General features: G+C 40.3%; 8 protein-coding genes, 5 non-coding genes and 1 pseudogene across 19 annotated transcripts in view; 8 read left to right on the top strand and 6 right to left on the bottom strand.

The window, feature by feature from the left end:
* The window catches only part of plce1 (phospholipase C, epsilon 1), a 106,459-nt gene extending 63,358 nt beyond the window's left edge, over positions 1 to 43,101 (bottom strand). Inside the window, exons 1-5 of the mRNA XM_058621642.1 lie at positions 42,944 to 43,101; positions 29,344 to 29,514; positions 27,194 to 27,845; positions 25,177 to 25,569; positions 24,867 to 25,076 (exon numbers count right to left, since the gene is read on the bottom strand). Coding sequence (XP_058477625.1) covers positions 24,867 to 25,076; positions 25,177 to 25,569; positions 27,194 to 27,832 — 1,242 coding nt within the window. The 5' untranslated portion in view covers positions 27,833 to 27,845; positions 29,344 to 29,514; positions 42,944 to 43,101. The remainder of the gene's footprint in view (positions 1 to 24,866; positions 25,077 to 25,176; positions 25,570 to 27,193; positions 27,846 to 29,343; positions 29,515 to 42,943) is intronic.
* Positions 43,102 to 49,472: 6,371 nt separating this feature from the next.
* Positions 49,473 to 57,614, bottom strand: slc35g1 (solute carrier family 35 member G1). Its single transcript, XM_058620326.1, has 5 exons — positions 57,120 to 57,614; positions 54,146 to 54,326; positions 52,664 to 52,798; positions 51,295 to 51,491; positions 49,473 to 50,916 (listed from the first exon to the last, which is right to left on the bottom strand). The coding sequence occupies exons 1-5, from the start codon at positions 57,442 to 57,444 to the stop codon at positions 50,504 to 50,506; spliced, it is 1,251 nt and encodes a 416-aa protein (XP_058476309.1). The 5' UTR covers positions 57,445 to 57,614; the 3' UTR covers positions 49,473 to 50,503.
* A 1,625-nt stretch (positions 57,615 to 59,239) lies between these two features.
* On the bottom strand, positions 59,240 to 73,595 carry lgi1b (leucine-rich, glioma inactivated 1b). Its single transcript, XM_058620325.1, has 10 exons — positions 72,480 to 73,595; positions 72,317 to 72,388; positions 70,217 to 70,288; positions 69,873 to 69,944; positions 66,318 to 66,389; positions 64,796 to 64,965; positions 64,403 to 64,567; positions 63,677 to 63,897; positions 62,767 to 63,013; positions 59,240 to 61,360 (listed from the first exon to the last, which is right to left on the bottom strand). Exons 1-10 carry the CDS (start codon positions 72,674 to 72,676, stop codon positions 61,011 to 61,013), a joined length of 1,638 nt encoding a protein of 545 aa, XP_058476308.1. The 5' UTR covers positions 72,677 to 73,595; the 3' UTR covers positions 59,240 to 61,010.
* Positions 73,596 to 74,953: 1,358 nt separating this feature from the next.
* Positions 74,954 to 96,161, top strand: fra10ac1 (FRA10A associated CGG repeat 1). The gene is made up of 14 exons (XM_058620327.1): positions 74,954 to 75,086; positions 76,460 to 76,539; positions 77,202 to 77,294; positions 77,405 to 77,450; positions 77,565 to 77,641; positions 78,171 to 78,254; positions 78,364 to 78,448; positions 80,527 to 80,572; positions 90,398 to 90,511; positions 91,893 to 91,935; positions 93,483 to 93,622; positions 93,718 to 93,768; positions 95,183 to 95,267; positions 96,007 to 96,161. Exons 1-14 carry the CDS (start codon positions 75,069 to 75,071, stop codon positions 96,047 to 96,049), a joined length of 1,005 nt encoding a protein of 334 aa, XP_058476310.1. The 5' UTR covers positions 74,954 to 75,068; the 3' UTR covers positions 96,050 to 96,161.
* A 5,536-nt stretch (positions 96,162 to 101,697) lies between these two features.
* pde6c (phosphodiesterase 6C, cGMP-specific, cone, alpha prime) lies at positions 101,698 to 119,127 on the bottom strand. Its single transcript, XM_058620886.1, has 22 exons — positions 118,481 to 119,127; positions 116,399 to 116,551; positions 114,951 to 115,040; positions 113,923 to 114,063; positions 113,763 to 113,837; positions 113,562 to 113,626; positions 112,485 to 112,551; positions 111,650 to 111,697; positions 111,114 to 111,263; positions 110,283 to 110,426; positions 109,910 to 109,975; positions 109,551 to 109,706; positions 108,545 to 108,652; positions 107,774 to 107,883; positions 107,591 to 107,678; positions 107,058 to 107,158; positions 106,863 to 106,970; positions 106,685 to 106,748; positions 106,389 to 106,463; positions 106,210 to 106,293; positions 104,424 to 104,577; positions 101,698 to 104,339 (listed from the first exon to the last, which is right to left on the bottom strand). The coding sequence occupies exons 1-22, from the start codon at positions 118,946 to 118,948 to the stop codon at positions 104,305 to 104,307; spliced, it is 2,550 nt and encodes an 849-aa protein (XP_058476869.1). The 5' UTR covers positions 118,949 to 119,127; the 3' UTR covers positions 101,698 to 104,304.
* A 5,107-nt stretch (positions 119,128 to 124,234) lies between these two features.
* On the top strand, positions 124,235 to 128,267 carry rbp4 (retinol binding protein 4, plasma). The gene is made up of 6 exons (XM_058620888.1): positions 124,235 to 124,343; positions 124,664 to 124,766; positions 124,864 to 125,000; positions 125,454 to 125,560; positions 126,817 to 127,032; positions 127,787 to 128,267. The coding sequence occupies exons 2-6, from the start codon at positions 124,665 to 124,667 to the stop codon at positions 127,852 to 127,854; spliced, it is 630 nt and encodes a 209-aa protein (XP_058476871.1). The 5' UTR covers positions 124,235 to 124,343; position 124,664; the 3' UTR covers positions 127,855 to 128,267.
* A 4,421-nt stretch (positions 128,268 to 132,688) lies between these two features.
* Positions 132,689 to 145,996, bottom strand: cep55l (centrosomal protein 55 like). Of its 6 annotated transcripts, none has more exons than XM_058621969.1 (11): positions 145,955 to 145,996; positions 143,778 to 144,010; positions 143,578 to 143,685; positions 141,838 to 141,993; positions 138,949 to 139,005; positions 138,496 to 138,640; positions 136,606 to 136,733; positions 136,123 to 136,316; positions 135,616 to 135,712; positions 134,830 to 134,955; positions 132,689 to 134,738 (listed from the first exon to the last, which is right to left on the bottom strand). In XM_058621969.1, exons 2-11 carry the CDS (start codon positions 143,976 to 143,978, stop codon positions 134,538 to 134,540), a joined length of 1,413 nt encoding a protein of 470 aa, XP_058477952.1. In that variant the 5' UTR covers positions 143,979 to 144,010; positions 145,955 to 145,996; the 3' UTR covers positions 132,689 to 134,537. The 6 variants fall into 6 exon arrangements, with proteins under 6 accessions (XP_058477952.1, XP_058477951.1, XP_058477949.1 ...); XM_058621968.1 differs by having other exon boundaries at positions 143,778 to 144,045; positions 145,955 to 145,973; XM_058621966.1 differs by lacking the exon at positions 145,955 to 145,996 and adding an exon at positions 145,454 to 145,557 and having other exon boundaries at positions 143,778 to 144,045.
* A 41,378-nt stretch (positions 145,997 to 187,374) lies between these two features.
* trnar-ccu (transfer RNA arginine (anticodon CCU)) lies at positions 187,375 to 187,447 on the top strand. Its single transcript has one exon. It is a non-coding gene; the product is annotated as a tRNA-Arg (tRNA).
* A 570-nt stretch (positions 187,448 to 188,017) lies between these two features.
* Positions 188,018 to 188,090, top strand: trnar-ccu (transfer RNA arginine (anticodon CCU)). The gene has a single exon. It is a non-coding gene; the product is annotated as a tRNA-Arg (tRNA).
* Positions 188,091 to 188,718: 628 nt separating this feature from the next.
* On the top strand, positions 188,719 to 188,791 carry trnar-ccu (transfer RNA arginine (anticodon CCU)). The gene has a single exon. It is a non-coding gene; the product is annotated as a tRNA-Arg (tRNA).
* A 747-nt stretch (positions 188,792 to 189,538) lies between these two features.
* On the top strand, positions 189,539 to 189,611 carry trnar-ccu (transfer RNA arginine (anticodon CCU)). The gene has a single exon. It is a non-coding gene; the product is annotated as a tRNA-Arg (tRNA).
* Positions 189,612 to 190,674: 1,063 nt separating this feature from the next.
* On the top strand, positions 190,675 to 190,747 carry trnar-ccu (transfer RNA arginine (anticodon CCU)). Its single transcript has one exon. It is a non-coding gene; the product is annotated as a tRNA-Arg (tRNA).
* A 15,503-nt stretch (positions 190,748 to 206,250) lies between these two features.
* On the bottom strand, positions 206,251 to 465,837 carry nrg3b (neuregulin 3b). 2 transcript variants are annotated; one of them, XM_058621792.1, is made up of 9 exons: positions 464,512 to 465,837; positions 347,700 to 347,835; positions 266,823 to 266,896; positions 252,720 to 252,746; positions 245,922 to 246,024; positions 241,330 to 241,456; positions 229,537 to 229,646; positions 216,213 to 216,365; positions 206,251 to 207,489 (listed from the first exon to the last, which is right to left on the bottom strand). In XM_058621792.1, exons 1-9 carry the CDS (start codon positions 465,356 to 465,358, stop codon positions 206,757 to 206,759), a joined length of 2,310 nt encoding a protein of 769 aa, XP_058477775.1. In that variant the 5' UTR covers positions 465,359 to 465,837; the 3' UTR covers positions 206,251 to 206,756. The 2 variants fall into 2 exon arrangements, with proteins under 2 accessions (XP_058477775.1, XP_058477777.1); XM_058621794.1 differs by having other exon boundaries at positions 347,700 to 347,832.
* A 14,597-nt stretch (positions 465,838 to 480,434) lies between these two features.
* On the top strand, positions 480,435 to 480,937 carry LOC131448852 (cytosolic non-specific dipeptidase-like; annotated as a pseudogene).
* Positions 480,938 to 576,716: the final 95,779 nt, after the last annotated feature.

Genomic DNA, 576,716 nt, shown 5'->3' with positions numbered 1-576,716 from the left:
TTTAAGGGGCATTTTGTGTTCTTCATTGAGACAGTTAGACATGATGATGTCTTTTCATACGTTGATTATTGCGTTACCTTTGTATAGTGATATTATCATTGTAATAGGCTGTTGTAAATGGACAGTAGGCAGGATTTATCTTTTTAATAATCTATTAATGCGTTGATTATTTTCTCCATTTATCCAGGTCCGCAAAATGTCATCAAAAATGTTGATCGTGTTTACCAAACCTGCAAATGATGATGAGTTTGTCCACAAACTAAAATTATTCAGTTTTATTAATTTCTTTGTTATATGGAGCAAAGAAAACAGAAAATAGTCACATTTAAGAGGCTTGTTTTAATTATTGAAAAAAACACTCATACCGATTAATCGATTATCAAAATAGTCGACAATTAATTTAGTAAACAATTCATAATTGAGTAATCTGTGCAGCCTTAATTCCATTATAACCTTTCCATCAAAACTGCTCTGCAAATCACTAAATTGGACAATATCTGCTCCAGAACCAGCAACAACTTCCTACACTGCAAAGAAATATGGGAAAAATAAAGGTGGACATGCAACAAGTGCAACACAAATTTTCAGAGATGGAGGTGGTCATCTGATGAGAGGATGCAGTGGCTAGCATTGTGGCCTCACAGCAGGAAGGTCAACAGTTCAGATCCTGGTTTGACTGGGGGCCTTTCTGCGTGGAGTTTGCATGTTTTCCCCCTTGTGTGCTGTTTTTTTTCCAGGTATTCCAACTTCCTCCAACAATCCAAAATCATGTAGATTAGGGATTAGTTTGATTGGACACTGAATTGATTGTAGCTGTGAATGTGTGAGTCAGTGGTTGTTTGTCTCTGTATGTTTGCTCTGTGATGGACTGGCTAACTGTCCAGGGTGGACCCTATGTCAGCTGGGATTGGCTCCAGCCCCCCCACGATCTTCATGTGGAGGATAAAGCAATAGAAAATGGATGGATTTATAACTTGCTGAATTATTCCGGGATTCAGTTTCTTGCACCAGTCGTAGTCACTCTTAATTGGGGAAAGCACTCAGAGAACACAAACCTCCACCAAGACAGCCCAGTTTCCAACAGCATTACACATATTCTCATATGGGATTAGAAATGAGGGATTAGATAATGCAGCAGTTCGCTGCCAAAGCCCCCTGGACATACTCTCCCACGACGCTGACGCTCAAAAAACAGAAATTTGTTTGGGCTGAAATCTACTTTTAGAAGCATCTTGGAGGGTTGTGGTTAGCTAAGGTTAATGGGGGGATGATGTTCAGAGAACACTGTTATTCTGGTTTGAACTTGCAGCTGAGGTCACTGGGTGAGACGTCCATTTTAAACCTTACGTCACACCAAACAGTTCAAGACATGTGCTTCACGTGACTGTAGTACTGGTCTATGAGAGTTTTAATACTAAGGTTCAAATGATCATATATAGTCTGTAGTTTGTGAAAATTACTTCAGATTACAGCAAATGTTCTAATAGATTACTGGAGTCATGTCTACCCCCTACAACACACTTACCAACATAAATATACACTACTTTTATCTTAAAGGTAATATTATGGCATACATGAATCAAAATCAAACTACAACTGATAATTATCTGTCGATTTCTTTTATTTATTTATTTTATTTTGTAAAATAAAAAGTGTCAGTGTTCCTCAAACAGCCCCAACATTGAGTCGGAATGACAATGATTCAATAATGATACTTAACATTGTCATAATGGTGTGAAAAGGATTTCGACAATATAAAAAGTGTTTACTAATTAATTTCAGACTGCACCTTTATAGCCCCAAATAAATAATATAAAATGTTCTCTTTTTTCTATAATTTGTAATTTGGCTCCAACGTAACAGTCTGGAGCTTTCTGTATATTAGGTGAAGCCTTCAAAATGAGGCCACTGGGAACCCTTAGCACAGAAAAAGGGAAAGATTAATAATATATACTCAAAACTGTACACGTACATAAATTAAAGAGTTGCTATTTATTTCTTCAGCCCATAAATTGTCTTTCCTATTCATCAGATATTTTTAAACAGAGAGGATTAGCAGGGGACATTAAAGGCCACTTGGATGTCACGCGTGAACTCCCAACAAAGCTTCACAACAAATCATGTCCAGCAGAGAATCACTAAAATAAGTTAGAATAACTACATACCCAGTGTCTCTGCAATCGTAATTGCATTTAATTTCTGAAGTAGTGTGTAAAGTACTAAAGTTCCCATGAGAGAGAGTTTCTGGAAATTTCCCGCCACTTTGCAAAACTACAAATGTTTAAAAATAAATAAATCCTGAGCAGAGTTCACTGAACAATGTTCTTTGCCACTATTTTCAAATGTATATAATGTGTGAAGAGGAGGAATTGCATTGCTTTACATGCACTTTAAAAATCTGGGTGTGAGACAGTTCTGTTGCTTTAATGTCATTTTTTTTATTTAATTGGAGCCGACAGAGCCCCATGCATGCGGGAAATGAAGAAAATGTGCACCCTGCCCACCCGCACTGACATGCACATTTAAATCAACTGCGCCAAGTCTATTTGAAAACTTGTTGAGAAGCCAGGTATGCTCAGCAGCTCTGCTATCTCTGCACCTGAATGGACCCTCTAACCCAGACGGACAGACATCTGAACATGCCGAAAAGGCCGCTTCATTGTTTTGCTTTGTTGCCTCCCCTGCAGTCAGTTTCACTATTCACATCACTACCCTCATTAATCCTGGTTTGCATCACAGAGAAACAGAGCAGCTCTCTGCGCAGTTGTTTACTGCGCTGACCTTTTTTTTTTTTACATCTTACGTCTCCACAAGGTAATGTTTGCTTTGCCTCAGTCTGAGCCTGGACTGTGTCACTGCTGTCTGAGCGAGCGCCGCGCTCACAGGATCATACGCGAAAAAAACAAAACAAAACCAACACATTGTGCATGTTTACGTCTGCTAACAAACAGATTCTACATCTAAACTTGCACGTTTTCATGGTGTGTGTGTGTGTGCGTGTGTGTTTACTGTGTGCACTGCCTGTACTTGTGTATTTTTAAGTGTGCAAAGTTTACTATGAATATGTGCAGGTGGTCCACATCCTTCTTGCTGAGACAAGAGGAGTCTGATGTCTGAACATTTGCAAAGCGCGGTGATGTCTTCGCAAAAATTCAAACAAGCAAGTACCTAGAGATCATTTAGAAGTGAACATGCACGTACGAATACGAGGAGATCGCAGAGCTTGACTCAATTTCGATTTGCGATTCTAAACTGATTCATGTTGCACACAATCAGGTTACTGTGCTTTTCTTCTTGTTCTTGGCAGCGAGGAGTAATGGTGGAAACAGATAGATACTCCAGTTATCTATAAGACTGATGAGCTAAATGCATTACACTGCCTGAACCAAAGTCCAGAGAAAATCAGCGATTTAGCTCCGAAGAATACAGGAATACAGCTGCTGGTCTAACTGCTGCCTTGTTTGGTAAAGTTTTTGTCACTTTAATTCATCTGAATGAAGGATTTTGAAACACTGAGGTCACAAAATAACAATATTTTTAGCTGAGTGATAAAGGCAACAGTGGATCAAGAGTTGCGGTGAGCCATGATGTGCGTGGGGACGAAGCGTGACTCATCATTCTACAGAATCTTCGGGATGTGTTGCAGAAACTCCCAGAAACCCAAATTCATGTGCGACACGAGGCTGAGCTTTCAGCGAATGAAGGTCAAAATCCAAGCACGGTGGGGTCAAACAAATGTTCTATACTGTGTGACTATTGGCTGAACATTGCACGTAATAATTCTATAAAGTGTGTTTTATTTAGCACAAATTTATTTCAAAGCTGTAACAAGATATCCACGGGTTATTCAATTAAGCTTATAATGCCACTTATGACCTGCTGCCTCTGGGCCCTGGGAAGGTAATCGTGTTAAGGAGGCCAATAGAGCACCTGACTCTCCAGATGTAATGTTATATCAATAACAAAGAAAAAAAATACTACACACTTGCGACAGGTGTATAATATTTGACTAGTCGAGAACTGGTCTAGTCTAGACCTGGAACATTACAAATAACTGTATAAATGCAATTACAATGGTATTTTTACTTGTTATATCAATAACTATGCAATGACTAATCCACAAGTGTCTAGTTTGTAGGGTTAGGCCAAAACAAATCCTCATATTAGTCTTAATATTTATATTAAATGAAAATTGAAAGCAAGGAGATGGGAATCAAGACAGAATGAAGAAGAGAAGGATGTCAGTAAAGGACAGGAGTAAAAAAAATTGAGGCGAGAAGAAAAGGGAAAAAAAGCCACAGAAAAAACAAAACAAATGGATGAAGAGAGACAAACAGTGAAGAGCAGGACAGAGAAAGAGGAGACTAGACTCATAATCCCATGTTGAATTTCACAAGTAGCCGTTTCACCAGAGATCTGTGCCGTGCCAACCCTCCTGAGCTGTGGTTCACACCTTTAACAAGCTGAGGGAATTTACTCTCTATGTTTGCATAACATCAGAGACAGAGAGAAAAAACTAATTGTTGTGTTAGTCTGACTAAAAACCCAACTTTTAACATACATATTAACATGTTAGTCCGACTGAAATTGTAATTGAATTGCTCAGTCGCTCTAACACAGTACGATAACGCGACTGAGAGCTGAATTACTGCTGCATATTATATAAAATCAGTCAGACTCAAACTGCACATGCTCCACAGTTCCCACCCCTTCTCTCTGACCCAGAAAATGTTTAGAAAGTCATTACAGAATAGAAGATAACGTCAAGTAAAATTGGATGAAATCACCACTTGGACTGATGATGAGACTGAATTTATGCTCTGTCATCTCAAAAGGTAGAAAGACATGGAATGGTGCAGGACATGCGATCAACTAGCAGTTAACTAAAACTGTCCGTAATGTAAACGGTCTGTATTTATTTAGCGCTTTTCTAGTCTTGATGTCCACTCTAAGCTGATTTACACCACAGTTTTGCCATTCATCCATTCACAGTCATACACTCACTAGGGATGGGACCATACAACGTTTTTGTCCGAAATAATCATTTTAGAACCTTTATGAACACATTTGTGCCGAGTCATTTCAAAGACATACTTCTCCAACTGTGTAAAAAATATTGTTCTCCCAAATAGAAGAAATAAACAGCCCAAACATGACTCAGCTAAAATGCTTTTGCTGGTTTTTATTTACAGTCTGTGCATAGTGAAGCATGCAATATATAGGATTTTTGGATTGTATTGGATTTTACATTTTTATATCCGATCCAGTGATTTTGACCAGTATAAGACCGATACCAACCGATAACACTTGTGTGCAAACACATTCATACAGCGCATCTATGTGCAGCGTGTTTCCCATCACTCATCTTTCATATCCACTCACACGTTGCCAACACAGCCATCAGGAGCAATGTGGCATCGGCATGTAGACTAGCGGTTCCCCCGGGAATCAAACTCAAACTTACCAATTGAAAGACGACTCACACTACCACTGAGCTGCCGTCGTAATAGGGCCACCGGAAAAACGCCTCATTCTAACGAGCTCACAGGGACCTGGAGGCACATATACATGTACACATATACAATTTGATAATAATAATAATTTAATAATTTAATAAATGACACAAGCCTGTCACCTCAAGCTGCGTAGTCCATTAGAAACGTCTCACCCACACTCCGTTTCTCCCTCTGCTCCTCAGTGCTACTGCTGTCCTGTGCATCATGCCACACCACCCCAGAATCCACCTAGAGGCTCCATGGAGGGTTTTAAGATGTTTCTTCATCACTGATACGTCAAAGTAACATATCTGCGAAGAACGATTAAGTCGCAGCCTGGACACCAAACATAACCATTTGTATGCTGACGCAATAAACAGTCTAACATTCAAACGTTGTCTAACTAAAATATAGATGTGAATAGTTAAAACGTTCCTTATATGTAAATATGTCTGGAGCTGAGTGGAGTCTGGAGCCCACACTCACACTTAATCCAATTCCCACAGTGCGAGAAAGGCCAGACAAAGTCATACAGCAGCACAGCGGCTGACAACACCGAGAGGCCCTCATGAAGTGGATTCCCAGTCATTGTATTGTATTTTTATTACAATCACGATTTCAGCCTCTCACGAATGTGATCATCTGCCGATGAAAACGTAGTTTCCCAGATGCAGTCAGAAGAGCAACAGTAAAAAGATGTACTTCAAAACAATAGAACACAGCCCTCAATTCCATAATCGCCACAACGTGAATAAGAGAAGTTTCAGTCAAATGAGGAGATGATGAAAGTAAAAAAATAAATGCACAGGGAAAAAAAACAGAGAAGACAGGGGATGTATGAGCTGCAGAGAAAGTCATAAAGAGAGGGAGAGAGAGAGAAATAAAGTAGGGTCAATGTGAGGGCCAAAACAACCTGGAACCCATTACCCACAGCACCCAGCGGGACCCCTCCACACCAACACTCCCCCCCATTTACAGTTCTCATGATGTCATTCTACAGTGAGCCCGCTGCACTCTGCATAAACATAACAGCGCCCAGAGCCGCTCAGACAGTAACAGATAAGCCTGCTGATGTGAAAGTTATGCACAACAACACGTAACCCTAGTGCACGCAGACGAATTCAGTGTGAAAAAGATGAGAAAGTGCCAAAAAAGTCTTGTGCCGTGAATGTCTTTTTTGCAGTGTGGTTACATGAAAACTGATGTTTGTGCTCATTTGTAAAACCACTGACTTCCTGCACCAAACCCCATAGAGAAAATCAGTGATTTTACATCACAGCAAACAGTAGTTGTCGACCCACTGCTGCCTCCAGCATTTCAGTTCAAATGTGTGATTTTGTGATTTTGGTGTTCAGGTTTTACCTGCGACACAACAGTACCAAAAGAGGAAGCACTAGCACCAGCAGCTCTTGTGTCCCTGTGAGCTAAATATGCTTATTTTCTGTATGGACTTTGGTGCAGGAGAGTGAGAGGTTTACAGACCTAAGTTTCCAGCTAGAAAAAAGGCTGTCTATCACTGAAACAAAGAGGCAAACATAAGCAATTACGAATTGGCAGCTTTGTTCACTTGATAAAATGAAGCATTCAAAAATAAATCTGCAGCTTTTCCTTTTATTTCCCTTGATTTTCTCTCCGTTCAATCACAGCAGAAAAGAGACTCTGTAGGAAAATCTTAGTCAAAACATAGCCTTTCCCAGCAACAGTGCGATAACACTAATTGTACAGATATGTGAAGTTTGTAAAAAGGTCATGAAACACTGATTGAATGAATGAATGAATGAATGAATGAATGAATGAATGAAAAGATGCTTAAAGCAGAAGGTGCAAAAACAACTCTTATTAAAACTGTTTACTTACTGCGGGACAGAAAAGACTTGTGTACCGGGGTAAAAATGAAGAAAAAAGCACAAAGCTCTAATCCCACTTAGTCTGTGTACACTTACAGAAGTGAGAGAGAAGAGCTTTAGCAGAGGAGAGCAAAGCGAGAGAGGAAGAGTGGGAGTGGTGTAAGTGTGTTTGAGAGAAAGAGAGAGAGAGAGATCTCTACATCAGTAAAAAAAAGTGAGCAGAAACGAGGAGAGAAAGAGATAAAGATGAGAGAGAGAGAAACAAGTTGAGAAGGTCACGTCTTCTGCAGAGGGTACCCCCGTATTAGGTGATGAGGCAGCAGGAAAAGGAGATGTTATCAGAGTAAACGCACAACGACGTGGGGGAGAATCTGGTATACAACAAGGTTGCAATCGATCCTTCTCCTCCACTGGGAGCCTGGTCAGTGTGTGCAAACAGTGTCTAAACACAACTCAAATACGGTCACTGCTGTCGTTTTTCATCAGGAACTATTACCCGGAACCTGGACGTCTTCCACTCTAATGAAGGCCCCGTTTGTCAAAGTCAACATGAGACACAACGGCCGTCTATTCTACCATGCTTAGCTCATTAGAATTAAAGGTGATACGTAAAATATGTACAAAAGCGTGCTTTAGCATTTAAAACAGTTACAGCAATCTTAATTCAAACTACTGCATGAGAACTGTTCAAGTAGGTTTTCACATTTTTCACAGAAATAAGACACTGCACTTATAACTGGTGTTTAACCCTTAAGAGTATCTTCAAAAAAACTTCCTAATTTGTTCCTAGCGGCAGAAAACGCCACCTTGCCAAAAAACTGCTGTAAAAATAGTATATGTTAATATTTGTTTCCACTTTAAATGAGTCAAACTTTTAAAGCTACTTCAGCCTGAAAAATACATATCAAATATTAATAATATTTTTTAAATTTTAACCCTTTAAAGGTTTGTTTTCACAACTCCCCTGTTTTTTTAGTGAAAAAAATACAAAAAAATCTACTATAATTACCATTTCCATAAAATACATTTCAAGGGAAATTTGATTATAATTACTTCTAGGCCTTGAGATGGGTCAATGATTGGCAGAAACATTTATTTTGAAGGACTGTTATTTTTTTTGCAGTGTCAGATTTTTCAAATAACTTCCTAATTTGTTCCTAGTGGCAGAAAATGATAATGAATATTCAATCAACAGACAAAATGGCTTAACAATCAAAAACAGAATGGCTGAAAAATGGCCTAGGAACTCTTAAGGGTTAACTGTGAACATGCACAAACACATACAGTACATATTAACTGGCTCACTGTCTGTTTTATTTCAATAAAGAATGAAACAAGTTCAAATTCAAACCTTAAAAAAACCTGTACAGTTAAAAAATATACAGCCTAGAAGCCCATCGCACAGTCCAAAGTGATTACGGTGAGGTGCAGCAGAGGGCGAAGTGAGGTCCCCCCAATTAATTTACTTAATATCAAGGTATAAATAGTTATTTCTGTCAGTGTTTGCTCTTTACAGATTAATTTTGCATCATAAATATGTTTTTATAGTGAAGTAAACAAGTTACATATTAAAACACAGACTTTTATTACAAAAATTCATCATGAATATCATTATTATGATTTTTTTTTTAAAAGAGACCCCTGTCTTAGATGCACTTTCAGAAAAATGAGACAGTGATATTATTTTGTTCTGGGCACATGGTGGATTAGTGGCGAGGCTTGTTGCCTCACAGCAGGATGGGCCTTTCTGTGTGAAGTCTGCAACAAGTGTGTGTATGCTGGTCCAAAAACATGCAGAATTTAACTGGACAATCTAAAAATAGCCACCTTTCACCCTATGTCAGCTGGGATTGGCTATGGCGACCCCTGCGCCCCTCATGTGGAGGGTAAAGCGGTTTTCTCAGAGCCAGGTTTACGTCTTAACCTAAAGTTTTGAGAGGACAATCACAACCAAAGCATCTAAAAGCAAGTGGCAGATTTAGATTCCTCATTACAGATGAAGAAAAGTAGAAAACATATGCAGTTAGCTTAGCTGTTAGCTTCACCAGAGTGAAACAGCTAAAGAGGCGTCACAGACGAGCAATACTTAGAGAAAGAGGTTGGCCTCCTCCTGAGTCTGTAATGAGGGCCCACATTCCTACATAATATTGCATTAATTACATTAATTGCACAAAATGTTTCCCTATGCCGTCTCCAAATAAGTATGAGTAATGACACAGCGTGATGTGGGTTTGTCGTGTTGTGTGATTGTGCGTATTTTTCAGCCTGCAGCATCAGCTTTAACATTCACAGTCCAGGCATGTTCAGCTACAGTAGTGACAAGTGCAATTCAGTGAATAACAGATGTATATTTCAGGAAGTGTACTGCCATCTAGTGGATATATAAATCACTAGAAAGAATACTGAAAAGCACTGCATCAGCAAAAAAAAAAAAATCAAACGTACAAACATTATAAAGTTGTTTTATCTGTTGAAATCTTACTCCAATAAATATGGGTTTTTTGCTCAGGTTGTTGATTTTAGGACAGTTTTCAGGTTGATGAAAGTGCAATAGGCATTAGTCAGATTAATAATGTACTAAATAAACAGATTATAATCCACTAAAGTGGAAAATAATCATCACAGTAAATGATAAAGAAGATAACTACTTATTGCCACAATCTATTAATCTCATTGTTTAAGCTTGATTCATTTTAAAAACAAATGTTTACTAATTTAAATGTTGGACAGTTGAGGCAACTGTTTAAAATATTTTGTCTTTTTCCAGTAATTACACTTTTAAATACTTAATCTTTTGTTGATTAAGTAATTGAAACTGTTCTCAAGCAGGTTGCATCATTAAAAAAAAGATTCAAACATGGGGAATTACAAAACCTGATATGATGAAACCTCCTCTTGCATACACACAAACTGATCTATGAAACATCATGACTCAGCAATCTTCAGCAGCCACTGGGGCTCACATACAAAAAACTATTGTAAAACTGTATTGTATTTTCTCCACTAGGTGGCACCACATCCCAACTTTTCATGTTACTGCCAACTTTACCAATTTAAATCACTTTCTTCCAGTTATTGTTGTAGACTGAATTGTTTTGTATGATGAAGCATCAAGTATCTTTAAAGTTCTTTAAAGCGTTTAAACTGAGAAGAGAAGTTGGACCCTTGTGTTTTAATGCTGCTACAGAATAATAAGTGTTTATTTTTGGCTAAATCCCTTCTGGTTGAGTCTAGGCTTTAGGAAAGGGAGACTATTTTTATACCAATTGTGTTAATCTCAACAATCACAACAGGCAAACACCCCCTTCATCCACCCACCGCCCACCATGATTTCTTCGTTTTCATTCAATCCATTTCACGTGGTTTTGGTGGTCAATTCCAATACAAATGCTCTTTCCTCAATAAAAGCTGACGGACTATTAGTGACCTTACATTGAATACCAAATTGTGATTACATCACTGGAGGAGCGCAGACACGGTGTGGTCACACCACACTGTTGTGGGCAGTGACGTGATATCACATGAGGGTGATGAAAAGTGGGAGAGGTCCAAAGAATTAAAAGTTGGAGTCGGTGACTATGAGAGGAAGTTCAGCTGAGTGTGTGTGTATGTGTACATGGTCCTTAAGGGATCACTTAAGTCCCTATTTTGTATCTGGATGAAACTGCCTTAGACTTGGGGTAGGCAACATTGTGGTGTTCCTGAACAACAATTCCATTTAAACCTGCCAGTAGCTATGTTTACATGTGCAAAATATGTTGAATCTGAAAAGATTTGTTCCAGTTGGAATTTAGTAAACGAACACTACCTGTGTCTGCTCATCCCCTCGTCCATTATCTGTCTCATTGTCCTCCTTTTCCGCATCTGTGACTTTCTTGTCTGTTGATTATTCTTTTTTGGAATGGGAAGTCATGATCAGATTGACTGTTTATATGAACACTGACCCTCTCGTTTGGAATTAAATTTGTATTCAGATAGAGAGAGAGAGAACTAGACTTCTGCACCTGCACTAAGCTCTGCTCCCAGCTTTGAAGAAATCTCCCTCATAATTGTAGACTGCAAAAAATTACCACATTATTGGAAAGCTGAATATGCCAGGATAGGTAGAAACTGCATATTCTGCAAAGCGACCTAAAAATAGTTAAAAGTCTAAAATCCGACCATCTTCTTCTTCTTTTGGCTTCTTTCTTTAGGGGTCACCACAGCGGACTATTTGCCTCTTCTGTTACACCAACTGTCCTCCTTCACAACATCAATTAACCTTCTCTGTGGTCTTCCCGGCAGCTCCATCTTAAACATCCTTTGTCCAAAATACTCTCCAAACTGTTCAAACTGAGCTGTGCCTGGAATATGCTAATTTCTAATCCTGTCCATCCTGGTCACTCCCAATGTAAATCTGAGCATCTTCAGCTCTGCCACCTCCTATCTCTGAGACAGTGCAACTGTCTGCAAGCCATACATCCTAGCAGGTCTCACTTCTCTTTCACTTTTGCAGCTGTCCTTCTGTCAAACATCAGCCCTGACACTCGTCTCCACCCACTCCACCTTGCCTGCACTCTCTTCTTCACCTCACTTGTGCACTGTCCATTGCTTTGGACGGTTGACACCAGGCATTTAAACTCATCCACTTTATCTGCCTCTGCTCGTTGCATGTCCACCGCACCAACTGTCTCACCGTCATGTCTTGCTCCTAGTAATCTACACTCCTCTTCTCTGACACGTCAGGTTGCGAGAGACCAAATGTTGGAACAGTTTTACAGTATGTCATAAAATGTGTTTTTATTGACTTTTTGCAAGAACGTCGCAATTGTATTACTTTTCTTCAAACCATGGGAAACATTACAAACCAGTCTAAATGTGACGATACACAAATTCTAAAGTGACGTCATTGATAAGTATTTGAGGACAGTGGTGGCGTAAGAGAAAACAAACAAAGTAGTGGGGATGTCGTGTAAATCACAGCTATGGGAACTGAAGAGTCTTCATCTGTGTTTATGTGGTGGGAGGGGTTCAGGACATAATGTTAGTATTTTACAAGCTGTAGGCAGAATTCAACAATTTCATCTATCAATCATGCCTTCTGGAGCTTTAATGCCACATAATAATGCATTTCTAAGGCAGGCATGAAAAATAAAATGACTCATACGTTATACACTGTGGGACACTGATTGGATGTTTGTGTTTATGCATTCAGTATTCACCCCGGGAGGTCAGGATTCTCCACTGTAAGTGTGTTGTTTGTGTGCCAAGTCCTGACCCAGAGCTCAACAACCTCTGCACTGGATCTCTGCCGCGACGCTCTCCCCGTTCCTAGGGAGACGCGCACGAGTTTTCCCACACTCTCACAGAGATGCAAGAGGCCCGAAGCGAAAACACACTTGCATGCAGTTCTGACACCTTCCTGTCACACAGCGCAAGCCAACAGATGGAATTTCTTTGTGCAGCAGCCACATGTGTTCATGTGCTTGTGTGCAGCACATTCAAGGCAACTAACCTAACGCAAAGGGAGCTAAGAATGTAGCCTAATTGTTTTTAAAGTGTTTTATAGTAATATATAAATTCAGACCATCTCATTTCATGCTACAGCGGCACAAGTAGCGCTTTGATTCACTCAAGCTTGTCATCTCTTTCTCTTACTCTCCGTCACTCACACACCAACACATAAACACTAGAGACTTGTTAAAGACATCGTTTTGTTCTCGCAAACAGACGTGACGTCATTGTGCATTTGAATACAGAGCCGTGATCCGATCATGCGTTTCTCACTGAGGACTCATCCAGGACACATTTTATACCAGGTATGTTAACGCCAGGTGAGAACGGGAACTTCATTCTTCTGTAGAAGCACACTCCTGACTCAACAAGAGTGTGTCAAAACACACATACTCACATGTGCGCACGCACACGCACACACACACTAATCTCCGTTTAATCCCCAACACCCTGTTGAGTTACAAAGTGGCCTGTTCGGCACATTCCTTTGTAGTGGCCTAACACACACGGAGAATATAAGAGTAATAGGCACTAGGTCAAATGAGTGTGACATGCGTGGTGGGCAAGCTTGTGCGTGTGTGGTTTTTCAAGTCTGGTTCAAAATCCAGAATTGAAACTGCTGATCAAAATTTTAAGCCTTTTGTTTACCCGACTGAATCTCTTACCCAAGGACACGTCATCAAAACTGATATTTAGTTTGTCCATTGTGAGCTATTGTAAAAACATGGTGCTCCAAAATGACAGCCTTACACACTGGACCTTTAATATACCTGGCCATGTGACAGCATTCATTTTATCTTACAATACTGCTTGCGATGATTCAACTTCCAGGCATGGCCGGCTGGAGCGTCACATACTCACCAGTTAAGAAATATGTTTGATATGGTTGGTATGTATTGTGTTGCACTGTTTTATCCTGAGTAAGCAAATAAATCACTCCATTCACTCGCAGGTACATTCTGTACAATCCGTACTACTATTGCTACTACTACGATGATGCAATTTAAAGTTTCAAGTTGCAGGAGGGATTGCAAGTTTGGTTTCAATGTCAAGGTTTCAACCGCAAGTTATTGAAAATACTCCCATTTCTGGGTCACAGGTTTATGTCCTGACCTCCTTTCATCAGATGAACACACACAGAGACTCTTGTTTCTTACATTCTTATCTCTCCATCTCTGAAACTCTCTGCCAATATTGACATGTGTTTTATGGCCTTTATTGTCCGACTCTTTCCTTTCTTTTCTTTAGGGGACCGCGTTTCTTCCTTCTTTTTGTTTTCTTTGCAGCATAGTAAGTTTTTGCTGGGGCTATAGTAAGTAAGTCATTCCACTGAAGGGCCCTGTGTGCAGTAGGGCCCCTGTGATTAGTCCACAGATATAACAATACTTGATTATAACATGTTGATGTGGAATTTTAGTATTCTGTTGTATTTTTGGATATTGTCATATTGTTATAACGTATCTGTGATAACCGTTCCTGGTTTAGTATATTGAATATATGCTAAAATAAACCTTAAATATTATATTCATTGACTAAACAATACATGTAATCGACAACATTTGTAAAAGTCACTATTTACAATTTTACCATATTTATAGGCTATATCGTTGTTTGCAACACATATAAATACCCTTGATTCAACATTAAAAAGCCAAAGAAATAAAGCAGGTATTACCTGAAAAGTGTATTTTATAATCATGTAATCCACATCATAAACCATAGTTTAATTTTAGTGTGTGTATTTACAGTGTATTGTCAACTTTTCATGAGTCCAGAGAAACAACCTGTGTGCAGCTTTATATCCACATACATCTCGTATAAATATGTACATAGGCTAAAAATATTGTGATAGCCAAATTGCACAGCCTCATGCAGGGGTCAATACTGCTTCCGTTGTCTACTGCTCGTGAAGAAAAATGTGTGAACGATGGCGCAACAGAGGGAGAGAAGAAGAAGCAAAAACCAAACTATTTAAAAGTATTTAGTATGAGAGCATTTCACCAAAGAGAAATTATAACAGTAGTTGGCAACTAAACTAATCAGTAGTTGCAGCAGTATTAACTGAATAATGGGAAAACACTTGCAAATCAAAGAAATTGTTGTTAGATTAGCACATAATTGTAAAAATAACTGTAAAATCAACCAGTTAAAAGATGATCATTTGCAACAGTTTGCAGATATAGTGGCAAATATACAGCAAACTGAGAGAGAATGACTTGTCTTTAAATAATTAATTAAAAAATACTAGGTTTATAATGACATCCATTTAGTTTAAAGCAGTTCTATTATTCCCAATATAACCTGTTTTTATTTAAATCTCCCCTCAGTTATAGTCTCATATAACTCATAAAGTGTTTGTGTGTGTGTACAGTAGTAGTTTTTATGTCCATGAGGTTCTGAGTGATGACCCTTCCACCATATTGAACCAGTACATTTACTGAAGCAATTACTTCAACAGGAAATCAATCCTACCTCAGCTCGTGACAACGTGTGGCATGTTTGCTGGATTTCTTTTTTTTTCATTTTAGGCGCTGCCACTAAGGCGCGTGCTATATTTGGTAATTTAGATGTGTTTGCAAGAGTTATCACCTGAGCCAACAAATAACTGGTCTTTGACTCATTTTACAGGCATGGATATTTAACTTGCAAAGTGCCACCGGGAACATTACATTCAAAAGAGCAAACAAGGATGAGTTTTACAAGTTTCCAGCCATCACAGGCCGTGCTGTGCTCAGTTTGGTTAATATTTGATGAACACACACATAACGTTGTCCATCAAACACCAGATTAATATAGTAGAACACTACCTGACATAAATTGACATAAACTGAAGCTAAGAGGATGGTACGAATCTTTTGTGACAGATGAAGAATAGAAGATTGACTTACTTTGATATTTCAGTTATCCAAAATAAATAATGGGCACAAATTGCCCCATGAGACACTGAAGACACAAAATTATACTGTCCAGAGGCAACTGTCACTGTCCATGTCCAAATTTCTACCGCTGTTATTGTGGCTAAAAAGCAATGAGCGGTGTAGCAAAGATGGCTGTTGTGAATCAAACAAAACAAGTGTATATTAAGTGCACCGCATCAATAAATAGCAACATTTGTCATAGAGTCCCCATGAACATGGCGCAATACCAGTGAAACAGAAAGTGACCCTATATGTTGTCACAACACATCAGCTCTTCACTCACTCACTGCTTGATTCATCTGTTGTGTATTTCCTGGATTCATTGACAAGTCTTTCGGTCCAGAAAATGTTCTGAAAAATGTCCATCAGAGTTTCCCAAACCTCTGAAATGATGAAGTTCTCAAATGTCTTGTTTTGTCAAAAAAACCAAATTATCGGATCTAGAAGAGATTCACATTTAGGAGGCTGAAAAATCACAGAACCTGTTTTAATTATTAAAAGAAACATTCAAACCGATTTAGTAGACTAATCGTTGCCGCCCTACTCTTAAAGGGCCACAGTTGCCATAGTTTCCATCTGAATGTAAGGTGACATCACATGCAGTTGTTGGCGGTGGTTTGTCATACTCTGATGTGGACTTGTTCCTCCTACGGTGTCATTTTTGCAGTCACTGCAACAGCCTTAGTCACTCAGTACATTTACATGCACAATTTAATTGAGCTAAGGCCATAGTCCAACTAAGACAGGCAATTGGACAACTTGCCAAGTCCGAGTATACATGCAGAGGAGAAAATCCATCTCTCTATAAGCTAGTGTGTATTGTATCGGTTTCCTGTTGATCTTTACGTCACAGAAAAACAACCAGCGAACGGCAAGATGGACAGTGAGATTGATCGTGCTGTGGTTCTGTATGTTTCAGACCTGCTGTACATGTGGTCTCTTTGTATGTCCAAAAGTGTCCGTAGCTTTCTTTCTAGCCGTTCCAAGTCCGATTCCAGTCCGAATAAGTGTATATATGCAGGAATTATGGGAATATGAATCACATTATTCAGTATGTTAGTCCCACTTAGACTAGCTTGGCTTCAGTTGAACTAAAATTATTGTCTTAATCCTACTAAAATCAGACATTTAACATGCATGTAAGTGCACGGACTGTCATTAAGAATCAGCAGTAGCAAGATGCTGGTACATAGGGGAGGTACAGTAGGTACTTTATTGCATATCCCTACACAGTGAACTTCTGTTTGGCGACAATCACTAACTTAATCGGATGCTGCTAGTTATAGTTGAAAATAGCATTACCATCAACTCACTGCCAGCAGCCTAGCTTCTGTTGTTTTGAACAAAGTTTGCATGACACATTATATCATTAAAGATTTCTACTGTCCGCTCAGTACAACCCTAACCCTGTCCTCCATTTTCACAGCAAAACAACGCAATACCTCTGTTAAACAGTACATAGTGATTACTTCAGATGATTTAATGTACTTCTAGGCGGGTTTGAATGCTGTTGACTTTGTTGCTTCAGTTATGGATATAAATCCATAAATTGAGACATCCTGTGTCCCAGTGGCCAAAAGAGAAACAACACATTGAACTTAAACTGGACCATAATAAACACAGATGGTGTTGATTCTCTGTCACCTTCACGCCGTGCAACTGGTTTAACATCGAAACAATGAACTTTAAGCCAAAAACAATATTGCGACAGGTTACATGGTTACGTTGTTCACTAAAACATGGAAAGCAATCTCACTCGGCACGGTATGAGTTTTTTTAAACTGAGAGGAGAAATGAAAAGGGGAATAGAAACCGATTAAATTGTTACATGTGTTATTATCACCAAAAGACCAAAGAAAAACATGAGAGAATGAATAAGACAAACGTGTGTGTCTGTAGGAGAGACAGAGTCATACTGTGAGTGACAAGAACTGATAACCTCCCTGCTTATCCACCCAGAGAGGAAATGATGCACACAGTCAGGACCGCTGCCACTGCTGCCGCTGCTGTTGTCATTGCGAGGCTAACCTGGCAGGGTCGTCTCATTTCTGGTAACCCGTTTGTTTTAATCGAGCCCCAACAAGACACATCCAAGACGGCAAAGTCATTAAAAGTGACAGAATCTGGCAGAGCAGAGAGATTATCTCCAATAACGACATATTTAGATGAAATGTGTGAGATAAAAATGAGAGGTTAGGGAAGATTGCAAAAGGCGCCTACGTGCTTCACTGCTCTGTGGAAACTTGGTGGCTTCCAAAACCATGTGGTCATGAAAACCTTGGAAACTAGATGTAGGGGAACACAAGATGGACATTTTGAATGGTTAACACTCCATCCATCCATCCAGTCTCCCATACACACACCCATCAATCCATCCATCACAGCAACAACATATCGAGAAAAACACTTAAATTCACACTGTGGTCAATTTAGTGTAATACAATATACTTTAACCACACAGCAACCAGTTCAGGTTTCTTGAAGTGTGCTTGTTTCAGGTACTGACACAAAAGCAGCACTTCCCCTGGCCTGGGAACCACCTTGAGACACAGAGGCTGCCAATGGGGACAGAAGAAAAAAACATTATGTTGCCTTTGAAGCAGCTCAACCACCAGGAGCTTCGTGTGATGCTGTTTTAGGTTTGTATTATTAAAATGACTCGTATGATAATATGTATTAATTATTTGATGAAAATGTTCTGTGAGGTTCTGTTTTGTATGTAATATGTGTGACAACCATGACATCTGGTAGCCAGGGTTTGGAAGAGGTCTTTAAGAACTGTAACTTCACTTTTGAGTGCTGCCTGAAATGATTGAGATCATCAGGGGATCTGGGATGTGGACGTCTGGGCCAACAAGGTACATACATATACACTATTATACAGAAGGTTTAACTCGCTCTGTTTATGATTATGAAATTCACTATTTTAATATAAATATGTGAAGGAAAATAGACTATGTAGCCTTTTTTTTACGGTATTTTAAGGTTCACATGTGTAATCAGTTTAGTCACTTCAGAAAAAGCTCACTTTAAAAAAAATTCTTAGGTCTGCAATATTTATCTACTGTTGCCTCATTTGGAAAGTTTGAGTCATTTGAACTCAGTCATGGAGTCACCACTGGATCAATGTATTTATAATGTAAAATGAATTATTTTCACTATGGAATTTGGTGCAGGAAGTTGGCGTTTCTTATGAAACTGTAAACTTGCCAAACCAGGGGAAAGGACTGTAAATTAGCTTAAGCTAGATGCTGTACATGGAAACAGTGAAGTTTTAGTGAGATAGTTAAACAAGGCTTATAAAAGTCAATAAATTAAGTGGCACAGAACTTAAGATGTTAAATGGCTAAAATCAGTTTTTCCCTCTCTCCTGTGCGGGCAGCCATGTTTTCAGCAAGAGCTAGCCTCCATGTCTCAGGTTCTCAGCACAGGGACAAACACACGGCACAGTCAGCACTGACTATGTGCCAAAACCTCAAACTACCACGCTTTGAAAAACATCTCAACTATCCCCAGCACATTAGAGAGAACAGAGGGATATTTTTATTTCGCTTCCTTTGCTCATTTATTCCTAGATTTGAAATTAAGCCAACTAATAAGATGAAATATTGAGGGGAAACAGGAAAGCACAGAGCATCCCTCCAGGGAAGAATGTATTCTCAGTAACAAGAGGATGATATATCTATTTACAAGCAGCCCCACTCCCACTCAGCTCAAACTACAAACTATTTCAATGTGCAAATACAAGTCTGTGCACGCGTGGGTGTGTGACACTGTGCACAGACACTTAGCGCAACACCACTTTGAGTTAAATGAAAGGACTCAGCAGGGCTCTAATTGGTAGAATCCACATAGACGAGCAATAAAAAGCTTCTGGTTACAAACAGTTGTATCTCTAATGCCAGGTGTGTGAGCGTATGAAACACATCTCTAGTCTGTGTTAAACCTTCTGATGCTGCAACAATGAGAAAGAAACAAAACGTTTGATTTTGATGTTTGCATTGATCGTATAAAGGAAGATTTACTTGTAAATGACCGTAAAGTCGACGTTTGAAGCTCTGGCCATACTCATTTCATTGACTATGGAGCCTAATAGACATTTCAGTCACTTAGGCTGCATTTACACAGGTCTTGATGCCCAATAATGACATGTAACCTATATCCATTTCTTTTTTCAAGACCTGCTTACATGAGATGTTTTTTTAAAAAGTGACCCATTTCTGCAATCTGCATTTACTCTGATTAACACTTGGGCTTGGCTACTGAACTGGAAATGGTTGTTGAAATCCTCGTCAAAGGCGTTAAGCAAAACTATGCAGGATTTTTACTCTAATTTAACAGCTTTCGGAGTCATTGCGATGGTTAAATGGCTTGTTGCAGGGAGACTGGGGGCGGAGAAGCAGACAAAACTGTTGTCAGAGGAAGCAAGGAAGAGGAAACGACTGTCTGACCAAGCAAGTGGTCACACATACACAAGAGTAAACATCGGACTGGATTTTTTCGAATGGCACAGAAGCATGCAAAATGATGGCGACCTGGCATTTTTGCTTTTGCACTTGTGAGTATCCTTTTTACACAACAGTGATGATAACGAGGTAGACAATGGATGGATGTATATAGTGGTGTCACAAAAACGTGTGCACCAAAAATGTAGGGAGGCCTCAGTAGAGGAAAAAGACGAAAAAGTGACCACACTTGCAAATTAAACTTAAAGAGCATGAAACCTCTGCATGAGTCCACTGGCTTGAGCCCTAGTTCTCCATTGCACGGGCTGAAAGAGAGTCATAGATCCATGTGTTTTTCATCATCTGTCTCCATATCATTTTTAACGCCATACAAGTCACATTAAGGGGCGAATATCGGCTCTGATTCTCTGGATAACGTAAAGCTTCAGTGTCAGACTGCAAAACCTCACACTCTTCTCCAATGTTTTCAATCGTGTTTGTTGTCTGCAACATGTAAATGTAAGTTTCCTCTCTCCATTCCCTCTCAAATCATCAGTGCCTGACCCCTGCCTGACCTCTCATCCCCATCAATCTTATGTTCACTTTTCTTCCATGGTAGACTTTCCTCTCTTTCCACTGTTAATATCTCATTTTTCCCCTCTTCCTCTACCAGCATGCCCCTCTCCCTCTCCCTCTCGCTCTCGCTCTCTCTGCCAGTGTGTTGCTCTGCTTCACTCCTCCCTCCTTCATATAATCCTGTGTTCTTTGGCTGGCTTCATTAGTTGTAGCAATAAACACAAGAGGCCACAGGATACCTCCAGAAAACTCCTCAGCACCATTACTGCAGAGTCAGGCTCACATGACACTTACTATAGGGCGTCTGGTGTGTACCATAAAATATTACTGTTTTGTGTGAGTGTATAACGGTTCAGTATACCTACAGTACAGCCTATAACCAAAGCCTCATCTACAACGTTAACCTAACCACAATTCAAATCATAGTTGTAAACCTGTTAACCAGTTGCTCAAAAATGAGGTTCTGCCTCATTAGGACCAGGTTTTGGTCCCCATGAGGATTACTAGTCCTAACAAGACCAGTATGCCAGAAGAGGTCCTAAAGTGGCAAAAAATATGCGTACACATAGGTTTGCACAGCTATCCTTATGAGAACACTGCATTGACTTCCATTCATTTGGACACACTAACCAAGGCCTTAACCATAACCGTAACCGAACCACAAGTCAAATTATAGTCCTGCTTCATTAGGGACCAGGTTTTGGTCTCCATGAGAACTACTGGTCCTGACAATGTTTATGTCAGAAAAGGTCCTAACAAGGTAACAAATACAAGAAACACACACAAACAGTCCATAAAGATGCAACAGTCATCTCACTGTATGTATTTGTGAACATTGTTTTGTGCGACCACTTTGCTTTCCTTTCCTTTGTGTACAACACTGACACACATCTCCAAAGAAAAAAAAATATTTGAACAAATGTGTAAAACTGCCTAAAATTCACTAAAAAAAGGAAATAATATAGTTTCAGAGATATATTGCTTCAGGTCATCTGTTGCATATGAAATGAAAGAAGATAGATATCCCAAAATGTGTGTATTTGTACTTCTCGTGATCCTGCAGGCTGCAATTTCATCATGACATCATGACTCGTGTTTGTGTCTGTGTGTTTGTAACAGGATGAATTCCCTTTTACTTCCTTTTTTACTTTTTCTTCACAATGACAAATCTCTGCTACACCTTCCCTTTTCCACCGCGGCTCTGAGTTCTCACCGTTCCTCTGGTGACCCCTCACAGGAGGAGCTCTGACGGTGTTTTGACAAGCGAAGTGCTGGCAGCTCCCTGGTTTTTTCAATAGGCTCATTATTAAAGCAGCTCTGCCTGGACTTAACTCGGCCCGTATTTCTCTGACCACAAAGGAATCATAAAAACATCTTGGCAGAGTCAGAAACCGCACTGCAGCGGCGTGTGCATGGGTACGAGCCTGTGTGTGTGTGTGTGTGTGCAAACCCTTCTTTATATGTGTGAAACCTTAGACAGTTAGGCTATGTTGGGGCAGAGAATGAGGCCCTTTAAAAACAAACTGTATCTATGCAAATGATGCAATATGCAAGGATATCTATACTAACTGTGCCATGTCAAAATAAAAGCATTGTTAATGCTGCAATAACTACAATAAAAAAAAAAATTTATAATGTATGTATTCCTGTAGACTGGAGTTGTAATTCCTTGCAAGAATTAACAACATTATTAACCTTATGGCCAAAAATGCCACGATGCAAAACATTCAAATCACATTTATCAAGATAAATGTCAGACATAGTCAAATTGATTATTGCTCCTGAGTCAAAGTTGAAGAGACTGGTTAATTCCGGTTTAATTTTCCTCCCGGACAGAAAGCAAACACTTCTAATTTCACACATCTGAGGTAAAATACTCATCGCAATTATAATTCAAATAGCTTAAAATTCTGTTTGCACATCTTAATATAAATCTAGGGCTTTCGCTAATAAAAGCTCAGCCGAAGCAATTTGAAACAATAAAACAAGCCAATCTCTTATTTAAAAAAGAAATAGCAATGCTCACATGTTGGAAACAATTCATTTTAATATTTCATTCTAGTGCTCATCCTTGCTTTAGAATATACAATATACAAAACTGTAGTGTAAGGCATCTTAGAGTGGTACCATAAACACTGAACTGAAGTTTGAAAATTAGATAACAAATTATATCTCTGTCCAAACCGTTCAGTCCTACCGAGGTGTTCCCCTTCTGTTGGTGCTGCACCATTAGATAGACGGTCATCAGCTCTCTTGATAACACTTTTGTTATGGTTTGAGTTTGGGACATGACAGTGGAACATTTTAGGGGGTAGGGATCGAGCTTGAATGAAAGTTTAAAAAAAAAGAAAAAAAACTTCTCTCTTTCTCACCGTCTCTCACTCCCTCCCTCCCTCACCCCAATTTCCATTGGCTGTCACATTAACACGAAAGCCAACTCTGCTCGGTCCATTTACAAAAGCACACATGCATGTTAAACGCGCGCACACACACACAGAGACACACACGTTTGCACAGCAATCATGGTGAGGACACTCCTCACCTCACATAGTACATTCCCTAACCCCTAACCGTAACCTTGACCATCACAACTAAATGCCTAACCTTAACCCAAACCTAATCCCAATTCTAACCCTAAAACCAGGTCTTAACCATCGAAAAGCCTTTTTTAAGGGGTGACAGAACTTGAGGACCAGCCAAAATGTCCTCACTCCCTATGTTTTAGTTTTTTGGTCCACATAAAAACACACACACACAAACAGGAGGCTCAGTCATGCAGTATGTCATTAAAAAGGACGACAGCAGCAGCAGCAGCAGCATTAACAGAGAATAAATCATTTTTCCACAGGAGGGGCCGAACCTGAACAAAAGAGCCTATGTGTGTTTGTGAGCCTTGTGAAGCGTGCGCACCTTCATATATTAACATATTCTTCGAGAAAATGATTCATCTGTCGAGCAGTGTTAAGACAGACCTAGTCATACAGTAAATTGCAGAGTATAATCTTTTCCCGTAGCAGTGCGGTTAACAAAAACCACATCAAAGTCACTCTGCCTTATCATGATTTGAAAGAATTCATCATCATTTCAAAGTGATTTCAGAAAAAGTAGGCTAAATGTTACTGATGTAAGGCCATTAACATTCCCACTGCACATTTTCCTGAGGAGTTAAAGGTCTCATTTGCCCATTTGGGTTTTTAGGGATGGCACAATACCACTTTTTTGTGTCAGACATTGCAAACTCAAGTATTTACTGATAATGATATCAGTCCGATACAGACATTTTAGACTGTTTAAATCAGGAATCTGTTAAAAGCAAATTTGTGCTCACCATTTCAAGTTAATTCAAATAGATAATACTCTATATACTACTCTATAACTATGTAGCAAATACTCTTCTCCTATAATAAGCAACATGACTCCACTAAAATGCTGTTACTGATTTTCATTTACATTTCCACAGTTTGTGCATCGTGAAGCATGCAATAAATATATATATAGGATTTTTTTTTGTATTGGATTTTACATTTTTCTCTGGATGATATCTGATCAAGTGATTTTGACCAGTATCGGACCGATACTGATACCGGGTATCATATCAGCTCATCCCAACAATAAAGCACATATGAGTGGACACTGTGTGATTGACAATTGCTCCCAATGTCCAATAGGTGGACGTGCAGTGAAAGAGCTCTCAAATTCACCATGTCTTCTCATTTAAAAGAAACAACATGGCAGTGACTAAAATCCAAACCTCGCGGCTTCAATATGGTAGTTCACACAGTAAGGTGTGATGTCATGGTGGGTTGAGATGAGAGACCACCCACAGATGTGTTTTGATCAATCAAATCTGAGGATGCAAACAGGAGGCATTTGCATTTGTCTTTACACCTGAACTCAGGACGTATTTTAAAGATATAGTACGTAACTGGTTTTCTAAAATAGGTTTTCATGGTATTTGTGACTCGCGTCACAAGTCTACAAAAGGCTGAAATGGCAAGTGTCATGGCAACTGATGCATCCAGAGGTAACAGATACGCCAACGAATGTGTTCAATCTAAACAAAATAATTACGGAGTGTAATTATTCTCTTACCTGTTCTGGCTTAACCCGAACAAAGCGCAGCATCCCCCTGCAGATTCTGAAGTCTTCTCCCATACCGCGCGTTAAAATTGGCCACATATCCTCCTTAGTAGGTTTCCATATCCTGCGGTAAATGACCTTCTCCCACACGTGTTCTGAAATGCATCCTGAAGGCAGCGTCCTGACAATCGCTCGGGTTCCAGTACACACCGATTTGGTCACCTTATGGAAATAAGGCAGTGTTCCAACAGGTCTGTTCGACATGACAATAAACAATGAAAAGCAACATAGACAGAATATCTTTTAAAAGACAAACTATTACCTTCTGATTGTTCCTGAAGAAGCGCCTCACCAGGACAGTGGAGCGCTCTTTGCGGTTCCTAACAAAATCTGTGTTGTCCAAGGGGCAGTCATCACTGCTGCTGTCCCCGCTGCTAAGCCTGGTCCCTCCTGAGTGTGACCTCCCACCATGACCCAAGGTGCTCGCCACGGTTTCAAGGGATTCCCGTCGTACGAAGAGTTTCTCCAGTGAACCCTTTTTAACCCTGGGCTTCCTGTTGAGCCTCTCCAAACTGGAGTAACCGTCTTTTTGATGGTGCCGGCTGAGGCGTCCGTTCTGGTGTTTGCGGTTGGTTTGGGGGGAACAACAGGGAGAGGACACCAAAGAGCTTGGTTCACTGGATGGACTGCACTGCGACAAGAGGCATGGTGACATCTAGAAGCAGAAAACATCTTTCTTTACAGACAAATTAGCAGTTTCTCAACCTGTATAATGGGGCAGTTTATACTCTTGGTCTACTGCTATGAAGGGGGCGGAATAAGAATCATGTTCATGCACCTTTTCCAAGGTCGAATTCAAGCACTTTCAAGGTTATTTTAATACTTTCCTGCACCTTCCAGCTGTGGTAAATTAATATGAATATATAAATACTCCAAAAAAATGAAAAAGGGAGGTCCAGGCCCAGGCAATTTATTCACTCCTCCATTTAATTAGCACATTATTTTTATTTATTTTTTCCAAGGGAACCTCCCAAAGGGAGTCGTCTGTCTATCTGTCTTTTTGTAAAAGACGTACAGTCAGTGTTTCAGGCATTTTCAAGCACTTTTCAGGCCTTGAAAAAACATTTAAATTCAAGCATTTTTAAGGATTTCAAGCACCCATAGGAACTCTGAAGAATGTGCTTAGGGAGAGGCATTCATGCGATTTTGTGGAATTTCAAAATAAAAGCATATGGATGGTCCAACTCATGTTTTGGGAAGCATTTCTTGCATAAGAAATTAGTGTCAATGTATATTGACTACAACAGTACAGACACCCACATTAAACTAAAATAAAACAATTGTACATACATACATGCTATTGTATAAATGCTTTTCTTTTGGGGAAATGTGACCAAATGAATGGTAGGTGGAATCCTGTGGGATTTAATCATTTTTTTTTAAGGGGAGGAAGACATGCAGGTCATGGCTGATTTATTTTTTCTGCATCCACAGAGCCACAGAGGTCAGCTATGGTCCATGGATTTGTCAGTTTGGGGGAAGAAAACAAGCAGTTAAGTCTGATTTATGAGGTCCGCTATCCCAAAAATATGTGACCAAGTGGAGTGTATATGTATCAATTGAGAATGCGCTTAGTAAGACAATATATAGGAATGGATCAAGTTTACTTGTGTGGAAGGCCAGATCAACAGGCACCCTCATTTTAGCGTAACTTGGAACCACGATATTCACAAACAACTCTCTATGGACACAGGACGTGGAAAGTATGAAGAAGCCAGCATATTCAAATGGCGGCCTGTGGACCACATGCGGCTAAAAAGCATCCCTTTAGTGGCCCAGCAAGTGGTCCCTCCAGAAACACAGATAAATAAAAAGAAAAAAATAGACCTTTCACTGTCCCTCAAAGATTCCTACATACATTCCTACAGTAGTACAGACCATGAATGCAGCACGCAGCGTAGCCAGATAGGTTTGATAGCATTGATAGCTCTTTTGTATTCTATATTCTTATTTTAAAGAGAAACAAATGCTGTTGCTAATATTGTGCACCTTTTTGATTTTATGCACTTTGCGAAGGGTTTGCGGAGGACAGAATGACCAAACTACCTTTGGTCATTATTGCTAGTTCCTCCGATTCTGTTCAGGTTGTTGATGTGACTTCTATGCATTTGCACTGGTTTTCAATTTGTCATCACCTGCTTCTTACTGGCCGAAAATGTTTGGCCCAGCTAAATTTCTCACATTGAGAATGTGGCCGTAACTGAATAATTGAATAATCCAACATGGTCTTGACAGAACAGCTTCATAAATAAATAAGTAGCACAGTTCTCCTTTATTACCTTTTGGAAAGCCTGCATGGACACAGGGAGGCTTCTGCGGCGGATGTGTCGCTGCTCTGGTCTTAAGGGCCTGGAGCTGAGCTGAGGACTTTGAACAGGGCTGGAGTGGGAGCTTGGACTGGGCGACGTGTTTGGACTCATGTCAAGGCTTGACACTGTGCAGGAGCAGCAAGTGCCGCCAGTTCTGTTTCTGCCAGCATCCCCACCTTCTCCAGTTGTGTCCAGCTGGCATTGAGACACCCCTGAACTTTTCCCAGGTATTGCAGCAACTGTGTTGGTTATTGATTCAATCCTCTTGCCGGCAGACAGCTCTGGATGAGGTTTCCTCTCAGTACGTAATAGTTCTAAGTTGCAAACCAAACAGACGCGTTCCTCGTCCAAAACTGTCCCTCTCCCACTGTCACTTGACAGCTTCCTGTGTAAGAGTGGGAAAGGGCTGCTCCTCTGTCCTGACCGCAACGACTGGTCAGAGTACCGTCGTACTTCCTGGTTTCCATTTGCATGTCTGGCATGTTTGCAGGGTCTGCTTCCATTGGATGGAGAAGATCTCTGAGGAAACACTACACTTCCCAAATGTGTCTGATTTTTCTCAGTGGTCATCGCGTCTCCCAGGAATCCCCCTTGTTCCGTTGCATCCATTGTTTTGCTGCAGCTTTGATAAAAACAAAAAACAAAAAAATGATTAGGATCATTAAGCAAGTTAAACTTTGACCTTTAACTACCCAAATATTTTCAGAGAAAGCTGCGGGAATCAGAATGAAAAAAAGAGTTTTATGGTAGTTATCAAAAAGAGATACGATGACTGCAGACACAACGTCTTCTCACGTTTATGATGCATCTACTCCACGTTTGGTGTAGAAGTACTGAAATTAATATTTTTCAATTATGTACTTTTGTTTTTAAGTTGAATTATATGATGAACTACACTATTATTATTATTTCCACAACCCCAAAGTCATATAAACTAGCTAAAACCTTAGTATATGCCTATTTTATAGTCAGCTAGTTATGTCAGACAGCAATATTATGTTATCTTTGCTCAATTGTGTGGTTTAATTGTGTCAAATAACATAATCACATTTGCATCAACATCCAGAAATGTAGTCAGACTGAGCAAATCAGCTAAGGTGTGTTGGAGGGGCACCTTTTTTTAAGCTTTGCTAAGGTGAAAAACCCTGAAATACAACATGTAACAATTCAAGGGTTGGGGTGTGGACACTGTGTGATTGACAACTGGCACCAATGTCCCTTAAGTACATGGCTGCAGGTGTAGGTGGACGTGCAGTGAAGGAGCTCTCAGGTTCACCACCACTCTTCAAAATATGGTTTCTTTTGGTTTAAAAGAAAAAAACACAGCACTGACCAAAACACAAAACTTGAGGCTTCAAAATAGCAATCCACAGAATAATGAGTGACATCATGGTGGGTTGCCATTTGAGATGAGAGACCACCCCCAGATTTGGTTTGAGTAACTGGATCGAACATGAGACATTTGTGTCACAGATGTGTTCACAGATAAATAAGTAAAAAGATAAAGTTATCTGGGAAGAAAAAGAAAACAGATCCTGGATTTATTTTCCCAGCCAACTTTATTTATTAATACTATCAGGATGTGAAGAATATTTCAACAAATAAAGGGTTTTAGGAACCAATTACAAGACCCAGGCTTTTATTGCCAGGTCTGAACGAGGTCTCAAATCCATAAGTCATATACATTGTACTTGGACTCTCTTAGTTGGTTTTACCCCAGAAGTGATTTCTTCTGCCTCAATTAGTGGCTTCAGAGCAGAGGAAAGAGGAAATTAAATTTGTGAAGGAAATTAGATTTACAGTCTTCAAAAGCTATACATAATGTATAAGGTAACAGCACCACAACTCAGTGTGTCCGGATGACTTATGCCAGTGAGTCCATGCTTAGAGTTATTGCACAAAGGCAGTACTTTTGCATTTACCCTCCTTGTGTGTTGCGTTTCTAACTTAAATGATGTGAAAAATACAGCCCAAAGCTGTTTCTAGACATCTGCACTGGGGGCAAATAAAAACCTCAGTTTCTTTCAGTGACCTTGTGAGTTGCTAAGACCGTACGTCCAGACACTGTGTGCTTTGTGTGTCCGTGTTGTGGAAACAGAAGCTTGTGCAGCTGTACAAACCTGCCGATAGAGAACCCACGGAGGTGACGGTGGAGGGCCGAGGAATTTCCTTGATAGCGCGTTCACAGTCGCGGCGTACAGTACATGGCCAGATGTGCCGATGTGTGTTCTAGTGTTTTGATCGCTCCCAACATGCATCTGCAGTAGAGCAGTGTAATCCACTCGCAGGGCCTGGGAGACAAAGAGAGAGAGAGAGAGAGAGAGAAAGAGAGAACACAGAAACACCACTCAGTAATTTTCCTTGTTTTCATGAGTCATTTTCAATTACAATTTTCATTCATTATAAAAGAAATGTTGGACTTTCCTGGCGAATCTTAAGAGGACAGACTGAGTTTTTGGCTAAATTGAGCAAATACGTTTTTAAATAAGCTCTCTCCTTTCACCACATCCGCCTTCTTTTCTATAGCCATTTCACGAAATCACCTCACACTGTGTGAGCCATTGTGACCGAAACAACTGAAACCACTAATTCGGATTTTAAGCAGTGAGTGGAGCAGCTAGATTAATTTCAAAGCCTACTAAACCCACAAACTTTTGCAGTGAATAATAATAAATCTGCATAAAGTTACATTTATCACATATTGCTGGTCAAGTAAAACTTTTAGTTTTCTTTTGGCTTTGCCATATATTTGATTTGGCAGATTCATATGCCAGATGCCCTTCCTGACGCAACCCTCCCATTTAACCAGGCGTGGGAGCGGCACTGGAGTACACTGGATGTGTCTTATAATTAACAACAGGGAATGGGTTCCTTGCCCACGGGTACACCCGGGGATTCAAACCAGCTACAAGCCTAATTCCCTTCTGTCTGACCATGGGCTGCCCCCTTCAAGGAAGAGAAATGAAAATGAAAATCTCACTTCAAAACTTGAGAGCCCTAATAAACTATTGTAGTAGTTTGAACAATATTTATCAATAACAGGTCTAGGGACCCCAAGGGTTCTATGAAGAGGTCCCAGACGGTTCCCAGAATAAAATACAACAACACTGAGCTAGCCAGAGCTAGCCTGAGGCATCAGCAAACTAAGCTGCTACTTGGGGCCCCCCTGGTAATCAGATGTGGGAGGACAAATAATTTATCATTTGAAAGAAATGGAGATATCTTTAGATACATTTATATATCTAAATAGTGTTAATCTTTTTTTTTTTTTTTCAATTCAAGTCCAGTAAAACCACACACAGTGTTCCACTTTGAACATGAAAGTGCAAATTAAAAGTAGGCCATGTGATTTTACTCATGACATTACATTACATGTCATTTAGCAGTCGCTTTTATCCAAAGTGATTTATAATAAATGCATCTCAACATTTTGGGTATAAACAAGAGAAGTAAGAAGTAGAAGTAAAAATGCAAAAAAACTAAAAAACAAGAGGGACACTGGTTGGAGTAAATAACACAGCTATAATATAGTTAATGCAATTTATTGAGGTACATTTCAGATGGTGGGAGGGCCCCCTCCAAATTAAGTTCATTTTAGGGTCCCATAAATGCTTGGGCCGGCCCTGGAGCTAGTTAAAATTCGGGCCATTGCTCTGAAAATGGCTGGCAGTTAAAAGAAAGTGTCTGGCATGATTTTGAATCCCTGTATGTCGAATGAACAGTAACGTAACATAGATTAACAACGTTAATGAAAACTCACCCCATAAGAAGATAAAAGGTTTGGGGTGGCCATGTCATTATCTCAGAAGTAACTACGGTGTCTGTTCACGCTGCTCAACGTGTCCAATTATTCTCATGTCATGCGCTCTCTCTGCCGCTAAATAATCCATCCGTTTGTACATAAACTCTGGAGAAAGTTTGCGACGATGAAGTCACCTAACTTTTATGCTAACGCGTTAGCATAACGCCCGCTAGCTTAAATGCTAACGCGTTAGCATAAAGTCCACTCGCATAGCAGAAGTGAGACTGGCGTCGGCGTGCTCAGAAACCTCCGTCTTCGTTAAGAAGTACAGCAACGATTTAGTTCTTCTGCTTTTTTTCCTTGTACAAGTTAATTCAACGGTAAACAAACACATCGAAACTCCTCGAATCACAGCGCAACAGAGAGGAGCGGCAGCATATTAAGTAGCCATGTGTTTCCTCTGTGACGAGCAGCTGATTGGCCGAAATGGTTTTAGAATCAGAATCAGAATACTTTATTGATCCCCGAGGGGAAATTCTTGTGTTACAGGCGCTACTTTTCAAAGAACATGAAACAAGGATATAAATATATAAGTATAAGAAAGAATGAACAAGTAAACATAGAGCTAAGTCAACTTAAACATATGTACTTTAATATAAAATGTCAACATAATACAATAAATACAGTAGAGATGTACACTCTATACAGTGCTGAATGTATGAGATGGTTGTAATTTTAGTTATTATACATAAGTTGGTTATTGCACATATAGTTCAAGTCACACAATACTGTGATTTGAAGCATGTAGTGGCTTCTTCGAAACTTCAACTTGCATAATTTTGAAAAAAACAATTACTTGTTTACTCAGTTTGAACTGGGCCGACTGGGTCACGTAAACTGTGCTTGTTGTAAAACAGGTTGCAGGGACCGATTTGCTGTTGTATGAGTGAGCTGTGTCAATTTAGGTCACTCTGCCTCACCATACAGAGAATCAACAATTCAGGGGACACAGGAGCTGCTGATCTGCTGATCTGCTGGTGCCTTTTTATGTTTGTCACTTAGTTAAAAACAAAACTAATTGTTTTAAATGCAGACGTCATGAACTATCACATTTGTCCTCTGAGGTAAAAAAGCTAATTTTCTCTATGGAGTTCGGTGGTGGAAATAAGTCAGCAAAGACATTCCTAAGATATCATTAAACTTAAACAGGCATCGGTTTTATTAGGTGTGGCTTTTGTTGAGTCAGGTTAAATCAGTTTAACCTAGTGTTCCCACTGGCAGCCATGTATTCTTGGCATATGGGCCGAGTACAGTGCAGTCAGCACTGACTTTATGTCAGTACCTCACACTTCAAACATGACAAACATCATCGATTCACATTAAACCAGCAGACATTAGTTGGATATCATTTCCTTCTTCTGTCATGACTCGACTTTTTACCATCATTGATTTTTGCAGTGCTGCAAAGTGCGTAAACACTGTCTGACTCCTTCACTTTCTCACAGAATTTGGATACAATAATTCATTCTGCAAGTGTGTGTGAGTGAATCTGATGAAAAAGAGTAAAAGTAATCATGAAAAGTGCGTTTTTCCAACCAGACTATAACACGCAGGCAAAGGAATCAAAGCTGAATGGGCCCAGACGAGTGATATAACCTGTTAAAGCCTTAAAAACATCCCATAACACGGACACTTGCCCACAACATGCAGACGTGCTAATTGTGTGGTTGTGGTTTTCTAATATTGGCGAGGCAGTGATGTATAAATCTGAAAAAAACAAGTGTCCAAAACCTCATCATTAGAGAGTGGCCACATCTATTAATGCTCTGTCAAAATAAATGGGCAACAGTTGCAATGTGGCACAGTACATGAGATGGAGGGAGGGAGAGAAGATAAGATTCATAACACATGTTTTCAGAGGTCAAATGTAAATTGCTGACTGTCGTCAACCAAAGTCCATACAAAAATTCAGTGATTTTAACTCACTAGGAAACAGGAGCTGCTGGTCCACTGCTGACTCCTTCAGTACATCTGTGTCACATAGGTAAATCTGAATGGAGCATTTCGAACACCAAAGTCACAAAATAACACATTTAAACTTGTTTATCTAAGGAGCAGTAGATCCACAACTCCTGTGTGCCGTGACGTGAAACCGCTGATTTTCTCTATGGGCTTTGGTGTAAGGAGAGTGAGTGTTTTACAAAGCGACAGAAACTTCAGTTTCCAGTAGGAAAAGTCTGTTTTACAGTGAGATGAAGTGGAGACCATATTCTTAAGCTGTAATAGACTTAAGAGGGAGTACATTTTATTAGGACAGCCTGTGTTTTATTAGAGCGATCCTGCTCAGCCAGCGCTGATTATGTGTCATTACCTCATAGAACCAAAGTATCTCTTTAGAGGTGCAAAACTGAGCACCAGCATGTCAGACCAAAACAAACACGATTGGGATCATGTTGCACGTTTGCAACACGGGCCATACAAACATGAAACGTGAAATCATCACTGTGGCGGCGAGCCCACCCAGAACAGGAAGAATCTCCTCTGCATGTGTCACAGTCAACTAACAGGTCGAACCAGATACATGAAAAGTTGGCAAGGAATTTTTAGCCACTTCATGTGACTGTATCTCTCACCAGTGCATTAACTCTTTACTTTTATAGCAGCAGATCCCAACGCTGTAAATGGACACTGGAAGGATACGCACAAATATCTATGGCATAATTACATACTCACTTGTCTGTGAACCTGCAGGTACATGCCTATGTTATTAAACTCCCTGAAATCAGATATCAAGTTTGGTATGTATAATGTGTTGTGTGTGTACAATGTGCCGTTGAGCTAAGGTGCAGTTAGGTCGGTGAGATTAACCAACAGCACTGACTGGTGAGTCACAGAAGAGCAACAAAGGTAGAGCCACAAAAGAGCAGTAAAAACGAAATGTGCACCAGAACTAATGAGATTGTAAGTGTGCAGAGCATGCATCGGTTTTCTCTGTTTGCGCTTCGCCTCGACGCATGCTGCGGTTGCAGATGTTGGCCCGCTGATGTCATCTGAGCGCACGACGAGTGCGTCGGGTTAATGAACCTGTCACAGGGGCAAGCATAACCAGCTGGCAAGAAGTGCGACTTGAAAACCCGACGCCATGTACAGCTGTGCTCGCTGTCTAATTTAAAAACACTGCATGTAGCAACGGGGTAACTTTTCCACACCATGCTGACTTGAAATAGAAGCATGTGGGCTTGAGGGGAAGATTCCATAGAGCTGTGCGGCGGCTGTTCATTTCGGGGGGTTTTAATCGTGACTATAATTAATGGCTACAATGTGCAGGGATAGCAAATAAAGGCCCAGTAGTCTTTAAAAAACAACCATGCTTAAAAACAGGTCAAAGTGGCCCCGGTTATCAGCTGACCTGTGACCCTGGCCGGGAAAACAAGCACCTCTTCCAGGCTAAATCTCAGCCGTGGGCCAAAAATCCAGACAGACATCGAAACACACACACACACACACACACACACACACACTCAGGAAACCAGGTCACACAGAGTGACAAGTGCATTGACCAAGAGCTCACTCAATCACTTCTACTTCACTTGTTGTATTGAATACAATATGTTTTACATGACACCAGACTGCTCTCCTTCAAAATACCTCAGGTGATACAGCAAAATAGTCTGATATAACACATATACTTACAATATAGTGGGTGTATGTCCCTTTTGAAAGTAATGGAAAACTAATATTCCATCGCTCCGTGGCTTGTTGTCAGCTGAGTGAGTGACACAGCTCTCCCTCTCTCTCTCTCTTCCTCTCTGAGTGATATGAGGGATGGGAATTGAAAGTTAAGCAACCGATCAGACAGTCGTCACACTGGCAGTTAAAACAAAAGACTGCTGTGGCACACATACCACATCACTCCATGAAATATTCATGACTTCATTTGGTCCAAAATGAGATAATTCTCATAACCTTAAAGGTGCAGTGTGTAACATTAGGCAGGGTTTACTTTAAGAAATTGAATAAATGACTCGAAAGTATGTTTGTATACATTTATATTTGCTTCAGGATTAAAATCACTTGGTTTTTGCTGCCTTGTTTCTATAGGAGTCTATCTATGTGGACAAACAAACCAAAACATGCATTTCATAGTTTGAAATGGAAGCTTTTAACACAAAGGGGTGTGATATCCTGTCTGGTATTCAAAGAAGTTCCATGAGGCAGTTGGGAAAGGAAGGAGCAAGAGATTTGTTCCATTGTAATTCCCACACATTTTTACACAAAAAGATAAAAGATTTTTAAAGATAAATTGATCATTTCTCAATAGTAAAGCCTAGGGGTGGGTGATATATTGCCGCCCTTCCTCGCGCAATACGAGAATCGATACAGCAGGACAAGTGTTGATATCTTAATTAATAAATGAAGGCGTAAACGGTCCCTGCCAGTTTCACTCGTGGGGCATCCTCACTGCAGCGTTGCTTCATCCACGTTCAATACATGCTTTTTGTTCTCTACGTTGGGAATCAATAGAGAAATCCTGCACTTAATCATTGTATCGTGATTTTATTGGTATCGTTGGACCATGTATCGCATATTGTATCGTGAGGTAACCCGTGATTCACAGCCCTCATAAACATTACATTAAATATCTTTCAATACTTTCTTGCCATGAGATGACACATTTAATCCCATATTGTGAGAGAAACAGGCAGCTAGCAGTTAGCTTAGCTTTAGCACTGAGACTGGAATTAAAGGGATATACCTAACCTATTTCTGACCAAAGAGAGATAAAAAATAGATTACAAGAAGGATCAACAGTTAGAGAGACAGATCAGTTCCAATCTTGTTGTGAAGTTGCCGGGTAACTGCAGAGACCTGAATTATGAGTGTGAGTTCAATATAGCATTAGCCCCGGGTAAACGTGGCTAGTTGTGTTTATCTACAGACCACAGATACATGAATGATTTGACAAATGTAAATTGCTTTCATTGTGTAAGCTCCTCAACATATGCTTTAATGAAAATATCGTGGACATCCTGCATTGTTCATTTTGAAATGTGTTTGCATGGTACAAGCTCCAAATGGTGCTTCTTTACAACTGTGAGTGAGCTACAAGTTAATTTAATGAGTCTGGATCTCAGGGACCGAGCATTTTTCTAACCTTTGTCCTGAATCAGTATTTATCCCATCAACAGGGGCTTTTCACTCTCACATAAAAGATCTTCATTAATAGGAGATTATTACACAACTCATCCAAGCGATGACTCATCGCCTGGCATGTCATTAGGTCCGACTTCACATGCAGTGCATCTGGGAGATAGGAAACAACTACATCTAACTTGTCTACAGTCACACCTTTGATGCTGCCGTAAACAAGATGGAAAAATGTTAGTAAATGTAAAATGTGGGCTGGACTTTTCCTGAACTGAAACACTACTTATCCTCCCAAGCCCCTGCAACACTCCACTAAATACTTCATGCTCAGATTCAGCACTGGAGCGTTAGCATTCCACCAGCACAATAAGCCAGAGACCAGGGAGGGCAGGAATCCCCTTTCTCTGTTGTGTAGGGTCGCGGAGACAAAAGGCATGCGGTGCCAGTACAATAGAGTGATGGTCCGAATGGTGTCGCCACCAAACTGCAAAGAAACAGACATGCAGTAATGCACAGACTGCAGGCAGGAGTACAGCTGTCGTCACAAATGCTTCTGTGACGGTTAGCATTGTCAACAAAGACACAAAAACTTAACAAGACATGGAGAAAAATAAAAATAAAGTCAAGAAACCAAACTCGCCTGAAGGTTAAAACAGGAAATAACACATAAGAAAATTAGGAATGCTATGATCAACACACTGGGTATTTTGTATTAGCCTTTAAGGGATATTTCAGGTTTTTCTAAGAGTCTTTTCTAACTATAAACATGTTAGAGTTTGTGTCACTTTGTAATCTGCTCACTCCCCGCACCAATGTCCATATAGAAAATCAGCAATTGTCCTTAAAGGAAACCCAAGCGTCCTCAGTTGCCTCCATTACTAAGTCAAATGTTTCATTTATTATGCGTTTGAAATTCTTCCTTCAGATTTACCTAAGTGACACAAACTTTGCAAACACTGCATCCTCCACAAAACTTAGATTCTCTTCATGGACTTTGATGTGAGAGAGTGAGCAATTTACAAACTTCAATTTCCATTCAGAAAAGTGGTGACCATATTATTTAGATATTATAAACTTAAGGAACCCGGTTTTAATAGGTGAGCCTTTTGTCAAGTGGTTCAAGCCTGTATTTGTTCTCACTGGCTATGTTATGTAAGAACAACAGTCACTTGTATGTACCTCACACTAAGCCTTAATGAGAATATGATCGTATAACTGAGGAAAATCAAAAAGCCATCTCCAAGATCCAGTAAGAGAAAATCATGTGAAATTCCCTTTAATTCCAACTTTGCACTTTTCTCACAAAGAACTACACCCGCCCTCTCTGTTTCACACAGGGGGTCAGCGAGGGAAAGACGCTTCATATGACTACAACACAATCACATTCCTCAAAGTGGTGGCAGATGAAAAGAAACTCAAATGTTTCTGTGCAGTACGAAGGCTTTGACAGACTTAGTGCTTTAAAATGTACAGACAAACTGAGAGAGATATTTTTTTGCATTAAAAATGAAATGATTGTCATGTCAGCAAAGTCTTCATCTGTCTATAATGACACCAAACCCTGGTACATAAACAATCTCCTATTATCTCCTACATAATTCCTTCTTAACAACCAACTTCAAACATTATTAAATCTATTTAAAATACACTTATATATATTATACCAAATACAGTTATACTGTTAGAGTGATAGTGCTGCCTGCACTGACTTTGTGTGAGAACCTCGTACAGCTACACCAGCGAGAACCAGATGCTCCCTCTGACAGAAGACATGGCTGCCAGTGGAGACACAAGTCCAAACTCCCCCACACCAAAGTGCATAGAGAAAAATCATCCGTTTTACATCACGGCACACATGACAGATTGATCCGCTGCTGCCTCCATCAGTAAGTTCAAATGTCTTATTTTGTCTTTCCATCAGATTCACTAACACAGCAGAAAACTACCCAAGAGGGCAACAATAGACCTTAGACACAGATTTCCTTTATGGTCTTTGGTGCAGGAGACAACATTTTGTTTCCACCTCGGAGAGACTCTAACGGTGAGCTGAAGCACACTTAAATAGGTTCAAGTAACTCTGACAACAATACTGAACTATCCCTTTAAGGACCGTTTATGTCAATGAAGGAAACTTTGCTCCTATTAGGAGAATTTAGGGCATGTTATGATTGTTATTTTGAGTTGGAACCAAAATGTATCACATGTCAATTTCTGGTGGGTCCCCATATAAGAAGTCCTTGTTATGGTTTTATTAGTCATGGTCACATAATGGGCCCAAATTGGCAACAGTTCCGTGATTAATACATGTGTTCAGCCTCATTTTAGTAAAGCCAGCCTTGACAGACACTGCTTTACAGTACAGCACTAGGTTTGCACACTGTGAAGCATTAAAGCTGCACTGTGTAACTTGTTGTTGATGTTATTATTCTCCCCCAGCTTTGTTTTTTTGAGCAGTAGAATTCACATTTCTCTGCATTTTCAGTCATAATCCAACCCGTTTGCAGCCATTTCGCTTACGTAATGTCTTGGCATAAAGTGAATTACTTCCTGTGTGCAGTGCAGGAATGACGCTGGGTGACACCAGAACTAAAAACTGCTTTACTAAGAAACACACAGAGAGGATTAATCAGGATTGTGTTTTGTGTAATTAAGTTACACACTATAGTTTTATTATGCTAACAAAAAGCATGTTAATATTAAGGCTGCCACTAACGACTATTTTGATAGTCAACTCGTCATCGATCAGTGATTAATGGGAAAATAAATCACACAATTAGAAGTTGTTTTTGACATGTGCTAGCTAATAATAAAGACAATTAAGACACTTTATTTGCTTTGGTTAATCCAGAGTGAAATGCTCCCATAACCAATGTTTACCTGCCGTCTCCTGCTGTTCACTGCATGTGCGGCTCCGAGCAGAGAAAGGTGATTACGTAACAATACGTGACAATTATCGACAATTCAATTCAACGGTGAATCACATTTTGGCCTTAGCATCAGCCTTTTATTTGTTAAAGGACCTTGCGTATCACAATGTTTCTATATGTTGAACAGACACGCATTTCATATTTTTTTTAAATCAGAATCAAACCAGGGACATAAACCAAACAAAAATAAAGAAGGAAACATCATTTCTGGGCACGGTAGAATTAGAAAAGGGAGGCTATCTGCAGTCTCACAATTAGATGTCACTAACTCTTACGCACTGGACCTTTAAAAGGACACATACTGGTGACTGCAGCAGAGTGTGAAAGCAGAATGAAATATAGGAAATGTTAAAGGAGTCTGAGTTTTCAGATTGTGTTTCATTCTGAACACTGAGTCCTTCTGTCAGTAATAAGCGAGGCGTTGGTTGCACTGCTGCAAACAGAATAGACCTTTCATGCGAAAGACCTGGGGAACATATGGCTTTGATTAGAGGGCAAGGCAGAGAGAGAGAAACACTAATGGAAACTGTACAGAGAGAGAGACGAGAGAGTGTGGAGGGGGCTCTATGTGTTAGTGTGTAACATAGGGGGGAGACGGCTGACTCAAGATGGGGTGACTGTATTCTCACAGTCCATGCATGTGTATGTGTATGTGCGTGTGTGTGTGTGTTAACAATGACAATGACTCAAAAGGAGGACACTGTTGAATATCGGGTATTGAGTGAAATGAATCACCGTGCGACGACACGAGAGCAGAAGAAGAAATAGAGTTTGATATAAAGGGGTTCACGCCTGTATAACGAGGTAGATCCATGTCCACATTAAACTCTGCATGTGGTGCCAAAACCTGTGTCCACTACAATACACATTTCACATGGAGTGTGCATCAATAAGGATTTAAGCTTATCGAAAAAAATGACATGTCTGTTGTTGGTGATGCATGAAAAAATGGTATTGGTGCAGACTCTGATGTACTGAACTGGATTTGAACAATGTGGCTGGTAATCTGAAGTAGGAGTGGGCTGTATACGATAATGATAATTAGGCTTTATCCTTTAAAAATGTGGTTTTAATTGTCTGCGTTACAACTCATTGATTGTTTCTAACAGATTATATCAATGGACACAATGTTTCATGAAAACAATTCTTGTTTTCTTTAAACTTTTGCGTTTAATTGAAAATTAAGACTTACAACTGAAATACAGTGAGGCAGTGTGCACGGTTAGCAGCAAGGAGTGCACGGCATTACACACACACACACACACACACACACGCACAGACTGGCAGCCAAGTACTGGCTATGAAATCAAGGCAGCGATAGTGTTATTTTAGACGTTCATCATGGCAGAGCTGGCGATAAAGAAGCAGAGAAAACTACCACCACGGCTTCTGTTCGCTGGCTGCATTGAAAACAAATGCACATGGCCAGGAGACGGGAAGGGGGGGGGAGAAAACAATAGACAATAAATGGATGGATGTTTACGGTGGTGACTTAAAAAATTTACTCCAAACCCGTAGGGAGAGCTCTGTAAAGGAAAAGGCAAAAAGCAACCAGACTTGCAAAGTTCCTCTTATATGTATGAAAAGTGACATTGAATGTGACTGGTAATCTGAATATTGCCTTAAAAGCAGCAATATCTTATCATGTTCTGCCTGTATATGCACCTGACTGGACAGTGTACAAGATCTGACACCACTCTCTCACCCTCACTCTCTACAAGGACACTGCATCCTCCTCCTCCTCCTGTGCTTATGCTCTTGAGCTCCATTTGTTTTGGTATCGTGCTGAAGCATCAGGACTCTGTTTAAGCATGTAAACATGACTTCTGTTTGTTTAGGAAAACACCGCACGGGGAGCTTTTAATTTCACAGGTGATATTGAGCAAGTGCAGCAGCGGTAGCGTGATAAGCAGGCGCCGCAGGTGAATACACTATTGATACATATTTACATAGAAAAATCTCAAAGGTCAGTATGACAGCAAGCAACAGCAAAGGCAGACTGTGTTATCTACTAAATGATGTCATATATATATATATATATATGTAATTTATATATAAATATATATAGGTTTGACATATTTGTGCCATTTCAAGCTATTTCAAAGACATAATTACGGTGGCCGCCAGGGGCAAACACACTGCAACGACAAAACAACAAAACACATGCAGGAGGAGAAACGAGCTGCATATTCACAAACGCTGCAGATTCCCAAAACACCTGCAAGTCCCAAAACACCCGCAAGTCCCAAACGCCAGCAAAGCCCCAAAACACCAGCAAGTCCCAAAACACCAGCAAGTCTTAAAACGCCAGCAAGTCCCAAAACGCCAGCAAGTCTCACAACATTTGCGTTTGCCCCTCTCGACCGACAGACAAAACACCAAATCACATGCAGGAGGAGAAACTAGCTGCATATTCACAAATGCTGCAGATTCCCAAAACACCTGCAAGTCCCAAAACGCCAGCAAGTCTCACAACATTTGCGTTTGCCCCTCTCGACCGACAGACAAAACACCAAATCACATGCAGGAGGAGAAACTAGCTGCATATTCACAAATGCTGCAGATTCCCAAAACACCTGCAAGTCCCAAAACGCCAGCAAGTCCCAAAACTCCGGCAAGTCCCAAACGCCAGCAAAGCCCCAAAACACCAGCATGTCCCAAAACACCAGCAAGTACCAAAACGCCAGCAAGTCCCAAAACACCAGCAAGTCCCAAAACGCCAGGAGGTACCAAAACGCCAGCAAGTCTCACAACATTTGTGTTTGCCCCTCTCGGCCGACAGAAATGACAATGGAGGCATACTCAAAAACGGAAGTGCTCGGGTCTGTGGGAGCGCTCGTTTTCGTGCAGCTATACGACCAGCCGCTACGATGCTCGGGGACAACTTAATTAAGGAATATGCAGTCGAATATGCAGCTGGTTTCTCCTCCTGCATGTGTTTTGGGTCGTTGCAGTGCCTTTGCCCCTGTCGGCCACCGTACATAATTCTCCAAATGTGCAACAAATATTCTTCTCCCATATAGCTGCTGATTTTTATTTTACATTTTTACAGTCTGTGAATCGTGAAACATGCGATACATATATATAGGATTTTTGGATTGTATCGCATTTGATCTGTCCAATATCTGGGTATCATTTATGTACTTTAAATGTTTAAAATAATATATTTAAACTGGAGCGTCATATCAGCTCAACCCTAATATACTGTACATCATTTTTATCATCAAAAATCGACTTAAACATTAGATCATTGTTCTGTTTTTTTTGTTTTTTTTTTTCATATGATATATAAGAATCCAGGAGTAATTGTGTACACATGTAAATAATTTAGGACTATTATTATTGTTGCTGTTGCTTTTATTGCAAATACAAAAATATTTAAGTAGAAAACATGGAACAAAAGTTGACTTGATGCTGAATCTCATCCCAATCACTAAAAGTGTAACTTTTTCCAATTAATTATCATATTACTTGGCGATTAAATGAGAAATACATCGCTAATTGATTAATTGATTCAGTAACTGTTGCAGCACGAATCAAATATTGTTCAGCTTGACAGTGTCATATTTAGACTTCCGTCTTAATTCGGAATATTGCTGCTGTGCATGTAAACACAGCCACTGTGTTTGTGTTTTTTGTGGTGCTGACAGAGGAAAGCAACAAAAAACACACACATGCAGAAACAACCAAGTCAACGGCTTCATCCCCATCATTATCTTATACAGCAGCAGTTAAGTAAAGACAGAATAAAGTAAGACGCGCTCTTTTCTTGCGATGTTTGAGTCACTGAAACTCATGCAGCTGCAGCAGCAGCGAGGTCACCGCAGAGAAGAGGCAGGTCCCTGAACTCAACACTGAGGTGACAGCTTTGAAGAAGTGGCGGTTAGTGTCTCACAAACTCACCCCACACACGAGGGCTCCAGGCCGGTTATCATCCGACAGACACGGAGTCGAGTTTGACACTCGTCCAGCGAACTTTTCCTCCACTGCGCTGACTCTCTGCGCGACTCTCATACACACTCTTCCACTTCCACACTCACTCACTCACTCAGTAACGTTGAGTTGATGCAGCTCTCGTGTTGTGGTGGGAAAACGCTCTTTCTGCGGTGATGCCTTCAGGTGCTGCTCGGAAAATACTGACTCAGCGTGTCAGCTCAAAGATGACCCTTTTTTTGTTTTGATTTGTTTTTAACAGATTTGCACGATTGTTTGTTTATTTTTATTTTATTGCTGATGGATGGATAGACTTGAACCCTAAATGTGTCTATCTAATCTAATCTAGATATATTAGTATAACCAATTTGTGTAATCTTAGTTATGATATAGGTACATTGTAAAAAAAGTGTTTATTAAAACAGGTTATTCTTTTTTGTTAATTCCTGCTGCATATTAAACTACGCAACACTGTTCTACAACAGAGAATCGTGTGTATACTACATCAATACTACTAAATGATTAAAAATGGCTATAGTCCCGGTGTGTAAGAATTAGTGACTGCAGAGTAAGGCTGCACAATATCAGGAAAACATGCTGTATACAGTATAATGTAATTAAATATTGAGATATACTACTTGACATGGGATAAATAAATGAATACTAAAGTATATTACGTTTACTGGGTCACAAAATATCTTCTGTTGCTTTGTTCAATTGTCTTCAAGCAGGTTTTTTTTTTGTTACCCCTGTTGATATTATTTTGTTTATTTTTTATTTATTATGGCCCACCCCATTTTTTTTAATCTAATCACTTGATTAGCTTATTCTTATAAAGGGTCCACTTGTATAAAATACCTGAATAAACCCTCCTAAATGTTATAAACTGGACCTTTAAAGATAATCAGTGTCCAATATTTGTATATACTGTTATATCATTATTTTTATTTTATTTTTAAAAAAAAACATTTTCTAGACCATTCAAAAAAGAAAGCAAAGGTCAGAAACAGAAAAGCGAAAATGTTAGCCCCTTGAAGCGTGTCTGTGTTGCAAGTCAAAACAAATCGATTGTATTTATATGTAAACAGTAAGACAGATTATTTGTTTTCGATTTATACAAGAGTTGTATAAATCAATACTGGTAGATACTGGAGAGGACACGTTTGACACTTTGGCACTTTGGCAGGAGTGGAACAGTGTTGTTCTGGAATGAAATGGCAATATGTCCTACTGCACTCAAACGCAGCACCAGTAGCTCACACTAAACTGTGGACAGGAGGACAATAACTGTGGCTCTGGGCTGTGTGTGTGTGTGTGTGTGTGTGTGTGTGTCACTACAATGGAATGTCTGGCAGCCATTCCTCACTATAGTGAGCCGTCAACCGTCTCTATACATTACCCTCCTCCAAACTATATTGATTTATTTTTTGGAGCCATGTAACAGACCTCATTATTAATGTGTGCAATGTTTTACAGACTTAATATGTCTGCGTATTGGGTTTGACTTCGGGGGCCCAAGTCATTTGGACTAATGGTTACATGCCATGAAGTCGTAATCTGCCAGATGTGCCTCACCTCCGCCCAATTAGCTGGATTTATTTAGTCCGAGTTCAGTCCTAATAGACTGTAAATAAATGGCAATTAAAGTTTTTTTTAAGGACAATAGAGAGTGGGTTGCAATTGTGCAGTTTGTTTGGTCTTTGAATGCACCACCACCACCACCACCCCCACCCCCCGGGGGGGGGAGGTCAAACACGTGCACGCGTGAGAGATACGGCCCCTCTGTCTTTTTTCTTTTTCCACCTCACAGCTCACGGCCGCATTCATTTCAACTCGGAAAGTGAGGGATTATTTTCCCATTCACTCTCACTCCCGCTGATGGGAAGTCTTATGCCATCCGACAGGAATGTGCAACTCTTCCAGTTTCTCCACCTCTCCTCCACCCAGGAGCAAGCAAACCTTTGGGAATCCCCAGCTCACTGATAAAAGAGAGGGCAGGAGGCCTCTCCGGGATTAGACACCGGGTCTAATAAAAGCTGGCTCACGTATCCACCCTGAAACTATCTCACAGTTGTAACGCTGGTTAAATATTAGCTGGAAGTTGTTTCAGTGTCACTTCAAATATTCACTGCACAATCTGTGATCTGCAAAATCACAACCAAGGGCCATACAAGCCTTTTTTTGAACTTGGAATAAATTGCTAGTAGAGAAAATCAGCAATTTTACATCAGAGGGTTCATGATCCACTGCTGCCTCCATCACTAAGATCAAATGTGTCATTTCTTTTGTGTTTCTTCATAAATATTTCATCTAGATTTACATAATGTGACACAAAGCTATCAACTGCAAGGACACAAAGGCACAAAATAATGTGGATCAACTTCCCCTGTGTGTGATTTTTGTCTAATGGTAAAATAAGGAAGCAAATGTAAAGATATAATGGATAGCACGTCACAATACCACAAACCAGGGGTCAACAAGTAAATTTGACCTAGGGTGACCACTGCCATAAACTGACCATTTAATTCTGATAGAATAACTTCATAATCACATTCAAATAGCTTCTTTTCCAGTTAAATTCTCAAAAGTCTCTTTTGCTATTACTGTTTTAATCTGTGGTCGACATCCAATTACGCTAAGTTATTATGAAATTGTAAAGGCATGACTTACTGTCACCTCAGCGGCATTTATTCACTTGTGCAAACTCATAGTTTATTCAGTTTTTTACTCCTCAGTGTTCCACAGTGCACCTTTAAAGCTAACACATTAGAGATAACATAGAACAACATGTGTTGGATTCTTGTAACACCTCAGTGTGTTCAGTGACACTGCTTCACATGGTTTGACTTCCGTGGAACCAACAGTCACCACCGCCGTCTCCCTTTGTCTTCAGCGTGACTTGGCACAAAAACAGGTGTTGTCCTGTTCAAATCAGGTGATGACGATGAATCATGAAACCACAGCTACGACTGAAACAAACTCATAGAACTCATGCCACAGTCAGGACGTTTAAAGTGACTAACATCAGGGTGTGAAATAAGAAATTAAAGAAACACACTGTGACTGAGGAGGGGACGGTTACTTGTCCCTGTTTTTGTTTTTGTGTGAACCCTGCCCTCTGCTGACAGGTAAGGTGCATTACATGCCCACATCTGTCTGTCTGTCTGTCTATTCGTCTATCTATCTATCTATCTATCTATCTGTCTATCTGTCTGTCTTGCTGTCTGTCTATTTGTCTGTCTATTTGTCTGTCTATTTGTCTGTCTATCTATCTATCTATCTATCTATCTATCTATATGTCTGTCTGTCTGTCTGTATGTCTGTCTATCTGTCTGTCTTGCTGTCTGTCTGTCTATCTGTCTGTCTATCTATCTGTCTGTCTTGCTGTCTGTCTGTCTATTCGTCTGTCTATCTATCTATCTGTCTGTCTGTCTTGCTGTCTGTCTATCTATCTATCTGTCTGTCTATTCGTCTGTCTATCTATCTATCTATCTGTCTATCTATCTGTCTGTCTGTCTGTCTGTCTGTCTGTCTATCTATCTGTCTGTCTTGCTGTCTGTCTGTCTATTCGTCTATCTATCTATCTATCTATCTGTCTGTCTTGCTGTTTGTCTGTCTATCTGTCTGTCTTGCTGTCTATCTGTGTGTCTATCTATCTATCTATCTTTCTGTCTGTCTTGCTGTCTGTCTGTCTATCTATCTATCTATCTATCTATCTATCTATCTATCTGCCTGCCTCATTAGAACCAGGTTTTGGTCTCCACGGCAACAAGGTCAGTTTTTATAAAAGGTCCTAAAGAGTTAACAAATACCGTTACACACACACACGCGCGCACACACACATGTAAATGGTGGCCCTTCATTTAATACTATACAGTACACGTAATAGGTTTTTAAGAGAAACCAATGGTTCATGCAGACTAAAACTGGGTGGCAGTTTAAAAGCCTCGTTAAAACGCGTGTATAACTCAGCTTTAGCCCTGAGTTATTGTTCTCTGCAACAAAGAGGGCTCTGTGTTCCAGTTCAGCTCTTATTTATTTATTTATTTATTTATTTTTTCCCTTTTTTTAATCACTTCACTTAGCTCAGTGCTCAACAGAGGAATTACGCTGCAACCAAGGGCCCGGCTCCAGAGGATCCAGAGCTGTGAGCGCCATCTGTGCACAGTTAGCTCGTCATGCCAGGTACCTGCCTTTGTTTTGCAAGATAGGGAGCGACAGGGCTGCACAATGCTACACACATGAATACTCTGTGTATGAATACACAATACACAATACACACAGCACTGTGCACTGTTTTAAAGTAAAGCCGGGAGTAAACAAAAGGCATAGCAGAGACAAATAACCAGGTAGGTATTATTCTTTCTGAGCCCTCCTGTCCACGGCTGCCTCAGGCAGTAGTTTGTAAAAAAAACCCAAAAAAAACACAATAAATAAAAAAACAAGCATTGTCATCCATTGAACCTTTACTGGAGCTGAGAGGGGGAAAGCCATTGGCTCTGAGACAATGATGTCAGGACAGAAACAGGTGCCACAGCAGTTTGGGTGAGTTGCACATGTTTTAGTAAACCAGTAAATTCAACGGACCTAAAAACTCTAGTTTCTTACTTTAAAATAATAGAAGAATTTATTCAACGCAGCTTTTTAGGATGTGTTTCAGTACTGCCCTTATCCATATGTGGCATGTATGTCTTTCAAAATCTAAAGAATTAAACACTAAATTATGAAAAGTTTCAGTAAATAAAAGATACTAGAAGACGCTAGTGATGTTCACATTAACTATTTATTTAAATCTTTAGTCGATATTAAATGACAAAAATAAAAAAGCATAAAAACAACACAGGCAACCATTTCTAAATTCAAATAGAATTTATTCTTGAATCATTATAAACTAAAGATTATATATGCAGAAATATAAACATCTTACAGAATATGTCGATGTAAAACGTTACAGTGATAGTAAAATAAATAGTATTTAATCATGCTTTATAAAATCCTAGAAAAACCCCCCCAGCATTTATTGAGTTCATACATACACACTGTATGTCCAGGGACTAAAGCTCATCTAGCCATTTGGTGGCAGTTTAAAGCTACCGGTATTCAAGTCAACTCAACTAAAACAAAGCAAATCAAAGAGGAAGAACGTGAAATTAGGCCGTGACCAGAGCAAAGCAGAGCAGAGACAGTGTTTAGTAAATGTCACAGTGTCACAGTGTCTAGATTTACGCTACTCTATGTCTCACTTTGACTCTGCTTAAGAATAAATCACATCCCAGTGTTCGGTGTCCAATGACCCAGATATGATGCGTTTAATGACACTTTATTATTCTCATTAAAACTCATAGTTGGGATCAGAATTTAACGAGCCGACACATTTTCATAATTAATAACTGTTAGTTGTGATGACTTTAATATCATAGCAGGGCTTACTTTACTACTTCTCGCATATTGTTTGAGATTCAATTCAAACCACTGCAAATGACATGGAAGTAAATCCGCTCTCCAGATCCATGAGAGCAGCACTTTTTTTTTTTGTCATGCACACGCTCACATATCACACTGTGCTGTGCTCTACAGCAGAGCTCCCCAAACTTCAGACGTCTGCGGCTCCCAAAAAACTTGCTCACATTTTTATATTTAGCAATAATGAAAAAAAAAAGAAATTGTGTCTGTTACAAATGAAGGACTATAAATAATCATAATCTTAAGAAGTGAGCAAAGTAATTATGTTAAATCCTGGCATATTTTTTTATTTATTTAGAATTCAGTCATTTGTTTTAATAGAATCCCTGTCTGAGGCCCACTTGCAATACCTCCAAGGGCCACTAGTGGGCTGTGGCAAACACTATATAGGAACACTATGTTCCCCTTCACAAATCTACATTTGAAATCCTGACATATGTCACTGTCAAAGAAAGTGCGAGAGAAAATCTTTCATTTGAATGTGTCATTTAAAAAACCTCACTTAAAAATTTGAATGTTTCTTTTCAGAAGTCTAATAAATATTCATAATATGCACAATGACACCTTTGAACTGGCCAGTGCAGACAAGCTGGAGTTTAAAGGTCCCAAATTAAGGCACTTCAAAAAGGTCATTTCACAAAATCAGTATACTTATGTGTATTCACTGTTAAGGTTAAATATTTAGGGGAATTATAAACAGGTTAGAAATCCCTGAGAGTATTCTATTGCAGTGCTTGTCAAGTGGCTTCCCGGGTCTCATCAGCAGTGCTCTTTTTTTCTTTTTTTAAATTGAAAAACCCATCAATGTTACTCCTGATACACCTGTCGTCCACACTACCCTGTCATTTTACAGCCCCCCAAAAAAGGAGGAGTTTAAGAGAAGCTTGTATTTTAGTGTAGACGGATGTCCTAGATGCCCACGTTCACAGACAATGTCGCCCCCGATGGACAACCAAGTAAATACAGGTTTTAAGCACTTCCACAACAGGCTCTGCTTTGTGTCCATTTAAAAAGAAAAACAAAAAAAAACATGGTCTTTGGTGCTTATGCTTTATATCTTATAATGGATGATTGATATTGTGTTGGACAGCATGAATGGTCCCAGTGCAGTGAAAAAAACTCTTTTTATTTTTCCTTCATAGTTTCCTTCAAAATTCTACTTTTAACTAGTTGTGTTGGCCACATTATTTGTGAAAGAGAATATCTGGAGTATCCAGGTCGTTAACTGCACATGACTCAGGGAGCAGGACACGGTCTGAGGCTGAAAAAGTGCTTCTACAGTTCCTCTGTCATCACTGCCTACTGGATTATTTGTCTACTTTTTCTGCTTTTAAAGCCATAGCTCCATTATTTTGTAAGTGTGGTTGTATGAGTTACAAAGTCACTGCTGACAGGAACGTGCGCATCCTCCAGCACCGAGAAACGGCTTTTTAGCCAGTTAATTAAAAACTCACCTAATAATAATCCATGCCATTTTAATTCTATGATATTTTAGAAGGTTTTCACTATTTTATCTATGCACTACACAGTTCTATACAACTCACTTGTCTGCACCAAAGTCCAAAAAGAAAATCAGTATTTTCATCTTACAGGGACACAAAACTAAAGCTGCAAGGCCACTGTTGATGTTTTAAGGTTAGTTGTTTTTGTTGCTGGAAAGCTACATAACAACAAAGATAAGGCTATCTAACAGAGAGATAATGTGCCAAACATATTCTTAAAGTATCATAGACTCAAAATGACCTAGATTATATTTGGTTAGTGTTTGGTCTGGAGTCTAAAATCAGTTTCTGATTCAGCCCCCGTGTTTCAAAGCTGGTTCCCGGCACAGGAGATGTGCACTGTGTGCTCTTTGTGGAGTCAGCACTGTGTCAGGACATCATACAACCACACTTAAAAAAACCTGACCCATTCCTTTAACTCCTCAAAGTTATAGCCGGTTCCTCCTCGGATTTGTGTGAAAATAACATGTAAAACACTGTATAAATCAGGAACATACTGTATGATAATGAAATAAAGAATAAATAGTTATACTAAATGATTATCCGCTGCTGCTGCTGCTCCAGTTCAGCTCTTGCGAGAGCTGATGTACCACTTCCGAACAGCGATGCCACTCGTGCTCGCCACCACGCACAGCGCCCCTCCGAGGCTCCACCATGTGGGCGCGCGGTTAAAGAAAATAAACTGGAAGAAGAAAGCCAGCACCACATCCACAGTCCTCATCAGGGACACAGCTCCAGCCTTCTCGATCTGCAGGGCCTTTGTCAGGAAGGTCTGGCCGGCGATGCCCAGCACGGCGATCAACATCAGCATCCAGCGATCACGGCCACATGAGGGGATTTTCCATTCCCCAAGGACGGATACGGCGATGAGGCACTCGATGAAGCCGATCACAGCATAGTACCAAACAGAGAGGTAGTAGTGGACACTTTTCCCCATTTTGCGAAGGACGACAAATGTAAAAGCAGCAGCGACGGCTCCTATGGATCCATAAAAAAAGAAAGAAAAAAAAGCAATGAATATACCAATTAAAAAATTAATATGAACAAATAAACTATAGGCTCCAAAATGTTATACACAACTATAGTGGTAATGAACAGATGGCGGCACATATAAAAGGCTGATTCTACAGTTACAAAGTGATTTACAAACAAACTTATAAGTTAATTCCATTTCTGCCAATAAACCCTCCTAATTTTCATATAGTGGTACTGGTAAGTGCTTAAAATTAAGGACTAACTTACCAGGAATTGCTTCAAAACCTCGTCTACATTCACCTTGTGTTGTGATATGTTTGGTCAAACAAACTTCAATCATTTTTAATGTTTAATGCATCAAACACCGATTCATTGTATCACCTGCAAATGCAGCAATAGTCCCCTTGATGTGGTTCCAGTAGTTGCCCTCAATGCCACGCAGATGGTCGCCAAAGAGGAACGGCGGCCGAGCGATGAGGATGACTCCGGTGATTGTGAAAACGGTGAAGACACAGTCCCAGATTGTGCATTTCTCCTTCAGGAATATCCAAGCCAGGAGCGACGTAAAGACTGGATTACTGAAGGGTCAGTGGACAGTGAAAAGACAGGGATTCGAAACTAGTGACAGGTGGGCCTATAGTTAGGATGTTAGCGATACCGATTCTGATACATATCTATACTCTTAATATTACTTCACTGGTTATTTAATGCATAAAGGAGAAGTTCTTATATGTAATGCTAACACTGTCTTAATTTAGTTGCTACTAGAAGTGTAAGAAAATATTGCAATATTTCATGGCATAAGGAAATATTTTTGAGAGTGGTTTTGTGTTGCATTTAAGTTCCTGGACCACTCAACCATATATTGTTTATGCATACAACATTTTTTTTCTCTAAGAATTTTTCTTATAATAGACTATATGGTCTTAATATATCGCCTTGGTTATTTTATCAAAGAAATACTGCAGTATACCGTATTGGGATATGTGTCGTTTCTTATCAACACACAGACCTAGGAGCTACATATTTAGCCATAGTTTCTCTCAAAACTTTAATGAACGGTGGGGGAGAGAAATCTTATAGTTGAAAAGTTATAAAGAATGACAAAGAGAAGTCGAAACAGTGTGGTTGTATAAGGTACTGTTAGAGCTAAGTGGCTAGCGCTAACTGAACTGTACACTATTTTAGTCACTCAAATAAAGTATTACCTAATCAGATCTACATCAGCTTAAGTGTAAGATGAGTTAAGAATAGGTTTGCCACTTTATCTCATATTTCACAGGTTTTGCTGTGTCACTTTTGGTGACTCACTCTTCCGTACCAAAGTCCACAGATAAAATCTACATCTTTAGCTCATGGGGACAGGAAGGCTGCTGGTTTACAGCTGCCTTCATTTGTACGTCTGTGTCACGTAGGTAGATCTGAATGGGAGACTTAAAATGCCAAAGTCACAAAATAAAACATTGAAACTTGCTTGGAGAGGTAGTAGAGGATCAACAACTCCTGTGTGCATGATGTAAAAATCACTGATTTTCTCTATGGACCTTGGTGCAGGAGATGTAGGTTTTACAAAGTGTCATAAACACCAGTTTCCTGTGTGAAAAGGGTGTCTAATGGTGGTGATAAAGTGGCAAAAATCGTCTTAAAATACCACAGACATTAGCAGGCGTTGATTTTATTAAGCACACGCGTCGCAGTCAAGTGTTCACTGTGTCAGTGCTCATCCACAATCAGTCCTACCAACTCTCACCTGAACATGATGACAGTGGCATCTGCCAGAGGCATCTGTTGAACAGCATAGTAGAGCAGGATCATGGCATTGGAACCAATGAAACCCCGAAGCACCAGATATATACGTTTATCTCTTGGACCAAGGAAACCTGTCCTGGAGGAGCAGAGACATGAGGATGGATGGATGGATGGATGGATGGATGGATGGATGGATGGATGTTAAACATAATAAACAGATTTTTAGAAAACAAAAAGTATGGAGACACAGTGTATCATCATGAGCTGGGTGATGACATGATGGCTGATGGATGGATACATTTGAGTTTAGATTGGGGGAGATGACAGTGATGATGTGCGAGGCTGGAACGAGAGGAGGAGCTCTGGTGTTGGTGGTGATAAAATAAAGAGGAATGTAGAGGACGAATGGATGAAACGGTGCATAAGTAGATGAATGAATAGGAGCACTGGTGGTTGTCCTTGGGAATTCATTTATTAATTTCAGATAAAGTAAGGGTCATAATGTCATTGTAGAAAGTTATTTTATCAGAATCTGTGAATTCAATTTTAGACTTTATCAGTGTTATTGTGTTGAGTTGAATTCAGTAGAGCATCTGGTTTAAGCACATTAAGTTTTTAGTATTTAACTTCACATGGGAACACACTTTTAAAGACTTCCCACAGCCCTTTTACTGACAATAACTTTGAGACTATGCACTTAATCTAATCACAACATAAGGCAATAAGTGCTGGTTTGAAATTCAAAATGTTTTAGTTTAGAGTAATTTCCTCTGCTAAAGAAGGTTTTGTTTGTAGATGTTTCCACTTGTTTCTTTGTTAAGAGGATCATGGAAAAACTATTAGACTTTTTGTTGAAACTTTTATTAAGGTATGAGATGAGGGCGAAAGAAGAAATAATAAAACTTTGGTGAGGATCCAGACAAAAGGGGTGGATCAATGAATTTTTAATATATTTTCTGTAATTTCTCACCAAACAATACATAGATCCCAAGTGAATATATGTATATATGGGTGTGCACAACAGCTACGTGGTGCAACTGGTTGAAGTATGACTGAAAATCTAAAGAATTGCCCACAAAGCGTTTTTTGAGAAGTGGTTTCTCTTGCTAATAATGAAAAATGGATGTTTAGCAGTTTAACAGGGTACAGGAAGTTAAGTACTGGTTAAAGTACTTTAGTTAATGTTTTTTTAGTGTAAATCTGTCATAACTATGTGTGTACTGTATATGTTATAAGTTGTGAATAAATGCTGTTCTTAGTGCAACAGGTTTGCCTTTTCATCAACCTGTCATTCTTCCGCAAGAGAGATCTGCATTGTTTCTGTTGCCTTAGCTACAAGGCTTCATTGAATTCATTGGGGACCTTTGGGCCATGGCGGAGCTACGCACTCTACTGAGTTCTAGTTATGTTGTATGTGTAAATCTTGGAATGTGTAAATAAACTGTCTAGCTGTGGCATGCATGTGTTTCTCCATCATGCTTACTTGTGGTAGATAAGTAGCGGCACGACAAAGAGCATCTGGAAGAAGCAGCGTATGGCACTTATTTCTATGGCGTGGAGTCCCTGGATGGTTTTCACCACAAGGGCAATGATAGAGAAGAAAACAGTGGACACAAAGGCATAAAACAGACCAAGACCTGGACATTTTTTTGGTTTCTCTGCATCTGTGCAAAAGAGAGAGGAGGAGAGAGTTGAAGACAAGAGGGGGGGATAATAATAACTTCTGTTAGTACAGTTACTGCAGGGTGAGAAAAATTGTTGACTCCATGAGGTCTAGCTAAAAGTTCAATTGCAAAAACTACAAACAAAGAAATCTGCAAAGGACACTGGTGTCATGTTTGCAATCCCTGCCTGTGGAACAATAAGCAAAGATTACATTTCAACATGAGGTCACCCAGGCATCCTTCTTTGAATTTGTTCACAATGTGTGGTCTGCTTACCACTCCACTCAGTGTTTGTCTTTTTCACCTTGTACCAAACCAAACAGCAGGATTGTCCTTTCCTCCTTACCTTCGTGTTGCTATAGCACTATTAAATTAGCTTGACTGTGCTGTTTTTGCATCACCTAGTAGAATCTACACCCACACTAAGAATATGTTTGCTTTTATTTCTGACTGGAAATTTTGTGTAAATTTATAAACCATTAATTCACTGACCCAAAGCCCATAGAAAAAATATGTGATTTTACATCACGCCACACAGGAGTTGTTGATTCACTGCTGCCTCCTTTAGTGAGTCAAAATGTATAATTTGTCATTTCCATGTTTGAAATCCTTCATTTATATTCACCAAGGTGACACACACTTGCCAAACAAGGCAGCAGTAGACCAACACCTCCTGTATACCCACAAGCAAAAATGTGGATTTTCTCTATGGACTTCTGTGTGGGAGAGTAAGCAGTTTACAAACACTGGCTTTGTGTCCGTGTCTTATACAACCACACTAACTAAAAACTAAACTGTCCCTTTAACACGAGACTATTACATTTTGAAGTAATCAAATAAAAGGTCTGCACATAACTGGAAAAACTGGAATAAAAAATTTCATGCAAAAATACCAATTACAAAAAGTTTATAAAACATAACAGGTATCCAGGAGCGATGAGACGGCATATTGTTGCCCTGTCATTATTTTACAACCCTTTTGTTACACCCGGGAATATTCAAATCAACAGTGTAGCCAGACAAATGTAAATATTGTTGACAGAGGACAAAATATGCCCTTTTTTTAAGTGCAACGTGCAAAAAAGCCTTCAGATATGGAGGCTCTGGGAACATAAATGTGCAGAGTCATCCATCCTCTTTCAGGATGATGCAAATGTTAAACCAGATTACAGTAGGTCACATTGGCTGCACATGTATCAGGCATTAAGACTGTGAACAACATGTCTTATACTGTGTTCATTATTACGGATCAAATATATAATATATACAATATAAATTACACAATAATTAAACAATAATATAACAAATAAATTAACTTTCATTGTGACATAAAGTACATTATAAAACGACATGATTTCTGCTGGCCTTAAAAAAGTAAAGCATGTATATATCAACCATGAATAACATGTTAGTGTTTTGTTCAGCTTTTACGCGCTAGAAGGCATATTATGGATATTACACAATTTATAGGCCTTAAGAGAAGTTAAAACAATAGGGCAATTGTGATGTAAGTTTTAAAAATTCTCAAGACTACTACTGTCTTTTCTTGTTATTACTGTGACTTGATCATGAAATGATGTGATTTTCACCTACCCAAAAGAAAAGGGTAAAATCTCCAAACAACAACCAAGAGTAACATCTTTATCTTATGTTGTTTATATCATATATTATATAATTTAATAACATCATCTATGATTCAAAGCATATCACATCTGCTAACCTTAATTCAATAAAGCGCAATGACCATACCTTATTTATGTTGATAAAATATATTTCATTATCAAATATTACATAATAAGACAGTGGAACCAACTTTTATTATTTATTTAAATTATGTCATTTGTGCCTTGTAAAACATATCAAAAATTCCAAACGAAATAGCACAAGTAACATGTTTCCTATAAAAGGTACATCAATACCACATAATTTAACTATGAAAGCAACTTTTATAGTGACTTGAAACATATTACGTCATATCATATCATTTTTTATTAGTTTTATTAGTTTTAAAAAGAATGGTTAAGTTAATGGTTTCCAAACTTACATTAATAGCTTGATAGGAAATGTCTTTGTAAAACGTCCAATTTAAGATCTAAATTCAATAACAAATACATGATTTACTATTGTATATTATGTACATTGTGAAATGTAGTAAATTATCATTCTTATTCTTAGAATAATAATAATAATAATAATAATGATGATAAACAAAATATCCATTACAAATAAATTACTTTAGTCGTGGAGGCAACGGTTTATGTGACTTAAAGAATGTCATAACGTCAGGAAATGTATAAAAATGAAAACAGCTAAAGTGAAATATTTCCATTAGAAATTATAACTTATATCAATAACCTACACGGCTAACCTTTGGTGTGACGTACATCGAGTTATAAAACAATTTTTGCTAGCATTGAAACGGTAAATTGTCCAAATTACGACCATACATTGCATGTATGTCATATATTATTACATGTTGAGTTAACTTTTACAATGTAAACGTCAAAACTTTTCGTAAGTTATTAAAATAACTTTTAAAAACCGTATAAATGACATTAACCGTAATAAACAGTTAATAGGTTAATTCCACACACGTGATACTGGCACCGTTATTGCTAATACGTCACGCTGTATAACGTGGTGCTACGCAGGAAGTCGCTGCCTCTCTTGTCCTCTCTGTTTATCACTGTATGTATCATATTTCTCTTATTTTCCTCACAAAATACATTACAAAAAACTCCAGTGACTGGTGTCAAAATGTTTATCAAACAACTTCAAAACTCAAAACTCTACCTTGCTCTGCGCTTGCTCCCCGAGATGTGTTCGCTCCCCTGACGCAAAACGCCGGCGGGCACAGCGGCGTTTTCTTCTTGCCACCTTCCAATGAATCTTCGCTTCCACTCGCTTCCTCCTTCCCCTCAGCATCACCACCCTCCTCGACGTCGTCACCGCGGCAGTTGCCCCGCAGGAGAACCCGCTCTGCGTCGCCGCACTCGTTGTCGTCGTGGTCGTCGTGCCCGTTGTTTCGCCCATGGTTGACAACTTTGTGAAACACCACCGTAATGTCGTCCTCTACGGATGGAGCCCGCTCGTCTGTGCTGGTGTTACAGTCGCCCATGGTAAGATGTGGCGGCTTGGCGGCAGCATGCCTCAGACAGTCAGAGTAGCTGTCCTCCTCCTTCTGTGCTGCCCGAGTGACCGAGAAGACAAGGTTAATGACTAACCTTAGTGCCAGGATACACTAAACCTCCCCCTGCTGCGGTGTCTACTTTAACCACAGGGGGGCAGGAGTGAACACAGTCCTCCCCTGCTGCTCCAGGAGCCTATTGTAGAAGAAAGAAGAGCAGATTCAAACCGACCAGATACAGGATAAATGTTTATGGGAGGGCTGTTATAAATTCCAAGGGACGCTTTTTTTTTAAATAGAATAAAATAATTACAGATATACTAATCATTTAAATCACAAGGTAGCTGTTTCAAAATTACATTTATTAAAGCTGCAGTGTGTGACCTTCTGTGTTTTTGTTGTTGATGATATTATTGTTCTGCCTCTAATAATGCAACATTATTTGTTTGCTGCATACTTTACTTGAAAAATGGGTTCTGTGAAGCAATACTATCAGACCTGACAGAGGGAGCGTTTGTGTATACACTTACAGTGCAGGGGAGGATGGCGTCAAGAAGTAATAATCCACTATTTGGCTATTTAGCGCTATTTAGTCCTCGTTTAGTAGTGCAATGTTACCGCCGTCTGTCTTAACTTCCTGTACACAGCAACTGCTTGTCAATTTAGTTTGCATACTGCTTATTATATTATTATATCAACTCCATAGAAGTGAAGTTTCAGATGTGTATTGCCAGTTTCATGGGATAAATAATGCTTCTTGTCCCCGCCCACCCCTGCTCTGCTGCTGTATAGACACAAACGCTCCCTCTGTCAGGTCTAATAGTATTATTTGTCAGAGCCAAAAAAAAGAAGGAACGAAGACAAAAACAATAATAACGTCAACAACAAGAAATACCAGTACAAATGATGCACTGCAGCTTGAACGGTTGAGGTTAAATGACAGTCACTCATTCTCGCTGATAAAATGAAACCACAGCCCAGTAAGCGCTGATTAATTATCAGTACCTCATGAAAAGACACTGAAAATGAAAAAAAAACTGAATTATCCCTTAAACAAGCTAGGATTGGTCAGAGGGATCAGTGTAGCGACAGTTTTCCTATAAAAGGTCGCTAAGAGGCTTAGGTGGGCTCCAGGCAGTTACGCGTCATTCAAATGAATCCAAGTCCAGTGATGTTTATTGTTTGACGATTTATTCTTGGTTGTATGATGATTTATTCTTGGTTATTTGACGATTTGACGGTAAACAGAAAATATAAATCAGGAACGCCACTAACCCCCTTTCTCTCTTACCCCCCGCCGATCCGAGTGCCCAGGTGTATAGATTAAACCACACCCATGTGTCAATCAAAAACGGAAGTGACATGACCAAAAAACAGTATGAGTGACCTTTCAAAATAAACAATAAACAAACAGACCAAATATGCATTTTGGCCCCTACAATCAGTGTGGGTACTTGTTCACAGCAGTGGATGTTTGACCACCAAAACCTTTACTCTCTATGTGAGGCCATAGTCCAAATATGTTTTTAAACTATTGTTGGGTTACCAGTGGATTACCTACACCACACACTGGATTTATGGATCTATTACAAATACTGATTTGAATTAAATGATGACACAGAGCTAAAGGATTGGTTGATTTCAACAGTAGAGAAAAAAAACTGCATATTATTTAAGAAGCAATCAGTAAGAACCAACACCAGATGTCAGTCAAAGGAGACAACTTAAGTACATGTCAAATGTACATGTTTTTTTTACTAGTTATTAACAATAAAATAACTCCATCTCAGATTGAGCAATTTACTATTTATTGCGTCTGTCAGTAAGATGACAAAGGAACAACTATATCATCCTCTACCCTAATGACACAAATACGACTTTACTGTTTTACACAAGTTGCCAGTTACACAGTGTTAGGAAGGTGAGCCTTGTTTTTATATACAAATACATCTACACTACATTCTACGTCTGTGAAAAATAAAACACCCACCGTGGTCCCCTCTACATATAAAAAGCGACATGATATACAGTACTTTACAAATACGTAAACAGTATATTTGGCAAAGAGTTGTCAGTGACGTTAATGACGTTATCCGTGTTCTGTTTTCTTTTGTGTCCCGAGCGCGAGGAGCGTGTGAAAGCACAGGTAGTGTAGGTGCAGCACAGTGGTCGGCTATTATTAGTGGTGGAGAGTAACGACAACAATGGTTTTGTCAGCGAGGGAGAAAAGGGGCAAGAGTGCAGTGAAAGCCAGAGGACACAGTGGGATGCTTCCAGCGAGGCATTCATCAGGAATAAACACCGTGAGAGTCTGTATTCGTGCTCACACTCTTGCTTTTTCTTTTTGAGAGGAGACAGATGTGAGCGTGATTTTATTCTCATAGTATTAGTAGAAGGATAGTTCAATTACTTTTCTTTTCTTTTTCTCAAAGTGTGGTTTTATGAAGTACTGGCATGAAATCAGCCTTGACTGAGCCGTGCGCACACTCTGTGCCGAGAACCAGCCTGCAGACACAGAGGATCGCACTAACAAAGAAAAACACACTTTAGCCACTCGACAAAAAGCCTCACGCGTATAATTTGGTAAGTTTGCTTCACTTAGATCATTCGAAAACAAAGGATTTCAACCACCGATGCCACAAAATAACACATTTCAACTTACTGATGGAGGAAGCAATTGAACAGCAACTCCTGTGTTCCCACACTCTAAAATTGTTGATTTCCTCTATGGCATTTGGTGTGGGAGAGTAAGTGGTTTTTCCATTTGGAAAAGGCTGTCTAACGGCGAAATGAAGCAATGAACGTATTCCTAGTATTCCAAGTATTCCAAGTATACTGTAGCTAAAACCTGTTTTTCCTTGCGGTTGGCGGCCATATGCGTCTGTGTTGGGTCTCGGTGTGTGTGTGCGTGTCTCACACAACCACACTTAAAAACGTGAACTTCTCCTTTACATAATGTAAGTAAAATAAGAACTCTACTGATTATTGCTTATTCTGAGTATGGCAGTTTTCAGATTTAGTCATGAGTTATGAGAAAATGCTGTTTACATGGCAGAGGAATTCTATGGGAATATAACATCACCGTCTCTTGTGTTCATAGCCTTTAATAGAGACAACTGCACGTCATTACCACCCGATGCATTTTGCCCCCTTTTCTCAAGAAATAATTTGTTCTATCATGGTCACCTACATTAACACATCCCTAAATCAAAGTTCTACAAGACAAATACAGATAAAGTGAACAACACTAACATATATCCTATGTAAAGGTGTACACCTACAAAGGGTGAAGAACAAACAGAGCTTGGAAAAAAAACTAGTTTCACTCTAAAAACAGTGAGTTCTAAAGCAAGTTTTCAAATGGAGAGTACGGCATTTTGTATAACAGACTGTATTCTACTGTCGTTTCAATGACGTCACAGAACCCAGAGACTGACATTTAATTTATCTGAGCATTAGTGGGGACTTCAGGTGGATTCGAGTTCAACAAAATCACAGGAGGAAACCCTTTAAAGTGGGAGTAAAGAATTTGCCCTGTGCCGATCCTGGGTTTCATTTTAATTACTCAAATCAATCATGAGGTGTTCATAAATCTGAGTTTTCCCCTTGAAGCTGGACGCGAGCAGGAACACGCGGTCATCGATGGAGACCAGCGCGAATGCCCGAGGTGCCTGGATATTCAGCTCCTGAACTGGGATAAACTGGCCCCTCTCTGACTCCCATTGGAAGACCTGTGTCAGCGAGTAATCGCTGCCCAAGATGGCATACTGCCATTTGCCGATGGAGACGGGCTGGAACACCATGGAGCCGCGAGAGGGAAACGTCTGGACCTCCTTGAACATGGCACCGTCCCAGCGCATCACCTTGGAGTCGCCGATGAATCTTGTTAAGCATATAAACAGCTCACCTTGGGAAAGGACAAAGATTTGAAATACTGAAGCTTACAGAAATAAAAGGCAGTTCATGCACAGCAAGAGCACCATAATTCATAGCATGCCTTTCACAGCAAAAATAGCTAAATGTTCATACATGAAAGATGAGCTGTCCCTAAAATACATTAAACTTTATACAGAGCCGATTTATGAGCAGGCTTTAAAGCAGCAGACAGTGACATTACTCCTTTAGAATGAATGTGACATGTTTAGCAATGAGCTAAAAAGTTGGAAACGCCCTTTAATTAAATGAAGAACCTTTAGTTAAAAGCAAGGGGCGATGTACACTGTTAATCCTGGGAAGTGCAGGGGCGCTGCAACAGGGTGGACAAAGCAGATAATTGGCCCTCAGGAACAGTTGATTATGGATACATCCTCACTTCTCCATTTTGTTCAGAACCCCATGAATTCTGCTCAGCATCCTCACTAGAGTGGCATATTTCCACCATAGCTCCATTTTCCTTGGAGCCCATAAGAAGCTGAACTCCCATTCTCCTTATTCCTTGTATAGCCGTTTATATCTGCTTTAACATCTTATTTTATTTTACATTTTATATCCTATTTTCTTAATGTATATGATGTTTTTGTCTTGTATCCTCTCTTTCTTTCATCTGTTTATCAGCTGTTACTCACACTGGTGTCCACTCATATGTGCTGTGCTTAACCTCTATTTTCCACTTAATAAGGCCATCATTTAGCAAAACTTTCACTTAAGAAGAGCTCAAACCATTAACTCCTCAGGAAAATGTGGAGTAATATATTCCTACTTCTGGGTTGTCTTCAGCCAGCAAACCAAAAGACTATGTCCACTACTTTTATACAGTCTATGTTTGAAAAACCTTTGAAAACAACAATGTAAAAGTAAAATAGCACTTATTCTAACATTCACTGTCTTAGTTTTTTAACACTGATGATTCTCGTTGATAGTATTTCATGAAACTAAGCAAACAACAGCAGAGGACAGAGGCTACTTCCTGTTTACGCCTGGGGTATATGTCAAATGGACATGTAGCACAGATGTAGTCTACATTAGAACATAGCATCAGCAATTTACACAGAACTTCCTTAACGTCAATAAAAGGCTATGAGCAAGAAACCTGAAGTAACTCTATGCAACTACTGGAGCTTCCTGCCAAAAATGTTGTGATTTTAGAGTGACAAAACAACCAAGAAGGCTAAGATAAAATGGTATAAAAAGGATAAAATAAAATATTAGAAATGAGATAATTAATAAACAAACTAATAAATGAGTTATCTTTTGGTGCTGCACTATTTCCCTTTTGCCTGGGCTCTGCAAAGTCTCTTTAAACGCCCCTGGTGACATGACCGATTTGAATCTCAGCATTAAAAAACAACAACCTCACACTACGCAAATACTCACTATTGATCCTAAAGTGTCTGACAGAGAAGACGTCCTCCATGTCCGGTATGTCGGTCCTGCGGTCGAACTGTTTCAGGCTCCTGTTCCACTGGTACACCACAGGCCTCTGGGAGCTGCTGGACAGGATCAGGTGGGCTTTGTTGGAAATCTCCAAATATTCTACATCTGTGTCCCGGTACCACGGGTGGAGTGACTGGTGGAAGTAGAAGCCGTTGCCGTTCCATTTGTACACGGTTGTGGAGCCGGCCTGCGACAGGGACACACATGGGAAATGTCACCAGAGATCAACTTTGACTCAAAACACAACTTTTTGCAGCTGTTAACAGACCTGTAAATACGTGTTTTGTTTCTGTGTGTATTTAGGTCTTTGTGTGAATGCGCCTGCATGTCCCTAAACATATGTTGGAGCATATGTGAACACTTGGCAATGCCATGGTAATCAGCAGGAGCAAGCGCAAAACAATGCTGTGCTGTGTAGAACACCAGGAGGAAAGACTGGTTGACGCAGTGGGAAGAGTGTTTAAAGGTCCATTATGGAACATTTAGGAGGGTTTATGGACAGAAATTGAATATAATACTCCGCTTTACAATTAAAACAGTCGTTTCCTCTTCGTCGCCTCCTCCAACGAAAATCCTGCATAGTTCTGCTTAAAAGCTTAATCTTGGAAATGGCTCCACCTACATAATAAAATACATAAACCAATAAAGTAGAAGAAGGAGGAAGTGAATTTCGGTTGTATACTGGCAATAAAGATCCTTTCTTTCCTTTCCTTGTATGAAAAGTCCACTGTAGTTTGCCCACTTCAAACCCATGCCCACTTAGTAACCCAAGTAAGCCAATCATGAAATTATGGGGCCCACGTGAACATACTGGCTGGGTTGTTCAGGTGCTTAGTAGAACATGGACAACCTTAGAGCTGTCGGCGATGACAAAGAACGACTCTCCGTCGACCGCGAAGGTCTCGACGTCGTTGGGCTTGCGGATCCTCAGGATGTCGATGTCCTGGATCTTGATGAACTTGTTGGCGGAGGCGTCGCGCTTGTAAATGTGCGAGCCGCCGAACAACTGGGCCACGATGATGAACAGGTGGTTGTCGATCGCCATGGGCTTGCAGACGACGGTCGAGGTGCCTGGGTGGACAAGAGGAACGAGGAGGATAAACAAAAACACAGTACTCGCAGACGGCTGTCGACAAGGATTAAGACAAAAGGAAACGGTGGGAACCTCAAACTTAATCAAAGCAAGGCATTGCTTTACAATAAACAATAAAATTGCTAAACAATAAGTACAGAGAGTAAGAAAGTCTGGATGACACAGTGAAGTCAGCGCTGACTATTTGTTATGAAGAGGATTAAGATAAAACTGTTTTACACAGAATTATTGTAATCAGATGCCCCTGGGGGCCCCCTCTCAGGTCAGGGCCCCAGGCATCTAGCAGCTTTGCTTACCCTGTTGCAATGCCCCTAGTCCTTGTTACATTTTCCTTTGTATCTTTAAAGAGCGTTTAGCTACACTGACACAATACAATGGATATATACATAACTCCTATCACCAGTCATGTCTTTCCCCTGTAAACAAACACACACACTGTAATATGAGACAGAAAATGATACTGACACTGCTTTTTTTCCTCACTTTCAATGGTGTCATAAGGTCTGAAGGTCATCTCAACATGATCCCATTCCAGGAAGCTGCATGTCCCAGCAAACGGTTGGGGGAAAACAACATACTGATCTTTACCAAAGGTGAAGGCCTCCACCGAAATGGACTCGAACTTCAGCGACTGATAGGAGACAAACTCTGAAAAGTACAACATTGACAGTGAATTCCCGTGAGTCATCCTTTCACACCGATGAATCCTTCCAAAAAAACTAGACCGAAGCATTCTGTACTTGTCAGCTTAAATCTCAGCTAGTCAAAACTGTGGATAAGGACAGGCGGGAGACACGGGAGGACAGGGTGAGGTGAGGACACAGAGCTATGGTCCATGTGTTTCCTTAAGGGCAGACGGGGGGAGAGAGGTGATACCTGTTGTGATGCAGTCAAAAGAGTCTGGCACCAGGTCATTCATCCTCCTCCCCTGGTGAATGGCTGGACCGCTGCAGTAGATCTCATCCAGGGTGGCATTGGTTTGGTGCATCCACTCTACCAGCCACTTGAGCTTGCAGTCACATATCAGGTTGTTGCCTCGCAGGTCCCTGCATGCATGCATGGATGAATGAAAGGTTGTTTCATGTCATTTATTATAAACGTTTGGATCATGTGGGTTTTGTTTTTTTTCTTTTAACAAAGGCTTTACACTGATCTGCCCTCAGTCTCTCTTTTATTTGGCTGCAGACTTGGTATCAAGCCAACAACAGAACAACAAGTCTCTTATCTTCTGATTACACTAGGTTTGAGTTGTTATAGACCTTGGATGATGAGTGTTTTGAATACACACACACACACACACACACACACACACACACACACATGCCTGTGGAGGTTTGTGCAGCTATTCTTTTGAGAACACTGCTTTGACCTGCATTCATTTGGACAGCCTAAACTATACCATAACCAGTTAATGTCTAACATTAACCTTAACCTAACCGCAATTCAAATCTTAGATCTTAACTTAACCTGTCCCTCGGAAATGAGGTTCTGCCTCATTAGGACCAGGTTTTGGCCTCCATGAGATTACTGACCCTGCCAAGGTCAGTGTTTACATCAGAAAAAGGTCAAAAAGAGTTACTAGGACACACACACACACACACCATCACAACTAAATGCCTAACTCTCAAACCAAGTCTTAATTCTAAAAAAGTCTGCTCAATTTAAGTCAAATTCATAACAAACTTCATGTTTGTAAAAGTATCATTGTCTTTGTGTGGCATGCACATCCCATCAAATACTTCATACCACTGCACACACTACACAAACATACTTCACATCATTACCCAAACACAAATGACCATTTCCAGGTGGTAAAAAACCAGGGTGTCGTCCGTCATAATCTTTAAATAGTGCAAAAAGTAGTGCTAATAAGAGGTCATGGTGTAGTGTACAACCATTCATGAGTCTGATTAATGTTTGCACACAGTTTAACATGGCTCGTTTACTTCTTTAGTTCAGGGATCAGGAAGTAAATGGGATTTTTTTTTTAATATTGGGCCAAAACGTCATATTTTCATCAGGCAAACAGAAACCCACGTAAGCATGTGTGTGCTGTACTGTACTGTACTTGTTTGCTAGAAAGGAAAATAACACTGTTAAAAAGGATTGCAAGGATTTCTGTTATTGGACCAGTGACAAGGAAAGATAAGTCCTGGCTGATAAGAACCAGCCAGGAATTGTAAGCCGGAATCTGCATCACCGTGTCCAAAGGTCAAGCGTTTCTTCCTTGTCCAGACTACAAATACAGCGCCAGACTTTTCAAAATGAAAGCAGGACCTTTAAGGTTCTTGGTTTGTGGGGCTCGACAATGCTGGGGCAGCACAATTCCTAACTATTAAAATAAAAAAAGCAGTAGTATGGATTTAGCCATGTAAGGATAAATAAAGACTGCACTCACACTTTGGTCAACGCTTCCATGCCTTTGAAGACATCCTTGGGCAGTGTCTCGAGATTGTTGTAAGCCAGACTCCTAGACAATGTAAAGGGAAAAAAATATATTAAAATAAAATATTATAAATAAATATATATTACTTGTTTGCCTTTTGATGGTTCAGTTTGGACTTTGGAGCAGAATATACAAACTCTTCCAGTCCAGTCACAATCAAATGTTTTTTTTGTAAACCAGAGGAAACCATATTTGGAAGAGAGGGGGTGGAATATTTTATAAATCAGGAGGAGGAGAGACATATGGTGCATTCACACCAGGTTTTCAAGTAGCATCAGTAAACAAAACCCAACACTACTTAGGGCCTGGGGCGAACAACATTCATAATATTCTTAATAATGTGGGAGCAATAGCTTGAATGAAGTGACACACACAGATTTTCAAACTCACTTCCTACAATAACTGTCCTCTCATTTCTGAGACAACGTTGTGGAAAATGTGCACTTTATTAGAACATGAGCAAAAAGTCACGCTTTCACAGAACTCGGACGCAGCGAAATTTACATCTACCTGCAACGGCGTGTTGACTTTTTCCTGCAAACATCGTCTTGCAAGACAATTTGCTGTATCCGATCACCATGATGTGCAAATCACAGAATTATGCCCACTCAGGAAAATACAGGTTTCTGATAGGATCTGTGGACACCGTCTTCTGTATGCCTCGTGACTACTGCTGTGATATCTAACAAGGGGTTTAAAAGGCTAATTAGCAGCGCATTAATTAAATAAGGGAGAGCAATTCAATCAAGTGGAGGGAGCAAGGAGGGAATATCACTTGTTTAATCATCTCATGTGAAGCAGTGGGATATTATCTCATTCCCTTAACACTGCTGTTTTTGCACCAACTTAAACATCTGCTACAGACGCATCCCCCCCCCCCATGAGATGCCTTTCACATTCAGGCAAGACTGAAGCAGAGAGAGAGAGAGAGAGAGATGTGCCTGCAATGACATATCAGCATGACTCACGCATGTTGCATTATTTATTTGTAAGTCGGTGCAGCAGGGAGAGGAAGGGGAAGCCATTTTTTGTTTGGAATTTGTGCATGAAGGCACTCTCCAGACAGATGGGGGAACAGAGCAGAGGAGACAGGATTAGAGTGTGACCCCCCCCCCCCCCCCCCCCCCAGTCTGAGCACTTTAATAATGCATTTACTGTGTGTGATACATTCAGGATCTCCTCTAATAATGCATTTATTCTGGTTTATGTTTTCTGCAGAACAGTTTGTTTTCCAAGCCAAAACAAGGAATGGTCTCCAAGGCGATAGGAAAAGGCATGCTATCCCTTCAGGTGGTTATAAGATATTTGGATTTAAACACTGATGTGGATTTAAGTTAAAGAGGGAAAAAGTGTCCCAGGACACGCTGTACCACATCACACAGCATTTTACAAAGTGGTGCTTATTTAGACACAGCAGCTCCTGCAGAGGAACACTTTAATCCCCAAGCTTACAAGTGACGAATAGGAAACACTAACTGCACAGTACAATAAAAGCAGAGACAGTCATTACAGTGTAGTGAGACACCGTCATAATGAGTTAGATAGTTAGTGGTGCGAAGGGGTTCTCGAAAGTGTCATGAGTCTTCAAGAGTTTCTTGAAGATAGAGGGAGACTCTGCTGTACATAGGTCACTCTATAGGCAAGGGGCAGTGACTTGAGTTTGACCTTTTAGGTGGTTCTGGACCCATTTCTAAGGGTTTTCACTGTACATGAAGGGAAGCCAGCCTGAAGTAGTAAAGGCGGAGTCAGGTGAGGCCTGATTTTTCAGATGTTCTAACAGTGTCAAGCATGACAGCCAGATTTCACGCAACCTTCATTGGGATGAAGGAAGAAGAGGCAATTTTGATGCTGAGGTTGTGAGAGAGGGAATACTTGGCTGGACAGACCAAGTCCATGGTCTTAGAGTGGTTATAGCAGAAGTAAGAGGAAGTAGAAAGTACACCGGAGATAGTTGAAGATAGTTGAAGTTTAAAGTATGGTATTATGAGATACTAAAACATAATCAGCATGCGTACCCTGAGAATATTTTTCACATTATCTTGTCATTAGGCAGCCTTTTCTGACTGGAATATGAAGTCTGTGTCTAAAGTCCATGGAGAAAATCAAGGATTGTACATCACAGCACACAGGTGTTGTTGATCCACTGCTGCCTCCATCATTGTGTTCAAATATCCGGTGTTAGAAACCTTTGATTTAGATTTACCTGATGACACCAACTTACCAAATGAGGCAGCAGTAGTCCAGCAGCTCCCATGTCCAAATGAGCTAAAAACGCTGTTTTTTTTCAGTCGGAAAAGGATATAATATTCTTAAAATATTGGCATTGATGTGAGTGTTTTGGTGAGTGTTAGTTGCTTTTAAATAAAAATAGTTTTTCTTGTAACCCCACTGGCTGCCATGTTTTCAGTGAAAGCGATCACCTCTTTCTTTATTAGGTTCTCGGCACAGGGGGCATGCACGGTGCAGTCAGTGCTCACTTCACACAACCACACTTCAGAAAACCTGATAAAAACTTTACCACCTCTTCACATATAGCTGTTTGATAACTGCTTAACTGGACCATTCATTTAATGCAGGAACAGTGAAATAAAGCAGATGTGGGGATATGGATTTTCTTTTTCATAGAAAATCCATATCTTGGTGTCCTCTGTGGAGGACAGCAAGCAAGTTGTCCTCTCTAATGCGTCTAACATCAATCTGATATTTTTGACCCCACGGTAATAATCTAATAACAGTTGTCTTGCCTGAAAATATCCTTAACCTCTCATATCGCTGCACTATTTTCTCTAGTTTGGCACAATATGCCCTAAACATGGAAGAGGCATGGCCAGATAACAGTCACTTGGTTTGAGCTTGTATTACAACTACATTTAGCCTTGACCTCAGGGGTCGAGCACATTCTCATGTTTAGTTTTGACACACTTTGCAGTGCAGGGAGAGCGTTCACTGAAATACTCAATAAAACCTTTTTCCTGTGTTCAGATTGTGTCAGAAGGACTTTTATTTTGAAATATGGCCACTTTTTGTACTGTCATTTTTACAGCTGACACCCACTCACCCATTCATTTAACTCATGCATTTACAAAAAAGCTATTTTATGGCAGTAAAAATCACAGACTTAGCAGGTTCTCTCTGTCATGAATATCTGATCTCTCCTCCACTAAGTCAAAACAACATCCAGGGACACCGTGATCCGCCTCTGAGCAACCTGATCCAGCTGACTCTGTCAGCCAGGAACCTTGTGGACACGACCACTGGCAGCGAGCACTTCTGCCTGCTTTGCACTGCAGACAATGACAAAGTCATCCAGCCAGTGAAGAGGACATCGGATGCACCGTTTATGTCAGAGTACCTTCAATATCCAATTACGTATTATCAGTATTTCCTCTTCAGAAATGATTTACGTGGCAAAATTTCAAAGGCACCTGCTGCAAAAGCACAAAGAACTGGTAACGAGTGAATGAAAGAGAGGAAGAATTATGGATATAGCAATAACAAAATACTTACAGATGTATCAGTGTTTTAAGGCCCCGGAAAGCGAATGGGGATATGGATGCAATTTTGTTGTTTTCAATAAATCTGTGGAGGAGAAGTATTTTATTAGTATTTTTGAACAGATAAGAGCTGATTAAAGCTGAAGTAGGCAACATTTTTCCGGTGTTCTTGATCAATAATTCCTTGATGACATGTCAGCATAACGTGAATCAAGTGATGTGAGAGAGACTAAGACTTCTGCACCTCCTCTGTCTACAGCCATGGGAAATTCTGAGATTTTAACCAATCACAGAACAGCACACACAGAGAGAGGGTCCGCTCTCATTGGCTGCTGTACGGAGCAGGTGAATACTTACAGATATTCAAGATGTGGTAAACCCAGAAAGGCATCCTCATCTATGAGGTCAAATGAGTTTGCTGTAAACAACCTGTGAGGAAAACAAACAAAAAATATATAGTTTGTGCTTTTAACATGGATATATAGTCATTTGCAGCGATTTCCATCTTTATTTATACCTTCTTTTTTTTACATACAATATGTCTCTTTACTTTTAATGGTATAAGCAATATCTATGGCACTTCAGTTGGTCTTAGGGGAGGGAGTCCTTTTCCATGACTTTCCATGAGGTTTGTGCATTTATATTTTTCCCCAGTCATTTCATTTGTTTGTGTTTTTGCACATTTGTCAAGGCATAAGGACAAACAGTGTCTCACCATGTGAAAACTGTAGTGCGTAAACTGAATGTTCAAACCATTGTCAAATCTGTTCACACGATGGTGTTTAGATCTTGTGTTGCCCGGCGTTATCCCCCTGCTGCACACAGGAAGTGGCTTGTTTTATGTCAACACAGATGAAGGCAATAGCAGCATTGTGCTAGTAAAGCAAAACGGCTACAATTACATTTATTTTTTTAGAATATGACGAAAAACAGAAAGAAGCGTCCTTGAAAGGTTTCAGAAGTGAACTCTGCTGTCATTCAGCAGTTGGATGGCGTCCTGTGATGCTGCTGTATACACACCAATGCTCCCTCAGTCAGGTCTGATAGTATTAGTGTTTCAGATGATGGACGCTGCTTGGACAATTTTTGTTATCATCATCATTATTATTATTATTATTATTATTATTATTATTATTATTATTATTATCATTATTATTATTATTTCTGTTTGTGAAGCCCAGAGGCAGAATAATAACATAAATAACGACAAGCAACACCAGAAGTTACGCACTGCTGCTTTTAAGGTACAGTGTGTCAAATTTAGAAACATATTTAGATGAAGTTGCATGTTGCAGCTTCCTTTACAATCCAAGTGTGTTGGAGAACATTTGCAGGTTTCCGTTAGTTAGCATCAAAACTTATTCATAGTGGGCTTTTTTCAAAACATGGTGGTTCAAATTGGTGGCCTCCATAGAGCTGACCCGCCTCCAGATATCCACTTCATATTAAGGACTCATTCTGGGATGAAATACAATAATTCATACAACCAGGTCATTGTATTATAAATGAATTATAAAATCACCTTAATTCTACCCACTGGACCTTTAAGCCTTAAGGCAATTTCTGACTATGGCCTACACAAATAAACTGATGCTCGGGCAAAACATTTAACAATGCATGCAGAAAATCAGTAATATGCAGTGGATTTTTATCTTTGTGGATATGATTTTATGATTTTATGATTTTATGAAGGCCTTGTTGATAATTTAAGTCAGCTTCTCTGTCCTAAACAGCACACACACACACACGCACACATACACAGCTCCCTGCTGTTAGTTACCATGTGGTCTATTGCATAATCCTGACACCATTACAGGGAATCTCCCTTTAAAGCAGCCTCTGAACAAGTCCACTGGGGGAGACCCTTCCTACAGCGCACTGAGTAAAAATATAAATAGACATCGATACACAAACATACAGTCCTAGTGGTTAAACTTGAAGTGCCAGAAGGGGGAGCCACTTTAAAATGTCCTGTGACACAAAGCTATTTGCAAAAATGTAAATCGCACTTATTTTTAGTCATTTTCAAAAATAGATACATACAATTACATTCCACACTGAAAAAAAAAACAACCTCTAAATATGTTGAAATTCGTGAATAATTCACTTCAGGGTCTTGCCCACATACAGTGTTTTATTTTGAAGTGCCACAAGGGGGAGCCTGTGTCTTTGTATTCTTTCCAGAGCGCTATTATAAATATTGATCTTATTTAAGATTCTTGTTTTTCAATTTAAAATATTCACATCATATAATTATCCTGTGTGAGCTGCATATAAACTTTTAGATTCTTACCAAAAATATCGGATTATTTCACTTTGCTTTAGAGTGATTTTAAGAGTTTAAAGCTGTTTTTGTTTTACAGTTTTTTACAAATAACATTGTTATTTTTGTTATCAGGGATGATTGATGACAGGACAGACAGACAGACAGACAAATAGATGGACAGACAGACTCACAGCAGTTGCAGGGCAGGCGTGTGAACAAAGCTCCCTCCGGTGATCTCACTGAATCCAGACTTGACAAAAGATCTGAAGGTGAAAGTAAAAATAAAAATGAGATATTTAATGTGCGTGGATTAAAAAATAAAATATATAATGGCTGAGCTGCAGGGGGACTTACAGTGAGACGACATCCGGGGGGAAAGTGTGTGGCGCGGATCGGACATTCTCACACAGAGCGTTATCTTTGGTGCAGATGCATCCAGTCGGACATCTGGGCTGCCTCACCCTCCGTCCCTCCGCTGCTGACACCAGGCTGACAGCGGCGACCCACACAAGGAGCATCCGTGCCCTCCATCCTCTCCCTGGGTGTCCCATCTCTCTTCTGTCCCGGCCGGAGGAGGACTGTCTCTCTCTGCCTGTCACTTATTACGCATGCAACTTCTTCTGGAACAAAAAAAAAAGAAGAAAAGAAAAGCAAACGCAGTCTTGCGCTGTTTCCTGCTGCTTTTGTTTAAGTCTCCTCGTTTATTCTTGTTTGTTTTTAATGATGGGAAGCGGCTGTTGTTTGCAGCCTGGTCTCTATGCGTCCTGCGTCTCAGTGGGAAGGCACCCGTCCAGCGGATTGGTTCTGCAGGGCGCAGGATTGCAAATGCGGGACAGACATGGCACACATGGGACCAGTCTGAGGTTGTTAATCATGTAAGAAGGGAATCATACTAACGCCCCATGTTCAATAATAGCTCCATAATAACAACAACAACAATAATAAACACCCGTTAAAATTGGTCTATGCCTGATTAGTCTGCTTCTTATTCAAAGAAGTTGTCTTGACTCAATGCTGGAGCCATGAAAGGAGGGGGGTAAAAAAAAAAAAAAAAAGACAAAAAAGCGTAAATTCCCGTGAGAGAGAAAGAGAAGGGGAAGAAAGAGAGAAAGCGAGAAGGGTGTCAGAGGGTGGGGGAGGCCCCAAGGTGCGCTTTTTTATCAGCGGTGCCAGACCATTATTTATGCGCGCTTCAGATCCGTGCGTGCCTAATGGAGAGCCGCCTATTCATGAGCTGTGTGCAAAATGCACCTGCCTCACTCAATTCAAACGCTGTGTCCCCCCCTTTTCATCCCTGCTCTGGCATAATAATGACCTGGACTGAGAGCAGAGGATGAGTGTGATCCGCCATGGCTTCAAAGTAAATGGATAAATACATACATACATAAACAAAACCAACGCTTTAATTACACTTGAACAACTGCACAATTACATAAATAGTGCAATGTTGGACCGAGAGACGATTTTTATTCAACAATTTAATGTTAAATGTAATCCTTTGTGCTCCACATAATAGATTTCTGATCATTCTGCCTATATTATATCATATCATGTTATTAGAAGAAGGAAATAATAAGAAGCTTCATATGTATTTATTTATTCATTTATGGACTAATTGACTTCATTAATAAAAGACAGAATAACAATATATATAACTACTTGCACCTGTACAGGCATACATCAACAACAAAAAAAAATCAATAGAAATAAAATAATTGATGTTAATAGCAACACAAATCAATATAGATTGAGTCAATCATGTGGATTTACTGCAGTCACCATTAGAAGAAGGAAAAAAAAGAATATTAATATGTATTTATTCATTTATGTTCTCATTAAAACAAGACAGAACAACAATAGATTAAAATACTTGCACATCAGAAAAATGAAACAAACAAATGATGAATAGAGTATATGATTTTAATAGCAATCTTACTGTAATAATCACCAATTTTAGTAGAATTTATTTATGGAATTATCATGTATCTTTTGTTTATATATTATTCCAGTGTTTTAATTATAAATTAAAATCTAATGAATGTGTTCCATACCATCATCGATTTAATTAAAATGAATTGTTTTATTTTAAATAATAATACTTGGATAAAACAACATCATGAAACAGTGAATTTTACCAATATTAGTTTTTCAAAAAAAATAAATGTTAAGCATAGCTTTTGTCTGCAACAGCCTCTCTGTCTTCAGCACCACATTGACTGCTTTGTGGAGTCTAGTGGGTTGTGGAAAAGTCAGGAAACACTGGACCTTTGTTTCCCACACTGAGGTGAACTCTGACCCCTGCGGCCTCCAACGAGAATGACCCAAACCACTCAATTATATGGAGACACACGGGGAAAGAAGCCCAATAAAACCCTCTTTATTTTCTGTCTATGATTCAAACACTTACATGTGTCCTAATGCATGTGCCGGCGGAAATGAACCATGATGATCCCATTTAATCTTAATCAGTGAGTGTAACTGGGTCATTTCCTGTCAAGTGTCTGATGTTATCTTTCTGATTCATTTTGCATTCATTTAACTGTATGTTATTCATTTTCAGTGGGTTTTTTATTAGCTTCACATCAAGTAACTATTAAAAAAATGGTGAGAGGATGTTATAGAACTATACTAAAGCCTACATATACCCACACAGACACATACATAACGAAGAAAGGCAGCATTTAGAAGCTCACAAACATGTACAACATTGACTTTTAATATGTCCAAGACAGTAAATTAGTCTGAAAACACACTCTGACTCATTTGGTTATATTTATTCCGAATTAAACTCAAGAGTTCCATCTTTTCTCAGCGTACTGTCCTAGAATCATCCACGGAGCTGGGCTATAACGTCATCGGGCCACGACGTACGTCATCATTAGGCGACGCCCAGTTTCATTTTGTAAACATTGGGGAGTCGCAGGAGAACGTGAAGGGAAAATCATGGATAATCTCGTGAAGGTGTGTTTTTACGGAATTGCTAAGACGTTTTTTTAATGCAAACAAGTGTCTCGAGTCATTATTAGTAGCCCGTTAGCACGAAACGATCGCTTAAAGATAAGGTTTAGCTCTGATAAATGTCTCTCTCGTCATTCTGGACGGAGTTTTTTTTCACAGTTTTAGCAGATTTAACCATATGTTGAATGACTAAATATGTGTTTATTGTGTGTCAAGTTAGTGCACAGAGGCAGACATCAAGATTCAACAACACAAAGTGGAATATTTAGATGTTTCACCCAAGAGAAAGCTGTTCTAGACAAAGAAAGAGGCATTTGTTTGCCTTACTTTGCCTTGCTTTATAAAAAAGGCATCAAGACAAAGAGAAGTAGCATTCAGAAAGAAATTAAGATAGTTAGATAAAGAATTTAGATGAGAAATAAAGAATAAAACTGATCCACTGATTCTATCTAAGGCTGTGGTAAATCAGTAAGTTTTCAGCATTCATTTAAAAATAATTCTCTGGTAGTTTGTTACAGATCCATGAAGCATAGAAAATGAACTCTGCCTTCTCATGCTTACGTCTCAACCTGAGAACAGCAGATCAGGAATGTGTCAGACATGTACAATAATAATACTAATGATAATCATCATCAATTTGATTTATAAGCACCTTTTAAAACACTCTGAGGATCTGAGGGAGTGGGAGGAGTAGGTTGGAGAGATAAGGAGGGGGCAAGGTTGTGGATGGCCTTGAAAACATATAGGAGGATTTTGAATTGGATTCTGAATTTAACCGGGTGCTTGTGAAGTTGTTGTAGGATAAGGGTTATATGGTGAAATCAGGGTTGAATTCTGGACCAGTTGGGGTTTATGGAGGGGGATTTGTGAGGGAGACTAGAAAGGAGAGAATTGCCGTAGAGGGAAATATGCAGACAAATATGAAAATAGACTACTACATAAAGTATGACAGTTTTCTCCTTAAATCCAGATTGAATTAAACATTTTTTGAGACAATAATCCAGGAGTCCTATTTCGAAAATCAGTGCGCATTGCATGTAAGTCAGTCTGACCTTTTTATCTATTATCTAAATTGAATGGGCCTGTGCTACATCTCTTTTTTTAAATTAAAAGCTCCATTTAGCTGCCCCTGCTAACAATACAATAAATAATATCAGGTCTTACTCCGTTTCTTTTACTCACTGAGCCAGCACTGTAAGAAAAGAAAATGAATGAACAGAGGTTCTCAAAACAGGACAAAGCACAAAAGTGAGCCTTTTTCCCCTCACACCTAATAATCATACAACTAACGTCACACTTTTTGAAATCTCTGTAAATGCATCACACCCGTTCGCGAATGATTCCACCTGCACAAATGAGTTCCTGCGTTTCCTCAGGTGCACGGCGGTGGTGGCTATGACTCTGACTTCAGCGATGATGACGCACAGGGTGAATCTTCAAACAGAGGCGTTAAAAGGTAACAATGAAAGACAAGAGCATGACACCAGCTCACAAATACATTTCAGTATTTCTCATCAAAACTCACAGGGTCGTTTCTGACTCTGATGACATTTATCAGAGCAGATGGAGAAAGTCATGGAATAATTGAGACTGAAGTGTGTACTTAAGTTCCCCCAGTCGCCTACGTTCAGACTGATGTGGGCAGACAGTCTTGTCATCGAACACAGTCACTGCCAGTCTACAGTAAAGATGTCAAATTAGCGTCACCTGATTCACAACTCACCTTTGTTATTGTCATTTCTGTAACACCTAGTGTTATTTTGAAAAGGTCAAGCAGACATTTCCAAATGTATGTTTGATAAATGTATCAATATAACTAGTTTCTCAGCAGTTACAATGTAAATCTAAAAAACAAGCTGCTGAAAGAGTCAGGATTAGGAGGAAACGTTTGTTTTGTGGGTGCCTCCTGGCATTTTTAGCCAAGCAGTCGGGCACTTACATTAAACTTTACCCTTTACCTCCTCAGGGGAGCCTGCAGAGCTTTCTGTCAATATTCTAATCATTCACTGCTGACATACTGTCTCACTTTGCCTCCATCAGTTTTGACATGAAACGCATAACTCTATGTGTCGGGAACGTGACTGATCTCACGTCTGTATTCATTTGTACTTTTGTTAGAAAAAGCGAGGAGGAAATCTTGCAGAAGCCGTTCCAGAAAGGTCGCCACTCCCAGGTGGCTCATCGGAGTTCACACTCAAATGAGCTGGACAGGTAATGTGAGGTGTTTGGTCTTTGTTATGTTTATGTCATATGTACAGATCACTGTTTTTTCTATGTCAATCTTTCAGATTATCATCCCAATTGTTTTTCCTGTTTTTCAGAGAGGAAGCTAAGAACAGGAGAGCCCACCTGATATCACTGAATGCTGTATCCTAACAAAGAGTGTATACATTATACATTATTAATAAGAAATCTGGATTCAAATCTATATCATTTGAACAATGTTAAAAAAAAAATTGACCTTAAAGCAGAGGACTCCAGTTTGAAAGACATAAGAAGTTTGTTGGCGACTACATTCTTTATTATGGCGGACAGATGGCCGACTTCAGACGCTCTGGGTAAGTGCTTTGTGTCACATTCAAGCTTGACGGTCATTGACTCCAACCAATTATCCACTTTAAGCCCCAGTGTGGAACCTCTATTGCCCCCTTGTGGATTTATGAGTAATTATCAAAACACTCTTGTCTCTTTTCTCTATGGTACTGTCGTACGTTAAAAAAGGATAAAAATGTGATTGTGAAGACTTCCTGAACAACCCAGTTTATTAATTTTAGCAGCAGAATCCACTTCTGAAGCTTTTTGTTTGCGCTTATTCATGTTTTCAGTACTGCTGTATGAAGCTGTTTTGCTTTACTCACGCTGTGTGCTGCGTCCCCTTCACCTGCTCTTTCGTGACGTGAAATGCCACAGAAACAAAAAAAAACTGCTCACAATGAAAATCATATATGAACTCATGGTCTGAATGTAACAGACATTTGTTTTTAAATTGCTTTAATAACAATTGATACTTGCTGTAGTTGTACTGATAAATCCATATATTCATCTGTGTATTTGTAAATCTTATTAAAACTTTTTTGTTTCCCTTAGTGCTAAAGACAAAACAGACTTTGACGTGCTGCGTGAGAATCACCGCTTCCTGTGGAGGGATGAGGATGAGGATGACATGACATGGTGAGTATTCACTCTCAGTCTTTTCAGATTTGCTTTTGTTTGTTTACCGTTATTATTAAAAATATGGCGTGTTACTTCATCTCATGTCTGGACTTTTTGTCTGTTTCAGGGAAAAAGAACTCGCCAAGAAGTATTATGACAAGCTGTTTAAAGAGTACTGCATCGCTGATCTCAGCAGGTACAAGGAAAATAAGGTAGGATGAATTCATGAATCGATTTCCTACTTTGGAAAGATAAAGTAGCAGAGGATGTAGTTGAAGGGAGACTGAAGGCCTGAGACTTGGAGGCTAGCTCTCACTGAAAACATGGGATACAAGGACAGACAAATTTCAGCTAATTAACATTAGGGTCATTTAAGAAAATCTATTCCTACTTAAGCCAACAAATTATTTGGAATATGTTCACCAATTATGTCTTGTGAGCCTTTTTTGACTGGAAGCTAAAGATTGTAATCTGCTTTCCCAACTGCACCAAATTCCACAGAAGAAAAATAACAATCTTTAGCTTGCACAATCAGTCTACTGCTGCCTTGTTTTGTAAGTCTGTCACTTTTTCAAACACAGAAGTCACAAAATAACATATTTGAACCTCCTGATGGTGGCAGCTGTGGATCATGATGTAAAATCGAAGTGACACAAACTGCAGCTTCCTGTTAGAAAAAAAAATGTCAAACATATTTTAAGGTGTTGTTGACTTAATCAGGAGTAGATTTTCTTGCTAATATCAGCTTCTCCTTGTGTCCCTGCTGGCAGCTTGTGTGTGCCTCTGTATCTCAAGGTTGCCCCAGTGAGACAGCGCATAACAATTAGCTTAGGTTGTCTGATCGTTAGTGAGCACATCAGTAAAAAATAAATAAATAAAAAGCCAGTTTAAAACAAGAAAATATATGATGTGGCTCTTATGCATGTGGGTGTATTAAGGGACTGGCGAGCTGTTTTTTTGGTAGCAGTTTCGAGACACTAATTAATTCCAGTAGCACACATAAAATGACGCTATCTGACAATGCAGTGTTTGCGTGATTAAGTAGACCCGTGTGGAGCAACGGACCTGCGGATACTTTACAGACACATATCACTGAAAACACACTGTAAATTCTTGTACCTGTTTTGCGACTGTTATTAATCCCCGCTATGAAAACAGAGCTGTTGCAGCGCCAGAGAGAGAAAGAGAGAGAGAGAGAGGGGGAAAAAAATAGATCAAGTGAATCATCAATTCTCATGAGCTGAAACCAACTTACAAAACGGGAGTGAGAGAAAATAAGAGTAAGCATAGACACCTCTGCCGTCCAGGACTGCCAGGACAACAGGACGATCAATTGTTTGCAGCGCGCTCCGAAACAACATTAATTGTCTCAGTGGTGGTGCCATAAATTGAGGTTAAAATTTCATAAATCCAACACTAATATCCTCCACCATCATATGTGTCAGCAGAGTGCTCTGTCTCTTGTCACCACAGGGCTGTTCTGTTGTGAATCCAAGGGTTAATCCGACAATAATGTTAAAACCCAAGGCAAGGGCGACGCGCTCTTGACTCCATAACTCCACTGTTTGGCTTAATGATGCTACACTGAAATATATATATTTGATGAAAGATCGTGTCGTATCTGAGGCTGTGATGTTGTCGTGCATGGCGCAACACAGCCAGTTTGACCCACAGTCACTAGAGGTCAAAAATAGTGTAAAATATAAGACGCACAATTCAAACCTTAACTCTCACACAGCCAGTTTGGTTCACTCAGTCCAGTTTTTTTTAAATAAACTATTCAAAGTCAAAGTAAAGACGAGGTTATGGATGTTAATCGTCAACTGAGCTGACAATCGATATATTGAGTGGAGGGTTTCCTGATTTTTCAGCTTATTAAATGTGACTGATTTCTGGTTTCTTAGCTCCCTGTAACAAAGAAATCATTAAAACTGAATACATTTGGTTTGTGGACAAAACAAGACATGTGAGAACATCATCATTTCCAGGTTTGGTAAACACAGATGAACAATTTTCACATTTTACAGACGAAACAAAGTAAATAATCGACAGATTAGTCCATTATGAAAGCAATCGTTAGTTGCAGCCCTAGATGTATTTCTTAAAGCTGCATTAGGCTAGAAAATCATTCTCTCTCAGATCTCTTAATTCACACTGTGCTGAAAGGTTCAAACGGAATAATTGACACCAAACAACGGCAAATCTGTTGTGTGTGTGTGTGTGTGTGGCTGTTTTATTGTCAGTGATTTCATGTAAGTAATGCGTGATTTATTTCTTTTTTACCCAACAGTTTGGATTTCGTTGGCGGACTGAGAATGAAGTTGTCTCTGGAAAAGGTATGAAATATTCCCATCATTGTGGTAATATCTCGGTTTGTGCATGTCTAAATGTTTTCACATTTTTAATGTTTTCTAGTCTGTAAGAATAAGTAACGCGTTTACCAAACCTGGAAATGATGGTTTTCTAGATTGTCTTGTTTTGTCCACAAACCCAAATGATTCAGTTTTAATGATTTCTTTGTCATATGGAGCAATGAAACCAGAAAATATTCACATTTAACAAGCTGAAAAATTAGAAAGCTTGTTTTAATTATTTAAAAACAAAACAAACAAACACTCAAACCAATTAATCAACAATGAAGGGGTGGGTCAAACTATTGATTTGGTGATATATTGTTGTCCTTCCTCGTGCAATGTGATAATCAATACGCCAGAGCGAGGCGCTCTAAAGTAAACAGTCCCTGTCAGTTTCACTCACCGCGCGTCACTACTTCATGTCTCCTCATGGTGGCGCTGCTCAAATGAATAGACTTTATGGACTTTGTTCTCTATGTTGTGAATAAATAGAGAAACCCTGCACTTTTACCTTTTGTTTTCTTCAGTTCGACAGATATTGTGATGTATCGCTTGATGATTGCTGTATGATATATCGATTATCACAGAATCGTTGTATTATGATATTATTGGTATCGTGGTCCATGTATCGTATCGTGAGGTACCTTGTGATTCCCACCCCGAATTAACTTACTAATCGATTAATAGTTGCACCACTGCTGTTGATACACGTAATAACTATCCATTATTTTCATCATCAGCTTTATGTTATTTAGTAACGCTTGATTCATTTATGTTGTTTGGTACATAAGATCTCTTACGGAAATCTAAATCTCAAAATGGCACTGTGCTCAGACGTGTTTTGCCATTAAATTAAAAATATTCATTTAACTGTCGTAGAGGAGCAAAGAAACAACCGCTTACTCACATTTGAGAAGCTGGAATTACAGCAGCTGTTTTTATTTATTTATTTATTTATTTATAAAATCAAAGTGATTAATTGTCAAATGAGTTGGCAGTCAATTCAGTAATTGATTACTTCTCGATTCATTGTTGCAGCTTCTGCTGCTCGCAGATGCTGCACAGCAGGTGAAAAGTGCCACAGAAAGATTTTGGGAAACGAAAAAAAAGGAATGAATTCACCAACAAGCTCACAAAACAGTTTCTCGCTTCATCCACTAGATGGCGACAGAGAAAAGGACAAATGACTTCAGTGCTGTTGCATAAATAGGCCTGGTCCACTTTGCTCTCTCTTATTGGCTTTTTGTCAGACAGCCCTTTCAGATATTTGACCTTTTCGCTGAATTCCCTGCATGTTTTCTCAATGACTTTGTCTCTCCAAACACCGGCAGGCTACACAAGCCATTCAGTAAACAATTCATCACGATTCACACAAATAGACACGTACCTAATTCATTTCGCTTCACCTGCACAAGTCTATCAGTCAGGGAAACAACCTCATTCCATCTTTGCACTCCTGATGGAGCCTTTTTCTTTAGACTCTGGCAGCGCTTTGACAAGTGCTGTTTATTATTTGCTCACAATTTGCACGACACCTCCTCGCTGTCCACCGCTCCTTCCCGTGACAGTGACATATATTCATAGGAAAGGCAATATAATAGCATCACAGAGTGTAAAGCTGCCTTCACACACAGAAACACACACTCTAACCTGAACCTAATTGTATCTATATAGCAAAAAACAACATGTTTTCACACTCAAACAACACTTTAAAAGTGTCAGAATTAGCCAGAACATTGTTGGTCAGTAAACGTTTCCTCACACGTACACACACCCACACATTTTAATTTTCAAATTTGCTCATGTCCACACCGACACGGCCTTACAAATGTACACAGCACGTCTGAGAAAACTGACTAAGCCAATATATTGTTCCAGATTAAGACTGGGTAATCCTGATCTCTTACTGTTCATCCCCTGTAGCAATACCCCACAGGAAGTGGGATTAGATGGGGTCAGAGGCACTTCGCCTGGGCCATCACATCTGTGATTTATGCACATTGATGATTCCCCAGAGAAATACCTCTTAAGCACCGTCAAAGCCCGGGACATTAAACACACCAGCCAATCAATACTAATCTAATTGTGGAAGGTGGGATCTCACCGTCCTCGTTCACAGCTAAGGAATCATCGAGAGGTTGTTTGTTTCAAGTTAAAGGCGGAGTAATTATCACAGACCCGGCGTGACGGAGTTTGATTTGATTCGAGGGCCGATGAAGACACACAAGTCAAGGTCTAAGAACCAAGAAGTTAGTCCAGATGACCCAACCCCACAAAGGGTTTAAACAGATTTGAATTTAAAAACTACTTTTAGGTGCATTGCACCTCCAGTCTGCCATGATCACCTTTTTTCTTTTCTCTTTTTTTTCTCCGTAAATCATCCTCTTAGCATCTCCTGCTCTCTGTGCACTTCAGGTCATGTTGGTATTAGTTGCTGACAACTCTTCACCCAATCAAGTGGATTACACAGCGCACTGACCTGCTTGATGTGGGATGTAGGAGTGTGTCGAGTGAGAATAATGTCGAAGCAAAGGGAAAGGTTTTACACAAGAGAAGAGTTTGTGCCATATTTCCCTAAGGGGCTCTCTGAAGGAATTTCTGAAGATGATGTTTTTCTTCAAACATTCATTCTCTCGAAAGATTTATGTGATTTCTTCCCGTAGTATATGAAGGGAAGAGGGCTCCCACGAATGTACCGTAAAGCACATTTTTACCTTCAATAACAGCTACAGAATGATTGTGACATGTAACTGGGAGAATGGAGCCTTTGCCTCTGTGTTTACGTTGTATAAGTGAGGTGAGAGGGTAGGAACACTGTAAGAAGTGCGTCATATGAAGCTTCGGTGTGTCTAATTCTGTGACTGCGATGTTTCCGGGAGCGACACAAGTTCTAAACGCCCGCTATAGTGAAAAACACAAGAGAGTTGCGTGGAGCTTCCGCAGCACTGTGCGAACTCATTTGATGGCGGCTTGAACGTCACTTGACGTTTATATTCCAAAGTGACATGGTACAGCTTTAATGATAGTCAGGGATTCAGAATGAAATGTCGATTTTCAGGAGTAAAGGACTTTTTTTGGAATCCGTATCCAGTCAATTTGAGTTTTCATGTCAGCGATGGGATGTTGTCTTTGAACGTGTTCTTTCTGTTCTTTGTCAGAGCTAAGGTTGTGGCTGTGTTCCAGAGCTACAGAGCTCAAGCATGTTGCAACATGGTTGCTTGTGCACCGTCAATTAGATTTTCCATTTCCTGTCACTAATTTTAGTAAACATAGTAGAAAAGCTAAAAAGAAGAGCTGCAGCAGCTATAACCTACTCAGCTCCATGGGGAAAGACGACTCGCTCTGCCACTGAGCTACTGTTGCCCTAAGTCTTTCTTACTGGAGCAGAAGAATTTTAAGCTCATGCATGTTTTCCAAGTCATGTTTTACTGTGTTTCCCTCCTTTTGTACATTGACCTTTTAGTCTTGCTGTCAGTCGCAGGTCTAAGGCCAAAGGTTGTCGAGGCCATGCTTATTTTGAGTGGGTTTGCTGTCAAAGTCAATGGACAATCAAAGGTCTTTTCTTTGATTTATATACACTTGCCAGCACACGCTCACTTGCACTTGCTGTGCAGGGATCAGGCTCGACTGACCTCTGATGCCTCTGTGTAAGGAGCACTGTTAGTCAGACTCTGTGACTTACATGTTCTGTGTTTTTGTTCCTTTTCTGGATTTCAGACTGTGACGGCATTTCCCCCCCCCACTTATTTCAACTTGCTCTTTCTTGACTACTTCACCCTTTCTTACTTTGCTCCATCATAAGACACATGTTTATATACAGCATCTATTCCACTAACCCATGAGCATTTCCCATTCCCACTCGGCAGTTTCCCCTAATGTTCTTTTTTTAAGCGCAAAAAAAAGGGACAATTTAAAGGTAAACCCTTCCATTTGCTTTAAGTACTTGCTTTAGCTCAGCCTGGTTTCCACCATTGGCAAGGATTGTACTCTGTATGGATTTCCTGTTGGGCTCTTTGATGTGTGTGGTTTCTACAAATAATAATGTACTACCTGAACTTCACAGAAATAAGTGACTGTATTTCAAGTAATGAGGCTACAGACTGAGGTCCATTATTGACACTGCTTGTCTTTTAAAGGGTCACACGGTCAGCTTAAGCAAATCAGGAGGAGAGAGGAAGACTATCAGGATCCAACATAAAGAGACAAACAACAATTCACAATCACATCCACGGTCAATTTAGAGTCTATAATTAACTTAACCCAATCTGCATGTCATTGGAATGTTGGAGGAACCTGGAGACGACCACACACACATACACAGTGAGAAAAGGCATCTCCACACAGAAGAGCCATGCATGTCTTGTGTAACTGCATTTTGGATCCATTGGCATTATTCTGGTTACAAGACGCAAACATTTTAAAATGTTCAACTTTCCAAGTGGCAGCACGGGCACCAGCCATTCAGATCACATTTATATGTGTTTAAAGTCAAACAGAATGGCGTCCAAACAGAGCTCTAAGACACGCCCATACTTCCTGTTGCCGGCATTTAGATTCATACTCTACCCAAAAGACGGAGACGGACGGAGCCTTTTCGTCCGTACGTTGCATTCATTTCATCAATGTCATCGCACACAGGCGCTTATGGTGACGGACGAAACATAGCAATACCACCGGAAACCGCGGGGGGCAGTATTGAGCCAGTAGTCAAATCAGTCTGGAAAACGACCAATAGGAGTCTATAGAGGTGTTTAAAACTGGCTGCCAGAGCTTGCCGGCTTATCTCTGCAGCCAGGAAACAGAGAGTGACTTCCAGGTGCTCGGCTTCACTCGCTGGCAAGCTGTGGGTCGAGGGGCACTGGCAACGCCAACGAGTAAAATTCCCCATTAATGGGACGACTTATCTGCGAAATCCGCTAGCGTTCCTGTAGATTTCAGATCAAGCACAATCATATAACCTCTTCAATGGTAACCATGTTTGTTGATGCCTTGCGACTTGGTGCTCGACACTGCCCTCTAGAGGAGGTAACGTCCATACCGATGTAAAAGATGCATGTAGGGTGGCAAGAGAGGTAGCGTTTGGGATGGACGGATGTAAAACAGATGGAAATGGAGTACAAATGGGCCTTTACTGGCATTAACCACTGTTATTGTGACTGCGATGCAAGAATAAAACACTGTTAGCTTTCCGCTTCATCTGCTTTGCTGCAGTGGTCAGTGTTGGTGAACTGTAGGTGCTTGTATGACAAATCAGCAGTCATATCATAAGATGCCCACAGACTTTTTCTCCAACAGAAATATCATGTAGAACCACCGTCTTAGTACCAAAAACAAGGATCTCATCACATTTCTTTCATGTTGGAAAGGGACAGTACAGACGTGCTCAGTGTGTAGCTGCCTATAGAAGTGACAGCTCATTAGCCTAGCGCCTGCAAAGATTTCAGAGTGTCCAGTCTAACAATAGAAGTGCAGATGTCTGTTTTATTAATACTCACAGTGTTCTACAGAGAGAGGGGGATGAAAATCAAGCCTTTGGATGCACACTGTATAAAACATAATCTCTGTGGCATGCAGTGCTGCTTTGTCTACTTAGCTAACGGGCTGCTGTGGGGGTAAACAAAAGTTGTAGAGTTAAAATGAGCGTTGAACTCGAGGTCAGCCGTCTGCACTGCTTGTCAATGTGAGATACAGACTTCAAAAGGCTAACTCTGATCCGGAGTCAGAGGTGGGACTGTGTGGTCATAGAGGCAGCCCTTTGGTTGCCTTTTACATTCCCCGTATTTGAAAAACTCTGCCTCGGGGCAGCGGGTGTTGATCCGTTTCCCACAGGCTCAGGATTTATTAAAGGTGGTCGACCTTTAGATCAGGCTGGAGGAGGGAGGAGAGGGCGGCGAGCACCGAGAGCTGGAAAACAGCGCCGAATTCACAGGCTCGGTAAATATCGCACATGATTGCAAGCTTTCTGAGAGACTTGAGTCAGTCTGTGTGGATTGAAGGAACCTCATTAGCCACTAGTCTCACACAGGACAGGCTACGATATCCCGTCTTCAACTCAACTTCAAATCCCTGGGAACATAGTCCGCTTCTTGGAAATGAGCACCGCACACAGCCACATTTTTATGTAACAAATTTCACTTGACACACTTTCCACTGATTTTTTTTTTAGTCCAGGCCTCTCCAAATGAAATGAAGAATTTAAGGCATAACATGCTGAGGTCCTCCCCACAAACGGAGAGGACCGCCTCTTTGAGGAGTTCTGGCTCCTGATTGGATAAAGTGTTGGCAGGCACTGGAAAGGTTTCTCCTAGATTTACTGTCTAAGCCCGAGAGACCCCATGTCACTGAGCTAACACTCTATACTCTGCTTCCCAAACACTGGAATGGGAGCCACAGGTTTTTTTTTTGGCCCCCCAAAAAAAATTTCCACTTAACACCAACCTTTTAGTTCAGATTGAGGTGTATATGTTAGGGTTAGGTTAAGGTTTATAAAATGAAGTTTACTTGGAACTCGCGATTGATGTTGTGATAGTTTGCCACCTTTAAAAAGTGGGTCCCACAGTTTGGGAAACACCGCCCTAGCTCAGTGATAGTTGTTGGAATACAGAGCTATTTTACATCAATTTTAAGTCAAGGACTTCATTGCAGCTTTGCCTTTACAAATTGTTAATTTCAAACAATTAAGTATAATTGTATAAAACAAAGTTAATCTATAAACTGCATTTTAAGGACACTTCTAAGTATATGTGAACTAAAGATTCCTTTAAATTTTGACAGAAATGTTGCACAGGGGTTGAAAGTTCATACATGTGCTACATTGCCTTAAAATAGAATAAACATTTGTCCTATAGGTATTTCAGAGGGTGCCATCTTGCTTGACCATATTTCTACAGCAGCCCTGGAAGGACAAACTGGCCAGAGCATGACTTGCACATTTTGAATGCAGATAAAGAAGCACAACATCCTTTCTTTTATGTGAAAGCCACCATAGTTCACACTGTGGAAAGGGAGGTATTTTGCATTCTCACCAGTAGATGTCACTACACACTGGACAACACGTGACATTGTCAGTCTTCCTTAAAGAACTATCCCGTTCAACAAATGAGTAAAAGTAAAGTGCGTAACCAGTTTAGTCAAATCAGTTTCCTAAGCTTCTCCAGTTTGACTACTTTTCTTTAAAAAAAACGACGTTGTTTCATAATAGTGTATCCTCTGTGACCTTTTAAGTGTGACTAGTGAAAGGGCACTGGTAATGCGGGTCACCGGCCTTAGACTTCATCCATTGAATGTTAATCACGCAGCCATCTGTTGGCTGGTGACATTAGTAACCATTGACGCAGGAGGACAAGAGTTCCCTGTCTCTAACAGGTTTACTCAGCTAACGGGGTGTCAAGCTTTGTCCATGCTGCACATGGGACTCACCTGATGTGTGAGGATATCCAACAGTGGTGAGATTCCCCCCCGCACACTGAAGACTTGTACTAGCTTGTGTATGAGAGGTATGCCCTCTGTGGCCCCGTTTTCACCACCACTGCCTAGAAAGTGTTAATTGTCTTTCATGTAGGAGAGTGTGGTGCCCAAAGGGCAAAAAAAAAGATGAGAAATAAGCAAAGAATTGTTTCCCCGGCCTTGATTATATTTGATTTTTGACATTTATTTCATCACAGACGTTGCCTAGTAACGCATTCCCATTGACTGCGCTCTGCCGGTGTTGCCGTCATGAGTAGCTGGAGGGTCAGACACATTCACACTCTGTGTTGTAACCTTCAGATAGATCACATTCATTTACATTTAACACTGACTCTGTGGCAGTAAAGGGACTCTGTACCCTTTTCAAGGGCATTCAGATTCACGCAGGCAAAGCACAAGCCTTTATTTCCTTTCATTACAGATAAAAGCTGGTGTGTGTAGATAAAGTGGATGTATTTGATTGACTTTTTTTATTTGAGTGAGTGAGTGTTTGTGATGTTGATACCAACAACATCACAAACGCTTGACCAACAGGACAGGATTCTCAGCTCAGTGTCATGCTGGCTTGTCATTGTCACCAAGGATTTCAAGGCATATGCTGGCATTTTCAATTGGCCTGAACTAATCATGCTCCAGGGTTGTTGGGAATGTTTCAGTGTTTGGTAGCAGCATTGTAAAAAATGCATTAAAATAAAAAGAAAGAAATCTTTTTTGAAGTTCTCAGAAGAATACTTTGCACGTCTATTTTCATGAGGCAGGTGTGAAGGAATGAGGGGAATCAACGTAACAAAGAAAAACCCTGAACACAGTTCAACACGTAATGAATTATGTATTTACAACCTTTCAGTGCTTGACCTTCATAAGGCAAATGTTTTGTGACAATGACAAGTCTCACATACCAGAGTCCATGGATAATTTCAGCATTTTTAGCTGGTCTTGGGACACGGGAGCTGCTGCTTGACTTCTGCCTTTTAGGGAAGTTTGTGTCACTTGGATTGAACTCAAATGAAGAATTAAGAACACAGAGGTCACACAATGACTCACTTTAACTTACTGATGGAGGCATCAGTGGATCGACAACGTGGTGACAACATGATGTGAAAGCGACATTGTTAGTTAAAGGATCTTAAGTCTTAAGTTTAAAAGTGAATGAAACAATCTTAAAATCAATCCTAAATGTGACTGTCCTCAATTTAGAGAAGCAAATATGTGATGCCGGAAAAAATCTGTTAGGTCAAGAGTAGAATCATTCAGGTAAGCAGGTCTAGACTTTAAAATTCATAGAAAAAAAATCCCAGCTGTGTCAGGCCTGGTGCAGAAAAATCAATAATAAATACAGCTCAGTGTTGTACATCTAGCAGCACCTGCATGCTAAGTTAAAGTAGGTATTCCCTTATTTCACCACAAATAAACCACACAAACCGTGGCCAGCTGACGTCATAGGATTTTAATCTAACGCGGCACGTGAAGGGAAAGTCTGCCCTCTTGCCCCAAGTGGCTTAGAGCCATTACAGCCAGCATCACCGCACCTGAATATTTTCCTCATCTCGATCTCAAACAGGTGAGGGCAGGCGTCCCATCTGACGCACTCGCTCCCTCTGTTACGATCTGGAGGAACCCCCGAGACCAGATCAATTCCACTTTAAGCTCCTCTAGGGATAATAGGCAGGCTGTGCAATGGCTGGAGGGAAGCCTGAGGAAATGAGGCGAGGTGAGGAGAGGGAGATGAGAAGGAGTAGTGGGATAAGATGGAATTTGGCGGGGAGAGCAGTGGGGCTTGGAGGTTGCATGTCAGTCTGTATTTCCATCCTGAAATAAACATTTTCCCCCTTTTTACTTGTATTCTGTTGTATGTTTTTTTTTTTCATTCATTCTTTTTATTTATAACCCCAGAATAATTGTACATTTACTGTCAGAGCTCTGTGGCCCTTTCAATTTAGACTTCATACGTTTATATAAGTGATTGTATTATTCATTTGAAGATTTAGAATTCCTTTAAAAATATACAACGCTGTAATACATTTGATTGCACTGATTAAAAAGACTTACCTACTTGTGCCGCATCTGTTACCACAAGGTGGCAGTGGCATGCATTTAGTTAATGGACTCCCATGTATTTTTGCCAAGGTGGTGACATTTACAAGGTTCTTTGAATGCACCTCATTGAAAGCTGTGAAACCTGCATTGCTTTTGCCAGCTCTCATGTGCTAGGGTTTAGGATATTCTAATATTCTCAACAAGGTTTTTTGCTAGAAATCCCCATCTCTTGTTTGTATGTGTATAATCCATGCTCTTGCATAATCCATGTGTATATAATCCGCGCTCTTGTCGTCTTTGCAGGTCAGTTCCAGTGTGGAAACAAACGCTGTGAGAAGCAGGAAGGCCTGAAAAGCTGGGAGGTGAATTTTGCCTACGTGGAATGCAGCGAGAAGAGGAATGCGCTCGTCAAACTCAGTAAGCTACATTAAAAATCATTAAAAATAATAAGTAACCAGAGAACACACTCAGAGATGTCAAACCTGCACAACAGCAACACCAAAATCAAATTCCTCCTCGGGCCATAACCTGCATCCCCAGAAAATGACATTAAAATCCATGTTGTACTTTTTGAGTTATGCTGCTCACAGTGAGACAAACAAACAGACAAACGTGTCCAAAAACATAACATCCTTGGTAGATGTGTGTGTGTGTGTGTGTGTGTGTGGTTAAGGCCTGCTGGGGTTTCCTGTCTAAGACCCAGCTCATAATAATCCTCCTTCAGGTATCATAGTGCAGAAAATCCTGTTAGCATAATTAGCATAATTAGAAGACCCACCAGTCATAGTCAACTCAGCCAAGCATGAAATGATGAGCTCTTTCTGCACAATCACCAGCTCAACAGGTCACGTCTCCTCATTAACAAAAGTCATGTTTCCCAGCTTGTACTTATTCTTAATCTAGTGTTTTCGGAGTAATGAAATGTGGCCTGGCTAACCCCCGGAGTGTGAACATTTGTCTGATATCATGAATGTGCAGGATCCTTTCCAGTGTGGAGGAATCTGTGACAACTGGTGAGACTGCAGAGTGTGAGCAGAGCTTTTTAATTTAATTTAATTTAATTTAATTTAATTTAATTTAATTTAATTTAATTTAATATTTCTTCAAAATGCACGTCCTTTCGGTCTGCAGTAAAAAACATGTCGGCACAAGATGGCGGTACTTATGCAGCAAGGCCCTTGCCCAAAGTACATATGAAAGGCTTTTTCTTTGGCTTCAACAAGTTAAAGTTTCCAGACGTCTGAATTTTCCCTCACTTTCCGTCCAGTCTGATAGTTTTGTAGAAAGTTCAGTTGACTATGTTGAAAACCCCCAATGCTGCTGGATGGACAGAAACTAAGACCTTTGTAAACAATGACAAAGTTACCTGCATTTCCTTATTGGCTGGTTTCTGGTTAGTAGTATTTTCTAAAAACTAAGCAAACAACGTCAGAGGAGAGAAGCAGCTTACTGTTGTCTCCGGCACGCACATGCCCAGTGTACCCAGGGTTTCCAGGCACATAAGTTTGGATGCAAATTTCTTCAAATACCGAGCCGAAACACTAATCTGGACGCAAAATCTAAAATGCTGTTTTCAAATAAAGAAAAGCTTGACAATCACGAATCCTAGAGCCAATCCCATCTGACAACTGTTCACCAGTGTATCACAGGAACAACATACAGAAAAACACTGATATTCACACCTATGTTCATCGTCACTGTGATCAGTAACACAAGTGCTTTTCCTGGCAAATAATATTAATAATAACCTAACCAAAATCCAGCTGTTGCTGATGCCTCCATGTTGCTTCTCTTCCAGGACTCTGCCCTGAATGCTCTTTCAAACTCAACTATCATCACAAGTAAGCCAACCCCTCTTCTTTCTTTTTTTTTTACCCATAATGCATTACTGAATTTAGGATGAAGCTCCCCCTCCGCACCACCAACATAAGTGATTGTAAAGATTGATTGAAGGTGTGCACTCATCTGCTGAAAGTAGAGCAGGTCTCTGTGGACACTCGCTACACATTTAGCAGCAGCGGGGAATTTGGAATTCACGCCTCGTGAGTCACATCTCGTCATGAATATCGTGATTTCCAAGGCTTTTCAGGTTGTCTGTCTGTTTGTTATCGGGAAAACCTTGAGGAAGCTGCCTTGAGATTTTATGCAGACATTTCACTCATATATGAATTTATTACATTTCAGAATTCAAATATCAACGTCATTGTAACCACACAGAGCAAGATTGAATAATAATCTTCTCCATAGTGTTTATAACATATATAATTATTCTTATTTAAATATTACGTTTTTGAAGTGTTTACTATATGAGGTACTGATATCACTGATATAAATGTGTTTTCTTCTTTATCTCACTGTTAGACAGACTCCGCTGACAGGAACATTAATTGTAACACGGCACCAAAGTCCATAGAGAAAATAGACAATTTTACATCACAGCACACAACAGTTGTTGAGCCACCGGTGCCTCCAGCGCCGTAAGATCAAATGTGTTAATTTGTCATTTCAGTTTTAGAATTGTTTTGTTCACATTTACCCCAGTGACAAAAACTTGGCAAAGGAGCCATCAGTAGACCAAGTGCTCCCGTTTCCCCTTGAGCTTTAAACACTGATTTTCTCTCTGGACTTTGGTGCTGGAGAATTAGTGGGTGACAAAGGGAAGTTTCTAGTCATAAAATGCTGTGTAATGAAGAGATAAAGCAGAGTTTAAACTAACATATTGTAGAAGCACTGGTAGATAGTCAGGAGGAGTGGACTGTACGCCTGATCTATCGTCCTTAAATGCACAGATCCTGTATCCTTTAAACCAGGGCTGTCAAACCCAATAACAGAGGGGGGCCAAAGTGAAAATCTGTGTCCAAGTCGAGGGCCAGATGAGGTCAAATAACAAAAACTTCCAAACTAATAATTTTCCATTGTCCATTTCCATCTGTTTTGCCTGATTTCCTCCGCTGTATTTCAGTAGAGCAGCAGTAACAGTCCTGTAGTCACATGTATCTTAGCCAATAATTTGCTGTACTCAATCATTTTTACTCGATATGAAGCTAAAAGAGAGGAAGCCAAATACAAATGAGGGCCTGAGCCCCCTTATAACCTCCCTCTGGTTCCGGCCCTGTGTTTTCAAAGTCCACATTGAATTTGTTTATTTATTTAACTGGTGAGGTAACTTGATAAGTGTGGTACTAATCAGTCAGTCAGAAAAATAAGCTGGAAAGACATAACGAATGACCTCGCGGGCCGAATACAATTGGCCACAATGTGGCTCACGGGCCTTGAGTAAATGCTTAAGGCAGCTTTTGTTCACTCACACACACACACACACACACACACCTCTGCATGATAAGTGGCACCGCTCAGCAGTCTGGTCTACTTGTTAACTATTTTGTAGGAGGAAGGAGGTGAAAGCCAAGAAAAAGACTAAAAGGTTACTGGAGGAGAACCAGGAGCCACCACAGAAGAAGAGGAAGACGAGTGGGAAGAAGAGATCGTCCTCACATTCCAAGAAGCATAAAGACAAGAGGCACAGAGGTGAGACTTTAACCCATCAATTGAAAATATTCAACATTATCATTATTATCATGATTGTCTTTGTTTAACTCCATTTTGTCTCTCTTTATGCACAGATCGCTCCACCTCCTCCAGCAGCTCAGAGGAGTCGCTGAACTCGGACAAAGGCAACAATTATCAGACACACACACACACACACACACATATATATATATATCAGGTCCCTCCCCCATGTTTAAGTACACAGATTACACATTTTATGATTTGACTCCCATGGGGCTCAGGTTCATTAAAACTGATCTTTCATCCATTATAATTCTTTGTTTTTTTGCCCTTCACTGTGAGCAGCATGGATATATGACTGAGTAGAGAGTGTGGCAAAAATTCACGTTTTCCTACTCAGAAAGTCCTCCCAAACCTCGACATAGGATTCCAAGATGGCTGTCACTCGTACAGACACCGCTGCTGTCTTATTTGTTTCACAGTAAATCAGTCGATCGCATAATGCTGTTCAATTTATATCCGAGGACGTATTGCTGCACTGTCTGTGCGCGCAAAATCCCATATAGAGCGTCGTTATTGACGGGTATTGCTAACAACGGCTATTGGGGATACGCTTGCGTCCAGGAATGCAATCATCTGGGAGGTGATGAGGTGACTCCCAGTTCCGACTCCCGCTGTAAATGGCATTAACGCAGCATTAACCTTTAGGGCTGGCAAAGCTAACCCATATTTAAACGAGTGAAATCCTACTGACTCACGATTTCTGGGCCCCCACGTCATTATGTATGTAATGACGCTTTTCAATTATACAGTTGTAGCTCGGCTCCACTCTACTCGTTATATTTGCTTTTCCATTAAAAGATAGTACCGGGTACTACCTGGTGCTTTTTGTTTTTAGAGCCAATACTAAAATGTGACATCAACAGACTGCTGGCCACTGATCGGTCAGAGAGTGTCCTCACTGGAAGAGTCATGAGTGCGATGTTCCACACAGGAATCAAACTGAACAATGCCGAACTGTAGATCAGTTAAAAAGACTTAAAAATCCTGAAAACATGCGTTAATCTCCAACACGTAGCAAGGATTTTAGCGTGTATTTATCGACAGCACTGCTGAGAGCCGGCAATCGTAAGCCGAATCACAACCCATTCAGTTGTATTTCAGTCTGCTTTGCCCGTCACTAGTTTGTGTGTCAGTGTTGTGTGCCGTACTATGACGACCCCACGTACGTTGAGGAGGTACTGTGAAAATTGACGTGATACCAAAGTCAAGTAGAGCTGAGTAATGCTAGAACTGTATCATGAAAAAGCGCCATCCAAAGTCTCTGTATTCTCTTGAAAGGCCACCAGGGGGCCACGTCGACAGTTTGTTTGCATTCTCACTTGATCGATCACATTGCTAAACTTTATTCTGAGGACTTTATAATCACTAATCAATAACTCATTTGAGGTCTTCTTCGATACAACATTTTGTAAATTATGGACAGCTAGCACTGTCCAGGTGTAAGTGTGTAAGGTTTATTGTGTGTTTTCCCTTCCTGGTAGTGTAAACTAAAGCTCTCTGCGACTTTCCTGCTAGACTCTGAAGCTGAGGATAAACCAGAGGACCAATCGGACGCTGAACACTGGCGAGGACCCGCCCCCGCAGTTGAGGAAAAGTCAAGGTGAGGTTAACACCTAATATTCATATTAAGACCCCTAACCCCTAAAGAACGAATGAACGAATGAATACAATATCTGTGTTAAATGCAGATATCAAATAAAAATCTGAATTCTTTAATCTCACAATCCTGACTGTTAACTTAGAATTCTGACTTTCATGACTTTAAGCTCTGTTTCACTGTTTCAATTTTAATTTTAATCTCAGACTTTTTTTTCCCTCATAATTCACTTTTTTTTAATTATTTATTTACTTTAATCTCCGAATTCTGACTTTATTTGGAGAATTCAGGCCGTTTCAAACTAAAATGTTTACATGTGGCCCTAATCCAGTTCTCTTGGTAGTATGAAAGCTACGTGGTTTACTGAAACTGCACTGGTCAGTGAAGGCATACAACTGCTGGGTGGTAACTGTAGTTTGTAACAGTTGCAAGTAAAACTATGTGAACCCTTTGGAATGACCTGGATTTCTGCACGTGATCTTCATCTAAGTCACAACAACAGACACTTTGTAAATGTAATACAATTGTGTTAAATTTGCAAGCTTTCAGCACAAAGTTTCTTGTTTTACTTTGTTTTCTTGATTTTTTTGCATTCAAAGTCGGTGCACCATGTTGTTATTTGCAGCCTGAGTAGAGTGTATGAAATAAAAACACAGAGTGCCAACACTGAGTCAGCAGTGTGCCTGACATTTTTGTGATTCTCCCTCTTTCTCTCTCTCTCTATGTGTGTGTGTGTGTTTAGGGAGGAGGAGTTTGACGAGTACTTCGAAGACATGTTCCTCTGACTCCACCGGCATCAGCTGCAAACCCTGCCGCGACTGCATTTCCTCCCACACTCTGCTCTGTTCTGTCTTGTGTACGAGTTGTTGTTCTTTGTCTGCATACACAGAAATAAACACCATGTTTATAAACCCTCAGTCTCTTATAATCGTCGCATGCATAAGAAGAACAGAAATATATACTGGAATGTCCCTGTAGGTACTGCTGCTGTTCCGCTGAATACCTTATTATTTACAATACACATTGTGTCATATACAGTAGCTTATACACAGCCTGGAAGGATGGGTGCTTTTTAACCTCCATCATTTTCATAGCAGTTGGTTTTAGACGAGCAGTCTGTCACTTTATCTGCACTGTCAACTTACTGTACCAGGCTGTAATAGTGCATCTTTAAAGGCTCGATAATAGCCTGCAAAGTAGCAACTGTTTATTGTCCTCGCGGGGCGGCTTGTTGTACAGGCAGTCGAGCATAAATTAGACCCAACAAATACAAACGCAAACATGAACACGACAATACACTAAGTCAAAAGGCTAATGGCAGCAGGGCTACATTACTTTTATGACTAACATACTTGGCACCAACTGCGTTCTTCGTGTGCCGAGAACCAGCCTGAAACATGACGACTTGCTCTCACTTAAAAAAAAAAGTCTACGATATTCAAAGAATATTTTAGACAGTGTTTTTTTTTTTTTTTACTGTAAAGTAAAGGCTGTGTTGGGCAGCTCTTAGTCATTGGAAAGGGAACATGGCTTCATCCAAAGGGTTACCGCAGGGGTGTCCAAACTCTTTTTTTTTTTTAAAGACGGCCAGATTTCATAATGTGAAGATTCTTTCTGGAGTCAGATATAATAAAAAAATACGAGATGAGTGCATATATCTGTCCATCATGGCTGGGTTGCAAACCCAGGACTCTGGTTTCAAAGCTCAACTGAGCTATGATGATGACAGAAGACTTTTGGGGGTGATTTCCTATCCCAGTCCATCCCTGGCCATAAATAATACATTATAACCAAGGCTGCCTCGGTTACTGGTTCGATTCCCTGCCAGGTCAAGGACTGGGCTACCCCTGAGCAAGGTACCCAGTCCCTATAGCTCGTTGTTACTTGGACACTCCAAACCCAGCCACAGGGGGGGCCAGTGTGCTCCTTGTGCTGGTCTCAAGCCCAGATAAATGGGTAGAGGGTTGCATCAGGAACACACATACAGTGTGACAATATGAGCAAGAAACTGCAAACCGAATTGCCCTGCGGGGATAAATAAAGTTGTTGAATTGAATTGAATTGAAGAAAACCTACATATATTGGAGGTGGGCCTCCAGCAATAGACATCAAATGTGTTGTTTTGTGAATTCATTGTTTGAAAATCTGTTTGGGTTTACCTAAGTGACATAAACCTACCAAATGAGGCTGCAGCGTCAGTGGACCCTATATGAGCTGCACAGTTCTGTTAGGAGTGATGCAAGGGTGGGGAAATGAATGTAATTCAGTTCAGAGGGATGTAAATGTGTTTGTGTGTGTCTTGGGGGTGAAAAGTTCTTTAGCTCTGGCAAAAAAAAAATGGACTTATCTGTTATTTGTGTCATCCAACTCCGAGAGCTCAGCGACTGAATCCAAATAGATCCCTGCTCCAGGGATCAGCTCATTGCTCCAGAGTTTTGTTTCCACGCGGAACAATATTTCAGGCTGCCACAAGTTGGCGATTTAGTTGATTAAAAAAAGAAAAAGAAAAAAAACATAATCAAATTTTAGATTATTTCCTCATTTTGCTATCCTCACTTCCCACAACATATCTTTCATTCCTCCTTTAAGCTTCCTTTGTTAGTTTCCCTCCTTTCGGCTCACCTGTGTGACTTATCACACAATTTATCAGCCTCCTTTCTGATATATATCTATATATATCTATATATATATATAGATATATATATCAGTGGCGAACCGTGAGCACTACAGCTGGGCCTTCACCTCAGCCATCATTGCCGAGAAAATAAATCATTGCGGAAAAAAGCAACAGTATGATGACAGGGATGTAAACAAATAGACCATAACATCAATAACATTCCCCGAAATAAGATACATTCTCAACATTAACTTCATAAAACTGGAGACCTTTTAGGCCACATAGTTGAAATTAAATAAACATACTCAGTGCAAACATAGCCTAAATCTGGAAATATAAAATGAGGTCACTCTGTGACGCTGCTGACACCGACACCGAGGCTCATTTCATCACCATGGACAGCGCTATGAAATCACTGCGCACAGCAAACCATACACACATTGATAAATAAATTCATGAGCATCCTCAAACTTCAATACAATTTCAAATGCACAAGCTGGTAATACAAAGACCATTTTTTAAGATACAATGAAGTGCGGGGATCCCACCTCGGCCGGCGCGTGTCCGCCGCGCGGCTCAGTCCACCTGCGGCCGGGGAGATGACCCATGAGGGGATCCTTCCGCACATTCTCAGTTTTTAGTAATTGTATGTGTTATTTTTGCTTTTCCCTAATAGGAGTGTCAGAGCCACTCAACACACTGTAATGCAGTGCATATTGTAATGAAATGTCAAACGGATGAAGTACCAAGCACTTTTCAAACCACACTTAAGCTATGGTTATCGTCCCCGGCACTTTTATAAACAAAGTGACGCCCTTGGTGTGGCTTACAACATAGTCCTACCTTACATGAAAACGAAATCCATTCGTCGGTCTCTCCTTGGGAAGTGGGCGATGGCAGCGTTGTAAAGTTTGTCCTTTGACTTGAGCTCCAAAAGAAGTCCTTTCTCTATGGACATCAGTACCAAAGCTCCCAGGCGATCCTGTCCAGTACTGTTTCTGGCCTGCTTCTTGACTCGCTTCAGAGCCCAGTAAGACCGCTCCACGGGGCAGGTGCCTGCGGAAGTCAACGTGCAGCCAGTAGTTTTTACTGTGCAGCTTCCGGTACGCTGTGCGCACGTCTCCAACTAATAAGAATTTAAGCTCTTGAAATGCCTTTTACACTTTCATAACCTTTTCTTTTAATTCGAGTTCTGGAGTTGGACTTTTATTTTTTATTACTTCAAGTTTTTCTGGGAAAGGCCGCCTTGACAAAGGCGATGCTATCAAGCTAGCCACAACGCCGCTCTGTCAACCTCGCACAGTACTCTGGGGGGCGTGGTCTGCAGTGAGACCTGCGCTGTTCGGACTTAAAATCAAACCGTGATTGGTCAATTTGCCCATCACTCTCCGAACAAAAACACAGAGTTTAACCTTCTCCGGGATTCGAGAAGTCCTAACCAATTAATGAGCCAGCTAACCGGGCCTAATAGAGACGGACGATTCTGATTGGATAACATGTTTCAGGACAGTAACCCTTTCATTGCTGATGGGAACTTGACAGTAAACTTAACTTTAGAACATAGATGAGAGAAAATGTATTGTATTAAATTAAATGACATAGATTTTATACATGTATTATTTAATAAATAATACATATAATTAATGTTGGGCCATCTTCCTTCTTGTTACAGATGATTTTCTCAGGGAACAAAGCACAGTGTCAGGAAACAGTAAGACAATGTAGTGATCATCATGTTAAGATTAATTTTAGATTTAAGATTATGTGAATTTTATTAGATGAGCCATTTGATTTCAGATAGCCACTTCACAAATGACTAAATTTTATTAAATAAAAATAATGAGTGATGAGGTAATTACCAAAATAGTTGGCACATGATTTAGCAATTCATTACATCTTTTTTGTCTTATTTATAAACCAGTCATTTTAACTAATCTAATATTAATATTAGTTAACTTGTCCCCTTCATGACCTAAGAGCAGAGTGAAGCGCTGCCTCATGTACAGTGTTAAAAGAGATTAGCGGACATTAACGGTCTTAATTAACGGATACTGAGAGCGACGTAAACTAGTGGCTTGTTAAATGGTGTGGAAAAAGCAGTGTGAGTGAGAGTGGATACAATTTGGCCCCCGGGCTACACCTGTACGTGTACACGAGCATGTATCGATCAGCATTTGTTTTCCTGATTAAAAAAAACCACACGTCTGTGCTGCACATGGGAGCCAATTTGGGGCCAATATCTTGAAAAATAATATAGTGAACATCACATGTGATACATTTTTCAAATGTAAAACTCGACTTGTGTGGATTTTTTTTCACACTTGATGGCTCTGGGGCTTCATTTTATTGAATAAATATATACACATCCTTGACCAGTCCTGGGGTTCACTATATTATTTTCCAAGATATTGGCCCCAAACTAAATTTGACAAAAATGGCATAGTTTAGTATGTCGTCCAAAATGAGACAAAAATTGAGACTAATTTTAATCAAACAGTGCATTTTATGTTACAAAAGTTAGTTAAAAAAAGGTGTGAAGTGACCATTGGTCCCTGAACATCTTCACCTTATCAAATCTGGCCCTCCGGTCTAAAAGCTTCAAGTTTTAAAGTTAAATTCACCCAAAATCGGCAGCAAGTTTTCTAGTTTTCTACAACAATTCATTCTACTGCTTGTATTAGTGGCATTATAATACCATCAAAGTATTACAACCGTCTTTAGAACTATCCTCTCCTCTGCTAAATTATAGCTTTAACTTTTGACATTTTAAAGCAGGCCTCAGTAAGGAGACGTGAGTCTGCACCGAAGGGTCATGCTGGTGCAAGGTGTCCCACAAAGTGATTGATTATAGGGTTGGTTATCTGTTTTTTTTCCATCGTGTCAGTGGTCGCCCTCAGAAGCTCCACGCACTCAAATACACACAGTATTTTATGATGCTTTCATTCAGTCTATGTTTAAAATAACTATTTGTCTGGTCAAATAGTTGGTCTGTAAATATAAACTGTATATACAGTACACACATAGAAGTTATCGTATACATTTCTCTTATGTGATATTATTTATTCATATTTTAGTTTTTAAATAATCAATTTGCCTAATAGTTAAATGTTGTCTTTATGTTCTAAAGTATAGTAATCATTTAAATATCTTTCAAAACGTATCTTTGCTTACATAATATTGTATATTATATGTATCTATCTCCTATTATATATATATTTTTTTAAACAATTTAATTTTTTTCCAGTGCACATTTATTCTTGAAATCCAATGCAACACATTAAACTGCATTTCATTTGTCCATATTCATAGAAACTGGCTTCTCTGGACCTACTAATGATAGTAAATCTATATATATGTTAAATTACTGCCAGAAAATGTAGTTGTCTCTTTGAAACTGGCCATATATGTGTATAATAGACGTTACAGAAATGTCAAATGAAAATAGTTTCAGACATTATATAATGCAATTTGCAAGTTTTGATTTAATTTGTTAAAACAATGACATAACAGTCTTCCATCTCACGTTTGGTGCGTGCAGAATGTGGACACGGGGCGTCGGACGGTGCCAGACAACACTATATCGGTGCAGGGATCAGAACCAATCCACTTATCCTCTTTCCCTGGAGGCTCATCCAGCTTTTCAAGCTTCCGAGATCCCTGCACGATATATGACTATATAGCAAGAGAGCACTTCAGCAGCTCAGCCTGAGGTGTCTTGGGTTCAATCTGCCCCAGGTTTACCTTCATATGGTGTGAATGACTGTTGCCTGTGTGTGTTATGTACTCTATAACATTATCCGACACTTTTATCTCGACTTACGCTCCATAAATTCCTTTATTTGCTTTTACAAGTTACATCTCATAACACATACATGCATACATACATACAGCAGAGGCCATTGCATACATCACATGATAGACTTCTATAGTCTGAGTGACAGCTGCAGGGCCGGCCCAAGCCTTTATGGGGACTTACGCTGAATTTGATTTGGGGGGGCCGCCCTCCCAACAACCAGTTTAATGACTTTGGTTTTTTTGAAACTTAGAACAAATAACTTAAGTTCAATGCTACTTAGATATCTAAATATAAATATATATATTTATTTAATACCTTAAAATGTTTGGGGTATCAGTTTGCTTATGCCTTGGGCCGGCCCTGCAAAGCACCATGTAAAAAGAAAATGGTTAACAAACTTGCTCGTCAACCACTTTCTTTTTCACCGTATATAGTGCTTTATTTTGCATACAAAGCAAGGGGCGATTTATTTTCCATCGCTCAACTCAAAACTAGGTGGATCCATCCATCTTAAAGTTGTGCAAGGTAAATGTTAAGCAGTTGATGTTCTCTCTCTGTCTGTCGACAGCTTTAGCTCCTGCAGCTGCCCCTGCTTCACCTCAAACAGCCAAAAAAGGTAGATTCCAGGCCCCAAAGCCATTCTGAGAGGATTAAGTGCCTTTGATTGATGGCCCCCTTGATTAGCGGAGATGACATTGTGTAACAGGAAGAGGAGAGCCAAAGCCCGCCTCTGACCCATCGCTAAAACTGTGTCAGAGAGGTTGAGGATGAGATTGCTGGGACTGGATCAGAGTTCAGTTCAGTTTTCTACGCGGAAATCTTTTCAAGGGGGATTCACACTGCGTGAACATCAAACGATGATTCATCTCACTGTTGCATAAAGAGGCAGCGTAGCTTAAACGATCAAACACTTGGTGATGCGATGGCTTCCTCTCCTTGAGTACAAGTCGCCTGCACGTTGGTATGATAAGGCTTTGGTAGCCTGCTCTACCTCCTCTGTTAGGAGGGTATTTAAAGTCTAAAGCTGTGTGGATCTCTTGTCAGCGCTGGCTGACAAAATAAATCCTATCAGATCTTCTTACTTCAGAGGTTCTTCAACTCTTCCCTGTTTGACAGCAACTAAGTGCGCTCGTCCAAGAAGCAAAAGGTTACAAATCGATTTAAAGCTTCAGTTATTACGCAATGTACATTTTACGACTGCTATGTCATCAACTATATACATTTGAAATCATTTGTTAATTCATGACTGCATTGTTGCACTTTTCTTATATTTTCCCAGGTAGTTGAACATAAAATAAGTAACACCGCTTGTAGTTGTTCATCAAAGCCGGCAATAAAGTTGCACAAGTTCAAAATCTGCTCTCGATGCCTGAATGTGATTTTTTATTTTTTTTACAGAACGCCAATTCTTTCCGCTATGAAGACAAGTACAAAATTCTCACACAATCAAAAAAATAAATTATGTATATGTATATATAGAAAGATTGCATATTAACATGAATAGTTCCTCCTATGACGGACCAGGGTGCCTTTGAGGTAAGAACATGTTAGCCCTTGTTTGGTGGAGTGTTAGCAAACCATTACCCTCTTTTTAGTGTTCAAGAAATGAATTTCAAATTATTATATTCTACTTAAAACAAAAAAAAAAAAAACAGAATACCAACTCCTTTTCTCTTTTCACTAAGTATAAAGTTCTGTGGTTAGTTCCACACCTCCCACAGCAGTAGCTAACTCTTGTTGTACAACCTATAGTAGGTACTGCCGTACAGTGTGCCAGTGGGAACCATCATTTGAGAGCTACTGTATTGCTTTGGCATGGATTTACCCCACATGCATGTACACGCAACATCCTATTTGGGAACATTCGATAACAGCTTTTCAAGGTTTTTCAACGTCAACGAGGAAAACGTGGCTGCCGGAGGGAAGACGAGGAAAAACAGCAACTTGTCTGAACCAAACCCCATCGAGAAAACCGGCATTTTTGAGCTTGAAGGGACACAGCAGCTGCTGTTCTCCTGCTGCCTCATTTGGTAAGTTTGTACCACTTAATTTAATCCAGACACTGGATTTCATACACAGAAGTCACAAAATAATAAAACATCTCCTGTGTGCCGTCATGTATAATTGCTAATTTTCTCTCTGGGCTTTGGTGCAAGAGGTTTGCAGAGTGACACAAACTTCAGTTTTCGGTCAGAAAATGTCGTCGTAACAGCAAAATGAAGTGACATCCCACTGGCAGCCATGTTTTCAGACTCAGGGAGGAACTCTACAGTATGTATTTAAGTCTAGAACAAAAGAGAGGAAAGAAGGTCCCAGCATTACTTCTTGGTGATTTTGACTCTCCTATAATTAAACCTTGCCTAATTCAGACTGGACTGCAGACCCAAACCTGACTAGGTGAGACTCCAGACTGAAATGGACCAGACCAGGTATCTTTGACCAGACTGGACTGTACCAGAGCAGACAGCACTTAACCACAGAGAACTAACACTGATGTTAATCAGACTAGACTGAGCTAGTCTAGCAAAGATCCAACTAGATAAACATCAGACCAGAATTTTAGGCTAGTGTAGCCTAGATGAGTCCTAACCAGACTGCATCAGTCCAGATCAAGCACTGCAAAGAATTTAGGAGATGGTGCAGGTCTTGGACTTTCCTCCGTCTGTCGGATAAACAATGCATGAATACGACATCACTCTCAACACTGGGTGACTATTAACATTTATTTCCATGTAGTGATTCTAACCTGGTTTGCTGGCTCCGTCCTCCACTTTCTTCTTCTCATCCTCGATGGCCTTCATCTTTGCGTCGTACACCTGAGCCAGCTCGTTCCAGTGTGCCCTGTTGTTGTTCAGACCGTCAAACATGGGCTGGATCTCCTTGTGGAACCTGGAGAACTCCTGGCAAATGTGAAGCAGATTTAGGTGCGCGTTTTTTTTACAGAAATTTACAGGCATGTGCGACACATGTTGACAGTTTTATGCGCGCAGTACTGATGTGTGTGTGTGTTCATGTCCACCATGCTGACATTCCTGCTGGGGCCGAGTCGAGTTCAACAGGTTCATCCCTACACATCATGTTATCTGAGACAACAACACCTCTATAAATCTTATAATGAGGCACTTTGGGAATGCCTGTGTCTTGTGTTTGACCCAGGCCTTCCTGTGTGGAGGTTGCATGTTCTGCCTGTGTCTTTTCTCTTTTTTCTGTACCACTGCCTCCTCCCACAGTCCAGGCACATGCAGATTGTCAAGTGGAGACTCAGACATGGTAGTAACTTCCATGCCCAGAGAAATCAGATCAAAAGCTAACAGCACAACACAATTACAACTAATACATCGCATTGAAATTCATTATGAAGTCTCTTTCACACTAAAATCAACGGAAAAAAGAGAGATATACTGGGCCAAAACCATTCAGGGCTAACAGCTATACTTATGGCCAGAGGATGAAAGGTTGATTCGCATAATTTGCATTGCTGCCAACAAAAAAAGCAGTTTCGCGCCACAGTTGATTGGAGCTGAAGCCAATAAAAACCTGCAAGCATTGCAGTCATTTGACCCAGGAGTGAACGCCAATAAAACACATTCCCACTGGTCAAAAACCCATTTAGACCTGGTATTTTGATCAACGGAATGGGAATATAAATGTATAAGGCCCTTATAAATACATAACGGCACTAACCCTAACCCAAGAGCCTTGAGAAGTAAAAAAAAACATGCTTTGGGTTCATTGCCTAAACAGACCAATTCCCATTCACTGAGAGCTGAATACTTGTGATTGGATCAGTGAGTGAATGGGGCAAGCACTGCCTGCTGCATGCACATGTACAGGGCACTCTCCTGCTGTGTTCATCATCTTAAAACAGCTTAAATTAAACTAGGCTCTGTGATAGGCTCGTGACCTGTCCAGATTGTACTTAATGCCAGTCGAGATTGGCTCCAGCTCTCACAACCCACACAGGATGGGCAGTACAGATACAGTGTAATGTGTACGCCCATATGGACAATTCTGCATGGTTTAATCTACAACTCTCTGACTTTCTGTCTCAACAAACCCTTATAGCAGACTCACCTGATCTGTCTCCATTGTAAAACCAGAGTTTAAATGAAGTGTTAGTGTCTTGAAACAATAAGTCTCACTTTAAACTAATGCCTCGGAGGAAGCTTAATGACTCAATGTTGTGGCTTTTTGTGTGGAGCTCTTGCCTCTTGAAAGTATTGAAATTGATTACATGGACCTGAATCCAAACACCTCGCGGGCAGAATCCGTTTTACGCGGTGCTTTTCTCCCTGTTGCCGAAAATTAGAATCCAATCGCAGTTGGGTGAAATTGCTACGCCCCTGGTGAGACTGCAGGTGTGCTTAAATTACAGCAGTTAGCGATGAACGGCTGCACCTCAGAAACAGAATTGCTAAATCCATGTCTCTTCTCTTATTCCCACCATCGAGCGCCCTCTTTATGTCATCGCCCACCTCGTCATGACAAAAACCTATCCTCACACATAGTATATGAAAAATAGTTGCAAATACCTTGTACACAAACGAGCACACAAAGTCAATGAAACCGCACTGCATCTTGGGTAGCTGCTCGGCACAGTTTCTGTCCATCATGGGCTGAGGAAAACGAGAGGAGGAGAAGTTTTTCAAGTGAAAAAAAACAACAACAGTGTTTTTCCACACAACACTAAGAGAAATGGTGTAATTCTTACAATGGGCTGTTGGTCCAAAACACTTCTCTCCAAATCGCCCTGCTCCCAGAATTCAGCAGCGACCATCAGAGCCACCTGAAGGCGGTCAGACAGACAGATGGACAAATAAAAATAAGACAGAGAATTGGTTTTGTAAGTGAAAAAAACAACAACTTATTCTCAAAGAATATAGTTTCATCTTTAATCGTCAATCTTCCCTTACTTATTGGGATGTATATTTAGCATTTACAGGTCTTTGTTTGCTTGTTCTGCTACAACAACTGTATTTATCTATACAGTTACGCCCGCTCACCCACCTTGCTCTGCACCTCCCAGGGTTTGGTGATGGCTGACAAGTCACAGCCGGTCATCATCATGGCCCTGGAGGTGTAAGACATTCAGACGGTGAGGAGGGAAGAGAAAATGCCCCCCGATGATCTGCAAGCACCCGCTGTTTCAAAAGGTATTTTAAAAACAAAACAGCCGTGTACATACATGACGATCTCCTTCCTGGTGGGGTTGTTGGAAATATAGGCGATGGCCTCCTTTTCATCTGGCATCGGCTCTGTAGCGTTCACAATGTTTTGGAACATGGTCCTCTTTCTGCACGAGGACACACAGATGTCAGTCAGAAGAAATACATGTATAACCCACCGAGCCAGTTTTTTTTTTTTTTAAAGAAAAACCTACTTGAAGTAAAGGGCCAGATCAGTGGCGATGATGCAGACGTCAAACAAGTGCTGCACGTTCTCAAACTGACGCTTCTGGAGGTTGCAGAAGATGTTCAGACTCTGCGGGAGACAAAGAGAACACGTCAAAATGTTTACCATGTCACACTACACATATAATTGTATAGTTGTGGGATCCCTGTGCAGTTCAGCATGTCCATATGAGCCCCATAAGGGCTTTATTCAAGCAGGTTGGTGCCCCCCCCCTCCTGTGTTTGCCCACATGAGCTTCCCATGTGGGAACTGCAAAATTTGCCCACACAAGCCCTCTTATCACACACTTAGGACCGATATTGTCAGCCCAAATATAGCTGGGGAAAAATATATAATTGCAATTTCTCTGACAGATATTACAATTGCAGTGTGACTTATGATACAGTTTTTATGTGAAGCTGCAATTTAGTCACTCACTGTTTAACAAGAAACTCATTTAAATCAATCAAAAATGGGAAATTATATAAATTGTGAACTCGGCATAAGCGAACTGTGTCGTACCTCCTCGCCCATGAGGGTCTTGCTGTACTCCAAGTGGTGCCTCTCCATGATGGAAGAGCCGTGGAGTTTGGCAAGAGGATGTGCACTTCTACAGAGGGAAAAGAGAGAAGCACGTGTCATGTCGGCTCACATATTTTGTTGAACACGCACGTGCAGAATAATTATTATTTTTTGTTGACTTGCTTGGTCTGGTAGAGGTTGTTGGTTCCTCTGTGGTCAATATCATGGCAGAAAGCAGCAGCCACCATGGCAAAGGCATCTAGATCAGAGTAGTACTTCCTCAGCTTCCCTGTCTGTAGGAGGAAAGAGACAAATAATGGATGATTCTTTGATGATTCCTTTAAAATCAACCCAGAAAAAAGACAGATACAGGGCATTGTAAATACTCATTTATAGGCGTGGTTCCTGAGGCCCAACCTCTTTATCTCACTGTTAGACAGCCTTTTCTGCAGTTTGTAAACATCTCTCACTCCTGCACAAGTCCTTTCAGAAAATGAACATTTTAAACTTGTAGGGGAACAGGAGCTGCTGGTCTGCTGCTGCTTTGTTTACTGCATTTGTGTCACTGAGATAAAGCAAAAATTATGTTTTTCAAACACCATAAAAATAACACATTTGAACTTACTGAGCAGGTGATCACCAACACATGTGTGCAGAGGTGTAAAATTGCTGATTTTCAAATTCAAAGTGACACAAACATCGGTTCCCAGTTAAATAAATATATTTTTATGATAGATTTAAGCAGGTGAACTTATTTTTAAATGACTAAAATTAGTTTTTCCTCTTATCCCCACTGGCAGCCACTTGAATTTGTGCCCATGTCGGTGGTTTACTTTCATGTCATAAGACACAGTAGCGATTATAGGTTAATAGGGTTGCTCTCTCAGTGAAATATAAGAGGCTACTGAGCATTTGTCAGTTCGTTCAGGCTCACAGCAGGTGTGAAGGTGTTACCTGGAGCAGGCAGAACATGGTGTGGCCAACGTTGAAGCCGTGCCTCCAGTTGTGGTAGGTGATGGCACGGTAACCCTTCCTCACTGTGTACATCCACCTCGTCAGTGTCTGCCAGGGAGAGAGAAGACAAGGTTGGGAAGAAGACAAGAAAATGATGTTATTTTTCAGACTTTCAGGTGAGCTGTGAACCCACTGTGAACAATTAAGTACCCTTTAGTCCACGGAAACCTACTCTTGCCCTCACGGCTGCGCCGCAGGGTTTCATGCAAATTAGCAGCTGCAGCAGGATAAGATTTGTGAGGCTAATTGTAGATTTTGCATTCTATATCTGCATGGCAGTTTGCTTTTAACCTCCCAAAATAATGAAAAGACAATACTCTAATACTACTTGAGTATTATACTAATGTATATATCTTAGAATACCCACATTTCATACAAGAAGTAAATCATTTTCACATGGATTATACGCTTATATAATAAAGCTTGTAATTTCAAGGGGTTTCATAGATACATGGGTAGTCACTTAATAGTCCCTTAGTGACACTATCGTCAGAATTTGTTCACCACTTTATCTCACCATTAGACATTCTTTTCTAGCTGGAAACGGACGTTTGTATCACTGCTCACTCTCCATCACCAAAGTCCATAAGGAAATCCAGTGCTGCGTCCATTCAAATGTTCAAATGTGTTATTTTGTGACCTTGGGGTTTGAAATCCTCCGTTCAGATTTACCCAAGTGACAGAAACCTAATAAGGCAGCGGTGATCTAAAACTGTTCAAATTCTCTATGAGATTTGGTGCTGGAGTGTAAGCGATTTAGAAACTGCATTTTCCAGTCTTAGATGGCTGTGTAACAGTGAGATAAAGCAGCAGGCATGATGTTGTTGAGATACTGTGGACTAATGCTGGCACGGAGTTTAATAGGTGATGGTTCTTGGTGAGAACACCGTACAGTTCCACCACACTTCATAAAAAAAAAAACTACGTCTTTAATAGCAAAACTCACCTCTGGGGGAACTTTAAACTTTTCAACGACTCCAAGCTCAAAGAACATGCGAATGCCAGCTTTGATGAGGCCAAACTCTGAAACGGGGAAGTCACTGAAGGAGAACTTGTACAGATCCTCTCCGTTGACGTCGTTAGCCGGTGGACAAGTTCCTCTCTGCATTAACACCACACACAAATCCACTATGAACACTTCAATACTCCAGATGACTACGCCATTACACAGTTTGTTAAGTGGATTAGATATTCTATTTCACAGTAGAATATATTAAAATATATTCCCAACATTGATATATTTGGTGCTTAAAAAAATAATTAATGGTGTGTTTTTCTTGCGTCTGTAAGTGAAACAAAACGTACCAACAGCTTGTACATATCTTTCGGGTCGCAGTCTTCGGGCTCTGCATCAAACTTTTCTTTGGTGTTCTGGTCATAAAAAGAAAGAGCTCGTTTGAAATGTCATTTTACACAGTTTACAGTTGAATTCTTCCATTTCCAGACACTATAGACAAGGTTTACAACCAGTAACCTAGTAAACTATCAGGTCACTATGTTAAATGTTTGCTCTCAAGTGGATCATTTCAGAGCTTCTATGAGCCGTTCCTGAATGCACCACCGCTCAAAAAGCTGCTTGCGCTCCATTAACCTTTTAAGACACGTGTGACTCCAGCATGAGTGTCCCTATTTGAGTAAATGTTGAGAGAAAAAGGAGGACGGGCAGCTGGATACTGACCAAAATGGACTGCAGCTCATCTTGTGTGCACCTGGTTTGGTACATGAGCATCTCTTGGGCGATGTCTTTCCTGTACTCCATGCGGTTCAGCCTGTCGTAGGTGTCGCAGTTTAACACGGACCAGCCCAGGAACTGTGTCAGGGCCTGGAATGAAGAGAGGAAATGACACAGTCTCAAACAGATTGAATATTTTCATACAGACGTTTTCGGGGCGGGACTTTTAACAACCCTAGCAAGTTTGGTTCAGATTGGACCAGGATTCGCGAAGTTGTGACAGTTTGTTCTTTTGTCGCAAAAATCCGACTTTGCACAGTTGCCATGGCAACACCGTTAAGCGATGTGCCATCATATTCAGCACGCACCATCGACCACATGTTCTGAGTGTTTTCACCAATTTTGAGTTTGATACGATAATCTCTGTAAAAGTTATTCTCGAGTTTATTCCCTTGGTTACCTCGATTTATTGAGAATGATAGTTATTCCATCATGGTTTAATGACAGTTAAAGCTGCGGTCAGTGGTTGGAATCTGGGTTAAATCGGTCCATATTTTGACAGCTATTACTGATTCGAAAGAGATGTAAAGGAACATTTTATCCAATCAGGAGCCAGAACTCCTAAATAAAGAGGTGGTGAATAAATGCCCCACCCCCTCAAAATGGGGAGATGGAGGAGGAGGGAGGGGCATGAAGCAACCATATAACTAACAATTGCATAAATTATCCAGGTCCAGGCATATATAGCACGCAACATGATGTCCATAATGGCTCGTATCGTCCAATTATGACTGGTAATAAAATATAACAGGGATGGAGAGACTGCGCGGCGCTGACCTCTGTAATCTGTTCGTCGTGTTCGTCAAACGGTCGGCCGTCTTTCCTGTTGAAGAACGTGGCGATGCCCACGATTTCTTCCTTCTTGTTGACAATCGGCAGCGACAAGACGTTCTTGATGACGAAACCCGTATCATCCACAGCCTCTTTCTAAGTACAAATGAAATAGTATAATATTTACAAAAAAAATAAAAAGGCATATAATGTATATTTTGCAACATAGTATAGGTCATTCATACTTTATGTAGAATCCATATTGTACATACAGAGGTGTATATAATTGGTATAATAACAATATTTCCATGTTAAGATACTATATAACATGATCTTACTGTATTAAATCCTTATTTACACACTTTTACCATTGTTATTACTGAGCTGGAAATTGCAAGATCATCTTCCCAAAATATTACCAACCTATGACAAAATTACGTTACGTCACTGTACTGTAATGTTAATTGTTACCATGGTTATTGGTTTTAATGTCACAGCTGATTGTGTGTGTGTGCTGACTGTGTATGGATGTCTGTCCTCACCTGGAAAGTGAAGAAGTCGTCCGCAGCCACATTCATCATGTTGCAAATCTGCAGTCACATGAAAAACAATTCAGTTTTTGCTCTTGTGATATTTGTGACTGTTTCTTACCAGTGTGAATAAACGTGTTTGTGTCTTATGACATGTTCAGGATAACCCTCACCCAGGATTTACTAAGAAGAGTTATACATCTGTGACCGCATGTTGCCCGATGACACGACACAAATGTATCATACGGCATTAACTAGTATGGTAACATATGGTAAAGAAGTCCTACATCGAGTATTGTTTGACTTTTAACCGTAGAAGTGTTGTGTCACAAAAAAAATTCCACGTTTACTAAAATATTGCTAACAATGGCTAATAATGGCTAGCCTGAGATAAGACACGTCCATGGTTTTTCTGACTTTGGGGGTGACGTCGCTCCCAGTTCCAAGTTCTGATATAAATGGAACAGTTGACATGGAGAATAATTTTATCTTCTGTCAGCTTTAAGAATTGTATATTTTTTAAGCTAATGGATGGTAGAAAGACTCTAGAATTTCTCCCAAAATGCTAACAATTAGCCACAAGCTAAACCATCTCATGCTAACAAACTTAAAGCAGGCATATAACCCCGCTAACGTAGCTAGTGCTTGTACTGGGACAAAGACAGTCGTCCTATAACTGGCTTGACTGTGCATGGAAACAAACGGTGTGTTTCACTTCATTTTTATGTGACTGCTTTCGCCGTCGATGTGTCCCTCTGTGAAAAATCCACTCCTCATTATTGTCACTCCTTTGTAATTCTGGTGACTGTGGTAATGAACTGCAGTGCAGCAGCTGTGAGGAACTTACAAATCCATTCTCTGCGACGTAGGAGGGCAGTCCACTGACTAGAGCCCAGTGATCTGCAGGTGGACCGCTGAAAGACAGAAACAGCTGGCATGAGCCGATGAATCCCTGACAAGAGTGTTAAAACAGCGCTGACAATTAGACTTAGACTAAATACCTCCATTTAGAAAGATCTAACAGCTGGATTTAAAGTTCTGTTTACCTGACTAAGAAAGATAATTAAAGGGAACAAACTTTTTATTGTCAATTTACCAGGAGCAGGTCTACAGGGGGCGCTGAGTCAGCCAGCCTCATAAGGAATAATACAATTGTTAGTTTCTTAAAGAAGTGGTGTTGACAGTGCTAAGCACACCCCCTGCACACAAGCCTGAGACACAGAGGCTTACTCTCTGCCAGCGGTCTAATAGCAAGATAAAGCATGTTTATCTTGCCCTTACACAGCCTTTTCTGACTGGATATTAATGTTTGTGAACCACTCACTCTCCTGCACCAAAGTCCACGAAGAAAATCATCATTTTTAGCCTAATGGTACATAGGAGCTGCTGGTCTACTGTTGCCTCATTTGGTATGTTTGTGGTACTAAGGTGAATCAGAACAAAGGATTTCAAACTCGGAAGTCACAAAATGACACTTGAACTAACAGATGGAAGCGACAGGGGTTCAGCGACTGTTCTGTGTCGTGGTGTAAAATTGTGGATTTTATCTATGTGCTTTGGTGCAGGAAGTGAATCGTTTACAAAGTGACACAAACCTCATTTTACAGTCATTAAAAGGCTGTATAATGGTGAGGTAAAGTACCAGATGTAAATGTAGATGTAGGTAGGTGCAGGTGAGCCATTTCTTAAGTAGCTAAAATCAGTTTTTCACCAAGTCTCATGCTGGTTCTCAGTGCAGGTGTGCACAGTGCTGCCATGCAACCTCATACAACCACATTTGAAAAAACTAACAAACAAAAAAAACATTATCTATCAGTTAGATCTGCTATAACTGTATATTAAATAATAGTTTCCATCACTGTCTTGAGACAATGACTGACTGAAACAGTACTTCTTAGTATGAAACACATATTCTGCTGCTTACGGTATGACTTTGATTTCTTCTTTTCCTTCCAGCAGGTAGTCAATGATCTTGTAAAAGTTGACTTCCTGTGTGAAAAAGAGAACGACTAATGGTCTTCCAACTTTACTAGACAGTAGAAAAGTTAAGGAGATTATTAAAAAAAACCAAAAACAAAAACAAACGCCACATGTGACATAAATGAGGAGGAACTGAATCAGTTACCCTGCCATCTGGTGTTTTAGGACCTTTATAGGGTTCAACGTCTCCCAATTTCACCGGCCATTCATCATAGAATTCCTGCAGGTAAAAGAAAGCAGAACAGACAGTTAAGGCTTGGAGTTATTAATATCTGCAAGCCATGAAAGTATCGTGCATGACCAACCTTTTCTTTGGTCATATCCAACAGGCCCACTGAGTATCGTTCACATAGTAGATATGTCCTGACAGTGTAGAGAGCTTTGTGGAACTGTCTCTCAATGTCTGTCAACTCCTCAAATACTTTACTGGCCGACCAGAGCAGCACCTGTGTGAGAAAACAAGCAGGACTGGATGGAGTTAAAGGTGCAGGGTGTAACATTTAAACTGAATATAAACTTGATTTGGCTTTTGTAGCCTTAGAATAAGCCTTTTATATCAGTAAAACATCTAAACATTTAAGTTTTTTCTGACATATATTGCAATTTGTGATTTAAAAAAAGTTTCAATGTGTACAAATAAGTGAGAATTAGTGACATCTAGGTCTTTACCTTATGTAGATACACTATATATGGCTAATTATATGGCTACAAAAAATGAATGATTTTCATTTTAAAGTAATTACACTCTCATTCTTAACATTCTTATGGGTAGTATATTACATCTCTGTCAATAAACCCTCCTAAATATCACACCCTGGAGCTTTAACCTGGGTTCAAGTTGAATATTTACTGTGCCATAGATTTTTAAACAACACAGGGCATAAAAAACATAAAAATATTAACTATTATACTCTCTTGCAAGGATTAGAACCTAAAGGATCAAATTTGAGCCTTTGCGATTTGTTTATAATTACAAAAGTTATACTGTTAACACTAGATAAGTATATTCAGAATATGAGAGACAGCCATTCATTGAGAACACATTCTAAAGTGATTCCTGAGCAATTAAGACATTTAAAACTGTGTTGACACAATTAAGTCTTACAATATTTAACCACACAATGAGCTGCTGAGAATTAAATGTGACATGTCTGTCGCGTTGTTTACACGGTGATGTTTGCATATAGTCTATGTCTGTGTTTGTAATGAAAGATAAACATTTGCATAACACCCTCAGTGACCCCTGCGGAGTGGCGTACTTTTCTGACTTAAAGGGCAGTGGGAGCATTTAGTTATCAAACAGCAGCAGTTGCAGCAGTTGAGTTCAGTTTACCTGACTCCTCCTGGACTCCACATTGAACATGTAGGCCGTGTAATGTTGCAGGGCAATGACTTGAGCAAAGTTCATGTACTTGTGGAAAAGCTGGAGACAAAAATCAGATTACAGATTAGAGGGTTTTTAATCCACAGCAGGTTTTAAACTTTAGCACATGTGAAGAACAGGGACAGAATTCCTTAAGAAAATAAGGAGTTCTGATTCATTGATTTATTGATACGGGTACGGATTTATTGATGTTGATATTTGACAGATGAGTAAACAGTGACTTCAGCAGAATTGATGTTGTGAATCAAAGGTCTTCCACAGTGTCACCATGTCTACAGAATACACTGAGTTTGACCATAGGTTTAAAAAAATATACATTTAATGTATCATCAGAGGCTGAGAAATTGACTGTGATTGTGTGAATATACAGACATGCATTGCAGAGTTTAGAGCCTTTTCCCTGTGAATAATTTCCACCTGTTATGTCGTTTAGATTCTGTAAAACCAGTCATTAATTTTTCATCCAGTTAATTTTTTCTTAAATTGTTCCACATGGTTTGTGCTTTAAAGGGATAGTTCAGGGTTGTTTTTTGAAGTGTGGTTGTATGAGGTACAGACACATAGCCAGCACTTACTCTGCTGTATGCAACCCAAAAAATATACAACTGTTTACGACCGTGATATCTACAGAATATGTTTGAACAAGTTTTCAAACACCAAAGAGACAAAACAAGACATGTGAACTGACTGATAAAGGAGGCAGCGGATCAACAATGTCTGTGCACTGTGGTGTTAAATCGTCAATTTTCTCTATGGATTTTGGTGCGAGAGTAAGTGGGTAACACAAAGTTTACTTTACAGTTGGGATAAAAAGCTGACTAACACTGAGATAGAGTAGAGAAGAACATAATATTCTTAACATGTAATATTATCATGCAAGCCTTTGTTGAGTCGCTAAAATCAGTATCAGCAGTATACTTCATATAACCATATTGCAAAGAAACCTGAACTATCCCTTTAAGCTTCTGAATAACAGGAGAAAATGGTGGGTGTTCTTCAAATACAGAGATAACATATTCCTAATTAAATCACTGCACCTTTTTTCCAACCTCCATGCTCCAAAACGAGCAGATCAAGTCAGCGAGGCCTGACTCCCACTGACATCATTTGGGTGCATTGCACTCTACTGGTGAGGTGTAATTACAGCAATTATCTTTTTTTTTACCAGCTGCTGTCACGGCTGGTGATAAAGCCGCTTATTTGTATTGTATTGTTTTCACATTGAGGTGAAACTCTCTCACTCAAGCTCTCTCTGAGTGTGTGTGTGTGTGTTATCTTGGCTAAATCCAGTCCTGCAGAGCTGCCAAGTCGACTTGATGTGTGAAAGCCTGTGGGTACAACAACACTGCAGGTAACAAAGTCACACCGATGAAAAGTGTTAATGTGTGTGAGCTTACAGCCTCATCCTCTGGAGAGAAGTGATCAGCCCCGATTTTGTTCATCACCGTGGCGACTCCGAGGCATTCTTTCTCAGCCAGCAGGGGGAAAGTGAGCATGCATTTGGTCTTATATCCCGTCTGCTTGTCCACAAAGTCACAGAACTTTGAATTCTGCACGGAGACAAAGAAAACCATGAGTTTTTTTAATAAACATGGACACAAAACGATGATAGGGAACGGCAACACAACCACACCGTTTTAATTTATTTCTATTCCAGGATCCATGGTTTATTTGACCATGCTCATAAAATGAAGGAACCACATTTCTGACATAACACTTACTTTTTCACACAGAACACAGCGCAATTTAATTTTTGCAATACATTTTGAAGTCAAGCTTTACTCCAGTGTTGTTGACTATGTCATAAATACAAGGAACAATGGAGCATCACCACATGAGATACCGGCAAAATATTTGCTAATACGCTCTAATGCAGGAATGAGATCTTTTTGCTGAACTGCTGAGCCCTCGAATCTCATCCTATAAGGGCAAAGTTTTAATTGGCACGGAACATAAAACAATTAAACTGTTAAAATAGCTAAAAGGATTGTGAAAAGGATGAAGCCTTATTTTTCAGCCTTTAATATTATTTTATTCTGGATTCATACAACACAACTGACTGTGATAACTAAGCACTCCAACAGGGAAGGAAGGTGGTGACCAATGAGAATCTGAACTCCTATTGTTCCTATAGGTTCCTATTGGATGATACCAGCTGTCAATCACAAACTCCCCAAATCAAGTAAATCAAGTGAGAATTTACTAATTTTCCTTTTGACTTCCATTCATAAGGAGTTCCTTTTGCCCCCTAGTGGCTGTAAAACATATTGCTACTTCCAGGTCGGCTTTGCATGGAAACTGAGACTATATTTCCTTTTTTATATGCAAATACATCATAGAAAATATGATACAGTATTTCATGTATTTCCCCAGCATGTCTTTTTTTTTCTTTCTGCTGATTTAGGTTTTGTTTATCACTTCTTTCATCACAGGCACTCTGATATGTGTAGACATACATTTGATTAAAACAGAGCGTGTCATCACTTTAGGGCAAAAACAATAAAGCAAAAAAATCAAATTGTCATAATTATGTTATTTTGATCTAATATTATTTTCTCTACTCAAGCTTCAGTTCAGTATTTATTGTGTTATAGATTTAAAACATAAAGACATGAAATTAAATAATTTTTATTGCTGTTTCAAATAGCTTTGAAAGAGATCAATTGTTCAAGACTAAATCTTTATTTTCTGATTTTTACAAGCAAATGTAAAAACGGAATTATGGTGAATATTTCATAATTGTCCCAGTAATATTCAATATGGATAGATTTGTAATTTTTACAACCTTTATTTGCCATATATAGCCCCACCCTATTCTGCCCCACATTTTGATATAGATATATGTATAGCATGTTGTCCAGGGGACACAGATTTGTGCAGTCAACAAAATTAAAGGTGATTAAAAGCAAGTTCTTGCCTTTAAATGCCCACTTAGCCTGTGGAGGTAATTTTCACTCATGATGTTGCAGGGATTATTCCAGTCACGCACATGCAACATTGAGCAGTGCTACAGGGCGCGAGCCCCTTAGGTAAAGCGATTAACTTGGAAAATCACCGAGTAGTTTCCAGAGCACATTAGAGTTTATGTATTATGAATAATCTTGAATTTTACTAATATTATTCCTGTACTGTTGTTTTTGTTGTTTTAATTATGTAAAATTACACATTTTGAAGCCCACTTATACGAATAATGTTAAGTTGTTAATTGTGTCCTCGGAGTCACGCACACACAACTTTCTTGCGCTTTTGGCCACAAAAGCCTGCAAAATATGGGAACAATATATTAACCAATTGAAAGGTGGCTCAAATTTATTTGGTTATATTTATTTATTTTCCTGTGTTATTGTGTAAGCTTCTGACATAACAATCAAAAGGACTTTTTTCATCTTACATATATGTCACCAGAGTCACGCGCACACAACTTTCTTGAAGAGCGTACTGACTTATAGACTGCACGCCTTCAAATGGCCACTTCTCACCTTGGTGACGTCGGGAACATTTTGGGGCTTTTTGCAGTGCGCGGTGTAGCCGACAATGCCCATGTCCAGAGGGAACACGATCTCAGCCTGCGGGTGGACCAGATTCGCCTCGTATTTGGTCGTCGTGGTCACGTCGAAGAGGGACGTGGCCAGCTCAGGTATTCCGTTTCTGGAGCGGCTCATGAAGAAACTGACCTTGTCCGCTTGGATGATGAGCGCGATCCTCTGCAGCGCTTTGTGCAGGGACTTCTCCATGTCCCCGGGCTTCTGCAGCTCCTGCACCAGGTCGAAGATGATGGCGGCTTCTTGCACCGAGTTAACATCCTTGAAAGACGCGGCGTCCTTGACGTCGACAGGTGCGGAGAAGGCTGTGGCCAGGGCCTCTGCGCGCAGCTTCTTGTCAAAGTACTCTTTGGCAAACTGCGGGTTGCTCTCCAGGAATTTCTCCACGCTGTCTTTGTCTGCCATGATCAAACCTGTGTAATTTTGTTTTTTATTCCCTTTTTTTGTCACAAAAGCATCACCAACAGGGGGGAAGTGTGAGTGTGCAGAGGGGAGAGCGAGAGAGAGAGAGGTGCATTCTCCTCCACGGTCCCCAAGGGAGACACTAATACATCCCTTGTCCCGGCGCGCAGACGGACAGAACAGGAGTGAGGCTTAGAGGCTGAAAGGATCAAGGTGGCCGCTAATTAATGTGACGTCACGACATTAAAACCCCTGCTTTAAGCGCCCTTAACCCGCAAATCCCAGCGGCTGATCATTTTATATCAGGCTCTCCTCAGCAAAGAGGGAGGACACAGGTGAGAGTGAAACTGTTGTCGAGTCAAATGCCAGCTGGGATGCGTGGCCTATACAACTCATGCCCTTCACTATAGAACATATGATTGTATCCCTTAGGTTTTGATGCAATAATATTGATAATTACAATTTCATTTTCCTCCTTAAACCAATTGGCTGATAGACTGAACCACAAGTCATATTTCCAAACTCAATGACCTTTATCTAAATTGAATGGGACAGCGGAGCAAAACAAAATCATCAAATGCAGTGATTAAAATGAAGGTGAAATTATTCTTATTTGTAATTTATTTATTTTTTTTGAATTTTTATTAGTGATAGTACCTGGTAATTTTTGTGGTATCTGCTCTGTCGTCCAACATGACAGTCAAACCGGACAATGCCGAACTGTAGCTCAAGGCTTTTTAACACTCAATATTTTACAGTCTGGTGTATTTAGCAACAGCACTGCTGAAAATTGGCAACCAGTGAGCTGAATCATGACACGTTCATGCATATGTGAACATGTGATCGTGACATTTATTTCTAATCTTCACCACACAAAAAAACAATAGCTTTGCCTGTCACAAGTTTGTGTTTGTGCCACATATAAAACAAAGTCACAGCAGTTTCATGCAACCGTGCTACATAACGACGTGCCTGATACCAAACCGAGTAGAGCAGAGCCGAGTAGTGCTAGAACTGTATAATGGAGAAGCGCCATTAGTTGACTCAGATTAGCTCCAATAGTGAACTTAAGCAGCATTAAGGCTCCACTGTTCTATTCTTGTAGTTGCTGCCACAGCGGAGGAAGTGCCTAAACGGTGTCAGAGCCTTAATGATAGCCTCTCTCTTATGTTCTAAACATGGAATGAACCTGCCTGTGTGCTCGCATGCAATCCCAATCATTATGGCCGTATCAGTCCTTCAACTGGGCTTTAGCCAATTAGTGGGACTTGGACGTCTGATCACAAGGCCCTAAACAAAGATGGCTGGCTATTATTAACCGATCACACTGTCTGGTTAGGTTCTGGCAGCCAAGCAAGACCAGAATGTACTTGCTATTTTTTTGCTGTGGGGATTAAGGCAAGCTGATCGAGGGATAGCTACAAAAGGTGTGTGGGTGTTTGGATGTGAGAAAAAGGCAAGGCAGCAAAGTGTGATGAGAGAAATACTGTATATCAGATAGTGGGAAGCAGTATAAAGCCTTGTGTGTCAGTATGCTCTTAACCACAAGGTGGCGCACAAAGAAACTAGTGGGGACAAACAGGAAGTCAAAGAGATAACATCTGACGATAGAGGCTACATTCCAATAGAGAAGTGAACCACTTTGAAAGGCCATCACCTTTAAAGGGTTATATTAGTCGCACTCATGCTGTGTTTCCATCGTGTTGCGATTGAGTACGGTACAGTACGATACGGTTTGGAATGGTAAAGCCTAAATGGGTCAGGCTTGTGTTTCAACTGGGAACAGTACTTTTCCTTGTTAGGTGGGTTGTGGTCTGTGTCCGATAGCCGGGCTAACAGGATACATCACGTGATGTCATACGAAAGTGACGACAACGAACGATGAAATCGAACGCGACACAACAGACAACAATGAGGATCCAGCAGCTTTTGTTTTTTCCTGCTCGATTTGGTGCTGTTTGACACAAAGCTTTGTATGAGAATAGACTGCAGGTGTGGAAGAAACACTAGTTCCACCACAATCTTACCGTACAACTTTACCCTGGTACCCCAAGCGAAGGGTGCCAATGAATGGAACAGTTGGGGCTGGTTATTTAAATAATATTCCAAATGGAAATGTAAAAAAAAAAAAAAACGTACCATACTGTACCAAACTGAACTGTTCCACTTGGTGGAAACACGGCTTTAGTTTCAGGTGACTGTGACTCAGTGGTAGAGTGAGTGGGGTCTACATGCTGTGCGTGTGAATGGGTATGAAAGATAGAAGTGATAGAAAACACGCTGCACATGGATGGATGTGTGAGTGAATGGGTGTGAATGGGTGAGTGGCAAAACTGTAGTACGAAGCGGCTTCGAGTGCTCATCGAGACTAGAAATGCGCTTTATAAATACAGACCATTTCACGGTAGATGTCTCTAGATATGATACTCTACTCAAGGTTGTCGCCAAAGAAATCAGAACTTGCCACTGTCAGACATTAGATACTGGTGGAGCGTGAAGCAGCTCATTCCAGAGACAGTTAGTGTCGTCCAGGTTCTAATGAAATATGTCAGAGTCAGAGACCGATGACTATATGTGTCAGCCCTGGCAAGCTGCTCCTCAGACTCTGCTGCGATGTCTACTCATGTCTGACGTTACCTCTGTCCTCCTCAGTATTGAGCTGTGTCCAATATATTCTTCAAACTCAATTATTCACTGATTACAGAGACTTCTTCACACATCCCACATATCTAATAAGCTACATTAAAGCGATGTGTGGTAGATGTGGAAAGTCTCGCAGTGACTTCTTCCTTGTGCTGTTTTGCTTGATCATTTATTTCCTTATTTTGTCAAATCTTGGAACTCTACTTGAACCGTTGCCATGCTGTGTTTTGAAGTGGGATATATCAACTTTAAGTCGCGGCAGGGACTTTGTCACACATCTGTTTAGCCCGGCAATTGAAAGCTGCTTCTCCGTGGTTAGTTTCCAGAGACTGATGTGTCTGGCTGCTTCATCACAAAGCAGCAGCTCTCAGGTGGATTTAGGCTCTGAACTACTCCGTGCTTTACAGAATAGCTGCATTTGGAAGGTAATTCCTTGATGAACAAAGAGTCAGTCTGAGAACTGGACTGATATTTGTCAGGACAGGCTGCAGCTCTCTGATTGATTTTTTTTTTTGAAAAGAGACCTTTTAACACACCTTCACAATAATCACTTTTGTTGGGCTGCTGCAGAGACATGTCAGCTCAAGAAGTCAGTCCCTTACCAGGCATTAAGGCTTATTCTAGAACTTAAATCAATTTCAACCAATAAACCCTCCTAAATGTTGCACACGGCACCTTTAAGTCCCACAAAGATTTCTGCTTTGGTATGTGGTTTATGTCCGACTTTAAAGGGTTCCATCTTGTCTCCAAAAATCAATGACTTCAGTTTCGTTCTTATCCGACTGAAACAAAGCGCAACGATTTGTTCAACGCACTCACTTACAGCCGGTGTGTGAGCACAGTCCCCTGGTGATATGGTTGTGAACACAGATTGTGTCACTTTACAGTTTGTGCATTAAGACAATAAGTCCCCCCCCCCCCCCCCTCAAAAGAAATGTAAGATGAAAAACAAAATATCTATATGATGTTGTTTCAATCCACATGTCACATGTTTCCATTTCTGTGAACCACAGACACATGTGAACTCACGATTCTGACACAAAATAATTAAAGTTATACCTGCATATCAACCATTGAGTGATGATTTATAAGGTACAAAGGTAGATGTCTGATTTTTAAGATTCTTTTATTCGTTTTTAAAGCTCTAAATGGTCTTAGCCTCACGTATTTATCAGATTTGCTTTCAAAGTTATGAACCATTGAGAACCCCTCACGTCTTTTAATTATATTATAAGTTAGAACCAAACATTTTGGCGAGGTCTCGTTGTGTCTCCTTTTCTTTCAGCCTCAATGAAGCCCTGAGGGCAGCAGAGAAAGTTAATAATTTTTAAAAACAAACCTTTTATTCTACCCTTTTTTATTTTATCATGTTCTAGTTTGCATTTATTAACGTTTTTAGTTTCTTTATTTACTTACTTAATTTAAGCAGTGATATACAAAACTATTTCATTAAATTTTATCTGTTACTATTTATGATTTTAATTTGTCTTTTACCGGGGTTTAGATCAACCATTATTTCTAGTCTCTAGTGTTCCTTCTCTCCCCTACTTATTATTTCTTCTTTTCCTCACTTCTCCAGTGGTGTTTTTAATCCATTTGCCTTCTTTGATTAGGATTTTATCCTGTGAATCACATTGCGCTGCGTTGCCTTGTATGCAAAGGGCTATACAAATAAAGTTCGATCTACAGAAGTGTGCCATCAGCTGACATAATCAGCCATCACTGATAGGTGTTTTAAAAAAACCTAGATTCTGTGCTGTTTCCCTCTCTTTCATATTGATTGTTTTCTGCTCAGAGTCCACCACTGTTCAGCTTTTACTCAAACACATACAGTGCTGGGAACTACAAGGGTGTCCTTTCAAAGCATGATTGCGTCAGCCACAGCCACACTGAAAACATGCCAGTGGAGACACATAATATATCTGTGCCTTTATCTTGCCAATAGATGGCCTTTTCTGAGTGGAAAATGAAGTTGCACTCTCCTGCATCAAAGTCCATAGAGAAAATCTGTGTTTTTATCTCACAGGGGAATGGGAGTTGCTGGTCTAGTGCTGCCTTCCAATGCCGAAGTCACAAAATGACAAATTTGACTTAAATGATGGAGGCAGAAGTGTGTTCTGTAATGTAAAATCACTGATTTTTCCCATGGACTTTGGTGTGGGGAGTAAGAGGTTTACAACTTTACAAACTTCAGTTTCCAGTCTGAAAAAAAATTGTAAAACATTATCTTAAGAAATCAAAGACTGAAGGAGACATAGATTTTAGTTGGTGGGCCTTTAGTTAAGTGGCTTAGAATCTTCATTTTGCCCTACATAACCATGAGAGATGGATTGACAGCACAGCATGTCAAACAGGATGATGTGTTTCATGTCCTTTGGGAAAGCTCAGGGAATGTATGTCGGTGTATTTGAGACAAATGCAATCGTGGAGAACATTCCAGGTGGTTCTCTTTGGCTTGCGTAAGACCAAGAAGCCCTGAGCCTCTGTTTTCTTTTTCTCTTTTTTTTTTTTTAGGACAGAGTATAGTAGGGAGGCGGTCGGCCAGATGTGCAGAACACACAAATCATGGTGGGAGCTGCAGTTATGTAAATGTTGTCCAATGGAAGGCAAGCAAGCAGTGGGAAGAGTTTGAAGGTCCAGGTTTCCAGAAGTCATTATGCAACACGAAGCGAGTGTATAAAAAGGCCCAAACCAAAAAAACTGCACAGAACTCTCGAGGATCTCTGTGAGCTACTCACCTCTGTTTGGTAACAAGGTAAGCTTTAAATTTTCCTCTTTTTTTTTTTTTTTACTGAATACCGTGAGTAAATAGTTGGCCAGCATGTTTTACTTTAATTCAATAAGCTCCTTGATTGTATTTTATTGGTTTGTAGCACTGAGGAAGAGGTTTCATGGAACCTCTGTTCAACAAAAAATCAATCAACATAAAGTGATCAACAATTGGGACAACTTTTATAGGTCCAAAGAAAGGAAAATGACCAGCAAATGGTTATTGGTTACTGTCTCATGCAGTAAAGGACACGTCTCACCACATTTCTTTCTGTTTTTGTTTCTTACCTCTCTTCTGTGGACTAGAATGCTGCGGTTCATTGTAGCCCTCTGTCTCCTGGCCGTGTCCTGGGCACAGGACTGCGAGGTGGCCAACATTCAGGTCATGCAGAACTTCAACAGGACCAGGGTGAGTCAGTGAGAAACAAAGATAATTGCGTAATAATATGACGTTTTGTGCTTCAAATGAAAAGGACTTACATGTGGGATGTCTCTCTTATTGTCAGTATACAGGGACGTGGTACGCTGTTGGGAAGAAGGACCCAGAGGGTTTGTTCTTACTCGACAACATTGTGGCTAACTTTGAAATCAAAGAAGACGGCACAATGACCGCCACTGCCAGGGGAAGAGTAATTATCTTTAAGTGAGTTCTACTTCTGTTCTTTTTCTTCTTTTTTTTAAGCAGGCGTCCTTTCCTCGCTCCATTTAATCTCCTTATAGTTACTGATGTGTTGCATGACAAGTATACGTGAATAGAAGATAAGATAAGACTTTACCTTAGAAGTGTAGAATTTATTTATTGATTTTGTTAGAATAAAATGAATCTTAAAATATTTTTTATTACTAATAATAATAATATCATTATTGTATTATATTATTTTACAGTCCTTTATATAACGAGCTGCAGTTTTATTATAATTATGGATAATAGTTGTAATTCTACATACATTAGTATGTATTTTAAGAAAACGTATAATTAAATTTACTGTGACAAAAAAGAGAAAAACACTTTATTTGTCATTGGTTGTTCATTTACAAAAAAAAATGTTATTTAGTGTAAAATGTCATTATGTCCTTCTTTCTCTTTGACATCCAGCCACTGGGAGGTCTGCGCTGACATGTATGCCACCTTTGAAGAGACACCTGACCCTGCCAAGTTCAGGATGAAGTACTGGGGAGCCTCTGCTTTGCTGCAGACTGGAAGTAAGTAGCAGGGACATACAGTACCTTGAGCAACCTGTCTTGACTTCAATCTGATTTCTGAGTTTCAAAGCTTAAATCAAGGCACCAGGCACTTTATTAGCGTTGATGTTTGTAGCGATCCTTACCTTTAAACAACCACTGTCTAGGGAAGTTGTATGAATTGCCCTTTTTTTTGAGTGGGTTCGCCCAGTTTTAATATCTTGGTTACTTAACTCAGTAACTTAAACCAAAAACTAATGCCTTACTGAGAAAGTAACTTTTTAGTTACTGAAAACATTTTTCCAATGCTCCCATTAAATAAAGGTTGATTGATTGAGTTCCCCTCTAGCCGTCCTTTCAGTTCTGTACTGATGCTGAATAAAACAAACTATCAAGAGGCACGGTAAACAATGACGGTTGCCCTACCAACACGTATGTTTTTCTTGCAAGCAAGTTCCATTTCATTATTATTAGTATTATTATTACCTGTGGACGGCACCATGCTGATGATCTGTCTGAAAGCAGGGTCCTCCACTGTGGAGATGGGTAGCATGTTTTCCACTACATATCTGAGGGGGAAAAAACACGTGTTTTTATCTGTAAAATGTTACCATTGGACTCTTGGAATAATAGCATGATATTGCTAAAAGAGATCCAAATAAACAATTAAACATAACGTGCTATTGTTTTATCAAGTTGTGCCTGGTTATGGGTCCGTCTTTCGAACTCCAACCGCTGCTTTTTGGGTGGAGTGGGCGTGGGCGTGTGCTCGCTGCTGTGACTCTTGGTCTCGGATGCTGCGTTAGCTACCTTAGCTGCTAACTTTGTCGAAGCATGCCGCTCCTCCGGGTGCTTCAGCAGATTGCTTTTGCTGTTGTTCGCCGTAGAAAGTATTTTTGAACCGGGACACAGTCTACAAGTTACCGAAATGTTGTTTTTCCCTCTGTTCGCCAGTTGAAAATAATGTGAATACCTCCATGAGGAGAAACTCGGCCCTTCTCGCTCGCTATCATGCCGTGCCCTGACCTGTCCAGTCCTCTTCATGGCGCGTGTTTGATTACGTGTGGGCCGCTAGAGGGCGACAAGTTCTTTGTTTTTCAATTCAATTAAACTTTATTGATCGCTAAAATGTTATGGGAACCGTTATGCCGTTGAAAAAACCTCACCAAAAAGAACGGAGGTACTGAATTAAAAAAAACAAACATGTTACATTATTAGTTACTGAAGACAGTAACGGCGATACTAATAACGCGTTTGTGTTATCTCCTCGCCATTAGACGATGACCACTGGGTGATCGCCACCGACTACGATAACTACGCCATCCAGTACTCGTGCAGAAGGAGAAACGAATGGGATGGCACCTGTGAGGACAGCTACTCCTTCATTTTCTCCCGTCATATCACTGGTCTGAGGCCAGAGGACCAGGCGATGGTCGTCCATAAGAAGAGGGAGATCTGCTTACTGGGCAAATACAGACAGGTTTCACATACGCGTAAGTAGCATCCATGAGTTATCGATCCGTACACCTGGAGTGTGATGAATGACAGAAGATGTGTCTCCATCCAGGGTCTGGATCCTCCCAAGTGTGCATTTGTTGTCCAGATGTCAATTTTTTTTAGTTTTTGTGTATAAACCTTTACACAGGCTTGATGGAGCTTAGAAAGACGAAACAAATAAAATAAACTCCAAAATAATAGCATTACAAAATGAAGATATAGGATATAATATTGAAGCATTTGTATCGTTTAATATTAACATGGACTTATCCAGTAATTTCAGCTCATTTTTCCTATTATTTAAACAGGGTTTATTTTTAGTGGAATAAAGAGAAGTGTCAGCCAAATAATCCTGGTTTAGAGAAGCTTAATCAGGTATATTTGACCTGGTCAAACGTGTTTGTTCCGCTACTTAATATCCAAAAAAGGTTGAGTGCATTAGAGGAATTGTTGACTTACATATATGATGTTTTGGTTGTAGAAATAAGAAATAGTGTTTCATTTTTGAACAAACGATATGTCATTCAAATCACAAATCTGTGAGGAATCATATTCCCAGTGAGTAACATTTAAGGGAAATGATCGTCTACATTTTCTCTCAGTCTGAGATACATCACATGCTGGAGTCTGTGTTGATGCATCTCTATTTCCTCTAGAATGACATATTTACAGTATTAAAAACATAATAATAAGTGAACACCCCTTAGACATTATTCAAAGTAACTAAAATGTCTTGTCTTTTTTCCACAGTGGGCAAGTGTGAGGCTCTCACACCCATCGACTCAATCCACTTTGGGGGAGACTTGGCCGGGGTGTAGATCTGTCACTGTGAAAACTCTCTCGTAGACTTTGAGCCCTTCATGCGCGCTTTGTGTGAGCTGGCATTTCTGTGGACTTTGACAAAGGGGGAACTACTCACAGTGCACAGGGTTTGGATATACAAACATTATGCAACAAGCAACCAGCCCCCGTGTTCGACATTTCAAGAAAAAAAAAGGACATTTTCACTTAATCAGGAGAATCTCTGTTAAGTTTTACATAATGATAATGTTTTTCAGCTCCTCTTCAGTAGAACACATGTCAATTTTGTGAATTATGTTCCGACATAGAGGGAAATATATGTCACATATGACACCAGTGTGATTGACAGCTCTAGTGTAATGTAAGTAGAAGCTCACTGTCGATGCTTGTGTTTGTTAAACCCCCCCTTGAAGTAAAAGAGTTTCTGTGACTTTTGAGTGTTTTTCTGTGACGTATAAAAAAAAAACAAAGTACAGCAGGAGTCTGCTTTTCCATTTGAAAACAGCAGACTTTCCAAATCAGTCGCTTGAAAGTTATCGGAGACAGATAATCATATATGCAAAATTCACTTTCAAGTGAAGCTGAATGAACAGCATTACGATTCACGCGTCCACGGGCTTCACTCTAACACTGAAGGACATAGAATATCTTGTAGCACAGTCACCACGTGGGCACGCAGAGGTATAAAGAGTAAATAATCCTAAATTTGTCATTGATGGGTTTAAGGTTGATAATTAGACCATCTGCAGTAATGTGCTGATGAAGATTGTGCAACTAATGAGCAAGTATTTTGCCAGTTTTTTCCTCCAAATTCATAATCACTATGACGTGATGTAAGTCTGTCACCTCAGTAGCAGACAGAAGTTCAAATTCAGCTTTTTTTTATGAGTAATTTGTTTAAAATCTCCAAATCAGGTGTGTCTAAACATCTTGTTTGTAGTGCTGATAAAATAGAGGCAGAGTGAGAGATCATCTCTCTGCGTCGATAGGCTTTACATGTCTCCCAAATTATTAACGATCATGTGGTAGAGTTAACATTAGCGGAAACAAAAAAGGTCAATACGACTTTTAATTGTTTCAATAAAGTCATAAAATCAGTGCGTAACAGAGAGCTGAAGTGCCAGGGTGCTGGTGATAGTGATCTACCAGGAAAAGAGATATCGAATGATATTACAATGGAATTGGGAATGGGACAGTGTGAGGTAAGTTGCACGTTATCAATAATAATAATAAAAAAAAAAGGTAGAACAAAAAAACCTAACTGAAATAAATAGAAAACATATTCCACCCTCCCACTATTAGGGGAGATCAAACCCAAAAATGACTTTCCCTCCTCAGTCTGCGACATTAGAGTTTTTCTGCTGTCCTCCTCCGCAAGAGCTTGTCTACTTCCCCTGCAAATTCCCGAAAAAGGGCAATTAATGTTTTATTAATATTCTATAACTCGAAAATAGATTTCTTGTTTTTCCTGTGAGTGGTTTGTTCCGGAACCTACAACCATAATGAATAGAATTACAGAAAGGGACTAGTTACTTGTCACATTTATTGTGACTGGGCCAAATTACCAAAAATACCATCAATATGTTTTACTGTGATCCAGGATTAAAACTCGATGATCTCATCCCAGTTCAGAAAACATCTACAGCATCCGTCCAGTGGCCTTTACCTTGCACACGAGGTCCCTCACATCTTCCCACAATCTGCAACTAAGGCATAATTGTGACACAACAGCTTTTCCACACTCTGCCTCCCCAGGAACTCTGCCCTCCATTATGAAGCGCTACAGGTGTTTGAACACTGATTTGACCTCGGTTATCTTCCATGGTTCATCTTCAACTGACAAAAAAAGTACAAATAATGTTTTTGCAATGTTCTATAACAGATAACAATTTAACTTCAGTATAAAAGGCACCCTTTTTTTTTTTTTTCTTTTTCAGACGTTTGTTCCTGGACTATTTCCTATAACAGTTATTACAGAAAGCACCTCACATATAATGGATATTTAAGATATGAAATTATGATCAAGAGCTCACAATAAAATCTGACAACCTCATTGTTTATAACTCTTTATATATATATATATATACACACATATATATATATATATATATATATATACATACATATATATATTTCAGATTTTAAATATATGAATAATATTATATATCAGACAAATTTGTCTATACAGGTCTGAGCACTGTGCATTTTCCCCACACCTGACCTCCATGTAAAGTTTTCCGAGCTTGTATGCATGTTAATTCCCCCAAAAATGACTGTCAAGCCCTGGAATAATACAACAACAACAACAACAACAACAACACGTGACATGAGAGACAAAGCAGTTCACACTGTGAATTCAAAGACATTTTAACTTTAAGTCAGGTTAAAATAATCATAGAAAACAAAATGTGAATAACACGTTTGCCAACCGAGGGCCTTCAACTGGTTGCTTTCGCTGGACTTAGCGTTAGTGTCCATAAAATTACAAAACAGTAGAATCTTTATTAAGCACCAGACAATTTAAGTATAAGAGAGCACAAAATGGCATCACTACTTTTTTTTTTTTTTTTGGAAATAACAAATCATTTTCATCACCATCCATGTCTGTAGACTTAGTCTCATTGCGGGGGGGCTTACATGTCTTTTTACATGTACTGAAGGGAAGAGAGAGATGAATAATCCAGAGGGATTGGGGAATGAGGATGAGGATATAAAGAATGAGAACTTTGAACAGCGTTAGAAGAAGCTTTGAGCCGTTGGCATTTCTTCATGCAACTGGTCTATATGTAAGAATATGAAGTACAAGAAAGATTTTTACAGAAGGATCAAAGAAATGGGGAAATAATAAAGATAAGAATGAAGGGAAACGTTGACCTGTGATTTTGAGTTTGAGGTGTGATGGGGAATTTAAATTGTGGAGTGCAGCATTTAATTTCTCGGCGTGTAGCCTGCTGGAGCTTACTGGAAGAAGAACTTTGAACAGTTTTCAAGAATTTTGAACTGTGGACAGGCATTTTATTTTCCTGTGGAGGGCAACATGGCAACTATTGGTGTCCAGCCTGCCAGAAATGATTAGAAGAAGACCCATCTGTTGTCTGTCTATACCTCTGTACTTAGACAGATGGGATGGCTGCCACTGTTTCTCCGCCATCCCTGTTCCACTGCCATATTTGACTTCAGTATCACCAGACTCATTAAATACAGACACAATAAGTCAGCAGGACAGAGGACGACCTGAGACAGAGTTGATGAGCGTCCTCACGTGTGTCCTCGTGTTGGGGTCCAACTGACAAACTGGATCTGAGACATTTAGGAACTGGAGTCTGTAAATGACTCACTGCCCCACACCATTGTCCATAAAATAAAATCAGTGACAACATTTTAAAAATCTTTTTCTGATTATTTTGATTCTTTTTTTTTTTTAGCTTCAGGCTAAGCATTTGTTGATTTCATATTAAGTCACTGAACACATCACACAGGTCACACAAGTCACTAGGTCACTGAACACATCACACAAGTCACTAGGTCACTGAACACATCACACAAGTCACTAGGTCACTGAACACATCACACAGGTCACACAAGTCACTAGGTCACTGAACACATCACACAAGTCACTGAACACATCACACAGGTCACACAAGTCACTAGGTCACTGAACACATCACACAGGTCACAAGTCACTAGGTCACTGAACACATCACACAGGTCACTGAACACATCACACAGGTCACACAAGTCACTGAACACATCACACAAGTGACACAACAAATCACACAGGTCACACAAGTCACTGAACACATCACACAAGTGACACAACAAATCACACAGGTCACACAAGTCACTGAACACATCACACAGGTCACACAAGTCACTGAACACATCACACAAGTGACACAACAAATCACACAGGTCACACAAGTCACTGAACACATCACACAGGTCACACAAGTCACTGAACACATCACACAAGTGACACAACAAATCACACAGGTCACACAAGTCACTGAACACATCACACAGGTCACACAAGTCACTAGGTCACTGAACACATGACACAGGTCACACAAGTCACTAGGTCACTGAACACATGACACAGGTCACACAAGTCACTAGGTCATTGAACACATCACACAGGTCACACAAGTCACTGAACACATCACACAGGTCACCCAAGTTACTGAACACATCACACAGGTCACACAAGTCACTGAACATATCACCCAAGTTACTGAACACATCACACAAGTCACTGAACACATCGCAAAGGTCACAAGAGTCACTGAGCACATTGCAAAGGTCACACAAGTCACTGAACACATAACATAGGTCACTGGAGTCAGTAAACACATCACACAGGTCAGTGAACACACAGAGTCCTAGACTGCTTCATCAAGCACAGGATGAAAGACGGAGGTGGCAGTTATCCACCAGGGGGCTCTGTTTGAATGTAAGGCTATAGGAAAATGATCCTTTTCACCCTTGATTTATATCATCAGTAAACATTTAAGAAGTAAATGTGTCTCATGTTCTTCCTCTCTGGTGTGTGAAGGCCACAGTAGCTGATATGATGGGGGGGGGGGGGGGGGGTCTGACATTAGATGTCACTAATTGTAACAGAGTAGACCTTTACCAGGTGGCAGCACTAAAGTTCCACTCATGCTATTAAAACCAGAGCAGGCAGATCAGACAGCAGAACGTTTGGATCAAATGTCAGACTGATTCAGCGCCATGTTTGTCATTTCATTCCTATTTTAGTCTACTTGAATAATTGAACAAATGTTCCCTACTCCACTGGCATAGAAATACAAGCGGGAGTTACTGAAATGACACACCCGTCTGCTGCTAGAATACGAAACTTACATCTTTATTGCACATTTTTATACAGTACAGTGCATCAGAAAACCACCATGGAGCACACAATTCGAATAAAACCTGTAAAAAGCTAAATCAGGAGGCCAAAACAACATTCGCAGATCACATCCGGTTGAGATGCTGAAACAGACACAACAAAAACAAAACTAACCTAAGTCTATGCCCGTCACATTGCCAAGGCAGCAGGAATAAAAGGCACCTGAACACCTTTTTCCTTTTTGACCAAGAGGACCTTCATGAATCCACCTCTTTAAAGAGTTTAGTACAAGGAGTTAGGTCATGTAATCTAATTCCAGCGAGCTGGAGAAGTCAGGGCAGAGAGACAAGTTTGACTTCAACCAGAAAGAATATACAACCCGACACCATGTGACCAATTCAAGCTTCATTAGAGGTGTGGTCGTAAGTAGGCTGTGCCTTTCGCATTGAGCTGGGAGACGAGAGAAAACAGATTTATAGTCACTTGGCAAATAGGCTCCATTAAGTCTAAGTGAAGAATACATTTGTCGCTAAGTATGGAGTTTGACAGCCTTTTCCAACTGGAAATGGGATTTAGTGTACCGCTAAAAATCTGCATTTTTATTTGAGCTGCTGTCGATTCCTACGTTTTTTTTTTTGAGAAGTCAGTTACAAGATATAGAAACAATTCCACATTGCTATACTAGAGCACAACTATACACATGTACAAGCAACGCATGGTAGACAAAACTAATATGAACAGATAATCTCATTTTACTTTGTTCGTTACCTCATTATTTTCAAATCTAGACTTAGACCATGCGACACAGAGAGCAATGGAACTAGGAGTGGAGGAACCACGTTTACAGCTGATGCATGGATGGAACACATCAGGCCGGACTGTAAACTTTCACACAACATACAATGACGTTACTTTACTATTGGTTTAAAAAATAAAAGCTTTCATTCCCTAAAGAAAGACAATACCTCACCTTTAAAAACAACACAAGAATAAATAACCGGATCAAAAATACACAAATAAAACTTAAAAGCAGTCAAAATTCACTAAGAGCTTTTACGAAAACTGAAAAATACACTGCAGGCAAAACCATAGACTGTATATAGACATAGTCTTACTGTTTGGTGCCCAGCCAAGTAGGACGGAAGTTGCAATTTGCCACCAGGGGGCGACTCTGCTGGATGCACTTTGAACGGAGGTCTGTGGGGAAATTAGCTTCTACATCTCACTTGATTTATAACACGAGTAAACATTTTCCTGAGGTGTTAATGACCTCAATCACTGGGTTCAGATCTTAAATAGAACATAATGTCAAGTTTGTGTATTATGTTTGTATTTAGAGGATAAAGGTTAACAGGTGCAAAAACTTGAACAGCAGCGCAATCTTGAGGCTTCAAGATGTGGCAACTGATAGAGACTAAGTCCATGTTTATTTACAGTCTATGGGCAAAACATGGAAATAAACACAGAGGAATAATAATAATAATAACAATTGAAAAAAAAAGGTCAGTAAATGATTGGATCAATCTTTGGCTTTAAGAGACAATACTAATATTTGTTTTTTCATTTCTTTTAAATAGGAACTGTGTATACTATTCTATAACACATTGGTGACTCATTGTTAAACGTGTCATCAGCTTGTATCTAATTATCATGATAACACTGGAAGATGTATTTTAAACCGATAATATCTATAAATAGCCTAAAAACAATCCTGAACTGATCTCATAATATAGTCCAGTGTTTTTCAATCTTTAAAAAAGGAGCAACATGTGCTTGTTACCCACTGACAGCATGTCTTCATTCACAAAAAATATTTATGACACCCTTAAAAATCCTTTATCGTAAGCCTCAGGCGAGGCAGAAGTCGATGTGTCGCAGGAGTTCCCTGTGACGGCTGGCGGGATAGGAGACCTGACAACCGGGGCACTCGAGGAAACTTTCATCAAGGTTGGTGGCTTTGGGTGGTGACATGGGGTCATCGAGACTAAGACGCTGAAACTTGGTGTGGGTGCAGGGCTCTGGGGTATCGGCAGTCAACTGCCTCTGAAACTGAGAACATGATATTCATCCATCAGGACAAGCTCAAGACCTTTGTTTTTTTTTTTTCTCAGATGTGGATGTCAAGTCTAGTATCACTTACGTAAGAATTCAGTTTCACAGTCTGATCCCGAGTCCTGCGAAACTCCTTCAGCAACTTGTTCAGCTGGTGTTGCGTGCTTTGACGATCCAGCTTTTCATTCTCAAAGTCCTTGGCTAACAGTCGGATCTTAGAGGGGAGAGCATCGTATGGTATGAGGAGGAGGACGAGAACTCACTGAATTTCCCACTGATCGAGGCACGACGCAGTTAGCTAGCACTTTGTGTCAGTGCCTCCTACAGCCAAAAACTTGAACTACACATTAAGTAAAATGTAACTCGAAAGGCACTTTTCCGTTATACAGTTCTATCACTAGAACTGACAACCGCCAGCTTTCCACAGTGCTGTTGCTAAATACACCAGACTCCTCTGTTAAATATTGAGGTTTTAGACATTTCCTTGTTAAATGTTGGAGATCAAGACATGTTTTCAGGATTTTTAAGTCTTTTTAAGTCTTTTTAACTGATCTGCAGTTCAGCATTGTTGTTTGTTTTGGACGTCACGCTCGCGACTCCTCCAGTGACAACACTCTCTGACCAATCAGTGGCCGGCAGTCTGTCGACGTCTAATTTTATTACCGGCTCGAGCTAAATTGGAACCTCGCCAGAGCAAATACCAAAAAAAAGCACCAGGTACTATCACTAATAGAAAGGCTAAAAAACTAGTCGAGTCGAGCTAGAACTGTATCATGGAGAAGTGCCATGAACTGCATTTCCTACTCCTACTTTTTGAGAATAAATACATGTGATGAGTGACTACCAATGTCATGACAGTGGATGAGAGCTTCACCTGCAGCAGAAGTTCATCAGATCTCTTCTTCTCCAGCTCGATGTCCATGACCTTCACTTCCTCAGATGACACCCTTCTCTCCGCAGACGCTTTATGTCTGCGTGCAATATTTGTGTGTGATAAAAACAAAATAAACCAATCAAAACAAACTTCCCATCTGTGGCTGCTTCCGTTCTATATCATTGGTCAAGGTGCTGTGGGGAAACTGATAAAGTTACTCTTTCATTTACTGCCAGAACATAGAGCTATTTAACATAGATGTTGCAGCTGAAATTGCCGTTAATGTCAGCACATCCCTGAGGGTTCTTCTATGGGCCAACCAAGGTTTTTAAGAAAGTAAAACAGATATTTTAAATTAAAAGGTCTTATTTTTTTTAATTTCTCAAATCAAAAAAAGGAATATAAAATGTTGTTGCACTTGTCAGATAAAACATAAGGCCGAGTTGTTCCAAGAGACTTTCTGCAGAACAGCAAAAGTCTCCATTCAGACGCTGCTTCTCCACCTACCTGCTGCCCTGTTGCTTGGCCTGCAGTTGCATCCTGGCGTCCTCCAGCTCTTTCTTCCTCTCTCCGTACTTCCTCGCACAGGATGACAGCTCGCCGCACTTATCCTCGTACCTCCTCTGCAGCGACAGCAGCTCCTCCTGGACTCTGGCGACCTGCTCGTTTCGAGACTGCAGCTCGCTCTGAGCGTTCAGTGTCTGCGGAGCCAAAAAAAAAAGCAAAGTCGAAAACGGTCAAAAGCACGGTTTACGTGGATTCACTTTTCAGCTTCCACTGATCAATAACAAAGACGTCAACACACGGTGATTAAAACTGGGCAGGTTCACTTTGACTCAGCACTAAATCAGACCAATATTATTTCAACAGATCAACAGGAAGACGACAATAAGAATGCGAGCGGCACAAGTCTCAAAAAGTACCATAAGAATAATTAGTGAGGCAGCCTGTATTAGAAACAGTCACGGAGTGGATTTCAATGACATTTACCTGTTCCCTCTGCATGTGGAGCTCCTGTTTAGCTCTGGCAACCTGATCTTTTTGGCTCTCAAGGTCTTTCTGCAGCGCTGATATTTGGTCAAGCTGACATTTCAGTTGGGCTTCCTTTTCTGCACCTGCTGAGTTAACAGAAGAAGTGATTAGTTGGCACATGAAGGCGCTAATTTTGACATAACATTATCCAACTTTTTATTCTACATTAAAATAACAGCTAGCTCACAAGCTTGTAACGTGGGAGAATGGAGCCTGTTTGTTTTTCCCATTCCCACTCTGCACATGAACTTTTGTCTCTGCATTATATACTGTAAGTTTGGTGAGTGGGCAGGGACACTGTGACAAGATTTTCACTTAATGATAGTGACTCCAACTGCCAGAATCCGGCTCAGTGAGTTCACAAGTAAAGCTGAAGAAGACACTTTCTTTAAGCCGATGGCACAGTGCGCAGGAACCGTAATATGTTTCCTACAAGGACTACTATAGGTGCCTGAACATTTCTCATCCATCAGCTTATTAGTGTTTACCGCAGTGGCTAAAAAATCAACTAATGTTTGTATCAAACTGTAAAGTTTCACATATAGTCGCACAAAAACAGTGTTACACTGTAAGGGGCACAGTGGATGTGCAGTACATGGCTGACCTGCACATCTGCTGATTGATAATATATTTTTTAATATGCACTTGTACTCAACTAAATGTCAGGTTACTAGAGTATGAAGCTGCACAAAGACAACATTTTTAACACTGAAGAAATGTTTTTAAAATGTGTTTTCCTGTGATATTTGTGAACAAACTAGTAGACATTGTAATATTTCTACTAATTCGATGCACAGAAAAAAAAATAATGCTTATATAATGTTTATGAGTGTTCTCTGCAATTCACCATTTTAAGAAGAGAGGTTTCAGTTTCATTTGTAGCTTGTTAATTTCAAGGGTCACTTTTTTGCACTTTCCTGTTTTGAGGAGGTCTATTCATCTTGGCCCAGCATTTTATATTTTTTTTGGCAGCACTAGCACCAGCTGAATACTTTATTTTATACTTGGCCAGATTGTATTTATTTTATTATTATTATCAGACGCAGCCAAATGAAGCAATTCACTTTAAAAAAAAAAAAAAAAAGCATTAGGTTGTACATGTGCAATGTTCATTGACTTTGTGTCAAGAATTCTCTTTTGCTGTAAGGAGGAGAAAGAAAATCGCAATTATTGCTACTTTTGATACGAATGCTTGCAAAATTAAAATAAATCAGAATTGCAATTCATATCAGAAAATAGGCGAGAGGTCTTAAGAGCAGCGTGTGCTAGAGTTGTATGTCTCCAGACCGGTCTCAGTAAACTGCCGTCACAGGAAGAGCCGTGCGACACAAAAATCAAGCCGAACAGTGCCGGACCCTAGAGCAGTTAAAAATACTTTTAAATTGGATGTTACAATTGATTTAAATCAGTTACATATTTCCCATTCTTTAGACAATTGTTGGAGGTGTTAGCTGTTTTGTCAGATGACTTTGGGAGCAGTCATGTCACTCCTCAACAGAGTCTCAATCCTCTAACAGTGCACAGCTGTCACAGTGGATCTCAGCCAGTCTGTGAAAACATTTACAGTGAGTGAGCTCACGTGAAATAAACTCTGTCTCTTCATTGTTCTGCCTGTAGTTGAAATAAAAGCTTCTAATATGTATTGCATGTAAACTGCGGCTGAAGCCCATAAGTTATGATGTAACTTCAACACTAGCCTGTTTTGACTCATCTTGGTGTTGGTCTCTTCTTGGTCTCAATACCCTCTGGTCTTGGTATTGTTTTGGTCTCGGTTTAGGCGGTCTTGACTACAAGTCTAGCCTACGGTTTAGTTTTAAATTAGCCAGTGTAGCTCCTTTAGGTTCCCACCATCTGAATTGGCCTCTGGTTTGGGGTCCTGCTTCTTGGGCTGGGCCAGCTGCTGCTCCAGCTCCCGTGTATGGCCGATGAGGGACTGGACATAGGCCTCTCTCTGCTGGTCGTACGTCAACCACTGCTGGTTCTTCTCAAGAGCCTGGTGGCGACAGACAAGTACAACACCCACACTCAAAAACTGTACCAGACATTTGGTATTCAGCGGTACTCTTCAAGGATATTTGGGCAGAGCTACTGTAATTTGCTCTGTGACAAAACTGGTTTTATTGACTGTGTTCTATTCAGAAAAATAATTAAAAGTGTACTTTGATGATACTGACATAAATATGTGTCCTACAAGTTTTAGAAATACTGACTGAATAATAATAATAATAATAATAATAATAATATGCAAGTAATGAGTGAGATGTTTCAACAACACACACAGTAAATCGTTACTGAACTCACATCTTTCAGTTGATCTTGTACCAATGCCTGCTCTGGAGGGGGCATCTGTCCATTCTGCTGAGGAGTAAAACAAAAATGTTTGAAATGAACCCAAGAGTAATACATTCACACAATCGATACAGTGAAATATCACAATATTTTGCACGGCGATGTTACCGCTTTTGAGAAAAAGTATTGAATTTTTTCTAAATTGATGTTACAAATAAACACACTTTTTTGTGGATTAGCATTAAGTTTTCAGTCCACTAGATGGCGCCATGTGCTCACTCTCACCAGAGCCGTTGTGCGAGTAGATCGCAATATCGTGATAATACTGTGATAATATCGTATCGTGGTAATTCCCACCCCTAAGATTTACATAGGTTTAAGTCATTACAGACAGGAGTGCTACATCACCCAGGGGTGATATTGCTCAACAACTTTACTAAAATGGGAGTAAGCGGTCTCATAATTCTCACACTGACCCCCAGAGGTCAACACACCTGATCCCTTCTCAATGCCTAGGCCCAAGCAAACCCTTCATAGCTCCGTCACAACAGCAGGCATCGAAACAATCATCTCTGTGCTCAGGCTCTGTGAGCTCCTACACAGCTACACAGATGCCAGGCGAGCATCATGAGCTTGTCAACTTTTTCTAGATAAGATTTCAACTTGCGTGCCCATCAACTAAGCCCTCAAATAGCTTTGCATGAATCCATGGAGAAGGTGACACAGGGTGAGTCGGGGGGCTGTGGGTCAGATTATTTAGTCTAATGGAAAAGAAGCTAAACTAGTGCCCTGGAAAGCAGAGAACATTCCTGGAAAAGTCCCCACTAGAGCTGAAACGATGAATCGATTATTAATCGATTACTAAATTAATCGACTTAAATATTAATATTTTCTTCATTTCTTTGCTCTGGATAAGAAATGATTAAAAGTCAATCATTTTGGTTGGTGGACGAAACAAGACATTTGAGAACATCATCATTTCCAGGTTTTACAAACACCGATCAACATTTAAGGTTTCTAATATTCTATGGACCAAACGATTAATCGAGAAAATAATCGACAGATTAATCGATTATGAAAATAATTGTTAGCTGCAGCTCTAGCCCCACAAAGACATAAAGAGGAGAAAATCTACTTGCGATCAGAGCAGAAATACACCCATATAGACTTCTATGTCTGCATACACAGTGTGTATTCAAGTCCATATATGTACGGTTCACACTCTGCACTTTGTCACAAAGAACAGACTCAAAATGTTATAAGAGTAATCTGTGAACATTCAGAGTATTCCATTATTGTGGGTGAAAATCTTTTACATAAATGTAAAAAAATAAAATTAAAAAATCTTCCATTCTATCTTCTACCTTCCTAAGATAATTTATAATTAGTATAATATATGATATACTATATAATGACTGCAGTTACTAGATAAATGGCTATTTTGACAATTGATCAATTGGTTTGACTTTTTTATCTAATAAAAACAAGTGATCCGATTTGCATTTTAAATATTTTCTTGTTTCTATGACAACAAACTAAATATCCTTTGGTTTAAGGGCAAAGCGAGACATGTGAGGATTGGCAAACCGTGATCAACATTTTACACCATTTTCTACACTTTTAATGGAGTAAAAAACAATCAAGTAAATAATGAACAGTTTGATCAGTTATGAAAATACTTGTTGATTTTTTTTCTCTTTATAAAAGCAGGAGAATGATAGATTGTTTTTTTTCCCAGTTGTATCATCCCCTACTCAACCTGCATTTGGTCCCAAATGATTTCTTTTCATCCACAAAAAGCACCTCAAAATGATGGCTGAGTCTTCAGAAAATCCTACATGCCTCAAGTCCTAAGCTGAGCTGTTGCTCTGTCAGCCTCCCCAGGAGTCAAGGAGAAAGACTCTCTTTAAGAGCATAGTGATGCTCTGAGCATCAAAGCGCTGACCATGAATCATGAAGCTGCCTTTTGAGAAACAATTAAAAGCTGCTTTAGTGAGTGGTAACTAGGAAAAATCCAAAGGCTCCAGCTAAGATGTCTTTTAAATTAATATGTGCAATGCTATAGACAAGGTGTCATTTATGTTATTACTTTATCATAAGTGGACAAGGAGTGATGTGTTATTTTATTGTGAGTGAAGCAGTACCACCAAAAAACAAAATATGTATGTAATTACCTTTTCCCATGATACATTCTGGCCTTTAGTTTTAATTATAACAAATGACTACAGCTGCTTCACAGAGTCAATGGCTGCTGCTGTTGAAGAAAAAGGTCCTACAATGCCACCTAGTGGACAAAGGAACAAGTGAACCTGCACAGTGCTGCGGATCAGGTGCCACTTTTCAAAAGCACGCCCAGGGGCAAATTTCACACCAATTCTGATACAATTACACCATTTTCTCTTCCTATAAAGTACATTCCGAGAGTCGGGCATTGATGCTGCTATAAATAATGTCAGGAAAAACATTTGATCAGAATTCAAAGATTTCTGCTACAGAAAGCTGTGGTAGGATTTCAGGCAATTCTGCTCATCAGTGATAAAAAAAGTGTAATGTCTTCCTCAAGATTTAATAGAATCATCAAGGACTTTTCTCAGTTTCCTCACATTTTCTGACCAACCACTGGCAATACAATTATTTATAATTGCCCTTGAGCTTGTCATTAATATCTGAAGATATCAGTGAGTGAAGCACTTTACTTATCAATGGCAGAATACAATTTGCATTTCTTTTTTTAAACGAGTGTCAGCAAATTTAGTGAGAAAGCCGACGACATGATCAGAAGAGTACAGATAGTGATGGGATTGGTCAATTAAAAAGGAGATTTAGACTAGTTCAGTTAAGGATCAAAGTATCTAGCTGTCAATCTATACAGGTATAGTAACGGTACATTTGTCAACTTACTGCCACTTGTATTTCCAGAGACTGGCAGCGGGCAGAAACGGTGGCAATCTCATTTTTCAGGTTCTCCTTCTCCTGCGAAATACTCTGTATCAGTGCGTCTTTCAACTCTGTCTCCTTCTTCTGCTGCTCCAGCTGAGCCTGCAGTGATGTTACCACCTGGAAAACAGAATCAATTAATCAATACATGAAATAATGTGACATCCTCACAAACACTGACAACAACCATGTCACCGTGATTAAGTTTAGGCCTGGTCCAGAAAAAAAACGTGTCTATGTGTGATGTGAGAAGATGGATGGATGTTTGCAATCATGCTCCAACATGTGTGGTAGGTAATAAAATACATGATCTTTGTTGTTTCATAACCAGGAAGTTATGAGTTTGCCCTCATTTGCTTGCGCAGATATGAAGTAAATCGAAGACAATATACAATTTTTATCGTGCACTGCAATAAAAAGTATGATGGGGGGAAACAAATCGTTAATATTTCACCCAAGAGACTTGAAAAAGAAATGGAAAACTTGTGATTTATCAGTCTTTCCAGAACCTCATGATTTATAAAGATCTTATTTAAAACTCTTGTATTTCACTTTAAAAAGGTACATATATATACAGCCTGAAATAAAAGTATGTCTGCCAAAGTAGAAAAAGAGATTTCAGAAAGATAATCAACAGCCTTAAACAACCAGGTCCACGACAGACAAAGATATTTGGTTTATAAATATCTTGAGAACAGCATACACACCATGTGTTGTCATTGAGTTTTTGCTGGCTGTCAAAACGTCACTGAGTCTCACTTCTGTCACTGAGGGATAGAATAAAACTCCCAGCCAACTGTTTTTGTGACAGCTTAGTGGAATTTTAGGATGATTTGCCTTTCTGACAGTTGTCTACTGCTGGCAAAACACACTGTACGTGCCAATATTACAATGCCAAAAGTGGAACTACCCTCCACAGTTGTAGCTCAACTATGACGTTCAGGGCTACTGCCCTTGGTTCCAGTATACAAACGCTAGTGTGGAATCCAATTATTGAATGAAGTGTGCTTGCCTCCACTACACTATGGGGCGATAACTTAGTATTAAGCATGTCCAACACCATTCTGAGTCTCCCTACCATCCATGAACTTTAAAATATCCAAATAGAATTGATTTTGTTTTATTTGATGTTTTGTTGCGCTGCTTTAAAAAAATGTATATAAAGGGGAATGAATATGTTGTGTTGTCAAAATAAATAAAAATTAAGTTCTTAAAAAAAAAAAATATCCAAATAGAGAGTAAAATGGTCTACTCATCAGTCAAAAAAAAAAGAAAAATAATAATTACCACCTGAATTTCACTGTTCTCTTAAAGACATTCATTTATTTTTTAAAGCTACGCACTAAAGTTACAATATCTGATTTCTCAGTAGGTCTCTCAATCAGTTGACGCACAGTAAAGCTAGCTTTTCTATTATTCAACAACAATTCATCCGATCAGGAGACAGTTCTCTCTGCTTATAATGATAGGCTATTTGTCTGTTAATAAATGCCCACCCCTGATCATGGGGTGAAAATAGTAAGGAGGAATAGTTCCAAACTGTAGTCAAAATAGGACATCACTGACTACAGCTTTAAATATGTCTCGTGTGTACTGTTGTTTTTGTAATGGAGGGTCCGATGAACCGCAAAAGGAATTTCAGTAATGACAGTAGAGATGTGTCGTATAATCATATTTTGGCAGAGATGAGTCACTTGTACATACCTCTCCTCCTCGCGCTGACAGCAGCTGTCTCAAAGATTCTATTTCCTGCTCTTTAACCAGCAACTGCTGATTGTTCTTCCCCCACAATGTCTCAAGGGTAACAATCCTCTGACAAATGCAACATGGGAAGACGCCAAGTAAACATTAAAATACTAATTTATACAGCAAAATGACACGACACGTTTAGACAGTTCCTTTACCTCTAGCAGCTTGGTATTATCTGAGTCGGGTGGTTTGGTGGCTTTGGTGACGAGTCTTTTGTGCAGCTCATCAATTTTTCTCTTCAGGTGAGCGTTCTCCTTCCTGACTCTCTCCATCTCTGCCTCGGCCTTGGGGGCAGAGCTGCTGGACTTGAAACCCAGTCTACCGATGATGGTCTCTTTGTTACCTTTGGATGTCATGGCTGCTTTGTCACAGGTACTGCACCCGGAAGCTGGAGGAGTTTGGGGACACAAGAAATGTGGCAGTCTGTTTACAGAGAGCACATAGGCAACATGAGGTAAATACGTATTTTTGAAGTGTAACATATACTCAGCACTGACTTTGTCCCCTGCACAGTTTGACAGCATTTTTCAAGTGGAAGTTTTTAAACCAAGTTTTACAGAGAAAATTAGTAGACCAGCAACTTTACTGTTTCTACAAACTAAAAAAAAAAAAAATAGGTGGACACTCACAACACAGTCAGACTGAAAACATAGAACCATCACTCCAATTTAAGATAAGATTTTGAAAAAAACATTTCATATAAAATGAGACAGTCAAGACAGACTCTAAGTTCAGGAAAAAAACCACAATAATGACAGAAAACATAAAAGTGGTACTCACAATTAGAATTTAAATGATTTTATGAGTTGTAATGTATAAAGAGTATAAACATTGGCTTTATGGAGACTAGGGCTGAAACAATTACTTGATTAATCGATTACTGAATCAATTGTCAACAATTTTGATAATAGATTATTGGTTTGAGTGTTGAAACGAATGTTCTGATTTTTAAGCTATGTGAATATGTGTTGGTTTCTTTGCTCCATTTGAAACAGAAATCATTAAAACTGAATAATTTTGGTTTGTGGACAAAACAAGACATAATTTACTGGTTTGATAAATACTGATCAACATTTTATGACATTTTATGGACCAAACGATTACTCGATTAATCATGAAAATAATCGACAGTGAAAATACTCATTAGTTGCAGCTCTAATGGAGACCATGAAGCAGGAAGAGGATGACATGAAGGATAAAAAGGAGCTTTCACAGTTCAAGAGGGAAGGACAAAAGGATACAGAAAGAAAATTAATCCACAAGAATGAAGTAACGCAACAACATGGATGCCAGCTGCCAAGTTACATATTTATTTCGTGCTTGAAGGTACAGCCCCTCAAAAGTTATATGACCATAGACATTTTAAAATCAAGTCAATATTAATATAATCATACACATTTTAGACACTAAACTTCCTGATTGTTGAGGAAACCAGGAAATTGTAATATTTGATGTTTTATTTTGGCAGGAAATAAAACAAAATGCTTAAAAACAACGAAGAACGCTGAACGTTGTTATTATTATTATTGTTATCATTTCAAAATGTCCTTATACATTACGCCTATACGCTTTACAATCGGAGTAAATACACTCAGTACATTTCACTAACGCACATTCATTCCACACTATCTCATTTTACGTAGAAGGATATAATTCAGTGATAAAATGTGACAGCTCACGAGCGTAACACCCTGAGTTTCCCCTTCACCCGTGTTCACTTTCTGAGGTACACAGACTAACTTCACGTTATCTACATTAAATTACAAATTAGGCTATGAAAACAAAGTATAGCCGCGGTAAGTAAACGGAGAAAAAACTGTTTATTACTCACAGAAGCAGAGAATTGAAGGTTTCCTGTTGATTCAGTGTGTAACAACAAGACGGTTTAACAAGCCAGACGTTTTCGTTTCCTGAAATTTGAATTGCAGCGCGCTGACGTCACGTCCGTGACGAACAGTGCAGGGCTGCGCTCGTTTACTCCGTGCATGTCGTCTCAGACCTCGTCACGTCAGGCGGTGCAATGCATCAAATATAGAGATTAATTGCGATATTAGCGGCGCAGATGTGAAAAATCGATCCGTGATACGATATCATTTGTCCTCTATAGCTTTTACATTTTCAAGCGCCTTTTTTCCTTGTTCGAAACGTCTAATCGATATCTGACACCGGGCTGTGCCCTGTGTTAAATGAAGCGAACACGGTGAAAGGGGTGCATCACTCATTGAAACAAACAGGTTTGTCTTGTGTGTGTATGGATTTGAGCAACTTGTCTTAGGTTGTACCCTCAACACACGTCCTATTCAAATTATATTCTAATACTTCTAAAACTCACCTTTGAATTGAAAAAGGAGACAGTCTCCAGTATCTGGCACTATTTATTCCAGTAAGTTACATGATCACTCTAGCATATGTCTGTCTAACAATATACCGATCATAGCCATGATAGTCATCAAAGGTACAAATAACAGTGGCATCCACAATACCACAAAAAGCAAAAAATAAATAAAGCACATTATTCAATGGGTACTATAACTACACTGCAGTATACATTGAAGCAGGAAATGACCTAATTTAAAAAAAGCTGAAACCCATAATGCCTGCATTGTTGCACCTAGTAGGGTATTATGGGTATTATATTACACATAAAGGGTATTACAGTTACCAAATAACAAATCACAAAATGTGTATTTCTAAACTTTGGTCAAGGTAAAGGTAAAAGGTCTACAATGAACAGTGGAGAGACTATGTTTGCTATGTACAGTTTTGTTAGTCATGGGTTTTCCTCAGGTGCTAAAGCTGAGGCTCACATCCACACCACTTTAGAGAGTCCTTTTTCTATTTTGACTTAAAAGCAGAACTATGCAGGATTTTTACCATAATTGATAGCCTTGGAGTCATTGTGATGGTTAAATGGCTTAAAGCCCACATAGACCGGAAGCTCCAATTAACGCTGCGTTTGTGTGTGTATCTGCGTCATTACCTCGTTTATGAAACCCTAAAGTTTCAGAACAAACAGTTCAGCCACTGCTGAGAAAATAGTGTTGTATTGTTTTCCTGGGCTCTGCGAAGCGGATCGGCACTTCTGTAGTTTGATGTCGTCATCAAAAATCCGCACCACTCCTCTCACCACCGTAGCGCCTCCCGGTGCGGGCACTAGTCCGGGCACATCCGGTTGCGTACATTCAACCGCAGAAAAAGAAGAACTACTCTCGTTGTAGCTGCTGAGATGTAGAGCATCCACCGTGCCAGAGGGGGAGCTGTGTATCTGAGAGCTGGCCTATCTATTACGTCACTTCCAGGTACCTGGCCAATCACAGTACAGTAGGAAAGCTCTCGTTGGCTGGCCAATCACAACACAGTCCTGGTTCTGGGGGTGTGGTTTTGGTCTGAAACAGCGCGGCTGACGAGAGCGTCAGTGAGGAGATATTTTGATCGGCTCGTTTGCAGCGATTAGGAGGATTTTAACCATGAAAACAAGTTAATATATGTAAGTAGACCTCCATAACTAACATATATGTGTGATACAAGCATTCTATGTCGCCTTTAAATTGGGTGTTGCCTCCACTCCCCCTACTGTCTGTCAGTGGAAAACCAGCCTTGAAAGAGTAAGGCCGTGACCTGGAGTCCTCAGAATCATGAGGGTCTTCTGAGAAACACAAATTGCTTCACGGCACTACACACACACACACACGCACCCTAGGTACTGGCTAAAGATCGAGGCAGCGATACTGTTATTATAGATGTTCATCATGGCAGAACCGGCTAAACAACTGTCTTTTAAATGGTGAGAATTGAAAAACAGAAGCATGCAAAACAGATGGCATGACTGGCATGGACATGGCTCCACGACGACTCCATTGAAAACAAATGCACATGGCCAGGAGGGGGGAAGGGAGGGGGAGTGTCAGCATTGAGGATAAAGCAGTAGACAATGACTGGGTGAATGGATGGATGGATATTTACGGTGGTGTTGTAAAAATATGTACTCCAGAACTATAGGGGGAGCTCTGTAGTGAAAAAGGCGAAAAAGCAACCAGACTTGCAAAGCTCCGCTTTAAATCCATCAAGCTGCAGACCACTACGTTTGGAAAAAACATGACCTTCTCCTTGCCCTGACTAGATTCTTTCTCTAACGAGATGCCCAAACCTAAGTAATGGAATCACATTCATTTCCTCAAAACATCACAAGCACTTAAAACACTATTAAATTGACATGCATGTATGCAGACGTGAAAACAATTATAATAAGTAGTCATTTTTGTGTTAATCCAGCTTCTTTTTCCCCTCCTCTCACACCATCGCCTTCGTTTTCCCTCCCTTTCATCACTTTGGCCCTTGCATGTTCTCCTTCTATTGCCTGAATTCTTTTTCACTCACTAATCACAGAAACACTCACCGGGCAACATCGACAAAAAATGCAACCAGGATCGAAGCATTTTTCATGGTGTATAGGTTTTCCATAGCGTTTTTTTTTCCAGCCTGTGGAATGAATATACATTGCTTCTGTCAGAGCCAGTAAAATTATATTTTTTTCTCCCTCTTAACGAATGACTCTGTAACATTAGTTCTCTTTGTGACCTCATTAGTCTTGTTTTAAATCCTTGGTCAAATGATTAAGTCATCGCTCCGGTTCTCACCCTCTACAAAACCAGCCAATCATTGTTATGTTATGACCCGCTATACACGCCAGTGAGCCAGGATGAAAGAGAAAGCTGGACACATGGAGGTGTGACTCAGACCATGAGTTTGCAATCAATTAAAGACCTAATAGATATTCCCTGCACCTGGCTGTTTCAGGGAGAGTGATGACTTATTTTCCAAACCCTGAAAGGTTGATTTAATATCCCAGGATATTTTTATATTGCCATAAAATAAACTATGGCTATCTCACCATGTTCAATAGAAATACTCATTCCAAAGTATAATTAATGAACAACTAAATCCTACCAAGCCCAACTGTGGTGGATTCCAGGCTTGATTTCCCTACGCTGTTTCATGGTGGGCAAGTTTAACCAAGATAATGCTAATGAAGTGCTCTACTTTTACAGCACAGGAAAAACCAAGCCCACGCTGTTTTGAAAGCTTATTAAAGTTTGGACAGCTGGAGAGTGAATGAAAGTAAATTGTATTACGTGTGTGTGTGTGTGTGTGCTTTTGTGCAGAGTGCACCCTGCTGTATTTGACTCAGCTCAAAGTCTGAGTCACCAAGAGGTAAGTGTGCAGATCTGAATTTGAATTCAAGACACCAGTGTTCGACATACAGTATCATTCAAGGAACAAATACTGTAATAATAATAATAATAATAATAATAATAAAACAACAACAACAACCCATTGTATTAAAATCTAAGACATGTTCATGTTAAATTTGGAATTTTTTTCCAACCTAGTTACCAGAATTATATGATGTCATTGTAGATTCAGTATCAACCCACAGATAGATTGTATCAGTGCCGGCCCAAGCCTTTACAGTACGGGACCCTAAAATGAATTGAATTCTTTGGGGGCCCCCTCCCACCACCACAGAGTAGCCGGTGCTTGACTTTTAAAGACACAAATGTAACACTATAAATTGCATTAATTAGAAATGTGTTATTTACACCAAACCAGTATCATCCTTGTTGGTTTTTTTTTTTAACTTTAGAGAGCAGTAAAATAACAAAAGTGTCCCAGTATTAATTTGGACTTTCCCAATTTCAAAATGCAGCACTAAGTGTTATGATACTGAACTTGAATTAAACGAGTTTAATGACTTTAGTTTTCAAAGCGTAGAACAGATGTGCAAATGTGCACTAAATGAGCAATCTTCAACTCCAAAATAAAACCCAGATAATTTCAACTCAACACTTTTGGTTGAAAGCAGCCGCTTAGTTTGCTTATGCCTTGGTCCGTCTCTGCACTGCATGCAGACCTGCATGTCAATGTGAGGAAATGAGGGTGATGATGATGGTGATGATGATTTCCTTGCTTTGCTATAAACATTTAAAATGTTTGTTTGTTTGTTTGTTTACATGCAATTTTCTTTTGTTCTATGGCATAGCAGGGCTGTGATTAATCTCTCGCACCTGGTTAATACTTGGAGTATTTTCATTATGCTAACTTCCTTTTCCACACATCAGAATGTCCTCATAAAATGGCAAGAAATCTTCCACTGTTCTTCTACTTGAACAAATCTCCACGTTAAATTAGGATAACACTCGGCGAAAGGACTAAAAAGAAAAAGATTTTTCACTATTTTTGATGCTGTGGTTACTTCATATGCTTAGAAAAGTCAGCGCACACATTTCCGGTTGACCTGCACATTTTGATTGCAGGAGAAGTTACGCAGCAAAGTTTTGTCTGAAGAGGAGCAAAAAGAACGTTACTCAATGCCTAGTGTCAGATTTTGAAGGATACCAAGAAGTGGGCTGAGAGCTGAGTGAGGGAGAAGAGGAGGGAGTTTTTTAAAATGGGGAGTACCACTGATGCAAGCATTGACAAAAAAATGAATGCAGCAGCTGGTGTTTGACCAGAGAGGCAGTATTATTACTATTATTATTATTATTATTATTATTATTATTATCATTGTTACCATTTTCTTATAAATTCAATACCTTACACTTTGCACCTGGATCAGCAAATAACATTAAAATATACCCATAAATGCTGGTTTACACCTTAACAAAGTGGTTCAGGGGATTAGTTACACTTTAAAACCTTGCTTTGCAGCAGGCACTAATTTCACATGATCCCAATGGGTATGACGCTCTACCTTCTGACACATGGAGATGACAAAAGGGCTGTGGAGGGACAAGTAAGAGAGGTTAAAGGAGGAGAGGTCAAAGTGTGTGCAAAGAAACTATCAGATTGATGTGGCGCGCACACACATTTTCAGGCCCACACTACAGTATTGATAATCCATCTGGCGCTAGGCTACAGCACACATTGAATTTAATTAGGGATGTGGCAAAAATCTCGGATACAAAGAGTTTATTTTTAACTCTCGGTGTATGAATTCACAAGCTGCCAACAGGAAAACGAAGCTGTTCACTGCTCAAGATAAGTTATTTTTATTTAAACACCTACAGTACTCACTTGTATGGCTCACTCTTCTGCCTGGGTAGGAAGTTGGGGGTAAATCTCTGTCCACACCTTCCAGCAGGAGACACAGGAGCTGGCTTCATGCTGGCCCCCACATCTGTGCCGTCGTGGTTGTTGTTGTTGTGGTGTACGTTGTTCTGAAGTTCAAAAGAAACATGTTTTGGGTGATTTTCTGTTATCTGTGCCTGGGGCCCAACATTCATTTATTCATGAATTAATTCCTCTACATGATGGACATGCAGGGAGCTGGAGACAATCCCAGCTGACACAGGGCACAAAGCAGGGTACAATCCTGGACAGGTCGCCATAGAGACCAACAGACCAACCAATCACTCTCACATTCACAGCCACGGTCGGTTTAGAGTGTCCAATTAACCGTTGCATGTTTTTGGACTGTAGGGGAAAAACCTGGCGATCACTCATGCACACACAGGGAGAGCATGCAAACAAACTCCCTGCAGAAAAACCTATGTTCAGACCATTTCCTGTATACTAGTTTTTGAAAATAATGAAAAAAAAACGTTTTATTTTGAGAGAAATAATATCAAGATAGGGTTAAGAACAGAGATACATAAGTTGTTTTTGATAATGTGGGACATCCTTTTACAGGATGTTGGTCACGTTTATTATGATCCACTATTGCATTACTTTTGAATTGTTACTCATGCTCCCTGAACCATTCTTTCTCTGTTTGAGCCTGATGAATTCTGGCATTGACAACAAAAGAATATGTCTGCAAAACCAGGTCATTTGGTATATTTAGGTCATCAGCTGATAAACTCAGATAGTAACACTGCCACCCCAGGCTTGCACAGTAGACCAAACACTAGTAGTATGTGACTGTTTTTGGCAGAGTGAACCTTTGGATTTATTTAAGATAGATTTGATTTTGATTTATGTTGGAAATGAAGGAAAGAGACACTGTATATACTGTACCTCAGGTCGCCCCCTTGTGGAGAAACATTTTGGACTTAATGAGTAAATGGTTGGAATATGAACTACCCAATTCACAGAGATTGTGTCTCCATGGCGACAAAGCTGCGGTGCCACACTTTTAAATCCCTTAAAACACTTAATTCTGCTTTTAGAATATTAAAAACCAGTCTACTAACCAGTGCCCGGGTGATTCTAAGGTGTTGAAAGGAGCCTCAAGCTCCTACTCTGAATATGTGGAAGGCTTTCTTGATGGAAACTGTAGCACATGAAAAGATGCTGGGAAGATTGGACTAGAGGAAAGAAGCTGTCGGTGTCGGATTCCATGACCACTGACTATAGCTGTCTCCCTCTCTAGAATAAGCCTGTTCATCTGATCTGAAATGTTTGATTTTTGTTAAAAAAAAGTATAACATAAGAAACATGTGCTTGATTGTTGTCACTTTTATCATTAACTATGATGTGTCAAATGTCACAATGTAGTGAGTGTTTGTTGTTGTGATGTCATGACTACAATCAATTCGATTTTTTAGCTTTTATTTAGGATCAAGTCTTTCATTAAAGTATCCTTTAATTCGTCATTTTTCCTCTGTTTGGTCCACTTGTGCAGAAATGATGTAACATTGTTTGTACACTGCGTCCTTCATCTGAAAATGGACTCTGGATTTTTTTTTGAGCGGTCAAATTCACTGTTCAAACTTTTTGCAACCTCCTCTGGTCAGGGAAAGGAGATATGAGACACAATTATGTCACAATATTATGTCCTGATATCTCACAAAAACAACATATTTGGCAATATTTCACAGAATTTCACAATAAAAGTCTTTGTGTCGATATGGAACAATATTAAGTTCACAATAAAAACATATTTATGATGCAAAATAAATCTAATAATGTAAAAATGTAAAAAACCCACAGAAATAGCTCCTGATAACTTGTTACTAAGCGGTGGGGCCGCGAGTTTGAGAGCACTGTTCTAACCTGTTTTGCGGCCGTCTGGCTTTACTGCTGCAGTGATCTATTTCTGTCATGACATGAAATGAATCACTTTTCTGTTACATTCTGTACGGGAGTAGGGCGACGTGATCCGCACGCCACGAACACTGAGTAACACAGACAGAGCCGTGTGGAGATAATAGGCCTAATCGGCATTGTGTGTAATAGACATTTATTGACAGCTCGAGGTTACACACCACAGTTTCAATCGAAAACATTTGCGTATTGTGACCTGCTAAACATTTCCAACCCACGTCCCTCTGACACTGTTTTGACACAGTTTTCCGTGATTTGCTGTCCTAATTACTAACCATACCATTACCAATGACGTTACACTAATTACTGCCGAACATGTTTCTAAGAATACCGCACCACTTTAGACTTAAAATCGCGTGTCTGATAATGACAAGGCAACCATTTTTTTTAATTTTTATTTAGATCAATAACAGCATGAATCACACATGAACGTATGCCTTAGCCTTATCTGGAGGCTGTGTGGTGACTTCATTTGGATTTATGTCAGTTAATTAAAAATGGGATTCATGCGGTGAGCACTGAGGGCTGCAGGTCCGAGGGTCAGCTGACACACAGCAGTGCATGTGTGCGATGCAATCGAACATGAAGAGGAATTTGTGTAACTGTCAGTACTTACAGGGTGTGTAGTTGAACTCCTGCTGAAGATAAGGAGGAGGACTTTGAAGCAACCCTGTGAATATGAGCAGCAGTTGTGGCAACAAAACAAAGGCATTTCATTTCTTATATTTTTTATAATGTTCCACACACTTATGGAACACTGACAAAGGTCATTTACCCAAACCATTATGTTTTCCCTGAAGGTACAGTTTAGGTGTTTTGAAGCGTGGTTGTATGAGGTATAGTGACACAGTTGGTGCCGCCTACTCTTAAGAACCAGCCCGAGGCTCACTCTCAGTGGAAACATTAGCAGTGGAGACACAAGGAAAACAGATTTTTAAAAACAAAACAAAACCAAAAACCAACAAATAATCTACGCCTGCTTAAGTCGACGATAACTCTTCCGCACCAAAGTCCACAGACAAGTGACAGGAGCTGCAGGTCATTTGGTACGTTTGTTTCGGAATTTAAAAGTAAAAATGCCAATTTTCTCTATGGGCTTTGGCATGGGAGTACGTGCTATCTACAAAGTGAAAGAAAAGTGTCGCAGAGACTCTTTACTGATGCAAATTAGCGTCAAATACCTTGAAATATGACAAAGTTCCAAGGATCTAATATTAAGGAAACACATTTTTGCCCGAGATCAAACTTGTTATGTTCCATTATCCCCTCCGTATTTCAATAAATACTATTTCTTTCTGTCTGACGACTGGTTTTCCATTTTCTCTCCCTTCAGTTTAAGTGCCTTAAAAAAAATGGATAATCTTTTCTTTTTTTTTTTCCTCTTTGCAAAGTGGTGTTGGATAATTTCACCTGGTATGAATGGTGATCTATTTTCAGGAACTCTCTGAGGTGTGAAGTGTCTCAGCTTTTAAGACGATGAAAGATTACTGCGAGAATCCTGTCGGGAGAGGGAGATTAAGCGGCCGACGTCGTTACTGTTAAAAACAAAATGAAAAACACTGACTTCAGAAAAAGTCGCGTTGTTTGATGAGTCTTTATCCTTGAGCAATTATCCAAATGTCACAAAGAAACATGAAACATTGCTACTTACCAACATCTGCTTAGAATGATCCCAGATTGTGTGTAATTGTTTGACTGTGTGACTAAATAAAAAAGTATTCCTACTATTATTATAATGACAAAAATGTCCTTTAATCCATGATTAATGGTGCCTTTATGGTGCTTTGTTGTCTCGTACTGAAGTTTATACTAAATATCAGGAGCTTGGTGGATGCTATTTTAAGCTTTCTCTCCCCAAATCAACTTTTTCCATTATCATCTCATTCCTGAACTAAGGCTTTAACAAGATTTCACTGATTTCACACCTGATTGGCCGTGACAGGTGAGCGCCAAACAGCTCAAACTTAATCCAATCACAGGAGTTATGGGTGCTCTCTAATTGCTCTCTGCATCTTTAATACAAAGTGTACACAATCTTCTTCCCGGATGGGACTGTCTAGCTCCAGTCACATGGAGAGTTTAAAGTCTCACGCGGGTTTAATGTCTAATTATAATCTTTCGTCTTTCGTGACGAAAGCGGGTAAGTAGTCGTCACTGAGCGGCGCAGCACTTCGACTTTCACATTCTCCAGAAGAACACGGTGTCCAATTGTCTCCAAGCACAAAATGTGTCACATGGTATTAAAAACGAAAGGAAGGTAAGGATTCTTTCATTATTAACACTCCACCAGGCAGTGTCCTCTTCCTCGTCCTCTTCCTCGTCCTCTTCCTTTGATGTCTTTCTCCTCAGAATTACCTTTTTTTTATTTCCCGCAGCATTTTTACATCCCTACCTGTCAATGCTGTGATGATGGAGTCATCGGAGTGTGATTAAAGCAGAGGTGCCAAACTGGCGGCCCGTGGGCCACATACGGCACCCCAATCGATTACACACGGCCCACCATTTATGATCATTTTATAATGAAAAAATGGCCCGCAACCTCCTCTATCTTGTAAACACAGCATGTGTGGCAGAGGCCGGTAGCAATAAGACGTATGGTTGCATTAACTATTGCATTATTAAATGTATTACACTCACTATTAAACAAGCTTGTTTTGGCGTTTTAATCACAGTGGTGTTCATCATTCTATATCAAAACAAACACTTTTACTCTACTAATATCAGGAATATCTTCATTGCATTATCATGATGAAATATTGGGATTAAAATATTTAATCGCGACAGCACTAATTGTGTTATAATTTTAAAGTGATCTTGCCCACCAGCCCACCAGCCCAGCCTCCTCTTGATCAGACTAGACACTCACTGGCCCCCAAGTCATTTGAGTTGGACGCACCTGGATTAAAGGTACAGTCTGTAAAATTTAGCACCATTTATTGGTCCTTATCCTTAAACATTGTCCATTGTAGGCTACAGAGCTGAGCCAGCTCCTGCTGTACTCTAAATGGAAAAAGCTCATTCTGTGGTAATCAAACATGATTCATACAGCATGAGCTGTAAGAATAATTTATCTTCGATTTCTGCCAAAATGTAAAATAATGCCACCTACCTTTTTACGCACCAGACCTTTAAATTGTGAGCGGAGAGATGTTCAGCTGCAACATTAAACGTCACCAATAGATGTTGCAGACTTTTAATGCAATTTCTTGTCTTGTGTTAGAAACCTCATTCTAGCCTGGAATTAAAAAAAATGAACACATAAATAAATAAATAACATATTGTCTATTATCATTCTTCTTTTTAAACTCGGGAATAGATCCCCCATGGTATGTCATTGTGATTCCATACTTTAGGAAATGTAGGAAGGTATTCATTTTTTTCTTTTTCTTTAAATTATTTAAATTATGTCAGGTTTAATTGATCTTATACAGTAACAAATGAAATAAATTGCTTAATTGCAGTTATCAAAATGAACAAGTTGTACCAATTAAAATACAAATCAGTTCAACACTATTGAAACTGTTTTTATTATTCACAACTATTTTTGCACAACATCTGTCTAAGAGTTGTTATAATTATAAGTATATATAGTAGTAGTTATAATTACACTGCTATACCTCCTTAGACAAACAAATAGACGTCTGCTAACATGGCTAAACAACTTAAATTTGAATAAAAATTTCCTCATGTATATGAACCTGTATGACACCATTTGCTTTCTAAGTTCGAAGTGACCAGAACATGAAATCCCATATTTAATATTGATAATTATTATTGATAATTCCTGTGTAAGCCTGGATTTTATTATGTTAAAGCGCTTTTTCACAGCAGACATTTTGAAATGTTTTAACATAATAAAAGTGGGTATTATCTTGTTTTATTTGCAGCCAGTTGTCCTTTGCGGTGAAAGTTTTCAAATCTTCTCGCCATCGCCTGATGTATACGCACAAACACTCAGGTCTGATAGTATTGCTTTCAGATGAAAGACGCAGCATCTATCCATAAATACCAGGACATCTGTTCATCCCAACAGAGTACAAATAACGTAACATCGTATCTGTTCACAACGACCAAACAGAGACACAACAATAACAACAACAAAACCACCAAAAGTTACACACTGCAGCTTTAACGTCAGGTTTCGTTAATGAATAATTTCAGCATTATCGGCCATATAATTTGTTCAGCCAAATCAAAGAAGCAGGCCAGCGGCGCCACATTGATCAGCTTTCCCAACAGCTTTATCTGACGCCTCAGTTGTACACTTTTATGACCAAGAGGCAACATGTCAGTGCAGCCTTTAATCATTAGCCGCTCAGAAACCATGTGCTCACCTACAGATACAGGGCAGACATGTCAGCTCTTTGTATGAAAAAGGAATTCTAACCACCAGCTCATCTCTCACCCCTCCCATACCATGTAGGGCAACTTCCAAGGCCTGTGGAAAATTCTGTGTGAAAAATGACTAGCGAGGAGGAATTAAAGAGAAAAAGAAACGACAGAGAGAGGTGAGACAAGTGCCTGGGGGAACAGATTCGTTTGAATTCAAGATTAAGCTGACCAGAGTTTAAGCAAGCAAAGCACCTGAATTGTGAAGCAAGCACTGTATGTGAGTGTGTATCACACACACACATACACGTACACACATACACATGGTTGTAATTCTTGCAGATTTTCTTCTGGTTAAGTACTTTTCCATCCCAACATTGTCTTTTATATCTTAGATAAAAAGATTTTGATGTCTCCCTTTGGACATTTTCACAAATCATCCCGTCAAACGATGGAAGAATTCCTATGAGCGCAGTTAAAAGACTTGAGTTGAACTGTGAAAAGTGAAGTGCAGACCAGCGAGCCTCAGCCTTGTTTAACCTGTACAGTGAAGTATGTGGGTCGGGGGGGGGGGGGGGGGGATGGGGGGAGGGGGGCATAGCACTCGAGTCACAACCTGGCAGATTTCCTGCGTTGCCCTTCAGGACATTTCCTTCCATCCTTACACGGGTGACTTTCCTCATATCAGCCCCCAGCTGACTTGACAGGAAGCAGACATTGTCATTAAAAACACACTACATCTGCCGAGGGGTCTGGGAGAAATGTTACGTGTCCTGAAATATGCCACTTAATGTGACAAGGGCATTTCCGCACCTGACACAGAAAAGAGACTTTTTACTGAAAATAGAGATGCTGCACTACAGGCCACGCTGTCGCTGTGAGCTTCACCTACATGCTCTTCAGTCCTCATTCCCCCCCCCCCCCGAACTCTATAGTAAGCCAGGGTTGTCACTTTTTTTCATCTGATATCTGTACAAGGTCAGGGGGGAGAATGCAGCCTAGAAGAGCATCAGATCTTAAATGATTACCAAGTGGTCCAGAAGATGCCCTCTTGACCCATCAAACATGTGTCTGAACAGTCAGGGCCGTGTCCTGTTAGAGGAGACAGAAGAGAGACGCTGTGAGAAATGAGACAGTCTACTATGAGGGGCCGTATAGGCCATAATTCCTTTTTTACCTCACACATACACAATTTTCACTTTTTTAGCTCTCACATTCACTAGTTTAATAGTGAATATGAGAGCTAAAAAAAAGTGAATGTGAGAGCTAAAAAAAGTGAATGTGGGAGCTAAAAAAAGTGTATGTGAGAGCCAAAAATAGTGAATGTAAGAGCTAAAAAAGTGTATGTGAGAGCCAAAAATAGTGAATGTAAGAGCTAAAAAAAGTGTATGTGAGAGCCAAAAATAGTGAATATGAGAGCTAAAAAAAAGGGAATGTGAGAGCTAAAAAAAGTGTATGTGAGAGTCAAAAATAGTGAATGTAAGAGCTAAAAAAAGTGTATGTGAGAGCCAAAAATAGTGAATATGAGAGCTAAAAAAAAGCGAACGTAAAAGCTAAAAAAAGTGTATGTGAGAGCCAAAAATAGTGAATGTAAGAGCTAAAAAAAGTGTATGTGAGAGCCAAAAATAGTGAATGTGAGAGCTAAAAAAAGTGAATCTAAGAGCTAAAAGATTGTATGTGAGAGCTAAAATTGTATATGTGAGAGGTAAAATTGTGTATGTGTGAGGTAAAAAAGGAATTATGGCCTATATGGCCCCTCATAGTCTACAGCCCACCGAACTCACCAATTACCCTTCTTCTTCTCCTAATAAATTGCAGCAGGCTGTACACAGAGGTTAAATGCTGCCTTCCGCAGGTTGAAGTCGTGAATCACAGTTCCTGCCCCTTGAAACCTAAATGTTGGTTTTAGCCTTCATTTCTAAACATAGTTGTATAACTAATAGCGGTATTTTTTTTTAGTGATTTTTTTATTCAGTCAGCTCTAGTTTTGTGTTTTATTAGTTTGTTTATCATTTATTTTATGTAATACTGGAGTAAATGGAGATGCATCGACACAGACGCCGGCGTGCGATGTATCTCAGGCTGAGAGACAAACATTTTGTCATTCCAAGAGCAAATGTTACTAACCTAGAATATGATTTACAAGCAAAATTGATTTACGCACACATTTCTAAATTTGCTGAGATGCACGATGGGGGTGAAGCTACTCTGGGAACTCTTTGAGTCACATGACCGGGAAATAAACCCGAAAGTCAGACACTTTACAGGCATAACTGCTCCAGCTGAGCTGCTTTATAGGGATGAACGGCACCAAAGGGGAGGTGCTCTATCCAGCTCTAATGGAGCAGCCAATGCAACGACACCAATGCATCACAATTATTGTAAGACAAGACTTTATTTCTGTTTGCACAGAAAATGGTCTTGCGTTCACCTTTCTGACAATCGTAGACAGTAGACAGACATAAGACAAAGTCCGAGCAAATATTAAATATAAGTCCCTAAAAAACATTAAACTTCCTTAACAGTCTTATTATGTTTGGTAAGTTAGTAAAATATGTCGGGCACAATCAGAATATCTTTTTTAGAGATTAAGTGTCACCTCTCATCTGTGTGACGTAGATTTTTGGAGTGACAGCCCTACAGTTGGGCGGATTTTTTTCCAGCGTTTTGATTAATATTTACATAATAACCTTTCAGCATAATGTAAATGTAGGTGATCTGAGAATGAACCAGACTGCATGAATGTGGGAGCTAAAAAAAGTGTATGTGAGAGCCAAAAATAGTGAATGTAAGAGCTAAAAAAGTGTATGTGAGAGCCAAAAATAGTGAATGTAAGAGCTAAAAAAAGTGTATGTGAGAGCCAAAAATAGTGAATATGAGAGCTAAAAAAAAGGGAATGTGAGAGCTAAAAAAAGTGTATGTGAGAGTCAAAAATAGTGAATGTAAGAGCTAAAAAAAGTGTATGTGAGAGCCAAAAATAGTGAATATGAGAGCTAAAAAAAAGCGAACGTAAAAGCTAAAAAAAGTGTATGTGAGAGCCAAAAATAGTGAATGTAAGAGCTAAAAAAAGTGTATGTGAGAGCCAAAAATAGTGAATGTGAGAGCTAAAAAAAGTGAATCTAAGAGCTAAAAGATTGTATGTGAGAGCTAAAATTGTATATGTGAGAGGTAAAATTGTGTATGTGTGAGGTAAAAAAGGAATTATGGCCTATATGGCCCCTCATAGTCTACAGCCCACCGAACTCACCAATTACCCTTTACCCTTTCTGTTTGCACAGAAAATGGTCTTGCGTTCACCTTTCTGACAATCGTAGACAGTAGACAGACATAAGACAAAGTCCGAGCAAATATTAAATATAAGTCCCTAAAAAACATTAAACTTCCTTAACAGTCTTATTATGTTTGGTAAGTTAGTAAAATATGTCGGGCACAATCAGAATATCTTTTTTAGAGATTAAGTGTCACCTCTCATCTGTGTGACGTAGATTTTTGGAGTGACAGCCCTACAGTTGGGCGGATTTTTTTCCAGCGTTTTGATTAATATTTACATAATAACCTTTCAGCATAATGTAAATGTAGGTGATCTGAGAATGAACCAGACTGCATGAATGTGGGAGCTAAAAAAAGTGTATGTGAGAGCCAAAAATAGTGAATGTAAGAGCTAAAAAAGTGTATGTGAGAGCCAAAAATAGTGAATGTAAGAGCTAAAAAAAGTGTATGTGAGAGCCAAAAATAGTGAATATGAGAGCTAAAAAAAAGGGAATGTGAGAGCTAAAAAAAGTGTATGTGAGAGTCAAAAATAGTGAATGTAAGAGCTAAAAAAAGTGTATGTGAGAGCCAAAAATAGTGAATATGAGAGCTAAAAAAAAGCGAACGTAAAAGCTAAAAAAAGTGTATGTGAGAGCCAAAAATAGTGAATGTAAGAGCTAAAAAAAGTGTATGTGAGAGCCAAAAATAGTGAATGTGAGAGCTAAAAAAAGTGAATCTAAGAGCTAAAAGATTGTATGTGAGAGCTAAAATTGTATATGTGAGAGGTAAAATTGTGTATGTGTGAGGTAAAAAAGGAATTATGGCCTATATGGCCCCTCATAGTCTACAGCCCACCGAACTCACCAATTACCCTTCTTCTTCTCCTAATAAATTGCAGCAGGCTGTACACAGAGGTTAAATGCTGCCTTCCGCAGGTTGAAGTCGTGAATCACAGTTCCTGCCCCTTGAAACCTAAATGTTGGTTTTAGCCTTCATTTCTAAACATAGTTGTATAACTAATAGCGGTATTTTTTTTTAGTGATTTTTTTATTCAGTCAGCTCTAGTTTTGTGTTTTATTAGTTTGTTTATCATTTATTTTATGTAATACTGGAGTAAATGGAGATGCATCGACACAGACGCCGGCGTGCGATGTATCTCAGGCTGAGAGACAAACATTTTGTCATTCCAAGAGCAAATGTTACTAACCTAGAATATGATTTACAAGCAAAATTGATTTACGCACACATTTCTAAATTTGCTGAGATGCACGATGGGGGTGAAGCTACTCTGGGAACTCTTTGAGTCACATGACCGGGAAATAAACCCGAAAGTCAGACACTTTACAGGCATAACTGCTCCAGCTGAGCTGCTTTATAGGGATGAACGGCACCAAAGGGGAGGTGCTCTATCCAGCTCTAATGGAGCAGCCAATGCAACGACACCAATGCATCACAATTATTGTAAGACAAGACTTTATTTCTGTTTGCACAGAAAATGGTCTTGCGTTCACCTTTCTGACAATCGTAGACAGTAGACAGACATAAGACAAAGTCCGAGCAAATATTAAATATAAGTCCCTAAAAAACATTAAACTTCCTTAACAGTCTTATTATGTTTGGTAAGTTAGTAAAATATGTCGGGCACAATCAGAATATCTTTTTTAGAGATTAAGTGTCACCTCTCATCTGTGTGACGTAGATTTTTGGAGTGACAGCCCTACAGTTGGGCGGATTTTTTTCCAGCGTTTTGATTAATATTTACATAATAACCTTTCAGCATAATGTAAATGTAGGTGATCTGAGAATGAACCAGACTGCTGCGCCTCCTGTGATGGCACGCCAACATTTTATTCATTTTATGCATTATTAGATTCCATGTCCTGAAGTTAATCTAATTAATCAAGATAGTTTATTAATCGTAATTGAATTTTGTCGTTACTTTGTGTTTTCTTCCACATTGGGCCTTTCGTACAATAATAGTGGGATCTCGACCATACTGTGCAACAAGCCCTCGGATAATATATATGATTTTGGCACACACACACACACAAATACACACACACACACACACACACAAAGGAAACTGAATTAATTCGCTCTGCTTTAGAGAACTCAAGACTGCACTTTAATTTTTTAACAGCAGTAAGAAAAGTTTTTTTTTTATATACATATATATATATATGGAGTGACACTTATTAAACGGCAATTCAACATCGAGGACTCTTACCTTCCTTGCCCAGTGAATGTAAGCAGCAGTTTAATGCTGTAGCTGGTCTACATAGAAATTCATATCATTTAAAATAATTTCTTATTGGAAAAAAAGGTGCATATCTATATCACTCCAGTGGGACACCGCTGCATATTTTCTTCCCATATCTGATCAGAATACCACATACAGTACTTTGTGTAAATCTGCTCTTGCTGAATACTGATCTAAGGTATGTATTAGTCATTCTGCCGCCATCAGTCAGGAGCAAATTCACTCAAAGACTCAGCGACAGAGAGGATGAAATACAGAGCTTTTCAGTTCCTGTTAGCTTATAACTACCCTTTCAGCTCCATATGTAAAATGTAAAATAATGGCCTCAGTGAGAAGTAACTTAAGCTGCGTTATTTTTGCACAGTATGGTACATATTTGTTTGTGTTTCCATTAGGAATAGTACCAAATAGCACCGTTCCCACACCTACCCATCACACCTATGTGGGTAATGGTCAGCTGCACCAATGACAGTCAGCTGATTGGGTGATAGACTTTGCAGGGTTCCAGCTGTCTTTCATCAACACCTACTCGTACAATGCTTGACGTCATTTTGAGACAAAAAGCCACAAAAAAAGAGATGGAAAAATAAAAGCTGTAGACATCACTCTACGTATCTTCCTGACATAGTCGTCGGGCACATCCCACACCCTGCCTACCAAGGAAAGGTACTGTTCTCAGTCTCGTGTCTGACCCATTCCAAACCATACCGTAAGCAACCAAATAGAAGGAAACCGAGCAGTAGCTGTACAGACTGGAGCAGCTTTTACTGAATATTTACCAGACTTACATGTTTATGCATGCATATGTTCACCTCACTCACAACACTTGCCTCATTTCCCTTGAACATTCCCCCTGAAATACTCACTCAGTTCACATCAGCATCTGAAATCAGTGGCGACTCGTGGGCCAAATGCCCTTGAAACATTCGAAATTGCCCTTGAATGACTGGGCTTTCATTGCCCCCTTAAGGAGGATTGTTAACGTTGGCCACATCTGAGTCGGAAATGGTCAGCTCGGCAACCGCGCCGAGGCCCGAGTATCAAACGCTCGACGGTGCTCGTCGCATTTTGATTGGAAAAAGTTGAGGGATTTTTCATCTTGCACCAGCTGCATGTTGCAACTGTGTCACTCGTGCGTGCACTGAAAATAATGCACACGTGTGTATATAGTATAATAACGAGAGGTCACTCATGACGTGTTCAATATGTTGACCCTCATGTGGCCGTTCCCATGCGACGCGCCAAATAAATGAAAAGCTATTCGTGGCGATCCCTCTGATGAGCAACGTCCTGACAGACGGATATACGTGTTTATGTTGCACAGCGGTCCCCAGCAGCAGGATTATACACAAATAAAACACCATCCAAAACATTACTGACAGCAAAACCTGCGTGATGTGCGCCACAGAGTGAATCGCTGTCACCTGGCGCAGCTTAATGCAACTCAGTGTCGTCTGCGTCCGTCCTCGTTTGTGCGTGATTCACGCCCCGCGGCGCTGTTTCAGTGAAATATGTCAGCGGCAAGTTATTTGACATACCGCGCGCGAGCTTTGACGTCCCTCTCATCTGCATCACCGCGGGACGGGAATTGAGTTTCCTATGGAAAATGGACACCACGCTGCGCCATTTCATGTTTGTCAACAGCGGCCTACGGATACCGCGATGGCGGGATACTGCCAACACTTTAGGAAAAGGGTTTTCTACTTAATTACCGAAGCAATTCAGTCAGGAAACTAAAATAAGAAGCATCTCTTGTGCACACACAAAGAAGCAGGTGTTCTAACATGTTGTTACGTGTGTCTGAAAGCCTGGCAGGTTTGTTTGGGACGAGCACACGTGGATAAAACAGGCTGCAGTTGAAATGTCATTGGAGCTTTGGCTGTATTTATGAAATCTGTGGGGGAATAAGCACGGCTCTGTTTTGTCTCTTCAAAGCGGCGGCATTTTATTGCACATATGGGAAGTTGTAGAAGAAACGGCACCACGTATATGCCTTCGTTTTATTATGTCATGTATATGTAAATAAACATGGTTTTTTTTAGACTTGGGTTTCTTGCATGGAGGATTTTCAGCACACGGATTTCCTGATGACTACATTTTGGATAAAAAAAATAGAACATTTGGGTTGATTGTTGCTGTGATTGCATTTTCTCCGTTTCACCTAAATTAACAGTCCAGTGCAGTTCATATGAAGCTGATGCTGCACTGAGCTTGTCCCTGGCAAGAAGCACGTCACCATGGTTACTGCTTGTGTTGTTTACAGAGACATGCAGTGTAAACGAAGGTCGTCACAGACCACACAGTCGATGTAAAATGAAAATTGTCCCGAGTCCTGACACAGGTTATATATACGTATGCCGATACGATACATTGACATTCTTTGTCTTGTGAGAGGAGTTAAATAGAGTCCTTTGGTCGCACGTTTCTCATGTCATGTGTTCTCAACAGGTTTTAAAGCTGCAATTTTGACTCCATTAACTGGAAATGTATTTTTAAAGGATCCTCTCTACCTTCTTTTTCAAAGCCTGAGACTGTAGCAAGATGACTTCAATGACAGCACAAGGTCTCTGGTGATTCCCCCTTAATAAGAACCTAAAATGTGAATCCAACTAGGGTTCATTTCCTGCTGTGTCCTCACTTTAGCTTGGATAAAACACTGCTGGTTATTACTTTATGATGTGAATAATCTACTTTTGGTACAGGATCTCCGTTCTTAGGCGACAAAGTGGAGAAATCAGCTTTCCTCCGTCTGTAATGTGATTTCTCGTGTGGTCGGCACCTCTCAGTACGAGTCGTAAAAAGCGCAAAAAAAACCTGGTGTGAATCAGTTTTACATTTTTGGGTGTCAGCGCATGGGTGGAAAAAAGATCAAGGATGCAATTCAAGTCCAATGCTGTCATGTATTATCAGAGACAGCAGTGATGGCCTCTTTTATCATGTTTAACATCAAATGTGGAAAAGATTTTTTTCATTTCAGACTCCTCTCCATGTTCTGCATTCTTCTCTTCCACGGCTGTAAATTTCTCTAAATGCTTTTGTTGATTCTGAAAGGTCAGTGTTCCGCTTCTCGTCTGTGTGTGCGCAGATGTGTCCCTGGACCAGACACTTAACCACAAACTGCTCCGAGCAGCTGCGCCAGCAGCATGAATGATGTGTGATAAAAAGTAAAAAGGTGCTCCATGTAGATGCACCGTATGGAAGTGTGTGTGAACGGGTAAACATAAAGCATCGAGTGGTTTTCAACCCTAGAGGAGTGCTATGTAACTACAGAATGGCAATGAGGTAAATACAATGAAAGGATTTCAAACAAAAAAGTAAAAAAACAAACAAACAAACAAACAATTTGAAACTTAAATGGCACACAGGAGGTAGCAGCTCCTGTGTGCCGTGCTGTATCCTCTCCATGGATACGTTTCCAGTCAAAAAAAGATTATCTAATAGAAAGAGATAAGTCAGGGGAATATAAGGTAGAGATTGTATCAGGCGAGCCTTTTGTTAAGTGGCTAAAATCTGTTTTTGTGTGTGTTCATTTTGAAGGTACTATGAATCAGTGCCCCGTTCTTCCAAAAGCCCGAACTATCCATTTGAAAATTCTGCTGAAGATGAGGCTAAGCCTCTTCTAACGCTGCTGTGGGAGACCAGCTGTGTGCTGCAGTGACCAGCATGAAGATGAGAGATAAAGGATGCGAAAGCCTTGAGATTTGACACGGCAAACATCCTGGTTTTTCGCAATCTGCTTTGCCCTAGAGAGGTGGTGATGAAGGTGCTTCCTTAAGTCCTGCAGGACCTCTGGTTGACTCCTCCAAGGACATTACACTACGCTGCAACATGGCCCAACATCCTCTCCACAAAAAGACACCAGAATGTCCTTGCACGGGTGTCTAAAAATGCAAATGAGTTCATTTTAACCAAGGTGTCCGATTTAGGAGCGTTGTCTGGATGATGGGAGTTTAAAAGGTTATTTCAGAGTGGACAAAGACATACCGGCTTCTTTATCTTGAGTAGCAGAAGACACATTACAGGCACTCGCTGAATTTGAAACTTCTTAATGTGCCGTCTCATTTGTGCACTCGTCTGTCACAGTCTCCTCATAAAGCTGTAGCGCTTACATTTTTAAAAATAAAGAACTGTCGGTTAACATTGAAATCATTCACACAATCAGCTGCGTGCCACTCGCTCTCTTTCTCAGTAAAGCAGTGTTTCTGTTTTTGTGTTGCCTGGTAACAACAACTGCGCTAGTAAAGCGAGACGGAGGCGGCAAGAGTTTGGAATATGGACCTGTTTCAGAACACTCTGCAAGTGTTTTGCCGACAGAAGTTACACATTGGAGTTTTAAAATAACAATAATTTGTGCAGGCAAAAGATGCTGCACGTGAAATGTGAACGACCACTTATTCCGTGGTCTGCTGCTTGGCAGATCAACGCACTCTAGTTTCCTGTAGAGTTTATTCCGACAGGTAATCTGAACAGATTACCTGTCGCTGCTCAGTCGGTGCAACAGATGTTGGACTGTGAGCACATCTTCTACTTTTTCGGAAATGTTGCACGAAGGAAGGCACCGAACTTACCAGAAAAGTGGTTGTTTCTCTTGCTTATGCTGCCTTACAGTGCTGCACTAACTATAGCCTGGAGCTACTGCTCAACCAAACGCCAAATCCAGCCGAGGCTCCATCTCACCTGCTCTCTCTCCCCGATAAACCTGCAGTGCAGGATGACATGACAAGCAGTCAGGGTGACACAGAGAAGTGTGAAGAGGTGACAGAGACCTCCATCACCACCAGCACCAAAACCGCAGAGGTCAAAGAAAGTAGACGATCTCCAAAGTTTTGACTTTTTACGTTTTGTTTTTGTTTTTTCTTTGACATCTGTAGTAAAAATAAATTTTTAAAAACTAAAATGAATATAAGAAACCCACCAACGAGGTCACTTTAGTTTGAAATGTAATCGGCGCAATGCTGCTTGCGTAAGGTTTAATTTGACTGCTTTATACAGAGAGGCATGTGTGGGTGTTGTGACCTTATTAGACACAGTGCTCAAATGAACTGTAATTGGACACTTTGTCAGCATCACTGTCTCACGTCAATGTTAGAAACCTTCACTGATTTTTTTCATATTAGCTTTTCAACTTTTATTGATCGGTTGTTTTTCATAGTAATTGATTACTGCAGATTGGTATTTCTTTTGGAATTCTGGATACTGTGTTTAAATCCCTGTTTTACTTTATCATTATTCTCTGGTTTCCCTCCTTTGTGATCCTAAATTGTGTCCACTCTTTGATCCCCTGACGTGTGCCTTGCTTTGTGAACAACTTGAGAGGGGGAGTTCGTACTTCAATCAAAACCTGAATTATCTCTTATTAAAAATGAGCTGCGCCACTTTATCGGTAAAACCTGATTCGGAATACGAGACTTTGAGCTGCTGTGTGTTCTATTACTTTGCACACATAAGACATTTAAAGCAACCAACCAAAAGAAACAGCAGCTCTGTCCAAGCAAATCATTTTACAGGGTGGTGTGCTTGTTATAATTAGTTCTCCCACATGCACATGTCTGGGCTATAGTCATTAAGAAAGTGTGATATCAAACTTTGTAAAAAAAAGAAAAAAATGAAATATGACTCTCATTGCTGTGTTTAATGGCCTGGATATGTTTAAAGACGCAGAGCAGTTTTAGAAATAGGTTCTTCTCAGACAGTCATGCATTTCCAGAGCATTTATGTTCTGTTTGGCTGTAACTGCTTAGTACAATGGAGGTGCATTTGGAAAATGGAAAAAATTGCGGGGAAACCTCGGTAAACACTTATCCTATTTGTCTGAAATGTACCTCCTTATTAGTTTGCGTCAATTGCTGTTTGTTGCTGATAAAAATCCGACAAATCACATTTGTTAAATCACGACGTTAATGTCAGGGATCACAGACCGATGAGCCCTTTGCACAGCGGCCATGTTGTCAGGTAACAATGGGGAAAATAATCAAATTACAGATGGCTGAGTTCCATTTAGTATCATCTTTTATTTTAAATTGCAGAGCCATTTTTCTTTTTTTCGTGGTCAGTAAAATAGTACCAGAGGAAAATGGCACGGTAAGGTCCAGCTGGAGCCAGACCGGCTCCATCCATGACGGTCAGTGGATTGGGCAACAGAAGAACGGGCAACTGAGCCATCGGGGCTCCGCCCACACCCCGTCCACCAAGTAAAGGCACTGTCATTCAAACGAAATCCTGACCCAGGGCTTTACCGTTCCAAACCATGCTGCACTGTACCACTGGAAACACAATTTAGTGATAGTTGTTGGTGCCAATCCAGCGGTACTTCCAAATACTGTTTCACGTGAAGAGAATAATTTGCAGCTGCTCCAACTTTCATGCACCACAAAGAATCATGAAAATGCTCTGCCTCTTAACTCTAAACAAATCAAGCCCCTGACAGAAAAATCAAAAATTAATCTCTCAATGGCCGTTTATTCACGTTGCTATTGATGTGCAAAAGCCTCAAGTCCCGAAATCTGAACAACAATAAAACAGAACCGGTCAGTTACGGCTCACGCTACAAGGCCTGTGTTTGGCTCCTGTGTTATTTATGAAGGCAGTATATCCAGCAGGTACAGGCCCTAAATTCTTGTTGTTTTGTTTGTTTTTCCACATACGGTCACATTTTCCATTTGCTCCTCACTTCTGCCAACCATTCTCGATCCTCCTCAAGTGCCTCATGGAAGCACATATCAAGCCCCTGACAAAAATTCATCTCTGAATTGCGGTTTATTCACTTTGCAGTTGAATTCCTTCTCCAGCATGCAGGACAGCAACCATCGTCTCATCTGCTGATCGCTGTTGTTACAGGATTTCAACTGTTGTTATAATAACTTATAATTAGAATTGCTCATCATACTTGTCTACAAAGTAATTGACAGTGGCACCAGCACTGATTGGACCAGATACTGATGGTAGATGATAGTTATACAGCGTCCTGCAGATGCAGGCGTCCATTTAGTTTCCATTTGACTCCCAGCCTGACCTTGTGTAATGTGTATTTGGATATCATCCATGTGACTGCTCCTGCCCCACGCTAGAGGATTTTAAAGTCTGACATGATTTTTGAAAAAACGTGGGAGACCACAAACACAACGATCTTTGTAACCGATTTTCAATGTTTTAACCCCTTTTTGGACGAGTGTCGCAAATTCTCCTCTTACCTTTTCTGGTACGAATGCAGCCGAGGTGTATGTATGTATCCCACTGACGCTCCCTGAGCTTGATACAATTGTTACATTTTTCCTTTCACCCCAACCGGTCGAGGCAGATGGCTGCACATGTTTGAGAGATTTCTTCTTCTGTTAAAAGGGAGTTTTTTTTTTCTCTTCACTGATGCCTAGTGTTTGCTCATTGTGTGAATGGTTGGGTTTCTCCGCTCTCTATGATGTTGATTATTATGTACAGTGCCTTGAGATAATGTATGTTATGATTTGGCGCTATACAAATAAAATTGAACCGATGTCGCAAATTTGCATCCTAACTAAAATTCAATCTATTGTTTGTTTAAATTTTTTTATTAAAAAATATTATTAAAATTGACAATCTCCACTTACTTCTTACTTCTAGCATCAGCTAGAGAGTAATAACCAAAAAAAGACTTTTTTTTATATACGTAATTGGAAATATATTCAGGAATTAAGGGGTTAATCCTAAAAAAGCACAGACTAGATGATCCAATCAAGACGCAGGACCACACACTTGGTGTTTAATCAAAAGATTCCAGGGATTTGCGATGTCACAGAAACTTGTGTGATTTAACGTGACTTCAAAATATAAACAGACATGCAGGCTCTTGTGTGTGCGTGATGTTCGGTGCTGGGAAACGCAAAAAACTGAACACAGAATCAACTTTGATTGTACAAGTTATGGTTCTAAACAAAAGTACGCAAAATCAGTCAAGTTGCTCTCATTGGTTATTGCAGGGTTCTGCTTACGCTCCAATCGCTGTTCTGTATAATATCAAACATGTTTACTATAATACTTACAATACAAAATCGTGAAGACTCTGATGCGTCCGATAGTTGAAATCGCGTCAATAATGACTCAAACTATAGGATAATTTGGCCCACGACTGTCGGAAGGACCAGATCGGGACAGAAATCTTGTCCTCTATAGTGTGGGGCAGGCTTTAATGTTCGTATTAGGCAAGTGTGTGAACCCTATTTTGGTAAAAGTTGTTTTTTGGAATGTTGGCCTCGCTCACCCTGAAGTCCTCCTAACACATTTTGAGTAATACATCAGCTTTGTTGGACTGCTGTGTGCTGTGACACTGATTGTACTAAGGAGTGGGAAAGAAGTCAATTCTATAATGCACTCTGGTTTCCCCCTGAAGGTTGGGCACAGCAAACATGAGTAAGTGGTGGTTCTTGGAGTTGTTGTTCTGAACAGTGCACCGAAGTGATGGGATAAATTTACTTTTATCATTGTACTATGTCACAAAAAGAGCCAAAATGAAGCCTACGGTTTTATCGTAACACTTTAATGCCAAAGTTAGTGAAATATGAACATGTTAAAGCCCATAAAAAATACAAATATTATACTGAACTCTTTTTATGACTCCATGAGGAAAAAGTATTCAGTAAGTTGTAAAAATTATTTACATCCTATGGTGAGACTGCTGATTGTCACAAATCAGGGACTCGGGGAACCTACGGTGGCCTTCCCATACCAGAAAGGATGTTGGGGTTTTTTGTTTGCGTAGTAAGCTTACTGCGAAATGCACACTGGGCTGCTGTAGAAAAATGTCTGCGCAAGATACTAAAATACCTAAAATACAAATATAAGGCTTATTCTAATGCTTTTATTTTGTTTATTCTAAAGCGATTATACACTTCTACAAACATACTTATACAGCACATTCAATTTCCGCCAATAAAACCCACGGTAAGCCTACCCACTAACCTTTAATCCACAAAAGGTCAAAGGCTGAAATATGACGCAGATCATTTCACTAACAGGAACAAGAGAGTAAAAAAATGGCTAAAATTGAGATATCTTTTTAATGGCAGGTAATTATTGTACACACCATTAAACATTATGATAATTATCATTGTTATAGCTTCAGCTGGACCGTGGGTCTTGAATCTCGTGGCTGTTTTGGCAGCGGCTGCAAGAATTGTGCATGTCATGTTATCAACCATGCAAAATGGTTTTTGACTCGTGCTGCTGAGTAACAGAGTGTGTGCGCCTCAGTACACAGTAAAGGAAGACACTCCATGGGAGACAGCGCTGCAGCTTGTATTCCAATGTGCCATCTGGGTTATCTGATTGGCATCACTTCATGCACAGTGGCATCTCCTGTTCCCTCTCCAGGACTGATTGATTTACTATGGCACTCATTCTGAAGGGGGGGGGAAAAAACGCCAAAACTAAAACAAAAAAAAACACAAGAAAAACAGAGCAGCTCAGGTAGTTCACACTACACGCTCCGTGTCGGCTCTTGTCTTATTGATGACAGACGCATATCCAGCTGGTATAGGCCCTGCGTGAACATTTTAATTTCATTTTTTATCTTAACATATGGCCATATTTCCCATTTGCTTGTCACTTCTGCCAAAGTGCTTGATCGTCTTCAAGGACTTCATGATCCAGCGACACTGAGAGTCATTTTCCATGCTGACAAAACCGGCAATTTCCTCCAACACACATGTAGCATCACTGTCAATCATGTGTGCAACTGGAGGGTTTCCCTGAAGCCCTTGCCTTATACATACTACATACTCAGCCCAGTGTATCAATTACGCTGAGGCCTGGAGTCGGGGGAATGTCAGCGGCTTTGTACATCCATCATGATAGATCACTTAAAAGGTCCACTGTGGAACATTTAAGAGGGTTCATTGGTGGCAAACTACCTTTTTATTAGTGTATATTTGCTTTAAATGTGTCACTCTAGTATTTCTGTGCCATTCCCTCTGGGTTATTTCACACAGGATGATAATATGTTCAGAAAAAAGTTAATCATCTATAAATAAATACAAGCAAATAAGCAAAGAACACTGTCCAAATTTCCTGGTGTTCTCTTTTTGGTCACACCAAGTAGGTGTGCGTTTCCCATTGGGTGGGCCAGGTGGCGCAACAGCACCTATAGCATGGCGTGTTTTCACATCATTTGCATTTTTGCATCGTTCCTGCATCCAACTCCAGCTTTGGCGAAAATTTTGTCTCATACAATGATGCGAAAACCATAAAGCGTTGAGAATTCACGTTGATTCGCGATGGAGGAAAAACTTAGCAATTGATGTTCAGTATGACCCCAGCATTAGACTAAACATACACTTCAGGTGAGGGCCTTGCTTTACAGACCATTTTGCAGTGCCGTGTTTCCACTGCAGACAGAACAGACGTGCATTTCGAAGCAGACGGAAAAAAATACAACTGATGCATGAACCAACCCGAGAACAACAGAAAGAGTGGAAGAAATGGAAGAGCAACACATTTTGAATGTTTATAGTCTAAGTATGTAACTTTTAAACCCAAAAGATAACAAAATGCACAACCTCAGGTTTTACATATTAAATAAAAATTGCTTTAAGACATTTGTATCTATGGGGAACTCATCAGCTGACTGACACCTTGACACTCATGGCACATTTGGAGAAAGGGATGACTGAGCAGAAGTTTGTTGCAATCTGTAGCCTCACTATGAGATAACATTGATTCTTACATACCAGTGCTTAAATCTGCATCAAGTTTCCAGAACACATTTTCATTCATATTTGCTAACATTCTCATTATATCTACAGAGTCATCAATGCAGAAACCTTTCAGGTTTTCTCTTCTGAAGTCTGTATTCCTCCATTGTACTTTGTGATTACTCTATGCAGCATGGAAGTCATCCTGACATTCATCCCCACTAATATTACCTCCTCTAACAGGAGCAGCCTCTCCCCATATGGATCCATCTTAGTGCTGTGTCGGAGAGGCCGATCTGATGGAATGCTTTTACAAATACTTAAAAGAGAAGTTGTACTGTTGACGTACTCAAAACTCATCAGGAGTTTGAAAAGTGGCCATAAAGCTTCCCCTCCTTGCTCGACCTATTGTAATGGGAGCGTAAGTAGAGGATGTTCCGTCTCAGCTTTCTTAGGCTTGGAACAACGGCATGATCCCTCTCTACACCTTGGTTTGACCTACATTAAGTGTCATGACCCATTTTCGTCTGAAAACATAGATTTCTAAAAGTGCTGGCCAAGAAATCTGGCTGTAAAACCCTCTGCAGAATCACTTTTTCCCTAGAGAAGCATCATTCAAGCGTCCATTTAAAAGAAATAATGTGATAATGTAACACCGTGGAAAGCATGTGTTTCTATATAATAACTCATTTTACTATCGATACTTATGTCTACATTTCTTATATTATGAAACCTATAATGTCTATCACAAGGGGATAAAGTCTTTTCCAGTCAAAGGCCATTTAAACTTTTAAAACATCCCTTGCTGGTCATACTACATTATTGAACAGATATATTACACCAACGTCTCTAATGCGACGGCTGGAACTGCTCGTCTTTGGTGTCTGATGTCAGACGGTAGTGATGATGATGATGATGATGATGTGACGTTGTATTCCACACAACTCAGAGGCCAGATCTCGGTGTGTATGTATTTATATGAACATACACACACACACCCACATTGTCCTAATATGGAAAAGTTCTGATCTAATTGTGTTCAGCTCATAATGAGAGGCGAATATAAAAAAGGCCTCATGAGGAGTTGTTAAATCTTTTTAAGCCAGGAGCAACAATTGTGGGGATGAATAATATTTGAGTGGTTAATGTTGCAGTTTGGGAATACAACAGGCAATATTTGAAACCTCTTTGTCAAACTGGAATTTTAATACACAGACACATTGCATGTCTCACTCTATACCCATTCATGATGCTCTCATGGTCTTAAACTGGGACTGTTCATTGATGACAACCTCTCAGCCCAAAATTCAAGGCCTTCCTTCCTTCCATTTGTAACTGTATACTGTATATCTTAACTCCTGAACATCCACACCCCCGTCTGCACTCACAGGTCATGATCTTTTACCCACCTCAATGTGACAAATGCCTGTAACATTGATTCACTTTCCAATCACACATCTCTTTAAAACTGGCATACTATTCACATTGATTTGTTTGTTTTTATAGATCCTTCTGGTCTGAAACATGTGTTTATACTGATTTTAAGTTGTCTAAGTTATCTTTATTAATTTTACTCTTGTACTGTTCATTTTTTAAATTTTTCAAGTTGGCATAGATAGATTTGCACCAGGATTGCAAACAGGAAGTCTATCTTGGAGCGGCGTTACTGTATATTGCATTTTCTCTCTCTTTTTTTTTTTTTTTTTTTTACAAATAGAAGGTTATATTTATGGGGCAGCCCATCAACAAGCAGAAAGGGAACTGGGCTTGTAACTGGAGGATTGCTGGTTTGAGTCCCCCGCCAGGTCAAGGGCTGGGTTGTCCTTTGTTAATTGTGAATTTGACCCTAGCCACTACTTTAGCCAGTCCCAAACCCAGATCAATGGGAGTGTTGCGTCAGGAAGGGCATGCGGCGTAAAACTCTGCCAAAGAAAATATGCAGATCATCTGCTGTGGTGACCCCTAGAGAGGGAGGAGCCAGAAGGGGAAAAAAAAGAATAAAAAAATGTATATGTATGTATATATATATATATATGCATATATATATATATATATATATATATATATGTATATATATATGTTTATGTATATAATTTTTCCAACAAAAACATAAAATGAATGTACTCTGTATATTGGCACTGTTCAAAGCTGGTGACCTATTCGGTTTACTCAGCCTCTTGTCCAATGTCACCGGGCATCGTCTCCCCCGTGACCCTCAATGGATAAGTGGTAAAGATAATGGATGGTTGAATGGACATGCCTGGCTTAAGGCCATTAAAAAGGTTCATAGTGGGGACAATCTGCTTGTTTATGGACTCAAGGATTCGCCTCCCACACTTAAACCATCTCACCGATATACAAAGCACAGACAAAAACAAAAAGGAGAGTACCTTTTAGGACATCAGTGAGGTTCTAAGAAGAAGCCTGGTAGATTAAAACCTGACAAATGGCAAATGGGAGTAAACATCAAAATCTCGCCGAAGCACTACAACAATAAGGCCTTGTCTCAGATAAGTATTTAACTTTAATTTGCCTCAGAGGAGGAAATATGATGGTTCATTTTCACCAAGGTGAGAATCATTTTACCTCACATCATGAGCCCTCACTGAAATGATCCTTTTCCCTGTTCCCAACATCTACAACCACGTTTTGGCTACTTTCCCCATACACACTGGCTCTACAAAAAATAATGTTCAATTGGTCTGTAATCTTGTTGATAGCAATACTTGATCGTTGAAGGAATTGCGGCCGAAAATAAAGACAATCAGTGGCTTGTTTTGCCAACATCAAAAATACAGTCGTTGCATGTGTATTTCTGTCTGCTGTGACGATTCCAGATGAAAAACTGAGGGCCTTGCATGTCAGACCAAAACAAGTGCGACTGATGTTACATTATGTATGCATCAGGTTCAACAACCCCATCTGAACAAAGCATATTTATACTGTATACAGAGCTGGTTGCAATGTGTACTCAAATGCAACACGGTGACTAGATACCAAACAGAGGCCCACGGTACCAAAACACAAACGATTGTGATAAAACATCAGTTCTCTCCTCTGTATTTACACAGGTAATATTTGCTTTCCAGCATCTTTGTCAGCCTAAAAGTTGCAAATCACACCTTTAATCCTTGAAATCCCACCAACAACTGCTTCAGATTCCAACCCTTAATGTCTGTGTCTACAATACACCGTGTTCCAGTAGTAGAATCCAAAAACTGACTAGACTAGTAAATGCTAATATGAAACACCGAGATAGTAACAAACCATCCATCCATCCATTCATTATCTACCACTTCATCCTCCACATACGAGTCACGGGTCACTGGGACCAATCTCAGCTGAGGAGGATTACACCCTGGACAGGCTGCCAGTCCAACACGAGGCCAAAACACACCACAAGCAACCACAGAGAAGAGCAACCACCTGTACTGGGATGTGACCTCACCTCATATTGAGGTTTTGTAAGTGGAAGTTCACAGACATTACCTACAACCAGACACCTACCATAGAAAGCAGCTATAGAAACTAGCACATACAAAGCTATCTGAAGGTTTTGGACATGACATGGCAGGGGCCACAAAATATAAATTCATGCGCACTTTATACTAATTTGGGGCGACGAAATAAGTAAAATGTGCACAGGAATGAAAACTAATTTGTGGGTTTATCTTTCACATCAACAACTTGGAACGCACCCTCGCTTGAAATGCTCAGTAAAGTTAGAAAGATATTCTGAGGCTCTTTTGAAAGTAGAATTTGAGACAAGAAAAATGTTAAATGACATTGATGATCAAGTGGAAGAAGTAGGTTAATTTCCCTATAGACAAATGGACTTATTTTTGGAACGAGTGCAGTCGCCCCCTGGTGATTATTCAATGTATTCTTACCGCTGTCCACATTTTTATCCATGATCTACAGTTTGGACAAAAACTATGTCAACCTGGCCACTGAAGAGTCGACGTGCTGTGGTAACACATCGTGCAACTTCCTGTTTCACTGGTGTAGCTTAACCACTGCTCCCTACAAGTCATATAATTATATTTTAACCACTGTGGCTATAAGTTCACCGGGCATGCACTCGTTTTGTTGAATTGCTCATAATTATCACATACAAATTGTCATTCATTGGTTATCCTGACCTATGGGTAGTCAATCGGACACGCGGAGCATTTATTGACTCATTTCATTTGAATCCTCTTCTGGTGAATACTATTCATTTGGCCCTCTGTGCATGAAGTCACTACATTGATCAGTTAGTCAATAAAAAACATTGTCTTTCTTGTCATTGTCTTTCTTTGATGGAGAAAATGGAAATCTATTGAATTGGAGGTCACAGCTTCTCGGATGAAACCGCCAGTGCCCCATACACAAGTGTGTCAATACACTCTTTATGGTGATTTTGCATTCATTTGTTGTCATGTTTTGTATTTTGTGTTCGATATAGAAGGCATACGCAAAGACATGCACGTCCAAATCTAAAGGAGTTTTTATTTATCTAAACTTATTTAACTTGTTTAGTGACTCTTTATGGTCATTGTATTTTAAGTCCTATTCATTTTGTGTCTTTGTGTCTCTTTGTAGTTGTTATTGTGTAGCTTTTTTTTTTTTTTTTCTCATTTTGTGTCTCTTTGTATTGGTTTTATTGACTTTCCAGGGACCCTCTGACCCCTGGGACGCCCTGCTGGGCCAGTATGTGCAATGCCTGTTCAGTAATCCATCCGTGCCCAAGTCCATTCTTTGTCAAGGTCCTCAGGTCAGAGCAGTGGAGGGAGGAGTAACAGCATGCACCACTGTCCACCACTGTGTTTTACCACTACAAATTGCCGAAGTTCGAAATGCTCCCGGTCATACACATGCAGGCTTGATGGAAGATAAACAAGCTGAAAATTTTAAAATTGGCAGGCAGCAGAGATGGGTGGACTTCAGGGATTGTATGTGGTGGTTAACTGCAGATGGGGACTGAGGGAAACACATGACCTTAGCTCGGAACAGGAGGAAACCGGCTGATAGCAGTGGCAGGAGTGGACATTTAATGGAGGTTAGGTTTCAGGCTGGTTGTGAAAAGCAGAGCAAGGAGAGTCTTGCTTAAAAGCCCCCAGTCAGAACAACAGGCGGGCCTGACAATCTGACAAGAGTGTTCAGCGACTGCACCTTAAATAGGATGGAGCCATTAAGGAGCAGCTGGCAGGTAATCAGGACAATGCAGGGCAGGTAAGGTTAAGATAATGCAGCCGGGCAAAGATGGAGCACAGAGAGTCCTGCTGTGGTGCAGTGGTAATTAAAGTGAAACAGTTTCATAAACTGAAGTGCATGTGGGAGTTAAAACTTTTTTTTATTTATATAACTTTTTTGCTGTGTAAAATTAAAGAATGTTTATTTTATTAGAAATTCAATACAATACCCATTAGTATATTTGTGTCCGACAGAGGCGATTGATCCAAGACAGCAAGGGCAGCTCTGCTTCCTCTGAAATGTCCTAATTTACTGTTGTGGTTACATTTATGACTAAAAGTTAAGAATCAGTTGCGCCCGGCGCAGTAAAACCAGTGGAAGGGGGCTGATACTACAGTGGCCATACGTCCAAATTTAGCCTCCAGCAGAATGCCTATTTGTCCTATTTGCACTGGAACACAGCTGAACATCCAATGCCCTAAGATCTATGGTTTATTAAACAATTGGCTGAAAGTGGTGATTAAATATGTCTGATTGGTTAGAAGTGCAAACAAGGCTTCCATATGCTGGCCACGCACAGAGGAGACAAGAGCCACTGTTCCCTGGCTGCGGCTAACGTGACAGAAATGCCAACATTGTAAACTTTAAAACAGTTTTAATTCTGAATGGAACTTTTGCTGATACTTTTGCTTTATCAGCAAAAGTAGGAAAGATTTGTTGCTGTGACCTTGATGGAGGTACTCAACGAAAAGACGCCGTTGAAAGAAATGTTAAATACTACAGATAAACATAAAAACAACAGAGGCGCCGCCGGTACCTCTTCCAAAACGTTGTTTTGGAAGCTGGTACATGTATATTAGAAGTTTTCTTGGCAACAGAAAAAGTCCTGGATGCTGCCAAGGAAGGGCAGAAATATTGCAGTCAATTATGGATTAACTTGATATGGTGCAGCTTCAATTATTTATTTTTTGCATTTATTTTTAATTTGCACAGACTGAAAATTTTAATTTGCACTGACGGTTGTGTAGCTCTAGTTTTCTCCCCAAACACTTTAAGTCCAGAAATGTTCTGGCAGTTTGTTCTTTTGCTAATTTATGTTTTGTTGTATATGTGTACATAAATATATATATATATATATATATACATATATATACAGTATATAAGACATACATTTTGTCCTCTTCTGTTACATTGTGATGTGTTAATTAAATAGTCTTGCGATCCGTGGAGTACCTCAGAATCAATGTATCATCATACTGTCGTTATCATGGACACAATTGTTAGGGATGTGTGTGAAGGGAATGGCCACCCCTGCTGATACGATTAGAGGAACTGTCTGAAAGGCACAACCACTTTTTGATTGACAGCATTGGAGAAACAGAGAAGTCTTCTGTCTTTGTGTTGTGTTTATGGGGCATCAATTAAATGTAATCTATTAGGGATCACCACAGTAGATAATCTACATCCATCTTGTCCTCTCCCTTGTGTCCTCTTCTGTTACACCAGTTGTCCTCTAGTCCTTCTTTACAACACTCATGGACCTTCTCTGAGGTCTTCATCATTTGTTCAATATAATCACTATCTCTTCTTAGTATGTACGTGACCAAACCATCTCAACCTGGACTCTCTTCATTTTATCTCTAAACAGTTCAACCTGATCGGTCCCTCAAATATGCATAATAAATAACAGACACAGAACAATTCATCTCACTGTCTCTTTCAACAAACACTAAAGTGTGTATCTTGACAGCTCAGGCACAAAACATCCTGTTTACAGCAAAGACCAAAACAGAAACTGAGGTCAGGACCGCAATCTGTCCTGCAGACTGACTCGGGTCTCTCAGAGGATCCAGAGGCCCTGGCCTGTGGATGCCCCAGTAATCATATCCACCCTGTACGGTTGATGTTGTGGGAAATTCTTACAAAAAAGCAGCACATGCCAGCCATATTCCTGCAGGTCAGCAGTTTTCGGCAGACTTCAGAGGATTGTTCTGTGAGAAAAGAAGACTTCTGTAGGAGTCCTGCAGGATTTGAGTAGACAGTTGATTGGAGGTTGGTTATTGTACTATTTGTGGCAAAAATGAGGAGGATAAACTCAACTGTTTAGTTAGCCAGAACACATTAAAGTTTGCTCTAAATCAAATTCTTCTCCTTGTGTGACGATGACTTCAGTGAATTCTTTAAATTTCGCGATGGAGGCCCTCATCCTAAGCTCCTCCCACCAGGTGAGCACTTGTTTGATCCATGACCCCAGGAAATCTATCCATCTCTGAAATGTTACAGCCGTTATAACGCATAATTACCTCGCATTTATTGTCCAAATCTCTTTTAGACTATATTTTAGGTTGCTTTGTATCATGGGCAGTTGTTACCAGTATGTGATTGGCTAATGTCTCAAGTCCGATTTCCCTACGGCTGTAAATCGCTTAAGGGAGGTGAAGAAATGAATTTGATTTACATTATACTGAAAGGTTATTATGAAATGACAGACAAATAATGCTAAAAAAAAAATATTTATATGATATACCACAGCTTTAGTAACCACTAGAAATATGAAAAAAATATACCATTTGTTACCAGTAGGAATGACAGTAAATCATTTCTAAATTGACCGAGTTGCATGGTCAAAAATCTGGATGGATGTTGTATATTTGTCTTTCAATGTAGAATTACTTATCCACAAACGTGGATAATCAGGCTTGTTCATGAGAAGCCAAAATCATCAATAAAAGGGCACTCTGCATTTTGGAGTCCAACTACCCATCAGTTGAGAGGTCAAATTGATCAGTCTGTGTGCGGCGGTGAAATGTCACCAGACTTCGACTCACTTTGCACTAGTTTACTCCACCAGCCGACTGCACCAGCCTTATCATTGTATATGTGTAAGACCTTTTGACTCGGCATTCTCATTATACTCCTTGTTTGGCCTGTTGGGTCAAAGGTGACATGTAACTACCACAATTTCAATTACTTTAACATTGATATCCCACAGGCTGTGTTAACACGGATGCCGGGTTATCCTGCCACCAGCCACGCAGCTACTGTACACAATTCATTTAAAAATGAGCAGCTTGGTATGAGTCAGTAAATCCTGATGGTTCAGAAATTACACAACCACTTGAAGAAGTTCAAATGGATTATTTTATGAATTTGAAATCTTTTGTTTGGATTTACCTAAGTGGCACAAAATTACTGTAAATGGCAGCAGTAGAACAGCGGCCCCTGGGACTGTGCAGCTTAAAAGCACTGGTTTCCTCAATGGAATTGATGCAGTAGAGTGAACAGTTGAACAAACCACAGTTTCCATCAGGAAAAGGCTCTGTAGTGATGAAAAAATAACATATTCTGAAGAAATTGTAGACTAAAGCAGGTGAAGGTGAGCCTTTTGTGAACTGGCTAACAATCCATAGGGGGCAGTCACTTTTTGGCAGGCCTTGCCGAAATGTGACTGCCCCCTATAACTCTTAATTGCAAGGAGCGATATTGACCAAATTCACTGTACATGCACCTGGTTTCCTCTACTGCTCATGCTGAAAAGACAGAGAATGTAAGCCCTAACAATCCAGAGTTATACCACTTTTTGAAGGTCTCGGTCTCGTTTTGGAATCGACTGCATTTTTACTCGGCCTTGTCTCGGTCTTGGACAAAGCGGACTCGGGATTTTATTTCAAGACCAGTCAAGACCACAACTGTGGGGATATCATTACTGTGATTATGCGTGAATCGTATTACTTCGGGTACAACCAATAACTTGACACATTTATCATGTGAAATTTTTGTCACCGTTAACTTAAAAATGTGTGTGTCTTTTTTTATACCGTCTTTTTTATGTCCCTGTGAGGCACACAGAATAATTCCAGTGCTCTTGTACTTGTACTTATGACAAATATAAGTACTTGAACCTAAAATAATCAGAACTAAACATAATAATAAAAAAAATCACTTCAAAAACTTGGGCCACACGGTGATATAGTGGTTAGCACTCTCGCCTTGCAGCGAGAAGACCCGGGTTCGAGCCCCAGTTGGAACAAGGGCCTTTCTGCATGGAGTTTGCATGTTCTCCCCGTGTGTGTGTGGGTTCTCCCCGGGTTCTCCGACTTCCTCCACAGTCCAAAAACATGCAATGTGGGGATTAGGTAAATTGAACACTCTAAATTGACCGTGAGTGTGAGAGTGAATGGTTGTTTGTCTCTATCTGTTTGTGGCCCTGCGATGGACTGGCGAACTGTCCAGGGTGTACCCCGCCTATCGCCCGATGTAGCTGAGATTGGCACAGCACCCCCCGCGACCCTCTGGCAGAGGATAAAGCGGTAGATGATGACTGACTGACTTTAAAAACTTCAGTTTCCAGTCAGGAAAGACTGTCTTATGGTACGATAAAGCACCTAACATATACTTAAGATACTGTAGACTTGAGAAGGAATATATTTTAATATTGTTAGGTTGCTGCTTGCAGAGAGAGCATGCCTCATACAATCACACACCTCAAAAAAAACCCCTGAACTATCACTTTAAGATAGTGTGAGTTCACACTTTGTAGAGGATATATGGTCATTTAGATCAATTATGCTGCGTTTCCATCATGGTACGGTTCGGTTAGGTACAGTACGATACAGTTTAGAATGGTAAAGCACTGGTTCAGGCCGGGATTTTAACTGAGTGCAGTACCCTTACTTGGTAGACGGGGTGTGGGTGGTGCGGTGAGATACGTAGAGCGACGTCATACCGGTGCGACAACAACGTCATCAAACATCACAACAGGCAATGATGGCTGGCTGCTGTTTGCTGGCATCTTCTTTTTTCTTCTAGATTGCCATTTAAAATTGCCATCCATGGGATATTTACACTGGTCACAAGGGAGGGATGTTTTTCTGTCGCCCAATCAGCTGACAATCTTGGCCAGAGTCAAGTCAAGGCATTTTAGTCTGGTACCCCAAGGAGAGGCTGCCAACAAATAGAACAGTTGGAGCTGGTTATTTTGGTACTATTCCTAATGGTAACAGCAAAATAAATAAGTACGTTACTGTACCAAACCAAACTGCTTCACTGCTTCGGTGTGTTACAGATGTCAAAGTTCTCTGTGCTTTGTCACTTTGTTTAATGTCCTCCTCCGCTGCTGATCTAATGCATTATCTGGGCCTCACATTATGTCTGTCCTCCCCCTGACAAACAGCCTGGACATCAGTGACAGAGTCTGCCCGACCACATTCAGTCACTTCGACACGCCACTTTGCTTTGTTAACTAACTCTGATCTGTTATTTCATCTCTGGCCAATGCAGACTTGAGAACCTGCCAGCCAAACCAACGAACCCATCTGCAAATCTTTGACAAATCTTTATTTATTTTTGTTCTTCTAAATCCTGCCTTATAATTAGAACTTGTGTCCAAAAAGACAAAAACTGTCCCAGCAAATGTGAGCCCCCGTGGTGTGTTTAATGACTCTGTTTTTCAGAACACTCACATTATAAACCAATCCTGTTGGTTCTGTCCACACACTTTGCTTATAGGTACATACTGTATGTCCAGTGCATCTAGTGCTTTCACATCCCTCATTAAATGCAAATTTTGGGTTATTCCATCAGGTATCAAATGTTAAATAGTTAGAAAGTTGGAAGACTTAGTTCTGGAAGTTTTTAACTACATTTTTAGAGAACATAGGAGACTGTTGAGAATAAAGCCAGCACTCTGAATGAGTCATTCGGACTCTTTGTTAGCAAACATTTGTTGGTTGACTCTGCTGAGTCCACCACGCCTGGGCAACATTATGGTGAAAGGCAGCAGATGGACTATTGTTAAGTACTGTTGCATCAAAATAACATTGCTCCATTGACAAAACTTCTACCATTCATGGGCAGCGCAATCTCCTCTCTGAGCCGAAATACAACACTATACGCTGTGTTCAAATATAGAAAATAAGCCTTTATCTTATTCACGCGGTTAAGTGAGTACAAATATGATGGGATGTCGCAGTGAGATAATTTCAGGACAACTACGTTTCAGAAGAATATAATACGGTAAACACATCAATGGTAAATGTCAGCCTTTGTCACTCACTCACGCTCCCAGATCTCATTGTCGTTCAACATTTTTCTACTAAGACACACAGACGAGAGCTGTTTGTGTGGAAAGCAGAAGCCAAAGGGGGGAAACATGCAAACACAACATTGGTTGTTTTCACAGTGTTTTCTACTGTCTACTGCTCTCAGTCAGTTAATTAAATTAAAAATCAATTGTGGTGCTAGTCTGACTAAAACCAGCCTTTTAAACAGGGTAACACGCTTAATTATATTTGTCTTATCATGGTGATCAAAGAAAGATTTGAAAAGTCCAACTTACCACCAAAGTAGCTCAGCCAGGTCTTTCTTTCTTAGCTTCAAATCACATCAGCTGTGTAAGAAACATACAGGTGCAAGCATTCTTCTTCTTCTTCTTCTTCTTCTTCTTCTTCTTCACTTTGATGTAGGCTGTACACTGAGGTCTAATGCTGCTCTCTCTTTTTTTTTTTTTTTACCTCATCCTCTCAATTCCTCATTCTCATACTGTGGGTCATTGGTAGAGCAATTAGTCTTTCAACTGGAAGCTTCCATTCCCGGCTCTGCTTGTCTACATGCCGTGTGTGTCCTTGAGCAAGAGACTTAACGCCACGTTTCTGTGCGATACGAGTGTGTGAGGAGTGAATGTGTGTGAATGGCAAAAACAGTGTAAAGCAGATTTCAGAGGTCATCAATATGAGAAAAGTGCTGTATATATCACAGTTCAAAGACCTGCATCCAACTGTGTTCCTGTCTCCTCAGTCTCTTCATCAGTTTGAAGTTGCCCTTCATTTTTTATTTTCATTGCACTTCTTTTAAAAGTTCCCCACAGGCTGTATTCCGAGTGGTGCAGTTCCATCCTTCAGAAGTAAGTGTTTCTGTCCACAGTGCAAAGTTTGTGCAGCTCAGTTTAAAGTTCACAGCCCTTGTGTTGTACTAGACTCACGACAAAAAAAACATTTTTTTTCCCACAACCAGTCTGGTTAGATAGGGCCTGAAAATACCTTTCATTTTATATTTATTAGAATTTTACTGCAGATTTTTCAAAAGTTGAGTCCGCAACTAAAATAAACTCTGCCCACAGTGCTAATTATCCTTAAATACAATGCCTAAGGCTTATGAGACCCTCATTAGTTTTACCAGTTTACAAAATGTTTTCTACTTTATTGAAACTTTGAATTGGCCTTAATGTTGTTTGCCAGAGTTATGGAAACGTCAACTCATTGAGTTTCATATTTTGGGGATTATGAATGGCTTCCAATAATCCTCGAAATGCTTAACTCCAACCTTAGAGACATGTGACGGCTAAGACTAGTAAACTGTTGCTCTTTTGCAGATGATTAAAGGTCAAGTGTGTAACATTTAGGAGGGTTATTATTTTTTGTAAGTGTATAATCACGTTAAACTAAATAAAGTAAATAAATAAACTAAATAAAGCCTTTTATGCATTCTTTTGGCTCAGGCCTCTGCTTTGTGTTCCTATAGAGTCACTTCACATATCTGTACAGTATGCCCATACATGGCCTCTCATTCATAAATAAGAGCACACACATATGCAGCATTATGTTCCATGTGCGGGTGTTCACCATCATCCAACACAAGGGTGTAAAACTCAAATGATATGGGGGCCAATGAGCATCTAGTCTTGTCAAAAGGGGGCCGGTCTAGGGAGAAAAAGTAGGGAAAACAACAACTGTCCAGTTAGGGTTATTATATAACACAGTATTCCATCATGGTATTGCAATAAACACATTCAAAATGGTATTTCACAAAATTTCAAAGTAAAAGTGTTAATTTTGCAACACAACAACAGAAGGAAAATCAAAATTGTATCTAAATTCACATGTGGACAACTGTAAACTATAAACTACAACTGTAAAAAACTAAAAAAGTATATATGATTTAATGTTGAATATAATACATTTAATAATGCAGTGATTATTAAGGGATATATATATAAATATATATATATATATTACTTTTACTAAAAGTATTGCAAACAAATCGATCTTGCCTGTTCTTGCCTGTTCTTGCTGCTGATTTTGGGTGGATTGAACCTTTAAAACTTGAAGCTTTTAGACCGGGGGTGTCGAAACTAAATTTTGGACCACATACTTAACTATGATATTTTTGTCAAATTTTGGACGACACACTAAACCATGACATTTTGGTGACTTTTTGGACAACAAACTAAACTATGACATTTTTGTCAAATTTTGGACGTTTTGACATTTTGGTGACTTTTTGGACGACATACACCATATGACAAAAAGTCATAGGATAGTATGGTGTCCAAAATGTGACAAAAAAGTCATAGTATAGTACGTCGTCCAAAATGTGACAAAAAGTCATAGTATGTCATCCAAAATGTGACAAAAAGTCATAGTATAGTATGTCGTCCAAAATGTGACAAAAAGTCATAGTATAGTATGTCGTCCAAAATCGGTCAAAAAAGTCATAGTATAGTATGGTGTCCAAAATGTGACAAAAAAGTCATAGTATAGTACGTCGTCCAAAATGTGACAAAAAGTCATAGTATGTCATCCAAAGTGTGACAAAAAGTCATAGTATAGTATGTCGTCCAAAATCAGTCAAAAAAGTCATCGTATAGTATGTCGCCCAAAATAATACCAAAGTGTCATAGTATAGTATGTCGTCCAAAATCACCCAAAAAGTCATAGTATAGTATGTCGTCCAAAATCAACAAAAAAGTCATAGTATAGTATGTCGCCCAAGATCAGTCAAAACAGTCATAGTATAGTATGTCGTCCAAAATCATTCCAATATGTCATAGTATAGTATGTCGTCCAAAATCAACAAAAAAGTCATAGTATAGTATGTCGCCCAAGATCAGTCAAAACAGTCATAGTATAGTATGTCGTCCAAAATCATTCCAATATGTCATAGTATAGTATGTCGTCCAAAATCAGTCAAAAAAGTCATAGAATAGTATGTCGTCCAAAATGTGACAAAACACGACATGTGACATGGTGAAAACATGCCCCAGTGGCCTAATGGATAAGGCACTGGCCTCCTAAGCCAGGGATTGTGGGTTCGAGTCCCATCTGGGGTGTGCAAAATGTTTAGTAAAAATGTCATTGATTGGTATGACCACCAAAAAGTCATACTTTCTCATCCAAAATGTGAAGAAAAAGTCATAGTATGTCGTCCAAAAAAGTCTTAGTGTAGTCCAAAATCACCAGAAAAAGTCATAGGATAGTATGTCGTCAAAAAAGTCATGCTATAGTATGTTGTGTCAAAAAAGTCATAGTATAGTATGTTCAAAAAAGTCATAGTATAGTATGTTGTCCAAAATCAACAAAAAAAGTCATAGTATAGTATGTCGTCGAAAATCACCAAAGAAAGTCATAGGATAGAATGTCGTCCAAAATCACCAGAAAAAGTCATAGGATAGTATGTTGTCGAAAATCAGTCAAAAAAGTCATACTATAGTATGTTGTGTCAAAAAAGTCATAGTATAGTATGTCGTCCTAAATCACCCAAAAAGTCGTAGTATAGTATGTTGTCCAAAATCAACAAAAAAAGTCATAGTATAGTATGTCGTCCAAAATCACCCAAAAAAGTCATAGTATAGTATGTCGTCCAAAATGTGACAAAAGACGACAAAAGGCTAGGAAAACATGCCCCAGTGGCCTAATGGATAAGGCACTGGCCTCCTAAGCCAGGGATTGTGGGTTCGAGTCACATCTGGGGTGGGTAAAATGTTTAGTAAAAATATCATTGATTGGTATGACCACCAAAAAGTCATACTATCTCGTCCAAAATGTGAAGAAAAAGTCATAGTATAGTTTGTCGTTCAAAAAAGTCTTAGTATAGTATGTAGTCCAAAATCACCAAAAAAAGTCATAGTATGTTGTCCAAAAAGTCGTAGTATAGTATGTTGTCCAAATCAACAAAAAAGTCATAGTATAGTATGTAGTCCAAAATCACCAAAGAAAGTCATAGGACAGTATGTCGTTCAAAATCAGTCAAAAAAGTCATAGTATAGTATGTCCTCCAAAATTACCCAAAAAAAGTCATAGTATAGTATGTCGTCCAAAAAAGTTATATTAAAGTATGTTGTCCAAAATCAGTCAAAAAAGTCATAGTATAGTATGTCGTCCAAAATAATTCCAAAGTGTCATAATATAGTATGTCGTCCAAAAAAGTCATAGTATAGTATGTCGTCCAAAATTACCCAAAAAAGTCATAGTATAGTATGTCGTCCAAAATGACCAAAAAAAGTCATAGGATAGTATGTCGTCCAAAATGACCAAAAAAAGTCATAGGATAGTATGTCGTCCAAAATGTGAAAAATGACGACATGTGACATGGTGAAAACATGCCCCAGTGGCCTAATGGATAAGGCACTGGCCTCCTAAGTCAGGGATTGTGGGTTCGAGTCCCATCTGGGGTGGGCAAATCACTGTCATAAAAGCCTAGTCTCTGTATGGTAATATGTGCAAAATGTTTAGTAAAAATGTCATTGATTGGTATGACCACCAAAAAGTCTTACTATCTCGTCCAAAATGTGAAGAAAAAGTCATAGTATAGTATGTCGTCCTAAATAATTCCAAAGTGTCATAGTATATTATGTCGTCCAAAATCACCCAAAAAGTCATACTATAGTTTCTCGTCCAAAATCGGCCAAAAAAGTCATATAGTATGTCGTCCAAAATCGGCCAAAAAAAGTCATACTATAGTATGTCGTCCAAAATCACCCAAAAAGTCATAGTATATTATGTCCTCCAAAATCACCCAAAAAGTCATACTATAGTATCTCGTCCAAAATCAGTCAAAAAAGTCATATAGCATGTCGTCCAAAATCAGTCAAAAAAGTCATAGTATGGCATGTCATCCAAAATCAGTCATAAAGTCTTTGTATAGTATGTTGTCCAAAATCGGTCAAAAAAGTCATACTATAAGCATGTCGTCCAAAATCGGTCAAAAAAGTCATAGTATAGCATGTCGTCTAAAATCAGTCAAAAGAGTCATTGTGTAGTATGTCATCCAAAATCAGTCAAAAAGTCATAGTATAGCATGTTGTCCAAAATCAGTCAAAAAGTCATAGGATAGCATGTCGTCCAAAATCACCCAAAAAAGTCATAGTATAGTATGTCGTCCAAAATGTGACAAAAGACGACATGTGACGTGGTGAAACCATGCCCCAGTGGCCTAATGGATAAGGCACTGGCCTCCTAAGCCAGGGATTGTGGGTTCGAGTCCCATCTGGGGTGTGTAAACTGTTTAGTAAAAATATCATTGATTGGTATGACCACCAAAAAGTCATACTATCTCGTCCAAAATGTGAAGAAAAAGTCATAGTATAGTTTGTCGTTCAAAAAAGTCTTAGTATAGTATGTAGTCCAAAATCACCAAAAAAAGTCATAGTATGTTGTCCAAAAAGTCGTAGTATAGTATGTTGTCCAAAATCAACAAAAAAGTCATAGTATAGTATGTAGTCCAAAATCACCAAAGAAAGTCATAGGACAGTATGTCGTCCAAAAAAGTCATAGGATAGTCAGTCAGTCAGTCATCATCTACCGCTTTATCCTCAACCAGAGGGTCGCGGGGGGGTGCTGTGCCAATCTCAGCTACATCGGGCGATAGGCGGGGTACACCCTGGACAGTTCGCCAGTCCATCGCAGGGCCACACACAGATAGAGACAAACAACCATTCACTCTCACACTCACTCCTATGGTCAATTTGGAGTGTCCAATTTACCTATCCCCACATTGCATGTTTTTGGACTGTGGGAGGAAGCCGGAGTACCCGGAGAGAACCCACGCACACACGGGGAGAACATGCAAACTCCATGCAGAAAGGCCCTTGTTCCAACCGGGGCTCGAACCCGGGTCTTCTCGCTGCAAGGCGAGAGTGCTAACCACTACACCACCGTGTGGCCCGTCATAGGATAGTATGTCGTCCAAAATCACCCAAAAAGTCATAGTATAGTATGTCGTCCAAAATAAACAAAAAAAGTCATAGTATAGTATGTTGTCCAAAATTACCCAAAAAAAGTCATAGTGTATTATGTTGTTCAAAAAAGTCATACTATAGTATGTCGTTCAAAATCACCAAAAAAGTCATACTATAGTATGTCGTCCAAAATCACCAATAAAAGTCATAGTATAGTATGTCGTCCAAAATCACCCAAAAAAATCACAGTATAGTATGTTGTCCAAAATCAGTCAAAAAAGTCATAGGATAGCATGTCGTCCAAAATCACCCAAAAAAGTCACAGTATAGTATGTCGTCCAAAATGTGACAAAATACGACATGTGACATGGCAAAAACATGCCCCAGTGGCCTAATGGATAAGGCACTGGCCTCCTAAGCCAGGGATTGTGGGTTCGAGTCCCATCTGGGGTGGGTAAAATGTTTAGTAAAAATATCATTGATTGGTATGACCACCAAAAAGTCATACTATCTCATCCAAAATGTGAAGAAAAAGTCATAGTATAGTTTGTCGTTCAATAAAGTCTTAGTATAGTATGTAGTCCAAAATCACCAAAAAAAGTCATAGTATAGTATGTTGTCCAAAAAGTCGTAGTATAGTATGTTGTCCAAAATCACCAAAGAAAGTCATAGGACAGTATGTCGTTCAAAAAAGTCATAGTATAGTATGTCATCCAAAATTACCCAAAAAAAGTCATAGTATAGTATGTCGTCCAAAAAAGTCATATTATAGTATGTTGTTCAAAAAAGTCATACTATAGTATGTAGTCCAAAATCAGTCAAAAAAGTCATAGTATAGTATGTCGTCCAAAATAATTCCAAAGTGTCATAGTATAGTATGTCGTCCAAAATGACCAAAAAAAGTCATAGGATAGTTGTCGTCCAAAATTTGTCAAAAAAGTCTTAGTATAGTATGTCGTCCAAAATTAGTCAAAAAAGTCATAGTATAGTATGTCGTCCAAAATCAGTCAAAAAAGTCATAGTATAGCATGTCGTCCAAAATCACCAAAGAAAGTCATAGGACAGTATGTCGTTCAAAATCAGTCAAAAAAGTCATAGTATAGTATGTCCTCCAAAATTACCCAAAAAAAGTCATAGTATAGTATGTCGTCCAAAATTTGTCAAAAAAGTCATAGTATAGTATGTCGTCCAAAATTAGTCAAAAAGGTCATAGTATAGCATGTCGTCCAAAATCGGTCAGAAAAGTCATAGTATAGCATGTCATCCAAAATCAGTCATAAAGTCATTGTATAGTATGTCGTCCAAAATCGGTCGAAAAAGTCATACTATAGCATGTTGTCCAAAATCGGTCAAAAAAGTCATACTATAAGCATGTCGTCCAAAATCGGTCAAAAAAGTCATAGTATAGCATGTCGTCTAAAATCAGTCAAAAAAGTCATAGTATAGTATGTCGTCTAAAATCGGTCAAAAAAGTCATAGTATAGCATGTCGTCCAAAATAAATCAAAAAGTCATAGTATAGCATGTCTTCCAAAATCAGTCAAAAAGTCATAGTATAGTATGTCTTCCAAAACCAGTCATAAAGTCATTGTATAGTATGTCGTCCAAAATCGGTCAAAAAAGTCATAGTATAGCATGTCGTCTAAAATCAGTCAAAAAAGTCATTGTGTAGTATGTCATCCAAAATCAGTCAAAAAGTCATAGTATAGTATGTCCTCCAAAATCAGTCAAAAAGTCATAGTATAGTATGTCGTCCAAAATTGGTCAAAAAAGTCATAGTATAGCATGACGTCCAAAATCGGTCGAAAAAGTCATAGTATAGCATGTCATCCAAAATCGGTCAAAAAAGTCATAGTATAGCATGTCTTCCAAAATCAGTCAAAAAGTCATAGTATGTCGTCCAAAATTGGTCAAAAAAGTCATAGTATAGCATGTCGTCCAAAATCGGTCAAAAAAGTCATAGTATAGCATGTCGTCCAAAATCACCAAAGAAAGTCATAGGACAGTATGTCGTTCAAAATCAGTCAAAAAAGTCATAGTATAGTATGTCCTCCAAAATTACCCAAAAAAAGTCATAGTATAGTATGTCGTCCAAAATTTGTCAAAAAAGTCATAGTATAGTATGTCGTCCAAAATTAGTCAAAAAGGTCATAGTATAGCATGTCGTCCAAAATCGGTCAGAAAAGTCATAGTATAGCATGTCATCCAAAATCAGTCATAAAGTCATTGTATAGTATGTCGTCCAAAATCGGTCGAAAAAGTCATACTATAGCATGTTGTCCAAAATCGGTCAAAAAAGTCATACTATAAGCATGTCGTCCAAAATCGGTCAAAAAAGTCATAGTATAGCATGTCGTCTAAAATCAGTCAAAAAAGTCATAGTATAGTATGTCGTCTAAAATCGGTCAAAAAAGTCATAGTATAGCATGTCGTCCAAAATAAATCAAAAAGTCATAGTATAGCATGTCTTCCAAAATCAGTCAAAAAGTCATAGTATAGTATGTCTTCCAAAACCAGTCATAAAGTCATTGTATAGTATGTCGTCCAAAATCGGTCAAAAAAGTCATAGTATAGCATGTCGTCTAAAATCAGTCAAAAAAGTCATTGTGTAGTATGTCATCCAAAATCAGTCAAAAAGTCATAGTATAGTATGTCCTCCAAAATCAGTCAAAAAGTCATAGTATAGTATGTCGTCCAAAATTGGTCAAAAAAGTCATAGTATAGCATGACGTCCAAAATCGGTCGAAAAAGTCATAGTATAGCATGTCATCCAAAATCGGTCAAAAAAGTCATAGTATAGCATGTCTTCCAAAATCAGTCAAAAAGTCATAGTATGTCGTCCAAAATTGGTCAAAAAAGTCATAGTATAGCATGTCGTCCAAAATCGGTCAAAAAAGTCATAGTATAGCATGTCATCCAAAATCAGTCATAAAGTCTTGTATAGTATGTCGTCCAAAATCGGTCGAAAAAGTCATACTATAGCATGTTGTCCAAAATCAGTCAAAAAAGTCATAGTATAGTATGTCGTCCAAAATAATTCCAAAGTGTCATAGTATAGTATGTCGTCCAAAATCACCAAAGAAAGTCATAGGACAGTATGTCGTTCAAAATCAGTCAAAAAAGTCATAGTATAGCATGTTGTCCAAAATTAGTCAAAAAAGTCATAGTATAGTATGTCGTCCAAAATCAGTCAAAAAAGTCATAGTATAGTATGTCGTCTAAAATCGGTCAAAAAAGTCATAATATAGCATGTCGTCCAAAATCACCAAAGAAAGTCATAGGACAGTATGTCGTTCAAAATCAGTCAAAAAAGTCATAGTATAGTATGTCCTCCAAAATTACCCAAAAAAAGTCATAGTATAGTATGTCGTCCAAAATGACCAAAAAAAGTCATAGGATAGTTGTTGTCCAAAATCAGTCAAAAAAGTCATAGTATAGCATGTTGTCCAAAGTTTGGTCAAAAAAGTCATAGTATAGTATGTCGTCCAAAATCAGTCAAAAAAGTCATAGTAAAGTATGTCGTCTAAAATCGGTCAAAAAAGTCATAATATAGCATGTCGTCCAAAATCACCAAAGAAAGTCATAGGACAGTATGTCGTTCAAAATCAGTCAAAAAAGTCATAGTATAGTATGTCCTCCAAAATTACCCAAAAAAAGTCATAGTATAGTATGTCGTCTAAAATCGGTCAAAAAAGTCATAGTATAGCATGTCGTCCAAAATAAATCAAAAAGTCATAGTATAGCATGTCTTCCAAAATCAGTCAAAAAGTCATAGTATAGTATGTCTTCCAAAACCAGTCATAAAGTCATTGTATAGTATGTCGTCCAAAATCGGTCAAAAAAGTCATAGTATAGCATGTCGTCTAAAATCAGTCAAAAAAGTCATTGTGTAGTATGTCATCCAAAATCAGTCAAAAAGTCATAGTATAGTATGTCCTCCAAAATCAGTCAAAAAGTCATAGTATAGTATGTCGTCCAAAATTTTTCAAAAAAGTCATAGTATAGCATGACGTCCAAAATCGGTCGAAAAAGTCATACTATAAGCATGTCGTCCAAAATCGGTCAAAAAAGTCATAGTATAGCATGTCGTCTAAAATCAGTCAAAAAAGTCATAGTATAGTATGTCGTCTAAAATCGGTCAAAAAAGTCATAGTATAGCATGTCGTCCAAAATAAATCAAAAAGTCATAGTATAGCATGTCTTCCAAAATCAGTCAAAAAGTCATAGTATAGTATGTCTTCCAAAACCAGTCATAAAGTCATTGTATAGTATGTCGTCCAAAATCGGTCAAAAAAGTCATAGTATAGCATGTCGTCTAAAATCAGTCAAAAAAGTCATTGTGTAGTATGTCATCCAAAATCAGTCAAAAAGTCATAGTATAGTATGTCCTCCAAAATCAGTCAAAAAGTCATAGTATAGTATGTCGTCCAAAATTGGTCAAAAAAGTCATAGTATAGCATGACGTCCAAAATCGGTCGAAAAAGTCATAGTATAGCATGTCATCCAAAATCGGTCAAAAAAGTCATAGTATAGCATGTCTTCCAAAATCAGTCAAAAAGTCATAGTATGTCGTCCAAAATTGGTCAAAAAAGTCATAGTATAGCATGTCGTCCAAAATCGGTCAAAAAAGTCATAGTATAGCATGTCGTCCAAAATCACCAAAGAAAGTCATAGGACAGTATGTCGTTCAAAATCAGTCAAAAAAGTCATAGTATAGTATGTCCTCCAAAATTACCCAAAAAAAGTCATAGTATAGTATGTCGTCCAAAATTTGTCAAAAAAGTCATAGTATAGTATGTCGTCCAAAATTAGTCAAAAAGGTCATAGTATAGCATGTCGTCCAAAATCGGTCAGAAAAGTCATAGTATAGCATGTCATCCAAAATCAGTCATAAAGTCATTGTATAGTATGTCGTCCAAAATCGGTCGAAAAAGTCATACTATAGCATGTTGTCCAAAATCGGTCAAAAAAGTCATACTATAAGCATGTCGTCCAAAATCGGTCAAAAAAGTCATAGTATAGCATGTCGTCTAAAATCAGTCAAAAAAGTCATAGTATAGTATGTCGTCTAAAATCGGTCAAAAAAGTCATAGTATAGCATGTCGTCCAAAATAAATCAAAAAGTCATAGTATAGCATGTCTTCCAAAATCAGTCAAAAAGTCATAGTATAGTATGTCTTCCAAAACCAGTCATAAAGTCATTGTATAGTATGTCGTCCAAAATCGGTCAAAAAAGTCATAGTATAGCATGTCGTCTAAAATCAGTCAAAAAAGTCATTGTGTAGTATGTCATCCAAAATCAGTCAAAAAGTCATAGTATAGTATGTCCTCCAAAATCAGTCAAAAAGTCATAGTATAGTATGTCGTCCAAAATTGGTCAAAAAAGTCATAGTATAGCATGACGTCCAAAATCGGTCGAAAAAGTCATAGTATAGCATGTCATCCAAAATCGGTCAAAAAAGTCATAGTATAGCATGTCTTCCAAAATCAGTCAAAAAGTCATAGTATGTCGTCCAAAATTGGTCAAAAAAGTCATAGTATAGCATGTCGTCCAAAATCGGTCAAAAAAGTCATAGTATAGCATGTCATCCAAAATCAGTCATAAAGTCTTGTATAGTATGTCGTCCAAAATCGGTCGAAAAAGTCATACTATAGCATGTTGTCCAAAATCAGTCAAAAAAGTCATAGTATAGTATGTCGTCCAAAATAATTCCAAAGTGTCATAGTATAGTATGTCGTCCAAAATCACCAAAGAAAGTCATAGGACAGTATGTCGTTCAAAATCAGTCAAAAAAGTCATAGTATAGCATGTTGTCCAAAATTAGTCAAAAAAGTCATAGTATAGTATGTCGTCCAAAATCAGTCAAAAAAGTCATAGTATAGTATGTCGTCTAAAATCGGTCAAAAAAGTCATAATATAGCATGTCGTCCAAAATCACCAAAGAAAGTCATAGGACAGTATGTCGTTCAAAATCAGTCAAAAAAGTCATAGTATAGTATGTCCTCCAAAATTACCCAAAAAAAGTCATAGTATAGTATGTCGTCCAAAATGACCAAAAAAAGTCATAGGATAGTTGTTGTCCAAAATCAGTCAAAAAAGTCATAGTATAGCATGTTGTCCAAAGTTTGGTCAAAAAAGTCATAGTATAGTATGTCGTCCAAAATCAGTCAAAAAAGTCATAGTAAAGTATGTCGTCTAAAATCGGTCAAAAAAGTCATAATATAGCATGTCGTCCAAAATCACCAAAGAAAGTCATAGGACAGTATGTCGTTCAAAATCAGTCAAAAAAGTCATAGTATAGTATGTCCTCCAAAATTACCCAAAAAAAGTCATAGTATAGTATGTCGTCTAAAATCGGTCAAAAAAGTCATAGTATAGCATGTCGTCCAAAATAAATCAAAAAGTCATAGTATAGCATGTCTTCCAAAATCAGTCAAAAAGTCATAGTATAGTATGTCTTCCAAAACCAGTCATAAAGTCATTGTATAGTATGTCGTCCAAAATCGGTCAAAAAAGTCATAGTATAGCATGTCGTCTAAAATCAGTCAAAAAAGTCATTGTGTAGTATGTCATCCAAAATCAGTCAAAAAGTCATAGTATAGTATGTCCTCCAAAATCAGTCAAAAAGTCATAGTATAGTATGTCGTCCAAAATTTTTCAAAAAAGTCATAGTATAGCATGACGTCCAAAATCGGTCGAAAAAGTCATACTATAAGCATGTCGTCCAAAATCGGTCAAAAAAGTCATAGTATAGCATGTCGTCTAAAATCAGTCAAAAAAGTCATAGTATAGTATGTCGTCTAAAATCGGTCAAAAAAGTCATAGTATAGCATGTCGTCCAAAATAAATCAAAAAGTCATAGTATAGCATGTCTTCCAAAATCAGTCAAAAAGTCATAGTATAGTATGTCTTCCAAAACCAGTCATAAAGTCATTGTATAGTATGTCGTCCAAAATCGGTCAAAAAAGTCATAGTATAGCATGTCGTCTAAAATCAGTCAAAAAAGTCATTGTGTAGTATGTCATCCAAAATCAGTCAAAAAGTCATAGTATAGTATGTCCTCCAAAATCAGTCAAAAAGTCATAGTATAGTATGTCGTCCAAAATTGGTCAAAAAAGTCATAGTATAGCATGACGTCCAAAATCGGTCGAAAAAGTCATAGTATAGCATGTCATCCAAAATCGGTCAAAAAAGTCATAGTATAGCATGTCTTCCAAAATCAGTCAAAAAGTCATAGTATGTCGTCCAAAATTGGTCAAAAAAGTCATAGTATAGCATGTCGTCCAAAATCGGTCAAAAAAGTCATAGTATAGCATGTCGTCCAAAATCACCAAAGAAAGTCATAGGACAGTATGTCGTTCAAAATCAGTCAAAAAAGTCATAGTATAGTATGTCCTCCAAAATTACCCAAAAAAAGTCATAGTATAGTATGTCGTCCAAAATTTGTCAAAAAAGTCATAGTATAGTATGTCGTCCAAAATTAGTCAAAAAGGTCATAGTATAGCATGTCGTCCAAAATCGGTCAGAAAAGTCATAGTATAGCATGTCATCCAAAATCAGTCATAAAGTCATTGTATAGTATGTCGTCCAAAATCGGTCGAAAAAGTCATACTATAGCATGTTGTCCAAAATCGGTCAAAAAAGTCATACTATAAGCATGTCGTCCAAAATCGGTCAAAAAAGTCATAGTATAGCATGTCGTCTAAAATCAGTCAAAAAAGTCATAGTATAGTATGTCGTCTAAAATCGGTCAAAAAAGTCATAGTATAGCATGTCGTCCAAAATAAATCAAAAAGTCATAGTATAGCATGTCTTCCAAAATCAGTCAAAAAGTCATAGTATAGTATGTCTTCCAAAACCAGTCATAAAGTCATTGTATAGTATGTCGTCCAAAATCGGTCAAAAAAGTCATAGTATAGCATGTCGTCTAAAATCAGTCAAAAAAGTCATTGTGTAGTATGTCATCCAAAATCAGTCAAAAAGTCATAGTATAGTATGTCCTCCAAAATCAGTCAAAAAGTCATAGTATAGTATGTCGTCCAAAATTGGTCAAAAAAGTCATAGTATAGCATGACGTCCAAAATCGGTCGAAAAAGTCATAGTATAGCATGTCATCCAAAATCGGTCAAAAAAGTCATAGTATAGCATGTCTTCCAAAATCAGTCAAAAAGTCATAGTATGTCGTCCAAAATTGGTCAAAAAAGTCATAGTATAGCATGTCGTCCAAAATCGGTCAAAAAAGTCATAGTATAGCATGTCATCCAAAATCAGTCATAAAGTCTTGTATAGTATGTCGTCCAAAATCGGTCGAAAAAGTCATACTATAGCATGTTGTCCAAAATCAGTCAAAAAAGTCATAGTATAGTATGTCGTCCAAAATAATTCCAAAGTGTCATAGTATAGTATGTCGTCCAAAAAAGTCATAGTATAGTATGTCGTCCAAAATTACCCAAAAAAGTCATAGTATAGTATGTCGTCCAAAATGACCAAAAAAAGTCATAGGATAGTATGTCGTCCAAAATCGGTCAAAAAAGTCATAGTATAGTATGTAGTCCAAAATCAGTCAAAAAAGTCATAGTATAGTATGTCGTCCAAAATAATTCCAAAGTGTCATAGTATAGTATGTCGTCCAAAATCACCAAAGAAAGTCATAGGACAGTATGTCGTTCAAAATCAGTCAAAAAAGTCATAGTATAGCATGTTGTCCAAAATTAGTCAAAAAAGTCATAGTATAGTATGTCGTCCAAAATCAGTCAAAAAAGTCATAGTATAGTATGTCGTCTAAAATCGGTCAAAAAAGTCATAATATAGCATGTCGTCCAAAATCACCAAAGAAAGTCATAGGACAGTATGTCGTTCAAAATCAGTCAAAAAAGTCATAGTATAGTATGTCCTCCAAAATTACCCAAAAAAAGTCATAGTATAGTATGTCGTCCAAAATGACCAAAAAAAGTCATAGGATAGTTGTTGTCCAAAATCAGTCAAAAAAGTCATAGTATAGCATGTTGTCCAAAGTTTGGTCAAAAAAGTCATAGTATAGTATGTCGTCCAAAATCAGTCAAAAAAGTCATAGTAAAGTATGTCGTCTAAAATCGGTCAAAAAAGTCATAATATAGCATGTCGTCCAAAATCACCAAAGAAAGTCATAGGACAGTATGTCGTTCAAAATCAGTCAAAAAAGTCATAGTATAGTATGTCCTCCAAAATTACCCAAAAAAAGTCATAGTATAGTATGTCGTCTAAAATCGGTCAAAAAAGTCATAGTATAGCATGTCGTCCAAAATAAATCAAAAAGTCATAGTATAGCATGTCTTCCAAAATCAGTCAAAAAGTCATAGTATAGTATGTCTTCCAAAACCAGTCATAAAGTCATTGTATAGTATGTCGTCCAAAATCGGTCAAAAAAGTCATAGTATAGCATGTCGTCTAAAATCAGTCAAAAAAGTCATTGTGTAGTATGTCATCCAAAATCAGTCAAAAAGTCATAGTATAGTATGTCCTCCAAAATCAGTCAAAAAGTCATAGTATAGTATGTCGTCCAAAATTTTTCAAAAAAGTCATAGTATAGCATGACGTCCAAAATCGGTCGAAAAAGTCATAGTATAGCATGTCATCCAAAATCGGTCAAAAAAGTCATAGTATAGCATGTCTTCCAAAATCAGTCAAAAAGTCATAGTATAGTATGTCGTCCAAAATTGGTCAAAAAAGTCATAGTATAGCATGTGGTCCAAAATCGGTCAAAAAAGTCATAGTATAGCATGTCATCCAAAATCAGTCATAAAGTCTTGTATAGTATGTCGTCCAAAATCGGTCGAAAAAGTCATACTATAGTATGTCGTCCAAAATAATTCCAAAGTGTCATAGTATAGTATGTCGTCCAAAAAAGTCATAGTATAGTATGTCGTCCAAAATTACCCAAAAAAGTCATAGTATAGTATGTCGTCCAAAATGACCAAAAAAAGTCATAGGATAGTATGTCGTCCAAAATCGGTCAAAAAAGTCATAGTATAGTATGTCATCCAAAATTTGTCAATAAAGTCATAGTATAGTATGTCGTCCAAAATTAGTCAAAAAAGTCATAGTATAGTATGTCGTCCAAAATCAGTCAAAAAAGTCATAGTATAGCATGTCGTCCAAAATAAATCAAAAAGTCATAGTATAGCATGTCTTCCAAAATCAGTCATAAAGTCATTGTATAGTATGTCGTCCAAAATCGGTCGAAAAAGTCATACTATAGCATGTTGTCCAAAATCGGTCAAAAAAGTCATACTATAAGCATGTCGTCCAAAATCGGTCAAAAAAGTCATAGTATAGCATGTCGTCTAAAATCAGTCAAAAAAGTCATTGTGTAGTATGTCATCCAAAATCAGTCAAAAAGTCATAGTATAGCATGTTGTCCAAAATCAGTCAAAAAGTCATAGTATAGCATGTTGTCCAAAATCAATCAAAAAAGTCATAGTATAGTATGTCCTCCAAAATCAGTCAAAAAGTCATAGTATATAGTATGTCGTCCAAAATCGGTCGAAAAAGTCATAGTATAGCATGTCATCCAAAATCAGTCATAAAGTCATAGTATAGCATGTCGTCTAAAATCAGTCAAAAAAGTCATTGTGTAGTATGTCATCCAAAATCAGTCAAAAAGTCATAGTATAGTATGTCGTCCAAAATTGGTCAAAAAAGTCATAGTATAGTATGTCATCCAAAATCGGTCGAAAAAGTCATACTATAGCATTTCGTCCAAAATCGGTCAAAAAAGTCATACTATAGCATGTCGTCCAAAATCGGTCAAAAAAGTCATCGTACAGTATGTCATCCAAAATTTGTCAAAAAAGTCATAGTATAGTATGTGGTCCAAAATCGGTCTAAAAAGTCATAGTATAGCATGTCGTGCAAAATCAGTCAAAAGTTCATAGTATAGCATGTCGTCCAAAATTTGTCAACAAAGTCATAGTACAGTATCTCATCCAAAATTTGTCAAAAAAGTCATAGTATAGTATGTCGTCTAAAATCGGTCAAAAAAGTCATAGTATAGCATGTCGTCCAAAATAAATCAAAAAGTCATAGTATAGCATGTCTTCCAAAATCAGTCAAAAAGTCATAGTATAGTATGTCGTCCAAAATTGGTCAAAAAAGTCATAGTATAGCATGTCGTCCAAAATCGGTCAAAAAAGTCATAGTATAGCATGTCGTCCAAAATTGGTCAAAAAAGTCTTACTATAGTAAATCAGTCAAAAAACTCATAGTATAGTAGGTCGTCCAAAATCACCCAAAAAGTCATAGTATAGTATGTCGTCCAAAATCACCCAAAAAGTCATAGGATAGTATGTCGTCCAAAATCAGTCAAGAAGTCATAGTATAGTATGTCGTCCAAAATGACCCAAAAAATTCATACTCTAGTAAGTCGTCCAAAATCACCCAAAAAATTCATACTATAGTATGTCGTCTAAAATCAGTCAAAAAAGTCATTGTGTAGTATGTCATCCAAAATTAGTCAAAAAGTCATAGTAGAGCATGTCGTCCAAAATCGGTCAAAAAAGTCATAGTATAGCATGTCGTGCAAAATCAGTCAAAAAAGTCATAGTATAGCATGTCATCCAAAATCGATCAAAAAAGTCATAGTATGCTATGTCATCCAAAATTTGTCCAAAAAGTCATAGTATAGCATGTCGTCCAAAATCAGTCAAAAATTCATAGTATAGTATGTCGTCCAAAAAGTCACCAAAATGTCACAGTTCAGTATTTCGTCCAACTATGACATTTTAGTGACTTCATGGACGACATACTAAACTATGACATTTTCCCCTAAGACCTTAGTGGCATGGTGATGTAGTGTTTAGTACGTCTTAACAATGTTACTGTTGCAATAATGTTCTGGGTTCAATCCCACGTCTGGGATATTTCTGTGTTGAGTATGTATGTCTCCCATGCCTTAGTAAACATTGCTTTTTCATGTTGTACTATATTTTAACATTTTGGTATGTCCAAAATCTGTTTTAGTCAGGCATGGAAGTGACACCGAGAACATACAAAACACACCACCGACACACAGCACTTTCTTACAACAGCAACATTGGAGGAGGTGGTGGAAAAACAAAACAGTGAAAGCTTCATGATTTCTGCTCCATTAAACACTGATCACAGTTACAAAGGAGCGACACCAAAGCGGTCGTGCACAGACTGGACATTTGTTGGTCCTGGCATTTGTCAGGATGTTTAACACATCACCTGTTATTCCACATTGAGGCGAGCTGGCGAGAGATGTTAGCAGACATCCACACTGTTAGTGCTGCAGTACACATGCCGACCTGCTGTCCTCATAATCTCCACGCCATCTGGTGGGGGACCTCAGTGTCCCCTCACACCAACGGCACATTAGTATTCCTCTCATGCTGAGCGAGGGAGGCCAGTGTGTGTGTGTGTGTGTGACATTCAGACATTCAGAAACATAAAACAGTCAACACCAGTGAGGATTAATCTAACGGCTACAGGGCTCCACCTCCAACCAACCTGGCTCATCGCAGGTAATGAGAACACTTAGTTTTTAATCTTCCTGGTTGTTGTCCTTGCTTGTGTGCATAGCAGCAGCCAGTCATTCATTTCGCCCACTAATAGACTCCATGCTGATGTAAGAATTGTGTTCTAAATTGTCCTAAGTGAAGTTTTGTTCTCTCGGTAATCACATGAAGTTATCCCGACCAAAAAAAAAAAAATCGACTTCAAAGTCAGTTTTTGTTTTCCCCACCAACAGCTGCACATTCACCATATTTTCCGCATCGATTACAGTAACGGCAACAGATCGTCGAGGGGCGTCGCTTCGGGGAGGTCTCTGTGTGTTTTTTGTTGGCTCAGATGTTTGTGAGTGAGAGGAGTGAGTTGACAATCAGTGAGATCGGGGCTCTCTCTCTCTCTCTCTCTCTGTCTCCGCTGGTGCTTCAAAAGGCGTTTGCAGTGATCAAAGGCCGAGCCCTTCCCTTTTCAAATCCACATGGCCTCTCATTAGTGCCACACCAGGAGGAGACTTCTCGGATGGGATTTGACTGAAATGTCATTACTTCCTGTTTTAAATACCAGGGTTTGCAGGAGTTATTATTACTTTTTTTTTCGTGTGGACTGCACTTTTCAAACTTTCTGAAGTTTTCATTAAAGTACGATCAACTACTAAGAGCAGTAAAAGAAATCAATGTCCTTGGGTTCGGAGCTTTCGGTTGTCAGACGCGGTTTCAACAGTGGGGATCACAGGCTTATAGAGCTCTGGGATCCAATATCATACAGTTGTCTGACCCCTGCTGTGTAGATCCATTTGCAGAGTAGACTGTTTTCTTAAATGATAATTCAATTAAAGCTGCTATCAGTGTGCAACGATGTTTTCAAATACAGTACTTTAATATGGAGTCGGTTCCCCTTTTTCGGCTGCAACAGCTTCCACTCTTCTTGGACGACTTTCCTTGTGTCCAGGCACTGATGTAGGACAAGAAGGCCGGGCTCACAGTCTCTGTTCCAGTTCACGCCAAAGGAGCTTGACGGTGTTGAGTGGATCAACACTCTGGTTTTCTCTCTGAACTTTGGTGCAGGGAGATACTGTAGCTGTTCGTTATCACGTGAGACTTAAAAAACAACAACAAAAAACAACAACCTAAATCTGATTTTCCCTTCTGTTCCCTCCTGACAGCTGTGTTGTCAGTGAGCGCAAATGTGTGGATACCAGGCTGGTGCATGGAAGCAGTGATGAGTCAGTGAAATCAGCGTCAATAACTCAATACCTCATATAACCACAGTTAAAAAAAACACCTTAAAACGCATCATAACGATGATGATGATGATGATGATGATGCACGCAGAGCAGTGCACAGTTGTGTAACTGTAAATGTGAATCATACTCGGAAATCGACCACAACAATTAAACACGCGACTGGTTTCATTGCTGCGGCTGAACAGGAAGTCACACAGAGAATTATTGCAGGATACGTTTTAAATGGCCTGACACGTGAATTTGTATACATGCGCTGCTTTGAAAATGTAACCAGTTAGCAGTAAGAACCAGCGCCCTGTTCTTTGGTGATGGCAGATATATGTAAATATGAGCTGCTGTTAGCTGTTACTCCATCATGAGCCTCTGAGCTCATAACATAATCCCCATATTAAATTGTGAATCATGGTGGAGGACCGCGCTGTCTGTCAAAAGTCTTCCCCGTGTGTCATTACATCCCTAATGTTTATTTACCTATTTATTAGTCGTCGTTTTTCCCTCATTCATTTGGCACTTGTCTATATTTGCACACCTTGGGCTTGCACTGCGGGGTAAATACAATATGTAAATCTATAAACATCTTCAGATTCAGTACAGCTGCGCGTGTCGACAGATGCTGTAAGTGTTTTCTATTTATGGTCATTTTATCCTTCTTTTGCACCTGCGTTTGGCTTAATTTCCCCTTGAAGGATGACAAATCATTCAGTCATAAATCATGACAAAAACTTTTTACACTGGAGGTGTTTATTCTGCACGGTCGTGACGAAGAATCCTGCTCCACTTACCTCACTGCGGCTCCGGTGAGCGCCCGAACAGACAGAAACTCAGTGCATTCGACGTAAATGAGGTGTAAATAAAGGATTGGGCTCGGCTCGTGCGCTGCTGGGCCACTGCTGCAAATAAAGACAGTGAAGTGGTTCTTGTTTTGAATGAGAACAGACTGTAATGCTGCCTCAGTGGAAGTGCTCTAATCATTCACACTGTCCAAGAAAAACAACCTTTATTCCCACATTTAGAGTGTTAGTGCACCATTATCAAGCTACTTATGCCTTCCTGTCTTCACATCCTCCTAACACGCGCGGATAAGGTATCATTTCGGTGTATGAAATGCCGCGAGGGCTCCAAATGAGCAAGAATGGGACATCATTTTATGCTCCACACCTCGATGATGCCAAAAAAGGCCACTTCATTTGGCAAGTTTGGGACTTTTTACTAGTGGATGAGGTATTATTTAAAACAGTGTGTGAAGTGGGGAAAGAAAAAGTGCCCTTATCCAGGAGATGTTATGGTGATTTTCCACTACACAGTTCCGGCACGGCACGGTTTGGCATGGTTTTCCATTACTGTAGTACCTCCTCAACGTGGGCGGAGTCATCATAGCAAGGAGGCGTGAAACTACCGTGACGTTGTTTAATATGCGACACACACAAACGAGTGACTTGTAAAGCAGTGGTTTCCAGTGTAACTGAATCATTAGAATCAAAGATTCAGTGGCGACGCTCTCAAGTCAAGTCGTGCTGGAACTGTGTCGTGGAAAAGCGCCATTAGTGATTATTATTTGAATATTTAGTCTTCCATATTAAAACAATTAAAAACTATTTACAGTATGTTGCAAACTTTGCTAACTCGTATATTTATATCCTGAACATGTCCAACAATGAGTTTGTGCCGTTATTTAGTAAATATAACTAAATGGTGGTGATATTTTTTAAACATTTTTAATAGATATTGTTGTTCTTTTTTTCAGCTTCTCCCTTTAGGTGTCTTGTCTTGAACGGGTGAACATCACATTGTTTCTCACCCTGAGCTAAAATAGAGTCTTGTGAGAGTTTTTTTGAGACGAAAGGTAATTAAAATGCAGAAAGTGTTGGCTGATTAATGAACTTAATAGCATATTATTACATGTTTAAGGTTTTCTGAGGTTGGTGGACAATGAAACACGCGTCAGCAGAGATTTCCTCGGGTCGCCTGTTGTTCACCTGATGAGAGAAGCTCAGAAGTTAGAAACTGCGCCTACTGCAGCTTTAACCCACGAGCCCTGTTGCCATGGAGATAAAGGGGAACCTTGGATGAAATTTGATCCAGTATTGGCATTATATGTGAATCGACCATGTTCCACGGATGATGTTATGCAGCATATTAACACACACACACACACACAGTCAGACTCAGGTCGTGGGGAAAGGACTGAAAAGAACAAAACCCTCAATTAACACTGTTATCTTAGTCTTTATTTTGTCACAATTGTATGTCAAATATATATATACGTCTATAGGACGTATATTATATGACATATATAATTTGATTTCTTTACATTAGAGAAACAACATAGAGATGACACACTATTTTGGTTTCTAAGTAGAAGCTCCTTTTTAAATAGTGGCATTTTTTTTTTCAATACACTATCAAGCTCCCACTCCAGTCACACTTTTGTTTTCCTTATTGAGTCACATTTATTCACAATGTGTGTTTGTTTGTCTCTTTTTTTTTCTTCTTCTTCATAATCTTATGTCTTTGAAAGTTTTTTTTTATTTTCTCTCTCTTTCTCTCTCTGTCTCTGCAGTTCAGTGTGTCCGTGTTCCTTGGAAAATCCACTGCTCAAAATCTGTTATTGGTCCGAGTGGCCACACATACAGTCCGCACCGCCCTGAGCCACCAACAAAGGTATACAGTTACTGGAAACAGTGTTTCTGAAGCTTCACAGGGTTAATCCAATCAGCTCGTAGAGGGCTCGGCATGAGCGTTGCCGCTTCCTCTGCAGCTAAGCCCTCTGGTGGCCAAGGAGTTGTTTGCGCCTCCGTACACGGGGGATGTCTGACCTTGGCACTGTCCCTGGGCTTCTCTTTGGCCGTCTGCCTTCAAACCTGTGGCCTCATTGCCTGTGTGCAGGACTCTGGCTGAATATTGAACACTCTTCCATTCTGACTCCTGCACAATCCCGTTCTCAGGAGTGTTTGGGCCACTGCGGTGGATCTCACTGTGAGATCCTGACTTTTCCCCGGAGCTGGAAAAGCTCCAGAAAGCCTGCGTGAACTCCACTGTGGAGCGGGGGGGTTGCTTCAACCCCAGGTGAGCAGCTGTGGCGGTGGTTTTGGTGTCAGGAGGGCTAACACCGCTGGGTATAACACTGGGTGGCATTGCAATAGTCTCACAGGAGGGAGCAGGAGAATCGCTAACGGGCACCGTTGTCTTTCCAGCGAGCGCTGGGTGCCACTTGAGGCGGCCCCGTTGGTTACACTCACTCGTGTCCACGTTCCCTGCTTCGAGGTCAATCGCCTGGAGGGAGGGGATGATGGGCACAGAGCGGGTGCGCAGGGAGGGAGGCGGGAAATTAGTTCCCTTATCCAGGCGGGTGCAGGGCACCTCGGTCCATCCTTTTCTGGCCGTGAAGTGAGAGAGCGTCGTCCTGCTGAGGAGGGCGCCGACCCTTCCACTGCCGGAATCACACCTTTAAAGAGAGGACAGAAACAGAAATGGCATCATAAGAACGCCAGAGCGAGTGATTAATCCTGTGACCTTTCTGTCCCAGACACTCATATCCTACGAGGAATAAAGGAGTGTGAATAATAACACGACGCGGTGATAAAACTGCAATAAAGCCTCGCGTACTTTTCACCATTTCATTTAAATTCCACCAAAAATCCTCTTGCTGCAGCAAATTATTATTTATGTATTGTTCCCTCCAAATCTTTGTGTAATTATTTATAATCCTTGGCTTGAGCGGCTCATACTGTTGCTGCATGAATGCTGCACTGAAAAAAATCCCTTATCAGAGATTTAAGGCTTAAGCAACACCGCTGCTGGATACTGACCCTGACCTCAGTGGATATATGTGTATCTACACATATACAGTATCTCTCTCTCTCTCTCTCTATATATATATATATATATATATATACATATATATGTGTATATATATATATATGTATATATCTATATACATATACATATATAACCCTATATATATATAACATATATATATATAACCCTATATATATATACTCTCCTATATATGTACATATCTATCTCTCTTTCTCTCTCTATATATATATACATATCTATATCTCTCTCTATATATACAGTATATAGATATATATACACGTATATACCTATGTATATAATAGATATATACATATATATGCATGTGTGTGTGTATGTATATGTATATATACTGTATATGCTCTCTTTTTCTGAATTAACACAATCACTTGGACTCTGTTTTTCCAAAATTAATTACTTATTTTATATACATTTATTCTCTCCTTTTAAAAAAAATATAATTCAATACTTCATTTTCAATTAATACAAAAATATTTTGGTTCTATTTTTCTCAGTAAGATTGTACAATATCTTTTCAACAGCTCGAGATTAAACACGTCCCGCTTGTTCACTTGAATCCAGTTTTACTTTGTTCCAGGTTGTAAAAATGATCTTGTTAATACAGAAACGCAGAGTTGTTATTATTTTAGAAATAATTATCCCATTAATTTTGAAAAACAGAGCTTTTTATTCAAACCATTGTGAATTTCTCTTTGAGATGTAACTCTGTATGATCCATCTATCCATCTATCCATCTATCCATCTATCTATCTATCTATCTATCTATCCATCTATCTCATGGTCGTAGGCGAGTTTGTGGGTGTGAGAATCTCACTGTGCATGTTTGCATGACAATGACTCCTGTGAAAAATCAAGCATATGACAAAACACATATTAGGAGGCACTGAAATGGAGAAAAAAAAAAATACACAACAACAACAACAACAGCAGCAGCTCAGCACTTATTACTTATTCATAGTCAAAACATTATTCCCAATCACACAGATGAGTTTAAATATGTGAGTTACCACTGTGACTAAAGACTCAGTTCACATTAGGAGTCACCACAGCACAGCCTTAGGAGACAGCCAGTGTTATTGTCAGCTCGCTGAGACTGTTTGTAGCACAACCAAGTTTCAAATAACTGAATTACTCTCCTACTCCTCCCTCTGTATTAGGACCAAGACGACCTGGAGGTAAATCCAGCCGATCAAAACACGTCTAAAAATAACTCCTGTGGCAAATTTGCAGTTTCACTCCCATCCTCGCGCGTGACGGGTAAATGTGTTGACGTGTTTGACATGGGATAATTAAAAAGACAAACACTCTGCGGGGATTTGTTGTCACAAAATGGAAGACACTGAAGAGGGATATTCTCCTGTCTGTGTGCCGTCCGCGCCGCTGCCCTCTTTCGAACACACCACACCGCGCTCAGTGCCTCCATCTTCACTTCGCTGCACTCTCATCATCTCGGCACAATCTCCCTTCTTTCCTCACTTTGTGTCTCGCGTTCTTTCACTCTCCTTTCCACCTCCCATTTCTCATTTTCAGAGATGAGAGGGTGTAGCCATGGCAACAAGGGACGGGAGGTGGGGGCTGCTGGAGGAAGAGGAGGAAGAGGAGGAGGAGGAGGAGGAGGAACAGTGGAGATGTAAGCTTGGTGTTGCGTGGGGCTGGTAAGTTGAGAAATAGGTTATTTCAACCTCCAGAAGGCCAGCAGAGGCTGTTTATTTTCGACTGAGGGATCTGCAGAGGAATCATCAATAGCTAATAAGAACTAAACAGTGACTGTACAAATGCAACCTGATCGCTGTGAGGATCGGAAGATGAGAAGCGCTCTCATTTCAGCTCTTATCCTAATGATAAAGCTGACATTTAAATGCATGTAGCGTAAATATTTTGCCTTTGTTATTTCAAACAAAAAGGAATTCTCACCACTTTGTTTGTTATTCTCTCTCTGTGTGTGTGTGTGTGAAGCCTCTTTGGTCCTGGAGGAATTCTCAAAAAGAACTGCTGAGCCACACGCAGCTTTCTTTGTTTAAAAATGTAAATTATGGAAATAGGTCACATAAAATGTTTGGCAGCACACAGCGTATCTCGCAAGTCACTGTACTGCTCAGTCAGGTTGGCATGCTAATAGGAACATTGCTCGGCACTATTGAGTGTGCGGAGTGCTCGGCCGCTAATGACGAGTGCCTCTGATAGCGGTGCCATCGCTCGCTGTCGCGCACGCTGACAACAAATTAGGCTGTTTCTGAGTCACAAAACGGGGGCGGGCTTAAAGACGCTGCATCTGTAAATAAAAGTCAAGATAATCAAATGTTTTCACAGCTGCCTGTTTGGGAGGAAATGGCAGTGGCGCTGCTTCACACTTCACTTGACTGAGTAAAACAAGCACCTCAATTAAAAAAGAAAGCTATTTCTTTTTTGGGGCTTTGATGCAACGATCAGTGTCAATTTATTTACCCGTCAACACTTGAGAACATGTTCCTTATGCAGACTAGGCTCTTTTACACGGCAGTCATTGTGACAGGTTTTAACAACGATGGCTGCGTTCCATTTAGGTTTCACAGTCTCGGTTTACATGCAGGTTCACGCTCACACTGTCCTAACTTACACGGGTTGCACAGAGCGGAGCCTCCTGTTAAAACATGTCAGAATGGCCGCTGAGAAAATGGCTCCTGTGCTGAAGAAAACAAGACCAAAACAATATAATTAAAACATATAAAAAGAAACACTTGAGCACCACTGCTCACTGCAGCTGAGCCTGCATGTCAGAACAATAACAGAAGCAATTTTGACAGCTAATGCCAGTAAGCTGGCATGAATATTCTCGTCGGTCACCGATAATAAAAACAGACAAAGCGGTGGTTTCAGGCCCAGTTTTTTCTACATCAATTCTGCCCTCTGTTCCTTTTACACGTATTGTATAATATGTACAATCAGAAATGGGCTATATCGCCCACAACCGCCTGCTTCTAAACTTCAAATGCAAACGCCGCGCAGGACTGAGACAGAAAAGGAAAGGGTCCCCTCTCTTGTAAATTTCAACAACGCTGTCAATCTAAAAAGTGGTTCCGCCTTTCGGTTTCTCCAATCGTCCTGCGTCAGCCCAGCGTCCGTGCCCGCCCACTGCTCCAGTGACTCCCGGAGACCCTGTGTGATTGACAGCGAGCACCGGCACGACAGGTTCCTGGTTGTGCCGGCGACATCCGTGAATTTGCGGTTTAAGAAAACTGATATTGTGCGAATCTCAAGGGCTTCAGAAGATCACGTCCAGGTTTTTTTTTACATAAGCTCTGTTTATGCATCAAGTTACAGGTCAAAGGTTAGCTCCAGCTAACTCTTCAGAGGCTCATGGAACGCGCCACTGCCTGACGAGTATTAACCCATGGTCTTATCTCTCTCCATGTCTGAAGACAAAGGTCTTAAAGTAGCCAAAGAATTCCAAAGAAGAGTTTTCTTTGGAGGAAAATACAGGGAGTTGCCTCTAGCTGGACGCTTTTAACAACTTTCTGCCTGCTGTGCTCACTCCATTCAGTGTGTTTACATGAAGATAAACAAAAGATAATGCATTACTGTGTTAGTCCAACTACCAGCAGGCCTTTAAAAAACATGCAAACATGCTAGTCCAACTGAAATTGAGTTACAAAGATACAAGGGTAGCTTGACTTGACTGTGTCCTACTGTTGTTGCCTTTGAATCGTGACGTAAACAATATCCGTTTCCTGACATCTCGTGAGGTTCAGTGTTGCCTGCCACCACCAACAGAACACACGTATTAGAGTACCAATAATGTATGCAGATACACACACACACACTCGCACAGTCGTGCTGCACCCTCTCTCCCTCGCTCGACCGCGAGTAGACGCAATACACAGACTGAAATGTGCCGCCAACCCTCTCTCTCTCGCTGGCTCGACATGAGTGGACACATACACACTCAACTGCGCCTCTCTCTCACTGGAGCACTTGGCTCCTGCATAAAAAGCCCCAAATCCGCTGACATTTATGGTCATACCACCCAGCACTAGTCTGGGGGCATTGCTTGTTGGAAGACACGTTGGTTTTTATTTGCTTCCTTCCAACAATCTGGAGCCTGAAAAAAAACCCGGGGATCTAATGGTTTATGTATCTGAACCAGTATGCATGGAGTTTGTGCCTTTATTAACGTCTGTAAAATCAGCTTTTATAGGTAACATACTGTATATATATATATACAAATATATATGTATATATAGCTATATACCTCAAAATAATATTTTCCTTTGATTTAGACATTCTCTTCTTTTCCATTCTCTATTATCTTCAATATTTCTCACATCTATTTCTCTGTCATCTCTGTCTTATCTTAATTGCGGCAGTGTTTCACATTTCGTGTAATACCTCTGTCTCGTTTGAAAGGAAATCCGTGGTATTTGCAAGGGACGTATCTTTGAGAAACAATGGGAAGCTTTGTCTCGACATAAGAAATCATTTCATTCCTCCAAGACAGCGGGGTGGAAAAAGAAAAATCTTGTCTTTGATAACAAAGAGGATTCCTCATCAGGCTACCTTTCTGAACCCATGCCAGACAGGATCATCCCACTGTTAAAAAAAAAATGTAAGTTATTTTAAACCCTCTGATAGCCAACTGGCAATGGGCGGCTCTGCCAAAATCCTTCCTGCTTTTACAGCCCGCTGAAACGGCGCCAGTAGCTGTGCCTCACTTACACGAGCCGCGAAACTAGGCCAACTCGCTGTCCTTACTCGACACTAGGATGAGCACGAGGAGAATTCAGGATGTGTCAAAGCCTGAAACTAATCCTTTGCAATTTGAGCACTTGTTCTAGAGTGCTGCAGCCACTCAGTGTGTGGTGCCACATTCAGCTGGTTAATCAAATTGTAAAATTAAAAATGTTCCTTTGATATATAAGGACCATGAAACTCCCACGGAACGCCGAAAGCAACAGCTTAAATAAAACCATGGCAATTTAAATGAATGTAAAACCCATGTAGCATTTGGTAATAAGTGTTGGCAGAGTGGGAGAAGATAAAACAGAAATTCAGACTGGCAAAATGTAAAAAGACCACTGCAACAAGGCTGTGTGCCAGTAATTTAGCCGTATAATGATGGGGCAAGATGGCGCTAGTGTGCACGGCGAGCTGTCTGTCATTTCCAGCTGTTTTATTACTTCCTATTGCTCTGTTTCTCTACATATGTTGCCTCTTCTTGGTCTTCTTTGGAGACAGGACCACAAACTCCCTCTTTTCCTGGTGGATGTACCAGTTTACCTTCACTGCATTCTCTATGCTAATCCCCGCAAGAAACGTCTCCAAAGAAGGACTAAATGCGGAGGTGTTCTGGTGAGAGCCAGGGCTTACCTGGCTTCCCATGATAGTACAGATCCTAAAAAAGGGGAAGTATTGTTTCCCTGTTGATCGGCGCACACTGGAGCTGAGAAGACAGTGGATCCGATCTGTTGTTCCTGGCATACCCGCAGCTCCACACAGGTGGTGGCGGAACCTTCCTTTCCCTGGCGGATGTGAGCCCACAGAAACCTTCACCTGCTGATACTCGCTCAATGCTCGGTTGCCAGCAAACAAAACTTTCCTGCTCAACGACTTCTTCAACTCTCGTAAACTGGATTTTATGTTTCTGACAGAAACCTGGCTCCGTGCTGGTGAGTTCACCCCATTTGCTGAACTTCTTCCACCCAAATATGGGACTTTCTCAGCTCCCCTCGGACCACTGGTAACCCTAACCCTAAACCTTTTCACTGTTGGCAGATCTCCCCTGATGTCTTCTCCAGCTTTGTACTGCAGCTTTTTGAGATATACTCATATACTGCAGTGGTTTACAAAGCTTAACAGTGATTTTATTCTGGATTTGGATGACTTGACTTTGACTGGCCTTGAAATATGATCGCTTTTTAATTGTCGGTGATTTTAACATTCACGTCAAAGACTTTACTCATTTTGAAGACTCTTTTAACCTCACACAGTCACACTGTAGGACACACACTAGACCTTGTGGTTTATCTGTATGTTTAAGGGAAATATGTAATACTTGTATCTGGAACCTTGACAAGCGTTCAGTGACTGTTTAATCCTTGCTTTTAAGGACTCTCCTCTCTTCTCCCTGGATGAGAGCTGTGTTTCTAGTGCTGAGGAGCTTAATAATCTTTTTAACTGGACTTGCACGGAGATATTGAACCATGCCGCTCCACTTAAATCAAAATGCACTAAGTCACTTTCAAGCCCTGGCTAAATGAGACTACCCATGCTCTCAGACGTGTCTGCAGACAAAGCTGAGAGAAGGTGGAAGAAGGATAAACTCTGTGTTTGCTTGTTGCTTGTCGTCTTATCAGAGACAAAAACACAGTTTTTCTCAGGCCAAACTACCGATCCTGTCAAAGGTCCTGGAGAGAATAGCTTTAAATCACACTACAGCCCTGTTTAGATAGTTTTAACACCTGTGGAAACTTTCAGTTGTTATAAAGCTGTTATAAGGCTTTTAAATGATCTTCTAATAACTGATGCTGGAAACCCTGCTGTGCTAGTGCTTTTAGACCTGACTGCTGCCTTTGACACTGTCGACCCCAAGATTTTGTGTGTGGGGATCAAGGGTAATGCTCTTAAGCGCTTTCAGTAGTACCTGACAGATCGCAGTTATTCTGTTGAATATTGTCAGGAGAGTGGTGCTAGACCACTCTCCTGTGGGGTTACTCAAGGCTCTATTTTGGGTCCCATTCTCTTTGCACTGTACCTGCTGCCCTTGGAATCTATCTTTGAAAAACACATTGTTTTGCAGATGATATAAGACTGAAATTATTGTTAATAGATGACCTGACCAAGTGGAAAACTGTGTCCACGCTCTTTTCCCTCGAAGTTTGTTTGTCCATTCTTCTGCCAAGAATCTTGGCGCAATCTTCGACAGCTCATTAAAACTGGAAACACATATCAATTCAGTTGTAAAAAACTGTTTTCCTTTTATTTGTCTCTTGGCTAAGAGACAAATAAAAGCTAAGAGAGAAAATCCTACCTCCCCTACAGTGACTTTGAGAGAGTTGTTCATGTTTTGATTTTGTCAAGGTTGGATTATTGTAATTCTTTATATGTGGGTATAGACAAGTCATACGTTTGTCGGCTACAATAAGTGCAAAATGCACTTCATCCCCTGCAACACTTTACTATCTACTTGATGGAAAGACAACTTCTAAAACACGCAACACCAGCGTTTAGCACTTCTTGATGCTTCTCTAAGTGGATAAGAAGCACCACGTCTGATACCTCCACCAAAATATGTGCAAGTCGTCCCTTAAGTTACATCCATACAAAAAAAACCCAGCATTTTCAGATTTAAAATATTCATTTCCAGACGAGCATTCAGGTACACTTGGTGTGTGCATGCCGGTGTAAACAGAAAGTTGATTCTCTCCTCTGCGATTGTTTGTTTAGCTTCAGAAAGTAGTAATTAAGAATTCTTTTCATTCTTCACTTCTGCTTCATTCGTAAACAAACACTGCACGTGTCTGCTCGACCCGCCGCTGTCCACTATCCGTCTCGTTTTACTCCTCTTCCTCGTCTGTGACTTTCATGTCTGTCCATTGTTCTTTAAACATAGCCATTGCTCTTAACTGTATCACCATTTTCAAACATCTTTGTTTCCACCCGTCCAGACTTAAACACCCTTTTCCCACTTGAGTTTTCACGTGGAAAATGGGGCCAAAGGTTGTGAGGCGTATCTGGAGCGGAAGATACGCATTTTTAGTCAAAAACGGAGGAGCATGGCTGTAGCCTAATTTACTGCCAAAACCAATTATGCTTAGGAAGTGGACAATATAATTTCCTACGCCATGGGCGGGCGTAATTTTGTAGCAGCAGAAAATATTATCAGCTAATATCAGCTGGTCTGTCAGTTCACTGTAGCTTCTGTCCAAACTGTTTATGTATGACATAGATATGGAAATTGATGAAGATGATGCAGGCTTATGGTTTCAATTTGAACTCACATAGAGAGACAGAGAGAGAGAGAGAGAACCATATCTTGGACTTCCCTGGCACCATGTTGAGCGGCTGGCATTTGAAGTGTGTTTTCCAAATTAATTGTGACAGTCCCAGTTTGAAGGAAGGCACAGCAGATCTCATTTATTTCCCCTGGATCAAATTTCATAAGCTCGTTCACAGATTTGATCTGAGGGCATTTTCACTCATAAACTCATTTCTCACCAAAATTATCCCTCTGCAGCTCGAAATTAGCCTCGGTAAACGTGGGCTGTGCATCACTTGACCTCAGCGTGGAGGCAGGCAAAGAAAACTTCCCCTGGAACAAACATGACAGCTCTAACAAAAACAGAGAACGGGATTCACCTTCTCAGGGACTGCACGTCTGTGGACTCGTCCTCCTGCAGGTGTTTGTAGACATGGCCGGCCACTTTGTGTTTCCCTCTGGAAATGGGTGGGGTCCGGAAATAATTTGCCTCCCTCCGCTGCTGGGCAGGACTGAGTGAAACTGAGCTACTCCTGCAACCATAGGGGAAAACAAAAAAGAAAAAAGAAAAAAGGCGATAAATATCACAGATTTAACGCATAATTACACTCACTGCATGGATTAAAGCAGCATTCGCTAATTAGTTTGTTCTGTGAGATGTATTTCATCTTCTCTGTTCATTCATGTAAAATGGATTGACCTTTGTGTTTGACATTTGAGTTCTGGGGGGGAAAAAACCTCATTCCACACACATTCACTTACATCTTTGTATACGTTTGGTCATGAAGCATCAGACCTTTTTATCAAATGCATGAGTATCAGATTAGTTCTTTACCAGTGCGGCAATTTACACAAAACATTTCAAAGTTACACAATACTCAACAAATCATCCACATCTAACATAAAAACAGAGAAACCGAGCTCCATTTGAAGTGTGGTCGTGTGAAGTACTGACGTGTTCTTGCTCTGACCTGACAACCCGGCAACCAGCGTGAGACGTGAGCGCTCGCTCTCTGTGAAACGCTGGCTGTGGTTTGCCACGGGAACACTGCGGGTCGCCATAGCAACCGTGGTGGGGAATTCCATCCGCTTTCGATTGTGCAAGGTCGATCGTGCGCGGATCAAAGGCAATGGCCCGAGTTCTCCGTGTTCACATGTCATTTTATGCCGCAAATGCACAATTTTTCCAATCAGTAAAGTCTGTGCAGTGATTCTTGTGCACTTCTTCCACACAATCACTTTTTTTCACTCCAATCTCAACATGCTCTCATTGATTTTTGAGCATGACCATTACAGTTTGTTCCAGAGTCTATCAGCTCTACATTACTCTTGTTTCTGTATGCTTCTGTCTGTGTTATTGTCAGTGTTTAGACTGTAGCCGTGTCTCAATCCAGGGTCTGGATCCTCCCAAGTATTCAGGCGACTGAGGAGATGACTCCGTCTGTTGCTCACTCAGGAGGAGATGCAAGTCGTGCGCTGTGTGAAATGACACGATCGAGCCCACACAACTCACGTTGTCCCCTTCTTTTTCTCTGAATAGAATGTGGCAGGCTGTTCACTGAGAGGTTAAACGCCGCCCTCCAAAGTCCTGAATCACAGTTCTTCAACCAAAACATCCCAAACAAATCAGCTATAATTAAACATATCTGATTGTAAAATAAATATTTCTAAAAATAAAAATATAATTATAGAACTAATAGTAATTTTTAGTTGCTGATTTTTTTTTTTTTTATTGTACAACTTTCTTCAGTTACCTTCATAAGTAATTGTAGCTATTGGCCAGGAGCAGATGTCATGAGGTGGTACACAACCACAACCCAGTCAGTCAGTTCTAGTTTTGTGCTCATACATACAATACAAATGCTTCAAAATGATATCTAATTATATCAGAATTATATCTTTTTTTTTTTTTGTATTGTTGTCGATGAAGGTTGTCAGTCATCCAGGTCATAGTCTTCTTCAGTAGTTGGTTGAAGGCGTCTCATGTGTCTTCGTCTTCTTCTTCTGCTGATCATTTCTGGTAGGCTGTACACTGAGGTGTAATGCTGCCCTCAACAGTTTAAAGCGCTTTACCACATCTCGTCTCCTCAGTCTCATCCTCCTCTCGTCTTTCTTCACAGCAGTTCAAAGGTCAACAGCTTTCTCATCCACTCAGTCTTTTTATTACAGTTCTTCAGTCACTATTTTATCCTGGTCCTCATTCCTTAATCCTCCTGGATTCTTCCTCTTCCACAAAGCTCCACCCCACCCCCCCCCCCCCCCCCCCCCGCCCCCATCCTGTCACACGGCGCCATTTCCCACACAGAGAGTGATTAGTTTTATGTCAAAGATGACAGCAAACAGTTTGTGGTGCGGCTGAAAACACCCAGAACTGCTCAGGCATTTTGATAATATAAAACAATCTTATTCTCACCTGTCCATATTTTTTTTATTTTAAAAATACTAATAAAAAATTTAAATCACCATAAGTTATGCACCTTTAAAGGTCCAGTGTGTTGCAGTTCGGTTGGTTTATGTCCAGATATTGAATAGCTATCCGTAAATATGTTGGTGTAAGTGTAAAAATAGGTGTTTGTGGCCTTAGAATAAGCCTTGGCCTTGTTTTACAGACGCTGTTGTGTTTCCACAGCAGCATAAACGGACAAACCAGCCGTTTAGCATTTTAAAGTGGAAGCTTACTCCACACATTAAGAAAAAGGACATGCTTTCTTGTATGTGAGAGCCAAGGTAGCTCCCAGCTTGTGCTTGGGAAAGGGAGGGGTGAGCTGAGGAGTCAGCACACTGGACCTTTCATTCGCTGCCCCTTAAATAACTCCAGTCCATTTGAGTTTGCAGAACTCAGACACGGCACCAGAATAATAAATCCTAATTCCGGCGCAGAGAGGCTGAGTGAATCTTGTCCTGACTCTGTGTAGGGTGAGTCATGGATTTAGAGACAGTGTAGAAGCACAAAGCACCTGCACTGTGATCCAGGAACACTCCACTCTGGATGAGGTCACAGGACCTGAGACTCGAGTGAAGATATTGTCGTGACAATAGTTACAACTTTCTGGAGAACAATCTAATCCCCAAGATCATTAAATCCTAATGCACTTTCAACTAAACTTCTCTACTCAGGACCTGAGTAGTAAATGAATCTGCCTCGGTGATTGGAATAATGCAGTTTTTCCCTCATCAGATAATAACAGTTCTCTGTTTAATTTCCTTTAAATATCCTTTCTTTGGGCTTTGTTCGTGGCAGCGAAACGTCCCCTCCAGTTGCTGTCCATGAGACATTTGTCCCCGTCAGAACACTGTGTAGCTGATGTCTGACGTGTGACACAGCTGTTGTGTTGTCCTCAAAGTGCCTCATAGGATGGACATTAATGCTGGGGGAGTGTGAAGATGGACTGAGAGCAGCTGACAGTGAGGTGGTGTAGTTCAGTAGAGCTCGGATGTGATTCTCTCAATGTGAGAGCGGCTGCAGTTCAGTGTCTTTCCCCTTCAGCTCAGCGATCTCCTGCTGCAGCTTCTCCCGAATCTCTTTGACTTCGACTCGCTTCAGTTTCCTGCCGGGATCTGATCTGCTGCTTCACATCACTGCCTGGCTCAGTGGCAATCCTCTCACTATCCACCACTGCTTTAATAGCAGAGTGATCCACAGCCTCCACCTGCTGTTGAAGCACCCTCACATCTTCTTCCCTCTCCCAGAGTCTCCGCCGGATTTCTTGTCGAGTCAACGTGAGCTCTCGCTGCCTCTCTGTCCTTTTCTTCCGCGGCTGAGACTGTGCCGTTCATGCAAAGGGCAGATGTGACACATACGCTGCTGGTCGGTGCGGCAGAACATGGTCTTCACCTCATCTTGGCAAAAGCAGATGGTCCTCTGAGGCTTCGTCCAAGGGTCCACCAGCCTGTGGTTCTTAAATGACGCTGGAGGTGTGTGTCACAGTAAGAGGCCAGACAAACCAACCAGAACTTGTGAGCCTTCAGTTCAGGCACATCTTCAGGTCCAGCACAGCATTGATCAGCAGGTGCTGGTCCAGTCTTCTTCAGCCCCTTCACTAAATCTGCAGACAAAGTGTTTTTCACCTGGTCAGGCCTTGGTGTAAAGGTGTTTCTAGACTTAGGGCAACTGTAGATCACCTTCTCATCCTCTTTATCCCAGGAGGTTTTATTAAAACAGATCATACAGCAGTTGTGTCCACAGGGTATAGTCATTGGAATCTTCAGCAGAGACAGAACTCCTCAGTTAAGTCTTGTTTGATATTTTACAACAGATGAGCTCTGTATTTGTGCATTACTGCCTCCTTCTCCTCTTTTCTTTGCACACCTTAGCTAATGTTGCAGTAGTTGTTTTTTTTTTATATTAATTTGTGTTTCATGACGTTTGGCGATTCATAAAATCCATACTGTTGAAGCATTGCCTGCGCCTTTAAGTTTGACCTTTCAGATTAAAAGAAATCCAAGGATTCAAAGGACAACGGGAGGTACACATTTAAGTCATTTATTGAAGTGGCTGACTAAAAGGCGAGGAAACTCATTTGGTGACATTATTTAAGGAACTGTGGTTAAGAACATCGGATTGTGAAGGCCAGTATTACACCTCTCAGTAGACATTCATTAATTTTCTACCACTTTTTCCTCAACGTGAGGGTCGAGGGCGGACAGACCAAAGCAAAAGAAGTAAACGAAGTCAGTGATTTGTGATGTGCTCTTCCTCCATTCTCGCCACGACACCTTCTGCATCAATGGGTTCCAGGGTTTCAGCTCTGAAACTCTCTATTTCCTACAATTCACCCATGACACTGACCTCCTCCTCAAATTCAAATCCCACCACAAAAGAAACCCGCAAAAAACTTATCGTCACATATTCACACTTGCATATTCACTATCGCCACTCCATAATTGTTTGGACACCTAATAAATAAAATCTATTATTATTTCTTTGGATTTCCCCAAGCCGCACAAATGGTTGACCAGCAGCTAAGTCTCTGTGGACTTTGGTGAGGAATTGGAGCAATTGCTTTGATATAAGACTTAATAAACATTATTTCCTTATGGTGCAGAAAAAATAAGAAGCTGTTGAGTTGTATTGAGTTTTTTGACTGTATGTCAGGAAACTGACCCACTGGCATTCTCGCCACAAAGTCTGCATGGCTAGAAATGCAATTAAGGTACTTTAGTTTCTCTCTTCTCAACTTTGAAGTGTGCCAGCTATGTGCGTGATTGTATGTTACAGCACACTGTACATTTCATTAGATTTTATTTATCAGGACAGTGTACAATTATTAATTAATTGTGCAGCATAAACCAGCAGAGATGCTTGTACCAGACTGTAGCTTAGTAGCTCATTTCCATCTGTAGTCCTAAGGGGGAGGGGTCAAAGTGCAAGATATATGTAGTGCATCTCTAGACATCAAACCTGCAGCATACATACAGCATACATACTGATATGATCTAAAAAAGCACAACTCAACACACAACTAACATTCAGATAAGGTGCAACCTTCATCGTGCATACAGTACAAGTCAATCACGTATCAATAATCCCAATAAATCACTTAAATCACAGATGCGTACATCTCTGGTTATCTAAAAACCATGTTTTTGCTTCTCTTGCAAATGCATGCATATTTCATAAACCCTCCTCAAAATGAAATGTATATATCGACACAGCGCTGCGGTTGATGATATAAGGAGCAGTCTGGTGAAAGTGTGTTTTTTTTTTTCTCTCCCTGTTTTGAAATAGTTCTGAGGGCAGAGGGCGGTCGATTTCAAAGCAGATCCCCTGCAGGTCTGCAGCAATAAAGCAATTACATCAATTGTGAATCAAACTTGGAGTGCATTGTAGTTCAAGCTGCTGTGTGGGTCTATCACACAAGAACAAACTGCCGGTGCACACAGCAAGAATGAAATACATACGCACATGTGAATTCCTTTTCAGTTTATTCAAATAAACATGTGTTTTTGAGACGACTGCTCCTCTCGCTGTTCACCTGCTTTGCTCACAGGTTTCTCCTGTGTTCATGAAACTACCACAAAAATAACTTGACATATTATCTCTGCCAGGGGGAAAATATGTGTTTGCAGAGAAGCACTGGGTACAAATCAGTGACAAAACATTTGCCCAGCTTGATTTTGGCTTTTGGCTCAAAAATGAAAAAGAGAGGCTGAACAAGAATTTTTGCTGTTCGTAATATTATTGCCTAAACCTTACAGTTTTCTAGCTTGTCTTAAAAACAAGAGTTTTGTATTCTGTATTAGTCTGCTGAGTATCAGTTCTCACTTAGGGGAAATTCAAAGGTCTTTTGGGGCAAAAGTGACATCAAACAAAAGTGGATTGCCTTTTTTTGACTTAACAGTACTCACATTTATGCATCACTTTAATGATTGATGATGCGTGCGCCCAGTGGTGTGACGAAGGTTAGCGGAGCAGTGGTCTACTACATGGTCTACTATGTAGCAAGATTTGCTAATGTCCATAAAAACATAGGAAAAAGGGAGAACATCCTTATGTGTCTGTGCTACACATGTTCAAAGTGATTGAATTGTCTTGCGCCCGTTGGTGCGTCTGCTTGGAAAGTTGCAATGCGAGCAAAATCAAGCAACTAACCCACAATGCAGTTTGGCAACACTGCTGCTCCATTCAAAGTGACGAAAACATTTCAGTTGCTGCCTCCACTACATATGTGTGGGTTGGCTGAGGTTCATCAGAGGTCACAAAATGGCGTCGTCAGTGTCATTGAGGAAGCATTTTTTTTTTAATTGATCTGCTTTTCCAGCCTCATGCTTGAAGAGGTCCAGGAATTCCGAGCAGTTAGAAGCACGGTAAATCACCGTATGACTTCACTCAGCCTTTCACATCAGCACATTTCTATGAGCATCTGGACCAGAGTTAATCAATGAGACGAGCACAAATGAGGGGAGGAACAAAGGAACTATATTCATATGGCATGTTCTGACAGCCAGGCATTTTTTTTTTAATATATATTTGGAATGAGTCTTTAGGTAAATAAAGAGAGTGGAAAAAGTGAAAGTTAATTTAGCTTTCGTCCTAAAAATGTGTCATTTTACTTTACAGTGCTCATTTGTGAATGTGCCTCCAAAGACCTGAAGATCTGTTTTGAATAAATGAGGAAAGACGATTTATTTACTGATTTATTACAGCACTTATTTATGATCCTCCTCTAAATCAATGTTAAAACTGATGAAAATATTCTCGCAATCCTGCTGCATTTCAGTCAATTGTTGACTATACACACAGATGCTGCAAATACTTAATAATGCATGCATTTTGCACTGAATCATCAGACACTATAACGTTCTGGAGCTTTGCATGAGAAGATTGTCTCTGTCTGGACGTCCCTGTATTTTAATGGCATGGTCCTTTCCCTAAAGCATTAGTGCATTTCATGGTTCATAAATTGCTGCTCTGAGATGATGAAGCTTTTTGGGCAGCACTTGTAACTTGTGTCAAGCAACAGGAATGACATATTTCTTGCCCACTGTTTCCTCTCATGTGAAGCGCCATGTGACTGGCAATCACCATGTCCTTGTTGGCGATTCGTCTCCAAGTGTCGGACTCATACCAAAACACATTGTCCCTGTTGCTCACTTGATTGTTTCAGAGTGTGCACTGACCACCTACTTCACTCCTGCTGTCCTCTCAGTAAAAGTCAAATCAAAACTGGTTCCTCCTCAATTGCATCAACAATGCGATCACATCCAAATGGTGCAGGTCTCCCTATAATCCTCAGTGTCCTGAAGCCAAATGTATACTTTACCCACAATTCAGTGGAGCAGACTTGTTGCTGCTGTAACTGCTTGAGCAAAATGTATCTGTAATCGTATGAATTGTTTCTGTCACGCAGTGGCTTGCAATCATCTGTGTGGGTTAATACAGCTTCCTCCTACAGTCCAAAAACATGCAGATTAGGGATTAGGTTGGACACTCTGAATTGACTGTAGCCGTGAGAGTAAACATGTTGTTCATGTCTGTCTGTATGTCGGACCTGTGTTGCTTTTCACTAAACTCATGTACTATATTCACTCAGTGAAACAGTGAATAGTCATGTGGTTATTAATTGATAGCTGTGCAAAAAAAATAAAAAATAAATTCCACTATAATAATTTCCAAATAGCCATGCTCTGTGGAACAATAAGCATGGCTAATGTTGGCACTGGTCGTTGCCAGCATTAGCTTTTGTATCGACTGATGTTATAAAACCCCATGATATGAATAAAGCTGAATGATGTCAGTTGTGTTGCCCATTACCATGCTGATGTTTTTAATTAGGATTAACCCAAAGCTGGAAACACTACAATGCGTTTCTGTCGACACTACTGTCGTAATTAATGTTAAATGTCACATGTCTGAAATGCAAAAAGGCAGCCGATTATCTCTGCAGTCCACCACAAATGAACAGCCTCTTGATATTATGTGAGTAAGCCTGCGTCAGAGAGTAATCCAGGACATGTTTTACATGGTGCACAGCCTTTACTGAGGAAAGAGTAAACACCCTTCTCTACAGAACCAGCACTTCTGACATTCACAATAGATGCTGACTCTTGTTTCCCTCACTGCACGTCAAAAACTCAGTGCTCACTGACTTGACTTGAAAGTATTGATTAGTTTACGATACCCCATTTTCCTCAAAATAATCCAATCATGACAAAGGGATTGTGGTGATTGATCAAATTCCACCGCAGCACAAATTATAACAGTCACCACTGGCAGGGTAATGATTATACATCGACTCTGACAGTGTTATGTCAGTTCAATTTTGCTGGCAAAGCATCAAAGGAAATGTGTCAGTGAGCAGAAAGAGCTGAGTAAACCGTGCTGGTCAGTTTATTCAGAATGAATCAGAAACTGGGAATGAATGATTTTTACCCTCGGGTTGCATGTGAGCCACAAGAACCAGCAACACAGTATAGGGGTTAAGGGCTTTGCATTGGAATAACAAAGTTATGCTGCTGGGACGTAGACGTCTAACCAATCAAATATGTGCTGCGACTGTTAACAAAGAAACAGGACCTTCCTCAAACCCACAAAATGTCCAGCAGACAACTTAACATCTGTCCTTTCTTCTTCAGGCATCAGCTGTGTCCAAGTATTTCTTTTGTTTTTCATCCGTGTAAAGCACAAAGTACAATTTTTGTCATTTATTTGCATCAACATTTTTGTGCATAGGCCTTTAATTTAGCTACGTGCAAATTCAATTAATCAACACGATATTTTTTAGGCTTGATATGGCTCATCCACCATGATTGGAACAGCTTTTGTTTGAAATGAGGAAGTGAGGGTGATGATAACATGTGGTTTGTCTTGGGCATAAAAGATACTTGGTAAGGGTTAAAAGTTAAAACCCGCCCAAAAACAAACACTTTTCCCTCTTAAAACAACAGCAACATCATCTGCATAAAAACAAACATTTCACAAATGTTACAACCACCTACTCCTGCTCCCGACAACACCTCTGCCTGCACTTGTGAAGTATGATATGTTAGATTATGAATGCTGTATTAACAATTTGCCAAAACATCGCATTCAAAATGTTTTTGCTGCACAGAAAAGACCTTGTCTTCGACCACTAAGCTACATGCTGATGTGACCGTGCAGGGCACGACACTTGAGTTGCTCCTAGCTGCTGTGCTGGCAGCTGGCTGTGATAGAAAATCCCTGTATGAACGTGTGAGTGAATAGGGATGAATGGGTGAATGCTAATTCTGTTGTGCGAAGTGCTCTGATTGGTCATCAAGACTAGAAAAGTGCTTTAATTGCAGCCCATTTACCATTTACAAACGTGACATTACGGTAATAGTAGGTTCCATGACTCTGTCATTGCGTACATTAATGTGTGGTTCCAATTATCTCACCGGATAATGAAAAGATGAAGATTAAAACTGAATAGGATCTATTATAAGCTCTGATTCTCTGACCTGGAGCAGGTGGTGGCTGCCTTCAGTCAATATGGACCAACGTGATGAAGAATTTTCCACAAGCCAGGAGGAAATGAACTCCTATATCCTTAAATGGTGCAAATACCAAAAGATGGCCATGAATTGAATTGAGATTGAAGAAACACAGGTGCAGGACAGCGGTGATCAAAATGAACTTCAGATAACTTCAGGATTCACTTTCTCGGCTTTTCGTCTTTTGCACTCTCATTTTCGTTGATCGTATTTGTTTTGATGTGCTCATCCTTTATTTGAGGTTTATGCACAAAAGGTTTCCACGGTAATTCAGAATGCAGTTTTTATGTGCCCTTCACACCCTACACCCACACCGCAGGACAAAAGTTGGCATACAAGTGGCACCTTTTGTCCCCGTTTAGTCCTGAGACGCTTGGCAACTCTCATTAGCACTGTCACTGCCGCATGTTTGGATGTTAAATTTAGCATTTGGTTCAAAGCAGTGCTGCGCCGCAGTACAGCCATGAAACTGCTGCTACAGACCGTTACTCTGGTTGTCTTATCTTACTGCATCTATATCTTCGGTGAGTTACAGTTTAAGATGTCTACAATATTCCAGTTCAACAGATACAGTCGGCATTCAAGCCGATCCCAGACGCACAGAGCCTCTGATGCACAGGTAACCTTTTGCAGCATTATTGATGGGCTCGTATTGATATGTTTTTTCTCTTTTTTTTACGGAGCATTTCTCCTGATAGCTCACAGTGTGGTCTATAGTTTCTCAGGTCAATAGCTAAAAGCCTCTCAGCATCATCCATCACAGTCTAGTTCTCCCCTGCCTCCTCCCACTATGACAACAAGCTGAACAGATGATTGACTGTCATCTGCCCTCCACACGGAGGCACCTGCATGACACTGAGGCAAATCAAAAAGGCAGGACATGTTGGCGCCGTCCTCACAGCCACATGCCACAACCTTTCCTCTGTGACACATCACTGATCCATTAAAACGCAGAGCAACTGCTGCCTCAGCAGGGTTTTTCACTGAAGATGTCATCACAGTCAAGCAGACGTCTGAAAAATCTCTCCGCCTGTAGATCCACAACTACCCAAACACAGCTGTTACGATTGCCTGGTGTGCACATAGCTCCAGTCAACCGGAGCTGTAATCTTACCTCAAGTAGTGTTAATAAAGTGACACGTGCGTCGTAAACGCTGACAGTGCACATTTTAACTGTGCGTCGCCTTTGCTGAGAACCAGCATGAGATTGGCTGACATCATGGCTAAGGGCTGGCGGAGAAGGAATCACAGATTTGCCTCAACAAAAGGCTTGTTTAATAAACACCATGAATGCTTAAAGGTGATATTGAATGCTTGTATCACACATATATGTTAGTTATTGAGGTCTACTTACATATATTAACTTGTTTTCATGGTTAAAATCCTCCTAATCGCTGCAACCAAGCCGATCAAAATATCTCCTCACTGACGCTCTCGTCAGCCGCGCTGTTTCAGACCAAAACCACACCCCCAGAACCAGGACTGTGTTGTGATTGGCCAGACAACGAGAGCTTTCCTACTGTCCTGTGATTGGCCAGGTACCTGGAAGTGACGTAATAGCTAGGCCAGCTCTCAGATACACAGCTCCCCCTCTGGCACGGTGGATGCTCTGCATCTCAGCAGCTACAACGAGAGTAGTTCTTCTTCTTCTGCGGTTGAATGTATGCAACCGGATGTGCCCGGACTAGTGCCCGCACCAGGAGGCGCTACGGTGGTGAGAGGAGTGGTGAGGTATACTGATGACATCATCAAATTACGGAAGTGCCGATCCGCTTCGCAGAGCCCAGGAAAACAATAAAACACTATTTTCTCAGCAGTGGCTGAACTGTTTGTTCTGAAACTTTAGGGTTTCATAAACGAGGTAATGACGCAGATACACACACAAACGCAGCGTTAATTGGAGCTTCCGGTCTATGTCGCCTTTAAGTCTCTGATATCTTAAGAATATCTTCACAACTTGTTGTTGCCGTTAGATCACGGCACTTCTTTGCAAGCAGAAAATGCTCGACTTCCTCTATGGACTTTGGTGAAGGGAAGTGAGTGGTTTACAATCTTACATTTCTAGGCTGAAAAAGCTACTTTACGGTGAGATATAATGTTGAACATATCCTTAATATTTTCTTAGGTGAGCCTTTTGTTAAGTGGCTGAAAAGATTTGCCGGTGTCCCTTTTGTTAGCTATGTTCTCAGGCTTCTTGTCGCTGTGCCTCATACAAGTTCCTCTACAAAGGCAATTGAATAATTTCCAAATAATGACTATAACAGATTCTAAGTGGTGGGAAAAAAAACCCAATTCAAACAAAATCAATTTTGCAGTGAATTTTAGACAGACTTTACACGCTTTGTATGACAGGAAGTTAACGCCATAACAAACTAGCTAAGAGGCTTTTTACTTCACTTCACTTGTTGGCCATTGAACTGTGTAATATAAACTTATTCAGCCAGTTCAACACAGAAATGTTGTCATACTAAAAAAAAAAAAAAAGAGAAGTAAAACAAATGTCAATAGATATATTCATGGAAATACAACGGAACTAAAATAATGGGATAAAACCAGAACTCTTTCAGCAAGACAGCTCAATTTCATCAAGAATACCGCCAACAAAAAAATCCTCTCCCAGTATTGCTTTGGCACCTTTATCCTTTGTATGGAAAGGCTTTTCTGTGCTTGCACACTAGAGGGTGGAGTCCACAAATGAAATGGAATTACAGACACAAACGATGCATAATCACTGTGGATCACGCGCTGCATATTCATGCTACATTAGTGCACACAGGACTGATGACGGTGTAAACGTGCAGCCTTGCTGTACTCGCTCTCTTTGCCTCCAGTTATGCCAATCAAAATCAGGTAAAATGTAGACATTTACAAGCGCGCGATACTTTTCACGCCGAGGGGTAATAAGCGCTCGTGAAACTAGTCCTTGCGTCGTCTTGTGCGGCTGGGTGTTATTTATCGCCCGGGTGCGGCCCTGCACACGCATCATCAAAGAAAGTGAAGGCTTCCTGTAAACATCACCACACGGAGCCCCTGTAGCCCTGCTCCAGAAACACATATCCCTCAGTCTTCTCCTGTGGATGTGAAATGGCAGCGTTTGATGCCGACTGCTGTGATAACAAAGATATATATATATATACATATATATATGTGTATAATATATATATATATATATATATACACACATATATATGTATATATAAAAAATGCTTTGGAAATCCCGGTGTCGTCTGAGGGATGGCATGAAAGGAATTTGGCTAAATCAATGTTTGACTCCACATTATGAAATTGGCTTCTCCTTTTTTGCTGTGTGCTCTTTCCCATGTCTGTGTGCGCGCAGTCATCTCGGCATCTGCCTGAGTACACATTCAATCACTTTGTGCAATTTACCAAACAAACCATGTGAACATAGACATCTTCTTTTTAAGTCAACGGGCAAAATCAACAGTCCCCACTATATGGAAAACCTCCAAAGATCTGCCCACATACGTGTGTCAGAGCTTATGGTATTGGCATAATCGTATTTTATCCAAAGCTGCTCCCACTTATAATCACCATAAATCTTTTTAACAATTTAACAAATGATCTGTTTATTATTTGGGGGGGGTCTATGCTTCCCTCTATATTACACGATGATTGAATTTCTCACTTGGCTGCCTTTTATATGTGGATATGTGGATATAGGCTGAACTGAGTGAAAGATACAGTGGAGTATGAGACGGGGCTGGAAATAAAAGGATGTCAAATTTTCACCTGAAGCGTTTCCCTTTAGACAGCGCTCTGCTGAGGATAGGTGGGGATCCCGCTGATGAGCCCGGGGCCGCGCTGCCGCTCTTTGCAGATGATCCATGAGAAGTGCAACTCTGCAAAAATAAAGAAGAGCGGAAACATAAAGTGAGCGATAATGCATGGCAACGGTGGCTTCAGGATAAAGTCTTCATTATTAATCCTCGTGCCGCATGTGTAAAAGACACACTTTATTATCGCTTCGCTTGAATTCGCTGGCTACAATGAACATATTCAAACACATCACAGTCAGGTGTTAAGTGTTTCTGTACGTCAAGGGGGGGTTCTCATTCTAGGTTCCCCGAGACTGCAGTCCTGTGATGTTGAAATGGAATAGAATTTAAAAATAGCAATGAGAAAAACAGAGGAGATAACGACACTGGGTCATAGGGTGTCAACAGTCTTTTTGAAATTCACAGTGAGGACAGTCTTTATCATCTTCAGGGAAAGTCCATAGAAGAACAAGAACAGAGAAAAATATTCATGGATATATAAATAAGAAAATGACAGACAAGCATAAAGAATTTAAAATAATCAGAAATATTATTTATATGTTTATAAAATCGGGAAGTAGCAGTGAGTCACCAGGCGCTGACATCAGTGGATGCAACAAGAACTCCATTTGAATGGAGGCTTCTACTTCAGTACACAGTATGCAGTATTTTCCTGAGGAATGAATGGTCTCAATGACTCGTCTCAGCTCTTCTTCTTCAATAGCACACGATATCACTTCTAGTCATGTGGAGGAAAACAGACAATAAAACATGGCAAATACGAGCGGACACCAGAGTGATGGAGAGCTGCGGGTGATGTCTGTGAGTTTCCAGTTTCCAAAAACGGAGCTGACGGATTGATTGAAATTATCAGTTGCAGCAACAATTTACAGCAGCACGGGACACAGTACACAGTCGCCCATGGCCCCTTTATGCTGGTCAAGAAAATCGACTAACACCGCCTAACATTCGGCTTGTGACTGCAGTGGCAATAGATACAATCGGTATTAACTCCGGGGTCAAATGACTCTGCAACAGACAAGGTTTTTTTTTTTTTTTTCAGCTCCTAAAGCTAAAGCCTTATGCTCGGACCACTTTAAAAAGCATGTGTATTTCCATTTGTGGAATGATCTTGACAAAATGAATAAACAAAGTATGGATATAATATAATTTAAATAGCTCGGTTGGAGTAGTTCTCTTTTTTTCCTTTTTTTTATTGTCCATTCAATTTATTTCTTTTTGAGTTTGCATTTTTTAATGGTGAAGAACTTGACAAGCCTATAGGCTTCTTCCTATCCCTTTTCGAACGAGTCAAATGTATACTATAGTCCCACTATATACTATATATATCTCAACTCAGGGGAAACTGAGGTTGGGAAGCACTTTTTCTTTTCAAAACTACAACCCCTATTCTAATAATACAAAGCTAATCTGTGAAATATTCCTTAAATTCTCTGATATCTTGACAAAACATTTGTTCCTTTATCTCACTGTTAGGCAGCATTTCACGCCTGGAAACTGAATTATGTATCACTTTGTAAACCACTGAATCCCTGCACAGAAATCCATAGAGAAAATATAATGATCTATGCAGTATAGTCTCCATCAGTAAGTTCAAATGAGCTTTGTTGTGACACTCAGTTTGAGACTTACTAAATGCAACAGTAGACCAGCAGCGACCACGTCTCCATGAGGTAAAAACAATATCTTTTCACCATGGACTTTGGTGCAGGAGAGTGAGTGGCATACAAAGGTCAGCTTCCAGTGTGTAAAGCTGTCTAATGGTGAGGTAAAGCAGGGAGGATATTCTGTGCCAGTACCTCCTACAACCATACTTCAAAAACCTAAACTATGTCTTTAATGTTCTATAAGATAATGGCTCCATTATTTCAGTGTCAGGGTTGAACAGATAGGAAATCCCTTGTAGTCTTTAGCACTTATTCCCAGACGGCTTGGGACTCACAGGTGGGTCGTGGGAGAACTTTTTGGAAATAAAGAAATTACTCTCAACCTTTTACTTAAGATGTATTTAAATAAAACACGCACGACATGAAAGAGTGACTCTTTTATTGAAGAAATACTGTATCTCTTAAAATGTCTGGTTTATGGCGGAGAAATTAAGCACACATTTGCCCGTATCGTGATGTGACTTAACCCTTCTGTGCCACATCCTGTTTGTGACACTCGTCAAGCAGATTATCAAGCAGATAAACTGAGCTTTAGACTTCCGCGGAACAGCCAATCACAGACAAGATTGACCAGCGCGTCACGCGTTTGTGACGTCAGCTTCTCTGTAACGGTTGAATAACTGCCAGATATCGAAAGTGAACATTATCTTGGAAAAAAGGGGCAGAAGCACTCGCTCATTGAACACCTTTTGACAATTCTAAAGCCATAAAATCAAAATAAATCCAAACGTAACATGATAATAATACTGTTTAGTCCGGTTGAGTACGTTCTCTCCTTTACATTAATATTAAGCCATTCATATTTACACATTACAAGGTACCTCATATAAGACAACTTCAACACAAACAGATTATAAAAAACAGTTTCCCGTCGAGTAACAGGCAAACAGTCGGGCTTAGTTGTTCATGCAGAGTGTCTTTAATTACACTTTACATTTTAAACTGCAGATTAGGGAGGGGTTGCTATGTGAATTAACTCCACACCGGCCCTCACAGCGCGCCTGCTGCACTCAAGAATTAATCCCACACAAGATTACATTAATGATTTCCTAAAGTATGTCTCCCCACAATTCCTTCCCTCTATGCTTATCAAAAACGAACGCCATTATCTTACAACAGGCCTTGGACAAAACTCTGGCACTGTGACCATGACTGCCTGGCCCTCCACCCCCCTCCCCCTCCCCCCCCCGTGAAACACTGAGTCAAAGAGATAATTCTGTTATTCCAGTGACAGTACTCGCTGCACTGCCCCCTCTCTCGCTCTGATTGTACCCCATTAAAGCAATTGCATGTGACTTAGAGCTGGGTCTGGGTTCTCATTGCCAGATAAGCCTCTTTTACTCCCTTACACCCCGACTCCCAGAGGGAGCTGTTACTGCTGTTCACTCGTCGTGCAGGAAAATCGGATCATTTTGGCCACCCTCCCTCATACCCTGCGGCTGCAGTACACGCCGCACTTTCTGGAACAATTGCTGTGGCAAACTCTCCTGGAGGATGATATTTGTGTCAGGGGATAAAATAAATAGCTGGTGACAGACAATGGCAGGGACCTGCATGGCGTAACTCCATTCCTCTTGATCCCTCCCTCTCTCACTTTTGTTGCATTTCAACTCATTTCAAAGAGAGAAAAAAAACAGTGGCCTGAGAGAAAAACAGAAAAAAGAAAAATCAATATTTTTACCATCAACTACAGAATGAGGAGTAAAGCAAACCTTTGCATTTGGAGCAGTTTTACTCCTCTTTTAATTACCACTTGAAATCACAGGTTCTGAACTGCGTGTAATGGGATATTTGACCGTTCCCTAACAAGAACGGCCCTTAGTTTACTTCTAAAAACTCAGCAATATGTTAATTCTCTAAAGCCAGACTGATAGCAAACACAATTTTGTCTCCTTAATCACTTGTTGTTGACAATACACCGGCATGCACCTAGTATATTTTGTACCTGTTGCACAACATTATAAATGATCAAGCTGCACTGACCTGTCATTTTTTTTATTAATTACAAAGCCATACCTAGGAAAATTTCCCATCATCCACATGCTGTCGCAACAGCTGCTGAGCAAATGGCTGATAATCATCCACCGCTCATTTCATTTCCAGAATACCACGACCACTAGTTTATTCCATCTTAAACCTGCAACTTTTACTATCCTGTCAGCGCCACACAGCGCTCTCTCTCTGCGGTTCTCAGCAGAGCGGCGTTCTGATCTGGCGATGCCCAGCGACGTTCCTGTGCCGCAAACAAGAAGTGATTTGTTTTGTGTCAAGAGGCACGGAGGCAGCAGCAGCATTGAGCTAGTGAGATGACTGCAAACAGGATAGACAGAAAACGCACACACACACACACACACACACACACACACACAAGGTTTCAGAAGTGTTTACCACTCCAAAAAAAAAACCCAGTTGTTTAACAGTTCGATGGCATAAATGCTTCTTGTCCCCGCCCGCCCCTGCACTGCTGCTATGCATACACAAACGCTCCTTCAGTCTGGTCTGAAACGACTGCTCGACAGAGCCTGTTTTCAGATAAAGGACGCAGCGTACAAATAATGTTATATCATTTCTCCTCATGAAGATCAAACAGAGGCAGAACAACAACAAAAATCACAAAGGTTACGTACCGCAGCTTTATTTTTCTATGTAAATAAGGGCAGACTAAAGCTCTCTGCACACTTGATAGTTTTTATAATACGATTTTTTTTTACGACAGTCTACACTTTTAGCGAACACACGCTGATGATGATGATGATAAACTATTCCATATTAAGCTTTTAGCATATACACTTCTGCACCTCTGTTTACAGCCTTGGAGAAATCTGGCTCGAGACAGGGGGACTTTGTCCAATCACAGGACAGTTCAGTGAGAGAGAGAGAGATAGGGGGAGGTAGAGGGGGAGAGATATTGCTCCTTTTGGCTGTTCTTATGAGCAGATAAGTGGACAGTGGACAGGTCGTTATTCCAGCACCGGTAATAACTTCTTCTCTGGCAAGTAATGTAATAAATGCAAAGAGAATCCGACGGTAAACGCAATAAAACACATGTCAAGGTGTGTGTAGTGTTTCAGAGACGGACAGATGCCCTTGGGTCGTCTGCCACATCTGTGCCTGATACACTTAATGTGACTAAACCAAGCAATCGCTTCTCCATTCTTCAGAATGGGATGCATCCGGGTTTTCTCTTTTCCCTTTCATATTATAAAGTATAATGAGCACCAGCTCATCACCACCAGATGCTGACTTCATCTGTTTTGTTTTTTTTCCATATTATTTATTCACATAATCACACTTTAAGTGATGGTTCAGGTTTTTGGAAATGTGGTTGATGAGCACTGAGACAGTCAGCGCTGACTGTGCCGCGTGCACCTCCAGCACCACAAACCAGCCCGAGACATGGAAGAAAACTGACTTTAGCCACAAAAGGCTAAGCTAATAAAATGTACATCTACTACACCCAAGTACACCTAAGTCTGTGACATCTTAAGAGTCCGTTAAGTCACTTTATCTCACAGTTAAACGGCCTTTTTTGGAGTGGGAATTGAACTTTGTAAACTGCTCACTCTCCTGCACCAAAGTCCATAAAGAAAAGAAGTGTTTGCAGCCTGCAGGAACGTGGCAGTGGCTGGTCTTCTGCTGCCTTGTCTGGTGAGAGTGTGATTTTTATTCTAAATGAATCTGAACAAAGGATTTCAAACACAGACGTCACAAAGTAACACATCTGGACATCATACAGGACGAAGGCAGCAGTGGATCCTCTACTCCAGCGTGCTGTAATGTTACAGTTTTTGTTCACCTGAGAATTATTTGTCATTTCACACCCATTTTTCTGGGTTGTTGTCGATGTGCAAAAAGCATTTACAATGTCACTGCACTAAAAGATTTCCCCTCTGTCTTCTGCTCCTTTTTTTTTTGGATCTCTGACAACATAATGTGAAAACTACTGGTGTTCAGAAATTGGTGCAGTATTGACTCGGAGAAAGAAGACACTGTGTCTTGTGACCTCAGAGCTTCAAATGATTGACTTTGGTGTAACAGAAGCCTGGTGGCACATACAGTAAGAGATGTTTTGGGAACACAGCGCTCTGGTGTGCGCGGCTCTGTTCCTTCCCAGTCCTCATGCAGTATTCCATCAGAAAGTTCACCTGTAGCTTTGCACTCTTCCTCACAAAGGCTTGTTACCACCCACGAAGCGTCTGGCTACTGGGAATTGAGTTTTTGAGTCTGTGTCTTTCCAGTCTGTGTGCCCTTATTCCTTCATGTGGCAGCGTGTCTGTTTGACTGGAGAGTCTCGTGGGTGTCCATCACCTTTGATTTCAGACATATTTTTTTTATTGCCACAGAGGTTGAGTCGAATATGAGAGAGAGATGGGTGTTTAACGGTGCTATCGGTTTTTTTTGATTTTCTTTCCCTTCCCAGTGATTAGGAAGGAGTCACACTCTCCATACATGACTTAACTGTTTGGACGTGTGTGCATTTGCGGTTAAGTGCAAACGCGTAGGCAGGTCATATATGGCTATTCGTCTTAATTTGACTTTCATTTATGGATAAGCTAACGCGCGGGACCGTTTCCAAATGTTCCAATTATGTCATGGTATTGGCAATCACGGATGGATCTAACACAGCAATATCTACAAATGCAGTGGGCAGAGAGGTGAGATACACGAGTCTGGCACTGTTACTGCAAATGCAAAGAATTGAGGCAGTTACAGGTGCATATTCACCCGTTCATCTTGCCATTAGACAGCCTTGCCCCACTGGAAACTGAAGTTTGAGCCGCTTTGTGAACCACTCACTCCCCACCCAAGAAAGTCGACACAGAAAAACCAGTGAATTTACATCACAGCACATCTCCACCAATAAGTTAAAAGGTGTTACTTGAACATGAACATCCATCCTGAGTGATCACTCAGATCATGTATACAGATCACTCCAGATGCAAGTCTGAATGCTTCTGCCCTGATCCCATCCCAAAATTCCTGTTCCAAGGTGGTTGGTGTATGAACGGCTGTATTTCTGTCGATGCAGGAAAGCGATCTTTGCTCATGGATGGATTAGAGACCGCCTCCTCAGTTCACGCCCTCTGACCAACGGTTGATTTAGTTACAGCCCCAGCCACAATATTCCCACTGATGGCCATATGATTTGTTTCTTTCTCAAAGAAGTCACACATATGGCTCATACTGGTGTTAAATTTCATGGACTTTCTAATGTGAAACATTTTAATATGGGGGCCCACTTTATTAAGATGATAATTGACAAATCATGACAATCATAATCTTACTGCCTTTTCTGTATAGTGCCTAACATTATTGGAATAAATAAACCAGTCATTTGCAAGAGATACTGTATATCTTTGATAAATTATTCACAACTTCATTTTATGCATGTGTTATTTAATAATATTATTATTATTTTTTTTAAAAAGGGCTGGAAAGATGTCATAATTGTGACATTTCACACCCACGGTGTCCCTGTGCATGAAGGGAATGTGTGCGCAACTCTCTGTGGGCACTGAGTGCTAAAATAGAGAGTGTTTAAATCAGCTCTGTCGATAAAAGAAAATCACCTCTTCTTCTTCTTCTACTACTGCTACTTTTTGTAATGTCGGGCGAACAAGACGTGATTTACAGAACTGTAGCGTTCGTCTTACCTGTGTGAAAGATAAATACGGACCCTCAAAGGTCCCCAAACGTTATTTCTGTGTCGTGTACTATCAAGATATAATCTCACATTGTTTTATCATTATCTTATCATTACAAACAAATAATAAATAAACGGTCCTGCGGTCCGGGATGTAACCCCGCCTTTCGCCCTATGTCCCCTGTGAGCCTCATGGAGGATAAAGCAGTAGATGAATATAGACCCTCTATAGAAAACTATGCTTTCCACAAGCAATTAACGCAATCAACAAGTTCCTAAGGTTATAAATACTACAGGAAGATAATGCATTTATTATCCAGTCATCATGTTTTCCATTAAATATCTCGTGCTCTCAAGATCAATGTGTGCACTTGAAAAGTATATATATTTTTTCCCTGGGACTTTAGGGACTCTGTAGATGTGGAATGAGAGCAGTACAAAAAATAAATATAAATAAATAAAATATAGCCTTTTTGGCAGTATCTGGGAGAAAATTTCCAGCTGCGATCAGATCATCTCTAATGTCAGCAAATACTGTGCGAGTCTTCGCCTCGCTACTCCACGCCCACCTCGACAGAAGATGTCCTGGGAGTTCAGGAAGTTGATGTATTTTTTTTTGGGTTGGAGGTTTAAGGACGCAGCAGCAATGCATCAGTTTGTCGTGCAGCCATGCCAAAGAGAATGGACTCCAGTTTGAGTCTCCCCTCTGCTGCACATGCCTCAAAAGGAGCGTTTGTTTCCAGCGTGTTCAGCCTCCATGTTCTTGCCTCAAATCCACGCAGAAAAAAAACAAAGAACAAAGCGCATCATTTTCTTACGCTTCATCAAATATTTCCCGCCTCCTTAGGAACACAGCGCTCTGTTCTCCCAGCTAAAGGGTTGGAATAGTCTGTCGGCTTAACTTTAAAGAAGCACCGGGGAACTTTTAGAGAACATACGCCACCCACGGCACATGATGGTTACAAGCTGAAGGGAGTGGGTGTTAGTGTCGCAGTGGTCAGAGGGCTGCTGTGTCAAACACGTGGAATAACCGTTCTCTTGGTCTGTTCAGCTTATGCTCCCTCCTGGAACGCTTATAACCACTGATCTTTCACATTCCACTAGAAGCTTCCCCTCACGCTGTTCTATTATAGCCTGTGTTGTCTTTTCTTCTTCTCTTTGCCTCACGCCTACTTTCCTCCCTGCGTCCGTCTCTCAAAGCGCTTTGTTCATGGCTATAGGTAGAAGGATTCACTAAATGCCTCGTATATTCCCACCACCTCATGTTGCCTGTGATAGAGTTAATATGATGGCAACAGGACAATAGGCACGAATCTGAGTGAAACACATGCACCGATGTGCCCGCGAATGAGCTTTTGGGACTCTTTAGAGCTTCAAGGCTTCTCCGCGGAGCGTCATGAATATGTCTGTGCAGCTGTGGATTCGTACAACGAGTGCTCACCCATTTTGTCTTTTTTCTTTTCTTTTTTCATACTTCTCCTCCGAAACACAGCTTTTTAACAGCTACAACATTTACAGAAAAATGTTGTACCGCGTCTCGAGCTGCCAACTGCTTCGAGCAATAATCTAAAATGACACCCCTCCCCTCCCCCCAATAAAAAAAAAAAGCTTTTAAATTGTTCCAACTGCAGTTGTGTGGGTGCGACTGCAGCGTTCGAGAGGGTGTTTGTTTCAGTGGGTGACACTAGGACGCTGATGCATTATTGAGGAGCCTCAGCGCAGGCTACGCTAGGCAAACAACAGCAATGACGGCGCAAGGCTGGGCCCGAGTGAGGGGTTCCAGGCGACGACAAACGCATCTGTGTCGAAACACAAATGTGCCAGAAGAAAAAATTGATTTGTCAACTGAGAGGCACCCGCTTGTTTCAGCACCTTTGCATAAACACACTTGCAGAAGTCAAATATTCATTCATGTTCTTGCAGAACCCTTCTCGATGCAATCCAAACCATGATCAATGAGGATTGGGTACCTTGCTCAGGGGCCTTTGACCTGGCAGGGACTTGAAGTAACCCTTCAGTCACAAGCCAAGATCCCCTTCCACTTGACCATGGGCTGCCACATTACTTATGGAAGAGTTGATTTATTTTTTTAAAGTTCTAGGGCCCAAATGATATCATCTGCCCCATGAGTACCCTAACCCAACACTGCCGCCGTCTTTACATGATGTATGTCTACAGACGCCCCTGTTTTCATTTTGCATTAATCCCTTCACTCTACCAAACATCCAGAGCAGCAGAATCCACTTTTGAAAATGTTTGTGGGCAATTCCTGACATTTTCAGTCACACTCCCACTGAGCTGTTTGCCCCTCTCCCATCAGAGCAAGACTGAAAAAGCGCTTCTTCCAGGATGCTGTGAGACTGCTGCACTGTTCCACTCCTCTGCTTCCAAACTGTTGCACTTCAACAGCTGCAGCACAGCTTTTTTTTCTAACATTGCTGTTATTTATTAACGTGTTGGTTTGACTTATATATTGTCTTGAGGTTGCCTTTTACTGATTTTTATTGATTAAATTGAACTCGTGGTACCATATCTCGTTACTCATGTTCCTTACATGTTAAATGAGAAATAAAGCTCCTTGATTGCAGGTATCTTGCTTTACTAGCTTTACTATGTAGCTGTTCCACCCTGTCTACGCTGAAATGAAGCCAGGCAACACACAAAAAAAACTAATAAACAGAGAAAAAGTCATGTGGAGCTGATAGGGTTAAAGGTCAGTCAGTCAGTCATCATCTACCGCTTTATCCTCTGCCAGAGGGTCGCGGGGGGTGCTGTGCCAATCTCAGCTACATCGGGCGATAGGCGGGGTACACCCTGGACAGTTCGCCAGTCCATCGCAGGGCCACACACAGATAGAGACAAACAACCATTCACTCTCATACTCACTCCTATGGTCAATTTGGAGTGTCCAATTTACCTATCCCCACACTGCATGTTTTTGGACTGTGGGAGGAAGCCGGAGTACCCGGAGAGAACCCACGCACACACGGGGAGAACATGCAAACTCCATGCAGAAAGGCCCTTGTTCCAACCGGGGCTCGAACCCGGGTCTTCTCGCTGCAAGGCGAGAGTGCTAACCACTACACCACCGTGTGGCCAGGGTTAAAGGTATTTAAGTATAATCAGCATTATACTGTGTATAACCTTTGTTATTATTCTGCCTCTGTTTGATAATCGCGAACAGAAATGTCACGTTATTTGCATGCTGTGCATTTCTGTGGAGCAATACTATCAGACCCGACTGAGGGACCGTTTGTGTGTGAGCAGTGGCAGCACAGGGCCGGGTGGGGACAAGAAGCTTCGTCTTTGTCTCGTCAAAATGCTGAACCACCGGGTTTTTCGAGCAGCAGAATTCATTTTTCACTACTCGGGGGCACTTTTCTGTGATTTCAATCCCCTTCCGACCTGTTTGCAGTCCCCTCGCCAAACCACCGCAATGTTGCCTCCGTCTGTCTTGACATCAAATGAATCACTTCCTGCGTGCGGCACAGGAATGACAAGATCCGAACAGCACCTCTACACTACACTGTGTGAAATATGGAGAGTTGAAAAAAAAATTTTGGGGAGGAGAAAACAATGCGTGACCATTATGGGGGGCATTCGGGGAAGCGCTAATGCGTTCTGGTGATTGCACTCTCTGTGAGACCTTTAAAAATGTGCATTAGGTTCCAATTACCTTGGGAGTCAGTGAAGGCATCAGCCTCATTAGTGCCATGTTCATCCTCCAGCTGCTCTGCTGTGATTGACGCGGCAAGTTGTCTTTTTCTCCCACTTTTTTTCATTTATTTATTTATTTTTTTTACTCAAGCAGGACTTTGGCACTTGCTGGCACAGACAGCTCCTCCCTCCCCACTTCCACCTCTTCGAAAAGTCTCGTTGTGTTTCTCAGTGAATTCATAATTTGATCGCATCCCTGACAGCCTTTATTTTAGTTTGTTTCGGTCCCGCTGCAACTGTTTTAGCGGCACGAGAAAGAGCCCTGTTTGCAGTACAGGGAGTATTGGAAACACCTGCTAAAGCGCACAGAGTTGGAATACCACTCGCAAAGTGCCATTTAGCATTATTTGTCCACTGCACGGCGTTGTCGCTGCGCTTGCACGGTGAATCCTGCAGATTAGAATGTCCAATCTGCAGTTTGTCACAGGGACCTGTCATTGTGAACATGACAAGCACATTTTTCCCATCTTACATATGAGGCTTTTTTTTCTCAGAAACTATAACCCCCCCCCCCACCACACACACACACACACACACACTGTCTCTCTGCTCACTTCAGATTTGTGTGTAAACAAAAGGCTTAAGGGAAATTATTAAGACGAGCATCATACATCATCCTGTCACGCTCTCTGTCAACTGGTGTATCTGTGTGTGCGTGAGTGAATACACTGTACGCACGAAGTACACAGTCTATATATTGCGTTACACAGAGACTCACCTTTTGGGGTTGGAGGCTGTATTGAAGCCTGGGAGCAGATTTGGACATAAGGCCAGATGCGTTGACACTGCAGTCCCTCAGGCTGCGACTATCAGAGAAATGAGCCTGGAGTTTTTCTCTGTGTCTCCTGTGGGGAGAGCAGAAGCAGAAGCAGAGGAGAAAGAGACAGAGAGAGAGAGAGACATTGCAGTATTATTTATAAAAAACAAAGAGATAACAGCAAACAAAAGACGGTTTCTTGGACGAGGTGATGGTATCGTTCATGATTTGCTGATTGCTGTGGTCAGGACATGTCCCGCTCTCTCGCAATGATTGTTCACTCAGAGTGTGTAACTGTGTTTTATTCGTCTTCTTCTGTGGTGTTTCGTGGCAGTTAATATCTGTAATGTTGCATTACTGCTTCCTTCTTCGCTTTCCTTTGCACACGTTGGCCCCAAACTCTGTTACTGTTACTTTTAACGGCAGCTCTGTTCCTGACACATGCTTTTCTTTTTCCACCTGAATGACACTGCTCCATCATTGCGACCTGGCACATGAAGAAACACTCACATTTGGAAAGAGTAACAAATACAGTGACACGTGTCACTTCCACATAAAAGGTCAGATAAAAAGAATAAAAATACGTTATTTATATCCAATGATTGTAAATATTGTTTTGTCAAAAGATTAAACGCACACACATGATTCAACTTAAACTCGCAAAGCCCCGGCAACACCACAAATACAAGAATTTTACTTCATCTCATATGCCAACTGCACTCAATTTGAGGTTTTCTGTTATCATGGTGGTTTTAGTCAGAGCCTCCTTCAGTCCAGATACCTTCAGAACATATTCACCACTATTTTACATCGTTACCAGCTGGAAAGTGAAGTTTGTAAACCGCTTGTTCTGCAGCACCAAAGTCCATTATGGAAATCTGTGTTTTTAGCTTATGGGGGGACACAGGAGCTGTCGGTCTGCTGCTGCCTTGTTTGGTAAAGTTTGTGACAGTCTAGTAAACCCCGAATGAAGGATTTCAAACCCTAAAGTCACAAGATAACACATTTGAGCTGACTGATTGAGGAAGCAGTGGATTAACCTCTCTTGTGTGCAGGGATGTCAAATCACAGATTTCCTTATGGGCTTTGGTGCATGGAGTTTGTTTGCAAACTTAAGTTGCAGCCAGAGAAGGCTGGTAACACAGGAGATTATGAAGGAATAATACATGTACATCAATAATACAGTATTTAGAAAACAATTGGAGAAAAACCCCGTTGAGAATCACTCGATCTAAGAAACATTAGTGACACATTCTGAACAGGTAAAAGGGACAAAGCCACTCTGATCCAAGTCATATGAGGGCATTGTTTTATAGCTGTAACAAAGGTTTGATGGTAGTGCAACACACTCGAAAAAGACATAAAAACAGCATTAGGAGAGTTGATGTCTGGCAGTGCAAATGCAAAGTGAAAATGTTTCTGAGGCAATGAAGCATGAAACCTCCATTTCATGCCTTTTGACAACATTCTGACAAAAGAAAGTCAGGAAGACAAAAACCTCTCAAAAAATACTGCCACAGACGTTAGATTAGATTCTTACATCACAGAGGGAAACTAGAAGAAACAAAACCCCAAAACTGTTTGGTTGGTAACATGTTTATATTCACACATAATGTAAAATGATGTGTAATCAATGACAGCGGAGTAAACATGTCACATTAATGGTGCTGAGTAGGGAGTCGGAAGCAGATTTGCTGCACAGTAAACAGCTTAATGATATCCACCTAAACATTATAAATCTCTCTCTTTCCCCCTTACAACCACGAAAGGAGGAACTCGCGAGGAAAGTGTGAGAAGGAAAAGTGAAACGCTATAAACACAAAGAAACTGAGGAGGTTTCCGATTGGATTAAAAATGAATTGACGCTTAAGACTTTTGGATTAAATGTTAATTCACCATTAAATGTTCATTTTGGACATGAGGTTGCTAAACTCCCTCTGCAGCTGAGGCCTGTTACATTTTCACCTAATTAAAGGATGTGGGGAGATGTGCAATCTGGGCGAGGAAATGTCTGAAGAACAAGAGACGGTGTGTAACAGTGAGAGTGGTGAAATACACGATAAGATAAGATAAGATAAGATAAAGATAATCCTTTATTACTCCCACAATGAAATTGACATTGTTACAGCAGCAAGACTGTCAAGGTAAAGCAAATAAAATAGAATATACAGTAAAGACATATTCATTGTTTGCCTCGATTCAATACGCTCACAGACTAACTACCACCTTTAGTATGTTACAGTACATTGTTTATAAAGGTTATTGCACAGCTCAGCCCACGATAATCAACAGCTAATGTGGATATTTGTCAAACGCACACTGTTGTCCCGCTTAAACTCCATGAACCTTGTAATATAAAATTGCCTTTTAATGGCAGACCTTTAAAACGTAAAGGTGTCTCTGTGTCTCGAACTCCTCTGTGTAACAGCTGGAAAGTTTAGGTTGAAAAACGCTCACTCTCCTGCACCAAAGTCCATTGAGAAAATCAGTGTTTTTAGCTCATGGGAACACAGCTGTTGGTCTACTGCTGCCTCGTTTGGTAAGTTTGTGTCAGTCTGGTAGGAGTCAGCAGTTTCCAGGTAGAAAAGGCTGCTACATTGTCACATCAGAGAAGGGACTTCAACTCCGATGTTTTGTGATGCGAGAGCTGTGAATAATTATATGTGTATCACTTCCTGTCGGAATGTCTGGGTGAGGCCATGTGAGCCAGCGGGCAAATATCCGGCCTCCCGCGTGCTGAAAGCCAGGCACCAACCCTCGCTAAGACGCTTCGGCTGTTGCGACTGCGTCTGACTCAGACAATCTCCTGCTGTGTTCGTCATATGTTCACAGCAAACTTCAAAGAACGCGCGGACCCCATTTTCTGGACGTTTTCCAGGGTATTAGTCTGAACAGCTCTTCTGAACTGTAAAGCCAAACTGTATTTCTGGTCAAGAAATCCAGGTTTTGGGATGGTTTCTTGTCAATTATTCATGAGGCGGTCATGGGTGGTGGTGGTGGTGGTAGAGCAGGTCATCCTCTAATCTGAACATTAGCGCTCGGATCCCTGGCTGTGCCAAAATGTCTTTGGACAGGGCCCTAAACTCCAAAGTGCTCCCGATAGCAGTGTTGGCACCATGTGAATGAATGGCCATTAGTGTGAATGATGTATGGATAAAGCACCGCAGTGACATTTTCAAATTAAAACAGCCTGCGTCCAGACTGTGTTTTCAGCGCTGTATCAGACTTCATCAGCGCCAACGCTAACACATCATAGAATCATTCATGGAAGCAGTTGTTCAGTTGCAGAAACTTCTACTAATGACTGGTTTGCTTTTAGTTAACTAAACTAAAAGCAAATCATTGGTAATTGTGTCCTTAGCAGTTTGCATTTTAAGAAGTAAATGTGGAGTAGCCATAAGTACACGGCTGGCCGTATGAATGCACATGCAATTGGGTGTGAATGACCAAAATGAAAAAAATAAAAAAAAACTGTAGTGGAAGGTCTTTGAGTGCTTTTCAAGACTAGGAAAGTAGTAAATCAATACAGAGCATTTACTCTGGCTACACTATTCAGAATGCTACAATAGTGAGAGTTTTTTTTATTTATCAGGCCCTATTCAATCACGTCTACCATTTCACACTCTGCCATTACTTTTCTTTGTCTCCATTGCTTTTCTTTCCTCCTCCCTGCAGAGACTTACTGATTTTGCCAGGCTGTTTTTGAGTAGCAAGGTACACTTAAATGTAGTCTCTCTCTCTGTCTCTCTCTGTCTCTCTCACACACACACAAACACACTGCACTTGTAGTCTAATTTGTTGTGTATGTCGTATTCTCTGAGAAACTGACCCACCAAAAAAAATGCTGATTAAAAAATAAGACCGATCACCCCTGCAGCCTCATTGCAGATTGTAAAAATACACTGTGCAGAGGCAACATGTACCCATATAAGAACATATCTGATATACTGTGCATGTTTGTTTTTTTATAATCATTTTTATAATTATCTTTATCTTTATCTTTATGTACGAAAATGATTGTCTCTTTGCTCGTCCTGATTTCGGGTGATCTGTCAGCCCACGGTGCAGAGCAGTGCTCTGCTGTCGTCCCCTCATGACAATGACATTTAATTTACTACTAAACCAACTACGTAAAGACTGTGCATGTTTTCGATTATTATCGGTCATTTTACTTTTTTACTTTACCTTAAAAAGCCCAAGTTTAGGAGCTGGCTTATATTTCATCAACACTTGTGTGTATAGATGTCTGTTTTTCAGTTGTGTTACATCTATAAATAATGTAAAGGGAGAAAAGGATAAACCAATAAAGCATGGTCACGGAAAAACATAACAAAAACCACTTTACAAATAAATCTTGGATCTTTTTCCTGTGCAAGTATTTGACTTGAATGTATGCCGCAAACATTTGAATTTGAAGCACAACTAAATCGTCGTCTCTCGCTGACACACAGTGAGAATTTCAGCGGGCTCCATGCCCATGATAGTAAAGTGCTTTTTTTTCTGCACAGCCTGAGGCATACGCTACTAATGTGGTGCTGGATGGCATCACTCACTTGTTGCGGCGGTAGAGAGCCATACACGCCACTCCGAGAAGACAGATCCCCGAGGCGATGCTGAAGATGGACAGCACCTGCCTCTGGTAGGTGTCACCGCTCTCTGCAAGAGGAGACAATACAGTTCAGAGCCACAGAATCTCCACTGTGACAAAAGGAAATAAAGAAATAAATAAAGACGAAGACGTGAGCGGAGTTCTGTTGCAGCGAGGGAGTGGACACAAATGGAGAGTGGACACACACACACACACACACACACACACACAAATGTCCACCCCACAATCTGCATTAGCGTAGAGAGGGACGATGCGGCTGTCAGGAAATGTCAGTGTTCGAGCACGGGAAAGGGACATAGGCAGGGCTCAGTGACATGTGCTAACTGAAGTGTGATAATCACTTTGTTCAGACAAACCCAGCAGGCAATACCAATGCACTGACTCTGCACAACAGGGGCCATATTGAATGTGTGCGTGCGACTTCTTTATGTGTGTCAGCACTCGGTGACTGATGACTACGGGGAATTAGCGGCAAATGAATGCTCCCGGAGCTTCCTGTCAGACCCTTGCACATCAGCAGCAGAAGCTTAAGGTCACATGCGGCCGGGATGAGCATTTTGATCCCAGCGGATATTTGTCGGAACTGAGCAGCTGCACACGGACTATTAAAGATTGTGTTGTTGTGTGCGAAGGCGATTCAGGCAACGGCTTATCTGAAAACTCACTCGACAAATCAAGCAGTGGTCAAAAATAAAACTGTCACGTCACTAATCTGCTGATATCAAGTGTCAAAGGTAAAGAGAGATTATGATGTCCCAATGAGTTTGTTTACACCTCCATGGTGGCAGGAAAAGCTGCAAAACGTGGAGGCGTCAGGGCCGTCAGAGTCATTTGCACTCTTTAAATCCACAGAATTCGGACAATATAGCGCAAAACTCAACAAGCTTTGACTAACCCTTATAATGACTCTGTATATATAGAATAGAGAGAGTCAGAGTGGACGTTACTCTCGACTTGTAGTAACCCAACATCTTCAACTTTCTGATGAATTTCCCTGAAGCTTAGTCTGGAGAAAAAACTAAAACGCTTACAAATCGCAACTAAACCATGTCAAATAAAGAAGATATTAAAGCCAGTAAGAGCTGGATTCTGTATCGGATATAAAGTGATCGCTACATAAGCGGAGTCCGTTGCCTGTGGATTCCCATCGCGTCGTCTTTTATGTTCATTTCAAGCATGTTTTTATGGAAGTGATCCACCTCTAGCGCCTCTCGGCATCTTTGGTGATCTGGTAAAACGCTCTCCCTTTGCTGGCCTCCAACTGTCTTGGTATCCCTGAGGCACAACAGCTATCCACTATCTTCTCTTTCTATATGAATACAGTCAGCGGAGAAGGTAATGTCTATAAACAGCAAAGCTTCCTGCCAAAATGGCATTATTTTTAATCTGACTGTTGCATGATGGAGTTGCGTGACATCAGCTACCGGAGCTCAGTTGGTGGGTTTCTATCAGCCGTTTTTTTATGTGCATGAAAACGCCCGAATGAGACGGGGAAAAATCAAATAAAATCTTAAAATTTCACAGAGGTGGAAAAGTAGATATGACTAAGTGTCATGGAAACAGTTTCAGTGAATCAAAGAGCACGTTTAGAAATGAATGAATTAAAGCAGCAATGAAACATGAGCATATAGCAACAGGTACGTGCTCTCTGGATTTACTTCATCCAGTTATGTGAAATGCGACTCACCCACTGCTTATCTTGGTAAACTAACTCCCATTATTTGCTTGACAGCAGTTGATGGAAACACAATAAATGTTCTTTTTCTCTTTTACGGGAATCTATCTCTGATAACTGTGGTTCAAATGATGGATCAAATGTACTGGAAAGATAGCAATTGTCGTTTATGACCTTTAGGACAACCCCACGTGACAGCGCTCACTCTCGCTCCAAAATAATAAATCCCTCTGTGAGTGATCTCAGCACCTTGGTAACTACATGGTGGATAAAAGAAGGGCAGAAAACTTCAGTGTCACCCGCTCTTCACCTTTTGAAGGCTCGTTTGTGGCTTTTGATGCTGTCACAGAAATGTCCAGGGAGGTTTTCTTCATTCGTGCTTGTCTGCCCCGGTCTGTCAACCATCTATCCTGCGACTCTTGTTTATACGGGATACTGTGGGGCTGTATGAGGTCCTGGTGCATAAGTGCTGACTGTGTGCTCCCTGCTCTGCAAACCACTCTGAGAAACGGAGGTTCCCTCTCAGTGAAAACATGGCTGCCGGCGGGGACAGGTGTTACAGAAGTGATGGTCAACGAAGTTACGAAAATGTTTAAAAAAAACAACCTAAAACTTCCAGTAAATACTATATGTGTAAGTATTAGTTTCCATGTACAGTTTACAAGCTTGGACCAACCACTCACTGCTGCCATTTCAATATTAAACCTTTGAAATAATCTCAAAACCTAACTTCCTTAATCAAAAAGAATTACCCATGACCCATTATGTGTTATGGGTCATCATGGTATCTTCCACCATTATCACACCGGGGCATAATTCCATCACCGGCTCTGGTTCAGTCCCAGAGCTGAAGAATAGAACGTCAGATTATTATGGAAAATGAACATAATGAATAAACCGAACCAGATTACACCAAGCAGCTGTGTGTGTTTTCACGAGTAGATGATTTAATGTGCTGCATGCACTCGGCACCACAGAGGGAATAATGTATGTGGATGCCAGTTTGATACATGATTGTCTGCTTTACCATGTGCCGCTGCTGGCAATCAGTGACAAGGTCTTCATCACACGAGGGAAGACAGATTGGAGCAACTTAATGGCTCACAAAAAGAACATCTATGCTTGTTTATGGCTGCGATATCTTAAAATGTCCACACTGGAAACTGAAGTTTGTCCCACTTTGAAATGAGCTCCCTCTCCCACAACACAGTCGGCAGAGACGCTCCACTGCGGCACACGGGAGTTCTCGATCCACCGCTGCCTCCGCAAATGAGTTCCGTTGTGTCATTTGTGACTTGAGGGTTGAAAATTCTTTGGTCAGATTTACCAAATTGACACAAACTTACCAAATGAGGCAGCAGCAGACTGTAGCGGCTCCCGTGTCCTGAGTTTATTAGCAGAGCCTTGAGTTAGAAAGACGTATTTTTCCTTTTTTCCCCACTGGCAGCCATGTTTTCAGTTTGGTTATGTTTATTAGGATCCCCATTTGCCATTACACTCAGAAATGGCTATTGTTTAACACAGAAGTAACAAATAAAAAGTCATCATTGACTCTTACAATGGGACAGAATGGTACTCCAGATTATAAGAGCTATTCTGTAGCACAGTACAACAATACTCACTCAGATAATAAAATATAGGGGGGGGGGGGAGAAAAGTCAAGTGAGATAAAAACCTCAGTATCTCAGGCTGGCTCTTGGTGCAGGGGGATACCTACAGTATAGTCAGGGCTGACGAGGTCAGTATGTCATATAATCGCACTTTAAAAATCCCTGAACTTCCACTAAAAAACACCTCTAAGGCCACGGTGATGTGCTGTTGGAGAAGCTTCCTTTGCTCAAAGCTTCCCCCCCTGAAGTGAAACAGAGTCTTGTTTCCACCACTTATTTTTACATTCTTCTTCCAGTGCTTTACATCAGTGCTGCATCAACATATTTAAGAGGGGTAAGAATGTGTGAGCGAGTTCAAAGTGGAAGCGGAACCTTTTTCATGTACCAAACGCTTCGGGGGCGAAAGCTAAAGATAACACGATATCACATCCTGGATCTGCAACATGTGTGGATGTACGTATAGTCTGTGTGTGGATATACGTTAGAGGTTCAAACTACCCACTCAGCCCCTGTGAAGAAAGTTACCATGGTTTGAATTAAAAAAAAAAAAAGTCAGTCCAGAAAAAACAAAGAAGCTGCATGGGAGTTTGGAGCTGTGACACACTGTTGCTTTATTTAGCAGCGGCAAACTGACAAATTGCTTCATAGCACTCTTGGCACCGGATTAAACTGACTAAGACTTTTTCCTTTTTATTGTGAGGGGGCAACTTTTCTCATAAAATACAATTATTCAGAAAGATAAATTACATTGAATTACTGTTTCACAGATAAACAAACCTGAAAAAAGCCTATTTATGAATGAATTTCTCTCCAGATTATGGGATGGGGTAAGAAATAACTTGTTTCTTTGCATTGCAGATAGAATACATATATATTTTTTGCAGACAAAAGAAAAAAAACCTGAATCAAAAAATCATGAGATCCTGGAATGATTGGAAAGATACAGGCTCCCCCTATAGTTGCACTTAAAAAATAAAATAAAATTCTGTTAACACTTTAGATTAGGGAACACATTCACCCTTAATTAGAATACCTAATGAATATGGTCTACACTATTAACTAAATTCTAAATTGAGTCTTTGTTACTACATTTCCCCATACTAAAGTGACATCTTGATCACGACTAATTCACAATTAGTTGAACACTTACTTAATGTTCCCTAATCTAAAGTTGCCTCCTTTTCCTATTCTTGTGATATTACCACCTTATAAAGTCCATACTAAGCAAAGCATATTGAGACCGTAATTCATACACAACAACTTCCTTACTTACGACTAATAAGCAACAATTCTAAAGTGTCAAAAGTCTAAAGTGTTACCAGAATTCCTTTCCCATCCTGCAATAATGGCAGAACCGCCTGAGCAAATGTCTCTCAGTTTGTTATCTGATCATAAGTCACGCGTCAATCGTATCTGTGCCCCTGTAGACCCTGCGGCCTTTACCATTAGTGAAAGGACCTCTCCATGTATGAGAAATATCTTTTCCCTGCTGCTACAACATCATGTACAGCACCACCTGGGACAAGCCCACCCCTCCTCCCCCTCCCCCTCACCCCACCCCTTTTCTGAATAAATGAAATATGCTCTTTCTAAATCAGAACAGAAAAACCAACTGTCTACAAAGCTCTGCTGAATTGCTGCAAGGAAAAAAACCAACATGCAGCCTGCATATAAAACCATTACAGGCCTTTCATCCCCGAAGCCTGCGAGGCATTCTGGAAATTAAATGCAAAAAAACATGTTGGGAAAGAAAAGTGAACCACCGCAGCTAAACCACGTCACACTGACATGAGGGGAAGACAGTCCCGCGTGGCCGCAGAAACGCCATAGCAACCACTCTATATGTGACACAGAACATACAACAAAATGCTTCAATGAAGACGACGCAAAAGTAGCTTTGGCGATAAACTGAATACGTTGAGGCGTTTGAGGATGTTGTCATTTAGAGGTTTGGTAAAACACCGTTGTGACATTTGTAATCGCCATATTAAAGTGATAGTGAAGTTTTAAGTGTGTTTGTATAAAGTAGTGACACATAATTAAGGCACAAGCAGTGACAGATCTCACCTATGCCCAGTTAAGTCCATCAAAACACACGTGTGCCTCCTTCTCCTGGCTTTTTTGACTGGAAACAAAAGTCTGTGAACTGCACAATCACCTGCTGTTCTCTGTGGACTTTGGTGCAGGTGAGTGAGTGAGTGGTTTTTTTTGAGCCATTTTTCTTGCTGGCAGCCATGTTGTCACTGAGAGTGACCGTATGGTGGTTGTCAGGACAGGGGGCATCAAAAGCTCCGTCAGTGCCTCGTAAAACCACACTTGAACAATCATTTTAATCAAACATTAGCTGCGGCCCCGCTTTCTTGCTGTATTCTGACTGTGTCGCACTCCAACTGTCACATGTTGGACTTTTTCAAAGAACAAAGTCAGGGAAAGGCTTAGGTACATGAATAAATATTAGCTTCCCTCAAAGCTACCCCCCCCCCCCCCCCCCACCTACATTCATCCGTCATCCGTCCAGTTATCAGTCGATCAATCCTGTTCTCATTTCCCCTATAGCTCCGCCCACCTGCAGCGGAATTCTGAACTAATTCAGCCCCCCAGATTAAAACCCACTGAACTGGGGAATGTTGTGCGCGCGACCGCGGCCGCTTCTTTCACAGAATCTTCCGTTTCCTTCCTGTAAGTGTGTGTGTGTGTGTGTGTGTGTGTGTGTGATGTGACAGCCACGCTGATGGGAAACTTCCCAGCATGCAATGACGGTTTTTTCACGTATGCACAAAAGGCAGTCACAGAGCGAGGGAATGGCGGTAGAAGAGAAAATGAGAAATGGTGTGCATGTGCGTGCGGGAGAGTATATATGTGTGCGGGGTACGGTTTGATATTCTCTCTGGATAAAGAGCAGGAAGGGGAAGCTAGATAATTTGTTTTTTAAAGATTTCTTTAGCAACTGGGAGGTGGAGAGGCCTTAAGTATTATCAATGGAATCCCAAAGAGGTTCAAATTGTATATCTGTTACCTCTCACTCCATTTGTAAACTTATTTTCTCCTGGTATGGGCCTGTCCATGAATTATTATGCAAATCCAAATGAAGTGCACAGAGTTCAAACCACAAACAAATGTTGTTTTACACTATATATGACATTAGCTGCAGAAACGGATGCCAAAGTGACTATAGAGCCGGGAAGAAACACATTTATATAGTGAATAGCCGTGGTCTGACTTTATTGCTTTGTACTCATTATACTTCTCTCTAACAGTACTGTTCCTCATGCAGACAGAATACACCTAATTCACCACCACGGTGTGTTTCCATGGAGACCGGCCCACATTCATTTTCCAAGGTGAGTGGCCTTGTTGTGTTTGGAGCTGTGTGTTTTGTTCATGGCATTTTCCGCAGACATGAAGCACATGAAAGACGGAGCACTTGCACACAGTTGGTAAAAAAAAGTTGTCTTACCCATGAACTCGATCCCAAGTTCGTCCACTGTTGCATTGAAGGCCAGATAGCATGAGGAAAGGGGGAGGAGGGCGAGGGAAGAGGAGGGTAAACAGAGACAGGGAGGAAGAGGGAGGAGGAGAAGAGAGAGAAGCATAAAACAGTTACAACAGGATATGCCTCCATCTTACTAAAAATTCACTTTAGGGACGGACACCGCTGCAGCTAGACCGTAAAGTCGGTTTGACGGCTTCCTCTGACACGGCTCTCTTCCTTGTGCACCGGGTAATGAAGCAGCCAGCCGCAGATGCCGGCTGTGCCTCTCGCACGCTCGGAATTCAAAACGGCCCAGAGCTACTTTGGAAGAAGAAAGGGAACAACAACGATACAGCGGCGGAGAGGATTAGAGGAAGGATGGAAATAAAAGTTGAAAATGACACATCATTTAGCTTTATGTCACTGTTGTTGCTTTGCACGAGGCCTTTTATATTGACTCCAGCCTGAGGCGTTGCAATAATTATTCTCCCGTGTCTCTGAGCATAAAACTTTTCAATATTCACACGTTCACATGCATGTGCACCCACAGGAATACACACACACACACACACACACAGAGGTTTGTGCAGCTATTGTTTTATTTTTTTCCATTCATTTGGACTGAACAAACATTATCCTAAACCTTAACAATAACCAGTTTATGACTATAACCCTAACCTTAACCGAACCACTATTCAAATCAAATCAATCCCAGCTACTCAGAAATGACTTCCTGTCTCATTAGGACCAGGTTTTGAGCTCCATGAGGACTGCTGGTCCTGACAAAGTCAAAGTTAAATCTTTCCTCCCAGTGCCACTGCAGAGGAAACACTCCAGACAGTGCCTCCTTTTCATGTCACAGTAATGTAATCTCATTTAAATTAAAATGGAGCTCCTTACCAGTAATTGCATTTTTTCCCCCTCTTTTTCTTTGACAGAGGTGGTCTCAGTTTTAAAGAAAGATTTTGCCTTGCCAAGCCCTTGATATATTGTTCCCCAAAAAAAAAGCAACCAGAGCCCTCAGATATACAATAAACAATGATTAAATAAATAGCACCTGCTCTCTGTTGCACTTTGATTGCACCGCGGGGAAATCTGTCAGTGCAGTGGCTTCATCTGTTTAAAGAGGAATGAGCTTCAGAAAAGCTAAAGACAAATAAATATTGTAGCTGGATAAATAGATTATAGTAATTCCACGGGCTTATCCCACGCAAACAAGGGATGTGCTTCGAGGAAATATGTGGTTTATTGTAAAAGTTGGAACTATTTAACAACCAAAAGACCCTTATCCTTTTAAGGTAAAGTTTCATTAGAGATCACAAAGTTTGTCCGCTCTCTGACATTCTTAGACTGACAGTCTTAATGAGTGGAAGGGATTTACATGATTGCACCGATAATAGGAGCCAAATTGGATGACAAGACTGAAATCTTCAAATACATTAATCATTCAGTTAAGACATTCATTCTTGTTTGAATGTCCCCATGTTCTGCACAAATTAGCTGTGCTAATCTCTTCAATGCCAATGTCAGCATTAATTATATATACTGTACATATATATGTATATATATATATATATATATATACATACATATGTATATTTGCCCAAATAGTTTTTCAGAAGCCATATGTGTGCTTAGGACCTACGAAATATGATATTGCTCTTCAAAAGAGCAATAGAAGACAAAATAAGTGCCTAAACACATTTTAATACTTGCAAGACTTCAACACTGTATTATATGAGTGTTGCATGTAACGCTGTGAATGAATGCAGCCCGAACCCAGCAGTCCCTTTCTAGGCGAGGCTTGTTTCTGGACCTTCTCATTTTCACATCACATTATAGATAGATAGATACTTTATTCATCTCACAGTCATTAGAGTTAAAAAAAGAAATAATGAATTAGATCCATGAAACAATTTGTTTTCACCCGAGTGACTCATCAGGGGAAAAAAAAGACAAAAACAAAAGGCAATTTTAACCATGTCTTTTTCCCCCCACAGCCTTCCTACACTCTTCCATAACCCCAATCTAATCAATGTGTTTTTGCAATAAACTTAAGAAATGTCTTTATTTTGGTTAAAGATGATGATTTTCTGCATATCTATCTATCTATCTATCTATCTATCTATCTATCTATCTATCTATCTATCTATCTATCTATCTATCTATCTATCTATCTATCCCTCCATCCATCTAATGATTGGTGGCTTTCAGTGCCACCCACTGCTCAGCTGATGGCACTTCAACAAATGGGTTGCCACTAGAGTTACTCGACACAGTTACTTGAACACTTGGGTTTGGATATTCGGAATGTTACCAAATCTAAAAGCTCCATTATCCCATTAAAAACCGCCTCAACCAGCGGAGAAGAGAAAAACAAGGGTCTGCAGCAGAGTGTCATTGAAAAAGCAGCGAGAAAGTTCAAAACAGCTCCTTTTCCCCCCCGTGATTTGGAGACTTTGGTGACAACGCTCTGCTACTCAGTTCGAAGTACTAATTTTTCATGCTAAAGGTTGCTGCTGTACACATATAGTACATTATATCCCCTTTAAGCCACACATGCCCTAAAAGCTCTCCATGAAATCTGCACAAACTTACTACAAGAGCACAGTCGCAGACTCAGAGTGATAAAGCGGCGCGTGAGGCGAGGTTGCACGCGTTTAATTGTGCAATAACAACGTCCTTGACCTCACAGAATTCACTGCAGTCACAGCTGTGTTCAAAGCAGAGTGTAGATCTGTGCTTTGACACACTTAATCCACTTTCCCAGCTCAGTCTCTCTTCAGTCATGCAAGAATCCTGGCTATTTCCTCAGTGATTGTCCTGCCAATAAAGCAGCTTTTCACAATTTATTATTTATTGCTGAGCCCAAAACTGCGGGGTCACGTTGCCCCTTGGGTCCATAAACCACTTTGAGAACCAATGCATTACTGGATAGAAATGACAGCATACTGTAAATGGTTGGTCTTTCTTGAATCGGAGGTTTATTTGATTAGCTGCTTTCAGACATGCAAAAACGCCCCGATATACTTTCCTGAAATTGTCCAATTTCCAGATAATGTTTGAGTAAATTCATGTGAGTTCACTGTAGAAAAGGAAGAAAAAGCTCAAAGCAGGAGCCAGCACCTGGATATTACAAGCATTTTCCTCTTGTACTCTGACCCAGACAATCTCCTACTATGTTTATAATAAAGTATGTGGTAGGCAAAACATGGAGATTTTCCAGGCCCAATCTTAGACTTAGACCTGCCACTGTGCTGAAGATAATGGTGACGAGTAACAGACTGATCTGCAATTCAAAAATTGTTAACGCTTTAAAATAACTCATCCCATTATGAACGTAACTGCAATCTTATTAACATTTATTTCAAACTGTGTGTTTTCATGTCATGTACTCGGCTACTCCTCGACACTGATCATGGGGCTTTCAGTTGTTGGCATTTGAAGGTTCAGCTGGTGAGCTAATGCACTGAGGCAAGACTTGAAGGCAGTGGATATAAGAGGCTTTCAGAAATAGGAAAAAAAAAAAAAAGAAAAAAAAAGGGGGTGAGGAGGAGGTGGAGAAAGAGTTATCTCCTGTTGGTGTAGCAGCAGATGAGTCAGGATGTGAGAGTGCCACTGCCTCATCCTGACCAACAACATTAGCTGAACAAAAAAAAAAATGGGGAGAGTGGGAGATAGAGAAAGAACATGAAACAAGAGCACAGAGAGGGAAGAAAGGTTACACGGTGTCACTGGGAATAGATTGTTACCGCTGCATGGAATCCACTCATTATTCCGTGGTAAATAATAAATAATACAACGCTGATTGAAGTAGCGTTGGATATTGGGGCTCGAGGCTGTCCTGTTGTTCTGTTGTGTAACTGTCAGGCCAAACAGAGTAATGAGCACTGATTAGTGTTTGGACCAACAATGGGACAGGACGGTGCAGTGTTCATTTGGAGTCTGGAATTCTTCTCCTGAAAAATCGAGGATGAGTTAAAAGACGGATATGGAGACTGACGATGCCTTTCTCCCATAATTTTGCGTTCATTTTGTCCGTCATTGTGCACCTCGCAGGGGAGCTTATGATGACGGATGAAACAGAGCCATACCACTGGGAATCGTGGGGGCAGCATAGAGTCAGTCAGGAAGACGTTGAAGTTTCTCACGAAAACTGACTGCCAGGCGCTCGGCTTAACCCCACTGGCCTGCTGAGGGATGTGACATGTTTCATTCAAGCTCTCCGGCAACTCAAGTAGTCAAAAGTCTCGGTGGACATACGAAAATATTAATATGAAATATTACTAGTATTATTTCCCCGATTAATGGGACGACAAAAAAAAATTGCAAAAGACGCACAGAGGTAATTGTAGAAATGGGCCGTAAAGGAACGGGAAAAACGCGATATAATGAAGAACACAAGAAAGTAGTAGATGGGAGGTACTTACTCAGCATTCAGTAATTAAACTAAAATTTAACTAAAACGTGCACAACATATAGGTGGGTAAGAGAATCACTATTCATTTCCCAAGTCAATTCAATTCTGGCCACCTGTCCAAGGTGTAGCCCACCTTTCCGCCCTATATCAGCTGGCATTGGCTCCAGCGACCATGTAACCCTCATATAATAGCACAATAAAGCAGTCGACAATGAATGAATGAATGAATGAATTCTGATTCATCATGTCTCAAATTCACCTCTTCTCTCTCCTTGTAATTTTTAAATCAGACATCATCAGCCTCTAGCCTTGACGATGGCGTCAGTGGAGGAGCTGAAATCCCCGTTCTGCCGTATTATTTTCGGAGTTCATTATTCTCTCAGGTGGCCAGAACTTGAGCGAGTAACACGGTTGCCCAAAGAATAAAGACGTAGTGCATGTGCAACATTTAGGGAGGGATTTATTGGCAGAAATGTGTGCTTGTACAGGTGCAGTATGTTTTCATCACATTGCTTCACGGACTCTGCCACCGTGCACTGCAGTGTTTCCACCATTCAGACTGAGCGAGTTGTATCTTGAAGAACAATGACGTCCTCTTTGGTATGCGAAGGCCATCCATAGTTTCCTGACACGCTGAGGAAAGTGAGGGGCGAGTGGAGGAGGACTGCGTCTGTTACAGTCTGCAGTCTCACCATTAGATGTCACTCGTTTTTTTTGTTGTTTTTTTTACACACAGTAAATCTCACCAATGCATGAATCACTGTGAGATGATCCGTGTGAAGATCTAGTGTATTTAGAAAGCAATTGCCAAATGAATGTACAGATGGATGTATATAAGGATGGATGGATGGATGGAGGAATCTCTGGATGCATGGTTAAACTGATGGATGGGGAGAGATTTTGGTATTAGATTTTTTTTTTTGGCATACGCTGATTGAATCTCTGTGCGAGCGAAACAAGAGACAAAAGGGAGCGGGCGAGGTGAAGAAGAGGAGGAGGAGGAGCACCTCAGACACCGAGTCAACACAGTTTGTCAGGGTTGAAATTCATCACAGGTGGAATGGAGTTCCTGTCACACGGCAGTAGAAGTAGAAGCTATGAGACCAGGGTTGGTCAATTTTCAAAACAGGAACAAAAGTGTTGACAATGCACAATCTACTACGACTGTTCCATCACTGACAAGGCTCTTATTTTTCCCTCAGCATTTTTCTTTACACCTGCCGCTGTGCAAAACAAACACGGCACATAGAAAAGTTGAATGAGAACTCCGCTTGCATTGAGTTCAGTGTGATTTTTGTGTGTGGCGAACGCCCACAGGCTTGACCTTTTGGAAAAGAGCAATGCCTCACTTCTTATATCGATTCTGTTCCAAAATAGCAGGTTGAGAGGTAAAGATCTCATCCTCAGAACTACTCAGCTATCAAAGAGAAATGATTAGTACAGTTCAGAGCCAATCAATTTGGGTTTTTTGTTGTGTGTAGTACACTAATAGGGTTGCACATATGTGCTTTATGGTGGTAACCAGAAGTCTGTATAATACAAAGTAGAGTATATAAGCGAGTACATGTTGTTTCATCATTAAAGTGCAGCCAAAATGAATAAAAAACCAAAACTTTATTTCCTTGAATAGAAATACATATTTATGCGGCTTTAAAGAGAGTTGGAAATGTCTTGGCTAATGCGGGTACACCACCTCCCCCAAAACATTAGTCCCGACGTGTCGTTTTTAGATATGTGTCGCATATTATATCTGTTTTGGCAAATGTGAATATGAGGGCATCCCGGTGAATTTTTACGGAGAAGACGTTGGCGCAGCGTGATCTAGTAAATTTTAGACATATCAAACTGTCTTTTCTTTGGCTGCTGCCAAAAATATTTATACACCCTATGATCCTTTCCCAAATGTCTCACTGTATCACCTGCTGGGACAGGCTTCTGTGAAACCCCCATGAGATGCCTCAAGTCTCCGTATAAACAAACTCTGAAAACCAAAAAAATAGAATGGATTTTCCTACTGAAAAACAGCTTTGAGAATGTTCCATTGTTCTCTGATTTATGATTTTTAAATATATTGGCCCCTCCTCACTATGTGATTTTGTTTACACCTGCCAGGTAAATTCCAGTAGATGCTCAAATATATCTTCTATACAAGACTGTTCTATACCATTTCATCACACTAAATGTGGGAAGTCGGCTATTTCTGTAGCTTCTGCAAATAATTGGGACACCCTGCCTGACGACCTGAGGGACTTCTTATGTCTTTTGGCACTTTTAAAAAAACAAACCTGAACAAATCACCGGTTTTGACACTTAGTGACTGGATTTTTTTGTGTGTAAATGTTATTTTTGCTGTCAAGAAACTGCAGGTGCAGATACGCCCAGTGCATGTGCTATGTTTTAAAGAATAAATAATTCGATTTGACCTAAAACCCTAACAAGGTGCTTCTCAAGGTGCCCAAACAAAAGTTCAAATGCACATTTGCGGTTTGCAGAATTCCACCACAACAACAACAACGTTCCTTCCTCTGGTGATCACATTTAATACGAGCCACATTTTTCTTACTTGGTGCTTTTTGTCAGTGTGAGACAAACACTTGGCGAGGCCGGGGGAAAGAAATGCAGCACCTCACTGATGCTGCCTGATCTGTATTATCCATTCAAGCCTCTCCCTGTGATTGCCCATGGCAACAAGGCACACTTTTCCCTCTCTAAATCGCCCTTGCTGTCACAGTCTGTGCAGATGATGTCATTACATCGCTGATACACATCCCTTCCTCTGGCGCTGCCTTGTCCGCAGACATTCACCAATCATAATATGTGCAGGCTTTCTAATCCTTTGCACTGGCAAGCCAAAGAGCCCCCGTGGAATCGTTTACGGCAGGTCCCGCGGGAGCCTTGAGCAAGTTTGGAGAATACCTGTGCATCGCGTTCAGATGGTTTTGGCTCGATTAAGTGGCAGGAGTCTGGCAGGTGGAAGAGACAATGGCAGGAGTGAATCAAATCCTTAATCCCTTCCTTCACTTGGGTGAGCAGGGAAGTGGGGAGCCAATCTGTGTGTGTGTGTGTGTGTGTGTGTGTGTGTTTGTGGTTGTACTATTGGACCCAATATCCTGAGTAGCTATTCTTACTCTATAGGCCTAATGTCTACCGGAGATGAATAGTTCAAATTAGGCTTGCCTTCTTCCTCTTGGTAAATCAGCTGAGTAAAACCTGAAGCTGGCTCACCTCCATCCTCCTCACCTTCAGTCTGGCTCCAAATATCACAACCAAGTCTCCCATGTACTGTACGTTCACACACAAATAAAATGCATTCCCTGTTTTGTAAGTTTTGTAAGTCTATGTTTTGTAAGGAGTGTATTTTATCCATTTGTTTTTTGACAACTCGTACTAATAGTAATGTATTTGAGGTCAAATTCTCACTGGAGAAGGCATTGCTGCCGGCATGTACGAGGCAAAAGTGTCGGCCAAGCAGCAGAGCATTTGTTGTGGACTGTTGTGGTGTTTTGATGAAATTCTGAGGTGTTCTTATGTTGTGGCACAGTGTGATTTTAATGAGAGGATGTTGATACTTGGAGAAAAAAAAAAAAAAAAAAAAACATTTTATTTTTTTCGTAGCTCTGTGCTTTTTGTGCCAGACTCTGGATAAAACAAAGTACATAAAATGAGAGTAATTATGGAATAAGAGTACTGGTAATAAAAAGTAAAACGAATCAGTGTCTGTATTGAAGTGCGAGTGCGTAGCAGCTTGAGCGGGTGATACCATTAATTAACGTGCAAATTGTTTGGGGGAAAAAAGTGGTCCCTTAATCGCGAGGTGTTATCGCAGCATGTCTGTGGTTTGCAGAATTACACGATGCCAACGATTTTTTTCTGTGACAATCACATTGAATATGGTTCATATTTTTTTTTCCTTCTAGTCAGTGTGGCACAAAAACATTTTATGTTAACCCGGAGAAGTAGCAGTTAGCCACCAGGGGGCAAACTTTTTTTGAATGGAAGTGGATGAAAAAATGATACTCCTCAGTTAATTTATAAGAGTTACATTTTAGAGTAAAATAAACAATAAAATGCAGCACATGTGAGTGGACATGAGTGTGGTTGTAGCAGGTAACAATGTTAGGGTCAAATCCCAAATCTCGAGGCATCACCTCATCCACTTTTCATACACATGCAGTGTATGTGACCACAACTGGTCCACCTGAACATCATTAGTGGCATAAGGAAATTTTGTATCAGGTAGAAGCTCAGTTCCAGCTGTACTGCACTCCCCTGCCGCCAATTAAAGAAGGCACCACTTCCCCACTGTGCACCAAACGTAAGAGCTCACTCAATTCCAAATGCTGAGCAGACAGCAGAGTAGTCGGAGCATCGCTGGGCTTTTAAGATGTGCACAGATGTGCACAGTCTCTACTTGTCTTTACCACTTCTGTAAAGATGTGTGTTATGATGGAGTGGCGGTCCCGCACAATCCAATCCAAACTGCACCTCTGAGTGGCTGTTTTGTGGCCAGTCAATACCAAGACAAAGGATGAGGGAAGATGGATGATTTGTGACTGCGTGCTGCACGGAGACTGACTCCAGAAAACAAACAAACAAACGGGAAAAAAGGGAGGAAAAGCATGCCTGGCAGATGACATGTTGACTGTCACATCAGTGACCGAAACAAACATGCGCGGAAATGAACAGTCGCACAAACACACAGATGTACATTTGCACATGATTAAATTTCACTGGAGCTCATCCCAGTTGTTGTGTGCACGCATGACTGCATGTCATTACATGACTTGGCTTTTGAAAGCGGGATAATCCTAAAAATCCTTTGTAATCTGTGTAGATTTTCGATTACTCTGTATCAACAGAGATCAAAATGGGCTTGGTGCCTCTATCACATCTTCCAGGGTGCACTTGGCTCCTGCGGTGGTTCAACGATTGTTGTCACAACAAAGCTTTGTGTGGTGACAGGGTGCTGAGTGGAGAGCTGACAGAACAGCATTCATGTACGGATTTGTCAATATTTTCTATTCATCTGGGGTGATTTTTTGTAATCATACACTAAATTACAACAAAAACAAAAATCCTTAAACTTGTTTTCTAATAGTCGGTGTAAATGTTGGAATTCAAACTGCATTCAGATTCTTTTTTTTTGTCTTTTGTAAAATATAAAAAATGTAAATTTTTTCTTCATAGCAGGGAGGACACTGGTTCAATTTCAATCTCAATGGGTTTTCTGTGGGCACTCTGATTTCCTTCCACAGAAACCAAAGACATGCAAAGTTCAGGTGTAGGTTTGAGGGTGAGCGGTTGTTTGTCGCTCTCTGTTGGTCATGTGATCGGACCGAGTGCAGGTCTGAACACTTCCAGTCTGTCGTGAATACATCCTAAGATCTGATCTTAAAAACTACATTTGGAAATGGTTTGAGGACACATGTGGTCCCAATACAGATGAACACATTAACACAATCAATCCTCAGGATGGATTAGAGTTCACCTCCTCAGCTGATGTTATCCGATCCGTTTTTATGCTTATCCTCTTATCTTTTTTTTTCCTTTTGTCTAATATAATTGTTCTTAGTATATCGTACCTTAGTTTATATCTTAGTATAGGCTGTGAATCTCTGTTATTTTCTGTTGGCGTAAGAAATGCAGTTTCTACCCGGGGATCTATAAAGTATTTCTGATTGTGATTCTGATCAGCGCGTATACGTTCATTGATTTGCTGCCACTGCCTCTATATTAACACTGATCGCCATTATGATTTCATGTTAAAGCAGTGCGAGTAGAGCACTGATTCACATCAGCTTATCTTGTCTTTTTCACACACACACCAACACATCCTCATTCAAGAGCATCATATACAGCCTCGCTCTGTCAAAGAGTCGCCTCACAGACACACATGGTAGTGTCGCAGTGATGTAGTACTCGAGTCGGTCTCAAGACCGATTTCTGCTTTCTCTGACTCGTCTCGGACTTGTTCCTTCAAAGACTCGGTCTTGTCTCGGACTCGGACCACAGTGGGAAGGACTTGTAATTTCAGACCGAGTCCTCGAGACCAACGCATTTTTTTATGTTCATGTTATGTCCTAACTAGGGTGGGCTTAACATGTTGATGACAGAGCAGCACAGACCTACCACTGCAGAAGATGATGCATGGTAGGGATTTTTTTAATGATAGTAAAAGCATAGTCCATATTAAGACGTTAAGACTGCTCCTCTAAACAATTCCCTATCTAGCTTAGTCTGTAGGCCTCACTGTTGATTATTAACTGGGGTGATACTAAATCATGAATATGAAAACTGACATGTTTTTATGGTCTTGGTCTTGACTCGGTCTTGACTCGGACTTGCTTCCTCAAAGACTTGGTCTTGACTCGGACTCGACTGTATTTGAAAACCAACGGACACAGTCTCGACTCGGTCTCGACCCTTCAAAGACTCGGTCTTGACTCGGACTCGTCCCCATCACTGCTTCCTCGTCTGAAAGAGAAGCACCGGGGGCTTTCAGTTGACCCCGATGTAAACCCACTGGTGGCACATTTAGATGCAAAGACCAGAGAAGGGCAAAAATAAAAGTCAGAGATTGAGGTTCAGGTTGGGGCCAAGAAGAATTAGGTTTAGGCTTAAGCTCCGGGTTAGGCTTAGAGGACATCCACTGTTGGCTCACACTCTGATCTGAGCATCTTATCTTTCAGCTGTGGAAGGATACCGTGTGCGCCTGGAAGGCAACGCTGAGGGACAGTGACTTAAGGTGGTATATGACGTTCTTGGAAAGAGAATGGGTTACACACACACACACACACACACTGATGAGCTCAGAACACACATCTGTACAGTTAAAGTGTTATTTTGTTCTCGTGAACACAGCGCTAGTGTTTGAATAAACGGCGATGATGCCAGATCCAAGCTCATGTGGTCACAGGAGATCGGATCAGACATTTTAATGCCAGATGTGAACAGTCATACTTAGCGCTCCCCATATGCGATCGGGTCACTGAGGACAGATGTTGATAGCAGGTCTGATGGGTCCAAAGTGTTTTAGATTAGGGAGTTAATGCTGCTGTCTGAGTTTCCTACTTGAAAGGTGTTTTCTCCCCGATGCTGATCAAACTGATTTTCCCCTTTGCTACCATTTCTGTGAACGTACATGTCTCTCAAACTCAACTCCAGTGCTCCGAAAGATGCACCAAATGTTTAAACAAATGATTCACTTCTGCTATATTTTGAAATTCGGTCAACAAACATCTTTCTATCTTAGGTTCAAGATTGACTGTGTCGTGAATTTCGATTAAAAGAAAAAAACATGCTTTATTTGAGTGTCTGTTTTCAAGCAAAACAAAACAAGATTCCGCTTATCTTAAAAGACCAACACAAGCATCTCTTGATCTGGACAAGGTAAAATTGATGTCTGCCCGAAAGAAGATAAAATAAATCCCATTGTGGAATGTTGAGTGTCATTAGAAAGAAGTGCTTTGTGACACTGGTTTGTGACCCCATTAACAGACTTCCAGTGGTCGTGATGGCATCAAACGCACAGCAATACGAGTGAAGTTTCCTCTCTGACTCCTGGTGCAGAAAGAAAAGTCACTCCATAAAAATTGTGTGAATTTGTAAAGCTGCAGTCTCATGGGAATAGCTCCAGGCCTCCAATTTCTCTTCCTTGTACCTCTGACTTTTGCTTTATATTTTTTTAACTACACTACACAGCTGCCAGGGGATTTCAGAGACTTGGGGAATTGTCTCTTGTGAACAACAGTAATCTGAGGACTCACCTTTAATTTAGCTAGACTAAGGCAAAACAAGGCTGCAGACCATAATAAAAGATGCAGGGGGTTTAATGCACAGGGTTTAATTCCAAAAATCTGCATGGCAGCACCTACTGTGAGCAGGCCAATAAAGAAGCACAATCTCATGATGCTCATTCTGACTGTGTCTATTAACTGAATTATATTTGTTTTATTGTGTTATTAATTGTTCATATTCAGATTCCAATAACAATCTCCACATGACATTAGTACGACATTATCGTGTGACTACATGTCATGAAATTGACAAATCAAATGGAAAATTCAAAAACAGTATATATATGTCTGTACTAGACTAAAATTTCCCTACAAGTTTCCCCACATGAAGGTTGCCAGGCGTTAGCTGATGACAGGGATTGACACTGATTGTTAGACCCCACCAATCGATGAACATTTAAAGTAGAGATGTTCCGATACCATTTTTTTCCCTCCCGATACCGATACTGTGGGTATCGTCCGATACAGAGTACCGATACCGATACCAGTGTGTTATAAAAAAAATATATCATACTACGCCTGCATGACTGTGATATGATTATCATTGGTGGTAAGGTAAACCCTGTAAAACATGAACGAATACAGCAAATGGACACCATTTATTTTTACCAATGATATGTTATTTTGCATTTCCGATACTGGTATCGGAATCGGAACAACTCTAATTTAAAGCTAGGGTCTGTAAGAGTGACTCAGCTAGCAATAGCAGGCTACGCTTTGACACAATATAAGTCAAAATATCGGCAGAGGCGTTGCAACAGGGAAGGCAAAGCAAGCGGGGGTTTCAATATCTGTAAATTCTATGATCAGCCATGTAATAGACACGCCAATGAGACCCACAATGAGCCCCTATTGTTTGTCACAGTTTATCATGAAGTCCACTTAAGATTCAGGCAGTTAAAAAAAAGCGCTTAGTGAGATTCTGATATGCTGAATAAATTATCTTCAACATGTTTTTTTGGTTTGACAAGTCTGGCTCTGCACGCAGGCAGTGCGGCTGAACAACTACCCAAAATAACAAAATTAGTAAATCACAAAGGCTGCAATGTAATCTTTGTGTTTTAAGATACAGTAAGAACTGATTCATTTCTTTAAGTTCTCATCCTTGCATTAGCGTATGGAGGCTAACAGTTCGATGTGGCAACGCTCCAAGCTGTTGAAACCAAATTGCAGTCCCAATATACGTGCAGAAAAATCACAATAATACCCAGATATTACCCAGATTGTTTGTCACAGACAGTTAACTCCAGTCAGTCATTCCATGTTTTGATGAAATGATTACAGCAATGTGCAGCACACAGATGTCTGCTTCTTTATTTATAGCAAGTGTTTTTATTTTTAAAAAATATATTTTTTTTGTTTCTTTGTTTACGTGTATAGTCTTCTATTTATTCACTAATTTTTCTTTTTTTTTTCTTTAACAAATGTGCCTTACTCAACTAATGGCTTCTAATATAACGTCTCCTCCTGCTATTAAAAGCACCAGAATGTTTTATGTCGCAAAGTCTTCAAGAGCAACTGAAGAGATTTTACTTGTGCTGCCTGAGACAATGATTGAGAATGTGACATCTTCATAATGCTTTTAACTGTGCACACACTCAAAAATCATCACTCACACAAATACCGCCAGTGACTATTCCGTTGAGATTGGTTCTTATGCAGTGGTATAACCCAAAGGACCACTCGACCCTATACTGCAAGAATCAATTTAGGGTTAACCCACTTGATTTGTACTTATCTTAACGAAACAGTGCAGTCAGAAGTACACCGGGGGGGTCATGCAACATGAACTTGTTGGGATCAATATACCAATACTGTTGGATCAAGAAAAAATAAAGACGGTAAGGAAGAAAGAAAGAAAAGAGAGCGTACTTGGATCTGACATGATGGCATCCGTCTTGGGAACAAACTGGTCACAGCGTAGTCCATGGTAACCCTCCTTACACCTGCAAGACAGAGAGAGAGATGTGATTATAAAGGCTATTTAACTCTAAAATTAGCAGGGATACACGGGATATTCGAGCCTGTGCGGGTCTGCTGAGAAAAGGCAATTAACACCACTCCCATTGTCAGTGGTTGGTTTGTCGTGTGCGGTGTTTGAGTTACACCGTGACATTTGCTGGAACATTACTTTCAGGTGGAACTGCTGCTAAACATGTCACATGCACGCACACATGGACGTGTGTCTCTCTCACACACACACACACACACACATAATCCTGTAATTCCCCGATTGTCTTACAACCCCGACAAGGAAGCGGACACCTGGGTTGTCACGCATGGGTGGCAACAGCAGGGATAGCATTCAGTTTACTAGTGGAGATATTGACTAGTTTGTTCAGGAACCTCATTGTGCAGAAAATCAAAGGCTGCAACCTGTGACACCAAAATGGACGATGCTTCAGAGGTCCCACACCAGTGTTTCAGAAATAGCTTTTCCATCACGGCATGGACATAATGTATGGTATTTGCGTTACGTTGTAGCAGTGTGACGACAACGGATGACAGACAACGACACAGCAGACAACAATGGAGGACACCCAGCAGCTCAGTTTGTGGCGAGCTTTAAATGAGAACAGAGGAAACGTGACGTTTTTCTGTCGCCCAATCAGCTGACTGTCATGGCTAGTGCCTGTCTAGTTCCACCCTGACTTTACCATACCATTTTTTTCTGGCACCTCGAGAGAAAGGTGCCAAAGAATGGAACAATTGCGGCTGGTTATTTTGGTACAATTCCTAATTGAAACACCAGAAAACATGTACCGTACTGTATCAAACTGAGCAAAACATAGTAGAATTTCAGGGGAACTTGTGTCCCATTCAAAGCATTTTCCTGTGGTGTGCTTTTAAAATGTGATATCGATAATGCACCAGAAACAAAAGGAGTCAGAGGAGGAAGAAAAGAACAACACAATGGAGCTTAATGACAATATTACACTGATTCATATATTGTAGCTTTACTTTGGCCCCTCGTTTGAAACCATGTGATGTCACTAACCATGATTACATAAAATGAAGTAAGATAGAAACCAAAAGAAACCTGAGCCCTGTCTGAAGTCGTAAGGCTAAAAATCTTCACGACTAATGTCTCTCCTATAACGCCGAGATGCACTTCGCCTAAAATGATGCCATCATTTGCATTGCGGCCAAAAAAAAAATGAAGCAGACAAAGAAGAAATTAAAGTGTTCACCTGGGTTTTGCATTCGCATAAGAAGGACTAAGCAAGCACGGTGTACAGAAATATATAAATAAAGAAAGCTAGGGACAGGAAACCTAAATTGAGGAGTAAATGAGGGAAAAAAAAGTGGAGTGCTCACGGAGGACTGAGGTGGCGGAGGGAGATACACAGAAACTGTCAAGGGGTGGGGTGAGAGTGGAAGAAAAAGAGGAAGGGGAAGGCCTGAGTAGTGCCTGCAGTCTCACTGATAGCACATGACTGACAGGAATGCCAGGTCCCGGCGGAGGAAATGGGGTTCTGGGATGGAAAGTACTTGGCGTGAAACAGGCGACGCAAGATCTACGGCTGAAGATGGGAAGCTGCCACGTAGTCGGAAGCCACATGCAAACAAAGTCCTGGGCAGTGTCCAGATATTTGCCTTCATCATCAAACACAGAGTCCTGCTCTGTTGATGCCTGCATATCCCCAACGACCGTCATCAATGTACGCACTGAAAATATGAATCCGGGATGCTGAAATATTTAAGGGGGGGAAATAAAAGCATTTTTTCACATCTCTGTGATAATGCATATACATCAGATGCCAACAGCTGTGGAGCACCAGGAAGGAAGAACAATACAAATACTGAAAGAGGGGAGGAGAAAAATGAAGTTGTATCACTTCAAATGCCACTTCTAATTAATTTACTAATACCAGAGGGATTTAAAGGAGACTTTAGCTACTGTACGTCTAAACTATACTCAAATTTCATTTGAAAACTCCAGGGTTTTAGTCGATGAGGCATTTACCTACTGATTAGTTCTTCCTCTGTTGCAACTGGACTATCAGCCGTGAAGGAAAAGCACTGTTGCACACACAACATGTGCTAAAAAGAAAGAAAGAGAGGCCACAGATATTAAACCTACAAATCAGTATTCAATTCTCGCTCATCTCGGATTTTTACAATCCTTTTCTCCTGGTGAAATGTATGAATGAATAAATAAATAAACAAATGAATGAATGAACTTTTAGACGAGAAAACAGAAAGAAAGTTTGAAGGCAGAACAACTTGCAGGAAAAAAGTTTGTAGTATTTTGTTTTCTCAAAAAAGGAATTAAGCTTCTTCTTCTTCTTCCTATCTTTGATAACATGAATTCAGTGGGCCGATCCATCCCTCTGCTCTTTCACAGCTTACAAGGAGACTATTGGGGGGATTTGCCTGGATGTTTGCGTTTGAAAATAAACTTGTACTCGAGCGAGCCGCGCGTCGGCGCTGTCTATATTTTCTTTATTCCATCAGTCAATGACTTATTGTTGGCAAGCTGTGGGGACTTAACACTCACACGCCGTCCATCACTATCTATCCACCGCATTTCCACCTGCGTCGCAGAGCCCACATACAGTACAGGATAATGTACTGGATGAGTGACAGACGGGGAGTGAACCCGTTCGTCCTTACTCAGCGCGGCTTGAGGAGAAATGAAGGGAAAAACAACAACAACAACAACAACAACGTCAACAACACCGCTGACACCCAGTCAGCTATGGAAACCAAACGGAGGAGCAGCAGTTGAGATCACAAGTTGTTGGTTAGGGCCGAATCAGAGTGAAAACTGTGATGGATTGTCATATTTCTTTTGGTTGAACGTCTCAAGCTGCAGTTTCATCATTTGTTCAGCGTGTCGCAGCTCAACAAGTGCGACGTGTGATTTCCGTCTCTTAAAGGCTCCATAATGTGGTACGGAGCTGCGCCACTGATGAAAATAAACCGGAGTAATAAACACTCTTCTAATTTCACACCACCTCAAAGCCGACGGTGGTGCTAATGCGGCTGCGTCGCCGTTTTCATTTTCATAATAATGAAGGAAACTTGCTCGTGTCATCAGAGTAAGAGATTAGAGGGTGTGCTTTGAATAGCAGGTGATATAATGCCATTTAGTCCCATTTTCACATACACAAAACCACCTTGTGGCGCTAAGTAATACAACCACTTTAAAAAGGGTAATTTCAGAGAGTAGTTTTTTATTTTATTTAAAAAAAGTCTAAAGATGCAACATTTAGCCTCACAAGATGTTTGGAACAAATATAACCCATATTATATAAAAAGTCTAGTATGGTGCATTGCTGCTGGATGCTATACTGTAGTTTAAATGGTGTTATTTACAAGTGTACAAGGAACAAAGCAAAAGTAAATACATTATATATATGCATACATAATGTTGTATGTCAGTTTTATCCAACATTCGCACGGTTATGTGATCGCACGGTTACATTTGTACCCAGTTCTGCATATGGGACCTTAAGCCTGACTTGTAAAATTTGTCATTATTATACGAGGGTTGTACAAGTAAGAAAATCCCATAATTGGAACTGATTTCGAGTCACTGTTTTTCAGTTGCTGCGTGTCTTCCACGCTCAAAAATACATATACTGTATGTTTTTAAAGTAATCTCTCTTCAATACACACACATACATTTGCTGTCCAGCAGATTCAGCCACACTGCAGTTTACTGCTACTCAGTGTCAACCTTGAGTAAGATTTATCATATTCCTTCAATCCACTCATCATCAAGGGCATTTAAGGGACTTTGGGGGCCCCCAGGCAAAATCCTCCACATAAGACCAAAAAGATAACATAAATAATTAATTCTAGAGAGCAGAATCTCTATTACAACTGTCTATTTTCTTTTTCTTTTTTCCCCCTTTTTAGTTTTTCTACACTGTTGCCTTCACTTTCTTGGTTCACTCTAAAACTATGAAGCTTCTGGCTGTAAGCTAGTGGCATGGGGCCTCATTACTGGTGTTTCCAAACATGATGTCATTGCAGTCTGTTGTGCACAACTGTTCATAGAGTTTAACGGGTTTGATGCGGTTGACTAATATAATCGGCTGCTCCTGAGGGCCCCCTCCTCTGTTAGCTTGGGGGCCCCCCGGCAATTGCCTGCTTTGCCCACCGTGTTGGAACTCTCCTACGCTCACAAAGAGGGAGAGTGAAAGGGGGATTTTTTTGGCTACGCAATAATCTTCCCAAGTTCCTTCTTCCCCTCGAGGTTTGTGGAATATGAAGTGTGCCCAAATAGCTGAGCTCAACACATGTCAAGGAAAAACATTGCATTACAGGACGTATTAATATGTTTTAGGGATCTATTTTGAGAAAGAAGTACAATACAAGTGACTGAAAATGAAGGGAATGTGGGCAGCTCTTTGTCTTTGAAGCCTCAGTGTCTCTCAGTGCTGTCAAGCTGCAGGGCGTGAACGCTGAAACGGTCATTTTGTCTTATGTGGCAGTAAAAACCCCTCTAACCGCACCTTTAAATGGTGGAAGTCATTACTGTTCAACTGATGTGTGGAAAATATCTTTGAACTAAACCCTTAGAATCTCAAACCTCACACACACACACACACACACAGACACACACTCACATACAGAGAGGAGACAGCATCTCTCTAGAGTTCCATATTCAAGGCACAGGTGAAGATAAAGGGTTTCATTATGAAGTCATTGTTTCCTCCTTCAGGCACAATTTCATATCTTAACTTAGGGCGTGGGGGGTGGGTGGGCGAAGGGGAAGACTAATGCAAAAAACCCTTTTATTGTTTCATCCAAAAAAACACAAATATACACACGATGAGAGGTCGAAAATGCTGTAAATAAATCAAACAATGATGTGCATTTAGCAGCATTAATGAGTAAACGTAAACGAGTAATAACTAATGGCTAATACTTTTATTAGAAAATGGTAAAACAACAGTTAATTTGGATCAAAATGAAAACAGACTTCCATTTGTAGGAAGATGACGACCTCTGTAAAGCAATGCCTTTGTCTGACGTATAAGAAACTTATACAAACATACTTATGGGTAGTATTCAAATTCTGATTATATGTGTGTGTCAATGCTGTACATTCTCTTGTAAACTGTTGTCTATTAAGTAGTGGGGGGGTGTGTCTGTCATTTTAAAGCTGTTTTCCTTAGGTTAGTGTGATGGAAATCGATTATTGTTGCTGAAAACATACGATTTTTCCCCCCTTTTTAAGAGAGTTTCTATGAAATATTGCTGTTAGTGAACTGCGTCCACCCCTTGTTGTGAGCCATCCCACAATTTCAGTTCAGTAGTTTTTATCTTGTGCTGCTAACGGACGGACAGACAGTACAAAATATAATGTATGTTATGATTTGGCGCTATACAAATAAAATTGAATTGAATTGAATTGAATACAAAACAGATTTTTAGGTCATCAGCATTTTAAGACATAGTACTCGTATTTAGACCGTTTATTGCCCAGGTGCTGACCACTGTGCATCTGAGAGCCTGTGCTCTTATAATTATTCGCTCATAATATGATGATTTTTACGCTGAAGAGCATCAGATGGATTCTTTATGGGCCACAAATCATCATGAACTCATTATGCATTTCAGCGGGAGGAAAAATATCAAACATGATTTAAGGGATCTGACATAGACGCATTGACGAAAATGTGAAACAGCATATCCAATGGAAAGTTATCATTTATCAACACGGTCCATTAAACCAGACTTGAACATTTACACTGAAATTGAACGTGGAAAGGATCAGTCCAAATGACTAATGCATAAAAATCAGATTAGTAAATGAATTTAAACGTCTTTTGTATGCAACAAATTAAGTCAGGGCCACAGGGGGAGAAGGGAAGAGTATTGACACACACATTCATCTTATACTCAATATTACATTTGCATGTTTATGTTAACAAATCGCTGGAAAAACTGTCAAGAAAGCTTATGTAGACCAGAAACATTCATCATTTGGCTTTGACCAAGGTCGGCTGCAGCTGTCAATTACACTGGGTGCGTGTCTTCTGTTCATCTGCCACAGAGCTGTGCAGCATCTGCTGTGTCATATACATAGAGACTGGGATTTGGGGGATTTGAAACAAGGACAGGTCGTGCTGTGTTTGTGACATATGCAACACGTATAGATGTTAAAAGTGTGAACGAAAGTCATTTTCACTGTATAATTTTGCTGCACACAGACCTTGTGAATAATAGGCGTGAGGTCTGTTCCCAAAATGAATCACGTGGATCACCGACACAGCTCAGCTAGTCTGATCTGTTAACATGTGCCTTAATGAAAAAAAGAGGATCAGAATTGATGGTGTCTTTCATGTGAACGCTGCTGCCCTCTCAAAAGGCGTGCATGGGCATGAGCAAAATGGATACCTTTTTTGCATGAATCAACAACAACAACAACAACAACAACAACAGGAAATGGAATATTTGTGAGACCACTCGGCATTGAAGCTGCAGATATGGAAGCTAACACAGCAAATTGAATCGGATAGATTTAGCTCTAATGGATGAAACTCTCCCCAGTTGTTGTTTTTACTTTGCCACGCTGCCAGTAGGTAAAAAGCCATAATGGATTCCTTCTCACTCAAGTGCCATGGTCACATATATTGAAGTGACACAAATACGACAATCGACAATCAGACTTCTAAGAAAAAGAAGTTGAATACGAGTCATTTCAGCCTGGTACATGGTACACTGACACTGACACTTTCCCGGTCGCCACAAGACTTCTCTATGTCTTACAAGAATCATGTGCTGTCCCTTTTTCCTCTGCCAGCGTGCCACTCTCAGACAGAACAGCCAATGGTGTGCTGCAACGTTCAGGGAGGCACCCGCAGCGGCCAGTCAAATTTCAAGGGTACATGGTTCCTCCCTCTTGCCATCACTTACGTAGCTCTGGCCTGTACTTTACACCTTCTCTCTCTCTCTCTCTCTGGCGTGTGAATACAGACGCCTTGTTAGTATTCTGAATCACAGACCCGAAGGCAGAAAGGCCTGTCTGGCTATCTGTTTACGTCTCGGCTCGCTTTCTGTTTGTCTTCATCTCCATCTCTCTCTCCCCCCCCCCCCGCCCCTCCCTCCTTCCATCTCTGTAACACTATGAAGACGAGCTCAGTCGTCCCTCAATGAGATGTAAACAACGCTTTGTAAATGTGTTTGTGTGAATATGCCGTGGAACGCCTGAATAGTTGATAAACAACGTGAGATAATGACGTGCTTTGAGTGTGGATCCTCAGCGAGGGATTGTGTCGATGTATGTACGCGTTAGAGGGAATTGTCTCGCACTAAACCCAGATGTGCGTGTGTGTGTGTGTGTGTGTTTGTACGTACGTGTGGATACACACGGCAGCTCTCTGAGCATGCATGTTAATACGCTGTAGACATTAAAGTATGCGTATGAGCGGCAGCTATACACAGACTCAGCATGTTTTTTCCAACTCCAGAGCTGTCTGCAACTACACAGCTGCCTTTAACACATGTTCCAGTCACAGGGAAAACACACCTCTGAATCTGGAGGATGACAGAGGGGTGGGGATCACTGCCTCATGACTAATTACCCCCCTTGCTTCCTAATTAGCGTGGAGGAAAAATAAAGGACAGTCGTGTCTTTTGCGGAAGTCAAGGAGGAAGGAGGAACAGATTCGAGGAGGAGAGACCGCCGAGTCGACCAAACTTTTCTATTTAGCGAGCGACGCCCATCCACATTAGACGCCACATGTCCTATAAAATGAGTCCATATGAGCTGTGACTGATGAACCACAGGGGAGAGGCCTATGGCTTATTGGAGGTGAAATTTGCCCCTGGAGTGTTGAGCAGCCTCACAACTGTGTGTATGTGCACTTGTCAGCGATACACGATCCTTTAGAGGAGCGTAAGTCTTTCATTTTGCTCTATTATGTTTGTTTTAATTGAATGATGCAATCCAGACAGGGTTTGACAAAAAGAGCTCGGCAATTTTATTTAAATGAAAAGCGTCATTTTGTACTTAAACATGGCTTTTATGACTCTAAGTGCTCTATAACGCCACTTTTACTAATCACCCATTCACACACTCAGTGTGTTTCCATTCACAGTTAGGTTGAGCTTGACTTTGCCATTTAATTAGACAACAGTCCTTGTCCCAGCAATAAAGCATTGGCAGGGAATTGATTTATTGAACGAACTACGGTCAACATGCAAGGTGGCGATATACTTTTCCTTTCCAGCTTGTGAGCATTAGATGTTATCTGGTTGACCTATTACACCACAGAGCTGGGAGCTAGTTGTATCTTTCGACCACCCATTAACTTTAAAATATGTATTTCTTTAAGCTGCCTGAGCATGAATTAGGTCTTTGAATAAGTCAGAAAATGCAGCAGTCTGGATTCCTCCATGTTTTTCCTCACTGTTGTCTGTTTCTTCTGTGTAGTGGCTTCTTCTGTATCTGGGTCAAAGCCCAGGAGTGGAAACTAGAACATGTGCAGAGAGACTTTGGGTCCAGTTGAATGTTTACATGAAATAATAATGCCACTTTCAACCACATTATCTGGGGGGGCGTTAGACCAAACTTACATGTATTTGAAAAGTCTGGTTAAAGTCACACTAATGCAATAATTAGATTGTCCTTTCAACGCACTGACTCCTGGCACAGCTGCCCGGAGAAATTTCGTGTCAGCATCTTGCCCAGGAACACTTCTGCAGGTAGATTAAAACAGCTGGGGATCAAACTGCAGACTGGCTATACCGACTGAGCAACATCTGCCAAATGGCAGGTCCGATCAGCTTCCTTTGACATAATATAAGAATATCCATCCCATCCTAACATCATAAATACTGAGAAAAGGACAAAGAAGTAATATCTTAAGGTCCAGTGAGTATTTAGAAGGACTTATTTCACTGAAACTGAATATAAAATCCATCAGTAGTTTAGTGTGTAATCACTTAAAAATAAAAAAATACAAAGTGAGGTTCTCACAACCTTAGAAGAAGCCTTGTACTTGTACTCGCTACAAGGACAAATGCCATCCTTTCTCGTACGTGAAGGACACCAAAGTTCTCTGACACGCTTTGGAAAAGAAGGACTGCACAATCTGCAGCTTTATCGTCCGTGCGACTCATGTTTTACTGGTTATCATGCAAGAACGCAAACAATTTCTTCTTATTTAATGTTTTTTCTTGTGTCTGCTCCTTTTGTTTTCCCAAACAACACTGCCTCGCCTTCCCTAAGAAAATGACTAATATTCAAAATGTGTAATTAGGTGCATAATATATGCAGCTTTATTCCGCATTTTCTAATTATGTTTGCAGCTTTTGTGTGAGTGCAATTCTTTTTCACAGTGACTACACTCCAGCATTCTGAGCTCCAGTTAGTTGAAATCAATTCCTCTCATTAAAGGCACATGTGCTTCTTTTGAAGGTGACCTATAGCTGCGTTGCAAATACCCTCCATCTGGTACCTGTAGGGTTTAATAGTGTGGTTATGCCACTCAAAAGTATGGGTTAAGCACAGTCCCAGCCCTGCAATATAAACGTGAAACACTCTGCAGCAGCTTGTCTTGATTCATCCAGATGACACACTGTACAGTATGTACAAATACAGCTGCCAGCTACAAGGATTTTTACTATCACCAGCTTTTGCACACATGCTGTTTCTGCCAAAAAGGGAATTAATAACTTTTATGTGCAGGCATAAATACATGACAGAGAAATGCTTAACGAAGGAGGAAACTAAACCTTGGCTCCTGGTGTTATCTCTACGCATGAAGGTGATTGTGAAGTTTGCAGACTTTTCCTCGTCTCACTGTCAAAGGTGATTTCCATTTTTCCTCTGGCAAAGTTAACAGTGTTAAATATCACTGAACTGGGCGTTATCTCTAATTTCCACGACTTGACACACAAGTCACGCACGGCAAAAATGACGATTTGCATGTGCATAGTAAGTATAGATACAATATGGCATTATGCTAATTGGTAAATACTGAAATAAATTATGATCCTTCCAGTTGGTGAACACTGTGGCATTTTCATTTTTAAGAAAGATGTAGCACCTGCTGCGGCCCCGTGACACACACCTATTTTATCAAGTGTATAAATACAGCAAAGGAGGAGGCTGAGGGCACGCGGTTGATTTAAGCTGCATTTGCTTTCTGCTGCAGACTAATTTTTACCATTGGGAAGGTCAGGATGACTAACAAGGATCCATTTTTTATGAGAAGGGGGAAAAAAAACAAAAAAAACACCAGACCTCCAGCGATCTAAGTGCTTTTTTTTTTTTTTAACAAGATATACACACATTCATGCATGCATGCTTACACACACACGCAGACACAGACACACACAATCATCCCTACTTCACGCCCAGTATCAAAGCGTAATCAGTGGTTCACACTCCCCTCTTTGTTATTGATAAGCTGCGAGGGAAGAATAGCCGATGAGTCGGCCGCATTCCGCCTCGACTGTTTACATGGATAAAAAAAGAATCGCACAAATCAAGGCCAAAATTCTCCCAATGAAGACACATCTCTTCCTTTATCACACAAACCATACATATTCCTATCTGTCTCCTGCAGCAGTGCAGCAGCTAAAGGTAGGCAGGCAGGGGTGGCTGTAATTTATACCTTGAGCGAAGGTGATGGATGTCTATTACTATGTGTGAGCTGTTTACATACACGAGTGATATGCAGCTGCCAGGAAGTGTCTGCCGTCCAAACTTCACTGCTGCACCAAGAAGACAAACAAACGCTGGTGGAGGCAAAGACACTGGCACTGAGGAAGGTTTCGGAAATAACTGAGCGTTTCGGAACCAATTTGAATCGTCTTATTTCCTGAGAACCATCAATAAAATAAAGTCTGTCTGGGATAACAACGAAAATAGCTGCATATAGCCTCACAATATTGCAATAAATGGGATTATTTATTAAAACACTGCACTGCAAAAAAGTAACCCTCATCATAGGTTAAAGAAAATTGCATTGGTAATAAAAGGAAAAATATTCAAAACAAAGCAATCAGAGATGGCGGACTTCACCCCATTCATGCAACAAGCCTCTGGCGGCCTCTGTTGGTCATATTGGCAAGTGCACGTGCACAAACAAACAGACAGAGCCACTAAAAACAATACTTCACTCCCACTCTTTGGGGTGAAGTCTCATCTTGCTTGAGTTTTAAACAGTAACACATACTTTTTTGAAATCCAAAAAATATTAAGTTAAAATTGACTCGATTTTGTAACATAGATATATTAGTTGCACAAAAATGAAATAAAGTAAAGAAAATAAATATCTTCTGCTGCGGTACAGATAAATGCCATCCTACATGATTTACCTTTTATGTGATGGATTCAGGGCAGCAGAAGCAACCTTACTGAAAAATACTGAAGGCTTAAATGCAATATACTGTGTATACATATGTAGCTCTGCAGTGATTTTGTGGTGCAATGCAAAAAGAAAGCTGTCAGCATCCTGCAGCAATGTCAAAACTTAACACCTCAATCCAACATCATATCAACAGAAATCCCCCCTCCCCTGTTCGCCATGACCTTATAGGTTCATCCTTTTATATCTAGTCTTAAGCTGTACAGCAAAAGTTTTATAGCACATCATACTTTACAACATCTGCTTTACCAAAATATCTGAAAGAGACAACCCAGAAAAAGAGATTCTAAAAAAGAAAATGAAAAATGTTGCCGCTGTATTAAAAAAAAAAAAACTTTCATATTGCAACAGTTGTCTTTGGGAAGTGAGAAAAATGACATAATACAGTTGCTAAGCCTCCATGTCAGCTCGCTATGGGCCATTTACTATATGGCATTTGCAATAAAGGTCAGAATATGGGTGCACTCCAGATTCAGAGGCTGCTCGTTTTAACCCAGTGCCTTAAAGGCTGCTGTCGTCCATATGTGCTTTCTATACGCTGATCCTGTGCACAAATGAATCACAATATGGAAACTAATTGTCCCGTGAGTACAAGGAACAGTATGTTCAGGAACTCAGTGTAGCTCAGTGTCTGTGACCACTGCAGGGCTCTGTGCGTTAGTCACGGACATGGATGTTGTGATTAAAGCTTGATAATGCCGGGTTTCAAATCTACTGTGTCAGTCAAACAAATGCAGTCTCCAAATAAAAGCACGCTTCATTAGAGCTCCATGCGGCTTTTTTTTGCAGAGTCGCAGTTGCAAATATACAGATTATTTTTCTTATTACTAGTGTGTCATACATAGGAACTATGCCCGGCCCAACTGGGTTTAAAAGACAACACCATCATTTAGAGTAAAGCATAAATCACAAATAATGATACAACAGATAAGCCTTCGTGACCTTTATTTTTAAATGTAAAATTGCGTCCTATTAGGTAGCAAACTTAGATTAAACTCAAACAACAGCAGCGGAATATTTCCAGCTTTTGAAAAGACATTACATCCAGTGGGTACTCTTAATTTATCATAACGAGAACAACACAGGGGAAAGTGTGACTCACTGTCAGTTTTATAATTCATACTATTCATGCAACCTATTTTCTTGCTGAACATAAATCTACCAACGTCCTATAGGTGAGTGGAAGGATTCCTGTTCTTAGCCGAGCAAGACAACGTGAGATTTTGCAGCTTAATTGTGCTGTATTTGAATATATGCCTGTCAAAACAGCTTTCTGACATTTTCCTTTAAATGTAGCCAGAAACACTTCATTCGTTGTGCTCATGCTGCATGATAACAATTCTGTTAATCAACCTCTCCTCAAGAAAGGTTTGCTTTTTTTTTTTTCTTAGTCCAGAGAGAATTGTATGATGTACTGTGAAGTAAAATCTTATTCAGCCTCTTTTCTCAAGCTGCCGAGAGTTCGGTTTGGCCGATTGTTGTTGCTGATGTTATAAATCTGCCTCTGTCAAGCAAAACTATCAGTCCTGACTGAGAGAGCGTTTGTGTGTATACACCGTATACAGTATTTATCCCATTAAACTGCTTTTTTTTTTGCAGTAGAATTCACCTCTTGCTCGTTTTCAGTGATACTCAAACCTGTTTGCTGTGCGAGTTGTGTGTATCTACTCACAATGGTTTGAATGTTTGAATTTGCAAACGGCAGTTTTAAGCAAAGCTTCATATTTACTTAAATAAAGTGATATTGTCCTCAATTCTTTCCCCACAATGTTTGCGAGATCTAATTGTGAATACATTAAGTGGGCTTGGTAAATAGTGTTTACAGTACTGCATTTTCTGGAGCTGTATGCTGCTATAATTGTGTCTGCAATGTCCCCATTCTGCTGCAGGGATCATTACATTTTCATCAGCTAAGACAGTAAACAAGGCTGCTGGAGCGGGTTTCCTTTACTGTCATGCCTGAAAATAAAGGCCTCACTATCAAACGTCATGTGGAGCAAGTATAGTGAAGTAAAAAAATATGTGCGTAAAAAGCACAACATGGCACATGATGTTCTGGCCTGGTGTGCTCCGTGTGGAATGCTGCAAGAAGTTATTAAGCCGGTGGAGCGATGAAGACGTCGCAGCTTGTTTGCCTTGCACATCAGCAGGGCCGCGTGTGAAAGAAGTGGGAGCTGCCGCCGCCGCATCACGCCGGAGTGCACACTAATATCATGACAGAGCTCCCGAGCTGCGAGTCTGTAACAGGTGCTGTTTCAAAGGGCCAGAGATAACAGAGGGGAGGAAAAGGGGTGAGGGGAGACAGACACAGAGAGAGAGGGAGGGAGGGAGGGGTGGGGAGCGCTGCTGAAGGGGATGTATTCTGCTTCATCTTCAGAGATTTTTTTTTTTGCTCTCTATGTGTATGTGTGTGTGCACATGTGCGCAAAACAGAAAGAAATAATAAAAAAAAAATATACTGGCAGACTGAGAAATTCTACTCTGTTTTTGAGGAGAATAACACATTACTCTTGAAGCATAAGAATTTTAGCAGTAGTCCACGCAGGTAAAGTAGTCATACCTCTAACCTGGTATTATACCAGACATGTACATGTACTATTAACTAATGCATGCTACTTTATAGTAACACAATTTGCCTTTCTTCTAGTGATCCATTATTTAGAGGTGTTACATTGGATTTAAAGAAAACAAAATAATAGCACTTGACGTCCATCGGGATTATAATCTGACCTGTTTGAATCCAGCTTGCTATATTATCTATACAAGCGGTGTCAAACTAGCCCCGCAATCGTTTAGATGCCGTTTGAGACCACTTAATATCATGTTATAATGAAAACACGGCCCACGACCTCCTCTGCCTCAGCACGCGTGGCTGAGGCACTGTTATTACATTTGTTTGCAATATTTTTCATAACCGTAATAATATGACATTTGGTTGTAATTATTGCAATATTAAATGTATTACGTACTCTACACTTGCTTGGAGTTTTAATTACTGTTGTCCACGTTATTGTTTACTTAATTTTATAGTTGTATTTTGCATCATGCATATGTTTTTTTAGTTTGAAGTGTACATCATTATATTATATTATATTATATTATATTATATTATATTATATTATATCATACTATATTATATTATATTATATTATATTATATTATATTATATTACATTACATTACATTACATTACATTATATTATAGTATATTATATCATATAATATTATATTATATTATATTATATTATATTATATTATACTATATTACATTATATTATATTATATTATATCATATCATATCATATCATATCATATTATCATTATATTGTATTGTATTATATTATAATATATTATATCATATTATATTATATTATATCATATTATATTATACTATATTACATTATATTATATTATATTATATTATATTATATTATATTATATTATATTATATTATATTATACTGCTTTAACATTTTGCCTGAAATCTGTATGAAAAGACACCAAAGAAGCTATGAGAGCTTTAAAATATTACCTTCTTGAATCACCAGATACATTTCTGCGACTTTAATTATTTATTAGTTGTCGTCTTCTTCTTCTTCTTCTTCTTCTTCTTCTTCTCCTCGCAGGCATCTGCCGGTGCCAGATCGCCACAAAACAGACCTTGCTGCCTCTGCTATGATGCAGTGCATTATAAATTTAGCAGGGGGGGATTTGTATTGCACAGTGAGAGAGGGCATAATATGTAAACTGCAATAAAGAAAGATGGCAGTGAGAGTGAGAGAGAAGGGAGGGCGAAACCACCACTAAAACCACTGCTTGTCAACAAGGTGTGTAAAAGCTGCTCCTCTTTAGAATCATTTACATGGCCCCGAAGCACAGCCGCCAATTAAAAAGTAATTAGGTTCAAAAGTGTTGTTTGGATCCGCAAATAACAGATCAAATAAAATCCTGACACAACTAAATACTTGCAAGTGAACGAATTCTATGTTTATTTGTTAACACCGTGCTTGTCTCTGTTTTTACCAATGGTCGTATAGAGAACAGAAGAGGAAGAGGAGTGACCTGAATAATTCACCTCCTCCTCCTCCTCCTGGTGATGTGTAAAGTGACGATGTATGTAACGTACAGCAGTAGTCTCGTCAGGTCACGACGTGCAAAATGGCTTTTTTGTGTTTGAGATAATGACTCGCCGCACTCACTCGGACGCACTTGAGTCATGAGTTGTTTTCAAACATTCATGGCGTCCGTAAGAGAACATTCTGCGTGCATTTGCTTTACATGGTTTAAACGTGTGGCCGCAAAAACGTGTATATAAGAGGAGAGGTACCCGCCTTGAGACTAAATGTGTGTGACGGTGACACATACATTCTTTCAGAGTAGGTTTGTGTAAAAGGAACACACAAGTCAGACATACACACACTCTTTTGTATCATCATATACTGCAATTGTGCTCATTTCTCCATTACCCTATAGCATGAGAGAGGTGTTTTCTTTTTCTGGAGACTAGCAGGTATTGCCATTAAAATATGATTATACTGTGAGTAAAGGATGAAAGATTGTGGGCTGGATGTGGCATTTTTCTTTGTGCATCTGACACAAACTATCAACACTTCTTGGAACACTGTTATTATCCGTCTTCTCAGCAGCAAATACGTCAACCTGCAGCATGTCAACATAAATAGTTGTAACTTTTTTCTTTACATGAGACTCATAGTACCCTGGATTCTATATATTCCAGGATATAACTTATAAATTGTTGAACGAAACATGCAATTTGATGACATCTCCTGATAGATGAGGAACTGCAAACAATTAAAATGATTAGCTAACGCATGATTAAAACCCCGGTCTGTAACTTCTGTTACTGGCTACTTGTGTTACTGACACAGGACCAAAAGAGCAACAAGTAAAAAGGTATTTTCTGATCATCTCTCTGCCCTTAAGATCTAAAGCTCAAAAACAAACTGCTGGACATGAAACCACTTAAACAAAACAGAGGCTGTCTGCACGAGTCACTACCGTGAGGATTAGGAAAAACCTTTTTTTTGGGTGCTTCCTGGCACTTTCAGCCCAGGCGGCAGGTAGTTACATCACTTTCCCCAGTCCTCAGGCAGGTCAACCTGCAGAGGTGTCTCAAAGGGTGACTCTAGGTCAGTCTTTTCTCAAACTTCCTTTATGGGGGGACCCACTTTTTCAAGTGACCCAAATCGCAATAGAAAATCATGACAAGGACAAATGTGTGCACAGTGGCGACACCTATCATTTTGAATTGGTAAACAAATCAACTCTAAGAGCTTTGGCATGTTATTTGAGAGACATGCTCATAAATCTTAACTGAAAGGTTGTGAAAGTCCCACAAAATGTCCTCTAACACAGTGTTTGGGAATCACTGCTCTAGATCCATACTCCAAAAGTTTGCTGCTGTCTCTACTATCATAGCTGTCATTCTCCTTCCTCCCCTCCGTCAGCCATGACGTAAAATACATCACTCTGTTTGCAGTGTGGTACAGTAATGTCGCCTATTTTGAGAAATAAAGCCGTCGTGTCGACCTGATCAGCATAGTTTGGACTCATTTGACAAGGATAGCCTTGTCTCACATGCTCCTAATCATGTACTTAGTATGTATTTGTTACATTTCAGGACACACCTTTTTATAATCAAACTGAGGGCGAGAGCTGTGATGTATTGTTATGAAATACAGGGGACTCATTTCCTCAGGTTACTCCATCCATCCATCATCCACGCCACTTATCCTCTGAAGGTTGTTCACGGGCCGGCTGGAGCCAATCCCAGCTGACTTTTAATGAGAGGCAGGGTTCACCGTGGACAGGTCACCAGCGTGCCAAAGGACCAGTGTACAGAGACAAGACAACCATTCACGCTCAATTTCCCACGGACGCTCAGTTTGGAGGCTCAAATTAACCTAACAACAATGTGCATGTCTCTGGGCCGTGGGAGGGAGCTGCGAGAAAACCCTCACCCACACAGAAAAGGCCCAGTCAAACTGGGATTTGGGTTGACATCATTCTCCTGAGGCTAGTGGACACTTCCAGCACAAATCTAACAAGTTCAAATTCATTTTTCAGGATGCCATTAAAGCAAAAATGATTACTAAGCGTGTGGTAGCTTCTGGTCCAATTCTAGCTCCTGTCCTTTGTGGAGGATGAGCCGTATGCACAGTGTATGACCGTTCACATTTAACTTACAGTTATAGTTCAGGGCTTTTCTTAAGTGTGGTACTGACACGTAATCACCACTGAGTGTGCTCTGTGCAAGGAATCAGCCTCAGGCACGGAGCTACACTCTCACTGAAAACATGGCTGCCAGTGGGGACACAAGTGGGGTCACTTCAGCAAATGTATTCCATCTTAACTCTACAGTATCTTAAGAATGTGTCCGCTGCTTTATCTCGCCGTTGGACGGCCTTTTACAACTGCAAAACTTGGAATTTGTAAATCCCTCTTGTATTTGTAAAATGCCTACTGCCTCATTTAGTAAGTTTGTGTCATTAAGGTGAATCCAAATGAAGGATTTCAAACACAAAAGTCCCAAAACAACTCATTTGGACATTGAGAAATGATGAAATCCACAATTCCTGTTTGCTGTGGCATAAAACTGTTGATTTCCTCCGTGGACTTTGGCGTGGAAAATCAGCAGTTTTGAAAACGGGCACAAACAAAACTAGTTTCAAAAAGGGCTGTACATCAAACGTAAAAAAAAAAAAAAATGTAACTATGCCCTTTTATTATCAACTGGGAACAAAGAGCTTGCAGTTAAAAGACCTTGTGGCTCACAGACACACACGCCTCTCAAAGGGCACAGAAATAGACGGAATTTTGTTGAAACAAATTCAATACATCACTAATCTTCCTAAAATAATAAAAAAAAAACCCTGCTTCCAATAAAACGATTTACACAAACTGCTTGTGTAAAATGTAGGCAAACATCATTTATTTGACTTAAAGTGTCAGTTTATAGCGTTCCTGATTGTGGTTCACCATTAAACCATGTGAATATTCACACTCTTTTAATTGACAGCATTAACCCAGTGATTGTGCGACAAAGGGCCACACTCAATCATTTTTACACGTACACACACACACACAAACACTGACACTGTGAATGCCCTCTGAGAGCTGAGCGTAAACAGAATGCTTCTGATGTGCATTGGAGGATTATGCTGCGGTTTCCTACACAAACATCAATGATATTAGTAATGCCCAATTTCCAGCTTCTAGTCTTGACCTACATAGTACAAATCTGGCTCAGTAATGAAAAAAAAAAAAAAAAAAAGGTTTATGGATCATTCTGCTCTGTGAGGCATGACAGGGTGATTGAAAAAAAAGCCACAGCGGCACGTGGCTCCAGGTGTTTCCTCCAGTCTAGGAACTCACCAGAGAGGTTGAGTTAAAGCTGTGTTGCGTAATCTTTAGTGACGTTCGTGGTTGTTGCCTGGCTCTGTTTATCTGCGCCACGAGCAGTTTGGTACACGTGTGTCGTGCGATCCTTCACCTCACGCTTAGTCTGCTTAGTCATTTAAACTTAAACTTATTAAAAGGAGACTTCATTTTAGAGCGATGCCATGAATTTTGCAGGAATTATAGTTAGACACACACTTTCACCGCCCAGACAGACACTGCCCTCGCCTTCCTTTACTCTTCCACGAGCAACCGAGGTAGTTAGGGACGCACCGATCCAATTGGCCCATTGTCACCGATACCCAATATCGGGTATTGATCCCGATATTGGGTATCGGTGACAATGGGCCAATCTATTCAGTCTAATTCTATGCTGCACGCTGTGAGTGACGTCATACACAAGCAACACGCCGTGCAGAAACCCACATTGTTTTCAAAATGAAGCGAGGGAAAGGATCAATTATCTGGTACTTTTTCACACGACCTCAGCCAACAAACTCAACGGCTACTTGCAAAACCTGCGCAGTAAATGCTCCAAGGGGTTGGTCATCGTCATGGATGGGCAACCGCTGTCGGCGACAAGGGATTGCGGCAAAATAATGATCCCAGTCTTTTCCAAACAATGACACATTGCGTTTGTTACCTAAATTCCGCACTGTTTTTCTGTATCTGTATCGGTATCGGATCGGGATCGGCCGATTCTAAACCTCAGATATCGGTATCGGTATCGGTATCGGAGGTGAAAAAAGTGGCTCGGTGCATCCCTAAACGTAGTGATCAAAAGTATGTCAACAGGAAGAGCACAAAGCAGTCTTCTATTCTTTATCACCCTTCACTATCTAGGACCACATTATGTGGTCACTATGTGGTCCTAGATGGACACGTGCACTGAGCATTGCGATCTTCACCCATGCAGCGCGTCATAGCGTCGTCCTCTGGAGCTAAATCTCCCCCACAAATTCGCTGCAGTATCTTCCATTTTGGAATTTCCCCCTATGCTGAATCAATAAAAGTACTGTACAGTACATGTGATCTGACCTTTCTTCCACTCCACTAGTGAGGAGTCTCCCAGATGTTTTCTGTTGTTATTGATGATGCACGTACATGGGGGAGCCGTTCAGAGAGGGCGGTCACACTGAAGTGACTCTTGGTAGCGCATGTGAACCATCGGGTCTGATCTGCAATCGATCCGATTTGGATTGGATTTGAAGAGAGGAGCGTACCACACGGCGAAGGCAGTGCTTTGTCTGGAGATGAAGTGACTTGACGCAAACCCTTCTGGCCCAGCTACATGTATCAGCTGTAAAAGATGGATTAGGGTCCTCTATAACTACTCTCACACTGGTGCACAGTGTAATAAGTCTGTGTGTGTTTGTCCGCTATGGTATATCTTAAGGGGACTGAGCTATGCTGCCTCCCATGTGCTCTGTTTACTTCTGCCTGTAAGTGTGAGAGGTCTAGATGAGTGTGTGCTCTGATAGAGATGACTGCAACAGCTTACACTTGTTTTTAAACACAACCCAAACAAGTATCTGGGGGAAAGAAGAGATTGCTCCCATTGTGATCAATCTGACTGCCTTAGCCAACTAGCCTTGAATAGACGGGTCACATTTCTTTACCCTGAAGGCAGACGCCGCCGCCGCCGCCGCCATGCAACACACTGTCACCTTAGCCTGACTTAATATCTGTCATTATACCCATATTGTTCCCGCTGTCGTTATGACTGAAACATCTCACAGCACAATGCGGCTCGAATGCACCGTAGGTGTTTACCGACATAGACGTGAACAGGTAATGAACAAATTGTTTCTAAGACCTGCAATTTAGCTTGTCAATCAAACCGGAGGTTACCCAAACACCGTTCCTAGCTATGGACGCAAACGGGAAAGATACTGTCAGTGCACAATGATGGAGTCCTGCAGACGCAGTGAAAACTGTGTTTATCGCAGGTTGAGACCTTTGTGGGGGGGGCAGAAGCTGTGGGGTGTGTTAGCGGCAGAAGCATAATTGCTACTGTGAGACAGCCGCGAGGAACAAGGAACATCGGGCCGGGGCGTGTTGCATTTAAATTTGTGAAGATGTTTCTTTCCTCGTGGCCAGAAAACATTCTGGATTGGACAATTGGTGTCAGTGAAATTAATCAAATATAGGTTTGGCGCCGGTGTTTGACTAACCTCGGGTGATAATTACATCATTTTGAGCATGATGCACTTTCAGGTGATCTGTTTCCAGCAATTGGCACAGCTAGTGCGGCGACATTTTTACCATACATGAGGTAAAAACTCACAACGCTTTGACAACACAAGTCTGAGTGAACACTAAACAAATATAGTCCATGGGTTGTGAGAAAACAAATTCCCCCTTAAAGATTTAAGGAATAGATTTCACATTTAGAAATGAAAAACGAGGCAGCGGAGCTAACTTATAGGCGCAATGCTAATTAGAAGTGAATTGAGCTGCAGAAATAACCTCACAGTCTCACAGCAGATGTCAACCATATAGATTTTCCGGGGTGGACAGTGATCTATGTTTACTACACACACTGTAAATGCACCAATATTTTATGATTTACCTATCGGCGAGTTTTTCACGAGAGCGAAGGCTATATTTTTAACGTGCGGACAGCTGTGAATTGGTATTGATTTAATTCTTATTCAATTCCACCACTTTTGCTGTTATTACAGGCAGAAGATGGGGTGTAGCCTATAGCGCCTGTCTAAGCAAACGTAGCTCAAGCACAGAAATAGATGACCGCAGTTGCTTTAATTACCCTTGATCCCGCGCAGCTCGGTCCGCGTGGCCTTTTTAAACTTGCTGGACAATATTATTTACATTCATTAGTAGGCAGTAAGGAGAAAAGGTGAATTAAATTCAAAAATTGTCCTCATTAAAAGTACTACACATGCACCTGCCTGATGTTTCACAGCAGATTTGGATCCAATTTAAAAAAAATTAAATGAACTGCAGCGAGTTCAAGACGGTTCTTATATGATTTGGTTAGTCGTTGAAAACATCTATATGGCAAGCAAACTAAAGAGCTGTCAGTGGATATGCTTCCACAATTTAGCCGTCGGTTAAATTCACTACATCTTTCCGTGTCACACTTTAAAATCACGGCTAAAAGGATGAACATGAAAGCGGTGTGCGAAAAGAAATGAAAGCGGCGGTGGGGGTGAGCCGGGGGAATTACAAGGGGGAAGCAGTCGACACGGAGGGCCTCAGTGTCAGTCGAGCTCCGGCGCCGATGATGGTGGCTAATTAGATTTTGCCATGCACAGCGAATCATGCTGAAAGGGGGAAACATTTTGCAACTCAATAGCCAGCTGACACACACCGATAGCATTGTCACCACGCTGTCAGTTGTGCAGCCTGCTAACGTGCTGCACGTGGGGGGAAATATGATGCCTGTTGTGTTTACATGCAGTCACAGAGGTACGGTGCGGCAGGAAATGTACGGAAGGACTCACTTTAATGATTAACCCTGTAAATAAAATCTCCATTCAATGTGTGTGTGTGTATGAATGAATATAAGTAGTCATGTAATTCTATGTACGCTCAAAATTGACTACTTGCTTGGGCAATGCTATGATGCACATTTATGTTTATTTTTTCTCAATCTCTTCAAAGATAACGGGGAAATACAAGAAATACACATTCTTTATATACTGTATATATAAAAGATTTCTCTTTACAGGATAAAGTGGCAAATGTGTGGTGTGAACTCCTGTTACACTCAATCACTCAATGTCACACCTGTGTTTGTCCGACTATTTCTGCTCCTATTACTGACTATTTTTGTTGTACAAGTGTAACTTACAGTATTGAACGCTCGTCTTTATATAGGCGCCACTTCCAGCCACATCGTTCCATTCAAAATGTCAAACATCACAGATTTGACATTTTCTTTTCTTTTTTTTATCCTCAAGTCCACTATCAAACGAAAAGAAGCAAATGAACTGGATGCTCAATAAGTTGAATTTAAGCGGTTGTATGCTCTTCTATACATGAGCATACTCGCATGAAGAATTTAAAGGTGACATTGAATGCTTGTATCGCACATATATGTTAGTTATGGAGGTCTACTTACATATATTAACTTGTTTTTATGGTTAAAAACCTCCCAGTCGCTGCAAACGAGCCGATCAAAATATCTCCTCACTGGCGCTCTCGTCAGCCGCGCTGTTTCAGACCAAAACCACACCCCCAGACAGTGGACTGTGTTGTGATTGGCCAGCCAACAAGAGCTTTCCCACTGTCCTGTGATTGGCCAGGTACCTGGAAGTGACGTAATTGGTTGGCCAGCTCTCAGATACACAGCTCCCCCTCTGGCACGGTGCATGCTCTGCATCTCAGCAGCTACAACGAGAGTAGTTCTTCTTCTTCTGCGGTTGAATGTACGCAACCGGATGTGCCCGGACTAGTGCCCGCACCAGGAGGCGCTACGGTGGTGAGAGGAGTGGTGAGGTATACTGATGACATCATCATTTCTGGGCTTCGCAGAGCCCAGGAAAACAATACAACCCTATTTTCTCAGCAGTGGCTGAACTGTTTGTTCTGAAACTTTAGGGTTTCATAAACGAGGTAATGACGCAGATACACACACACAAACGCAGCGTTAATTGGAGCTTCCGGTCTATGTCGCCTTTAATACTGACTTTTGCCTTTGGAGGCCATTTTGGTGTGTACATGTTTCCTTTTGTGGTTCTATGGTAATGAGGCCAAAATGTATATTTTCTCTGACAACAAAGCTCAAACTTTGGCACAGACGTTTGTCTTCAGCGCTTGTATGCACATAGATCGCGAACATACAGACGCACATACTCAGGAAGAAATGCGGCAAGTGCTCCAGTGTTATTTTATCACACTGCTAACAGCCATGCTGCTACACCGTAGTGGAGCGGCACTGAGCAAAACGTTAATGAATATTGAACATTCCCAACTGTCGCACTGTCACATTAACGCTGTTTAAGTAGTGAGGCGGCGCGGCCTTTATTGGGAAGCCATCGGAGGAACCACATTGTATTTGTCACCGGGGTTATCAACGGCCGCGATCGCTATGAGACAAACGTGGACGACGAGCAGCGACTTCTGCAATTCCGTGCGAGGAGGTTTACAACTAAAGTTGGGAGAGTTGCAGGTAACGGCCCACACGCCATCAACCTCTCTGTGGGTGAGCTGTAAACAGATCGGTCTGTCTGTAGATCTATGCTTGTCTTACATCATCACTTTCCCTCCCCTTGTTAATCCCATGCTTGATTGGCTTTGCTTCTGCAGACAGTTTTTGTGCTCAAATGTAAGTCAAACTTCGTTAAAAATGAGCTGTAAAGCCGTTAATAGCGTGTCATGCTGGCTGCCCTCCTCGCTGTTCCACGGAGCCTCTCCTGCTCTTTTTTTTTGTGCAATCACTGCAGCTGCAATTTGGAGAGGTAAAAAAAAAAAACGTTCACTTCTAGTTTTCTTGGCATTGACAAAACTTTTCTTTTGGGACGCCGAGACAGTGTTAGTTCACAACAGTTGCTTAACTGGCGCCTGACAAATAATGAGGACAATTAAAAATAACTGAAAACCTCAAAGGAGTCAAACGCACAGGGAATTATGGGAGGAAGATGGACTGTATTTTTAAAATCTACGTGTGTGACTTTTAAGCAGACGTCTGCGATGCTGATGAAGCCTGTCACCTCCGAATGACTCTGCGTTCCTTTAGATCCGCACCACACGCAGGAAGTGTTGCATGTCAGCGTTGCTCTAGTAAAGCAATATGGCTGCAAACAGGGTGGAGAAAGACTGAAAACGAAAAGTGAACAGGAAAAGTTTCAGAAGTTAAATCTACTGCTTTAAAATAAGGATAAAGGTCACTTGTCCCCGCCCATCCCAGCATGACTGGTGAATATACACAAACACTCCTTCAATCAGGAGGGATGGTACTGCTTTACAGAATCGGTTTTCAGATCAAGGACACGGCATACCAATAACGTTACATGGTTTATGTTCACAAAGACGAAGCAGAGAAAGAATAGTAACAAGAATCACCAAAAAGGTAAAACTGCCACTTTAAATACAGATATTTGTTTTGAAGGCTGCCGGCAGCATAAAATGTTGGCAATCTTTGTTTAATTGTCAGTAGCCTGCACAATTTGTTTTCCTCCAACTGGTTCATTTTGCACATGAGATGCTGCAGTAGCTACTAATTACTTTCTTACATGCTGCTGATAAGCTATGCTCAGAGCCTGAAGCGCCGTGTGTGAGCGTGCATGTGCACAAATGCAAAAAAAAAAAAAATAAATAAAAAATGGCAGTTCTTCTATCTTCTATCTATATCTTTTAAATGACAGGAAACATCTGCAGCTTTGAAAACAATCACATTTGCGTGCAGAACATTTGCAGGTGACCTTGTTTTCCTATGTAACAGGTTTCTTTTAATTGTGATTTCACACGGACGGGAAAACAAAACAACGTTGACACGTCGTTATGTGTTGGATAAACATCGCATTACAGTGCAGGTGCACTTTAACCTTTTACGGACCGCTAACGCAACGCCAAGGCTGCAGAGGAGAAGCCTCACAGGCGGCAACTGCATGTTGTTTTTTTGTGATTTCTGTCGGAAGTGCAAAATCGATTTCCACCGCTTCAAGGTAGCAGCGTGCAGGACCACACCACATTTTTACAGCAGCACACCTGCGGTTGCTCTCACGGGTGCAGGAGAGCAGTAAAGAAGAATGAGGACTGCGTTCTGCGGCCTGAAACTCGCAGCGACACTTTGTGCCGTGCCTGGCGCCGTTGAGAAGAAAGAGAAGAGCAAAGTCAAGCCCCAGACTAATGTGTTTATTTTAGAGTATCGTCAAATAACACTTCGGTGGGAGTAAAAACTCACTGACACATTTGTTGTGAAATAAAAACCTGATGAAATTCCACAGACGGTAACTTCATTTCAGATCTGAGGTGGTTTGGGTTTCTTCTGCTGCTGCTGCTGCTGCTGTTCCCTCTCCTTTTCCGTCTGTGCCTTCATGTTTTCACTTTCATGTGTTTCACCTTGTGTTTCGTTGGAATTGGCCTGATGTTTTCCACCGCTCCACCTATTACGCCTGTGTTTTTTCTTTAAAAACAACAAGTCCTCGGCACAATCTCTGTCTTTCCCTTAACTGTTTTCCTATTTCACTCAACAAGGAAATTGTCGATGCTTTGTTGTTGTTTTTTTGTGAACTGTATTTGCCTTATTTTCAAAAAGTCATAAACTTTTCTGCATAACAGTCAAACTTTCAACACCTGTCACAGATAAACTGTAGAGCATATGGTGTGAAAAGAAATCGGTCATATCATTTTCCTGCCTTTCCATAAATGAAATGACCGATATGTGGAACGTTAACGGCGTTAATGCAAACGACAACTTAATGAATACATCCGGATGTATATGAGGAACTATGATAACCTTCGGGTAACATTTACATATGGAAAACCTGCATTACAAACATGCTGGGCGGAGTGGAGAAGAAGAAATCACTCCTGTGGAATGAAATCATTCTAAATGTAAAAAAAACTCTTAACTTCTTAATTTGTATCATTTATGGCTACAACAATTAATTACATTTAATTGATTAGGAACTCACTGTGTTAATCAAATCCAATCAAACTTCTTAAATGTGAATATTCTTGTTTCTTTGCTCTACATATATAGGTCGATAGATGATAAAATATTGAGTAGTGCACTTAAATTAGCCAAAATTTCACTCTTTTACCATACTATTACTAGAAATTGCAAGAAATAAGAGGGTATATTACCGCCCTATTACAAAATGACTAACATAATATAACTATTTCTGCACAGCAATACGTGTTCCCGTAAATCATCTTTGTCGTCTTTACTGAGAGACCCCTAGTGGCAGAAATGACATACTGTGCATTTGGATCTACAAGGTGCCAAAGAGAAAGTTGTTTTTTTTAAGGAGCAAAGTGTTCAAAAACAAACACGACACGCATGAATTACCTCTGGAATGTTACTCCTTGCATGACGGCCTGAGTTAAACAGGTAAGTAAACAAAACAAAGAAGGATTTTTTTTTTTTATCAAGGCAATTATCTGAGCAGAATTGTGCCGGCAAATGTCTTCCACTCTTGACTTCTCTTTGATGAGAACAGCAGGAGCCTTCTCACTCCCTCTTTCTTATCACACTGTCAAGCCAGCTTGCCTGCTCCCACACTGCGCTTGCCAGCAGAAAGGGCACTGCTCGTTAATGCCAGCGAGCTGGAAATGAGTCACAGCACCTCGTCACGTGGCCCCATCTGTACCCCGAGGGCGCCCTCTGCTCAGGAACTAAAGAACACGCTTCTCCCCCCCCCCCACTCGTTGACATTCAGCGCTGCTATCGCGACTGCTGTTCTCATCCAAATAAAGGAAAAAGAGCAAATGCGCACCGTGAGAAAGACGTGGTGAAATTGAACCGTAGGCTTTACCTTGTGGATACTAGCTCCTCTGGGGTTGATATTTTTACTTTTTACAACTCATTATCTCCTCAACGCTCATGGCAAGTATCAAATGACTGTGTGACAATACACAGCCATAACAATTATAATCATTTAAAAAAAAAAAAAAGAGTATTCAAAATGCAATAGTTCCCTTAAGAAAAGACAACTCCTTCTGCTGTTGCAACAGAGCGACAGCATTCAACTGACAGTAAATTAGTTTGAGCTCCGGGATTTCACCTTTATGAATGTGAATATTTATAAAAATAAACAATAGTAAACTGAATATCTTGGGCGTTGTGGTTTTTGAAGTTTCATGATCCAAACGATAAAAAAAAAATTGAGAACATGATCAACAGATTCATCACAATGAAGCTAATCATTAGTAACAGCCCTACTGATCGTTGTCGGGGCAAGTACACATGAAAATGTGGTTGTCGTATTAATTATGTCTAATTTCATAAGACTTTTGTCCTATATGTCAAGTTTAAATTGAATCTGTTATTTATTTGGAAAATGAGTGGAGCTCCACCCTGATGTGAGGCTATTTAATGAATGAGTGTAGCTTGGGGAAAAGGGGAAGCAGAATAGATTTTCAAATGCCAGGAATGAGATGAGGGTTTTAGGGATATTAAGTAGTGATAATTGTGCAGAAGTCACATAATAAACCATTTTTATTTTATTTGTGTCCATAAAAAATGAGTTAAAAGAACTTTGAACTGTGACGTGTTTCAAATTTCATCAATTCAATCTGATTTTAAACATTTTGAGTAATTGTAGCTCAGGTATGTTTATATAGTTGATGGAAATTTTAAAAATAATTAATCAGATTTTCCAGGTTGTGCTGAAAAAAAAAAAGATATAAGACACTCTATATTGCATATTCTTATAGTCTCTGTATATACTGTAAGTTTTAACATAGTAATGGAAAAAGCAGCTGGAACGCTTTGTGTTCTAAGGAATAATACAACTTTTAAAGTGAATTACATGTTGTTTTTTTTTGTTTTTTTTAAAAACCCACTCAATCATTGGCTGTTACACAATTACTGGACTTTGTTCTTTATTCTCACACTTGGCTCCAAAGCAATCACTCCATTAAAGGTCCAGTGTGTAAGATTTCAGTGAAATTATTTCTATTTGGCAAAACTGTAATATTAATTCCTTACTTCGTACCACATTACCACAGAATAAGCCCTTCATATTTACTACAACATCTCATTTTTTAATGGACAAACTAAACATAGTGACCTTAGGTTCTCTTACATGCTTGGAAAGCGATATTCAGCTGCATCATGCGACTTCGCCAATGGATGTAGCTAAAACTTGCTCCTCGGAGCAGTAAAACGAGCTGTGATGTGACCTTCAATGCGGCGAGCGGGGTACGGCTGAGTAAAGGAACTTATGCTCACGTCTGGGTTGATTGTGTCAGGTAACGCTGAAATATTAATTCTCCGACGAGTCAAGTTTACAACCTACACATGTTGCCTCACAACTGTGCAAGGGCCCGATTCTGAACAGGCAGATTTAGTGCAGCGTCACAGATGCTGAGGGGAATTTGTGTCGTTCTGTGCACTTCCTTTTATTTTTTTCCTTCACTTCACAGCTGTTGCTACAATGTCACATCTGATATGAACTCTCATCACTTTCTGACATTTTATGAAAACGACTCAACGATTAATCAAAAATATTCCACAGTGCAATCAATAATGGGGCCGGAATGTTGCAACCCTAGTCTCACACACACACACACACACACACACACACACACACACACAGCTACATACAGTATTACCATTAATTAAGCTTTAGTGTGCAGTAATAGTAATGTGCAGAGGGTGCAGAAAGAGGTGCTTTATCTAATACATTCAAGCTTGTGCATACACACCAGGGAGTTGTGCAACACAACTTTAGCAGTGCAGTGGTGTGCTGAGTTGATATAAACATGCCTTCTCTAACAGTTGCGTTGCTTTTGTTTTCAGAGGGGAGTTTGGGAAATCTTTTCTATAATGAGGTTATCTTCTACACTTTCCCGCTGCTCCGCGGACAATGGAGCAACTGTCACATTAGCATTACAGAAAGGTCAAACCCCGAGAAAGACAAATGCCTGGATTCCCTCAGATACTACAAGCTCGTTATTTGGATAAGAGACGCTCGTTAATAAACAGCTACTTTGACAATTTCACATTGCATCGCCACCAGTTTGTGGTTAGTGTGTGTTCAGTGTCGTCCAAGACTCTGGAACCCTCTTGTCTAATTCAGGTGTTTTTTTTCTGTATACAGTCTCCAAACCTGCGAGTTATATCATATCAACGATATCTACCATGATACGGTATTTATTTCACCAAAGCCAGATATACTAACGCTCTGGTTGCTGCATGTTAATGTTCATTTCCATGCGGGAAAAGAGTGATTGTCATCCTCTTGCAGCGGCTCTTCAAGCACAGCTGATTGTGAGTGCCAACACTATACTCGGAGGGCAACGCTGTGCTGCAAACAAACTGAGGGAAACTATAGTGACGGTGACAAGGTGTCCACCAGCCACGGGGAGAAAGGCCTTGTGCAGGAGCTCTGTTGAGATGTTGTACAGTTTGAATGTAAACGCATAAATCTGATCGATTCGGAAATAGGTCGCTGGTGCTGGAGTTGCATCGCTCACACCAGAGAATCCCAGCGTTTGAATCGAAACCTCTCGTGATGCTAGCGTTTCTCGTTGCGAGGCGGAAGTGCACAAGTGCCCGGCTCTCTCCCACATCACTTGATTTAAATTATGCTGAAAGGTTATTATATAATCATTGATCAATAACACCAGAAAACATCCTAGCTTTCACTTACATATCGATTACATTGAGGCAACGAAAGTGTCTTGCTCAAGTTGCTGAAAGCTGCTGATTGTCTTTTTCAATCTGATGTTGGTTGAATTCACCCGTTCTGTTCCATGTGAATTCAACATGCAACAATAGCGCCAGAGAGTTTCAAATTCTCACATGTGATTTGTCTTTGAAATCACTGCTCTACACACAGCAGAACATACATTAAAAGCACTGTGAGCTCCCTAAGTGCATTTTTAAGTCTTATTGGCAGACGACAACATAAGGGATATGCTGTTATACAGTGTACAGGGTAATGTTATCAAGTGTTCAGGTACGACAATGATAATTTCCACCCCGTCTTAACATTTACATACAAACAAGGATCTGTTTAATGAAGGCATTACATCCTGGAGCTGAATCAAAATCAATCTGCAAGCACCGAGAAACAGAAATCTTTAATCTGTTTTCTCTGAGTTGACTTAAATAACACCAAGCGCGGCTTAAAGGATAAGCCAAAAAGGGGTAATTTGGCATTCCTTGTCTTCCAAATTGATTTTATATAGTGGCATTACTCAACGCAGCCACTCCTAATGAAGTTCTGTGTCCTCAGCCGGTTCTAATGGACTGATGAGTGAGGGAGGGCGACAACTTTGAAATCAGAAAGGACTGTTTGCTGGAAACGCATTCAGTGTTCATGGTCAAAGTGAGCTGCTCGGCTAAATCTAATCCAGTCAACCCGAGAGGACTGTGATAGGCTGCATTAAAACTCATTGGCAGTGATAGACACAGAACCCATATTGAGTGCGACGGCTGTCAGTGCACGAGCGCCTGGTAGTCTGAGCCTTTTCAGTGATTCATTCATTTCACATCAGGAGCTCCATAGGTGAGTCAGCCTCTTCCTCTTTGTTAGTTTGGTCTCGGAAAGAGAAAGAACCACAGAGAAGGTTCATGCATGCTGTGAAGGAGGACAGGAGTTCAGTTGGTTTCACAGCGTAGGGCACGAGGGACAGGGTGAGATGGAGGCAGATGATCGGCTGTGGCAAGCCCTACAGGGAGAAGCCGGAAGAAGAAGAATTCTTGTCCTGAAAATGTGCTCCCTGCATTCTTTAGAAGCTCTTTCTTGAAATGGTAATACTACTTATATTTTATTCATCTACAATATTTATCAGTTCATTTAAAAGGGCCAACAGAAAAAAAAAACTGAGCAGCTGTGAATAGCTGAAACTACTCAATTATTACATAGACATGCCATCATATGATGATGTACATGTCAATACACAAGCGCGTACAATTACATTAAATTGTTTTACAACACGTATAATATATAATATAATACGGTACGATTCTAATCAACTACATTTTGTCCATTCTTTGTTATTTATGGTTATATAAAGGGGGCGTGGATTCAATCTCAAGTAATAATCTGTCAACAGTCCAGTCCGTCACAAAGCCAAGAGACAGAGACAACTAATAATACTCTCATTATCCCCGTTTCCTACAATAAAATTTGCTATGTTATTTAATTATTTCCATTTCCATTGTCAAACACTGTGAACAAAATAACCTACTTGTTGGCATCGTTCTGGTACATAGCACAGAGGTCGAGTAGCGAAGGGGTGGAGCTTGACACGCTGCAGTCTGATGATTTACCAACAAATTATTGGTGGACGAGTGAGTCCCACTAGTAAGATGTCCTACTGTTTATGAAGCTGGCACAGCTGGTGCCATCTGGCCTATTTTTTTTATTTCTCCTTTATTTAACCAGATAAAAAGACCCATTGAGATCAAGATCTCTTTCACAAGGGTGACCTGGCCAAGAAAGGCAGCAGCACACATCATAGTTAAAAAAACAGGAAGACAACAACTACAATACAAACATAGAATTACAAAAGTACAACTAGACAAACATAAAGTGCAAAAGTTTTGGTCGCAGTAACACTTTAAGAACACAGGCACTGTTCAATAGTTTTTTGTTGTCTATCTTTTAAGATGGAGCGGAAAGCTCCCAGTGAAATAAGAGCATGCAATTTAAGTCCAGTTTGGAGGGTATTCCAAGCAGAGGGGGCAGAGAAACTGAAAGCTTTTTTTCCCATTTCGGTCCGAACGCGTGAGGCAGACAAGTGCAAAATATCATTTGAACGTAAGGCATAATGGCTTCTGGTCCGCTGAAGAAAAGTACTTAAATAGGTAGGAACCAAGCCGAGAAGAGCCTTATAGACCAGAGTCATCCAGTGTGTGTAGCGTCTTTCAGACAGAGAAGACATGGAAGCTTTGGCATACAGTTCACAGTGGTGGGTGAGGCGGCTACAGCCAGTGATGAACCTCAGAGCACAATGATAGACTGGAGTCAAAGACTGTAGGCAACTGTTTGAGGCACACATGTACACAACATCGCCATAGTCAATTATTGGTAAGAATGTCGCTGATATCAGGACCTTCCTAGCTCTGAGGGAGAAACAAGACTTGTTTCTATAAAAGAAACCGAGCTTCACCCTTAATTTAGAAACCAAATTTCTAACATGCACTTTGAAAGATAGCTCCCCATCAATAATAAATCCCAGGTACTTATAACTGGTAACCAGCTCAAGAGCTCTGCCATGGGAAGTTCTAATTGAGGGGATTTGTTCCATGGGAACAGATGAGTTTGAAAAAAACATTGGATTTTTCAGCATTTAAAACCAGTTTAAATTTCTCCAGATTAGTCTGCACTTTATCAAAGGCGGATTGCAAAAATATGAATGCTTGTGCAATTGAACGTGAAGAGCAATAAATGACTGTATCATCAGCATAAAAATGGTGTGAGGCATTGGACAAGTTTGCACACAGATCGTTAATATAAATTGTAAACAAAAGTGGTCCTAGGACTGAGCCTTGAGGTACACCTTTTGTGACCTCAAGAAAAGTGGAACTAACTCCAGCCATCTGAACACATTGTGTCCTATTTGCCAAATAATCTTTTACCCAAGTAGTAGCTTGTGTGTATACACCTATACACCTCATGGTTTATTGTTTCCAACGGTTCTGACGTGAGGTACTGCCGCTATTCAAAGACGTGGTCGGAGGATTGTGGAAGGGAGTCGGAGTACACATACACACAAACAGCAACAATGGGATACTCCAATACATTCTGAGACAAAAAGAAACTGGATTCAATCTCCATTCAGACACTTACAGCCACAATAGCTTAAAGCTGCAGTGTGTAACGTTTGCTGTTGTTGTTGTTATTATTCTGTCTCCGTTTGGATGGTTTGGATGGAACAGACAAGTTTATTTTTTTTAAAGTTATGGACTCCGGCTACTGCATGAGGGAACAGCACAGCCACACTCGGCACCGCTCAGTTGACAGTAAGTGAAGCACATGGGGACAAATGGCTGACTCACGCTGGCTGTTAGGGCACAGACGAAAGCCTCATACATTCACTTGGTGCACGTACACTACATTTTCTGACCTGTGCGACTGGCACATGCTGCCTCACAGTGCGAACGAGTTCCTTTAATCGTTTGTTCCCGCCAAAGAGGTCAGCGGCCTCAGAAAGGAGGGAACACGGAGCTGAATTACAGGGACATCTATCCACAGAGTTATTGTCCGGTAAACAAAGGGACACGTTTCTCTCACGACGGACCACAGTAAAACTAAAACAAGTAAATAAAAAAAACAAGGCATGCTTCTCCAAATAACAAATACAAGAGTTGGGATTTTTGTTTTTCTTTAACTGAACATTAAAATTGAACATTAAATAACAACGGACATGGACCAGGCCCTACAGTTTTGGTGCGATGCAATAAAGCCACCAACAATACACACAGGACACACACCTCATTATCATGGCCAGGTTGCTAATAGATAGCCCGCAACACTATTTACACAGCTGATACGTAAATCCTTCAGGCCCCTAAACGTGCTTTCACTGTCCAAGAGAAACAGTTTCAACGCCTAATTGGTCCGAAAACAAATAGAACTGACAAACACATATGAGTAATGGAAGCCGGTTTCCCACATTTTACTTTGCGACTGTAATGAATACACAATAAACACTTACATTATGTCAAGTTGTTTTCGTCTTTCTGTTGCAAAGAATAAGAAAAGATAAATATACGATGGCAATCTAAAACAATGGGTCATTGGGGATTAACGGCTGGTTATTAAATCATTTAGTGACTCAGGTTTCCATGACTCAATGTTCAAAATGTTCAATAATAGAAAGGGACTGGTCAACAATGCATGTCCAGGGCGCTGAGCGTCCACTTGTAATGCATAGCTATCACATCAGATTCATATCAGCCCTCAGAGATTATGAGCAGGTGAGCCGGGGGAGAGCTCCGAGTGCTTGATCAACATAACATGTCAGTGAATGGAAATGAGCTTTGTGCAAATTAGCAATGTTACGTCTTTTTGAGCTGCTAATGATCAGATTAATAGATGCAAACGGGGGGGATCCCTGCGGTGTGGATTCAAACCTGGGGATTGGTGGCATGAAAGCAGATTAAATTCCAATAAAGCGGTGAAGCAATTATTCACGGGTTAACTTAGCTCGGTGTAGCGCAAGCAAGAAAATAATGGTTATTCTTGAAGCTGATTCAGATCCATAATGTCTTTTTTTCACAGGAGAAAACAAAAAAATTGAAAGGTAACATGTCAGTCTTCTATTGTGTGACAAAATTATCCTTATTATCAGTAATACATGTTCAGATCTGTATATCTATGACAGGAAATGTCTCACTCAGATGTTTATCTCTATAGCAGCAGCCTGATCGATGACTTTCCTCCTGTGACTAATGAACATAAACGCAGCCTATGAATCAGAAAACTTCATATCGGGTGAACTGCAGAGCAGACATTACTCAGCCCCCCCTCCAGAAAACCCTAAAAATCTTCCATGCAGGACACAGTGGTGCAAGACCCAGAGAAGCAGAGAAGCGTTCATGGTCAACGTGCACCAAAATATGCATGGGCTGCAAACAAAGAGACTGGTCTGTGGATGAACTGGAGTATAGCATTTTACTGGGATGCATATGCAGGGGTTACATTACAGAAGATGAAGAGTCCATATTTCTCCTGTCAGGTGCTGATGCACTGTTTAGCATTTGAGTCATTTGTCAGTAAAATGTGCTGCCACGGTGTCAGCAGAATTCAGAATATGATAAAATTGTATCTAATGATGCTTCAGAAAGATAAGCCTTTAAACTGTATGCTTAGTTTTAACACACCTCACACATCTAATAGGTTAAATTGGTAAAAAAAAGACGTCTATGTTTCAAGCAGTGCAGAGTCGAGCCTTCATTTGAGTCCTTCCCTGTGTGACTTTGATGGGAATTCAGCGCCATGTGATTGTCTCTGTGGTCTTGTAGAGTTGCTTTTAATAGCAAATCTGCTCGGCCGGTCCTCTGCTACGTGGACACAAGCTGCGCTCTAATAAACGGGTGTAAACTAGGCCGCATGGGCTTTTTGTGTCATTTTTGTTTTTGTGAACCAATACATTTATATGGACGATTGAAATGATCGAGTCATGGGAAAGAGGACACAAAAAGTAACAATAATAAATAGTTCATGTGATAGTTTTAGCATCTTTGTTTTGCTTTGCTTTTTACACTACACATTTAGGGCTTGTTCTTGTTTACTGACCTCTTTAAACCCAATTCTAGTTACAGCTGGCGACAGCTTCTACTGAGAAATTCACCAGCTTGACGAACATTATGTTCTTCATGCTATTTTGGTCAATAGATGTAAGAAAAAAAAGGTGGAGAAGAATTTTACAAAGAGAGCTCACATTAAGAGTGAATACTGGAATGTGTTTAGGTCACAGGAAACGTCTGCCTGACGTATTACTACTTTATATGGACCTGATGTTTTATTTTTAATTCGTATTTTCGAAATTATTTGGAGTTTGACAAAAGAACACAGCAGAATGTAAATGGCTGCATCTGTTCAAGTTTGTTAAAACAATTAATGACTTTATAAAGCCACTTTTTCTGTTATATATCAATCTTCTGATCCGCCACAATAATGTAACAATGTATTTAATTTTCTGCATGGAGTTTGCATGTTCTCCCCGTGTGTGCGTGGGTTCTCTCCGGGTTCTCCGGCTTCCTCCCACAGTCCAAAAACATGCAATGTGGGGATTAGGTAAATTGGACACTCCAAATTGACCATAGGAGTGAGTGTGAGAGTGAATGGTTGTTTGTCTCTATCTGTGTGTGGCCCTGCGATGGACTGGCGAACTGTCCAGGGTGTACCCCGCCTATCGCCCGATGTAGCTGAGATTGGCACAGCACCCCCCGCGACCCTCTGGTTGAGGATAAAGCGATAGATGATGACTGACTGACTGACCTCAAGTTGAGGGCTTTTCTAAGTAAAAAAGAGATTAATTAGATCAATTAATCATAATGAATTAATTTTTTTAATCGCTTGACAGCACTAACTAAAACATTCAGTTTACATAGTGTGCTATTGTGTTAGCCACAGAGAAACACAGGCATTAGCTTTCCCTGCAGGTACAGAGTTAACCTCTGGACATAAAAATGTAGATTTCAGATTAAAAGCAGGTGGGTTGCGGTGCGAGTGAGATGATGCATAATAAATAAAATATATTAATCAATGTTATTGTCTCTTGGTCAAAGTGTAGTGAAATATAAGTGTGTGTCTCTAAATTGGAGGCAATGATGAGGCAGTTCAACACAGTTAAATATGCAGTTTCACCTATAAGTTGTAAAAAAACCAAGTTCTAAATGTTCCTAACGTCAGAATGTGGTGTATGACATTTGCTTGAGACATGGCCAATATAATTGATAACAAAGACATATGAAAGAGCTGTAAGAGCATCCCACCCTGCATACACTGTGACCTGTTTAAACTGATGTGTTAAAGTTACCTTGACAACGCTATCATCCACATCAGGTATCTCTCTGTTCAGAGGCAAAGCACAGGTGATAGCCAATGAAATAATTATGCAAATGCAGAGCAGCATATTAAACACCTAGTGAACTGATTGCCGACACTGACGCAGTCAAGCCAATTGCATTCTGGTCCTGACAGACCAGTAGAGACAAAGAAAAAAAAAAATATGTATATATATATATATATATCTTGTCTGGAAAGTCATTTCCGAGAACAGCTGCTGGGGAAATTGTTGGAAAATGGCAGGGAGATGGAAACTGAGAGTAACAGCTTATATTGTTCCAATGCAGGGCAAAAGTAAAAGAACGACATTTAAATGAATTTGAAACACAGAAAACAAATAGTTGAACAGGGCCTGATTTGGAAAAGCAAGATGAAGACAGCGATGGAAATGAAAGATTCCTACTACAATCGGGACTTCCTCCACATGTAGGCGGCAAGATGTGGAGGGAAGTAAATGAAAGAACACCAACCCTATTTCACATCTTTCAGGCAAAGTTGGAGCTGGTATCTAATATTATCAATATTTTTTTCTCACCTCAGTGTGTAGAGGAGCTATACTCTAAGCTGAATTTATACTATGTCACACCAGACCTTCAAGGTGATACATGTGACATACGTACAACAGCCACCTTTGGAAATCTGTGAATTAGAAGCTGCACTTACACAGCATGCACATACATAAATGTCCAACCATCTGCAGAGATTGACAAGAGCAGAAGAATTATCAAAGGCAACAACAACAACAACAACAACAACAACAGACCGGGTCGGCAGTTCATTTCAGGGCCAACATATTTAGACAAACAACCATTCACTCGCACCTACAGGCAATTAAAAGTGTCCATTTAACAACAGTGCTGGTGTAAAAACATTAGATGGATTAAATATCCGGCAACAAAGTGTATAAGTAAGAGAGTGCGAGAGCATTAGCTAAGCTCTGCTGACATCCCCCTGTTTTGCTTCCCTGTCCGGCATGCTTGTCATCGACCTGTTCCTCTCTGCTTTCAGCTGTCTATATTTTAACGCATCTCCACTGCATACTTCCTGTTTTTATTCTCGTCCGGTTGAGCCATTTTTGAGAGGGGTGGGTGGGTGAGGCTTTCTAGATTTGGTGTGGTTCAGTATTTCTGAAGCAGCAAGCTACTCTCTGCTAGCACCCACTGCTACTCGCTGTGTTATTGGGTAAATGGTCTGTATTTATGTAGCGCTTTTAGGTCACGCAACATTATCATTGTATGCATCGCTGAGAGGTTTTAACAACAGACTGTATGTAATGCCCTGTTCTGTCTGTCCATCTGTCAGCTTGTATATTTGTGAGTACATTAAGTGTGTTCAACTATTTCTTTGCTGGGTTAATGGACGGATTGGATTAAGATTTTTGATTAGAAGGACAGAGAGACAGTGTGTTAAAATAAGTCTGACAGTTGAAGATGAAACTACATGGACATATTCACGACCAATCACAGTGCATAATGGAACAGGACGGTGTGCATGGTGCACAAAAGAGTCAACAGGTGCACGGCATGACGGGAAAGTGCTGAGTGACGCTTATTTGCTGGCAGTTTCTGCAACTCGGCGCACATAAGTGTCACAAGATGGAGTGTCAGTAAAGCTTAGCGCAGCATGATCGTGATGATACACCACCTATGATCATCTGTCAATTAAATGAGGTCAGAGTGATGCGGTTTCATTTGGTGATGCATGGACAAGCTGTGGTGATATGTTTCCAACCCGATACTGCAACGCAGAAATCTGCAGACATGGAGGAGGAATTGCATAACGAATCCCAGGATGTCTGAGAAGACTAAATGTTACATGTTTTCGTTCTCATTCAGCTTCTGTGGCTCTTGTTTTTCGGATCTAAAAAAATTAAATAACAACAAAAATACTTCACAATACATGTATCCGGGTTTTTGCTGATGCAAGAGCACTGGCAGTTTTTGCAGTTGCGGATGCATTCATTATTTCAAGCTTACTTACAACTTAAAAAAAACTCTTTGTGTCACTGCACACCTGCAGTACCTTCATGGCCCACCGAGGGGCCACAGACCACACTAGGGAATCACTGGTGCAGCAGGCTTTAGATTTAGCCTTGTTCTGGTCCGGCCTGACTCAAATAGGAAGCATCCACGTTACCTTGTGCATGTTTATTACCATGTGCTAATGTGTCCATGCCCGACATGACTGATCTCTTCCTTCTCCACAACCTCTGTTTCGCTGGCAGACAACCTGCTAATGAATAATTTACACCAGTGCTAACGTCCTCAGATTAGACAGAGAAAATTGTTTCAGGAACACATGAATGTTTAAAGACGAGTCACTGAACCTCTGTGGCATCTGAAGGGGCCTCGCTGGTGTCATTAATTTGTGCCCAAACTGCTATCAGAGAATTGAGGCGACAGCATGAGGCTCCATGCAAATTCAACGGGCGAAAAAAGAAAGAAAAGAAAAACAAAGCCTTTAATTTAGGGCAATGAATCATTTGTTCCTGTGCTGATACACTCCCCGACCGACACAAATGAGTGAGAAGCTTCACATTTCGGTGCAAGATGCCAGCATACTGTCAACTCTCAGGGGGAGGGAGAGTGGGTGGCTGAATCTGAAGCCACCTCTTAGCAATGTTGGCACTTTCTCTGCATGTTTTGGCGATGGTCTCTGTAAGCTCTGCATACAAGAAGCCACCGTGCGTGTCCACGCACCCTGCATGTGCACACAAACTCTTATCTCTGCCCTGTGCAGCATATTTATACATGACACGGGCAATAGGGGGAACAAAAATATCACAAACTGTGATTATTTAAAAGATAGGGCTTGCATAGCAAAACAGTTTTTGTGTTTTTAACTTTGCTTAAAGGTACAGTGTGTCAGTATACTGTCATCTAATGGTGGGACTGCAGATTGCACTGGTTGGTTATTTTTATAAGTGATATTAAAACCATGTTAATGTACACTCCCTCTAGGCTCATTCGCTGAGTTAAAACAAACCTTTATGGACCTCATCTGTGGAACAGCCTTGCTAGATGAGCGGAGAACACTGCGACCACCAAATACTGTTAACTTAGCATTCTCTCGATTTACTGCACATTTCTTTTTCATTCATTTACATTCATTTTATTCTTATTTTGTTGTATAACTTAATTTATATGTGACAGACGGAGGACTATTAACTATTTAATATCCATGCACATCTTTGCATGATCTGAGAGTAATAATTTGGTGTACTGTAGAAGACCATTTGCCAAATTCAGCCATTGGGTTTTGATTAACTTTCAAATATTTAGAGCTTGGATGAGTTTTTGCTTCCTCTCTTATTAATTCTCTAGCTACCGCGCGCTCTGCTATTCAAATGGGTCCCTTTTCTTCGAAGCATCTCGAAGCTAAGACAAGTGTAATTCCATCTTATTCAATTATCATGTTGTGTTTTTAGTTTGTGTGTGTTGATTAAAGAGAGCAATAAATCTAACAAGGGTAACTAAGCACTATCTGTGTTCATTTCATAAGCCATCTCTGTCAGTAAAACCCGAGTAAACTTCATTAGAGCAGCCTTTCATTTATGGCCTTCTAGCTATACTTGAAATACGAATCCTCCTGCAACTCTTGGCCTTTTTAATACCTCATACCTTCATTTTACTCGAGTGTCTGGGAGTTGTTTTTCGCCACCCTACACACTGATTAAGAGCACTGATAGAAAAGCTCTTATGAAACATTATTGTTATCCAAACACTTAACCTCACAGATCAGTCTCCATTGGTGTAATAATAAAAAAAGAGCTGCAGGGCACAGCTGCCCCGGTGTGTTTCCCTGTCTAGTCCACACCCACTGATTTTTTTTTTTATTATTTGATTGAGAGCAAAGGAAAAGTGGAAATTAATTTTCAATGTGCACATCCGGCCAAAGCAGTTAAGTACACAGCATGTTGAGAAGCCTCTGCTTGGAGAAACACTGCGCTGGGGTCGTGAGTGACTCAGGGTCAGAAGCAGAAACGTTCATTGTGGATGAGTCAATTATACCACTGCAAACTACAAAAGTCAATTTAAATCAAGAGCTCATACGTGTGAATCCATGAAATAATTCACAAGCTTTATGCGTCTACCCTGATATCGTTTGTGCTGGAATTATTGCAAAGACGGAATACATTCCCCATCTTTTCAAAAGATGATTCAATTCATGGTTGTAACTCTTCGTGCTGCGTTGTTGTCTATTCCCGGCAATAATGGAAAGTTATTCCATCTGACCACGGCTTTGTTCGAAAAACTCATTTATTCCTAATATTCCATTTGGTTTCAGCTAAATCAAAAATATTCACACGCACAGTGAGCATACCAATAACATTTCCCTGTGTTTGATTTTTGCAGTGAGAGTCAACAACGACACTGGATCACTGACAAAGCTACTTTAGCCGGAGAAATAACAGCTTTCATGGCTATGCATTTCTGTGATTTGAGCTTTTTTTTTTCTTTCATTCATAAACATAATCTTTAACGTGTAGGTTTCTGCTATTCAAAGCGCGGCTTAAGCGTGAGCAAAACAAGCACGAGTACAAACGGGAGACTCATTGCGGATGCAGTGTTTGTATACGGTAAGATAAAGGGAGCAAACATTGTCAGTTGCGACTTATCTCGCTTGTTTGTTGTGAATCTGCTGAGCAGTCCTAACTCATCACAGCGGGTCACAATGCGGAGACCCATAATTTTAAAAATACACACCAGGGTTAATCGCTATTTGCCTTATTCATTTTTGAGGAAATTAATTCATGTAAGATGCAAATTAATGTGGCCATAATAGGACCTACCATGACTATCAAAGCGTCGTTTAGACAATTAAACTGATGAGAAACTGACCTGAAACCTTAAAGTGACTCATAGGCCAACAGGTACCTGGTATTAGAATGTGTTTTCTGTGATAAGATAAAAAAAAAACTTTGAAAAAGGCTTAAAATATTGCACAACGTTTTAATGCTATGCTTTTTATTTATGTCATTAAGTTCCACCTTCTTATTCCTACTTGTTGACACCACCGTCAGTGAACTGACCTCCAATAATGACCTACATAAATTAATTTTCTTTGACCAACTTTAAACAATTCAATAAGAATCTCGATTATAATGGAAACCTATAGCTACAGTGTTACATGTAGTATGAGTATCAACTTATGTCTGTCAGAATAGAGAACTGTTTAACACAAATTTGAACTTACAGCAGCTTTTAATTGGCGTACTGCTGGCCTGCATGTCAAATCATTTAACTGAAAAAATAATGTGTTTCCAAATAAAGTGATTTTTAAATGAGCTTTACCAATCTTTGCCGGAGGAAGTGGCTGCATAAAACATACGCCATTTTATTACGTCGGTAAATAAACATATTGACTGAAACGAAGTAATTAGCCGACTGAGTGATAATATTTCCGCAGGACTCAGTCAGAAAGACCAGCGCAGCAGAAAATGTGTGTCACTGAAACTAAGCAAATCTTCCAGGCAACAGAATCATCCACCTGGATATAGTACTCCCAGCTGCAGTCTGTATTCCATGCTACATTAACAGTGACTTTTCAGGCCCTTTTCCCAGGCAGAGGTTCAGAGAGCCAGACAACAGGACAAGGATAAGTGGGCTCCGAGAGGTATAGGCTCCAGTAAGATGACATAACAACGAAGGATAAACGTTGGCAAAGACCTTATTCTACGAGATATATTCACACATTTTTTCCTCTAAAAGTATGAAAAAGACTAGATCCAATCACAAAAAGCACATTTGGAGGAGATTTGAAGAGGCACGAGACCACATTCATGAGCTACATGGACACAGCTCTGTCCAGAGGATACATTGACACGACCTCCAAAGCGAACATCGTCTGATAAAAACACGCGATAAGTGTAACCGCCACAATATTAGCACTGATCACTGGTGACATTTATTTTTTCGTTAAAGGATTCACTCAAGTTCTTGTCTCTTTTTTTCTCCATTTAAATACCAAGTGTGGCCAGTGCTTGTGAAGGCCGTCTACATGCGAGTACAGAGGTTCTGAATGGGGCCTTGGTCCCCATTCAGGTCTCCCTGTCACTTACATTCATGTAAAATAAGCAGAGAATTGCTGTTGCAGTGATGTGTCGCAGAGTAGTTCCACTCTGTTCTACTACAAAGGGATCCTGTCACAAATGTGACGTGGGCGCTATGGATTTTTGGGTCAATTTCCGATGCTGTCTGAAACTCTGCTCTACTTTAAACTTCCTCAGAGAAGATTAAGATAAGCATCTCACTTCCTGTCCTAAATTCGATGAGATGACAACCCTTCTTGTGCCCCCGATTGTGACAAGAGAGCAAAGCTGGGCTTTGATGTATGTCTTGCTGAAACAAACTAGCACTGAATGTTCAGTGGGATTGACCCAGGTCAGACTTAGCTGAGCCTAACCTCAATCCTAGACTTTCAAAGAACAAGGAAGAAAACCTTGCGGGATAACCTCACGGAGGATGAAGATAATTAAGGATGACTGTAAGTTTTTTTTTCAAAAGCCTCTGGCTTTCCCGGAATTCTTTTTTAAAAGGACATTTCTCTCAGTTATGCCTGGATTTTACTTGCAGTGTTATGGCGCTGTCAATATATAATATAACATATCATAAATGACCTTGACCAAATGTGGCTCAAGCTGCCTCTGTGAGTAAAGAGATCAATATTGTGTGCTTCAAAGTAGAAAGAAAATACAGTTATAGGTATTTCACATGTCAATATAATAATAATTGTCATTGTTATTGTGAAAATAAAGACGTTATGGACAAAGCACATACACACAGAAAAGCCACTATATATTATTATTATTATTGTTGTTGTTGTTTTCATACTAGCATGATTATTGTCAGTAAACCCACTTATATTTATTTATGGTTATATGGTTACAACCTTTAATTAACAAAGCAGCTGCACATTTAAAACAAATTACAGTAACATTTATAGAACTATAGAGGGAGTTTTAGTTAGTATTAGGAGTAGTATTTCTTCCACTGACACTTAGTGGTTTGGGGGCATCAGAATTATATTATATTGTATGAAAAGTGTCTTTGATATATTATATGTTGTGATTTGGCGTTAGGTCTACACACACACACACAGCCTTATTTATAAAAATATCAGCCAGTGAGTTTTCACTTGAATCCGTTATGCAAGATTAACAGTAGCTCACATGGCCAGAGGTGTTTCCAAGGATTGTTTTCTTCTATTTTTCATCATTTACTGGTTTTGTTGTTTCCAAAACTCTCTGTGCGTGTGGACGCACATAAAGATGACAAACTAATGAGCAAATTTGTGCATGATAAAAATGACTATCAACTAATATTGTTTTGAATAGGTAAACCAGCTTTTTTTGTCCTCCCAGGTGAGATCGGTTTGATGAATGAATCACGACTCAATTTCATGCATGTTAGCTCATAAATCGTAGGTAAAAAGGTGTGAAAAAAAATCTCTTACTGTCATTTATTTTGTTTTAAATCACCAAAGCACAATTGTGCCACTCTTCATTTACAAACGGTTTTGGCAACAACTTACAGTGGGGTCACGGCCAATCGATCTATTTGCCTTGCATGTTCTGTGGGCGAAAAAAGAAAACACCCCAGTGTGATCCAATTAAAATGTTCTGTTTACAACATTTACTGTGGGCACAAAGGGTCACCAGGTGGCCAACTGAGGTTACAGCATGGCTGCTCATTCTGCGGCCTGAAATATTATTATGGTGTTTATAGTGACCTGAGCAGTGTCAACCTCTCCATGTCCCACGCCTTTTATAGCATGTATCAAGGAAGCGCTCCGTGTAGCCAATTCAAACTCCCCCTGAATTATATTGATCTGTCTCTGACATGGCTGTAACGCAGGACACTGGCGCTAATGGACGGCGATAAAGAAGCGATAAAGCCACTGCAAGTCACCAGTGCATCACTGTTAAGACTGATAGCGGCGAACACAAACCTGAGCGGAGGCAAAGCGATGCACGGAAAGAATTTCTGCATTTTTTTTTTTACTCCCCTCCATAAACACAACAAGACCTTTTATGGATTCTTTGTGAGGATGACAATAAGAAAGCATTTCACCACAGAGAGCAACAAATGTAAAGAGCACAATTTGGGCGAGACTTTTATGGCCTTTGCTAAGACTGTGAGCTGAATGCAGTGGTTGCTTCCCACTTGAACCTTAAATATGCATGTGTTGAGAGCTGGGTGGATGAAAATGTTGGCCTTTGTGTTTGTTTACCGTGTCTCAGGGGGATTTCTGTAAAATGGATGAAGAAAGCTAATTGCCTTTTTTTGTTACTCCGAACCTTTCACATTTGAATGCATGTAACTTCCTGCAATTACACAGTTCGCCAGAGGATATGTGATTTTCCCATTAGATTTCTATAATCTGGTCCCTATGGAATACATCTACAGTAGTGCGCGGTGCAGAGGCCCAGCAGTATTAGACTCTAATCAGAAAAGTTTCTTTGCCAGACCCTTTTTTTATCGTCAGGGCACACTTACCATCGCCCATCAAACAAGTCACCTGAGAAATAGTGGTGTGGTAATTATTGATTGTCAGGAAGGAAGAGTTTGCATTTAATCCCTCACTGCAGAGTCTGTCCAGTAGAATATTTATTTTTCTAAACCTCTGTTTAGCCAGCGCCAACATTTTTCCCTTTAATATTATGCTCCCCCAGAACTCTACTCTGTGCCCTAAGGATGGCAATTTACCAACCAAACTTCAATACTTATTTGCATGTGCACATATGTGCATCTACACCATGGTGTTTCAACCACCTGTAGTTCCTTTGGTGTAAATGAGGGGGGATGAGAACCAGTTCCTGGGTATGAATATCATTAGGTTAGACACAAACTGGTTAGGGCTGGAAAAAAAAAAAGCAGAATTGTTTCTTCCAGATGTGATGGTCTGCTACTTGGCAGATCCATAAAAATAACCAGAATCTCCTCACAACACCCCCCCAAAAAAGAGCCAGATGTTTGCTCCCAAACTATGGTCTGTTGCATATGCATATATGCAAAGGCTTGACATATTTCTACAGCAGCCTGAATGGACAAACCAGCCAAAGTGTTCATATTTTGAACAATTTTTGTTGTTGTTTACGATGCAAACAAAGAAGAAAAAACATATTTTCTGGCGTACAAAGGCCACTGTCACTGTCAGCATCTTCACCATTAGATAGATGCCATTGATTCTTACACACTATACATTTTTTGGACACCTCGCTTTGTTACGCGCCTCCTACTTGCCTCAAATAGTCGTAAGATATATGTCACTAGTGGTAATATGAGAGTGCACATTCGTCGTGTGGAAACATAATTATAGCGAGATGAAATGGATAAATGTGACCACAAATAACAGTGTTGGAATAACTGAACTTAAAGCAGCCGTGACCTAAATATCGTGATTTTTAGTCTTGGAAATAGGACAAACGGTATCTAACTTTCCCCAAACAATAGTCTAAGGACTTTCTTAAATTATTCCAAGCAGGAAGTATAGCGAGTGTGAACTCGGCCTTTATTTCACTGACAATGACATGGCAAATAGGCCGCTATTAATGCCACTTTTAAAGTCGTCATCATCATTTTAAGTTTCTGCCAGTTATTGAAAGGCTACAGTGACTTATGCTGGTGTAATGTTTTAAACGTAGCTTTGTTCACGTGCAGCGTTTACCAGGCTCCCGTGTAACAAGCGCTCCATCGTGTCGCATCAGCATTAGCGCCATCATTGGTCGGATACGTGTGCGGCTCACAGTGAGAAGACAACAGCTGATTGAAACACATGTTCACTTTGCATAACATACATATGTTATAAATAACATAACAATGAGCCTGCTGATGAAGTAATGGAGTGAGAAAGAATTGCGTATGTTCTTCTAACGGGTTTACATGGAAACGTCAGGAATATCAAACAACTACACTGTTTTTGAGTTGTATTTACTCCCCGAATGATTAACTATAGTTTGGAGGAACTATAATTCTCAATTATCAATGGACAAAAGGAGAGAAAAATGCATTTTTTGCAATCCTCAAATTCAACCATATCTGACAGTTCCCTCATTTTCAGGCCAGAGCAACACTGTGGATAATGCTGGCTTTAAAGTCTTTTCAAAAGTCAAACATTAATTGAGCTGTTCTTGACAATAAAGGTACATACAAATCCTTAAATCGACTGCCATTCCTCCTCTTTTCTACAGCACCATCCAGAGCTTTTATTTCACACAGACCTTGTGCAGTGGTAAATGGGGGGATGCTATAGATTTCTATTAAGATTGTGAAGCAAATTTTATTTTTCCTCCAAAGTGTCCCCGTCAGACTCTTTCACAGCATACTAACATTCGATATAGTGTCCATTTTTTGCCCCATTTAACTCCCAAGATGCTTAAGTTCAATAAACACTATCAACGAGTGGCAAAGTCGCCAGTGGCAACTTCCCATTCTTCTTCCCCCGCCCCTTAATCTCCCCTCCTCCATTTAACACCCTCTTCTTTGTGAGCTGACTACACTAATGCCATATTTCTATGTGCCCCTGCACCTCATTTGAACCTTCTCCGTTCACTTTCCTCCAGACTTCCCTGTCAATCTCTGCGGTCTAAATCCTTGCAAATTGAGCAAACATGAGCTCAGGTTGCTGAAAGAAAGTGGCTCAAATCTCAGCTTGTCTGATGACCTCTCTCGCTCTCAGCCGCGATTCGCCGCCTTATCGGCATTTATTTCAGCTGCTACCTCAGCCCCTCTTCATCTAATTCCGTTCCTGCACTCCTTACCCCGGCAAATAACTCACTGTATCTCACTCCCCAGCCCCGCCGCCCCTGCGAAACCCTCTTCCCTCTAAGGTTTCTGTCGCCCACCTTGACAAGAAGTTACAAGATGCTCAAAGACCTTTTCTCTTTACAACCCACTACTCCTACGTCCTCAACTCCTCCACTCCATCCTCGGCTGAACTCGCTGACTTTGTTTGAAATGATCTATCTCCTTTTTCCCACAGACGAGGTCCTGAAACCAATCCACAGTATGTTGCCACTTTTCCTGATTGCTATCGCCAGCACCTGTCCTCTGGAAAGGAGAGCGATTACAGCCGTGTGTACAAGTCAGGTGAAGTGCTACTGTGGGAACACTTGACAATAATGGGTTTTTACAAGCTTTACAAAAGTTAATCAACTTGTATAATTTGATATTTATGATACCTCAACGTCTGAAGTAGTGCATAATCACTCTGTGTAATTGCATGGACGGTTTATGAGCCATAAGAGAGGGGAATCATTAATGGGTCATCACTTGTACAGTATGTCATCGTCGTCTGACTTGTGGGTTAAGCCTATAGAACCATGAGGACGAAGCGTGGTTTAAATATTTAAAACCAGCTGTGGACAAATGTTCATCACACACAACATCTGGACGACCAGACGCTGCATCTGTTTGTTTGTTGTTGTTGTTTTTTTGCAAGATACCGTTTCTGTGTGACATACAATGGCTACATAGATGTGAAATGAATTTCAATTAATAAGATTAAAGTGAGCTTTATATACCGGTACAGAATGATACTTATACTGTGTAATGTAGCTGGGCAACCATGCAAAAAGGAAGTCCATTTTCTAGATGATAAAACTTGCATATACTGTATGTGCTTCTTACTAACTTCTCTGACTAAACTTCATCAGCTTTATCACGGTAATAATGGCCACCTGTCCAGGCGACCTGTCCCTGCCTTTTGTCCCATGTCAGCTGGGATTGGCACCAGCGACCCTGTGACCCTAATGAGGATGATATCCTCCTAATATGGAGGCCCATTCTGCCCAATACACGTATGTGCAGCAGACCGTGTGAAAGCATGATGTGTATGGAGATTCAATTATCGTGATACATTACATTACAATGATTAATTAGCTTAACTATGTGAGGATGTCATCATTACGCTTTCTTTTTGGTCATTTTATGGACAAAACTGATCCGTTTTTGAAGCCCTGCATGACTTACTTAAAGAAGCACCAACCAATGTTTGATTCTAATGTGCCCTTTAACATTCGCTCATCGTCATTCACCTACAGAGCGTTATCCTCTGATAGTTTCTGTCGCTGCTATGAAGCACTTGAGCACCTTTCTGGGAGTTGCTTTGGTTTTGCAGACCTGGAACTGTACTGTACTGTTTTTGGCTCATTGTCTCATGATGACTCATTTCCACATTCATCAACACTGACAACACACAATGCTTATCAAGGTGGAGCATGTGACAACAGTAAAGTGAGGTTTTTTTTTGTATTCTTGTCATACTGTGCAAAATATATATATACTGTATATATATATATATATATATATATTTATAGACTGTGATTGAAAGAATAAATCCAGCATTAACACATTAATCGTTTCGTTTAAAATCATTTAACGCAGTTAACGCAAGTTTGTTTACTCCTTGTTTACATACATATATATATATATAAATACACATATATATGTATGTATATATATATATATATATAAATATATGTATATACAGTATATATACATACATATATATAGTTATAGCATATTTTATAATGCTTGCTGCTGCAGATGTGGCCACAGTCAGGCGCACTGACAAGTACTGGGTCAGCAAGCTTCCAGAAGTTTAGCCAAGACAGTGGACTTTTAATGAGGCCTGACATGATCCTGGCTGTTTTAGTCGGAGATTTAACTGAGCGGTTGCAAGAAGCAAGCAGTTTGCGATAAAGGACTGTGAATCGTGCACAGAAACTCTGAGGTTACAAAAATATGAAGCTGGAAAAGGGACATATTACATTTGCTCAACTTGGTCCCGATATGTTCCATGACTCACATCCATAGTTTATTATACTTTACCAAGTATATCCAGGATATGGGATTTTCTGCCTGTGCATTATTTTGTCCTCACTGCAGGTTACAAGAGCTCTGAAATCACTTCTTTCAACGAACAAATATTTCCCAATTGGGCTCACTAAATAAGCTGGGTCAAATTGCTCTTTCTCTTTTATAGTATGGGTTTTAGGGTCTCTTTTCTGTATATAATGTACTGTTGATGTATTTTTCTGTTTGGGGATATTGGTTTGCAATAACAACATAACAACGATGCCTTTCTTAACTCAGCAGTAGACTGGCAGTGGTTTTCCAAGGTGCTGCTGAGCCCATGTGGCTCTGCCCATCATAGCATTTCTCATACATTTGTTTCTCGTACAACACCACTGGAGGGTTCCGTGTTCAGCACATTCAGCAGCGGGTTTTGCCTTTGGCCTTTAGGCACCAATATTTCCTCCCAACTCTTCTGTAAATGGGGTTTGTATATTTCCATGGAGACAAGGATGAGATTTTTTTTTTTTGATTTTTTTTAAACACAAACTGAGTAATGTGATAGGTTTGTGTTATTTTGTTTTGAATAGATTTAGGGACTTTGACTATTTCCAGTGATATGCCTCCTGAAGAATGCTGCTTTTAAACCACCTGGAGGATTTTTATACAGTTCTCTTTTATATGCAAATAAATGCAAATATAATATATATGAAACCACAATAAGGGGATCATCCATTCCCACAGTCATGGAATAAAAAAAAACACTTCTATAAAGTTTGACATTTGAATTGCAATTGTTCTTACTTTTTGCTGATGCATCAAAATCACATCACCAAAAACAGCATACTCAGACTTTGACATAGAGATGGGGAGACGACTAAAAGTGGTATTCATTAGCAGTGGCAACGGATACCTAAATTACCACGGCAGCTTATTTCTCAAAATGACACATAGCAACTTTCAAAACTGGCCTAATTTTGAGGACCGGCTTAAAAAATATCAGGTCACTTGGGCTGGAGAAACTAAAAATTTAGCTCCAGCAAAAAAATCTGAACACTTTAACAGACCCTGGTCTCCATTCCTGGCCTACTTTAAGACTCTCTATGACATCTCGTGTGCCCTTTATGTCGCTCCATACACTGGACACAGATTACATGTACAAATACTGGCAATAATGTTTATTTGGATGCAAATGTGTATAGTTTGTGTTCAGTATCATCTGTGTACTTTACGAGAGCGGGATAGAATAGAAAACTACAGTTTTATCATCATTTACCATCTTAAAGACCTATATATAAAAAAAAATACCCTGTCTTTCCCTATGGATTAGTAAAATAAATCTGGTTAAAAATGCACTTAAAGGCATGCATAATGCTGCAGGTAATAACGCCACCAATATGGATGTAAATACATTTAAATCAAATTGATAAATAAATAAAATAACAGACCTGACTGTGTATACAGTTCAAAGTGACTTCTACACATTTGCCACATACACCATATGACTGTGCTGATGCTGAGTGTATCAGTAATTATGTAGAATTTCAACTGTGGGGTTCTACGCATCCAGAGAACACGGTTATTGTCTAGTTCATGACAAAAAAGTTCCACTCCAACAACCAGCAGTTTGACAATCAGCTGCCATTAATGCATACAGCATTTGATTATCCATCATTTACCACCGCCACCACAACAGAAAGTGGAGAAGTAGACGAGATTGCCGGAGACAAGGTGTGACCCATTTCAATCCCTGATGTACGACGTGTTTCCATCACTTTTAATGCAAAAATATAATGATATCACACCCTCGCACCCAAGTTCAGTATTTTGCCATATGTTAGTGTTGTGAAAATGAATGACAGCCTAAATTAAACAGAAACAACACACTGCCAGAGTTTACCAGCCGAGGAAAAGCACAGACCGAAGCGGGAATGGAAGCCACTTCGCTTCACCTATAACACCATTAAGTGATCGGCCTTTTTTTTGTTTTCCTCCTCTCCTTCCTCCCGTGCGTCGTCGACCCTCGACCTCGACCAACGACGCAAGACTGCTGTCACTTTTAATATCTTGATCTTGAACACCTCCTTTTACGGGTGATATTCATTTCCTGATCTAAACTAGTTACTTTTTTACCTCAGAAAACATGTTTTCCACCATCATGGAGGACAGTAATGATGTTCCTGTGTGACATTTTCACCCAGCCTGGATTGAGATGCACGTGACAAATATGCATTAACAAACAGTGCAGTGATCTGGTGACAGACGCTGTGAGTATAGTGTAAGGGATTATATTGAAAATACTGGGCAAAGTAATACTGCGACTGCATGACAAGATCTTGATTATGATGACATGTACTCCCAGCAGGTGATGGCAGGTCACAAATAAAGGAACGTTAAGTTGATCACTGTCCTTGTCACACGATACAAGCACTTTGTTTATTGAATTGGTTTATTGGATTAGGTGTGTCCGCCTGCACTAGTCTAGGTGGCGTTTCACCTCCTTTTAAAGCATAGTAGTATTAGGCAGTTTCCAGTTTAGCTGTGTTAGATTCTTAAAGCATAACGTCTATGTCTTTGTCAGGCCAACAAATGGATAGCCTGGATTTCACCATGTTTGTGCCGCTGTTGTCTTCCTCTGTTTTTCCAGCTTTGATTTTTTATACTTTCTGTGTTGGGGTGGGAGCTGAGGTTCATGTGCAAAGCTTGAGTCTGACTCTGCTTCCTATGTTTAGAAAGTCTGATTTTAGTCATACTCACGCAATATATATGTATATATATATATATATATATATATATATATATTATTTTTTTTCCATGTAAACATGCTTTCATGTTTGCAGCTCTGCAGCCCTGCTCTATCTTTTTCTTTCAATAAAGCAGATTCAGTTCTAAAATAAATGTGCTGTACATCACTTTCTGATTGGATTTACATAACACTGTAATATAATGAGTAATGTGAGTATGTTTTTTTTATTGGAGTAATGTGTAATATGTGACTACACGTGTCGAACGCTGCACATTCCAACACTTATTGCCACACCCCCTTTAAGTTAGCTGTCTCAAACTCAAACTACCTGTCTGGTCACGAGGGGACCGGTCATGTGAAGAAAAAAAAAATGGGAAATGAGCTTAAAATCATATCACATTAAGGCAACTATAATATTCATGATGATATTTCACAGAATTTCAAAGTCAGTGTGTTGAAATGTGGAACGATGCACAGTTTGCAATATAATGTGAACATACTGTATGAACAACTGTAATAAAAACAGGAAACATGCATATATATGTACATGTAATTTTAGGTTAAATAAATGTAAAAGTGTGATTTATTCAGGTATTATTATTATTATTATTATTATTCTTATTATTATTATTATTATATTATATTATAATAAAAATATTGCTCACTGTTCATGACATTAGCTAACAATCATAATTAGTATTATATTCTGTCTATAATCTAGCTATAGGTGAAGGAGGTTGTGGGTCAGTTCTCATTATAATATGATATTAAGGGTTAAGGGAATAAAATCGAGCGGGGGCCACGAGTTTGAGACCTCTGCTGTAAGTGCATTGACAAATTTTATTAACTCTGTCCTAACTCTGGAATACTTTTTTCCAGATCAGCAACATTTTAAATATAAACACTGTCAATTTGATTCAAATTGTTGTCAAATGAGTTCACACGAAAAGTTTCACGAGCGATTTCTACTGCTCAAAACACCTTGGTCGCTCAGCAGTTTGCTGGGATAGATCCAGGTAACTGACTTGCTATGCCTAAATAAAACAAGTGGTTAAACCTTTATCTACCTAATCTTTTTATTTTCACCTTAGATTGAAGCAATTATGAAGCACGTGTTGTTGGGTTGTTGTTTTTTTTCATCTCACCTGCAGTTACTGTTCATTTCTTCTTCATTTCTCTCCCATCACAGTATTTTAAGACATATAGGGAACACTTCAGTGTTAATTAAGCTATGTTCCTAACAGTCACATGTACATTATAGATGAAATTAAGCAAATGTACAAGCTCGGACTAATTAGGCCACAGCTAACGTCTGTGTGTGTGTGTGTGTGTGTGTGTGACCATGGCAACTGTGCGTGTTTAAGGGACCATCTGTGGAGGGAAGTAAAAGACAGGCTGCATGGCAGTAGATTAAAGAGGCTCACAAGCAGGGAGTTCAGGTGGGTTGTATGGTGTGCTAACGAAATGGGAGAGTCGACTTAAATACGGAGACAGCGCCTGATTCCCCGAACAATAGAGTGAGAGGCTTGTCCACATAATAGAAGAGCTCCTATATTGTAAAAGGTTTTTTGTTGCCAAGCTGTTTGTCATTTGAATGCAGGTGCAAATATCCCTTCAAGGCCATGATCAATATGTGAATTTGCAGAGAGTCCGTGGAGAAGGACTGACAGAGACTAGATTACGAGTGTGCGCTTTCTTGCTTTCTGCCTATTTGTAGACGGCTGATTTGTGTTTGTCGTCGATGAGGCTCTTTGCGTTGTGGGAGTTTGTTTTCTTTTCTTTCTTTTCCTTTAGTCGAATGCTGCAAATAACATATATAATCCATACAATAAGATCGTAAATAGACTTTTGTGGATATAAGTCGTCAGTTTAATGCAAAACGCAATCAACCTTTGGGATTGCCTTATTAGGAAAACTGCTGATGTACCTTCCATTTCCTAGTATTGTAAACACAGACGAGACAGAACACTCACAGACATTCAGAATTACGTAAGTGTTCTGTCTCAATGACATCGATCCACACACAACAAAGAGAGTGGATATGTGTGTTGATAATTTCCCTGTATGTTATTACTTCTTGTATTTAATATGTTTTTCTTCCAAATAAAATTCATTCATTCATTCATTCATTCTTCAAGTCCTTAATGCCAAAAATAACAGGGCATGACACATTTCCCGCCCGTCGACTGATGCTGTATATCAATCACAAATCTGAACAGGCATGAAAGGAGCGTATCAAACCACAGGTGCATTTCATGGGACTCTGTGGGCCACAGGCAAATGGGACATTTAATGAACTAAGGGATGAATTATTCGGAAACATGTGTCTGTGAAATTAAAGGAGATATATATATATGTACATATATATATACATACATATGTATATATATATATACATATACAATACACTACACTACACTACACTGTTTTTTTCTAAATAAAACTTTGTTTTTTGTTCAATTTGTTTCATTTTAAATTGTTAATACACTATTTTAGCATACAGTAAATTGTAAATAACTGCCAGATATTGAAGGTTATTTGAAAAACTGGGCAAAAGCACTTACTCACAGGACGTTTTCTGGCCCTTTTATGGTTAAAATAAGTCTAAAAGTCCTTGTTTTGTCTCTCTGTCCAGGCTAAACGTGTCCCACCTGGGTCCTCTGCAGAGCCTTGTTTTTGGGAGGGTTGCTGAGGATTTTTTTTAGGTTTGGGAAAGTTCACACTGGCATCCTCTGTGTGTTGATGTACGACTGTATGTACGCTCAGCTCGGGGGCTGAAGCAAGTGTCTGCTTTGCCTCCCCTCTTTTCAACACCCTGCTCCAACTAAAAAACATGATTATCAGATCATTCGTCTTAAAACAAGTCTGAGCAAAAAAATACTTAGCTGTAGTTTGAATAATTCAGTCTGGTCTTGTTCGTCCAAAATAGGGTGAAGTGTTGTCTTATATTAATGGCATTACCATGTTACATGTCAATTAAATACAAATTTCTATTAATATTTTTTTTTTTGCACAACTACTATTTGTCAAGTTCTAACAGGACCAGCTAAAGGAGGATATACGTATACCAACAAGCCAAGGGCCCAGAGCAGCACACACTACACTCAAGTCAGAGAAAACAAGGACTAATGCAGAGGGCTGGTGGAAATAGCAGGTCATCTGTTACTTTCATTAGGGCTGCCTCAGTGCTCTACTGTACGCTGCCTTCTGAGGCAGATTCACAGCAGTGATAGATACTATAGAGAGTAAGTGTGCTCCGGATTGGAAATAGGTCCAGCATTTTTTAGACTTCAGTGTTGCTGATGAATTTGTTTACTGGGAATGTGAAAAATGCCACTCTGTCAAAAGCGAAAACAAAATGGAATGAGAATGGAAAAACAAATGTTTGGAATATTTAACACTGGAGCCATTGTCAAATCAGTTCAACACAAAACAAAAAACAAAAAAAAAACCCTCTCCACTCCACATGACTCTCTCTTGGTTTTCTTGGGATACATTTACATTTCGTGCCACCTGGCAGCAATCCCACGCTGCACGCAGGAAGTGATTGGACTCATATCGAGACAGATGGAGGCAACAGCAGCAAACAAGACGGCTGCGCACGGGTCGGAGGGTGAGTGAAAACACAGAGAAGTGAACACAAAAATGTCCAAACGTCTGATTCTAAAAAAGTCGTACCGTGCAGTGTATGCCGCGTTATTTGCATCTTGACCCCCACCCGCCCCTGCGCTGCTGATGTACATGCACAAACGCACCCTCAGTCAGAAGACATATACAGTAATACATACATATGAATAGAGTTACATTGTTTACGTTCACAAAGACAGACAAAGGCAGAAAAACAACATCAACAAAAACATCAAATCAAGCACCTCAGATTTAATGTACGGCTGATGTTTGTTGACTTGGATTTGTGGTTATTAGCACGTCTATAAGGTCATCCAGTACACCCAGCAGTTAATTATATTTCATAAGAACAGTCCCAAACTTCTCTCTCCATCAAACTCATATTTCTATAAGCCCTTTGAAATTCAGATGCTGACCTTTATGATGGACAGACCCCATTACTGAAGTGCTGTCAGGTCTCATGTGGCCCTCCTGCACAAAGATAAGTCTAACATTGATTTATCGGTGTCCTTTACTTGCATGTCAAACCAAGTGCACTTTACAAATGTGTTTCTTTTTTCTTTTTTTTATTTCAAACGTGGAATGGATCAGCATTAAAGCAGAAGTTACCAAAAAAAAACAAACAAACAGAAAAAGAAAGGTGCCAGCATGTGGTGACATTTGGAAATTTCCTTGGAAACAACAGAGAAAACAACGTCACCTTGCCGTGGCAAGTTGGAGCTGTTCTTTTGTTGTGCTTTTGATGACACCAAACACTTAAATATTAGACTTGAGATGTCAACAATACCATTAATAAATTCTATAAATTCACACGGCAAAAAGTTGTGTATTTATAACCGTCTCCTACACAGTAAACTTGCAATAATTAACATCAACTTTAAAGCTTTATTGATTATTATATGGCTCAGTGAGCGTTCAACGTGAGTTCTGGGGCTTTTTTTTCTGTATTTGCACAGTTGACATTATCCTTGTTTCCCTGATTCCTGGCCCCTCTAATCAACACCCTCATATAGTCTGTGAATAGCATTAGCACTGAACTCGCTAAGGGTCTCGCACGTAGGGACGGAGATTACTTCCCGAGGGAATGCTTGTCTTACATTCAGCAAATGGCGTGGAAAGAAATGGGAATCCACAAGCTTTGTATCAGAAAGCATCTCAGTCCATTCCACTACACCCTGGGAATGCACATGTAATCATCATTTACGAGCAGAAGTCTGACACACAGCAGGAGAAAGAAGCACTGGTAACACGTCAATCAATCAATAAATGGGACGTCATTTTAAAGCACATTTCAAAGAAAGTGATGTCACTCAAAGGTGCTTCACGATATAAAATAAGAATCTCAAATCAAAACATAATCCAAACTCATTGTAGGCTGATTATTCGGTATGACTGATTAATTTAGTCATACTATGGACATATATAGTATATGTATGTATATAAAAGCCAAACATCATCATCAGCTAATTACTACTTAAAATATTGGCCAACTATGACATATGATCATTTATGTTATTGTACATATTTATTCTCAGGAACGTAAGAAATTCAGTGAAATGTCCACCAGACATTCACTTATATTATATTATATTGTGTTATATTATATCATATTATATTATATTATATCATATCATATCATATCATATCATATTATATTATATTATATTATATTATATTATATTATATTATATCATATTATATCATATTATATCATATCATATCATATCATATCATATCATATCATATCATATTATATTATATCATATTATATCATATTATATCATATTATATTATATTATGTTATTATCCACTTACAGAGGGAATTTGATTATTATGACAAACGTAAGACATGAATAAAGTTTGAAAAACATATTAACATTTAGACCGTTCACTAGGGAAAGCACATAGAAGTGCAGTTTTTAAACTAATTCATTATTTATCATATCCAGTTATTTATGATTTAGATTATACATTATTTTGTTTCAAATACGTAAATGCCCTCCAGTGCGGAGACAAAATGCACATTGTAAGAGACGGATCATAAGTGCTGCTCAACAAATGGTCATTTAAGAGAAGCAATTGTGTGTATCATTTGTTTTAATGAAAATGGAGGAGAAAAACAAATATGGCTGCCCAAAGAAAAACCCCGATCGGTCGACTTCTACTCACTTTTAGAGGCTTGGTGTTGATGCCAGGGGTGAATGTAGTAAAATGCTGCACATTTGTTTTAATGTGCTGCGTCTCAGTCTGTGCAAATTTTCACCAGATTCAGCAAATTCATCCCCATCAAATGTGAACCTTTCGTTCGAGGCTTGGTTGTGAGCGAATGTTACAAGCTTTGTATGCAACGTGAGAACTGCTGCGTATCAGCAAATGCTTTAGTCCTTTAACCCTCGTATGGCCATCACCATAATCAGGCCGCCTGGATTTATTTGGATTTTATGGCTGTTCAGTCAGTGAATGCTTCTGCCCTTTTTTTTTTTTTACAAGATAACTTTCACTTTCGATATCTGGCAGTTATTCGACCGTTTAGGAATTACGGTACTGAGAAGCTGACGTCACAAACGTGGGACACGCTGGTGAATGTTGTCTGTGACTGGGTGGTCGTTCCGCGGAAGTCCTGAGGGCAACCGTAGTGATATGGACACAAAGCTCTATTTCTTTGCTTTCTGGTTTCCATCCAACCCTCTTCTACCACTTTATCCTCCACATGAGGGTCGTGCTGGGGGGGGGGGGGTCCTGTGCCAATCTCAGCTGACAGAGGCCAAAAGCGGGGTCACACCGTGGACAGATCGCCAGTCCATCATTTTTGAATTTTCCAGATATGGAAAAAACTCTCTAGGAGTTATGGTAATGAGAAGTTTGCGTGCCAAATCCGGACGGTGACGACAGCTTGGCAACAGAAGTGTTAAAGTGGATCAGTGTCTCTCACCCTGCCACAGATAACTTTATGTTACTGGGGGTTTACTTTTTTAATCACCGTATATTAATAACGCGGCTTCAGTATGCATATTTATGCACATGGGATCACACAGGATGCCGTGAGATTAAAGGTCTTGACATCAGTTGCATATCAGGTGTCAGGGGGATTATCACAGCCACACTGTTAAAGGAGCGATGCAAAAAAAATTGAATTAATAAAATCAGCCTGTTTGCTCGTGTGATTTATTCTGATAGTCTTAAAGTCCCTGTAAAGTGATAAAAAGATCTCTTTGTCACCCCACAGAAAACTATGTTAATAACTAGACACCTTTTTAAATTTCTAATGATTAAAAAAATCATGTTATATTCATTTATATTAACCTTAACGCTCTGGTGTCACACCCTTGTTTAATGAACATGCAGAGAAGTGACATTTTCACCATTACATACACGAACACAGAGCTGGTGTAGCTACAGGCCCTGCTCACTGTCTCCCTCTTTCTCCATCCGTGGTACTGCAGCCTCACAGCAGGAGTTTGCTCTTCTTTCTCTTCCTCTTTTCGACGTCATTTCCTCATCTTTAAGGACTTTAAATAAAGTGGCAGAGCTTCTCTGGGTGTTTTCGTCCTTGAGGTAAGACACAGTTTTGGGGAAACTTTCAGGTAAATTCCTGGTAACTAGCAGGAGGAGTTATCCTACATGGTTTGACTTTGACATTTTTGTGCATGTAGCTGCGTTTGGAGAGCAACAGTCGACCATCACTGTCTGTGATGCTCCTCTTGCCTCTTACCTCTCCTTGTGCCACAGTCTTATGGTTTACAAGCAAACTTTTATTAAAGATGATAAGTGCTGCAAAATGGATTACTCTGCCACCTCTCTCTACACTGTCTATGGATTTGGGTGTCAGCGAAGGTAATTGGATCATTGATCTGTGCAGTCATCCCTTTATTTGTCCCGTCAAATGGAGTAAAAGTGCTCCGTGTTGAAAGTTGACTGCATTATACAGTTGGTGTTTTGTGTAATTAAGTTCAGCGCCATCAAATTCAAGCCGAGGCCCACACCTGCACGACATAAACAGGCAGATTATCGCTATAAGTATAACTGGGGTCCAGGTTTATTTTTCTTGTCAAGCTACTATTCATTTGATTCATGAAAGCATTTATGCATTCGGGTTTTCCAGTGATCTGTACTACTGCTAATAAAGTTAAAAAAAAATACTCCAAACTTTCATTATTTATAGACAAACACCAGCCCACAATTTCACTCAGCTTCAAGTATTCAGCCAGAGTTTTATAGGGTGGGCGCGCACTCATTTGCACACATTTGCATGTCATTAGCACTTCAAACCTACAAAACTTGAAAGGCTTTCCTTGTCAAGACGCTCTAATCTCTCTCTCTCTCCCGCGCTCTCTCACTTCTCCACAAAAGCAGTGATTAAGAAAGAGCGGGATCTTAATGAAAAAAGTTTAACCTTCTGTTCCGACACGTGACAGTTTCGGGAGGATGAAAACGTGGCGCCTTGCTTTCCGCTTCTCGCGCGAGTTGACTCGCCACGCACTTGATGCGTGACGGAGAACGGCCCCCACTGCACGCAGGAAGGGAGAAGAGGAGGGCGGCGTCAACTTAAAGAGCTACCCGCTAACCGATGAGTGAGGGGGGGGAAAAAGTGGCTCACATGTGATTACACCACGGGTATTTAGAAAATAAAGTGCTCTTAATGATTCCCCATCCAGTAAAACAGGTGTTGCAGCAGCAGTGTCTGTTTCTCTGGCTTCAGTGTTATTAACCTATAGGCAAATTAACTCAAGAGTATTTAACATTTTTAACGTCATTATGTCTCTCTCTCTTTATCCCCACCTGCCTGTGATCGTTTGTGTCTGTCTCTATCTGCCTGTCTATCTATACATTATTACACTTGCCTGTGAAATAAATCAGTTTTCTATATATTTCTAATAATTTGACCGTTTCTGTACTCAAAGTCCCTGAATTTGTGCATTTCCTGTAAAAATACAGGGTTGAAACACGACTGTGCTCTCCCTCAAACGCTTGCTGTTTCTCTTTATTATACATCCAGACTATCCACAGTCTGCGTATTATCTTTAATAAATGCATGTGACATATTTAGTCTTGCTGATTGGACATAAAAACACAGTGAAAAGGTGCAAGGAAGTCAATTGGATAGTATATAAGCTACTTTTTTGGGTTTATCTATCAATCACAAGTAAGTGTATGTTTCTGTGTGTGTGTGAGAGAAAGTATTACTTTATAATCAGTCATTAAAGGCGACCTCAACCTCATCACTTGTTGCCAAATCTGTCAAACTCCGATTAACTCCGTCACCCACACTGCTTACTTAAAAATAAAGACGTTCCAGAAAAGAAAAACATAAAAAATGGGTCAGGCATATTGTACGTTTGATGAAATATACATGTGAATGTACTCGTGTCAGTCTCATGGAGTTTGAAACCAGCTCAGAGACCCAAACTGTTACATAAGCTTTGGATTTCCACACGGTGACGCCGTCTAATTGGAGATGGCAGGACCTTTCAAGAACCAAGTTCTGCTGAGATTTACGGGAGCAGCGACAAGCAGGAGAAAAAAACACAGCTTCAATGCCATCAAAAATCCCCTCAATGGTATTTCAAGATATATAATCACTGCCAACATATCCCATTTAAAATGTTTATATCGACTGAAACAAAAGTTGAGACAAAAAAGACTCCTCAATCGAGAAGGCGACAAAAAGAGGATACAGTTCGTCTACGAGGCAAAATTACATGTTTACTTATGTTGTGATTTATTAATTACACTATGCAGGAAACATCTCCTGGATGCTCTAGGACGCTTCATCAGTGATGAATCATGGGGTCTGACAGCATCACACACTCTCACCCAGGCGAACCAGCCAGGGTTGATCAAACTCCACTTCTTGGCCACTCCGGTAATGCCCAACCGAGAGAGGACTCTGCAGAGTGAGCGTCCTGCAAATCCCCTGCAGCCGACTTCTACGGGCTCATAAAATGTCCTCCAGCAACAGCCCTGACACTCCTGGTACGTTTCCTCTCATTTGCTCTTCCCAGGGAGGGCACAGTCAGTTCCAGCATGAGCAACAGTGGCCTTGTGGCCTCAGAGGTGATGATCATGATCACGTGCGACGTGCTTCAGCTGCTTCCCCAGGTCAGCCTACAGCTGCCAGCCCCAAGGCTGTGTTGACGCGTCCTCCTGAGCTTTTACGACACTCAATCGGAATAACCTAACAGGTGTAACTTTCACCGAAATTCTCCGACCAAGTCTCGATGTAGTTTCACTGACGGTAAAGATCCAGACACGTCTTCGTTTATGTCGAGATGACACGACACCAGCGCGAGGAACAGGCAGTTCGTTGTCACACACACTCATTAGACTGTATTTACCGGTGCGGTGACAGACAGCCTGGGGCTCACCGCGCATACTAAATGAAGCAGATGCAACACAATCACCAATAAAAACCCCAAAACATGTTGACAGATCAGCCGTGTACCAAACAGTTCCACTGATGCCAAGGCAATCCCTCAGTTCATTATTTACCATGCCATAGATTATGCAGGGGTCAAGCAGAGCGCGGGATATTAGTGGGAGCACAATTCATCAGAGCTGGTTTGAGAAAGGAAAAAATGGTAAATGGTGTGTATTTATACAGTGCTTTTCTAGTCTTGATAAACCATTTAAAGCTGCTCTACACTGCAGTTTTGCCATTCATTCATTACAGTGCACGTTCAAACTATTCTATATGAAGCACATCTTTCATAGCCATTACAATGGCATATCCAGCTCAGTGACATAAAGGGACATATAGCATTACTACTACGTGGTTAAAAACATACGTATATGATATTCTAGTTTGCATGTTCTCCCCGTGTGTGCATGGATTTCTCCCATTCTCCAGTTTCCTCTTCCTCCCACAGTCCAAAAACAGGTAGAGGTTAATTGGACACTCTAAATTGACCATTGTCTTTATATTGCTGAGATTGGCACCAGGATGGATGGATATGGTAATGTTGTACTTGGTGTATTATCACATGAATATTTAGAACTGTTGTGTTTTTGTAAGATTTATATTATATTATCTATATTATACAGGACTTGAGTGGGTCCTATTCCATACTCAATTGGATGCAATATGGAACTTCACCCCTATGCCACAAAAACACTAAGCATTTAAATGGATTTGGAGCTGCAGTTTGACGCTTTGGTGATTTTAGTTGTTTCTGATGGTTCTCGTGAACAGAAGCTCCGTCACATTATTTACACGCGGCATCAAACTGATGAACAACACTTCTGAAACATTGAAGCCATCTTGCTTTCACGAGCGCGCCGTTGCCGTTGCCGCGATGTAAAAACAATCACGTCACCGGGGAATATGAAATCAAAAACACCAATTAACACGGCTAAGGGTTAAAACACTACAATTTAAAGCTGTGGTGGGCAGGCTTGCAACGGCAATTTTGATTGTTAAGTCACACCTCCAGGCTGTTCAAATATTAACATTAATTTGGGATGGACGCTCTCTGATTATTTTTACCATTTGATAAAATAAATGAGTAAAGAAAACAAATAACTCCTTGTTCAAAGAATTTCAATTAACTGTAATGCGTCTAACTGCTTTTTAATACAGTCAGTCCGCCCCAACACACACACACTATATCTCTCTTAGTCAACATCTATCTGTATTGACACATGAATATATATCCCCAGGTTGCTCATTGTTTGCCTGAGCACATGGATTAAACAAGACTGTTGCCAGATAATTGATCTCAGCCAGAGACAGGTTGAGATGGAACAATGGGATCTCTTTTCTGCCGCTCTCTGTCTATTTTCATTTGCCACGTAACTTAATTATATTCTAATTCAGCACTGGAGCATTCCATCAATGAATATGGACAGTTCGTCTCGTGTGAACGCCAACGCGGAGCAAAGCGTCTGGTGAACAGATGCAGAGGAAAAATACGGCGTAACGTCAAGGCCTCTGATGATGAAATATCGCCTTGGTTAAAAACCCACCAACTGCACCTATTTCATCCTGTTCCTCCTCTTGTATTTTCGCTTGTGCGTTTAAGTGGCCTCTTCTTTTCTGATTCTGCTCAATCCTTTCCAATAAACTGATCTGTTTATCTAATCTGACACCGTGATGTGCACGCTGTGGCTCAGCTAAAGCCGCTAAAGACGCAACAAAGACGGTCTGAGGATTAGTGTGCCGCACATCTGACAGATAAAAAACAAGCACATCAGAGAATGTGGGAAAAAAAAAAAATATATATATATATATATAAAAAATGTTAAATGGATGTGCATGGACATGCAAAATGACTTCAAAGATTAAGGGATGATCAGCTGTACAAGACCAAATGAAACACATGTGTACAGTAATATTGCATTATACACTGTGCACACACCTTTTTATTAACAACTTTGCATTTAGTTTGCAAAGAAGAGACCCAATTCAAATGTCTTCATGCCTGACTTTAAAGGAACTATATGTGGCTCGCCCCCTCAAGGTTGCCAGGTAGTTTGATGAACTATAAGGAGATACACTTTCCACAGAATGAATCAAAACAATATTTGCGGGCTCTACCTTTACCTCATTTTAAAAAGTGTGTAATTTGGCTGTGCCATTGTTTTTTTAGTCAAGCCAGTACTTCAATTCAACACGTTTCCATTATTTCTGATGACATTTCATTGTCATTGTATGACTTAAAATCCTAGTTAGGCTAGGATATGAGTACTGCAGAAACCCTAAACCTGTTCAATTAAACAACATGTATATATCTTCAAATTAAAACATGCATAAGCTTTGTGTAAAAAAAACAGACAAAAAAACATGTTTTAGATAGTAATATAAATTAGCTATATTATTGCTTAAAAGTGCATAATTAAATGTCAGTCGTTGAGGAGGAAATCAATGGAGCACCCTCTAGTGGAGCGTGGATGAAAATCATTTTCATGATCTGCACTTGAACGCCTCAGAAAGAGAAAGAGAGATTTTATTGTCTGATACCGTTTTTTTTTTTATTTAAAGAATTAAAAAAATAACATTTAACTATCACACAGCACGTAGTCCCTTTTTTTTTATCCTCTTCTCTCTGAAGCTCTCATTTTAATCTGACTACCGCAGACATGTGGGCAGCCCTTGGAGGACACCAACATGCATGCATGTGGTGGGAACTGAATTATCAAAGTCTGCTGTCAAGGTGTTCCTGTGTTCAGACAAGATGAACATTGATGCGCTCTCCGTTCTGTGTCCACCGCTCACTGGAAATCATTAAGTCTAAACATCAGTAATGAGAAGCAGCTGTTATTCTTCACCAGCTGAGCTCACTGCAAAGATGCCAAAGCTAAATGCTGCAGGCAAGCAGCAAGGGCGGCTGTGCTGCAGCCTTCAAATCCACTGCGGTGTCTTCTCTGTGTGCTGGTTACATTCAAATGCTTTTATATTATCTTATCTAGTGTGTGTGTGTGTGTGTGTGTGTGTTTGATGAGGGGAAATGAGAGCAGGCAGACAAAGTTGCTTTGTTTTTGTTTTCCAACTTGTTTGTGATCTTCTTAGGTGTTATTTCATGTTCACAGGCAACATGGCAGCAACAAAGGCTCACATATTTGTGCTTACTCTGCAGGTAACAGCTGAATTCGGCTCACTTCATTTGGGATAAAATCTTTCCTGCTGGATTACGATCCAATGGAAAACATAATCATTTAGTGTTTGAGAAAAGAGCTTAAGGGGCTTTATGTATTATATGATAACAAAAAATGACCATGATTTATTATCAGATATTAAGGAAACATGTGAAATGGAAACACTGGCTTCAGTGATGACAATGGTGCTGCCAGTTTCTATCCATCCATTGCACCATTATCGTCGCAGGGCTGCTGGTGCCAATCCCAGCTGACAGTCAGGTCGCTAGGCCATCATGAGGTCAACATATAGAGACAAACAACCATACACTCACACCTATTGAGAGAGTTTGGGGAAGGAGAGCGGAGAAAACCCACGCATACACAGGGAGAACCTGCAAACGCCACAGAGAAAGGCCCATATCAGGACATGAACTTGCAACCTTCTTGCTGTGAGGCAACAGTGCTATCCACTGTGTGGCCCTGCAATTAAAGAAAAAAATATATATTTGCAGCCAGCAAAGTACTGTTTATGTTTTGTGTTATGTTTTATGTGGGTCACAAAAGCCAAAAGATACCTGACCTAAAAATCCTCACTAACCCACTCAAAAACGTCTTGACCAGAGAAGAAGAAAATCAAGGGTTTGCAGTGTTGATGTGATAAAATACAGACCACGTACTTGTCACTTTCATTCAAACTTTGGCAACCACATTCTACAACGTTCTGTATTGCGAGTGCAGTCCCCACTTTAAACACTAACATTTCTCATCGTTCTATACTTACTATTCACTATAATTAACAAAGAGTCGGCACAATTATGAATTAGTATCAGCAGTTGCTGGAAGGCACGAGCACACAGAGAAACATAACTTCTAAGCAAACAACAAAAGCTTTTTAAGTTGACACCTACACTGGATTTATGTACTTTCTGTGAATAAAACTAAAAAACAAATGAACATTTACTAAAGCTAAGAGTGTCTCTTTAGGGGAAGATGTAGGTTTAACAGGTTCCTGTAGGCCCTACATTAAAACAAACATCATTGTTTTCCTTTTGTGCTTTACTTGGCTTTTATTTCTTTCTTTGACTTTTGTTTTTGAAGTGTGCTTCATGGTTTAAATGTTACCACTCTGAAATTGAGATGCTTTTGGCAGAACACTGCAGTGCCACGGGGCCTTGTTAGTGGGTTTCCAACCAGTGTTATTGCGGTCTCATACTTAGCCAATTACAGCATTTTAACACAGTTTGCTCAAAATGCTTGTTTCTGTGGACAAAGGCTGCATCCATACCACTGTGTCTTCATCTGAACACATACATGTCACTTCTTTCTTGAGTGCTTCTTATCAGCTGTGAATAAAAGCTTTGCTTTCAATTTCAGCTCATCATTGGTCTTAAAAAAGGAAAAACAATCCCTGTTCTACTCATCATTGTTGTTTCTCATGAGTAATACTCTATGAAACTAAGCCAACAAGTGCAAAGAAATGAACTAACTTCACGTTTACAAGTGTACCAAACAGTCATTTACACTTTTAGGCATGTAGCTAATTTCACCCCGAGGATGAATACAGTACTTCTGGTTCTGATTCTGACATGCTTGTCTGGACACAGACATTTTTTTTTTTTATCTGAAATGCCATTTTTAATGTAAAAATGTTTTTAGTACAATTTTGCATTCTTTTTTTTTTTACAGCGTACTAACGGCATCGTCAGAGGAACTGTGAAATACGCATGAGTCACTATTAATAATTTCTTATGTGTCCTCGTAGGTTGATCATTAAAATTAAATGTGTTATTTCTAATAGCTAGATTTATATTTGTATTTCTCAAACAAATGTTTGAGCCTGAAAACAAGTTTTGATTTTTGTTTTCACTTTTATGTTTTAAAATCTACAAAGGTTTGAACTTTGAGAGTGTTTAAATTAGTGAGAAATGTGAGAAAATGGTAATCTATAGTCTGAGAAAAGTGTATAAAGTGTGTGGTGAGGGGTTTTACAGCCTTAAAACATATACAATAATTGTAAAAAATAAAGCTGACTACTTCGCGGATTTCATCGGTTGCGGGTTATTTATTATTAGAACGTAACCCCCTTGATAAACGAGGGACCAATTTATAGATATATCCTTAAGTAATTTCACTTAGTTAAAGCCTGAGCTCCCCAGCTCTTCCTGCCTATTTGTAAAACACCTGAATAAAGCACTTGGAACAGCCTACTCCAACTTGAATTCCCAAAGTTGCACAATATATGTGCCTTCGTTTCAGTGACCTGATCAGTGATAGCAACAGAGACCTTTGGTCCCTGAGCTCCTCTTGCAGACAGACAGAAACAAAAAATTCATCATGAAAATTTGATGCCAGCCCAGGCCACCCTCATACAAACCACCGGAATGCTGATTTTTATGAGCTAACTTGTTGATACAGTTGTGTTAAAAATAAAGATTAGTGACTGGCCAAAATAAAAATCAAATAAAATCCATTCAGTTATTAAAGTTATTTATTTCAGCTAAATGGGAAATGCGGAGGTTAATTTATCTGTCAATATGTAAATAAACGTTTTGGAGAAGTAGTGATCTCTATTTATCCCTCCTCCCTTTCCCCACTGCTCATCAGTGATGGACGATTATTATTATTGATGGCCATTGTCTGAGGAGGTGTGGAGACACACAAACACACACAGCTATCCTTTTTAGGACTCTGTATTGCCTTTCATACATTTGGACAGCCTAAACAAAGCATCCCTAACCTTAACCTAACGCCAACCTTAATCTTACCACAATTCAAATCTTAGACCGAAACTTAACCCTTCTGTTACTATTTGGCACCTGTCATTACCATAGGTCCCAGACCGTTGATGACCTTCACGATAGCTAGAAAATTCAAAAACTATGGACTGGTGATCTGCCCAGGGTGTACCCCACTTTTCACCCTATGTCAGCTGAGATTGGCACTTCAAGGACTTGCTTAAGTCATCCCTTGCGGCATGCAGCATCGTTCAACATGAATGGGAATCCATCGCTTCAGACAGACATGCCTGGTGCCTTGCTGTCCACCAAGGAGAACAGACGGGACAACCTGAATCGCAAGCGGCAAGCCAGAAAGGAAAGAAGACCCGACCCCAGCCCCACTGCCCCATGCCCAGTGTGTGGACGCCTATGCGCCTCAGCGTTTGGGCTGCGTTCTCACCTCAGACGCCATTGACGTCATCATCGCCCTGCGATGGACATCCAAGAGAGAAGTCCAAGACTGTTGATGACTTTCAAGATATCTAGATGATTCAAAAACAATGGACTGGTGATCTGTCCACGGTGTACCCCGCTTTTCACTCTATGTCAGCTGAGATTGCTACAGCAACCCCCCCGCAAAGCGTTAGAAGATGGATGGATGGAGCAGAAAGATAGAGCTTTGCTTCACCAAAACTCTGTCTTTCACCAGCATGTCACGTTTGTGACGTCAGCTCCTCAGTACTGTATTCCTAAACGGTTGAATAACTGCCAGATATCGAAAGTTAAAAGCAATCTAATCCAATTTTGACATTTTTCACACTATTCCACAGCCATAAAATCAAAACAAATCCAGGCGGACTGAATATCATGGTGGTCATAAGGGGGTTAACCAGTTCCCTAGAACTGAGGTTCTGCATCATTAGGACCAGCACTTTGTCTACATGAGGACGACCGGTCCTGACAAGTTTGGTGTTAAATAGGTCCTAAAGAGGTAACAAATACACACACACACACACACACATATATACACCCACACAAGTACATTCCTGAGAGCCTCAGCGCTTTATTCAGTGAGGTAGCCGTCATACACAGGTGAGGTAAGAGTCACTCATTCCTGCTTATTATATCATGACTGTTGACTGTTGAGGGAATGCAGAAAACAACCCTCAGGCCACCAGGAAATATCCCAGGTCTCCCAGTGGGCTGTACACCACCGCCTCCAGGTCTAGAGGAGTTTAAGACTGCAGTACATATGAGACGTAATTATTGGTATGCAGAAGATGTGGGCAAAGGACAAGGTTTGGGAGCCAATTGGTAGTCTGCGTGAAGCACAAAAACGGAGAAATACTTTGACCACCGTGCATCGTCTATCAGCTTTTCTAAATGATTTGCATCGATGCAGAAGGATATTTATAAAGATTAGACATATACTTGCTTGTGGTAAATCCAGTTTTGTCTCTAAATTGCAGCTCCATTCTCATGTCTGGCGTTGCTAAATGGACTGTAAACAGTATGTGTCAAACAGAAAGTGGAAGTCTTGACCCAGACATAAACTGTCCACACCGGAGGCCCCAAAATATTGGCTTTTGCCCCGAGAGGCTAGTCCATCTCTAACAATGTAGCCAATGGGTTCAAAGATTGAGGGGAAAATAGCTTTATATATGGCTTTTATATATTGAGTAGCCACCCGTTGGTGACTCTGTTGGTCGCAAAAAGAACTCCGCTTGAATTAACGCTTATGGGAAAATGTCCCTATGTCTCACTTGACTTATGACTTTGGTAAACATTTTCCTGAGGAGTTCATGGTCTCAATCACCAGTTTCAGTTTGTCTACAGTAGCAGAGGGAGATAGAAGTAGAAGTGGACACCAGTGTGATTGACAGCTGGTATTGTCCAATGGGAGCCTGGTTTCAGGTGACGCCTCTGGTGCCAGCCAAATCACAATTTTGAAGGCTTTAGAATGTGAGTTCTGAGGGTTATTGGAGACATTCCAACCAGTTGTGACTACTAGCCTGGGTCTAATGCTAAAGCTCACTGAGGTCATAGTAAAGAAAATTCTAATGTCCTTGCTCAGTTTCAGAAAAGCCCTCTCACTCTTCTCCCGCACATATGCAGCAACCGTCCCCCACTCCTGATACAATGCCAGGATGTTGGAAGAATCTAAATGCAATTCGTGTCGGCTCACATCTTTGCACTGACTTTGTCGTCACCTCAACATGTGAACAGTTTACTCTGTACGAACATGCCATTACTCTCTAATTTGTCTCGGTGGAACTTTGGCTTCAAAATTGACAGGACACCTGGAACTAAAAATGTCTTACATAATTACTGCACTGTTACACCACAGATTTCTAATTGGCAGGGGTTTAATTTTATTTTGACTGAATTGCTTTGTCTAAAGTGATATTCCGTAGCTCTTAGCCTGCAACAATGCACTGTTTCCCATTCAATTATAAAAAGCAATTTAATGTCCTTTCTTTTCTTAATAAACTAAGCTGTATATATATGTGTACATATATATAGTCATAAACTGACGCCTTTAAACGCTTCACATGTCTGCAAACATGGTGGATTTGTTGACCGCACGTCTGTCCATTGCTCATTAAGACTTAGTTAGACACAATAAGACTTAGACTTAGACCCAATATGGTCTTTCATCTGCATCCGTTTTTGACGGGCCTGCGGATTTTATGCTGAAAGAGCATAAAAAGGCCAATGCATGAATGGAGAAATGTGTATAATTGGTATATTAGTATGCATGTACTAGTGTGTAAACAAAAGAGGAGTAATCATGTTTGACATTTTGGGGGGGAAAAAAAAAATCCCTGACAGCTGAGATATAAACTGTCTTCTTGTTGGCAGTGAAGAAATGAAGAGATAATGAAGTTTGTTTAACATTTGGGGCGGCAACAATTTTAACTTGAATCCACCACTCACTTCTAATGCAAGATGATAGGTCTTCTAATGGTACGTTGCCAACAGGTGAGTTTGCTCCCACGTTTATAATTGCATCGCTTTCATATAGCGGCCGGGTGGGGTAGAGGGGGACATGGCCCATTGGCTTTAAGCCTAGAGAACATCCTCCCTATAGCTGGATGGATCAGCAGAGGAGCGACAGCATCGTGGATTAGTGCAGCCTGTCAAGGTCTGACAGTGCAGTGACAATTTAATCGCTTAACTGGCTCCCCGTAGAAAACGGAAGATGAGATGAAGGAAAACAGCAAGGAGGAGTTAAGAGGCTGTGGTCTTCATTTATGTGATTCATTTTGTCATATCAGGCCCTGTTAATGCCACTGTCAACATCTCCTGGGTCCTGAGAGCAGAAAAAAAAGACACGGACCAACACACAGGAAATTGTTAAGCTTAACCCTATAAACTACGAATAGGAACAGCTCTGTTTATTGTAGAGACTTGACAATCACAGAAGGTTTTGTGAGATTTCATGAGCCTCCTGTCCCCCGAGCATTGAGATGCGCACACACACACATGTAGCATATAAGCCCTTATGGTATGGTGTTTTCACTAGTTATCCATCTGCACAGATGCTTTTTTGAAGGAAAGGACATGAAACAAATCAATGTTGATTGGAATACCAGCTAATATGTTATGTCAGCATTGCTGCGGCGGAGGCAATCAAATGTGCAAATGTTCTCATGCATTATTCACGACAGCAGATCATACACATACTATAACCTGACATTCATTGTGACGTCTGATCAGTCACAATCAATACAAGGCTAAAGGATAGGAGATTATGGGGCATTTGAGTGCAACTGCGGGCACACTACATGTGAGTCAACAAGTGTTTCTTATGCTGCTCACTAATCAAGGAAGAGGTTGCCATGGCGATAGCAGACAGGAGCTACCTTGAGCTTTGCCGGGCTTTGAATACATACACACACACACACACACACACACACACACACAAACCATAGTGATTTAATCCTTCATGTTGAGCTGATAAAAGCAAAAATCATGATCATTAAAGATAGCATAGCATCACTTTTAAATAGCTGGTGTTCATTGAAATTCATTTGCTTTGATTTTAATTCCAACCTTTTAATTGCACACATGTTTAATCACAAATTAACATTTTGTGATGAGAGTCTCATGGAATGTGTACTGAAACTTTAAAATACCAGGTTTTTGTGTTTGTTTTTTTTACTGACACAGAGTGCTGACTGTGCCATGCACACCCCATGCACTGAAAACCAGCCTGGCATATAAAAGCTCAGCGGGGACACAAGGAAAGACGGATTTTAGCCACTCAGCAAAAGGCTCACGTAATAAAATGTATAGCCACTTAAAGGTACAGTGTGTTGTAGCTGGATATTCCTTTCTTTCCCTTCAAAGGCTGTTGGAGAAACTACGCAGCCTTCAGTGAGCATCACAACTCATAAGATGTTTAGATTGTCAATTGTGATCTATTATAAAAAGAACATGGTGGTCCTAAATGGACACGGCTCAAGATATAAATACTGTATAAAAGGCTAAAACGACCATTCATACAGTAACAATCAAGTGTTTGTACACTTAAAAAAACACACTTTTGCTCATGTTACACACTGGACCTTTAAATCTATGCCCTCTTAAGAATGCTTGCCACTTTATCTTGCCTAGAAACCTTCTCAACTGGAGACTGAAGTGTGTAAAACACTCACTCTTCGGTGCCAATTTGTGGAAAAGTTAACTTGCGGGGACGCTGGAGCTGCTGGATTGCTGCTGCCTCATTTGGTAAGTTTGTCTCACTTAGATAAACCCAAATGAAGAGTAACACACACTGAAGTCACCAAATAACACTGTTAAACTTTACAAAAGGGACAAAAACTTTAGTTTCCAGTTGGAAAAGGTTGTCTGAAAGTGAGATAAAGCCGCAAACATGGATCATTGATTATATTCAGGCCTTGATCACGGCAATATGACTACACAAGAACAAAGACTGGGAATGAAACTAGTATGAAGTGTTTTACTGATGTAACCCCCTTTCAGCTTTGTTTGGACACTGTAATTTGGCATTTCCATGCTATTCCTATGGATTTACATTTTATTTTTTTAGGATTAGGAAACTCATGACAATACTTTATAGAAATATACCCCCCCCCCACACACACACACTGTAGCAACATGAAGCTCTTACCATACTGAACTTGCAGCAGTTTTGCATCATCAAAGCAACACAGAAGTGAACACTGGGCTGTTGATACAATTTCCATACAATTGGGAAAACAAGTAAGAGGAAGTATTTTCAGTGAAGAGACTTCTTTTTTGTTCTGCATGCAAGATAAATATGTTTCATTGAAGTGAAGAAAGTGAGACATTGCAGGTTGCCTTGATCTTACTACGGTCTACTAAAGCTCGCGACTCGGCCGTTATATGTTAGAAAAGAATCACGAATGAATTTCTTCGTGCAAAGCTTGTTTGTGTGTCACTAAAAAAAAGAACACAAAGCAGCAGGTTGGGGCCAGAGCTGCAGCGCACCCTCATTCAAACTAAAATCATATTCGACAACATCCACCGACCGTGGCTAAAGGCCTGATTTTGGTTTGCTGGGCACATGTCAGGCGGACACTGCCGAGGCCTCACATCAAAGTCTAAACCTGCATCGCTGAACCGGTCCAGTATTTTTTTAACTAACCTGCTAGAAATGATTGTATTGACGTAAGTGGAGCTGGGAGGAGAGCTAAGTTGAATGACATGCATCCATGCAGAATGATCAATTACAACACAGTTATTTCCATCAGATATTATCGGAGGCCATGAAGTCCTATTTAGTCTTGTGCTCCGAGAGGACTTCAAGTGGCTCTGGCAAGCGCAGCATCACTGAATTACACACTCTCCACACAACTCTACTTGGAACTGTTGCAATTTGATTAAAATTCAAAATGCAAAGTGCACACATTTGATATGTGCTTTAGTATTTAGAGGCAATAATCCAGCGCTGAAATTCTGTGGTTAATAATGAACATATTTATCCCTAAACCATTTGCCTATAAATCACATGCTTTTTAAATTCTGTATGTGCTGCCAATTTAACTGGGTACAAAAAAGAAATCCCCATTAAGAGTGGAGTGACAGTTGGAGAGGTGTGCTGTGCACTGGCAGATCAGTGCTGCAACTGGCACAGCCAAACGTGTCCCAACGGTCTGCTGCAGGTTCTGTTTGTCTCTTCATGTCCTGACACTGAATTCTTACACTGGGCATCGGCTCTCAGAGGATCACAGGAACATGTGTCATCTCCTGCAGTGTTAATTTAATCCTGGGTGCCCTATATACGCCTTTGGCCATTCTCTACCTCTGGCATGGGAACACGCTTTGCCCTTGAGGAAGAGCTTCGGCAGCGGTGTAATGCCAGACTCTCTAACAATAAATAAAGTGCTATGGTGCTGAAGACAAGAATAGGAGCTGATGACATGCTTGTGAGAGATGGCGAGTTCCACTGCACCTTCTTAACACATATTCCTCCACCTTTGGCCTTTTTTTATATCCTCACGGAACAAATGTTTTTTGTTTTTTTAACTTTTGTTCCCTGTCTCATCATTATCTATTCTCTCCTTTGCTATCAGACGTTTTCTCTTTGAAAATGTCTCATTAAACCTGATCTAAAAAGGTCTGTATACTTGTCTGCATTAAACAAATCATAAAGTGGCTCGGTTAATTATCATGTAGAGTTCTTAATTCTTCAACCCTAAAGGAATATGTTTTCTTTGGTATTAACATCTGTCTTCTGTGTTTCTTGTTTTTGCAGACGCTAAAGTAAACATGGACGAGCAGGTTGAGTCATGCACGTGTGATGGAGGCCTCTATTGAGCAGCACCCAATCAAAACATTTTATGGACATATAACAACTAGCGTGAGCCAATCATGTCATGTTTATGTGTTTAACTCAAACATCTCCCTGACTTCAGTAAAATTAGTAAGTCCAGTAGTCAATGGAGGTGGGCATGAGTATCCATTAAGTCATGATAAATCATGTTTGCTGACAACATAAATCAGATTAATCTGTCCAGTTGCCCCCTGATGGACGTTCAAGAGAACTTTGAAGCACTTTCACTTTGCAGAGAAACTATCTTTGTCAAATGTCTTGTTTGGTCACCTGTCGGTTGTGTCAAATCATTCATAATGGTAACCCAGCAATCTGTACATGCATTATCTGTTAAACGATGAACAAAGTGTAAAAGGAAATCTATAATATAAGATATACGGCCAATGTAACAAGGCTGTCGTATGTTGAGGCAAAAATATTACTATATATGTATATATATATATATATATATATATATATATATGTATATATATATATATATATGAAAATTGTTATTGCATATTTATTCCCCTTAGTTTATGTGAGGCCATAGCAATGATGTGGAAGTAGGTCTTAAACTCACATTTGCATGCTTATTTTGGGCTCCTTATTAGCATTGGCAAACATGAACACCCAGCAAGAGGGGATGAGAGGGTGAGGGGCTTGGCAAGAGAGGCGAGTCGGTGGAAAAAATAAATTGATACCCAAATTCAAGAAGTAGCCAGTGATTCAACTGTTTTAAGGCATGTTCTGTCATCTTTACTCGTGTCATGTAGGAAAACATCCATCCATCTGTTATGCTCTTTGCATTGTGGCTTGGAGGAGAGGATGACGTCAAAGCCAGCAGCGATCTTTAAACCCTTTACTTTCCTCCCTCTCCTCTCCACTGACAGGAGGAGACAGGAGATGAGCAGTGGCTGTCATGACGACACTGATGTGCTATTGCCTGAGGGCATGATTGATCAACAGCAGTATCTCCTGCTCCCATGAGCGGAAACACACTTCTTTTTTTTTTTTTTTACTTTTAGCTGTATCCAGTAATGTGAATGGAGACTATCAGGGCTTTGTGTCAATGTACAATTTCTCTGACAGCAAGATTGTGTACAGTGCAGCATGAACATAGCAACGGAATAGGAGCAACGCTACAGCTACTGGTGTGACAGTGGTCTGATAGGGTTGAATCCCCCAACAAATCAAACAGTGGGGGCGCCGTTTTCAGCAAACACGAGGTGACTGTACATTACCTGCTCAGCATGAGATATCTAAGATAAAGGGTAAGCAAAAGGCTGGTGAAAAACCCCCCACAAAGGCTGCACATTTCACAAGCTGGAAGGAGGGATAGACCCCATCCAAACCTGGTACTAACATCCTGAGTGATTGTCCTCAAATCTGTTCACAAACAAATAGATTCAGAAGTGGTTGAAGGACCCATGTGGCCACATTCCTGTGCATGCATGGACACAATCCATCCTCAGGACAGATTATTGTCATTATGCAACCAAAATTGTATTGTTTTTTATACTCATTATCCCTCCTGTATTTATTTATTAACACTGATCACCACATCATTTCTTTTTTTTATGATGGTTAAGACGTATTCCATGTTACAGTAGAGCTTTGACATCACGTTATTGTTTGTGAACAGACATTATATCAATGTGTAGGGTGAGGGATGCCACATTCAATCTCATGGCCAAGTGGAAAGGGAATTTGGCTTGTAACCGGAGGGTTGCCGGTGCAAGTCTCTACCAGGTCAAAGGGCTGGGGTACCCCTGAGCAAGGTACCCAACCCCCATGGCTTCCAATTCTAGGAAGGTTCCTGGTAGAGGATGGGTTAAATGCAGAGAAAGGATTTACACAAGGGATTCATAAAGTATAAGAAAGAAAGAAATAATCTAAATCTAAAAATGTTGTAAATGTAAATGATTCCACTTCCTCTCCAGGAAACGTCCTTCACTCCATGAACCGTAAGTTAAACCGTGTTATTTCAAATCACTTGTTGCAAGTTTCCAACTCAGTTTTGTGATGACTGTCATTTTCAAAAAATCTCCATGCACATGTGGAGTTTCAGGGAGCAGCAATGACATTAAGGTGGCATTTCTTGAGTCAAATGATCATGTTCATTTTTCTTAAATCTCAGGCAAAAGAAACCACTTTCCAGCGGAAGAATTCACAAGCCTGTAATCATTCTTTCACACAACAGGCACTCAGCTAAAGGGAAATCACTACATGGTGCCTTTAGGTTAGAAACCCTCCACTCTGTCCTACAGTATGCACTCATTCAACTAGCACTAATTACAGGATTGTCTTCAGGATCTCCTGGTGATGCTTAGCTGTCCTGATGTCAAATTATATATCATTATATTATCAAAGGAAGTGAAAGACGTAGATGTAATGTCGTTCGTCGTTTCGAGTTGAATGAAAATAATCCAGAGTTGTGGATCTTATGGCTTAAGTGTTGCTTGTTTCCTAAAATGTCAGTGAGTTTAAAATGATAATGAATTATTGGAATTATATAACCTTGTTTTCTTCTACTTGTCTTTCTTTGCCATCCATCCATCCATCCATCCATCCATCACCGAAAGACACTGACGGCACTCTTTATGACACGGGCATTCCGGATTTGTTTCAGCGGATCGTGCAGACATCGCAGGAGCACAGAGATGCGAAAGCTTGTACACACAAATGAATGACTCATGTACTGTACGTAGATACATTTTGCAAAAACACCACGCCATGTACGCATTAGTCATACGAATGCCTCCCAGCATACTTTTTCATGTGAATGTTGTTATTCCTGTACACACTGTTGGCTCTCAGAGTAATCATAGTTAAAGGCCGCATACTAATATTGAATAAAATGATGCTGTAATTTCTGCTTTGACTGATATCCAAACAGAGTTTACTTGCCCTCTATAATAAATGCAACATAAGGGAACATAACACATAGGTGGCAGCATAGGCCGGGTAATGCTGGTAAATTAGTTATCAAAGCCATTAAAAAGAGCTTGTGATTGGATTTGTAACTGTTTAAGCATTTTAATTATGTCCGCCACATTATATGATGTCTTTTAGTACATCAAGGGCATATTAATAGAAGTTTGCTGTATTAATGCTGGCGGCCAGTTGGAGTTTCTGTGACTGCCTGAGGGTGTAACAAAAAAGTGAAGAAGAGGGGGGGAAAAAAAGTAAAAGAAGAAAAAATTCAGCTGCTTGATGATCAAAGACAATTCTTGGGCGAGCATTTTCCTTTTTTCTTTACACCTAACATTAATATGCACCTCATTCCAAAGAGGTCATGTAAAACCACATTCATGCAAGATACTTAAGAAAAAAAGAAGCACTTTTCATACTTTTTTTTAACGGTAGTCAGATTTTGATCACTTGCTCCTCATGTGCATTGTTCGTGACTCTGCATGGAAATATTTCCTTCCCTTTGTTAAGTTTGGTTGAGCCGTTAAGAGAATCCGCTGTGGCCAAAGCATCTCTGATCCCTGGGTTACTGGTTTGGGTGATTATAGATGCAGAGTTTTTGTCTTCACTACTATAAAACACAGGCACAGCCAACACTTCCACTGAGAGATCTCTCTTGATCTGAACACTGTTTAAAACCTAATATAATATTTTATTCTGAATGTACGGCTTTAGAAAGTAAGGGCTAATGCTTATGTAATGGATAATACAAAGCGACGAGAACTCAAATGTCCAAAAAAAAAACAAGGCCAAGCTACTAAACCACACACACATTTCTGATAACAGAACAGGGAACAAAAGGAAAGCACATAGAGACCATAGATATGGAACTGGATTGTGTCTCAGCTCTCTGGCTCGTTCTAAAAGCCTTTGCAAAAAAGAATGTGTCCTTCCATTCACAAGCACAGAACGATACAACAGGTGGGTCACTGGACTCACTGCACACCACTGAAAAATGTGTAGTAACGACGTAACAGTGACAATATGTTTGAAGGTCACGGCACCAAACACGCTGCCGTGGAGACTGCTACCGCCAAAGGACGCACCGAAGGCTGGACCAGACGGTGTACCAAGAAGGTGTGTGCGTCTACTGACTAACCAACGAACATAAAAAATCATGTACTTACCGATCAACACGACTAAACCTAAAAGCAATGCTGGTATGTGGGCTTGTTAAACCGGTAAAATTGTTTAATGTGGAGTTGCTGCAGCAGACAATAGCTATGTTTACATTGACACCAATAATTGGAATAAAAGTCTAAAAGCACAATATGCCAATCTGAAAGCTCTGATTTTATACTGCCCATTCAGAAACAAATTTCATTACCATTATCATTTGATTTATCCTTTGATTCTACTGCGGGAGAATCAGAGAACATAGACTTGATGCATGTGTACGCACATCAGCCACAATAGGATCAATTCATTTTGCATCCATGTAAACGATGGAATCGTGCACAGGTAAATATAGCTATGGAAAGAATGATTGCTGGACTGGGATACATGGTGATGCTATTTTATCTTTTGTGCTGACTTGCGTCATCATCTACATACATCATCCTTCTTGATGTCGTACCCAGGTTTATCCGATCCATGTCAAACGGTGTGATTTGAAAAATGAAATTGTCCAGTCTGTAGGACACATTAGGGACGGTGCGATAACGAGACACCAGTAAATACTATTAGGAACAGGCGTGGTTAATGAGGCAGGAAGTGACATGATGCATACTACAAAATAACATAAACCAGCCAAAGGTATACAAAACGACTGCAGATCCAAAGCCCAAGAAAATTCAAAAGAAAACGTCCAAAAGTGAATTCACAACATTTGCCATGTTGCTGAGCTTTACTGAGGGTCTTTGAGTCAGTAATCTGATCCACTTTCAGAGTCCATCAGTCTTAGTTAGCGTTTAGTTAGTCCACTTCAACCAGCAGGACATCCTGGCACATGTTCCGCTGCCACAGAAGATATAAATATGTGAGTAAAAACGAGTTCTCAGCTTGTTTTCCGACGCCTTTGTTGCAGAAATTAAGAAAAAAAGATTCTGTCATGGGCTAAAGTCACAGCTGTCACAGACGATGAGCTCAAAAAGACACAAGTCTGGAAAATGTTCACTGTCAGAGGAAATAATTATGGCGAGTGGAATGAGAGCAGGAGTCAGCTGACTGCGGTGGCCACTGGGAAAGTGATCCGTCTACGCCGTGACGATGTCAAATGTCTGCGGGCGAAGGAGGATATTCAGATGTGATCACTGCGAGTCTTGTTTTGCCAGTGTTATTTTCAGCGTGGCACGCTGCGATCTCTCTCTCTCTCTCTCTCTCTCTCTCTCTCTCACACACACACTCAGACACCACACAAAAAAGAGTGTGATGGATCATTTACGGTCAAGTGAGCGTCCATTGAATCTCTGGACCTCCAGTGCATTCTTAGATGCATTTGCACAACGATTTTCTCCATGTTTCATTGTTCAAACAGCAGGCTGTGCTCCGATGAAAATGACCCCAAGGTTAGTGATTAGAGTGGGAAGGGCAAAGAGAGGAAATGTCTCTGAATGCCTCACACACACACACACACACACAAACACACACTTACCTGCAGTGTCTGTGAACCCCAGCCACGGTTTCGATGATGGAGCATTCTCCCTCGTTTAGACAAAAGGCCAGGTCCTTGTCTTCCACACATGGCTTGAAAACCTCCGAACGTGGACTAGGGAGTGTGGGGGCCACTGCTGCAGACAAAAGGAGTGAGATTTAGTTACAAAAACAACAACAAAAACAACAACAAAAATAATCTCGCATTGACATTCTGCAGCTTAAATCAGAGTTAAATCACGGAGGAACATTCCCTCATTTCCTTCATCTCTGGGCAATTAGGGCTGCAGCCTTTCCAACAGTGATTTATTTTTCTGTTCTAATTTGACCACTCCCCTCAGACTGAGAGAGGAGGATTCATTTCTTGTTGATTTGTGTGGGCTAAAGGCAGGGTCGCCCTTGGAACAGCTCTCTTCATTAAGGACTGACAGAAATTAGCATTTTCTTCCTCAAGATTTGTGGCCCCTCACTGTTGCCAAAAAGAAAGGGAACTAATGATGTAAAACATGTAATTGACTGCAATAGGGCTGCAACAATTATTAATGGACCAGTGGATTCATTGCCAACAGTTCTGGTTCAAACAATTGTCTCGTTTTATATTAAAACCACTCGTGGTCTCTCAGTGACAACAAAAACACAACACCGAATATGTACATCAGGTAGCAGCGTGGGATCATGGGAATTGTTGTCTTGATCTATTTGGAACAAACATGCACGATAAAATGAAAACAAAAAAACAGTGGCACCACATATTTATAATAACTGATATTTTACAGGTGGTTTTGCCGCAGAAGTTATCATAGAGATGGTAAAGCGGGTGACACCATCTAGCTCTGAATAGAATTACAGATTTCTATGGATCTAAAGTGTTGGAGATGTTTGGATAAACATATATAACATTACTGTTCTTGTTGTTTTTTGAAGTTTAAATGCTGAAAGATTACACTTCTATCATATCAGCAGAGGTGTTGTCAGTGAAGTCACTGAAGTTCTGGCGTTATCAAACTTTTTTTTTGGGGGGGGGGGGGGGGGCCAAGAACCCCTTCAGAACAGAACAATTCTGGTTCTGGTTCCATGCCTTTGGACACTGCAAGTGACAGCCAATGCAGCCTAAAGTGTGGAGCCATATTCTTCAGGTTGACAGATTTTATCTATGCAGTAACCACTCTCTTTGAGCCTGTCATTGCTGCCACACCATGCATACTAATGCACAAATGTTTTTTTTCCCCAGGCCAGTCACGCTTCAGTCATGAAAGCTCCACACAAGTCTGAATATCTCTTCAGTACACTTGTCATGCACAGTCAGGCACTGTTTTATAATTTCTCGCGAATAAATGTTGCAGACCCTCAATTACTTTGAGAACCTCCGCTTTAGGTCAAACCTTTGTTAAACAGCTCTATATTCTGGCAGCTGTCGAGAGTGTTGGGTCCTCTCAGTCCCAGCCTTCTTGACAGTAAGTCTAGCAGAAGCCCACACCTCTCTGCACATGCCCCGCCCCCCCCCCAACCTCCACCACCCACACCAAAACATGTTCATGAAGTGACACAGTGAGGAGGGAGAGGGACGTTAATGGCAGCGATGAACAAGAAAATGACTCAAACCAAATGATGGCATTGCAGACAGCGGCTTCATCATGAATACACTTTTCGGACACTTTATGGACCAAACGACTGCTGGATTAATCGAGAAAATGATCAGCAGACTGATCGTTGATGAACATAATTGAGAGCTGCAGCCCTGGAATGACAATTGTAGGCTTTAATGTTATTATTCTAAATATGATTGGTAAATGTCACAAATACAAGACAAAAGTTAAACCCAGTGCAACGGATGAATATGATGTAAATGTAACGTATTGTAAAGAGAGCACCATCATGTCTGAGGGCTGCGTGTGTCTTAGTGACAGTTAACAGAGGTTAAAGAGTAAAAGGTATTCATATAGATGGTTTCCCCCGTCGCCCTGATGTTGTGAGCACAACTCCTCTGTGATTTCCTACAGCGAACAAATAAAACATGACGATAACGATGTTACACTCCTCGGAGGCAGAACACAGATGAGCCCGGCGACGCAGCTTTAATTCTCTTCATTTACTCTGACCCTGCGCTGCTTCCACATCAAGCAGCACGGCTGCCATGTACAAGCACTGCAATGCAGGGTTCTCCACCCATAGTGAAATATGCACAGCTGTCAGGCATGTGGCCACGCCAACACACCAGTAATGTGTGCTATAGCATGTGCAAGCACACGCTAATGTATGCAGACGCTCAATCACAATCACCCACTCATGCGCACACGCGTATGCATACAGTACAGCACACATAAATTATGACTCCGCAGCGCTCTCACTCCATCATGTAGTGGAGCATTGGAAATTGGATTGACTGGTTTTATGCCCAATACCTTGCTGATACAATTGGATTACACGTCCAATTCTGCTTTCATCCGCTCATATTACGCACATGGACACAACTGCACACACACACACACGCCTTATTCTTCTAGGCCTATTTCTGTCATCCTTTTGTGTCAAGTCTTTGTTGCCCCGATCTGCTATATATCCTGGCTACTCGCCTTTTTTCAGTCGAGGCTCTAAATCGACCAATCCCGTGCAGCGGAGTAAAAAAAAACCAAAACAACTCACTAATCCGTTATTTATTCCCCCTTTCGTCCACTTCAATCCGTGTTTTGTTTATGGTCATCGATCGATAAATCTGGGGCTCTTGATGTAAGGCCCAGGAGATGATGAGAGTTTTAGAGGGGACAGCAGTGTTGCTGCTCACTCCAGATCTCCGGATGCATCTAAAAATACGTATTTAACAGGAGACACTCCTACAGACTGCATCTGTTGCACGCTTTGCTTTTTGATTGCCTCTCACGATCGTGTTTTGATCAGTTCGCGTGCGCGTGCGCCGCATAGCAAAGTAGGACTTGAACCCAAGTTGACTCGTTCACTTTCTAGGCTTCAAAACACACTGCATGACATCTTGTCATATTAATTCCACCAAATTCCCCACTGTGGATTGTTCAAAAGGTCTATCTATTTCAAAAATGCAACTTTAATAATAGAAAATAGAACACACCGTCGTCCCCCCTGTGGTCGAGAACGTCCATGGAAATAATTGTCACGGTGTTGAAAGTCCCTCATAGCTTTTGTTCAGACGGCAGCAGTGACCACATGTACAAAGACCACATCCTGCTATTTTAGGTCAGTGGTTCGAGCTTTTCTGACAAAAGTGGAAAATTGATTTTGTGCTGTAAGCAAAAACGTTGATAAATTGACATTAGAAAAGCCAAGGTCACGCAGATACCAAACACCTTTTTAGTACCCGTATGAAGTCATCTTATCTGTGCTCAAATTTGACAAAAACTTACTAAATGACCCAAAAAAGGAGCTAAGGAAAGCTTAAGCCGCTCTGTATTAGCTCTGTTCTGTCCCGTCTCCCTGGGAAACGGTTCAAGTGCACGATGGTTTCATTTGTCACATGTTGTTGACAGAGCAGAAGGGTGGAATGTGAACAGCACAAGGTCACCATAGCAGGCGATGACACAGCACTTTGGCAATCGATGATGATGTTTGACGTCTCCATATATTTTTTTTGTCATCAGGGACAAAGATCGCACAAAACTCTTGAGGCACATTCTCATTTGGACATTTTACTGGTTCTATTCTTCATAACCACAGTGACGGAGCCTGATGTGAATGTTCAGGTAAGGGTACTCCAGATTTCCAGGTTAGGTTCAAGTTATCAATAATTATTTCTCAATAAGTCCTTGAACCTTTCAGTATAATGTAAATCAAGTGATGTGTGAGAGAGAGCGGCACTTTCACACATGCTCTGGGCTCAGTTTACAGCCTCACAGTGAAATACTGCACAAATGTAGCGTCACATGAGGATTTGACCAATCACAGAGCAGCTCAGGGTGATCTGTGGTACAACAACTACTCTGCATACAGGTCCTTTCTGGTGGCAACAACTGCAAAGGAACCTTAAAACAGTGTCAGATAGTAGTAGTTAATGGAATAAAACACTTTAATATTAAAAAAAAAAATACCTGAAAGCCACAAGTTACAACACTGTTCTCTCTGTGTACTCCCCCCCATCTGTGTACAAAATGGGGGGGAGGTGTCCTAACAAACTGTCCTGCATGTAATTCTGCAAAGTACTTCTTAAGTCTTATTTCTTTAGGATTACCTCCATTTTTTTAGCCCCTTTGGCTACATCAAGAGAGAAGTCATCGTCAGATACATTATGTTTGGCCTTGAGCAATACAGCCTGTCAATTTCTTATGGGTTCCATTTTCATCACGATGGAAAAAGTAAAACCTGGAGTGAAGTAAGCACCTGTCAAAGAGATACCGATCCAAATGCTACGATATTCCCCTGCCAGAAGTTCAGACAGTAATTAATCAGCGTCTTGGATGTGATGGAGAAGAATGGTGATAATGTGGGCTTCAAAGTTTTGATATAATACTTTGTGTTGTCACGTGCCGACTATCAATGAACTGCTCCTGCAGTTTGTTTTTAGACCAAAGCAGCAGTGAAAACCGATCAAACTTGACTTAATTCTTCATCTTCATTATTGAGGAAATAGCTAATAAATGACATGTCCTTGCTTTTTAGTCATTATTAGGACGTAGTGTCAGGACTAATTATGACAAACATGCCATACAATTTGCCATAAGGCTCATTTTTCAACACGTTCTTTTTTCTTTTTTTTTTTTCTTTTTTATAAAATACAACCCCTCCAAGCATGGTGGGAAATGTGCTAATAAATGGAAGCTACACTGGAAGAGTGATTCGCCCTGGACTCTTTGAAATCATTTCCACGTCCCCCATTCTCCCCACTGCACAAAGGCAATCCAGATTGCCAATTCCCCTGGTAACTTTCAAGGAATCCAGTGGCTGGGGATCACAGATTCAGATGATGCTTTAAGAGATCAAAGTCATCTGAGAGGAATAGTGAGGCTAGGGCTTCCTCCCAGTTGTTATCGCTGAATAGCTTTTAAGCTTAAATGTACACAGCACACACACACACATATATACTTTCTTAAAACTGTAGGGCATTATTTTTTTATTTATTTTTTTAAAATATACACAAATGTATACAGAACACACACATATATTAATGTATATATTCATTCTTAAAACTGTAGGGCATTATTATTTTTTTTTTTTATTACTGTTTCTCAGTATAGTGAGTGCTTTAATGTCACGACACACGAAGGCAACGGCAACATAGTGAAGCAAGACAGCTGCAAACAGGTTGGAGCATGACTGAAAACACAAATTAGCTCCCACAAAAGGGTTTCAGGAGTAAACTCTGAGGCTTAAAAAAAACCTGGTTGTTCAGCAGTTTTACAGGATACATCCTTGTCCACAGAATGCTGCTGCTGTGCATACCCAAATGCTCCCTCAGTCACGTCTGATAGTATTGTTTTTTTTTGTATTTCATGATTTACATGTTGTTATTCTGAAATTACGAAGCATACGGCAGCGAGCTCGAGGCACAGGGCATCATTAGGGAGTTTGGGAGCATAGTACCTACAAAGCCAGTCATACTAATTAAGTGGGTTTTTTTTTTGTTTTTAAAAACTGTTGTTGTCGTGGACCGACATAATCTGCTGTACCCCTCCCTTAGGACAAGGCCCCAAGCAATTGCCTGCTTTGTTTGTTGTGTTTAAATTTTGTCACATTCTGTGATTATCTTGAATGTAACAAGTGGTAAAAATATTCTATTCACCACGCTTGGCTGTTATTACCAGTGGCATAAGTCCCCACTGTTTCACAGTCGCACTTTCACTTTTTATGCTTGATTACCCTCAACGGTTAATCTTTGTTTCCCCCCTCTCAGGTCGCAGTCGTGTTTATCTCACGGGGGGTTTTGCAGCCACGTTTCCAATCTAACTTCAAAATGTCGCATTCTGCTTTCACGAGGTTTGGAAAGCTCTTGTCAGACAAATTATTTGATTTCCTCCATATGCAGATCATCTGCACTCACAGGTCAAATGCAGAGAGATGCCTATATGAATGCAGCGGAATGCACACAGACGCATACACTTACTGTGGACAGACTGTCCTTGGTAGAGACAACACGAGAGACAATTCCATTTACTACGAGCATTCTCCCTCTATGGCTTCCTTCTAATGTGCTCATTAGTGTTCCGATGCTGAGCCTCATCCCCCAGGAGACACTGGTCGAGAGAGAACTGCCTGTGTTTACTGCAGTACACATCAAAGGCAGCCTTACTTCGTAAAGGGAGAGTTCTGAGAGAGCCTGCTGATTGCTTACCCAGCATGCACTGCAGTCTGTTAGGACAGAGCCATATTCAGAGAAGTATGTTGCAGTGAATGTGGACAAAACAGCCAAACGGCCTTGACAAAAACTCAAAAGCACATCCACGTACAAAGGCACCTGTTGATAGAGTTCCGCAGCACTCTCTCACTATTAATGCGGTTTTATAAGACACAAATTGTGAAACATGTTTGCAAATGAGGAATTCAAACTTTCCGAGGCACTTCAAATGTGTAAGTGCTTCTGAAAGTTTCATTTGGCCTTCTACTGTAAATGTGAAGGCAACACCAGACGTACTGTAGTGCTTGCTTGATTAGGTTACTGAGCTCCACCACAAAGCTCCTCGCAGTGTTCAATACTACACAATATATAGTTGTAGGGGAGGTCCATTAAAACAGATCAATTGGTCTAATCTTTCAAAGGTTAAAGTTATGTCACAAAGGGCAAAATGGAGGCTAGTAAATCCGTTTTACTGATAACCTGAGTTATCATTAGGATAACTACTGAGAGGGAAAACGTACAGTTTCAGAAAAAAACACGATTCGATATTGATTCTTTGCCGATATCACAAAATATGACACGTGTCCAAACGATTGAGGGACATTTGATGTGTATAAAATGATACTATGACCTCATTTTATAAGACTAAATTCATATCGACTCTCCAACGAGCCAATAAAAACGTCATTTGACACATTTAATGTAGCAATGTTACTCCGTTTCTCTTTTTTCTTTTCAAAAACAAGCACGTGTGGACACTTGGATGTGAATCCAAGTGTGTCCGTGCTGTCACTTGTACACTGATGCGCTACGTTGCAGCTCACTGAATCATTATAGCGCTCGACATGCCCAAATTAACAGGTATGAAACAAATCAAGTCATTTTTCGAAATCTACAGCAGAACACATGGCAAGACACGGTACGCTGTTTCCTTCACAGAGAACGGAGCAGCGTACGTTCACATTTAAAGTGAAACAAAAATGCAATGAGCCTGTAAGTATGAATGCAGGGCCTTGAAAGACTGTGGGCAAATTATGCAACAGTGGGATATAGAATTATTAAAAAATTCAAGTAGATGTTGTCGCAACCTGACATAATACTTACAAACACACAGTCCCGGTCAATACGTATAAAGCTGCAGGCCGTTTGACACATATGGTGTAACCTTGTGAGGCCTGTTTGTCAAACACACACATGCAATCTTGTACACCCCGTGTCTTGCATGTTTATTGAGACGACAAGCCTTGGGAGACCTTTCTGTCCCTGACCTGACACATACTAATAGTAGGTGACCCACAGAGCACTTGGTTAAAGGTGGCAGTTGCTGCCTGTGAGCTGGGCTAAAGACCAAGCAGCCTTGGTTGCCGTGGCAGCCCAGTGATAGGCGTTCGATAGGGCATTTGTCACAGTTACTCCATTTGCCCTTCAATCCTTGCTCAGCGGTGGTGGCTTTAAAGCCCCAAGCTACAACATAGTACATTAATTGTCTAATTATTTTCCATAGAAGTGTCATTTTTTTCCGTCGAAGTGTGCCGTTGCAAAGCAGAGGTCGACAGATTAACAATTTTAGCCAATTAATCACCTCCAATAGGGCATTTTTAATGCTATTGGTATCAGTGGACTCTGGCTGGAGATGGCTCCGCAGCCATGGTTGCCACTGTCTGGTAGCACTCGTGGCACAATTAATGGGTCAGTGGCTATATTTGCTCGCTTAAAGGGCACTTCTGCTGTGTGTGCACGTGATTTTCTCCTGATGATTAATCACAAAAACAACTATTTAAAGACTCCGTGAGATGAAACATCACAGAGACCACTGCTGGACCCACAAAAGACCCAACACACGAGAGGTCGTGTGAATAACGCACAGTCCACAACGTTTTGAGTTTTTTTTGAGGTGCATTCAATGAACCCTGTAAATTGTATTACTTCTGCAACCACACATGCAGCCCATTAACCTGACCTGCTTGTTGATGTGTTCGAGGAACCTTGTAAATTCCATCACTTCTGATGGATGCACACCCAATTAAGTAGTCATTAGGTCATTGGAGAAGTATCAAAATATGCTCCTTTTTTTAAACATCATAACTTCCATTCATCATACATTGTTCACTTTTTATCTGTTGATATTGTAAGGACTATTGTTATAGCTAATTGTATTAGAGTATCATGACTATTGACTGATATTCATTATCCCTTTCCTTGGGGAACGAGGAGAAGGGGCTATTATTCGATTAATGGGTTATCAGATTATTCATGCTTCAGACTATCCTTATTGAATCGGCCTCTACTGCAAACATTTTTTTGATGGTTCATCCGGGATACAAAATCATTGCAGGGTGTGTTCAGGGGTTTAAAGTTGCCATTTTTTTGTCTCGGTCACAGCAACACCTTTGCGCATAGTCATCATCATCTTATAGCGTCTCGATTAAATTAACTAAAAATGGTTTCAAATATGTTCACAAAGGTAGGCCCAAAGCAGCAGGTTAATAAAGAAGAGGCCCCAAAAGACATCACGTATGCATTAAACCTTAGGGGAACACTTCAACCCCTGATGAAAAGTATTAATTATCCACATTATCTCCTGACCCCGTGGCAGCTGAATCTTGATTAAACTTTGGCCGATCAGCGCTCACGCAAGTGAGTCCCTGCAGTTCCAAACCCCTCCTTTTCCCAGAGCATCTCCAAAACACATCATAAAATAAGTGGCCATGAAATTTCAACCTACGCAACGTAGTGTTTTGCAGCCAAGAGACTGCACTGTTGGTTCAAACTGCCTGTGCTGCATGTGCTCTATCAGGAGGCTCAGCTTGTTTGTTTTCTGATGTGCACTGTGCTACCATTGGAGGTGCACTATGTCTGCACTGTCAGACACAAGCTGCATCACCGATAGAAGACGCTGTGCAAATATTGGAGGCGCTGGTGCTGCCATGTGAGGCCGTGTGTAATTTCGAGTGGAACTGTTACTTGGGTGGGGGGGGGGGAAAAAGCACACCAATTCAGCGCTCCAGTCTTCTGCAGGAAGAAGACAACAATTTAACACGTTTTGTTTTCTCCTTAACAAAAAAAAAGCTGGGGTCTGTAAGTGTGAAAAAGCTTCTAATGGACCCTTAACACAGCAGCCATTTTGACATGTTTTTGCAGGAAAAGCGCAGGTGTTAAAGAACACATTAACACTGGCGATGGTCAGCTCATCTAAGCCAGGAAAGTGTGACAGTGAACCAGCATCAACCCAAGAAAATGCCACCATTAATACTACATGTGTGCTTTTCCTACTGTGACCTGGTTAAAATGGCTACAGTGCAAAAGAGCACATACAGTAAGCATGTTACGTTCAAAAAAACGTACTAGAAGTAGAACTCAATTTTAAATTGTACTAAATCGTATCAAAGTCACACACCAAGGTAATGCGACTGGGAGTCAAACTACCACTGGATATATTTGTTCAACCAGAGCCAAGTTGGCCTAGGTCAGGGGTGTCAAACTCATTTTTGTTCAGGGGCCACATACAGCACAACTTGATCTCATGGGGGCCGGACCAGTAAAAATAGTAAAATAATAGCATAATAACCTATGAACAACAAGAACTCCTTTGTTTTTTCTCCTTTGTTTTACATTTAATGAAGGATAATTTTACAAAACATGAAATTTCTTGAGAAATATAAATGCAATTTCAACAATATCATGCCTAAATTTACTATTTACACAGCACAATGGATCTATACAGGCACAAACATTTAGTCACGGGTATCTGGAGCATTTGACATTACGTTTAGATTAGTGTGAAATTTTAACAAATTCATCCTGTGGGCCGGATTGGACCCTCTGGCGGGCCGGTTCTGGCCCCCGGGCCGTATGTTTGACACCCCTGGCCTAGGTGCTCTGTGGAGAAAGCTGTCGAACAGCAAGACAAAGTGGTGAACATACCGTTCAAGGTCCAGTGTGTAAGAATTAGTGACATCCGCGGAGGAGTGAGCACTCCTCTGCTTTCACATATCCATAAACACATGATCTGTCTTTGTGGTGAAGTGGAGCTTCTGCTTCAAACACGAAACACAGGTTCGTCTATTCAGGCCGCCATCAAGGCAAGGTGGTCTGCATTGGTATAAAGTAATGCCCTTGCCTACAGCACATGTGAAAGACTTCTTCTAGGGCCATGAAAAGCCACCTGATTTTTTATTTTGAAGTGATAACGTGCTTATATAAACATAAATATGGCGTCTGTATTTAATTTCTGTCAATAAACTGTAGCCTTTTGTTAAGTTTCCCTCGTGTCCTTGCTGGCTGCCATGTTTTAATTGAGTGTCAGCATTCCTGTCCTGTACTTGTTCTCAGTGTAAGGGGCCAGCAGGGGGTGCACACTGCTTAGGAGGCACTGAATAATATGTGTTCACAACCAGAACAATTTCCCTTTTATTTAAGTTTTATTTAAGTTTTTCTTGCAATTATTGGATGTTTAAGGCAGTGTTGTTTTTGGCTTTTGGACTTAAACACTTATTAGTTTTAGTCACATTTCAGTCATTTCTATATGTGATAGTTTTAGTCCAGTTTTAGTTCAAAAAAGAAGAGAAAAAGAAGTATAATCTGTAAACAAATTCATTTAGGTCAATAAGTATTGGAGATTGCTGTTGGGCAGAAACCTTTAATCTCAACCTCTTAATTACAACTTTTCAACAGTTTTTTTTCATGAATTGACGCCGACTTCATCATACAAGTGTCACACATAAGATGTGAAAATTTAATTTTCTCTGCCACGCATTTCAGTGCGACCAAACCGCGTCACGTCACCAGGGTGGGGAGCGGAATCGGGCGCCAGGGGTCGGCGGCGACGTCGCTATCCACCTGACCTGTCTTGAAACCAAGGAACCAAGGAATTTTTAGGTTTTAATTGACAGATTACGTGCACAATAAGCAGAAATGTCCATCCATCCATCATCTACCGCTTTATCCACCACCAGAGGGTCACGGGGGGGTGCTGTGCCAATCTCAGCTGACATAGGATGACAGGCGGGGTACACCCTGGACAGTTCTCCAGTCCATCGCAGGGCCACACACACAACAAACAACCATTCACTCTCCCACTCACACCTATGGTCAATTTATAGTGTCCAATTCACCTAATCCCCATATTGCATGTTTTTGGACTGTGGGAGGAAGCCTGAGAACCCGGATAATCCCCCCCCCCACACACGGGGAGAACATGCAAACTCCATGCAGAACCAACCAGGGCTCGAACCCGGGTCTTCTTGCTGCAAAGGCAAGAGTGCTACACCAACCGTGTGGCCCCAATAACACAGAAATGTCATGCATTTTTCAAGTCTGACAAACTACCCACTAACATTTACGTCAATTTTCGTCTCGTCAACGAAAACTCACACACGTCTCGTCATGTTTTTGTCATCAAAGATCCATGTTCATTTCGTCACCGTCTCGTCATCGTCATGAAAAAAAGGGGCGTCAACGGAATCATTTTGTCATCGTGGACGAAAACAACACCGGTTTCAGGCTCTGTGTGGTTAAGAGGATGGACCATATACTGTAGCTTTAAGAGCACTGAAATCACACTGCAACTGAACCACATTATACAAATATCAGACACAGACAAAGTGGTATTACAGTTTAAAGGTAACAAAAGGAAGGATGCATTAGCATGAATATTGTCAGGTAATTATCAGTACAGTGATGTGTTGTTTTTTTTTTTGCCTTTGGGGCTTTCAAAGATAATTTGACACCCCACTTCCACATCACTCTGTCAGTGACAGTGATGAAGCCACAATGCAATGCTCACAGCCTTTAAAATGGCTTTCGTAGCAGTGAGGCTGTGACAAGTGGCAGAAGTTGTTGTTTTTTCTTCTTCTCCTTCTTGCAACCCACACATCCTCCTGTGCCTGCATTATCTGGCAATCAAGGTCAGAATGTAATCTGTCACACGTTATAGACTCACTGTTTAAGAGCAGAATCAGTAATGAGGCTGACGTGAACACTCGCACACAGAAGAGTATTATTAGGCGATGCCATTTCTCCCGCTCGCGCTCATTTGTCTTCGCAACCCATTTGCAATCATATGGAACTCGACAGACAATTTATCCTGATTCATCGATTGTAATTTGTGGTGTAATTATCATAATAAACCACCAGGAGGGATACAACTATGTTACTGCTTATGGTTTAAGAAATGAAACAAACGTGATTTGCTGCACTGCGTGATGCCTACTGTGTTTGGTATGTATTTTTTATTTGGTGGCTCCGTTTTTCCTGAATAACTTTGTCAGGGCAGAGGATGTTTATTACCGCGGCAGCATGTGCTCCAGATCACATTAGCGCTGTGATGTGCGGCAGACAGGCATGAACAAACTTAAAGAAGCTGCTTAAAATGGCATGAGTGCCCCTGTCTCATGATCAACAGAGGCTGACGCACTTTAATATCATTATTATCATTACTTACAGAGCAGATAACGGAGAATAACCAGCAACTGGAGAGATAAATTTGACTCTATCAAATGCATATTTAATGAGCTCCACGGCTTTAGTGCTTTTGCCAAGTTGAGACTTGGATTACAGCGGAGGACACGTGAGAGAAAGGACACAAGTGAGAGCCTTCCTGTTGTTATGCTGAAATACTCTGTGCATACATATGCTGCAGTTTTGTTCACGCAGAGACCAAATAATCAATAATGTATCACTGTTTACAAAAAGGTTACTGTCATGTCAGGGGTGAAAATCATAGATCCGTACTACACATTTTTGTATAAGTGAAAGTGCATCAAAGGACAGAACTTAAATCAAATATAAAATGTGAAGGTTGGTATCACTAAGACATGGACTATTTTTTTTATCACACATCCCTGTAAAAACATTGGTCCTGCAACATTTTGCATTACCAACGCGAACGCTCATGAATATGATAACAAAAATGATAACAAATGATCAGAACCCTAATGTTAGTATTGCAAATCAAATTGTGACCTTTAAAATTAAACATTAAAATAGATTTTTAGACTTTTCTTTTCACAATAATGTCATGTGAGGTGATGTTAGGTAGCCATTTGAAGAGGTTAAAGCATATTCTCAATTTCCCCTAATACTGTGAATCCCATTTATTTTGGTCAGGGTAATCTTTAAAGGTAACTGTCGTGTTATCCCATGATAATTCATGATAAAGCAACTGAATTTACTCTCCACGAGTGTGTTTGGACAAGTGTATAATCCCTTTAAATAAATAAGTAAATAAATAAAAAGATTTTATACTTTAACGAAGGGCCTTGTTTTGCAGAGCCTGCCATGTTTCTACATTTTGAAGTGGAAGCTTTCGACACAAAGATAAATGACATCCTTTCTGGTTTGTGAAGACCACTGCAGTTCCCATAAATGTTGACTTTTCAATAAACACAATCACAACCAAATGAGTAACAATAACATGACAACAACAACGATCGACTGCAATCTTTGACACTGGCTTATCTGAGTGTACATGCACGCAGCACATCTCCATCAAAATATTTATTTCCATGCAAAGTTCCTTTGTTCTTCATAACGATCCACGAACGGTGCCAGCACACGTTTCATCAAACGTGACATATTTGGCTTAATGTGTGTCTCACTGTTACCACACGGCTGATGCCACACTCGGTTTGTCTTGGCAGCGACTGTTTCCATCTGCCTCTTTTCGTGTTTAAGACTATATTTAAAACGATGGCAAAAAAAAACAAGTAAATAAAAAAAAAAACCCAGGGGTTCTAGACGTTTACGGTTTGCCAGAGGAATCCGGAGGAGAGACTGGAAATTGCAGCTGAATGAGCACCTGATTGCATCTTCACTTACTTACTGGAGCATCTGAGCTGACATAAGTGTAATAAATTTGGAAACATGTAACGATCAGCATTTTCGTGTTACCATAATGATCAAGACACATTTGCGGTTCAATCCTTCTTTACAAAAAATCCAGCATTTTGTTTTTATCTCCCTTCCATGAGCATTTACCCTGCTCCCGGTTTAAGCCTGCCAAAAATATGTGAATTGGAAATAGCTTGGAATACGCAGCACGTTTCCTGCAGCACTCGTCTCTGATGAGAGATAAGACAAAGACAAGAAAAACAGTTGGGAAACCTAATTTTCCTCTACCACACTGTGCAATTTTGCAAGTTATTTTTTAAATGTTCAGCTGACCTTGCCCTTTCATTTTTCTCCAAATTTCAACAGTAAAATGACTTGAGGGCAGTGGATTAAGTCAGGGAGAAGAATCCATTAAAGGTTTTTTTGTCATCTTTTAGAGATTTTTTTATCAAAATGTCCCCAGTAAAAAAGAAACTAGACATGGACAGTGTGAGTCAAGAGCAAGAATGTTTTTGAAATGTTCTGTCACTTAGGGGAAGGATATTTATTTGAATATAAATCACCAGCTTCTTTGTTGCCGTCGCTCTGATTTTTAATAATACAGTATATACCTGAGAGGACAAGAGGAGGAGAGTGGGCAGCATGCAAACATAACCAAACACCACTGGATATATATATTCATTTTTTTAAACTTCTGTCCTTCTTTTTCTCCCCTTCTTCTGCCTCGTTGCAACATGCTCTCCCTCTGCCGCCACGTTACATCCGTGCAACCGCACGATGCTGCAGAAATGCAACACTGACATGCATCCCTGTCTCAGCGGGAGCAGGACCAAGATGAGAGGAGTTGAATGATTCAACTGCGTGGAGCAGAGCTTCCTGTCAGCGCAGTTGATTAAAATTCCTGTGACCAAGAATGCAGGGTGTGATGTACGACGAGCAGGTGGTGTGGGTTTAATATGCATGAGCGGACGGCTCCTGCATCTGCAGACTGGCAGTCACTGAGCTTGCCTGTCCACTGCCTTGGCAGCTCTCTTGGCATATGGAGCCACTGAGGGCATACATGAACACAGCGGTGTGGCTAGTCTGAGCACCCACTGTTACTATTTACCCATTTTTTTTTTTTTTTTTGGTGGGATGGCAGCTAGTTACTTGTCGGCTCAAAGTGGCCAAGATGAAGGTAAAAGGGGGGAGCGGATTTCCATCGTGTATGTGATTGATTCGATAGAAACAGCAGACAACATCAAAAGGGAGAAGGATTAATGGAGCAAGTATAAAAATTGACTGGGATGCTCACTGGGGAGAAGATGCGATTAGCTCCTGCACCACCTCATCTATTGAAATGCAAAAAAAACAAAAAACAAGCACAGTCCTGCTCTAGATTTCTGAAGGCGGAGGGATGTCAGCTTAGTGAGCACTGCCTTGCATTGTATTTGACACACACACACAGACGGTGTTCCTGAAAGGGTTTAGCGCTGCAGTTTTCAGGCAGATCTATAGAGTTAGATTCCATGCTGTTGTGTGTGCATCACACAAAATGGTGCTGTCCCCCCCCCCCGCCTCGCCTCTCTCAGTCCTTGATTTAGTGTGTGTCACTAGAAATCCATAGCACACTGTAATTTTAAGGTCAGGTTTGTCCAAGTTGGTGACATCAGCTGTCCACCTTAGGTTTTGTGTAGTGTGGCTGCATGAGGTGATGAAATATAGTCCGTGTGCGCCTCTGACACCAAGAACCAGCCTGAGAGATGAAGGCTCAATCACTTAATGGAACCATGGCAGCAAAAACACACGGGGAAAATGGATTTTAATCCTTTAACAAAAGGCTCATCTAATAAAATCTAAGACAGATTATTTTTAAGAATATGTTCACCATTTTGTCCCGCTTTTCTGACTCCGAAGTTAAGTTTGTGAACCAATTACTCTCCTGCACCAAATTTCACAGGGAACATCGGCATTCTTAGGCGAGGGAAGGCAGGAGCTGCTGGTCTACAGTACTGCTGCCTCATTTAGCAAGTCTGTGCCACTTAGGTACATCCGAGCGAAGAACTTCAAACACTCAAGTCGCAGAATAACACATTTGAACTATAATGACGGAGGCACCGAAGAATCAAGAGCTGCTGAGTGGACGTGTTCCCGGGAAGTGAGAGGTTTACAAAGTGACACAAAGTCAGGAAAGACTAACGGCAAAGCAAGACATTACAAGACTACAATTAGACACAACCCCTAACTATCTTTTGAAGAATAATTGGTCACATTATGTACCACACTCATGCTTAGATTTATTTTCATGACAGTTTGTGGAGGGACACATTCACACAATTCACCAAGGGAGTGGTTCTGGGACTTTGGGGGCCCAGGGCAAGAGGAACTGTGGGGGGGTTCATTGAGCCAACTCTGTCTCTTTTCTTGACTCCCTCAAGTAAAAGTTTGCTTTGCTGTCCAAAATATTGTCACTCTGAAGTTCTGCAGCAAAAAAAAAGTTTCATAATAGTTCTGTGACCAACTGTGTTGGACATGGATGAGTGGTTAGAAGCACCAAAGCTTTCACTCTCCTCTCTGCAGCTGAAGCGAATAACACAAAGAAATATCCCAGAATTCCTTGCCCGACTGGCCTGTTTCCTTAAAGGAAAGTGTTGACCGGTAACACTGTCTGTGATACACTATGACACCTTATGTGGTTGTGGGATAGTCATTAGATTAATCCACATAATTGTCATTAGATTTGTTGAATAATCATAAAAGAATGATTTCAGTTTGGAGTTCATCCCTATAATTGTTCGCCTATTGCCAATGTCGCTGCACAGACACGTGAGCCTCAGTGCTACAGTTTTTCTACGCCTCGTCCAACCAGCAGCCATTTCTAATAGTGCAGATGAGTTAAATAAGTTACATTACAATTACAGCAATAGCGCCGAGAAGATCAATACCTGCTTGTGTCTCTCATTAGTGTTGGAGCCAGGGTAGCTTGGAAGGAGATCAAATGGGCTCAGCAGTGATTTTTTCTCGGGGATCGCTGTGAAAGCTGTTTACCAATTAGGAGAGATAATTTGAAATTTCAAGGAACAAGTCATTTGTACGAGAATGTATATTATTATTTCGCATGCTGTAGCTGTTGTGTTTTTATAGCACCAATTTAGATTTTGTATGAAGTTGTAAAATCACTCTAATGAAGAGGGTGATGAAGGTGTGACTCACTGAAATATACAGTATTTTCAACTTCACATAGACAGTATCAGGAAAACCTGTCCAATTTTGTACAGACCTGTTAATAATAGTGGTATTTTTTGTGTTAATTAAAATGTTCTTTCCGCGTTTTTAACTGCACTGCATGCGCTGTTGTGGTCTATATTCTGTTGTATACTCTACTATAAATACACTAAATAGTTGTCTATTTATGGCAATTATCACAAACATCTGCTGTGTCACGCCAGGCACATTAACATTTTAGTCATTATCTACTGTATATTGCTAATGGTTAGTCCCATGTGTTCTTACAAGTACAACTGAGGGATTATGGCTATTATTTACAGGGGTCTGATATGGAAATAGTTGTTGTGTGATGATCTCATTTCATATCAAGCTGTACTGTTTATTTTGTTGGCCTGCATAACTCTCTTTAAGCCAATATGTTTTAATTATTCAGACGTTGCTTTCCGTCAATTCACAGGACACAAATGCAGACAGGAAATTAGACAACACAAATAAACACAGACAATAGCGAACGCAACATAAAGCAGGATGATTCAGCATGGGAGGAGGAACAAAAACCTACTGTACCAGGGGCACTGCAGTAACATGGCTCTAGTGATTATATTCGTCAACAGCGACAGCAATTTAGTGAAAGCACCATTACGTTTCATGATCGCGCTATGTGCAGGATTCTGCACACACCCCATAATTGAAAAATGACAGATCTAGGCTTAATGCTGCTAGTTTGTTTCAGTTTAGGGATGTTAGTGATTAACTGTTAGTTGATTCATGGCTGTGAAGAGTGCAACCAATGAAGCATTGACTAGATAACATGTGTTTCCTTTATCACTTTTGTTAAGGATACCAAGTGTTGTTTATTAACTCATTCAACTCAATCGGTGAAGGAAAATACAACCCTAGTAGGGTTCCTTTAAGGGCTTCTGGGGGGCCCCCCCTTAAAGCGTCCCTGCCACCTACACAAGAAAGAAGACCACCAACCAAAACTACAAAGACGGGTGGCGATAAGAGCTTCTGTTATCTCTGAAAAGCAATGGCTCTATGGCACATGATTTTAAATAAAGGTATGACTTAAGAGTAACAAAATGTATAGACTATTGTAATCTTGATGTGAAATGACCTTGATCAAAACATGACGGTTTGTTTACTCTCTTATTTACGGCTTCCTAGCTTTAAGAACACAACTGCGAGCTGGGATATAACGCGAGTGATATCATTTTCATGTTTGCATAAATGTTGCAAGTCTAAAAATGAGGTGCCCGCAAACAGCTTTGATGCTGCTCTTTATTTAGAACGCAATTAGGTTAGAGTGACGAGATACTTTATTTCTATTCCTATTACCGTCACAGTGGCAGAGTATTAACGCCGACTGATTCACAACAGCTAGTAACCTGTGGAAAGGCCTTTCATTGCCACTGATTTGACTCTTTTAAGCTCTCTGTAGGTAGCAAATGTGTTTCATCGGCGCGCTCTAATTTCAGCGAGGTGCACGGGCAAAGCGTGATTGCAGACACCAAATCAACAGTGGCTAATGCGGTACGGCTGGCGCAACAAACGCCAGGCTTTTGCAACTGAGGCACGCAAACCTCTTGTGTTCCTAAAACAAAAACAAAAAAAAAAATGTTTGGTTGTTCTCCCAAGAAAAAGATTTTCATTGTTTTCGGTAAATCCACAAAAATGATTATTAAGTTTGCGGGACGATGGACGGGTCAACAAAGCAGCATTGAAAACAACTAAACTTTCATTTAAAACATCATATTTCCATTGCATTAGTGCCCACGAGCGTGTGGGTAATCACAAGTAAGACAATAATAATAATAAAAAAAGGTTACTGCCAGGAACAGGGACTTAACCAAATAATTGAGTCGGCATTATGTACACCTGCATTGAGACATTCAGAGACACATTTGTAAACACAATGAAGGGACTAATTGGATTACATTAATGATAACTAGCTTGGAAAAACTCACCAGGGGTACAACGGTTAATCCCAATTATAAATCCCACTAACTGTGCTTCGTACAGACAAAGCAAAGCACTGATGAGCTTGGCTTCCTCTTCCATTAGGCACATTCCCTTTGTCACCCCATTTTGCTCAATATAGCCAAGCATATCTTGGGGACAAGCTGCCTTACCTCGCCATTCTCTCTCCCCCTCTCTCCCTCTCGGTCTCTCTCTGTCTCCCAAGTTGCAGCACATTCTCTCTGGGACTACCAACTCCAAGCAACTCCAGAAATAAAGCAGAAACACGTGCCGCTCCACACACCCGCGAACACCCGCCGTTCTCAATGGAGCAGTGGGAAACGGGATTACATGCCTTTTCAGACTGCTCACTCTCAGCAGAGAGACACGGACATGATCCAATCATGCAGACACATGCAGAAACAAGCAAAAGGTTGCGCCCGGGCCTCCCACTTGGGCGAGCTTGTCGTCAGCGACACTTGACAAGAGGGAGAGAAAAGCAACACGACAGTGATAATGTGACAGTTTTAAAAAGATTACGGGGAGAACGAGCAGTGGGAGGAGAACGTGACAAGAAGTTTTGTGAGAAGCACTAAGTCCTTATGACACGGCTTTCAAAGTGCAAGGAGCTTTCGCACATTTTCGGTTAAACGAGCTGTGAGGGAGGGTCTTCTCGACGGCATTTAGAGCAGCCAATAGTGCTGAATGGGCTACGATGCCACATGATAACACAGCTACAAACCCTGAATCTGAGAATGAATGGTTAAACTGGAGAAACACAGAGCTGACGCACCTGAATGCAGCACAGGAAGAATCACACGTAGCTTTATTGGATGTACTGTAGCTTCCCCCGACCACAAGATGAGTCATCAACTATCTCAAAACTGATTTGAGGGCATCATGACCTCTAAAATCTAATAAGAAGGTTGGAACAGCAGCTCTTTTGGTATTATTAGGTTGTGTACAGGTGTGCAGGTGACACAAACCATGTTTGATATTGATTTTGAAAGTCATTCGGGCTTAAATGTCACAGATTTCATTTAGCACTTTTTAAAACAATGTCACAAAATATGCTGGCCTGCAAAGTTTCCCTGACATACAGTAGTGTGTACTACTGTGTAGTGTGATGGAAACAAAACGAGGGTTGTTTAATTGCCACAAAGCTCTTTCTCTTTTCTTTTAGTTTGGTGCAGAGAACGATGAGGCAGCCGGAGGTTGCCGATCAAAGTGGTTCTGAGGTGGAGTATGGATGTAGGTTGGGGCAAGGACGGGAGCTAGGACTAGTGTTTGTTGAGGAGTCTGCATGGCTGCTGCATTCTGTACAGTTTGAAAATGAGAGACGGCTGCATGGCAAACAGATGAGATGATGGTATTACAGTAAGTGAAGCGGGAGGAAATGAAGGCTAAAGGTCTTTGTGGAAGAACCATGTTTTATTCAGTCTTGTATGAAGTACCTTAAAGGGATACTTGAGTAAAAGTACAAGTATCTTTACCGGAAAATGACTTTGGTAGAAGTTGAAGTACATTTTTATAACTTTACTTAAGTTTAATTTTTTTTATTAATCCCCTTAGGGAAAGCATTTGACCCATCCTAGAATTAGGAGCAGTGGGCTGCCACACTGAGTAGCGCCCGGGGAGCATTGGGAGTTGACAAGTCGAGTTCCCTTTCCACTTGGCCACGGGCTGACCACTTAGTTAAAAGTCTTAAAATGTATAACATTTACTGTACTTAAGTATCAAAAGTAATTTTCTGATATAAAATAGTGGTAGAAGTAAAAGTATTAAAAAAGTAAGGAGGGTTCAATTCCAGATACAGTTACATTGCAACACCGGTTTTATCTTTGAGTTGCAGACGGCTAAGATACATCTAGTTCATGATAGGCACATATGCAGGCGACAGGTTTGTTACCCTGAAGCAGCGCTGCCAAACACATACTGTGTTGTATTTGTAATTACCCAGATTTGTCACGGCGGCACTGGTAATGCACAGGGAGTGGCAGCACTGGTCCACAATGCTCAATCAGTGAAATCCTGTTAAACCCCCCCCTCCCACCGGCCATACAGGAGTGTCTGCTGTCTAATTCTAGCCAAATCACGGCCTGTTTAACACCACGCCACCTGCTGTGTTTATATGCATGAGTGTATGGCAGAATGAAGCAGCCTGTGTTTGTGTGTGTGTGTGGAGTGACCTCGTTCCCCACAGGTGAAGCCTGATTTCCATAACTGCAAGCTTTTTCCTCATAGTATAATTTAACTGTACATACGATGCATATATCGTGAGTAGCGCTAATAAAAGTAATCGAGCGTCTTTAAAATGGCCCCCACCAAAAAAAAAGGACTTGAATATTTGATGCAGGAGCAACTGATTGATGGTGATGACTCCTCCTGTCGCATGAAAGCTGTTAAAATCCCACTAAAACATATTGCTCCCCCCAAAACTCCTCTCCTCCATTCTCCTCTGCAGCCTCCATCAAAGGACGTATGAAAACATTAAACGTGACGGACAGAAATGCTGCGCATGAGTGATGGTTGTGTTCTCAGAAAGTGGTTCTCTCCAGAGCCTGACGTTCCCTAACAGACATATTCATCAAAGAAGTTTGCTCAGAGCCATTTGGGGATGAATACGACGCGGTCCCCTCCCGTTCCTCCAAACAACAATGGCGCCTCCTCTTAATATGTCACACTCAGCGAACGCCACAGGCAAATATATTTTACTGACTGGATGTTTGTTTTCAAATTACTGCAAAAGACTTCTCCTTAAGGAGACAGAGGTGGCGAATGCTGCAGTGTGAAATGCTCATACTTTCTTTTTGTCCATTTTTAGACTTTGGGCAGTTTTTAGGCACATAAGCAGCAGAGGCCACAGCACAGAGCTGCGAGGCGCAAACTCTCAAGTCGAGGCGGGAGATAAAATTCTTTGAATAGCAAACACAACAAGTAAACAGAGGCTTATTAGAGAGCGGCTCAGGGGATTAGTACGTGCAGGAAATGACAGCGAACTGCAGCGACCACTGCTGCTGACATTCATGGTCACTTTAATCTATGAGCGTGTAAAACGGAAGACAATGCTTCCACAAGGCCATAATTTGACATTTGTACATGCACAAGTAAACATATGATGCTATTGCAAAAGCCTTTTGACAACACCCTTTATTAATAACAGTATCATGTTAACTGTATTGCCACATTTTGTGGCAGATATTACCTAGAACTCTTATAAGACGTATAAACTCTACTTGAATTGTAGTCCCATTCTTGTAGGAGTTAAAGCCAACAAGCTGGCTTCAGAGAACACAGGGTAACTCTGTTTTTTGGATTATTTTGCAGAAATGCATGCACGAAACACAACCACGAGATTCAGATCAGACTTCAGATCAGCAGGTGGCGGCAGTCTGTAATTGTCAATTAGAAAGAAAACGGGAAGACTCACGTCTGTGCGAGCATTTTGGGTTGTAGCTATATTTTATTTTTTTCTTCATTTTCACATTCACAAGATAATCCATCAACCTGGCAGGTGAGGCACACCGAGATGCTGATTAATCAGCATGATTATTGCACAGATGTGCATTGCACAAGTCACAATAAAAGGCCACAGTCTGCAGGGAGGACTTTTTATCGCACTACTTTTTGACTTATGTTTGTGTGGAATTGCTCTGATATAGTATGTTTTATCACGTTTGTCCGATGAATGGCTCTGCTGTAAAAGTCCAGTGTGAAAGAATTAGTGACATCTAATGGCAAGAGTGCAGATTGGAGGACTCCTATGGTGACACAAACAATGTCTTTCTTCCTTGTTTACATAGTAAGCCCCTACTTTAAAACATGAACGGTACACTCTAGCTGGCATTCAGGCTGCTGTAGATACTGTAGACGGCGGCCTTGCCAAAAGTACATATCAAAGGCATATTCCAATTGATACACTTAGACAAAAGCATATTTATGTATAGTATATTCAATTTGTACCAATGTACCCTTTGTTATGTTCCAAACTGGACCTGCAGAAGACAAATTTACTGTACTTCCAATTTTTGTTTTTGCTTTGCTGTTCTTTATTAGCCTTTTTTGGTCACTGAGGCAAGACAAGTGCGGCATTCATATTCAGTGGAAATAAATGACCAAATAATAGCAGCAGAAACAAATGTAATGGTAGCAGAAAGGTTCTGAACGCGAGGAACATTTTGACACGTGAGTATGTGTAATTGGCTGAAAAATCGAGGAGACGTTAGCAGCCAAATTACCGCTGAAACAGACATAATAAATAACATGAACCCAAAATGTTCTTTACATTACAGTAAAAAATAATGTGGACTATTTCAGCGTCACAAAAGGTTGTGATCAAAACATGTTTCCATGTAATTCGTAAAACGAGCACACTCAGGTAAATTGCTCGGGCTGAAAATGGCAATGTCACTATTGTCAGGATTGACAAATGGAGACAGCGGTAGAGCTTAAGAAATGACAAATTGTGCAGCACACCTTAATCCAGTTACGCCACCACAGAGGCTTACGTTAACACCCTCACAGCAATTTTAAGTGGCAGCTCACTGATCTTCCTGTTTGTCTCTTCAAAATTAACAATTGGCGTTGATAAAAAACAAAAAAAGATCCAATAAAATAAATAAATAAGCAGTCAAACATTATGTTGATTTTGGCTAATGGGCGATGTGGCCTGGTGGGATCACCATCCTGATTACTCTTACTACAAGTAACGTGAGATCGACCATCAGTGATCTGCCACCTCAATCTACTGGACCTAACAGCTAATCATCTATGTTATAAAACCAGATATATCACTTTTTACATGTTTAAGTATCACAACCGTGTCCTCCATTTTCACAGCAAAACATCACAAAGGGCATTCGAATGGGAATTTAAGCCCAAGCTGCACTAACAGTGCCCTCTGCTGGACCACATGGCAATTACTTCAGACGTTCTGCTACGCTTCTAGGGTGTATATCCTCCATTTCAAACAGCTATCATTTTGGAAAAGGCAGTGACAGACCTATTAGCTCTAAATAGTACGCTGAGTGAGCGCAGAGGTTTGTTTGTGGACAGATCCAACAATTAAGTAGCATTCCCTCTCCAGTAGTCATGCTGGATGGATGTCCGTTCCCCTCCTCCAGTGATCCATGAGTATCATTCATTGGCATCAGAGACGTTTACATTTGTAGCGTATAGAGCGGCGAGCAGGCAGCGGATTAGTGTCTCGCTTTGAGAGGACAAACTGCTGATGGTCATGCTGGCTGTTCCATGGCTTGGACCAGCAGTCCCTGGGGACTGAGGCTTGGTCCTCCAGCAAACAATAAAGACTGGTTTAGAAGCTTTTTGGATCTTAGTTGCTTCTAAGACACAAATTCCTCCTACTTCTGCACAGGCAGTGCATGCTGTGCTGTGTGAATGGCAAAACTGGTGAAAAGCACTTTAAATTGCCATCAAGTGCAGCAAAGCAATGGGGCAGCGATGGGTCAGTGGTAGAGCGAGTTGTCTTTTCACCGCAAGGTCATGGGTTTGATGCCCAGCTCACTTGCCTTCATGCGTCGTCGTGTCCCTGGGCAACTGGGCACTTAACCCCCAGTTTGTCCTGATGGCTGTGCCGGCAGCGTATGTCACTTAAGATAAAAGTATCTGCTAAAATGACTAAATATAAATGTATATTATGTATCTCTCTGTATATACAGAGGAGAGGAATTCAACCATTACTTATATTCTGAGCAGTTGTACAGAAAGTCATCTCATATGCAGTTTGTGAATTGTATTTTAAATTGTAATAGTTTGATGTTAAGTTGTGTGATTTTTAAAACCAAGCAATCGGAAAAAGTGGTTATTTGAGAGAAATTAGCATTTTGGTCCCAGGTTGAGAGTTTTGAGACTCGAACATTCTGAAACTAGAGCCAGAGCAATCATAAAAAAATAAAACTATTACTCAATTTAAAGTTTAAGTTCTTTTTAGTTTGTGCTGAATTGTTCCACTTTATTTTCTTTTGGTCGTTTTGTGATGTTTTGCTATTGTAAAACCATAATTGAAAAAGGATATGCTGAGGAATAATCAAATGCTGATACAATTTTGAATGTAATCTGCATATTCCCAATAAAAATAAGTAAGAGTTAGTGTCATTTGCAATTGCTCAACTTAATGGATATGGTGATACAGGTATGAGTATTTGTATTTTCTTGGGGCAGTCTATGTCACGTTGAGTGACATGGTGCTCTTACAGTGCCATACAGTGGCGCCATCTCTGACAGCCATTTAGAGCTAAGCATTAGAAAGACAGAGGATGTAGTCAAGGATTTTTAACAGAGCCACTGACACCTGTCACCACTAAGCATGAGAAAGAGGTGATGGTACACATAAATAACAAACTGGTTAGATTGACTGGACGGATGACATGGAGGCATTATAAGACCGAGGGCAGGGAAGAATGTTCTGCTTGGAAACCTCAGGCATGTATGTGAATATAAACACTACAGACTGTCAATCATAAGCAACCTCTGTCCTGTTCCTCTGCAGCACATGAGTGTAGCATGAACTCTGAAGCCAGAATGGTTTGCAAACTGTGGAACAATGTTTGAAATGATGCAGGTAGGGTTACTCGCCGACCACTCCAAAATAAAGCAAAGAGAATATTACCTGCTCATTTGTGTTGACAGCAGTCAGACTGAACAGTGTTTCCCACCCAAACATCCTCAGACTCCAATCCAATTAGCACAGTCCTAGGGCAGGTTGCTTTTTCACTGCCTTCATGAGCTATAGTCAAGATATTTTCTCAGTTCATATTTGCCCAATTTATTTGTTTGGCATGTTCATTCATCGTCTACCACTTTATCCTCCACATGAGGGTCACGGGACACTGGAGTCCATCACAGGGCCGGTGGCGGTTGCTGGTCTTTGAAGCTAATTTCAGGCCCAGTTATTTATGCATAAATCCTTACAGACATTCTGCAAACAAACAACTGGAACAAGGAAATGTATACGATAATTATGTAAAACTGAAACGCTATAGTGTTTGTAACAGGACTGAGGCAGAAAGGGCTCTGCTGTCATGTATGTTTCTGCAATGCTGTCAATCAAAAACCAGCATCCGTGCCCGCCCACTGCTCCACTGACTGCGAGAGAAGCCGAGCTTCCGTGGAAGTGATGTTTTTGCCACATGTGTCCAATCACCGTTGAGCTCACCTCAGTGGAACAAACTATTTTGTAGCATCCCATAGAGAACAGTTGAAGGTGAACTTCAGGTGGTTCTAATGCGGAGGCTGCTATTGGAACACAAACATCACGTACAACGATCCATCATCCGTGATAAACAGCTGATTCTGAATGAACCAGTGACACGTTCTAATCGCGTTGTAGCGCACGTTTAGTTTTGAAATGTAAATAAAACACAGTATATAAGCTGAGCTTCTCTTAATGTCTTGCGCAAGGCATTAATACAGGAAAACAACCATTCACTCGCACATTCATGGTGTCCACTTAACCTCGAAACGAAAGAACCCATAGATAACCCACGGGCACACAGGGAGAACAACACGGCAACAGTACTATACCATGACCTCGCCACTCAAAGGTTGCACACATATGCAACGTTTTCCACCCCAAAATATTGTCAATGCAAGGTTGAAGTCATGCTGCTATCGGAGCAAGGGCAGCTCACAATGTAAGAACAACTCCAAGGTTGACATTATCTTTGCACACGCTTTTCTTCATCACTGACACATTTTCACATCTCCATCATGCTTTGCAAGCGATATTATGAATCTCACAATGAGATAGTGGCATTTTCATTTCATTATTCTCTATAAGAGTGGAAATGCATTAACAGCGTCGTGTCACGTTCTCCCCTCGTAATTATTCTCACCATAAATAATATCTTTTCCTGTATTTTTAATTAAGAGCATAGAAGAATGAAACATTTCTTTCAAACAAAGACATGGTTTTCCGAATTTTATTTCCTTTGTTGGGGTGAATGTAATTGAGCTAATTAAAAATGGTCAGGGTGCGCAGTGATAAGCTCTGCAGCAGAGACTGTTACTGGCATATCATATTTGATTCATAAGGCAGGGACAGGCTGACCAATCAGTGCGGGCGAAAAATGCCACTTTGCATAAATGTCATTACATAAGCCTCACTACATTACTGGGGATGTTAACATAACACCCTCTGCCTAACATGCTGGAGTGGAAATGTCAGTCGGACACACGCACCCAGGAAGCAGGAGAAGTTCATGTGTGAAACATTGGTTTCATCCCAATTTCAACCACTATTTTATCCTGAGCTCTGACATTATAGTTCCAGGATTTCAGACACTTTAACTGTGAAGTTCACAATAAAGACATCAATACTTTCCCACAGGCCTTTTAGCATAATAATGTACAATATAGCACAGTATTGCTTTGTGTTTTATTGTGAAATTACGATACGTGTGGTCATATCATATCTACTTTTTTGGATTTTAACAGTTTAAGAGCATTTATACAGGCAAATAATGCAAAATCATAGTAATATAGTAAAAGTACTGTTCTCGAATCTCTCAATAATTATCAAAAGATGTCCTATTAATGACCTTTTATTTGTACATGTAGCATTAACTACCCATAGAAGTACTACTACAGTGGACAGACAACAACATACAATGTTAAAATTAAATTAAAATTACCTTTGATGTTTAGATTTTAAGACTGATGCCTAAGGAAGCAAATAAACACTGCAGTTTGTCTACTTGTTTCTTTTCTATTGTAATTTCTGATGTCAACAGCTGTTCATTTTTTATGCCTGTTTTTTTTGTTGCTGACTTATGTGTCTGTTGTTGTTTTTAGGCACAATGTCTTATTATTGTATTTCTTTTATATAACGTGCAACTAAATTCAACTAAACTAAGTACAAATAAAGTATTATTACTATTTATCATGAACATTTAATACAATAAACAAGATATGGAATAATTATCTATGTGTGAAATAAAGATTGAAAATGTATATATGAATTGCAAAATCATGAAAGACAACTAAATGTGATTTTAATGCACGTTTACGCTCTCTCTTTCCACTAGATGCCTAACAGTGACACACAGCATTTACAGCAGGCCTTTGGGTATGCATTACAACTGTTTTTCTTTTTTGTTGTTGTCTTTTTTTTCATAGGTGCTAATGAATGTTCGCTGTTGGGTGAGAAAAGCAGACTGTGTACACAGAAGCTCGCAGGGACAGCATTGAATCAACAGAACTGCGTTTACATCTGGCTCCTGGCTGTTTTTATAATTCAGCACATACCTGTCAGGGCTACGTACAGTTTCTAAATCACGAAGAATACACCCTACAGTAATGCTGCGTACAGCTTTAAGTGAACCAGAACCCTGTATGCACACACACAGACACACACACACACACACACACAGAGCAGCTCGGGCCTCTGCAGCCATCAATTCACAGCAGTGAAGCTGACTGCGGCCTGCCGCTCTCTCTCTCTCTCTCTTTTCCCCCAGTACCAGAATTAATTTTTCCCCAGAGCTGATAGGCTACGCTCTACTGCAGCCAATCCATATAATTAGGCCGTCAGCAATGTAAACCCCTGGCTCAGACTTCAAGTTCATTTCAGTATTAAGTGCATACATGACAATGGCTTCATCAAATGTGAGAACTGTTTTTTTCTCTGCCTTCAACGTGGCTCATCACGAAAAACCCATAATGCTGCCTCGGGCCAGGAACCCGGTAACATATAATATGATTTATTGTTATGTTATTGTCAACAAATAGATGTTATTTTGAGGAAAAACACACAGTTAAAGTAAGCAATAAGACTCAAATGGTCCTACATCTGCTGTGATCAGAGGCTTAAAAACGCTGAAAAACCCACGTCAGAAAACCACTATCAAGAATATTTCAAAATTAAAACAGTGCTACAGAGTGTCACGGTATAAAATATATTGCAATATTTGAGTGTATTGATATTTTCTATTGTGAATTTGTGTGTATTTATTTCCTTATTACCAATGAATCGTACGCAAATGTTTTAATGAGTCTCTAATATTGGTAGATGTGAGGACGGAGGCCTTCACAGACGAGCTCAGTGTTATTCCTCGCCGAGCCAATTACGTAGGGTTTTTGACGGGCTGATCTCACTCCATATGGCGACAGCTCTGTTAATCGCCGCCCTCCCAAGCAGAGAACTGCTGCATGACAGCCTGCATGTCAAAATCACTATCAAAACGGTGAGGCATGGAGAGAAGGGGGGGGGCGGTGGGTAGAGATGAATGGAAAGTGTGTGTGTGTCTGTGTGTGATTTTGTGGGAGGCGGACACTGAGGAGAAAGGAAAAAAAAAAATAAAATTAGGCAGAGAAAACAAAGTCAATGAGGCATGAAGGAGGCTTCCCTCTCCTGTGTTTGGTATCCTCAGTCACTGTTGCCACCACTCCAGGGGAGGGAAGAAGAGAAAATGACATCCTTGTTGGTGGGGGTGGTGGGAGGGTGCTGGAGAGGGGGACTGTTGGAAGAAGGAGTGCGGCTGCAGCAGGAGGCTTGTGTCACAAACGCAACAAGACGGAGGAAGATGAAGACAGAAGCACAACACGACACGGAGCTACTGAATTCTGTTTTGAATCTTTTACTTCACGTCCCTTTTTTCCAACTCAGCAGCGAGTTAACGATTTGATGGCACAATTAAGTCAGATAAAGGTGAACTCACGACATAACAACCAAACACGCAGAATCGTGTTCACCTGGGTCTCACGTTCAAAAATCCATTCACATATCCGTGACATTCAGGCCTCAGTTTCTCCTGATTCCAACGTAAACACACTGGCAGCGTATTCCGACGCTCAGAGCAGAGATGTGGTAAGAGTATGAGGTTAAGGTAAGTATATTTTCCTTGTTGGATGCTCACGGGAACATTAAAGTGTAGATGGACACTCAAGGCTGCTGCTCTGAGCGCATCAATGTGCTGGCTGGAGGTAAGAAGTGTCTCCTCCTCGGTCTTGCACTGCCACGAATGCTGATCCTAAGCAGACACAATCTTGCATATTGCATAGTTTCTCGGGCCAGGTTGTGGCTGTGGATGGAGGCATCGCCTGACAGCACTGGACTCCATTCCTCCGACCACATGAGAGCAGACACTAGCCTGTAATAATTTGCATCTCCCCTCTAGGATTGAAAAAAAAAAGAAGAAAAAGAAACGGGTCTCCAGGATGAAGCGTCAAGAGGGCATGTTGTACACAATGCTGCAAAAAATCAAGGTCCAAAGCTATTACATGCACAATGACTTGGCTTTGTGCATTGACTGATTACCGCTGGGGAAGAGGGAAACAGCCTGCGTAAGCCTGAATCCCATTGTCGCACATATTTACTTGATGAAATTTAGGACAAAAGCGATGTGATCCTAAGCAGACACAAAAGACACGTACTGTATATCGCATATGTTTTCGGGAGAAAGAGACGCCACGGAAAAAAAGAAGAAAACATTGTTAATCACAGATTACTATGACAGGTGGATGCAAATACGTAGAAAAAAATGATTCCTATAGCAATTGGAGAACCATTAACACGTTATTTTTCCATTATTTCACAAACACGTTGCGGTCAAATCTCTGGATAATATCCAGACCATCTTCAGCATAGCATTTAGCAACAGCCTCCTTCAGAGAAAATGTATTTCGTGTCTGAGAAACGCCGGTTCAAACGCAAATGCTGATAGGAAATAAGGAAATTCACAGAAAGATATGGAGAAAGAAATCTAAATGAACAGATATTATGATTTGAGTCAAAATGATTCATACTCACGAGGAGTATTCATTTGCACTTTGGTCAAAATATTTTATCCATCCACGTTGTTTACGCTGTACCTGCTGCACTGTCGAAACATGCCTCACGTTAAAAACCTTGGTACAAAGCTTAATCTAAGGCTACAAAAACCAAACCATTTTTATTTTAAAGCGCTAATGCTCTTACACAGACATGCTTTGGGGGTGCTATATTCAATTTCTGACAATAAACCTTCCAAAAATGTTACACACTGGACCTTTAATGCAGGAACAGAACAAATGTATCATGGGCTATTGCCTTCAACGTAGGGGTGGTGTGGGGATTTGGTCTACTTTGATTTAAGACCCCGAGAATCCTTTTGCCCCAAGACCTCCTCATAGTAGGAGAGCTGTTTATTTAAAAACCATGAAGTAAGATCAGTTTAATCTTCTTTTTTTTTTTACTTCTGTCTACCCAAGAAAAGGCCTTATATATATATAATCTGTATTTAGAGCGATTACAAAATCAATACTTCCCTGCAGCTGCATTCCTCCCGAGTCCCCAGTAAATTTGCTAAATCATGACACCATTATCCATATCGCAGAGGTATAACCTTATTATCATTAAACAGGACTAAACCAACATATGTATAATTAGCTCAATGAAGAATTGATTGGCTGCTTGTTGCGTCCTTTACGAGCTACGGCGTACAGTGTATGTCGCAGGCGGCGTCGCTCATTTGGGCCGCACGTATACAAAAGCGGGACGGTAATTCGCCTCGCCTCTAATCATCATTGCTGTTTTGATAAGTCTAACCTTTAGAGGCAGGTGGGGAAAGACGAGCTTAATTACGTCTTCTGCCACAGCGGGGGTAACACTGCTATTCAACTCTTCATATGCACAAGTCATTTAAGCTTATGATTAATTCAACGTGTGATTTTTGTGTGTGGAGTCAAAATCCAAGGTGGTTAAAATGAGTACTACTGAAGTGGACAGCACTGTGTTCGTTTCAGGGGGGGAAACATTAATTAGGGTACTTTAAAAAGAACATAGAGCAGGGCACTTGATGTTGTTTATTTATGAGTAATTTGCGAGTATGTGCAGGGGGAAGGACGTTCTCTCTGGCTGCTTTCAGACATACGAAAGTCAATTTTCCTACAATGGTCCACAGGGGCTGTATTTAAGAACGCAAATGTCCGCAGAGGTGCACTATTTGCCTCGTCAAACTCCAAATAATGTGCAGCAAATGAGCAGGTGAGTGTCCTGCTCTGGCCATTCTCCCGCAGAGAGAATGACACAAAAAAAAAACACTTAATCACATTTTCTGGACCTTTTCCAGAGTTCTTATCTTAATGATGCGTCGCATACGTTCCAAATACAATTCAACATGGTGACACACTGGCGGCCGTCCTCAGCTCCAGCTCCATGTCAGAGGTTGATATTAGCAGTCTTACAGAATCTTACACTTCCCTCGTTTCCGCTTGCAAATCTGCCGTCGCCTATTATAATGGTGAAATGAAAAATAGGATGTCAGACTTAGAAGTTTTAAGTTTAACAACCACCAGGCAAGCAGAGGTTCTGTCGGTCTCTCGTCCACTACGTGTCAGTGCAGACCTGTAGTCACATAATATATGATATGGGGACATATCTTAAACACAGAGGGCGTGGAAAAACTACAGAGGTGGCTTAGCCCCGCATTAAAACCCCTTAGGGCATTGTGAACATGCACACATCCTTATATTTCCTTTATGACTTGCCAAACGCTTGTGGCGTTTTTCATCTTTAAGTTGTTTTAAGAGTGTTTCAAGTGCAAGAAGAACAAAATAAACGCTGGGTAAGCAAAAAAAAAAGCACAGGACCGAGTTATTTATTATATGCACACTTGGGGTTTGATTGTTCATGTCAGAAGGTCAGGGTCACTGCCCTGCTAAGTGTTGACCTTTGATTGTTTCATCAAAAAAAACCCACAGTTCTCTCAGAAGGGAAGAAGAACAATAAAGACATTTAACTTTCAAAATACAATTTCCCTTGACTGTAACACGATGACAGTCAATGTCAACATAACAGCAGTGCTCTGAAGCAAGGCATGAGTAAAACATGAGCAAAGCATCAGTCCAATGCCAGATCGTTGGAGGCCACACATGTATTTGATATTGAAAAATGAAGAAAAAAGACAGAAAAAATAAATAAAACAAGTAAAAGCAGTGGGTTTTTGTAGCGTGTTTATCACTCAGCATTCTGTGAGTGTTAAACACTAAAATCGAGTGAGTTATATTTCTGGCCACAGTTTTATCTCCGCTCTATCACTCATATACATAATATAGCAAAAAAAAAAAAACATTACCTCTGATGTCTGTGAGCTGTAATGAATTTCACAAAGGGAAAGTGATGCAAGGCGCCAAGATTATGGCAGCCAGAGTGAAGATAACATTTTCTCTGGAATTGGATTTCCTTTCAAACAGATATGTTTTAGTCCCTGGGCTTCAACACTGTCGTGCTTAAACCACTTTGTTAAAATAAAAGGCACACTGGCTCCTACAAAAGGGACTACTGGCAGGAAACAGAAGTATCAATTTCACATCAGATGCTGTTTGAATCCCCATTAAATATAATCAGGCCAACTGATACCCCCCTATTCAGCAAACAAGCAGGGAGGTGCAACTCAAAAGTTGCTTCTTTGCACTGATTTCTCTATATCTAATAGCTTAGTAGAAAGTTTCTTGCTTCACTTTTTGTGATAAAAGATCTTTCGGGATTGCAAAGCTGCAGAGGCACGGCCATCTGACTGTACTGAACATTTGGAAAAGGGCACCCTCTCATGATCTATCATGGGGGGGAAGGTCAAAAGCAATTTGCAGAAATACAGCATCATCGAGCTGTCTTACATTAGGCATTACAGTTCAGCATGCCAAGCAGTAAATACAATTACCGCATCTCCCCCCATCTCTCATGCTAATGATTGTTTGCAGCTTCAAAGTGTTTCTGTGTTGTGCATTCACTGTTTACCCACGCTGACAAGACGCCAATCAAGCTCGGGCTCTCCTGTGCTGCGATCAGAAGCCTGTCTTGACCAATAAAAATACCTCGCTGTTTACGCTCAAGTGCTGTAAGGAGGCAAAAAAAAAAAAAAAGTCAGCATTTCCTACTGCAAGAGTTATTTTTAGAGTCCACCGCAGGAAAAAAGAAGGATGGGAAAAAAAGAGGCCAGGAAAATGCATGTGATATTACATTTCTGACTTGCACCGAGAGTAAAGGGGGGGTGATGATAAAGGGAAAAGGAGGAGAGATATTGATGCAAGAGAGGCATAGGGGAAAATGGAGAGAGGGGGGAAAAAAAGAAGAGATGAGAAATGAGGAAGGCGAGCGGGGGACACAGTCACACTCGGTTTGCCTCATCTCTGGGTGTATCATCTGGCTTGCAGGGGGAAAATTACTGTACCAGTCCCCCAAGGGCCAGAGTGACTTCCTTAAGCACTTTAATAAACTGGAAGAGTGTGATTGCCCAGACAGTGCTGCTGTCAGTGTGTTAATTAGACACAGTGCTTTATCAGAGCTGGCCACTCATGAACTAACCAAGCATATTACCATAAATGCTTTACTATCAGCCTGCAAAGGGGAAAGCAAACTTCAAGCTTATAATCTAACTCCATTGTCATTTGGCTAAATTATATGTAACGTGTGGTATGAAAGAAGTATCTAAAAATCCAACGACTGCTGTTTGTTTTGAGGAATGCGTTTCAAGTTGTGTCGTTTTTGAGCCGTGCCATATTTCGCCGTCAACGACTCTTTTTTTTTTGCCCACCTACAACGTCGTTTTCCATATCTGCTTATATGAAGATGTTTAATCCCCCAATTATCACAGACGGAACGTATAAGTCATCACACATGCAGAGGCTTATTTGCTGTTTGGTTCTAATTTGGTGCAGAAAACATAGGTGCACAACACACACAGGGGTTTGAACCAGGTATGCATGCAACATTTGCATGCATATGTGTGTTCGCTCACAATCGCAATTACAGGTGATAATTAATACATGTGTACTTGTCTACAAATGGAAAAAAATGTAAGCCCCTCGGCATGTTGTTGACTTTTAGGTCCGCTCTGTACGATCCAGGCATTTAATTAACATACGCCTTGTTTGGAAAATGGGAAAAAAAAAAACGGATGACAGCTTATACAGCATTAGATCAGATGTGACAAATTAACATAGACAGCTGGGTGTACACACTGACGGAGGCAGACAGAGATGGAACATTTAAATCACAGCGTACAGTAGTAGTAGAACTGTGTCGACACAGCTCGCAGCTCCTTCATATTGTTGCTGATATATTCATCCTCGTCACACCCAAGAATATACAATGGGGGGGGGGGGCAAAAGTGACTGTGTTTATTCACCCTCAAGACAGTAGATATAATAATCACCTCCAGCCTAAGTTTTTTTTTTTTTGCAAAAATGAAACTAGGCTATTGAATAATTCATGAGCTCTTGAGTGTGTGTCACCACCTCAGCATTTAGCTTGAGGAAACTGTGTGCAAACATGGAGAGGGATAATATCGCTCTGTTTTCCTCTCTCGCACGTCACTCGTTACTTTCGGTATATTTAAATCACATCATAATAAAATGGTCATAACAAAAAAAAACATGCATCTGTCCCAGAGGATGTGTGTTTAATTTTGGAAACTGCATGTTACCAAGGTGACAAGAGAGTAGTGGAGGCGTTTATGAGATGGCTGATCCAGGAATTATCTGGATCAGAGTTTAAAGTGATCAATAAATGAATTTATATTCTGAAAACGACTTATATCTCAGGTTTCACTGTCACTTGTCAGCGTTTGCCGTGCAAAAGCTCCGGGATACTGTCTAACAACACAAAAAGTCCCACGAACGCTGGCCGTGTGTGTGTGGTTTTTTTTCCCCTCAGCAACCACTGGCAGAGAGAAGAGGAGAGTCAGGGGTGGACTATAGTGGGTCATTGAGGTACATGCACTCAATTACCTTTCTTTAAACCAGGCCCCGTCTAGGCAGGTGCTGGCAAATGAGCTATGGAGAATCAAAGTGATTTGATAAAGTGTGAGGCGGCCAGAAAAAGACTGGAGAGGAAATGTTATCGTAATGGGTCTATAGTACTGAGTGTACTCGACTTTTTCCTTTACACTGTGTTATTATTTTATTGGAACTGGAAACAGAAACAAATCTTCTCCGTCCTTGGTTCTGTGAGGGCCGAGCAGAGCTGCTGTTAATATCAGAGGTTGCACAGTCGTTTGGCTGAAGCTGTCCACAAGAAAGTGGACTTACTTTCCTGACTTAGCTATTTATGGCGTCGTGTTCAGTCTGTTTTATAAAAACACAGAATGTAATTATAGTGCACGGGGAAACTCAGCATAGAAGTGAAAGAAAATCTGACAATAAAATAAAACTATCTTACCCTACCATCTGACACACTGTCATGCTTGTAAGAGAACAGAGGAGAGCTCGGTAATCTAATCTGACTGAGTGCACGCGGGGGTTAAACTAATTTTGAAGCCATGTCGGCACCTGCCTGTCTGCTTGACTTACAGTTTGAATAGCCGTGGTCAAACTGTTCGTTACCTGCTGGTGCAGAAGTTGCTCGAGGTTTTTGCAAAAACAATTACATTTTAGAAACCGGAATTCTGCCCCGAGCGTGTGCAGAACAAGCTAAGGAGGCCTCCACGTTACAGCATGACACAGCTGAAAGAGCAGTGCATAACTCCATAGACTTGTGTCTACAGTCCAGTTAAAGAATTTGGGGCTAAACACGAATAACTGTACAACGAACCGTTCAAACATCAGGGCTTTTTGTTTAAGTAACAGATTCTGCCAGGGAGTATGCCGGCCAAAGCTGCGAGCAGCGCTACGAATGTCTGGAACACTAAAGTTGTTAACCGCAGGGGAACCAAACAAGCCAATCAGCCACCGCAGCCTGTAGATTTGGACTGCTCATATCAGGAGGCAGTGATCTTTGACTTGCCTGAGGTGTAAAACGATGCATCAATATGATAAACACAGTCGCAAGACCAAATAGAAGGATAGAAAGATGTCCAGGCGGTGGAAACCAGCCAGGAACACGTGCGCCGCTCATTGGTGACTCCACTATCAGTGGCTGTGCACTGTGAATTTCCACATTCAAAACAGTCAAAATCTTGAGTATGAAATGATGGACACTTCTCAGTCTCAATGGACAGCTTTATTTTGGCTTCATGGCAGAAGAAGGAACACTAAGTTGTGTCAGCTCTAGTGCCAACTCAAGCAAACTTTACAGCGGGAAAAGGCAGTCCTACAGCAAGCCCAACATCCTCTTAAGATGCTGCAGACCTAAGTAAGTATAGATTTTATTAGATCACCCTTTTGTAAAATCGGTTTTCCCCTTCTATCCCTGCAGGCAGCCATGTCACCAGTGAGAGCGCGTGTCCAGATCTAAGCCAATCCCTTTAGATTGTATCCATCAAGGTGACAATTGGTTGGTGGTTGACGGAAAAAAGTGCAGAAAGGCTGCGTTTGATAGAATCGATACTAACCCGTCTAGTCCACACATCAAGTCACTGTGTACACAATGCACAACATGAAGGTGTCATTTGAATTTGAAACACAATAACTATTCCAATTGTAAACTGTATTTGACGTCAGGGTTGAACGACTGGACAGATATATTGGCTTTTAGCAAAACTATTATATTATGACTACAAGTCATTTTATTTCATATAATGGTCTACTTCCTGGAGAATTCAACTCAGTAAGTCATAGAATATCCCTCAACCTGAGCTGACATGACAGTCAGAGCACAAGGCGAACAGTCAGGTGACTGTACGTGTTGTCAAGATTGACGTGAAGAATAAGCGATAAGGGTTATTAAAGAAAGATGTCATTGCATGTGTCCATCAACACGCTCAGCAAACTTAAAGGACGTGTATTCTTTCGTGGCCCAATGACAGCCAGCCAACACAAGGAAACACAGGCCCAGACACATGGTGTGAAACACAAGTGTGGAAAAGTGTGGGAAGCGTGTGTCTGTGGTAGGCTGGGTTGTCTTCTAACCTGAAGGTTAGGGTTCAACCCCTGCTGATGTGTCCCTCATAGGGAAAGCACAATACCATATGATATGATACAATATTAATATTAATACAGGAACCTAGAGTATCTACGGCTACCGATATCAGATGTCATCCATGAGAATCTGATTTTTTATTTTGAAGCCTTGACAATCATGATTTTTTCATAGTATGTCAATCACACTGGTGTCCTCGCCCACGTGCTGTGCTGTATTCTCTACTTTTATATTAACGGGAACATGATTAACAAAATTGACATCATGTCCTATTGAAGAAGACCTGAAGCTAGCGATTGAGACCATTGAGGTCTAATTTTTCCCCATAGACTTCCATTCAAACTTCAAAATTATTTTTGCAACCGGCAAAATCATCCCATGCTGGAAATTCAGTATATAGTTACTTCCAGGTTGGCATCAGGGAGGAAACTGGGACATAACATAATATTTTTTTTTATGAACGGTTGTGCTGATGCTTTTACTTAGCATTTCAAAAACATAATGATTAAATTGTGTGGCAGACGTTTGCAGACATCTGTCTTTAAAGCACAGTGTAGTATTTAATTCATATTTAGGTTTTTACTAAATATATAGGATTTTACTTGTGTTCTATCAAGTGGTATTCTATCAAGTAATTTTGGTCACTAATGGTCCGATACTGATTATTATATTGCCTCAGCTCTCCCAAATTGTTCTCGGCACAGTGTAATTGGGTCTAATAGATGTGTGACGGAAAAAGGCGGTGCATGAATCTTGGTGTGAATGGGTGAATGGCAATTCTGTCATGTAAAGCGCACTGGAGTGGTCATCAAGACTGGAAATGTGCAATATAAATGCAGACCATTTCCGATTCCCACTCAGGAATTAATTAAGAAGAGGACAACAGAGTAAAGCAGCAGACTCGATGCCCAAGGACATGATTAGTGCCGTGGCCTCGCGGTGCCATCAGTGATGATATGGGTGTGTTTGAGGACCAGAGTGATAAACAGCAGCTGCTATATAGCCAGCTCAATGACATGACTCAGGCTGGATTCCCCCCTCAGGACGAGAGTCACCTGGAACACACACTTCCCTGCACCTGAGGTTTTCAGAGAAGATAGAAGTACCAGTGTCAGCTCATAGGTACGATTTGACTGCATTAATAACAAATTAATGAAATTAGGGGAACAAAAAAAAAAACATCTTGAAATAATACTGCAGCATCGTAAACGACCCATGTGCTCCACACAAATTCTGCCTACAAGCTTATAAAATATGCCCAGCTCTTTGTGAGTGAATTTGTTAATTATAGTCAATAGCTTTGTAATCTCAGCTATTTTTTCAGCATCAGTAAAAACGGCACCTGTCAGGGCCCTCCTGAAAAAAAGGAGAAAGCTAAAAGAGATGGTTCAGTACTAAGCACTCGTATCTTTCATTTTCCCTCTATAAGCAAGACTGCTGAGAAAGTAGTTTAAGCACAGCTTTCATTTATGTTTCCTCAAACTGCTCACACAAAGATGTTAAATGACATTCACCTGATTAATGATTTGGGGGGTTTAACAGTAGATCTCAGTGCACGGTTTGAACCAGTGGATCATAAAATGCTTTCAGATAAAACGGAACATTAGGCAGACAGACACGGTCCTCGTGCGGCTCAGACCATATTTAGGTGTCAGGAGATGGGAAGTAAGTACATACTGCATAATAATGAATTCCAAAGTACTCAAAAATGATGGATAACGTCCCACAAGGATCAATTCCTGAACCCTTACTGTTCAACATGCTTCATCTTGGTCAAATACTATGGATATCTGTTAGCTATACATCATCTATGCAGATAAAAACCCATCTTTTTTGTGCTTTTGCTAAATCAGGACCCTACACACTCACTCTGTCTGTGCCTTAAGCAGAAGTAGAAAAAGAGATGCAACTACATTTCCTTTAATTAAACCAAGAATAAGATAGAAGTAATTATTTTAGGCAATAATGAAGAAAGGCTGGAGCTTATAGTGTTTACCTCACCTCAACTAATTAAAACCAACATCCAGGTCAATAATCTCGGTGTAATTACGAATGCGGGTTTGGCATCTTAGGAGCAAAGCTAAAACAAGACACTTTCCAAATAACCCATAATATATATATGTTACAGATATCTTTGCTGAATGCAAGCAGTGCAGGTCTCTGAAATGGAATGGGACTGGTCAAAAATGACAAACCTCACAGTAAAGTGGCTTTCAGTCTTTATGCTGCCCCCTGCAGGAATCATCCACCTCAGACTTAAACATCTTCTACATATTTTAAAATAATCTTAATCATGTATTAAGTTTTGAACTTCTGCGTAATGTCACTTATCTCACGCTGTCATTTTTCTTCCCCCTTATCCTTTGACTGTAGAGCACTTTGAATAACCTCTGAATATGATAAGGTGCCGTATAAATAAACACGCCACGCCTATGGTGACAAGCATATTTTAATTTGTTTTGCAGAGTGAACTACATAGAGTGTATTGTATGCAATAAATTAGCCTGCAAGATATTCATTCTAGCGAGATATTCATTTCAGTAAATCTCAATATAACAGCCTCGGAAAAGACAAAAGGCATCACTATCATCAGCGCACAGGCTTAAAATGTATTGCTGGCTCCCAGCCTTTGATGAATTTTGCTAATTAATGAAGTGTGATGGCACTAATATTCACATATATGGTATCTAACAAAGGAATAAGGCAGTGTGCTTTCATGACTGGCCTCGTAGACACTTGGGCTGCGTCCACATTACCAAGCTGAAGTGACTTGTATCCAATTTATTTGGTTGATGTGATTAAGAGATGACTTTATTTCGGGGGGAACGTGGACACAGAAATCTGATTTTATCCATCCATCTTTTTTTATCTTACTGCTTTATCCTCCACATGAGGGTTTGCGGGTCTCTGAAGCCAATCCCAGCTGACGCAGGTTGGCAGCCCATCACAGGGCCAGAGCACAGAGATGAAGAAATATTCACAACTATGGGCCAATTCAGAGTGACCAATTAACCGGAGGAAACCGGTGCACACACGGGGAGAACATGTAAACTCAAAGAAAAGCCCTTGTTCCAACAAGGTCTTAAACTCTGATCTTTCTGCTGCAACAGGAAACCTCAATGAAAGAATAAGAACAACAAAAATCACCTAAAGTTCCGCACTACAGCTTTTTGTATAGACAGTATACACTGTGTGTGTATGTGTGTTAATGCTGTTCACTTCATAATTAAACAATGAAGTCATGATTAAAATGTTTGGCAATAACACAAAGACAATGCTCCGTCTTTACAACCCTTAAACAAATATCGCGCTCAATGCTCCATGAAATAATAACCCACACTTCAATGCTTAATCAGTCATAAACATTAAGTGTGGCATCCTTCACTTAGAATAGAATAGAAATGAGTTTATGCTGAGGGCCTCGGAGAGAAGGTTATGGATCTTCAGTTTTCTGATGAGCTCATGTCAGCTTGTGCGCTCAGGACCATGACGATGTAAAGATCAAGAAAACGCGGCGCCCCCTCTGGTTCCATGTCGACGTCAGGGTTTAGTCTTTGATTCCATGAGTGACAGAATCTGCAGTGGCTTGTCACGTCAGCTGGGCCAAGCTGCCCTGCGTGCGTGCTGCTGTCTTTAACCTTTCAGATATGAAAGTCTCTCCTCCCAAACTCCTCTCAAGTAAGATTGCCGCTCGCTTGTGTGGGTGGATGAGACACGATCTCGCTCTGTTAGGTGATGACATTGACAGGAGCAGCCAGTCACTTGGATTTGTGTAAACAGACTTGAAGTGTGGGCTATGTGTGGCTTGGGGTGCAGGGTTGGGGGGGGGGGGGGGTGGGGGGTTGATGATCCTCCATCGTCAGTCAGAACAAACATGTCCTCTTATGGCCAGATGATACAATGTGATGTCTCTCCCGGGCCACAAAGATAGAACACACTGAGCCATGACCTGAATTCATATCCCCTGGCGACAGATGACTCTGCAGTGTTTATCATAAACGCCCATTGTTTGCAGTCATCCTCACTGAAACTCTCCCTGCTGCTTACTCTCACCACTGCCAACGTTTAACTGGATCAAAATTGACTTGTAGTTTTGAATAGATTTTACTTTCAAACTTTTTGCTGCAGGGCATAAAAAAAAAAAAAGAACAGTCTGTTGATGATTTGCTTCAAAAAAAGGGATACCTTTTTTCCCCCATCCACTTTCAATTAATCTTCCTATACAGTTAGAAGGAACATGTTTCACATTTCATCAAAGTAATGGGACTCAGAGGGAACAGAGTCTCGGCTGATGACTAGAGGTGCACTGGAAATATCCCGAAGAGAAAAACAAAATTAGGATCCTGTATTTTTCTTCTTTAAATGATTAGACATTTCATTCGACGTGAGCATGGCATGGATAAGGGCTTCATTAACCTTTTACTTAATAATATTCTTCTCAAAAACAACACCGAGCAGAGCAGAGCAAAGCACAAGAGATAATATATTCCATAGGGGTTTCTGTTTTAAGAAAATTGCAGGGCTTTTTGGGAGGGGAGGTGATGCAGAACTTTAAAATAAATTTAGTGAGTCAGTTTTATACAAATTGGTTACATTAAAACCATTGTCAGATGAGTTCACACAATGCTGATTAAGTCCAGCAGCGCCACACAACTCTCGGTGACATTCCCATGCCGCACACAGGAAGTCAAACATCTGCCAAAACAGACGAGGGCAGTGACAGCAACATTGCCCTGAGAAAAGCAACACGGTGGCTGCAAACAAGTTGCCGTATGACTGAAAACACAAAGTGGTCATGAAAACCTCACACGACCTGGTCATTCCATGCTTCCTGCACCAATCTGCCCCTGCTCTGCTGCAGTATACACACAACACACTCCCTCGGTCATGTGTGATACCGTTGCTGGACAGCAAGCAAATAATGCTGCATCATTTCTGCTCCTGAAGACCAACAACAAAAGTTACACACTGCAGCTTTAACTGTGAAAGGCACAACAGTTGGAAAGAAAATGTATCTCTGACAACAATACTGAGTGACATCACATGGAAATACAGCGTGTTTTCCACCTGATGTTGAACAGATTCTGCCATGACGATCAGACTGAAACACCATCGGGCTAAGTCTGGCGTGAATGTGAAATTGGAGAGCAATATTACTGAGGGCTAATAAAAGAGGGACGAGCCCAGATTGGACATGAATAGGACCGAACGAGAGAGTGTGTTCTTTCACATAGCAGCTATTTTTATCTGTGACGTGCAATGGTGAGCAGGGGGATAGCTTTATTTTCCTGATGGCGCTCGCACTGTTCGACTGGAGTCAGCACCTCTGTTTCAGATCACGTGGATTAGAGGGCCAAGAATGAACAATGTGCAGCGGGTTCTGGCACGGACAAGCGTCAGCACTGCCAACGCACTTCATCCATCCATGCTGGCAGCCCGTCTATCATCCTCGCACTGCAGTACTGTAGGCCTGCACCTTCCTCACACATCACCAAAGCAAAGATTACTTTTGGAAACGCAATACCACAACCAGTGGCGCGCAATGCTCAGCCACATGAAACGTACACGACGTACACAAGCGCGCCGCTGTGGCTTCTCCCACTTCAGCACCACGGACAGCTCCCCGCTTTCCTAGGACACTGCACACCAGAGCCACAAAAACCAATGTGCTCTTACCAAAAGCCACTCACTGCAGACCTCGCTGCCCCAGGGGTGAAGTGTCACTTGACTTCAGTGAACATCTCTCCGTCTCTCTGTCTCTCCTTCCCTCTGCCTCTGCCTCGCTTTTGCCAGAGTTTTTAATGGATTGAACACAAAGATACACATAGATCCCAGCCAAATTAGTGCACCGTCTCCGCAGCCCTATCTGACCATTACCATCGCCCTCGAATCAGTGCTACATAATCTGGTGCCTACATACCCTGTGTTCCCCTGTGTTCTCATTATCTGACTTTTATAGGATGCATTTCTGCTGCTCAGCACCAAACATATTCTCCGAGTATGTATTAAAAACAAACAACTTTGCCTTTGATACAAAAGAGACGTGTATTCTTGCGGGCAGTACAAAGTTTTTGCTTTTTAAAGGTTGGTTATGTTCTTTGTCAATTCAATAATGCTATAGTCTACAGGCTGAGGGCTGAGACAGTTATTCAATCAATGCTTGGTGTCCTCCTCAAATCATTATTCTATATTATTATATACTATTTCTCGTTTTGTAACTAATACTAAGCTGAGTTGAATTGAGATAAATATAGTTTCATTCGTGGCAATGATGTTGCATTGTTATAACACACAGTTGACAATAAAGAATCTAGAATGTGAATATGGTTTCTGGTTTCTTTGGTCCTTCATGATCAGTCAACAGTGTGTGAACAAACACAACATTTAAGGACATTGTTTTGAGTTTTGGGAAACGATAATTGACATTTTTCACCATTTCCCTACATTTTAAAGCAAACAGCTACTCACTTAAAATAGAAAATAGTCAATCGAATGCGCTAAAGAACAGTTATTTGCAGAGTGTTTTATTAAAGGCTCAGAATATTCAGCACCTTAACGGAGATAATTGAGTCTCAGTTCAGTCAGTGTTTATTATCGTATCAGTATGTTCTACGTGCCACTTTGTTCTCGGTTAGAATAACTGCACTAACTAGCGCTCCTCATCCTCTCCTCTGCATCAACACCTGCCCACTGTTTGAGACGCCTCGTTTCTTGGATCGACTTACGGAATCTTCTCCGACTCCTACATATCATGTGAGATGGAAAGATGACTTCAGGAGCCGTGGGAAAAAGATAAATCACTGGGATCATAACGAATGAACCAATGTGTGTTTTGCTTTTTTCTTTTTTTCTTAACAAGCGCCCTCTAAGTCTCTTATTTTATCTATAGATACATATAGTATATATATATATATATATATATATTACTCTAAGGTGTGTTATGATCTTAATTTGACATGATGAATTAATAATGTCTTGATGTACCATGTAAATGTTTATATAAGATATTGTAAACCCTATATTTTTTCTGTAATCTAAAAATCTATTTTCTGTGAATACTAGTCATAACAGGCTGAGTGCTGAAATACTCATTCCTTTATCATAAAGATGGTTTTGAAACATGCAGTAGTGCTTTATTTCAGGCACATTGCTTTCATAAATGCTGAACTATTTCTTATCAAGGTTCCATGAATAATGTCGAGTATAAAAGTGACTCTGTCAATACCAGGGACTCTTTTTTTCCCCTCTATGAGAGCATGCAGGGATACATCTAAAACACTCTCTGCAGCTATAGCTGACAGTGGTGATTAATTGACAAGTTGATTGACAACTCAAACACCAGAGACTGGCATTACAGTCAGCAGTCACCTACAAGCTGGGATACATCGCTCCTCACTTTCCCAGTAGTCAGAAATACACTTCAAAGATTTTCAGGTGTCACACTATCAGTCATTCCTTCTCAAACTCAATTGGATTTGCTGCGACGAATTAGCAACTCTGTCAGGAATCCATCAAACAAGGACTGTGTCTCAGAGGAATTCACAAAGGTGTTAACCAGGGAAAGGCTATATATACATGTATGTGTGTGTCAGTGTGTGGAGCACATGCTCACCAATAACACATTGGCAGTAGTGTCCCAATTAACTCTCTCCTAACTGATTATTTATTAATTTATTTATCTCAGTTCATTTTCAAAAGATACATCACGAATACTATAAAGCTAAAAGAACATCTGAAACCAAAAGGCTCTTATTTAATTTCCTAGCACGGTATCAATTTCAACTTCATTAAGTTTGATTTTCATGTAAAGGTTTTTACTTCTAAATATGTGTTCCATTTTAATTTAAAGTAAAGAGATCATTAATTGGCATCAAATCATTTTTTTTTAAATTGTCTGCAGTTCTTTTTTTGCACTATATTTATGCAGAAGTGGTTTTGGACGTTCCCCACTACAAAATACAGTAGCACTTACAATACACCTCAGCGACTTTGAAACCAAAACTATGTACATTGAAATAGAAGATGAACAGAAATGGTCCAAGTAGTGAACCCTGTGGCATCCCACATATAACCTAAAAGGTTGGAATTTCAGTCATTCACTCACAAAACCAATCGTGTGGTAATGCTTTGATATCGTTTTGATGTCATGCTTTGATGCAAGTAATTTAGTTTACATAATTTTTGATCCAACAGTGATAAAAGCTTTTTGTAAATTAAGGAACAATCATACAGAATATAATTAAGTAGTTCCAATTATAGGCCCACGATGAGGTGGGCCTATAACTTCAAAACACATGTTTATCACCTGATTTGTACAGAATCTCTTTAGCAATGTAGATTCTTTTTTGCCCCGCCATCAGGGACTGATTATAAATATAGTTAAACACACAGTATAAACACACAGTGTGCCATTTCTGCAGTCTACACAATAAAAGAAGACCCAGTCTGATGACATCATGAAGCAGCAAGGAATCATGGGATTTGATTAAATTGCAATGCATAGTTGGGAATCATTAGTGACAAACACACACAATAACAATACAACAACAAAAGACAACACACGGGCTAAATACTGACACTAAATTGTGTTCTTTCTCACTCTGATGTTTAGTATACAAATGTGGTTGTGCATGTGCACAAAACCACAAAAGTACCATTAAATACCATCACAAAAATACCATTAAATCAAACAAAACAAAACAAAAAAACCCACTGATGCCTGTCAGGGATAAATATGATACTATTATTATTATGATGTGATGAAACCGAGGAGCAGAAACACATTCAGGTAATTTTAGACATGACAACTGTTTTAAAATCACATCCCGTCTTTTAAGATCAGAGCAACAGTGGGAGAGGCGACGCTCAGACACGCACCCTGCAGGCCACGTTTCAGATGTCATTTCAAAAGCCATGATTGTTCGATTGATGTTTGTTTTGTTGCAAACGTCCACATCATCGACATCAACAACGTGTCACGAGGCTGCAATGAAAGTAGACATAATGCGTGATGCTACTTCTTTTTATGTCTCACTTCAAAGTCCCTGAACATGTATTCTTGCAGTGGGCCACTGGTACGAAATAGAAAATGGTTTATTCTTTAAAAAAAAAAAAAGCCTGGTTTGAAAGTGTAGCACAGCAGGACCCACACTCAATTACTACCATTCAAACCTGGAAGTACCCAATATGTGCCCATGCACAGAATGTTGATTGTTTTTTTTTTCTTTTTTAAGATTGTCATCAAGCTCTCTCTGACCTCCGTGTGGACCAGAGGAGTAAGCTGGCATGACTGAAACAGTGACTGACAGAGACGGATGACGGAAAGCAAGGACACAAAACAGACAGCAAAGAGACGTGGATTATAATAGGCTGGAAAGGAGCCTACTTTTTCTCTTTTTTAATAGGCAGTTTCAGGTTTCATTTTTCAATTTCAACAGTGCTGCACCCCTGGCCAACTCCCCGTCTGACTTTTTTTTTTATATATATATATAATGTTTTGTCGTTTCTCATATTTGTGCATGAATGGCCTGCTCCCAAGGAGCTACACTGAGGAAAAGTGGCCCGCGTGATTCACCAAAGGGACAGTTTTTGTTGGTTAAGAGCTTTTCACTGATATCAACTTGTGCTCCGAGAGTGCACTGCAGTCCCATTAGTCAAGGGCAGGTTGGCAAAACATCCAACAGGGATGGCGTACAAATCTGCCCTGTTCTCCAGACAGAGATAATCCCTACTGATCTCCTTCCTGCCCCCTGTCCTCCCCGCCCAACAAACAACGTAGACACACACAAAAAGAGACTGACGGGGGTGGGAGGGGTGAGGTAATACATAATCAGGATGACTGTTGGGAAATATGGAGGAAAACATCCAAAAATCAACCTGGCCCATGATGTTACAAATGCTCGCTGTGCTGCCATGATGCACATGATATGTAGAGGGGGATTAAGCAGTAATCAGAGGGGTTTGGCTGTCCTCGTGAGGGAGTAACTAAATCCCTACTCTCCCATCAGCATTTGAGCCCTCTGCTGGCTCCACTAACGTGTCAACCTGCACGGCTAGCAGTCTGCTAACAATACTGTGTTGTGTTGAGGATTTCAACGCACTTCGAGGAAGACTCCGGAGGCCTTTTGTTTGATATATGCAGTGAATCGGGCCAGGCTTTAAAGAGCCTTTACCTCTTTAAACCTGTAATACGTGTATATTTTTAGATGAGACTGTTTTCACTTGGCCTAAAATGAAGTACTCATACTTCATTGTATACTTTCCATTAGCCCAGAAGTAGCCTTTTATATCAGGAGCAGGGTCAGCCATTTTGGACTGATTACAATCTGTCAAACTCATCTTTAGAGTTTTGATGCACAGTGAAGGCGGCACAGGTTCTCCAACACACTTGGAAGGGAATGGCGAGCGCAGGGATATTAATAATACATGTTGCAATGTGCCTTTAATTATAATTTATGGGCATTTGCAATTGCCAAACATAAAACAGACCACCAGCAATTATACAACACACTATAGCTACAGGCAGCAATACAGACGCCAACTGCCATAAAACACGAAAGAGGAAGAAGAAGAAGACCCTCTTTAAAGGGGGGTCAGTTAAAACACCACCTCCAGCAACCAACTACCTAACAAACAAACTAATCTGTGTCAATTAGTATCTTAAAATAAAGTCAGTGCACAAGTTTCCCAAACAGTTAATTGGAGCGGTTGTTCTATAAACAATATCATGTATATACAGTGTTTTATATGGGTTACCCATTTTTATGGAAGACTTTATCCTCATCATAAATCATACTGGATGGATGTGCAAATGCGACAAAATGGACACCATGGTCTATTTATAACATTTTATATATATATATATATTATGTATCATGTTGCATTATGCACGTCCAACAGTACATTTCCAGTCACTTTAATAATTAACACCGAAGAAAGAAGAGAGTCCTAACATTAAATTACACTGTAGATCTATGTATGAAAAATAGAAATGTGTCACTGTATATATTCCAGGGTTTTGTCGGGGTCGTTTTATCCCGTCAAACGTGGGCAAATATTTGACTTCTCCTGTAATTTAACTCTGTTCTAAAAGTGAGTGGTTGAATGAACTTGGAGCGTCTCCAGTAAAGGTAGTTTTATTACTGTGACCTGGCCTCCCGAGCTTCTCCCTCTCTTTTTTTTTACATCCACTGCTGAGTATTTACTAAGGGATTTGTTGTGCTCTCCATTCTCCCCAGCTGTGCAATATGATGCAGTGCAGGACAGTGGGACCCAGACAGCACAATCTGTTTGTTTTTTGCCGGACACCGAAAGCACACACGGCAGCAAAGTGAGCGCCGCAAATACCCAACGAGAGAGTGCAAGTGTACCCACATTATTTCGAGAAAAAAAAAAAGGTTGCAAACTGGGGGACAAACCCTATGAACCATGAGGAAGCAGATATCCAGACTGCAGTTAGCCAGGGTGTTGTCTTATTGTGCTCTTTTGTCACTAATGGTTGATGACTACTTATTGCCGCTTGCTGCACTTTTTCTGCCACCGAAACGAGACAAAAATTCCCATGAGCACATGCTGTTTCGCCACAAACAAACTAGGTCTTTTGTTATTGTTTTGAACGAGAGACCTGATTTGTCAAATCATGTATTTACCTCACACATAGCTTAGCTTTTAAAACTTATCGCTGACATTTGGCCTATAATGACATCAGGTTAATCCCTGATCCCTCAACTTTCAATCCTTTGCTGTCCGACTCCCCTCTAAACCGCCCGCTCACTTTTATATCTCTAGTCCTCTTTGTGTTGACGCTGTTTTTCCCCGCTATTTATGAGCCATCTCTACCTTGTTCTTCTCCTTGAACTCCACAGAGCTTCTCACAACCGCATTGCTGTTGTTACCCAGTGGGATGCAGCAACCCCCGAAGCCCCGCAATATCGACATCAAACTTCAGAATTTGCACTCGTTTCAGTAGTTTAGTTCCGTATAGTGAAGGTTAAAAAATAAAAAAAAATTTTTTCGATAAACAACTTGAGTTTGAAAAAGGACATGAAATGATGACAGTGGCGTACGGTAGAAATAAAAGAAGTAATAATGCTCTGATCTGATTGGCCACACATCATGGCTCTCAGCAAGGTTATTATGATTTACAATTTTGAAATCGGCTGATATTGATAATTATTTTTGCGATTAACGACTGAAAATAGAGTTTTCTACTGGCCTTTTAAAAACCACTATAGGTCTACAATAATAATAATAATAAAAAAAAAAAACCTTGTCCTGTAGACCTTACACTTTGTTGACTCGGCACAAACACAAAAGCAAATGTTCACTCTGCTCAGCAATTCCCTCCCAAAAAAGGCCTTTTTTAAAACAACAATACAAACAGACTTGCTATTCAGTTTGTATGTTTAGGATTTATGTATAAACCAGTGAAGAAATATGCACCAGCAGCTACTTGTGTTTAGTAATAAGAGTCTCACTTCGGCCTCTCCAAGCATGGTAAATGTGCTAAATCCCGCATGCATCCTCTGTGGCTTTCTTGTTCAAATGATTCTGATTCCAAATGTATTTTTAATACCACATCATTTCTACTGCAGCACACATCTAAAATGGAAGCAAGCGGGAGTCCATCTTGCATAATAAGATCAGACAAATGACTCAGGTCCTTAGTTTATGCGCCCTGCCCTCCAATTCACATTTTGATAACTTGGGGGAATTGATGCTTTTTGCTGCACTGTGCCATTTTCGAGCGACACAACAATAACAGGGCAGAGAAAAAGAAATGGCTTTCAGACGTACTGCGTCCTTTGTGCAGGAACAATTTCACTCATGCCACTCTGTCATCCTCTGTCTCCTGTGACTTACACGGTGGCTCCAAAGGTGCTCGAAAGAGCCGAAACACGACAATCAGAGCAGAAAGGCAACAATCGAGAGTGAGGCAACCACAAGGTAAAAGCCCTTGCGATTATAGTGGTGCAACACGCACGCAGGCTGGTGTAAGCCACGAGATAAAAACACCATTCCCTTTTTTATTTGTGAATCAATTTTTTTTCTTCTTTGACCTTGAGAGAGTGCTGCATCTCATTTCATCACATCATTAAAAAGGTGCAGGACCTATAGGCGAGCACCAAGGGGGGGGTTTAGGGGAGAGCTGAGAGTAGAAGACTCAATTTTTTTGTCTTCCATCTATCATTATGGGAGCAATAAGAACTGTGTTAAAAGAGTGGGTTGAGCTCTCTGTCCGCTTTAGTCAGTGCTCAGAAGGGAATAATGAGTAAGACTGGGGAGCTCGGCGTGTGTAGAGATACATGAGACTGTGCAGCTTAGAGAGCCGAGGCCCTTTCAGAACTGTTGGAGACTACAGACTGACAAGGGAAAAGCAATCTTTTCAACAGATGTTGTAATCCCAGCCGTGTAACAGCACCGGCTCATATCGGAGGCTACGACGATGGAACCACTGGCCGGGCTTTTAAAGCGACGCCGCTTTCACAAGCAATTGCTCTCATTGTTACCCTTCTGCTGTCAAGTGCATGCAGATGCTCCGTGTAATGCCACGCGCTCCATAATCGCAGGATTACAAGTATTGTAAGTAGGTGCCATCACGGATTCATTCATTCATGCCTCCTTCATTCGCATGGACACATTTCGGGGTGTTATTTTAACATGACTCATGAATATGTACATTCGATTGTACTAAGTTATTCCATTTATGACATGCACTCTTTAGATCTTTCTAAATGTCCTACATGTCGTCTGGGTATGGCTATAAATAAAGGCGCAGCAAACGCGGAGGCAGACAGAGCACGACTACCACAGGACATTATTTTTGGCAGCCTCCTGAAGCTTCTACTGTCAGTCACTCTCATTACTATCCCACTGTGAGAGGAAGGCGACTCCGTGTGACATAGTGAAACACAATCTGGCAGGTGAAGCACTGTAGGACAAGCAGGGGCTCCTTCCACTGAGCCAGGTGACCGTGCTCCACTCTCATACACAGATGCCACTGCAACATGGACGCATGAATAATGCAATTTTACGCTTGTGCGTCCTCGGTTTTCATCATATGTCACTTAATTTATGTCAGATTTTACCCTTTTCCATTTCCAGTTCAACACTATTATGTGATATTTAATAGATTTAGATTTAATTTAAATTTTTAATTTAATCCTGAAGTTTTCTCCCCTTAGTGATCAGGTGCACCAATGGTAATTTGCCGTGGGAATAATACACAACTCCTTATATGGACTTCCTGGGTGTCACATATTCAGGCTTTAAAAAATGCAGGTTTTTTTCGCCTTCTTCTGTGTCGTTGAGTCAAAGTTATTATTTTAGTAGTGATATAAAGTAGTAATAATTGCAGGAGTCACAAACTAGACCGTTTTTTCTTTTCTTTTTGAGCCGAGTGAACTTTGAACTGTGACGTATTTCCAAATTTCACAAATTCAATCCCATTTTAAACATTATGAGTACTTTTTGCTCAGGTGCGTTTACATAGTTAATGACAATTACATTTTTTTTCCATCAGGTTGTCTTTAGGTTGTGCTGAAAAAAAGGATATAAGACACTCTATATTGCACATTCTTATAGCCTCTGTATATACTGTATGTTTAAACATTGGGATTCATCTCATTTAAAGTCCACCCCCCAGTGACTTTAGAACGAGCTTCCTGCTTCCTTGCCTTTTCTTCATTGCTTCCCCACTGTGTGTGTGTATAATATCTACACACAGGTGTAACTGGCTAAACAGACGAGGAAGAGCATAATACACTCTTCCTCGTCTGTTTCAGCACCAGTTAAATTCATTGCTGGGTCTTTATTCTTAATTCTGGTTTCTTCTTTGTGTGTTTTTATGTTATTTTGGACTTGTTGTTGGCTCTCGTCCATGATTTCAGCAGTTTGATCCCTCTGTGTAAGTGTTATTTAACTTTTGTGTTTTTTGGGGGTTCCTCCTCTTGTCTGGATCTTAAACCCCACGACTTTCGGTCGTCAGCGTATTATTATGACGTTAAAACTGATTGCTTATTGTAATAGTGAGAGGACAAACACATACAGGATGAAACAAGAACCGCCAGGGACACAAAAATTGTTTGTTGTCTCGGTTTTCTTTTACAACTTAAGTGCCGCGCCGCACTCTTACACTAAATTATAGCTTCAAAAATGTCTGAGGAACAAAAAAAGAAAAAGAAAAAACAAAACATAAAATCCCGCATGATCCAAAAAAACATCAATCCGACATCAAATAAACGCTTCACTAAGCACAGGTTGTAAAGACGGACATAGGCCATTGATGTAATGTAAGGAGAATACGAGTGAGGGCTGCACGTTTGCCGCGCTGCACCAGTAATGTCAGATGTGTGGACTTATTTTAAGAAGGAGGAAGAAAAAACAATAACGAGAAAATCAAATAAAAGAAGCAGCAGCAGCAGCAGCAGCGTTTTAAGTGACTTGTGTTGTCAGCTGTTTATATCTTCTTTTATGGATGTAAAATGACGGGACAGACAGTTGGAGCATTATATTTTTTTAAGAGAGCTGGCTGTAGCGGCGATAAATTCATCAGCACAGGTGTGTTTTTAAGAGCTCCGCTGTTTTAAAGGATGTAAAACAACTGTATTAAATCGGTATTGGCAGACACTCATGTTTGTGATATCAGTATCTGACGTGAAACAAAGTGGCATCAGGCCATGCCGAAAAATCTATTGTTCGAAATTTGACGATGCTGAGTGATAACAGTGAATCAATTACACTGACGTGGCTCCACTTTTTTTATTGATTGAGCCTCGAGCAGAGACTTCCTTTTCTTAATGCAGTCTCGGACCTTCTACGCTAACACGCTGCATTGCATTACAGTGACAATGTGGTAATAGTATGCTAACAAGGAAGTAATATCACTACTTTTGAAATGATCTAATACTAATATGATCTAAGACACTGGTGGTAGCCTTTAATAACTCAAAATGACATTATAAAAAGGAGTGTATTATCTTCTTATTGTACTACATTATAAATAACATAATTAAATGACTTTCCTATTGCAAAATAATGACTATACTATGTGGCATCAGCCTGCATGTGATCATTTGAAAGAAGGCTGCAATGCCAAAAAGAAAAAAAAGTAAAAAAAAAAAATGTAAATGTTAAAAGGGGGCTACAGCAACGAGTGAGTCAAAAGCGTACTTATCTCCCTGTCACTGTTCCTCGTCTTATACCCTTACAGCCTAAGAGATACTGTACTGCTTTGGCTTATCATTGCCCGGGCATTATGAATGCCCAACATGACATCGGCCGTCTTGGCTGGTAATAGCAGTGAGAGTCAGATGGAAACAAGAATAGTAGATGACATGCAGAGAGAGCCCTATTGTGTGTGTGTGTGTGTGTGTGTGTGTGTGTGTCTGCTTTGCATTGTGGTCTCATAGTGCGACGGATAACCGGGGACCATGTGAGCGCAATTGGCAATAATGCCACCTGCTGTCAGAAGAATAGGCCATTATGAAAAATATGCCGTTCCATTGCACTGACTTACATGTAATGAGCTGCAACGTGACATGCCATCGGATCTGAAATGTGCGCGTGATAACACAGCGAGGCACTTGTTCGCCATCAAAAAGACACACACACACACACACACACAAACACACACACAACCAAGCCATCAAATGAAAATATCTAATGTCATTTGAACCGTTTTAAAAAACGCTGCTTCGCAGTATGTGCGAGTGCAGCTGAGGGACAACTTTTCATTGTTTCACATGGAGATAAGTGCGAAGAGAGCACGTCCCACTTGGGAGTTTATTTCCACTTTCTCTGGAATTCTCACAAAAACGTTTTAAAAAATGTTTAAAAAAAAAAAAAAAACACCTACAACATTTCAGAGTTGACTAATTAATGTCTTCTGAAAGGCTGCATATGTGAAAATCTCTTTTAAAGACGAGTGCTGCAAGGAGGTGACTAATATAAATATTTTTTTTTTTTCACTGTATAAGTTTCACAAAAAAGAAAAAAAAAATTGCATTTCTTTTCTGTGTGTGTGTGTGTGTGTGTGTGTGTGGGTGACTTGGACCAGGATTTCTTCCCACATCTCAAAGCAATTTCACTTTTGAGCTCTTCACTCATTCCTTCCACTAACAGGATTAGGGCTGTGCATCACAACCACACAGAGCCTGTCAAGAAAAACGGTATCAAAGGATCTTTGACTGGTCTGAACTGATTACAGCTGGAGAACCTCCCGGTTAATGAAGCAGTATTCAGCTCCGTAGCCTCATAACCTGACAAATAAAGAAAATGGTATGTATGCCAGTACAGGTTCATGGGAAGGTCATTATGTGGGTGTGCACATTGTTGTTTCTTTTGAGTTGTCTCTGTACATGATGTTATCTTCTTGATCTGTGCACGCAAAGCTCAGAATGAAAAAGGTGTATTATATACGTATTATATAACCTTTAATACATACATTAAAGGTTAAAAATGATTTTTATGATGTCAGAAAGAGTAGATGCTCAACTTTAAGAAACCACATAGCACTAAACAACCAGAGTGAAACTTAAGAGCCAAACAGCTGATTTCATAATACGCCTGAGCAATGTAAAAAAAAAAAAGTGACCTCTGTCTACAATATAACAGCAATTTATAGATATGAAAAAGAATTGAATTCAAGTGTAAACCACTCACTCTACCACAAGCTGAAGGTCTACTGCTGCCTCATTTGGTAAGTTTATGTTCCTCAGGCAAATCCAAACCTTTTTTTTAAAAAAAAGGCAGCAGGATGTAAAATTGTTCATGTTGTCTTTGGTGCAAGGAGTGAGTGGTGTACAAAGTTCAGTTTGCAGAAAGAAAAGCTTTTTAATAGATGAGCCTTTTTTATTAAATCTGCCTTATTTTCCATTTCCAGCGTTTTCAAAGTGCAGTCAGCGCTGACTACGTGTTTGTACCCCCTATAACAAAAAATAAAGAAAGAAATAAAGAACCTGAAATATGACTTTAACCCCATCTGTCTATTGCACACATTGCGATGATAATGACGCCCTTAAAGACACAGAGGAGGGCCAATTTTCACCACACAGTTTAGTTCCAGGCTCAACACAACTAAGCTCCACTTTTCAATTTATTGAGACCAATTCCCATCAAAGCAGCCCCTGTGATGCTGAGACTCAGCACTCCAGTCCACAGGCGAGATCGCATTAAATGCGTAAAGGTGATTTAGCAAATGCTGGCTTTGAATGAAGTGAAATAGAGCCGCTGTCAACAAACCCTCCCTCATCAACGCGTCTGAAATGCTTTTCTCAAACCTCACTTTATTGTGCGCCGTGTGATTGGAAACTCAGGACTGAATGCACAAAAAAAACAAAACAAGGGTTTAATATTCTTTGAGACTATTTCAGGGGGAGTAAACGGTGTATGGAGAGTAAGGTTGCCATCCTCTTGCAGCTTCTTCAGCATACAAGTCAATCAAGGGTCAAGTGGTGACCCTTATGATGAGCCAGTTCATTAAATGTCACTTTTAAGCATATACATGATGCCCGATCGTGATGATGAGGGGCAAAAAAGCAGAGCGGTCTCATCCTCAACAATCAAACTACAACAAAAAGACGACGGCCGGACACTGTTAAAGAGTCACTATGGTGTGTTTTTATGTCTTAACAGCCGCAGATGTACGCCAATACACCCTGTAACAAAGCATAGCTAATCCTGAATTAGTTATGCTAGGCAACTGACCGGGTCGCAGTGGATTCTGACGAACAGGGTAATAACCTGTCTTTAAATCAATGACTGTTGTAATTAAAGTGGACCACTTTAATCAGATCAAGGAGGGGGGGGGGGGGGGGGGGGGAATGTCCTCGCAGCCAAGCATGCAACGTCTCTTTTTGTTTAACATCCATGCTCCCCATCCAAGAAGGTGTTCTACTTTAAACCTGCGACTAATATGTGTCACTTTATTTTACATTTAATTTAAACACACACAAAAAAAACACTTTGAGTCCACTCTAAAATTCACTGCATCTGTTTCCCATGTCCACTCACGGTGCGGTAGAGCCTATGAGAGCCGGCAGAGAGATCTTGTAATGGTAATACTGTGCATGTCCGGCATTTAAACGAGCACTGAAAAGGCCCTCTCCAGCACTATCTTGTGAGGTGCATAATAATACTGCATTTACACTGACCCCATTGACAGCTTTCAAACGGGAATAAAGGCCCAGAAGATCATCCGACATTAAACACAGGTGGCATGGTCTAATGCCAAAGAAAATAGTCCCAAGTCCTGATGATAAATATTCACACTCTGCACTTAGTAAGTATGCGTAGTCAATTAAGATTGTTAATTGTGGATTAACTGCACTCGTCATGCTTTCAATGTTTCTTTGGGGGTGTGTTAAGTGTGAGGTTGGGATTTGTAATTTTCTTTAATATCTTTTTTTTCCTCTTTCACAATAACGGGTGAATCTGTTTGAGTTGGAACACACTGATGCATCGATGCTGTGTGTAATCACACTGCATGGAATATGCACAGGAACATATAATGCATATCCACTCAGAAGGTGTGTGATGTATATGTGGAATTTGTTTACCATTTGTTTACCATGAGGACTCCTGCTCGATGTCATTTTAAAACATTATGAGGAACACTTTAGGGAAATACTAGAATACTTAAAGTTCCAATTTGCAACATATTGCTTCCAAAGATGCTGGAAAACAAATATTACATATGTAAATGGTTAACAGAGTAGTGACGAGTACTGACGCCTCTGTTTTTGGTAGCCGGTGGTGGTTTACCATGGTAACGAGACAAGCCCATTTTAACACTCCCCATCGAATCCACAACCGTTTCATTTCAAATGTTCTGGATGTCCTGCAGACGACTTCCCATAATGCCATTATGAGTTCACGTATCTCACTTGAGTGCAAAACAGTGGTTAGGTTAACCCTCTTATGACCATCGTGATAATCAGGCCATCGGATTTATTTTGATTTAGTGGCTGTAGAATTGTCCAAAAAAGTGATTAAACTGTTTAGGAATCACAGTGCTGCGAAGCTGACGTCACAGACGTGTGACAAGCTGGTGAACCTTCGTTCTGCCAAAGTCCTGAGGGCTACGGTAATGACAGGGCACACAAAACTCTATTTCTCTGCTTTCCGGTAATCATCCATCCGTCTTCTACCACTTTACCCTCCACGTAACAGGAATTTTCTACATTTCAACGGTCTCATTGCGGTAATGAGAAGTACACGTGTCTATCCAAATGAATGGAAGTCAATGCAAGGCCTTAACTGTGTTAACGTGTCTATGTTACATAAGACATAAGAATGGTATCCAGTTTCTCAGATCCTGGCAAGAGCACAAAGAAGCACAATGTCTTAAAAAATGTCCACTTATAGTCCGTACAGGTGTTTTCTGTAGCGTTTGTTTATACAGGAGCTGACATTACCTGAGTAATAAGAGGCATTATAAACTACTTTGAAAATGATCTCAATGCAAATAAAACTCACAGTGTCCTGGAGACATGCTTCTGAATGAGGCCGAGTGTGGAGGGAGACTGTGGAGGTGGCAGGAAAATCCTCAGAGAGCTGGAGACGGAGGAGCGAGGCAGAGTCGGGACCAAGAGTTGTGGTAATGGTGTGTTGACTGCTCATGCTCTAGGCACCGTCGACTCTACAGAGCAGGTAATGAGTCTGCTCCCTAATTTACTCACCTCCAGCCATCTTAACAATTTATGAGAAGGCCTGGATGTTTGTCTAAAGTGTGGACAAAATTCACCTTGTATTTACAGGAAATCCAGCACTTCATGGTTGTTTTTGGGTTTTTCTTTTAGCCTCTGCGGGCAAAACTGGCTTTTGGGTTTGTGTCTATGAGTGAGTGAGTGAGTGAGTGGATGAGTGGGCGCCAGTGCAGAGTACATGCAAACAAAAGAGGGAGCTAAGTGCCAAAGTGTGTTTTACTGTATCCGTGTGGTCTTTAAACTTTCAAAAGTGCCTGCTGGATAGGTTACGTGCAGGGGACGACAGATGTGGAGAGGTAACCTGAGATTGTTTTGGTCTAAGTACACATGCAAAGGCATTTTAGTTTATCGGGGAAAAAAAAGAAGAAAAAAAGGACTTATACCTCAAAAACCACACTGTCTTGACCCAATGTGTAAAGATGCCTGTTGATAATGATTTTTTTCTGTATGTAATCATGTTTAAAAAACTTTCCCTCACTAACTTTCTATCGCCAGCATTTATTTTTTATATATGTATATAAAAAAAAGGATGTTATTGAGTATAATATTGAATAATGTTGTATAAAATTTGTGGGTAAAATTGCCAAATCATAATAGGTGTTGCTACTACAGGGATTCATTTAAAGTGTGATATTTGTTTTAGTTAAATATAATATGGGGAAAACCCTCATCGCTAAAGCTGCTCTGGCTACAATTCCCCTCACTTCATCAGTCTGAATCAGACATAATAATCAATGCTTTAAACAAGAGATACGTCAAAGTGAAATAAATGGTTTGATTGACATTAGAATGAACATAAATCATTGCATTTATTGTGATTACCAGTCGAAGATGGCTTTTCGTACTTCAGTTCCTACAGTAAAAAAAACAAAACATATTTCCCACTCTCTCTTCTTTCCATTACTGTTTTATGTGCGTCCCTGTGTAAAATCCTCAAGGCCTGCAAAAATCACAGCGCAAACATGGACGAGATGTTTTCCCCCCCAAACTGTGGCTGGATGTTTTGGTAATAAAGCTTTAGCTTTGTACCCGGAGGCAGAGTAGGGCAGCGAGTTTCAGACCGAGTGAGATTAAAATGATACAGGTTGACCCAGTGATGTACCGAGAGGAGCTTGGATTTATTGCTGAAGCGCTAAGTCGCTGAGCAGCTCCACTGTCATTTCATGTCTCTATTTCGTCCTCATAGTGACGTGGAATTGTCGTGGAACAGATATTTTAAATGCTGCATTCGGACGAGTCACATGAGCCACTCTGACTACATGAAAAGCACCAAATAGAGTATTTTATATTTCATATCCACGTGTGTATTGACTGTTCTTTGCACTGCACAGTTCGGTAAACAGTAGCCATGGTAACCGTGGCGTTCGGAGAGATAAATGCAACCCAAGCTGTGCTTCTTCAAGAGATCGCTCATAAAAGATTTCTCACATTAAAGATTGTATTAGGGCCGTGAAACCTTCCCGCTGAAGACCGATGGGATGGACCAGGAGACGCAGTAGTGGACTCCATCAGCAGCAGCAGCATATAAACATCTCCACTCACCAAATACAGGCCTGCTGGAGTGGAGGTGCGCGCAGCTGAGACGCGATGTTGAAAAGCACAAATAAAAATAGAAAAAAAAAAAAAAAAGCATCCATAAAACCTGCCTGTGTAATACCTAGCTATTAGAGTCAGCTTTTGTTCATAGCCCACACCTCGCAGTCTAATTACCATGCCAGCTGAGTAGTAACCATTACCTGCTAAGCCAGCAATGATCACCCAAGCATGTCAGTCCTGCGCTGATGGAATGAAGACATACTTCATGAGGCGTTCACCTGTCTGCCTCAGTGATATGACTCTACTTGTTCATTAACATGTCACATGTCACAGGAAATACACGCAGCGGTCACCTCGTGAAGTCGCTGCTTTAGAAGTTTACATGTTGTGCTTTCAGATAAGCCTTTTTTTTGTTTGCCCAGGGCACCGTCACTCACTGGATTAATTCATCTGCCAACACCAGAGATGGTTTAGTGTCAAATCAAATCCCAGTAGATAAGCAGTTACATGCCTAGATGCGCTGAGTTACTTCCACGTCATCGGGTGATTAGATATTTGCAAGCAGTCGTACAAGTGAACCTAAGAAAATGGGGCTGGGGATCAAGTGTCCCGTTCCTGCGTATAACACAGACTGTACACACACCGACACAAACAAACGGTACAATCTGAGATCTGCGTTTGCTGCACGCACACAGAATAATTGACAATAATCTCCGCAGACGCAACACAAGTGCAACAACAAAGCCGTGAACCAGCACACACGGCGCTACAGCCACAGGCTTCATATACACGGGGACTCCGACTGTGTGTGCAGAAGATCCCCTCCCTCCCTCTCAATCATGCCACACTGATTTTAAGGACCTCCTGCTTGGCAGCTTTTTATTTCATGCAATTACGTCTGAAAGCGGAGCTTATTTCTGCCAGGCTCGAGTCACAATCGGGTACACATGTTGTTCCCGCTGCATTATCATCATCACAGTGGGATCGGTGGTAGAGAGAGTTGTCTCTCGACTGTGAGGTTCGATTCCCAGCGCCTGTGGTCTTACATTCTCATGTGTCCCTTGGGCAAAGCACTGAACCCCAGAGTACAAATAGGTATGAATACAATTACTTTTTAAGGTATAACAAACAGGCCTGAGGGACTTATTCTTTAAGCTGCTCTTGTTTTTGGTCGAAAAAAAAAAAAGAGGATGAGGAATATGGTTGCCACGGAAACCTTCTTCAGGTTATACGAGGAAGTACGCCGGTAACCACACATGTACAACTCAGAGCTCACAGAATATAAGCCAACACAACTGAAGGCAATCTCCCGGTGAGAAATCCCTGCCTCTGAATTGGAATATGAGATTGAGTATGTGCAGAATGGACAGAATCACGGGGCATGCAACGTGAAGGAGCTGGGCCTGATGACCTCTCCATGTACCTTTAACAATGCTCATAAAGCAACAAACAAATAAACATTATATTCCATGCAGAATGCAGAATGAAACATTTTACGCGTCCAAAATTAAAGAAATGCCCTTTTTTCACAACCAGAAACCTGATCGGCTGAACCGACCCGGACCGTGTGGTGCGACCCCACAGAGCCTTGTAAACAAAACAACTTTTTGCAGTGGAGTGAGAATCATATTTACCCCTGCAGCTGTTCTGCAGTGTCACGCAAGCCCAGAGTTTGAACGCGTTACTCACATGGAAGAAAGCTGGAGGTGATATTTCCACTCTAGCTTACCGAATCAGATCAACTCCCTTGTGAAATATAACTTATGTATTATCACAGTTGGTGCAGTGGTTAGCACTCTTGCATTCGCGACCCAGTCGGAACCAGGGCCTTTCTGCATGGAGTTTGCATGTTCTCCCCGTGTGTGCGTGGGGTTTTCTCCGGGTTTCCATGCAGATTTGGGGATTAGGCAAACCTTGACTGTGAGAGTGGATTATTGTTTGTCTCTATATGTGGTCCTGTGATGGACTGGCCAACTGTCCAGAGTGTACCCCACCTATGTGAGATTGGCACAGCTCCTCCTGTGACCCTCGTGGATGATGGATGGAAGGATCTCTGTCATGTGTGTGTTGCACCAGTACACTTGTTCCAAACTAAAATTCATCTGTTTTGTCGTCACACCTCTGCATGATCTCTGAAAACTTCTCCCACACTAAACTAGAACCCCCCCCGTAGCCCTGCCAGGCTGCTTATATCCTCCCACTGTGCATTCTCTCACTTCCCAGTCTCGAAGGGGAAAAAAAAAACTGTCTGCAGAAAGGTTTTTCACCAGAGCAGCACAGAGCAGAGCAAAACCATCGCCGAGAATACACAAGGGGTGGTGGCTTTGTGTATTTAAATCATCGTCCTAATGTCTGTTTGTTCTCTTCTTGCAGTTTGTGCTGCTCTGACCCGATTGTTCCGGTCCCTTTACACTTGTAAAAGAAAAAAAAACAGATGTGTGTGGCGAACACAAAATAGCTGGAGTTCATCTTTTATTAAAAAATAACCGGCAGTTGTGGATATGTAAGGAAGAAAATATATGATGTCAAATTTGGATTCTTGGCAACGCTTGTTTATCTGTTACCTCCAAATCCCACTGCTCGTCTTAGCTGTTACTTTGAAAAAAAAAAAACAAAAAAAAAAAACAGGGTATTTGGATTTTCCTGGCTCCAGCCTATAAACGCTGTGATGTGTGTTCAACACAGAGAACAGCACATCACTAGACTGTCAACACACACACACACACACACACACACAAACCTCAGTCAACCTTTTAGCTGTCTTAGAAGAACACCTTTTTTTTTGTTGGTTTTTTGGACAGGTGGAAGGTGGTGGGTGCAGGTTTTTGGCTCTATGTAGATTCAGTACAGTGGAGAACTGACTGACTGAGCGCAGTGAGCGCTCTGAAAGTTCTGTTTATGAGACCTCGTTTGACATCTGGGTGAGTTTCTGGATTTCTGCAGTTAACCTTGGGCAAATCCTGATTTCCCTGCCTTTCAACTAAACTTATGAAGCTACAGAAGAATAGCACTTGGAGGGAGTGAAAGTCATTTTCATCCCACTCCCCTTAAGTTTTCCCTTTTCTAGCGGTCCATGCAAAAGTATGAAATTTAACCCCTAGACCATCTCACACTTATCTCCCCTTTAAAAAATGTATTCATAGGAGATTACAGCTGAGGCTTTAAGGAGAAATGCAATGAAATGATTGTCATTCATTTGTGAAAAAACTCTATTTGAATTAATATTGAACTGATATTTTAATCATCTGCTCAGTTCTTTTTTTTTCATTTAAATTGTAAAGCCAGTTGAGCTGCAGTATGTTGTGTGTACGTAAGCTGCAGTGGTCGATTACAACCATAGCTGTGTTTTTCCAATGAAGGGATGCTCAACTTAGGCAGGATTGCTGGAGAAACACTGATCGTTAAAGCCTCATGTGCAGGTCATTAATGCTAACGTTCAGGGATGGAGCTTCTCTGTGCTAAGCCTCTCTCTTCAGATGACCCGGGAAAATCTCTCAATTGAGATCTTCTAAATGAAAGTCATGCAACAGTTGGTGAAGGATAGGACGCTTCAGACACGACAATATTTTTTTTTTTTCCACACATGCATTGAGCAGCAAACCTCCTGTGGGGGGAAATGCAGTGGTGGTAATCAATTTCCTGTGTTTGGATTTGCGTCAAAGATAAATGGGTCAATGAATTCAGTGAGGCTGCAACAACTTCAGTCATCTTTGCAGCCTCCAGGTTTTGGTTGCTTAGTAACAATGTACTATAAGAAGTGTAGACCAGCCATTATCAATCTCTCTGAGCTTCCCTGCGATTCTAAAGAAGGTGCAGAAGTCTAGTTCTCACCCTGTTCACCTAATGTACATGATGCTGTACAAATGAAATCTACTGATTCTTTGACTGCACACCTAAATGTTTTAAGAATTCATATTTATGAGGAGGTCTTCTTTACAAAGCCTGCCATACAGGACCACCATGTTTTTAAAGGGACAAACTGAACTGAATTTTAATGATAACAGAAGCCTACATAGGTCCCACTATGTGCTTGGAGGGGAACGATGAAGTGATACATTCAGCTGCAAATTCACCAATAACTAGCTGAACCCTAACCTTAACCCAACTGAACAACGACTCGCCACGCCTCGGCACGGTAAGGCAATTTTTGCTTTTCCTATTAGCATAGTACCTGGTACTTTATTTAGTACCTGCTCTGGCGAGGTCCCAAGCGAGCTGAGCTGATACTATGCATTGCGTCGTCAGATTGCCGTGCACTGCACAAGCAAAAGTCCGACACAAGAACAATGCCGGACTCTAGATCAGTTAAAAAGACTTAAAAATGCTGAAATCTTGCATTAATCTCCAACATTGTAGCAAAGGAAATGTCTAAACTGAAGAACTGAACTAATCTTTAAAATGAGCTGATTCTAATGATTCAGTTACACTGAAAACAACTGCTGTACGAGTCACTAGTTTGTGTGCGTCGCATGTAAAACTAAGTCACGGCAGTTTCTTGCAGCCATGCAGTGATGACTCCGCCCACTCGGAGGAGGTATTATAGTCATGAAAAACCAACCAAACCCCAGAGAGTCAAGCCGTGCCGAGGCGAGGTGAGGCGGGACCATGTAGTGGAAAAACAGCATTAGTTGGTTCACCTTTATTAGGCTTATTAATATTAATAAGTCTTAAAAAAAAACCTGTACTTGACTGAATAGACATATCCACACGCTAATGTTAAACTCTTTTTATTTTTCTTACTACACCAAACCCAATAATATAGTGCTGAAATCAAAAGAGGTTAAATCAGAGAGGTTAGCCCAATGTCCAAGAACAAAAAAGCCTTGACCAACAAAATAAAATAACCCAGGCAAGCTTTTATTAAACTCTTTACAGTCCCTGGTCTCGTTAAGTAGAATGAGGAACAAGCAACAAAGTTTATGTGCAGATGTCGTGTGGTGATTACAACACAAATAGAGGAGTTCCAGCCAAGTGCAGTGGCTCCGTTAAGGCCGTGGATAATTATATGTTGTTACTGACATTAAGACACTTGTTTGTGTATGCGCTGCGTGTGTGTGTGAGGCTCGCTTAAACAGTGGGGTGGAAGAGCAGCTTCCGCTGGGACTGATAGAGTTAAGATGGATCAGGGCTCGTTAGCATACACACAGCTGAGCTGTGGTCCCCGTGTGTTACCAGGAATGGACAACGACGCCTCTGTGGTTCAGCCGATAACGTGCTATATGCTATCATTCAGCTGCACGGGCGGCGTCTCACTGACATTAAGTCATAGTCATCAGTGATTCAGGGAACGTGTGAGAGTTCAAATACTGTTTTTTAACAACGGTGCAGCCATTTTAAAGGCGCCGGAATTGTGATGTTAGAGGTGCTACATGCAAACCACGCTCCTATTGGACAACACCAGCTGTCAATCACACTTGTTTCCACTCATATGTGCTGAAAAAGGTGATCGCGCATTAACATACGACACAAATTATCATCCATAACGTGCTACTGAAGAAGACTCCGATCTAGTGATGGAGACCATTAACTCCTCAAGACAACTTGAGGTTACTAACGTTATAAATCATGTGGAAAGAAGGCACATGTTCACGCAGATATCTTTTTTTTGCAAACCGCTGAGTCACCCCCTGGTGGCTATTCAATATATTATCACTTCCTGACTGATGAAAGCTGAAATACTCATAATAAATTTACATCTGTGGCCCGCGAGCCACTCACAAATGCAGCTCGTAGCACCGCGGTTGCCTGCAGAGTTGGTAAAACACAGTGAACTGCAGCTTCAGGTCACCAATGCCTCACATTATTGAATTCAAAAAGCCTCGGTACCCCGCTCAAAATGTCTCTACCAGGGGAGAAGAAAAAACACAGGTCTGCAGAGGAGATGCACTCAAATGTAAATGCAGAGAGGAAGTTGAAGACAGATGCCGGTCAGGGAAGCAATGAACTCTAACTCTCTCCTAACTCTCTCTTCCTCACACTCAGATACCTTTTATACACCAACATCAGTGGACACACACAGGAGGTTCTTTAAAAGTGGGCAAACCCCTGAATGGCAATGGGAGAAGGAGGCCATTACCATTATCTGCAGACGAGTTTGCCTTTCTGTTTTTCCCCTTGCGAGTCGTCCGTGATGTCACGATAGCACCATAAATCAATAGGGCAGAATTGGAAAACACAACAGAGGAAAGTACCATGGAGACCAGAGACAATGTAAACGGTGATTACATGTTTATCTTTTATCTTTCACTTCAGTCCCTCTCTCAAAGTCAAAGGCGACTGAACGATTTTGGAACTCTGCTCGAAACACACAATGGACAAGGTGCAGACTGAAGGCGTCTGGACTGTCAAAATAAAGTGGAAGAAGAAGAAATCCGTATGTTCGCCAACGTGTTACTTTTCCATTACTGCTGATCAGAACACGAATCAGTTGACACTCAGCAGACCTATTTATTAGGTACACATGACACCTGATAAAGTGGCAGAGGTGCCGGTGTGGTCATCTGATGCTATTACCCATCTGCTTTAAGATGCTTGGAAGTGTTTATGTGAATTACTTTTTATCATCTCAAACTAGTCTGGCCATTCTCCATCTGACATCAGCACTTAAAGTCACTTAAATCACCTGTTTTCCTCAGTTTGAACTTCAGCAGGTCATATTGATCATGTCTACATGCCTACATGCATCGAGTTGCTGCCATGTCACTGGCTGAGGTGACATTTGCAGTTGAGCAACAATGAGGCAAGCAATTAAAAAACATGTGTCTATTCCAAAGTCATTTGAGCAGGAGTGGATCCTAATTATATTCTTATTACAGAAAAAAAAAAAGATGTTAGTGTATTTTTTTTTTTTTACAAATGTTAGAACAATAATGACCAGACAGAAGATGTTATGTTCGCCTGAGTGATGATTTGAAATTTCCTGTAGCCAACAATTCCGTTTGGTCGGTGCCATGGTGATTCACTTGACATGGTGCTTGCTCACACGGGTGCATTAACAGAATAAGGTCTTTTGTGTACAAATTAGTCAACGACCCTTGAGAAAAAGCCGCAGCCACGCTGCCCTCTCAGTGTTCCAGTGACAAACGATGCAGCCACCAACCAAGGCCAGCCAGACGCAACATTCATTTGGGCTTGTCCACAGGCAAATGGAGGACATGACACTTTCTGATTACTTTATATTGACTCTTCTCTCTTGGCCTGGAGAGATGGAGGCCAGAGAGGCCACTCTAACAAAAAAAAAAAAAAAAAAAAAAAGCTACACTCCGGGGCTGACTGGTGGACACAGCATTTACAGCAGGAATTGTTAGTTAAACCATATGAAAGGTAACTCTCTCTTAATGGGTTTCATCTCTGTCTGGAAGGGACCGGTGATTTGTCGGCGAACTCTCGCTGGCTAGATAAAGACCAAGTAGAGATACAGATGGCAGCAGCGCGAAGAAACCGTCTGCTTTATATTGAAGCTGTAATTCAGTCTTAAAATTATACTGAAGCAGTAAAGAGTTGCAACTGTGGAGATCATTTCTGCTGTAAGCACATCCAAAAAAAAAAAAAGCCTAGTTACAGTTTCTAATTCTGTTTTATCTCACCTGTGCAATGTCTCAGCCACGTAATACGTACACATGTTGTATACACCTGGTTATAACACTGTTTATAATGTAAACATAGCATACACTCACTATTACCGCTGCTTTTTTGGTATCTGTGCTGATAAAACATTGCTAATTTCCCACAGTGGGACCATTAAAAGACTGAATGATCTTATCTTAAAACCGCTATAATCACACATGGATCCCCAGCTTGTCTAGCATGCCTGCCAAAGAGTCCTCCATCCTGGCAGGACATTCAACGACATGCAGTAAATGTGTATCATAATTGTAGTAGTTATGGTTTATGGGTAGACATTGAATACACTACCCATTAGTATGTTTGAATGAGTGTATATGATTGTCGTTTCTATGACTCTTGCTTTAGGGAGGCGCCACCTTGTGCCACCATGTTCCTACAGTAGAGCAAAGGGTGAAGCTAACTATGCAAATGAATAAGAATGGCCCCACTCACACAAACCAATGAAGAAGGATGAAATGGCTAAATGAAGGGAGTGGGAGAGCGGCACGTCTTGCATTCTTTAAGGTAAATGCAAAGTCCGCCAGAGTTTCCTTACATCTTGATTCCTTTCTATTCCGTCTATAGTTTTTAAAGCCTCTGTGCAGCACATTAAATCGACTTTGGTGTGTGAAAAGTGCTTCGTAAATACAACGACATTGCTTAGGAGTATAAAGCCCTTCAAACAGACTAGAAGTGCTATATAAATACTGATCATTCACAACAATTGCTTATAAAAAGCAGTACCTTTGTACCTATAGAGTGCCATAATCAGTGCTAATGCAGTAAATGAATTGTGCAGTTATTACATTATTTTATTTACGAAACGTTGAAGAATTAGCTGAATAAATGACTTCAATATATGCAAGTGACTTTTTAAAGCCCCTATAATCAGACATGCTTGGCAATAAGTCAGCAACAATAATTATCACCTTAAATTCTTATTCAGTAGCACTTTAACAAGAGTCCTATAAATATCAATATGGTTATTCATAACACGATGAGATAACACATTTCATTGCTTTGAAAGTTTGAGCTCAGAAAAGCAGTTTTTTTTTCTTGTTTAACAAGTAGTTCTTGTTTTTCATGAGAAGTAATTGTCAAAACCATCATTAATTGGTTTCTCGAGCAGGATTCTGCTGTTATATATATTCCGTTTGTGAAGGAAATGTTTCTTTAAAGCAAGTTAACAGTATTTAGTAAATGGCAGCTGTTGTGATTCTCAGCGTTCCTCCACATTTTGTGAGAGACACTCTATTCTCAGGGTATACAGATCTCAGCGGCACATGTACCATAATAAAAAAAAATAAATAAATGTATGTCCACACAACCAGACTTATTGCACTATAGTAGGCAGGAGTGTGTCTGTGAATACGTGATGGCCTGCAGGGCGTCCAGATTCCTTGAGATGCATCCCCCCCACCTTTGATTACTGCATATCTAACCTTTGTGACCGGACGGTACTTTGATCAGACTGGGCTCTAAGATGGTGGATGTCTGCACCCACTCTCACTGACATACACTGCCTCTACCACACTAAATTATAGATTACGCCGCATATATGTGTGTGTGTGTGTGTGTTGAATAGAGGGGTTAGGAGTTTATTCAGTATTGGTTAAAGCAGCGAGGGGACAAGAGGAAAGCATAGAAATTATCCTCCACCTCAGAACCTATCATGTGTATGTTGCCTGGTAGTTTTCTATCAAATGTTATGATCTGCAATGCTTTTATATCACATAAGCCTGTGTGAGTGTCTCTGTGTGTGGGCTTTATATACCCTGCCCACTAAAACAAATAGTCTTGGTCTTTTGTTTGTGCCTGCATGTACATGCACATTTCACTGCACCACCGCCAGCTTGTGCACAACAGGATCATACTGTATGCTGCCACTATACATTTCTGTACACCACAGAAATGTGTGAAATCACATTTGTCGTCTTGGCGTTGAAAACTTCTCGCTGCTCCTTTTTGAGCATGTATTACACAGTACGCAAGTTATACTGCAAATTTGTTTTTGCTTTATTTTTCAATCTCTCCTTTTTGTTTTATGTCTGTTTTATGTTTATATATATATATATATATATATATATATTTGTTTTATATTTGTTATATATATGTATATATATATACATATATATATATATATACATATATATGTATATATATATATATATATATATACTCCACACTGAAATAAACACAAATGAATACTCCAAACGCCATGAAAAATACATCTACGTGTGCCTCTGTATCAACTGAAACCCTCGGCCAAGATGAAGCCCATAAATTTGCACACACAGTCTTGTCACTTGTTAATTCGTGTTTGTCTCAAAGAAGCAACAGAAAGGGGGGGAAAGTGCAGGAAAGATACAGTACCCCACTGTAGTTAAGAGAAAAGGGACGGCAGTGAGAGAACATCTTCTAACATCTGGGTTACATAATGTTACAAGTTAATCTTACCTCAGGCAGCCTTTTGCCGTACACAGTACAAATGACAGCAGTAATCCTTGAGTGACTGCAGCGCTGCTCCATTTAAAACTTCACTTTAAAGGGCTTTATTTCCTGTGTTTTGGGGGCATTCTAATTAATCATGAATAGGGATTCACTTAGTTTCATGTTTGGAAAAAAAAGAGCTTTTAACATGAGTTAACTGATGTCAGGGCTTGGTTTCAGCGCTAGTGGAAATCAGTGATCATGATGTTACTGTTAAAAATAAACGCTATAATAGGCGGATTGACCTAGTTAACACCCTGCGGGGCGTGTACTGTATGTCCAGAGGTTATTGAACTCTGAGTCTCAAGAGGAACTGGGATTCAAAGCAGACTGTTGTGGGAACATCTGCTGTTTGAGAGATGAATTGTCTTATTTAGTTGTATATGTTTTATCACCCTGGCTCTCTCAAGCCAAATGTGTGGGTGTAATCAAGAGTTTCTATATGAAGAGTGCGGAATTATTCGCAGCAGTTCAACCTAGAGCTCAGTCGCAGCACAATGCGACAACACAGTGATTTGAAAAGGTGTTTATTAAAATGTCTATGCGGAGAAACAAAGACAAACGCTACACATACACAGACAAAAGCATGTTGATTTCAAAAGAAGTGATTTATCATTTAATAGCACTTTTTATAATGCACTGGGTTAACTGAAATATTTAAACAGCAACTATTTTAATTTTTGATTGATGATTTAAATATACACAACCCACATGTTTCTCCGTATAGTAGTGTTTTGTTTTTGTGTCCGTGGAGACACAGAGTGACGCGTTTTTGAAGTTGAAGATGCTGTGGTGACAGAAGTTACACACCGGAGCTTGAAACAAAGTGGTACTAAACATTCAATGTACTGTTTCTGAATCTAAAAGGGAGATTGTTTTATGCTTTTCTTTGCATTTACTCTTTGCATTTACTCATTGCATTTAATAAAGTGAACATCCGTAAGTTTTTTGACGAGATGATTAAAACATTTTCCTTTAAGGCCCCGGGGGGTTTATTTGAGTAATCGCGAACACTATCAGTGAATGAATCAATAATGAAAACAATTTCTCACTGCGGCCCTTGAATGCATCATATATTATCTTTAATGTTTAATCAATTTTGACTTTTCCTCTACTTGTTCCCGACAGAAATCCATTTTGATTTCAGAGCAAAGAGAAAATTATGTTTTCTGTGTGTGTGTGTGTGTGTGTAGATTTTTTAACTAAGACAACTGTACGGTTCACAGTGTTAATTATTGTTTTGTTGAATATTTTACTCACTCAAATTGTTTTTCAACTGTGGCACATGCATTATGCAATAACCATGGGTAGCGACAGTAACAACTCACTGCTGTGCTCCAGTATTGTTCTGCGTGCAGCCTACATTACAGGACATTCATATCATGGCTTATAGCCTGTTTTTCAATATGAATGGTCTCGTTCTTCTCTCCCACCAAATGCACATTTTATTAGGTTTCATTATATGAACAGTAACTGTAAACTGTGAGTCAACCTGACAAATAAAATGGAAATAAAAGCACAATTTATGACAAATGATTTCCCATAAGGGGGCTTTTACATTGTTAGTCAGTGTAGCTTTATATTTCACGCCATTATAGTTTTTGTTATTTGGAACATTGAATATAAAGTAAGGACGACAGACAGACGAGAAGAAACAGACACAAATAGCTGACCACTCTAAATGTTTTAGTGTATATTCTGCAATGGTCATAGCAATAAAATAATGTAAACAATGTACGGTACAGTGTACACTACAAGTAGATTTCCCCATTGAGAATCACTCGCCCATGAAAAATGGATGAGTATTTGTTTTCCAGTAACACGTACTGCTGCAAATCACAAATTCCACCAAATTCCACTCTTCCATAATGCAGATTGTGTAATTTGGTGTTATTAAGTGAGTGCATGGAAAAAAAAAATTTGACTGGAAACTAAAAATCTGGTATTTTAATACACCTCTTATAATCTCTTCATATGTGAAAGAAACTAATGTAGAAAAATAGGAGAGCATTCGCGTATCTTTAGGGACTGCCCAGTTATCCAAGGGGTCAAAGAAGAAAGTGATAACATCTTACAAGTGAATTTAAAATGAAATTGTGAAATTTAACGTTCAAAAAATAAAATATAATGGCTGGAAACAAAGTCCTATCAAATCTTAGCTCAGGGGTCTAAAACTGTTAGGATGGAAAGAGACATTTTGTGTCCCCTCTCCACCCAAATAAAAATAATGTGGAGCCGAAAAACCTCTTTGACTCGCAAAATGATAGATAATAATCTGTAAAAAAGTTTTTATACAGATATACTATATATATATATATATATATATATATATATATATATATATATATATATATATATATATATATATATATATATATCAGCACTCCAAATGTGTACTTCACACAAGTTTGTCAAGGCCTTTGAATAGTGCGTTTGACATAGACATTGGATGTGACGCACAATATATTAAAACACTTGTACTTATCGCCTTGATCTCTCAATAAGAGGTGTTCTCTTTGAAAGAAAAAAAAAAGTTAAAAACAAAAATAAACTTCAAAAATACTGTCAATAAATGTGCGATATATGATGAATGGTTTGATGCCTGGTGGTGGAGGCAGAGTCTTTAATGGCTGACTTTGTAGTAACTGTGTCCACCACTGTTGGGTGCACTGTTTGATTAACACACCAGCAACAGAGGAAATGTCCTTGTCTGATAGCTCAGGTTGGACAGTGTTCTGTTTGCACTTTGATGCAAAAAAAAAAAAGAAAGCGTGATTTAAATCGCTAACGACTGTGCTGCAAAATCTGTATATTCCACAGTGCCAGCAAAAAGCAAAGCAACAGATCCACAATGCAACCACGAGAAAGTGTGACGCAGGCCCATTCAGGGTGAACGAGTAGTGATTCAGCTGAAGCCTCCATCGTGTATGTGTGAGTTTAAACAATGTTGGGAGCCTTCATTGTGGATTTAACCGTGGCAGGAGTGGAGGGAGAGATGTGACCCTTTTAGTGTTGAAAAAGACCAAATGAATAATTAATTCTGGATCATGCAGATGAGGGGCTGATGACTGCTACAGCAAAGTGAACCGATTATTCTGAGTCACCCACCGTGAATTCAACAGTCTAAGCTCAGTCTCTCTCTCTCTGGCTCTCTCTGTCTGTCTTTCTCTCTCTCTCTCTCTTCCTTCAAGGTCATTGTGGGCAAAACAACAAAAAACCCTTAGTCTTCAAAGTATTGATCTCGCCCTGTATAAACTGCATTCTTCCATCTTTACTAAGCAGGTGCAGTGAACGTTGTTGTTCTTGTGTATGTTGCCTGATGAAAAGCATATACAGAACCTCTGAAAGAGAACACATCACACATTTTCCAAAGTCAAAACTTTATCAGTAGTAGTTTCATTTATAAGTTCTCTGAACATCTTTTATAGTGATTGATTTATTTTTATTTTCTATTATTAGTGTCCTGCCTGGCCCTGTAATCGAGTTTCCTGGTCAATCCTTACTGTAACAGTGTTGCAGGGGCACGGCAGCCATTTTGAGAGAAAGTCCGGCATCTGTTGTGCAGAGATTAAGCAAGATCAGAAGATCACAAATGCTTTCAATCTCGGGTTCATGAGGGGCTGAAATGACCTCCCCCCATGGAACCTTTAGCTCACTCACACATGGAGTCTTTATGCCTGTGGCCCTACATCACACCCAATCCCCTCTGTTCTCTCCCTCTCTCTCTCTCCTCCCTGGAGTAACACAGATAGAGGACTCTGTCGAGTCTGCAGACAGGAAACTGTAAATACACCAGGTTTAGTGCTTCTCTCTAAAATGCTTGTTTTTTTTTTTCCACCACTGAAATGCTGAAAATGTGACAAGAGGTGTGTTCCATGCAAAACACGCAAAGCATGCTGCATTGTTTATACTTGACACACCAACCCAGTCACAAGGCCGCAGAGAGATGTGAGCTCAAGTGTCGGAACCAAAAACAAATAATACTCCATTTGTATTCTATAGTGTAAGTTATTAATTCCTTATTATATATCAATAATGCATTCATTAGTTGTCTACCGCTTTATCCTCCACACAGGTGTCGTGGGGCTGCTGGTGCCAATCCCAGCTGCAAACTCCACACAGAAAGGCCGGGACCAGATACACAAATAGACAACCTTCTTGTGCAAGGCAACAGTGCTACCACATGCTCCACTGTGTGGCACCCCTGTACTTCAATTAATTTGTTTTTGATCTTAAGTCCAGTCTTATCATTTTATGTCTATATTTGTTCTATTGCTGTATTTAAATGGATGCTGTTTATGCAAAAGTGTGTCAGCCATCATTTGTTTGGCTATAACACAACATGCTCTCTATTAAAAAAATAAATTCAATTAATTAAATTAAATTAGAAACACATCAAAATGTCCCCATACGACAAATCTTCTGATGTTTTGTCTCAAACTGTCGTTTTTGTGGACACTAGGCTACATAATAATTAACTCTGTACAGAAAAAAAATAAAAAATAATAATGTTTCCAGGTTCCACATGTATCCTCATGCAAACATTACACTTGAAAAATGTCAAAACTAATAATTTCCTGCAAAAGCTGAAAACTATCACCAGAGTAAACCAAGACGACAGCACGTTAGCATCTTGGCTGCTAATTTTGCACAAAAACATCAAAGAGAACTTCAAAACTATATATAATTACAGAAAGAGTAACCCATTCTATTAAGTCTTACTGTATATGTAGCTACACAAACAGCCAAGTGTGTCGGCTGTTTCCTGTGCTGCAGAAAGAGTCAGCGACAGAGCCGCTATACTGTAAAGCTACAGAGGATCAGTGTCTTTCTCAAGGATGCTTAAGCAGGCCGAATACAGAAGCTTAAACCCCGATCCTCCATTTGAGAGACGGTGTCCCTTTCACGATGGCCCCCTGCCACCTCAAACCACCATGCACCAGGGCTGGCAACTGTGGTTTCAGGCTTACAGATAATTCTGCTGCTGCTTTTCAGTGAGGAGGATTGTTCTTTATTCTGTCTGTGTGTGTGTGTGTGTGTGTGTGTGTGTGTGCGCAGCAGGGGGTGCAGCGAGGTTTCCTTGTAAATGTATGTCTAGGTTTTAACACAAATACAGCATTTTCTACGGTATTGATTGTATTGTGTGGCGAAGTATAGTTGCAAAACTATTTTATATGGGGATCCACTTTAAAAAAAAAAAGTATGTTTTTACTGCCCATTCTGTATTTTGAAAAGAAAATATTTCCAAAGTAGTATAATTAAAATATGAATCAAGGTTTTACTTAAAACACATAAATCCTATGAAAAAGCATGGGAAACAAAATTGTCAACCCCAATAAATCTCTCTTTCTGTGGGTCCTGACCCAGTCGCCGGGAATGTTTTATTATAGTAAACTTGTTTTAGAATGAACTAAAAACAGCATGTTTACTGTAGTGCTCTACAACCTATAGCAGCCTATAGAGGACTAAAACAGAATAGTCGTACATACAGTATGTGATAGTGTAAGGTATGCTGGATGGTAAAATGATCTACCTGCACTTTCACTGAAATAAAAACCATGAACTTAACACTACTTATGGATTTAATTAATCAAATGACCAAGCCTGCGCTGGTTTGCAGACGCTGGATCACTCACATGGCAAAAGTGACGCCTCTAAAACTGTGGTTTGCGGAATTTATTAAGTTTAAATATATTTAAACTTAATAAATACATGATTATGTGGGACAATATATTATAAAAAAAAAACATTAAATAAACCTGCAAACTCATTCATTTAATTTCTCTGCAGCCCAACTGCGACCCTTGCCTGTGCAGATATAAACATAATTTATAATGTTAACAAATCTAAACTCGCCTAATGCAGCATTCATGTGTCTGTACTTAGAATACGTCATCACGATGCACCAAATATGAGTGAAGAAACTGAAGAAAAAACAATGACTAAAAACATTCAGCCACTGCAGGAGCTCAGTACAGTGCTGAACAGACAGTTTCTGCTTCTTTTAAAGTGCACTTCACGTACATCTTCAATTTGCTGCCGTGTTCTTTGTCATTACTGCTGAAGTGGGTTTTATTATCATAGTATCATGGCTATTACTTAAATGTTGATTGTGAGGCCGTCTAATCTAATCTTGCCGTCTCTCTCTTGCAGCATCATCACCAGACCTGCACTTTTGCTTCGGTCGGCAGGCAAACGCAGATCATCTCTCCGCGAGTCTCTTTATCTCAGTCCTAAAACTCGAAAATCTGTTGACAGTCAACATGACGTTTCCTTCTGTTTGACATTTCCTCGGATATTGCCAACAACGAAAAGAAAAAAAAGAAACGCACCAGCGGAACCGAAACACTTCTACTTTCACTTCAGGTGGTGCATTTTTTTGTGGTGTTATTTGTTCTAAGAAGGTTCCACTTGACATATTTGTCGAGACCTCCTGCTGCTGCAAGCTGTCGATCGCTGAATGCCTTGAAGCACTTTTATCCTGGTGAGTTTTCATCATTTCATTTCCTTTCTTAGAAACATGTGAAGGTTGTTCTTATTTGTATATATCGCTGTAATGTAGATTTCTTACCGGTTAATAAACATACATACGTTATTGTACTTGCATACATTATATGGCTTCTGTTCATATAAACGAAGTGCACGATGCCTCTGAGATTTCTGAGGACAGATCTACAACAGGAGGGTAGATTTAGGTTTTGGTATACAGCGCACGCCACCATCCTCTAACTGTATTTTGCAGCCATTGAGAGTGAAGCCAGATGCATTTTTTGAAATTGTTTGTGGGTTATGTTCAGTCCCACTGTTTGTGCAACACATGTATATGGATAAGTCCAGCACCCTGTAAGCCACAATCCAGGATAAAACAAGTAACATCCAAGAATACATCAGGAAGATGGGCCCCCAATGATGACCTGCTAAGTGAATCCTGCAGGCTGCTGAAACCCTGCAGAGAGGAGGAGCCAGAGGGCCACAACATGGAACTGCATGCCCTGTAGGGGCTTGTCCTTCCAAGAAGTGGCTGATAGCAGAAAAACATACCAATGTCTGGAGAAGACTGGAACAGGCCCTAAGCACAAGATTAGTAGAGGCTGGGCTCTATACTAGGCAAAACCCTAAATGTAGGCTGTGTAAAGATACCCCTGAGACTGTGCGGCTCATCACAGCAGGATGTAAGATGATGGCTGGGAAGGCGTAAATGGAACACCACAACAAAGTGGCTGGAATAGTTCACGGAAACATGTTTGCCGAGGTCCCGTGGTCAAGATGGAAGACGCCTACAAAAGTGTTGGAGAACATATATATATATATATATATATATACATATTTTCTTCATATATTATCTTTGTGATTATTCACAACTGGTCCGTAAACAGCCTCGAAAAATAAATCAGACATTTAGGAAATCCTCCACTATTATATCCAATGCTTTCTGAATCAGAATCAGTCGGTGCAGTCGTTTTGTACACACGACACTTAAGAAGCAAATACATTAACTGAAATGAGCACAAACATTTTACTATATCCTAGAAAGTGATGCTGGGAGGCCACATACAGGGTTTATCTCCAATTAGCCAGTCCAGCTCTCATGACACAGAAGTTAATATTATGGAAAATACAATCGAAATGGCCCTAATGTGCTACTCAGTAAGGAAGCCATTTCACATCATTGGGCAGAGCAAAAACAAGAGGCCTAATGGAAGCAGGATGAATGAAGCCAAAGTATAACACTGCCAGTCAGTGTTATTTAAGCACATGTGACAACATGGAGGAGCGATATTCCTAATTATCACGATATGATTTAATTTCAAATCAGCTTCATTTGCATGGTCCACATTCACTAATCATATTTTGCCAAAGAGGGCTTAACAATCGACGTCTCGTATCTAAAAATACGTCTTAAAACAAATTCAGGTAAGGTACATGCATACGTCTCTACATGTATATGCAAAGCTAAAAGTGAATAGCAGTTGGCAGTAGCAACAGCAGGTACTTACCATGAGACGGAGGCTATTTAAGGCACTGCACATCAACACAGGTGCTTACAGTTATTCTAGCTAATTACACCTCTGCTCGGGATCATGTTCAGTCAAGCTTTATCAAGCACTCTGACAGTGACAATATAGCTTTGATAGTCAAAAATTGCTTATCAAACTTTTTTTTTTTATTTATTTCCCAGCTCACTGCACGAGTATGAGCATGAGTAGGTGACAAAAATATCCATTACTGACTGATCAAGCTCATAAATGTATCCAGGGGTAGAAAGGTCCAGTAATGGCAAGAGTCCAGCACGCACATCGCATGGAGGCCAGGAGACGGGCTGATATTCTGTGGGTGGGTGTCCATTCAGTTTGTTAATCATGCTATTTAACTAAATTTGCAGGTTTAGTGTAGCCCAGACAAGATTATACGGTTCACTGCACCACAAGGTGCACTTACTTTGAGTGTGCCATTGAGGAGATGGAAGGCTGTAGGAGATAACAGCATCTGGCCACTGTAAAACAACTATTGTGTTTTTTGTTTTTTTCTTGAATGTAGGTCGAAATAAAAGCACAGAGCGGGAGCTCCTACACACAAACAAATAACAGTTCACAATGATCCAGAATATCTACAAATGTTGGACCACATATTTTGATCAGCCTTACTGCTTCCCTGCTGCCCATTTAATTGCCACTGTCTGGACAGGAAATTACACCAAATATTAAACGCCACATAATCATGATCAATGACATAAAACACGATCGGCAGCAGTGGTTAATGGGATTATTTTAAAATAAATGGTCGTTTATCAAGTGATCACCAAATAGAAATAAATCTAGATCTGGTGTGTAGCCACCATTAGTAATCTAAGACTTAGTTAATGTTGTTTTGGATGACACCAATCAACGTTTTTCTTTCTTTCACTGACCTTTTATTATCACAAAATAATAAATAACGAGCCGCAAGTGTTGGGTTCCAACTAGAAAACATACTGTATATGTACATCTATGTATCAATGTAGTGTGTTGTGTGCTTGTTTAAGCTGTAAATAGCAGTAAATAGCATGCCATCTGCAATAGTTATGACTCTACCTGTGTTGTGGGTAGGTGCATCTAATCCCAAATCCAGTATTGTAAATAAAAATAAAAATAAAAATCAAAATAAAAGGCAGTGAGGGAGATTTTCAGTCAGTCAGCACACTCACACATTCACAGCAGAAATACCACCTGTGTGGGTGGCCCACAGGTGCGTCAGTCCTTTAAATTGATTACATACGTAAACGCATGAGTGGGTGTTAAGAAGGCAATTATGGAGATCGGCTGATGCACAGCTGATTTAGACGGTGTCAGTGATTTCCTTCCAGCCCGAACTATAGCACTGTGCAAAAGTCTCACATGTATGTAGTATTCAAATTTAGAAAAAGGTGTCAAGTCTTTACTAATGACCTCCCCTCACACTTGAACAATGTCATGACTCTTGCTCTGTTGTTTGTTTCACCTAAATGCACCTAAATTGTAACACCATTGTGAAAAAATTATATTATTCCAGGTTTTGTTCAAGACGTTCATGAGCATACTATTTTAAGACCAACTTTCAATCGCATCATTCACCAAACATCAACTAATTAGAGAGACATATATAATAAAATCATAATTTTGCATCAGCAGGGTCAATCTCAAAGGAAAATCAACAAAAACACTGGATGCTAAAGACTGTTTTAAAGACCAAAACAATGATCCAAAGCATATTGCTAATGTGAAATCACTCCAGACCTGAATATTATTGAGGCAGTAAATAATCCATAGTAAAATGATATAATAAGTTCAACACAGTCTTCTAGGGGTGCAAAGTGCCAAAGAAGGTACACATTCCCTGTATTTTCTGCTTGTATCTACAATAAAAGACAATGAAAAATAAATATGGATGGTCATTAAAACCTTGAGCTCCATTTGTGCTTCTCTCCTCCGTTGCTCTCCACTCTGTGACCTGCGAATCAATCAAGGTCCACCATTAAAGAGGAGGTTCTAATCAGCTGGGTGCAGGGACAAAGAGGGATACAGTTTCTAGAGCACAGTTGATCATTTTTAGAGCTTTTATTTACCCAAAGTGTAAGGCCACTTCAATCAAAACGGGTCAATCGACTGGTCACAAACGCTATGATGAGAGGCCTGTGAAAGTCATTTGAAAGGCTGGTTGTAGAAAGAGAGCGTACAAATCCACTGACTGCATTATTCCCACGTCTCCGCGACGAAGTCAGAACCGTTCCACGTGAGTTAAACACACCATCTCACACTTTTCCACCTTCTCTTCATTCAACCATCCTTCATTAGTCGTGCAATATTAAAGCTTGAAAAGATACTGCACCTGCTTCCTTTTACAAAACACACACGCCATTGACTCATTTGGAGGCGTCTGCTCTCAGTGCTGCCTCATATCCCTTCTTCTCTTTCAGCACTGAGAAGATTTCTAATCTCCATATGTGTTTCTCTTAGTCACAGCCTGTGACGCCCGCCGTAGATCTATCGTCAGTGTTGAAGCGGAAAGTGTAATCAGTCACTGTCAGGCAGAGACACTTGAACTTTTGATATCATTTTCTAAACAACAACAAAAACAACACGTTTTTTTTCCTCTAAACTGTTATTCCTGCATTTATCCAACATCCTTGGCATATTGAAATAAATGAGAAAAATATAGCTAAATGGCAGTATTCAATTCATTTTTGTGCAAACATTAAAAAAATAAAATGGCTTTCTGATAACATATAGTAGGCTACAGCGCTACTGTAACTTTAAGTGTATTAAGTATTGAAATTCCAACGGTCCAGTGTGTAACAAGTGGTGACGTCTAATGGTGAGAGTGCAAAGTGCAACAAACCGAGGACTTCCTCACTTTCTTAAAGGCGACATAGAATGCTTGTATCACACATATATGTTAGTTATGGAGGTCTACTTACATATATTAACTTGTTTTCATGGTTAAAAACCTCCTAATCGCTGCAAACGAGCCGATCAAAATATCTCCTCACTGACGCTCTCGTCAGCCGCGCTGTTTCAGACCAAAACCACACCCCCAGAACGTGGACTGTGTTGTGATTGGCCAGCCAACGAGAGCTTTCCCACTGTCATGTGTTTGGCCAGGTACCTGGAAGTGACGTAATAGATAGGCCAGCTCTCAGATACACAGCTCCCCCTCTGGCACGGTGGATGCTCTGCATCTCAGCAGCTACAACGAGAGTAATTCTTCTTCTTCTGCGGTTGAATGTACGCAACCGGATGTGCCCGGACTAGTGCCCGCACCGGGAGGCGCTACAGTGGTGAGAGGAGTGGTGAGGATTTCTGATGACGACATCAAACTACGGAAGTGCCGATCCGCTTCGCAGAGCCCAGGAAAACAATAAAACCCTATTTTCTCAGCAGTGGCTGAACTGTTTATTCTGAAACTTTAGGGTTTCATAAACGAGGTAATGACGCAGATACACACACACAAACGCAGCGTTAATTGGAGCTTCCGGTCTATGTCGCCTTTAAGTGCATCAGGTAACTACGGTGGCCTTCACAACTCTCACCACTCCCTCAGCCCGTTCCTCTTTCTTCTTTGTTGTTTTATGCATCACGTTTTTGTGGGCGAAATGTTCACCATCTTTTGCGTTGTAAGCTCCTCCAAAATGTAAAGCTGCTTATCCCAAGAATAAAAGGCTACTTTTAAATCCCAACATTTTCAAATCAAATATACACTATGTAATATAATATAATATAATATACAAACATACTTAAAATAAGCCTTCCTAAGCGCTTCACACTGGACTTAAAGTCAGTTCAAAAAGGTATTTTGATAGCTTAAAGCGAGACTTATGTCATTTGCCTCTGAAATCCAATCCAAATCCTGATAGCCATCAATAAATGAAGTTGTCTGTGCTACTGTAATAAACACAGTCAGTCATATTTCTGGCTGAAGCAGCTAATGGTTAGCAAATGAGTGATGGAAAAAATTCAAATTTCAGCAACAGACAAAGACTTCGAGGGTTTACGGGGCGGAGCTTTTAATGACCGACCCAACATTAGAGGGCGGGCTGCATCAGTAGCATTTTGTCTGTGTTTAGCCATCTGTTGCTAGCTTTTCTAGACCCTATCTTTAATATGAGTGATTTCATTTGCTTCCTTTTGTGGCAGTTTATTGTGCACGTACGGATCAATGGGCCCATTCTCATGTAAACGAGGAATAATACCTCACACCCAGGTTTCATATCTGCCACTTTGCAGGGGGAAAATGACTCAAAGAATAAGAGAGTGGCAATAACATGAGAGAGAAACACATCAGTCAACGCAGCAGCAGCAACAGCAGCCCTGCGACACATTACTTCAGCGAAACAAGCCCTGAGACAACAAACCAGGTGACAGGTGATACAGCACGGCAACAAGAGTAATTCGCGTCTCTTAAAACGAGGCTCGAGAGGACGTCCCACTTGGTCAATAAGATTCATGCGCACATCTCTCGCTTCTTCATTTCTCCCGCGGTTCATGTGTAGGAGGAGCTGCGGCACATGGAAGTGAAAAAGCAAATATTATCACGCTGCGATCCTCCACCACAAATGGCAAACTTTCCAATCAGTCAAAATAATGAATAGGAACAAGGAAGGGATTTTTTTTTTCTTTTTTTTTTTTTATCCTAAGGTGCATATTGCATTCTTGACAGACTATTATACTACTTTATAGTAAAGATATATGGCTGTTTGCTGGGTTATACGGTCAAGTGAAAATACTGCTGACAGCCTTTCAGGAGTAAAGGCCAGGGGCGATTAAGACCCTGTCTGCCCAAATCGGATCACTTACAGCAAACTAGTGAGGATCCCCTTCTAAAGGTCAAGCCATCGCTTGTAGGAGAACGCCAGTAAATCATTGCTTTATGCAAAGTTATTGTGCTCCGAGATCCTTGTCTGACAAGTTTCATGCTTTTATTTGGACACCAAATTACACATTAGAGTGAACATGCGGAAACACTGTACTGTGTGTGTCCACTTAACTATGAACGGATAGTTAATATGGCTAATTAATAAGGGTGCCATCCAACCTCTATGGCTTCAAGCAATGTTATGGCTGGTCAGGCAGGGTCAGAAGAAAAGCTCTATTCCACTTATTCAGGATTGTGACAACAGCAATGGATCTGGGAGGCCTGCAGCTGCCCGGCTTGTTTGTTTTATTCCAACCAGCGAATCCACAGAGGTTGGATTACACCAGGGATGCCAGGTGAGTGCAATTAACTAGCTGGTAACTTGAGAAAGTGTGTTCCAACTTCAGTCATTAGTCAATCTGTTTGTAGCTGCAGTCTCAGCATGGCTGCTGAACAACCTGAATGTTACTTCAGGGCTGTAAAAGGGAAGAAACCACCTGGTCAAGAAAAATGACCCACCCTTGGTCTAGTTATGCATCCATATCAAAGGTAAGACTGATTTTTCACATGTTGAGATGATGCAGATTGTGTTTTATTTATGTTACTTGGACAAATGGCTCGGTGTGAATGTGTCTACTGTAGTGATATAATAGTCTTCGACAGACGCCCTTATGGTATATTAAACATTTAATTCTAAGGTGCTGGATACTTTACTATTAAAAAAGTATTCTGCCATTCACACAATCTTGCATGCATCTGAAGTATTTCAGCCAAAAACACAATTTACCTTGGGTGCTTTCAAGTGCAGCTGAACTTTTACGATCAACACAATCCTTATATTGCAGTTCAGGCTGAATAAATTAGTGCCATGATGTCTCCTCACCTGAAGGTAGAGAACTGTGTGAAACTGTATAAAATTGTAATGTGGAGCAGTCCCGTCATCATCCCAGACAGTCTTATATCGGTGGTGTGGTGATAGATTAATCCTTCACATGTCGACGCAAAGGCTTTGAAGCCAATAAGACAATCCAGCTCCTTGAGTCATGAGTATTAACGGAGAAAAATAAAAGCAAGCCCAAGTACTCTTTTCTTTTTCCCCCCAGTAGATTTTTAAAAGAAGCCCACTTTTAAAGACGAGATGTGCTAGCCTCATTTTCTCAAACGTACACCTCGTCTTTCAGGACCACTTCAGAGCATGAGTCACTTTCAATGCAGCTACACAATATAGTCACTGTAAGAAGAACAAACTGTCTGCATGGATGTATATTGATCTTGTCTTGTACTTTTCCCTCTTTCATTCATTACAGAAGGTTAATGTCATGAAGTGGAACCCAAGGTGCTTTGAAGTGAGTCATTTAAAACATGGCCTTCATTTAATGCTCTGCCTATATTCTAATACTGAGAAATTGAGACGAATGAATAGTGACAGAAGGGACGATTATGACTGCTGTGCCACGTAGACTTTAAAACGACAAGAACGAGCATCAGGAGCATGACAGAAAACATCGATCATTTCCCACATCCCAGTGTTAATAAGATCAAAGATTATTGACAGTAAGCCGGAGAGCCTCAGAGATCCTCACCACCCAGAATGTGTCCACCGCGACAGCAGTAATCCGTCTTTGAATTCGCACGATGCTGATAGCTGAGAAGAAACTAGGATAGCAGGAAGTTGGCGCTCGGTCCCCGAAGGTGCAAGAGGATAAATGAACAAGTGTGCTTTCAAATTTAAATGTGCAGGAGTACTTTGAAATAGAAATGAGCTGTAATTGATGTGATTTGTGGGGCCACTCCCCGTTTGTGGGCTCAGCAATGAGCACATCACACACACACAGAGAAGAAATACCCATCATAGTCACCGACCCCTTCATAAACCTTACATGGCGTGTTAAGAAATCAGCTCTGAAGGTGAGATGAAGTGGGATCAGAGTGGCACTGTATTTCTAGCCGTGCGAGATAAAAACAATGCCGTTATGCAACGGTATTTAAATGGCAGAGCTGAGCGGTGAACTGTTGTAGCTGTAATGGCTTCACAACACTTAGCATTGGGCCAACTTTAAGCTAATTCCACTTCTCATTTTTTTTGAGTGACAAGGCATAACAGTTGAAATCTCGCCCTGTGAAATGTCATCACGGAAGCAGACACGACCAGTCTCTGCCTGAGCTTCCAAATGTTACCCTAAAAAAAACAAACACAAAGCACAAAAGTGCTGCCAGCTGTTGTTTTTTCACTACCATGGACTATTATTATGTGTAAGCTTTACGGCAGCAAAGGAGAGATATGTCAGGAATCGTCTGAGACCCCTGAGAATACTGTTATGTATGGAAAATAGACTACAAAGACGTTTTTTGTTGTTTAGCTGTCCGATGTTAGTTTTATGACGGTAATATCCGTTTCCTTGGATTCTATTCAATCTCATAACCTTTTGTCTGAAGTTTGTCTATGCTGTTCAGCACCTCCACTTCAACAACAATTAGGACACCTTAACCCCTAAACATGAACGTGTACAATGGAGGGAAACGGGACTGTTTTGAGCACAATTTCAAAAAAGGAGAGTGGGAAAGCTGTTGGAGGGAGGATGCAGCCAGCAATGGTAAAATGCCCTGTGAGAGGGGTGAGGATGTTGGCTAGGTTGCAGGTTAGAGTGTAGGGGCACTGAGGGTCAGACCGGTAGGTCGTGGGATAAATTATGAAAAAGCCTTGTGGACGATGAGGAGGGTTTGTGCTGGATGGGGAAGTCGGTGGAGGTTTTAAAGACCTGAGGTGATGTTCTGAAGCAGGAGTGGAGTGAGTATTTCAGACTTCTCATGCACAAGAGAACTCCCTCGCTGGCTGGAGAGATAACCTCAGACGGTTGTGTTCTAACATATACCCATTGTCTGGAATTGCAAATTAACAGTTGTTTATTGTATCATCTTCATGTGTAGCGCCAGTAATATAATGGCATACTTAAGAACAAAAATGTTTTGTTATTTTGACGGATAACAATGCATTTGCACTGAGTCATTTTTTCCACACAGCTACAAAAAAAGCCATTAGGAGGCTCAACAAGAATGGCCTGATGTAATGTCTGTGGCTTTTAGTCGCCGTTATAGGCAGCATTGTGTATTGTCATATGGTTTGTCAGCCAAACAATGTGTCACTGGCTGTAATGTGTCACTGGCTAAAGCACTATCCAGAATGATGAGTCTGGTTAAAGAGGAGCATGGCTAATATTACATCACACCCACATCCCTGCGGAATATTAATCCCATCCAAATGGGCAGTGCGGAGCATGTGAACACAATGGGACATGAGTGATTTACGACCATCGGGGACGAGCAGTTCAAAGGAACTCAACGGAGTGAGAAAAAAAGGTCCGTTTTAGTCATTAGCAATGCAAGGCACGGCTAGCTGGTTTTTTTTCCTTCAGGTTTTAAATCTATTAGTCACAGAAAAAAAGGGAGAAACGGGGTTCACTGATTCAGCGACCGAAATAGTACCAGCGCAGATCAATAGCAGCCACAGAATGAGGGGCAGCATATACAGCACACACATGAAGCAAGCATGTGCTAACTTGCCTCACATTCAGATTTAAGTGAATCCTCTTTCGGGTCCTAACAGCTCTGTAATGATGAAGCTTGAATGGGCTCATAACCCCTGTAAGCACCTGCTGCAATCACTGGACTATTACCATTACCACACCACAATCCTAATGGCTGCCACTGCGCCATCATTATGAAATCGCCCCCGAATGCACCAATGAATGCAGCTAATGTGGTCACAACTTCCTCACACAAAGTGTACAGTCTGCCGTCATTGCGGTGAGCCAACGAGGGGGCTTAGTGGACACAGATAATTATGCTTCTGCTCATCTTGACTGCCAAAATTCGGAATCTGCTGCGTACGTCAAAGCCAGTCACCGGGACGATATGTCATCATTTTTGCATTTGTGCAAACCACAAAATGACTGCGTTTACTTACAGATGTGTGGACATAGACCCTGTGGCATGTACAAGGAAATGAGGGTGATCATCAACCTTTCTGGTTATGACTGTGGTAAGGTTCAGGCGAAAAAAACAACAACACCTGGTTAGACCTCCTCATAGCGTCAGCATTCTCTCTATTTGTGTACAGCGCTCTAAACAGCATGTGTCGATATAAAACCCTTATGGGATGTCCTCATAATACCATATCATCCATAGAAACACACAGAGATGCAACATTAAACCAAACCTGAATGTTCTCCACACCACGACTATCTGCAACAAGGCATGCCAGGTTTGTTCTGGAACTGTAGACTGCAGCTTGGATTTGCTCACTTGGTGGTGGAAGACAATGATGCATGTTACTACCAACATGTCCCTCCCCCAAAGCCACTTTTTTTTTATAGTAAAACAGCTATTAACATCTGATAACATCTGGCTTTGGTCTGCAATGGGAGTAGATACAAGGGGCATTCGCTCACAGGTCAAATTCCTCTATAATTGTCATGTAAACAACCTTGGTATTACCAATAACCATCTCATTTATTTTGCCGTCATGACGCGCACAGTTCAAGCAGCAATTTCAAAACATCGATTTGCTGTTGAGTTGGAAAGACGGACTAAAGTGAAACATATAAAAGTGAAAACAACATGTTGACAAATGAGTCAATCACATTTTTTTTCAGTTTGCTTGTGTTTGAGTGTTAAAACAGGTGAAATAAACTATATTATATTTGTCTGTGGTCCACGCTGGTCCAATACATGATGATTTTTGGGAGCTAATATGATTGGCTCATTTTTTTCCCCTCCATCTCATTAACTATGACAGTTTAATAGTAACAAATGATACACAATCTTGCTTAATTTAGCACTTAGGGTCTCCAATCTGCATTGGAGGCCGCAGTGCACTTGTACATTTTAAATTAAAAACTATAAATTACACACATTGAGCAGGTCATCAGAAAACTAGACTAAAGAAAGTTATAATGAAGTTTCGCAGAAGGAAATTGTGTAAACTTCAATAAATAATTGGCCGACGCTGATTAGCAAGTGGCAAAAGTCAGCCTACTTTTAGATATGACACAACAATTGTTTTCTTTTGTCTTGTACAGAATGTATAAATGTCGCATCTCCCGTAGTGTGCAGAAAAGTAAAATGGCGACACTTTCTCGGGAGACTTGGCTGTTTCTGTTGCCAGTGGAAGCCTGTTTGATTCTCTAAGAGCTCATGGCTCTTTGTCTTCCCATCTTGTTAAAGATTAATCACTGTTCCCAAGGATGTTTGGCACTGGCATATCAGGTGACATCCTCTCACTAAAGAGCAATTTAACAGTTGCAGGTGAATCTACTCCCGGAGTAGACAATATGCAACTAGTCTTTGTTCACAAGGCTGAAGAATAAAAGAGACATCTGATGTGGAAGGATTCAATTTAAAGGCTCCAGGTGGGGCTGCCCTGACTCACCGCTGAGATCGACATCATTCCTTTTGCATTTACTTCTGAGAAATTGGAATATTATTGACTTGCTGCAGGAAAGAGGCAGAGAAACAGAGAAACAGGCGCAATGCGTTTGTTCTACTCCGCTGCCCCCCAGGCTTGGCAATAATGACACATAACTGATGTATTAAAGTGCCCTGATTTGACTTGTGAAATCTACTTGGTCCACTGCGCTGATGTGTTCTGGCATTTTCTCTATTTGCTGCACCATATGTCACACTGCGTCATTGACATAAGACTCTTAGAAACTCTCCGCCTCACATCTGCACATGTAAACTCTGGATACCGAGTTTTCTTTGTGCATCATAATTACAGAGCATTTAAATAAAAAAAAATGGCCAAAATCCAGTAACGAAAACATTGCTTTTGGTTTATGTTGCTAGAAAATCATTTATTTTATTAAAATGGGAAGGCTGGGAAGAAAAAGAATCATATTTTTTACTGTTTAATGATCAGTGATGATGGTCAGAATTATTATTAATAAAGAAAACCCCAACCACTTAAAAATGTTTGTGTTTATGGATATCTTTTCTTTTTTTTTCCAACACTCACTAGCTCTGCTTCTCTCACTCATCCATGTCCTCACCAGCTTCGTCTCTCCAGCTTGTTTTCTGCTGCTAATGCAGAGTAGGAGCACTTGTTTTGATGTCGCTAATGTTCCAAATAGTAGAAGCGTCGGATTCGCTGTCATTTAGGAGTGAGATCATGTAAAAGTGTGACAGAAAAGCATGTTGTTTAATTTGGAGGAACCGGAAATCACAACACCCACCAACACATTCATTGTGGATTAGGGACATGTTTATTTTTTTTGCCTCTTCTGTTTGTATGTATATCTGTGCTGTTGTCATTCTTGTTAATTGCCCCTTCTCTGTTATCTCCTAATGTGTACGTGTCAAGAAAAACACTTCCAATAAACATACCATGAACAAAAAGAAAAATCATGATAATTATAAGAAAAAGACAAAATGTGTCTGTGTTTTCAGAATTATGTTTTTACCTTTTAAGAATAAAGAAAAATAGACTATGAACACATGAATGTGAAACCAACCGGAGTGACACATATGACACTTAACTGTGTTGTCGTTTCTCATTTGCTGTATGTGCTGTACTGTGTATCCTCGCCAACGCCTCGGCAATGACTCCCGCATGCTAAAAAGTCCTTCAGTTTGCCACTTGAGACAAAGGCGGCAGCATGAATATATAGAAAAGCCCTCAAGTGCATTTGCAATCTAGTCCACATCCATGAACGCACTAATGACATACAAGGTCGTACTGAACACACATGCAAGAACGCGACTGTCCACTGTTGCATATACCGCGGAAATCAGTGTGCTGGAAAAGGAGAGTCAAGAATTAGTACAATAAAATAAAAAATAAATACACTGAAGAAGTATTTGAAACTGACTTCCCTTAGTCGGAAAGGTTTTTATGTACGTACATAAGTACATTGGTGATGTAACGTCCAAACAAGCAAAACGCCATGTCCTCCATGTCATTATGTGACAATCCTGACTATTCTTCAGGTATCACAACGGCCTCAAGGGTACTGTGTGTCAAAATCAGCAGAGACGTTCACAGTAGGCTAAGAGAGATTGCCTTGGGTCATCGGTCAGGTATGAAATAAGCATTCACAGTAATGCCGTGTCTCCACTACAAGGTCCCAGCTCGCGTCGCCTCTACACGGTTTGGTTGCGTTTCCATTACAGTAAGTGCCTCCTCAGTGTGGGCGGAGTCAACACAAACTAATGACTAAAGCAGTTGTTTTCAGTGTAACTGAATCATTAGAATCAGATCATTCAAAAGATTTGTTCAGTACTCGACCCATGACTCGTCGGTCGCGATCGCTGGCTTTCAGCAGTGCTGTCGCTAAATACGCCGGACAAATGATGAGATTTTAGACATTTCCTTGGTAAGTGTTGGGAGATTAACCCATGTTTTTAGGATTTTTAAGTCTTTTTAACTGATCTACAGTTCCTCTTCTTGTGACGACACTCTCTGACCAATCAGTGGCCGGCTGTCTGATGACGTCACGCATTGTATCAGCTCAGCTCGCTTGGAAACTCGACAGAGTTAACCACACCATGCCAAGGGGAGTGGAAAAAGGGGCGTTAACCCAGCCTAACTGAATAAGACAAGCTCACGACAGTGGTAATCCCACACTTGACAATCAACTGTTTATCCAGCTTTAATCAAGGCAACATAACATGGACATGTACTGTATTTGCACTAATACAAAAAGCTTGACCTTCGCTAACTTTCGTAGAGGCCTAGTTGTTTTGGAAGGAGTGTGGGACTAGAAACTGATGCCATGCATCTGTCCATACATGTGTGTGTGTGTCATTCTAAAATCACAATCGCATCTGGTTGGTGGGCATGAAAACAGCGTTTCCTCCACCTCCATCATACCTCTCACTACTATCCCCCTGTGAGAACATGCACATGAACACACACAGTGCTAATGCAGCAGCAGCAGCAGCAGCAGCAGCAGCAGCAGCGGCATCTGGCTCTTTCAGCGTGACTTCACCCAAGGATCTTTACTTGAGGCCAGCAAAGGCCACCATGGGTGGAATGGGCGCTGTCACGCACATCTAAAAATCCTTGATTGCATCTATATGTGTTTAAACATTCATACGCAGCCATTAGCTGGAGGTAAGTAGGCTTTTAAAGGGAACGACAGAGGAGGAGTTGCTGAGGTCAGTCTGGGAAGTGAAGGCGAGTCTGTGTCTTGAGTGTTTCTGAACATGAACTTCTTTTTTTCCAGAGACGGGTCAGATTGAGTTAGACTCTCTGTCAGTTAGCAGATCACTTCCTGCAGCTCCCTCCCTTTCATTCTCAGATCACCTGTGACTTTTCACATCATTTTCATACCAAATGTGACTTGAGTGACGGCTTCACTTTCACTTCAGTCAACGGTGTCATCTTCACCATCACGCTATTATGTTGTCCGTCATTCTTTATGTTACAAAGCTAAGAAGAGAAATCTGATGCTTTTCCTAAAAATATACTGACAGTCAACAAGCCTTTGTGACAAATGTGTTTTCGTATGAATGAGTAGAGAAATTCTTATCGTTCTCTTACATCAGTTAGTGTCAGATCCAGTCATGTGTGTGCATTATAAAGTATATATATTTAAAAAAAAAAAGGATAAAAGTGGAATAAAATATCAAAAAAGGAAAGCACTTCCGCCAACTTTCAGTTTATATTTCAAAAAACAAATCAATGACTTAACAATGAGTAAATATGAATACAATACTTCCTCATGGCTTCTTTTCTGGGCCTTTAAAGAGATAGTTTGGATTTTTTAACATTAAATTGTATGACACAGACCCAGGAGTAGAGTGGATGCATCGTTATGATTTAACGATGCAAACGTGCATGTATATGATATGTTAACATGTTTGAACAATAAACCTTCTGCCCAGAGTACACAGACGAGGAAGTTTAGAAGAGAGAGAGGGAGAGAACGAGCAGGTTTGTTTGTTTACATTTACGCTTGGTGCCGTTTCCGTGTGAATATTTAACGACCTTATAGACCCCCGGCAATAAGCAACAAAATCTACCAACATTCTGTCATAAACCTAAATACTTTACGAGAAGGAAATGCACAACTCTCTCCTCTCTCTCTGGTAAAGCTCCTTTTCTGTGTACTCTCGGCAGACGTGTTAACATAACATGTGCATGCATGGTTGTGGTTCAAAACACAAACTCTCTCCCAGAACTACTTTTCTCAGCTCCGAACCGGAGCCTCGTTAAACACAGCATCCGATTTAAGACAAAGGAAATGTCTCAAATCTCAATATTCATTCAGAGGAGATTTAAATCATTTATTTGTTTTGAATTATCATTCACAACAAATCAAGTGATAACAGGTGATGAAGCACAAGGCTGCAACAGTTCCAAATTGAATCAGTTTACAATCAACGACTAAATCAACTGCCAGCTATTTTGGTCACGGACACATTTTGCATCCACTACCTAAACTGTGACAAAACAAGAATATATAACACACGTATTAGAGGAGGTCGCCATTTTGAGGTCTGAATTAACACGTTCTGACATTTGATGTCAAAACTACTAATTAATTCATTTTGAAAGTAATCCGCACATGAATCGATAAAGGAAATAATGATTTGCAGCCGTAATTAAGATATAAATAAATGAACACATTCCCGCTCTCACTCGCCCATGCACCAAAACATTTGATGAAATATTTGGAATGCAGAATATTCGGGCATATAAATTGAACGCGCTCATTTATTACAGTGCAAACTGACTCTGTGATGTGGGACTTTGTACTTGTCCCACATCACACATTGGATCATTAATTTATAGCTATTTTCCGAGGGGATGTCACTGAATCCTCGCTCTCTGCAGAAGCTTTAACAGTTTCGCTGGTTCCCATCAACTCGAGTAGATAGAGCATCTGAAACCATATTCTGATATATGACAGCTAATAAGATTAAAGGCTCTCTTTCAGTTAGTGTTCAATTCATCGTGCAGTGCAGTGGACAGTATTAGCTGTCACGTGGCTATAATCTTTCCATTGTCAGGGTTGGGTTACTGCTGCAGTACACCACCAAAATCCTCTCAGGCTTGTTCATTTATACTTGAGCTGATGTTCTGGGATGAGCTTAAATCCCAACACTGCCAACATTTATAGGTAAATAACAAGTACTAGGACAGCTGTGGATCAGGAGGTACAGTGGAGTGGATCAGTCGCTGAACAGGAGGCTTGAGGTTCGATCCCCGAATGGCAAAACTACGGTGGTCGACAAGATCCAACACGCCCACTTCTCCACACAGGTCCATGCAAATCAGCAAACAACGGCCTGCACTTAAAAAGGAACCTAAATAAAGGCGATCGGACGATGAATACGATAAATAAAGCGTGTCAATATCAGGTATGACTCGGTATCACTATGTCTGATACTGATGCGACATGCTTGAGTATGTGCCGATACCATTCTCTGTGCGATGCCGTTGTTTTCACATCTCTTTCAAATGCCAAGCCCGTTAACTACTGATGCGTTTACCACTCTCCATCGACAGCCATTTGAAAAACCTAATGCTCCGACTGCATAAATATTCCCCTCACATAACGTGAATAACAGTGACAGCACACATTTCTACAGTGTTTGCTTCACAAGAAAGAAATGTATGTGAAATCCAGGGTTTTTGTACCGTCATCGGCGCAGAGTTTCAGAGATGGAGAGGTTGCCTTGGGTAATTCGTCCACAGATTTATTTGCTCTTTATGTTCGTACACTACTATATTCCCAAAGTCATAAATGTCCGTCTTTTGCCATTTGTCATTTGTCAATAATGTCTCTGTTGTAGTGTAGGTACAAGTAAGATGATTCACCAATTACAGTGAAAGACCATTCATCGTGGCTGCCGGTATAGGACTCTATTCAATTCCCATTCATTTACATTCATTTCATTTCATTTCAAAGCGCTGGGCTTAAAGGTGATTTCAACCTCTGGTATTGAACCGCATCAGGAAGGCTCATGTAATTTCACTTACAGGCATGTCGGCACACACATACAACAATTCAGTTGAACTGATGAATGCTTGTAGCGCTTGAAGGTCACATTCAATAACGAATTCAGCCGACTAGTGACAATTGTACACACACAAACTGTTCGGCAACACGCACGCACACAGGCGCGCACGCACACAGTACGTGCGAGTCCCTGGACTCCCTTCACTCCAGTGCGATGATGATTGGGTCTCTCCACTGGACTGACTCCACTCCTGCTCTACCATTCCACTCAGCACAGTGAGAAATCACGTAGCCAGTCTGGCACTATTACAGAGTAATTGGCCTTTTAAAGAGGGGCTCTACCATGTGAAACAGTGTAACTGAGAATGATACCCTCGTTGCTCCATTGTCCCATTTTGTCCTCTAACCTGTTTCCCTCCCTTTCTGGCTTCACCTCTTGTTTTCTCTCCTCTCTCTCTCTCTCTCCACTGATGACCAGCTGCTCTTGGTATGCCTCTGCTTCTCCACATTGTTTTCCTGTTGCACCCTGTCTTCCGCTGGCTCGTGCTGACCTCTAAACGCGCTCGGCACCGTCGCTGCCGGCGTAGCAGCTTTCCGAGCTGGACAGCTCCTCGGCCGGACAGAGCGACTTCATTTTAGCGAGGAGGGCGAGATTAGACACATTCTGCCGGTAATTCTGTGTCACGGAGAGCAACGGAGTGGCAGGAGTGATGACGGGATGGAACTGTCGTCACCGAGCGCAACACAGCAGGACCGCGGACGACAGACACACACACACACACGTGCTGACGCTGCATTCTTTGAGTGGACACGCAGACATAATGCAGTCCCAAAGCGAAAGCCCAACCCTAACCCTTAACCTAAATCTGACCCTAATTTTAACCCTCAAAAGGCCTTTTAAACTTATATGGACCAGCCACATGTGTTTGAACGGTCAACATGTCCTCACAAAGATGGGTTTGCGCACACACACACACACACAATAAATAGTATATCATCGACAGTATGAGATAACAGTGGATTCACATGATGTCTGCCATTGATGGGTGCACTTTGTCCAACAGCAAACACTGGCAATTTGAGGGAACTACCTCGTCTGAGAGCTCTGTTTGGGCCGTGCAGTACACAGAATTCAAACAAAAATGAAGCCATCGCCTGATGTTGCTCCATTCAGTGAATGAGACACGTTGTAACTAGGTTATTTGAAAGGTTGTTAATGCTTAACAGTGTTAATTAGGAATTATGAACCGTTTTCGCATATTGTTATGGTCTCACTGTTTGGCAACACCCTGTTACTGCTTAACTAATCTTTCTAATTCTGTGTTGGCAAAAGTCACATTGCAAACTGTAAAGTACATCTGGGCTCACTATATAGCAACCAATAAATTACTGTTGCCCTTTGTATCTCATGTGTTGTAAATGTCATTAAAAATGTATGAAGTGTTAAAAATCTAATTAACTAAAATAATTTTTTATGGGCAGAATTGGGTTTTTCAAGAGTTTGGGGAATTACACATTCAAAATGAACATTAACATGAAGACGAACCTAAATATACAAGTGAAGTGTCTGGTACCAGGACGTTGAATCTAAAATAAATAAACCACTGTGTGTGTGTGTGTCTGTATTTAGGGAAACACTCACAATGAACACTAATGTTTTACTGCCCTCACATTTAAAATACTATGAAGACAAAGCACTTGACAAATAAGCATCCAAACAGCATCTGGGAACTCCTTCCCACTTCACAGACGCCATAAATCTCTGATTGGCAATTAAGATTGCACCTTACTCTCAAGTTCCACTGGCTGGTAAAAATCCTCTTCACTTCCTTTTCATTATCTACATTATATCAAATGTTGTGGCAAATGTGATTATTCTGTGACGAGTAACATACAAATGTCATTATTATGCATATACATATTAACTATTATGAGAGACACAACATAAAAGTCAAAGTTAAGCCTGACTGAAGGGGAATTCAGACTGTGTGCCAAAACAAAAAGGAATATTTGATGAAAAACAATGAAAAATCTGTACCTTCTGTGCCACCCACGGCCTCTCTTATTATGGTATATTTATGTATCTATTCATTTATTCCACATCCTTCATTGGCATTTCTCATACTTCCTCTTAAATAATGCATGCTGCCTGTCCTCTAGTTTTCTTTATCTGTCCTGCCTTTCGTTTGACGCTGCTGTCTGGGTATGTTTTACTGTGTCTCCTCCTCCATTTTTGATTTTTGCTTTGTTTAACTGACGTTAGCGTGTTGTCATCGCACTTTTAGAACTTGCATTTTAGGTGTGACAGTGTAAGGGCCAAACTGAAGAGTAAAGAATGTATATGTTTTGAGAATAAAGTCGTAATATTACGAGAATAAAGTTTATTTTTGTATCATTAACTAAGGAATTATTATTATTATTATTGTTGTTATTATTATTATTATTATTAATAATAATAATAAATAGCAGCAGCACACCAGCGTTATCCTTGCAGTCGACCACTCGCAGCCATTATTTCCACCTCCACAATAGAGATGATTTCCTCCAAGTCTGTGTGATTCTTTCTTACAAACAAACTCAGTTTCTTTCACAATCTTCTCAAAGTCCTGATGCTACAGATAATGTGGTGCTGATGTGCCAAAGTATTTCCTTATTTGTCAAAATGCTCCGCGTTTCGCATCTTGTCGCAGCTGATCATCTTTGCTTGATTAATAATGATTAATTCTCATAATATATAAAAAAAATGTTAGGTTTGGCGCTAATACTCCTTTGTACTGTATCAATAATGAGAATTATTAATAATTATGTTATTGATTCATCATTTCAAATGAGTGGATTAGGTAGTGATCTTTAGAGGGGGTAATTAGGGGAATTATTCTCCTCTTCTTTTTATGATCATTATTGTTATTGTTACTATTATTATTATCATTAATATAATTATTATTATTGGATATTTAACACTAACTGTTACTGGGGAAAGTGATGCGATATGTTATTGTCCAACAGTGGTCACAAAGATGGCCGGGCTCAGGGAGGGAGCTGTGAAATAACTAGATAAGGTGGGAGAGAGAGAGAGAGAGGAAATGGGAGGCTGGTAGGCGGTGGTTTCAAACCCGTCAGCACATTAGCACACTGTTGGGCTGGAAAGAGGCAAGAGACCTCTGGGGAGATGAAGTGCAGGGGTGTGTGTGTGTGTGTGTGTGAGGGAGGAAGAGATAGAGAGATCGGGGGAGACATAGAGCAGAAGACAGAGAGAGAGAGCGAGAGAGCGAGAGAGCGAGAGAGCGAGAGAGCGAGAACCTGTGTTTTTTATGTACGAGTGAGAGAGAGAGTGAGAAAGTGTCTTGCTGTGTCCTAGGTGGGTAAATCTGAGCTCATAAGCATGTGACATGCAGCTGTGGAACTGGGGAGGAAGAGGAAATCACTTCCTGACGAACAGCCCCGGGCGCTGAGAGAAGCAGCAGACGAAGAATGACATCTTAAATAGTATGCATCAACTGAAAACCATGAGAAAGAACGAGGGGAGGGGATGGAATGAATGAACCTGCCTGCCCAGGTGCCTGATTGAGAATGCACTGCAGAGTCAGGGTTGGCTCGGCAACCACGATATTTCCCTCTGGAGGTTTACTGGGCCACGAGGCGATGGTCCCGGAGCGGAGTCTGGGGTCTGACCCAAGATACACGGCCTGGACTGCATCTCGGCGCAGGACCAGAGGCTACACGAACCCTTCATATTGTCACTGGAAAATGGCATGTGGGTGCTTCTCCACCTGCTGTGTAGTCCTGGTGACCCTGACCTGCATATGCTGCCACATAATGGATGGGTGTTAACTGTGATACTGTGGAGAGATCGTTCAAATAAGACAATCTTGGTTCTAACATGTCTTTCCAGCTCCCAGCTCACTGTTTCTTTTACAACAGCTAAACTTGGCTGCATTGGGTTTGGCTTGTTCGGCTTGGTGGCCACGGCTGGAACTGCAACAGAAAATGTCTGATTTGAAAACTTGGTAATTATAGTAGTGCAATGACTAAATATTAATATGTTTGTGTATATATATGTATATATATGTATATACATATATATATATACATTTACACCAGTAGTGCAGGGGTGAATGAGGGCAAAAAACTGCTTATCCTGTCAAGCTGCTGAAGGACGAGGCTTTTTGAGCAGTATTTACTTGTGAACGTTTTTGTGGGCACCTCTTTGTTTTCAGTCATACTCCAGTCGGTTTGCAGCCTTCACGCCTTATTCTGTCTTGACAAAAAACAAATCACTTCCTTTGTGCAGCAGGGAAATGCTGCGGTATCACGCGAGATCAAAACGCCGCTATACTGAGCTGATTAGCATTATGTCCATCTATTTGACAACAGTTTGAATATAGCAGACATCTGTTTTTAATGCCACCAGTCTTCAGCATTTGTCAGTCCCGCAAATATGTCAGGGTAAAGCTTTGTTGGAAAAACATGAAAGGATTCACCGAGCTGAAATGCTCGGGTGCTTTTACTCTCCGTTAACGACACATATAGACATTAAAACTAACATGAAAAATCATTTTCACGCTGGGCTCTTTTTGTGGAAAAAAAAATAGGTGAGAGGTCTATTCCCAAGAAGAGCAACACTGCGTGTGAGACGTGCCTGAGCCTGAGTCTCAGCATGTTGTCAAATTTCAAGAAGTTCCATGATGCAGATGTGCTGCTCACGGATCCAGCATGACCTGCAGACTTTGACCATATTTCCTGGAACTGCTGAGCTCCCGTGACCTTTTTCGCAGTAATGGATTTGTCACACCTGCTGTATAGTTGCTGTGCCCAGACAATGTCCAAAAAAAGAAACTGTAATTGGGCACTAACTGCTCCGACAGAAAAAAGCCACTAATGCACACGCTTTGTTTCCAAAAATGTTCCAGCCTGCAGATCAGTGTCCATATCCGCTCCTGTTAATACACCGATGCATCAGTCTTTCTTTTTAGCATCTGTTTTGACAAAACTGTAATGGACTACAGCATTAGAAAAAGATCTATGAACATCAATGTCATTAAGTTAGGCAATAAGATGATATAGATTTTTTTCCCCCCATCACTCTAAAAGGTTGGCGCATAGTCCATGAACCTCCCGAGACCTGCCCTATGACGCAGACTGTGTGCAGATGCGTTTATGAGCTCCTCTGTTTGGCCTGATCATACACATGTGGACAGGGTTGTCTCTTCTAATCTTCTTAGGCTGGATTTACCCGCAGCAGACATATGGGGGGGAGACCTATATACGCAAGCTGCAATATATGATATGTCGAATCGCTCGTCTTAAGCCGGGATAGATGCAACTGGATCAAATGAAAAACGGCGATCACACCGGCGGCCGTCTGCCGCGTCTCTCAGAGGACGATTTCACAGCAAAGACATGAGTAAACAAAGGACAAGGCAGTAAACACGTACTGAGGACAAGGCATGTTATCAAAGCCGGCGAGTGAGAGGTCAGCTGCAAGGTTGAGAGCTTTCAGTCCAAGGGCACCAGCACAAAGAGAGACAGATGCACCATTAATTTAGAGTTTTCTCTTCATGATCCACCACTTCCTGTCACAGTGAGTAGACACAGAAGCAGAGGAGGCGGAGGAGGATGGATTGGTAGGGGGGGGGGGGGGGTCTAACCAGAGAGGAGGACACACAGAGAGAGAACAAGAGGAAATTCAGGGCCACTCCTCAGAGCCAGAGAGAAAGAGCAAGAGAGCAGTAATACGTTTTCATCTGAAATATTAAAGCCTGCATTAATCTGTCTTCCCTCTCCCTGGGGGGCTGGAGAAGCCTCTGTCTGTCCTAGAGTTCCCTGCTAAAGGACAGAGACTGGCTGCCTCTCCCTCTTTCTCTCTCTTGGCCAGCACCAGCTCTCCACCTCTCCTTTCATAATGGTCAGTGAAGTGCTTGTGTGTGGGAGTGGGCCATGTGCTCAGGTCTTCTGAACGGTCACTGCAGGCGCTGTCTGGCCATATTTGAAAGCAATAGAATACAATAGAGTTTTTGTTTTTTTTCCCCCAGACTCAAATATAAGAGACATGGACCAGATAGTGGTCATTTGTAGTCATTGCTCAAGGAAACGTTTACTAATTTAATCAGCTCATATTACTTAGGTAACTGGATTAACAGCTTATTTAAAAGCCAGGGAATAGTTTCCCTGTGGTGAGAACTTGCTGTGTCACTGCTGACAGGGCATTTAAAAACAATATTATAGAACATATGAACAAAATTATTTGACATTCAAATAATTTTAAATTTGTAAAGCAGAGTCATAAGTAAGTTTCACATTCAGATTAACAAAAGGAATTAATAATAGAAAAAAAGTAGAAATAAGACTGAAAAATACAAAATACATATATATATTTATATATATATATATACATATATATAAAAGTCATGTAGTTCGATAAATATGAAAAAGTTATAGACTAAAATAATTAATAAATAAATAATAAAATAAATCACAGTTCTTCAAAGAAATAGTCAATCAATGATTAAAAAAGGTACTTTTCGCCTAAGTTGTGTGTGTAAATAATTAATCGTATTTTCCTCCTTGATACATCAAAGCTGTTTTGGTAACTTGAACATTTTAAGGACACAGACGCTGCGAGCCGTTGGTCAGTTTTGACCGTTGATCATTAAGAGTTAGTTTCTCGAGGAGCAGTCCCCGAGTTTACTCCCTCTGCCAAATGTTCAAGCCCAACAAAGCCTCAGAGCTTTTAACACCTCCTCTAAATGTTCTGCTGGCACCTCATGAAGGTGGTGGCACCCATCTAGCCTTTTATCTAGGCCAACAGATCCACAGCTGGACCCAACTGTCCCCGTTATCTCCTCCTTTTCTGTCTACACACACACACACACACACACACATACATGTGTGGGCACAAAGAATATCCATGGTATACACACACACACATACACACACACCAGCTGTTGAGGATTACCAGAGAACAAGTTCATGTCTATTTTCACAGTGTTTAATGGCCGTGCCCTGAATGTGACCCAAAACAAAAGCAATAAAGCACGGTGATTATTCTAATCTATAATACTACATGCTTTACTTTAGATGTCACAAGTGAGCACAATAGGAGGGAAAATGCTCTTAGAGTGAATTGAAATCGATGACCAGTAATAGTTTTTCGTCAGAATTCTTTAATACTGAACTACACCACCAGAATTTGGCCACAAGTTTACCACAAAAATCCCATGAGGATTATGTTCTGCTGCTGTCCATCACTGAGCCATCAGCCTTATTGTCTAGCCATGACGTGACCTCTAGGGGCTCTAACGGCCAATGTTTTGGGGCTTCTTGTGTCGACAGCAGATCTCCGGGCCAAGATGACATTTTGCATTCCCTGAGTGAGAATGGAGTTGCAACTAAAAGGCAACTCCAACAGGAGGAGGTTTTTTGTTGTTGTTTTTTTGATAATCTGTACCTGCTAACAAATTGAAAACTCAACTGCCAATGCAATTCTGCCAATTCTTTTGCTCTCCACATTGATCATTTACCTGCAAACAACCAAATCCTGCTGAGATCAGAAAGTGAAAAGAGAGTGGAGAACAATAACATGTTGTTGTTCCAGTTGTACGTCCAAAATGTTGTCCTACAGATTCTGCACGTTCACATGTTACTAGGGTTTATTCCACTGTTTATCTGCCGACTAAAACCTTTCAAAAAACCCTCTGAAAAACCATGAATTATGCACTATGCCTTTGTTTTCCCTTAGCTGACCGAGCTGTAATGTGGCCACTCAGCGAAATGCAGCTTCTTTTAATTAAGACACTTTCCACTTCTGGGAAAAGAGGAAATCTGTCTGCCCTCACCTTCATCTATCTTAACTCCCCCTCCCATACATTGACCCTCCACTCTCCCCACTATCCAATCTCAGCTTAATCTTCGTTATTCTTTGTAATGCCACACACACACACACAGTCTGGACTCACGGTCTTGTCTTTACTAACCCCACTCCAGCCTCTGTGAGCACACGCACACACACGCATATTACATGACAGACTATTCCTGTGACGATAATACTTACACATGACCGTCCACTCAGAATAAGCCATTTCCATAACAAAACAACATAACATCACTGTAGTGGACCAAGCAGTAATTACATAAGACAGTCCACTGTGCTTCTAGGCTGTTTCCTTTCAACTCAAACAGGTTTTTGAGTTTCACGTTTGAAATTGTCACCCAAAATTGAAATATGGACAGCTCCAACACACACATTACACAAATTCAGAGGGCGCGCAGTCCTTTTGTAAGACATTTACGGAGTACCAACATGCAAATTAGTCACTCGGGTATTGAGCAGAGGCTTTAAAGCTTAGGTTACTAGGTGGGGAAGAGAGGGGAAAACCATCTGAGTGAGCCAACCTCACCACTGCTTTCCCACAACTGCAATAAAATATTCCATCATATCCCTGAAGCATCCCTGACTCCAGCTGAGATCAAAGAGTATACTTGAAGACTGAGTGAAGAGCGCATATTAGTGCCTACAACAGCAGTGTCTCATTGAGTCCCATCATTCCATCCCATTAATAGCTGTCATGGGAAAAAAAAATACATGATAGGCCTGGGTGGTTCCATTTCCTCTGTAAGTATTGACACATAACAGGAGGCACACACGAGCGCAAGAGGCCTCGATGAAGGAGTACGACACCGACACACTGGAGTTCCTTCATGAAAACATGACAATAACATAGTCGCCGCTACGTTTTGGTTATTTGACTAAAAGATTGATCTTTTAACAGCTGCCATAGTTGAAATATCACCTCGGAGGCGCCATATAAGATTGCGCAGTAAACACAATTGTCTTTTCTTTTTTTTTCCCACATGCCGCCAATATGCATCATTTCTGCGGCGTACCCAGTGTTGAAAAGATCAAAACACATTCCACACCTCGCTCTCGTTTGATTCCTTTCAGGCTGTCTGTGACAGGTGTTTTATAGGGAGGAGCACTGTTGTTGTGGATGTCCCATCAATGATTCAATGCAGCACACATCAGATGGAAGGAAGAGACAGCAAGAGAGATGTCTCTGCCTGGATGTTCAGGGGGAACTTTCAATATATAATTCACCGCGTTGTCTGATGGGCTGAGTGTGAATGTGATGGATGCTCTTTCAGTCTTGTAAAGATTCAGTGTTTTAAAACCACGGACCTCTTAGGCCACTTTGGGCACCAACTGCACTGCCACGTGTCCTTCTTAAGATCGTTTGATCCTCACACCGCACCGGGAACTGCAGTGCGCCCTCGCACATGAAGACATGCAGCATAAAGTCCCACTTTTACGCAGAGATAACTGACAACTTGTTCCTCCATTTAACTTGGAAGCACAGCGGGCTACTTAGAGAAACCCTCCACTTAAGTTAGCTCAGTCTGCATGTCATTCGCCATCCATGTGCGCTACGAGTTAATAAAAACATCTGCTGCACTTACATCCCAAGCTAAAATGATCATTTATAATGGCAAGCATGGAGGCTGATGAATGTGTTTACTCCCCGGTGACTTGCCCAATAACAATTACTGTGTACACTTACCGTGTATTTTCTCTCCTTCTACCTACCACCAGATAATGTGGTGCAATGATCTGAAATTAAAGTCCTTTCTGTCCATGTGTTTTTTGGATAAAAGCAACCAACCAGGAAACACGTGTTAATCAGCAAGCTTGGCCAACAAAATCCATAGAATAAACCCATGTAAGATGGCAGATTAGTGGAATATGAAACACACTGTGGAGTGAGTGCCGGCAAGGGCTTTTGTCTTGTTATCTTAGGGAGTGAGTTGACATTATCCCCATGGACAAGGTTTTACCATGCATGGATTACCGCCTGAGACAGGCTGCACCCCCCCCCCACCACACCCCAGGAAAAAAAGCACGAGAGGACCTCAGTGGAGTACCATTTTCATCTCACTCACCGCTATATTCATCAATGCCAAGATTGGGTGCAGTTGAGGATTGAGACATTCTGTTTTGAAATAACGTGTCCTATGTAGCATCACAAGGATTATTACCGCTGTCTTTCAAGTTTATATCAAATAATCTGGCGAGCAGATACTTCAAAAACCCAATTAAGGTGTTGCTTTATCTCTAACACCAGGTTGAAGGTAGGACTGAGCAATCATTTTCAAATCAAAACCATGATTTCAAACAACACAGTGAGCCATAAGCTGGGTGTAAGATAGAGCCCTGTATTATGCAGGGTTTACACCTCACTGTCAATGATTTAAGTTAAGTTAAGTTAGTTTTTATTAATCCCCTTAGGGAAAGTATTCCTCTGCATTTTGACCCATCCTAGAATTAGGAGCAGTGGGCTGCCACACTGAGTAGCGCCCGGGGAGCATTGGGAGTTGGGTACCTTGCTCAGGGGTACCCCAGCCCTTTTTGGCCGGGTGGGGATTTGAACCGGCCACCTTCCGGTTACAAGTCAAGTTCCCTTTCCACTTGGCCACGGGCTGCCCTAGCTGATTATCATAATAGTTGTCGATTCATTTAGTAATCGATTAATAATCGATACTTAATTAAATCGAATACCAAAATAATCAAATAATTTTGGTTTGTGGACAAAACAAGACATTTGAGAACATCATCGTTTCCAGGTTTGACAAACACTGATCAACATTTTTGAAGGTCTTCTGACCAAACGATTAATCGATTAATCGAAAAAATAATCGTCAGATTAATCGATTACGAAATTTTTTTTTTTAATTACGATTACCTCAAATCTCTTTTTTAGTTGAATTGTTTTAATGACTTATATTGGTCTTTTGCCTTCGTATTCTCATCGTTTGTGTTTGAATGTATATTCTAACGTAAAATTAATTATATTGCGAATTAAATCTGTCAAAAAACAAACAAAACACAATCACATCAATATTTTCCCCCAAATGATTTAGCCCTAGATAAAACTATACTTTGTAACAACACAACAACATGTTTACACATGGCAGCCATCGTGCAAATAACGTAGCTTAATTGTTTATGACATAAAAATCAAGCAATTGCTGCGGTAAAACGGTCGCATCAAGCAACTTGCATGTAAAATAATTCTAAAAGGGAACCAAAGCATGAACAAATTGCAAGTTAACTAGATAAAAGTGAACAAAAATAGATATCTTTCAAGATGTCTCACTGAGGCTGCCTACACAACACCCTTTGGGATACCATTCCACAGTTTAGGAGTTTTGCAAGATCTAAGAAATACACAGAGGGGGGATCTGCCTGATAGTGGACAAGCATAAAACAACCCTGAGTCTGGTCTGTTGGCTGAACCTCGGCCACTTAAAGCTTTATGTTCAATCAAAAGCACTTAAAAGTTCATTTCTAATGATACCTGGAGCCAGTGTTCTTCAAAACTCACTTCTGCATGGTATGATCGTTTTGTTTTGAACAAGAGTTGAGCAGCATGAAACAGTGAAGACGGTGATTGTTGTTATCTTGATGCTACGTGTCACAATCAGAAAAAATGTAAGCCAGCGTCGGACCATAGAAGTCACTCAATAGCAGTATCAAAAACAATCTCACTCTCGAGGAATCCGTTTTCAATTTTAGACCGTTATCTGAGACACATGATAAGATACACCACGCAAGCAGGTCATGCAGCGGTTGGAATAAAAACACAATTTTGGCAGGAAGCTGCATCCCATTATCCATAGACATATTGACGACATATACAGTTTCCCAGGTAAAATGTCAGGCAACTCGTCTCGTCCCCGGCTGCATTTACAAAGAGTAAAGACGGCAGATAGAGCCGTTGTAACCCAGGATGCCAAGACAAGTCGGGGACAAGCGAAGATGAGAGCATTTTGCTTTCACTGCAATGTCTAAGCATTCTCCAGAGTGGGACGAGGGGAAGTTTATCAGAAAGTTATAGATGTCAAAATGCTGCAGGTCTGGAATAATGGCCGCTCCGGCAGTTTCCATAATCACGAAAAACACCCAGGGGCATCCTATGGGTCAGTTATATTCAGACTCCCAGTGATATATTGCTCAATCTATGCGTATTTAAGGTGCACAGTGAACTCTGGCCACGTAACTGGCACGGGAAGATCACGCCTCCGCAACAACCGCTGATAAGACACGTCACCACCTGACAGAAGATACACGCCGGAACTGGTTAACAAGGAAAGGAAAACGTCCTTTTGTCTAAAAAATGAACCAAAATACTGGCTTTTGTGTAAATATTTTTGGCCTATGATAAAGAAAACATCACAATACAGCGATTCTGTGATAATCTATACATTAGAAGACACAGAGATAAACATAAATGACTGCAGAACACAAAACGTGTCTAAAAAGCTAAACATTTGGAGGGGGATACTTTCTTTTCCCTGCTAATTCCTCCTTGGCCACTTGGTTACCCTTTATTCCAGTATAATGAACCACTGCTAATGTTGGTGAGTCAAACTGGCTGTAAATCCGTGCTTTAAATTAAGATTAATCAGTCTATCCTTTAAGATAAATACATTAAGTGCGGAGTCATTTAAATGCCAGACAATGATAAACATCCTCAAATGTCTCATTTTAGTCCACAAATCAAAGAGAGTTTACCGTCAATGCCGAGCACATGGACTACAACATATACATTTTAAAAACCTGGAACAAAAAAAATAATAACATTGATTTATTGATTATCTAAATAGCTGGGAGTTAATACAGCAGTTGATTACCAAGCCACGTCAATAATTTATCGCCGGGTCAATAGTTCCAGCCTCCTAGAAGACAGCGTCTGCTGTTTAAAGTGGTTAGTCTAATGGGGTGCATTTCTTCTTTTTGGCGAAAATGCCTCCTTTAGATGGCACAGTATTTATTGATTGCAGTGACTCACTGTCACTAATGCACAATGCCACAACGCAGATGTGGTCGACCCAATTTCACATCCACTGTGAGGTGGAAATACGTGAATGGAAAGCAATGACTAAGCGTGTTCTGTCTTTGAGGTTCAGTACAATTTTAAGACTTTGAGATAAATAGGAAAAAAATAAATGATATTGTTCTATTAGAGTTTTGGATCACAGACTAATAGGGAAAAAAAATCATACTTCCATCTCTTGCAGTACACTTGTGACATAAGGCTCCCTCTCATTGGGTGACATTCACACTGTCAGCAATGTGAGATGAATGAAGAAGCCCCACAAAGACCAGAAATGAAGAGGGAGGCAAGATGGTGCTTCAAAGTGGAGGACAGGAGAATACAGAGAATAGAAAGGAGAAACTAAGTATAGAAGGCATGAATGATTGTGGGAGAGAGACAGAGGTGACCTCCATCTACAGCTCCACCTCCACGCACCACAACAAGCCTCTCCATCTCAAGCAGGGCACCGTGGCACATTTCCCGTCACTGGGGGTGGCAACAGGCCACAATTTGCAGTGAATCAATCCAACTGCTGCAGCCTCCGCAAATCAACACGTTTCCTGCAGGCTCGTCATGAACCCAGATGCTACGTGCGAAGCGGGGCCAGTGAGAAATCGTGTTCCGCATGCTGCGCTTACCTCAGCTTGAAGTCGTGACTTAAATATCTCTCTATGCTGCAATAATGGAGGTTTGGATAGAGACAAGTTCGGATGGATTGATGCAACACTGTCTGAATAACAAGTTACAACTGGGGGCTTGTTATGCCAAACAAGATAAGAGCGAGTTTCGAAGTAGAAATTTGGCAGAGATGAAAAAAAAAAAAAACACAGAAGAAACTCAAACTGTTTTATTACTGTATTAAAAGAAATCAAAAAATGTTGTTTTCATTCTTTACACTGGGAGAGGGTTTTCTTTCAGCATTAAGCAAAAGTATTCAGTTTGTTGCAACATGTAAATTCACCCCAAGATGCCACTAAATCTTACACACTTGTCCTAAAAATACATTTTAAAAACCTTACACATTTTGCTTAGAGGTCCATGTGTAAGCTTTTCAATGTGTTGACATTTAATATAAGCCTTCTACCCATAGGTAAGTGTGTACAAGGGTATAGTTGCTTCAAAATCAAAATAATTTGGTTTAGGCCGGTTATATGTACTTCAAGGGCCTTGATTTATAGAGGCAGTCCCATGAGGCTTTTTAAAGCAGCCCCAAGAGGACAAAACCAGCAAGAGCATGCATTTGCACTTTTGGAAGTGGAAGCTTACTATGCAAAGGCAGACAAACATCATCCTTCCTGTATGTGAAGGTTGCCAAAGTTCTCTTAAACGCTCGGGAAAGGGAGGCGGAGTCCTACGTTTGATTCAACCTGCAGTTTCACCATTAGATATAACAAATTCCTACACACTTTACCATTAAAATGTTGCTTTGAAGTAAGTGTGGGTCAATAAGTTATTTTAGGGTGGTAAAAGGCAGCTTTCATTCATGACGGCTGTAATCCCTTCAAAAATGGGCCCATAATGTATTTCCCACTGATAATGCAAGCTCTCAAATGCCTAAATTACACATGGCACAGTGGTTGCGTCACCACTTGTGGTCCCTTGGACAGAAAGAATTGGCTGTTATTAGATTCATCAGCATCTCACGAAAAAACCTGCCTCTTCGAAGCGTCCACTCCCCGCGCCACCTCCACCTCCACCTCCACCTCCAGCCCCCATCCTTTATCATTTTCCGCGTTATTCGTTTGCAAATTGATAACGGAACCAGAGACCCCGCAGGGTCCGTAATTCAATATTGGGATCTAACAGTCTGAGATCAGATATGATGGACTGTAATCCTCTCTGCACAGCCACATGCACAACTCTATCTGTGCCCCTTGAGCTGTCAGCGAGTCACTGTGTTCTCCACACATGGATGGATGAATGAATGAACGAACCAACGCAAGCATGAGTGACGGATTGAATGGCAGCCTGGTGCTTTTGAGGGTTAGAGGAGAATCAGGCCAATACTGAGTATCCAACTGCTGAGAAACAAACAGTGTGGTAGCCTTGTGGCTAAGTAGGCATGACGGCATGTGATTAAAATGAGGGGGTTTGTGAGTACTCCTCCAACACACACATACACACACACACATCATCAATGCAAAATAAACTCAGTATTTAAAATTACCCTCTTCTCCCATTTAAAAAGGTACAATGCAGGGGAGTCATGGAGACAATAATCATCTCGCTGTTTACTTTCAATAAGGATCATTTCTTTCCTCAGGGCAAGAACACCTTTATTTCTCTGTGGGACTATTACTAACCATTATCTCTGTGAGTGGGGGCTATTTTCCCGTATTATGAGCGGTGATGAGCAGACGGGGGAGAAAAGCTGAACGAGAATCCAAAGGTTTTACAGATATGGACTTATAATGACTTTATGAGTATAATCAGTTTTTATGCATTCGTAAAATAAAACCCTATACCATGTATCTGCCATTAGACCACTGAGCATGGGACATCTCAAGCACTTCATAAAAAAGAGAGGCCGTATCAATTATTCACACTTCCGGCAACACACATCCCACGTTTCTCTTCCCATACATTAATATTTCAGCCGGCACAACCCCACCCCGTCTTTCCCTCTCCCTGCCACCTCCCGGTGGACATTTTGTCTACATAAATCACACAGTGACATTAAGAAGCCCGAAGATGGCCTCAGTTAGTACTTATAGCAGGCAAGCTTCTGCTCAGCCACTCTCTGATTCCCCTGACTGCTGCCCAAGAGTCACTGCCATTGTCACTCAAAAGCATCCTCCAGATATCCATGACAATGCTGTTAGTTTCACTTATAGGCACGCATACGCATGTATTACACTGGATGTAATGGACACCCATTTTGTAACTTCAGACCAAAGTGGTTGAATAATAAATCATGTTCCGTGCGTTTGACAAGAGCAGGTGGAGTTTTCTTTTTCTCCTGAGGATGAATTGGAAAAGCGTCGAGAGAGAGAGAGAGAGAGAGAGAGAGAGAGAAGTCCATGAGCTTAATTCCCTCAGGAGACATTTGGTCACAGGCCTTTTAGCACCCGAACAAGCTTTGTTAGCTTTTGGTCATTAAAGGTTAAAGTTAGAGGCAGGGTTAGGGTAAGGGTAGAGGCCGTGGTTGTGGTTAGGGTCAGCTAATCTCACTGAAGGAGGGGAGATATGTACACACTCTGAGAGGAAGTGATGAGGCTCCACTGAAGGATCAAATGTCCCTTGTGTGACTGGACTGCAAGGCCAACATGACATATTTTGGTCACAGTTTCACCTTGATGTGTCCAAACCTTTCACACACTGCTCATGTTTACCTGCAAATGCCCGATTTGTTCCTCTCAGGATGCGCTTAACGGCGGTTTTGCGAGCATCATAGTGATAATAATACTGAACAAAATGTCATTCTCTATTAATCCAGCTGCTAATTCCTCAATGAATCCTTGATGTCCTAATGTGGACATCCTCACACTGCTTGTTGATGCCAAATAAAATTGACAAAAGACAATGACAAAAACCTTTGTTTTGTTTAAAAAAAAGAACCGATTAATTAAGTATGAAAATAGCTGATGAATATCAAAGTAGTATAGTTGTTCTCCATTATCTTCCATGCCCAAAATGTTCCAAACATACACTTTATTACACTGATAACCTCTAGTAATTTACATAGCCGGGTAATTCCGCTCTGCTTAGGATACATCATGCAGACACTGCGGTGACAGCACTGAAGTGAAATACTTAAAAAATTCAAATATGGTTAATACCTTGGGGGCAATCTGCATAAAAATGAGGGATAATAATAGAAGCAGAAGAACGGTCTGACGTCTATGTCTTTACCTTGCAGGTGGATCAGTGCCTACTGTATGGGGGATGCTCTCATGGTTTGACAGTCTTTGCCCCGATATATTGTTCCATCGTCTTCCTTACTTGAGGCTCTCCTCCTCTCTCAGCCCCATCGATTCTCTGAGGTTCAGTGGGTAAGAGCACAGCACTAGCAATGGAAAGGGCACGGGATCAATTCCCAACAAAATTTCCAAAGCATAATTTGCCCCCCCCCACCCCCCACTGAATACACTGATGTGTCCTGCTTCATAATTGGCGCCCATCAGTGTCAAGTGTCTCTGCTGGCTCGATGTTTAGGGTTAGCGCTGCAGGATCCTGCACGGTGATTTGGAAATGCGATGAATCTCAGTTGCAGCGGTATTAAAATTGGAAACTGGGAATTAAAGGTTTTTTTTTATATTATATTTACAAGTCCGAAGACTGAAGCCAGCTGGCACACATCAGTGGAATTACATACTCTATACTGTAGCATCTTAACATTCATATAAGCACACTGTGGTAGGGATGGGCATTTCAAGCAAAATACTTTGATATTCACCGGGGAGTATAGTCATATGGTACGTGTCTCTTTTCGAAGATTAATTATGTTTTTGATTTTTTATTATGACTTTCTTTTATTATAATGACTACTCGGAATATTTATAGAATCATGCCCATCTGTACTTTATGGATGCTGAAAAAAAGCATGCCTTTTATAAAAATGAAGCTTCCTTTTAACCACAAAAATAAAACCTGATTAAGGCTGCAACCAGTAAATATTTTTGCTTATTTATTAATCTGTCGATACTTTTCTTGATTAGGTCTTTCATCCAAAAAAAAAATGCAGAAAAGGCTGTAAAAAATGGAACATATTCAAATTTAGGAAATAACAGAATCAATCAATTAATAATCAAAATTGGTGGCATTACCAGCCTTAACCTTGATGTACTTTACTAACGATGTATGACTCTGGATGTTAAACAACAACAACAACAACAACAACAACAACAACAGGGCTGTGTGATGACGGCAGATTATGCAAAGACCAAGAAAAAAAAACTGCCAGAAATGAAACGTTCCTTAATAACTTTTGGCCCGCGGTGATGGAAGGTGAGGCATTAAGAGCTCACCTCCCAACAAGGAAGACACAGGGATTGTAAATCAGTGCACCTGCACACTGGCACTGTGCAGACACAGCCCTGCTTGGGCCATGCAGCCACAATGAACAAGCAGAGCATGTCTCAAGAGAGACAGAGGAGTCTCAGAGGCAGCCTGGTAAAAGTGCGCCCTGACCTCCCCAGAGAGAGAGAGAGAGAGACTGGATTTATATCTTTGTTTTTAATCCCCCTTACACACTCCGCTGCTCCTACAGTACTATATTGTGCAAGCTTCAAATACAGTCGGGGGGGGGGGGGAACTTATAAGGGACTTGCAAGGAAAAAAAACACGTCATCATTTTTATGTGACATGAGAGAAAATGTCTATGACACTCTCCCATGTTTCCTTTTCTTATGCAGAATGCCTTTTCATTACCAGACCAGTATTCAAGGTAAGGTACATATAGAGGGCGTATTCTAAAATGATGGAAACAAAACTTTTTTTTTTATATAATAAAGTGATTAGACACACTCTTTTTAATGTGATACATTGGACATTTTAGTGGATATTGGGGGTTTAGTTAATAACACAGTCCAACTTAATATAAAGAGTCAGCTCCAGTCACAATGTCAGCTCCAGTAAGCCATGCACCTCATATTGAGGATAAAGCAGCAAACAATGGATAGATATAGCTACCATACTATTAAAATGAATTATTTTACAATAATAAGTGATGACAAACTTAAGAGTGATGTTCTACACAGTAGACCATGTAGAAAGTCCTCTCAACAGACTGTTCTTAGACGGAGAAGCACATAAAAATGAGCCGACAGATAAATTAAACCCATAGGGGAAAGAGCAACAACACTTTTTCATCTCATTTAATGCCTTTAGTGCACAACTGTTCTGATTTAATAGCTGTTGTTTCAGCCGCCTGATTTACAGCAGCCTTGACAGCTGTGTCACTTTCCTTGTATTCTGTCTGATGACCAGAGTGCGTCCCACCCATAAAGCCGCCGACTGACTCAGATGTTTCCCCGAATGGGCGAAAAAGCAGCCGCTGAGAATCACTCGCAGAGCACAAAACCTTTGAATGGCTCAACAAACATTTAAATGAGGCTGAAGATTCACAAGTCTGGACTCGGGCTGGTGAGATGTGCAGGGAATTACAAGCACACTAAACTAAGGACAATTTCTCACAAGCAAGGAGAGAGAAAATGGGATGGGAGCTGAGCCAACACGGCGTTCCATGATTTTCTAACAGACATGGCTTTGTCCATACTTCTGAGCCAATGGGGCCTGCGTGTAAAGGAGTAGAGGAGGATACATGATAGCCTCGGAAAAAAAAGTAGATGACAGATTCATAAATACTGATGCACAAGTGCTAAATGTGCTCCCGAGAGTGCCAGTTCTGCATCTACCCATATGCTCATGAATGTGAGCTGAGGAGCTACCGGGAAACAGAAGACACAAAGCATAAAAGCAAAGCAAAGATAGACGAAGGAATGACAATGACGCCGAGCGCAGACACAATAACCAACAGCTAAATGGGGAGAGAGAGGCAAGAAAACAAAGGAGTGCGTAAAAGAAGTCATTATCCCCGAATGACAAAACCTTGTCTTTCTTCCAGGACATGGAGATTCAGTTGGGTCTTCACCAAGAAGCAGAAACAATATGGAAACATGTGGCTCGGGGAAAGACAATCATGTCAATGCCTCCTAGGTGCAGTCGGGATTATCTGAAACCCAAGAGTGCACCTGAAGCCATCTTTTGCAGAACATTTCATCATCAGCTGTGTGTCACTACACTTGAAACTCCCAACTCTTTGCACTACACAACAGTGAGCTCCATATGTCCTGGCTGGAGAACAGAATCCCAGACTGAGTGTCCAGAGCTGCACATGACTAGGTGTCGTGTTGCAATTGTTCATGTTTTTCATGTTGAAAAGTGGAAAGACAATATAATTATTTATTTTGAAATACCATTATGATGAAATTGTGCAGTGCTGCCAGAATTCACTGGAGCAACACAAAAAAAGTGTTGCTCTTCCGAGAACCAAACCTTTTACTTGTTGACAGATAATAAGAATATGTACATTTTGAAGTTAAAATAATAGCATTGTGATTTGTTTACCACATGGTGCAGGTCTGGGAGCCTTAGAAAAAAAAGCTGTGACCCTAAAGAATGCTGTTTTAGTGTTACGCACATCATTCAACACAGGAACGCTGTACACAAGGGCGAAAAAGTGTACTGCCGGCAGTGGCGTGAAAAGACTTCAAGTAATATCCAATAAAGAGAATGCTTCAATATGCTAACCCATGGCAACAGTGTCAATACTAGGCAGAGGGGAGAAGAACATAGCAACATGGAGTAATAACTGTGCAGGGGCCCACAGTGAACACTTAACAATCATTTCTAGTCATATGCTCGAAAGTCGAGTGTCTAAGGGACTTGTGGGAATGCAAATAATTCATGAATTCTGGAAGAGGCAAACTAATGATGGTTGAGTCAGTTTTGCACCAGAACAACATTTGTGCACAATAAAAAAAAAAAGTATTTCATTTGTAAATGCAGTAAGAAGAGAGCTGAGCTGAGGTTTGTGTTTGCTTGTTTCTGCTGGTCCTTACCATCATCTATTTTGAAAGAGGTTTTGTTGTAAATCAGAGTCTTATTATCATTATTCTAGGCCTCAATTTAAATATATAGTCACTGGTCTGTTTTTAATTGTTCATGATTTATGCCAATTTAACAAAAAATACATTTAAAACACATTTACTCATCCTTGCATTAATATTTTGTTCTTTTCAGTTTGAAGATTAGTTTTTTTTTTTTTTATTAACCGAGGGCGGATTGACTATTTTTGCTTTAGCTTTAAAGGTGATGCCCTTTTTTTAGTACACAGCACAAACAGATGCTTCCTGGTGTTCACACAAGGGGGCTGCCCGCTCTGGCAGCTCTCAGCTGTTCAGTCGGCCTCGATGTCCAGTGACGTAATTGACTCTGTAGCGGTGGATTATGCTGCAAGGCGGCAGCTTATGGGTGCCGCTCTATACTTTTGTCACCAACGAAAACCAAAAGCGCTGCTGATGGAATACAACCTGATCATCAATAATGTTCTTTCTCATTAGGGTGAAAATGGGAAATCAAAGGTCTGTGCTCCATTACGGGGCAAGGGAGTACATGGGGTTTACCGTCCAATCTGGCTGAGTTGAAACATTTTGCCCCGAGGTAAAAAGAGGGAAGAAAAAATGATGTCACTTGATCACTGTGTGCAAGTTGAATCAATGCCAGCGAATAATCGAGAGGATATTAATAATCCGACCGGAAACTGCTGTCCAAACATATCGTCCACCAGAAACGTGGAGAAAAGGTTTTAGTTTACATATTAATATTGTGTCATTGCCCTCTAGAGCACTTTGGTATATAAAAAAACTAGACTGTTTGTATTCACTGGATACTGTTGCTACAACATGTTGATCACATCACCTGTTTACCCCTGGATTATTCAAACTAAGAAGAAGCTACGCTGAATATATCATGTCACTGAGATTATTAAGTCACAACTGCAAAAAAATATTTGAAATTCAAAATGGAGCATCCTGACTTTGAGAGGCAACGCCCCCCCCCCAAAATAAACAAAAACTATCAAACTATTTTCTACATTGCCATATCCATATCTCATAATTACACTTGCATCCTGCACTGCCTACGTCTGAAAAATGTATCCCGTGATGTTAAAAACATGTCCCTGGTGGAATGAATAATCAGGAAGCCTTCCTTCTTTACACAATGCTAAATATGCAAAAATTCACAGCTCCCCTGCTTTATACCCTCTATCTCCCTCAAGCCTTTTCCTCACTTAGCCCACTCCATCTGCCATCACACTCTATACTCATAGCTCCCACTCCTTATTCTCCTGCTTTGTTATGCTTCCCGCGCTCTCTTCCATTTCTTCTCATCCTCTTCAGCTTTATTTTCAAAGCACCCCCCCCCCCCCCCTTCACCATTTCCTGCCTCGTCTATTTCCACTTGTCCTCTACAACCTTATTTTCATCCCTATATCTATTTTCCTCCACTGAGCCTTCTCATTTTCTCTCTCGGTGTCCCCCTGCAGTTCGAGAGCAGTACCTGCGACACTATGCTCCCAGCATCCCTCTCATCTAAATGGGATGTGTGGCCTTGCTATATCTGATTCCTCTAGACAGAAGGTGAGAGCTCACACCTCAACACCTCTCCGGCTCCCAGTTATTTGTTATCATCGTATAAATCATCAGCCTTGGTTTCAACACATGTCACAAAGCTGCCGCGTCTAAAGTCGAGACAAAGCAAAATACATTCTCCTCAATGAAGCCCTGCCTTTACGGAAGTTAGAGTGTGGATGGGAAAAAAAAACTCCTCTGGAGGTAAGACTCATATCGGATTAATGCATAAGTAAAAGATAGAGACAAGAGGGATGAAAATACTGAGAATATCCACCGATATCTGCACTAATGAACACGATTAATGTTAAGCTGCTGGAGTATCCACTTTCCATATAGACAGAGAATCATTTATTTTCACAGACCATGAGTCACAGAGATTTTTTTTTTCTTTTCTTTAGACACAGGCATATAGTTGTCTGATAACTGGTAGCTATAGCTACAGACAAATGTGATTTCACAGTAAAAGCCATGTTTTGGAACACTCATCTCATGTTCCACCTCACACACACACACACATATACATATATCCATCTCCAACCTGGAAAAGGGAACTCACGTGTGCGGAAGCGGTGGTGTGGGCGTGTGGCTGGGCCCTTACCCGGGCGCCCGTGACCCCAGCGTGACGTGGGTTTGACCGCGGGCACATGCTGGGAGGTGGTCGGCTGCACCTTGGCTGTGGCCTTCACAGTCGTAGTGGTTGAAGTGGATGTTGTGGTCGGGACGGTAGCGGAGGTCTGTCCCGGCTTTGTGTTGGCAGCTCCGTTATGTCCGTTACCAGCAGCGCTTCCTTTTCTAACAGTGCTGCGAGGGGTGACCTCTTTGCCGCTGGGTGGCGGGGGGAGTCGGGTGGCGCGAGTGGTGGAAGTTGTAACCACGGTGCCGCTAATGCGTGTCCCGACGCGATTGTGCAGGTGCGGGGCGTGGTTTCCATCCCCGTTGGCAGTGCTGCCATTGGCCGAGTGGTTTGCCGGCGGCCCAATTCGAGTTCTTGGCGCGGGGGCAGTGCCGTCCGCAGCTAGTGGCGTGCTCGTCAACACCGATGTTGTGGTAGAGGCAGCTGAAGTAGTGGTGGCTGTGGAAATGTCGGGCCCTTTGGGCATGGCACTGGGTTTAGAGAGAAATATGGGGTCCTGTCCAATGCTACCTTTAGGATCCACCAAGTCCGTGGGGACGTAGTCTTGGACAGATCCCACCACAATCCATTTCAGCAGCATGAGACTGAGTCCCAGTCCCACGAAGCCCATCACCAGCGGCACGGCACACAGCCAGGTCTGCTGGCGAGGCCACACAGCACAGGGGCCGCAGCGGAGAGGGCCCGGGGCTCGTGGAGATGCCTGTTCAGCCCCCGGCTCCTCCAGCGTCATGGCGGCCAGAGTGCTTGCACCAGAACGCTCACTCATCATGCTGTAAGTTTCCGTTTCTGACTATAGTATGGTCGGGGCGGGGAGGAGGATGGGGGGCGGGGAGGGGGGGTTGGGGTCAAACAGGTGACCAAATGACACAAGGGTGTGAACTAGGAAGCGGGTGTGGTGCAAAATGAGGGCAGGGCATCTTAAGCTAGTATACGCACACACACACACACACAAGAAAAGCCTGGCCTTTCATTACTGTTACCTACATGCAAAGATTTAACACGTCAACACTAAGCACAAGCATTACACGCACAATCACAGTCACTGTATGGAAAAGCCACCACTAAGTAAAAAAGCTGGCACAGCACTTGGATGCATACACAAGCAGAACACGCCACACTCCCTCTGGCGGACAAGCGAAAACATGCACGCACTCAAACACGCACACAAATACACGCACTTCCACACACACACACACACGCACACAGGTTATGGACAGGTGAGAGAAGAGGGGGGGGGGGGGGGGGGTGGGGTGGGTTAGGTAGGTAGGTAGGTAGGTAGGTAGTTGTGTGTGTGTGTGTGTGTGTGTGTGTGTGTGTGTGTGTGTGTGTGTGTGTGTGGTTGGACGACACCTCGCTGCCGCTGTAGTCCCGCGTTAACGAAGCGATGATAAATCCCAGGACGCTTCAGTCGCTTGTTAAAAAAGCCGACGCGAAAAGGAGCAGGGAGGGATATCGACCCTCTGCGTGCTGAGCTGCACACCGGAGCTGTAAATCCATGTGTGTGTGCGTGAATCAACAACGACAGCACCTCCAGCAGCACTCTCTGATGGTTGATTATCGCGCCGCATATACGGTCCTATAATAACAATAAAACACAGGTTGTTTCTTTATTCCTCTTTGATTTGTGTTGCTTCAGCTCCCCTTTTTTTTCTCCCCCTCTTGTGAACCTTCTCCCCTTTCGCTCCTTTGCTTCTCTCTTTCTCTCTCTCTCGCGGGTATAACTCAAGTTTGCCTCTTCCAGTTCCTCATTCCCTTCCCGACCAAACCTTTTTTGTTGCTCCCTGCTGTTTGATAATCCAGATGTGCGGGGTGAGGAAAAAAAAAAACAACAAAAAACAACAAAGCACCGAAATTGAAGCAAGACAGAAAAGAGAGGGTGATGTGGATCTTGGGCGGTGTTGATGTCCGGAGTCTCGGGCTAAATCCAGCTGATCCTGGTCCCAACATCCGACTATAGTCTCCCCGTGTGACAGCCGCTGTATGCGTGTGTGTGTGAGTGCCTGTCTGTCTGTCTGTCTGTCTGTGCAGTCCCTCACTGTGATGATAGATCCGACATAGGTGGGTGTGAAAAAAAAGAGAGAAAAGGAGAGAAAGAGAGAGAGGGTGAGCGTCTGCGCTTCGTCTACCTTCGCTGCATTCCCTCAGTGGTGCAAGGCAAGCAGCAGAAAAAAAAAGAGGGAGATGGAGAGAAGAGAGCGGATGGAGAGAGGGAGGGAGGGAGGGAGGGGGGACTGCTGCTCAGAAAAAAATGATGCGGCGGCTGTTCTTAGAGGCTGCAGACTATAGGGAGAGAGAGAGATGGGAGGAGGAGGCTGGCTCACTACGTTGTGGCTGATGTGGATTTCATCCCATCCGGGCGTCCTCAATACTCCAAAAGTGACTAGTGTAGTAGTGACTGCCCCATGTCTCACCCCCAGACTCCCCCTCGCGTCCCTCCTTCACTAACTCCTTAATCAGGGAAAAGGTAAACGAAGAGGAGAGAAAATATTGTGCTGGATCATGTGGGGAAAAAAAAAAAAGATGCTGTTGGTTAAAGCTCTGCAGCTACAGACAGGAGGCAGAGGGAGGCGGCAGCAACACACATGCAAACACACACACACACACACACACACACTCCGCGTGGTGGACACACCCAGAGAGGAAGGGATGGGTGAGGTGGAGGTGCAGGAGGAGGAGAAGGAGGAGGAGGAGGAGGAGGAGGAGAGCGCCCCGACGTCTTCCACCGGCGGCACACACGAACAAACACAGCAAACGCACATCAGGCTGAGGCTCATCATTTCCGAGTGAGTTAGAGCACTGACTTCAAGTTGATACCCCCGTGGACAGTGAGCAAATCCACTGTTGTTGTTTTACAGCTCACAGGGGACAGTGTGGTGCTTTTGTTTGTTTGTTTGTTTGTTTAGTTTTTATGTGTAGCGCCACTTGCTGTTAATCACAATGAAAAACACTGTCAGGTTCTCATCAGCTCTTTTAATTTGGATTCTTAAAAAAAGTACTTTTATTAGAAAAAATACCCCTGAAAAGACTGAATGTGTTAGTCTGACTGAAACCAGGTAACATACATGTAAACATGTTAACTGACATGTTTACATGTATGTTAAGAGTCTGAGACACTGCTCTGTCAGCTTAAACAATATGCTGTATATGGAGTATGCTGCTTGACTGGCAGTGTTGTAAAGTAACAAAGTACAAATACTTTGTTACAGTACACTTAAGTACAATACTCACGTACCTGTACTTTACTTTGTTGTTTCTATTTCTAGCAACTTTATCTTTTACTCCACTACATTTCCTCAAACTATCTTTATTACTCGTTACTACCAAATAACATCAGAAGAAGAAGAGTTGGTATTATGGTCTGTAGAGCCAGGAATTGAACCCACAGCCTTCCAGTTGGTAAGACAGCTCGCCCTACCTCTGAGTGACCATAGCTCAATCCTAACTCCTCACTTTATTTAATACTTTTACTTCTAAAACTTAAGCACATATATCAGAAAATTACTTTTTAATACTTAAGTACAGTAAATGTCATACTGTATACTTAAAGACTTTTAAAAAGTGACTTTACCAAAGTCATTTTCTAGTAACATATGTGTACTTTTACTCAAGTATCCCTACGACTTTATAGAGAACTTTATACTTGACTAGTACCAAGAGCTGCCAGCGTAAATTTCTATCCCTCACATTGTAAGTCAACTGGTAAAGACCTACTACTTATAAGCTGAGAGGGGGCACATCGCCACCTAGTGTAGGTGAGTCGTATACACTTAATTCAATAAATCGATTCCCCTGCGAGTGCTGCTTGTCTACTGGCAAAATGAAAGTAGTCCAGTTGGAGTCAACCTCAACCGCACTGTGCATGAAACGTACTAAGTGGTCATGTCACAGTTAGGGTTGGTGATATGGCCAAAAAATACACATTTCAAATGAATCGATATTAAGTTATCGCAATAAAAAGTGTTATTTCTCAGTGTTTGCACAGTGCATAAACATATAAATATGAACCAAACCTTTGTTGTATTGATATAAAAGAAAATAATACTGCGATATACAGTATGTTATATGAGTTATTGCTCTGCCTTCAGATATTTATTAGTGTCTCTTTTTAAATGCATATTTAAAGGCAGGCAATAATTCCATCACGATATAGTTTTCTTTAATAGCAATTCAACAAAAGTTCAATATTTATCGATTAGGGATGGGATGATATGACAATTGTGTCATGCATTGCAATAAAACAATCGTGGTGATGGTCCATTATCTTTATAACCGTAAATGAGATAAGACCATTAATATTTCATTTGGGTGACTGCCTTGCTTGCCAATATTACAGTCTTAGTCGTTTATTTTGTTAAGTACTTCAAAAGGGAGCCGGCATCATCCCAGTCATTTCAGGAACTCACAATTCATACAGAGCTTAAAGTGGGTCAGTGTGTTGGAGAGCTATTCTAAAGCATATTTATTTTCCAATCACAAATCCATGTAATATATAATATAATCCAATCAATGATAATCAAATGACTGAGTTCCATTTAGTTCCCTCAGCGTCAGGGTGCACGTGGGTTCACTGGCTCACTGTCCTGCCACACATGAACTGAACACAGCCATTGTTAATGAGATCAGTGGCACATGTGCTTTTCCTCCTAAAACAACGTCTACATGGGCTCACGACGGCAAATAAAATTGCCATACGGTACGACACGAAAAAAGACGATTGCTTTACTTGAGATGTGTGTTTGTTGTTCGACGTTCCAAATCACAACGGGCCCAGTTTTCGCAGCACACATTTTGACAGGTCACATTAGGGAAACGCACAAGTGTAAATAATGAAATTACAGATGGCTGAGTTTCATTTAGCGTCCGTGCTTTTAGCGTTTGTGCCGTCATTTCACACAGTCCTGACTTCTACTAAACGGAGCCATTGTTACTGTGATCACCGACACCTGTGCTTTTGCCTGTTGAGACGTGTCAAAATGTCAGTTGTGGAAAAAGGTCCATTAACTTGTTTCTTCAGCTTTCTCTCAGAAGCGAAAATACTAATTGTGGGATATTTAATTAACAAGTGAATGGACCAATTATTTTTTTTTTATTGTGGTAACTTTGACATTATTGGAGCTTTATGCATATTATTACGAAGTCATCTTCACCGTGGTGCAAAGCAATTTCACTAAGAGTGTGTGGATGCAACAACAATACATTAATCAATTAGTAAATCTACTACTGAATTAATTGCCAGCATTTTTTGGTTAATCAGTTGAAATGTTTTCTTTCACAAACCAACAAGTTATGTGAGTTAATCTTGTTAAATATGATTATGTTCTGGCATTCTTTGCTCCTCCACAGCAGTTAAACTGAATATATTTGGTCTAGGGACAAAATGAGACAGTGAATTTTAGGGACACTGACACTGAGGTTTGGGAAACACTGATCAATATTTTATTACTGTTTCTGACATTTTATGGACCAAATCATCCATAGATTAAAAAAGATAACAAGAAAGAATAATATATAATAAAAGAGAATTGATTGTTGCAGGGTTAACCAGTAACTATATTTCCATGTTGTAAGAAAATGTCATTGTAATCATATGGGACAGTTCAGAGAGAGAGAGAGAGTGCTCTGATTGACTGTTCCACTATTCTGCATACAGTTGCCTTTAGTAGAATGATTGCTACTCCAGCATTGGCAACAACTGCCTAGGCTGCAAATAAACTTTAAAAAAGAAAAGAGTATAAAGCCTCTGCCATTTTAAATTACCCAGGATGTTTGAGTCCAGATGAAAGAGCTAAAAAAAACATTAACCCTCAATGCCAATGGTCGGTCTATGCTGTGGTGTTGTTTTCACCTCCGCATCCCTGTGACACCACCATTTTTTTCTTCTTCTTTGGTCCAATGTTTAAAGTGATGAGTAAATAACTTTAAAGTAATACAGGGCAACATTTGTACCTTAACAAAAATCCATTACATTTCTTTTACTATTGACTGGAAACATGATGAATGGTCGTTTCCACAACGTAAGCGTTTCTAATACTTTAGTTGTCTCTGGGACGGACCACTGGGTCCAAGTGCACATGCGCAACATTCCGCTTCATGGTACACAGCATGTAAACTAGGACGCCTGAAGCGGAGATCATGGCAAGTCCAACGAAAACCAGAGAGGCTTTCAAAAGAGGCCAAGAAATGAAAAAGAGTCTGATCGCTTGTTTTTTGGTCCTGACTTCTTGTTACTTTATTTTACGTGGCTTACGGCCCACTATGATCCACTATGATCCCAGCTCACCTCGCCTCACCACAGCGTGGCACTGCTTATGTTGGTTTTCCACTACAAAATAGTACCTATTCAACGTGGGCGGAGTCATCACTGCGCTAAATACACCAGACTCCTCCGGAGGAGTCTGGTGTATTTAGCGCCTACTCATAGCGCCTACTCAGTTCACTTGGAATCTTGCCAGAGGAGGTACTTGCTAGTGGAAACGCAACTTTACTGTGCCGCGCCGAGGCGATTCGAGCCGGTGGAAACACATCAAAAATGACTATAACTGTGTGATAAAAGTAATATTCCTGAAAAAACATGAACAATGACTGTACCTTGTCGGAAGACATTGTTGTTTTCTGCAACATTGTGCTGATCTGAGGAGTGTTGGAGGAGGAGGCGTGTCGCAGTGTCTGAAATGTTGCCCGGTATTACTTTAAGGCGCTAATAAAAGGTGCTGTTTTTGTGCTGTCCTAAGTTGTAAGATGTAAGGTTTGCTAAAAACACTCATGGATGGACAGCTATGCTAATGACCAAATGATATATAGCTTTGAAGCCAGAATTTGCATAACGGCCAATAATAAAGGAGACGAAGAAGAAATGAATGTGTTCACCTAGGACAGGCATTCCCATTAATGCTGATTGGAGGTAAAGTTGATAAAAAAAACCCAAGTGCATTGACAGGTCATTTTACCCAGGAGTGAATGACACTTAAACACATTATCACTGGTCAAATATCACTTTAACCCTCTTATGACCATCAAGATAATGAGGCTGCCTGGATTTCTATTGATTTTATGGCTGTAGAATTGTCAAAAAATGTTCAATGAGTGAGTGTTTTTTTTCCTTTCTGCTCCGTTTTCCAAGATAACTTTCACTTTCGTTATCAGGCAATTATTCAACCGTTTAGGAATAAGCGGACATCAAAAATGCGCGACATGCAGGGCTACCGTAATGACAAGTATATGGGCGCAAAGCTCCATTTCTCTGCTTTCTGCATCTTCTACCGCTTTATCCTCCACATGAGGGTCACGGGGGGGTGCTGTGCCAAACTCAGCTGACATAGGGCAAAAGGCAGAGTCACACCCTGGACAGATTGCCAGTCTGAGGTTTTTGAATTTTCGAAATCACAACCGGTCTGGGAGTTACAGTAATGAGAAGTACGCGTAGCAAACCCTGTCGGCGACAACAGAAGGGTTAATATCGCGATTAAAAGTCAAAAGGGTTTAAAGGAGAGTTGGACAATAAATGCAATATCAGCAGTGAGCTTCTGCAACCTCAAAATGTGAGCATTCCAATAACTTGTGGATGAAACCCAACAATCTATTCTACAAGCGCTCCTTTCTCTGCTGCAGCTTTAAACAGAAACATGGCATTGAATTTAGTCGGATGTTGTGGAAGACGACACAGGAGGTGACACACACAGACACACTCTTTGGTTTCCCATTCACTATTGCTTCCACTTACACAAGTAGGGTTGTGACATTTATAAAAGCTGCCATCTGCTTCTTTAGAACACGTCGCCTTTCACCTACGGAAGAGGAGTCATCGACAAGTTCAAGAAAACCCATTTTGTCAAGGGAAATTTGCAGATATTCAGTGTAGGCCGTCATAATTATCCCCGGGAATTGATGCATTTGTAACGATGTGCCGTCTTAGTGCAACAGTGAAAGAAAGTGGGGGAGAGGGAGAAGAAAGGGAGGGGAGGAAAAGTGGAGGAGAACAAAAGCAGGTAGGGAAGAGAGGAAAATGTTTCTCATGCGAATTATTTAACCACGTGCAAGAAACAGTTCAATATCCAACACCCCATAATCACTCTTACAAAACATCATTCATGACTGCCTCACGGCAAAGAATTTGGATCCATTTCAAACTCTTTATAGTCCCCACATGACTCCAGAATGATTCCATTGTGAATGCATTGTTTCCACAGTAACAGTTTGCCTAACCCTGAGGTTTGATTCTCCACTGATTTTTCATAAATTATAGACAATGACTGACATAAATGCAGCCCTGTGATAACTCCACCACTCTTCACATTTCAGCACGGATCACATCTTTCATTATCAGCGCAGCTAATTTGCATGATGAGTCCGACTGCATTGTTTACAGATTTAAGAATAGAGGTAATGTCCTACTTGGAAGACGCTTTTGAACTTGACAGGCTGTTGACAACCATTTCCCCCACAGGAATTCACTGTGCTCCGTTTAACCACACCACACGTATTTGAAGATTCTCTGAGAGGAAACATATTGGAGGACTTCCAGCGGTGTTACTTATTCAAATTATTGAAATATATTTTTTTTGAGCTTTTATTCCTTTGAATAGTGGGTTAGAAGGGAAAGTTTCTATGACAGTGTTTCCCAAACTTCTTACATGGGGACCCACTTTTTAAAGATGACAAACTCCTGTGACCCAATTCCCAATGTAAATTGTGACAAGAGCAAATTTTGTGCATAATAAAACATTTCTGACTATTTTTTTTTACTGGCATTTCTGTAACACCTAATATTATTTTGAATTGGTAAAGCAGCTATTTCCAAGAGATAGCTGAAGCACAACTTAATTGGTCACCCAAAACATATCTCCCGGGGACCAATTTGTGGCTTCAGATTCAATCCGAGTATGTGTGCCAAATAATGAAACCATTTTTTTTTGTACATTTACTTACATTTATACATCTTATTTAAAGTTGTTGTTCTATGTTTTCCACATACAAAATTGCCATCCAGCTATTGTATCACGACATGTGGCAGACTTTGACTTTTTGGAAGCGATAGCTTGTTTTTACTCATTTCAAACCCCCTCAAATGTCCCATCCCTGAGTGGTGAGTGAGGATTACACTTCTCCTGTCTGGAGGGAGCCATTAAGGTTACTGCCCTTGATGAATGTGCACTGGTGTCAGTTAAAGTTCATCACGTTGCTATCTCACTTATCCAGCTAGTGGAGGATTGTCACCAGAGGGAGGTATCATTTTATCTGCTTCATTCCCCTTGGGTCTCTCCTGGTCTGATGATATTTATGGTTGTATGGGTTCTTGAACAGCTGCAGTATAGTGTCCACTGTATCAGTAACTCTGTCTATAATGTCTACAAGAGTGGCTCCCAGGCCAAGTTTGAGTTTGCAGCTTTGAGAGGATAGTTCTTTTTTTTTGTGTTGCTATATGAAGTACTCAGACAAAGTCTGTGCCGACCAACCTGTATGAGCACCCTGCACTGACACCTGGCTTGAGATATGGCCACTTGCTCTCACTGAGAACATGGCTGCCGGTAAGACGCCCCATAAAATCTAATCTATTTTTTTACTTTTCAACAAATGTTTGTTAGATTCAAACCCCTGTCGCATGAGTTGTGTACTTTGCGTACTGTACCACGTACGCAAAGGCCCAGTAAGGTCTGATAGTATTACTTGACAGAGCTAAAGGAGGCAGCATAAGTAATGTTAATTGTCTCTGTTAACGAACGAATAATGACAACAACAACAACAACAAAAATCAACAGGAGTGATTAGTAGGCTGCTCACACCACACACCAAAGTCTATTGACAAAATCTGCAATTTTTCAAGTCAATTTCAGTTTTACATAATTGGCTCCAATGTTTGCAAACAGGTAACAGCAGTTCCTGTGTCCCACAAGCTTAGAAATACTGATGTTCTACGCTGGTGGATGAGAGAAGAGTTTCTATTGGTTGGTTTGACCTGGCTCCAACACCAGCTAAGTCTTTTGCATTACACCCACTTCTCCCTTGTGATGTGCTGCTTGGAGGTAAGCCTGTTGCTCTTGAAACGTTTCCCATAAGTAATAAATTGCGCTATATATATCGTTGACTACAGCCTGCCGTACATTCACAACAACAACCACAACAACAACAACAATAACAAAAGTAATGAACAGACTTTGTTACTGTAAAGTGAGCGATTTCAGTTTTTGGTCAGAAAAATCATCCATCAATGAAATAAAGTAGCTAAAATGTCCATCATATAGTGTCTCTCTGCATATATACACCTTATGACTAAGCTATCATCCTGTTTTTTGGGACTTTGAGGGTCCTAGCCAAACCGGACCTAAAGGGCCTTAATCTAAAACAGACCAACTGACTGAACTCCCTGCCCCCCAGACAGAAGCTATGGTCTTATGATAACCACCTCGTGTTAGCATTAAATTGTCAGCCGACCAATTTTTCTGTCATTACAAATTTGACCCGAGATAATTCAATGCAAGTCTCATTATGAATTTCTGAAATTATGTTTGGCAGCAAGCGAGCAAGTGCCATTAGAGCTCAGTGCTATCATTGAATTCTCCTGTACATGGCTGATTAGTCTTTGCTGTGAATTAATTTAATCAACCATCTCAGCAATGCCCCCATTTCTACCCTAAATGCAGCCAAAATTAAAGATTATAAATTGGCAGTAGGCAATACTATTACCCACTTCACTCTTTGAGCATACTTTATATGGCACCCTCCATCACTGTATTGATTATTGCCCTCTGTGTAATATTAAAAATCAATGCCTTCTTCCACTGCTGGTGTCTGCATTTGAGCCTCTGCAGGGAGCCACTATTTACCACGACGGATCAGTGAAACTCCCCTGGATGTGACCTTGTGCTCATCCCGGGAGAGACTCATCACTCGTGTTGTCACTGTGAATACTTGGTCCTTTTCTCCAGCATGACAAACTGACAATATTTGTGTTCTTGGTCTTCATCCAGGCATATTCCCAGAACAAGTGCACACGCCTGTTCGGCATCTGTGCAGTCCTCAAAAGACTATGGGACGACAACTACCCCTCAAGCAAAAATCATGTTCATACTGTTGTGTCTTCTGCCTGCATTAAAGGAAATAAGGTAACAGGTGAGCCCATCTTCACAGCACAAACCCTAAAACACATTTATATGATGGGCCAAGCGGGCCTAGCTGTGATGGACCACATGGTTATTAGTTCACAGATGGTACTCAAAGAGGTCCTCCAAGTTTGAACCAATATTTGGATTTCAGATAAAAAGTGACAGCCCTCGTAAGTGCACGTGTTGAGACCCCAACTTGTCACTCTTGAACTGTGGACCTTCATTCACGTCTCTTCTTGATCTACCACGAGTCCTCCGTCCTCAGGCGCCACTGCTTCTTTCCCCCTTGGCCTCTTAACTCACAGTTACATAAGAAGATGGAATTGGTTAATCGGGAGAAACCATGTTGCACTGCTTGACTGCATCACACTTCAACACACTTGCAGAGGCCCCCACAGGTCTTGCTCACAGGGAAGTCTCCATTTGAATGTCAGATGGGATACCTGTCAGAGCAGAACGGAGGAGTGGTGGCACCTGCTGCACAGGAGAGCAGAGGATCTTGTTAGGCAACACGTCTGCAGCTGAAGAAGGGCAAGAGCTGCACTATTGAATGCCAAGTCTTCGTGTTCTTGACAGCCTAACCGTTGAGGCACTTTTTTTTTTGTTGTCAACTGAACCATAGGAAACAAGCTACAGCAGGACTGAATCCTCCCTCAGTACTCACGGTTTTTCAATGAGCTATTCTTGTGACCTTTTAAATACGACTGAGGACGTTCCATGGCTCTGGGTTATGTGGAGATACCGTCACAGCGTGGACACAGCCATGCCACAATGGCGATAAATGAGCCTTCCAGTAAAATACAGTGGAGACACAACAGCTAACGTGCTCTTAATTTTTATAAACATGCATTTTCGTTGGAGCTAAATCTCATCTGACACAGGGAGAAAGGCAGTGTACACTCTGGACAGGTCACCAGCTATATATATATGTATATATATATCCAAATTAAATGATTCAATCCTGTGATCTAGCACACAGATAATTGTTTGAATTATTTATCATTCATGAAATATTAATTAATAAAAAAAAGAAACAAAATCATTCCTAATGAATACCTTTGTGAGGGGATATGTACCCTCAGGGTTAATTAAAGATTTCCATGATACACTTTATTATGGTGATTAAAAATACAACATAATTTTACTGCTATAATAACAATGGTCTTCATTTAGCGCAATGTTGTTATTTAGTCGTAAAATTATTTACAAAATGAAATTTAGAAAGTTAGTCCGGAAGGGTCTTATCAGTGGGATGCAGCAGGCGGACGATATTACAGACACAGCACTAATTAAATCATTAGTCCCCGACCAGGAGCGTAGCAGAAATTAGCCGTGGCTACTCCAGATTGCTGAGGCATCCAAGTCATAAGCTCACAAACGAGATCAGCTGTTCTCAGCTCCTGCTGCCAAAAAAAACAAAACAGTATACCTCCAACATGGCCGCTATAGGGCACGTTCAGTTATTACTCTCTTTCTCCCCTTGTGGAGGGCATTTAATTACCCAAGCTAACAACAAACTTCAGCTTTCACTTTGCCCGTGTCAGCGGTGATACGTTTCACTCATATTGAAATTCAACACCATCTACAGAGCCACTATTTGGCTTTTGCCAGAGAGGATGAATTTTTATTCCAGCTGGGCAAATGTGTGTGTGTGTGTGTGTGTGTGTGTGTGTATTGCCACCACAGTGAGGACTGAATAGACTGACAATAACTTTCAAAAGGGGTTCTCCTTTGAGTTCACCAAATATATGTTTTATGAAGGTTAAAAAACAACAGCTCTGCTCTGACTTAGTCAATGTGATTTGTCATTGTTGGAGCACTAACCCCCACAAATATAAAAAAAAGAAAACAACAACAGGTCCCTAAAACTCCTGTCAGCAAGAATAGGGGCACAGGGTCGGCTATTCATCCAGCATTTTTTATTCATACATTAGCGAATTGCCAAACACAAAGACTCCCAATATTGGAATGGCCTCCCTTGAAAATCGGTCGAAGTCGAGAAACATGCTTTTCTCTTCACACACATGCAGCGTCCTTCATGCATCGTTTGTTTCCTTAACGCCATTAAACAGCCAATACCGAGACTCTCTTTACTTGATTAGCCACCAGTTTCCCACACACAAACAATCCGCTGACCTCCAATGACTTATTGATGAGAGCTCTATCTGCTACCATGTTGTGTCTCCCTCAAAGGGAGGCCCGGTCTCCAGGGAGCATAATCACTGGACGTTAAATCTCTGTTAAACTGTGAAAACAACTATATTTCCTGGAGGTAGTATGAGCCTCTGTCCTCTTTTGTTTTTTTTTTTCGACTGCCTTTATCTTACTCCGGTGGTTAATAGAAAGAGCAATTTCCAACACAATATTTTACTTTGATACCACGGGGCTTTAAATTAAATGTCTTTAAATCTCCTGGGCCACAGTTACAAAATAAACACCAATGTTAAATGGTGACATTTCCACAGAATTGTGTAACACAATTCTTATTGGAATGAAAAATAAAACTGCAGCTACTGCATTATGTGAAAAGGGACTAGAAAGAAAGTAATAAGTTCAAAAGACTTATTGTGTGACTTCTGTGTTTTACCTTCTGGATTTACCTTAGTGACTCACACACTCACCAAACCAGACAGTCGTTCCCATTGTCTCGGTGAGCTGAGAAAACTCTTTTGTCTCTATGGGCTTTGGCGGAGGAGTTTGAGCAGATTTTCAAACTTCACTTTCAGTTGACAAAGGCTGTCTAATGACAAGATAAAGTGGCAACCGTGATCTTAAGATAGGCTTTAGTAGGTGTAGTCTGTGTCTGAGGCTGTTTTCCTAATGCAGGCAGCACACACCTGAACTATCTCTTTAAATCTGTTAATACAGCCATATTATGAAGACATGTCGCCCCCAATGAATAAACCATTACATTTGAAAGTGAATATGTTTAAAGGTAAGGGTAGGTTATTAGATATAACATCATCTTGTGGTGATTTTGCAGCCATTCTTGTTGCAGTGCTATGAAATGTTGCATTTAGAATCATGGATTATCAGTGGCAGCTGCACCACGTACATCAACTATTTGATATCCTGACATCCCGATGAGTATCATTAAAAAAAAAAAAAGAATCCGGTTTACTGTTGACAGCACACCATTAATTCAATTCAAGCTGCAGGACAGCACCATACAAATATGCTAACAGTACTTTCCTTTTCCCCTGTGAGAATAATTTTGGAAACACTAACCTTTATGTTTTATTCAAACCACTGCTCAATAATGCATGGTATATTGCATGATTAGATTAGTGTGTGTGTGTGTGGGCAGGCACACGTGTGTGTCATAGATTTTTTTTAATTGGCTGGAAGCTCAACAACCAGAGTCACACACTGAGGACATAGTAGGAGAAACACATGGTGGCTGCATGTAACATGTATAGTAACTCAGGATCAATCAAGAGCTGAATGTGGTCTTTTTTTAAATTTTTTTAAATATTAGCCACCGTCCTGTCAATGACCTGATCAGATCAGATCAGGGTTTTTTTTAAATCAATATCCATAAAATTGATCTTAATGGAACTATAAAATGTGTCTTCATGCAGAACACAACACGGGAGACAGGTGTATTGATTAGAATGCATATTTTTAAGTCAGGCACAAGGTGAGGGACCGACTGACATCACACATGGGAGACGTGGTTTGGGTACCTCATCAAGCTGATATGGTTCACGTGGTGTGAGAGGGAGGGAAAATCATTTAAAGGCAGAGACTTTGGAGACGGTGGAGGACAAAGCACTGATGACAGCACATTACAGAACTATTCATGGGAAGACGCACGCATGCTGAATCCAGGTGGCTACAGCGACTAGCTCTATTGGATGAAATGGTGATATCTCATAACAGAGCCGGCCCTGGGCATAGGCAGTATAGGCAAATGCTAGGGGCGCCGTCATCCGCAGGGGACTTTTTTTTGTGCCATTATTACTATTATTTCGAAATATTATATAAGCCCACAGCAACATAAAGTCATAGCAAAGACTATTAAATAATGCAGAAGCCTTTTTTCTGGGTGCAACGAGCCGTCGCTCTGTACCTGCCCTCTGTGAGGGGGGCGGGGTCAAGAGGCCAGCTGCCTGAATCTGACCGGACAGTGACCCAGAGACGAAGAAAAAGATTAAGGACACTGTATTGGAATTATGTCCAAAAAACTAAAAAGATAGAGGTACAGTAATGTCAATGTGATGAAGTTCATGAAATTAATAGTTTAATGCATCGTAGTTACCGTTGTTGGAGCAGAGTGTTAGCTTGCTAGCTTACTTCGGACGATAGCAACATTGTTTAATAATCAATAAATAGCTGAGTGGACGTGTGTTAATGTTACTCCACCTTAAATTCATTTCACGTTTGGAAACTTAACGTTAGGCCTGTTCAGGTGTTAATTTACAGGTGTCTTTCCTGCTTGTATGTCAGTTAAAATGCTTTTAGTTGTCCATCCCCTTTGTAATAGGGTGGTTGTAAGCCTTTGGTTTTATGTGTCACAGTTTATGTTTGTTAAAGTTGCGATGCAAGGGGGCGCTAGCTAAAATCTTGCCTAGGGCACCAAATTACTCAGGGCCGGCACTGTCTCATAATGATACCGTCCTCTCTGACAAATACAGGCCTGAAAAACCAAAACCTGCATCACATACAGTCTGTGGGGAATCTGCTATTGAGATGGACAGGGCAATGTGAACAATGGGACAATTTTAATACCTGGGATTACTAACACGAGAAAAAAAAAGCTGCATGAAAAAAACTGATTTAAACTCGGATGACTACTGCAAATATGTTGGAGTTGGAAAGGTGCAGCATTAAACCAAGGAGAAAATATTAATGCACCGCTGAAGGTACCCATCTCTTTTTCCTCAAGGAGTTGAGTGAGCTCTCTCCAAAGCAGGAGCCAAGACTGTTATTCCCTGAAAGGTCATTGAAAAGTCTTCCATTTTTCTCGTCTCTGACTTGGACCCCCAAGTGGTGGAGAAGCAGGTCATCGGCAATCTGCAGAAGACTTTTGCTGAATTTGCTGAATGGGGATTCCCCAACAAACTGAAAGTGTACAATCACCCACCCACACTACATGGCTGGTCAAAAGGCCGTGAAGCCTGACCTGACTCGCGAGGGTCAGGCGAAGTATACCAGTCACCCTGACCTTCCAGGAGTCAACAGGGTGTAGCATCATGCTGCTTTCTCCTGGATCCTACACTACATTCAGGCTATGCTTACTACTATGAGGTTTCCCAGCTGGAATGAAGAAATGTCTCGTCTTTAAAAATGTAATATAATGTCCAGCCACACCGTCAGACCCATAGTCATTGCTGTATAACTGGGCTTCCAAAGTATATACATATACTGTATATATATATATATATATATAAATATATACACATACTGTATATGTATATATATATACATATATATGTATATATACATACATATATATATATACATATATATATTTATGTACACACTGCTTTCCTACAATAAAAGTTTCAAAAAATAGTAAAGACAAATTCCTGCACATTTTCTTCAACCAAACTTTTTAGAAAATTATGTTAAAGAAAAGTGAACCAATAAATTACAAAGTCATATGTCTGGCTTCCTTACCAAGCGCTTGCTGCGACAAAGTCCTGTGACTAAAAAAAAAACAGTTTAATTGAATAATTCAGCAACACCTGTCCCACCGAGACACGTAAAGTAAGAATATGTCTTTACAATCCATCTGTTGCATATCTCCCCTCAGAGTGAAGCAAGGCTTCCTGAAGCTCTACTTTTAAATTCAACATGACATTTCACACATACATTGTCCAATTTGGTTCACAGTGCGTCTCAGGGGACGCCTTCCCCCCGAGTGCATCACCTGTCCTCCTACATTAGGGCCTGTCACATCACTCATGCTGCAGCGGTGATGCATACGGCGCTAAAAACGAGGAGAGCTATAGACTTGAGCTTGGCTCTGTAACGTGGGAGAGAAAGAAAAGTTAAACATTATCTTAACAACACCCCTCAATCTGTTTATACAATCAAGGGTAATGTGATCAAGTATACAGTAACAATAATGGAGTGCTGATGGAGGGCAATTCTGGGTATTATAAAATTAGACATTTTATACACACACATACATATACATCTGTGACAATAGCAATTCACTTCATGCTATTTAATTAACATGTAATACATGTGTGCAACTGACATAATATATTAATTTGCCTTGATATATGACATTATCAAGTACACTGCACTTTTTTTTTCTTTTTTTTATCGAAAACAAATGTTTTAAAACACTAATCAAATTATCGTGCTGCAGTCGCACTGAAAGTTGATTAATGGCAAACACGCAGTCCTTGATTACCACTTAGATGGTGACTTTGAAACCTTGAAGCAGTTTAATCAGTGTAAAGTGTAGCACAGTTGAGACCATTTGGGCCTCCAGTCTTTCTATTCTCGTCATCTGGTAATTTGCACATCACCACGTGATATCTATAGTGCATTAACAGTATCAGATTACGAGGTGGTCTGTGCCGATTCTGTTGTGAATTGTGTAATGTTGTGATTACGCATGCTGTGATTATCTAAAATGTCTTGACAAGCAATAACTAACACACACACACAGACACACATACACAAACATGAGACGATAGCCATTGTTTTTCTGCAGAACATCTGAAATTGTTTTCACAACATTGTTAACTTACGTAACAATGAAATATGAACGACATGGGTCTGTAGACATGTAAACAAATTATATAATTCTGGAGACAAGATTTATTCGTTGCACATATGGACTGAGGAAAAAAAATACCAGGAATAAGGACATCAAAAAGCTGAAGGAAATATTAATTTAAAATGTCTATAAGTTTAATTTGACTGCAATAATACGATTGTGAACCAATTAACCAAGTTCACTGGACATCAGAGGAATTCAATTTCACCACGACAGTCCTTGTGCTATTACACTCCTGTGGAAACATAATCAGTATAACGTACATTACACGTGTGGTGAGAAAACATTATCCAAGGAAGCTCGAGGATAATAGCACAGATGGAAGGGAAACTGGCTCCCTGGTAATTGCATTTTGCTGTCAAACTGTCACATACAACATAACAGACACAGGGCCTACCTACCTCCCATCTCCCTGTGATAGTGGGGATGACAGGCAGCAAGCTAATTTGTCCAATACTCTCACTGGAAGTGTGGAAATGCAGAGAAATGGCCGATTAAAAAAAAGAAAAAAAAGAAGAAAAAAAAAAAGGCTTCTGTCATCATCAGGTGGATTGGAAAAATACAAACACCTACATTCAAAGACTAGAAACCCTCAGATCAGTCAGCCACTTTGAGGTGTGCAAGCGGAGAAAAGAAGCACAACAAAAGGAAGAAAGCTGCTTGTTTTTTTTTTTATGATGCCAGAAAATGCAGGCCCCCCTGCTGTTAGTAGTTTCAAGGCAACATCACCGCCCTCACCCTAGACTGCCCTAAAGTGCAATCAGTACGTCTGATTTCAGCAGCAACTTCCCGCGTGGACAGGAAGTCATGGTTTGTTGAGTCAGTTTGAGCTGAGATTCAAACCATTGTCATTAAGTACTGTATATCAGCACCACACAACTCTCCCTGAGTAAAACATTTTGAAGTGCTATGAATGCTTCTTGCTCCCATCAGCCCCTGTGCTGCTGGTGTAAACAAATACATGCTCCCCTCAGTCAAGTCTGATAGTTTTGCTTGACCTTTGCTTGTTTTCAGATGGACGACGCAGTGTACAGATAATGTTATTGTGGAATCACAAAACAGAGGCAGAATAGCTACGTCGACAGCAAACATTACCAGAAGTTACACACTCTGAGCTGGCTTTGATGATCATTGATGATCAGTGTGCATGATCTATGACATGGGGAAACTGTTGAGTCATTTCATCAGGATGACATACTGCAGATAATAATGTGAGGGGAGTCAGGGTGTCAATTTTCCGAGGGCACACGCGCACACACACACACACAGCGAGAGAGAGAGAGAGAGAGAGAGAGAGAGAGGTTTGCACAGTTATTCCTGACAGCCTGACCAAAGACTTAACCATTAGCAGTTAATATCAACCATAATCTAAATTTAACTACAACTAACTTCACCCTAAACTTAACCAGTTCCTCATAAATGAGATACTGCCTCATCTGGACCAGGTTATGGTCTCCATGAGGACTACTGGACTACCAGAAAAGATTCTAAAGAGGTAACAAATACAGGCACACACACACAGTCTGGTTTCCATTACTTTAGAGGACATTCATTTCACTTAGTCTCACCATAACCATAACTACTGCTCACCTAACCCTATCCTCATCGTAACCATACAACACGTCTTCCCCTTGTAATGATGTGCGTTACAAGGACTAGGAAGATACAGTAGGTCCCTAGTAGGTCCCTGCCTCATCTGGACCAGGTTATGGTCTCCATGAGGACTATTGGACTACCAGAAAAGATTCTGAAGAGGTAACAAATACAGGCACACACACACAGTCTGGTTTCCATTACTTTAGAGGACATTCATTTCACTTAGTCTCACCATAACCATAACTACTGCTCACCTAACCCTATCCTCATCGTAACCATACAACACGTCTTCCCCTTGTAATGATGTGCGTTACAAGGACTAGGAAGATACAGTAGGTCCCTATAATGTGACAGGTCCTTCAAGGGAACCATCAGATATAGCATGAGTGAGATTTGGCTTAACTCAGCCTGATGGTGGGTGTAAACAGAGACAGCCTGTGTTTGTGTTTTGTAACACTTTGTTGTGGAATAACAGTCACTTTTTTTTCCCCAAAGAGAAAACAAGGCACCTCTCATAAAAGGTGCACGTGTGCAAGCACAAAGAAAAGGCGCGCACACACACACACACACACACACACACACACAGGGAGAGAGGCAAATAGGAGCTTTTAGTGACTGAGGCAGTCTGCTTTAGCAAGACTGTGTGGATGAAATCAGCACTTCAGTGTTAACCTTGAAGTGTTGAGCAGTGCTGTCTGTGGAGTACGTGAGAACCAAAAAGGACTGCAAAACTAATTACTGGAGCTTTAGGCTACAAGTAAAATTACCTCCCTCTTCCTGCCTCTTTATTTCCAACAGTAACCTTTCATAGTTTATGTTGACAGAACATATATATATATATATATATATACATATATATATATAAAAAAAAAAAGCAATGGGGTGAGTATGGGAACAGAGTCCATTCATCACTCCATCTCTGACAGAATTTATTTGCCTTTCTCCGAGGCTGGCTGCTGCCTTTATGAATGACATCCACGTGAAATAATTCTCACCTTCGTTTCAGCATGAATTCCATCTTTGTGGTGATCTTTCACAAAACATAACAGCATCTCAGTCTGTTCAGACCAAGTGTATATTTAGTAACTCCTCGTAGCTCTTCTGCTGTACAATAGCAGCCCACCATGGGGGACATGGCCCACACTTTGAGAATCGCTATGGTCAGATAAAGATAAATAAACGGTTGGTCCCTGTGTCAGATTATATGACAATAAAGTCAGTTATTCCTGCTTTGATTTACTGTGACGACACCACCACCATGAAAAACCTAAAAACATTTCCTCTTTGACAAGTTGCCCCAACAACATCATTCTCCTATACGTGTCACGTTTATATTTGCTCATGCCTTTAACTCTCACAGCAGAGCGCTGTCATCTGGGCTCCAGGTGGTCTGTGTAATGGACTAAATCAGTCGCAGTGGTCTTAAAAAAAGTCAGACCTGCTAGTCATCTTGCTAGAGGACATCTTGAGGCTGATTTAAGTGCTAAATCAGACATTGTATTGTTGTGAGAGATGCTGCTGTTAGTGTTTCGGAGTCCATGGTCACATGCAAACCCTTGTCTTATTCATTAAAGGGTGCTATGATTTTATTGGAAGTAGTTGGATAAAATCACAGCAGTTATGATTACAACACCATACAACTTAGTTGTCAGTGAAGAGGCTCGGCCTTAACTTAAACCCACCGAGGGGCTGCAGAGAAAAGCAGATATCACATCGTTGCCTGGTCAAATAACCCAAGTCCTACTGTAACGGGCAGAATCCATAATCAGCTTGTGCATACAGTGTAAATGTTTACTAGTACAACAGTGCATGATGCACGGTCAAGAGTAGCAATACTGACAGCAAAAACTGTCTGTGATCTTTCATCTAGCAACAACTGGAGCTGAAAAGGAAACGTTGTCAAACAGTGAGAGAAACGGGCAAACTTATTCTTCAGATATAATTACCTTTAAATTCATATTTTGTTTTACCATTGCCAAATGGTAAAACAAAACGCATACAAGATGACACATGCTTGGCTAATACCAGTTAATGTGATCCAAATGAATCAGCTGCTGATATTTATGTCACAGAAAATGCCATGAATCTGCCTGACTGAACTTATCAAGAAAACCAGAAGTAAGCAGTGAAAGCTCCTGGATACAGTGACACATGCAAATGTCATGTGGTGAAAGTAATCATAGTCAGAAATGACTCCAATTTATTCCAGCATTCTCCATCATTCATTTCTTCTTTTTCAGATTAGATATGCAAAAACCTAAATATCACAGCCTATCAAAGGCCCAGACTTATCTTGTAAGTCTCCCACATCTCCTTGGCAGGAGTTGTCATTCTTAGCCCGGTAGTTGACCCCTGGTTGCCCCTCACTGCTCCGCTCCCTGAGCCTCCCTCAGGTATCTCTTGTCTGTGATTCATATGCTTATCTCTACAGTGCATACAGTCAGGAGGACCACACAGACACAGGTCGCAGGACCAATCATATTCCCACATCTGAGTGAATTATTCAAATTGCCAAGAGCCAAAAGGTGCGTACACGCGCTCCCTCTTTACGCGAGCAGCCACCGTCATTGAACTAGGATAAAAATGTAATTTGTTCTCATATCTGATGTTCGTGTAATGGCTGTTACAGTGGCTTGATAATGACCAGTTGTCCATCATGTATCGTGCGCCGCTTAAGTTAATGAAATCCCAATAAGCGGCCGCTCGTGGCTCCTAAATGGATTACATAGATCGTATTTATCTCTGTGATTGTAATAAAGTGCATGGACGTGTGGATGTGTTGACACAATGTAGCAAGGAAAAAAAAAAAGAAAGGAAGGGGGACAGGCCACAGCGGTGTGAACATCACAAATACCAGAGCTAAAGGTAACAGGGTGGAAATCAATTACATGCTTGGTTCACCTAATTGATATCCACCTCAGCATGAAGATAGATAGCACCCTGAGCGATATCACGGAGGAGGCTTTCCTATGAAAAGAGGCTATTTCTTTACACTCACTAAATAATTATGAATGAATACAGCAGACGCTAGCGAAGAAAAAATAAACTTCTGCAAACGTTATTTGTTATAGTAGTAAACCTTTAAATAAAAGTGTTTGTTTTGATTCTAGTTATGAACAAAAATTTCCATCCATGTGTTATTTCGCTTTTAAATATATTTGAAAGTTCCAAGTGGACTATTCATCCTCAGTTGATAAAGTGCTCTGTGCTGCAGTTACCGTAAATGGTAAATGGATGTCTTCACTGCCAAGTCTATCAGAGAGTAATGCAAACACTGCACAGGCACAGAAACCATAAATTTATCTTAAATGAGGTGGATGTTCCCTCAGATTGGACAAGGAGTCTTTTCAAGTCAGCAGCATTATTAATTTTTTGTTTTTTTGTCTGATGGACATGTCCCACATTGAACCACAGAAAACAATCTTTTCTGAGGATATAATTATCTGAGCTACAACCACTTGGAACAACGCCCTTCCTGTAAGCTTTTGTGTTTTTCGCTGAGCTCTACTTGCATACTGCAGAAATGTCATTTATAATCATTCAGAAAATAAGCAATTGCTATACATTTTGGAGAGTCATCGTTTTGTAACCTCCATTTTTTTTTTGGTTAATTGCAATTTTCCATTTCATGGAACACACGTTCAGGTAAAAATGTGTGTCATTTCGTTGGAGCAGAAAGTTGCATCTTGCAACCTTGCACGTTCGTCTGCTGTCGCGTGCATGTCGCACAGGATACATGTTTGCTGCAAGGCGGCTGCTACATTCAACATAGTCGGCCATAAATAATCCAACGCTTAATACGCCTACGCACTCAGGACTCTAAAGTATAAAAACCCATGCATTAACGGACCTGCAAAGTGTGCCAAATATTTATGGGTGTGACATTGAAGTGTGCTCAAAAATAATTTTTATGGCCTATTTTACTGTGAGCCACACAAGCCATGGAAACGTTCCATTTGTACACCCACCAGCCCCGCCCGCCCCATATTGTTCTGAAATCTGCTGACTCAACAGAATCACATGTGACGCAAAGTGACACAAGTATTTGAGGAGAAGGTTTGTTGAAGATTTGTTGAAATGACTGTGTTTTTAAAGAGAAGTGCTAGAGTTGGAATGTCACAAAGCACCAATACTTTCACAATCAGACTACACTTCTGAAAATAAATGATGTAGTTTTACTCCAATACATTCCCCCTAACTATCTTTGTTACTCATTACTACCAAATCAAATCAGAAGAGGAAGAGTCGGTAAATGGTCTGTTTTTGTATAGCAACACCATCCAATCATATTGAAAAATCATTTATGGATCGTGAGGGATCAATCAACCTCAAACCTTTTTTCCAGGATCTTCAACCCTACCTTTAAGTGCAGTAAATTTCATATACTTTAAGACTTTTACTCATTATAAAATTGTCAAAGGGATCTTCAACTTCATCTTCAAGTCATATTCTGGTAAGATACTTCTAGCACTTTTATTCAACTATCCCTTTTAGGTACTTCATATAAGACTGAGTGTACAGTATATAAAATGAACGTAGTCTTAAGCCTTTCGAAGCCTTGAGCCTCCTATTGGATGATACAAGCTTTAAATCACAGTGGTGTCCACTCATATGTGCCATGCTCTGTTGTCTATTTTCCTCTAAATGGGAATAGAATTTAAAAGAAATCCACTGAAGAAGACCGGAAACTAGTGCTCGAGACCATTAACTGCTCAAGAAAACATTTACTGACATAAATCAAATAAGAAGAAGGTTCATTTCCCCATAGATTTTCATTGGAATGGAGTTGGTTTTGCAAACAACAGTATTGCTCCCGGATGTCTATTCAATAAATAGTTACATCCTGATTAGACTCACCCTGCAAAGTAGAACCTCGACAACCATTTGAATACAACCCTGAGCTTTTGTACATATACTAACCACAGGTTACTCATGTTATGCTGTCATGTCATGAAAGAGAATATATCACATTCTAACATATAATGCATCATTTACCCAACAACTTCTCTTTGCACATGCATGTGTAGGGAACTCTTGAGTGCAATTTGAAGACGTTTCACCTCAAATCCAACAGGCAGCGCTTGTTGAGCGTGAATATCATACAAACTTCTTCTCGGAAAATGTTTTTAACTACTCTGTCTCTCTGTTTCATGCGGCAAGGAGACGGTAAGAAGAAGTGTTAGAAGCCCTGACAGGTAAATGGCCAACCAAATCTGGTTCAGAGGCGCGAGCTTAAATGAACCTGTGGGCTGCAAAAAGGTACAATTGCAATATATGATCCCGGCGACTGAGTTTCCTTTCAGAAATGCTGTCAAAGACGGACGATGAAATCAGGGGAGCAGCGAGTGAAATCACGCATGACTAACAAATGATCAAAACACTTCCTCAGCTTCACCCACCATCTGCGGAAGAGCGTCGGCCATTACGGCTATTCAGTCATGGAGGTATAATTTTGTTATTTTCCTCATGCAGAGGATTCAAAAGTGCAAGCACCAGTGTGAGGTTCTAAAGCCAAACACTCATTCACTCTCAAATTGTATAAGTGCTATGACTTTGACTAGAAAAGGCTGAATGTGCAGCTTTTCTCACAGATAAGCAGTTTCTCTGCTCCAAAGCTCAAAGTTGTCCTGAAATGTCTACTTAGAGGAGGTGAGTGAGCGATAGAGTCTCATTAGTTTTTAAATGATACTTTACAGTCAATGACAAAACAGGGAAAGGGAAGTGTTTATTCTGGTAGAAGGTCTGAAACTAAGATTTTTAATAATACATGCTAAAACGAAGAATAAGTCAGTTTCGGACACAGTGTGAGAAAAAAAAAACGAGGGAAAACCAGACACCGACCTCAGCTCTCTTGAGATCAACCACATGCCTGTTGGGTCTTATAATAATCTTATAATAATAAAAGCTACTGGATAAACACTGCACTGGGTGGTGTTGAAGATGCACAGCAACCACTCTTATGAGGTTTAGAGCTTTGTTGGCACTTTCCTAATCCATGCCAAATACAGACATTGTTATTCACACCCACAACATATGTCAAAGGATCTGTTGTAGGAGGGAATGAAATAAGGTATGTGAGCCATTTAACAATGACTTGTTTGTTTGTTTGTTTTTGGTGGGGATTTTTGTATTAACTGCTGATAAAATGTGATCTGATCTCCAGTTAAAGGTCCAGTGTGTAACATTAAGGAGGGTTTATTGGCAGAAATGGATTATATACAACCCATGTGTATGTTCAGGCATATAGACACTTTAAAATAAACATTCTTCAGCTTTCATAGCCGAAGTACGGAAGAGGATTATGGAAAAAAATATTTGAGTTCTGACTTCTGACTGAACTCAGAAATGTCTGATTTTATTCTCAGAATTTACTTTAAACTCTCAATTATTACTTCATTCTCAGAATTTCTGACTTTAAACTCAGAATTCTGACTTTATTTACATAATTCTGAATTTACACTCTGAATTCTTACTTCATTCTCAGAATTCTGACTTTAAACTCAGAATTCTGACTTAAACTCAGAATATCTGACTTTATTCACATAATTCTGACTTTATTCTCAGAATTTCTGAATTTAAAACTCAAAATTCTGACTACTCACAATTCTGACTTCTGAGTTTAAAGTCAGAACTGAAATATTGTTTTTCCTGTGTGGCCCTAATCCTCTTCCGTACCTAAGTGAGCAGTTTATTGGGCTGAAAATATAGTGTAAAGTTTAAGCTCTAGACTTTTGGCTTTTTTCGGGGGGATTTGCTTTGCAGAGTTGCTGATAATGCAGTAGCAATTTTACCACTAAAGGGACGAGTATGCAGAGCAGCTTAATACAGGAGCCACCACTGTCTAAATGTCTAGTGTTCTAAGCTGCTGGACAGAAATAAGACTGAAGCCAAGTGGCCATGTGTTCATCACCTGTCAGTCAAAAGGCAGAGCATTAGCCTGAAGTAGCAGCAACTGATCCAAAGACAGCATGTTTTCACATGTCTCCATTTCTGCCCGTCCTGCTTCAGAGTTGCACAAACTATGGCGCCATCAGCCTTTCCAAAAATCTTCATTGCAGAGTCGTGTGGTTGGCATGTTATACAGTAGCAGGCACAAAGGGCAGCAGATGCAATGAAAACATAACAGTCGTCGCAAGACAACACAGCAGGGCTTTTAGTCGATCCTCAGCTGGAAGAGAGTCCTCCTGACATTCTACTGAACGATCCATTGATAAAGCTGAATATTAATTCCCCCCTCACTGGCGCTGAGCTGCCCAGAGGCAGTGAAGAATCCTCAAATTTAGGACACTTCCTCTATCTTAGGTTTCTCTGTTGGGATGGGAATTTCATGTCGGTGTCCTTTTTATGCCAAGAATGTGTTGTGTTTTCTATCGGCTGTCACGCCGCTCTTTTGCAAAACATATTTTTGGAAAGAGGTAGCTTCCTGTGTAGGTAGATGTTAATGAGCTCCAGTGATTCATTAAAGCCTGTAGCTGGTACTCTGCAATTCTTTTTATAACTCATTGAGAATTCTGCATTGTGCCTTTGGAGTCATCTCAGCCGGACGCCCCCTCCTTGGGAGGTTAGCTACTGAACTAAATCATCCCCATTTAGAGACTACTTGTTTACTGTGGACTGATGAATATTTAAACTCTCGAAATCGTGTTGTTACCCTTTTCAGCTTTATGCAAATCATCAATTCTTAATTGCCAGTCCTCTGAGACCTCTTTTTTTTGGTGTGGAGCATGCTTCATATCAGCAGATGCTTCTTATTAATAACAGACTTAAAATGTGCTTTAAAGTTAAAGTACAAAGCCTTTTCTTTTAAGTCACAATTATTAACAGCAGCATACAATGTAGTGGCCAAGCAGTTCATTAATCCAGTGATTTTGACTAATACTATTGTAATTAATCGTGTGACAGTGTGAAATGTAGTAATTTGTGCTTTTCCTCATTCCTCACAGGTAATTCACCTGCATTTGTCACCCACTGTTTTTTTTATTTATTACAATCTGTGGAATACAGATATATATATATGTCAATATGTTTGATAATTACTTGTATATTTGTATATCTTATTCTACTGCTTATTGTATTTTGCATTTGTATTTTTTTATATTAATACATTTTATTTCACTGCTCATTTCATTGCTTATTCTATTCCTATTTTGTACTTGTCAAGCTGTCTACCCCTGACCTTATTTGCTGCCGTAACAAGTGAATATGCCTGGGGTGGGATCAATAAAGTCTAATCTTGCTTCCTATACTTTACTTTCAGTTCAAAAACAAGCATAAATTAAATTAATTGCATTTTCTTTTTCTCGTTTCCCTTCAGTTGAAAAGATGTTTTCCTTATTGTTACTGCATAAATTATGACATTTGTTTGCACTTCTTAACCAAATAATTAACTTACTTTTTCTTTTGCTGTGTGTTTGTGTGTGTGAATGCTCACATGCACGCCACAGGGATTAGTGTTTTATGTGAGCAGTCTTCCTCTGAGGTTATAAATAAACTATAACCTCAGAGGTTGTGTATGACTTTCACAACCATAGAAAACTTTACACATCTCTAACTATGATGAGGCTAAAGAACAACTTTCTCCAGCTTTGGTGTTCTCTACTTAAAACTCAGAGAAAACTTTTAAGATTGAAATTATTTATTTTTTTATTTAAGTATTGGGTATTTGTCAAAAGTATTTGGCAACATTTTTAGGAGTGGGAAGACACTACTTTACGTGGATTTGAAAACACATGTGCCTTGAGATTCTAGCTTGGCCAGCAGCATAAACAAAAAAAAACTTGCTCTAAAGGCAAAAGAAAAAGAAAGACTAGACACAATCTATAATTAAAACACAGATGTGAGGTCTTATTTTAAGTTATCTTATTGAACAGAATTTTAACCAGTATTTTAAACAGTGGGGCTACAATTTTCTATATGATGGAGTCATTGTGAGATTTTCTGATACCCTCTGAGTGACATTCAACTGTTACCATGGCTGTCATGGTTGTCATGCCTGTCACTCTACACACTGATATAAAATAAAAATAGATATGGTAAAGCACACATAGTCAGGCTCACCCATGCAGCCAATGTGACCGTGGAAGAACAAAGCAAAATGTGAGTTTTTAAATGCTTGGTTTTGGTTTCCTTTGGTCCAGAAATTGTCTCTGTGAGTATGTTCAAGTGGTCTTTCAATTAAAACCATAACAAAAAAATCGAGTTTAACAACATCGGGAAGCAGTGTTGGATCATGAAATGTTGGCTTGTTTTCTCATACTGGAAGAGCTTTAGTGGCAGAACACATAGTTAAACGTCAATGAGCAGTCATGGTCCAATAGTGACAAATACACAAACACACACACACGAAAAACAAAAACAAAAACAAAAATCCTCATGGGGGTTTGCTCTAGATGTTATAACAGTGGATTATGTCAATAAAAAAAACAAGTTTTAGAGATTTATATGGATTCAAAGAGTGGAGGAAATGTTTGAGTCAAAAAAAAATACACAACATTAGATCATGCAGAAATGAAATAAATGTCTTATCCTAATCCTAGGTTTAAAAATATCAAGTCAATGTCAAAATTACAAAGAAATTACCAAAAAGCTGTGTAATTATATCATCTTCGGTATTTATACGACGACAGGGACATTTAAAACTTATGGTTCGAACCAGTAATTTGTCTGCTCAGCCAAGACACACACACACACACAGCAGGCGACCTAAGACAAGTCTCAGAGGCAACATTGTCACACTCTGCAGCAACCACGCTTGATGATTTTACAGAGAGATTCTCAGGAAAAATCCCAGACTGCAAGTTTATCACAGTAGCAGTGAGCACCTAGAGGGAATGTGTTTTGGGATTAGAACATCACATGGACGTTCTTCTGAAGCAGCCAAGAAGAGCAGCCAGTGACTGGCTGAAAAGAAAAAAAAGACACCAGCTGGAGAGTAAAATATGACAAAATGAGGGCACAGCCACGTTATTACAGTCATTAACCTTCCTAAAAATCACTTTCTTTACAGTCAGTAAACTAACTTTTTGAATTGTATCACATTAGCATGTCTAGCTTTGTGTACAGCATGCATACTTTCAACTTTCACATTTTAATAGTTACAAAAATCATTATTAACGTAATCTCCATTATAATCCAATTGTTGCTTACGTTTAGATTCAAGGGCACGTGCAGACTTATCTTGTTTAGTCCAAAAACAGAGTTAAAGATAATATCAGAGTTCAACAAGCATCCTTAACCATAAAGAGCCATCTTCAACAAAGCCTCAAGATGAGAAAACACTGTTTTCAAAAATATACACCCGACCATATTTTTGCACAAGTTTCAAAAACATCTTAAAACGAAGAGGGAATAACGTTTCTTCGCAAAATAGATGACAATTAAAAGTCAATGACTTTGTTTACGTAATGCTCAACATCTGCGACGCGTCACTGATCAGAGGGTTTGTAGAGACAGCGTTAAAAGAATAATGCAACCTGCAGTAAGGACAGGCAGAGCTCATTTGCATGAGCCGGAGACACAGGATTGTGTGTAACGGCTGTGCTGTGCGCATGTATACAGTATATCACCGCCTGACTGTGTGTATGCGCGAGTGTGCGCGCGTGTGGGCGCACACACACAAGAGCGTGTCCACTAATCACATCCAGCCGGGGCGACAAAGCACCAGCGCGGGCTGCAGGAGAGGAGAGAGGAGTGAAGCTGAGGTTGCAAGCTGTACTAAATTTCACCTTTTGGAGTGTGGATTTGAAAACTGTCGAGTCTGAATCATTGACAAGGACAAGAAGCTTGTTCCAGAGGCAGGAGGCCCTGTCTGTTTTCTGCCTGATCTATAGATTTCCTTGCAGTCCTGCAACCTGAGAATGAACTGTACAGTTGAGCTATACACGGAGCGAGTCAATAAGTCATATAGTGTAGTGTAGAGGAGAAGAGTCTAGTGATATCTAGAAAACACACAGACAGAGGAAGAGGGTTTTATATTCTGGTTTGCATGCATGCATACAATGGACACTGACATGTAATCACACGTGTGTGTTTGTGTACATGCGTGTGCACAAAAGAGCCCCCTCGGAGGCAGGCACATCAATTTCTCCACAGCGATAAATTACACGGCACTCAGTGCCTTTCTCAATGAGTTGACACCGTTGCATTTTACTACCTTTTGCATCTCAAGTCTCCTGTGCACGTCTCGTTTTGGTGCCGAAGTGGAAAATAGAGTTGTTTATGTCCCCCCCCCCCCCCCCCCCCACACAATCACGTTAGCACTGTAGGTCTCCTATTCTGAAATGGTGATATTCAGATATTGAATTGTCATTTGTTTATTTCACACTTAATCGTTCGAGTCTTGAAGTATTTATTTGTCGGAGGAATTCAATCAAAGGCAGCGCTGCAGGCACAGAAATGCTGTCTTTGGGGACCGACGCCTGGTGACAATGAACGATGTGAGACGTGAGGAAGCTGGAGTAGAGAACTAAACTTACCATAAAGTCTAATAACTCCTGTCATTTAAAAGCAATTATAACTTTAGATCGTTTTATTGGTGGAACAAAATAGCAAGATCCTTTCAACACATGTTTTTCCTTTCATGTCTAGTCTTTAGAAAAGGTTTTCAATGCACAAGGTTGATGTGATTTCTAACACGCTACGACAATTTGCTCCAAACTTTCAGCACTCGTTTGAATGTTTTGAACAAGGACACCCAAATGAATTTGATCTCTAATGGACACTCACTTAAAAGCAAGACTGTAGTTCCCCGAGTCAAAGCAGGTGACGAGGCGTTTGCCATCAGGGCCTGGAATAAAGCCCTGGAATGAGTTGATCTGATCTGACATGGCCACACTTGACCTGTTGAAATCGCTGCTTAAAATGCATTTTTTTTTTTCTTTATACAAAAGATAGGAAAGATTGTTACTCAAGGCAAAGTGAATGACTGGCTTCAGTCTAGCCGCTACTTAGCAGTGGCATAAAAAATAGCACGCTGCTTTTCAGGGTGTTTCATATTTGATGCCGACACATTTCAAGCTTTTCAAGTCATTTACAGCTGCTTTAGTTCGACTTAATGTCGAGTCCGTGGAGAAATGACACGGTGTGAAATGACACGTGAAAAGCGAAGGGTGTAGTAATCACATGTAGGGTAATTTGTGTGTATGCCTTTTGGTGATAGCAAAGCAGCTGGAGTGCCCAAATTCAACTCAATTTTCCAAGAACCACCATTTTGCTCACATTTGACTGGAGGGAGTATGAGGGGATGCTTATCCTTGCAGCCGTTTCCTCACTCTGAGCATCAAATTGTGTGTTTAATGAAGTCAATGAGAAGAAGACTATATGAGCAATAACGCAATTGACTTGAAAAGAAGTGACGGCGGGTGAAACTGCGATATAAAGGGTAAGATACATTTGGTGTAATTAACAGCGGCATCTTTGAACTGGAATAATTGCTGGGTGCAATGTAAACAGTGAGCCAGAAGTACGTAAATGTGAAACTTGCCTCAGTCTGCTAATGATACAAATGCCTCCTTAAATAGGCTGTCAGTATCACTAACGTGAAATAAATATCAAAGCAGGTCACCTCATCTGACAGAGTGTAGTAACATCTCCATAAAAATAGACGTCTGAGGTTAATAATTTATCACACTCTTGTTTACAGAGATGCAGGTTCACCTCACTCTCGATGGCAGTGTTTGTCGGCAGTGTCTGATATTTATCCTTTTAACTCCCACTGTCAAATGGACACTGTTGCTTGTGGACTATGTATGCAGAATTATTTTTTTTTTTTTTTTAAACATGTAGTTGAATAAGAGGCTAAAAAGTTTTGAATAGTGATAACATTTATTTGGGTGGATTTTACCTGAGGGTTTTTTCAGGGGTAGTTTTTTTGTTAATGATTGTCTATTTTTTCACACTTTGTATATAGGGTCCATCAATGATGCCTTTTTTTGTTTTATAAGAGATAAGAGTACTTCAATTTGCCATGTATTATTTCTTTAATATATTCTGATGAGAAGTATTTTTTTCAGGTGTATTATATCGGGGTAAAATATACCCAGTGTTAGTGATGGTGTTACATAAATGAACGTCAGTGTGTCTTGCCCAAGTACACATTGGCATGTAGACTAGAGGAGCCGGGAATCGAACCCACAACCTTCACACACACACAACTGTCGCCCGTTAAATAAAGAATGTGTGCTTATTTTAAAGCAAGAAAACAAAAACATGAGCAGTCTCTGTGGTGTTTTACTGGGCTGCATTGCAGATTCATGAGTGGCACTGTTTGCCTCATGCTTGCATGCTTCTGCCCTTGCTGTTGCACACTTCATCAATGAAGTTATGAGTGTCCGTGAAGACAGCGAGACCCTTTTCACATGGAGCTGTGTGTGGCTTTTGACGCAGTTCTCTGTCTGCACACACACAGAATAATGTCTCTTCCACAGTCTAGTCTGAGTATCTGTAAATTAATTAATTTTTACTTTGAAAAAAAAAAAAAACATCTTGCTCCTGATCCCCATTTATTTATTTATTTATTTATTATTTTTTTGGGTGTATTAGCAAACATCCACAGATGAGCAGCAAGGCAGTCAGCTTATGCTTCCACAACCAGCTCAGCTGAGTCACAGTCTTTAAGCGCACACTTTGTGTTTGTGATGATATAACCTACAATTACTGCAGCAATGAATCTGAGTTTAATGCCACACACATTGCAGCTGAACCTAGTGAAATCAGGACTTTGTGTGTGAAGAGGGAAAGTGAGTAGATTTCTTTAGGCAGGCCCGCATAGCCTTGAACACTGCCTGAAACCATGGCAATGTTACAGTGCAAAGGAGGGACAGTGATTTCAGATTTATCCAGATACACTGACACGGGCAGTGGTTTCAAATGCTTCCATCTCTCTCTCACACACACACACAAACACACAGAGGTACAGACATGGGTCAATTTGGGTTTGGTAAGGAGGGAGAGTGCCAGCTTTGAGAATCTAAAAGTCAGGAGGTGCAGGCAGTTTGGTTGGATGCATGAACGAATCGCTGTAAAGTGTCCGTGTCCTGCAAATACATCTTCCCTTGACGCAAAAACATGCAGAAAATCCCTGCCACTTTATTTAAAATGCTGTGTGAGGGAGATAGAGAGAGAGAGAGAGAGAGAGAGAGAGGGTAAGACTGTTACTAAACCAGGAGTATTTGTGCACAGCATTTCATTACACTGTGATCAAAACAGTGAAAATGTCACTTCTCTGCATATCTGTGGAACAGGCGGTGTGACACCAGAGTGTTTACATGTATATTCTGCACAAACAAACACTTTTTGAATCAGGTTGTCATTTTTTCCCCATGGCGTACTGTACTCTAAATTGTGAAAATCTTTCTCTTTTGTCTATCCGACATCAATGAATCAGAAAATGACCTCAAAGAGACACTGCATTAAAAGAATATATACTGTATATTTCTGCGTGGTTTTCATATCAGGGTTAATATTTGTCCATATGACGTTTTGAGAAGCATTAATTCATGTGAAAAACAAGCTGGCTGTTTGCTTTCACTCCGACAACATCTCCTTCTCTAAGTGTGTGTTTCTCTGAGTAAAGCTGTGCCATAATGAAAAGACAGAGAGAGAGCAGAGGAGCACAAATACTCTACAGAGAAACACACCAAACTGAAAGAAAACGATTTCAGCCCGGAATTAATTCTGCAGGAAACACTGAGCTCGGTGAGATTAATGTGTGAATGTTTCGCAGAGGCGTCGAGGTGTGCCGTGGTACGTGGAAGAGTTTTCTAGAGTATGAGGACATGTGCACAGCATGAGACTGATACTAGATAGCGGTATTGGTGTCGGTGCATCCCTCACACATTATAAAGTAGGCAACATGACATCAAAACACGGGCTTTACACACAGACAGTCCAGAGGAACTGACAGGGCTTTAGCAGCTTTATGTGAACTCATTTGTCAACGGTTTGAATGCAACAGACATTTATTTCTATGTAAAAAGCTACACTCTACAGTTTCTGTGGGTCAGTTGGTGTGGATCGACTGGTGGGGATCTTTGTAGTCCAGAGGATTACTTAATAGAGAGTCATCCAGTTTAGCAAGGGATTAGAAGTACAGGTCAGGGTTCGATTTATAATCTTATCTTTGTGGGGGTCTCTAATAACTGACTAACTAAGACTGAGATGCATAACCAAACACAGCCAGATTGTAAAATGTGTTTTTGTTAGCGTGTTTATCTCGTTTAAGTACAATTACACTGAAATGCACTGAAAACGGCATGGTCTGTGCGCACGTACACGTCGCCCTGTCTCTCATATCAGCAGGGACAATCCGGCAGTCCCCACCGTCCATACACAAACCTACGCCCTTGGTTTTTGGTTATATTTTAACAACCTCCACAGATGTACAATTTGACTGCCTTCATGGGAGCCCCGACCCACGTAATTCAAACACTGGTACAGGTGTGATGTGATGATATGATATTAAAGGAGATGAAGGCCCGCATCACACGGGTGTGATTTAGACTTGAGAGCAGAGTTCCTCTTTAATTGTCTAGACAGTGATGACCTGCGAGATTCAAATTCGTGCTGCCAGTTTCATAATGACTATGTTTTTTTTTTTATTTCTTATAAAACTGTCCAAGTAGAAAGTCAGAGCTGCAGCTGCAGTGCAGTTCTCTCGAGAAACACAGAGAGGCACGTGGAGCTGATGGGCTTAAATCAGCAGTGTGTGGACTCATATGACAATGGCCTGAATGTAACGTGACGTGTGTTTATATTTAATATATATATTATAATATATATAAGTTAGACGTTTCGGAGAGTCCTAAATGTGAGCATATTGAAAACATCATCCCAAGATCAGCCCAATTTATCCTCTGATCAGCTATTAGCAGCCCTGATACTAGAGCTTAAGTCATGCATCAGCTGATTAAACAATTAACAATTTAACATGATCAATATTCACCAGCAGTTCTGATTTGACTAATGATGATTGATGCATTATGCATGTACTATTTCCCAGTTACAGATTCCTAAAATGTGATATACTGCTGTTCTTTGTTATATCTTTCTTTTTTTGCATTTCAGAATGTGGGTTATAATAGATTACCCAATAGATAGATCAATCACGTCGGTGAGACTAAGGCACCCGGCATAAAAACAAATGGGGTTTGTGACATTGCTTCTGACTTTCCACCCATGCTCGTTAGTTACCCACACGTCTGAGCTCCGGAGACTAATAAGATGCAGATACATCTGCAGAAATCTGACCGATCTGCTGCTGAATATTTCAGCATGTCCTTCGGGTCCTAACCAAATTAAGGCCGTGACTTAAGTCATGTAATGGTCTCTTTAAACCAAACCGTGATTCCGTACTTCCAGAGCGCTGTATCTGCACATTCTCACTGCGAACACTTTCCAACTTTATCAGCGTGCAAAGAAGAGAGAGCCTTCAGGATGTGTGATGCTTTCAGTTCACTCCATCTAATTGAAAAGTGCTTTCTTGATAAGAGTTAAAAAGGTGAAGGTCCCGTTTTAAGAGTGAGGACGACTTCATTAATGTGATGAATGTTCTTCTGTTCAGTCACCTTGTTTACTGCCGCTTAAATAATACAGTATTGTCCTTTTTGTTGGAACATTCCCACACAAACACACTGCATTAAGTTGGTAGTATGTAATCTGCGAGTGAGACAGGTTTGTGTGTCTTAACCCAAACGCAACACAAGTTATAACAACAACAACAAGGGATGCAACTCGCTGATAAATCAGTATTGAATTCATTGATTTATCATTGCAGCTATAATAACAACAGGCAGTAAAGATGTAAATAAGTCACGCAAGGCTATTTCTGCATTGTCTTTAAACAATTCAGTGTATCTTATCCACATCTAACGACACACTTGTAACCTACATGTTTTCCCAGTCAGTCTTTCATCTTGTGTTTAAAAGAGAGCCTTACAGGTGTTTATTGCCATGTGGTGCAGACGACTCACAGTGTGAACTCAGCAAACTGCCACACACATTTGCCGTTTCTTTTCCAGACAACAAAGATTTTTTTTGTGTTTGTTTCGTAAAGCAAAAGGGGGGCTTTTGAGATGATTACATGCTTTTATTTCTTCCTTCCAGCTACAAATCGGAATTAAATGATTTCTCATGGTGATAGATTTAAAAAAAAAAACATTGCTTACTGCCTGCTGGGTGAGTTCCTTGTTTTATCTCTCATTTCAAACACCATGCCTTGCAACTGAGCTGGGTTGAAAGAACAACATTCAGTTTTACTATTAATGCCACAATAGAAAGTCCAGGACAATGGCCCCTGGCTGCTGGAGCCTGGACTCAGTGTCATGCAGCCATTACATTCACACCGAAATGGAACTGGAACCACATTTAAAAGTGAAAAGGCTCTCTCTAAACATTGTTTCTATGGTTCCATACTTTCATCTATCATGCTGTCTCACATGTAACTTAAAGGAGTAGTTTGAGCTTTTATGAAGTGTGGCTGTATGAGGTATATAACAGCCAGAGGCTCAAGCTCATTGAAAGGAGAAACTAGTTTTGGTAAGTCTACACTATTTTCAGAATATGTTCACTGCTTTATCTCAACATAAGACAGTTCTGTCTGACTGGAAGCTGAAGTTTAGAAACCTCCACTAAAGTCCATGGAGAAAATCTGTGTGTTTGCTTCTCAGAGTGATGCAGGGGCTGCATACAAGTCTCCTGCTGCCTTGTTGGGTAAGATTGTGCCACATATAGGTCAGGCTTTTGTTTTTTTGAAGTGTGGTCTGTACCCTGTGTCTTCTCCACCCATGAGACAATGGCGGCTTGCTCATCGTGCAAACAGAAAGCAAAAGGTATAGAATATATATATATATGTATATATATATATTCTATACCTTTTGATTTGAATTGTTGATCCATTGCTGCCTCGATCAGTGAGTTCACAATGTATTATGTGATTTCTGAAATCCTCTGTTTTCACCTAACCAATGCCTTTAATATTTGTTTTTTCCCCCTTGTAAACAATGTTCAATTCCTTAATAAAACATTGTATCCCAAAATACATTCCCAGTGATATCTCAGAAGTTCTCATTATCTTGTGTCGTGTAAGACGCTTCAGTAGATTCACTATCCTCTCTTGTTTGCCTGCACTTTTTCCTGATTTCTGCAGCTGAGGCTCCAACCCCAGGAGGGAGGTGCACACTGTGTCTGGTGTGTTTATTCATCTAAAAAATGATTTTAATGTGTGTGCGTCTGTTGCAGTGTGTTTCTGGTCATTAAGTCTCGCTTTTAACAGTGGATGTGACGGGTTCCAAATGTCCTGCCAGCAAAGTGAATATGTTTGTGTCAAAATAATATGAAGTTATTTTTTGAAAGAGGCAATTAATTCAAAATGAAATCAATCTAGAAAAGGCCATGATTTCAAATGAAAAAAGGGTCCCGTGTACTTTCAAATGAATGAAAACAGTCAAGTATTCAGACTAGAGCTGAAATAATTACTGAATAACTACATATTACTGAATTAATCGACAACTATTTTGATGATAGAATAATCGGTTTGAAGCTTTTTTCATGATTAAAACAATATTTCCGATTGTTTAAGCTCCTTAAATGTGAGTATTTTCTTCATTTCTTTGCTCTGGATAACAAAGAAATCATTAAAAGTCAATGATTTTGGTGTGTGGACAAAACAAGACATTTGAGGACATCATCATTTACAGGTTTGACGAACACCGATCAACATTTTTTTAAGGTTTTCTAATATTCTGACAGATTAATCGATTATGAAAATAATCGTTAGTTGCAGCTCTAATTCAGACACATAAGCTACAGTCAGTAACTTATATTAACTAACAAATTGGTCTGTGACCAATGTTAGATGAGTTTACGCCATGCTAAATAATCCCAGCAGCACCACACAACTCTCCGTCTCTCTGTCTTTTCAGTATAACAGTGTTTAGATCATGTCGTTTGTTTGTATTTCACGGACATAACTGCTAATGCACATAACGTGAACCACTTGAACTCTGTTTAAATGGAAACTGAGTTAAATTCCTCAGATATTCTACACTGACATAATAACATTAACGCCTTTGCAAGCATTTTGCGTTACATGTTAAGTTTTTCGACCTCCTGTGAGTCTGTGTTTGTGTAGGTGAGTAGACCCTCCCCACATTAGTGGGTAACATGGCTGTTTAAGTGGGGTTTGTTCCCCCTCTGTGCTCAGGTGGGTGAGAACATCCTCCCCTCATCTGAACATGAAACACAATGTGTTCAGCTGTGGCCATAGCTCAGATTTCTGAAACATTCCATGTTTATTGCTACCTTTGTATAAGATAGCCGTTAAACTGTCATATTGCTTTTGCATTTATAGGACATGGGCATTGTAAGGCTGTACATGGAGGGAAATGTGTTCACTGACGCTGGAAACAATGTGTAAGTTGAACTTTACATTTGTTACAGTTTGGTGTTATTTTGCAGCTATAGTTCTCTGAATACGGTACGTCCTTTTGTTTCATGTCACTGCTCACAGAATTGTTTTGACGGATGAAGGTTTACCTCGCTTTCAAACCCAGATGATGTTAAGAAGGATGACAGCTCTGATGAGGAGCATCTTCCACAAATCACAGAGTACAGGTACGTTATCAGTCAGACTATAATCTCTCTACAGTCACAGTTAATAACTCATAACTGACAGGAAAATGTCTGTACTTCAGGGTGAATCCTGGCTATGTTTTTACCCAGCTTGACTAAAGTATCCAAATGTTACACTTTAAATGTATAATATTATTTCCTTGTGTCATTTTGTTTAGTTTCATTCAGATCAGAGGGATAGAGAGTCACATACATCAGAATGTGATCAGACTAGGTAAAAAATGTGTGTGTCTTTACATTTGAAATATGTCCTTTCACTCTATCGGTCGACACATCTATTATATTACTGTTTTGTATGTAAGGGATATTTGTTGACATGCTCACTCAATGTCACCCAATGCTATGTGATTTGTAATTACAGTTTCAGAGTGCTGTGAAAGAAGAGAAGACCTAAACCTTCATCCCTGAGCTACAAGCAAGGACTGTGCAGGGGACATCAACATCAGAGCCTTTGACCCGGTGACCCCAGACAGCCTGGTTTACTGTAGTTCCACCCATCCCTGCACCGATGCACACACAAGTCAGGAGAGCTCTGAGTAAGTGACAGACATTTGACTGTCTTTACTGCAGCATATCAACAACAATCATACACTGAGTTGATTCTAATTTGCAACGAGACTGTTTCACTCAATAAACCACTGAATGATGGTGCCTCTGTACAGATATTTATATGTGACAGCACTGAGATGAATACAGCATGAGTAGCTCCCTCTTCAGTTTCAACACAAGTAAATTAGTGTAAAATTATTCTTAAACACGGAGAAAAATTTGCATAAAATTAATTATCAGCAACTATACAAACTAGAGCCTTATATAAAAAGAACTTTATTGCCCTGATATGAACATTGAGATATTTGAATACTTAGAGATTTGGAAAAAAGTGCAGCATCCTTGAGGATCCGGAAACTTCTCCTTGTTGTTCTAAACACAGCAGCATTGGAGCAATATAAATAAAATTGAATTGATGTGAAATGTCTACAAGCAGGATGAGGTACGGGACCCGGTATCGTCTGAATGCGCAGAAACCTTCTTTAAAGCAGTACTGGGAGCAGTGTGGTTGTACGCTTACACAGTCGGAACCTGGCCTTAGATTTTCCTCTCCTGGTCCGTAGTCATGTCGCTATACAGTTGGCACAAGAGCACCATTTTACCCCTGACACATCAGCAGAAGGTGGGTTATCATCCCTGCACTGATGCATCATCAGGGCATCAAAAACTAGACCTGGTTTTGTCTCCAGCAGCTGAGCTGTTAGATCTCTGTGCTCCTCCAGAGTCATCGTCACCACAAGTCTATGAACATAAAATGCAAAGTGTTTGTTTCATAAAATGTGTGTTTGGTTGATAAAAATGACAGTGGACTGCATGTTATAAAATAAGGCAATAAAATAAAAGTATGGAGCATAATTAGTCTGTGCATAAATATAAGTGATAATTCTCCCTCCTGGTTTTTATATAATTAGTCACTCCGGCAACAACTGTTATAATGAGATATCACATCAAACTGATGTTGTAAATTACACTATCATTTAGAGTACGATGTGACTACAGAGATGCTCATGTTATATAAAGCGGGTAAGAAAATCCTGCAATATGATCAGTACAAACCTGTTACTTGTGTTCAGTGTGTGAGGAGCTTCTCTTCTCTTGTGTGGAGGCAGATGTTCACTCCCCCTCCCTCATCTGTTTGCTCCTCTCTATCACTATGGACACACTGCTCTCTCTTTCTCACCCTCTCGTTCAGACTGAACATGCAGAATGCAATCATCACCTTTTTTTTTTTTTTACTATTAATTTGATAAGAGCTAGGCCACAGTTAGTGATAAAATGTGAACGCGAAAAATAAATGGAAAAATAACAATATGTTTCACTATCATACGCGATTTATACGATTACAATATACACAAGTAAAGCTCATAAACGTGCCTTTATACGGGAACCTCGGGTTGGAACAGGGTTAGTTAATTGTTCAATTGCTTTTCCATTGAGTAATACTTTAGAAAATAGTCAGATGTTGTTGGCAACTCATGACTTCCTAAGCAACATTTAGATTATGTTACAAGCTAACGTGTCAATTAACAAGAAAACACATGCTGTACATGGGGAAAGAGGGGGGTTTTCTGTATTCAGGAGAGATTGGCCTCCCGGGTGAGCTGATGGATGACTGACTTATAGCATGAACAGCATTTACAGTATGTGCAGTAATGGGTCGCTGACTTAAGTGCCTGTATTTGACTCCAATTACCAAAACCAGCATTTTCCCCCCTCATATTTAACTGAGGGGACAAACATTAAAGGCAGTTAAGATAACAAAGTGATGCTTGTCTTTGAAACATAGTTGTTTTTTTCTATTTAACATATTGTGCAGGAAATAGAATCAATTAGAACGAAGAATGTATGACCAGTAAATGACTGCGGGGAAATGACAAAGGATCTGTGATATAAACGAGGAAATCAGATTCCCAGTGAGAAGTTGCTGCAGATTAGTTAGATAGTTGTTAGAATAATTACTGGGCATGACAAACAATAAGTGAGAAGTGTGTATTAATGACACAAATAACTATACTGAACCAGGTCGTCAGAAACACGAAACACGTCATCACCAGCCGTGTGCCCACACAACTCAACTACATCATCACCTTTTTTTTACTTCTTTTACTTTGTATTTTATTTTTTTGAAAAAAAATTTGATTTGATTATCTGAAAGAAATCCATTATTAATCACATGACATAATTGTGGTCCGTGTGTTAGATGTAGCCAGGGCTATTGATCGATAATTCTCAAACTGTTGCTTGGCTGCTTGACCCACTTGTTGTTATTGTAATGTGTCAAAAACGGGCCCAAAAGTTCATTTCTGTGGAAATGTGAGTTCTGTGGGAGAGGCTTATAGCTTGATATCAAAAACCGCAGTCTCCTAATCTGAGAGAAAGTGGCACAGTCTTGACAAAAATAGACGGACATGTTTAATAATTTATGAATGTCAACACTCTCACAGGTCATCGCACAGTGTTTGTGTCACTGCACGGCCAAACCGTCCATTTGGCTCCAAACTTTTTTCACATGTACATCAGCACTGGCCAATTTCCAGCCTGTTGACCTTCATCGGCAAATAACAGGATATGCATAACAGAGATGTAGAGATTTGTGTTTTTTAAATAATGATTTTTGTCTTTATGCCACAAAAGAAACACGATCATTTCACAACCAGTGCATCCTTATTTCTGAGGAAATAATGTTTTATGAACACCTATGTACACAAGAAAAAATACTCAATACATTCGGGGCAATGTGAAGTCATTATCTGCAGTGGTTACCCTGTCTTTGTTATACTAAAAACACATATGTGACAACGGTTGATTCTATTGTAATGATTTAGAAATAACTGCAGTACATCCTAAGAAACTATGTTTGAAAATGATTAACTGACTGACTAAGGTCAGAGTTATTTTGGCTGTGTATGACAACACAGCAACTTGACATTACAGACCATCGAGTATTCAAACAATCTATGTAAACATAATTGAGTTGTGTATTAAAGGTACAATAGGTGGAATCTTTGGTGATGTTTTCACCATCAATACCTGCAAACATTTAGATTTAAAAGAGTGAGAAGTGACATAATTACTGTCCGGGATGCAGAAACCTTTGGCCGTCATAATGTGTACATGCACATTCGTCTAAAATACAAGAAATACAGGCCTTCAGCCAATGATTTCCTGTGCCCCAAAGAAAATGTATGTCTTAAATTGCACAAGGCACAGAAGCACAAAAGAGAGTTGGAGGAGCCTTGCAGGGAGAGAAAGAGAGGGCGAGAGAAAGAGTCACAGAGAACAGAACAAAGATAGAGAAAGAAAATCCACTCAAGTGGCTGTAAACAACACTGTTTGAAAGGAGAACACTGCAGGGAAAGTCACAGAGCTTGGACCTGATCAGCCAGACATCAAATTTGCTGTTTCCACCTTCCTAAATAAGTGTTTCCCTCAAATATCAGTCATTCCCAGAGACCGAGTCACCAAATAAGCTGATAGTTTTACCAAAGATGTTAAATTAAATGTGCATACAATGATTTTTGATGAATTTATCTTTTTTAAAAATGTCTGGTTTAGCTATTCAGTAATATATGAAATAATATGAGTGAATCTGTCCTTGCTGGTCTCATGAGATAAATTTACCAGAGACCTAATCCAAACATGCATTTTAATGAGCTGCAGGTGACACTTATCAACTATTATAACTATTGTCGTTTTTTTTTTTTCTTATATTTGTAGTAGAAAGAAGGGCAGATAAAAAGCAATCATGCACACCATTTCATAAGACCTGCCTTCCCAGTGGGCAGCTCTCACATCTACATCACAATTGTTCCTCCCTCAGTGAGTTTCAAAACAAAGAGGAAAGGATGAAGGATCATTTAATCAGCAGGGGCCACCATGACAAGAACAAAAACAAAAAAAAAACTCAGGATATATTTCTGCCAGACAAAGATAAATCTCATTTCTCTTGCTCAGGTTCCCACACCTTGCTCTAACAACACATTGCAAACACTCACAAAAGGAAATAAAAATCCTCACCACCATTTTCCGGGAGTTGTGCTCCAAAGCACTGGAGAAAACTACAAGTCCTGACAGTGTCAGTGTGGCAACTGGGTCCAGTGCAATATCACCACTGATTGTAAAACATGTGACACGTGGTATCAGCTGCTATTGAGACAAATGGAGATGAAGAATCCAAATTTGATTTATAACAACACAATATAACAGCAACCACAGAAGTGGTTGCTGTTATATATACAACCGCTAGGGGCGCATGTTTTGAAAACGTAAACATAGGTCGTAATTCCTGCATACGACCTATATGTACGTTTTATTGGAGGACAGTCTCGAACTTTGAAAAGGAAAACTCAAGAAAATAAATGAAAAACAAACGTGACGAAACAGTAAAACAGACACTTATTGGCTTAAACATGACGTGATGATGATAAACCTGATTGCACAGTGTTATAGGGAAAGAGAAACACGAGCATCCATGTTTATACTGATCTCCTAAAAGCTTTGCATTTACCATGTTGTGCTCTTAGATACCAGGCTGCTGTTTTCTCAGAGAAATCCCAACTGGATTTGTAAGGCTGCAGCTTTTTTTTTTTTTCTCCTGCTGCTTCATTCTAACCCTACACCAACCCCCACTAGTGTTTCCTCTATTTGGTGAAGCAATAATGTTTCTCAAGCCGATCTAACATTGCAGTGCACATTAGTCACAACAGCTTTTCAGCACTATGAAAACTCCAATTTACCTCGCCGGTGTACATACCTCTTTCTTCCTTCCATGTGTTCTCCAAAGCAGTGCTGATTGCTTCCTCAGGAACCAGTGTGGACCCCTGTGTGGAAAAACATACACCGAACATAAACAAATGTTTACATCTTTTTTTTTGCCTTATTATGGCCCAACACCTGCTCTGGGAGAATTATTTTCATCCTTGCTAGCATCCACAGTGACCAAATAATAATAATAACAATAAAAGTGCAACCATGAGCTACACAAACATTTGTCGTCTCTCGTGCCTCCTACACACAGCAACTGTAAGGCTAGATATGTCATTAAATGTCGGTCCTCGCCGCGCACACACTGTGAGACAGTCCTGTCGGAGAGTGTTCACAGGTTATCTTTGGTCTTTGAACCTCTCACACGGCACGGTTTAGGGACCACTGAGACCGAGATCCTTCAAAGCACAGTATACTGGGCTTTAAGGATGTGTGTGGCGTTATGAATAAGGCTTTAGGAAATGATATATTAAAAGAGGAATCCTCTTTGTTTTCGCAGGCAGTCGTGCCCTATCTTTTCAATCGTCTTGGTTGAAGTGCTGCTTTATGGCAAGTTGTTGTTTAGTTTATTATTTCATGATTTTCCCCTCTCTCTCTCTCTCTCTCTCCCTCTCTTGTCTCTAAATTAGAGCATCCTCCTGCCAAACTGTCAAGAAGCTGCCTGCAGCTGCTTTGGAACTGAAGATTTACCAGCACTTCAGGAATATGAAAACCCTCAGGCGGCAGCATTGTTGTGTAAGTGATGTAAATCATATTCAGAATGTGTTTACAGTATTTAATGACATTAATATTCACATCCATATGTCATTTTAAATCCACTCCTCCGATCCCTACCCCTTGACTCGCAGACAAAACCGAACGGGATCATTAGAGAAAACAATGTCGAGGAGGAGGTTGCACTGGTTTTAACATGACAATGGGAGCGCAAGGTACACCACATGAATAATAGTCACATGCCGCTGTACACATGTACTCATGCGTCCACACATGATCACCATAATGTTACGACCGATCAACCATTCCATTACAACCACAGCACACAAATCACAGGAGCCAGGAATCAAACTATAGACCCTCTGATTAGAAAACAACCCATTCAACCTCCTGAGGTAACTCTCATTAATGTATTGACTGATGATTATTTGACTCTTCAGTGGAAAAGGAAGCCTGACAATTATTCTGGCCATACACACACACACACACACACAAACAAACAGCCAGTGTAATGCAATGTATCACCGTGCCAAAGTGAAGTACAGAGATTCGGCAAATGTCTGTGTTTTTTTTCAAGGACACTCTGTGAACCTGGTGACCTTCAGTGGAGCGGTAATTGTCAGTCCTCTCTGTCCAGTCATGTGGCTCTGATCTGCATTAAAATGCACAGCCTCACATGAACGGGACTGAATGACGCACTGCATGAATGTTTATCACTCTGATGCATCCGATGCCAGAGCTGAAGGAAATCACATCATCCAGCATTTGAGTTGATGTTTCATTTGGATCTAAATGGGGCATAACGTTACATAGATCACAAGGATTTTAAGGCAGTGAGATGTCCACCAAACAAAGAGATGAGGCTAAACTTGACATGATTTGTTGCTAAATGTTGTCCAGGAGAGGATTAATTTTTGTCTTGGAGAAATGTGCAATGACAACATATGATCATAGAGACTGATTTATAGAGTGCAAGTGTTTTTAATTAGAAACAATGCAGTGAGCAAATCAAAGGCCGTAGTTGACTGCAAATTGATTGCATAGGTGAACTAACCTTTTAACACCTATGTCTCAAAATGTCCGTCTTTACTTTTTTTTGGTGCTTATTTTAACCATAAAAGAGCCAGAAAATGTCCTGTGAGTAAGTGATTTTGCCCCATTTTCCAGAATAACTTTCAATATCTGGCATTTATTTACAATTTAATGCGTGTTAAAATAGTGTATTTACAATTTAAAATGAAGAAAAACAAAAAGCTTTATTTAGAGATAACGCCGGAGTTGAACAGAACTGAAATTTGAACAGTAGAAAACATATTTAAAATAACATTTGTTTGAGTGTTTGACTCAAAGTCCAAAAACATAGATTGTTCTATGCCACTCACCTTCTCTCTTTAGAATTTCTCTAAAATTAAATCATTGTTAAAATGATAAATAAAAAAATAATAATAATAATAATAAAAGATATATAAAAAAAAGCAGGAACATTTGCAAAATGACATGGACAGATATGATGGAGGCCAAAAGACAGAGCAATGAGGAGAAGGGCGATGATGCTGATACGTATGTGTGTGTGTGTGTGTGTGTGTGTGTGTGTGCTGTGAATTTTATCTTGGTCCTAAGGCACAGTTCTCTTCCTGACCTTAGACTTGTCCTCAGGCTTTGTGCTTCTGATGGAGGATGACCAGGGGGGAGCTGAGCCATGCTTCATACTCCGAGCATGAAAAGAGGCCAGGCTTGAGGATGGCTACGGGTGAGATGGGCAGCTGAGGAGATCTAAACCTCCTGGGAGGGAGACACTGGCTTGAAAATGTGGCAAAGCCGATGATAGCATCAGAAAAGAGAGGCATCTGCCCAAGGCAGCACAGGAGTAGCTTGAGGCCAAACTATTTCCATAATGTCATAATGTGTAGGAGGATGCTGAGGTATTAAGTATTTAAAGAGTATAAACAAACACAAAATATATCCCAGTTTGGTTGGATTTAGGAGAATAATTATATCCCTGATGGCCAGCAGTTAAATGTATGTAATGTTCAAATACCTGTCCTATAACACAGCTTAGTTTTTTAGGCTTTGAGTGATTGCTAAAGTAGATTTGTCTCCATTTTAAGAGGATTTCATGTGGTGATGCAGCGACAGCTGTGAAACGACATTGGCTTTAATCCAGGTATTAGTCATAGGCCGTTTCTCAACATCCACACTTGTGCGTACTTGTCCGTGTACTTGTGTACTTGTGAAAACGTCATCAGCCTCAGTCCAAGTTCTGTTCCAATTCTCAAGTACGTGAGCAGCAAGTACGGCTCTCAAAGCCGGAAAGTGTTCTCGCTCCGCCCGTTTTACCAAGTATGCATCGGGTGGTGACTTGAGCGTAGTTGGGAAAGCCATGTATCCCAGAATGCATTCCGGCGGAACACAGCAGCAGATAATACAAATATAAACCTGAAATAAATATTGTTTTCTGTCCCGGAACGCAGTTTTAAGATCATTTGAGGTGAAAAATTAGTCATTTAGAATTCAAACGAATCGACGTTATAACGTTAAAATGTTCATCATTTTAACGTTATAACGTCGATTTGTTTGAATTCTAAACAAAAATGGGACAAAAATAACTGTGGTTCATAATATCACAGAGATAACTGTAACTCACAACCCGACGGATCCATTCCACAGCCTGACAAACCAACCAGAGCATGTGTTTCACATTTAGAAACAGAACCTTACTATGCAAACATGTGAAGGCCACTGTCACACTAGCACAGCCGCGAAATGTTGGTTAAACAAACAAGGAGTTGCTGTGGAGAAACAGAATAAAGCAGTTTGTCATCGAAAAACATGAATCAGGTGAAGTCTTGTAAACTTATTTGCTGTCTCGACATCTCCCAGGAGGGAATCACCGTCTCAAAATGTGGCAAAGCCAATGGCAGCATTGTAAAAATGAGGCACCTGCGCAAGTCAGCACAGAGGTGACTCGAGGCAGAAGTTATGATGTGATAACAATATGTAGGAGTATACTCTGTATATATTTTATTTATTTAAAAAAAAAAAATACATCCTCTCCGTGAGGACAGGTTGTTTATGTGCTTAATTCTCTCTAAGATTTCATTCAGGAATTATTTACTGACATTTTAGATGATTTTTTTTCACAGTTTGCTGTTGCTATATGAGTTAAATTAAGTTGTTACATTATTAGAATGTCAAATTAAATCACATAATCATGTTTTAGAAATACATTTGACATATTGGTGCTTTGGAGTAGGCACGATATCATATTAAAATCCCCACCTTTTATCCATGGCTTACATTTTTGGTTCATCATGTCACTGACATTTTTGTATTATTATTGTATCACACTGTTGTATCCAACAGGGATTATAAATACTCTTCCATCTGTTCTGGCCATAGCTGAGGTACAGTTAAGCTTTTAAACAATAAGAGAATCTAAAATAAGAAAAGCTATTTAAAAAAAAAAAAGAGATAGCGATATAGAGAATAAGAGCTATCAACAAATCCAAACAATGACTGTAATTTATTACAACAATGACTGAAAATGAGATGAGTAGGGGAGAAAAACAAATAAAACAAAAGACAAAAATAGTCCCTTACAATAATACTACTGCTTACTGTAAACAACTACAAACTAATTTCACTATGCAATGATTGAGATCAGTGTGATGGATATCAAGATGTAAAACAAGCCAGATTTTGCCATTTTCATAATAGACCGTTTATGAAAAGTGGATGCCGTTATATTTGCACACACACACACACACACCAATCAGTGATAATGAATTTCTTTGTTGCATTTAACTCATACACCAGGAGTGAACACGAAAGCATGCATACTTCTCACTTGATTTAACTACTCAATTATCAGTTTATAAAATTTAGATTATAAATGCTCCCATGCTCCTTTAGTTGTGTGGGAGACCACGTCCACTTTTTATATACCTACACTTTTACAGTCACTTTTTATCAGGGTCGACTCACCCCTATACCCCCATAATCCCACTGGTTTCCACTAGCTCAGCTCAACTCACCTCAGCACGGCACAGTTATTTTGCTTTTCCATTAGTGATAGTACCTGGTACTTTTTTAGTACCTGCTCAGGCGGGTTCCAAGCGAGCACACAGGAAGAGGCACAAGAATCAAACCGAACAATGCCAAACTGTGACCAGTTAAAAAGACTTAACAATCCTGAAAACGTGGCTTATTCTCCCACATTTAGCTCCAACATTTAGCAAGGACATGTCAAAAATCACATCATTTAACAGAGGAGTCTGGTGTATTTAGTGACAGCACTGCTGAAAGCCTGCAGTCACGAGCGGCGAGCCGCATCACAAACCCTGCCGCTGTATGCAGTGACTGTGTCAGACGGAGCCTGTGTGCCAGTCATGGAGCAAGTACTGAACAAATCGTAATTCTAGTGATTCAGTTACATCGAAAACAACTATTATCATTATTGTTATTATTATTATTATTAGCATTATTATCAGTATTACTATTAATAATAACAATAACTTATTATTATTATTATTACTATTAATAATAATAACAATAACATATTATTATTACTATTATTATTATTAATAATAATAATAATAATAATAATAATAATAATAATAATGATCATAAAACCAATAACCTATTATTATTATCATTTGTATTATTATTATTATTCGTAATATTAATATTAAAAACAATATACAATAAATATAAAATAATCATCATCATCATCATCATCATAATAATAATAATAATAACTGTGGCAAGCCCTGATTAATTCAAGAGTGCAGTACAGTACACAAAAGTTAGATCAAAAGATGTCCTTCAGTGTGCGGTAGCCACACATCTTTTGGATTTTGGAACAAAAAAAAAAAGCCTGTACTTGAGAACCACTTCAGAACATTCAAGGCTAACCGACCTCACACCAATGACTCAGCACAAATCCATCGGAGAAACATGACCTTGACCCTGTTCTGTCTCCGGCCGACAGCTCCAAACACCTCCTGCTGAAGGGTCAATGGTGTACTTGACAGTGTGTCAAAAGTATCACCACCTTACATGGATGAGTTGTTGTCAGATTCTGTTCATTTGACTTTAACCTACAACAGAAAAGCTCAACCTGCCACAAACTGCAAAGGCTGCTTTCTGACGTATAATGTCTCATAAAAAAAGAAGAAAAAAGTTTGGGTTGGATTTGTGAAACTCTTTTTTTTTTTTTTTCTTTGTGACTGAACCTGAGGCTGCAAACTTACATGTTTGATTCTAAATGGATTAGGCAGGCAACACGGTCTGATTCTCTCAGTTGTCCACTTTTAGATTTTTCCTTATTAGGATTTCATCCCCATTATCTTATTGCAAAAGGTTCATGCACGGTTCACAAGTGGCCATAATACCTTTTGAAAGCTAATAGGATTTTAATACAAAGCATGTAATTTCAAAGCCATTCTACTTGTCTTATCAACACTCTCCACCTTTCCATTTAATGGGAACGAGAAGCTTTGCTGGTTGACCAATGAGCTGTTAAGTTTGACACGGTTAAATTAAAATGAAACGGGGTGATGTTGATGTCACGGGTCTCCATTTGGTTAATCACTAAATCCAAGGTTATAGTGTCTATATTTAGTAGTTTGCCAAGTGGATTTGTTGTGGTTAGTGATGGAGCTGGAACTATAATATACTGTCCATGTCCAGAACCTGATCCTTGCCTTATAGCTTTTAGGACTGTGTGCACCTACAATCACCACAATGTTCAGAAACCCCAAGTCTTATTGTGTTTTTTTTGTTTGTTAACCAGTTCATTAAATCTGACATAAACCAATTGCTTTGAGAACAAACTGTTGACTATCAGCTTTAATTCTCGGCCTTTCATACACAGGCCCAACATATTAGGCGACAGGAAGTAATTGGACGAGGTGACAAACTCGTCATTATTGAGATATTGGGTTTCCAATCTCGGCACACTGCCGCCATCTCCATTTCCCTTCTGCTCTCGGAGCTTTCGTCCAATCTACAGCAAACAAATTGCATCATCTGTTGGAATAAGATTGGATGACTGATTTAACTAAGCAAACCAGTTGGTCCTACAAAAACGGATTCAGGGAACTGAAAAGCTAGAGTGCTTTTACCTGCTTTTATTGTGACGTGTAAAAATTATAGACATTTAAAAAGTGGAGGAATAAAAAAAGTTGTGAGACCTGAGCACCTGACACGCAGCTCTCATGTGGACAGTGTGCCAACATGAAAAGCAAGATAGGTGTGAACCTGTCTTTATACTGTATGTAACCGTAAAATCCAAGCTTTAGATTTTTTTAAAAAAACAAATCTGAGCAATTTCTTTTCTTAAAAAAATATTTTGAGCAAGACTTCTAGCTCTAATCGTATGCAAGGACAAGGACATTGCTCCAGCAACACCTGCCCCAATCAACATCCAACCCCTTTGTGCTCAAATACTGTATCTGCTTTATTCACATATTCACGTTAACATTCTGTCAGCATACAAATGAGTTTTTCTTAAAATAACAGCTGTACAGTGACTGAATAAAGCCCACCCCATGATGAAATATTTTGATTCACAAAATTTTAAACATAATCTGGATCCACACCAAACTGAACCTTTTCATAGAGTACCCACCCACCCAACAGCATTCCTGTGTTGCTCACAGTCAGGCCGAGGCAACAGCATCTCTGTGCGGGTGAAGCAAGAAAGAGGCTGGAGTACAACTAAAAACACAAAGGAAGTTTCAGAAATGAATTCTTCTTCTTCTAAAAGTACCCCCCTAGTGGTGGCTGGATTCACTGCATCTTTCACTTAAAGGCGACATAGAATGCTTGTATCACACATATATGTTAGTTATGGAGGTCTACTTACATATATTAACTTGTTTTCATGATTAAAAACCTCCTAATCGCTGCAAACGAGCCGATCAAAATATCTCCTCGCTGACGCTCTCGTCAGCCGCGCTGTTTCAGACCAAACAGTTGCTGTGATTGGCCAGCCAACGAGAGCTTTCCTACTGTCCTGTGATTGGCCAGGTACCTGGAAGTGACGTAATAGATAGGCCAGCGCTCAGATACACAGCTCCCCCTCTGGCACGGTGGATGCTCTGCATCTCAGCAGCTACAACGAGACTAGTTCTTCTTCTTCTTCTGCGGTTGAATGTACGCAACCGGATGTGCCCGGACTAGTGCCCGCACCGGGAGGCGCTACGGTGGTGAGGATTTCTGATGACGACATCAAATTAAGGAAGTGTCGATCCGCTTCGCAGAGCCCAGGAAAACAATACAACACTATTTTCTCAGCAGTGGCTGAACTGTTTGTTCTGAAACTTTAGGGTTTCATAAACGAGGTAATGACGCAGATACACACAAAAACGCAGCGTTAATTGGAGCTTCCGGTCTATGTCACCTTCAATAATCTTAAACTTCAAAATATTAGTCAGACAAAATAACGTTTAACTATCAAGTAAACTATAGTTTATATTTGTTCACAGACTGAGTGAGAATGTATTCATGTAGTTACTAATAAATGATATTAAGGACATTTAAGCTGAGGAAACTGAGGGCAGAAAAGAATTAAAACTGGTACCACAGGCAGCTTGTCAATAGGGGGCGCTAGGGCGCCAACTCCATCAACAATGCAGACAAAAGAAGGCAACTTCTATGAAACATAAATCATTCAAAACACAGATGCACCCTCTGAGGGAGGACAATTCTGCAAGGCAACTGTTGGACAAAATGAACACCTGTGCAGCACGCAACAATCTCGAGATGCCCCCAACCACCTAGGATGAGCAGATCTCCAGCTCGCCTTGAAGCCCTGGACCTGGTTGAGTTCAAGCTGAATAGAAGACTTGATTGGGAGCGAATGAAAGTGGCTGCAGGGAGAGAAAACACCCTCATCAGTACTGCCAACCAAAACTTGTTAGGTCTGAGTGAAGTTCAACTCCCTGCATCCATTGGCAGCTCACGTTTGGAAATGCAGCTGACTGATCTGTGCGACTTAACACAGGACCGAACCAGGATGCTGTTGAAAGAGGCTGAGACATTTGCTGAACTGTGTTTGTGTCTACCAGTGTCAGCAGCCTCACCAGAATGATCATTCTCTGCTCTAAGACAACTGAAAACCTGGCTACGAAGTACAATGAGCCAAAAGAGGCTGACACATCTGGCTTTAATGCATGTCCATGGCGACATTATCCGTCCTTGTCAGGAGTTTAATTAGCAACACACCTCGGAAGGCCACGTTCAGTGCACTTTAAGCCAAGGTATAAGATGTGTTATTTATTAAAGCTTAATGCAACACTTTCTAATTGCACGGCTATTGTTTATTTACTGAAGCGTTTATTTACATATGTTGCATTGTGTGTGCTTGTGTGTGTGTGCTCACTTGATTAATGTGCGCTAGGCTGTCAAAAAGTCTAACGAGTGGAAAATGGTCCATTTCACTCCCATAGCGTCGCTGCTGCGAAAATGCTACCTGATACATCGTTACAAGTTGCACGGTTTGAGGGCAGCTGTGGTAATATTAGTGCTGGTAATATCAGCTGTGTGTCGTTTTGTCAAATGTGATCCAAGTGACTGAGGACATAATCAGCACCATGGACAGCGCTGACACTAATTTTAATGTTACCTCAGTCAGAGTTTCTTACAGCAAGTGGCTACCAAGGTATAGACCGTACCATGCTTGCAATGGGTCTGTGTGGGCAGGTTGTTGTCTTATTATAATAACAACAATAATAATAATAATAATAATAATAATAATAAATGTTCCAGCGACCAATCAATACTGCAGATTTAAATCTCATTTTAACATTTTCCAGTGTTAAAATGAAAAAAACAATGCTCTCAAAATTCCCAAATCCCAAATTGTGAATCTCAATTCAACCCTCCACAAAACGTCACGGCAATTGATTCATTCGTTTTTACATAAATCTGCTGACTGACGGCACCAGAAACATAACATCCTGGGTAGTGTAGCTACAACACAAAGGGCTGAGTTACGTGTGATTTGTACCACTGGGACACTTCATTTCATTGTACACTGTGCAAAGACAACAGAGGTAGTGAACTTAATCACTGATTGTCACCTTTAACAGGAGCAACAAATCAGTTAATTCACAAGGTGCGGAAACAACTTGCTTGTGTGCAGGATTTAGGGCCATGTCGCCACATTGAGGAGGGATGATGAGCACTACCGACGTATGCAGCTCATCCACCGAGACTGATTCAATTCGCGTCTCGATACACAAAAAGCAATCAGATGCATCTCGATGCATTTATAAATAGCAAACAGATCAATATGATTCCGTCTAGCTTGGTCCAAAAGAATTTTATGCAGTGCTGCGTGACATATTTCAAAACATAACACACATTTCCATCGTATTTCCACTAATATAAAGTTTGAGCTTGCAAGAAGAAATCAAATAAGTGAGGCAAAGACAGAAAAAAAAAAATGTTTAAATCATTTAAAATCTGGGGGTTTTGGAGTGATATAAATAATCATAACAGAAGCCGAAGCTGAAACTCTACATCACCACCAGGAAATCTAGTAGAAATTATATCTTGAGGCCAGAAGGACAGACTGCATAGTCAAATGGTTTCTCTGCTAAATTGTTATCAAGGGGCTTAATAGGCTCAGCAGTGGACCCAGTAGATTAGCAAAAGAACAGTAAGACTAATCAGCTCTGATAGCATCAGTCCAGGAAGTTACAATGGAACATCACAGGAGGAGCATGTGTATGAAGCTGAAGGAAAAGCCCAGAAATATGCAGATTAGCTATATTGTTTTACATAAAGATGATAGGATATCAGCAGACAACAAAAAGATAAAAGTAAAAAACACCATAATCACATTAAATAAAATAAACATTTACAAATGAAAACATGTCATGCCACACATTCTGACTTGAGATGGAGTGATTTATACATGTTTTATTGGGCATTGTTTAAAAAGTACTGACAATAACTCGAGGTGAATTTCCCAGGTCTAGCTCATCAACATACAGTTCTATTTATCATCAAGTGCCATGAGGGGGAGCATCCATCTATCCAGTGATTCCAGAACCTCAAAATTATCCAATTCTCAGTAAAATAATGTATCCTTTCCACAAAGAAGAAAAGGAAGGAGAACAAAACCTACTAAATGAAACAAATACAGAGAAGAGACGTGGTACAAATGATAAGTATAAGTATAGCCTATTTTAGGAAAACTAATTAGATAGGAGGGTTAGTCTCAGATCATTAGCAGTTTAGTTTAGATGTTCAATCGGTTGTCTTCCAGACATCAGTGTTTTCCATTAATTATCTCTGTAGCTCACCATAGTCTAATTTGCCCCACAACAGTTTCATAATGAACCCATTTTTTATTTATTTTTTTTTACATTTCCCATTATAGCATAACTCAGTAGAGATATTTGTGTGAAGTGTTTTGCTCCGTTGCTCCCACCCCCATAAGCACCACCATCGCAGACAGAGGTAATTCTGTGGGTAACAATCGTAAGCCGGAATATAAAAAGCAAACGTAATTGTCCGGTTTGCTCGGTGAGGCCAGGCAGGAAGTAAGGGGCAACATCACTGCAAAAAGAACTCAGGTTGAATGAAAGGAGTTTCCACTTGATTTGTAAGGTCAGTTAACATTATGTTCACTATGTTCAGCTCTTTTTAAAGAGAACATGATATTAATTAATTTTCTACAACACGCTCCCATGTAGAGGAAAGTAAACAATAAAGCATGACACATCTGAGGGGACACCAGTGGGATTGACAGCTGGTCTGGTTGCAGGTGAAGTCTTTGAATTTGCAAGACCTCAATATGGCACTGGCCAAATTTTGAATCTCAATTCAGATTTTAAAAGAGGAGTTCCAGGTCCTATGGACAACAGCACGATGAGTTACCACTTGGTAACAATGAGACATGGTTGATATAAAAAGTTACCATATAATGTGCCCTTTACACAACAGTCATTTTGTCAGGTCCCAGATTTAACTGCACAGAACGGAAATGTGATCAGTAACTCCGGTGCTTGACCTGCTAAAACATGTCAAAATGTTTGCGGTTAAAGGACCAATTGAGTTTTCAAGCACCTTCAATAGAGCGTCACTCACACAGTCTTGAATGTGGAGCGATGCCGTTTCTCTAGTTACAAAAAAAAAAAAAAGGAAATCAGCTTTTTACCAACTGCAGAAAGCTATTGATATTCACTCATTGCCCTGTTGATGAGGCAATCCAGACAGGGCTGCTGAAGTGCAGGGTTTGGCTGGATCATAACTTTTATAACGGCACTGATTTTCCATGACTTTTGTATTGTGCCACAATGAGGGAGATTTATAAGCCTTTTACACTACAAGTGTGGAGGACGGTACCCACACCACATTTCATACTGATGTCCTGATCGTATCAAGGGACAATTTAGCAATGGGTATTAGTATTGTTGTTGAGAAGGGTAATTGTATGCAACACTGACGTGCAAAATGCCAAGAAAGCCTTTATTGCTTTGTTGAGTTGTCCTTGAAGAGTGATTTTTAATCATGCTTTTGATAGTTTTGTGATAAGAGTTTTTTTTGCTAGAGTATTATAATTCAAGTGGCTGTTGATGCTCAAATCCATGATCAGTGTGTTGCACCCCATTAGCCACCTGTCACACATATAGTCCTCGTTATACTGTGAGCAATTCAGCTCAGTCTACATTAAAATTCATGGACTACAACATCAATACTGAGATGAAGGTAAGGGTGATTGTTATCCTTTCATTACATTGTTGGGTGTACAGACAGGTCGTTCCTCTAAGATTCCAGGAACATTTTGGTTACATGCTGCACACCTCAGCGAACTGAGCCACCTGGAAAGCCCCTTTGATAATAATAAAAACTGCTTTATGAAAACGAGGCAGCTGGAAAAGACACCATTACCGACACCAGGAAAAAACACAATCCCCAAGGTCAAAGAAATCTACACAGGGGCGCAGAGATGAGAGCCAACATAAAAACAAAAACAGCAGATGTGGGTCCTCCAAGTCTGATCGATGATTGTGGCCATTTTGCTCGGCCCACGAGCAAATAACGCTGCTATGATGGGCATTTATTATTACTCGCTGCAATGTGCAATTAATGAAAAATGGCTACCACTCATTAGCATCCACTGATCCCTGCAGATTGCAATGATGTGTCACAGTTTCCATTTGTCACCCTTGGTCGAAATGAGCTTCTCAACAAATCGACTGGCAGTTCACACTCGGTAAACCCTGCGTGATGGTCTGTGTGTGAGCTGATATATGGTCTATGGGAGATTCTGGTGGCACTGGTGCAATTCTTTGTAGAAATTCTACCAGTTTGTAATTAACTGGAATTGAAGAGATCCCGTCTGTGATGTTAATGATTAACCACTCGTCAGATTAACGATTTCAAAACGTTCTACATTGTATGAATACATTAACCCACAACGTCCTTTTCATTTCATTTGCAGGTCATTTCTCTTACATATGCTGTGCAATTAAAGCTGCAGTTCATAAACCTGGGGATTTTTGTTGTTGATGTTATTATACTTATGAAGTGAAACTATGTACATATACATATGAATATATATATATATATATATATATCTACATATACACACGCACATATATATATGTAGATATATATATGTATATAGTAGTAGTAGTAGTAGTAGCCAGTTTTCAGAAGGACGCAGCATAGGACGCAGCATACATGTAATTTTAGTTACACATATGTATATACATATATATATATATATATACATATATATATATATATATATGTATATATATATATATATATACATATATATATATCAGAAAATGTCCCTTCTTATACTATATGGTGTGCATATGCAGTCTCTGCCGCTATTTGAGAACGTCACCACTTCCGTAATTCACTTAAATTGTTAATTTATAAATACTCAAACTCACAATCAATGAATCGGATGAGATGGAAAAGTGCTTCAGAAATATTAAACTTCATTTTTCTTCTTTCTTCAACTAAACTGCACACAAAGACAAAAACATCCGGACAATTTTGAGACTGAAGTTAAAAAAAAAATGAGAAAAGAGAAGGTCAAGTGGCAAAGCTCTGATGTCTATCACTGGTTTTTGAACTCCTGTTTTAAAGCTTTTAGTTTAGTGTTTTGGACAGTGCCATGTTGTTTTTTTGAAAGCAGATGAAACCAACCTGAAGTTCAGAACTGAAAGAAGAAATGTCTGCAAAATGAACTCATGCGTGTCTCACCTACAGCTTACTATTGAGTTCTAGCTGCCAACCACACCGTGTCCACCCTCAACATGTGCTACCATCATTTCTAAGTGATTAAGAGATTGTTACTCACAGGATGAATCAAGAGAAAATAACACTTTTGAATTACAGAGTGCAGGTGTCGAAAACTTCTGGAATTCACAGACTGCTGTCATGTTTTGCATTTTTTAGTTCATTTTATAGACACAGTTTTGATGTACAAGCATTTTCAGTGTTCACTTCAAAGTGATTCCTTTAATGCCTTGAAGTTGTTATTTGACACAATCGCAGCAGAAAATGTTTATTTCTCATTAAAAGCTTTGATACATCTTAGAGTCTAGATTACCTGCATGAATTACTTTATGTGATCCATGTGGACAACGGCACAAAAAGGCTACATTAATGGTCTGAAAATCTTGGAATTATAACCCTTTTTTGCGCCACACTGACATTTCAAACATTTTTAATGTCCAGTCTATATGGATTTGAGTCTAGACATATATTTAATTGCACAGACAATGTTCTTTAAAACCACTTTGAGCAAGTCAAACATAGATCTGAGTGTAGGAACATGTGTGCGTATACAGAGGCAGTGCAGGAGTGGGCAGCAGTGTGAAGGATTGATCCCATCAAACTGCTTAACGACTGAGTTATCTAAGATGTCAAATCTATTTCAAAACTCTTTGTGGGCACCACTTTGTGTTTTTAGTCATACAGCAGTTTTGCTTTACTCACATTACTTTCCCTTCCAAACTTCTTTGGGTATTTGGATGAGAAAGTCCAACAATGTATTGTCATTAATAAATTGGTGTGTCTTTTATATGCAGCGGCACCACCTGCCTGTATGCACTGTGGAGGCACACTGGGTCTATACGTGTTCTAATGAGGGTGGTATGTTGTATCAGCAGTTAGCGCTGCAGCCTCACACCAAGGTCTATGTGGGTTTAAAGTGTGGCCCTGCTCGGTCTCCCTCATGTGGGGGTTTAACTCCTGTTTGGGTGGGCTTTATCCTGTTGCTGCGGTTTCCTCTTGATTGTGTTTATCTATGACGATGAATATTTTCCCCTGTTGTACACTAAGCAATTCTAATCCCGTGTGAATAAACCAGTGGTAAATGTGCGTAAGTATTCCATCATATCCTGTTTACAAGTAGTTTTGTGTCGATTTTCAAGCATGGAAATGATTGAAGAAGCATTCAGTTTTGCACTAAGTGCTCGGACAAGTCTGTAGCAAACCTTGGGTGTACCAAAAGAAAGTCGAAAGCATCATGGTCTCAAACTGCCTCCGAAACTGACAGATGTCCTTTGGTAAAATTACATTAATCCACCAACCCATGTAAAACGAATCACGTCCAAATAGCGCTTTAAACTGCAGAGCATCACATTAATATATAAATTAGGGCTGGGACTTGAGCTTAATTATTAATTCATTTTGATTAATTAATTACAGAAATAAATTAACACATTTAATCGCACTTTATTTTTACACTCCAGACAGCACAACCCAGGGTTCCTTTCAGTTCCTGGCATACCAGTCACAGCGATGCACCAGATGCATTGAGTGACGACAACAAAGCTTCATGTGGAAAGTGGCAGTAGCAGCTAATGTGACGGACACAGACGAGACGGTGGATGGAACGTTGCACTTTCAAAAACTGGGGGATTGAAGCGTAGATAAGAGCACGGTTGTGTGCAAATTATGCAACAAAGAATATTAAAGCTGAATTGTACTGATCGGGTTAAACACTTGTCACCCCCGCACGTCCCAGTGCTGCTGCTGTATACATACCAATGCTCCAGGACCCTGCATATAAATAACATCGCTTTGTTTGCGTTCATAAGGACCAGCTGAAGCAGAATCACCAAATTGCAATTTTAAATATTTGTGATAGCTGAGTGAATTGCAATATTTCAATAGTATGCGTCCTCTTTTTTTCTCCATTTTGTCAATGTTGTCACCTTCCCAAAAACAAATTTTTATGGTTTTCAGGTTGTTTCTTCTCTGATTTTTCACCATGCAGGATTTTCAGCGATACAGCTAGGTATTATAAAAATAATAATACACTGAAATATGGAAAGATGTGATAAGTGTGCTACATGGTATGGTTAAATCTAAAGAGGATGTACTGCATGCGGAAATACCTCATGCATTTATATGAAAGGAAAATGGAAATCAGATCACTGTTAGACACATTCAGACTGAAATATGGAGGCCTTGCTTCACTGGGACATTTTTATGGAGCATCTAATATATTCACTTACCAGTTTCAAAAAATGCCACTGAACAGCATTAGATAAATGCTATTGTTGTGAATTATGAAGGAATCACATTTGCAATGTTCAGATGCAATATTTTGTTCTTTTAAGTGACTTTAAACTTCTGTTGAAACTGGGATTTTGCATTATTTACTAACACAACCAAGTGGGATCTCTGTTTTTCTATCTCTACGTCAAAGCTATTCATTTGCAAAGGCAGACATGGATGGACTAGATAGAAGATTTCTGATTCATCTTCTTTCCACCACATTTCTGCACTTGTGTCTAAAGGTCCTTGTGCTCTTCAACAGACACTTCTCACCTACACAACCTTCACATGTATCTATACGTTCCACTTGCGTACGCCAAATGTTCACGTGTAAATGCTTGAAAAAAGGCATGAATCACACACACACTGGGATGCAGATTAGTAGATTAATCGTTTATCATGCCGGGGCTCCACGTGCACAGTGGCGCGAATACATACCAAGCTCATTTCACACCATGTTTCACTTCCATGTAGATGATATCGGGAGAATTATCCTACAATGATGCTATGTTGTGTATGAACACAAAGAAGAATGGATCTGTCAGTAGTCGACATAAACAGATGCCGTGAACGAGGGATTGAGGAAAAGTGGAAGTGGAGGTTGAGATACTGCGATGTGACATCAGAAATACAATATAGTCGTGTTACAAAAAAACGACTGCAGTTCATGATGAAGTGGAAAGGGTTTGTTATTCATCATTTCTAAATCACTATCACTGAGCTGTATTTTTTTTTTTTTACCTCATTAAATGATCTTGATGATTTTATTTATTTATTTTTTAACAACACCATGCATTCACGGACAATTGAACTACTCGTGCTCAAAGAGCTCTTTCATTTTTGGCAGCAGACCAATTAGAAGATTAATACAACAGTAAAATATGTGCTTGATTGGGGAAGTGGTTTCCCTCTCATCTACACCTATTTTGTTATGATCATAATTATTATCATGAAAATGTTTGCTTTGATGTCCTAAATCACCATGAACACATTTGAGGAGTTACAATATAATGTTTGGCAGTGAGTACATGAGCTTTAAGCACAAACCTGGATGACATTTAAAGTTAGAGCTGACAGAACCTGTTTTCAGATGAAGGACGCAGCATACAGATTATGCGAAATCATTCCTGCTCACAAAGACCAAACAGACGCAGAATAGTAAAAACAACAAAAAAAATCACCAGAGGCGATGGACTGCAGCTTTAATCTCATCAGCGGTTTCAGCTGATGAAAGATAAATGATGATGATGAATTAGTGAAAGTTGAAGAGAGAGCTAATTATGGTTTTAAAGCGTATTCATGGACTAAAAACAAGAAATGTTTCACAAGCATTTCACAAACTTGAGATAACAAATTTAAACTGATTGTGTCTTATATGCACAAAGTGTGTTTGTGCAATACATAAACCCGTCAATAATAGGGATGCACCACTCAATTTCAACTCCCAGTACAAGGGAGAGCTTGTACTCTCTCTCTCTGCCTTAGATGTTGTGTTTTGTATTAGATGTGTTTTTTATTCAGCTCATTCTTGTGTGTCATTGTTTGCTGTGACTTTTTAACCCGTGGATGGAGAGACCATAATATGACATGATATCTGCGATGGTCTAAGAGGAATGTAGAGCTCCGGTAGCTGACGTCGGACAACCAAAGTAACTCCATTTTGGCAGGAAACAGTGTTGTTCACATCCATAGACATAATGTAACTGGCAATATGTCAGGCAACTCGTCTCTTCACCGTCTGACAGCAAAGAACCAGAGGACGGCACAGGTGGCTCACTGCTATCAAACCCACTCAAAGTGAGTGTAGATAATGGAACCCATGGACAATGGATTCTGCAGCATCCGGGGAGGCAGTTCAAAGGAAACTTACAACAGCTGTTGTAAGCTTATATACTAAAGTTCACTGCTAAATGGGACACCGCAAATCTGGATGGGAAAGTTCAGCAGAAAGTTGAAGATGAAATGCCGCTGCTCTGGATTAATGTTTGCTCTGGTTATTTCTATACTCACCCAGAGGTAATGTAAAGATCAGATGTATTCAGTCAGTCAGGTTCTGTGATATATCGCTCAATCTCTGTGGATTTAAAATGCACCGCTTGAAATTGAATTCTCTGACGCCATTCATTTTTCAGAAGCTTTTCCTGCCAATATGGCTGTGTGAACAAACTGAGACATGCAACCTCCGGAGCTCTGCTGGAGGAGCCGTGTCATCTGTACGTTTGGCAAGCTAAACTCGTGGCTGCAAGACTGGAAAATATGAAGTGATTTTGGGAAGGACTGAAGAATTGATTTTGAATCCGTGGACATTTTGTGGAAATGGAATCCAATTTCTAATGTGAATCAGTGTCCTTGCAGACTTTACCACAGGCCTTCAGTCATGTGTATATCTTGTATCTACATTTTAGAAACAAAAGTGCATTTCCCCCAAACAATTTCAAGCTGAAACAGTAATAATACACACATTTGCAGCTGCACTGCACATGAAGCACATTTGTTAGCTACAAAATGAGGACATCCAATCATTGCAAATCCTCACCTTAAGATCTAGGGCCACAGCCTCTCATTATCTGCACTATATTACCAAGCAGATGAAACAAGATTGATCACAGGCATCCTTTTTTCTTCACTACTACCTCTACCGGCTTGTTTTCCACAAAAATATCCTGCCTCCTTCCACTCTGCTCTTCTTTTCTTTGTATCCGTTGACCCTTTGATTGATGTGGATCGGGTTAGAGAAGAAAAGAGACAAAACATTGGTCAAACGAGTGAAAAAACTAATAATGTTACTGTGCAAACGTGCAGGGTTTAGGATAGGGTGAGTGAAAACAAGTTGCAGTTGCTATGGCAGCAACCCTGTTGCACAAAAGGGCCATTATGCTATTGTTTTCTCTCTGAGCAGATCTATATTACTTCCAAATTGGTGATTACTACTTTTCTGTTCCATCTCAGAAAGAACTGCAATGCCAGTTTTACAAGTTGGTGAAAACAAATGTGTCCCTTGCGATCGTTGAAAACATGAATTGGACCTGGTGAAAATCGCACGTTCTTTAAACATTCTCTGAAGAAGAGATTTACATGTAGCCAAGAGTGACTCAATCAGAGTGACTGAGCTGCTTTCATGATACTGTGGTTTTCTGCAAGCCTCAGTGCTGTGCAGTCTCTCTTCACTCACTGCTAAATCGCTGTGTTCTCCTCATATCCTCATAGATATCACAAAAGAATAAAAGGAACAGAGAGATTGTGCGCTGACTAGCAAATAACAAGCGGCTTATTAACGCTTTCACTTAAAACGCTCGACTGCAAACGGACCCGCACCTCCTTTGACTATTCTTGTTGAGGTGACATCTTCTTCATGTATGCTGCTACAACATTCGACAATTCAGGCAAGTGGTTGCAACAAGGGAAGCGCCAACTACATAAATCCCACGTAGATGTGTGGACACATCTGTGTTCCTGTCATGTTTGTGCATGTGTGTGCATTAGTGTCACTCCCAGAGGTAAATATTTGCCTGAGAATCTGATTTAACCGTTTTTTTAATCTGAGACCGACTCAGCTGCTTCTCTCCGGTGTCCTCCCATCTGTCCTTCCGTCATCTCTGCCTCTGACTTTACTTTGTGATTCAGGAACTGATGTTTATCTTCCATCATGCTGGCTGTCCCAATATTTTGACATCTGTCACAGCGGTTTTGTCACGGGAGTACGTTTTCAGTATCTTTAGATCCAGTGGTCCCCGACACGTTTCTTGGCCTACATATGATGTGGAACGTTAATAAACTGTCCAGCCTGTATCGAGTCAATGCAGATTTCAGATCAGGGGTAGGATTTTGATGAGCGATATTGTAGCTTTTGTTTATTCAAAAGTTTTCATAGAGTTTACTGTTGTTTCTCATGTGCAGCGGGGTACCTGGAGGGCGGAGCTTGGATCATTATGCTCCGGTCTGTAAGAAATAGAAATCTATCCCTCTCACTCTCTGACAGCTCTGCAGCATGGCTTATTTTGGTTTGGGGTTTTGCACCATTAACATCTCCTCACATGCCGCTCATCTGTACACATTCATGTCCACATTTACCACTGACCTGTGAAATGATTACATCACATGTTTTCAAGTTCTAACTCTACATTATTTTCTGGTTAATCTTAAATAAATCATGGCTTGAGCTGGACTGTGACAAACTGGGGGCTCGTCCACTCGTATGAGAATTTGTCCTGCTGCGGTTCGTTCATAATTTGTCCAACGTAGAGAAATTGATTTTGATCGGTGCAGTCATGTGCTTAAATTAATGAATGATAGGGTTTTCCATGATGATTTCCTCCAGCACCTGGTAAAATGTATTTGTCTTTCCAATAGCAAGAAAGCATGCACATCTTGTTTGAGGAACGCAGCTGTGTGTAATTGGCATTTTTCTTGACTGTTGGACAAGAATCAATGCAGGGAATGTGTTTTCTTTTTTTTTCTTTTTTTCCCCAGGAATGAGAGTCCCTTTGTTAGGTTGTATAGAGATGTTACTCCTTTTGAGTTTAATTTGTTGTTGTTTTTTCTACTGTGTGGTAGATTCACTTGGGCAGTCAGTCAGTGCATTTTATTGAGCTTGTGCACCAGTCTTACTTGATTGCATTGATTTCATGCACACTACGTTGACTGGATTTGTTGCATTTGTGCACGAAAGCTGAAAATAGTAGAAAATGATGACATTCATACAGTAAAAAAAACAAAAAAACCAGACAGTAATAGCTGCTATCAAATCTAACTTGATTACAGTGAATGTTGTGACTGAGGGTATGTTCACTCCACTTATGTGTTTGTCAGCCCATAATTTCCCTACAACCATTGTTGGATTACTTTGGCCTACTTTTCTTAAAAGCACCTAACAATTGTGTGCCACCGTTCACCACATTTTATTACCGGTCTTAGAAATCATGTACATCCCTGTACTCAGTATGCTGCTGCTCCCTTAACCTATCTTTGTTCACAGATTTACTCACTGGATGACTTCTGTCGACAAATATCTACTCAGTTTGATTCCTATGTATTTGTGTACATACTGTACAATTTAGATCACGTTTAAAGGATATAGAACAGCACACTCTTTTTCAAAGTAAACATTCTTAAGGGTTTCTTTGTAATAATTCTTAATATTGTATTATTCTTTTGTTGTATATTGAGTGGATAGTTGTCTCTGTGTTGGGATTGTCAGTTTGAATAAATGTTATGCTCTTAGCCAGGAGACTTTACCATGTAAAATAAAGGCTATATCTATGATGGACTCTACCTGTCATAGATCAGATATTTAATTGAGAGTTTAAGCTTAATCATAAACTCAGTGATTGATCTGAATCCTACTTATGACTCCGACTATATAAAGGTCAAACTGTTGCCTTCTGCTCTTTAAATCAGCTGGGTATGATTATACATGATTAAGCCTATACTAAATGACTCACTTGAGCCTCTTGACGTGCAATCTACACCGATATTCATGATAGCATTTTTAAACAAGCCTCATCTGAGTCCTGTAAACATTCCTCTGTATCCGTAATACATTTTCCTCTCCTCATTAGATTTACACTTCCTGGTAGGAGATGAGACGTTGTGTGGGAGGAGATGAACGCAGCTGTAGGAAAGAAAAAGAGGAATGCATATACTCTAATCAGACACTATAGGAAGCCTCCTATAGCAATCTTTCACCACAGGTAGCACTGCCATGATCCTGTGCTTGAGGTTTTTTCCACAACCCTCAGTCTGCAACAGGTCCAAAAAGCCCACAGTCATCTTAAATTAAAGGAGCTATAGGTAGAAAATGTATTATATTCAGCCTTAAAATGGTCATGATATGTCATCAGAGATTAAGGAAACAAGTTAAACTGAAATACTGACTTTAATGATAAAATGGTAAAGCTGGTATATTCATGTGTCTCTTAGCAACCAACCAAACTCAGCTAGCAGTGCTTCGACACCCAGATCTACAGCAGAGATACTGGAACGCAGCATGCTGCAGCCGTGAGTCTGACATGCAGACATTACTCACACATAAAAAGCCTCACTACCCTGCTCAAAAACATCACGATCAGAGGAGAAGCAAAACAAGGGTTTGCAGTGGAGATGCATTCAAATATAGATGCTGAAAGCGGGGAGGATGTCGAAGACAGATGTCACTGTGGATTACATTTCTCACAAGACAGGGAAGCAAATGAGATTGAGCCAGTGTTAGCCAACACTCACTCTGATATAAACTGCTGGTGGATATTTCAGGTATGTAATGTTTTTCACAGCTATTTATTGTTGCGTTGTCTTGTTCTTTCAGTATGTGATTATAATCAGCTGCAGTGACTCACTTTCACATTCAATCTCCGTCTGTTTGCTGACGCATGAAAATAGGTTCAAATAAAAAGGGAAAGTTATGTTTGTGTTTGAACATGTAACACAATACAAAACCATCTCCTTCCATGTTTCAGAAACGTTGGCAACTGTACAGTGCATTCAATTAGGAATGCAGTAACCATTTTAAATGCTAGAGGTTGCTGTTGTACTTTTTAAAATGACATATCAACTATAAATTAGTTGCATTGTACCACTGCTCTGTCTTGTTGTCACATACAGACAAAAAAGGAGATTTGTTGAGTTCAGTTATTATGGAAGAAGTTGTTGTAGCTGAGTTCTGTTGAGCAAACATCAGCCTTCTAAGGGCATCATAAGGCTTTTCATGCCATTCTCTCACTACAAAAAGTTAATGACAGCCAAATGATTGTTTTGCTGCCACATTGCACGCACACACACACACACACACACACACACAGAAGATGCAATGACTCAAAGGATCCTCATGAAATCATGCGGGCTGCATCACAACAATAGAGCAGACAACACAGCGGCAAGGAGTACAGCAAAAAAAGTGACTTGATTATGTCAACATGTAGACATCTGATGAAGTACATCCTTCCTCTGTCGGCTTGAACAACAGCAAATACATTAGGTAAGTCTTCATGGCTGCTTGGCTAACAGATGGACTTACCCCTGTCAGTGACAAATATCTTTGAGGTCACTCATTGGTATTCCTTGTCCTGCTCTCAGCCATGATATCAAGCTTTATGGTGTGTTTTTTTTTCCTCCAGGCCCTGTATCATCAGATTCACCTTTCAGAAGGCCCCTGCAGCGGTGTCTGTTCTGCCCTTTAAACTGCAGCTTTTGCAGCAGGTGACTCATATGAAGTTTGTCCAAAACAAAAGAACACTTCTGTTGACTGTGTTAACTTCAAACATCTTGTGTTGTCATGACATTTACAGCCATAGAGCTTATAAAATCCTGACACATTGCTCAGTGGGGAGCTGGATAAGTGCCATGCAGTTTTAGGAAGTGGGCCACACAGTAACTCGATATCAATCATCCCATTTATACTTATTATTATTATTATTATACTTATTGCGAGTATCTCATCCGTAAAAAAACGTTATATGCAATTAAAACCGGTTCGTCCAGATTACGCTGTGTCTAAAGTAAGGGCTGTGTATTGGAACTAATCTGGTGATATGACACATATCCTGATACACGATAATGATATGATATACTACGATATACAGAATTGGGATACTGAAAGACGCAAGATGATACATCATTATTTCTCCCAAAAAAAGACTAGTTAAACTAGAGAGTCAAATGGCTAAAGTCTAGTGGTCGGAGGCAAAAATCCAACCCAAAACCACTATAAAGAATAAATACAGTCCCATGCCATGAAATATCACAATATTTTAGTATGCAAATCATGTGCTCTTTACTTTGTAGCATAAGGTGATCTAAGGGAGAACAACACTTCTGCACGTCCACTGAGCTCCATTTACAGCCTTCCAACTAAAAGTGTAGCATCACAGGAGGATTTGACCGATCAGTTCTGAGAGACATAGAGAGCTCTCCTATTGCCTGTTGGCGGAGTGATTGCTCTGGCATCAACCGATGCTGCAAAGAAACCTAACCTGAGATAGCTTCTGGTCATTTGTCACTTAAGTGTGCTCATCTGATGAGAGAAGCTCACAGTAGAGAGCTGCAGGAAAAAAAAATAATAAGTATTTTAATAACCTGTGGATAAGACTCAACTATTTTTCCAACAAACCTGCCTACTGTAGCTTTAAATATAATTTTAGATTAGCTAGCAGTTTGATGGTTGATGGATTGCTCCCATGGGAAGAATAACAAGCACAGTGTACCTGCAACCATAAGGGTTGAAATTGCTTGGGCCACTTTTCTTGTCATTTTGGAGCAACTAAGTAGAATGACAGCTAATTTCAGGGTAACATTATTTGCTGTTTTTACGGGGGACATATCGAGTAGAGGCTGCTTTCATACAGAGCAGCTGCTGAAACTCGTCAAATGCATGTAACGTATATGCATTCATACCTGTTCTACACTGGACTTCAACAGTGTCACTTATCTAATTAGACACTATACTTTCATTGGACAGTATACTATTAAAATAGGAGACTCATACCTGCATTAACACAGATTACTCACAAGTAGATAGAGGTTAAACCACCATCTATTCAAAACTAAAAAAAATCTAAGACATGTAAATTATTGAATATAATGTGAGAAACAAAGAGGATATATATATATAAAAAAGCTTAAACATAACAAATCATTTAGAAAATATCAAGAATAAAAAACCTGCAATGCAAAAAAAAAATCTACAGTATCTCTGAGACAACCTCATAATTTAATTTAATTCCAAGTGTCTAATGGACACATTTACCCTTCTTTACTATGATAAAAGCTTTACAATACATGAAGTGTAAATTGGCTTAGAGTGCCATAATGGGGTCACTTTCATTTTACAGTAAAACAGATACTGACCAGAAATTATCACCTTCCATCTTTCTGATTAAATAAAACAACAACAACACATAATGGACATTATTATGCTGTCATCACCAAATAAAAAAAGAGGAAACGACATTAACTATGTTTAAAAACAAAAACAATTGTTGTACTGCTGCAAAAAACAAGTGGAGAGTTGTTGGAATGTGTTTCCCTTAATTCACGAAAGCTGTTTATTCAAAGGTGTCACCAATAACTTTGGCCAGAGGCAGGTTTCCTGTCAGCTAAAGCCAAACAACACTTTGAATTAGAAAAACAGAAAAGGAAATAAAATATTCTTAGAAATATTAAATAACCCCACGCCTATTTTCAAATGTACAACTTCTTCCAGTGTTGGTGAACTAACACACATTTTTACCACTCTCTGTGCCGTATTACTTTGCCCTTTATTTCTTACTTTTCCTAATTTCCTAAATATCCTTCCAAAGAGACCAATAACCAGTTAAATTGTCAACAACAAAAACATCTACAGGGAAATTGAGAGAATGGAAACAGAGTTTACTTTTGAGACACATGAGAGTAAATCTAATAAGAAAGCGCCAGTGCTTATTTCACTTCCCAAACTCGCAGGGCAAACCACAAACAATCCAACGACCCTGGACAATATCCGCAAAAATACTATTTGCTTCAAACGCAGACAGGATAGAGAGGTGACACAACGAACACAGAGGCCAAGCATATTCAAAGCAACAGCGTCAGAACCACTGCAAGGCCAGACACTAATCCTCCACCACACTTTAGTTGAAGCTGGCACACAGAAGCTTAGTCAAATTAATGAACCATTAAACTATAATAACCGCCAACATCATCACTCAGGTGTCGACCAGAGAAGAGAGAGCCCCCACAGGTGATATTAAACAGCCGGTGTCATTGTCACACTAACCTTGTCTCCTAAGAAATGATGTTCCCACGCAACGATACTACAATTATGTCGGGAGCGTCTTTTCTGAACCAAAATGACTTATTTACATGTGCACATCAATGTCACAGTGTTTTGTGTCGGTTTTCTGCAGAAATTAGGAAAATAGGCTGATGATAAAAGACAAATGTAATCAGTGAACTGTCTTCAAATGATGTCGAGTATGTAGTTACAATTGGCCAGAGGTGGTTATGCTGCCTGTAACATACGAAATTGGTTATAATTGGTTATAATCTCCTGATACAATGCAATATTCGTCCTGTCTATTTTAATTTAAAGCATGGCTTATGCAGTTTCTTCACTGTGAAGCAATTGCACCTGAATTCATGGCATGAAATGGGTTGTTGTTGTTGTCAAGTGTTGTGGGTTAAGGTATGTGTTTATCCATTATTCATTGTTATTTGCATTTCCTTTTGTACAATTGTTTTTGGATTATCTTTTCAAAATGTCTCCCCCGTCAATCAGCGTGAAGGCAATTCTGAATCACACACGACTAAAAAACAATTCCTTGTATCTCCTTTCGATCTCCTCTTGTGTTATTGGTTGGTCATGAGAGTACAGAGGCTGTCAATATGTTGCAATGCAGCATAACAGCAGAGATGTAATCAGCTACTGCCCTCACAGCAATGCATTCTTGACCTGAACCACTTTTCCACTGTGCTTCTGATGTCAGGGAAGAGTATTGAACAGACTTGGAGGTCAATTACCAGCTACTTTCTGCGAGGAAAGGGAAAAGGGAGAGGGAGGAGGAGGAGGAGGAGGAGGAGGAGGAAAACTCGAGGACTTTAATGGAAGAAAATCTGAAAATGCTGCTGAGGAGCATGAAGAATATGCCCTTCCACCATGACATGCTTAAGACCAGGCTGACCACTCCTCTGAGAAAACTGAGACGGGGAAGTGGCTGCAGTCATTTAGAGGGAGCGTTATTAAAAAGTTAGCCGTTGAATAAGCTGCGATGGATCAATAGGTGTTAAGTATGCACAGAAAAGTGTGTTGCCTGTTCATTTACAAAAGGGAATACTCCTAAGGAATGAATACATTAGCGTGGATGCTTGCAGTCCAGTGATGGAGTGACTAAAATTTTACATATACAGTGGTTTTAATAATGAACCAGTATGACTTCTGTTGTAGTATGGATTTTCTTTCTTACTACACCAACCATTAATACAGCTGCAATAATATCCAACATAAAATACAAATGGTTACCTCAAGTGCTATAAAATAATTATCAGTGTTTGTAAAAAAAAAAAATCAATTAGAGTTGCAGGTAGCTGTATGGAAATAAATGATTGAAAACACAAAAGGGGTTGACAGGTTGTTAGTTTCACTCCAGTGGATCCAAAGTGAAGGTGTAGTCCCAGTATTGGAAGAATCACAACAGGATATAAGTGTAAGTTTGTTGTTTGTGTTAGCTGTGACAGCTCTGCGCTAAAACCTCGACACTGATCATCCATTGTACATCTATTTAGTGGCGTTCCATTATAGAAGTCCTGATGTTGCAAGGTTATCGCGACCAAAATTAGAGTGACCTTGCGCACAATTGGGTGCAGAATTAAGCTGGAAATCAAGGTCACTACTTAAATATGAGACTCAATAAAGCAGCGTTTCTCAATCCTGGTCCTTGAAGACCCCCATCTTGCATGTTTTAGATTCAAATGAATGGATTGTTATCAGGTTGTTTGAGCAACATAGACATAGAAAAAAAAGAACTGAGAGCTATAAATTATTTGGATGGCAGATGTCACTTTTCCAGAGAAATCGTTGTGTGCAGTTTGTGGGAACTAAATCAGTGCCTTGCTGCCACTGTTGCATGAAATGTACAGTAGCCAAGATGACATGTGGGATTCCTGGAGAGTTGTTTTGACCTGTGTGCTATCCTCACCATCACGACCAACTGACCTCATGCAACTCACCAAAAAGCCCCGGTTTCAGCCATCAGAATTTAGAATTCAGTGTCATATGTTCAATCACTCAATGATAAGATAGTCCTTCGTAGGAAAAGGTTTCTCTGACCCTGCGTTGAGACTTTTGAAAATGAAAATATCCAAGCAATTCTGTAGCTTTCTTCACATTAAAGGAATCACGTCATAGCATTTCACACTAAATATCACACTATATATATTATAAATATACTGTACATGTCCTGGATGTCCTGAACGTCTCTGATTACAGAAGATGTTTTCTTTGGTTTCAGTGCATGACTCATGTTTGAATCTGACATGTTCATTTATATTTTCAGGCCAATGCCATACATCAACCTATATACACTGCATGAGTTGCTCCAATAAGACCTCAGTGGAAGATGAGTAAGGTCATTGATTTGCTTTAAGGCAAATACAAACTGTGGAGGCAGATCTGGTGCAAAAGAAGCAATCGTACTTCTTACAGCATATATATTTCTGCATGAGCATTTGAAGTGCTCGGTATTATTCTTTGAAAAATGGGCGCATTAACTCAGAATTGAATATTAAGACTCGCAATATGAATGTGGCTATTATTGCCTGGATCCTCTTGCCAGACAATTTACTTTTAGATGGTATTTCATCAAGTTTGCTGTTTTAGTGCCTCTCTTTAAGGAAATTAAATAAAGAAGCAAGCCAGTTGGAGAGGCTGACATTCAAGGTTTGTTTCCAATGTATGCAAATTAAAATTTATCATCTTCTGCCGACTGCATGCAGGAGTGGCTGATACGAGCTAAATTTAATGCAGCAATTTTTTGCGATGGTATAAAGTGGCCGTCTTAAAGCCAGCTTTTTAAAGTTTTTTTCAACATTTGGTAGGTTGTCCTGACCCTTTACAACAATATCTTGGTATGTGGTCTGTATCTTTATCACGCAGAGACATGAGGACGTAATATATCGTCTTGGCAACATTTTTTGGATTAAAAAAAGCCAAACTGACACATCGCAGCTATGGGACATGAAAACCCTGACATAGAAGCTTCAAACTGGATACACAACATGTCCAGCTTTCGATTTGAGAGCTATAACATCGCGTTAGCGCAGCCAAATTGCCTGCGTGAAGTGTGCAGCTCAGCAGCGTCTTGCTGACCCATGTCCATTTTAAAGACATTATGCATTTTGCATATACTTTTGTTACGTCACAGCCTGCATTATAGTGATTTGCTCCATGTTGCATGATTTAAAACATAAACACGTTTCAAATACACACACACACACAAGCTCCCCTTTCAAATGGAAGAAGAGTTTCCTGTACTGTGGTTGCTGATAGACAGTATATCCTGCCTAAATTGAGCTCCATACTGTTCTCAAGTGTTACATCGCCACTGATGATTTTAAGGTTTTACCATCTGAGGTGTTTAATGACTCATGTAACCATTTCCCCTAATCTATTCCTTGTATTGTCTTTGTCTTTATTTGTGTTACACCAGAGATCTTGATCTCAATGGACACTGCCTGAATAAATAAAGATTACATAAAGTCAATAAAGCTCTTTGACATGCAATGCTGATTTTAATTGTTCCCTTAAAATTAAGGAAGAGTTACCTGCAATTGCAATAGCAGATGCTTTGCTTGCCATATTTGATCTTTAAATTCAATATTAAAGCATTTACTTCCATGCCCGGATGTTTATAATTACTGATCATAATGATGCAGATATTTACATTCTTAGATTTGATGTTGATTATTAAAGTAATATGAACATAATGAGATTGAGAATTACTCAGACCATAAAAGAATATCGGAAGACATTAAAATGCAATGCTTTTATAAGTAGGCTGTCATGCAATTGGAGTGCTGATTTATCACGTTGATTCAGGCATCGCGCATCACACTGGTGATGACTATGGCACCAGTTTAATGTCTAAAAACTATTTTCTTCTGACATCTGCTGCATATGAAACCCACCATTCCTTATCACTCATTCTAGAGTTCCAAGTCTGGTGCACCTAAAGAGCCCATCACTCTTCTCAAAAGGTGTCGAGGCTGGCTACTGCCACACAATGCACACGTCACCAGAAGTTAACACATCTCCAAGACATCGTAACTGAGAGAAGACAGGAGAACACACACACACACACACACTGCAAGGAGCTCCAGTGTTCAATTTTATGTTGCTGATCACATCTGCTCCTCACAAGCACAACCCAGATGGTTGCTAACGTGATGGCTTGGTTGCTGCATTGTGCACACTGACCTTTGCCCTCTCCGATCATCAGAGGTCAGAGGAGTGTGTGTGTGTGTGTGTGAGCCTGGACAGCAAGTGTGAACATTTTGGAGAGAGGGCAAATTCGCGTGACAGGTGGTGAAGCGGTTAAATTGTGGCCAAGTATAGTTGGAATCCGAGCCATGTCATTTAATGACACGCCGCGCTGACGGATCGATTTGTCATATGCATTTTAACCAGTTGTGTGTTATTTATGGGAGCACATTCAATTCTGATCAATATTTCATTAGCACCACCACGTTCCGCCCACCCCCATCCACGTGTGGCTTGTAATAGCCAAGGCTTCTGTTACCAAAGAAAGAGAGAATCCGGTGCATTTCATTGACACACACTTTTGAAAGTGATTGAGAAACTTTTTTTTTTTTCTACATGTCTTGGGAAAAGGTAAAACGCTACCTCCCCCACAAAAACTTTGAGAAAGTTAAGACTGGACTGCTGTAATTCTCTCTATGTGGGTCGTCCCTTCGTCGTCGGCAGCTAGTGCAAAATGCAGCAACTCGTCTTCTGACGTGAAACAGAAAGTGTGCCCAGTCCTCCCTCCACTGGCTTTGATTGCTTGTTTTTAAGGTTTTAAATGGACTGGCCCCAACTTATTTATGTGATTTTAATACATCTCCAGACTCCTGGCAGAGTAACGAGATCCTCCAACCAGTTGCTCCTGGATGTTCCTAGAACAAGGAACAAGGGGTGCAAAACCAGCGGTGTTGGAGCCTCTTCTGTGGCTGCCCCCAGTCAATGGAATAGTTTACCTTCTCATGTAAGAGAAAAGAAGGAAACTTTTATCTCCCTGAGAAAAACACACCTCTTCTACTTTCATTCAATTCAGGATGATCTAGACAATTTGCCTTTTTCTATGGCCCCGCTTCTTTTTATTTTATTATTTCTATATCTATTTAGTAGTTTGCTTTTTGATTTGTTTCATCCTTTGTTGTGCTTGTGCAGCACTTCGGTCAACTGAGGTTGTTTTAAATGGGCTATGTAAATAAAGTTGACAGTGACAGTAAACATATAAGACTAAATGAGGTGTAAGACGGTTTATGACATGGATACACTGCACATGCCTCCACTGTGGAATTACTGAATAAATTATCTTTGAAGGTGTTAGCAATTCAAGATGGGGCTTTGGCAGATGGCATTAGTTGACAGATTCTACCACACACATCTTAATTTATGCTGCCATATATTAATATTCCATTTATTTTCAAAACCGGGGTCAGTTAGACTGCAGCATTAGGGCTGCAAATGTTTTATTTTCATTATTGACGCATCCTGATGGTTTTATCCATGAATCAATTGTTTCTCAGTACATTGTTACAAAATGCTTATCCGTGTTTCCAAAACCTCATATCAACAAAAAAATAGTTTTGTCCACAAATCAAGCGAGATTCAGTTTAGCATCAAAGAGGAGCAAAGAAACCAGAGCGTATGCACAGCTAATTAGCTGCATTCACACAAGTTGCTTCATACACAGTTCACTCAAATTAAATGATTGCTATGCATATAATTACAGATGATTTGTGTTATTTATTTACAAGTGATAATTACAATAACAATTAATTGTTGCAGCTCTAATGCAAATAGGCTAAATGAGCACAAGCGCAGTAATTATCGGACACAAGCGCAATAAACATCACAGCCCAGATTAAGTGGACATCACTGGACTCTAATCTTAGATAGCATCGGTCAGTGGTAGTTGTTCTCTGTCCTCTCCACTCACTTACAACTGTAACTATGGATTATTTCATTTAGCAAAGTCTGGAGTTAAAGCCAGCTCTCACATAATCTCTTGAATTCTTTGAACCTTTTCTCTCCCTCTTCGTGGTCGCCATATTTTAACCACACCACCACAGCTCATTTCTCATTTCTAACAGCATTCATAAGTTGTTTGCCGTGTGTTGGGATGTGTCCATGTCCAGATAGACGGTTGATCCATGTGTGAAGCATACTGTGGAGCTGTGTGCATGGTTTTCTGAACATGGAATATTTTTGTTCTTCTTTTTCTTTTTTTTTTTTAAATAAGGCTCCTGCACAGCTTTTCTGGAATTATGCTACCTCACACAACAGAAGACACTAATGAGCAGGAAGTCGATCGAGTTAAGAGTTATACCGAAACTCAGGAGACTTCCGTGTGGTGTGTGCTGACTGTTAACTCGATGTTGTTCTATGTATGAATACTTACAGGAACTAGCCATTAAATGTCCAGCAGCCGCATAGAAAATACATGCAGCGCTAAGTGAAACACGAACATTACCAGGCTCTCGGACCGGTTAGGTGACAAAAGGTTAAGAAGACTGGTCAGGAAATTATGTTAATATCATGACTTGGATTAAATGTCACACCGTAACAATAACCTTCAGCACATATCTTGTTACATTTTGACAAGAGGAGATTATTCTCTGGAGGGAAGACATGGACTCTGGCCTTTTAATTTGATAGCGAATGATGGTGGGGTATGGCAGCAGAGCAGAGCGCAAGATGATTATTTTTTTTCCCCACCTGCCCTGCATGGACTCAGATGCCCCTGTCGTGGTCAACCAAATTAATGTCAAGCAGATTTTCCAACAGGGCAGCATGGTGGTGCATTAGTTAGCACTGATCATAGCCTCACAGTCAGAGGGTCCCGGGTCTGAAACTGCCGGTCAGTCAGAGCTTTGGCGTGAAGTGGTTCTCCTCGTGCCTAGATGAGTTTTCTTTCAGCAATCTCTTCTTCCTCCCACACTCAAATACAACCATGGAGACTCCAAGTAGCTCACAGGTGAAATGGAGTGTTGACGGTTGTTTGCCTGTGTGAGACGTCGCTGTGACTGTGATGGACTGGCAATCAGTTCAGGGTATAAACCTGCTTCTCTCACACTGTCAGCCTGGACAGGCTTTAGGCTACAGCCATACTACTTTGTTTTATTTTAAACTAAAATGTTCTCAGATAAAAACAATCTGCGTTCAGACGAGCGGTTTAGGAAGGTGATTCTAAACAACAGTGGTGAAAAGAACAAGAATTTATTTCGTCAAACCGACTGAAAGGAAGTGTTTTAATGGCGCTTGTTGTTCACAGCTAATAAGAACCAATCAGGAAGTAAATGCATTAACTATGATGTCATTTTAAAATGTCAAAATGTTCAGCTTTAGGGGTGGCCACGGTGGATCATCTGCCTCCATCTCACCCTGTGCCTTGTGTCTAAATATGTACCTGAATATACTACTAAACTAGCAAAGTACAGTCTTGGACTTTTCAAACTAATACTGAGCTATAGTTTTGCAAGAGACCAGATTTATTTGTGGATTGTTCTGGTGTTATTTGGACAATCTAGTGTGTTTTGGAGAGGTTGTTGCAATACTATCATTATCATCACTCCAATGTCCTGATACTAAAAGCACCACTACAGGTCGAAACTATTGTGTCGATATTAAGAATGAGCCAACATGATACTGAGTATCGGTCTGATACTGGTCAAAAGGAGAAAAATGTTAAATCCAATACAATCGTAAAATCCTACATCTGACATCCTTCTCGATGAACAGACTGTAAAATTGTAAATAATAATCAGCAATAGAGAAAGAGGAGAATAATTGTCTTTGAATTTGCGTCATAGTTTAAAAGGTCTAAAATAATAATATCAGACTGATATCAATATCAGTAGATACATACAGAAAAGTGATATTGTGCCATCCCTAGACAATATGCATGTCAATAAGTAATGGCATTTTGTTCAGAAATGTAAGATCACACATTTCAGGTTTGCCGACATTAAATAAAATTGCTACATACGGTGATCCCAGTGCTGCTCTGGTTGTCCCATATTTATGCACAGACACGTCTGCCAACAGCATTATCCAGCACTCAAAGTCACTGGTCACTTCAACAGATGCTCAAAACAGTTAATAATACAATAAATATGGATCCAAGCCAGACTCTCTCTGCATCAGAGCACAGCCTGGTTTAGTTATTCTTTCCCATCATGTAGGTCAAGCCTCATGTAAAAATGATTCCACCTCATTTCTTGTCCATCTGAAATCAGGGCCAACACAAGAGGCCGTGCAGCTCATCATTTGGTAACTTGCCTTGAACCATAAATGGGAGCAAAGTTTCACCAGGCAGATAACAGTAACCCAAAATCTAAGATGACTTTTCCTTTGACAACTAACCAACCTATTTTACATTATTCATCTCTATAGAGGTTATGTGTGTGTGCCCAGTAACCTATTTTAACTCCCACTGTTTGAGTCCTGGATGTTTTGTTTCTTTTGATTCATTCAGTATTCATACTGAAACCCAGTGTCCCTCCCAGTGGACACTGCAGTGTGAGTAAAAAGCCATTTGTGTCTTGTGTCTGACTTTCCTAAAACTGCTCTCCGTTATTGCACACGTGTACAGGGTTTGCACTCCAATAAACCACCACAGTGTGCGTATTTGTATACTTAGGGGCATTTAATTGCAGTACAGCTGCACAGCTCGTCTCGGAAGTTGAGTTGAATGATCCTGAAATAAATAAAAAAATAAGATAAATAAATAAGATTCATGTTCCTACTTAAAAATCCTGCATATGAGTCTTATCTTTGTTTAATGTAAATGTCGTTTTACCATTTGCAAGAAGGATGTCCTTTGTTTTCATTTGTTTTCGCACTGACTAAAAGGTTTTTCTTTTCAAGCTCCTGGTCACGTTTCTCGTGTACTACGTGGAACATATCCCCACACAGTAAACAATATTCCACGGCTGCAGTTTTCAGTTATTCAGACATTTTCAGAGCAAAATGTTCCACTGAGAGACATTGAACTATATATGAAAAGTGTTATTGTGCTCATATGAAACAATTTGATGTGAGCTTTATTTGCAGTTTGAGTCATTAAGGGAACATTTTAATTTCGGTTCGGAGTGTGTTATGGAGCGGTTGTTCTCCCTGGAGTACTTACTGTGTGGAGTTTGCATGTTCTCAGGTTAATTGAAGACTTTAAATTGACCACAGATGTGAATATTAGTGTGAATGTTTGTCGGGTGGGTGGATGGATGAATACTAAGAAAAGTGTGCCCTCAAAAATGTGAGCTACTACAGCCCAGGTACCAACACATAAATGTACAGTATCAAAATGGTACTCTTGGGACCCCACACTTAATTTAAGGTACCAGTATTGACTACAATGTGAAAGCTACCCAACCTCAAACTTGGAGGTTAGAAACTTGGTCAACATTTTTCCACAATTGTCCACATTCTCTGGACCAAACTAGAGTTAATTAATACAATAACCAACAGATTAATTGATAGTGGAAAATTGTTAGTGATGAGCCATGATACAAACTTCGCCTGTCTTTCTGAACCTGCCTTTCCTCATCTTTCCAGCTACTGTCAGCGTCAAGCTTCCTGTGTTGGTTCATCCTCTGACCCAAAACAGCTGTCTGTCACTGGATGAGAGTGATGAGAGCATGTACCAACCTCTGCCAGTGTCTTTTAGGTTGACTTTGACATCTGTGATCCATTGTCACACTTACCCAATCAAAAAAATGCAGTTGGTTTTTGGTACGATAATAAGCTACGGTATAATAAGCCATGGAAATAAAACTACAAACCATCTTATATCAGGATTAAGATAAACTGGGCAGGATTGTGTGGCATTTTTGTAGCATAATTGCTTATTAACCTTTCAGCATAATGTAAATAAAGTGATCTAAGAGAGAAGAACACATGCGCTGTACCTCCTCTGCATTCCATTCCATTCCAGCCTAACAATTAAAGCTGTAGCGTTGCGGCTTTGACCAATCACATCACAATTATCCAAACTGGGCAATCCTGTTGGCTGTTCTGCAACACCTACTCTGCATACAGGTACCTTTGGTGGAACGATTGCTACTCCAGCACCGACAACAACTTCCCTTGCTGCAAAGACTCCTAGAGAAAGGAGTCTAAAAGAGAGAAGATGCAATAAAATGTGTTGCAATATAGGCAAAGAGTTTCAGACAGTGAGAGATTGCCTCGGGTCATCTGATGCATATGAAGTACGTTGGTCTGTGTTAATTTGAGGGAGCCCACTACTGCAGTATCTTTTTAAGCTCCGTCTCAGACTGCTACGACATTAGAAGTCTTAAAATCTTTCAGCAGAAAAGTACAAAAGAAAACGCATCTTCTTTTTCTTGAAAATCATTGTTATTTCTGTGTACTGTGACATACATTAGTATTCCTGTATGTTGATGGCCTATTGTGTTCATTTGCAGAGCAAATTGCTCAATCAGCTGGCTGCAGATTGAATTTGCTCATGACAGTGTGCGGTGTAAATATCCTGCTGGTACATTTCCCATCGAATGATGATTAGTGGAAAGTATAATGCGCTAATATGTGTGTACATATTCTTCATAGAAAGTATAAGCTACAACATGTTCATGATCACGTATCGTCAGATAGGATAGGATGATCGATGAATAGGATGATAATAATTTATGTGAAAAAAAAAAAAAAAATGTTTGATGTCCTGTCATTGGAAGCCACACTTTCTTAAAACGAAACAAATGAACAGAATTGCAAAGTTATCCACCAAGCTTTACAGCTATAGAGCCGAAGCATCTGTAAAATCTGTCAGCCAAAGTTCTCCCTGTAGTGAAACATGCACACTGTACTCATCCTACTCCCTTTGCCGCTGTGAATTGAACACAGCGGAAACACATAACCAGAGGCGTCTCATGTGCTGACGTACGTTCAAAGATAGGAAGGCTGCATCTCTGCCATAAAACACCAGAGACAATCATAGTCCTGACATTTCAGAGCAGAAGTGTCTTACTGGCCCCCCACACAAAACACCACAAACACCCCCCCCCCCCCCCCCCCCATCAACACCCAAGAAGACCCCCTGTGGCTCTTTTTTTGTCTAACACTCAGCGGGTACAGATGCCTCTCGCCACAGATAAAACATGGCCTCGTCTCCACTTATTTGACGGTTATTTCATTTAGAGTGTCAATCCGAAACTAGAAATACTGGCAGCTGGTCGGAGTCAGAGGAGGGGGCTTGTCACGCTGCTCTTTGAAACATCAGAGGCTGTAATTTACTGGACGGAGGTTGTCAGAGGCCAAGAGCAGCAGGGAATGCTGATGACAAAGTGACCTCACAAGCGAAGATGCTGCAGTGGAAACTAAAGACAATGTAAATACTAATTATATAATATAATAATATTATATATTATTTGTAATGTTAGCCTGAAGTGGTTGTGCTTCACATGTTTTACAATCGCCATACAAGCAATGAAAAAGATTAACTTTCTCCCGACAAGAGCTGGTTAATTTGGATTTATTTTTTTTAACACAACTCTACTGCTTTTGTCTTCTATAGATTATGTTGCCAAGCAACAAAAAAATGAATCATCAATAATGTTTCTTGTAATAGATTTTTCTAAACAAAAAGAGGACAGAAAAGGAAGGAAATGATGGTGATGATAACCTTTCCTGGTTATAATGAATGTAGTTTGGTTTAGTCTTGGTAGTTAGGGGCAAAAAGCACCTGGTTATATTGCTGAGAAGGAGTTTTTTTTTCCTCATTAAAATACAGAAAACTTCTTCTGTCAGTTTGTGTCTCACATTTCAACACAACAGCATGAACCGCTCCACCTCCTGGTGAGTATTTTGCCTCAAATACTTGTGAACTTCATCACAAATGTGGGAGAGAGAAAAAAAACAAACTTCCCCAATGTAATGTAATTAAGGATGCAGTTTATTTGCATGGTAATGTAATTTTTGGGAGACGGGATTAAATTTCATAATCATACCGATAAAAGATTTTCTGAAAACAGTCCCCAAGTTTGATGCTCCATCTCTGGCTTAAAGCCACAAATGAACAACTTCAAGTTGTGACAATGCATTTATCACTAAACTTACAGCAGGTATGTAAAAACTCTGAAGAGTTCTTACTCATGTGGTGGAACTCAGTTCAGAGGTTGAAATTACAGTTCCCAAGAGGAAGTTAAACATTTAACACACCAATGAATCCAACTCAAAGAATTATGGGACATGAGGGCCAAGACCCAGAAGCAGCAACAGTGGCATTGTGCTTGTTTTGCCAGCAGACGCTCGCAGTAACTTCATATGGCTCTCCCTGGAAATCACGGTCACTTATCATTTTAAGAAACAAATCTGTAAAAAACCTTGAACATAAGCTAGCTTAAGCAAGGGTCAAATGAATCCACAACACCAAAAATGCAGTTTCAAGACTTCAGTTTTGTTCTGTGTGGGACCAGTGACTTTAACTTTCATAATCGATTAATCGGTTGATGATTTTCTCAATTAATCGAGTAATCGTTTCGTCCATAAAATATCAGAAAATGTAGATCAGCGTTTCTTAAACCCAGAAATGATGATGTTCTCAAATGTCTTGTTTTTGTCCAAAAAACTAAAATTCAATGATTTATTTGTTATATGGAGCAAAGAAACAAGAAAATATACACATTTAAGAAGCTGGAAAAAAATCTTTAATTCCTTAAAAACACTCAAACCGATTACTCGATTGTCAAAATAGTTGACGATTAATTTAGTAATTGATTAATCGAGTAACTGTTTAAGCCCTACTTCACACTGGTACTGTAACCCCTTCGTGATATGTTTTAAATACAGTACACAACAGTTATTTCTAACAGTCGTGTGTTTGATTAATCAATCGCAACTTTATTTTTTGTTGTTAACAATTATTTAAAGTTATTTTTGAGACACAAAGAAAAGAAAATATCCTGCAACCCACTTGTGATTTTTGACCTGGTCTCTGACTACTGTAAACTATAATCGGGTTACTTAGCTGGTTCCTGGTTTATCGGTTAGCCACGGTTATGGTTGTCAAGATAAAAAATAAAATGTAATATTTTAATGAAAGACTTTCCTTTCTTAACTGTAAGGGCACATCATGTTCACTACTATCCGTGATAAGCAGCTTTATAACCGAGTGTGGGACGGCCTGCCAGCTAACACACTCTCTTTGTATCTGGACTATGTTTGAGTTGCTGCTGCTCGATGAGATACTGTACTGATCTTGAGCAGGAATCACCACAGCAGCTTAAAGTGAGCGACAGCGTGATAAAGGCATGTATCAATTTCCAGACGGCAGGACTTATCTCTCAAAGTGAGAACATTTGAGCACCTTTGGACTACATTTCATTATATTAGCTCTGTAGCACTGAGAGCACAGCGCCACAGTAGCATCTCTGACAGGAGTAGACCCACCTGCTGTGCACAGACAGAACAGATATCACACGATGAGAGATCAGTTTTATCCGAGGGTTTTTTTTTGTGTGAAATTTATTACCACCAATCTGAATTACCGCCTTTTTATTGAGGAGTGTGTACTGTGCCGCAACGAGCTCCCACTGAGAAATGCTATTAACTGTTTTTTGTTGAGACAATTGGTGTTGGATTAGAAATTTCTTCACCCATTTCTGTTGGCACAGCTTTGTTGCACTCCAGACATTTAAGTCAATTTTCAGTTTCAACACAGTGGTGCTTATTGTAAAGCACAGAGCCTCATTGCATATACACGCACCAGGTCACTACTTCACATGTTATAATTTGCAGTTTTATCTGTAACGTACTTTGGCTTTTGAATACCACCAGTTGTTGCAGTTGAGCATGCATGTCAGACCAACGGAAATGGTCATGACAGATAATTCCACTGAGCTACAATACCTTTTCTAAACCGGTCACCAAAAACACAGACATGTAACGTGATGTATGCATCAAGGAACATCAGTGTTCAGGAGGAGAAGGAGTAAAATCAGTAGGTCACCATGATGAACTACTTAATGCCACTACTGCACCACTTGCAACTCTAAATTATGATTTAGGAAGTCGAGTACAGGACATCCAAAACACAGAGTCTCTCACCTCAATGGTCCTGCCAGACTGGGTCATCAAATCAGAGGTGCAATAACACACAAAGGAAAGAGATCATCACTTTCTGCCTAAGATTCTACTATCCATTTACATACAGGTAATTTTCCTGACATATTGTGATGTAGACATTTAGGCTGGACCTGTTATAGTAGGTGATATTGTACTTTATCTGTTGTACGGATAATTGTGTCCAATTAAATGTTCCGTGTATGATGATCTTTAGGAGTGTAGATTAGTGCTGAAACAATTAATCGATTATTAAATCAATCAGCTATTTTGATAATCGATTAATTGGTTCAAAGCTTTTTTTCATGATTGAAACAAGATTTCCCGATTGTTTAAGCTTCTTAAATGTGAACATTTTCTTAATTTATATTTGAGAACATCATCATTTCCAGGTTTGACGAACATCGATCAACATTTTTTAAGGTTTTCGGAGATTTTATGGACCAAATGATTAATCGTGAAAATAATGGACGGATTAATCCATTATGAAAATAATCGTTAGTTGCAGCTCTAGTGTAGATATAGGTAACTGAAATTACTTGAGTTAGCTTGAAGTCCAAAAATTAAGCAGCATCTTAGATGAGAACATCATGCAAGTCCATTTTTCCATCATACAAATTCACAAAATGTAAATCTGTAAATTGCAAGCATTAATGATATTTCTGAGCCTTTTTGTAAGATGCAGTAACACATCTTGATTTCACTCCCACACTGCATTGATACCTTCTCCAAAGTTGTTAATTTCCAGTCTTTTAAAGAAAAAAGAAAAAAAAAACTCAGCTAGACAACTCGCATGGAATAGATGACTGTGCAACCTTGTCTGACCCCGTTCGTTGCTTCCCACTAGGAAGCAGCAAATCTCTGCTCAGTGGGCTGTAGGGAGTGATGGCAGGAACTTTCCCTCCAGAGTAATGTGGACGCTGGGCTTCTAACGTCTTACAAAAGCAACTCTGCATCAGCAGCAGCGACTGACAGCATAGCTTTCAGGTGAGCACTGTGGCAGGAGGAGCTGATGGCTAAAGTGCACAGAATTAATGAGAAGACTACTGTATGTGGGAGTACAAGTGAAAAGGCATAAAAGCAAAACTACTTTTTTTTTTTTTCACGCTTCCTCTGGTTGTCCTGAAGTGTTTGTGTGGATCAGTCTCAGTCAGTGTCTGTCCACACTGGTTGTTAACAGTCTGTTTCTCTGCACACGTTGGTCTCAGTTTGTCTCTTCCTGTGAGCATCTTTCTGTGCTCGCTCATGCCAAGGTTCATTGTTATCTGTGTGTGTGTGTGTGTACTTGTTTGCTTGAATCAGCTGGGGGCCTTTTGGTCTGAATTGTTGTGGAAATCAAAGTTATACAGCTTGTTAAATGTCACAAGGCCCAAACTTGAATGTAGCCAACAGAATAAATCTTAAATAACTGTTCTTTCGCCTCTAATTTTCTGTATATTACACTTTTATGTAAAATCATTCCACGACGCATAACAAATTGTTTTGCAAATTCCAAGTGACACATCTTAGTCAATTTGTCCAAACTCCCTGCAAGACCCGCCAAAGATAAGCAGACATGACAGATTACTGCACGGGCAAAGTGGGCATGTGCTCTGGGCCTGGAGCCAAGGCCGCCTTAGCTTGGCCTTAAAGTTAATTATTAGCCTATAGAATTTGCCTACACATGACATTCTAGCTGACATATCCTTTTACAAACTATGAGAAAGAGAGTGTTCCTTCTCATAAATGTCCCGGATTAAAGATGGGCTAAGAACCAGGATGATGCAGTGACAACTTTAACTTACTGCGTGAGTTAGAATCTCATGGGAGAAGCACACAGAAGGTCAGTGCACTTTTCTGTATTTGAATGAGACTCAGGGCTATAGTACTCGAGGTAAATGGTAAATGGTTTGTATTTATACAGCACTTTTCTAGTCTTGATGACAAAGCTGCTTCACACTACAGTCTTTCCATTCACACGGAGCATCTATATACATCGCATTTCCCATCACTGATCTGTCATAACCATTCACATGCTGCCAGCACAGCCATCAGGAGCAAGGTGGGGTTAAGTGTCTTGCCCAAGGTCACATCAACCTTCGAGATGAAAAACAACTCACTTATACCACAAGATAATGATGTTGTACATATTTGTTGTTGTAGCATGTACACAAGACCTAAGATAGCAATCTAACATGTCAAAGTGACAAGTATAATTTATGAACTCATTTTCAGAAATCATGTCCTTGGGTTATATGAGCACAGCTGGCGCTCGCCAAGGTCAGTGAGTTCACAACAGCTACAAAATGTCCAGAATATCCAGACTCCGTCACCACAGACGTGAAAACAAACCACTGCTATACTGAGAAATCTAGAGAGTCGTATGAAGCTGAAAGGTTTTCACACAAAATTGTGTGAACTCATTTGAGATTTGTGTTGAAAAGTTTCACACTACCTTTAATAATGGTGATGAATTACAAATTGATAGAATGGAAATTGTGATATGTGTGTGTGTGTGTGTGTGTGTGTGTGTGTGTGTGTGTAATGCTTCATAATGACCCATCTGTCCAACATTTTAACTTCAGATCATGGCTCATCTTATCCAAGATGTGATTAGAATGCATGTATCAGATCGCGGGATACACATTATTTAAATCTTATGCAGTCTGCTCATTGTGGAGAATAGTGTTTGATGTGCGAGAGGCATTGCTGCGGGATTGAGGCACTTGTCAAAAAACTCTGAACATCTTGACAAACAGACTGGAGCTGCAGAGGGTGCAGAAGGATGAGATGTGTCTCATTGTCAGCTTTTGAAAAAGGGCAACACATCCATAAACCGAAAAAGATTTCATTTTAATATGCTTAATTTTGGGTCTCAATCACAGTGGGAGATTTTTAAAATTTTGGTTTAATATGATTCCCAGGAAATGTTTTTTTGTTAAGCAAGCACACCGGAAAGCACCACAGCTGGAGGCAGAGATTAGTTTTGGCTCAAATTTGATCTACATAATATGAAAAAAAGATGAAGTGTCAATCTATTGTGGGTAACAAGTAAAACAATACCAACAACATAAACCCAGTAATTACCTATTTTAGGTTGTGCTGAGAAAACTGTTGGTTGTTTTCAATAGTTAAAAAAGCTAAGTTGTCATTTCTGAGGTAAGTGTTGAACTCAATAACTCACCAATGAAATGAGTATGATGAGTATAATAACAAAACAAGACTCTGGGTTACTGTATAAGAAATGACATTCAACACAGTGTGCCCTAAGGCAGTCAATTACTTGTAATGATTCAGCGTAGTTAATGTCCTTTATACACAGGGTTTTAGTTCTGGCTTCATCATGTTTACATCGCAAATTGAATTAGGATACATAGTATTGTGGACACAGAGCATTCTTACTGTGAGGGTTGTGCTATATTGTGAGAAGAAAAGCACAAGAGAATCTAAACTGCTTTTCTGTGTTTCTGCTCTTCCATCTTCCTCTGACCTCTGTGTGATGGCATACAGTCCATGGAATCTCCAACAGGGGTATGAAACAACATGCATCAATTATTAATCAACCTCGACTCGCTGTAATAATGGATTCACATCAAGTGTGATGCAAGATCACATATCATTATGTGGTCATATGCAAAAGTAAAAAATGGGCAAGATCAAACAAATCTGTATACAAAGTGTGAGCCACAATTAAGTGAATTGTGATTGTTCTACGGCAAACATTTACACATAAACATATTATGATAATTGAGCCTATCAGCTCCACATGACTTCCGCTGTGTTTCTCAGTACAGCAGAGTTTAAATGAGGGGTTCTCCAAATCCTTGATTCTATTTGATTTTCAATTTTTAATCATGATTTGATTAAATTCCCCATCTATTCAATTATATTTTTTTCATCTTTTAGTGCAGATATGTCTGCCGTTTTTAGACTTGTCTAGTTTCGTTTAAAAATAGTCTGGTTTATGTCATGATAACTAATTTATTTTTTTAATTCTACATGGTTTCATGAGTGATATAATGTAGATCATTTGTTTGCAATGTACCACACTAATGGTAACAATAACCACTCAACTGGAAACTAACTGTAATAAGAAGAGAAGTCATAGAGACTCATGTAGCTGTGTTGCTCTGAAGGTCCAGCAATCTGTTGTTAAGGCCACTATTGTATATCTGCACTGCTCAGACCTCCAAAAACTTTTTTCCTTAATATTATTATACATGCGACCTACTTGGCATTTCGTACCGTGTTTCCAGTATGCTAATTAAATGCTTAAATCCAGGGTTTTCCACCACTGAATAAGGTCACATGTCTGATGCTACAAATACGCCTATAGCGCCAGTTATCACTCCAAATGAGGATAGAAGAGTTACCTGTGTTAATGGAGTCTTTTTCCTAGTTACGACTGTGCTTTGCTACACACATATAACATAGCTTACACACTTGTCTTGTCGAGAAAGCAAACGTTGACAAAACTCATGGGAAATGCAAAAATATTCCCCTACTGAATTCAGAGAAGCGGGAGGGGATTCGAGTTTGGTCGATGTGTCGCCCAAATCAGCGGTTGACATGGTTACTATTAGTTGGTAGCAGCTTTGGGTTAGCGGGAGGAGGTTAGCGTGTAGAGATGCTACAATTGCCTCTGGCACACCCACAGGACGTCACACAGGGGGCATGGTCAAATCCTCATTTCCAAGGTCGAGGTTGTGACGTTGCTTCTATCAATATTCAATTTATTGTGACAGCCCTAGTTTAGATGTTATGTCGCACAGCGATATTCCCGTGCTGCACACAGGAAGTGAACAGTATGACTGAAAACACAAAGATGAGCCCACTACAAGTTTCACAAGTGAAAAACTTGGCCATTCAGAAGTGTAATGCTTCTTATTCCCGCCGCTTTCTTTTTATGAAGACTAACAATAACATCAAGAACAATCACCAAAAGTTACACACTGGAGCTTGAAATGTATATGTGATTATTTTTATACTTAGTATATTGTGAAATTCATCATGTCTTCTGACTTAACTTAGGTAAAGGAAAACTTACTAACGTCTAAAAAATAACATTTTTCTACTTAGCTTTCAATATGTTTTAACCTAAATTACAGTGATTACTGCACTGCTGCTACGGAGGTAAAGGCCACAGTTGAAGATGTAATGCATAATTACATTTTCATCCCCTTTTAGCTGTGCCTCAACTTTTAAGCCTCCTGTAGTAATATAATGCTCAAGGTTCTGCAAAGAATGCAGGGAAAATCTGCTGCTTCCAGTCCAGCAGTGTGTCCCTGGGGAAAGATTTTGCCAGGATGGATGGAGAGACAATGATTGGTGAAGCATGTGCAAATACTGCACAGCCATTCTCACACAGACAGAAATTAGATTGCGTGCTGCAGCGAATCAGACTTTTGTAGGTTTGAATCTGGAGCGGATATGGGAGAAAATGCTCAAGAGGACACTCAGACTTTGTCTACAGGAGAAATGAATAGGGCTCTTACCCCGGCTGAACTCTCGCTGTCTGATGCAACTCATCGTGTTTCTCTGCTGCGACTTTGATCTGAGGACATGTCTCATGTTCAATGTGCTGCCAGACAGAATGGCTTGCATTTTCTTTCCACTGGTTTCACCACATCTTTCTAGGAAACACAAGTCCAAGCTATTGTGAGATGCCGACGTTTTCATGTCTACAATAACCGTGCTGATGTCATCCACTTCAGTAAACTCCGTCTGAGCTGCAATGATTGATTATGCACTGAAAATCTTCTTTGATTCCCCCCCCCATATCATTTGTGATTCAAAAGCCCAACGCTGTAGTGACAGAAATGTCTACTTTCCTCAGGTCTTCCTGCCTTGGGTAACTAAACGCTGACATTGATCCAAACTCAGCCTGTTCCCAAAGAAAAACATTAGTATTGTACCTTTCTGCAAACCATACCCTTTATTAAAATAAATATGAATAAAATAAAAGGTTTGAACGTACTGTTTTGGCATAAAGTAACAAACAAGATGTTTGCCCAACAGGAGACCACAGTTTCCGAACCAAACTGATCATTTCCAAGCTCTTACCAGGTGCTTTTTGTACCTAAACATAACTACATCCATCCTCAAAACTGCTACAAGGGGTTAAAACACTCTAAAATCACACTAATATGCACATAGTCCCGGCGACTGGGTTGCACAACGCCCACAAGCAGTGTTCCTCGTCTTGTCTGAGTCTGCCTTGCTATTGCAGGATGGAAATAAATGTTACAAAACAGCTTTTTCTTCAGAAAGCAGGAAAAAAAAAATGCCATTGACAGACAAGTCTGTGAAGCCAAATCACATCTAAATTAAATTCCATCCAAACTGAGCAGGTGTGGGAAAACACTGGGTTTTGCTTGGCATTAGCCTTTGTTTCATTTAATTAGCATAATTTAAATATAATGCCATGGCTTTGAAGCAGCTTAATATTCTCTGTGTATGAGAGCCAGCTTCTTTTTTTTCTTCTATTCCCACATTTTTTGGTCGCGGCTCCATGTATGAATGTATTATGTAAGAGTGCATGCAAACACGAGCCCACATGCCACCTTTTGAAAACACTAGTGCAGTCGAAAACAAGCAGCAAGTGTCATCTGCTAAACTGGCAAGATCCCATCTCACTTATCTCCCTTTTGATTTATGTGTGTATTACACTGTACCACAGTAATCTTTTATCACAGATAAAAGACTTCCCCCCCTAAGCTGAGCATGTTACTATAGTGCATTTACTGAGATAAGCATACCGTCCATGTAGTGCATTACAAAGAGCTTCACCTGACTTCCTTTCCAAAATGTCACTTTGCTCTATTCCATTAGTCTGTCTGGGCGACTTGAAACGATGTCACCGCTGCTTTCTGTCACGCCAAAACAAGGGAGATTGTTCTTGTTGAATTAATCAGGGGTTATGAATCCCTCTGAGAAAAAACAGAATGTGGTGGGGGTGACAATTGCGCTGCCAGTCATGTTAATTAAAAGAGGACTCGGAATTTCAAAATCTTGCAAAACAGCTTAAGAATTCCTGTTACATCTAATATATTTTCACATAGGCAAGACAATTAAGACCATTTTTGACCCTATTTATGTGAACTATTTTGATTTGTTTTAATACTTGAGACATTTGAGCATTGTTATCATTTGATCTACTCACACATTTTGGTCTGTCCATTAAATGAATAATTTGTGTTTACATTTCACGACACATGGTATTTAGTGCATAATCATTTTTTCTTGTCTTATTTCTGTTCAATCATTAGTTGTTTTAATCCATCTCCTGTGTTTCTTCATTGCTAGGGATTTATGGTGTTTCCTCAGTTACATTCCCTCTGTATTATTCCCTCTGTATTATTTGCTGTATGTGTGAGTGGGCCTTTTCTTTAACGTGAAACACTGAGTTACACCACTCTGCATGAAAAGTGTTAGTTAATGTCTCATCTAAGGGATTGATTACTTGATTGAAAGGTGATTTTTACTTTGTGCAGCAGTTCTGCATTTGAAAAAGAACAGAAAAAATGTGTCTGTGAAGGAGCAAGAGAACAGGCATTGCAATTAGCTTTCAATAATGATAATATGGAGGTTATTGTGGGGGGGGCATGCACATTTTCTTTTCTTTTAAACTCAAAGAATATATAATAATGTGGAAAAGGTAATTCACTATTTATAATTCTGGCTGGTGGGGGTGGTTTCTGCAACTCTTTATTCTTTTTTTTCTTTTTTTTTTTAGCTCACAGCTTAGTTCCAAATGTGCAACTTTTTGTTTTCATGCAGGAAATATATTCTTGGTTTTGCCAAAGATAAGTGGAGGATGAACGAGCGAAAGCACTCCCAGGCCATTATTCCAGCCTGGAGGAAACCTTGTCAGGAGACACGGAAATGTGTAGAGGCAGGAAGTCCATGTTGCATTAATGCAATGCTTAAAAACTGTTTCTTGCAGCAAACAAAAGTTTGAGATACTATCACTGACTTTGAACCAATAAAATGAATTATTAATCTAATCTAATCTAATCTATACAGCGGAGATTCATTGAAGACGAAATTATCCAGAAGTTGCAGGATACAGTATTTTCCAGCCGTCTGGTCTCACACACTTTCTCAGCAGGTGAAGTTTCTCACCCGACACTTGTCAATCATCTTGACGAGTCATCCTTCATGAGATGCTGTGTCGCCCGAGGCCAAGATTGAGTAAAATCCAGCATAAGCAAATGCATATAGGCAGTATATGCAAGATAAGCAATAACTATCACCTACAGTCTTGACTGTTCCCGATCTGCTCATCTTATTCTTTTGCCTCTTACATCCTGCTATTGCTGCCGACTGGCAAAAAACAAAACAAAACATCAGCAAAAAGAAAATGGCCAACAGCTTTTTTTTTAAAACACAGGGGAAAAGCCAATTACATCCAAGCCAGTGAGTCAAGCACATTTAGGGCCATGGACAAATGCATGTCTTCAGTTTTAATTTTAATATTTCTGCATGTTTAGAGCAGTAATAAACTGAAGCACTTTTACAATGGTGACTTGACCCTTAGTCTGGAAGTAATTTTAATATTTCACTTGTTAATCATCTCCTTTGGTGTTCTCGTGCATCACTAACTATTCATATGTGCAAGCATGGGGAAGCTTAGATACTTATACAGCCCTTATAGAGTGCTCCACTCAGAAGATAATTATTATAAGATCAAGACCAGCAGCAGATTTAAAGACGTTCTTGATTAAGTGTGCTTGATTTTTATTATTTCATTTTCTTAATTACGAGCTAAAATAGCAGCCAAAATGATATTTATTAACACCGGCAACTACTCAATTGTAAAAAAAAAAACACTGAAAAAGGATATGTGCATATACAGACTGATAACAATCAAACAGTCTTATTTTACATAACATAAAACTGAAATCAAGGGACATGTTTCTGCTGTGTAGCTAAAATTCCTTCACCAACCCTATGACGATGTACGGCAAACACTGTGGGGATCAGCTGTTTTCTAATTGTGCACAAATGCATCCAGTCTCTGTGTGTGTGCATATATATAAAGCATCAATTGTTGTATTATAAAGGTATTTTCCATTTTTGAGGATACAGAGGGAGCCTTTAAGAGGTGCGATTGTAGTCATAGTTGAACGTTGAATGATGAATCTGTCAAGTCGCCCTGAGCATTTTCTCAGTGTAATCACGGATCACAAAATGCATTGCATCACCTCAAACGGAAACGGCCTCAGCTATTGTATGGTATTTACTTGATTGATGAGTATTGTATTATTTGTGAAAGTCGCCAGCATCTCGTGTCTGTGGCGAGACGGTTTGTGACTGACACCTTGTCACAATCTGGGTATCTTGATTAAAATCAGCAGACACCAAATGAATCCCGGCGATTATATCTCTGACATTCTGGATGATCTCTAAAACTGAGCCAAGATCACATATTTGACCGTGCTCACGATGACAAAAAAAAAAGAAGGTGTAAATAGGTAGGCTAAAGAGAATTATTTCTTTAATTTTGTGAAAAGTATAAAAAAGCAGTTAAAACTAAATGCAGTCACTCTGAGCTCATTTATGCACTTCTAACTTCTTAATTACTAAGAAGTTGGAAGTGCATACAAAAAAAAACTTTGTTAAATCAGATAAATCAGGCAGGTGCTAAATAAAACACCAGCTAATCTGGTCTAGTTTGGCAGAGTAGCAGTAATTTGCAATCTCTGCAGCTTAAACACCTTCAGATCACATATTTCAATGTATTTAATTAACGGTTCAATTGTTTATTTGTTCAATGGACAAGAAAGCTGAAGACGTGTCTTTGGTTTGTAGACTGTTTTCCACGTGTCCTTACGATCTTCCAATCAGCGATACCATGAATTTCAATTAATATTATTTCCAAGTAAAAGTCGGAGTGAAAAAGGATTGGTTGCTATACATTTTTAGAGGCGTCTTAAATTATGCACATGTAACTCCCTGTCCAAACACAAACCGGTTGAACAAAGACACTGACAAACAAGTGTTTAATAATAGATAGTGCTGTGTGAACTGGTGACAGTATAAGCCAGCTGTATGTATAATGTACTACGGGCCTGAAGGGAAGACAATGTGGACAAGTGTGATAAGACATGAGAATCTAAAGCACATCGCTCCAAACACCTTCCACAATCTGTCATATTTGTAAGATAGTGAGATGTGCAATGCAGCTGTACGACAGAATAATATGCTAATAGCACTGATGGCAAGGAGAGTGATTATCCCTTTAGCTTTACTACAGCAGAGGAGATTATCACAGGGCATCAAAATGTCTGGATAGGAGACAAAGGGCTTCAGGGAGGGCTATGCTTCACCTCCACCACTGGCATCTATGGACATTATGAATGCTTTAATATCAGAGGAACTAACTAGTATTAGGTAGCTGTGCCAGACTTTAATATTTATAGTCAAAATAACAAAAACCTGGCGATGTTATCTGCAATGATACCTTTCCGTTCAAATCCAGGTTAGACTGTAAACTCTGGCTTCCTCTCACAGTCCAAAGACATTATGCGTTTGGTTTACTGGAGACTCATAAATGTACCATAGATAGTGAATGTAAATGGTTATTTTTCTCTGTACGTTATGTTGCAAAAAGGATTCTGTTTCCATGGTAGTTTATGGGAAAATGAGCCTAACTCTCAGTTGATTTCTAACTTCAGTCAACATTCTCCCGAGAAGTTAATGGTCTCAGTCACTAGATTCAGGTCTTCGTCAGTAGCACATAATTGAGAGGAAAATAGAAAAAGCACGACGCACATGAGTGGACACTGTGTGACTGACAGCTACCGTCAGTCTGTCAACCAGGCACCTATTGTCCAATATACTATATAACTATATAATATACTATATTGGGAAGAGCGGAGGAGGAGCCTGACTGAGAGCTCATCCACTGCACATCCACCATGCACCTACAACCATGCACCTGTTTGATAGTGCTAGCTGTCAATCACACAGAGTTCAAGCCCCAATCATAATGTGCTTTGCGGTCTATTTGACTCTGAATGGGACCATAACTTATAAAATTGACATCATGATGTATTGAAGAAGACCTGAACGTAGACCATATACTCCTCAGGAAAATGTTTACAAATGTTAGGAATCAAGAGAGAAGTTTATTTTGTCAGTGGACACAGAGTTTTAGACACTACCATATTGGCCTTCATCTCCAGACTGAGAGACTACATCCATTTTTATAAATAAAGAAATAAAGTCTGCATTTATTTTCATGTGCAGTCCTTATACATGGTCTCACCCTGAGTCTGCTTGGATTGGCTGCATGATGTTTCATAGATGAATGGATGAATAGATGGATTGATAAAGTCCTGGAGTTTTACAACTGTTTTAAAGCTCTACGGGACGATGAACTGACATCAATACTGACATGTGTACCAGTAAAGCAAGCAGAAATCCAGGTTCCAAATTGATAAGAGCCTGATGACTATGTTTTTTGATGATTTAAGGAGTCTGACCTCAAAAGATTGGTGTCAGTAGAAGACTATACACAGACACACCCGCATAAATGTACTGAATAATGTGGTTATTATGGAGCTAAAGATCTGCCACTGCAAGGAAATGCCTCAGGATTAAACAGTTATATAAGACGGCCATCTGATTTCTCATCCTTCAAATCAACACTTAGAGTTTCAATCATCTGGTAGCCTATTCTGACACAAACACTCCTTCCTGCCACTCATGTCGTTTCTCTTCTAAACTGATGCTATTTGCAAATGTTTTAAAGAATAGCTTTTACATCTCTTTTTTTTACTAAATATTTACTTTGTTTTATTATCTTTGTCTTACTTTTTTTTAAACCTAAATATGGTGTGCTGAACTGCCTGCATTCCACTGATGCATAATCAATAGCACCAATGAGTGATGACCTACATATCCATCTGAAAACAGAGGTAATAAACTAATCTCCAAGATAATTAATGCAACATTATTCAATGCCTGTGTTGGGGTGAATATGTATACACAATTACTTCTTAATTTGGTCCATAGGGATACTTTTACCCATACAGATCAAGAGGGCAGCAGTATTAGCTGCTACAGGCACCGAACCCTTTATGTCCCTGCTGAAGGACCTGAAGACAGAGAGGTTAGGCCTTCAAGGAAAGACAATGGAGGCAATGTGCTCTGTGATGTGCTCTGTTGCCTTGATTAATTCAGCACTTGATAGCAGGTGTTATCCACTGCATAGCAAAATGGTTGACGCGCAGGAAAATGCATTCATTCTCTTTTAGTACGTCTTTGTATGGGAGTGACTGTGGCCAACAAACAGTCTCTGGGATACTAAAAACATGTCAGTTACATGCCGCACCGTTTCGAGTATGCTGCTGATGCACAAACATCAGGACTGTAAAATTGTAAATACATTTATATGGCCATTAAAAACAATGCAATTAGCAAATTGCAATGGTTGAAAATGAACTGCTCCATGTTTGCTTGTTCAATGTTTTATGCCAATTAAAAGGGTGAACACAGGTGAGAAGAAAGGGATGTTGGCAGAGCTAAAATCCATCATGGACGATGGGTCTCACTTGCTATGTAACCCTGTTGCACCCACAGTGTAGGAAGAGGCGCTTTACCAGATATTGCATCTGAAGGTGTAAATGAAGTACATATGATAGTACTTTAATTATTCATCATATTATGCATTTCTTTTCCAGGGTCAAGCAGCAGTGTGTAGTGGCTTCTGTTGTTGCCTCACAGCAAGAAGGTCACTGGTTCAGTTATCGGTTCTGACTTTATGCAATTGTGTCATTTCAATTTGTCAATTTTCAGTTTTGAGTCCACATCTATGGGAAGAAAAACTTACGTCAAAGAGTTCAAGGAAATCTTTAGCAATGTGGATGGCATAGAGCTCTTTGTAGGAACATAAACTGTGTGCATAAATTGTTTATTACCACTAAGAGCAGTGACAAAGGTGCAGAGACACGGAGGACAGAAACAGGCTGATGAAAGAAGCCTTTTAGGAAGTTTCACTGCATGAATAAGGAGCAGAAGAGCTGAAGCAGCAACACAAGCGGCACAATCAACTGCTCTATGAGAAGAAAAAGATTCACGGCTACACACCCACATTCAGATCAACATTGTCAGGGCAGTTCCACAACAAGATGACATTTTGCTGATTTCTCACTTTTCCCTTTGGGAAAGTCAATTTGGACATAATACATGCACACACCATGACTGAGAGCATTGCAAAATCTGTTTTTGCCATACCTCTTTGGCTCCTTCAATTCCTGCAGCAAAAGAGAGAACAAGTGCAGAGACATCTAATTCCGTCGGTCAGAGCCAGCCATCAAAGTGAAACCAAGGCCACCGATCACATCTTTCAAAGTTGCGTCGAACCAAAAGTGGGGAATTAACTTTGGTTTCACTCAAAGCATCAAATTAACAAACAGCAACACCACGGTCGTTGAAAAGAGCAGATTCCTATCATTCCTTTCATAACCACATCCCATCACAAAGTCAGAATGTCAATATATACTTTGAAAAAAACTTCAAGAGGAAACAATCAAATGTTACATCTCACAATGGGAAAAGCCACACAGGTGAAATGCACTGTATAAACAGGTGCATTACATGGAGTAATAGCATAGTGGATGTAGATAACCCATGAAGACTGACACTTAAGTAGTGAGAGAGAAGAACACAACATGACCCTATGTTACAATGTTCTGTGGAGTGAATATAATGCCTTCTGTGCGCTTGCTACATCAGCTTCAGTCTGAAGTATAGCTGGTGATCAAAACTGGCTTCTGATTGGTGACATTTACTGGTGAACATGACATTTTCTGAAATGGAGAGAATGATGTGATGAAAATGCTGCTTTCTCCCCCTCTATAATTCATCACAGAGACTGGTACGGAAAATAAAACATCTTGGTTTAGTGTAGGCTGCAAATAAGGCTTTACATAATCAATTATCTTTCAATTACTATGTTGGTTAATTATTAGATGTTTGGTTCAAAAAAGGTCAGAAAATGGTGATAAGTGTCAGTGTTTCTCAAACTGCAAAATTATGAAATCCTCATTGTCATAGAAAAGATACTGAGTTGTTTGTTTAATATATAGCAAATAAATAATGGTTATCCCAATCCCACTGCCATTTACTGTGTTCTACAATAGAAAGCTGTAATTTCTTAAGAACTGCAACAGCCAGTTAATCTAGCCTACAGAAGGAACTCAGGTACGCAACTGTCATAATGTGTCTAATGCAACTTTCCAGCTTCAAAATAAACAATGTTAGAAGTCGTAAAGGTAGTAGCTTGAATACAAGTTGTAATGTTGCTTTTTCCATCATCTAAACTAGCTTTTATTGATCATGTGGCATAGTAGCTTCCACATGAGCTCCATTTTCCTCAGCATTCCTGAGACTCAAAACAGAGCAGAGTTTCCTGCTGCAGCATGGAATAACACAGTGCCATACAAGGACACGAGAAAGCAAAAAGACCTAATGACAGGCACGTACATGTGCAGCTGGCAGAAGCACCTCCATATGACAGTGACGAGAGAAGAAGATTGCTCACCAGCATGCAACTACAAATTGATGTGCAGGTGTTTTACCCACCTGACCATTTGTGACTCAATCCTCATCACCAGACCCACAGATTTGCATCAAACAAGCATCTCAATCAGTCAGACCTGCTCACCTACAAACCTAGTTCACTCCACTTCCCAAGTAGTGTGCCCATCACTGCAGAAAACACACCATCCATTCTATGACATTACACATGCATTTAATATTGTCACGGAATTTAAATGCAAGTAACCGATGTCTGCGGTTTTTGCTTGCTGCAGCTGCACTGCTGAAACCCCAGATAAGCATATAGCAAGGCGTCTGTTTTGCTCAGCTGGCAAGATCACAGCAGTATCCCCCCATTAAGGTTCAGAGTTCACTGGCTACAATGCGTTGGTGAATTAAATACCTCATTAAAGTCCTTTAAGCGGCAGAAAACCATGAAAAAGAAGACACAATAGTACGTGATTATCCCTCGCTTGTGCTCATTGTTCTTTGGTTACTGAACAATGTCTTGTGTGATGACTCTTTCAAACAAAAACATTTTAATTCCTGGTACATTTCCAACCACGTGTGGGGCAGCCGTGGCACAGACGAACTGTAAGACACTGTGCACTGTGTAAAAGCGAACTTTAACTGCACCAGCTCAAGTCAATGTATTTGTTTATTTGTGGACAGATCCTAAAAGATCCGGTGAATAAGAATTTTAACAAATGACAGACTCCTGTGCTTACCTCTCGCTTTCCCAGATGCATCGCAGAAAGGACTTCATCATCAACAAGCTTGTCGAGTTGTCCATTAGCTGTTTAACACAAAGTGTTAATTAGTTAGCTTACTTTGCATCAAGTTTCTAAAACCATAGGCCCTCCATTTCAAAAATGCTCTTCACTCTTCCATTCGCTCTTTATCCATTTACTTCATTTGAAAAGAGCCGTTTTGCATTCATGAGCTTCCTCTTCAAAAAGTACGATCTGGCTGGTTTGTCTGCTCAGGCTACTGTACAAACATGGCTGTGTAAAATGGTGGACTTCACTTAAACACAAGCCTAAAGCACATAAAAAAGGCAAACGCTGGGGTGTCAGATAGCTCAGTTGGTAGAGCTGGTGCCCTGTAGGGCTCAGGGCCCATTTGTAGTGGCCTGGATTCAATTCCACCTGCGGGCCTTTGCTGTGTGCTTTCCCTCTTTTATGCTTCACTGTCCTGTCCAATAAAGGCAAAAAAAGGCCCCAAAAATATCTTACAAATAAAATAATAATTATTAGGACAAGGAAGCTGAAAATAAGCTAAATGAAGTCATTATGTTAAAACTACATGCACAGATTAATGATGATTAATGCAATCGGGTTGATCTATCTCATCTATCCCATTGCAAATCAAAACAATGAATATGATATGATATGATATGATATTATACTAGTATTCATAAATGGTTGCGTGCATCATTATGGGTGAATAATTCATTGTTTTCACAATTTGAAGCAATGCCATTGGCAAATATCAAATGCTGCTATTTTGTGCAATGTCACTTGTGGGAAACACTTTGTATTCCAAGTTCTCATCCTTGCATTAGTGTTGGAGATAGTAATTTGTGTCGTATGTTAATGCACCATCACATTTTAAAACACATAAATATTGAATTGAACCTCGACTTTAAAAAAACATTTTTCTGATTAGTCTGAAAATCAGTTGGATATTTTAGCCCCGTTTGGTATAACTGTGACAGCACTGACTGTTGCCTTGGATATGCAGAACAGTCGCTGGTGTACAGGTTTATTTAGCATGCAAGAGAGGTGGTTCACTTCACTTTTCTGCCTTTAAATGGTAAATAGTCTGTGATAGGTTATTACTGGATGCAGTAGGAGTACATCTCTTGCCGTCCTGCAAAGCACCTGAAAGAGTGAATGGTATTTCAAAACTCCAGTGTGTTGTCTGTGGCTAATGATGATGCAAAGTGTAGAAAGAACTGTTGCTTAATGACAACTCAGCAAGACACTTTTACCAATATGCAGAGGGAAGAGTTGGTCCAGGCAGGGAGATCTATTTCGAGACAGAGTAGCCGTTTGCCCTTGCGTGTCACATTATAGTGTGTTATCACGTCAAGGATAATTGGAAGTGTGGGAGGGAATACCAAGCGGGGATACTGAGGACAAAATTATGGTGAAGGAAAACAGTGAAAGCCAAGAGCAATATCCAAGCTGCCTCCGCAGAAGTGACAATAAGGTGATGTGTGATGTTTATGGATGCTGTACATCAATTAACTTTATCTTTTAGGTAGCCTCACACAGCGCCGCAGTGGCTAGCATTGTTGCCTCACAGAAGAAAATGTCACCGGTTCGGAGCGAGGGCCTTTCTGTATCGAGTTTGCATGTTGTCCCTGTGTGTGCGTGGGTTTTCTCCGAGTACTCCAGCTTCCTCCCACAGTCCAAAGACATGGGGATGAGGATGCATGGACACTCCAAGTGAATGTGAGAGAGAGTGAATGGTTGTTTGTCTCTGTATATATTGGCCCTGTGATGGAATGGCGACCTGTCCGAAGTTTAACCGCCGTTCATTTGATGTCAGCTGGGATTTTGCTCTACTCTCAAAAAGTCCGAGAGCAGAGCAGAGATCCGCCAGCACAAGTTTCCTGAGTGCAAGAGGAAGAGCTCGAGCTTGAGTGCAGGAAATCTGCGCGAGCAGCAATTACAACCGAGGGCGAGTGCACAGTTTGAGCACGAGCAGAGCAAATTTGAGTGCGAGAGCAGAGTTTTGAGAGACAATATCACAGAATCTGAACGTGAAATCAATAAATAATGCTCTCAAATCAATATAATATGCTCTTGAATTAAGATAGGAAAGGACCCCCATACAGGACTGGCGGAAGCATTAATTGTGAAAACGACAGGGTAACCCACATGGACTGTATATCAAAGATGGACATAGTCTTCCCGTTTTTCTCCTGAAACCAACCTGGTTGCAAAAAGAAATCTGTTCAAATGGAAGTCTTATTGTGTGCCTGTTCAGAGAAAAAAATACAGTGTGATTGACAGCTGGTATTGTCCGATGGTTGCAGGTGTCACCTCTGAACATTTTGCAAAACTTCACAGCACTGGATGAAGGGAGTTCAGATCCTTATGGGTTCCATCGCAACCAGTTGCCACTTGAGGCCCATTTTCACCAAGCAGTACAGGCCGGTTGACATCAAGCAATAATATCCGTTGCGGTATTGTCAAACATTGAGAATGGTAACAAAATAACCAGTTTTTAGCACCCTTTCATTGGGGTACGAAATGTAGTGGTCCGGCTCCTACAGGACGGAGTTAGACACACCACAAATTTGTTTTTCCATAATCATCACTGGGGTGTGATGGGGGGCAAACAGTGGTATTTTTCTGTGCAGCCTGCAGCCTTTTCCTCAAACAAAGCTTGTTGTTGTTGTGGTGGAACACGATCAGATCAGGGTGTGCCGCCCCAAACCACACAGTGACAAGCTGAACTGCACTGTATTTTAGCTTCTTTTTTTTTTTAACCTCACAAAACTCGACCCATGTTAAAGAAAAGACAATATACGGTTTTAATTGTGTAAAAATAAATTCTGAATAGGGAAAAGTCAGACGTGAACTATTAATTATTTCACATGCATGACCAAAAGAGGGAGCCTGCAGTCATTGATACATCATTTTCAGACTTTAAAGCGTTTACTAAAAAATTATCTCACCTGTGATTTAAAAGAAACCTTTTAATTTCTTACCAAATTTTAAGGATAAGCAAATTCAGTGTGTTTTAAAGACATTTTAAGAGTTTGAAGCAGATTTTTTTTTATATAGTTATCGCATTCATATCATGAAATTACATTAAATGTGTTATATTGTCCCTTGATTAATAATAAATATCTATAATGATACAGCTATAATTAGTAGACCATAATGTATTGCATTTGTCCAACAAAAGAACACAAAATGCCCCTAAAAGAGTAGCGCTGTCGGCTTCTTCTATTAGTCTCTTTAGTGTGACGAGCACCACAGTGAGGAGGCATGACGGAGTAATGATGGGGTGTCAAATTCATACTAACATATCAAAAATGTTATTTCACATAACAGGATGTTGCCACAATGACACCATAAGCCTTGTAAGCTCACTTAATATTTTTGAATTCACAATGACAAGATGCATTTTGATTAAATGCATTTTCATAAATGTATATGGTTATTTTATGTCACTTTAAGCAAAGTATTTTTGTACAGTCACTTTTAAGACTGCACCCAGTAGAAAGGTTTGAATAAAACAGACAATAAAGGTCAACATAAAAAGCCAATGTGTTCTTGTCTCATGTTACTGTCAGCATTAGCTGATAAAGAGCTGACAGGAAGTTTAATATTTAAAACTTCCACTGCTCCTTATTCTTTTAAACTGCATCATTAACGAAGCCCCCATCAATACAATTAAGCTCACATGTAAAATACTACTTTATGCCCCATCTTTGCTTTAGGCACTAACATTGCAGCATTGTTATACATTGGTTATCCAAATCATGTGAAAATGTTCTTTTAAACATTGTAAGTACCCTCTTATATAAGCACTTTGGTAGAAGTCTAAAAAGGAAACTGCTTGCGGATCATTATAAATGTAATACAAGAATGCAGCAAGTTTATAATGAGTCTAAATATGTCCTGGTCACTTTAAAACCCACTAGAGACATAAAAAATAAATAAATCATCCGAGGCATCAGAAAAGGGAGGGAAAACAATGGGTTTAAATGTCCAAATATTTCTATTGTACATACAGACTCCTTCTCCACCATGATAACACTGCAGCATATTTATTGAGAATTAAAACAACAGCAGTGTTGCTATGGTGCAGGAGCCACCTGGAAGTGAACCATCTAAAATTAACATTCAGCATCTGACAAAGCGGAGAAACACCAGTGAAGCCTTGTGTCCTATGATCATGGAGCTTGGTAGTGGTATTCCTCCAGGACTGTGATGCTGCCCACACAGTGTCTCTGTGCATATGTGCAGAGTTTAACAGGCACAGAGGCTTATGGTGGGGGGGGGGGGGGGGTGGCACAAAAGAAAAAAACACAACAAAAAAAATACTACGCATAATCAACTGTTCTGACGATGTGACTGTCAGTTCAGCTCAGTGTCGGTGAGAAAGAGTGCCGCATGAAAGCCAAATTCTCCAAGAGCATTTGAGGCAATAAGACAATGCCAGTGCAGCGCTGCACTATTTTTAAGATTGTCTTCACTCTGCTGTTATGAAACACAGGGCTCACTCTTCACTTCAAGACTTTTACATTTGGACTAATGGTGTAACAACAATGCCCCCTGATGGTTAGGATTGGGCACAACAGACCTGAAAGTATCAGCACAATGTCTAAGTATAGTATAATGTTCACAGAGTGAACGGCTCCATTTGCAAAATCAAAGCAGTAATCCTCAAAGAAGTGCGCCCATGTCTGGCTGCCTGTGTGAACATGTCATCACATGCCGATCGGTCATGTAGACATTTGCTGCATCAACGCAAATAAACACTTTGTAAAATAAAACCTAAAAACACCAACAGCCTAACCAAATAAATAAAATACAACTGGAAATATTCATGAGTTAGCAATAATTTGTAAAGTGATATTAAAACATCCACCACAGGGTTTTGATTTAAGTCTGGATTTAAGATGTCTCTTTAGGATATGGAATGCAACATACTTTATTCTTTCCACTAGGGCAGCAAACAATTATTAATTTTATTTTCAATTAATTTGTTGATTATTTTCTCGTTTGATTGATTGTTGTTGGGTCCATAAAAATTAAATATGAGTTTGCTTGAGTTTAGGATTTAGGATTACCTATGTGTAAGGGGTGTACAATAAGGTGTTTTCATGCGTGTCATGAGCAAAAACTGAGAATCTACAACAGGCTATTTATACTGTGTATATACACTCATCAGCAGTAAGTCTACAATGACACAGAGGCACAGGACAGACAGACAGACACTGGCTCCTGAAGGTGCACGGTGGCCTTCATACTTCACAATCCCACACACGTAGGAAGAGAGATGTAGGGGGAAGGTGTACACAGTTGTTTGTTGTTTGTAACATCGCTCCGAAATACCTCTAAATCCTTTACACTGCTCCTTTAAATTGTCCAATTTACAAGGACAAACCAGACCGTGGCTGCATCCTGAAGCTTCTCCACCACTCCTCTCCTCTCCTGTCCTGTCCTGTTCTCAGCCTCCTTCCTTAACGGCCACTGCTGCAAAGTAACAAAGTAACTTGAGGTAGAGAAATGTAGGCAAAAGAGGCAGGCAGCGAAGGAAAGTGGCAACCTTTCAGGCAGTTTATATAGAACCTCATGGATAATAGATGTCTGTTACCGAGGAGCTGGGCTTGTACCTGATACAAGCCAGACCGGCTTTACAGTTGATCTAAATTTGGATCGAGTTCAGAACACTTAAACCTCAAACTGCTGACTGTAACTGGATTTATGTTTTTACTTAAACTGACATGCTGGCAATTCCCCCGTCATCACGTCATTAATGTTTCATCACTGATGTCATATTCTCATTTTAGTCAGCGATAGGTGAGACAAGTGCGGTTTCTTCCATATCCTCCATTAACGGCACAGCGTGAACCACAACAGCACAAACAGATTTTTTTTTCTGGGTCAGGGAGGAAATGAGAGATGAGACGCACGCTCTGTCCAGACAGATGCGTTCACTGTTGCCAAACCACAACCCAAAAGCAAGTCTGCCGTTCCTATTACTTAGCACAAAAAACCCTGACCTTGTCCTTCCCTCAGGAAAGCTGTGAGTAAAACATGAGGCATTCGAGCTGCTTAATGAAATTACCTGAATGATTATCTGATTAGATTTTGGGATCACCTTGCTGCATTAATTTGCATATCAGTGATCCACACAGACAGTTATCCAGAGTTTCTATTCTGAATTGTTCTCAAGTTATACGTGCAGGAGAATGGGTCAACAGAAAGACAGGGGCAACATGGAGGGAACAATGTAATATGTCAAACATCTAGGACTGCAATAAAAGAATTTATATTACTGGGTAATCTGTCCATTATTTTCTTGATCGATCCATTAGTTGGTTAGTGAATAAAAATGCAAGAGCTCTGCTGTTTCCAGTCCTCAAAATGGTAAAATCCACTACACTACACACCATACGCCTACTTAAATGCTTACATTAAATAACTATTGCAGGATCCGTTGCACGTCTATTATGACGCCTCAATAATATATTTACAATCACCAATTACTGTATTTTTAAATGATTAATATGTGTATTCAAGTGTAAAGATCATTTACATTCTAACTATTGTCAAATGAGTTCACACAGTGCTGATTACGTCTGTCAGCTCCACACCACACACTGTGTTTCTCAGTGTATCTGTGTTTAGATCTCATGCCATAATCCATTGCTAGTATAGCAAGATAAAAAAAAAAAAGCATACAAAACAATGTTTCATTGTTTTTGTTCATTAAGACTAAACGGAGGCAGAATATTAATACCATGAACAACAATAAACACCAAAAGGTTATGAACTGCAACGAGATTGTGAATCTCCAACTGTAATTTGTATTAAACAATTAGTGTCACTCCATTCTAGTATTCGACTCCATATCTCGGGTCTAAAAAGTGACAGTGAAAACATGGCAACCCAGTGTTTGTGTTCATCACCAAGAAGGAAGACAGGGGAGATTGGTTGGTTCTGTGGGATCACTGCACAGCAAGTGACCCATCGCAGAGAAACGTAGCAGGTCACAGAAATGATGAGAGACAAACACAACAAAGAACAAAGCAGGAACAAGTGAAGAGGAAGACTGTTGTGACAGCCGACTGTGAGGGCGTGAAAAGAGGTTTCTTTCATGACCTTTGAGGAGTATTTTGGTTTATGATGAGCCTGCATGGAGACTAACTAAAGGCACAGTACATAATGTTCCTGTGACGACGTGCAGTTAGGGACAAAAATCAGAGGGACTTATTGATATTTTAAAAAGTAAACCAACAGAATGATCTACTATATAATGTAATTATCATGAATCTAAATAAAAACTAAATACACAGCTGTTGAAATGGAAATTACACATGAGAATGGGCTGTGCTCAACAGCAATGGGACAATGTAGTCTATATTATTCGGTATTGTGTTTTTCAGAGCTAATTTGAGTTCACTGAAGAGAAAGCATTGGTAAAGGAAGTCTATTGTGTTTTGACAGACCTATAGCACCTTCCAGGGGACAACAGTTAAATCCTGAGGTGACCATGATGTAATATTCATGAGAGCTTTCACTTTAACTTATGCAACATTTATTAGGTTTTTTGTTTGTCTCTTCTCATACAACGCTACTGTAAAATACTAACCAGCTTTAGCAGGTGAAAAAAAAGCTTGTACATGGTTATATTTTCCACTAGATGGTAGTGTAGTTCTCCCTCTGTTTCACCAGGGGCTGCAAGATCTAATGCCTCTTTCCTCCAATGTGATCAGGATATCAAATAGATGAGGGTTTATAGGATAGAGGCATAACAATTTTCCAAAACTGGAAATAATAATAAAAAGTTATTGGCATGGCTTTGCTTTAAAAAAGGCAATACATTTAAAAGACGAGTGAGGGGAACAAGACAACACAGTGGGCTGAGGACTAAGTGTAATAATAAAAATTGCAGTATTGCAAAGGGATGTTTTCTTGCATATTGTGAACTACAGTATCTTACAATGTGTAAAATGCAAACACAAACTGGAGCATTAACATTTACATTCTCCTGAATTACAGTGAACAGCAGCTGTGGCCACCTTAATGAGATAAAATGAGATAACATTTTAAATGGTGACCAAATTCATACACAATGAGGAAATGTCCACACAGCATTCTAACACAGTTTAAAATACATCTCTAGTCATTTTTGCCAAACTATGGCCAATTAAAATATACACACTGAACACACATTTTGTCTCGTCACATGCCCAGTACGTTGTCAACAAGCCCTTTTGAAGGATTTGGCAAAAATATGACTGTTTGGACCATTCTGATAGAAAAACATAGCAAACTGTTATTGTTCCGTATAAACATCCGCAACACTCGTATCGCTGGCAAGGATATAAAACGCATATTTTTTATTGGCAAAACAGTAGAGGTTGGAAACATAGAGAGCATACAGATGGACAAGAAGTGGATTATGCTGCAGGAGTTGTTTAAGAAGTTTTCTACTGAGTTTTGCTTATGCAATGCCAGAAAAGCGCGTCACCCTCAGGATTTAGCATACATGAGCTACACTGAACTCCCGAGATTCTATGGAAGTTTTCTGATGGGGCAGGATGTGTGAACACATATATCCACAGAAATCAGTAAGTCAGTCAGTCATCATCTACCAATTTATCCTCCACCAGAGGGTCGAGGGGGGTGCTGTGCCAATCTCAGCTACATCGGGCGATAGGCGGGGTACACCCTGGACAGTTCGCCAGTCCATCGCAGGGCCACACACAGATAGAGACAAACAACCATTCACTCTCACACTCACTCCTATGGTCAATTTAGAGTGTCCAATTTACCTAATCCCCACATTGCATGTTTTTGGACTGTGGGAGGAAGCCGGAGAGCCCGGAGAGAACCCACGCACACACGGGGAGAACATGCAAACTCCATGCAGAAAGGCCCTTGTTCCAACCGGGAACCCGGGTCTTCTCGCTGCATGGCGAGAGTGCTAACCGCTACACCACCGTGTGGCCCTATCAACAGAAATCACTTAGGATATTTTCCTGAGATTCTGCCCACTCCAATATGATCTCCAGCTCATGTAAGAGAGAACACAGACCAGAAATGTTTGATATTCTACAGGAAATGAACGGACACATTTTTCATTTTTCTTCTGTGTTCATCTCCCACTGTATACTTTATATGTGAACGGCAAAGTCTTGAGAATGTCCAGACCCAATAACTTCAGGCACCGTCCATTGTTCGAGTCTGAAAACAAGTATGGAGTGGAGTAAAATGTCTAAAAAGAAGAAAGTCTGAAGCTTTAAAAAGGGCCAGTCGAGACCTTTTATGAGGGCTTATTAGCAAAGACTTGCATACATACTTAATGGCTTTGAATATAAAAATAGTCTGGTTATCAGTAGCCATGGAATAAGCCTTTTATTTTAGGCAAAGGCCCTACTTTGCAGAAACTTACCATGCAAATACAAACAGCATCCTGTCTGGTACACAAAGGAGTAATTTGTTATAATCTGCAGTCTCACCATCAGATGTCACTAATTCTTCCACAGTGAGCGTTTAAAACGATGCTTTATATCCATTTTTCTTTCAAATTCATCTGAGATACATACCATCGACAGCACAAGAGTGTGCGGCCACACTGAATATCAATACGCCAGTGAAGCGGATGATCAGCCTGACTGGGCTTTTAACAAGAAATGAATACTTTTAACATGAAGTGAGTTATAGCATCCTGTCAGAGGCGCAGGGACTGGCCTAGAGACCTAGTAATCGGTTACTGTTGATCTTGCGATATACACAGAACAATGATATTGATTACACCACTGTAAATCTCATCCTGCAAGTGTTCCTGTGCTGCGAAGGCTTTAGCATTCATGGGGGACACATCCGATGAATGATCACCATAACGGGTCAGAGATGGATAATGCTGACAGGGAGATTTTGCGAGGTAATAAAGAGCCCGGGTGTGGATGTGAGCGAGGGGGCCTCGGCGCTCAAGTCTCTTCCTGTTGCTGAATCAGTATAGATTTTCCATTTGTTTAAATAGCACGTATCATATGCAGGAAATACAACATTAGCTACCGTCACTGGAAACTGAACTGATGGCTTCCTCACCTCCACAGGGGTTTTAATCAACAAGAATCAATCGCATCCTGAAGCTGTAATAGTATTTTATGGTCGGGTTATTAAGACCTGTTGAGAAATATGTATGCTTCCACTGACACAGCAAAGTTAATCTTTAATAAATACTGATTATTTCTAATCCTATTGTTACATTTGCTTTGACAACTCCATCATAAATACTTGGACTTTCTAAAAGTGAACAAAGACGTCACTGCCTAATAGCCACTTTGATAAAGTAAATGGATATTTCATAATTAGCACCATCCATGTGCTGAAGCACAAACACAGCTGAGATTCTACACACACAGATATCGACTTATTGGTGTTGTAGCCTAGTGTATTTACAAGGGCCATCCAATAATCTCCGAACACTTCATTAGAGGTGACAAATTACCATGCAGTCAACAATGGAAATACAAACTGCACACGAAAGAATGTCCTAGGATATAGTAGGGACTAATGTTTTCACCTTTGCATCAGTTTTTACACAAAGGGTTGATTTTAATTTGTGTATGACAACTATGAATAGTATGTGCTCTTATTTTTCCTTGTGGTAGGATTTTATTTATGATTATACAGCACTTTTATCTGATTTTTATCTGCTATATAAATAAACTCTCCTTATTTACTTACTTACAAATAGACTAATCAATGCCCTTTTAATGGCCAACCTTTACTTAGTGTTGCAAATGTGACATATGTATCTCATGGGAAGAGATTTTATTATGATACTAGTCATGCTCCAATCAATTGTATTTGCTGGCAAACCCTCTGTCAGACTCTCCCTATGAACAGGCTAATCAGTAGTACGTGTTTCATGCCTCTTAACAGATGCAGTGAAAAAAAAAAAAAAAAAAAAAACAATTAAAGATACAATATTGCTATTTTTTCACCAAGAACCACCTGAGAAAATACTGAGCTCTTGAGGTAACCATTATCGGCAACATTAAAATACAGTGGTATATGTCAGGAATCACATATACTGTACTTCACACACACTGGTAGTGAAATTAGATTAAGACGGAGTGAGAGATAAGGTGATGCTAATATTAGTTTATCTGTTATTTGTTTCATTTTTTACCAAACATACCATGGAAGTACCAGTAGAACAGTATTTTTTCTCTAAGTAGCATCAGAGGAAGCTCACATATCACTGGTGGCACATGTACCACAGGTTGAGAACCATGGAATTACACATTGCCAAGCCAGTAGCATACTCTTATATTTGTCTTAGTGCTTACTGTACAAGCCTGTGGGGGCAGTGTTAGGATCTGAGGTTGCTTCAGTTTGTAGTAGATGCAGCAACAGTTTGTGCCTGAAAATGGGGTCCTAAATATTCAGAATGACCAGGTTTTTCAGGCATATTCGAGTGGTTCAGTAAGCATGAGCCATCATTTTCACACATGGATTGGCCCCCAGAGTCCAGACCTCAAAACCACTAAGAATGTTTGGGATGTGTAGGTGAAGACACAGCAGTCCAACTTCTCCCATCATAAATACAATATCTTGGCAAAATATAATACAACTGTGGATTAAAATAAATGCTGTGACATTGCATAAGCTTATAAGACAGTAGATCATTGCTCCCCAAAGTGTGGGCAGCAGTGTGTGTTTTGGGACGTGGAGTTACTGTGAGTTTAAAATTCTTATATTTACAATAATAAATCAAGACATTGTCCTTTGTTCTGAACTTTCCATTGGAATTTATGGGAATAAACTGGGCATTTTCAAAACTGAAGGTTGGGAACTTAAATATAGTTGGTAAATAATATATTATATAATAAATCCATTTTTTAATAAATCCATTTTGATGGACTTACAGTTGAATATCAACGCTATTGCTCAATCACAGGCATATAGTGCACTGCTTACTGCAGGGCTATTCAAGCCACACCCCCTACAGGCACGAGTTAATTAACTCCACTGATTTATCAGTCAACCTCCAACTATAATATGACCTCCTATTATACATTTATTACATTCCATCATGTGCTATTCCTGAATTGGAGAAACATTTGTTACCATGACAGGATGTATAGTACGTAAAATCAAATCATGTTACAGTGTTCTTTCCAATGCAGAAAAACAAGCTTTAATAGAAAAGGCTCAGTCAACACTTTATATAGTAACTGCAATTTTTGTCATGATTATTTATTTTTTTCCAATTCTGCTATGAAATCTCAGGAATATGAATACATTGAAACTTTTAAACATTCCACCAAAAGTGTTATAAAACTACTACAGTTTAGCTGTTCTATATATAATATTTATTATTATATTCAAATGTAAATATGCAGCCACATACTATTAAATCCCTCGCACAC

This window comes from Solea solea, chromosome 21 (assembly GCF_958295425.1).
Source record: "Solea solea chromosome 21, fSolSol10.1, whole genome shotgun sequence".
Classification (NCBI taxonomy): domain Eukaryota; kingdom Metazoa; phylum Chordata; class Actinopteri; order Pleuronectiformes; family Soleidae; genus Solea; species Solea solea.
This window is presented reverse-complemented; position numbering and strand designations above follow the sequence as displayed.

What these genes read in the sequence shown, in the direction of transcription:
- lgi1b (XM_058620325.1), bottom strand. Translation starts at nt 72,676, where the DNA reads ATGGGACACCCAGGGAGAGGATGGAGGGCACGGATGCTCCTTGTGTGG. An exon ending in ACGCCTGCCCTGCAACTGCT is followed by an intron (nt 70,289 to 72,316) that starts GTGAGTCTGTCT and finishes TTTTCCTCACAG; the next exon opens with GTTGTTTACAGCAAACTCAT. An exon ending in TTTTGACTGCATCACAACAG is followed by an intron (nt 64,568 to 64,795) that starts GTATCACCTCTC and finishes TGTACTTTTCAG; the next exon opens with AGTTTGTCTCCTATCAGTCG.
- fra10ac1 (XM_058620327.1), top strand. An exon ending in GCAGGTACAAGGAAAATAAG is followed by an intron (nt 78,449 to 80,526) that starts GTAGGATGAATT and finishes TTTACCCAACAG; the next exon opens with TTTGGATTTCGTTGGCGGAC. An exon ending in TAAAGACAAGAGGCACAGAG is followed by an intron (nt 93,623 to 93,717) that starts GTGAGACTTTAA and finishes CTTTATGCACAG; the next exon opens with ATCGCTCCACCTCCTCCAGC.
- slc35g1 (XM_058620326.1), bottom strand. Translation starts at nt 57,444, where the DNA reads ATGGGCGACTGTAACACCAGCACAGACGAGCGGGCTCCATCCGTAGAG. An exon ending in GGGAGCAAGCGCAGAGCAAG is followed by an intron (nt 54,327 to 57,119) that starts GTAGAGTTTTGA and finishes TCTTTTGCACAG; the next exon opens with ATGCAGAGAAACCAAAAAAA. An exon ending in GACTATTGCTGCATTTGCAG is followed by an intron (nt 50,917 to 51,294) that starts GTGATACAATGA and finishes ATGGATCCATAG; the next exon opens with GAGCCGTCGCTGCTGCTTTT.
- nrg3b (XM_058621792.1), bottom strand. Translation starts at nt 465,358, where the DNA reads ATGATGAGTGAGCGTTCTGGTGCAAGCACTCTGGCCGCCATGACGCTG. An exon ending in ACTTGGGATCGAGTTCATGG is followed by an intron (nt 246,025 to 252,719) that starts GTAAGACAACTT and finishes CTCCTCTTGCAG; the next exon opens with AGAGCGGTGACACCTACCAG. An exon ending in ACAGCCTCCAACCCCAAAAG is followed by an intron (nt 229,647 to 241,329) that starts GTGAGTCTCTGT and finishes TTATTTTTGCAG; the next exon opens with AGTTGCACTTCTCATGGATC.
- pde6c (XM_058620886.1), bottom strand. Translation starts at nt 118,948, where the DNA reads ATGGCAGACAAAGACAGCGTGGAGAAATTCCTGGAGAGCAACCCGCAG. An exon ending in AGTTTAAAGTTCCCCCAGAG is followed by an intron (nt 108,653 to 109,550) that starts GTGAGTTTTGCT and finishes TCTCCCTGGCAG; the next exon opens with ACACTGACGAGGTGGATGTA. An exon ending in CCTGGGAGGTGCAGAGCAAG is followed by an intron (nt 106,464 to 106,684) that starts GTGGGTGAGCGG and finishes GACCGCCTTCAG; the next exon opens with GTGGCTCTGATGGTCGCTGC.
- rbp4 (XM_058620888.1), top strand. Translation starts at nt 124,665, where the DNA reads ATGCTGCGGTTCATTGTAGCCCTCTGTCTCCTGGCCGTGTCCTGGGCA. An exon ending in AGAACTTCAACAGGACCAGG is followed by an intron (nt 124,767 to 124,863) that starts GTGAGTCAGTGA and finishes TCTTATTGTCAG; the next exon opens with TATACAGGGACGTGGTACGC. An exon ending in GGAAGAGTAATTATCTTTAA is followed by an intron (nt 125,001 to 125,453) that starts GTGAGTTCTACT and finishes TTTGACATCCAG; the next exon opens with CCACTGGGAGGTCTGCGCTG.
- cep55l (XM_058621969.1), bottom strand. Translation starts at nt 143,978, where the DNA reads ATGACATCCAAAGGTAACAAAGAGACCATCATCGGTAGACTGGGTTTC. An exon ending in CTCTGGAAATACAAGTGGCA is followed by an intron (nt 139,006 to 141,837) that starts GTAAGTTGACAA and finishes TTTACTCCTCAG; the next exon opens with CAGAATGGACAGATGCCCCC. An exon ending in TACAAGATCAACTGAAAGAT is followed by an intron (nt 138,641 to 138,948) that starts GTGAGTTCAGTA and finishes TGTCGCCACCAG; the next exon opens with GCTCTTGAGAAGAACCAGCA.